Genomic DNA, 568,409 nt, shown 5'->3' on the forward strand with positions numbered 1-568,409 from the left:
CTATGTGGTATTCTGTGCCTATAAATCTGGTAGGTAGGGTGACAGGAAGAAGACAGAGGTCAGGAGGAGGAGGAAAACAAGGTATAAATCAACCTGACTGGTGAAATGGCAGGATCAAGTCAGACTAATTCCAATGTGGCCACACCCTTTCACTGCCATCTTGGAAACCTGAAATCCCGGGGAGGTTCCTTACTCCATCTCTCTAGACATGTCCAAAACCTGGGCTGGAGTTCTACCTGGCAGCCATTAGTGGTGGGGCACAGGTGACTCCCTGCACATGGGTCTTAGTTGTCCTCCTTCCTACAAAGCAGGTGACCCTATCAGTGAGAGTTTAAATATAATCGTGGACAGCAGTGGTTCTCAATCCCCCTCCCTCATTAGAAGGATCAGGGAGGAATTGGGGAGTTGTTGTTTTTTTTTTTTTAATAAAACATGTTTTTAATACAATACCCGGGCACTTATTTTTTAAAGTCTTCCCGGGTGACTGTGTTTCCAGCCAAGGCTGAGCATCGCTGGCGTGGAATGAGCCTGCTTTGGGCAAATGCCTGAGTGGGGTGGGCTGGGAATAGGGACGGGATGGATGGAGGCGTGTGTCTTTTACAAAGAGCAGCGGTTTCTGATTTTGCTTCAGGTCCCCAGGGGCACAGATCTTCCAAGAAACTAATTTGGAGTCTCCATTTTCGAAAGTTGGTAACGACAACAGACCCTCCCCCACCCCTTACGCACAAGTACGGTCCCACGCCCCTGTGGATGTCGGGAACCCCGCACAGGCCGTTTTCCGGCGCACGCACACCCGTGATAAAGTCCGGTTATAACCGCAGTAAGAGGCCACGACAGCTACTAAGGAAACGGGACGCGGAACGAAGCGCTGTCACAAGGGGAGAATGTGCTCAGTCCCTCCCAGAGCAGCTTGTGTGCAGGACCGCCTGGGTTGGTGACAAACGCGTCCAGGGACAGGGAAGTGGGGCTAGGACGCCCCGGCACGAGGCCGGCCTGACGGACACCTTCTCCGGAGGAGAAGCAGGTGCTTCTGACGCGCACTTGACCCCAGGCAGATGGAACCAGGGCGTGAACCCGCGGCCAAGGGGTGCGGGGGAGCCGCTGCGATTCCAAAGAAAAACGCAACGAGCTGCGTGTGCGCCAAAGAAAGCCGGTCTGGGGGCACGTTCCGGTCACGGCCGCCCTTCCGCGACCCGAATCGGGAAGGCGGGCGGACCCCGCGCGGCGCGGCGAGTCACTCGGCCTGAGCCGCGAGTTCTTCACCCGCAGCCTGTCCCGGACTCCGCACAGCTCTCGCCCTCGAGCGGCAGAGCGGGGCGGCGAGACCCCCGGACGGCGGCGGGGCCCCCGGACGGCGGCGAGCCCGGCCCTAGCGCGCGCCGGGCGGAGACGAGCCCACGGACCTAGCCCCAGCCCCGCTCCTTCCCGGGAAGGCCGTGGCACGGGGCCCCAGAGGCTACGCCCGGCACCCGCGAGGGGGCCTCGGCTTCGGGCCGCGGAGAGCCCAACTCCGCGCTCAGAAGGGCCCCGTGAGACTCCGAGCGGCGCCCGCGGAGCCCCCGGACGACTCGCGGCGCCGGGTCCCGCCGACGGGAGCGGGCGAAGAGCCCACCGCAGCGGCGGGCGCCGGTCCCAGCGGCCCCGCCGCGCCCCGCGCCCCGCCCGCTCACCCGCAGGTTGCCGGCCGACAGCTGCAGCGGGCTCAGGTAGAAGTAGGGCGCGCCGCGGCCCGCGCCCGGGGGCCCGTCGCTGAGCGACAGCACGTCGGCGAACGCCCGGCCGCGCACCGCGGGCTCCGCCGACACCGTGGCCAGCGCGCCCCAGTCGCACACGTGCGTCACGAAGCGGGCCACGCGCGCCGCGTCCTCGCGGGGCGGCAGTGGCGGCAGCGGCGCGGCGGCGTCCCAGTCGCCGTGACCCCGGCCGCCCCGGCCCCGCGCCGGCGCCACCAGCAGCGCCACCAGCGCCGGCGCCAGCAGCGCGGCGACCAGAGCGCGCGCGGACCCTCCGGCTCGGCCCGTCATGCTCGTGACCCGGGAGCGAGTGCGCGGCGCCGCGACCCACCGGGTTGGAGGGTCAGTCGCGCCCTCCCGGCCCCGCCCACGGCGGCGACCACGAGTCACGCCCCCTCCGGGGGACCAATCGGAGTCCGGCGCGGCGGATGACGAGGTTGACGTGGAGCCTCGCGCTCCAGGCCCCGCCCACGGCGGCGACCACGAGTCACGCCCCCTCCGGGGGACCAATCGGAGTCCGGCGCGGCGGAGGACGAGGTTGACGTGGAGCCTCGCGCTCCAGGCCCCGCCCACGGCGGCGACCACGAGTCACGCCCCCTCCGGGGGACCAATCGGAGTCCGGCGCGGCGGAGGAGGCGGGCCCCTCCGTGAGCCTTGCAACCCGCTGCGGCCAGAGTTGTTCCTCCGCCTCCCCGGCCGCACTTTTTTTTCCTAAATATTTTATTTCTTGGTGTACTTGAGAGGGAGGGAGGGAGGGGGAGAGCGAGCGGGGGCGGGGGCGGGGCCGAGGAAGAAGCGCACCGCCCGCTCGGCGGGGATGCCGGGGACCGGCTGGGTCCCAGCGCCCCAAGACCAGCCCGAAATCGGACGCGGACCCGGCCGGTCCCCGGACCGCGGCACCGTCCGACGCGTGGAGTTTGCTTTGTTTGCGGACGGGGAAACGGAGGCCCAGAGAAGTCGCGAAACCCGCCCGTGTCGTCCCGCTGGGAAAAGACGCGTCTTCGCGCACAGGCCTCGGGAGACGCCGCCGGCCGTGCTGCCCCGTCCGCTGGGCCTCGCCGTCCGCAGCGAAGAGCACCGGGATCCGGTGGGGGCGGACAGGAGCCCCAGAGTTTAGGACTCTTCAGGCTGCTCCCGGCCCCGCAGGCTCCTCCCCAGGCCCGAGGCTGCCGTCCACCCGCAGTGTCCCCCGCGCGGACCCGAGCTGACCGAGGCCGCTGGGGACCCGCTGAGTCGTCGGAGGGCCCGTGGTTGCTCGGGCTTCTCCGCTCTGCTGACCCTCTCGCGCGTGGGAATAGCACTCCTTTCCGCTCGGGCGAGAGCTTCTTGCCGGAGCCTTTGGGGCCCGGTTCCCTGCGCCCGTAGGCGCTCCCGCCGCCGTGAGCAGGGCCACCTCCCCGCCCCGGACTGCTCTTCCCTGCGCCCTATTACAGCATTACCGCAATGGGTCGACGAGCTCAGACCCGGACCCACGTGCTTTATGCTGTGAGCTTTGGTCACTCTCCTCGAAGTGACCCTCCTGTCCCTGGCTGCGCCCCGAAGCCCCACCTTAACTGTCACACACGATGAATTGTTTGTCAACTTCCCAAATCCGGCTCTGGCGGTTACCTGGCCCTCCGCGGCTGAGTTCCATAGAGACGAGTCATTCCACTCGTGCCCTGGGCCAGTCATGTGAGCGGGTGTGGGCAGCAGGTGTGGGAGCCGAAGTCCTGCCGCTGATTTCTGTCTCAAACTCAGCTCGGTGGGAATTTGTGTAAAGAAAGAAGACGATTTACTCTGAATAGGAGGTTTTCAGTCCCCTCTGGTAGCCAAAAAAGTGTGAACAACCCTTAATAACAGTGGGTTTCCTTTTTAACAACTGAATTTGGAAGAGCTTCAAGCTAGATGGAAAACTAAGGAGGGAGGAATTTAAGAGGAGGAAAATCAGGTTTGTAATTTTCAAAAGAAATCCGAGTAATCTGAGTAACTGCCTTAACCTGTTAAGGAAAGAGTGTACATAAATTCGCACTTGGAATTCTAATCTCAGCCCTGCCACTGTCAAGCCATGGACCGTAGAACTTCCATTCGCCTTGTTGGGATTCAGTTTTCTCAGCTGAAATGAGAAACTGGATTGCTATCTGACACCTCTGTGGGCTTTATAATCTATTAAGATGCAAAATATGGACCTTTTGTGAGTTTCCCAATGACCTTTTTGCAAGAGGACAAAAAATACACTTTTTGTTTATTGCTATGCCTCTATGCTGGGACACAAAATAAAAATAGGCCCTAGTACAGCTCCGTGGCAAAACAGGTGCCTGGAAGTTGGTCTCCCTGTGCTTGAGCTTGTGAGCTCTACAAACCCCCTAGCTTTAAGCACCTGTCCCCAGGGACTGTCTGCCTGTGACCCCCCTGCTCTCTCTCAACTGGGGGCATGGCCACCCAGATCTCTGCTCAGATGCACTCCCCGTGATGCCTCCTTGAACACTGTTTATAAGATTTTATTTATTAGACAGAGATCACAAGTAGGCAGAGAGAGAGAGGAGGAAGCAGGCTCCCTGCTGAGCAGAGAACCCGATGCAGGGCTCGATCCCAGGACCCTGGGATCATGACCTGAGCGGAAGGCAGAGGCTTAACCCACTGAACCACCCAGGCACCCCTTGACCACTGCTTCTGACAGGCCTTCTTCAGTTACTCTCCAGTGGGCAACACTGTTTGATTCTTCCTTTGCAATTATCACACTCTGTAGGAACTGCATTTATTTACATAGTTACTCATTAATGCTAGAACCGAAACTCCAGGAGAACAAGAATGCTGTTTATCTCACCCACCCCTGTATTCCCAAGCCACAAGAGTAGGCACTCAGTAAATATTTATGGAACGGCTGCCAACAAAATTAATAACATCCGACGGAATTCTTCGCGCATAGAGACTTCCAACATCAACAGTGGGGAGGGAGGTTGAGTAGACGGAGACGCTGGAGAGTAGCGTGGGGTGCTTCAGCTCTCCATCGGCAGGCCCTCCTCCTTGGAGTGTCAGGGAAAACCCTTAGCCAGGAGTGGCTGGAGCCACCATCTAGGGCCTGTTTCTTGCTGGCTGCTGCTTGCAAACCACCCCCCACCCTTGCCACACTGCCTCTCCAGAGGGCAGCTTATGTCCTGGCAGCTGGGTTGAAGCAAGTGACGGAGGGAGAGAGAGAGAGAGCGGTCCAGCAACATGGAAGCCAGATTATGTGACTTCGCTAGACTCTCCGAGTGGCATCGTGTCACTGGAGGGGAGGGACTGGCACAGAATGTGAGTGGGCCAGAGAGGACATGGAGTTGTTGCAGTCACAGGACGGTGGCACTCAGTTACGAACCCAGCCAGTAGGAACTCAGAAAAACATCCGCAATCTGTAGGTCTCCTCCAGCCCAACTCTATACCCTTCCCCGGTCTCATGCCTTCGTCTAGAAATGGAACATGATGGAAAGGGGAAGGAGAGACTAAGAAACCCTCAACCACATAAACTGAAAGTGCATATGGCGGCAGTAATGTCTGGCTACCATGGAGCCCCCGCCTTGATGGTGCCTGGAGGCCGGGGCTGGTGCACAGATCTGCAGTGTCCGGACAATGGTGTCCCCGAAAGTGGCTCAACTAAAGGCTCTGCCAACAGGGGAAGGGCCCTCATACCTCTGTGTGTAGCGGTGGTCTTAGCAGCAGAGGGCGAGCTCGCTTGTGAGCCCCTGTAATAGGAAGGCTCAGAAGGGAGGCAGGACCCACCGTCGTGAGGGGAGGCAAGGACCACAAACCCAGCGTGTTACTGTTAACGTGACCCAGGCATGGGTATCTGCTGGGCAAATGGAAGCTATTTATGTAGGTGAAGCTGTCATCGGAAGAAAGGGAAAACCGTGAGTTGGCTAGCTAGAGACTATGCTTGAGGTGACGAGAAGCTGGCTTTGGTCCAGGTCCTCAAGGGCAACCATGGGACTTAACCTCCATGTCATTTCCCTACCACGTCCAAGAGGCTTAGGCTTGGTGGCAAACTCTTCACTTATCAAAAAAATGGACGAATGGCGTGGAGAGGTGTGTGGGAGATAGGGAATGTAGGGTCGTTAATAGTTTTTCCAAAAAGCAAGGAGGAAAATGAGAGCTAAGTAGTGACAGACAGAGCTGAATTGTCAAGACATTATGTGGCTCATACATGAGGCACTCATGTCATTTAGGTCTTCACACGAACCCTTACTAAGCCAATGTTTGATAAATATTTCTATTTTTAATGTAAGCGGCGTCTGCACCATAGAAAAAGCTATATTTATTAGGTCATGTCCTTTATTTTGAAAAATCACAGGTTTTGGGTTAGAAGAGGATGATCTGATTTTGGAGGGTTAGCGGTGATGGAAGGTAGTGTCAGTAACTGTGCAATGACCAGAACGCCAGCTGCAGTAACTAGAATGAATTAAAAGTTCTTTAAAGACTTCGCCTTCTAGAGGTGCCTGGGGGGCCCAGTCAGTTAAGCATCTGACTCTTGATTTCAGCTCAGGTCATGATCTCAGGGTGGTGAGATCGAGCTCTGTGCTGGGCTCTGCGCTGAGTGTTGAGCCTGCTGAAGATTCTCTCTCTCCCTGTCCCTCTGCCCCTACCCCCCACAACTGGTGTGTGTGCACACCCTCTCTCTCCAGAAAAAAATAAATAATAATTTTAAAAAGAATATGTAAAGGCTTTGCCTTATAGATACATTAAGACTGTGAAAGACCATGGCCCAGAACACACTATAAAAAACAATTCTCAGGCACCTGGCTGGCTCAGTCGGCAGAGCACGTGAACCTTGACCTCGGTATTGGAAGTTGAGCCTCATAGTGGTCGAGATTACTTAAAAAAAAAAAATTCTCATGGTCCTTAAATAATTACAATCAGAGCATGTTATTTCTTTCCTTTCAGCCTCCAGAGTCAACCCCGCTGCTCCCTGCTGACTTCTCAAGCCACAGCTCCTCTGCTCACCCCCCGGCCCAGCCACTTGTCCCCTTGTCATCTCCCACACCTCAGACCTTGCTTCCTTGGGGCCTCCCACCTGTCTTCCTAACAAGCCCGCTTCTTCTCAGCCTCCTCAGCCTTTGTGAGGAAAGACTTTGCCTGGCCACCCCTTCCAGAACAGTCCCTTCCAGTCCCTCCTGGCTCTGGGACCTGCTTTATTATCTCTGTAGCCCTCACCACAGCCGATAATTGTGTCTGTCCACCCTCTTCGCTAAAATGGAAACTCTATGAGAAGAGGACTAACTTCGTCCCTCTGGGCCTCTGTAACATACTATCGCAGACGGGGGGCGCACAACCGACCGACGTTTATGGCTTGCAGTTCTGGAGCCTGGAAGTCCAAGCTGGGGGTGCCAGGGTGGTCGGGTAAGGGCCCTCTGCTGGGTCAGACACTTCTGGTATTCTCATGTGCTGCAAGGGACAAGGGCGTCTGGGGGATCTTTTATAAAAGCACGAATCCCCACCTGATCGCCTCCCAAAGGCCCTGCCTTCTAACACCATCACTTTGGGTGTTAGGATTCCGAGATGCGAGTGGTGGGGGGTTGGGAGAGGGGCACAGAACAGTTCAGACCACAGCAAGGACTTTGTCTGTGTGTTCAGTCCGGAATCCTGCTGGTCACAGACAATGCCTGGTCTACAGCAGGTGCTCGGGAATTGATGGCCGGGTGCATGAATACAGGGGTGATTAAATCACGGGCAATATTTAAAATATTTTTGACTGGGTTTACTTCTGTAGTGTGTACAGCTTAGAGTAGGATTTAAGATCACATCTTAATGATTATCAGAGGAATATACTCCATCCATCTTTGTGTCCATCTGTCCTCCCACTCCCTCGTGAAAAGCCCAAGAATTCTGGATCCTCTTCAGGTTGTGGAGCCGATCCTATGACTATTGCCGTGTGCAAAAATAAATCATTTAACTGCTGGGAAACCAAAGCCTTCTGTGGACAGTCTGCATTCAGAGCTCTGATCTCAGCTGTCGAGGACCACAGGCTCTCTTCTGCAAACGCCAGGGGCTAGAGTGCAGGTGTGGCGGGAACGGCACCCTCCCCCCATAGTTTCTCAGGGCACAGGGATGAGAGGCTGCCTTCTTGCACGGTGTTGCTCTAAACTGCAATTACTCGGTAGGTCTGTGGGTCTGAGCTCTCACAGCAACAGATCTTAGTGACGACGGTCCTCTCAGTATGATTCACGTGACAAGTACCTGTTAAGCTCTGTGCGCCCAGCACTGTTCTAAACACCTCCTGGGACCGTCTCATTGAATCTCGCGTCTGCTGGTATACAAGCCCTCAACCTCATATCCTCATTTCCAAAATCCAAAAAGTTCTGAAAACAACATGTGTTTGTAAGTCATCTGGCAGCAGACCTTAACCTGGGGGAGGCTCCTTACCGTTTTTGTCCACTCGGCTCCCCGTGCGTGCGCCTGTGTTTCACAGTAAAATTCCCAATGTTGTGGAAGAGATCCGCAACTAGAGTGCCATCCTCATAAGCCTTCTTTCTAGAACTCCAGGCCTGAGAGGCCCCTAAAGGAGGCTCTGTCTGGGGGAGGGAGGGACTGTGTCATGGGGACTTAGCAGGAGGATTAGCCCTACTTAGTGGTTCTGGGAACGGGTGGTTAACGGTGGGTCTTGGAGAGGGAGAGGAATTCTTCCTGCTTGTCTGCAGCCAGGATGGAGGAATTTGGATTTCATTGGGAGGGGTGGGGAGGAGCAGTCATGGCAGGGCTGAGGTTGCGTGCTGCAGGAGGTGGAAGGAGCCGCTGAGGACGAGGAGTGGGAGGGCTTCCGTGGACACGTCTCCACCCTTCAGGGGCTCTCGCAGGGTATTTGCTGTAAACCCTGCTCTGAGGTGTTGTAGGTCACCAAAGACAGACACTTCTGGGCCCCTTATTACCTTCCTCAGATCTGGAAAACTGTGACTTCCGAGACACACATGGCCCCAGGTCTCTTGGCTGAGGGTCTGTTTTTATCTACCCCATCTTACGGTGGATGGGACTGAGGGCCACCGGGCTTAAGGAGCCCACCCAAGGCCTAGCATTTAGTGCGTGGACCAACAGACAACCCATTTTCTGCAAGTCACTCCCAGGAACCAGAGTCGCTGATTAGAGGGGATACAGGGACAACATCACTTAGGGGCTGTGCCCAGAGCTGCTGTCCCTCAGGACATGACATCCTGCTCTGGGCTGGAGGCAGAGGCACGGCCTCTCACCCTGAGGTCCAGGATGACTGAGGAGAAAGCCCGCTCTGTCAGTTCCATGTTGCTTGCCTCCGAGGGTTGAGAAGGAAGCCTGTGCTTATTTTCCTCTCCACTTTATTTTCTCCGTGTCAGACTTTCTTGACCACTGTGACATAAATGAGAAATATATATTTGGCTTCTACCCCCAGTTCCTGGCACAGACCTTCTAAAACCCTTGTAAGTTCTCGAGTGATGGGAACACCTTTCGTTACAATATGTGATTTTAAGAGTCTCATGCTCTACCGACTGAGCTAGCCGGGTGCCTTGCAATATTTGATTTTAGACCCGACTCCTGCACCCACTGACCTCTGGAGAGGGGAGTCGGGCCGGAGACTGACTTAATCACCAAAGGCCAATGATGTAATCAATGAGGCCTATGTATGAAACCTCTGTAGAAGCCCTAAACTGGGTTTGGAGAGCTTCCAGGATGATAAAAGCATTCATAAGCCAGAAGCACCCCAAACCCCATGGGGACAGAAGGGTGTGTGCTTGACATCCTCCTGGATCTCGCCCTGTACACCTTTCACCTGGTTATTCATCTCTATCTTTTATTATATCTTTTTTAAAAGATTTTATTTATTTATTTTTTGAGGGGGGGGGTGTGCATGAATAAGGGGAGGGCAGAGGGAGATAGAGCTGAACAGGGAGCCCAGTGTGGGGCTAGATCCCAGGATCCTGGGAACATGACCTGAGACGAAGGCGGACCCCTAACGACTGAGGCACCCAGGCGCCCCAAGGCTGATCATTCTCTGGTCGAGGGTATACAAGTGGCTGTGTCCCCTGCTAGACCTTCCAAACAAACTCTCGAGGTCCCTTTGTAGGAGAACGTAGGGGAGTCAAGGTTCCGAGACTCCAGACGCATCCAGTGAGGCACTGCGTGTAGCCATCTGCCTTCCAAAAAAACCAAACTTCTTTTTAGAGCAGTTTTAGGTTCACAGCAAAATTGAGGGGAACAGTGATTTCCCAGTTACCTGCCGCCCCACACTGGTACAGCCTCTCCCATCTCAACATCCCCACCAGCGTGCCACATTTGTTACAATCAATGAACCCACACTAACACGTCATAATCCCCCAAAGTCTATAGTTTACGTTAGGGTTCACTCTTGGTGTTGGACATTCCATGGGTTTAGACAGATGTATAATGACATGTCTCCACCATTATGGAACTCTATCAAGTCCCTCCACTGCCTCAGAATGCTCCAGGCCCCACCTGCTCATCCATCCCTCGTCCCCAGCCTCCCGACCCCCGGCAACCGCTCATCGCTCTAATGTCTCTACCATTTTGCCTTTGCAATGTTGGATAGTTTGGGTGGTACAGTGTGTAGCTGTTTTTTAGATGGGCTCCTTTCACTTACTAATTTGCATTTAAAGTTCCTCCACGCCTTTTCAAGGCTTGATAACTCCTTTACTTTTAGCACTGGACAAGATTGCACTATGTGGGTGGGCCACTGCTGATTTGTTCATTTACCCACTGAAGAACATTTTGGTTGTGTCCAGGTTTTGGCAATCATCAATCAAGCTGCTATAAACGTCTGTGAGCAGGTTTTTGTGTGGACAGACGTTTTCAGATCCTTTGGGTGAATACCAAGGAGTGTGATTGCTGGATTGATGGCAAGAGAATTCAAATTAAAAAAAAAAAAAAAGAAAACTATGGAAATAACCCTCATTCCTCCCTTGCTTCCTTCACTTATCTGCAAGTAGGCGTCAGCACGCACACGTAACATACACATCCATATCAGCAGGCATGTTTTGAACTTTTATCTATTAGCTCAACTAAGAATAAGAGAAATAGTAGGGGCAACTGGGGGGCTCCATAGTTAAGCGTCTGCCTTCAGCTCAGGTCATGATCCTGGGGTCCTGGGATCGAGCCCCGCATCGGACTCCCTGCTCCGTGGGGAGCCTGCTTCTCCCTCTCCCTCTGTTCCTCCCCCTGTTGTGCTTTCTCTACCTCTCTCTCTTTCTCCCTCTCTCAAATAAATAAATAAAAAGTCTTTAAAAAGCCAAAGAATTTCGAACACAAAATTTAGGATACTCTGACGTCTTGTGGGGAGGCCGGAGGCTGAGAAGAAATCCCACTGGCCGTGTGGGAGGTAGTGGTAATAATCTAGTTTAGATATTACTCATATATATAATATCTCTATACATTTATATAACATACTTACTTTTGCACGAAAAAGAAATTTCTTTTCCCAGCCCAGGAAGCCAAAAAACATAAAACAAGCCAGAGCCTAAAATAAAACCTCTTTCACCCAGTGATTTAAAAAAAAACGCAGATGTTCTGTCCTTTTTGTGTGCCGAGGACAGTTTTTTGGGGGGTATCCATTTATCTTTTTCTCTCCTTGGCCTGACAAACCATGTAAATGACTGTATTTTTCATTTTCCCATTTGCTTTGGCTGCTGAGAAGCCCCAAAGTGGACCTCTGCTTCCTGTTCATCTCTCTCGGCCGCTGGGACCTGCCCTTCCAGGCTGAAAACCTAACTTCCGTTTCGGTCTTGTTTCAGAAGCTACAACAGCATCCCGCCGACCAAATCCAGGCTAGAGACGTACTTTGGCCAGTCTGCAGTTACTGTGGCATTAATTTACCTTTTACCTTTTCATCTGAGAGGAAAGGCACAAATCTATGTGTGGACCCATTAAATGATCACGGGCTACACACACCCATGGAATCAGCCTAGATGAAGACCCAGAACATTCCAGGCCATCATGCTCACGTCTCCTCCCGGTTTTCCCCACCTCTCTGAGAAAAACCACCAACTGGCTTCCAACTCGAAGCTTTTTAAGGATGGAGTTTCTGAAAGTTATAAATCAGAAAACCCACTTTTCTGCCATCCTCTAAGGAAATAGATCAGGAGGCCTAGGCCTGAAGCACGAGCTACTGTCCCTTAGAAAGGGTGTGACCTCCTCATTCTGTCACCCACTTGGCCCACTAGTACAAGACTCACAACCTTGCCTTTTCCATCTTTTGACCTTAATGTCAATGTTTTTGTACCTTTGACCACCCTGAGCCTCTCGTACAAGGTGGTATTAGATAAATAAATAAGCAAATCAAAAAGGAAATCAAATAAATAAGCAAATCAAAAAGGAAAAAATGTCCTCCCCTCCACTGAGCCTTCTCTTTGGCACAGAGGCCTGCTGGTGTTATCCAGCCACCCGGTATTACAAAATAAAGAAAATTCCTTTACTCAAGTTGGGGGTGGGGCAAACCTAGTCCCATTTACATTTCCTGGTTTATATACCAAGGAATTACTTGTGAGAACCCATTGCAATTTCTCAAGCCCTTCGAACTCTCTAACATCTGTAATCTTTGACTCCAGCCTCCCTCCTTGTGATAAACCCCACCGGAACCCCACACTGATACAGAACAAAACAAAATAGGGTTAGGGTAAGCGTAACGAGTAGCAAGGGTGAGTGGAAGACAAAATCTTGTCTGGTCCCCAAGTGTCCCCGAGACTGCTTGAGGTAGGACGGGGGCTGGGGGCTGTGGCAGCAGGAACTTGAACTTTTGTACCTTCTGTGCTGCTTGCGTGTCACAGTCATGTGACACATGTAGAGTTTTTAAAACGGCAAGACTGGAAACAAGCAAAGGGATTCTGACACATCACCTTTACAGTGTGTATCTCGTGAACTGCTTTTGCTCTGAGATGAGAAGGAAACATGAGTGTCTGTTCTTGAGCTCAGAAAGGCAGATTTTTCCTAAAAGAGGTTGCCCACTAGAACTCGCTTCAACCAATGACTGACCTTGTCACCTAATCTGTGTCCACAAATGACCATGGCAGAGACTGGGAGATGTCCCCCAATACCCACTTCCAGCTTCTTCCCCTTGTCATCAACCCCCAAATTTAGCTGGGCACATGACCACCTAAAATAAAGAGTACATTTCCCAGACCTTCAAATCCTCACAGCCAGATATGGCCATGAGACTAAGTTCTGGGCAATGAAACGGAAGCAGATATGCTGAGTACGAACTTGGAAAGTCTCCTTAAAGGGAAGGGGTCCGTCAGTCTTCACCCTCTTCTTTCCTGCTCTCTGTAATGTGGAACTATGACCGGAGTTCCAGCAGCTACCTCCAGCCATATGCTGGGCATCAATACAGTGGAAGGAGCCTGGGTCCCCACATAGCAGAGCACTGCATGTGACCAGCCCAGCACTGCCAGTCTCTGAAACTCATTTCTGGGAAGCAGAACTAATCTCTCTTTAAGCCACTCTGATAGACAGATATTTTTTAATCACAGTATATGCATATGTGTATATATGTACATATATATGCATATATATACACACACACACTTTTTTTTTAGATTTTATTTATTTATGACAGAGAGTGATAGAGAGAGAGGGAATACAAGCCAGGGGAGCTGGAGAGGGAGAAGCAGGCTTCCCACTGGGCAAGGAGCCCGATGCAGGGCTCGATCCTAGGACCCTGGGATCATGATCGGAGCTAAAGGCAGATGCTTAATGACTGAGCCACCCAGGCACCCCCACTGTGATTTTTCTGTTGTGCAGACAAACCCAACCGTAAGTGACCTACTGACTTGAGTTGACCTATTCTAAAATCGGTTTTGACAAACATCTTGCAACATAAAGTTGCTTTATATCGGCAATTCTATGCATCAGGTTAGAACATCTACTTCCTGGGGATGGGGCGCCATTCTACACTAATTTGTCCCACAGGATTTACCAGGAAACTATAGTTTAAAATTAACATCAGTCAAGGAGTTTTATTGTGAGATTTTTGTCCAAGTGAATGACCACGAGCATCTGCCTTGAATTCTTTTCCCCCCAACTACATATGTCAGAGCCGTGTCCCAACTGTTTCCTGAGTTTAAAACGCACATTCACTGATCCACTCTAGAACAGTGAGACCAAAATCTGTGGGGGGTGGGTCCCCGGGCTCTGCATTTTAAACAAGTATCTTAGTAGGTCCTGCACACGTGAAAGTTTGAGAGTTTTTTGGTGCCTCTTTCTTTCTTTCTTTCAAAAGCTGGAGTCGACCTCAAACTGTTTTCTGAAAGAGATTTTGGTGCCAGCTTCTCGGCACTTTTATTTCCTCTGCTGAGACGGAGTGAGGCACCAGCCAGCCGTGAGTCTGGAGACAACCCTAGACGCTCTTCTCCCCTTTAGTCATTAAAAGCGCGACAATCTTCTTTTTATCCGTAATGCAGGTTCTTTCGAGAGATCACAAACTCCTATTCTGCCTTGTTCGGTTTTATCAAAATCCCAGTCAGGAGAAATAAAATGGGCGGTGGGAAATTGCCCAGGAAAATGCAGTCTACTCATTCCTGTAATAATTCTGAAGTTTATCCTTGAAACGTAGCAGAGTAGCAGAGAATTGTGCTTGGATGATATTGTGCCCTCCACCCCAACCCCATTTGGTTTTGTTTTTACTGAACTATACCCTGGAGTGACACAATCAGCCTGACTGGGAACATTGTTGTAAGAAACACTGGAGGACATTTGTTAGTGTGAATTTGGCAGGGCCTTTGTGAGAGTGTCTCCCAGTGCAGCAGAATTTGTCCAGTCTGGATATCAGAAAGCACAGTCCTTCCAAAGAACAATTGTGTGTTTTCACCTAATGAGTACGATCAACGCAAATCCTAACTGCGCGTTCCTCTCTGCCTTGGTTTCTGAGAGACTCCGCAAGGACACATATCATGACCCACCTGGAGCAAACGCAAGGCCTGCGTTACTCTGTGCCGCTCTCACCCCGACCTTTACAGTATTACATGTGCTTTCCTACCTCCTATCACCCAACTTGCACAGTGTGTCATTTGCACGGCATGTGTTTTAAAAACTAACTGCTAATCACCCACGCAAAGAGCAGAGAGGGATGGGGAGATGGAGGTAAATCCAGATCTCGTTCCGAGTCTGATTTTCTCTGTTATACCAGCATTTCCCTTGTTGCACACCCTCTCCACCAAAACACACCCTCCAAAGTAAGAGGCAAACTTTTCGAATAACATATAAGAGAGAAATAAAAATGTTATGTTTTATAGGGAAATATAGCTGTTCCTAGGAGTAGTTAGGGAGAGTAGAGAAGAGGAAAAAAGCAAATGAATGGAAAACAAGAAAAGGAGAAAAGAAATGAAAAAGCAAGTATAAAGGAAGAAAGGGAACATATAAAGAAGCAAGGATCATTCTCAGATCGGAGCAATCGAAGTTTTGATTTTCCAGGCTAACGCAGGACCTCAAGTCACTCAGCGAGGGGGTGTGCCGAGATCACTCCCATTTGTGCGCTCCTGCTGGTCCTGGCACTTAGTCGTGTGCCTCTGGGTCAGGTTCTGCCGGTTAGCAGTTGGCCGTCATCTCTCCCCAACTTGTTTCAAAGACACAGAAGGGAAGGGAAAAAAAGTTAAAACTAAAGGGCTTCACAGTTCAAACATAGGTTGTTTTTCTGACGCACGAGGGCGCTGATCCTACAGTTTATGTTCTTGTGGGAAACTAGGTCTGTGGGACTTGGGGCTGGGAGCCTCCAGGGAAAAGGAGTTTTGGCTGTGTGTACTAGGGTCACCAGGTTTTCTGGAATGGGTGGGACATGTTCTAATGTCCGGGGCTGGCCTTCCGCCACAGGGCTGCTGGCTGGAAGCTCCTTAAGATCAGAAACCAACTAAATGCATGTCCTGTGTCTCTGTAGCGACAGAATTAGTGTATCAAGACACCAGGACCAGATTCTGACAGAATCAAGGGTTAGGGAGCAAGTTGCTTAAACCCCTCTCAGCCCAGAAAGGGAAGTATCATCTCCTACAACTGCAAGGGGGGGGGGGGGCGGGGTTATTAAATGGGGTGGAGGGTCTCTCTAAAGCAGGCAAGACAGCCCGTGACACACTCGCGGGACTCGGTGAGCAGGAGTAACACTAGCTGGCATGTAGCGGGGCTGGCGGACGACGTTGCTCAGTACACATCAGACTGAGTGAACGAATGAAGGAAGGAAGTGGGTAGAATCGAAAACCATTTACTGGACTGAGGAAAACTGACACTGTCGAGCTGCCCTCTTGTGCAGTCAGCCCGTTGGGTTCCCCTTGGAGCGAAGCAATGGTCTTGCGAGGGGTAAGTGCTCCGTAGCTCGGCCGGCTGCTGGGGGTCCTCCTCCGATGGGCAAGAAAACAGGGGTCAGAGGGGGAAAGTGATGCACCCCAGGTTTTAGAGCTGATTAGTGAATCCCGATAAGATCCCGGGTCTCCTGAGTCCTAGCACAAAGCCCAGCCCTCAGGGAGCCCCCAGATGGGCTGGGGACTGAAGGGTGGGCAGAGTGCGGACTGGGGAGATGGGAATGGACTGACCCTAGAAACCAAATAGGCTCTTGACATAGTTTGACAGTGCTCGTGAGAGGCACCCTTACCCAGCACTGACCCCACCCAGGTGTGGAAAGAGCCAGAACCGCAGAAGAACCTCATGCTTGCCCTGGGGCCACCCACGGTTGGCCTCGATTCTGAAGGATCTGCAGAGAGAGCTCTCACTTCCCCAAATGTGCTCCTTCCTGTGTCACAAGGAGCCCTTGGGTCCCCTCCTTCCTTTGTGCAATGAGATCCAGTTTCTGCCTCTGCTCCTTTTCTTTCCTGTTATCACTTTCTGTAGCTTTTCCAGAACCCAGTTCTCGGGATGCAGCCCTGCTCCAGTTGGTTCTCTCTGGGGAAGCTGCCCCCAGCTTCCTGACCTCACCAGAATAACAGAATGACTCATGAGCCCTGGGGTCCCTCCCTTGCTGGGGTAAAGCAGGCTCCCCTGGGCAGTCCCACCCCTCTACTTTTGATCTACAGCAGGAAGCAATAAAAGGCACCTTCCACGTGCCTGCTGTGACCATATTTTCCAAATTCAAGAGCAGGACGCATTACCCCACCAGGCATGTGCCTTCTGAACGAAAGACATAAAATTGGGACCGTGCCAGAAAATCCAGGATGGATGGTTGCCATGCGCAAACCTCAGTGGAAATTCTCTCCTCTCAGAGATGCCTGCCGGAAGCTGCCATCTCCTTCGGCCATGGATTCAAGACTGAGCGTGATTCAGATACCAGACACAGTGGAGCATTGGTGAACTCGTGCTCAGGGCCTGCCAGGAATCTGGGCGTGAACAGTGGCGTCCGGAAAACCCCTTTCCTTGATTTCACTTGATTGCTGTGTCTGCAGGACCCTAGCCCCACGAAGACTTCACAAGGCCTCTTGGAATGCAATGATGATTCTTCTAAAAATATCAATCCAACAACTCAAGTATGTCCAGTAAATACTGTAATGATCTGTTTCACATGTCAGGTACTATGCTGCGCACTGTCAGAGATGAAAAGCTGAAAAAGAGTTTATTCTAACTCTTTTGGGTCCTTGTGGCAGACAGGAGATCATGCTAGTCGTGCCCAGAGAAGGACCCAATGACTGACCAGCCGACTTCTACCTTTTCACCCTCAACTATCATAAAAATAATTATGGCATTATAGAAAGAGAGCCAGACTTGGTGTCATAGGTCCTGGTTCAAATCTTGACTCCTCTACTAATGGCTGAGTCGTCCTGAGCAAGGGAGTCCAACCTCTGCCTCCTTATCCATCTACAAGGAAGTCCTGATACCCTCTGGCAGTGAGGTTGGATGAGGGCCAAATGCTGGCAAGTTCTTTATGTTCCTGTGACAGAAAAGATGCTGAGAAAAGGTTTCCTTCCTTCCTTCTTCCTGCCCTTCCTTCCTTCAGGAGCTTAGAAACCAATGGAGAAGACAGATTCTTCTTTTTTAAATTCTATTTTATTTATTTATTTGACAGAGATCACAAGAGGCAGAGAGGCAGGCAGAGAGAGGGGGAAGCAGGCTCCCCACTGAGCAGAGACCCCGATGCGGGGCTCGATCCTAGGACCCTGGGATCACGACCTGAGCCAAAGGCAGAGGCTTAACCCACTGAGCCACCCAGGCACCCCAAGAAGACAGATTTTTCTAATACTAACACACATTGTAGACTGTCATACAAGCTCAGTGAAGATGGCAAAGACTTGCCAAACCTGCCTTCTGTGCTTTGTTGCCCCTGGGCTGGGGGGAACCGCCTAGACTGGCCAAGCTGGGGACCGCTCACTGTCTTCCTCCCCACCAGTCCAGTTTCAGGGCTCTCCATCCAGATCTGCTCTGCGAGAAGTAACTTCCAGGGCTTTCATGGGCCACACATGATTAGAGCTCAGAAAGAGCCAGGAGGGCTGGTGGCCAAGGACCGCCCCTCAGGAGAAAGACAGGGGCCCAGGAACCCCGGGGAGAGGTGCACGGCCACAGCAGTCTCACTTGAGGTGACTGGGACATACCAAAGTAGCTCCCTGTGAGGGGAGACTCAATTCCAGGAAATTTCAGATATGTGGTTTAGGGTGTTTTTGCCCTAAATCAAGTGGAACAGCCAACACCAGGTGCTCACAACAAAAAGCCACCTCAGCATGTCCCAGGGCAGTAAGTAGTGTTCTTACTGAGGTGTGAGGTGACCGTGCCCTCACTCTAGGTGCTCAAAGACATTAGTGCGGTTCGAGCCTCCCAACATCCCAGGGAGGTGGGCAGACTGATTATCATGACTGCTTGTGCAGAGGGGGAGACTGGGGGTCAGAGGCGTTGGACATCTTGCCAAGACCACACCTGAGAGGCAGAGCTGTGGCTCTAAACCCAATAATCCGACTCTGAATCTCGACTTCTTTTTTTTTTAAGATTTTTTTTTTTTTTTTTTTTGACAGACAGAGATCACAAGCAGGCAGAGCGGCAGGCAGAGAGAGGGGGAAGCAGGCTCCCCGTGGGGCGCGATCCCAGGACCAGATCATGACCTGAGCCGAAGGCAGAAGCTGTAACCCGCAGAGCCACCCAGGCGCCCTGAATCTCGACTTCTGAAAGAAAACATAAATAGCCTCTCAATCCGTGCAAGAGCTTCGCAGAGTTACTGTGGCGGCCGCCGCCTGCCCACCCCATGCCCGTCCTCCTCGTCCACAGGAAGAGAAATTCTTATTGGGCACCTGCAACTCAGCTAAAGACTGCGCCTCCCAGTTTCCCTGGCAGCTACGGGTGTCCACGTAGTTACGCTTGGGCCAACGTGAAAGATAAGTAGAAGTGATATGTGCGCTCTACCGGGCCGGCCCCTTAAAACAAAAGCCTGTGCTCTCCTCCTTCCTGATGGCAAGGATACAGAATGTGAGGGCCGGAGCTGAGGAAGCCATTTTGGAGTATAGCACCTCTGAACTACTCACCTGAAATCTGGCGTGAGAGAGAAATAACTTAGTATAAGTTACTCTATTTTCTTTTTGAAAAGAAAATTATTATCTTTAATAATATTTAGATATTTAATAATATCTTTAAATTTTATCTTTATTATTATCTTTTTGACACAGTAGCCTCACTTTTACTCCACTCACCTCTCCCACCTCTACTGTCTTCTGTCTCACTAGCCCACCTTGGAAAAGCACACCAGGCATCCGTCAGCCCACACCAAAGGGTCTGGACTTTGATAAGCAGAGAGAGGCCCAGAGGAATGCTGACACAATCCAGGGTCTTTTTATGAGCAGGGTGGATCCGTGAAACCTGGAGAGAAGGGAGCCTTGTGGCATTTGGGAAACACACAATGAGGGCCATTATTAGCTGAGGTGGTGAAATCGCGATCAGAGCCTCTGGGCTCTTGGCATGACCTTTGGGGTCAGGGGTGTCTGGGCAGGAATGGCCAGCTAGTTTGAGTTCAAGGTGCCCCAATTCCAATGTCTCCAGTCTCCATCAAGAAACCTGGGAAAATCTCTCTGTTGGACGCTCAGGGACTGACCCCGACCTGAGCTGCTACCAAGTATCAGGAGAAGCTTTCTGAACAAATCAGGAACAATTAGACATTTGTGCACGCAGGTAGATCGCAGTCTGTGTCCAAATCTCACAGCCAGTCTTCTTGGATATCAGCTTACAGTCCCTGGGGAGAGGAGTTGCTCCCCTGGGGAGGTCATGCCTCAACCCAACTAATTTAAAACCAAGTTCTTGGCACTCACCTGTCCCCACACAGCTTTTCTTGAGCAGAGCAGACAGTCCCACTGAGCTGCAGTACCACCTGCCCATTTCTTATCAGGGGCTTGTCCGTCTTCTCCTAATCTAGAATTGTCAAGGGCAGGTTTGCAAGTGCACTGGGACGTCTTCCTCCCTGTCTGGACAGTGACTGGGTCTCTGGGCCCTAGGGTCTGAATCAGACCAGCCCAGCCCCGGCCCAGCTCTCCCTATCCACAGGAATTTCCCAAAGCGAGTATGCTTTCTGTAGCATGGGGAGGTAAAAAAGAGTTATTTTATCATCATGTGTTTATTTTAATTAGTACAGAAAAAAACTAGCACACTAAACTGAGGATTTCATGGATACGATTACGTAGGACAAGACTAAAACTGAGCAAATTTAACATAGGTCTAAAAACATACTGAGTAAATGATGGCACAGGTGGGCCACACGGCTAAAATAAAGATGGTGCTGGAAAACACTCTTCACTGGGCTCATTCGCCAGCTGAAAAGGAAAACTAGGGTTGCTCAATGGACCCAAATACTCTTTTTTTGTTGTGGGGGTGGTTTTTTAAAATTTTGTTTTGTTTAAAGATTTTATTTATTTGAGAGAGAGAGCGCATGAGTGGTGGGGGGAAGGAGGCAGAGGGAGAGGGAGAAGCAGACTCCCCATTGAACAGGGAGCCCTCTGGGGGCCACAGTGGGGGGCTCCGTGTGAGACTTGATCCCAGGACCCTCAGATCATGACCTGAGACAAAGGCAGACACTTAACCAACTGAGCCACACAGGTGCCCACCAAGGAGTCTTTTTAACTAACAAATGCACTCTCTTTTCAGGAGGATTATCTACCTGGGAGATCAATTTAAGGTAGAAGAGGTTTAAGCAAATCAGACTTGCATTTGAGGGAATTCTGAAATCGAGTTACAAGAGAAAATCCAGGACCCCCAGTTCAACTGGAACGTTAGATGAATTATTGCACAGGACACATTAAGACTAAAAATTATTCATCGATGATCTGAAATCGAAATGTATCTGGGCATGGGCATCTATCTTGTGTTTTTTTCCAATAAATCTGGCAACCGTCTTCTGAAAGTTTTACTTCTTTTTTTTTAAAGATTTTATTTATTTATTTGACAGACAGAGATTACAAGTAGGCAAGAGAGGCAGGCAGGGAGAGAGAGGAGGAAGCAGTCTCTTCGCAGAGCAGAGAGCCCGATGTGGGGCTCAATCCCAGGACCCTGGGATCATGACCTGAGCTGAAAGCAGAGGCTTTAACCCACTGAGCCACCTAGGCGCCCTTGAAAGTTTTACTTCTTCTCAGCAACTCCAGCTTACCCCCGAATACCAGTCCTAGCTGATCAATACGATATCTGTGAAGTCTTTCAAACCCTCCCCTCTGTTCCAGGTTCAGTCTGAATCATGTCTCCGCTGACGTGGCCAGGATCCCCTGACTTGTTTCCCTGTCTGCAAACATATTGCCTCAGATTCCACCTGCTGCTAGAATCATCATCCCAAAATGCAATTCTGACCCCTCAAGACAGCCTCTCCCGGGTTGCCCCTTCTCCTACCAACGTCCAAGCTCCTTAGCATGTCCGAAGCCAACCCCCCTCCACCCTCCCAGCCCCCCTCCGCCCTCCCAGACATCCAGGACTTACTTGGCTTTTCCCTCCCTACAGTGCAGGCTTTCATGTATCCTCTGGGCTTCCTCGGACCTCACAGTCTGGAAAAATCTGCTTCAGGTCTCTGTCATTGATCCAAGTGTCACCTCAGCTCCCTCTGCACCTGGCCGAGGGCACCTGGGGGCACTGGCTTCATGGCTAACTACCTCAGCGATGCAGTGGAACACCTGAGAGGAGGTGCCAGGGCGTGGTCCTGACCACCACAGGAGGGGTCTGGGGACCCTCAAGGCGCTAGGAGGTTAGGAAGAGAGAAAAAGGACAAGTAGAAGAGGAAAAGAAGAAACTTGGTGATGCTTCTCCCCGCTCCTCTTCTCTTACCGTCACCACATAGTGAGCAGCAGGACCTGCACGAGCCCCGTGCGCACACCATCTCGGTTAACCCGCAGGACAGCCCACAGGCTCGCCACGCCCAGTTCCCAGCTGTGGAACTGAAGACAAGAGATGGGGGAGCATGACCAGCCCCGGGATACCTAACTAGTCAGAGAAACAGCCAGGCCTGGACCCCAAGTCTTCTCACTGGATGCCCAGCCCTGTTTATGGAACCCTGCACCCAGCATCCCCTGCCCCCCGACCGCCCCTCAGCCCCTCCCTGTCCCAGAAGGAGGTCCTGGACAACGAATCATTTCTTCTTTGCTGGCCACTCGCTCCTTATTTTGTACATGACATCTTCATTTGGCTTGGTGTATTGAATTGGTGATGATTAGGGATTTGCCATGAATGTTTTCAGCAAAAAATTAAAATAGAAGAAAGAATGGGTTCTTTAATTGCTACTGGGGCAAACAGCTGGGTAAACAGGGCTGATGTCTTTTGCAAAAGGGAAAAATTGCAGGATGGAAGTCGGGTGTACAACTGGAACCCTTTCCCTGACCCCAGGACTATAGAACATTCCAAGCAGCATTTTCCTCAGAAGAGACTTGCTGTCAGAGTCAGGAATGTAGGTGTTTTTAAACCTTAAAATTATCTTAAATTACACCATCTCTTGGGTCTCTCTTGGAAATACCAAACACTTCAAGAGGTTATTTTTTTTTCTTTCTTTTCCTGTCTTTATTTATTTTTATTTTTAAAAGAAGTTTGTTTGTTTGTTTGTTTGTTTATCTTTGAGAGAGAGAGAGAGCAGAGAGGGGTAGAGGGAGGAGGACAGAGAGAATCTTAAGCAGGCTCCTCACTGAGTGTGAGCCAAACAGAGAGCTCAGTCTCAGGACCCTGAGATTATGACCTGAGTGAAATCAAGAGTCAGACACTTAAATGACTGAGCCACCCAGGAGCCCCTCTTTTCCCATTTTTAAAAATTGTTTTTAAAATTGAGTTTTAGGGGCACCTGGGTGGCTTGGTCAGTTAAGCATCTGCCTTTGGCTCAGGTCATGATCCCAGGGTCTTGGGATCGAGTCCCATTTCCGGCTCCTTGCTCAATGGGGAGTCTGCTTCTCCCTCTGACCTTCTCTCCCCATGCTATTTCTCTCTCAAATAAATTAATGAAATCTTTAAAAAGATTTTTAAAAATTAAAAAAAATTGGTTTACATACCCTAGAATGCACAAAGCACGCTGACCTTTTTTTTTGTTTTTTCTAAATATTTTGTTTATTTGAGAAGCAGGGGGAGCAGCGGAGGGAGAGGGAGTAGCCGGCAACCCGCTGAGCAGGGTGCCTGATTCGGGGCTCGATCCTGGGACCCCATGATCATGACCCAGGTCAGACATAGCTCCTCAACCAACTGCTTCCCGCAGGCACCCCCCGGAGAAGGCTGGTCACCCACATGCGGGTTGGTGCGTTCTTACGTACACATACACTGGCCCTCAGATCAAGACAGAAGACGTTTCCATTTCCTCAAGGGGTCCCTGTGCCCCTTCCCAGTCAATACCACTACCCAGGGACAACTGTCATCCCGGCCTCTGTCCTCCTCACATGGCTGTGTGTGTTCTTGAAGGTCACACATGTATTCTGTGTCTGGTTCTGCTCAGCCGTGCGTGTTGTGCGTGTCAGACGTCTGTTTCTCTTTACTGCTGAGTGACATTTGTGTGTGTGTGAATGACACACAACCATTGATCTGTTCTTCGACATTTGGGTGGTTCCTACTTTTGTACTACGATGGATACGTCTGATGTGAACATTCTTGTACAGTCTGTGACAGAGCCACCTGTTTGGGACTTTGGCTAGATGTGGGTTGCTTGGTCATGGAGCTGACTCTCCCCCAGCCACACGAAGGAGACGGCCATTAAGCAAACCTATGAACAACTCAGGATGTTTATCGATCTCAGAGTGATCAGTGTCCCTTCCGCCTTCTATGCCAAGACCTACTTAGGATACCTAGTCAGCTGGGTTCACTGTCTCCCCGTTATTCTGGAAATGTGTAAGGGTAAACAAACCCGGAGAGAATTCTCACGTGCCACGCTGTTCCAGCAGTGCCGAGTGCACTCCTAATCCTGCCTTGTCTATCCCCTAGCCGTTTATTTTCTGGACTATTTTTTTTTAAGATTTTATTTATTTGAGAGAGAATGAGAGAGAGCGTGCGCAAGCACAAGTCCGGGGGAAAGGCAGAGAGAGAGGGAGAAGCAGGCTCCCTGCTGAGCCGGGAGTCCGATGTGCGGCTCGATCCCAGGACCCCGAGATCACAACCCAAGCCAAAGGCAGATGTTTAACCCACTGAGCCACCCAGGCGCCCCTGGAATATTTTAAAGCAAATCTTAGGCCTCCCTCTGGAGTTCAGCTGTGAGTACGTGGGTACACACCTCTGACACATAATAACCTTTGTATTTAACATCACTATCACACCTAAGAAAAGTTACACAGATTTCTACACACCATCTGTGTCCAAATTTTCCCAACTGTCTCAAAACCACTGGCATGTCTGAATCAGGATGCAGCGAAGGACTGCACATTGTTTCCAGACCTTTCTTAGGTCTCTTTCAGTTTAGAACAATCCCTTCTTTCCCTTTCTTTACTTTTTTTAAAACGTCACTTATTTGTAGAAGAAATCAGCTCATTTGGTCTATAGAAAATCCTATTCCAGGTTTTTCTGATTAAGTCTTCATGGGTCATACATGAACCATATGCTATAGTTCCTCTAAACTGGGAGTTAAACTAGAAGCATGATTAGACTCTGGTTGGGTTTTTAATGACTTTTGCAAACGTTGCATCATAGGTGGCTCTGTGTCCTCTCCATCGCATCACATCAGGAGGCACGTGGCATCCTGTCTCCTCCTTTGCAAGATGTTGAGATTTGAAGCGTGGGTCCCTTCCTCTCCACTCCTCCCAAGGCTTTGCTTGCCTCTCGCTCTACCGTTGCCCCTCCTTCCACGCCCTCATATGGCCCCCCCAACAACCCACAGACACACACTGTCATCATGTCCTCCTCTTGGTCCACTCCACGGGGGCTACGTCCATGGCTTCAGCATTTCAAGTCATGGCACAGAGAGCCTGATGGAATGTACACCACTATCACTGCTTCTCAGCCCGATCTGTGGCTGAGAATCCTAGCATCTCCCCATCAGCATCTCCTTGCAAAGCAAGCAGCTGCTCAGCTCTGTCAGAACGTGGAGGCTCCATGCATCTCCATAAGAGACTGCCCGAGATTGGCTTCTCCGTTCACTAGTTTTCACTAGTGGGGGACACACCCCTTCTCACAAGCACAGAGTTGGAAGCCTAGAGCTTATAAAAGTGTTTTCCTGGTTGGTGCTAAATATACTTTTTTTTAAAAGATTTTATTTATTTACTTGATAGAGAGAGAGATCACAAGTAGGCAGAGAGGCAGGCAGAGAGAGAGGAAGAAGCAGGCTCCCTGACGAGCAGAGAGCCCGATGCGGGGCTCGATCCGAGGACTCTGGGATCATGACCTGAGCCGAAAGCAGAGGCTTAACCCACGGAGCCACCCAGGCACCTCCTAAATATGCTTTTTTAGGTATTTTTACTCAGGTAGTCATGGGCCTGGTCTTTGACATAAACCCACAGGTGTGGCACCAGTGAAGTTAATTTGTGATTAAGCATATTCAGGCCTCTATGTTTCTACTCCCCACCCCCCACATTTTTTTAGTTTTAATTGTGGTTAAAATAAAAATAAATAAAACCCACCCTCTTAACCATTTTTAAGTGTACAGTTCAGTGGTGTTAACTATATTCACAGTGTCGTATAGCAGATCTCCAGAACTTTCTCATCTTGCGAAACGGAAACTCTATACCAATTGAATAACAACTCCACTCTCCCTTTCCCCTCCCCCAGCCTCTGGCAACCACCCTTCTACTTTGTTTCTGTGGCTTGGACCACCCCAGATAGCTTATACACGTGGGGCCACACAGTATTTATCTTTCTGTGACTGCCTTGCTTCACTCATGATGTCCTCAAGGTTCATACCTGTTGTAGCGGGTGACAGATCCTTCTTTTTTAAGACTGACTAATATTCCATGGAATGAATATGTATCTCCCACATTTCCTTTCTCTATTCATTTGGCAATGAATATGTGGGCTTCTTCCGCCTGTTGGCTAATCGTGAATGATGCTGCAGTAAGGTGTGCAAGTCCCTATTTGAGATCCTGTTTCAAATTCTTTTGGATATTTACCTAGAAGTGGGATTGCTGGATCGTATAGTAACTTTATTTTTAGTTTTTTGAGGAAACTCCATACCATTTTGCACAGTGACTGCATCGTTTTCCATTTCTACCAGCAGAGCACAATGGTTCCAATTTCCCCACATCCTCACCAGCATTCGTGTTTTGTATTTTGTGTTTTTTATGATTGCTCTCTTCATGAGTGCAAGGTGGTATCTCATTGTGATTCTAACTTGCATTTCTCTGACGGTTAGTGATGTTAAGTATCTTTTCACACACTTGTTGGCCATTTGTGTTTCTTCTTTGAGGAACGTCTATTCAAGCCTTTGCCCACTTTTCAATTGAGTTATTTCATTTTTTGTGGTTGAGTCGTAGAAGTTCTTTACACATTCTGGACAGATAAATAATTTACTATTATTTCCTCCCATTCCATAGATTGCCTTTCACTCTGTTGGTTGTTGCCATCAACGTGCAGAAGTCTTACAGTTTGATGTAGTCTATGTAGTAGATGTTTGTCTATTTTTGGCTTTTGTTTCCTGTTTTTTGATGTCCTGTCTGATAAATCATTGCCAAGTCCAATGTCATGAAGGTTTTCCCTGTGTTTTCTTCTGGAAGTCTCATGGTTTTAAGTCTTATGTTTAGGTCTTTAGTCCATTTTGATGTAATTTTTAAATATAGTGTAAGGTAAGGTCTTAACTTCAGTCTTTCACATGTGAATATCCTATTGTCCAAATGCAGCATTTTTTGAAGATGCTATCCTTTCCCTGTTGTGTGGTCTTGGCACCCTCTTGAAGATCACTTGACCACACATGCACAGATTGATTTCTGGGCTCTCTGTTCTGTCCCATCGGTCTATGTGTCTGTCTTTATGTCAGTACCTGTTTAGGTTGCTGTAACGTTGTTATGTGTTTTGAATGCAGGAAGTGTGAGGCTTCCAACTTCGTTTTTTTTTTTTTTAAGATTTTTCTTTTTTGGTAATTCAGGCAATTTGAGATTCCATATGAATTTTAGGATTTTTTTTCCATTTCTGAAAAAATTGCCATTGGGATTTTAAAAGGAAGTGTATTGACTCGGTAAATAGCTTTGGGTAATATAGACATTTTAGCAATATTAAATCTTCCAATGGATGAGCACATAACGTCTTTCCATTTATTTGTGTCTTCCTTAGTTTCTTCAGCAAAATGTTTTATACTGGGGGCGCCTGGGTGGCTCAGTGGGTTAAAGCCTCTGCCTTCGGCTCAGGTCATGATCCCAGGGTCCTGGGATCAAGCCCCGCATCGGGCTCTCTGCTCAGCGGGGAGCCTGCTTCCTCCTCTCTCTCTCTCTCTCTCTGCCTGCCTCTCTGCCTACTTGTGATCTCTCTCTGTCGAATAAATAAATAAAATATTTTTTTAAAAAAAGGATATTTGGGACGCTTGGGTGGCCTCAGTGGGTTAAAGCCTCTGCCTTTGGCTCGGGTCATGATCCTAGGGTTCTGGGATCGAGCCCCACGTCCGGCTCTCTGCTCCACAGAGAGTCTGCTTCCTCCTCTCTCTCCCTGCCTGCCACTCTGCCTACTTGTGATCTCTGTCTGTCAAATAAATAAATAAATAAATAAAATCTTTTAAAAAAATGTTTTATATTGTTCAGGGTACAGATCTACCACTTCCTTGGTTAAGTGTACTCTTAAGGTTTTGTTTGTTTGTTTGTTTGTTTAATGCCATAACAAATGGGATTGTTGTCTTAATTTCCTTCTTGGATTGTTCACTGTTACTGTATAGAAATGCAGAACTGACATCAGATCTGTGTATGGGTTCTCTAGATGTGGTTTTCAGAGACATAAGGGACCATACCTGTATTATGCGCTGTGTTAAGCTTCAAGTGATTGACAAAGCATTCCCAGTCTGTGTGACCGTAAGTCATTTGCCTCAGGACTCCTTAAAACCAACCCTGGCAGGGGCGCCTGGGTGGCTCCATCAGTTAAGCATCTGCTTTTGGCTCAGGTCATGATCCCAACATCCTGGGATCCAGCCCTGAACCCGCATCCCGGCTCCCTGCTCAGCGGGGAGTCTGCCTCTCCCTCTCCCTCTGCTCCTCCCCATCTCATTCTCTCTCTCTCTCTCTCTTTGTCAAGTAAGTACATAAAATCTTTAAAACTAAATACATAAATAAATAGAACAAACGCCGGCCATTTAGGCATGTGCGTTGGACATGTGCTATTGTTGTGGATGCAGGACAGCTTCTTGGGTCTGTCGTGGCTGAAGGACTTGGAGGAAGAACAAGCGCCACAGCCGCGAGGGCGTCTTAGAGACCCCAGCCTCTGAGTTTAGAGTCTTTTCCCTCTAGACGTGAATGAGAGGCAGCAGAAGGGGAAGAAACCAGGACGGGGGAAAAAAGAAAGAATGCCCTGATGAGTCTCGGAACCATGTTCTGCGAACAAAATGGAGCCGTTCAGCACAAGGGACGGGTGAGAGGCAGCCGGCAGAGATCAAGAGGCCGCAGGGCGATCACGGTGCGTGTGGCTTCCTGAGTGGTAAGCTGACGGGGGGATAGAAGCCAGGAGAGAAGCTTCCTGCGGGAGAACGAGTGTGAGTAAGGCATCTGCCGAGCAGACTCTCAAGAACGTGGAGGGAAGAAGACGCGGCCGCGCTGGGATGTGAGGTCGACGTGCGCACCACGAGGCGTGAGAAAGGATGTATGGGGAGTGCACAGTGTCGACGATTTCGGAATTCCTCCTCAGCATTTCTAGTTTCTCCCGAGTAACGATCCCTGAGCAGAGCACCTTCCTCAGCTCGTCTGCTGCCACTAGGACAGTCCCTCAAGTGCTTTCTTCCCACTCCACTTCTTTCTTATCAACCCTAGTTCCCACTCTGGTCCACCAGCCTTAGGGTAACCACGACTTGGTGCATGCGTGTGAGAGAAAAAGCATGCCGCAGAGAAACAGACCCAAGAGACAGAGCCAGACAGAGAATTCACGAAGCCTTAAACACAGCTGCAGAATTAAAACAAAAATGTCAAGGGAACAGAGTGTTCCAGCCGACTGAACTTCCTGTTGGTAAGTCTCAGAGGAGGGGTGAGGTCTGGAGCTCTAGAACTGTGGTAGAGGGAGGGCCAGGGCTTGTTCAGGGTGCAGGGGGACCGCTTTGCAGGCCTGGTCACTCAGGACTGGGGTTCGCCTCCCCAAGGCTGTTGACACTCACTTCCTGAGACTGGCCATGGTCAGAGGAGGCTTTCAGCTACTGGTGTGCCCAACCTACAGAAAACAGGATGTCAGGTTTCAGATCTGATTAAGCCACAAGATGCAAATTCCTTCTCCACCCCTCCCCCACGCAGCTCCCGATCACTGCCACCCACACCGGCCCCCTTTGGGCAGCAGAAATGCATTCATCTCCCTGTGTGACTCCCATGGGGGACTGCAGTCCTCCTTCGTTCATGGCCAGCTGGGCTGTACGAGATCAGATTTAGCGCCTAACCCATTTTCATTTGAGATTTACGGTCATTTTCCTTAGGAATTCCTTACTACCTCCTTGCGTGACTGATGAGACCCAAACTCAAATGAAGAGAATGGTTAAGTTGCTTCGCTCCTGAGGAAGCACACAGCTAGGGCCCTGGGGTCCCCAGTCCCAGGGGGGTGGCCCCTCTGTCCTCAGTCGCTCCAGTGCGTGGTCATCCTGTCTCTCTCTCTCTCTCTCCCTGCTCACCCTTGTCTCTCTCTTTGTTTCGGCCTGAAGTTCCCATCACGTACGAAAAGAAACAAAAACATAAAACAGAGGGAATTCTGCTCAAGACCAGTAATCACCTGTTTTTCCGGAAGCAAGTACCGAGCACAAAGCACTCCCGGAACAAAACTCGGGGAGCAGCCGGCCCCCTAGTAGGAGCCCAGGATGGGTTTAAAGGTAATGCTTACTCAGAGGGCTAGCGTGTGCCCCATGCAGGCCACACTTTGCAGAACTGAGGACCATCCAAGCTGGCATCCAACGAGCCCTCACATCCCTCTCCGCCACCCCTCAGGCTCTCCGAGCCCCTCACTCACGTGGTTCTTCCACCCCGAGCCTCATCCCCACCCCAACTCCACCAAGCACCCCAGGCCGGCTGCCTCTTCCTCTCGTCCACAGGCCTTCCTCGGGGCACAGCAGCCGCCAGTGTTCACAATGATTCAGGATAGTTAGGATCCTGATATTTTGTTCAAATTATGAGTCAGATATGTTCAAGGGTCTACTACGTACTGCCTCCTCAGATAAATGACAGTCTTCTAAGATCTGAACCCCGTGTGGGGCTCACAGGGCCCAATGACACTGGTCATTGATGAAGAGGAGAACATTGAGGTAACACGGAGGGTTAGAAAGGTCAGCAAGATGAAAAAAAATCTTAAAAAGTCTCAGATACGGGGCACCTGGCTGGCTCCGTGGGAGTGCGCGACCCTTAACCTCAGGGTTGTGAGTTTGAGCCCCACGGTGGGCGTAGAGATTACTTAAAAATAAGATCTTTTACAAGCAAGTCTCAAGTACCATCCCAGGTGGGGAAGCAGAGAAAGTGAACGAAGAGACGCGAGTGTAGGAAATGTAATAACGAGGTATTCCAAAACCCAAAGTCACAAGGAAGCCTCAGGCTCTCAGGGTTGGGAGGTTATCCGGCAGGATGAGGCAAGTAAACAAGCCTGTGAGTGGTAACACTCAGAAAAGGCCGAATGCTTGTCTACTCCAGAAAGAAACCCATAGTTCTTATCCATGAAATGTATGCATTATTTAAGTGAAGGTAACTGAAAACTAGTTTCCCAGATGAAGAAACACCACTCAAGATAGTGAAATTTATTCAGAATTGAGATTCGAGACCCCTTCCTCCCTCCCCTGCCTTTCCGGCACGTGCAAGCAAAAAAATGCAGAATTGAATCCGAACTTAGAATATCCAGTAACTGTCGAATAAAGGACAAATGAGGAGAAATGAGAGAAAGATGCATCTGTCCTCCAAGGTGAGGCTACCGCCAAGCAGAAGACATCATAGGAAGCAGGTGGAAATCATCAATGGGGGACTTGGAGTTGAGAGACGGACATGACGGACTCACGTTAGGAAGGAACCTGCCCGTAGCGATAGTGTTTTCTTCCGGACACAGGATGGCAGCTGCTCCCAGCAGTACCATGTCAAGAACCATCCAGCACTCATCACGCTTACTACTCACCAGCAACCATACTAAGCATTTCCCACGTATTAACTCACTTAATCCCTACAGCTCTATGGGATCAATTCTATGACTTTACAGACAGAGAAATGGGGGGAGGAATGATTACATAACTTGATCAAGGTCACACAGGGGGAGCCAGGAAGTCTGGTTTCCATGCTGACCTTTCTAACCTTCCGTGTTACCTCAGTGTTCTCTTCTCCCTGCTCTTCCTACATTTGTAGGCAGCCGCTGAGGAAGCGGACCGCCGTGTGGGTTAGCTGCTGCTTCTGCTCGGGTGCCCGTGTCCATTAGTTCTTCCAACACGTATCTACTCACCACAGTGGAACTGGCCTTGATCACAGAACTTTGACCAAGGCAGAACGGAATGTGCCTTCATTAAGCGTCAAGTTCTAGGAGAGGAGAAAGGAAGCAAACAGGCGGTTAGAAAGCAACTCTCTCAAAGACAGGAAGAGGATAGGCAGGAGGCTCGAGTGGGAAGCATGTGTCTGAGGGCAGGGGGAGGCCCGGGAATGGGGGGAGGGCAGCACGGTCAGGACCCCACTCCCTGGAGGAAGATCAACCTGGGACTGAGGAATGGATAAGGGTTTGCTCTGGGCAAAGGAAGGAACTGTGTTTCAGGCAGAGGACAGAGCTCTTTCAGAGACCTGAAGCAGTTCAGGATGCCTGGAGTGTTGAGGACTGGGTGTTCTCTGCTGAAGAAGGGGCCAGAGAGGTAAGTGGAGGCCTTGTCAGGAAAGGGTGTGAGTTCACGTTTGAGAGAGATTGCTGTCTGTAGAGTGGAAACCGTCAGGGGAGATGGTGGACCAGGCTGAAGGAAAGCACGACACTTAGGAGATATGCGGAGATGAACTAGGACATCTTATCCAGACGGCAGTGGCTGGTGGGCGGCCGGGGGACCGATAGCTGGGGGACCGATGGCTGGGGGGTCTCAGAGTTGGAATGGTAGCACTTTACTGGTAAAGAGGAGAGAAGAATCAAGAACGACTCCCAGCTTTCTGTCCTAACAAATGGGTGAACAGCGAGACCGCTCCAAGAGCAAAAGAGAAACTAACAGGCGGGGACACAGGTTTTTAGTAATTTTTGCAAATGTGCACTTTGCTGGGGTTGAAAAATGAGCATGGAGTTTGCAGAAAATTTCCCACTTAGGGAATGCTGGATGGCTCAGTTGGTTAAGCGTCTGCCTTTGGCTCAAGTTGTGATCCCACAGTCCTGGGATCGAGTTCTGCTTCAGGCTCCTTGCTCAGCTTGGAGCCTGCTTCTCCCTCTGCCTCCTCCTCTCCCTGCTCATGTGCTCGCTCTCTCTGACAAATAAATAAATAAAATCCCTTTGGAAAGAAAGAAAGAAAGAAAGAAAGAAAGAAAGAAAGAAAGAAGAAAGAAAGAAAGAAAGAAAGTGTTCTTCTCCTGTTGTCCATGTAAAGAACGCGAAGGGGACGGGTGGTAGGCGGGACTTGGGCACTATTCTTCCTCATAACCTGTTTCACTTTACTGTGCAGAACCATCGCAGGTGTTTATTTTAAGGCCGTGTGGGTAATCTCCAGCTTTGGACAAACTCCTGCCCAATCCAAGACACCGGTTCGTATTAGTAAATGCCTTTACTGGCAAAACTGCAACAGCACTTAACATCACTAAAAATATCCTAAAAGAAATTGTGATATGAAATTACTCTATGAAAATACACTTTTAAAAAAATGTACTTTTAATTCTGTAAATAGGTTCCCTTTTTTTCTAGAAGAAAATAGTTCTTTTTCCTTTTAAGAATCAGGAAAGAGGGGCACCTGGGTGTCTCAGTCAGTTAAATACCCAACTCTTGGTTTTGGCTCAGGTCATGCTCTCAGGGTCGTGAGATCGAGCCCCACCCTAGGGCTCCGGACTCAGCGTGGAGTCTGCCCGTCTCTCTCCCTGGTTCTTCTCTCCCGCTTGCATGCGCTCTCTCTCCCAAATAAATAAATAAGATCTTTAAATAAAAAAAAAAGAATAAGGAAAGATAGGGGTGCCCGAGTGGCCCAGTCTGTTGAGGGTCTTGGTTTTGGGTCAGGTCTTGATCTCATGGGTTATGGAATGGAGCCCAGAGTCAGGCTCTGCACTCGGCCTGAGTCTGGTTGACATCCTTTCCCCCCTTCTCCCTGCTTGTGCTCACTCTCTCTTTAAAATGAATAAATAAATAAAATCTTTGGGTGGGGGGACAATAAGGAACGAAAGAGAATCCGCCACATCCGCTACCCAAAATTCAGATGGGAATTAAGACACTTCAAATTCTGACAGTGATTACTCTGTTTTCAAACTAAAATTTTTCCTCCCCAATAGGTATTATTCAGGTCCCCCGCTCTCTTTTCTGCCTCATTCTCCCATCTCTGTTTGTTGGCGTGGGTGTGCGTGTGGGTGTGTGCGTTCCTTTCTCTGTCCTTCCATGCCAGTCTCTTTCTCTACATCTCCACTGAACATTTTTTTGAGGAATGCTGCTTTGCCCGAGCTGGTATGTAAGTCTGACTTTGTCTTCTTGTAAGTTTGTATCTATCTTAATCATTGGAATGCTTTCAGCTATAACAAAATACTGTGCTCAAACCACAAAGAACTGTATCACTTCACCTAGGAAGAAATCAGGGGATAGTCCCTCCACAACTGGCCCGTTCAGTGCCTCAGCAGTCATTGGTGAATGACTATTTGGTGAATATTTACTGAAGACCTAGCTGTGCTGGCCTTGATTTAGGTACATGGGATGGACACTGACCAGAAGGAAACAAAAGTCTGTCTTCATGGAGCTTGTATTTTGGCTCTTCCCAGCTTTTCTCATGGTAGCAAAATGGTTGCTACTGTTCTGGGGATAACATTAGGTAAGAAAATAGCCTTTATTTACAGGGCATCTCCTCCTCTCTGTGTCCTTATCAGAAATCATAAAGCTTTCCCCTTTACTCTCATTCACCAAAATCTCACTTATTTCTCTCTAAACCAATTTCTGGAAAGAGGAATTTTTTTCCCCTCAATTGGCTCAGACTATTCTGGGTTTACTTCTTTACTGAAGTTTAAAAGGGCCGGGGCGGGGCGGGCCGAGAGGCGGGAGGTGCTGGGTGGCTCAGCTGGTCAAGGTCTGCCTTCAGCTCAGGTCATGATCCTGGGCTCCTGGAATCACGCCCATAACTGGGTCCTGGAATTGAGCCCACTTCAGGCTCCCTACTCAGCAGGGGTCTGCTTCTTCCTCTCCCCCTGACTCCCCCCCCAACCTCACCTCTGGGTGGGGTACACAGTCTCTCTCTCTTTCAAATAAATAAAATCTTCAAAAAATATATTTTTTAATTAAAAAAAAAAACTGTTACCAGGTGTCACACCCTAATGACTAGGGGTGGGACCCAGGCATAGATACTTTTTTCCAAAACTCCTTGGGTCATTCTAATTGACAGCTAGAGATGAGGCTGGGGTTCAGGTGTTCTGGATGATACAATAAGGTTGAGAAGGTTTGAGTTCCTTGTAGGGCTACATAATTTTCCCTCCTAAACATGGGACTTGCCTCAGAAGAAGCCCACAGTCTGCTGGGGCCTCCAGACCACCCTCTTCAGGTTTTTGTCAACACTGCTCCTTGGCACGGGTAATCAGACCAGTGCACTCGCTGGGCTTCCCCTGCCCCACCCTGGGAAATCCCTGACGGGCCCTTGCTGCAGCTTCGGACACCAGCCCCTTCTTTGCTGCCCTGGAGGAGAGCGCGGTCTCTGTGGGTGTGTACAGACTTCCCTGGGTTCAGTTTGGCTCTTTGTTTTCTTCTTCTTCTTCTTTTTTTAATTAAACCTCTCCCCCGAAATCATAAAGATACATGACTTTGCTACAGCCACACAGAGCTAGCTGTGCCAAGGAAGGCTTGAATACTCTTCTCTTCTCGTCTCCTTCTGCTGTCATGCTAGGTGCTCTCTGACTGTTTTCTCTCTCCGGCGTCAGGGACACTGGGGACACCGGGGCCCTGGCCACCCTGGGGAAGTCTGGGGTGGAGGTGGAGTGGGGAGGAACAGACTGTGGAGGGACTAGGCAGGGAGTCCACTGAAATCAAACAAATGGGAGAGTTCAGTTTTTCCCCCACCAGCTTTTTCCTTCATGTTTCAGTTTAAAATAATTTTAAACATCAAGAAAAGCTAAATACAAAAAACTCCCACATACCCTTCACCCAGGATTCCTTCCAGCTTTGCCAATTATCCTAATAATTTCTCTTTTTCTCAGCTCTACTGAGGCATAATTCACTAACAACACTGTAAGATACTTAAAGCGTACATTGCCATGATGTGTATGTATGTATGTGTATATAATGTATATACGATAACCCTTTACTTGACTATACAGTCGAAGGAGCCAACAGAACCACACATTGAACAGTGGTCCTGTCGCTGTCATCTCCTTCAGCCTAGGACCCTTTTCCAGCCTTCCTTTGACTGTGCTTGGAGATGACAGAACACTTTGAGGAACATCTTCCTATCTAGCTTCTCCAGTGTTTCCTCATGTTTAGACTGAATCTATGCACTTTGGGCAAGAACATTCCAGAAGTGACATTAGGCTCCTGTATCCTGTCAAGTAGCATGTGATGTCAATTTGTCCCCCCGTTGGTCATATTTACTTCAATCACTTGATTAATATGAAGTCTGTTAGGTTTGTTCTCTGTAAATGTGCTTTTTTCCTTTTGTAACTAATGAGGATCTTGTAAGGGGGATGTTTTTAAATTATGCAAAATCCCATTCCTCATCTCATTTTTACCCTCTAGATTTAGCATCCAATAGTATTTTTTGTACGATTTTATCTATTTAGTTGAGAGAGTGTGTGTGTGCACTTGCGAGAAAGGGAGCACAGCAGGGAGAGGGTCAGAAGAAGCAGAAGAAGCAGACTCCTTGCTGAGCAGGGAGCCTGATGACTCCCCTGGTGACCCCCAGGATCATGACTTGAGTCAAAGGCAGACCTTAACCGATTGAGCTGCCCAGCAGCCCCTCCAGTAGTATTTCTTACCTGAAATTATACCTATGATGATTGTCGTACGGCAATTGTCTTCCAAACTTTGTTTCCCGTTTGTTCGCTGGTGGTGTGCTCTGAGAGGTTTCTCTCCGCCGACTCACCTGTTCATCAGTTTGGAGTCCGGAACTTCTATTTTATTTCATGGGTTATACCTCATCGCTATCATTATTTCTTCTGACTCTTAAATTACCCCCAAATTATCCCAACATTGCCAGGGGGAACTCCTGCAGAGTTCTTGGTCCTTTTAACACTCCTCTGTCATTCACTGAGAACGTCCATATTTTCTGTGAAAACAAGATGTTCCAGGCTAATCTCATATTTTATCTGCCCCAGCCCTGTAATCAGCCGTTTTCTCCCAGAAGACCTGGTTTCATTAGTGGAAAACGGTATTTAGAAACCAAGATCTGGGCTCTGGGTGCACTGATTGCTGCTGGGGTGTCACTGCCGCTCAGCTCCCTTGGTGGCTTCAACTAAGAAATACATGTGTGTATGTGTATAAATTGATGTCCACAGCCATCTGCAGACTGCAAACCATGCCTTCACACCACTACCTCCCATCCACTCCAGCACCAGAGTTCATTCTAGTCCCTCCGCCCCCCGAATGTTTGTACCTCCCTTGCCCAGAAACCTGGCTCCCGTAGGCCTCACTATATCAACTTATTTGCTCAACTTCCCTATGTAGCCAATCTCCTGATCCCTGAAGAGCCAGTCAAAGCCTTCCTCATGCCATCTCCAATCCCTCCTGACGGTCTTCTGCACATTTGAACATCTTTCCTGTGGCTCGTTGCTACTCTGCTGCCTTCAGCCTCAATTTACCTTCCACGCATTAAAAAAGGCACCACCTTCCATTTTCTGCCATCTGGGAAACCCTACATTGTCACTCCTTTAACACACAAAACCCCTAAGCCTTTATGCTTTCATTTCAGCATTTTCAACTCTGTTCCTCAATGATAGTCACTTAGGGCAGAATTAGTTGTTTTGTTTTTGCCACATTCCCAGAATTTAGGGCTGAAGTGTGTGCATGTGTATATATTCTTTTTTGAGTTAATATTTGCAGTCATGAAAGAATATTTGTTTCTTGCTCTTAATTGTAGAAACGGATGATTAGCAGTATGGTGTGGCCACCAAGAGCTGATTGATTGAGCTCTTGACAATTCTGCTCAAAAGCTAATTGAGTTACTGCTTAAATTATCACGGTCTTCATGATCTTTTCTCCCAGTGGGTCTTTTCTTTCACTGGAGACCCATCTATGGAAAGGGCTTTGCCTTTGATTTGATGACAACGATTCTCCTAATTTGCTCCACTTCCTTATGCACTCATTCATTCCCCAGATATCCCTCGAGGACCTGCTTTGTGTCTATGGCTGCCTGTGGTAACAAGGGCTCCACAACACACACACTCCCCTGCCCCGGCTATGTGTCTGGTGTTCTTTGTTCTTCCTTCTGCACTGGCCTCTACTTACTGCTTGCCTGGTCAGACAGCAGGGGTGTCTGAAGGGGCATGGGAGAAAGTAAAGGAAGTGGGTCCTGATGAGAGACAACCAGCCCCCCAGAGAGGAAGGGGAACAACCCCCTCAGAGCCACTTTCCCTTCCCCTTAGGCTGTCACAAGAGCAGCAAGTCACAATCCCAGGTGACCCAGCAAAAATAGAGTATTTGCCAGCTGGGTTATCTCTGTTCTGGCTTCTGGGGATCTTCTGGAGAGGCAGGAGTGAGAAAGAAGGGGAGCATACCCCCACACATGCTCATGGCTGCTGAAGTGCGCTCGGGGCTGTGCTGTCCTCCACCCCTTTCTCCCTGTTTTCCACTCCTTCCTCTAGTGAAGGCCTCTGCCTGGGCCCCAGAGAGCCCCGCAGCAGCTTTCCACTCTGCAGGTCCCGAGACCCCAGAACATGACAGAGGTGCAGCTTGATTGTGCTGTGGGCCACGGGTTCTTGCTGGGCAAGGGAAGGCGTGAGCAGGGCGTGGGTGCAGCTGCGAGGTACTTCGGGCGGCTGTGAGGCTCTCTGGGCCTAACGGTTTCCGGTGGGTAGGCACTTCCGCCCTCCTGTTTCTGAAGCCAGAAACCTGTGCTGGGGCAGCCCCATTCTGAGCCCAACAGAAGATGAGATAGAGGCAGAAAGAAAAAGGCCCCACGAGTCAGGGTTAGGAGACATGGTAAGAGACTCTGTTCCTATCACCCGCTCAGTCCCGTACCTTCCAAAGGAAGAAAGGAAAACAGTCACAAGCACAAGTATGTACTGTAAGGTACCAGGAAATGTCCTTCCCTGCTGTCAAGGGGACACACCCTTAATTCCTGGGGGCAGGGGACCCTTTCATGGGTGCCCAGAATGCCCTGCCCTAAATAAAAGAAATATCTGGTCCCTATTTATTTGAGCTTGTACACAAAGCTAAGCAGTATTAAAACAGCTACTCTTCTCAGAGGCCGGTTGAACTGTATCTGTGAGGAAGCTCAGGATCAGAGAGGTTAAGTGACTTGTCAGAGGAAGCCCAGTGAGAAAGTAGCAGATCTGGAATTCAACCCACTGTCCGTTTCCGAAATTGAGGTCTTGCCCCTATATTCAGACCTGGAAAATACGTCGGCATTTGGGCTGTTTGTGTTTTAGAAAGTCAAGCTTTCTGCAGGTTCTATGATGGGAAGAAGGTCATGTTGCTAAGACTGGTACCCAAAGCAGCAGTCTAAGTGCCTGAGGGAGCACTGGTGGTGTTGGGAGGAACGGATGCATCAGAGCAGTCCTTCCTCACTCGAGCAAACCCTCCACTTGTTTGCTTTCCGGGATTCTCCCTAGGTTTCCCTAACAGGGCTCACTGTCGCCCACCCCGCTGTTGCTCTCTGACACTGTTCACCCTCCCTGTTGGGTGCGACCTTGGGTGAGGCCTTGGGGATGCGAGCAGGGCTGGCCAACGCTGCGGGACACCGAGGCGTCTCTCCCTGCCAGCCAGTCCCCTTCCATTCACAGTCCTTGCACGCATCGCCCCCTCTTCTCTCCGTGCTGGGGGTGGGGAGAGGGGATCCAGAAGCGGCACTTAGAGCTGGTGGCCAGTACACATGCTGGGAGCAGAGAAAGAACCTCCTGCGGATTCCAGGTCCTGCACGGGCCCCTCCACGCAGTCTCCTCCCGTTCTTCAGCCTCTGCTGGGACAGCCCTGGGGGAGGGCTGCTGTGCTGGGTCTTACGGGAATCTGGAATGGGATGTTCAGGGTCCCGCCCTTTACTCTACTTAATAGGAACTGGAGAAAAGGCCCTTTAGCGAGCAGCTTGTGGGAGCTGAAATTCCCACAGATTCCAATGCATCCATCAAATCAGGGGGAGAGAAAAAGATGCAATGCTACAAGGAACGTGAAAATCCTTGCTTGGAGTCCTTGTGCCCCCCCCGCCCGGCGCACAGACGAGAGACGGACGGAATGAGAGGGTTTCCTGCAAACGCGACCGTGCACGTGGGAAGGATAAGGGATGAAAAATAGGAAAGGGGGGTCCCGTGGGTCCCACGCTGAGCGCTGGAGGCTCGGTGGCAGGAGCTCCCGCCTGGGGCCGCGAGAGACGCAGCCGCATGCGGGGTCTCCCACTCCCACGCAAGGATGCCCGGAACCCCGGGTGTGACCTGAACGCCACCGTGTCTTTCGCACGAGGAAAGAAATCGAGGAGGACGCACGTCAAGGAGGGAAAGAGAAAAGAGGCAGATTTCGAGAATGGAAGAGCGGCGTTGACGCTGAGGGCAAGACAACCGCATTTTAGCGGGCGCGCGAGGTGGGGAAGGGCGGCAACGGGGCCGACCCCAGGGTCCCGCAGAAACTTCCGCGGGCGCGGGGCAGACGCCTGTCCCATCCCCATGTTTGGGCAGATGAATGGAGTCGTGACTCCCTCGCTCGAGTCCTGCCCTGGGAGGGGACAGTATCTGTTTAGATTTGTGTCTAAATTTAAACCCCGATCGCCGGCCTCCCTCCCCCGCTCCCCACCCCTTCCCCCTCCCGCGGCCTCCCCCTTCCTCGTGCTCTCGCGCAGGGCCGGGCCGCCCGCAGTCCCGAGCCAGGCAGCCGCGCGCCACCGCCCCTCACCCAGCCGGGCCCGGGGCGCGGAGCCGAGCGCACAGCGAGCGCCGCAGCCGCGGAACAGGCACCTGGAGGCCATGGAGGTACGGCGCGCGGGGGGGGGGGGGGGGGGCGGCGGGCGCGCGGGGGGCGCGGCGCTGCGGGGATCCGGCCGCCCGCGGCCCCAGCCCCGACCCCACCGCGCCGGGCCGGAGGGCGCGCGGGGCAGGGGCCGCGGGCGCGCCAGGTGTTGGCCTCAGGACCTCTGCGCCCCCGAGTTAGAAAGTGAGTCCGCGCGCGGGCAAACATGCGGGGCCAAAAAACAGAAAAAGAAACCGCGGCGAAGCAGAAACCCCGGGTCTGAAGAGGCGGGCGCTGAGCGAGAAGCAGAACCGGCGCCGCGGGCGCTGCTGGGCCGGGCTCCGGGCTTCCCTCCCGACTGAGGAGTGACCTTTAGGACAGTCCTCCCGCTTCCCGAGCGCTCTCTGTCCGCCACACCTTCCGAACTCTGGGAAGGCTCGGCTCGTGGGCAGCCGGCCCCGCGTCTGGTCAGCCCCTGCCTCCCCAGCCGGGCCGCCGCGAGGGTTAGGGCCGCATCTGCGGGGCGCCCCGGGGTGAGCCGCCCCGGGGTGAGCCCCCCCCACCGCCCCGCTTCCCCGCGCGGCTCCGTCCTGGTGCCGCTCCCGCCTCCGTGGGGTGCGGGCGTCCCCCCAGTGGAGGGGCGCCTGGTGTGCTCCCCTGTCCCGCCCTCCTCCCCGTTCTGAGGCTTCCGCCCATTTCCCCTGGAAACGGAGACCGGACGTCTAGCCCTGAGCCGGTCTTCACGGGAGGGACTTTGGAAACAGACGGAAGGAGAAGGCGCAAAGGTTCGGCAGCTGCTTCGGTGACTCCCACCCACAATCCAGAGGAAGACCGTTGCTCCGGGGGCTGTAGCCGCAGCAGTCACGACTCAGTGTCCTTCCGGTCCCGCTCCAGGCTCTGCAGCCGGGGAGGCCTGGCCGGCTCTCCTGAGCCATGACCCCGGCTGGGCCTGTGAAGCCCTGTGACTCTGCAGGGCTCTGGGTCTGTCCTGAGCAGGCACCCTGCACTCAGACATCCCGCTGCACTGGTTGTCTTCGAGGAGCAGGGTCGTCTTCAGGGTGCCCCTAGAGTGTGGGATCCGCCCTCCAGAGAAACACTGATTAGCCAGGGAAGCTCGTGCAGATCAGGGCTGGGGAAGGGCGCAGGCGGCCCACAAGGCAAAGCTCCGCAGGTGGCTTCCGGGTCTGCTCAAAGACCCTCCAAGCGCTCCAAGCACAGATCATCAGGATTCTCCCCGCTGGCTACAGCTTTGGGGCGGAGGAGGGAGATGGCCGGGAGTGGGGCGCCCAGCTTGGGGGGGGGGTGAATGAAGGCTCCTAAAGCAGTGGCTTGAGAAGTGGGTTCCCTCCTCTGGGAGAGTACAGGAGGCCTCAGGCCCTAGGCTAGAGGTTGGGTATGACATAGGACCCATCTGATACCTTGCAGAAATGGACTGGGAATAAGAGCAAAGCAAGCCTTAGGCTTAAAAGCCTGTTGCTGCTTGGGGGCCAAATTCGAGTGTGAACTTTGTTCTGGAAAGACAATGGCCCTGCCGTTCTCTCTCAGGTTCTCTCAGCTGAGGAAGGAGTGGTGTGTCACAGAGGCCCTGAATTGTCACCTGAGCGACTTCCTGTGTGGCTTGGGGCTGGGGAAAGGCAAGGCCCTCCGGTCTACAAAGGGAGCGGGTCGTGGCTGCTGGGGGGTTTTCCCAAGCCGGGGGCTGGGAGGGAATTGCTCAGTCAGCCAGGAAGCCTGTCCCTTGCGCTGGGTTTTCCGAGGGGCACGGATTGCTGATTAGCAGTGACTGCTTTTGAAGTTTCTTTGTCAAAACGACTGAAAAAACAGCTGCAGCCCCTAGCTCTGGAAAAGGAAGAGGAAACTGAGAGGCTGGGGAAGTGAGGATTCATAGCCAGGAAGTAGACTTTTTCTGGTGGGACATGATATGCGGGAGTGGGATTGGGGAACTCCTGACAAACCTCAGAGCAAACCTCTCTTTTGGGAGATGAAACCCACTTTTGAGGCAAGAGGGCACCTCTCTGTTTGGGGATAGACTGACTTGTATGACTTCTCAGTATGAGGAATTCAAGCCATATCAACAAGGCTTACTCAACATTCACTCTCTAGAGCCAGCCTACCTCTTGCAAGTCTTCGGGAACTCTGTTCTTTTTTTTTTTTTTTTTAAAGTCATTGTTACCGATATCAGTCATTACTTCAGCCCTCATTAAGCCCTCTGGAATAAACAAGATAAAGATATCTTTCAAAAGCTCACAGTGCGGTAGGCCTAATGAGACTTACCAGATCCTGTCCTGTATGTGTTTTCAAATGCGTGAGTGCCAAACGAATGACTACCGCCCATCATAAGTATTCTGGTGTTTTGAGGTGAGACCTGGCGGAAGCCATAAAAGAAAGGTGGGTGGTAAGGAGAAGGCACGGAATGGGTATGGGGAGAGCATGCCAGCTTTGTTCAGGAAAGCAGGCCAGTTGGCTGGAGAGGAAGGTAGGGAAGCATCGAGGGGAAAAAAAATGAAAGTAATAAGATAAAACCACAGGGCCTCCAAGTTAGTGGATGCTGGCCAAGTGGGTGAGTGGGAGCTGGAATCCAAGCCATCTGGACGAAAGGGTTACTTTTTCTTCATACAAAGTCTCCTTGTCTAGCTGTGCCCCCAAAGGGGTGCCTTTTTCTAATTCAGACAGAGGCCAGCTGCAGGCCTCCGAGGCCAGAGAGTGGATGGCCCTGGATTCTACTCTGCAGAGAGCAGGAAACTCCACAGGGCCTTTAGTAAGATGGCGGTCATGAGGAAGCAGAGATGGACTGGCAGAAATGCCAGTTCCTAGAGTGAGCAAGGGAACCAGGCTGAGAAGCTTCTCTGAGTGTCCACACAGCTTCCGCCTTCAAGAGAGAGTAAGGAGGGCGCCTGGGTGGCTCAGTGGGTTAAGCCTCTGCCTTTGGCTCAGGTCATGATCTCAGGGTCCTGGGATCGAGGCCCGCATTGGGCTCTCTGCTCAGCGGGGAGCCTGCTTTCTCCTCTCTATGCCTGCCTCTCTGCCTACTTGTGATCTCTCTCTCTCTGTTTCAAATAAATAAATAAAATCTTTAAAAAAAAAAAAGAGAGAGAGAGAGTAAGGATGTAAAAGAGGGAAGAGTAAAGACCATGTGTCAAAGGAGAAATCAGAAATGACCGCCATGCTTGAGCTCACAGTGTGCCCAGAAGCGTTGAGCTCCCCAAGACACCAAGGGGAAGAGTGCAGCTTTGACGTAAGCCTACACACCTTTTGTAAGCGGGATCTGTCCTGTGGGTCTTCCAGTCTCCAGAGACGGGCACAGTGCCTACAATTACAATCACTTCACTTCTCAGGAAAAGTTTGCTTGGTAAATGAATTACCAGAAACAGGGAACATCTTGACATCTCAGTCCACATCTCCAGTGCTGCCACCTTGGGAAGCCTTCCCAGATGCCCTCAGACTCCGCAGCGGTCTCCCGAGCACTTTGTGCAAACGGGATCCCAGTACTAGGCAGACTGGTAATCGTCTGCCCTGCTGGCTCTTTCCCCGGAAGGCCCAACAGACACTCAGTAAATGCTTTTTGAATGACCAGAGATTGATTAATGATGGGGAAAAGATCAGATTTTTTTTTTAAAAGCAAGGTTTAGGTATATTGGTTTTGAAATGCCCAGTGCCCCATGAGAAATACAGGCCTCCGTATTTCTCAGATCCGTATCTGTCAGATGTCCCCCGATGTACTCGAGTTTCTCTGGAGCAGCTAATGGGCCCATCGCTGTGGATGGGAGCCGGAGGAGTAGAGCAGAGAAAGAGCTAGAGACTTAGGACACCCGAAGCAAATTAGTGTTCTCAGTCGTTCAACTGTAAATCGTAGGCTCTACGAAATAGCTGGCAAAGAATTTTAATCTTCACGGATGAAATCCTTCATTTGCTCGGTGACTAGTAGACACATGAAAATCAAACTTACGTCCCACAACCACGTGTCTGCTATTTAGGTGAACGTCTGTGAGGACTGAACTTTCTTGCCACTGAACAGATCATTAATTTCTAGTTTGGATGGGGACAGCTAATGATCCCTTTCCTCTGAGGCTACGCCCGGTCGTGTCCAGATATCTTTTGTTCCTCATCTGTTCATGGAGCGTTTATTCATGCTGGACCTTGTGTGTGAATGTGACGCAGAAATTACGGGGCTGTCGTGTCTTTTCCTCCTCGCAGACTATCGGTATCACTGACGATGAGAGAGAGAGGAAGGGACGGAGAGCGTGTGTGTGACCCGTGTGTGTCCCTGTGTATAGAATGTGTTCCATTTGTAACCTACTTTTTCACTGATTTTTTAAAATTTCATTAAGTTTTTTTTTTACCCCAATTTCACCAGCAGCCTTTGCTGTTTTGGGACCCACCCTCTCACGGAGCCACCCGTCGGCGGCTGGCTGGTGCTCATGGGTCATGGTTAGGGATCGCGTGGCGTCTGGAAGCTGGGGTTTAGCTCGGAGGACTTGTGAGTGTCCCCGAGCACCCTGGCATTCCTGTGTGGCTCCCGGGTGCTCAGCGGGACCCTCGAAGTAACACGGGCTTCCACGTAACCGCCACCGTTCACTCGCCGGCCTGCAGTGACGGGGAATTGGGGGCAGCCCAGGCCCCATCTCCGTCCCGGGAGGGGTGAGTGTGCATTCCTGGGATGGAGTCAGGTTTCAGACCCTGATCCGCGTGCCTCCTCTGGCGAGCCAGGGCAGGGGTTCCATGGGAAATCGGACCGCGGGTGGCTCAGCGGCCCAGTAATCTTATCAGGGCCACGGGTTCCAGAGAAATCTGAAGACAGCCCTGCCTTCCTCTAGTAATAGCTTCAGGTTCGCAGGCAGTTTGACCACCGCTGCTCACTCATTTCAGAGCTGCGGGTGGGAGGAAACCTTCTCTGGCCGCCCCGCCACGTCGGGAGGGAGAAAACAAGGGGCTGCTGGTGGCCGGCAGCTCGCATCTGGGAGGTCGTGCGGCCTGCGCCGTAAGAAGGAAGGTAATAGTTTCATCCCAAAACAGGGTCCACCTCGTGTCTGGCCTTCAGGGCGTTATGCGGACATGTTCATCCCTCTGCGCGAAAGCGGATGCGAGGACCCTGAGGACACAGGGCTTGGGCTTGGTGGCCACCATCAACCTCACTGTGCTGGGGCGCTCCAGGAGCTCATCTCCTGAACAGATCTGCCCTCGTACCTTGGTCATGGGGGCAGTGAGCGCCCCGTCTTCTTTCTTTCGGGCACCTGTCTTCTGGGAATGGTGGAAAAAGAGTGCCGAGCCCGTGAGACCCCCCCCCCCCCAGATCCTTTCCTGAGAGGAGGGGTTCCAACCACTGCAATCACCAGCCCCAGGAGCTCCCTGGGAGGAGAGCAGACACTCTGGAGAGGCCATCAGAACCCGTCCTTAATGGATAATGTTGGCGCCCCCAGGCAGGAAGCATGGAGAAATTACGGACACTGGAACTTGACATTTTCTCCAACCACGAAGCCGAGCCTCTGCATTGTCAGGTGTCCCCAGCCCTTTGTTCAGAAACTGCTGTGCCATATCAAGGCCACCCTCCTGGCTTCAGGGTAGCAATCACAGGCCTTCCCAGACAGGCTCTTCTGTGACTGACCACTAACAAGTCACAGGGCAAGGCCCCCTCGCGCTTTAACGACCTGCAACGAACAGGCATTGAGGCCAGGCTCTGGGGACACAGAGCTGAATGCCTCACTCCGCCCGGCCTTGAAGAACTCAGGACTAGGAGCGGGCAAGCACCTACCAGGTGAGTTTGAGTGGTCTGAGCTCCCAAGCACAGAGGACAAGTGGTATACCCAGCCCAAGGTTCAGGAGGACTTCCTGTTAGGGGCACTTTCTCAATTAGGTCTTGAGGGATGAGTAGGAGTTCTAGTGCAGAAAATTGGGAAGAGCATTCCAGACAGGGTGTGACAAGAGCAAAGCCTCTGGCCAAGAGATGACACGTGTGTCTGGGGACTCCTGCAGTTTGTTCCTGGAGGACAAAGCAAGATAAAGGGTTTGAAGTTGGGGGACTGGATGGGAGACCCAGAGAAATATAAGTTACAGTTTCTGCCTCAAAGGAGCTCTCTTCTGTTTGGGGAAATAAGACGCGCACACGTGATGTACAAAATACAAGATACTATCTTGATAAGCTCTCGGGTATGTAGGAGTTCGAAGTCAGCTTCTCTCATGGCAGCCACAGAAAACTTGCTTCCCCTGCTGGGGATTCCCTGGCCCCCCAAATATGGCAGCCTCCTGGCAGTCCCGGGGTGCACGACCACGGGGATTTCAACCCCGTGATGAGCACAGCCTTGGGCCTGTACCTGCGCAGTGCGCTGAGGAAATCCGTTTGAAACAGGCTTCAGGCCCCGAGGGAATGTGTTTGTGAGGCTCACCAGAAGCCACCCCCAGGTAGCTCGCCTTCATCACAAAGAGGCCTCTGGGAACAACCGTGCTCACGAGAAGCCGCCTCGTCCCGTTCACATGTCTACCCGCAGCCCCACTCATTCCTCCCACCGTGGTCGCCCACCCTGTGCCCAGTCTGAAAAGCTCGTGCCAGGACAAGCTGAGGTGGGCCCAGCAGCAGCAGCCAGCCCGGGCCGGGTCCTGCAAACCCAGCAACAGAAACAGGAAGCCGGGCCTTGTGGCTGCTGTTACACAAGCCCAGCACCCACACCAGAGGTCACCGAGAATTTATGTGTCACAACAGGCCGCAGAGGGCTGCAGGCCTCCTCGGGACCTCCCCTCCAGACCCCCACCGGCCACAGTTCACTCCACGCACGTGAGCTAAAGGGACAGCTCTCCCACCCCCACCTCGCCCCACCTCTGAACTACGTTCCCAGGCTCCAAGCCCCTGGCTCGGCTTGCTTTTGAGGTATGTTTCCATGGATAATGAGAACCACTGCTGAGCAGCCACATGGATGTCAGTGAAAGTCCTGTTCCCTCCGTTTTCCAGATAAGGATGCTGGGGCTTCATATGATTATGTGCCCAACGCCTAGAAGGGACTACCCGGAGAGCCAACGCTGGAACCCACCCTATTGGGTGGGTTTTCTCCTTTCTCCTCCCTAGGGAAGCTTTGGCCACCCTCGTGACGTCTGTGTGCTCCCAGGGAGACCACAGGCCCCTGGGCCAGGCCCGTCCTCCTCCAGCCCAGGGCCAGCCCACAGTGGAGGCCAGGTGGCAAGGCATGGGGCCCTTAACATCTGACAGAGTCGTTTGAGCCCTCCCCAAGTATCTGAAAGGCTTCTGGAAGGTTCCAGCTGTATCGCTTGGGGAAATGAGTGCAAACGTCTGTGGCAAAAAAGGAAGTTTAAATAAAAATGCAATTTTAAGACTTTGAGTTTCAAGAGCAAGAAGGAATGTTAGTGATTTCTCCAGTTCCCCTCACGTTAAAGATGAGGAGACTACACGTAAATGCTTCACCAGTGGTCACTCTGTCAGCCAGTCAGTGGTAAAGTTGGAACTCAGACGCAGGCGTCCCAGCTCTCCGGACAGGACATTCCCCTGCACAGGTCACTGTAGATCCGTGTGTAGAAATCATCATTACTGTCTCACGGCCCCACTTCTGTGTGTCGTCTCCTCGAGGCTCTCCCAAGGCCTGGGTGGGGCTCCATTTTCTAGGCTTTACCTAGCAAGCGGCATTATTTCTGAGGGTGACACACGCAGGGAGAGGAATGGCCTTTGCTGTCATCCTTCTAGCTTGTGAGGGCAAATGGTCAGGGCTAAGGCTGCGAGGCCCAACCTCACAGGTGCCGCTCCTACTAGCCTTCCTCGGGGGTCCTCCTGGGACAGCCACTGACCCGCCGCCCTGTCCTGCCTGAATCTTCCCCTGAGCATCTAAACTGGAGAAAACCAAGGTTGGTGCCAAGCCCTTGTGTTTTCGGGGGGACGTGAATGGGAGCCCCAGCCTGCAGCAGAATCCCAGCGTGCTGCCCTCAGGGAGAACCTCGAGCCTCCGAGTGGGTAGGCAGAGGAGTTTGCTAGCCATTGCATGGCTTAAAACAATAGGAATTTATCCTCCTGGTGCTGGAGGCCAGATACTTACTTGACGGTGTCCCAGGGCCACATTCCCCACCGAGGCTCAAGGGGAGACGTTGTTCCGCGCCTCTTCTAGGTCCTGGTGGCTGCTGGCTTCCTGGGCTTGTGGCCACAGTGCATCTCTGCCCCGGGCTCACTTCACCGTCTCCGTGTGCCTGTCCTAAGGAACGTGTGTCACTGGACACAGGAGTCACACTGATCATCCAGGGGGATCTCCACATCTCGAATCCATAAGCCTTTACCAAACAAGGGAACATTCACAGGTTCCGGAGACTCGGGTGTGACCATATCTTCTTGAGGGCCACCACTTAGCCCATGACAGCAGGCGACTTGCTGTCCGTCATAGGGGCAGGGGACTTGGGGCTTTGGCAGAGGGAATCCGGGGTTATTGCCGGCTATACGGCTACACCACTGTCTCTGTCACTGCCTGCGAGTGAATTACCAGTGACTACTCATGCGTCTGCCCTGTGACTGATCTCCTGCCCTTGGGGTAACCTACAGCCCCCGTATTGGGGTGGGTCCCAAACACGGTCCTCGTGGGTCCAAGCCACAGTCGGGAGAAGGGGTCCACAGGGTGCTATAGAGGGTCTCTGTGGGGCTCCAAGGATTGGCGCCCCCTGGTCCGGTCTCTTCCCCGTGAGAAAAGCACCGTGTTGGCAGGCTGGGCAGAGCTACTTAAGATCATCCGGGATAATCCCCACCTTCAGAAAGGGTTGTGCCTAGCAAGGTTATAAAATTGCCTTTTGTGCGATCTCATTTGATGTTCTGCGGCCAAATCCCTTATTCTTGATCCGCCCTTTATTCGTGTATTTAAGGACACGTTTTCAGCAGCGTGTCTGTGAAGAGTGGGGCTGGGGGCTCTGCTCGTTGCTGTCCTTCCCCCGGGACCCAGGTTGACAAGGCAGCTTCCACATGGAGCAGTGTAAGTTATCGTCGCAGAGGGAGGGAAAGTTCCGGAAGCCTTGCCCTGGCTGCGGCTCTGGCCTGGAAGGGTCGGAAGTAGCCCACAGCTACACTCAAGCACAGGAAGAAGGAAGGGTGACCCTCCCGTGTGCCCTAAATGAGGAGAGCGGGGAGAGTTTCATGAACATGGGCAGTGCCCCAGAGGAGTCTTACAAGGCTTGCAGAGGAGACGCCCGTGGATCTGGGTCTGGAGGGAAGACTGTGGCTTTCGGGCTGACGAAGGTGTGAAGACTGTGGAGGAGAACTTGGATCTGTGCCCCTCACACCCACTCACACAACTCTCGTGGCCGGAAGTATTCGTCCTGATGAAAATGAAGGCTGCTTCGCAAACACAGAGAATGTTTTCAGTGATTTTAATTCTTCTCTGTACTTTGGGACACGCTGGGAGGGGCAGGGAGGTGGGAGGGGGGATGCCATGGGTGAACATGCACCATTTCTATAGAAAGATAACACCAGTCAGATATAAACATCAACCATTAGGTGCAACTGTTTGCAGTGTTTCTCAAAGAACAAATAAGTAAAAAAAAATTTTAATGTTTTTCAGACATCTTAGCACTGGAAGAGCTAATTCCACAGACCACGCCATCCAGAGCTTATAGCTACCGTTTTTGATTTGGAGGTACCCCCCCACCCCAGCAGTGAACAGGGAATCTATGCTTTTTTTCCCTGCATGTCCTTACAAAACAGCCAGAATTCGAATTCTTGCATAAGCCGTATATACAAGCCCTGCCCTCTGTGCTTAAGGAAAGGTCAGGGAAGGCAAAGACACTGCAAGGAGACGGTGAATTTTGAAGGGACAACAGACCGCTCTCTGCCCTCTGTCCCCTCGGGTTTTCCTTTTCCGATCATGGCGTCTGAAACGGGTCAACAGGGTTGCCATGTGGACAGAGAAACCACGAAACCTGAGTTCGGGTTCAGGGTCCGTAACCGCTTTAGGGCCCTGGCTTGTGTCTCCATCTGTAAAATGGGGACCCGTTTTACTTACCTTCTAGGGCTCATTTGAGAAGGAAGTAAGATCATGTGTGATTTTTAAAGAAATTATGAAACTGCCCTGGAACTTTAAACTATCCCATGGATATAAAATCATGGCGATATCGTTATTAATATTTATTAAGAAGACACTGTGGAAAGTCATGACATCCCTGAGTGGGTCTTTTGGAGGAAGGTTCTGGTGTTCTCTGTGCCTAGTGGGAGGTGGCAGAGAGAGTGCGAGAAGGTGACACTGGTGACTATGGCAGAGCTAAGGCTTCCTCTGTAGGTCAGAGGACGCACAAAGTGGTAAAAAGAAAAACAGTTTTACCACACTTTCTTTATAAAGCACTCTCCCGTAGCTCTTCAACTAAACAATGAGCTCTGAAATCTCCATCATTGGCGCTAGTTCTCCTACAGTGAACATAGTAGGTTCTCAACACACGCTTCTGAATGAGGACCAGAAGGCAGGCTATGCACAAAGTCGGCATGGATAAAAGTTAAGAGTACGGACCTGGGGGTCACACACCTGGCTTTGAATCCTGATTTTTTCCAGTTACTACTAGCTGGTGACCTCTCTGTGCCTCGGTTTTCCCATCTGTAAAATGGAAATCAGAGTAGTACTAAAGGATTAGAGTGTTCTGAGGATTAAATGAGTTAAGTATTTGTGTCAAGTGCTTAGAACAGTGCCTGGCACGTACTAGGAGTGACATGATTGTTTGCTGGAATAAAGAAGTCGGTTTCTATAGCCATTTAAAAGGCGACAGCCTCCCTTGCTCTTCCCACAGCTTTGACTGAGGCCCAGATGGACAGGAGGACATGTGAAGTCCTCCCCCAGGAGTGTGTGTGAGCAAGGGCTGGTGGATGCTGTCACAGCCTTCTGGGCTCCTGGAGGAGGCTGGTCCTCAGGGCAGTGGTGGAACAGTAAGTCCAGACCAGAAACTGGGAAATGGGGGTGACTGAGGCATGGAATAGCAGATCCAGGCTTCCATGGCGGCCAAAGCCTGCGAGAGGAAGGGAGTGTCAGGGCCGGTAAATGCGTTTCAGAGAAAGGGAGGAGAAGGGAGGGGAAGCAAGCGTGTTGTGTGTGTTCATCCTGATGGAGCAGCGAGTGAAATGAGGAGGGAGCAGAGGGTAAGCGGAGAGTCGGACGGCACGGTTGCCACCACCCCCTCCCTCCCACTGACCTTGCAGATCTCTTCCCAGACCCGGACCGTCCTCACCTTTCCCACCCGCATGGGGCGCCCCTGCCGGGATGCTGACCAGCATGGGATGTGGGATCCGGAGACTGCTAGGACGGCCGCAGGGACGGGAGAGTTTGGAGCTGACGTTCATCTCAGCTGACATCGGTCCCGAGCTGCTGGCCAGGCTGGAGGAATCGAGGGCTTTCGCACGCCAACCAGGGCATTCTGATTTTTCAGACAGTTTCGTTTCTTGTCTTAGGAAGGATTTTTTGGCAAGAAGAATTCAGAGCAGAATGAGCTACCTGGCCCGAAGCGTAGTGAGCTGCACTTTGCCCTCTCAGGTCTTTCCTGAGGGGTATCTCCAGGGACAGGCCACAGGCTCTGTCCTTAGCCCTGGCTTGTTACACACTTTTGCTAATGACTGGGATGAAAAATAGAGAGAATCCAGATGACCCACAGCCAGGATAGTTAATACGCTACGTGACATATTCAAGTTCAAAATTATTTACATGGGGTGGGAAGCTGGGCCAAAACCAACCTAATGAAATTAAACAGGGACGCGCGTAGAGCCCTCTGCTCGGCTTTAGGAAAAGGGCGTGCGGCGCTCGGGGAGAGCCGGGCTTACGCACCCGCGCTCGTTTGCCCAGTCGTCCCGCACGTTGTGCTGGGCCCGCTGCAAACAGATGCTGCCGGGTTCTCGGAGGGAGTCCAGATGCCACCGTGCTCGGTCAGCGCAGGGTGCGTCGTGGTCGCGGGAAGCCACACGACGCATCTGCAGAGAAAGGCAGGGCACAGGCTGTTACGGAAGCAACGAGGCCCGGGTGCTGGGGGACCTTCTCCAGGGGGAGCTTCCTCAAGGGGTCCAGCTGGAGACGGCTTCGTGGGAGGGTGACTTCAGAGTGGACACTGAACACCAGGACGGTTTGTCAAAACAGGTGGCAGGGGTGCAGAGGCGGAGAAGCAACGGTGGGGAGAGGCTAAGTGATGAGGAGAAGGGATGACGGACATGCACCGGCGACGCCAAGCGTTCGAAGTGACCGAAATGGACGGTCTCTTAAGGGAGTGGGTGTGCATGCAAAGGTGCGTATTTGCGTATGTGCACACAGAGGGGGCGCGTGTGCAAATGGGCATACACTTGTCCGTGCGGAGGTGACATGTGTGCATGTGCACACGGAGGGGGCGTGCAAGCATACGTGCATGTGTGTGTGTGCACCGAGGGGCGTGCGTGCATATGTGCACACGTGTGTATGTGCACACAGAGGGGACATGTGAACATACATGTGTACACAGGTGTGCACGTACAGAGGGGTGTGTGAGCATATGTTCATACACGTGTGCGTGCACACGGAGCGTGTAAGCATATGTGGGTACACGTATTTGTGCACATGGGGGACACGTGTGAATGTGCATACACGTGTACGTGCAGAGAGGCAGCGTGTGTGCATGTGCACAAGGGGATGTGCGTGCAAAAGTGTATATGTGTACGTGCACACGGACTATACATGCCTACAGGCTTGCGAGTGCTAACATGCATGCACGTGTACGTGCACATGGAATGTGCGTGCGTGTGCGTGTACACGGGAATGGGGAGAGGTAGGGTGGAGGCAGACAGGATGAAACCAGGTGCTCTGCCTAGAAAGATGGCGTTGGTGATGTGGGCGTTTTTCTATGGGAAATGAAGTCCCAGGAGAGAGGGGCTCCCGGGGTCAGGGGGCTCTGGAAGGCCATTCATCTGGTCCCAGGGCATGGGGTAGGGGGGGTCGGATGGGTAGACTCTAGAGGCCGGAGCACCATTGAGGCGCCAAAGCACCCACAGAAGATGGCCTTGGGACTGGAGAGGAGAAGAAGTTGTGGGATCAACTGAGGGAGGGATCCCAGTGTCGGTGTTTAGTTGGAGGCTGCAGGACGGGGCGGGGTGGGGGGCAGCAGCGGGAGAGGAGGGTGTGCACGGTGCACAGTGAGCTCACTTTCCGTCAGCCAGCAGGGACGAGAACCATGGTGGTTTGGGCCGGAGAGGCTGCCTGTCCGTGGAAGCCTTGGCCGAATGGGCAGGGAATCCAGTCTGGAGCTCAGAGGGGCTTAGGGTGGAGCGGCTCAGCGGCCACCTGCACGGAAGTGGTCTCTGCACAGAGGGGATGAGGGCCACTGCCGGAGAGAGTCAGGCCAAGGACAAGGCCGTGGACACCCCTCACCAGTGAGGGGCACCAGGAGACGTAAGGACAGTGAAGGAGCACGGCAGTGTGCGTGCCCAGGGTGGGGAGTCTGAACCCACCATACCCGTCACACAGAATAACACTCGGGAAAAGAAGGGCTCCGTCCCAGCTCTGCCTCTGACCCCACCAGCGCAGGACCTACAGTCTCCTCCCTGCACAGGCTCCCTCGGTCTCTCCTTGGTGGGATCCCATCTTCCCATCTCCTTTCCCTTGGCCGTCTCTCACGCTCAAGGAAGGGAGGCCAGGGGACGTGGACTGTGGTAGTCCATATGGAGAGAGAGGAGGGAGAGGGGTCAGAATTCTTTATCCACTGAGCAAAGGTCTTTGAGTCGCTTTTAGTGGCAATCAGGCTTACAGGCTCCACGCCAGAGCATCTGCAGACCTCCAGCCACACATAGGGAAGGTCTGAATTACGGATGTTCTGGTTATAATTTGTAAAATGAAGCTAAGACCGCAATTAACAAAAAATTCTCTTAGACAACCCTAGGACTTTGTGTTCAGGGTATTTGCCTTAGCTTTAAAATGCTATTTTATTATTATTAAACTAATACTATGCATCTTCAGGGAAAATCATAAAAACTCATCATCCTGACGCAACTGTTTTCCCTTTATGTTTCTTGCACGTTTCTGAGCCTCAGTGTGAATCTCCTTTATCATTAAAAAGAAGCTGGGAAAGATGATTCCACTTAATGCAGCTACTTCCAGCTTTGTGTGCCTCTATTATTTTCTGCCACATATATAGTTTTTACAAGATTGTCATCAGGGTATACGCAAGTCTATATCTTCTCTCTTACTATAATTCCCAAGACAATATTCCTGTTTGACATTGTCCTGTTTTCATTTTAAATATTTGAATGGTGTCCCGTTACACAAATATTCCATAACTTATTTAGTTCTTTTTCTACTTTGGGACACAACATTTGCTTTCACTTTCTCCTTATTGTAAATAACAGAGCCATAAACAGTACACGTATCTTTTTTGCTGTTCTTTTGAATCATTTCTTTGGAAGCCGTTCCCAGCAGTGGAATTATTAGGTCAAAGAATATGACTGTTTTTATGGTTCTTGGTAAGTGTGGCCAAATTGGTCCCATCCTTCCTTCCTTCCTTAAAGCCTCGCTGTGCCTGTGGGCACAAACTGTGGGCTCCGTGAGATGTGCCTGGAAGGGAACGTGAGCTGAGAGCGACCTGTGGTGCTGAGCTCTGTCCCCCTAGGTTCTCCTGTGGGTCCTCCTCCACCAGCAGGGAGGGGCAGGAGAGGGCAGGAAGGGTTGCGGGCACCTTGGGAAGTGAAGCAATGTGGAACTTCCTGCGGCAGCAGCTGCTGATGGGGGGAAATTGCACACTAGCGAGGGGAGGCAGAGCTGAGTGGGCAAGACCTTCCCCCTTCCCTCCTCCACCCCCCAGCAAGAACGCAGCAGGATACCCTCTCGGGCGCTGCAGACTTGCTCCTAGGAGATCCCTCAGGGTCACGGACGAGAGTGGTCTGGGTTAGGGAGGAGAGACACGCCGTTGTCTGCTTCATAAATATTTAGTGAGTGCCCACTCTGTCAGGTTCTGGGCCAGAAACTCTGCCCACAGAAGGGAGGAAAACTTGGGCCCTGCCCGCAAGGAGCTTGCAGCCTGGTAAGGAAGTCAGAAGGGTAGCAGGACAGTGACGTGGGTGTGACCTGCAGGGGGAGAGGTTTCCCAGAGGAGGTAACAGCTGAGCTCAGAGGAGATGGGGAGCCTCTGCCAAAAGGACGTCCACCCTGGGGACGCTGGAGACGCTGCGGTGGGAGAGAGGGGAGTGTGTGAAGTGGCCGACCACACGAGACCCCGAGGGTCTCCGTCAGGCTTGCTCGTGGCCACGTGAGGTTTTCTCTGCAGAGGCACTTAACTCACGGTCCTGACCACGAGGCATTTGGAGCTCACACGTTTCGGTGTAAATTGGATGTTTCTGGGCATCATGAGGAGGTTGGGGGAGTTAAAGCCCCTCTGTGTCACCACCATTCGACGCTCAGCCACTGGGGGGGGCAGGGAATCATGTGATCCGGTTTCCATTGTAGAAAGTTTGCTGTGGCTACGGTTTGCAGAAGGGGGTGGAGGGAGCGTGGCATGGGGACCTTCTGGCCAGCCATCTGACAGAGGTCAGGCAAGCCCTACGGGTGGAGGGGGTGGACGGGGACCCTTCCTCCCGGGGCCAGGGCTTTCTCCCTACAGGCCTCACTGAGGACCGAGAGAGGGAGCCACTGGTTCCAGGGGCCTGTGCTGTATGGGGACGCCCAGATGCGACCGCAGCATTTAGAAGGAGGGCAGCCCTGGGGCTGGGTTTCTAGTGTCCATAATGAGAGGCGGTTCACCTGTGCCTCCTGGGCCTGGGAAGGTACTTCGTGTGGGCTGGAGGAGAGCCGAGTGAGGGCTTCAATCTAGCTGGAGAAAGCCGGGCACGGAGGGTCCGTGTTCAGGTCTCTGAACTAAATTCCATCGCTGAATCGCTGTGGGATCAGATCAGTGGCTCAAGATTTGGGGTCCTCATCGGGATGATAATTCCGTCCCTGCCTGGATTATTGGGAGGATGAAATGAGACCACGTGTTCATGGTCAACGCCTTGGAGCAGGTACAGAGGACGCCGCAGATCCAGTGTGGTCACCCCTGCGCTTTGGAAAACACAAGGAAAGATCTGGAAATAACTCGGTGGCTCAGAGAGAGGCAGGCACCGTGGAGCCTGAGAGAGGGAGAGGGGGAGAGGGAGGGGGGTGCATGGGGAGGGTGGGGAAGCTGGGAGTCTGCTTCATCCCCTGCTTGTGGTTTCCCTTTAAAGCTCAGAGCAGCTGTTCGATGAAAGACCAGTCCTGCCCAGCCTGGGTCACTCAGCTCAGAGGCAGAAGCCAGGTTTGAAGCCACAGCGAGGAGACCAGCTGGAGCCTGGCAGGGCTTCTGGACTCTGAGGTGTTTGGGCGTCTCTGACCTGCTGTCCCCAGGGCCCCACTGGGAGCAGCTGGGTCACAGGCCCTGCTGTCCGTACCAGGGGGCCCGCTGCCCCATGGCTCCAGCCGGGAGCTCCCTCCAGCCGCAGTCAAGGGCGACATCCAGCAGCTCTGAGGACTCCTTTTCTGTCTAGTGACGTGTTCCTTGAGTTTTGGAAACAAAAGTCCCAATTAAGGAACAGCAGGGAGCAGCCAAGGTCACAATGACTGCCCAGCCAGTCTCTCTGCTTGTGCGAAGTCCAGTGGCGTTGACAGTGTGGGGTGTGGGGGAGAAGGACGCGAGGCACGTGGGTCCTGACCCCACGCGGTAGCAGGAGGATACGCAGTCCGCTGCCCAGACGGGCTTCCACGGGCCAGGAGCAGTGGCTGTGCTAGCTGGTGGGGCAGCAGCATCTCCTCACGGCTCTGGAGGCCTTCTAGAAGCCCAGGGTCCACACGTCAGCCACGCTGCTCTCTTCAGTGGCCTCTCCTCTCCATGCCTCCTCCCGCACCCTCACCGGGTCTTCTCTCTCCGAGGCCGCGTCCTCATGTTTGCTTACAAGGACGCCAGTCATGCGGGATGCGGACCGACCACGAGGACCTCATTCTAACGGAACCGCCTCCCTGAAGACCCGTCCCCCAAGAGCCTCGTCCGGAGGCACCGAGGGTCAGGACGTCCCCCTTCGGCCACAAATCACCCCCGGCCCCAGAGCCTCACTTCCCGCTGTGGGCGAGAAAGGACAGGCGGCCAGGGAGGTTACGGTTCTCAGTCTCGGCCGCCGGCTGGAGATGAAGCTGCAAGAGGTCTGAGCGCCTGAGCGGTGGCCCAGGGCCCACCTTCCACCCCACGCCTGGCTCCTCGTGTGACTCAGGACAGGGGCCATGTCCTAGAAAGAGGGCAGCAGGGCAGCTGGGCACGCTGAACCCTGAGCTGGCAGGGTTGCCTCCTGGCTCTCCTCATGCTCCCGGTGCTCCCTCACCCGGGCCCAACTTCTGCTACCTCCTTCCGGTGCCCTCTCCTGCCCACACAAGAGTGCAGGGCTGAGGCCCCCACGGCGTCCTCCAGCCCCTCGGGAAAATTCTCCCGACTCCCTCGCTCGTAGGCCTTAGCCCATGCCGGCCTCTCCGCCTGGAACTTCCCTGCCCTCCCCAGCACCCTGTGGGTCGCTCTGTTACAACAGGCTTTTCCTCCCCAGTCACCATTCCCTTTGGGAGGCCACGTCCACGGTCACCGTTCCCTTTGAGAGGCCACATCTTCCCAGCCAGGACGCAGCTTGAGGCAGGGCAGGACCGTGGCCACCGCGGACCAACTCAGTGCCTATCTGCTCTGTCGACAGGGCGTCCGGAGCCTCTGACAGGGCTAGAGGGCTGAAGGGGCTGCTCTCCCCCCACCCCACCTCCACTCTTATCTGGGCTGTGTCCCAGATGTTTCCTCTCACACAGACAGTCACCAGCGCCCTGTTTCCAGGCCCTGGGAGGAGATCCCCACCCCGGCTCCTGCTCTGTTCATGCCCCCACCTCCTGAGCCCATGATCCCCCTTCTTATCACCGGGACTGGGGACAACTTGAGTTGAAAAGGAACGGGGCCTGTTAAAGTCACAGCCTCACCGTGGCCAGACGCTAGAGTGTATTTTTGGACAGGAGGCCTAGGTGAAGGCACAAGCACTTGTCAGCCTGGAACCAGGCCTGCCCCTGCAGAGAGAGACGCTGACCAGTTGCTGCCCCAGCCGGGGACGCACATGTTCTAATTATGAAAACTGTGAAGGACCTCAAAGCTGATGAACGTTACCTTCCAAATTCACTTCTCGTCTGTGAGTTTTTTTAAGAACATTTTATTTACTTCGTGTGAGCAGGGGAGGGGCAGAGGCAGAGAGAGAGAGAGAGAATCCCAAGCAGGCTCGATGTAGAGCCCGACGCGGGGCTGGAGCCCACAACCCTGAGACCATGACCCAAGCAGAAATCGAGAGTCGGACACTTAACCGACAGCCACCCGGGTGCCGCTTGTCTTCACCAGTTGGTACTTACACGCTTCGGTGAGTCACGTCACTGCACACAAAGCACTGAACTTCTCCAGCCCTCGTTCCCTTTTTGTTCCACACACGTCTGTGCTAGGAGTGTCGGGTGCCCGTCACTCTGAATGGGAGCGTAGCGTTCACTGCCTTCGTGCTCTGGGGTTGGCGCTGACCGTTCTCTGTGAGTCAGTATTCGGGTGGTTTCTAGTCTTTCACCTTTATGGAAATAGCAGGGTTATACATGATTCTGTACAAACTGCGTTTTTCTCCTTTGTGTCCTTAACGTCTGTTCTAAACATGGAGCGAATCGTTTTCGAGCTCCTGCCGCACAGCTGCAGACCGTCGTCCCAGGAGAGGGCAGAATTAGTCAAGATGTAACGCAAACAGCATTTTTAAAAGAAACCATCTTCCCCATAGTCCTGGCAACTCTGGCTTCTTATCGTTGTGACCTATTTTGCCCATCTAATGGCTGCGCAATGTTACCTTAAATTAATTTGCATCTTAGTATTGATTGTCAACGTTCTGCATCCTCCCCAATGATAACTCTGCGTCGGCATTTTCTCTCTTGGCTTTGGAAGTGTCTCTGCCCCGTTGCCTTCTGGGTACTTATTTGGCCAAGACGTCACAGGCACACACGTGTTGTGTGACTTCCCGTAGCGAGCGTCCACTCTGGCAGCTTTGTCGCCGCTGTGCCGTCTCTAGAGCAAGCAAGGGACTCACGTGCGGGAGTCTCTGAAACACAGACCTTAGCCCCTCAGGAGGACTGGGGAGGAGCTGTTGGCTTCCTCTAACAGGTAGAGACCCCGAGGCCCAGAGACTTGATCCAGAACCCAGAACCTCAGTCTTTATCCAGTGGCTGATGTCTTCAAACCAATAAATATGTGTTGCACCCCTACTATGAACTGGCCCCTCTGCTAGGAAGGGGGGAAGCCAGTGAAGTCTGTGGTACATGCTTTCAAGGGGAGTCACACCCATGAGAGGGACTGACGGTGCATTGTAGCCGGGGAAGTGTTATGGGAGACAGCCTTGGAGGCTTTGGAGGAAGCAGGAAGCTGGGGCTTGGACGAAGAAGAGCCCTCCGGGGGGGGAATAAGGAGGAAGGCTTCCGCGGTAGCGGAACAGCATGTGCAAAGACACAGACGCATGAAAATGAGGGGTGTGCTGGGGACATTGGGGGAGCATGGGTGTGGAGCCGGCCTTCCGGGGCCGGGGTCCCATCCCCACGACAGCTCTGTCATCTTCGGCGAGTCATGTAGCCTCTCCAAGCTCCCATTCTGCTGTCCACCGCATGATGTTCGTAACGCCCGGCTGGCTGGCTGGGGACTGACCAAAGGAGATCGTTCTTATCGAGCACTAGGCGTTATTCTGGGCACATGCAAATGCTCGCCCTAGAAGTATTAGCTCTTGTCATTGAGAAGGTGTAACTTTCAGGAAGGAGGGATGGACAGGGGCCTTATGTTCTCTACTGAGATGATTTGATCGTGGAATAGAGACCACAGAGTAGGTAAGCCAAGCAAAGTCATGATCAGACAGATTTTAGACAGATTATTGGGGCAGCAGTGGGGAGAGTGGACTAGAAGGCAAAGAGCAGAGGCAAAGAAAGCAGGAGGCCACGTTCTCTGTCCACAGTCAGAGGAGCAGAGGTGGGGACCCTCAGGCGCCGTGAGCATTGTGGGAACGAGGAGGCCGGACCAGAAACACAGATTAAGTAGAAGACAGCAATTGGACTTGGTGACCTCGTGGCTGTGGAAAGGCAGGGCACACCGCCACCTGCAAGTCTGTTCCTGGGCTCCGCCTGATGGAGCCGACGCAGCAATCCCGTCCATTCTCCCAATGGGCCCGTGGTCCCCGATCTTCCTGGCTCCCAGAGACTGGCTCCCCGGGGTTAGGAAACCTGCGGAGGAAGAGCTCAGAGGCCTCTTGTTTCCCAAAGTAGCTGGAGGCTGCAGCTCTCCCCAGGGAAGTGAGCTCGGCTTCCTCAGGCCTCCACTCTTGCAAAACAAATCTCGGGCTTGGGGCTTGGAACCTGCTCAGGACCATCTCTGACAACCGTCTCAGGCCAGATGTCTCAGGCTGTTGAAGCCTACAGGCCGGGCACATCTCTGCCCAGGGAGGGCGGTGCTTTGCAGAGAGGAAATGGCGCAAACCAGATATTGCCTTGTTTGTTTTCCCTGTGAAGACAAGAGACCATTTGACTTTCCTCTTTTATTTATTTTCTAGGGATGAGGCAGATATTTTTAATTCCTCTAGCTTCCTGCTGTCTACAGGTGTTTCCTGTGGTCTTACTGTCAGAAGGACCAGAGCCCGGGACATAATCAGCTCTGTTTCTGAGATTGCCGAAAAGTCTCCCTGCGGTGACCTGCAGGCCCCACCTCACAGCCCCTCTGGGCGAGGTGGGGTGAGCACAGCCTCCACGAGCTGCATGGGTTTTCCGCCGTTCACCTGCGGTGCAGGCGGGCTCGTTCCTAAGCGCCCCTGGTGAGACATGTCCGTGGGGGGACGGGAGAGGAGGAAGGCTCTGGTCCCCGTTTTTGCCTCCCCAGTTGAGGTGACCTTCATGAAAGGGCTGCCCCCGAGTTCCGGTAGAATCACTCTTCACTTATTTGCGGGACGGTTCTCCTGCCTCCAACCAAGTAGGACCGTCTTATAGAACAGCTGTTAAAAAGGCAGAGTGCTTGTTAATTTTTACCCCAAAAAGTTATGCACAAACTCAAACTTTGGGGAGAACATCCTGTTTTTCACACACCCAGAGAAAGCTTTTGGTGATGGGAAATCCTTTTACACAGTGAAGAGACCGCCCGTCAGACAGCATTATCTCTCTCAATTTGTACATGAACCTGTGGAGCCTTGTATCTGCCTTGTACAAGGACTGGGACAAGTATTTATGGAGCACTTTTATGACACAGCGTCCCTCGTAGAACCTGCACCGCCATTCTGTGGGTTGGCGTTACTGGTCCATTGGACTGAACAGGAGACTGACGCTCGGGATGGGTCAGGGGTGTCTGGTCGCTGTGGAGGGGCTGGGACAGAAGTCTCCCAGGTCCCTGCCTCATCCTGTGTGCAGTGCACCCTGACCTAGAAGTCGACGGGAGGTCAGAACCCTGTGATAGTATTTAGCATTGAGAGCAAAGAATCTGTGGCACCCTAAAAGAATTACACAGAAATTCACGTAATAAAAACAAAAATGCCTCCTGGGATTATCCAGGAAAACGGGTCGAATAGGATAAAACATTGTTCCCATAAATCAGAAGTTGCAAACTCCCGGATCCCTTGCTGCAGGAGGATATGACCTCCCCCCACGAAGCAGGGGTTTCTCCCACCGCCCCCCCCAGGTACCCCTGCCCCGCCCTGCCACACCTATGCTTTGCCTGCCTGGCCTTTGAGGGCGCTGGGTTTGCAGAGCCCACCCTCGTGACATGGGAGGGGAGCACCGAGCTGCACCCGGGATCAGAGCAGGTTGCGCCCACCGGGAGCGTCTCCCGTGGACTCTGAAGGAGGTGGCGGCTCCCTGGGGGCCAGGGGCGTTCTCAGAGTGGCAGATCCTGGTCAGAATTCACACCGTCGATATCTAGCATGCAAACAGACTTCAGAGAAGCGAGGGTGGCTGTGTTGTGAGCAGAGTCAGCCTGGCCGAGTCTGGCACCAAGCTGCACGGCAGGGCATGGGACTCTGGGAAGGCCACGCCTCTCTGTGGTCCCTTGTCAAGCAGGACACTCGCACAGGAATGTCGTCTCCATGCACGTCAAGCTTCCTTGATGGGCCGTGCACACAGTAAGCACTCCATCTGCTTTGGGTCCTGTCCTCCTTTCCTCTCCCAAACAGATGACTATTCCCCGGGGACTGAGCCCATTTATCACGGGATGAAATGTCCCGATGCTGAGCTGTCCAAGATCTGTAGAAAGTCAGGGTGTGGGGCCTAATGGAAATTACCAGTTTCTCCTTTCTCTTGTCTTATGATTTTGTTTTTCTGAGTATACGCTGAGATGGAAGGGGACATTTTGGCTTCGGATCGATCATTTACTCGAGTAGAGAGAATTACATAATAACAAAGCAACAACATTTAAAAATGTGTTTGGGCTCCTGCAAACAGGGTAAATTGGCCTAGATTTTTACTAACCCTAAAAACAGCTTCAAGGAGCATATATTTAAACTTAGGGACGCAATATCTTTTTTTTTTTTTTTCATTTCAATGCCAGGATAGTTAACATACAGTGTTATATGATCTTTAGGTGGACGACACCGTGGTTCAGCAATTCCATACATCACCCTGGGGGCATCACAAGAGCCCTCCCGAAACCCATCACTTGTCTCACGCATCCCTCCCCCCAGCCTCCTCTGGTGACCATGAGTTTGTCTTCTGTAGTTAAGAGTCTTTTTCTTGGTTTGTCTCTCTTTCATTCCACTTCGCTTGTTTTGCTTCTTAAATTCCACAAGTGAGTGAAATCATATGGTACTTGTCTTTCTCCGACGTATTTCACTCAGCGTCACACTCTCCGGCTTTATTCATGTCACTGCAAATGGCACGATGCCGTATTTTTGATGGCTGCATAGTATTCCATTGTGTGTACACACCACATCTTCTTTATGCATCAATGAACATGGACTGCTTCCATAATTTGATTCTTGTAAATAAGGCTGCTAGAAACGTGGGGTGCATGTATCCCGTTTATTTAGTATTTTTTTTAAGATTTTTATTTATTTATTTGACAGAGAGATCACAAGCAGGCAGAGAGGCAGGCAGAGAGAGAGAGAGAGAGAGGAGGAAGCAGGCTCCCTGCTGAGCAGAGAGCCCGATGTGGGGCTCGATCCCAGGACTCTGAGATCATGACCTGAGCCGAAGGCAGCGGCTTAACCCACTGAGCCACCCAGGCACCCCTATTTAGTATTTTTGTATCTAAAGATACAAAGGCAGACACCCAGTAGTGCGATTGCTGGGTCATGGGTAGCTCTATTTTCAACTTTTTGAGGAACCTCCATGCTGTTTTCCGGAGTGGATGCACCAGCTTGCATTTCCGCCAACAGTGTAGGAGCGTCCCCTTTCTCCACATCCTCGCCAACACCTGTCGTTTCTCGTGTGTTTTATTTTAACCGTTCTGGAAGGTGTGCAGTCATAACTCACTGTAGTCCTCATTTGCCTGAGGACTACATTCCCTGATGCTGAGTGATGTTGAGTGATGCTGAGTGATGATGAGCATGTATCTCATGTGTCTGCTGGCCATCTGGAGGTCTTCTTTGGAAAAGTGTCTGTTCATGTCCTCTCATTTTTAATTGGATTATTTGGGTTTGGGGTGTTGACTTGTATCAGTTTTTATATATTTTAGATGTTAACCCTTTATTGGACATGTCATTTGCAAATGTCTTCTCCCATTCTGTAGGTTGCCTTTTAGTTTTGTTGGTTGCTCCCTTTGCTGTGCAGAAGCCTTTTATTTTGATAAAGTCCCTGTTGTTTTATGTCCCTTGCTTCTGGAGACGTATCTGTAAAGAAGTTGCTCCGGCCAATGTCAGGGTCTCAGGGCTCCCATTTAGGCCTTTAATCCATTTCGAGTTTATTTTTGTGTGCCGTGTTAGAGAGTGGTCTGATTTCATTCTTTCGCATGTAGCTGTCCAGTTCTCACAACAGCAGATACTGGAAAGACTATCCTCTTCCTACTGGATATGCTTTCCTCCTTTGTCCAAGACGAACTGACCACATAGCTGTGGGGTGATTTCTGGGTTTTCTATTCTGTTCCATTGATCTGTGTCTGCTTTTGTGCCTGTGCCATACCGTGGTGATTGCTGAAGCTTTGTAATACAACCTTAAGTTCAGTGTCTTCATGGAGGTACTGACCTGGCCTCCTCCTCTGCTCCCCTCTGGGCACATGTGTCCTGTCTCCTGACACTCGGGCCCTGGCTTTGGTGTCGAGAAGACTGACAATTCTCTCCAAAGTTGTCTTCAGGTATTTGCTCCCACTCAAACCACACCTGTCCAACAGGCTCGGGAGTAGAGATTACAACTCTCATTTGAGTATTTTAAACACTTTTCTTTGTGCTTACCTTATCATACCTCTTGGTAACTTCCTTTCTTTCCTTTGAGAACAGTCACGGTTGGGAGCCTGGGCGGCTCAGTCAGTTATGTGTCCAGCTCTTGATTTCAGCTCAGGTCACAATGTCAGGGTCCCGGGATCGACCTGCGGGAGATGCTCTCCCTCTCTCTCTGGCCCTTTCCCTGCTCAGGCTCTCTCCCTCTCAAATGAATAAAAATCATTTTTTAAAAAAAGGAAAGAAAATAAAATGATCACAGGCAACCCTATAAATCAATTCTAGTTTGCTCATTCAAATACACATACACGGGCGCTTGGGGTGCTCAGTGGGTTAAGCCTCTGCCTCCGGCTCAGGTCATGATCGCAGGGTCCTGGGATCCTGTCCCGTGTCAGGTTCTCTGCTCAGTGGGGAGTCTCCTTCCGCCTCTGCCTGTTGTTCCCCCTGCTTGTACCCTCTCTTTGTCAAATAAATAAATAAAATATTTTTTAAAAAACCACACATACACAATTTGATGTAACTGAAATCGTATCGCGCCTGCTGGGTTTTTATGGGCAGTGTTTTCCTTTTGATTTGCTTCCGCCAAATCAGTTTCCCTCCCCACACTCCAGCCTCCACAAATTTCATATAACCCTTTGTGTAGGACACTTCATATTCTACAACTATGCAAATGATCGCGTAGACATTATACAAACTCACTCAGGCCGATATATACACACACGCAGTATGGGGAGGGCTTGTTGCGTTGTTGCTTCCATGGGTCTCTGTTCTCGCTGTACAATTTTTCATGGAAGTCTGGAGTGCTCTAATTCATTCTTTTTAATGGTTTCACAGTAACCCAGCATTAAACGTAAACCATTTCCCTCTTTGAGGGTATTTGCTTTGTTCCCGGTGTGTTGCCGCTGTGAACGGTGCTGTAATGAACCTCTGCGCGCTTACATACTGGCCTTTTGTGTTTATGGAGCACGGGGCTGAGTGGCACGGTTTGTGTAATCTAATTTAATAAGTGTTGTCAGATCATATTCCCAAAAGGCTATAACAACTCACAGTCCCTCCAGCAATGTGTGATGGCTCCTTTTTCCCCAAACAGCAATGGTTCCTTCTCTCTCTTGCCTCCAGCTTCCCTACCCTCTCCGCCTGTCCGCTGAGCATAGAGAAGTCTCAGTGTTCATTCAATTTCTAGCTCTCTGACAACTTATAAATTGGGGCATCTTTTATGTTTCTTGGGCTTTTGGGGTTTGCTCTTTTTCTGGGAACCCCTTATTTATAGATACATTGTTCCTGTCATTTTGAGGGACCACTTAGTATAACAGACACCCTCTCCTTTTCATCCGTGTTACAATTTTTCCAATCTCTTATTTTCTCCTGACGTCATTTATAGTATTTTTGCCATACATTTTTACATTCTTTATGGTTAGAGTGGCCTTTTTTCATAGCTTCCAGGATTTCTCTCTTGGTTAAAAAAGGGAACTATTTCATGTTAATGCTCTTTTATCCTGTACTCTGCCGTTCTACCCTATGTTTCAGCTGTAACTAAGCTCAGTGCCTTCAAAGTGTCATGAACCCCAGAGCCAGGCGTGGGAATTCAGCAAAGCCTGCCCTCCTTGGCCACGTGTCTGTTCTCCACCGAGATCCTGTCGCTGATACCAGTCTGGAATTTTTCCATCTCCGGCTCTTAGCCTCTGTCTTCTCTTCCCACCTCTGACAGCCCCTCCCCCATTTGCTCCTTAACTGGGATTTGTCCTTCCCCTTTCCCAGCCCTCTTCTATATTTTGTCCTTCTTTCTGCCAGGATAGATATGGAATGTCCCTGAACTCTCCGTGCCCTGGCTCCAGGATCTCCGGGGTCACAGGGGACCTTCCTGCTGCCTAAGCCGGGTCTCCCACCCCTCCCCGAACACCCAGCCTTGTCTCTAGAAGGATGTCTGTGCCACCCACCGTGGGGGCTGCCCAAGGGCCTCTTTGCTGCAGGGTTTGCACTGGAAGAACTCAGGACAAATGTTTTTCTTTCAACTCCTGCCAGATTTAACCTGACCTTGGGATAAATTCTCACTATGGATAAATTCTCACTACAGCTTCATGGTTACCAGTAGCTCTCCTGAGGACTTGCTTGGCGCCAGACTCCGGGCTGAGCACTGTCCCTGTGCTCCCACTCAATTCTCAGACGAGCCTGTGATGTAAATGTTGCCCTCGTCCCTTTCCACGTGAACTGGAAATTCATGCGAAATTTGTGCTGACATTCAGCGAGGTTCCGTCGCCTGTCCACGTCACATAGGAGCGGGGTGGGGATCGGCATCAAACATGCAGTGTCCAGAGCAGTGTGTGTAACCACCTTCTGATCCCGCCTGACGCCGCATCCTGACCCCGTTGTCACTTCTCCTTCCTGGGTCCTCAGACGCGACAGTGCCTGCGGTCTGTCTTACCCCTCGGGCCCTCTGTCCTGCCCCACAGAGATGCCATCGTCTCCTCAGCGCCCTCCTTATTTACTTTACTTTTGTTTCCCGTTTCCCCAGCGAGACTCAACAGAGCAGGGACCATGACTGCATTTCTCTGTAACCAGCCTCCCCCGCAAAATGTGTGGATTGGTTCCTTTTTTAAAATTTAATTTCCAATATAGTTAATATACAGTGTTCTGTTCACTTCAGGTGTACAATATAGTGATCTAACGATTCCCTACATCACACTACTAGACACATTACTCAGTGTTCGTCACCGTGAGTGGCTCTTAATCCCGTTTTCACCTGTCCGTCCACCCTCCCCTCTGGTGATCACCAGTTTGTTCTCTGTAGTTAAGAGTTTGGTTTTTTTGTTCATCTCTTTTTTTCTTTGTTCATTTGTTTTGTTTCTTAAATTCCACGTATGAGTGAAATCGTGTGGTATGTGTCTTCCTGTCCAACTTATTTCCATTAGGATAATTCTCTCTAGATCCATTCACATTGTTGCAAAGGACAAGACTTTGTTCTTTTTTATGGCTGAGGAATATTCCATCGTGTGTGTGTACACCACACCTTCTTTATCCATTCGTCAGTGGGTGGACCCTTGGGCTGCTTCCATATCTTGACTATTGTAGCTAATGCTGCTAAGAAGCAGAGGGGTGCGTGTATCTTTTCAAATTAGTGTTTTCTTTTTCTTTGGGTAAATACCCAGTAGTGAAATTACTGGACCACAGAGTAGTTCTGCTTTTAATTTCCTGAGGAACGTCCATGCTGTTTTCCACAGGGGCTGAACCAGTTTGCGTTCCCACCGACAGTGCAGGAGGCTTCCTTTTTCTCCACATCCTTGCTAGCATTTGTTGTGTCTTGCTTTTTTTATTTTAGCCATTCTGATGGGTGGGAGCTGATATCTCACTGTAGTCTTAATTTGCATTTCCTTGATGATGCGTGATGTCGAGCATCTTTTCGCGTGTCTGTTGACCATCTTATTGCTTTCTGTGTTTCAGGAGGTTTAGTGAGGGGAATATCGAATCTTCTTAGATCTCTCTTGACTTTAAAATACCTGCCGTGGGTGGCTCAGTGGGTTAAGCCTCTGCCTTGGGCTTGGGTCATGGTCTCAGGGTCCTGGGATCGAGCCCCGCATCAGGCTCTCTGCTCAGCAGGAAGCCTGCTTCTCCCTCTCTCCCTGCCTGCCTCTCTGCCTACTTGTGATCTCTGCCTGTCAAATAAATAAATAAAATCTTTTTAAAAAATAAAGTAGAATAAGGTAAAACACTTACCGTGATGAACCTACAGAGAAATCTCTGCTTAAATTAAATGTCTCAACTACCAAGCGCTCTCTAACCCTGGCCAGGACCGGTTCTTGGCAATATCAAGTACAATCAGCAGAAACTAAGAAAAATAACTATTGGCCTATAAGACACTTCCCACCCACATTTCATTTAATCTTCATAACGACCCTATGTGGCAAGTCTCCTCATTTTACAGAAGAGGAAATGCCGTCTAGAGACGGGTCCTTGCTGAGAGGAGTGGAGCTGGGACCCGACTCTCCTCAGGACTCTCCTTGACCCCTCAGACTGGATGTCACCAGCTGGTGCCTGGAGGGCAGCCTGCCTGGGCCCGTCTGACCTCATCACCAGCCCCACGCAACCCTGAGATGGAGTTGAGCAGCACTGCCCCCTGCTTGCTGTGGGCATCAAGGGGGTCCCACATCCTCTGTGTGTGAAGGGGCCCGGGAGGCCCTGAGAGTGACGCCACCCATCCTGGAAAAGCCATAGCGACGGCCACCCCAGCTCCACGCAGGCAGTGAGCAGGTATGTGTGGGTGTGCAGGAGAGATGGGTTGGAGCGTTGCCTGGGATGTCCACAGCCCGTTGTCAATAAGAAAAACCAGATCATCCTGTGAGTCATCTGCCCAGATATCTGGGTGAGGAGCAGACCAGCTGGTGTCTGAAGAGAGCCTTCTTGTGTGCGGGTGGTGGGGGAAGACGAGGGCAGCAGGACAAGGCTGGTTTATCTGTGTCTTGGGCCGTGTACTTGCTTCTCGCCCTGGGATCCGTAGATTTGTGTCTATTTGCATGCTCAGCCCTGGAAGGACCCTTCTTGGGTTTCCTGTGAGGACCATCTGCTCAGAACCTGGGAGCCCCCGTGGCAACGGAGATCCCCCCTCCTGCCCATGCATGGGGTCTGCGTCACCCCCCAGGGTTTCCTGTGGGCCCATTAATTCTTGAGGCTCCTGCCTCAACCCTTCCTGCTCCAGAGCCACCGCGCTCTCAAGCTGGCCACAGCCCTGAGCCTGCCCCCTTGGTATGGCAGACAGCAGCAAGATAACATGCCGATGGGCGTGAAGGAAAGAGAAGCAAAGCTGTTGTCGCTTGTAGGACCTCCCCAGTCCATAAGCTTGCAAAGAGAGCCAGAGCGGGGGTTGTGGCTTGCCCAGCTGGGCGGCAGCCCGGGGAAAACCCTGAGCTCTCCTTCCACACTGACTTTCCCGCGTTACAGTACGCTCCTCTCAGCCTCGTGCCCTGAGACCCAGTGCGTGGGTTCTTCTTTGTTCCTGGGTTCTCACCCATATTCTCTGTGAGGCTGAACACCCCCTTGGCTGTCTGAGCTGTGCCATGTTGCTGTTCGAGACCCTGCTTGCCCAAAGAATCATTGACCTGATAAGATAACCTGAGTGTCCCCAGTTTTCTTCATAGTCGTTTTAACACGAAAAAATAAAGAGCGAGCTAGCTCAAGGGGCCCTCGCGAGCCCCTCATTTCACAGGTGAGGAAACAGAAAGGCAGGGAGGCCGGGGAGTTCACACAGCTCCCCGGACTGCTGGGTCAGTGGCCTCCCCGCTCCAGGCCGCTCAGCTCTTGAAATAACTCATCTGGGTCTCCCCTTCTGCGGGACAGAGCATGTCTTCCCAGAAACCTAACCCCTTATTCCCACTCCCCACACCATCTGGACCCAAGCATGTTCTCTGGAGAGCTGCCCAAGCCATTCACCCACCGTAGCCCCAGAAGGTATCTGCTCCCACTTGAGACCCTGTCCCAGTCAGACTTGGACACACAGGGGCAGACACAACCCTCACACTCTGCTTAGGGGGCTTTCCTTTTATGGCCCTTCATGGTGCAGGGTCCTGGGTAAAAGGCAAGACGCTTCCCCACCCACAGAAGCCTGAAGCAAGCTTCCCTCCAGTGGCTGGTGCCGCCCCATGATCCCACTCCACATCCCCGAGACTTCCCCATGACCCCGGCCCGTGAACGGCCCTGCTGTGAGTTAGGCTGTTTGTGACTGGAGTCCAGAGTCCCATTTGAGTTAGCCTGTCTGCCATTTTGCACAATTTGGAAGACTCCCGTTTGTAAATTCCTGCACTAAGATGCAGTCCCAGCCTACCTGGTCTGCCAAGGTCCTGCAGGGTGAGAATGAGAACGACGGGGCAGCAGTGGGTTCCCTGCCCGGCCCTTGCAATTCTGCAGTGTGAGCCGGCTGCCGACAGGCGTCCCCGAGAGGCACGCAGGGGAGTCTGTATCCCCACTAACACCTACTGCGTGGCGGTCAGTACCTTAGGCGACAGCAATGCGAGGGAAAGCTTATCCTGTGCCAGACACTGTGTGCATTACCTCCTCTGGGCTTTACAACCCAGATAATATGATATAATCCAATGAGATAAGCCTTATTTTACCAGTGGGGAAACTGAGGCTGGACACAGTGAAGCATCCTGCCTAAGACCACACTTCTGGTAAGAGGGAGGGTTGGACTTGAGCCTGACTGTCTGATCGAACATTAGCCCTTAGCATCCCCGTGACCCCCAAGGGCTGTTATTACCCACATCTTACAGATTCCACCATCCGTGATGGTAAAAAATCTCGGCTTGTCAGCCTTCAAATTCTGAGCTTTCCGCACCATTCCTGCTTGCTCTATCACATTCGTAAGGTAAATTTACACACAACAAAATAGAGTGTACAATGTACAGTTCGATGTGTTGACAGCTGCTTTCAGTCATGTAACCACCAGCACAAGACACAGATCACCATCAAGAAATAGAACATTTCCATCCCCTCTGAAGTTCCCTTGTGCCCTTTGAGATCAGTCCCCTGTCCTGACCCCCAGTCCTGGGTAATCACGATCTGCCCTTGGTCATTATAGCCTTGCCTTTTCAAAATACTTCGTAGATGGAATCACATGGTAGTGTTTTGTGTCTGACTTTTTTCCCTCGGCATACAGCTTTCGAGATCCGTCCCTCTTGTGCGTATCCCTGGTTCTGTGCCACAGCACACAATATGTTTGTTTACCCACTCACCAGGTGATGGGCATTCGGGCGGTTTCTAGATCTGGGCCATTCAGAATTAAACTGCTCTAAGTATTTGCGTACGAGTTTCCATGTGGACATATGCTTACCTAAGCACGGGATTGTTGGCTTGTCCAGTAGGCGCACGTTTAACTCCATGAGAGCTGCCAAAAATTCTTCTAAGTGGCTCTCCCGTCTAGCGTCGTCATCAGCGGTACGGGCGCTCCGGTTGCTCTGTGGCCTTCCCAACATTCGGTGTCGTCTGTGGTTGCGTCTTAGCCATCCTGCGGGCATGTGGTGTGCCTCTTTGCAGTTCTAATTTGCATTTACTTAATCACCACTGTGCTTATGAGCCATTCATGTATCTTTTCTGGTGAAGTGTCTGTTCAAATCCTTTGCCCATTGTTTTACTGGGTTGTCTGTTATTACCGAATTTGATGGCTAATATTTCATCCCAAAACGTGAATTCCCAAATGCTTTTCTGCTGGAGGCAGGATGGTACTGTGGTTAGGAACACAGGCTTTCGAGTAAGGTCTGCATCTGGATGCTGACCCTGCTGTTCTCATCAGCAAATCAGGGGTGATCACGAAGCCCAGGTCCCAGGGATGTCATGAGAATTGAAAGCGATGATCTTAACATAGAACCTGGCATAATAAACATTCAGAAATGAGCTGCTCTATTTCAGTCGAGAAAATACGTGGTAAAGGTTACTATTACAATTAAAAACCAGTTTCTAAAGAGAAACACGTGAGCAGTGGCAGTAGGTGTGGCTAGATCAGTCGGAGTGTCGACAGCGCCGGGCTCCACAGGGACCCAAGCAGCAACCCCCACCACCGCCAAGGCCACTGCACACAGCTGTGGACTCAGGAGGCACTGCCATCCTGGAGTGCTCTCAGGTGGCACCTGGAGGGGACCCTCCCACTGTGAAGCAGCTCCAGACCCGAAGGGAGCAGCCAGAGCCAAGGGCAGAAAGAGAGCTGGGGCCATTGACCAGCCTCTGCGGGCCGAAGGCCAGACTCCCTACCCTTCCCAGTCTCCCTGTTTCAGGCCAAGGAGGCCCACACTTCTGCTCAATAAAACCCAATAGACCTTTCAAGTGAAGCTACTACACTCAGCGAGGCAGTTTTCTCTTCTCTTCTTTGAAGGTTGTGGCAAGAGGAGATACGGGTGATCATTAAGTAATTTCAGGACCCCTTGTGGCCCCATCCCAGCTAATTTGGCTCCTAGGGCAGGTAGAGCCCAGCCCATGCCTGGCACGTCTCCGAGGCACCTGAGACTGGGGACTTCTGCTTAGAACGGCCCGGGTGCAAAGGCGTGGGGACAGCTGCGGAGCCCAGGCCAGGGCTGAGGGGTTCAGATCCACTGGGGCAGACACTTCTATTTCCACAGGGGCTTCATGCCTCCCTTTGTCTCCGTTTGCTCCTGGATGAAATGTGTCTGAAAATATCAACAGACGACACAGAGATTTGACCACTCTAGGTACAGAAATAGACACATCTTAAGAATGTTTTAGGTGTGTCATGTTTTCGGATAAATTGGGTGGTTAAAAGTGGAGACAACAGATACCCAGGGATGGGAACCTGACATTGTGACCTATTGCCTAGGTCCAAGTGGAGACCGAGAGCTCAGACGGCTAAGTATCCGACCCGGCACGAAGATCTCCTTCTCTGCCCTCTGGTTCCTATTCCAGTGACCTGGGATGAGTCCATGAGCCTTAATGAAAATATTCAAGGAGGGGACGCCCAAAGCCAACCCTGGCTGACACTTTGTTTCCATTTTCACTTCAAAGTCCTGATCTAAATTTATCAAGCTTTCACTGTGTCAGCCTAGGGGTGCTGGCGCACCCTCATTTCTCCATTCCCTCATTTACTGGCATTCCCTGAGCGCTTGCTACAGGCCAGGCATCGGGCTGAGGTGGGGACGTGAATAATACAAGGTGCCTGTGCTCAGAGACTGCGGCGAAGCAGACAGCCGTGCACAGCTGTGGGCGTCGCATCAGCTCTCTGAGCTCCAAGCTCCTTTCACTTCCTCAAACACCTGTTCTGGCGTCTCCGCCTTCGTGTCAGCTCTCCTGGAATGCCCTTGGACACCCCTCGCCTCCCTTCCACACACACCTGGCTGGCCTCCTTTCCCTCCAGCATCTTCTGCCCCGAGGAACAACCAGCCGGGGGTAAAAGGAAGGATGGTTGTTGAATGCACGGCCCCTCACGACCTTCCCCGAGGCTAGGACCGGCGTCCTCGGGTTCGCCCTGCGCAGGGCCCGGGGCACAAGAGGAATGGATGGGTGGATGAATGAAGGAGACCTACATGTGGTAGAACGACAGGAGGGAGCAGAGGGTCCAGCACCGCGCCCTGCCCGCAGTGACCCAAGCCACAGAGCATCGGAAGGGCCCCCTGGGGTGAGTCCAGCTTCAAACCCGGAGGGAGGAGGGGAGCCGTTGTAACAGGAGAGGCTGCAGCTGACTGGGAGGCAGGCCGGGTCCTTGGGTGACTTGTTCTAATCTTAGAAGGTATGTCTCCGCTCTCTGCTGCGGCCCAAAGGACAAATGTCCCAGACCCCAGGACACACGCTGTCACTGTCACTGTCACTCCAGAAATCCCTGGCAGGCACTTGGGGCGGGGCTGTTCCCAGACCCTCCTGGGCGCCCTTCCCTCCCTGGGGCCAGCCCTGCCCCTCATCCCCGCTCAGCCCACAGCTCCCGTCCTTATCAGGCTCCCCTCTCAGGAAAGGGCACCCCTGTCCCCCAGCAGCCAGAGCCAGAGATCTGGACAAGATTCTGACTCCTCCCCATGCCACCTGGTCAGTCACCCATCCTGGTTGTAACTCTTTCTCCTGAATGGTTTTGAGTCCTGTCCCCATGTCCCTTCCCAGTTCAAGCCAGCGTCCCCCTCAGTCCGGCAGACCCCTGAAGTCAGCAGAATGCTGGGGCTCGAGCCCTGTCCTTACTTAGGACAGCCACTGATTCCCAAGCGGGACAAATGCTCACGGGCACCGCTGAGCCCTGTTCTCAGCCTCTGGAAATTCCTCGTCCTCACTCTCCTACAAGGCCAGCAGCCCCAAGCGCCCCATCCGTCCCTCACCCCTGAGCCCCTGGCTTCCCCTGGCATGTGGCAGGGACTCGTTTAGATCTTCCGAGCGGGAGAATCCACAAACTCGGCATCTTGAGGCCATTCCTTTGCCCACAGAAGGTGGGCTGTAGGCACTGTGGGTTCTCACCCACGAGCAAAAGGCTGCCACTCGCAGGGTAGGAGCTGCAGGACGGCTGGAGGCCCTCACCACTGCCCGCGTCTGACAACCACAAGCCACCGACGGCGGACGCCCGACAGACCCTCCAGCCCTGCCCCCAACCCCATTCCCAGACTTCCTTCCACCCTGGCCCCGCCCCCAGACATCGCAGGCCTTCGACCTTCCTCGGGGGGCTCATCCCCTTCCCGACCCTCCACATTCGCTCTTCCCAAGTGCACTTTCCAGCCCCCTTGGCAGATCCAGACGCAGTAAGAGGCTTGGCCCAGTGCAGCGTCGTTCAGGGCCATCTCTGTGGGCAGCCGTGGATGTTCACGCGCTCCGTGACCACTTTGATCCCAGGGGTGACAGCCTCCAGACTGGGCTCCCCGTCCCCAGCCTATCCGGTTCCCAGCCAGAGGAGCATCGAAATAAACCCAGCAGTTTTGCTTAAAACCTTCTGATGACTCTGCAAGGCCCTTGGAACAGGGTCCCCGCTCAGAGACCCTCCCATCCCGGCCGCTGTGTCCCCTCCTGCCTCTTCTCCTCCCTCCCACCTCAAGCCCTGCACCAGAGTTGGGGAACCCTTGTGTTTCCTGAGCTGCCCTGGCCTCCCCAGCCTTCACACATAAGGCTCCATCGGTGGGAGAAGGACCAGTCGCGCTCATCCCTCAAGCTTGGCCAGGCTGGTGCTTCCTCCTGGAAGCCTTCCCAGATGCCTCCAGCCAGCGTGGGTGCCCAGGCCATGTTTCCACCCCGGCCTTCTCCAGTCACAGGGTCCTCAGCTCAATGTCACCTCTTCCCCCTTCCCCCCTTCCTTCCCTCCTCCTCAGGGAGGTGCCCTGTGACCACACACAGAAGCCGAGCCCAGTGCCCCTGTCTCCGGTGAACCACTCAGGGCTTTAATGGCACACCCATGCTCTGCGTTCACTTGTGTATTCGTTCACAGCTGGTCCCTCCACCAAATGCGGGTTCCAGTGACGGGGGGCACCGTGTCTTCAGCACAGAGCGCACAGCTTGGGGGTGCTCAGCATACCCTGGCCAGCTCCCTGTCGTCCTCCTCCGTGGCCAATGAAGTGAACTGTCACCTGTCACCTTGCAGGTCTGGTGGTCGCAAGTTTGACATGGGTCTCCTTGCACGAAGATCAAGCTGTTGGCAGGGTTGTGTTCCTTCTGGAGGCTCTAGGGGAGAGCCTGCTTCCCCGCTTTTCCCAGCTCTGAAGCTGCCTGCCTGTCCCGGCTGCGGCCCCCACTCCACCTTCGGGGCCCCACAGCCTCACTGGCTCGCTCAGACGCTCACGCCCCTTCCAGCCCACTCTGCCACATCTGGGAAGCCTCCTGCCTGCACTGGGACCACCCAACTCATTCAGGACAATCTCCCTGTTTTAAGGGCAGCTGATCATTCCCCTTTGCCGTGGAACCTACCGTATTCACAGGTCCCAGAGGTTGGGATGCAGACGTCTTTGGGGGCCGTTATTCTGCGTACCAAGCAGATGTGTCACACTTTAAATACTTAAAATCCCCAGTAGCCCGTAAACTCTGGGGTGCAGACAGCACCCCTCATGGCGTGTCTGTCTCCTCTCATCCGGTGTGCATCTGCCATCAGGCGTGCAGAGCCTCACAATGGTCCCATGAGGGAGGCAAGGCAGGCCTGACTCCCACTACACAGGGCAGGAGGCCGAAGCTTCAAGAGCCTGTGTGAGGTGACCAGAGTTCCCCAAGAAAGGGGCAGACCCGAGACCATGCTTAGGACCTGCCCAGTGTCCTGACCAGCCAGCCTCCCAGGGCGCCCTGCGTGAGAGGTGGTAACAAGCAATAACCATCACAAGGAGGAGAAGGAAAGACGGGAAGGAGGGAGATGCCGATGACGTAAAAATACCTTCCTTCTCAGCAGCCTTCGAAGAGCAGCAGCAGATTCCTCCTGTCACCCCAGGACGGCAGGAGGGGTGGAAACACACGCCATTGTGCCATCTGCTTCCAGAGGGTTCCTCCCACGCAGTGAATCCTATCACTCCCTCATCACGATGTTTTCTTAGCTCCCGCACGCCTGGGAGATGAAGTCCACGTTCCAGAGCGCCGTCCCAGCAGCCCCGCTTGCTTGCACACGTCCTGGGCGAGGACGCTCACGGCAGGTGTTGGCCCTGAGGGCCATCATCGTCCTGTGTCCTCGTGACGACACAGGGACACGAGGGTTATCATGCTGAGTTTACAGGTAGTGAAACTGAGGCTCAGAGATATCGAGGTCTGCCCGAGGCCCCCCATGCAGCTAAGACCTGAGCGCCACAGCCTGAACGAAAACCTGGACCCACCTCCCCTTTCCACCTAGACCGAACGGAACCAATTAAACTTCCCAAAGACGTATTCGTCTTCCGAACTTTGACACTTGGCACCTGCCAGTCCTTCCCCCGTGCCGGCTATGACCTCCTCCCTCCCCCCACTCCCCCCATCCCTCTTGCCAAGGTCTCATTTACCCCTCAAGGCTGTTTAAGCATCATTTCCTCCATGCAGCTTTCCCTGATTCACTCACACAACCGAAGTGTCCCTTCTCTTAAGCTTCCACAGCAGTGACGCACGTTTCCCAATCCCAGCCACGGTCTTTCTGCATTAGGGTAATTTTATTAGTCTGTTTTCAGTAAAACGAGCAGCTCCTGGAGCCCCAGGACCATGAACTTTCAACGTTGTATCCCGGCACTTAGTCAGTGTTGGGAGCGTGACAGACGCTCAGTGAATACTCTCTGAGGGAAGGCGGGACCGACCGTGAGCCGAGGGCCTCTGGTGCAGGCCCTTCGCTGGCTGCTTGACCTCAGATGCCTTCTGTCCTGCTCACAGACCTGTAAGGCACCTGACTGCGTGACCAGCCCCTCCAGGGGCAAGTTGGAGGACACTCCCTAGAAGGGTCTACAGCTGCGAGGCGTGCTGGGAGCCTGGGAAAGCCTAACGTGAAGGAAGGGAAGTCGGGCACATGGAGACAGAGCCGGAGTCCTCCATTGACCTCCCCACCCCCAAACCAACAAGCTCGGTTGACAGAGAATTCACGTCCCGTACAATTCGCCCATTTAAAGGTTTTTTCTGTATTCACAGAGTTGTGCAGCCATCCCTGTGGTCAGTTTCATAACATTTCGTCACCTCGCCGAAAAAGATATCCCACACCCTGAGCCCTCGTTCACCCCATGTCCTCGTCTTCCCGTCCCCCCAGCCCTGCACAACCGCGCCTCTCTAGTAACGTGCCACAGAGCAGTCTGTGACTGTGAGGGACCTGCTCTGTCTCCACAGACTTGCTTATTCCGACAACTCGTGTAAATGGAATCATGGAGCACGTGGTCCTCTGTGACTGCCCCTTCCCCGAACGAGCAGCAGCCTTCGGGGTTCACCCACACTGTGCCGCGATCGCTGCCGCATCCTTCGCGTGGCCAAGCAGCAGTCTGATACACAGATAGGCCACAGCCGCCTGTCCATGCTTCCGTGAGTGGCCACGGACTTGATATTTTGATCCCGCTGTTTTGATTTGACACGGAGCTTTGGACAGTTGGGGTGTATATGTATCCCTGATCTACGTCCTGACCGTAAGAAGCATAAAATTGTGCTTGGTTTATTGTTCTAATCGCTCATCACCGAGCACATGGGTTTCTCGGTGATGGTTTGAGCACTCAGTGATGGAGTCTGCTGGGAGCCAGCCTTGCTGGTAACGTGGCCAACCAAAACGGCTGAGGCACAATGGCCCCTCCTGAGCACCCAGGGCGGGAAGCCACAGGGAGCACATCTTCGCCAGCTGGGAGTCCCCCCAAGGTTTCAGTCACCCGAAGGGAATGGGAGAGCAGGAATAGACTAGACGAGACCCTGGACATCCCTTGGCATATTCAGGGAGCCAGTAGCCCCATTGCCAGCATTTAGTAATAGCTAAGAGTTCCGGGAGGCTGACTTCATGCCATGCCCTGTTCTAAACATTTTACATGCATGAACTCATTAAATCCCTCCAATGACCCTATATCATAAGTGCAACCATCATCATCCCCATTTTACAGATAGAAACTGAGGTGCAGTGCTCACTTGGGTAGGGTATATACTCAAAGGGGCACCTGGGTGGCTCAGTCAGTGAAGTGTCTGCCTTCGGTTTGGGTCATGACCCCAGGGTCCTGGGTTCAAGCCCGTGTCGCTTCTCCCTCTCCCTCTGCCTCTCCCCTGCTCATGCACGTTCTCTCTCTCTCTCTCGCTCACTCTCAAATAAATAAATCTTAAAAAAAAAAAAAAAAGATAAAGAAAGAAATGGAGGCACAAAAATGGTACCTGGTCCAAGGCCACAGAACTAGTAAATGCAGAGGCAAGGCAGGATTTGAACCTGGGCCATCTGGCTCCCACCTGAGCTCTGGGCTCTACCTCGTCACAGAGAGCATGAGAATCACCAGCTGGGAACTCCTCCCAGCACAGACAGGGCTCATTCTGAATCTTGCGGGGACTCTGGGGATGCTAGCCACTTCCTGTGTCTCCGGGAAAATGACGGCATCGCCCCTAGGAAACAGGGCACCTGTTGCATATCGGGTTGGACCAGAGGCTAATGGATCTTAAGAATTCTGTTTACGAATAAGGAAGCGCAGAGTCAGCCAGACCCATGTCCAGTACGTCTGAGAGCCAGGACTAGAACCCAGATTTGACTCCGAATGAGTTGTTCTTTCTGCTTCTATCAAGCAGTCCCTGTGCCTCGCCGGCTCCACCAGACTCAAAATAAAGGTGTTTTCCTTATGCTTGTCCGACAGGCGATGGGTTTGATTAAGAAAGTGAAGATACCTCATCTCCCAAATTACATTTATAAGGTCCTATCACTAGAATGGCACTCGGGATGAACATCTCTGCCTCCCCTCTCTGTTGTCTTCTCCGTTGTCCCTGCGGTGACCTGGGAATGCGCCTGGACCCTAACCCAGCCCGTGCCACCGCCACTAACCCAGCTGAGCCCGCCTGGATGACCCACCACGCCCCCAGGGCCATGGGCTACACTGATTCTAAGACCACTAATGCGTCCGTCGTGTGTCCCACTGACTGAGGGCTGCTCAACCCTGTCCACGCTCCTGGTCTGCCATCACCTCCTGGGAGGAGACTCTCAGAGGCCAAGCACCTACTATTTTCAAATCCTTAAAGCCCGCAGATGGGCAGATACGGGATATTTGGGACTTTGGGGGCTTATGTGAAATCTGGTCAGCATTCACACACACATTCCTGTCCCTGTGCCTCATCTTGTTTCCAGTCTTCCCCTTGCCCACCTCCTCCAGAAAGGGCCATGTGCCCTCTGAGGGCCACCACGGTCATCCCAGTGCCTGCTGCGGGGTCTGGAGATGCTCGGGAAATAAGGAAGGAGGGTCTCAATAGCACGGGGGATGGACACGAGGTTTTCTCTGTCCGGTGACATTGCAGTGTTCTTACCCTCTGTCACCTGAGCCACAGGGCTCTTCTGGCCCCGACCCATCCCATCTGCAGGAAAATGTCTGCCAGGCCCCCCTCCTTTGCGAATGACAGCCAGCCCAGCATTAATAAGGAGATGGCCCAGAGTTCAGTCTGGGGACCTTTTCTTTGCCCTATTCTGTGTATCCTCTGATTTTATCTAGTCTCGTGACTGTGAATACAGTCTAACGAGTGACTTTCCCAGTTTCGTGTCCAGCCTGGACCCCTCCTCTGAGCTCTGGACGTGGTTGTATTCTGTCCCTTCTGCCGCGTCTCCAGTTGGACGTCTACGAACATTTCAGACGCTCACGACCGAGAAAGAGCTGTTCATCCCTCGTCTGCCCTCACTCATGGTTCTCATCCCAGCAAGCCTGCCCCAGCGCAGGAAAAAATCCCGCTGCCTCCCATTGTCCGAATCAGACTCCCGCGAGTCGCCCTCGGCTGCTGCCTTCCCTTGCTCCCCAGACCCAGGGCGTCCATCTCTCCACGCTGTCCTGCCCCCAGACAACCCCTTCTGCCCCCTGCAAGCCTGGCCACTCCACCACTGGCTCTCAGGGGGGCCACCTGCAGAAGCCCCTCCTGGGCTCTCCACTTCCACCCCACCCGCCCTCCACAGACAGCCTCTTGTGGGGGGCCCAGCTCCCAGCTCTCCTTGAAACCCTCCAGATGGTGTGCTGTTAGACGGCCTCCCACAGTGCAGCCCCCAGGCCGCCTCGCATCCTTACCTTCCTCGTCTCATGGACGCACCGTGTCTCTGTCCTGCTTGTCACTCTGGCCCTCAGCCTTTGTTTCTGTCTGTGCTGTCTGCTTGGGAGAGTTTTCCTCCCATCTCATCCCCAGCTGGGATTTAACTCGGATAACGCCTCCTCATACATGTCTTCCCCCACCCCCAGAGATAACGTTTTCTCTCTTCTTAAGCATTCAGCAAGTCATCTTATCTACCTGTGTATGTGCTTGTAGTTTGTGTCCGCCTTGGAACAGCAAACCCTTAAGGGTGAGGGCTCCGTCTTGTTTACTGTTATACCCCAGGGCCTAGAACCATAGATGTTTATTGGTGATATTATTGGATATAATTGGATATATTGGATAATACTGGATATATTAATGACTGAGTAAGAGAACCCTTCCCAGAAAGGTCTAGAGTTACTTAGCACGTTGTTCTGGAAAGAGCTGGAGCTTTGGTATCTAGGGAAGTCCGGTGCTGGCTCTTGCTGACTTGAATAGCAAGTTACTCAGCAACTTGGGGTAGTTTCTTCTCCTGGAAGAGGGGCTGTGAGAGTTACCGCAAGTGTCCCAAGTGCTGTAAGGACAGAGCTCCCCACACAGCAGGTGTCCTGAGCACGGAGGTAAGTCACATGGGCCTTCCTGGTTCCCGGCCCCGCGCCATTTGCATCATCCCAGGATGGGAATGGCTGGACGCTGGGTGAGTCGAAGAGTCAGGGATAAGGGAGGGATGTGAAGGAAGACTCTGGAACCGTTGTGGCATCCCGGAGAGTTGGTCTGTGGATCTTTTGAAGTGAGTGTGTAAGTATGATCGTTTTGGAAGAATGTGAATCCCTTAAAGGACTGTGTTAAGATCCTTCATCATTCTAGAAGAGCAAAGAAGGAAACGCTTCATATTTTCAAGGCTCTGGTCATCTGCGCTGTCTCTGGGGAGCAAGAGAACCTTCCTTTTAGCCAAGAACAGGGGCTCCTCAGCCCCCGAGCTGGTGCTCTCCTCGCTTCTCTCCCTCACTGTGGACGGAGAGGCCTCCCTCGGTGCCTTGTTTCCCTAATGCAGGGCCCAGACGGTGTCAGGTACTTGGGTCTTGGACAGAAGAAGACGATGGAGAAACGGGCAGGGCCAGGAGGGAGGCAGAGCCCGACTCGGGCCAAGCACGAAGGTTCCGCTGTGTGCATGGTCGTGTTTACACAACACGGCAACGGCTTAGGGGAAGTTCCACGCCGTCCAGACACAGGGACTCCTCAGTTCTCAGAAGAAAGTCCCATAGAAAAGGAAAGTAAACACCAGAGGTGATTTTTTTTCTGGCCTCAGCAAAGTCAGACAGGAACCACAGGAGCAGTTTCCAAGCTGGCTGGCAGAGCCAGGCTGATCGGGTGGCGGGAGGGCTCGGTGAGCCAGAGCTGGGCCCAGGACGCTGGCACGGAGATGTGACAGTCGGGAAGGATGGGTGTCAGCTAAAGTGGGACACAAGGAGATGAGCCCAGAAAACAGACTGAAGACCTAGAGACTAACCCAAGAAGAAAGGACCCGCTGGTATCTCAGCCGTGACTCAGACCTGGTCTGGATGCAGCTGGGGAGAGCCTGTGACTGGCCGGGTCCCAAGGGGGTCAGTCAGGGTATCGGCGACTCTGGGTGCAGGTATGGGCCTGACGCTGCCAGGGGCTGGGGGGGCAGAAAGCCCCCTCCGACAAGGACTTTCTGCACACTGGGCTCTGTGTTAAATGCCTTGTGGACATATTAGGGACAGAGAAAGAACTCTTAGTCCCAGGGAGGTCATAGGGACCCCAGGAAAGTCTGGGACTAGGCAGGGACCCTGACGTCCTTCTCAGTCCAGGTGGGCGCATGGCCTTCCCGAAGCAGCCTCGGGACCAGGAGAGAAAGCTGGAGAAGTCCCTCGCTAACCTGGAGCCTGCGTGGTGCCCCTTTGAGCCACTGGAGGAGGTTAGCAGCTCTAGCTATGAGAACCACGAGGCAGAGACCCAGGCAGAGCCTCGAGGAGGCTGAGCTCTCGGCTCCTGTCCATCTGCAAAGCCACACTTCTCCTGCCGCACCATTGCGACCCAGTGGCCAACAAGTTTCGCTTCTTACAGAGCATTTCCCAGTTTCCCAAGCGCCTTCACAAATCATGCTGCCTGACTGACATCCGTTGTTGGATTATCAGCTGCTGGAGGAAAGGGTCTCAGAGATCATCCTCTTGGCTCCCGCTGTGTGACTCTGGCTAAGTTACTTGCCCTCTCTGGGTGTCACTGCCGCAGCTGAGAGCCTGGACTCTGGAGAGGGGCTGGTGGTGAGTGGATTTTCCAGGCTTCAACAAGCTCTGGAACCCTCGGACATTCTAATGGAGAGCCATTCACTGGGCTCCAGGGAAACAAACTCAGATGTATTATAATCTTTCCTTCAACCCAGCTTGTAAGCCCTAAATGCTTTCCAGAAGCCTCATAGCACTTCTCTGAGCCCCTTGCCAAGCCCTGTTTTGAGACAAGGAAGTTAGGGGGAGTTTCTGAGTCCCGTACAGCTCTATTTTTATCTGGAATGTGCCTTCCTGCTCACCCGCCACCGGTGCCTTGTGAGCAGAGGCAGAGTGTGTGGTCAGCGGGGCCCAAGCAGTGAATAGCAGCCGATGGAGAAACGATCCGTTACGTGTGTGGGGAGTCGGGCAGAGGCGCAGACCAGCCGGCCCAGCGTCTTTGCCAGGGGGCTCTAGTCATCGAAACTGGGCCAAAACCTCTCCATAGGACCCAAAGGACAAGATGCTGGCCTGTGATCCCTCCTGGCGTGGCAGGTGGGAGCCCCGGGAGCTCCACCCAGCTGGGCCTGGCTTGGGGGGGGGTGCTCAGTCTCCCCCGCTGGCTTCCCGAATGGAGGTGAACCCTTCCACATCCGCATGCGAGGTCAGCATGGGGTGTTTAGGCTGGGCTTGACCTTGAATTACAGCAGGAAAGAGCAAAGACGAGCTCCTCTTTTCTCCGGGACAGCCTGTTCTCAGACCCGAAGGTCTGTGTTCCGGCCACTCCTCTCCATCTCTAAACAAAGGCGTCTTCACAGGCCTCAGCCCTGATCGCTGAAGTTCACAAGAGGTTAGTGGGGCTTGGGGCTTGCCTTACCCCTGACCCCAGGCAGGGTCTAGCATGACCAGTGACATTTATTGTGGAGGGAGCACCCAAACAAGAAAGGTTGGACACACCTCTAGCACAAAAAGGAGGGCCTAGGAAGTGCATGTGCGTGCGTGTGTTGGCACACGCATAAGCGTGCATGAATGTGAGCGCGTGTGTGTGGTGTACACGGACACAGGCCTTATCTCTGTGGGCCACGAGCCCTGTGCAGAGACCAAGGTGGGCTTTCTCAGACTAGCTGCTGCCCAAATCCCAGTTTCAGGCTAGACGCAAGGAGGGGGAAGTCACAGGGGGCGTCTGCAGCCATCACCGTCATCCCCAAAGCAAAAGCCTGATGCCTCTAGGACTGGGCATTTAAGAAAATACTGCAGCCAGGTGGTTATGTAGGCCACACGCCCCACGGCAGAAGTGGGGTGGCCATTTACAGCCCTCGCTGACTCCCCAAGTGTGTCTCGGTGACAAGTGCCGCATGGACGCCAACAGTGTCCAGGGCACGTTGGTCGCGTCAGGAAGCCTGGAGGCACCTGGAGGGAGTCCCAGTGACCTGTGCGGGAGGCCATGCAAGCCTGCACATGCCTGTTGCCAACTTGGGGAACCCTAACTTGCAGGTGGCTCGTTCGGCGAAAAGGAGCAGAAGGAAGGACTGGGATGAGCCGCTCTCGGGAGGGACGCCGTGGAGAGCAGAAGGGCTCTGGCAACGATCCTGTTGCTGGTCATAATGACAAGCCTTCCAGAGACCTTCACGGTGTGCCCAGCTGGCCTTGGCACTCTAGACAGTGAATCATTTAATCCGCGGAAAGGTGCAGAAAGGGCGAGCCACTGGCCCAGCTCGCCCAGCTCATAGGAGATGGGAGAAGGCAGGGCCTGAACCCGGGGGTCTGGCTCCCTTCTGCTCGCAAAGTGCCCATCAGACTATTTCCTGATTAATTCAACAAAGAGGTACCGAATGCTTCTTTGTCCAAGGCACTCACTTAAGGAGAGAAGCCAAGACCATATCCATGGTCAGAGTTCAGTAACGGACATCTGCTTACCCTGTCCCTACACTTAAAGCCCTTCTTTCCAACGCGTTGGCCACTCCCCATTTCTGAAGGCCTCTTCTGACCAAGGGTAGGAGAGCCCCGTGCCATCTCTACAGACCCCTCTCCAGTCTGGGTCTTTGCAGCATGAGGAACACAAGGCTTGCGCTACTTCGCAGACCCCTGGGTGCCCCTTTGGGACAGGACCCAGTTTTATTCCTCTCCAGACCCCCGGAGCCACACCCAGGGCCGAGCGGGTCACCACTATGCACTAAACGCCCTTGAGTGGAGGGTCTTAAAAATCCTTGGATGCCAGGCTGAGTTCAGGATGCTACTGAAATGCATCGTTGTCACAGCTTCCCTGCTCGAGGCCACAGCACAGCACCCAGCGTGGCCCCCAGGAGCAAAGAGGAGAGAGCCGAGCGCACATCTGCCCGTTAACTTTCGCTTCCCCTTGGTTTGCCAGGAGAGACCGGCAGAGGCCAGGGCCAACGTGGATGACTCGGCGCCCCCCTCCGTGGCCCAGCTGGCTGGGCGGTTCAGGGAGCAGGCAGCCGCTGCAAAGGAGGTGAGTCGGAAGGCTTCTGAGCCCCTCTTCTGGGAGGGGGGCTGGAGGAAGGGGAAGTCTGGGTCAGGCCCAGAGGGGAGGGAGGGAGGAGGCTCCATAATTACCAAATTAGGAAGAGAAGCCCGAGAGGGGTCCCTCTGAATGTGAGGGCTGTGGCCAGGCAGCTGGGCCTGGGCAGAATCTTTCCCCACTCAAGTGAAGCTTCCCACCAGCCGGGAGTTGGGTGGGGGGGTCCTGTAAACATGGGAGCCTGGCTTCGTTTCCATCTTGGTCATGTACTGTGGGGGATTTGGATCCTACCTGGCCATGCCAGGCCTGGACAGGTTCAGAATACGGAGGTGCCCCATGCTCAGCTCCCACCCCCGCGTCCAGGAGTCAGGAGCACGGTGAGAAAGGGGCAGATTCTGAGTTGAGAATTGAAGAGGAAGAGGAAACTTTTCAGGGACTTGCATTCTGATGGGAGGCCAGGGATCAGGAAGGACAGGGATCCAGGGACCACCAGACCCCAGGGGAATCCAGCTGGAGGACACAGTGTGAAAAGGGTTGTTGCGATGCTGGAGTGAGTTGGGCTAGATTGTCCTGAGTCACTCGGTGTGCAGAGCTCAGCAGGAATGACAAGAAGGAGAGGCGCCCCGGGGTAGGCCATGGCCCCTTGGGGCAAACAAGGGTGCAGCGATCATTCTTCTTTAGGTGCCATGTTTTGTGCTTTGGTTTTCCCATCTGAAACATCGGTCTTCAGTTTCTAGAGAGTATCGCGATGTCACGAAGGGTGAGGAAGGTAGTGGTGATAGAAGGTGCCAGCAGCCCTTGGAGACCGGAAGCAGGTGTTACTTTGAGAGGCTGTTTCAGGCCAGTGAGTCCCGAAGCAGACAGGGTACTCCAGCAGAAAAGAACCAGGAGCCCGGAAGTCAGAAGGGGCAGACCATGGAAAAGAATCAGCTCATACAGCTAACGGACAGTCTTTATTAAAGACATGCACCCCCTCCCTCCATCTTCTCTCTCCGGACATCCCTGAACATTCCTAAAACCAGCTTCCACTTCCTCCTCTTCCTCCTTGTTGCCTGATTAGCTCTCTCTCTTTTTCTCTCTGTGTGTCTGTCTGTCCCCCTGCCTCCAGACACCAGCCTGTAAACCAACGAGAAGGAAACCACCCTGCTCCCTTCCCCTGTTCCCCCCCAAGGTAGAGCTGGGCCAGAACGGTGAGGAGGTAAGTGTCATGCCAGGGCTCGGGGATGCTGGTTATGGATCTGCTTTCTCCTTCTAGAGGAGAAACACACACATGTAGACCTTGAAACCTGTGCAGGGAGTTTCTTCCGTCCAGTTTCAGGGATGAAGTTCCTCTTCTTAATGCTCCCAGCATCCTTGATTCAGACACCCAGTTTCCTTTCCACTCCTCCTCATGGAGACTCTTTTAGGATTTGTCTAGACTTGGAACACTGTTTTCCAAGCCGGAGAATTTCAACAAAGAGAACAAATGGGTCATACAGTATTACCATGCCAGAGTCCGGAGTCACCGAGCTTAGGTTTTAGTCCAGGTCCGACTTTTATGATCTTCCTTGCGCAGAAGTCACCTGGAAAGAGGCTGCACTTGCATAAGGCAGGGTTGCCTCGTGAGACCGAGTACCGTGGTTTCGCACTACTCTTGTAAAGACTGGCTACTGCTCTGGGTCCCTGGAAGAAAATCAGAGTATACAGAGGCCTCGTCGCCCTGACATATAAATAACCAGCATTACCAACAGAAGACGGGCGCTGGTATCACAGATCTAGCCAGCAGTAGATTCCCAGACTCGGTATGTACCTGCCCTTGTTTATCTCATCATAGCTGTAAGAGTGACTTCTCTGTGCCCCCTCCCAGAGCCCAAAAACCTTCATGGTGGCCACACCACGGTCCGCCAGAAACGAGCTTGCATGTTCTCTCATCCAGCCTGGGAGACCCACACCCAGAGGGAGCAAGGAAGCCAAACGCAGCTCAGTTCCCACATCTCACCTCAGCCACCTCTCTCCTTCCTTTCTGGGGACCAGCAACCTGATAATAGACACGAGCTGCCCGTGTGACCTTGAGCGCCTATGGTAGTGAATGTGTGGAGGACAGAGTTTCGAACCATTCCCACCCAAGGCTTACAGGCGGAAGCCCATCAGAGAAAGTGGAAATGCATTGCTGCTGCTGGTCAAGGACGGGTGGGGGCATCTAGAGGTTACTGCTCTGAGGTTACTCCCCCAGGCCCTGAACAAGGGTCTCTTTCTGGAATGGGAACCCCAAGAAACGCAGTTTTTAAAAACTGAGGATTTTTGGAATTTCTTCAAACACCAACATTATGATTCTGTGGCCTCAAGGAGTTACTAGCCAGTGCTATGACCAGATACATGCCAACGACTTCTCTTTATGGAGGGTCAGCTTCTCCTGGTGACTCTCAGCCCCTGGGCTTGGTGTCTGTGGCCGTGGCCCTTAGGAGCCTACCCTGAGGCTGCCCCCCATGACCCGGGCTCAGCCCTGGAGAAGCCCCTGTCTTGCACTGAGCCTTCTTCCTTATTTGTGAAACGGGACACGAACACTAACCAGACAGATGACAGGGGCTGGACGGGGACGTTTTATTCCCTGGAATAAAAGCAGAGCGAGTCAGGTTAGTTCAGCGGCTCTGGGAGAAACGGGTCTCCAGGTTCACCCCCTGGGGGACCGCCCAGCAGAGAGACGGCCTCTAAGAGCCGAGGGCTGGATGAGTAGGAGGGCGGAGTTTAGAAGGATAACCTTGCCTGAAGTGGCAGGCTGCTTGCACGTACACATTGCTTCCAGGACCAATGACGTCTTGTCACCTGGGTAATCAGGTGGAAATAAAAAGAACCAGCCACTTTGGCTGGCCAGGCTGGAGGGAGGCTGCTGCCTGCAGGAACCCTAGTTCCCGAAGCCTGGGGGGGTGGGGCTCGAGGGAAGGCCCCAGTCAGGACACTGCTCAGGGCGGGCAGGGTCTCCCCACCTCTCCGTCATTGCTGCCCGTCCAACCACAAGGCTAGTCGGTCAAACCCTCTACCAGAGAAAGGCTGAAAAGCTCTCCCAGCTGAAAGATCAGCTTCACAATTTCCAGACCTTCGAGGAACATCACACATAGACATACATACTTCCCGTTCAGAGCCTGAGCGAGTTTCCCTCCGGGGACGATGGAGGCCCCGCCAAGGCCGGGAGCCCCGTGTTAGACGGCGGGGAGAATGCTGTCCCCTGCTGTCGTGTCCGGGAACTGCACTGGCCGCTGCACCCAAGTCTTCCCACTCTGCGGCCCAAGTCAAATGACCGCGGGCTCCGAGCCTGGGCTGGGTTCCCAGCCCGGTCCTACAGCACAGGGGCTGCTGTTATCCAAAGTCCCCTCTCTAAGGAAGATAGTGGTCGCCTGGGGAAGAGAAGTTTCTGATACGACATAAAGTGAGCTTTGTCAGCAAAACCCTTGCTGCGGTTCCCAAAACAGTATCTTCAGAAACAACAGCTCCTGTGAAATTTCACCGTAAAGCCCAGAAATCAAAACCGACTGATTTGGGGCTGGAAGCTCTTTGCACTCATCAGGGACACGTGGCTCCTTGCACGGCTGCTCTGGGAATGTCTGACAGGGTAAACTTGTGGGACCAAAGTCACCTTCTTGGCACTGGAGGTGTCCTTAGAATCATTGTTTTCTTAAAGATTTTATTATGTATTTGACAGAGAGGACATGAGCAGGGGAGAAAGGGCAGAGGGAGAAGCAGAATCCCTGCTGAGTGGAAGCCCCCGATGTCGGGCTCCATCCCAGGACCCCAGGATCACGACCTGAGCCAAAGGTGGACATTTAACCAACTGAGGCACCCAGGCGCCCCTAGAATCATTTATTCTAACCTGCCTGCCTGGGTCTTGGTTATCAGGCTGAGGCCAGGGCACCCGACTGTCAAAACCCGAGTCCCAGCTGGAAACTGAACCAGCTCAGCCTCTCTCTCTCAATGTGGGACCTTAAAAAGGTCACAAGGAGTTCGCCTGAGTAAGTCTTCCTCCTTCCATCACTACCGTACAATTATCCTGTTAATAAATACCTCGGACTCCCTCCAAGAGATGGGCGCCACTCCTCTTTTTATGATGCAGGTAAACTAGCACGTGGGGGCAGGAAACACATGTGGGGTCTCCAAACTGTGGACGAGTCCAAATCCTGCCCCGGCCTCTGCTAAACCACACAACGCCACTGCCGTCACCATCACGTCACTGTCTTCACTCCGAGTTGGGACCCATATATCAGGGGACCCAGACTCAAGTGACAGGGATTTGACACAAAACAAGGAGTCCCTTTTTTAGACAAAATAAACTACAGACAAGATTCCTGAAGTACATTCATCACAAAAATATCTCCAACTGGCAGAAAGTTTGTATGGTTTTCTATGTATGTATCAGCCACTGGCTGCTTCTGGAGGCCAGACACCAAGTCACACTCATCCTCCTAGAACCAGTGCGATGCCGGGAGGCAGCAGGGATCAGCGTCTTCTTAATCAGGATGAGGCGTCAATGTTCCAGAGAACGATGATTGATAATTAACACACAGGTCAGATTTTTCCAAAAATATCATTAGTTCAAGGGAGAGATTTTAGTTGTGCCTCTGTGACGTTTCAGCTTTGGTCTGTCGTTGTGGTTTTGTTTATGCAAACAGAACAAATGGTCATTTTGCCCTTTCTCTTCGGAATTCCCTCCCTGTGGGCTCACGTTGTTGAAGGTCATGAGGTGAAGCTCTCGTGCCTTCCGACAGAGCCTGTTCTCGCTTCATGACCTTGAGGTCTTCCTTCCTGGGGCAGGAGGCCTCTTGTGTTTCGGACGTCTGTCCTGCCAGTTCTGACTCACAGATGCAAGTGGTCTTGTTGGCTGTGAGATGGGGGGCATGTGGAGGGGAGCCTAGGCTGGCACGGGCCCGGGCGTGGTAAGTGCGGAGCTGAGGCTAAGTGGGAAAGTGGTGAAACCAGCTTCTGCCCCTGTTCTTCCACCTGTGCCTCTCAAGCTCCGCCGGAACACCACCTCCCTGCACCTCGCTCATTTGGTTGTTTTGGTCCGTTTGCTCTGTAGAAATCACCGCCCAGTGCAAGCCATCCTCCTAAGATCAAGGTGAAGAGCTCGCCTCTGATTGAGAAGCTTCAGGTAAGCGCGGAATGGTTCCCCGTGGCTACTCTGGTGCCCCCTCATCTCTTATCCGATATCCGCATGCCTCTGGGGCTCCTGAGGGTAGGACCTACTGTCACCTGAAGACTTGATCTCTGCTAACCAGCTACGAAGGATGAGGATGTCTCGGTACAAAGGGCCAAACTAAAGATCCCACCAAGCACGAGCTCCTGTACTTAACAGCTAATGGTTGGTGGCTAACGGGGTGGTCCAAACGTCTAGAAAAAGACATGATAGTGCAAGAAACGCTCCAGGACTAGCCAAGTCCTCTCCCCCAAAGCCTGAATGTCCCCACAAACCATTTCAGTCTCACACAGAAAGGAAACTCAGCGGCTGGGCGTTGCATGGATTTGCCCGAATCTGTCGTTAGGAAAGCCTGCCTCCCCGATCATCACCTTGTGAGCACAGAGCCCTCACTACCATGCCCACAGCTGGCTGGCTGTCCTGGGGGTGTAAATGAACGTGCGGCACTGAACTTGAGCTCACGGTCTTTTGGGGGAGACAAGACGTCCACGCATGATACAACAGAAGACATACAGATCTGCGTTGTGTTAGCCACCCAATTCCTGCTGCTCCAGATCGGGGTTTCTCTACCTGGCAACACTGGGGCAGGGTCATGTTGTGGCAGGGCACTGCCTTGTGCATTCCAAGATGCTTAACAGCATCCCTGGTCCCTACCCGCTAGAGGCACCAGCACTTGTGACAATGGGAACCATCTCTAGGCAGTAGCAGATGTCTCCTGGGACACCCTCCCCATCGCAGGTCAGAACACGGCTCTGGAATTTTAGAGCAAGAGAAGACTAGAGTGGGCAGGAGTAGTTAATGAAGGCTTTATGAAATGCCTAGACCCTGAGTTGGTTCTCAAGGATGGGAGGCTGGAAAGGAAGGAGGAAGGTGCTCCCATTGTGGGAGCGGCATGACCTAAAGCTAAGAGGAAGGTTGGCATCGGTCTCGGCCGGGCCTGCGGAGGCTGCCCGGCTTTCACCACGGTCTCTGCTTGGGCACCCAGGAGAGCAGCCAGGCCCTTGTGCTGCACACCCTCCGGTCCAGGCCCATCTGGGAAAACCAGCTCATCAGCCTCACTCCAAAGCCGTTATGAGGGGTGTGTCGAGAGGAGTAGCCACAGATCCTGCCTCCACCTCTGGGAGAGCCCGGGATTTGGCCCCCGGCCTGGTTTGGGGTTAAGCAAAGCATCTCCAGTTTCTGGCCGTGAGCCTACCCTGCGCAGGGTGTGAGGGGGCTCCCCTGACATTGAATTCCTACCGAGAAGCCCTGATTGCATTCCAGCTCCAAGGGAGGAGTGGGAGCCACCTGCCACGCAGGAGGCTGCCGGGGTCCCATGTACAGAAGGAGGATCTCAGAAGGGTCTCCAGATGTGCACCCCGCCCCCAAGTACAGGGTAGCCCAGGACCAGCACCCTTGCCTCCCCGCCCCCATCCGAGTGCCAGAAATTTGTTCCCATGGGCTCTGTGCCCCGCAGGGTTGTTCTCCTTCCCTTCCTTTCCCTTCCCCATCATTAAGGAGTCTCTCTGGGAAGCCCAGCAACTGAGAATAAGGCTGTGATTGCTAATCATTCCACCTCATTAAGAATGTCAGCAACAGGATGACAATTTGGCCAGATCCCATAGGAGCCTTATTTTGTTAGAAAGGGGAGGGGGCAGGGGGAGCCAAAAACTAAGAAATGCATCATCCGCTAGACTTTTCACCCAAATATTCTATTAGATGAGTACGAAGTATGAATTTTCCTCCCGGGAGTAGTCCATAATTCAAAGTTCAAGTTTCCTGCTGGCCAGCGAGATGTATTTTATTTGCAAGCAGTCTTAGAGAGGGAACTTCCCAGCTTGAATTTAGGCGGGCAGGGAGACCTCAAAGCTCTAACGCCCAGCCCTGAAGCCCTGTCACCAGGCCTGCCTCTTGGTACTCATTGCATGCTGCTTTCGGGCATGGCTTGGGCTCACAGTGTTGCTGTGTAACTTTTCTATTTTTCATTCTTACCAGGGCTCAGCCTTGTCCGTGTTATAAGTTCTTTCTTCAAATCACAGTCGAACATACTGACACTTGCCTAAACATGAGTAACTCTGTGTAGTCTGCGGGTCCTAAAGCACAGACAGGGGTTCTCCAAGCCAACAGAGCTCTGGCAGGAGGAAGGGGGCACCCGCACAGCTCTGGAGGGAGGGGGCTGGGGGTGGTATGTGAGCGGGTGGTGGAAGGAGACAGTGCCAGGGACCAGATCATAGAGGACTCTGGCGGGCAGGCTAACCGATTTGGACAAAGAAAGAACCTGAGACTCCGGCTACTTACTGGACTCACTGTGGAGATCAGACAGCTGTTAGGAGAAAGATCGGAGTTTCGCAGACCTCTCTGTCTGTGTGGAGAGCTTCCCCTGAGCCCTCTGTCCCCTCCCTGTGAGGCCTCCCTGCTGTCTGCTGGTCTGGAAGACGTCTGTGCAGGGTTTGGGGACCCAGAAGGTGACGGAGCTAGGAGGAGTGCCAGTAGTGCGGACCGCAGGCCACACAGCCATCGGGCACCACGGCCTTCTCCACAGCTGTGGGATGGAGCTGGGCCTCCCTGCCCCCTCTGCCAGCCCAACTCCTGGCTCCCTGAGGCCTCAGTTCCCTTTAGGTCACCTTCCCTCGTGTTGCCCTCCGGATTCATCTGAGTCTGGTTTTCCCTGCCCCGCGATGGCCCCAGGGGCACCCACACTGGTGTCTGGTCCATGGGCCCCTTCTCAGAAGGGCTGGGCCGCCTGCCGTGTGCACCCCTCTGGCCATCTACCAGCAAGCCTTGAGGGACAAGCCGGCCTGGCTTGAATCCCAAGGCAGGCTCTGCGGCCACTTTCCTGATGGACACAAGGAGAACAAAATGGACCGTGTAGGGCTGCTGTGTGCCAGCAAATAGTCAGTGTTCAAGAAGCAGGGACTACGAGGGGCTCCCCCGCGAACGTGGACCAAGGGACGGACCTGCTGCAACACCGTGTCCGCACGTGCTGGCAGTTGCCATTTCGGCTTCCTCGTCTCTAAGCTGGGGCTGTTCCGTGGCATTTTTGTTGGATCCAAATCAGCACTTTCAGGGTATTCTGGAACGCAGCCTGTGGTCAGTCAGGGAGCAGGAGACAGCTCTTGTGGGCACTGCTTCCAGGCCCGGGACATGACATGGATACTTGGGACAGTGGATACTTGGTTAGGAAGCAACACGAAAAGCCTCGTGTCACCTGGTGACTTGGCCCCCACCAGTTCCAGGCCACATGCCCAGCAAGCCCCAGCAGAAGCGCTCGTGGTCCCCCACCGCTATTTAGCGGTAACAAGCCTCCCCTTTCCTCTGCAGGCCAATTTAGCTTTCGATCCGGCGGCCCTGCTGCCTGGGGCCTCGCCCAAGAGTCCTGGACTTAAGGCCGTGGTGTCACCGTTCCAGAGCCCACCCTCCACTCCCAGCAGCCCTGGCGTGCGGTCTCAGGCCGGGGAGCCCGAGGACGTGCCCGTGAGCTTTGACCAGCCTCCTGAAGGGAGCCGTCTGCCCTGTTACAACAAGGTAGTGTCTGGGCCCAAAGCCCTGGGAAGCATCTGAAGAGATGCGGGGGCGGGACAGTCTCGAATATCTCTGCCCTGAGGACGCTGGCGCTCTCCTCAGAGCTGCCTTTGACAGGAGGAAACTTTTCCTGCTGGCTCTCCCTCGCCTGCCTCCCATCCTGTCTCCCAGAGCTGTGCCACTCACGCGGAGGGCCGCCTGGGGGATGGAGTGCTCGGTCTCTGTGGAGAGAGGGCGGAGGGCTCGGGACAGATCCCAGCTGCACAGACTGTTGTGACAAAAACTGAAAAAAGTCTGAAGGCCTGATCAGACCCACACAGTGGGTGGGCAGGTCGTGAGGGCTCCGAAACACGTGGCTCTGGCTGGATCTAAACCCATTCAGGTGCCCCACTGTGGGCTGAAAGGCCTCTTACTGCAGCTTGCTCCGTTGAAAGACTGTCCAAACTGTACCCTTTGCACAAAAGGATGTGGGGCGCATTTCTGTAGATGCTGCCGTGACAGTGAGAGTGCGTTCCCTTGTCAGACCCGCGGCCCTACTGTACCCAGTAAGAATCGGAGCCCCAGTCCAGCACTGTCCGGGTGGTGCCCAGCAAATCGGGGCCAGAGCCCGGCAAGGGCCAACATAAAGGGATCTGAGGCCAGGGGATGGCAAATGGATAGAACTTTAAAGAAATGGATGGAAAGAGTGGGGTCTTCCAGGCCATTTCAGAAAATTCATGGGGAAAAATCAAATGGGTAGAAACAGGTAGGACCCAGGGAAACAAACTGATGCTAAGTCTTGAGCCTGCGGACTGGGGACAGGGCAGAGATCCTCCAGCTCAGGGTAATGGAAAGACCCGTGACAGCAGAGAGGAACCCAGGGCAGAGCCTCCTCTCTTCATGGGATGCTCACTAGGGAGACGTGGCAGAGGGAGGGAGGCGGGGCCGGGAGGGAGGGGCTGCCACCTGGTTGTGATGGGGGAGAGGGGTACTTTAGCCTTCTGAGGGCAGCAGGGACCCTGCTGTGACGGCAGGGCCAGGCCTTGATAACCTAAAGGGCTAGCAGCGCCACGGTCTCAGGAAAGGGCCTGGGAAGCCCTACAAGAATAAGACTTAAGGTTCATATGAAACTGTGAAGGACAGAACACTTGCATAAAGCAAGGCATCCACATAAACATTTCCACCGCACTTCTGGCAAAGTCCACTGGGCCTAGATGAGGCCTGAGTGACCCGGAGGCACACGCACTTCCCGGACCAGACAGGATTGTCAGGCGGCTCCGCTGGACGGTCCTAAGGCTTCTGCTCATGCTGGACCGGAGCCCAGGAAAGAGAAGGCGTCTGCCTGTGCAGCTTTCCCGGGATTAGCCAGCTCTGCAGAGGGCGGGACGGGGGCGGGGGGGGCCAGGCTGGGGAAGGGGGCGAAGCTGGTCACCGGCTGTGCGGCTCTGTCCCCATGAGGTCCCTGAGCAGGGCCAGGCCACCTGCAGACCCCTAACGCTCTTGTCTGTTGGGTTCACCTGTGTCAAAGTAAAATGTCCTAAATGTTAAAACATGACTCTTATAAAAAATAGACATCGATTTTACTCAGTTTGCCCATTTGTGAGGAAACCTGTAATATGGAAAAGCTCATGCAAAGAACCTCAAAAAGCTGGTTATTTATAGGCAGCAAAAAAAAATGTTGGTATTAAATTGCTAAATTCGACACCAAACGGATTAATGTTTTACAGGATAATAAAGGTTATCATTTTTAGTGGATGGAAAGCATTTGCATCTTCATGAGGCAAAAACCTACAGGTCAGCCTGTGACTTCACAACCCCAGATACACAGCACGCAGGGGTCCGTTTTCCTGGAAAGTAAAGGGCCCTTGGAGGCTGGCTGAGGAAGCAGCAGACGGACATCGGAAGACACGCAGTCCACCTCTTGGCCTTTCTCACAGGCAGCGAATAATTTCTCTTAACACGTTCTTCCAGGTGCGGACGAAGGGCTCCATAAAAAGGCGTCCTCCCTCCAGGCGATTCCGGAGGTCCCAGTCAGACTGTGGGGACCTGGCAGACCTCAGGGCCCCCGAGTCATCCCAGGAGAATGGTGCCAAGGAAGAGAATGGGGATGAGGTGTTCCCATCCCACAGCGGGGCCCTGGGTTCTCCTCCTCCCGGCGAGGGGCCAGTGGGGGCCCAGGAGAAGCCTCCTCTGAGGAGGACGTCCAGCCGAGCGGAGAGGCAGGAGAAGGGCCAGGCCGTGGATGAAGCACAGCAGCCCCAGAAGGCTGTGGGGGGCTCTGAAGAGGAGGCCAGCCCACGCCCAGCCACAGGGGAGGCTGTCCAGCCAGCCCAAGCTTCCAACCCGGAGGCCGAGAATGGTCGCAGGAGCCCCACAGAAGGAAAAGAAGAGACAGAAAAGAGGGAGGCAAAGGAGGAGACGGCAGCAAAGGAAGACGATGAGCCCAGACAAAGGAGCCAAGACACAGCGGGGTCGGCAGAGAGAGCTGTGGGGGAGGCCCCAGCAGGCCCCCCTGAAGGGGCGGAGGTTCCCCACATCCCGGAGCAGGGCAAAGGCAAGGAAAGGGACGAGGAAGGGGCCGTTCTGGAGCCAGGCTGCCGCCCCAGCGAGGAGGCCCCCGAGGCAGAGGTAAGCGGCCTGCACGATGCCAGGAGGCGGCCAGGGCTAGAGTGTGTCTGCTTATGCGTCCTCACAGATCAGCTCAGTTGTGCAGAAAAAAAGGCCCCAGCTTGAGACAGACTGTTGTGGATGGTGAGAGGACAGAGACACAGGAAAGAGAAGCAGGCCCGGGAAGCCCAGGAGACCAGCAGCTCCTTAGGACACGCTAAGGAAAGCAGAGTGTGGCCCCGGGCAGGGGGTTCTCTGGGGGAAGCCCAAAGCACAAGGAAGGGGGCAACCGTGTGTGTGTGCATGTGTGTGCGTGTGCGTGTGGGAGGAAGTTGGAGAAGCTTCAGGGTGAAGATGGCATTCGAGTGGGGCCATTCGAGGAGGAGGCTTTGTGGTGGACACAAGGGCACAGAAGGAGGGGGTCCCTCGGCCCCGCCCCACCCCCACTTCCTGGCCCTTCAGCAGCCCCTTCACTCGCGTTGAGCTGAAACTGCACGTTCCTTCGTTACTCTCGCCCATTCCTGCTCACGAGGTGCCCACGTGTCTTCCACGTCCCTGTCTCATCAGCCCCTAGGCCTTAGGGGCTTTCCCTCCTGCTGCTCCACTGTCATGACCCCTTCCTTATCTCTACAATCAGACTCACCCCTCCTGGGATTCCTGATCTCCAGACTTGCCCTACACATTAGCACCCAATTCCCCTTCCTGAAAATGGCATCTCGAGGTCTACGCTCCTGCCCCAGATGCTTTGATAACACACATTGGAAAATCGAGTTCCTGTTCCTCTCCATGCTGAACTTTCTCCCAACTTTCCCTCCCCGCCATCATGGCACCCATGCCTCTAGCCGGCCTCCAGCACCCACCCATGAGAGGCAAGGCACCGGCCCATGCATCCTGCCGTGGCCTCCACCATTGACGCCTGCACCCCCAATGGAGATTTCCCTTGGTGCCGCCTGGAAACCATCCCACTGCCTCCATGTCCTCTGCAGACCTCCCCCGACCACTCCAGTGAGACACCCGCAGGGACCCGTGCAGTCCCTTACATTCAGCACAGCACATTCCGGTGGCCCAGGGCCCAGGCCGTGGTTACATGCCGAGGACACACTCGTAAAGGTCTCTGCCTCCAGCCAGAGACCCCGTGGTCTAAGGCCTGGTGCAGCCCCAGCCCAGAAGGAGCCAGAAGTCATGCTTTGGGTTGGATGTTGACTAAACAGCGATTTTCCCTTTTGTTAGAGCATCCACCTTCTGTTTTGGGTTCTTTGTGTTCTTTTCCCACTTTTACGCCAGCAAAACTTCTGAAGCAGTGTAGCGGAAGATGAGACGGAGCGGGAGTGGATGCGTAGGTGGGAAGCTAGCGCGGGGAGGGCGTGGGAGCCGGGCGTCAAGGAGCAGGCAATGTCGCCTGATAGTCGAGGGCTCGAGCTCTGGTCACCGGGTTAAATCCTGGCTCCGCGACTTCCTAGCTGTGTGACCTAGGGGAAGCCACGCGACCTTCCTGTGCCTTCACGGCTCCACCTGCAGAACGGAGCTAACGGAAGTATCTAATGTGTCTTGCTTTTGTGAGGAATAAAGGAGCAGGTGCTGTGGCGCACGCCGCGTTGTCGTCACCGCCGCTGCCGCTCATGTTACATTCTTGCGGGTCCGCTGTCCCCAAAGACATCTGCCAAGCGTCAGGATGTCCCCCACGCTCTTCCCAACTCATCTGTTCCTCCTGTGTTTGCAGGAGAACACCCCTGTCCAGGACACTAAGATGTGAGGAGGTCACTGTGCCTCGTGATGAGGCTGCCGGAGACGCCTCTTTCAAAGGAGCAACAAGAGTAGCAGCCAATGAAGCCGTCGCTGACGCAGAGCTCGTGGAGGGTCTGGAGCGGCCCGAGACAGAGACCTCACTGTTTCTCGGTCTCCACGCTGACACTCGCTTGCAGGCAGAGATCAGTCAAAGGCCGGCAGCCTTGCATCACCTTGAGTTCGTGTCACTGGATGGACTTGGTTTAAGAAAAAAAAACAAAAACCTACTTAGAACAGTTTACTGTGGGGACAGCTCCCAGGGATCCTCGCCAACCTGTGGGGCCTGGCTCCCAGCCGCACCCACCTGTCCCTGCGGCTGATCTCAGAACTGGATTCTGACTTAGCTTCTCAGATTTTGTTTTGTGCAAAGCAATAGCCTTTTTAACGCTCTGAACTTTTTATGATTCTCAGATGTGAGTAAAAACTGATTTCAGGTGGGTGGAAACAAAAGGAAAGAGTGTTGCTGAAATATAAATCCCGTTAGTTACAGAAGACCTCAGTTACGGAAAAGCTTAACTTGTGGAGACCCCGAGACAACCTCTCAGCTTTGTCCACATGTGAACCGGCCAAGCAATTTTTAAAACATTGGCCTGGAAGAGGTACTTACTGCTCCATTTAAAAATATGTATTAGGAACCTCTGCTGTCCGGGAGTTTTCCAGTCTGTGGTACCCGGGGAGGTGACAGGCTCAGCCCATGCTCTTCCCAGGGGAGGAGGAGGTGGAGACGGGCAGATCCAGAGAAGCAAATGTGAGGTGTCACGGTTCTGCACGCGCTGCCTTTCCTCATCCTGAGAGCAGAGCGGGGAGACCTTAACAACGGCCGCCCTGACGCATCTGGGGGAGGAAATGTGCTGTTCTGCACGACGTCCTTGAGCCTGGAGTAGGTGCTTCCTGGGAGGTGCTGGCGCGTCTGTTTTGAAAGGTACAGGACGAAGACACCTTCCTAGCTTCCCGAAAGCTGCTCTTGAATCAAAGCCCAGGCCTCCTTTCCAGATGGGATTGGGGGGCCTGGGTTTTCAGCCTCTTCTCAATGGGTTGCTCTGGCTTTAATGTTCGGTGTGGAGAGTGCAAGGGGCTTTGCAAGGAGCAGAGGCCATTTCCTCTCCCCTCCTGATGCAAAGCTGTTTATCCAAATACACGGTTAATCTTTGGGGTTGGTTCTCATCCAGGGTGGAGGGTTTCAGCGTCTTGCTGCGCTGATGCGGTAGACGGAGCAGCTGTTTCTCTGAAGGTCTGTCCGACAGCCTCCTACCCTGACTTCAGAAAACCGTGTCCCAGACAAAAAGCCTCTGTCCCTGCCGGTACCTCAGCATTCTCAGTACAGTTTTACAGTACAGTACAGGCTCCCAGGACCGTTTTCCTAACTCCGGATAGTGTTCATACTTGGGATATATATTTTTTCAAAGTTTTTTTTTTTTCAAAAGTTTTTTCAAAACTTTTAAAATACAAGCATTTTCTAGACCTTGTAACTTAGTTAAGCCCGAAATTTTAAGTTTTATGTTTTAACAGGATTTTGGAGCTAGGTGTGTCTGTTATTTTGAGGTCTACATAATCCATAGCTATCCCTCCCTCCCCCATCCACCCATCCATCCATCTGTACCTGTCCCTCTCCTATCTGCCCATCCATCTATATCAACAGAGATGTGTTACCCCCTAAACAATACATGATTTTATTTACATATGTCTTTGGGTTGTTTATGACACACACATATGGGCCAGAGTTTAGTGAATGTGTGCGTGTTTGTGAGCGTGTGTGACAAAAGGGACATCTGCCACTTTCTTTCACTTGAAAAAGGAATGGGCCAGGCAGCCTGGGATGTAGCTGTGAGGACAAAACTATCTTTTGTCTGGAGGCATGACAGCTACAGCAGCAGGTGGGTAAGGAACAATGCATAATGACAAGAATGGGACCCTAGAGGAACAGCCGTAATGGAATCAGAATGACTTTCTACCGGCACAGTTCCTAGTGCTCAAGTTATTGGATCTACCTTGTGAGAAGTCGGAGGCCCTTTCCCAGTGGGTTGTTTTGACGGCTGGGGGCTGTGGGCGGGGGATTCACGAAGAGCCCAAACTGTTCTGGCTTCCGAGGCTGTCCTGCCGTTGGTCGCTTTCCTTCCCGAAGCAACTGCAATTACATAACGTGTTGCATTTGCAGATCTGGAATTTCAACATTGGGAATCCGAGAAATCCATTTGTGTCTTAGTTAGCACAAAGCCATCCCTGGGCCAGGAAGACTTGGTTTGGTTCGGGCTTCCCTGATAGGCTTGAAGGAAAAATACTGATTTCTTCACAGCTATAAGGCTCCAGAGAGGAGTCAAGGCGTTCCTCCTCTGCCTCTGTCTTCGGCTTGATTTGCATACTGTGTCTTTCCTTTCTCCAGAAAGGGAGCAAGAAAAACAAAAACCCTGAATGCTTTGAAGGGAGATGCCAGTATTTGATCTGGGGCTGTTCCACGGTTTCAGCCGCGTGTGAGACTGGTCACCAGGTGACCACCGGAAGCCCAGGGGCCTCCACTGTCCTCCCTGAGCAGCCCCCGGACAAAGCTCGGTTTGCCAGTCAACTAGACCCTCAAAAAACATATGTCTAACAAAGGGTTAAATTAGTGGACAGGCAGCCAGTGGTTCATCACCTCCTTTGACGAGACACTCTTGGCCGCGTGACTGTGTAACAGAGTTGATGAATGAGAACCTGCTGTTGCTAATGAAAGAAAACCAACTTCAATTGGCCGATAAAAAACAGAAAACTGGGGGCGCCTGGGTGGCTCAGTGGGTTGAGCCTCTGCTTTCAGCTCAGGTCATGATCCCAGGGTCCTGGGATCGAGCCCCGCATCGGGCTCTCTGCTCAGCGGGGAGCCTGCTTCCTCCTCTCTCTCTGCCTGCCTCTCTGCCTACTTGTGATCTTTCTCTGTCAAATAAAGTCCTTAAAAAAAAAAAAAAAAAAACAGAAAACTGTATCTCTCTATGAATCTCTCTCTCTCCCTCCCTATATACTGAATAATATAAATTAAAAACCCATGGATAGGCCTAAATACAATACTCAAGCAATATCAGAAGCCTCTCTTTGTTTCTTGGTCTCTGCTTTCCTCTGTGTTGGCCATATTTCCCAAGCAGGCCCTTCACAGCCTGTTAGCCCAATGGAAAGAGCTTATTCTTTTCCAATAGCACCAGGGAAAGAAAACCTTCAAAGGATTTCTATAAACCCTGTGTGGATCACATGTTCATACTGGAACCAGCCTTTACGACTGAGGAGCTGCGGAGATCAGACCGGCCAGGCCTGGGTCATGTGACCTCTGGAGCTAAGGGCTAGGTTAGCAGTGTCTGTGCAGTCTGCACGGACTGTGAATGGGGACAACGGGTGTCCAATGGGGTGCTGTTACCAAAGGAAATTATGCTGGAAGATCCAAAAAATACAGCAACAGATGTGTCCAACAGGGCAATCCCAGACACACCAAACTACTATTGCATGGTTTACTAAAACATTAAATTTTGTTTGACCCCTCAGCAAGATCTAATCAACGTTGTGCTTATGGGCCAGGTAAACATAGTGGGAGCAGAATGCTAGAAAAGTCTAGGGACAGGAGACAGAGTTTTCTGACTTCCCAGTCTTGCTTGGGACAACCCAGGCTCCCACTCAGCCCAGTGACGTCCTGACCAGAGTGGCTATGGCTGCCAAGAAGACTTGTGTTCCAGTGCTGCCCTCAGATCCCCGGGGAGCTGTGGAATTCTGGAGAGGCTCCGCTGTGCCCAGATGGGCAGGAAACCTTGGCTCTTTGAGACTCCAGAGGAGGAAGAGACAATGCATACATTGTGCACTTCTCAGTGAAAAGGGAGCCTGGGTAAAGCCACCTGCCTAAAGAACCAGAGCATAAAGACTTCTCACTCCTTCTAATCCTGGGAAGCTGTGGGCTTCTCCGTGGGAGTCCTGGCAGGGCCAGGGAGGGGCTAGGAGGAAAACAGGATGCAGAAGGAAGGGGTCAAAACAAGTAAACACCCCCCCACCCCCACCAGCTACTCCTGTAAGTAATGATTCCGGCCCTTCAAGGTGTCATTTTACATAAAAGCTTGAGAAAATTACTTGAATTTAGGCAAACCTGTAATGTCAGTCATCACACTTCTCAACCAGTTCTTTTTAAAAGAGTAAGTGGACTGGATCGCACTTAAACAAGCATTCAAAAACAAGAGTCTAGAATGACTATGTATGGCTGGCGCTAAAAGAACAGCAGGAGCCCTACACTAGTCGTCACTGTCGGGCGGTCTAAGGAACCCTTGGGGGCTGGACGGCTCCAGGAACTTGGTCCCATCATGGCTGCACCAGCCCCTTTGGGAGTGACCGTAACAGCTTTACTGACGAACTCCAGAAGCAGCTACGCTGAAAAATCAAAAGGGCCTGTTTTACGCTGCCTCAGAGTCTGTCTCTTCTCTTTTACCAAGCACAAAGAAACGCAGAGTTCTTAAGGTATGACTTAGGGTGTGTGGGTGGCTCAGTTGATAAGTGTCTGCCTTTAGCTCAGGTCATGATCCCAGTGTCTTGGGATTAAGTCTCGCGTCAGGCTCCCTGCTCATCGGGGAGCCTGCTCCTCCCGATCCCCCAGCTTGTGCTTTCTCTCTATCAGATAAATAAATGAAATCTTTAAAGATAAATAAATAAAGTGTGATTTAAAGGTGTTAATTATCCTTATTCTTTCTTATTATAAAAGCAATACATCTTTATTTTAGAAAATCTGTGGAGGAAAAGAAAAGTGATTAAGAACAAAAATGTTGGGCGCCTGGGTGGCTCAGTGGGTTAAGCTGCTGCCTTCGGCTCAGGTCATGATCCCAGGTCCTGGGTTAGAGCCCCACGTCGGGCTTTCTGCTCAGCAGGAAGCCTGCTTCCTCCTCTCTCTCTGCCTGCCTCTCTGCCTACTTGTGATTTCTCTCTGTCAAATAAATAAATAAAATCTTAAAAAAAAAAATTAAAAAAATTAAAAAAAAAAGAACAAAAATGTTTATAATTCCACTACCAATAAATAGCTAGTATTAAGATTTTATGGAGTTTTTCTAGTTTTTTTTAATCTGCATATGTATTTTTGCTTTAATTCTTGTTACAAAATTAAGTTCTCCGTACATGTAATTGTGCATCTTTCCTTTTTGTAACATACTATCATGAGCGAGTCTTCATAAACAATCCCACTTCTGATCATGAAAACTATACACTTTTGTCCTTTTCTATGCGGCCAATAACATCCAGAGCAAGACCAAATCTATATAAAACAGAGGGACAACAAGATCCGCTGGTGAAAATGGTATTCCAGAAGAAAGTGGTTCTTTCCACAATCTCAGCCTTAGATTTCTATCACCTTAGGACTTCAAGACTTGAGAACTCTCAAAACTTTAATCAAGTGAAAACTTTTGAATGAAAAAAGAAAGGCCTGAGGCTACCAAAGATTCACTTCTGATGATTCAGGGTCAGCAAAATTCAGGGGAAGTTATGAGACAGACCTCAGAAAAAGAACCATTGAGGGAAACCATGTAGAAATATTTTTAGTAAAAAGGAGCTAAAGCTATTATAGGATATTGGACTGGAGTCTGGAAAAGACACACATTTTCAATCAGATTCAAGTTTCTGTTTGGATCAGGGCATGGCTTGTGGTGGTGAAGCAAATCTGACAGTTATGACAACCTCAGCAGCCTGAAAGTCAGTTAGTGCCTAACCTCAGGGGCAGCAAATAAGGCTGAGCACACAGTCCTGACTCCAGTCCTGGGCGCCGAGTCAGCAGAGTCCCCTGAATGGCAGACCCATGAGATCAGATTGTATTCTCACTTCTGGAGACTAACGTCAGGTCAGAACAAAGTTTGCACCCCTTGGGTCTAGATTGGGTCTGAATTCAGCAGCGTGCAAACATTAGTTACAAAATAGGAATGAAAATGATTGTTAAAGCCGTTCCCCATTCCAAGGCCTCCACCCTGACATCATCCCAGAGTTACTCTAATCATCTCCTAATGGACCTACTTTATTTGTTTATTTGACAGAGTCACAAGTAGGCAGAGGCAGTCGGGGGGGGGGGGGGGGGGGGCGCGGAAGCAGGCTCCCCGCTGAGCAGAGAGCCCTATGTGGGGCTCGATCCCAGGACCCTGAGATCAGGACACTGAGATCACTACCCAAGCCGAAGGCAGAGGCTTTAACCCACTGAGCCACCCAGGTGCCCCAGGACCTGCTCTAATTTCATCTTCTTCCACTCATACATCTGACCCCAAGTCAAAATTACCTTTGGTTGTAGTTTTAACATCACCACCATTCTCAAAAGCGTTGATGCCACCAGATCCCTTTAATAAAATTAAAATATTAAAGCTTGGGTTTTGGGGCACCTGGGTGGCTCTCTGCTCACCGGGGAGCCTGCTTCCCCTTCCCCTCTCTGCCTGCCTCTCTGCCCACTTGTGATCTCTGTCAAATAAATAAATAAAATCTTTAAGAAAAAGAAAAAAAAAAAAGAAATAGTTCATAAAGCCTGGGTTTCAAACTTCTCCAAGAGCCACCGGTCCTGTTCTTCCAAGACAGTTTCCATCCTACTCGCAAACCAGCCGAGCTAAGTTCATTGGCACGAAATTGCACCGCGAGCCATAAAAGTTGTCACAGTGGTCATCTCTTGTGACCGAATTACCTCAGAAAATCACCTAAAACATGAAAACTGTACGCACAGACGGGCCAGTCAAGCAACATTTACACCAATGAAACGCTGGGCGCGGCTTCCGTAGCCTGCGGGGAAATAGGGTGTCCTTGCCGCGTGGTCTTGAGGGCACAGGTTTAAGTCACTAGGAGCGACTTCAGGGATAAGAAAGCAGGTGTGGGAAATTCAACGACCCTGAGAGTGGCCGGGCAGAGGCAGCAGAGGCCCCTGGAGGAGAGGAGGTCTCGGACAAGGACAGGGTGTCCAGTTCCACCTGCGGTCCAAGCGGACAGAGGGCTTAGCTCGGACGGCCGCCCTCCCCAGCCACGTCCTCCTGCTCAGGGTTAGGGTAGGGGTTGGGGTTGCGGTTGGGGCTGCGGCTAGGGTTAGGGTTAGGGCTCTGCAATGTCTCCGGGGCCAGGCTTGGCTTTTCAGCTTTTGCTCTTGGATTTGAGGTGTTTACACCTGAATTCACCTCTACCCCCGCCCACACCCCCGCCAAGGGCGCGAGCTCCGGTCCTGACCTTCCGTCGCCGAGAGACACCCCGGGTGCCCGCGGGCCTCAGGAGGAAGGGGGCGGGGACGAGCAGAGAAGCAGGTAGAAGGTGAGGAGCCAGACCAGCGCCGGACCCTCGCCGGACCGTCCGACCGCGACGCAGCAACAGCTTCCACTGAGCGGGACTGAAAGGAAGCTTGGGGTCCAGAAGCCCGCTGCAGGAGCCAGGACCGCCGCCGCCCTGGGGGGGTCGGGGTGGGGGGGGAGGCGGGCCGCAGGTGGAGGCGGGGCGGAGGCGGGGCCGGAGGCGGGGCCGATGCGGAGGCGGGGCCGAGGCGGAGTCGCAGGTGGACGCGGGGCGGAGGCGGAGCCGCAGGTGGACGCGGGGCGGAGGCGGAGCCGCAGGTGGACGCGGGGCGGAGGTGAGGCCGCAGGCGGGGCCTCAAGAGGAGGCGGGCCGTGGGCGGGGAAGAGGCGGGGCCGCAGGTGGAGGCGGGCCGCAGGCGGGGCCGAGGCGGAGGCGGGCCGCAGGCGGAGGCGGAGCCGGGCGCGCCACCCCGCTGGGCCCCTCCCGCCGGCTGCAGGGGGCGCGCGCACGCAGGGTCCCGCGGGTTCCCGCGGGCGGCGGGACCCCCGTCGCCCCGGTCCCACTCGCCGCCCTTCCGCGGCCTTGCCCTCCCGCGGCTCCCAGCGCGCCCCCCGACGTCCCGCGTGCCCTCTGCTGCGGCCGGCCGGTAGCACGTCGGAGCAGCACGTCCGACGTCCCCTCTGAGCTCCGCACCCGCAAGCCCTCGCAGGGGCGGACGACCCCACCGCGGATGCTGACGTTCTCTCTTCACTGACCTCTGGAGTTTCCTCCCCGCGCGCTCGGCTTCCTCCAGCCGCGGCTCCCCTCTGAGGGCGCGAACCGGGGGCTGAGCCCGCTCGACGAGGGCCCTGGCGCCCAGCAAGCGCGGGCGGAGGCGGAGGCGGGCAGCCGCCGGCGCCCTGGCAGCCGCGGCCCCTCGCCCGCCGTCCCCCCCGGGTGCAGCGTGGGCCGCGGCGCAGGGTGGCGACCGGCCGCACCCCACAGGCTGAGCGGCGAGAGGGGCCCCGGGGCGCGCGGCTGGATGGGCGCGCGGTCCGGGCGGAGGACGGGTCGCCGGCTGGGCGGGGAGCGCGGCGAGAGGCAGCAGCGGCTGAAGGGAGGCGCCGGGCGCCGCTTTGCCGAGAGTGGCTCGTTGGTCTAGGGGTATGATTCTCGCTTCGGGTGCGAGAGGTCCCGGGTTCAAATCCCGGACGAGCCCAGGCTTTTCTTTCCCGCGACGCCCTCGCCTTTAAACGGCTTTTTTTCGTCCTCACGCAGCCCCTTTAGAGACACGACGACTGCTGCCCCGGGGCTGCGGAGCGGGAGGCCGACGCGCAGCATCTCGTGCCTGCGGCGGACAGCGGGACCCGCGGCCCCCAGAGCACGCGCGCGGGGAAAGAAGGCGCCGGGCGCGACCCCTCTCAGCAGCGCACGGGGCGGGCGCGGACGAGCGGCGGCGCGGGGAGGGCGGGCAGGTGCTGAAGCCACAGCGGCGGGCGGCGCGGGCCCGAGCGGGTCCTCCCCGCGCGCGTCTCGGGTGCCGGCCGGGTGGGAGCGGCGCCTTCAGACTCCGCAGGGCCCGCGCCCTCCCCACGGCCCTGCGTCTGGCCCGGCAGCCCTTGGATGTACCGTGTGCAAGAGTCCAAAAGTCTCAGTTTTGCGTCTTGCAGCAGCACGTCTTTATTTCGGGAGTGAGGAAAAGAGGGCTCGTCCGGGATTTGAACCCGGGACCTCTCGCACCCTAAGCGAGAATCATACCCCTAGACCAACGAGCCGGCGTGCTAGCCCAGCCCCGGCCGCGCTAGAGGAAGGTGCGCCGCGCGGTCCGGCGCCCCCACGCGGCCGCTCGTGTGTGCTGCTCGCGTTCTTCCGGCTCCGGCTCCGCGCGGCTCCTCGCTTTCCCGCCAGGAATCCGACGCGGAGCGCGGCCGCGGTCCCGCCACCGCCGTGACGGACTTGCCTCTCGGTCCAGAAGCCGCGACGCTGGGATCCTCGCGGCTCACGAGCTGCGACGCGTCTGCGACAAGGTCCTGCGGCAGGAAGGTTCCCGACTCGGCCTCACCCAGTCCCGCGCGCGGCGCTTCCCGCGGATGGTTTCGCGTCCACACGGTCTCGCGGGTCCAGACGCCGCCCGCCAGCCCTGAGTTCGCGCCTCCGCGTTCCCGCCCCAGCGGTTCTCCTCAGCCGGGACGTCTGCTTCCTCGGGGACCGGCCCCAAACCCTGCCCTTCCCGGAGACCTTTTACCCACATCGGCGTGCGGTGCGGGACCCGCGTGCGCTGCGGGAGCGACGCCGGCACTAGCACCGCCGGCCGCGTGACTCCGTGCGACGGTGTCCGCTGGCCCGCGTCCGTCCGGCAGGGCCCGCGTCCCGTTCTCTTCTTGAACCCGCAGCGCTGGCGCTCGCGCGAGCACCGCGCCCGCTCAAGGACAGTCAGTTCCCGGTTCCTCGGCGTCCACGTGTCCGTCCTCGGGCCGTGAGCAAGTCAACCCGGACCCGGCCGCCCGCAGCCGCGGCGGGGCGGCCCGAGACGGACCTGCTCGCTCACTTTGCTTCGCGTCAGCGTCCGCTCCTCTGGCCGCGACTCCGGCGGTTTGCCCTGCGCGCCGGACCCGGGTCCGCAACCTGCTCCCCGCGGGTGGCCGCTCGCCGGGGGCAGGGCCGAGCTCCAGCTCTCCCCGGCGGGCTGGGCTGGCTCGAGGCCGTCGGAGCCGGAGTCCGGGGCCCTCCCTCGGCCCGGCAGGAGGGGAGAGCAGCCCGGGAGACGCTCCTCGGCGCTGGGGGCCGCGCGCTTGTTCCCCACGACGCACCTGCGCAAAGGGCCCAGACACGGGAGAAGCGGGTCTTTCTCACGAGGGTGGGGACTCCGGAGAGTACGACTCGGACCGAAGACTGTCGCAACCACTGCCGGTTTCGGCGAACCCGCTTCGCGGGCACTAACGGGTCTCTGGGCTCTCCTCTCCCACGGAATCTGCTGTAGTGGCGACTCTTTTCCGGATTTTCTTTCTCAGTCGTTCTCCTCTCTGGGGACTGGGAAGTAGTTTGTCTGGACTCTTCAGGCTCCTCCGAGCATCCCGTTTGCCTCTCACGGTCTGCCCAGGACTGACGGTGACAAAAGTCCAGATGCCGGCGGCCCGACTCGCGGTGAAAATCACGTCTGTCTGGCGAAAGACGGCCTGTGACCCCCCAGGGTACTGCCTTCCCTTGTAGTACAGAGATCCTTACAGTCAGTGTCCAAGGGGACGAAGGGTCTTGAGAAACATTTCATCCCAGTCACAGCAAATGAAGAAGCCTTGGGACATCTAGTTCGACTGACAACACCTCTCTGAGGACCCCCATTATTTTTGTTCCAGTTTGGTGCCCAGAAACGCTAGCCTCTGGGGAATTCGAATTTTCAAACCTTCAATATTTGCTAGCAAAAATGCAACCCTTCTCCTGCGTGAAACCATTCTGTCCACAGAAACAGTAATGAACTCGACATAGCTTCAGGCAAATCCTTCTCATGGTGGCCTGGGATTCATTTTTTATTCTGTCTGATATTTATTCATTAACGGTCAAATTCTTGGTGTTCCAGGAACCTCCTGCAATCACTACCCACAGATCACAGTGTTCCAATTCCTGTAGCAACAGGTCTGTAAAGACAAGGAAGGAAGGAATGCCTGCGAGAATACCGGAAGTGGGGAGGATCCCGCCACAATCCCAAACATCTGCTTGAAATTTGGGTGCCTGTCACCCTCTTCCTACTTTGTCCCATTAATTCCAGGTCTAGAAAATTCTGCCCTTCTCTATTTGCCAGCAGTAGACGCTTCTGAGCGCCCCTTATCTTATCCCTATTAAGAAAAGATTAAAAGTCCTGAGAAATTCCCAAGGCAAACCCCTTCTTACTACTCCGTTTATTGTGCGCTCCATGAAGGAGGAGGTCTGTGAGGGTGAAGGGCCTGTGTCAATAACCAGTATCAGAAGGCCTCTGCACATGATTCTCTCTTATTATTGATTCTGTGGGGAGAAATTCTCCCCAAAGAGTCCCTTCTTTTCAGAGGCAGCCGTCCTTGAAAAGGACCCTTCCGACCTGACGAGAAGTCTTCGCTGATTCCGATTGTACTGTCTGAACGGCGTTAGCTGGCAAAGAGGACTTTCCAGGAGGAAGAAAGTGGTCTGTGAAGAGAAGGAAGTTTGCCGAGTGAGGACCTTGGGCTAACAATAATGACTGGAATCCAAGGGGTTTGGGGCTTGTTTGCTTTCCCATTTACTCTCTACAGGGTCAGAAACTACAACCTTACATGACTGTTTTTTTCTGTAACTTCTCTAGATTAATTTAAAAAACACTCACTCATCTCTTCATCCAGCAAAAATGTCTTGAGCATCTGCTGTATGCAACATGCTGATTGTGTTCACGAGCAAAACAGAAACATTTCCTTCCCCGGGGGGGGGGGGGGGCGGAACACACATTCTAGGGAGACGAGACAGACCGTACATACAACCAAGAAATAAATTGTGGGGGGGGGGTGTTGCGATTTGAACAGGGGGGTGAGGACAGGCCTCTTTGAGAAGATAACATGAGAGCAAAGGAAACACCAGGAGACATGCTTGTACCTGAACTGTTCCTGAAACAGCCATGAGGACAGTGTGGCTAAGCGCAGAAGGCAAGTGCGAGGGTAACAGGAGACCAGCATTCCTATGCGTCAGGCTCTATCTTGGGCCCTGGGAAAGCAGAAAACTGTATGGCAAGTCCCTTATATCCCTTGAGGGGGACCATTGTATACAGGAGACAGACAAGTAAGCAGGTAACAGCCAGCAGGTGCTGATAGGATAAGAGTAACCTTTATCGAGAACTCACCACCTACACATTACTCTCAGTGGTGTTCGCAAAGACCTTGACACCTGAGTCCCATCGTAGGTTTTCAAATCGCTGGAAATCTGAACGAGTACAGAGCTGTATCTGCGCTGTGGTCATGTCTACACAGGGCAGTGTAGGGAGATACTAGAAACGGCGGGAAACCTTTTCAGAGGAATTCACCCTCTGGTGATGTTCTGAAAGATGGGAAGATAAACGCTGAGCGTCTGGGCGCAGAGGGAGGCCTAGGGCCTGAGGAATCCACAGAACAGAGCCCTGCAGGCCCCAGGAGCCAGCGCTGGACCTGAAGGCAGGTTGAGGTTCCATGGCTGGAGTATGGGGTGAAGGGCCCCAGGCAAGGGCTCACAGAAGCAAAGGGTCTGGACGTCATGCTAAGGGCAAGAAGGAGCCCATGAAGGCTCTAAAAAGGGAGTTAATGGGAAATTCATTCTATGCACTCTCTGGTGGCTGTAGAAGTTGTGGAAATATCCATGGAAAGTCCAGCCCCCTGCAAAACACCTCCGAGCCTGGGTGTTCTTGTTTGTTCTCTCTGGACCCTGGACCGGTCTTCCTCCCCACAGGGGTGCACACAGGCTATGTGGGACTGGAGAAGAAGGGGGAGAAGCTGGCTGGGGCTTGAATCGAGGGAAGAGGAGCTGGTGTGCTCAGTCTGGGAGTGGACACATCTGGGTGTCACCCGGGAATCCCTACGGAGGCCTGACAGCAACTAGTGCTCAGATAGACCAAGCCCTCCGACCCTTCCAAGAAAACAATGCCTTGGAATCTGTTTTTCCTTTACATCACATACTTGCCGGCAAGGACATTCTAATGACTTGAGACTGGTGATCTGACATTTCTTGCGAGCACCTTGTGGCCACATGAGGCTCATGTTCCATGTAGCCCTTCTGTGGTTTCCCTGACATCTAAGTGCCTTCTGGTGGCCCGTGGGGTGTTGTCAGCATTTTAAGCTATGTCCAAGGCCCAGCTTAGTAGCAGTCTTCCAAGACCAGGTTCTCTTCCTTGGCTTTTGGTTTTGGTGGACTGGTAGCATTATTCACTCAGGCTAGAAACTAGAGGTCATATCTGTCTTCCTGGATTCTTCTCTCTCTCTTTTTAAAGATTTTATGTACTTATTTGAGAGAGAGAGAGCATGTGTATGAGCAGGAGCAGTGGGGAGAGGTAGATGGCGATGGAGAAGCAGACTCCCTGCTGAGCTCCATCCCAGGACCTGGGATCATGACCTGAGACACGGAGGTGCCCTGGATTCTCTTCTCTTGTTTAGACTTCCCATCCAGCTGACCCCCATCCTGTCGCTCTCTCACTCAACTGGAATGCTTCTCCATGCCTTGTCCTCCTCTCCAGCCCCTTCACCTCTTTCTTTCTGACCCTGTGTGCTGTGGTCAACCTTTTAAAACACAGAGCTGAGTGTGTCATTCCCCTTTTACCTCTCCCTACTGCCCACAGAATGAACAACCCAAAGCTCTTCAAAAGACCACCACAGCCTACTTTTCCAGCATTCTCTTTCACTCCCTCCTCTGAAGTTCCAAACCACACAAGATTTACCCACAATTTCTTGGACCTGGTACTGCTTTCCCATTTCTGAATTTGCTTTTGCTGTTGCTTTCCCAGTGAACCTTTACTCATCCTCTAAAGTCCACCTCAGGGGCACCTGGGTGGCTCAGTCATGAAGCATCTGCTTTCGTCTCAGGTCATAATCCTAGGGTCCTGGGATCCAGGGGTCCTGAGCCCTGCATCAGGCTCCCTGCTCAGCCTGCTTCTCCCTCTACAAGGCCCCCTGCTTCTGTTCCCTCACTCTCTCTGTCAAATAAAAGCATTAATAAGATCTTTAAAAATAAAGTCCACTTCGAATGCTACATCCTTTCTGCATCTTTTCCACATGTCTCATGCACCAGTGGGTCCCACAAGAGGAAGATGTGTGTGTTGGGGTTTATCACTGATGTGGTTCTGGAGTATAGGTGAGGTTGGGTAGGGTGGATCCGGGAGCTGAGGACCAAGAAAGAATTCTTGAGACCATTTGGTGCAGAATGGTGGTTTATTAAAGCACCAAGACAGGACCCGTGGGCAGAAAGAGCTGGGCTGTGAGGGGTGGCTGATTATAGACTATGGGGTTGGGGGAGTGAGGAAAAAGGGAGGTTTCAAAGGATATTTACATGTTAAAGTAGACCTACAGGATACCACCTTGCAATTGTCAAGCTAAGGTTGTTTTCCCCCACTAGCAAGGCATTAACGGTAAGATAGTTGGGAGATTCCTGGAAGAATGTCACATGTGTCCCCCCCAGGAGTGGGGGGAGGGAAGAGGCTGCAGGTGACAGCTCATGCTTGGTCTTCAGCCAGTCCTTCTGCTCCCTCATCATCACCCTCCAAGAAGCCTGTAACAGGACATGTGTCCTTGAGCACCAATGTCCCTGTTGGCCTTGGGTTTCTCCTTCTCTTCAAGCATTTAAACAGATTTAGTGCCTGTATGTCTACCCTGGAGGCCTGTGTGCTTTTTGGGAATAAAGTCTAGGTGTTCTACATCCACAGCACATAATAGTTATTCACTTAACGCATTTGTCCTCTAGCCAACCTGTGACATTCAGACACACTTCATAAGGATCTTACAGAGAAGAACAGGGCAAAATGGTTGTCATGCTTTTTTAGTTTTCTCTCACTACTGCTAGTTATTATGAGTTGGCTTACAAGGCTAGCAGGCTAAAACAGCAAAAATATCCCTTTGTCTAAAACTGACTTTATAGACAAAACCCTGAAATGAGGTTACATTTGGGTTTTCTCACCATACTCTTTCCCCTCTCTTGTCCTAATGGTCCACATCCTTGCCTGGATCCTTCCTTTTCTTCACTCACTGTGCTCTTGCCCTGCTCCTGTCGCTGCCCCGCGGCGCCTTTTGGGGGTACTGAGCATCCCCAGCATTTATTAGGCAACGGGGAGCGGCAGACACTGTTGGGGCCAAGAGACCGACGTGAGCAGAGTCAGCCAAGGCCCCCAGACTCAGGAACTTCCCCACCCCGTTTCCATGGACAAACGAGGGGCGCGTTGTCCGCAGACGGACAAGCAAACGGAAAGCCAGGAAGGAGCGCCGGGCTCCGAAAGGGGCCTCGTGCCCGGCAACGACGGGGGGCGGTCCCGTGCCCGGCTCCGACGCGGGGACCTCGTGCCCGGCCCCCAGCGCTCCGAGAGCCGAGAGGGGGCCCTGGGGAGACTTGGGCAAGATGGAGGCGCCGTCCCGGCCCGCGGTCTCTCCGCTCGCCGCACGCCGACTTCCCAGTGGAGCGAAGGGCGGGCCCTGCCAGGGCAAGGCGGGAGCAGAGCTCCCTGCGGCCGCCCGTTTCCTCCGCCTTTGTGCGCGGACGGCCCCCTTTTCCTCGGGGCCCAGAGAAACCCGCAGCGCGGACCGCCGGGAGCGCGACCCGCGGCCGGGGGGCTGCCAAGAGGTCTGCGGGGCGGGAGCTCAGAGAGGCCGAGGAGTCGGCGGGCCCCAGGCGGACACCCAGCGGGCGGAGGCCGGGCGGCATGAACCGAGCGCCTCCCGAGCCCGGCCATCGGCGCGCGGAGAAAGGGCCTGGGGGGGACAGGGAAAAGGGGGGATCCGGGGAGGGGGCGAAGGGTGATGGACAGTCGGTGTCCTCCAATGGCGTCCTCCCCAGGGCGCGGCGCAGGCCAATGAGCGGAGCGCGGGGGCGGGGGCTGGGGCGGGCGCGCGTCGCGCAGGGGCCGGGGGCGCGGGCGCGGGCGGCGACGAGGACCCGGCGCTGTCTGGAGCCGAGCGGAGCGCAGTGGGGACGGCGGCCCGGGGCGCGGCGGCGGCGGCGGGGGACGATGGCAGCGCCCGCGGGAGTCGTGGCGGGGCGGGCAGATGCTGCCCGCAGGCGCTGGCTGTGGTCGCTGTTGGCGGCGGCGCTTGGGCTGTGTGAGTGGTGCCGCGGCCGGGGCGGGGTGGGGGGGACGGCGGGGCGGGGGGAGGGGCGCGGCGGACGGCGGGGCGGGGGGAAGGGCGCGGCGGGGCGCCGAGGGGGCGCCGGTGGGGGAGGGGCGTGGCGGGGGGCTCCCGGGGCCTGCGGCTGCGGGGCGAGGGCCGGGCTCCACGTCTTGCTCCCGCCCGCCCTGCCCGCGTGTGGCCCGGGGTCGCCCCGGCCCCGCTCCGGGGGTTCGGGCTCGGGCGGCCCGGGGTGGTGCGGTCGCCGCCTGTGGGTGCCGGCGGAAGGTCGCGGGGTTCCTTGCGCGGGGCCTTTGTGGTCGGTTGTGTCGGCCTGAGGGAACGTTTGGTCTCGCCTCGGAGGTGCGGTTCGGTCGAGTCGGGCTCGCCCGCAGGCCCCAACGCGCCCCCGTCCCCGTTTCTCTCGTTCGCGAAGCGCCGGGTGCGTCGCAGTGTCTGCGCTCGGGCTTTCCCGGCGGGGCGGCCCTTCCTGTGGTCTCTGGACCCGGGCAGGCTCGTCCACGCGGCGATCCCGGGGGGCGATCCGGGAGGGTGAGGCCTCACCTCCGCAGGTCGCAGGTCTGTGCTCCGTCTCCTTTGAGGACGGGTTCAGAGTGCGGCCAGGGTGGTGAGGCCTGTTTTTGGTTTTTAGTTTTATTTACTTACTTGACAGAGAAGAGCACAAGTTGGCAGAGGGGGAGGGGGACGCAGGCGCCCCGCGGAGCAGAGAGCTCGATGCGGGGCTTGATCCCAGGACCCCGAGATCAAGACCTGAGCCGAAGGCAGAGGCTTGACCCAGGGAGCCACCCAGGCGCCCCCAATCCTTGTGTTTTCAGCAAACAAGTTAGGAAATAGACTAAAAATGAGGTGATGAGAAATGCTGTGCCTCCGACGGACGGGTGGGCGCTGCTATTGAGGGCGCGGCCGTGAGGCGGTCTTCGTTAGGCTTGAGCACCGCAGGCAGAACTGAAAAACTGGGTGTTCGTGGACGTTCCTGTGGAAGATCGTCAGAACAACAGCTTCCCGCAGCTGGGCCGCGCCCAGCTCCGCAGTAAGGGAAGAGGGTGGAGAGAGGAGGGTGTCTCGTGAAGCAGTAGCTAGTGTTTGCTTAATTTTGGGAGACAATGGCAAGTTTTTTCTTGCCAAGTCACCTTTTCTGGCCGTAGACGGTGTGCACAGAGAGCAGTCCACTTTTATAGAAAACCTTCCCGAGTTTGGTCGAGATGCAGTTATCCAGCAAACACTTACTAAGCACCGTGTAGGAATTAAGCACCAAAAGTGCTCTAGGAAGGACAGCCCTGCCCTCCCGTAGTTCACATCAGTGGGAGAAGCACGGTTGGTAAGATGAGAAATGCCCTTTGAGAGCCGTGTGCTGCGAGAGCCCTAGGGAGGGCCATCCTCCCAGACTGGACTCGGGCCACCGGAGGAAGACACGCGTAGCTGAGTAGGCATGGGGCAAGGAAACAGTGGAAACAGAGTCCTGAATGGACCTGTCGGTCGGTCAGTGTGGTGGGAGGTTGGCGTTACAGTGCGAGAGAGATGAGGGGGCAGTTGAGGCCGGAGAGCCAGCCAGAGGCATTAACTCACAAAGGACCTAGTTTGCCGTACGTGAGGCTGGATGAAGGATTTCTTTCTCTGTGGAGACGCGAAGAATGGGTTGGAGTGGTGAGAGACTGAAGAAACCAGACGCTTTAATAATCCCGAGGAGGAGACCGGAGATGTGAATTAAAGCAGTGGGCTGTGAAAGGGGGACACGCTGGTGACCTGTTAGAAAGTACGTTGGATCGGGCTTGCACATTGATTTGCTTGAGCGAAAGGTGATCCTCATGTTCGGGGCTAGGGAAGCTGGGCCCATTTTTGGCAAGTGGGGCTTCTCACAGATGAATGTGGGCTTGAGGGAACAGTGATGACGAAGTTACCTTCGGCTTTGGTGAGCGTCAGGTGCTGCTGAGACACCCTAATAGAAGTGGGTGGGAGACAGGGGCATGGGTGGTTCTGGAGGTGAGAAAGTTGGGGTTGGAAATACAGATTTGGAAGGTATCATGTAGTTAGTAGTTAAATCTGTGGATTGTTTCGATGAGGTCACCACCGAGAGTGTGTTGAAGGAAATAGAGAGGGCCAGGGACAGAGCCGGGGGTCGTGGAACCGAGAAGGAGGTCTGATGAGTACATGAACTGGAAGAATGAGGCGTCTTAGAAATCAAGAGGGAATGAAGTTTGGTTTTTTTTCTTAAGATTTTATGTATTTATTTGACAGAGAGAGAGAGATCACAAGTAGGCAGAGAGGCAGGCGGGGTGGGGGGAGCAGGCCCCCTGCTGAGCAAAGAGGCTTGACCCCATGGAGCCACCCAGGTGCCCCAAGAGGGAATGAAGTTTTAAGCAAGAGGGGGTGGTTAACCATGTCAGAAGCGATGAAATAGGAGGGTTCACTGGGTTGGGCAAGTGTCGTGTCTTTGGCAGCCCATCTGTAGGCATGAACACACAGGGCGCCTGGGGGGCTCCGTGGGTTAAGACTCTGCCTTCCGCTCAGGTCATGATCCCATCCGGCTCTCTGCTCAGCGGGGAGCCTGCTTCCCCCTCTCTCTCTGCCTACTTGTGCTCTCCCTCCCTCTCTCAAATAAATAAATAAATAAATAATCAATCAATCAATCAATCAATCAATCTTAAAAAGCAGAAGGGAGCGAGCACACAGTGTATGAAGACTGGATCTCAGAAATCCGCACCACCCTCCTCAGTAAGCGGCACCGCCACTCACCTAACTGCTCGCCCCTGAGCCTAGGGTCCCCCCCCCCCGATTCCTCCCGGTCCTTCATCAAGCCCCACATCTGCAAAATGCGTTTCAGATTCACCCACTGTTTTTCTATGAGCATTTTAATCAAAATCACCCAACTGCAAGAATGATTTTTTTTTAAAGAGGATTTTTTTAAAGATTTTATTTATTTATTTGATAGACAACACAGCGAGAGAGGGAACACAGCAGGGGGAGTGGGAGAGGGAGAAGCGGGCTTCCCACTGAGCAGGGAGCCCGATGCGGCTCTCGATCCCAGGACCCTGGGATCATGACCTGAGCCGAAGGCAGAGGCTTAACGACTGAGCCCCCCCCCCCGCGCCCCTGCAAGAATGATTTTTATGAAAATGGAATCAGATCATCTTGCTTTCCTGTTAAAAAGCCTTAATGGCTTCCCCTTACAGTCCGAACGGCGCGCGAGCTTCTGCCCGTGGGCTGCAGTGCTCTGCGGATCTGGTTTCTGCCTCTCTGCCGTCCGCTCGCGCCAAGCCCGGGCGCTCCGAAGTCCGCCGCCCGCTTGTGCACCGCCTTCTGCTCTTCGCCCTTCTTCCCGGCTCCGCCCCTTGGCGCCTGCGGTTCCTGCGGCCTCGTCCTGCTCTTTCCCGGGATGCCCGGAACTGTCTCCTCCTCCGCCAGGGCTTAAGGTCGCTTTTCCAGAGGCCTCCTTCCAGCCTCCGGCCCAGAGGAGTTCCCTGTTGCCATTTCCTGGTCCTTTGTTTTCTTCTTTTTTTTAAATTTTTATTTATTTATTTACTTGACAGAGAGAGAGCACAAGCAGGCAGAGAGAGAGAGAGAGGGAAGTAGCCTCCCCGCTGAGCAGAGAGCCCGACGCGGGGCTCGACCCCAGGACCCTGAGATCATGACCCCAGCCGAAGGCAGCGGCTTAACCCACTGAGCCACCCACGCGCCCCTTTTGTTTTCTTCTTTGTTGGAATTTGTAACTACTTGGTTTTTCTTTTTTCCTCTCTGAGAATCCAGGACAGAGACAGTGTTTGTCTTATTTATGGAGATATTCCTAGTGCTGGGACACCGGTGGCTCAGTCGGTTAAGCGTCTGCCTTGGGCTTGGGTTATGATCCCAGGATGGTGGGATTGAGTCCTGCGTCGGGCTCCTTGCTCCGGGGCGAGTCTGCTTCTCCCCCTGCCTGCTGCTCCCCTACGTGTGCTCTTTTTCTCTCTGACAAATAAATAGGTAAAATCTTTTGAAAAAACTTATTAAAGAAATATTCCTAGTGCTTAACACAGTGGATATGATGGACGCTAATGTTTGTTAAAGGGCAGTGAGGCACAGGTATGTCTCCATAACAGTTTGTTAGTAGTTTAAAGTAAACAGGAATTAGCCTGGCATATGGTGGGTACCCAATAAATGTGTCTTGAAAAAAGGAATCATTTTCCCAAGTGTGAATTTATGTATTATCTGGATATTTTCACTCTTTAAGTACCATTTCATATTTCTTTAGAAATGTATGCAATGAGGGGCCCTGGGTGGCTCAGTCGTTAAGCGTCTGCCTTAGGCTCAGGTCATGATCTCAGGGTCATGGGATCAAGCCCCACATGGGGCTCTCTGCTCAGCAGGGAGCCTGCTCCCCCCGCCCCACCCCCCGCCTGCCTCTCTGTCTAATTGTGATCTCTCTCTGTCAAATAAATAAATAGAATCTTTTTTTAAAAAAAAAGAAAGAAATGTATGCAATGAATTAACATTCTTCAACTACTTCAACTACTGGTTTCAGAATTAGTAGTTATATATTTAAATTATTTTATCATGTTTGTTGTAGCCCTCAAGTGTTTCATCAATAGGACTTTTATTTAATGCTTGTTGACAAAATTCAGACTTGAGACACTACCTCTTCAGTCAGAAAGCCACAAATTTCAATACTAATTCCCTCAGCTTTGTTCTTATTTACTAGTTGGGATACTAAAACAAACACTCCTGGGGTGTCTGGGCCGCTCAGTCCTTAAGCATCTGCCTTCTGGGATCTGCCCCCAGCCACTTCTCCCTCTCCTTCTGCCCCTCTCCCTGCTTGTTCTCTGTCTTTCTAATAAATAAATAAAATCTTGAAGAAAATTAAAAAATAGCTTAGCCCTTAAAAAAAAATTCTATCACTTGTTTTAACCCTTACTCTAGGATAGTCACTAGGCTCAGAGACTGCCAAAAGAAGAAATAAAGACGAATCTTAAGTGAAAGAGAGATCTGTGTGAAAAGTACGTGACATGAAGATTTGTGTTTTTATAGAGCACAGGCACTAAATCAACACCTGTTGGGTGCCCTGTGTCGTTTTAATTCTGGGGATGCAGTAGGGAGACTGGATCCTACATGATGCACATACTGAAAATGAATAGTAAAGGACCGATTAAATTCCTGGCAGTCACCACTTTAAAGAAAATGAGTCACCTGTTAAGGAAAATATGATTCACCTGTTATAAAACTTTGCAGAATTAAAAAAAACTATAGAACACTTATTTGTATTACAAAATAGATATTTTTTAAATTTACAAATGAGACACTGTGGGATTTCATTAATGGCTGATCTTTCCTACTGAGTTTTTATTTATTTATTTTTTTAAAATCCTGTGAGGAATTTATTCTTTTTTTTTTTTTAAAGATTTTATTTATTTATTTGACAGAGAGAGATCACAAGCAGGCAGAGAGGCAGGTAGAGAGGTAGAGAGAGAGGAGGAAGCAGGCTCCCTGCCGAGCAGAGAGCCCGATGCGGGACTCGATCCCAGGACCCTGAGATCATGACCTGAGCCGAAGGCAGCGGCTTAACCCACTGAGCCACCCAGGCGCCCCCCTACTGAGTTTTTAAAATGTGCTTTGATTGGGGAAGACTTTTTTCAAAAATATTGTCGCACGCCCTCCATCTAGAAATGCTGGCCTCCCTGGTAACTATTTCTCACATTCCTTTCTCTTCCCACTGACGCTGATTTATGTGATTCCATGGTCACATTTTTCCTGGATGATTAGAATCTTCTACAGGGCCCCAAGGGTATTTTTATTTAAGTTGTATCTTTTATCTGAGAATTTGAATTCTCTGTGTAAGACATGCATCTCACGTGTACCTAAACCTTGCAAAGATTTTAATCTTGTTCTCTATGACCACTGGCATCATTTGAAATGAGAAAATAAAGGATTTGCTCTGACAGGATGTATTATAGATTAGTTTGGTCTTTCGGCTCCATGAAAGGGAATTTAATTATTAGAAAAACCAGAAGTGTCTGCTGAGGTCTCAAGTGTCATATGGCCCCAGGTCTTGGTCCCTAAGGCTGATGAAATAGGAAGCTTTCATGTATCTTGAGTGATTTTCCTTTTTTTTCCACTCGTTTTGCCAAGTGCTTGATACTAGAAATGCCCTAGAGTCCAGACCACAGTCCTTGGGATTTCAGCTGCCATAAGAGGACAGAGAGCAGTTGGCTTTGGGACCATTCATAGTGCCTAAAATGAGAAATTTAATTGTCTCTTGGGACCTTTGCATCTTTGCCCTTGAACCTCTTTATTCAATATCTTTTTGACTGCATGTGGCTGCTGAATTTTTTATTCATTTATAGTTTTTCATAGGTCCCATTAAGTCTTTATCAAGAAACGTAGGATGCTTTCATTAATAAATTCTCCTTCAGTAATTTTTTTATCCATCTATCTTTGAAGCTTAGAGTCTTCTTTAGAAATTGTGAACTTTGGGGGCACCTGGGTGGCTCAGTGGGTTGAGCCTCTGCCTTCGGCTCAAGTTATGATCTTGTGGTCCTCGGATCGAGCCCCACGTCGGGCTCTCTGCTTAGCGGAGAGCCTGCTTCCCCCTGCCTCTCTGCCTACTTGTGATCTCTCTCTCTGTCAAATAAACAAATAAAATCTTAAAAAAAAAAAATTGTGGACGTTGCAATACCTCTGGTTGACTCTCTGGGCATGTAGTTGGAATACACTTGGCCCTTGAACAACACTGGGGTTGGGGTGCTGACCCCCACCCAGTCGGAAATTCAGGTATAGCTTTTGACTCCTGAAAACTGCCAAGAGCCAATGTTGACCGGAAGTCTTACCAGTAACGTAAGTAATTGATCAACACTTATTTTGTATGTCGTATGTATTATAGACCGTAGTCTTACAAAAGCTAGAGAAAAGAAAATGTTGAAATTGTGAGGAAGAGAAAATACATTTGTAGTTCTGTGCTGTGTTAAAAATAACCCGTGTCGGGGTCCCCGGGTGGCTCAGTTGGGTTAATAAAGCCTCTGCCTTTGGCTCAGGTCGTGATCTCAGGGTCCTGGGATTGAGCCCCACATCGGGCTCTCTGCTCCATGGGGAGAATTCCCTCCCCACCTCTGCCTGCCTCTCTGCCTACTTGTGATCTGTCTGTCAAATAAATAAATAAAATCTTAAAAAAAAAAAAAAATAACCCATGTCTAAGTGGACCTGTGCCGTTCCATTCCGTGTTGTTCAAGACCCCGCGGTGCTGGTCCGACAGCTGGGATGCACCGCACCAGTTGTTAGGGTCGCTCATTGAATTTAGAAATGCGCTGTATCTTTGTTGAGCCCGAGCTACTTATTATTGCGCATAATTGCCGCATAGATTGGAATCCATGACTCGAGCTTTGTTAGTATCAGACTGTAACCAACTGAAGGAACTCAGACGCATTTGCACTGGATATTGTTTATGCTAGGACCCCGATACTCTACTTTGGAATCTGGGGAATTCATTATGTGCAATTTAAAAACACGAAAAAAATGTTTTTATCAAAATTAAGAAATGGTCAAACATTAAGGAGCACAGTGTTGAATTATGTCACTTTAAAATAATCTTGTGCTTTTCCAGATAGCACCTAAAAAAGCGAAGGTGCTGTATCATAGACTAAGCTTCAGGGAGAACTTTGTATGACCCTGTACCAGATGGTATCTTACAGTACTCCCTCTCCAGTCACATCCAGGTTCTATTTGCTAAATATTCTTCTTCAAAGGGTGTTGCTCAGAAACACCAGTAAAGGACTCCATTTCCTAAGAGAAAAATGTGTTAAGACGCAAATATTTGAGATCTCCTAAATGGCCAAGAATGGCAGAGAGAGAGTGAGTATATAAGGAAGGAGATTTTGAGTTAATTAACTGATACTACATCTGCCTGTATAGATACAGATACGGATCCTGTGTGCGTCTTCTGTCGTATAGTTCCTGTTTCTTAGCCCTTAGAAATTGGGGTATAGGGCTGGCAGGGTGGCTCAGTCATTAAGCGTCTGCCTTTGGCTCGGGTTGTGGTCCCAGGGTCCTGGGATAGAACCTGCGTCGGGCTCCCTGCTCAGTAAGAAACCTGCTTCTCCCTCTCCCAGTCCCCCTGCTTGTGTTTCCTCTCTGTCTCTATCTGTCAAATAAATAAAATCTTTAAAAAAAAAGAAAGAAAGGAATCCGGATATAAAACCAGTTTCACGTATTTATTTTGCTCCGCCTTCATTGGCTGAGTGCTTCCTGTGTGCTAAGCCTCTACTAAGCAACTTACATGCCTTATCTCATTGACCATTCTGTGTGACAATCACTATTTTTCTTTTTTAAAGATTTTATTTATTTGACAGAGACGCAGAGAGCGAGGAAACCCAAGCAGGGGAGTGGGAGGGCAGAAGCAGGCCTCGATCCCAGCAGCCTGGGGTCATGACCTAAGCCGAAGCCAGCCACCCAGGCGCCCAATAATCACTATTTTTCTGAATTTTACAGATGAGGAAGCTAAGAATCTGGTAGGTTGTGTAACTTGTCCAAGGTCACAGAAGCTAACATATGATAGAGTTGGGACTCAAAGCATCTATACGCAGCCTCTCTGCCGTATTGCAGAATTTCTCCTTCAGGGTCCAGCCACTTTTCAGGAGGCTTTGGCGTATCTGAAATGTTTACAGAGAGTCTTTATTCTGCCCCGCGGTGTCCAGTCTCCTTCCCTTCATGGTAACGTTTGTGCAACAACTGTGGTGGCTGGATCCCTGCCGACTGCTGTGGAGACAGCTGCCGTGTTGGAGGCATCCTTGCTAGCGGCAGACTCTGAGCCCCCAGTGCTCCGACTGCCCCACAGGGATTGGTAATGCTGTGGTTTTTCTAGATTCTTTTCACTCTTACACTGATCTGCCCGGGACACCGCATGACTCCGTTTAACCATGCCTCTGACACCACGCTAGGCTCCGAAGGGCCCCTTGCCCCCTCGTCAGGAGGCACGACCTAGGGACCACGCCACTGAGCCTTACCTTTCTGCTTGGGTTGTGTCCTCCCCTGGAGGCTGCGCAGGTCAGTCTACGTGCAGACTTCCGGCAGGCTCGCCCGCAGGATGTCCACACGGGCTCTGGGTCTTCGCACCGGAGGCTCCTTCCTTGCCGGCACCTTTGCCGGGCCCCCTGACCCCCCGACAGAGGCTCCAAAGCTCGGCCACTTTGCTGCCTGCCGCGAGCCGGAGGTCAAGCCTTGGGCTCGTACGCTGTGGGCACTGGCTCTTAGCCACCCCCAGCTCTGCAGAGTTCAGTTTCTTTTCCCCCTGGTGACTGTGAGAGTGGGAGAACTGGTGAGGGTTGCTAAGTTTTACACCGTAGCGAAATGAGAGCGTGTCCTGACCGTAAGCAGAGGTGGTACTGACTGTAACCAGGCCGAGTATACGGAGCTCCGAACAGAACATGCCGAGGGCCCATTTCTCGTCCTCATTTCACATCATAGGGCCACAGTCTCTGATCCGTGATTTCAAATCCTCACATCTCTGAAAACTGAAACTTTCCCCCTACGTTTGATAACAAATGCCTGTGGCTGTAAAATTTGAGCTGTACTAAGGAGAGACTATTTTTAGTCATGATCCCACTTGGTGTGATTAATCCTGTGTTTCACTACAGAAGTACTCACGTGTTTGATTGTGGGATGCTGCCTTGGACCCTGCTGAGGCTGGTAGATGATAGAAAGTGTCTGCATTATATTGATTTTTGTTTTAATCTGGAAAATTCTACATCTGAAACACATCTGACACCAAGGGGATTCGATGAGAGGTTGTGGGCCTGTGTAGTATCATCTCTCTGACATTTTTTTCTACTCTTGTAAATACTAAGAACTACAAAATACATTTTTAGTTCTTTAAATGTTTTTGGTACATCGAGTCAATGGTTTGCCACTGAAATGGCTTCATTCAAATTCTTAATTTATGTTGGTTTGGACCTGTCCCCCCATTATTGAGGGGTTCTGGGTTATAAACTGGCTCAAGTCTGGGAATTGAGGGGATGTGACTTTCTGTTTTTATGACTATTTATTTAAGGTCTTACTTATTTGTCAGAGAGAGCACAAGCAGAGAGAGGGAGAAGCAGACTTCCCGCTGCGCAGGGAGCCCGGTGCAGGGCCGATCCCAGGACCCTGGGAGCACAGACGAGTGGTGGAGTAGGTCCTGAGGAGAATTAGCAGTGTCCCTCAGGGAGACTGCCCCAGGAGAGGGCGTCCCAGTTTCCTCGGTTTGGGCAAAGCACTGGTAGTCTCCTCGGACAGGAGTGGAGGCGTTGTTTTTCCGGCAGAGAAGACTGCTCAGTGTTCAGGGGTTCGGCATCTCCACCTTCCTCAGGTCCCCAGCTTTCAGGGTCTGTTCCTTCCTGATCAGCGTCTTCGCTTTAACAGTAGATGTCCCCTGCGGTTGGGAATTCAGTTTGCTTTGTCATCAGCCACGCTCAGGACGAGGTTCAGCAGTCTCAGCTCTGTGGCTAAAGGAGATAAGGGTCTCTTTTAGGATAGACGGAGAAGTTTTCTGACCATTTATTCAGCACTTGAATTTGGCATTGGAATCCCTGAGCTCATATGTCCCTTTCCCCACCTTATGTAGTGACATTAGGAACAGTCAACCAGTATCATCATATTCATGAGTTTGATGAATGTTGAAAGCCAAGATGATACATGACATTAACCGTCACGCCAATAATGAATTAAAAAAGAAATCATATCTCCAGTTGCTGACTTCCCCTGACGGGAAGCAGTTCTGTTCTTTTCTCTACTTTAACACTTCCTCTTCCCCTCTCAAGTCGGTGGTGTCTGACTGTGGCCACACTTGGATAAAGGCCACCTGATATTGCCAAATCCAGTGACCCCTTCCAGACCTTTTCTTTCTGGACTTCTTTCTTTCCTTGACATTGTTAACAACTCCGATCTTACTCGCTTTGTCTTTGTGACGTGACTTCTGGTTCCCATCGCTCCTCCCAGTCTGCTAAGCCCCACCGTTAGTTTCCCTTAGGTTCTGCGCGCAGCCCTCTGGTCGTCTTACCGTGTGCTGATCCTGGTCAGTGATCATCTCCACTTTTGTTCTTTTTACCAAACCCATATTCATTAGATCTAGGCATTCAGTAAGGGTTTGTACACGGTGACTCCTAAATAGGTCTCCATCACTCTGAACTGCAGACTCTTCCCCACTGTCCGTGTCCATTACAATGTCCAGACATACCCCAAACTTTGTTTGTTGGAAACTCAACTCCATGTATCTGTTGTTTCCTATGCTGAGCCTCCACTCTACCCCCCACCATTGTTCTCCCTGTTTCCTGCTGTCCCCTTTGCCTTTCCCTCAGTCACCCAAGACGAGCACTTGAGCATCATCTCAGAATCCTCCCTTTCCCTCACATGCCGTGGATTTAAATCAGTCTTGCCAGTGTTTCCCATCTGTTTCTGAATCTGCCCCTTCCTTTCCATTGTGCTTGGACAAGCGCCAGTCATTTGAAGTCCGGGTTACTGTAGGAGCCTCCTAATTGGTCACCTGATGCTGCATGTTCCCCTCAGGTCTCCCTCCCAGCTGCTGCCAGAGGGATCACTCACGGACAGGTGTAATCGCGCCACTCCTGTGCCAAAACCCTCCATCCCTGTTCCCTCTAGGATGAGCTCAGGTCCTCAGCTTTACTCATGTCCTGCCCCCAACCCCTGCCGTCCCCTTCCTTGCACTTCGTTGATTATTTGCACGTTTCTGCATGTTGCTAGTTTTGTCTTCCTGGTTTTCTGTATGATACATGCACTCTCCTGCCCAGGTACCCTTCGTATTTATGTACCTGCCTAACCCCTTTGGCCTGTCTGCAGTGCTCATATCTAGCAGATACCCCCAGCTAAAGCCAAGTAGCCTGCGTCTAAGCTTCCTCTCTGTCACTTTACATAAAATTATCTTTGTTTATTTTTTTAAAGATTTTATTTATTTGAGAGAAAGCGCACAGGGGGTTGGGGGAAGGGGCAGAGGCAGAGGGAGAAGCAGACTTCCTGCTGAGCAGGGAGCCCGCCATGGGGGTTTGGTCCCACAGGGGGTCGATTCTGGGACCCTGAGATCATGACCTGAGGCAAAGGCAGACCCTTAACCGACTGAGCCACGCAGGCGCCCCTGAAATTAATTTTTTATGGGATTGCCTCTCCACATGCAGAAACTGTGTCTTAGAAATCTCTAGGTCTCCAACACTTAGCACAGTGCCTAGAACGTGGTAAGTGTTTAGAAGATACCTGGTGAACTGTTAAACCAAAACCCAGGTGGGAACTATAAACCTTAGAGCAGAAAGCCGTGAAAATAAGGAGGCAGGTCTGCCTAGGCCTTGGGACTTGAAGATGCAAGGAGTCCAGACACTGGATTTGACAGTGATAGGGCTCAGGGGAAACTCACCAAGCCCTCAGGGGCGTGATGCCCAGCCAGAGCTTGGTGTTGGCTTACTACCTCACAGTGAACATGATGAATGCTGGGGGCTAGGATGGGCAAGTGGGTCCGGTTGGTGACGTTCTTCTCCCCGTGCAAGGCAGACTGCCCTCCCAAGACTGCCCAGGGAAAATGGGATCAGCTCAAAGGATGTTCAGAGAGTGACTCTAATGGCTGTGGTCATGAAACCCAAGCAGTCTGAGACAGCTTTCTCTCCAGGGCAGTGATGTGGTTTGAAGTGGTGGGGTTCAGAGTCCAGGGCCAAGAAAGAATGCTTGATACATCTTGGGTGCAAAAGGATGGTTGTTTTGAAGCCTGGGGACAGGACCATTGCTCAGGAAGAGCTGCACCAGGGCCGTGAGGAAGGGCTGGTTATAAACTTCGTGGGGCTGGGGACGTGAGCTCAAAGGGAAGTGTCCGGAAGGACTTTCACAGGCTGAAGAAGACTCCCAGAATCCTCTTGTCAAGCTAAGGTGGTTTTTCCCTTTAGCAAAGGGTAAGAGAGTCGGGACTACCTGGAGGAGTGTTCTACTCCGCCTCTCTCCAGTATTTGTCAACCGGCCCGCAGGGGACAAGGAATTTCTTTGTTTCCCACACTAGTAGGAATAGAACTGAGGGGTGCCTTGGATTGGCTGCTTCACGCTCCTCACTGGAGAGTGCTACACTGTGCTGACCGTCACCCTGTAGACATGGAGAGACCACCTAGAAACCTTGACCGGACTGGACAGCGTCCTGAATCTTGAGAGTTTCCCTAGATGGAGAGCCAATCATTTTTTTTTTTTTTTTAAGATTTTATTTATTTATTTGAAAGAGATCACAAGGAGGCAGAGAGGCAGGCAGAGAGAGAGGAAGGGAAGCAGGATCCCCGCTGAGCAGAGAGCCCGACGCGGGGCTCGATCCCAGGACCTTGGGATCATGACCTAAACCAAAGGCAGAGGCTTTAACCCACTGAGCCACCCAGGCGCCCCTAGAGCCTGTCATTTAGAGTGGATTCTGTACAGATGAACACGGAGTGTTGTTGATACTTCTCGTTCCAAAATTCATTGACCTCTTTGTTTTTCTTTAAATAATTAAGTTTTTATCAGATTTCAGGGTATTTCCTATGTTAACGTTACCTGGAAAAAACACTGGACTTAGGACTCAGGATGCACGGAAATGAACACAAGTGTGGCCCAGAGTGCAACGGGCATATTACCGCTAACCCTGCTATTGCTGACCTCCTTTGCCTTTGTTGGTACTCTCCCTGCTGTTTATAGCTGAAAGTGTTTTATTTTTCCCTTCTGTCTCTTTCTTGGCCCTCCTACTAGAGTGAATCTACACCAAGGCCCAGAAAAGTACCTAGAACAGAGGAGGAATCCAGTAGATGTCTGTTGGATGTATTTTTGGTCACCAAGTAGCAAAGTGTTGTTATACTTTATTAAAGTTTATTAGTTCAGAGTTTTGAAATACACAAGCTTTCTGAATTTTTAAAATAAAAATGAAAACTTCCTAACATTTTAAGGTATAATGAATGTACTTTCTAAAAATGTGAAAGTTGAGCTCTGCAATTTGCAGTAGGTGTTGCCTCACATAGGTGCTGCCTTGGCGCCCCCACAACGCCTCGGGGAGCCCACAGAACGGCTGGAGAGCTGGGGAACGCAGTAGAGTCGTTCTCTGTCATGTCCCTGTTGATCACTGTCACCTGCAGGGCGTCCCCAGGTGTGTGCTCTCTCTTGAGTTGTTTCTTAGGGCTCAGAGCAAGAAACATCTGCTATTCTGACTGTCTCTCCTGCCCTCTTGTTTTTGTTTTGTTTTGTTTTGTTTTTGAAGATTGTATTTATTTATTTGACAGACAAAGATCACAAGTAGGCAGGGGTGGGGGGGTGGGGGGAAGCAGGCTCCCCTCTGAGCAGAGAGCCCGATGTGGGGCTCAATCCCAGGACCCTGAGATCATGACCTGAGCCAAAGGCAGAGGCTTTAACCCACTGAGCCACCCAGGTGCCCAACCCTCTTGTCTTTCTGAACCTTGTCATTACCCAGAAAAATGCACCAACTCCCAAATCTCACCCTATTCTAGCACAGTCTCCTTCTTCGAGTCTGACTTCAGTCCTCTCCGGAACTCATGTCTGATACTTCTCCACTCTCATTTATGTTGGCCACTTCCTGGCTGCTCCTCTCTCCCTCTCCAGCCTGGAGTCTGGGGTCCATTGTTAGGCTCACTCCCTTGCAAAACTCCTGCCTTCCTTTCCTTCAATCCCTTCACTGTATTCCATGAGGCCTACAGCTTTGGGGAAACTCCTGCCATCTCTTCTCATCCACTCAGAGTTTGGTGGACAACTCAGCGTGGCCCCTCACCGTCCCGATCCAGGTGGCAGGCCCTTTCCCACTGCGGGCTTGGGCTCTTCAGACGATGTGGCCGAAATTCGCCATGGGAAATTTCTGGGCAAAGAATGTATTGCCTGTGCTCTGTGTGCTAGAGTTGGCAGCATGACCAGTCATCCGTACTTTGTTCCGGAGCATTCCCAGAGCTGCTAAGAAAAGTGCCGCCATTGCTTTCAAGGGGCCTGCCTGTCGCTCACCTCCACCAGTGGGTGAGATGGCCACAGACAGCTTGGATTTGCCGCCCCAGTGTTTACAACCTGCTCTGTTCTTTGATCTGTTAGGAATGTGGTCTGCCTTTGATCATCAACACAGACCACGCCGGCAAAGAACGTAACGGAAACGTTTCACCAAACAACTTCTGTCGGCAGCCTAGTTCAGGGAACTGATACTTGTAAAGGATTGTTGAAGTGATAGGCAGCCCATTTACTTCTGTAGCGGTTCCCCGTTTTATCCTTGGTTTGACTTTGTGCTTGGACCCCTTACACGACAGCTTTCTTTGAATTTGCCATGGTGTCATGTTGCTGGCTTTTTTACTTACTTTTTTTAAGGGTGTCTGGAGGGCTTGCTTTATAAAATTCACAATTTACTACTCTAGGTTGTTCCTGGGGACGTGCCCCTTGCATTACTCAGCGGACCCTACCTGCAGAATGTACCTGAGAAAATTCTCCTCGAACACTGGGCAGGAGAAGCTTTGTTTCAGCCGGCGCACGGACCACATCTCCTGCCCATCTGTGTTCTGTTCTTCTACGCCGACATTGATCCTTTATTTTAACTTACATTTTCTCCGATTTCCATATTTTACTTAGTACCGATATTGATCTATATTTATAGTAACCAGCATCAGCTCCTTCATACAAGTAGGCAGAGTATAAGTCGATAAACGTAACGATACCTCTTGTTTCCTGTAGTCAAGCCGTATTGTTTTACTTTCCAGTGTTCTGATCCTGGTTAACTCGGCCTCTGTCTCTGGACTCTGCATGAACAATTGCTGAGCAGTCTTTACTTACAGATTAGAGTGCCTTCTGTTTTGAGAAAAATAGATCCATCTCACTGAGGTGGGCTGGGCGGCCTTCCTAGCCTCTCCTTCTAGCACTGTTACCATCCAGAAGCTAGCTGGCCCACTGGCGTTGCCGTCTGCAGCTGAGGGGGCTGACACTTCATCTGTGGCACATACAGTGAAGATGGTGGGAGTGACCGATGTCTGCCCTCAAGGTGCTATTTTTTTCTTAAGATTTTATTTGAGAGAGAGCATGAGCAGGGGGCAGAGGGAGAAGCAGGCTCTCCGCTGAGCTGGGAGCCCAACGTGGGACTCGGTATTGGGACCCTGGATCAGGACCTGAGCCAAAGGCAGACCTGCTTAACCCACTGAGCCACCCATGCGCCCCTGCATTCAAGGTGCTTAGAGTCCGCTTGGAGAGAGCAGAGGTGCGTGAAATAAATGGGACCAACATTTCTGGGCCCCTTACTAATGCAGCAGTTTTTCAGGAAGGAAGGAGCGATCGTCTGTTTGATGGGTACCTTTTAGAGCCCAGAAGCACCACATTGCACACATGTCCCTCAATGGTACTGCAGCGGCTTATTTGTTGGAGGCACGTGGGGAGCTGACCGTAGGCCAGGCATTCCTCTCAGCCCTTTACAGCCCTTTAGTGGGACATTAACTCATTTCACGCTTGTAACATCCCTGTGAGGTAGACACTATGATTAGAACATGTTTATCGTAGAAGAAGCTGAGGGGCGCCTGGGTGGCTCAGTCAGTTAAGTGTCTGCCTTCAGCTCGGGTCGTGATCCCAGGGTCCTGGGATTGAGTCCCGTGTGGGGCTCCCTGCTCAGTGGGGAGCCTGCTTCTCCTTCCCTCCCTCTGACCCTCACCCCTGCTCATAGGCTGTCTTTTTCTCTCTCTCTCTCTCAGATAAATAACATCTTTTAAAAATTAAAAAAAAAAAAAGCAGCTGAGACCAAAGGGGTCTTTGCCCCAGGTTTTGTGATTTCCCGCAGCCCTCTGGCTTCCACAGCAGCGCGAAGCACGCTGGTAGCTTTTCAGCAACAGTTGTGAGGTCTCGTTACAAAGTACCTTACAAGGGGCCCAACTTGTGATCTGTAAACAAATATGATCTGTTAGATAGTGGGACGCAGTGAAGCCCCGGAGTTCGGTAGGAGTTCGGTAGGAACGTGCACATACGCTGGAGGTGTGCCGGCCGTGTCCCTCGGAAGCAAGTTCACAGACGGGCCCTCACAGGAGTCCCCTTCACAGCAAGTGAACGTCGGTATCCATTGCTTTCATTGAATTTGTTTCCTTTTAATTGGGAGTGAAATCAGAAGAAGTACAGATGTGGGCACTCCCATCCCCACAGTATCTGGTTCAGATGTGCTAACAAAGATGTCACAATTGTATGCCGCAAGAGGGTATGGAAAGGACTGCTCAGCAGTCATGAGGCTCTCCAGGAAGAGCAGGGCGGGCTTCCCAGGTTCGTTCAAAAGTGGCTTAAAAGAACAGGGAAAGGGGACTGGCTTTACTTTCACTGTGATAAAATGGTGGGGCTGGGGCGTGGGCTCCCATGTGAGCTTCGGGCCAGGGTTTGGTTGGAACTTCCTGCCTGACCCACAGGAGGAGTTGCCTAGACTTTATCAGCTGGCCTAGGGGCAAGGATGTGGGACAGCTTGAAAGCTGTTGGCAAACATCAGACTCTATTACAAATGTGTATGTATATCTGTATGTATATATATATATGTGTGTGTGTGTGTGTATATATATATATATGTTTTAAAAGATTTTATTTATTTATTTGATAGAGGTAACAATGAGGCAGAGAGGCAGGCAGAGAGGGGGAAGCAGGCTCCCCACTGAGCATGGAGCCCGATGCGGGGCTCGATCCCAGGACCCCTGGGATCATGACCTGAGCTAAAGGCAGAGGCTTAACCCACTGAGCCACCCAGGCGCCCTTACAAATATAATTTTAAGTGGTTATCATTATATACATTATGGGGCAGAAATGTTGTCCAGGGACTAAAGTAAATACCGTATCACGTTAATCTATTATTGCAAATGGAAGATTCTGCAAACTCTGATGTCGAGAATGTATTTGGGGGCAGCCTGGGTGGCTCAGTGGGTTAAGCCTCTGCCTTCGGCACAGATCATGATCTCAGGGTCCTGGGATCAAGCCCAGCATCGGGCTCTCTGCTCAGCAGGAAGCCTGCTCCCCCCCTCTCTTTCTGCCTGCCTCTCTCCCTGCTTGTGATCTCTGTCTGTCAAATAAATAAATAAAATCTTTAAAAAAAAAAAAAGAAAGAAAAAGAATGTATTTGGAACCGTGGACAAAAGGCCATGTCCTGTGTGTCTTTTTTTTTTTTTTTTAAAGATTTTATTTTTATTTATTTGACACAGAGAGATCACAAGTAGACGGAGAGGCAGGCAGAGAGAGAGAGAGAGAGGGAAGCAGGCTCCCTGCTGAGCAGAGAGCCCGATGCGGGACTCGATCCCAGGACCCTGAGATCATGACCTGAGCCGAAGGCAGCGGCTTAACCCACTGAGCCACCCAGGCGCCCGTCCTGTGTGTCTTTTAAAAACATTGGAAATATTTAACATGGCTTATATGTTTGGGTTAATAACCCTGATGCTGAAATAATTGGTATTCCCTTGATCATTATAGGCAAAGAAGCTTTTTTTTAAAGTCTTATTTTTATGGCACTAATGATTTTTAAGTTTTATGATATCTTTTTGTATTCTATTAAGCAGATGCTTAATTTTTTCATTTTTAAATTTAATAAGTAGGACTCTTATTTTACTGTGCATATCTTGGGTTTTAGGTTCTGGTCTAACTGTTGGGAAGTGGGATGAAAGGTGAATAAAATTCAGACTTTTAGATGCCGAAGGCCTGGGAGAGACTGAGAAACAATTATCAAGAGATATGTTAACAGGTCAATAGAAAACAGCATCTTTACCTTCAAGACTTGTGGTTTACTGCATTATCTTTAATTTTAAGACAGTTTTTCATATTTCACTCTCTGACATCGGGATATGCCTTACAACTGTTGGTGAGTTAGAATCAGCATTTTTACTTGCCAGTGGCACATAAAATAATCTGTTTTACCATCAATGGCATCTTAGAATTGATGAAATATGCTAATTTTTGTAACTTTATGTCTTCTCAGCATAAGTTCATTTAAACTTCAGGACCAATATCCGCAATCTGAACCACATTAGGGGAGACTTTACAGATGTGATCGTCTTGGCGCTGCCTTGACGGAAAAGTAGGCATTGGCCCACGCTGAGCGAGTGGGTTGGCGGAGATGGCATTCTAGACAGAGAGAGTAGCGTGCACAAAGCATGATGTCGTTGCGGGCTGTGTTGTGTTGGGAACAGGGTTAGGAGTTCGGTGTGGGATGTGGGCGCTGGGGCGAGATGGGGAGACGGATACTGGCAGAACCATGACCTGGAGCCAGCCTTGGAAGGACGTGGCATGGCGTGGCGTGGCAGGCTGGGGAGCTGAGCTTGTATTAATGCCCCCCCCCGGCCTCATAAAGCAGTGGGCCCCTGTTCACTTCAGTGAGGGGTGGGGATCATTGCCACAGTACAGAAGAGAGTAGATAACAAAGGATGTCCAGTAAGATGAGCCGCGCAGAGCTCTCCCAGAGGAAGGGGCCAGCTGGATGCTGTGGAATTAACTGGAATGGAGAACGTCACCCAGCAGGGCTATTTCCTTCTGCCCCAGGTGAGAGTGGAGCTGGGGTTCAGTGGCCTGTTCCAGAAGCCTGTTACTGGACTAGTGCTATGACCGCTGGTGAAAAGTAGAGAATGGCTTTCGTGGGGCAGTGTTAGTCCACTTGGATGGAAATTTTGGGGGAAGCATATAGGAAGTGGTGTTTCTAAGCTGTGTTTGGCTTTCTTTTAAGGGTCATTTATTCTGAAAATTATTCCTAAGTTAAGAGCCATTTATTATTCTTATTTTCCTCTAAAACATAACATCTGGTAGAGGAAGAGTCTATCACAGAATTTTTTAAAAATAGGTTTTTGGCCGGGCGCAGTGGCGTGTGCCTGTAGTCCCAGCTACTCGGGAGACTGAGGCAGGAGGATCGCTTGAGCCCAGGAGTTCTGGGCTGTAGTGCGCTATGCTGATCGTGTGTCCGCGCTAAGTCCGGCATCAATCTGGTGACCTCCCGGGAGCGGGGGATCACCAGGTTGCCTAAGGAGGGGTGAACCGGCCCAGGTCGGAAACGGAGCAGGTCAAAAATAGGTTTTTGGTTTGCGGGTGTTGGTTTTTTTTTTTTTTTTTAACATTTTATTTATTTGTCAGTGAGACAGAGTGCACAAGCAGGGGAGTGGCAGGCAGGCAGAGAACCAGCCCCCCTCTCCCCACCGAAACCCTCGGATGATGACCTGAGCTGAAGGCAGACACTTAACCAACTGAGCTACCCAGGTGTCCCTTGATTTGTGTTTTTTCCAAGTTTGGGAATTTGATCTATTACAGGAGATAATTTGTTCACTTTGGGTCTCCAAATAAAAGAGGCACAGAAAATTTGTGCGTCAGAGAGCCACCGAGATACAAAGAGAAGACCAGGGAGGAAAATTAATGGAACCGAATGGAACTGTGTGGAGAGCTGCTGATTTTTCTGTTCTTCCAGCAAATTGTAACGCTCATTACCATCCGCAGCCCCCGAGGGTATTGTTTTACACAGAACTTTGCTTTGCTATGCCAGGGGAAGGAACTGGTCTGTGTTTTCTTTTCTTTTTTTTTTTAAGATTTTATTTATTTATTTGGCAGAGAGAGACACAGCGAGAGAGGGAACACAGGCAGGGGGAGTGGGAGAGGGAGAAGCAGGCTCCCGCTGAGCAGGGAGCCCGATGCGGGGCTCGATCCCAGGACCCTGGGATCATGACCTGAGTTGAAGGCAGACGCCCCACAACTGAGCCACCCGGGTGCCCCAGGAACTAGTCTATTACAAACATTTTCTAATTTCATTTGACTTCTAATAAAAAGAATTGCATACTGCTGTATTGGCATAGTTGGGTTAAAAAAGAGCGTCCATGGTAAACAAACTCCCTCTGTCTCCAGAGTCCTTGCTGAGGAGGCTGATGATAGTTCCCGGTGTCTCTTTCCAGAGACGTTCTACTAAGACGGGAGCAAACCTGTAAGTTGTTCGCGTCTCAAACGTGTTGTTCGCTAGCTTGCTCTTTTTTTAAACCGTGGTTTTACGTAATTCACCTACTATAGAATTCGCCCCTTTAAAGTGTAAAGTTCAGTGGTTTTTAGTATATTCACAAGAGTAGTTTGGCCATCATTACTACCTAATTTTAGAATACTTTCATTACTCCATGAAGAAATCCAGCTCTCGGGGTGCCTGGCTGGCTCAGTGGGTTTAACATCAGCTTTAGGCTCAGGTCATGATCCCAGGATCCTGCACCTGCTTTGCGGGGAGTCTGGTTCTCCCTCTCCCTCTGCCCCCCTCTCTCCCCAATGCCCATCTCGTGTTCTCTCTCACTGTCTCTCAAATAAAATCTTTAAAAACAAAACAACTTCAAGGAGCTTGTGGCAGCCATGGGACTGACGTAATCATGCAGAATTCTGAATTCTTTCAAAGAAATTAGATATCTACGCTACGGTTTTTTTTTTTTTTTTTTTAAAGAACTTTTGCTGCTTTTTTTTTTTTTTTAAAGATTTTATTTATTTATTTGACAGAGAGAAATCACAAGTAGCAGAGAGGCAGGCAGAGAGAGAGGAGGAAGCAGGCTCCCTGCCGAGCAGAAAGCCCGATGTGGGGCTCGAACCCAGGACCTGGGATCATGACCTGAGCCGAAGGCAGCGGCTTAACCCACTGAGCCACCCAGGCGCCCCATACGCTACGGTTTTTTAAAAAGATCCCTCACAACGCCTCGGTGGCTCAATTGGTTGAGCAGCTGCCTTCAGCTCAAGTGGCGATCCCAGGACCCTGGGATCACATCCCACATCCGCTCCGGCTCAGCAGGGAGCCTGCTGCTCTCCCTGCTTGTACTCTCCCTCTCTGTTAAATGAATAAATAAAATCTTTAAAAATATCCCTCACATAACCTAAAGTCAATTTGGAGGCTTATAAATGTAAAAGTGATGTGATCTGTTAGTAGCTTTTTTGCTTTTGAAAGATTTAGAAATGAGTCACACCCGGACATTTTTCTGTTTTGTCTGGTGTTGGGGGCAGAATGAAATGAGCAAAAATCCTTTGAAGGGAGAAAATCTTTTGAATGCCTCTTCCTTCCCTTTTTCTGTTTCTGCCCCATCTCCGCCAAGTCCGCTCTCACCATGTCACCTTCTTAAATACGGGCGCCGGTGCCCACTTCCCGCAGGGCCAAGTTCCAGCTTCTCCGCAGGCCTTTCCCGTTGGAAGGCTTTCTTCTGCTCCGGCCAAGTTAACCTACACAGGTCGTTCGTGAACACCATCCCCTTTCTCTCCGCCAAATGCCCTTCCTGTCCCTCTGTGTTGGTTCTTCTCCGCCTGCCGGCTGGACCCCAAGTGCGTCATCTGTGAGACACTCCCTGACCGGTCCGTTCTTCAGACTCCGCTTTCAGTCACTGCGGGTGCTTTCTTTGCTACTCTAAGGAGATGCTTTCGTAGGAGCTTCTTAGGGAAGATAACGGTGAACAGGCAGGAAGGGGAGTACAGGCCTGGGAGCGTGTGATCCCTGTTTGGAGGACCGTGTTCCTGGGTCCTGCCTTGTGCCCGGACCCCCCGAGCTGCTGGCGCTCAGGGTCTATTGTACACATTCCTGCGTGTGTGGGTTCGTGTAGAGCATCTGACGAGACTGCATCACCCACAGAACTAGCTAGCCCTCGTTTGCTATTCAAGAGATGAGTTGTTTAATCAATACTAGTCTTTTTTTTATCTTTTACATTTTTATTATCTTTGTTGTTATTTAATTCTAACAAAGCCAGCATCTTAGCAGGATGGTGGGGGAAGGGGCAGACGTTTTCCATTTTCTCTCACATTTTATTTTCTGTCCAAGGGTGAGCACTTGTACTCTGAACTCTTTCTGGCAGTGCCAGGTGGGTGCTGATCAATCGTGTTGACTGACATTAAGTATCTAGCTTATCCATTTAAGCAAGTTGGTTTCTTCAGTTTATTTAGGGGAAAAAAAAAATGCTTACGTGTTTGAGTAACAGTAAGTTTGCGTTATAGGAATCCTAGAAATTCAGCGGTTATCAGTTTGTTTCCTCCTGAAATGTTCTTTGAGAGCTTTGTGGCCATGAGGAAGTACCCTGTGTGTTGGGCCCGCGAAGGCCAGATAAGATGGGACTGCACCCCCAAGGAGTCTTGAGTCTGGGGGCTGTGCTTGAGGTAATTGCTGTAGGAGGACCAAAAAGGTTTTGCCTCTCGCTTGAAAGGTTTGGCCTCAATAGTCAGCAGTCAGAGAGATGTACAAGAAATACTGAGTAGCAGGGCAGCAGAGAAGAGGTAGTCAGATCAGGGAAGATTTTACCAAAGTCACGTTTCAGTGGATTCTTGAGATTCTGTGTGATTTTAGACGGCCTCGGTCCCAGCTCTGTGTGTCTGCGTGCCGTGTGCCCTGAAGCTGGGCCATCTGCACAGCCTGTTGAGGGAAGTGAGAGCAAGCCCATACCCGCTCCCTGGAGACAAGCCCTCACCCGTGGAAAGCAGGAAAGGGCGGTGTGACTTTGCAAAGTCCTGTGCCGTGCGGAGGACTGTGGGCCTGGTGCAGTAATGGGGCAGCTGTGAAACGGTTTTCAGTTGGCATGGGTGAATTCGCATTTTAATGAAGACTCTGCCCAAAGGATGACCAGGGAGCAGACACAGCTGTGAGAGTGCCCATAGCTCTAGAAAAGGATTTAGTATTTCCTTCTCTATTTGATTCACTTCCCCTGTGTGTTTAAAATGTGGCTAGTCTGTTTGTCTAGCTTTCCACTGCACTGGGACAGACTCTGGTCTTACAGCTCTGCAGTCCGCTTCAGAACCCAGCAGGACAGCACTTTCCGGGCTCTCAGCTCCTGGGGCGTTCTGGCTCCTCTGCTTCTCAACGCTCGAGGGACATTTCTGTTTTTCCCCTAAAGTTGTTGTTTGTTTGTTTTTTTAAGATTTTATTTATTTATTTGATAGAGACATAGCGGGTGAGGGAACACAAGCAGGGGGAAAGAGAGAGGGAGAAGCAGGCTCCCCTCTGAGCAGAGAGCCCGATGCGGGGCCTGATCCTAGGACCCTGAGACCATGACCTGAGCCGAAGGCAGAGGCTTAACCCACTGAGCCACCCAGGCGCCCCTTTCCTAAAGTTCATTTTTAACGATTAAAATAATAATAAAAGGACAATATACTAGGATATGAAGTCATAGGAATAATTTGGGGACCCTGAGACCACTGCCACCCTAATTCCAGCGGCTAACGCATTCTTCCGAGTAAAGCAGATTTTTTGTAATTTCTGTGTATACATTTAAACTTGTGTGTGATTAAGAATACAGTAGTGCACCGCCCTAGTCTTTTTTAAGAAGTTCCCGTCCGTGTGTATGCACTAACAGAGCTTTACAGCGGAACATACCTGTACCTACACTCAGCCAGACGCCAGGCAAGGTTTGGCTTGTATGCTTCCGGCACAGTCTTACCTACTGCAGGACAAAAGTGGAGCCTGATACTCAGTGGTTACCAGTTGAAAATCACCTGAGGGCTTTTTAAAAACTCTGGTGCCCAGGCCACACCCCTTACCAATTAAATCACAGTTCTTGGGGCTAGGGGTGGGACACAGACACCAGCATTTGCCTTTAATAGACTGTTTTTCATAGCAAAATTGAGAGAAAGGTTATATATCCATATGCCATATACGCATATCATCCCAGATGTGCGTGGCCTCCCTCGTTATCAACCTCTCCACCAGTGTGATGCATTTGTTACAGTCGATGAACCTGCATTGATAAATCATAACCCCCTGTAGTCATGATTCCCATTAGGGTTCACTCTGATGTTGTACTTTCTGTGGGCTTGGACTAGTGCATAGTGCCTTGTATCCGTCATTGCCATGAGAGCGTTGTAGTAGTTTCAGACGCATCAGTACCTCTTAGGGCTCTCTAGGTGATTCCAGTGTGCGGCCAAGGCCCAGGACCACTGCGCTGTCTTGTAGTTCTGGGCCTTATTTATTATTCTGACTTGTATGTGAAAACTCCCTCTGTCTTCTTTATACATCCGGTTCCCCATAAGAGCCCACATTTTATTTGAATAAAAGATTCAGTTAGTGCTTGATAATCAGCATATTGAAGAGAGTGGTGCTTTGGGGTCAGAATATCCGAGAGTCAACTTTTGGCTCCACAGTGGCCAGAGAAGTGATTTGGGCAAGTTTCTTGGCCTCTCTCTGAGCTTCTATCCAGTAGATAACACCCAACAGGGTTGTTGAAAAATACTAAATGTCCCCGAGTTCAGTAATGCTTTGCCCCTAAGACGCACTCAGTAAGTGGTGTTTTCTTGTTGCGTCCTTTTGCCTTATTTTGGAGGCGAGGAATGCCCTTCTCGCCGTTGACCACAGGCGTATTTTTCTCCAGTCACATGTTCTGTTGTTGGCTCTAGTACTTTGTGGGTTTTTTTTTTTCCTGACTTGGATTAAATCGTGGTTCAGGTATCTTCTAACATAATGGAGACCTTCTGAGAAGATTTGAGCGCTCAGAAAGATAGATTTAAGTACAGTGGTCTCCTGTTTGCATGAAATCATATAAGCCGTTTCAGCACATAAGAGATACAAACTACGTGAGAGTGTTATTTTTTCACCATAAGATGGGCCCCCCAGAGGCTTCTGCGTGTCCTTTACACGGAGCACTTTAGTCCACTAGAATCTATCAGAAGTGACATGATCTGGTTTTTCACTTTTATCCGTTTGCTAAGAACTGAGAAAGCTGGGACACCTGATGTGGAGGACGCAGTTCGGGTTAGGGTCGCGGCATTTGTGTTGATTGCTTGACTGGACATTTTGGCCTTTTAAAAATTAATTTAAAAAAATTTTTAAAAAGATTTATTTATTTATTTGACAGAGACCACAAGTAGGGGAGTGGCAGGCAGAGGGAGAAGGTGAGGGAGAAGCAGGGAGAGGGCTTTCCACTGAGCAGGGAGCCCGACGCAGGACTTGATCCTGGGACTCGAAGATCATGACCTGAGTCAAAGGCAGTGGCTTCACTGACTGAGCCACCCGGACGCCCTGGTGATGGAGGCCCTGCGCTATGCCAAGTCTGCACTGGGACTGGGTACAACCTGGGGGGCCAGCGCCATGCCTGGCCACAGCCTGCAGATACTTGTTCACTCTTCTCCAGGAGATGGTCAGTCCTTACGGGGCAGAGGCTGAGTCCCCGTGTGGTTTGAAAGAATGAGTCGCTGACGGACAAAAGACAAGCGGTAGCAGGAAAGAAGGATGAACAGTCCATACATAGAGGGCAGAGAAGAAATACTAGGGCTTTAAGGAGTCATATGATTAGTTAATGACTGGCCTGATTCAGGACCTTTTGAATGCCTCCCATTTGAGAAACAGAAAGACCTTTGTTGGTGCAAAAAAGGTTAAAGATAGAGATGTGGCCAGCTGGACATTGCTTGTGAGTGGAAGGAGTGGCTTGAGAGGAGTTCAGTAATCCTGTGTGTTAGTGAAAGTGCACAGACCTTCTTTTATTATTATTTTCTCCAAGATAAAGGTTTTGTTTTTTTTTTTAAATTCCGGTATGCTTAACATCTAGTGTTAGTTAGTTTCAGGGTTATAATACAGTGACTCAGCAGTTCTGCACACTACTCAGCACTCACCGTGGTGAGTGTACTCCTAACCCCTTCACCTGTCCCCTCACCCTCCTGCCCTCTGGTGGCCATCAGTTTGTTCTCTGTAATTAACAGTCTGTTTCTTGGTTTGTCTCTCTTTTCCCCCTCATTAGTTTGTTTTGGTTCTTAAATTCCACGTGTGAGTGAAGTCATAGTCTTTCTCTCACTGGCTTATTTTACTTAGCATAATACTCTCTAGATCTAGTCATGTTTTATAAAGGGCAAGATTTCATTCTTTTTTATGGCCAAGTAATACTCCATTGTATTATACATACTATATCTTCTTTATCCATTCATCTACTGATGGACACTTAGGTTGCTTCCATAATGTGGCTATTGTAAGTAATGCTACAGTAAACACAGGGGAGCATGTATCCCTCTGAATTTTTTTGAGGTAAATACCCAGTAATGGAGTTACTGGAATATATGATAGTTCAGTGTTCAACTTTTTTGAGGAGCCTCCATACTGTTTCCCACAGGGTCGCACCAGTTTACCTTCCCACCAGCAGTGCACGAGGGTTCCCCTTTCTCCACATCCTCACCAACACTTGTTTCTTTCTTCCTTTTTTTTTTATTTTAACCATTCTGACAAGTGTGAGGTGATATCTCATTGGTAGTTTTGATTTGCATTTCCCTGATGATGAGTGATGTGGGGCATCTTTTTCATGTGTCTCTTGGCCATCTGGAGATCTTCTTTGAAGAGATGTCCTATCCGTTTTGGTTTTTTTGTTTTTGTTTTTTGTTTTTAATTTGACAGAGATCACAAGTAGGCAGAGAAACAGGCAGAGAGAGAGGGGGAAGCAGGCTCCCCGCTGAGCAGAGAGCCCAATGCAGGGCTCGATCCCAGGACCCTGGGACCATGACCTGAGCCGAAGGCAGATAAGGCTTTAACCCACTGAGCCACCCAGGTGCCCCTCTTCTGTCCATTTTTAATCGGATTGTTTGTGGGGTTTCTTTGTGGTGTTCTTGTTACAGTTCTTTATATATTTTGGACACTAACCCTTTATCAGACATGTCATTTGCAAATGACACTCAGTAGGTTGTCTTTTAGTTTTGTTGCTTGTTTCCTTTGCTGTGCAAAAGGTTTTTATTTTGATGTAGTTTCAATAGTTTATTGTTACTTTTGTTCCCATTGCCTTAGGAGACATATCTGGAAAGATGTTGTTACAGCTGATATCAGAGAAATTACTGCCTGTGCTCCTTCTAGGATTTTTTTAGGGTTTCAGGTCTTACATTTAGGTCCTTAACCCATTTTGAGTTTATTTTTGTGTGTGGTGTGAGAAAGTGGTCTCATTTCACTCTTTTGCATGCAGCTGACCCAGTTTTCCCAACACTATTTGTTGAAGAGACTCTTTCCCATCGCATATTCTTCCTCCCCTGTTGTGCGTTAATTGGCCACGTGATTGTGGGGTATGTTCTGAGCTCTCTGCTCTGTTCCGTTGATCCATGTGTTTCTGTGTTGCCACCATGCTGGTTTGATCACTACAGCTCTGTCGTGTAACTTGAAGTCCAGAATTGTTGAACTGAAGATGCCTTCAGTTTTGTTTTTCTTTTTCAAGGTTGCTTTGTCTATTTGGGGTCTTAAAGTAGTACATACCCCTTTCTTATTGAACATTTCAAAAGATGAGTCTCCTTTGGGATTCCCTCATCTAGATTGGAAGAAGACTCTTGAACCCTATGTAAGCTTCCTCCAGATCGCCCTCAGCGTCCTAACCTGGCCCTGAGCAACCCTGCGAACACTGGGACCTTACCCTCAGGGCATTTGTTGTGCAGCGAGTATGCTTTCTGTGGCTGGTTTAGTTGGTATGTTTAATTTTTCTCTCTCTCTGTCCTTCCTTCCTTCCTTTTTCAAACAAACGTTTATTGAACACCTTAACACAGGCATTTGTGAGGGGACAAGAACATGATGATGAACCAGGTGGACGCAGTCCCTTCTCTCCTGGCTACAGACAGCCGGTCGCTCTAGCAGATATGTGAGGGTCGTCGCAGGGCCCGGCCGGGCCGGATGCCAGGAGCACAGGGCGCAGAGTGTGGGCAAGCGCTGGCAGGAAGTCACTTTTAGATTGAGGCCTGGAGCATAGCTGCAGACAGAGTGTGGAGGAGTGTGTTCTTGACATATGAAACGCTTTTTTTTTTTAAAAAAGATTTTATTTATTTATGGGGCGTCTGGGTGGCTCAGATGGTTGGGCATCTGTCTTTGGCTCAGGTTGTGATCTCAGGGTCCTGGGATGGAGCCCCACATCGGGGTCTCTGCTCAGTGCGGAGTCTGCTTCCTTCTCTCTCTCTGCCCTACCCCTGCTTGTACACTCTCTGTCTTTCAAATGAATAAAAAAAAAATCTTAAAAAAAAAAGATTTTATTTATTTGCAAGAGAGAGGGAGGGAGAGAGAGCACAAGCAGGGGGAGCAGCAGGCGGACGGAGACACAGGCTCCCCACTGAGCAGGGAGCCCAACATGGGACTTCATCCCAGGAATCTGGGATCATGACCTGAGCTGAACGCATAGGCTCAACAGAGCCACCCAGGGATCCCACATTCTGGAATTTAAAAAGTAAATCTCTTATTAGCTTACTGTTGTTTTTCTTTCTTTAAAAAGACAATTTTTATTATGAAAAATTAAATACAGAGGAGTGTACGTGTGTGTTTTCAGTTTACAAAGCTAATGTTTTTGGGGTGTGTGTGTGTGTGTGTGTGTTTGTTTTTTTAAGATTTTGTTTATTTATTTGACAGAGACGGCAGGAGAGGGAACACAAGGAGGGGAGTGGGAGAGGGAGAAGTGGAGAGCGTGACGCAAGGCCAGATCCCACCTGGGACGGTGACCTGAGCCAAAGGCGGACACTCGACAACTGTGCCACCCAGGCGCCCCCGAGGAGCTAACGGGGCTAACATTAAAACGCGCTTCCAAGCCCTCACTACCTACCCTAGGAAATCGAACGTTACCAACAGCGTGTGCCTTTTTCATCCTGTCCCCTCCACCCTCTTCCACTTAGAACCCCCATCTGAATTGTGTTTCATGTTCTTTTGTTTTTCTCTTTCAGTATGTTTTAAAAGGTCATATTTATGCTTGTGTTAGGAGATATTATGGTATCAGATTAACACTGTGTGCAAATAGCCAACAAGAGATAGGCCAGAAAGCTTTTTAAATAAACTGCTTGATTGTACTCTTAGGCAGGAGAATAAACTGGTAACATCAAAGTGTTCCCAAAAAATTTCAAAACCAAAGCCTTATTTCAGTTTCAAGGAAAAACAGCGGGGAGTGTTGAAAGGGCGAGGTTTTTACACAGCGGCACTACAGACGGACCCGTAGTGACCACGACAAGGAGCTGCTTCCATCGTTAAGTTTCAGGGTCCCTGTCAGGCTTTGAAAGTGTGTATTCATTCATAATAATGCTATTCCCGTGTATTTCAAATGATTTCGTGGTATGAGAATTTGAATTCACTCGGCATGAGACCATTTGGCGTGTTAATGAGGAGGCATTATTGACCTTGCGTTACTTCAGTCATTCAGAGTCCTGCAGTAGTTCCTGTCAGCCTTCCTGGGTGGGTTAAGCGTCTGCCTTTGGCTCAGGTCACGATTCCTGGACCTCTGCTCTGTGGGGGGCCTGCATCTCCCTCGCCCTCTGCCTGCCGCTCCCCTGCTTGTGCTCTCTCTCCACCCCTCTGTCAAATAAATAACTAAAAAAAAAAAAAGAAATAGATCACGTCAAAATACAGACTCTTGGCCAAACTATTCTTTTTTTTTTTTTTTTAAAGATTTTATTTATTTATTTGACAGAGAAATCACAAGTAGGCAGAGAGGCAGGCAGAGAGAGAGGAGGAAGCAGGCTCCCTGCTGAGCAGAAAGCCCGACGTGGGGCTCGAACCCAGGACCTGGGATCATGACCTGAGCCGAAGGCAGCGGCTTAACCCACTGAGCCACCCAGGCGCCCCTGGCCAAACTATTCTTGAATTGGCTTTTTCTTTGTGATTGCAGTGATGCTGTTTTGTCGTTTTGTTTTTTTCCTCAACTGTTGTGGTTCTCCCTCTGAAATAGAAGAATATCAAGATGGTGGGTCTCATAGTTGATGACTGTAGAAATGACTCCTGGTGAGTTGATTTTGCAAACTCTTTGATTCCTCATCAGATGATTTTTCAGGCTTTTTTCATTTGAATTAATCCCCCAGGAGAAGGGTTGTCCTTGGTCCAATGTCTTGCCCTTTGAAGGCAAGTGTCGCTTAGCAGGATTCCTTTCCCCCAGGAAGAAAGTAAGCTCAGCGCCATTTGAAACGTACAGGCAAGTTAATATATAACTCGGAATCCGAAGTTGGCGGGGTGGAAAAACGTCAGACCTCACTTAACCTTTGATTTCGTTTCGTTTCACTTCTGTGTTCTTATTCCTTAGGCAGCTGGTTTTTCCAGGATTCAAGAGACTTTCCCCATCTGAACTTTTGAATTAAAGCTTTAAAGTTCTCACGGCAATGTTTGCCATGAACCTAAATCTTCGGCCTAAACGAGCCCTATTTACTGTCTCGCTCAGGCTGGGACCCAGTCCGCAGTGGCGAGGAGTGATGGGTTTACAACAGTAGTTTCCCCTCATCTCAGTGTGCTTTCCGTTTGCGTTTCTAGCCATTCTAGCGGACTCTCTTTCATGACTGTGAAGACCGGCCCTCTGAGTTCTGGAGTGATTTTACTGTGTATTTACAGCACTCCTGGGGACGGGGGTTGGGGAGAGTCTGCACAGAGCACACCGTGCCCAGTTGTTTCAGAAACCACTGAACTTGGGCCTTGCAGGAGTGGCGTGGGCTGCCCTGTGACGGTGAAACCTGCCCTTCACCCCCGCGGTGCCAGCCTCGGCCCACCAGGAGCAGCACCCTTCTCGCGTTCCCGCTGGCCGCGGGCGGGGCGGAGCCCGTGGCTAACCGCGGCTCTGCAAGCATGGGGACCCACTGAAGGTCCTCCCCAGGAGCCCTGGGCAGAGCACCTGGCTCGGCCTCCCCACCGCCTCCGGCTCTGCCCTGGTCTCTCCTGGCCCCACAGCTTCCCGGGTTCCCTCCCATCTCTCTGTCCTTGGGGGCGCTCACAGGCCAAGGGGCCACGACACGACCAGGGCAGCTGCTGCAGCTCGGCCGAGGGAGAAGCCTGGGCGGGACGGCCTGAGCAGTGGCCGGGAGTTCACACTCTTGGGGCTTCGGGGGCCTGTGAGGGCTTCCGCCCGATGCTGGCTCACGCGGAGAACCGTGGAGTGTCTTGGGCAGAGCAGTATATGATCCGATACGTATGTTACAAGATCTGCGCAGCCCCCCGGGGACCGGCTGCACCAAGCCGGGCGGAGGTGGGGCGGAGGCACCAGTTTGGGAAGCCGCCTGGACACCCCAGCTGGAACCAGGACGGTGGCGCTGGGAGACGCAAGGACAGAGCACTTCGGAGAAATTTTTTTTTTTTTTAATTTTATTTTATTTATTTGACAAAGAGTGAAAGGGAACACAAGCAGGGGTAGTGGGAGAGGGAGAAGCAGGCTTCCTGCCGAGCAGGGAGCCTGATGCAGGGCTCGATCCCAGGACCCTGGGATCATGACCTGAGATGAAGGGAGACGCCCAACAACGGAGCCACCCAGCAGCCCCTTGAGAGATGTTTCTAAGTAGACACAGCGTGTTTGGTGACAGCATGGAGGCAAGTGTGAGAAAGCACAGTGTCGGGAAGCCTCAGCCACTGGAAGGCTGGCATCGCCGCTTACTGAGGGGAAGGGGCTGCGGAGCAGTGGGTTTGAGAGCGGGAGTCCGGAAGTTGGTCCACACATACTAAGTTTGAGATGCCAGTTAGAGCCAAGTGAGGCTGTTGATGGACATTGTGTGTGTGTGTGTGTGTGTGCAGGCGCACGCAGCATTTAGGGGATAATTACAGCTTTAAGACTAGATGAGGTCATCAAAAGAAGAGATAAGGGGTCAGCAGGAGGGTCTGGAACTCTCCCACTACGGAGGTCAGGAGAGCCAAAAAGGAGCAGGCAGTGAGATACGAGAACCGACAAGTGGCATCTCAGAAGTCAGACTGAGAAAGAACAATTGTTCCAGGTGGGAAGCCGTCCACTGCGCCATGTCGAGGACTGAGAACTGACTGTTGATTTAGACGCAGGGAATCATCGGATTCTTTGATAAGAAGAGCTTCAGTGGGGGACTGAGAATAAAAGCCTGGGTTGGGTTTATTCAAGAGAATATGGGAGCAGAGACCTTGGGCACAGTAAATATGGACCATTCTTTGAAGATCTGTAAAATAGAAGAGAACGAAACAGCCATCACGGTGGGGAGATGCCGGGTCAAGGTTTTTTTCCGTACAGCTGGGATGTAAATATAGATGTGGGTGTGTATGCGGCTGCTGGCGGTGACTCCGGAGAGTGAACATTCTGGAGAAAGAGGAAGAGTTGCTGACTGCCATCCTTAGTTAGGCCAGAGAAGAGGTCCCGTGTAGAGGGGCCGGCCTTGAAGAGGAGCACAGAGGTTTCCTGTGGGGACTGGGGAAGTTCTTTGCTGCTTGCTTCTGCTTTCTCAGTGAAATAGGAAGCACGGTGTTCGGGGGAGGGTTGAGGTTAGAGAGGAAGATGTGAAAGTGGCAAAGTAGATGGACTAGGGAAATGGGGAAGGATTGCTGGACAGCATTAAGAGCCCCCTTTTAAGTTAGTGGTCATGAGTTTCAGGTGAAACCAGCCTGTGGGATTGTGTCCTTTTCTCCGTCTGTGCTCCGCTGTCTTGGTGGAGATACGGGGGGTGGGGGGCAGGTACAGGATTGGGTTGAATGCACAGAGGGGAGAGAGTCAGGGGATGGGTCCAGTCATATGCCTGGGAACCAGTCTGAGTAGGACAAAACGAAGACGTGCTGAGCATGAGAGACCATAAAGAGACTGGAGGGTCAATGGATCTTTAGGTTCTGCTGCAGCTGAAGGATTGGCAAAGTCAGGGTCTTGGGGGACGTGCCCTGGAAAGACAGGAGGTGGAGTCAGAGAGTAGAGAAGCATGAGATTGTGGAGGGTGTGCTCGTATTAATAATAGGGTCTGGGGCCGTGGTTCTCAGCTATGGGTAGTTTGGCCCCGAGAAGCTGTTTCAGAGTCTGGGGACATTTTTTGATTGCCACGGCTAGAAGGGGAGAGGATGCCACTGACATCTAGTAGAGGTCAGGGTCAGTGCTAAACACCCTGTTCTGCAGGGGACAGCCCCTGAGCAGGGAGCAGGGCAGCCCAGTTTTCAGCAGGGCCAAAGCCCTGGCCTAGGGAAGGATGTGGGAATGAGCGGCTGCGATAGGCCTGAGGATAAGATCACAGGGAAAGAGAAGATAAACAAAGAGGCTGGGGCTTTGGAAGGTTCATTTTACGACTAATGGGATCTCCAAGAGCTGGGGCAAGGGTAATGCTGCTGAGAACGAGTGAGCCAGGGATGAGAGGATGTTAACTAGGTCTGTATGGAGCCATTTTATTTTATTTTATTGGAACTGCTGATTGGCCAGAGTTGGAATTCCTAATCCTGGCTGTAAGAGCTTCCTGTCCTAATCAGCCAAAGAGTGACCTTTTTTTTAAGTCACTTGTTCATTAACAAGTGATATCATTAAGTCTGTCTTGGATTGTCTAAAAGCCACTTGGGGATTTGGTTTGTCTTTATGGTCAAAATTCAGTGACTGTAAACTCGGACCCTTGGCCCAGTTCCATCTCTAAATAACCTCTCAGGTGTCAGATTTTGCAAGCCAGCCTTGAGGCAGGGATCTGGCCAAAGAAAACCCTTGAGGAGACTTTTATTAATTGGCGTTGTAGACTGGCTTCCCTTGCTATCAACCAGTGCCGCTTCCTGGGATAACCTGGTCCAATGGCCTGGCCTTGTGCTTTGTCCTTCATTTTGAACTCCGATGCCTTGGCGTGCTTTCCTGCCTACCCACGATGGCAGGGAACGTCTTTTGTTTGCTTCTTGTTTGAAAGAAGGGCTTGTTTTGAGGTTTGGACCACAAATAATAATCCATTGTTCTCTATAATAATAATCCACCCTCCTTAGCAGAAAAAGTCTGCTTGGTGCAGTGTGGCTATCAGTTTATTTAAGAGAATAGCCAAAAGTGCCCATTGTGTCCTGAGAATAAACATTTGGAAGACGGTTGGGAGGACTGGGGGAGGACTTGTTCTCCTCGGCCGAGAGCCGTGGTTAAGACCTCAGGAGGAAAACGTTCTGCGCATGATCGTCAGGCCTGGCTGGTAGACAGTGCCCTTCCCTGTTGTGCTCATCTATTACATTCGAAGAAGAAACGGGACACTGAGGGTACGGATTTTTCCCAAACTGTGTCCTTAAAAAATATCTTTATTTGGAAGATAATCTTTTCTATGTAGGCTTTAATTGGTTTCATTTTTAGGCTAAATTATTTTCTTTGTAACCTTCATTTGATCCATGAACATGTCTTTTTTGAGTGAAGATTATTTTATTTTTGCAGCAGTCCTTAAAATTCTTGCAGTTGGCTCTGCTTACAGATTTGAAAAAAGGAGCTATTTTTATATTATAAGTGATAGACATTTTAACGACTATTTCTGGGCTTAGGCTAACTGCATGAACTCAGTGGGTGAAGTGAAAATATGACCCAGGGTGCGCAGCTGGTTCTTCTATGGCACACGGAAACTAGCAGTAGATACGGTTTCACTAAGGAAAGCAGAATGTGTTGTGCATATTTTCGCCTTAAATCCCTTAAAGGAAATTTCGGGTCAGTTAAACAATAAACTTGGCTTTTTTTTTTTTTAAAGATTTTATTTATTTATTTTTGCTGGAGAGGGAGAGAGAGCACGTGTCCACAGTGGAGGAGGGGCTGCAGGGAGGGGCAGAGGGAGAAGCAGGCTCTTCAAGGCTGGCTCGGGCCTCCGGCCCAGCGGAAGGCAGATGCTTCACTTTCTGGGCCACACAGGGGGCCCTGGCTTTTTTTTTTTTTTTTTTTTTTAAGATTTATTTGTTTATTATAGTGCAGGGAAGGGGAGGGGCAGAGGGAGAGACAAAAACAATCTCAAGCAGAGTCCCCACCGATTGCGGGGTCCAGTGGGATTCTGAGATTCTGAGACCCTGACCTGAGCTGAGCTCCGGTCCAGTGCTTAATGACTGCCACCCACGTGTTCTTAATATGGCTCTCAATGAACCGATACTGTACCCAGAATAGTTTGAATTACATTAAATATAGAAGATGAGAAAAGTTTAGTGTGATCGCAGTTGAAATTTAACAGGTAGAACTGTTTAAAGAAGTGGAAAAAAACATGCCCTCAACATTATTAAAAATAGACCATCAGGGAAGCAACCAAGATGTCCTTCAGGAGGTAAAGACCCATAAATAATATCCATTATTCAGCAATAAAAAGAAATGAGCTCTCTTGCTATAAATGACATGGAAGAAACTTAAATATTACTAAGTGATAGCAGCTAATTTGAAAAGGCTACATTTGGGGGCGCCTGGGTGGCTCAGTGGGTTAAGCCTCTGCCTTCGGCTCAGGTCATGATCCCAGGGTCCTGGGATCGAGCCCTTGCATCGGGCTCTCCCCTTGGCGGGGAACCTGCTTCCCCCTCTCTCTGCCTGCCTCTCTGCCTACTTGTGATCTCTGTCTGTCAAATAAATAAATCCTTTAAAAAAAAAAAGAAAAGGCTACATTTGCTCTATGATTCCAACCACATAATGGTCTGGCAAAGGCAAAGAAACAGTAGAAAAAATCAGTGGTTACCAGGGGCCTGGGGCAGGGAGGAGAGGAGGGAACAGGCAGGACATGGAGTTTAGGGCAGTAGAATGATTCTGTGTTTGACTGTAATAGTGGATACATTGTCAAAACCCATGATACGGATAGCACAGAGTGAGCCTTAATATAAAGGGTGGGATTTAGTTAACAATATTGACTCATCAGTGGTCCAGTGTATTACACTAACAAAAGATGTTACTAATAGGGAAACTTGGAGGGGGCGAGGGAGTGAGGGAAGAGATGGGAACCCTCTGCTTCCTGCTCGTCGTTTCTGTAACCCTAAGACTGCTCTAAGAAATAAAGTCTGGTTAATTTAATAATATATATATATATATATATATATATATAATTTTATTTATTTGACAGAGATCACAAGTAGGCAGAGAAGCAGGCAGCGAGAGGAGGAAACAGGCCCCCCGCTGAGCAGAGAGCCCGATGCAGGGCTCGATTCCAGGACCCTAAGATCATGACCTGAGCCAAAGGCAGAGGCTTCACCCACTGAGCCACCCGGGTGCCCCAAGTCTGGTTAATTTGAAAGAAAACATAGACATTAGGTATAGCTGAATAGTGAAAATATCTTCTTGCTGAAAAGCAGGAACAAAGTCCTGGGCGGTCAGCAGTTTGCCCTGCTTGTGGGCAGTACCTGGCGGTGGGACATTCTGCCAGACGCGCGTAGTACACGACAGCCGCAGATGTGCGGCAGACTTCGAGTGACTCTCGTGGTCTTTGCGTCTGTCCTCATAGGTCAGCGCGTGGTGTTCGCTAAGCCCGACTCAGGCTCTCTTTGGTCTTCTCTCTCCAGTGACCACTGGCGTGCCAGCCTTGGAGGTGTATACGCCAAAGGAAATCTTCGTGGCAAATGGGACACAAGGGAAGCTGACTTGCAAGTTCAAGTCCGCTAACACCACGGGCACGTCGACCTCGGTCTCCTGGAGCTTCCAGCCAGAGGGGACCGACACCACTGTGTCGGTAGGCATGCTCACGTCCTCCTCCCGAGCCTCCCTCCCCGCTTCTCCCCTGCTGTCCTGTCGTGAATGTACGTTCTTCCGATGGCTGGTTTGCTTCCCAAAGCACTGTGTTGACACTCAGATTCCAGGGCCCTTCTCTTGCTTCAAGTTCTCCGGGAAGAAATAAGTTCGGCGTCCTTGAAATGCAGTGCTTTCCTTGGCCTTGCGCAGATGGTCCGCCCCGCTCACCAGCCCTGTTCTCCTCCATCACATCCCCTTATGGGATTTCTCTTCCATGGAGCAGCTTCCAGTCAACCCTGCTGACCAATCCTGGTTGATCCTCCCCATTTCAACTTTCATTTGCCCCATTTTTATTTGTATTTCTTTGAACTCTTCCTGTTTTACACACACACACACACACACACACACACACACACACACACTCTCCTTTCTGATTTAAGTATGAGGGTTTTTATGTAGAATCCGTCTGCTTCCGCAGCAGTCGTGGGCCTTCCTGTGCAGTGGGTCCTGAGTTGTGTGCTCTCACTCTGGAATAATTGGGGGTAGGAATGGTCCCAGGGGGGATTTCAGACTGAGGTGAGCGGCCAAACAGATGAGCGCCAGAGAGCTGACAGGAAGGTTCGTCTGTCAGCAGCCGAGTGCGGGCCAAGCAGTGTGGTGATTCCATGTGGATGGACCATCTGGTTCTTTTCTTAATGTACTTTTAAAACATTTTATTTATTTATTTGAGAGAGAGCATATAAGAGAGCACAAGCAGGGGGAGGGTCAGAGGCAGAGGGAGAAGCAGACTCCCCCCGGGGCTCCATCCCAGGACCCTGAGATCATGACCTGAGCCGGAGGCAGATGCTTAACCCACTGAGCCCTCCCGGCACTCTGGCCCCCCTGATTCATGTCTGCAAGATGGGGACGAGCAGCCCTCCCCCTGGGGCTGCTGTGAGGGTCGCAGAGGATTGTCACGTCAAGTGCTTGGGACCGTGTCTGGCTCCTGAGGGGCTAATGTGCACAGTTTGTCCTGTTTCTGTGGTTCCATCTGCACATGGACATGCTCTAGCAGGTCTCCCTTTTCAGTGTGTCAGTACTCAGCAGGGACAGAGTCTGCTGCTTCTCTCTAAGATAAATTCTGCATGATGATGGGTTACATCCCTGAGCACCCTCTGGAGGCTGTGCCCCTCGCACACCCGTCTTATCACCTCCTCACCCTCACGAGGAACATGTTTGTTTCCCACTGCAGACTTGGGGGGCATGGGAAACTGCTCAGAGGGTCATGACCTACCCCATGTCACACCATACAGGCGGGAATTGTTCAAACCCTGTTTTGTTGCCCTCTGGTTGCTCTGTTATTTCCACTATGTCTCCCCTCACTCAGAGGGAAACATTTGTGGTTTTTTTGTTTGTTTGTTTTGTTTTTAAAGATTTTATTTATTTATTTGACAGACAGAGATCACAAGTAGGCAGACAGGCAGGCAGAGAGGAGGAAGCAAGCTCCCCGCTGAGCAGAGAGCCCAATGTGGGGCTCGATCCTGGGATCCTGGGATCATGACCTGCGCCAAAGGCAGAGGCTTAACCCACTGAGCCACCCAGGCGGCCCGAGGGAAACATTTGTTTATAATGTTTACTGTCTCTAGGCTTTAGGGATTCTTCAAGCTGTGTCTCTCAGTGTTTTTATTCATTATCCCCTTCCTACGGAGTGTCTTTGAAATATGCTTTCCTAATTTCTGTCCCCCTTCTATGAAATTTTAAGACCACAGATACACTGTTAAATCTGTGTTTTATATGTAAAAAAGAGTAAGATTTTTTTCTTATTGTTCTCTGTCCTCAGAGCCAGTATTTGCCCCCCGCGGTGAGAGGTGTCACCCCTGTTGAGAACGCATGGTTTAGAAGCTCTAGAAGCTGCTATTTGGTCATCTGTGGAAGTGGAGAGTGTCTTTTTTTTTTTTTAAACGGAGAGTCTTTGGGCAAAAAATATCCCCTTGATGCCTTTCCTGAAAGAACAGAGTGACTGCCTGTCCATTACCTCTAGATCATGAGCTCCTGAGGGTCTCCTTTGGGAACTGGCGGTGTGTATAGAGATGACTGGAGCCCCGGGAATAAAACTTTAGCCTGAGTGGCTTCCCTTCCCGACATGCGATGTCGGGAAAGCTACATGTTCACTGTTGAATTAAGTCTCCAAAACAAGACCTGTTGCTCCAGGTTGGAATATATCGCACCTGACTTCCAAATCCTTAAGTGGACCTATGTCTTCCGGGATTTTCATAAAAAAGGAAGACGGCCTGGATGTTATGCCAGAGAAGGAAGGCAGGCTGAGGTCAAGTCCACGCGTGCAGAGGTTAGCTAACTTACTCTCTGGGTACAGCTGGGGTGACTCTCCGTGAGTTTGCATAGGAGTGACTGAGGGCAGGAGTCGTGCGGGCGACCGGGGGACGTGGTCTGCATCTTCATGGGAACATGGCCTCGGTGCAAAAGATGCTTCCCACAGATGCAAAATTTAGCACACATAAGTTTACTCAAATGAGTCCAAACCTGTGAGGGTTTAGTCTTCAGTAAGAGTGGGTGTGAGGGGCATCGTCCAGTCCACGGGAAATAAAACCTCACCAGGAAGACACCCAGTGGTAATAACTTTCTCTCAAAAAGTTGGCGCCATTTATGCTCGAGGCAGTCTTGTCAAGTGGCTTCCAGCAAGTCTACAAGGCTTATTGTGAAGAACGTGCTGGGTTTTCATTAGTGTATTTAGCGGATCAGTTTATACTTACACAGCAACCTGATCACAGGCAATTCCTGAACGCTTAGCTGTTGATACAAGATCTTTTAACTCAAAGGCATCAGAATACGTTTAATAAGATGAGCTGGTTGCTTTGGTTTTTATAGGTTTCCCCTGGCCCACTGCCATCCCACCAGGGAGTAAGGAGAAAAAGCTGCTTGGGTCGAAGCCCAGGATCAGGAGAGACCCCCGGCCCCTAGACCGTACCCAGTTTCCAAGGTGCTGGGCTTGACAAGGTTTCTTTGAGAAATGAGTTCCTTTGCTAAAAAGCTGGTGTGAGGAAAGTTAGCTGAAGGCTGGTCTTCGAAGAGAAGTGAGGACAGCGGGGTGTCTGGGCTTCCTCTCATGCACCTGTAACATTTCCCTGGGAAACCAGTACGTAAGAGGGAGAAGCCCGTCAGATTAACTTAACTGCTCTGTGATATTTAGGCTTTACCTGTTTCAGGGCTTTCTAGAACTAAGTGGTAAACTTTGTGAATTCAGACGGAAACCTTTGGATTCACAGTCTCCATCATGGGTGTGGTCACTGCCTCTGAAGGGTCAGATGGTCCTAACTTTGACTTTGGGTCCACCCCCTGTTGTCACTGTGACCTTGAACAGATGGCCTCTTTGAGTCTCCTTTTCCTTATGTATGAAGAATGGGCAGTAATCACTCCACCGGTGGCATATTGAGAAGATTTGAGATGATACACGAGTTTATGGCTTCAGCTGAAATAGGTTCGATCCCCGTGCTTTCTAAACGCTGGTCTGGCTTCTGTCCCATAGCTCACTTGTCATATGGAGTTGTATGCCTTCCTCTATGAAGTCTTCGCCCATTACGGAGTATGGGGTGCCTGCCTGTGAGGAGAGCTCATGTGTCTTTTTTTTCTGGTTGCAGTTTTTCCACTACTCCCAAGGGCAAGTGTATCCTGGGAATTACCCACCATTTAAGGACAGGACCAGCTGGGCTGGAGACCTGGACAAGAAAGACGCGTCCATCAACATAGAAAATATGCAGTTTATCCACAACGGCACCTATATTTGTGACGTCAAAAACCCTCCTGACATTGTTGCCCAGCCGGGACACATTAGGCTCTATGTCGTAGAGAAAGGTACTTCCCTGAGCGTTCTGGCAGTGGTAACACAGTCCCCTTTGTCTCAGGTTCAGTTGAAGAGCAGGAGTGACATTTCCAAGAATGTGTGTCTGCAGTTAGGTGCCCTGCCCCCATGTACCTACGGCTGTGAGGTCAGAGAGCCCCTGCTTCCCCGGCTGCTTGAGCCAGGTTCCGCATCCGTACCCTTGGGGCCCGCTCACCCAAATTCAGGAACGTCCTTCTTCAGTATTAATTGGAAGTAAGACCGAACTCACCGTGGGTGGAAGGGGTGGGCGGTGGGAAGGAAGGTGAGTACGGCTTCCATGTCCTTCGAGGGAGAGTTTCCACATTTGCAAAAGCAGGACAGTGTTTTCCTTCCCTTTCTTGGAAAATACGCAGGAAATGCAGGTTCTGGCGTCTCCCTTTGAGACAAAGTCTGCTTTGTTGGGGAGGAAATTGAGGTAAATTCACAGCCCTGGAATTTCTCTGGCTTTAGAGCATCGGGAGGGAGGGCTGTGTGGCAGACGTGCTATGCTCTGTAGCGCATCCTTCACCCGTGAGCGTGTGCACGTCGTCAGTCAGACGCCAGGAGCTCGTGATGCGGACACTACAGAGGACGTGGAAGCCGCTAAAGCACTCACTTACTGATTTAATAAAATCCTGCTTCTCTTGGTAGCAAAGTACCTTAAAATGATTTTGTTCTTTCTCTCCAGAGGTCTTGCCCGTGTTTCCAGTTTGGGTGGTGGTGGGGATAGTTACTGCTGTGGTCCTGGGTCTCACTCTGCTCATCAGCATGACCCTGGCTGTCCTCTATAGAAGGAGAAACTCTAAACGGGATTATATTGGGTAAGAAACGGTGCTCGGGGCGGGGGCGGGGCGGGGGAGAGGATGGGGGAAGGGAAGGAATTTAAAAAACGTGAATTTTTTGTGGAGAAAGAATGGTGAAGTATTAGCTACTGTTTGCTTTCACATCGGAGTGGGGGAGTGTGTCCCGCAGGGGCCAGCAGAGCTCGGAGGCCTGTGGGTGAGCGCGGGCTGTGGCCTCCGCCCCACTCCAGAAGGCCCGTCCTGGGTCCGGCGATGGGCACGGCCGTCGGCAGCCCCCCGACCACAGTTAGGACTGCGAGACCACGCACGTTCCTTTCCCGCTCTGAGTGTGGTTTGAGTCTCTGGTAGTGGTCTCACGAGGCTCTCCTTTGCAGTTAGGTGAATATGAAACCCTAGTCCCAGAGCGCGGCGCTGACAGCCGCAGCGGCTGTGACGTGAGGGCTTTCCCGCTCTTCCTGCTTCGTGAGCGGTTTTACTGCTGTGCTCATTCTCGAATGCACGGCTGCACCCTCGAAACTGGGCTAGTGAGAGCTGAACCGCAGAGTGTACCAGCAATAAAGAGAAGTAGATTGTCTTTTTGTTTATGGCTTCGGAAAGAGAGTACCTCGGAGCAGAGGGTGCGTGTCTAACTGAAGGACTTCTCCCTGGCTCCAGCTGGCCGGCCAGCCCACGCACGCTAGGTAGGACTCCCAGGGTAAGACCGAGCGAGGCCGGGTTCAGGCAGCAGTGCGAGCCGGGCCCCCTGTGCGCAGGCTTGCCAGCAACAGCCTGAATCAGGGATTGTGCTCCGAGAGGATGGCGTGCCCTGGACCCCCGTGCTGCTGGTGGTAGGAACCCGGGCTCCGCTGCTCTGGTCTTTAGGAGTGCCGTGTTCTAACAAGTTTGAGTGCTCAAATTCAGATCTTGTTTGCTTGGAATGCTCTGTCCTGCTGACTCTGTCTTCCCCTTTGCATGGTGAGTGCTTTACGAAGACCTGTAACTAGAGGGCTGGTTTTCCACGTGAGACTAACGGCGGGTGGTGACATGCCTGGGTCTGTAGCTCTTGCTTTGGGGCTCAGAAGGGGGCAGAACTGTGCCTTAGAATCCTGCATGGCATCGTGAATGCTGCTTTTCTTCTGACTGTGGTTTTTTCCTCCCCTGCTTTTTCTGCCGTGGTGTGCCGGGATCAGATCCTGCTCATCTGCCACTTCCTAAGAAAAGCTGACATAGACGACACCCTGGGACTGTGGCAGGGCTGGGGTCCTCTTCCACTCCCACTAGACACATGGTAACCAATCACACTGCCCGTTGCTGTTAACATGACGTGTGTGCGTTCCGCCCCTCGCCCTTGTCGACAGCTAACCCGCTAGCTCTGAGCTAACCCAGCAGTTACTACAGTTTGTCCACGGATGCGTCCTGTGTTTGCACAGGCCCCTTGTCGAGTGTGCCATCCCCGGAACCTGGGTTGTCAGGGTTCCTAGAGGGTTTGTGCATCGGAGTATGTATGTTCTTCGTGTGCGTGTGCGTCACTGTTCCTAGAGGGTTTGTGCATCGGAGTATGTATGTTCTTCGTGTGCGTGTGCGTGTGCATCTCTGTTCCTAGAGGGTTTGTGCATCGGAGTATGTATGTTCTTCGTGTGCGTGTGCGTCACTGTTCCTAGAGGGCTTGTGCATCGGAGTATGTATGTTCTGCGTGTGCATCGCTGTTCCTAGAGGGCTTGTGCATCGGAGTATGTATGTTCTTCGTGTGCGTGTGCGTCACTGTTCCTAGAGGGCTTGTGCATCGGAGTATGTATGTTCTGCGTGTGCATCGCTGTTCCTAGAGGGCTTGTGCATCGGAGTATGTATGTTCTGCGTGTGCATCGCTGTTCCTAGAGGGCTTGTGCCTCGGAGTATGTATGTTCTTCGTGTGCGTGTGCGTGTGCGTCACTGTTCCTAGAGGGCTTGTGCATCGGAGTATGTATGTTCTTCGTGTGGCGTGTGCGTGTGTGTCACTGTTCCTAGAGGGTTTGTGCATCGGAGTATGTATGTTCTTCGTGTGGCGTGTGCGTGTGTGTCACTGTTCCTAGAGGGTTTGTGCATCGGAGTATGTATGTTCTTCGTGTGCGTGTGCGTCACTGTTCCTAGAGGGCTTGTGCATCGGAGTATGTATGTTCTGCGTGTGCATCGCTGTTCCTAGAGGGCTTGTGCATCGGAGTATGTATGTTCTGCGTGTGCATCGCTGTTCCTAGAGGGCTTGTGCCTCGGAGTATGTATGTTCTTCGTGTGCGTGTGCGTGTGCGTCACTGTTCCTAGAGGGCTTGTGCATCGGAGTATGTATGTTCTTCGAATGGCGTGTGCGTGTGTGTCACTGTTCCTAGAGGGTTTGTGCATCGGAGTATGTATGTTCTTCGTGTGCGTGTGCGTGTGTGTCACTGTTCCTAGAGGGTTTGTGCATCGGAGTATGTATGTTCTTTGTGTGGCGTGTGCGTGTGCATCTCTGTTCCTAGAGGGTTTGTGCATCGGAGTATGTATGTTCTTCGTGTGCGTGTGCGTCACTGTTCCTAGAGGGCTTGTGCATCGGAGTATGTATGTTCTGCGTGTGCATCGCTGTTCCTAAGGGCTTGTGCATCGGAGTATGTATGTTCTGCGTGTGCGTGTGCGTGTGCGTCGCTGTTCCTAGAGGGCTTGTGCATCGGAGTATGTATGTTCTTCGTGTGCGTGTGCGTGTGTGTGTGCGTCACTGTTCCTAGAGGGTTTGTGCATCGGAGTATGTATGTTCTTCGTGTGTGTGTGCGTCACTGTTCCTAGAGGGTTTGTGCATCGGAGTATGTATGTTCTTCGTGTGCGTCGCTGTTCCTAGAGGGCTTGTGCATCGGAGTATGTATGTTCTTCGTGTGCGTGTGCGTGTGCGTCACTGTTCCTAGAGGGTTTGTGCATCGGAGTATGTATGTTCTTCGTGTGCGTGTGCGTGTGCGTCTCTGTTCCTAGAGGGTTTGTGCATCGGAGTATGTATGTTCTTCGTGTGCGTGTGCGTCACTGTTCCTAGAGGGTTTGTGCATCGGAGTATGTATGTTCTGCGTGTGCGTGTGCGTGTGCGTCGCTGTTCCTAGAGGGTTTGTGCATCGGAGTGTGTATGTTCTTCGTGTGCGTGTGCGTGTGCGTGTGCGTCACTGTTCCTAGAGGGCTTGTGCATCGGAGTATGTATGTTCTGCGTGTGCGTGTGCGTCACTGTTCCTAGAGGGTTTGTGCATCGGAGTATGTATGTTCTGCGTGTGCGTGTGCGTGTGCGTCGCTGTTCCTAGAGGGTTTGTGCATTGGAGTATGTATGTTCTTTGTGTGGCGTGTGCGTGTGCGTGTGCATCTCTGTTCCTAGAGGGTTTGTGCATCGGAGTATGTATGTTCTTCGTGTGCGTGTGCGTGTGCGTCACTGTTCCTAGAGGGTTTGTGCATCGGAGTATGTATGTTCTTTGTGTGCGTGTGCATGTGTGTCACTGTTCCTAGAGGGTTTGTGCATCGGAGTATGTATGTTCTTCGTGTGCGTGTGCGTGTGCGTCACTGTTCCTAGAGGGTTTGTGCATCGGAGTATGTATGTTCTTTGTGTGCGTGTGCATGTGTGTCACTGTTCCTAGAGGGCTTGTGCATCGGAGTATGTATGTTCTGCGTGTGTGTGTGCGTCGCTGTTCTCTCATATGTGAACTGCGGTGTTGGTGATCGAGACCCTTTTTGTATCAGATCCCCGACCATTTTGGTTTGGGGTCAGAGCTCAGAGCTTCCTGTTTCGGAGAAGACGCCGTTCCCAGAGCACAGTGTCGCTCTGGTCTTAGTAACCACACTTGAATGTGACACCCCCCACCCCACCCCACACCTCCGGACTCCTGAGAGTTGCTTTAAAAAATGCATCATAAAGGACTTAAGCTCCGACAAGTACCATTAGAGAATCCCTAATGAGTCTCCTCCTGCAGTCACTCTGCCTTTATTTATGAGGTAATGCTTATTCTGAAAGACCCCCAGAGGCCTGACCAAGTTCAGCCTGTGTGATGTGACATCCCAGTTTCTTAGTGTTCGTGACCTCCTGGGTTCTCTTTGGTTGGGCTGCAGCCTTCGTGGGGAAACTGAGTCTGGGGAGCTACGGGGCAGAAGGAAGGAGACGCACCTGGGTGCAGGTCTGTGACTTCTGGAGCACACTCAGCAGAGGTCTGCCTCGAGCCAGTGACAGGAAGGCTTGGCTTGCTCACCGAGGGGGATGATAGCAGAGGGAAGACACAGAGCGGCGGAAGCATAAGTGACCCCGAGAGCTGGAGCCCCCTCAGCAGGTAGCGTGATTGCAATGTAGGGCCAAGAGGTTGCACCACGCTGGTTTCTGTGCACACACAGTGGGTTCATCGACTTGAGAGAAGTAGTGTCAGGGATGAGAAATAGCCTCGAGTCTGTGACCATTTTGACCCTCATCGTTCTGTTGTGTTGTGTTTTATCTGCTGCTTCATCTTGTCATCATTTGCCCATCTATATATTTTTTCCATTTATTTTCTTTATTTTCTTTTTTTTTTTTTTTTACATTTGTTCTCCAAACTGCCAACTCACCAGCTGCAGTACATCAGAGAGCGCGTCACCACTGAAGGAGGCTCCACGGAAGTCGCCCTCCGACGCAGAGGGTCTGGTAAAGAGCCTGCCTTCCGGATCCCACCAGGTAACGGCTGGTTGCAGCTCTGCCCCCCGCTCTGCGCCCTGCCACTTTCCTGGTGCAGGAAACAGTACTGAGCCCTGCGGCAGGAAAGAGAGCAACCCGGGAAGGGGGAAGCAAGAGCTGGCTGAGGAGGGCCACGGGAACGCATGCAGAAGAATCCGGCCCGCAAAGGGTTCCACCGTTTGGATTGTACTAGCCATGCCGCTCCTCTCGGCCCAATGAAATTAGGGGACGGCTTCGTCAGATGTAATTCCTTAACTGCTTAAGGAAACAAGTCTAGTGAACTAAATTATGCGTTGAGGCACCTGCAAGACAAGGAATTAGCAGGAAAAAGTGATATTCTTGGTATTAAAATAAAACGGGAACCGTTTTTTTTGTATGAGTTCTCTAGAAGAATCTGAAAGTAAAGATGTGTCTGAGTAACCGGTAAGCTCAATGAATGGGGAGCGGCGTGGATGTGGACTTCGTATCGAAAGCACAGAGAAGTAACTGTGATTTGGAACTCAGCATGGAATCTAGTGTCGTGCTTGATAATGTGTTTCGGCTGCGTTGTTGGGACTCTAACTGCAGCGCGGCAGAAATTCCAGAGCTTAGGACCAATTCTGTCCTTCTGGGGTAGAAAGCATTCTAAGGAATTTGGCCAATTCCAGTTCTTCCCTGAGGTCTTTTGGAGCTCCGATGGATTTAAAGGGAACTGAAGGACAGAATGACAGTGTTCTGTGGAGGGTGATACTCGTGCTCTTTTTCTTTTTTTCCTTTTTTTAAAAATTAATTAATTTTTTAAAAAATAAACATATAATGTATTTTTATCCCCAGGGGTACAGGTCTGTGAATCGCCAGGTTTACACATTTCACAGCACTCATCTTTTTTTTTTTTTTTTTTAAGATTTTTTTTATTTCTTTATTTAACAGAGAAAGAGAGCACAAATAGGCAGAAGCAGGCAGAGAGAGAGGGGGAAGCAGGCTCCCTGCTGTGCAGAGAGCCCGATGTGGGGCTCGATCCCAGGACCCTGAGACCATGACCCGAGCCGAAGGCGGAGGCTTAACCCACTGAGCCACCCAGGTGCCCCTCCATGCTCTTATTCCACAGCTTTTACCGAGGCACTGTGATGGTCGCTCCCTAAAAACACACACCCGGCAGTTCACAGAATTGGGCCTAGAACTCAGGTTCTAGCACATTCTCTGTCATATCATAGCATCAGGGCTCATGACTAATCCCTAGTCTGTCTGTCTCTCTCAGAGAATATACTATGTCTCAGATACTTCAGCTCACTAATTTGGGTTGCAGATGGGAATAGGGTTATGAATAAAGGCTTGAGAGTTCGGCATAACATCTGAAGAAGGCTTGGAAACTTTTTCTTCTGCTTGAAGTGCTGTGGGCATTGCTTACCTGTTCAAAACAAACAAGGAAATAAAAACCAGAATGGTGTTTGGACATTGGAAAATGAAACAGCACAGTGTGGTACTGTGATCCCTGAGAGAAAGGACACAAATAAGAGGAGCCCTGTGACTCTCTGAGCTTACTGCTTCGAGGCAGTTCCCAGACGGCAGGGCTGGGAGGGGAAGCAAAACAGAATTCAGTTGTCTCAGTGAGTTGAGGAGCAGAAGTCAGTGTTTGGGGAGGCCAAGGTGTCTAGGATTTATGAAGCAAAGTACCAGAGAAGAAGAAACCACAGAGAAAAAGAAATGTGCAGTGGTGGGACTCCGTTGAGCCTTGTCCTGAGTAGAGATTTTAGCTTGCATGGGAGAAAACACCCTCCAGTCAGAGAAAGAGCCACTCAAAAAGCAGCAACTGTTTGTGTTCCTAAAGGCCAGAATGCAGAGACCTGGTGTTACACAGAGCTTTGGTTGCAGTCCTCACAATTGGTCATGCCTTAGTAATAGAGCTAGTGCAGCACCCGCATGTGGACACCGTGGGCCCACCGTAACAAAGCTTCAAAGGAGGCCTTTGAAGAATCAGACTAAAGTGAAAGTATTTTAGCTGCATGCCAGAACAAAAATCCAACACTCTTTACAAGAATACAACAAAATCCAGCACCCAGCAATGCAGAGTTTACGATGTCTAGCACCAATCAAAAATTACCACACATACAGAGAAGCAGGAAGATAATAACATAACTAGGAGAAAAGCCAATCAATAGAAACAAAACGAGAAATGACAGACAATGGACATGGAACCAGGACTTTTAAACAAGCATGAAAATCTTAGAAATAACCTTAATGATGTAAAGGAAACCTTGACATAATGAAACAAATATAAAAAAGACCAAAACGGGGTGGGGGGTGGGGCGTAAACAACAGCAGCAGCATTTGATGGCATAACCCAAAGAAGAAAAGATCAGAAAGCTCGAAGACAGCAATAGAAACTGCCCAAAATGAAGCATGAAGAGAAGGTTCACCAGAGGAGATGGGCCACATCTGACTAGAGTCAGAAAAGGGAAGGAAAGAGAAGAGAATAAGGAAAAAAATTACATAATAGCCGAATGCTTTCCATTCTTTTAACTATTTCTTCTGGTATTTATCTTCATGTTTCTAAACAACTTTATTATATTACTATTTCTAGATTCTTCACTTTTAGATATTATCTCCCAACTCCATACTATGGAAAATGAAAATATGCATTTCTTTTTCTCCCAGTCTTTTTTCCTAACACACATTCTGTACACATACGTACACACAGGCCTTTTCCTGATGTGGTTATGTCACTCTATTTAGGTATATTTCAGAGCTGTGTGTACCTTTTTTCCCCCCACCATTGTACCACATATATTTGCTTCCTTTTATAATTTTTCATTTTTCATGGAGTCAGTATTTGCCTTGTTTTTTATTTGCAGTTTTCTAAGTACGCATGTATGTATGTATGTATGTATGTATTTCAAAAATTTTATTTACTCATTTGAGAGAGAACAGGGGCAGGAGGAGAGGGAGAAGCAGGCTCCCTGGAACCCAACTCAGGGCTCATTCCCAGGCCCCTGGGATCATGACCTGAGCTGGAGGCAGACACTTAACTGACTGAGCCATGCAGGTGCCCCTTTGTTAATAATTTTCAAAAGCTTTTTCTTACTCTATCGCTATAACATCCTGTACTTGTTTTCATGGATGCATTTTCTTCTCTCTGCACATATCATTTTTTCATATATTTTATGTGATTTTTTTTAAATGTTTTCTTCTGTCACTTGATTTTGCTGTTTCTTTTCAGTTACCTTTTTCTCTTATCGTTTCTTTGATGTTAGAAGCTTTACTCAAACGCTTAGTCACCCCTGGTTACCCATTGATAGTGAAGGTGCTCAGATCTGACCCGAAGCTGCTTGTGTAGGGACAGAGCTTCCTCAGTCATGGGCTTCCCTGTGGGTATAAGGTGCTGCTTGTCTTCCACCGGGGACCTCTGAACCTGCTGCTGGGAGTCTTCTCTTCTTGGGTTCATCACTTTCTCCAGAAGGAAGTCCCTGCTGGGAGTGGAGCAGAGGAAGGACACACGAGGGCTCCTTGCTCTATGGGCAAACTTGCCCAGCGTGTTTGGAGGGCCGACACCTCCCCGTCCCGTGCCTGCTGGCCCTGAGTCGGAGACGACCTCCCTTCTTGCAAGTCAGCCCCCAGGGTTCTGCCCAGGCCGAAGTTGGTGAGAATCCAACCACGGTGTCGACCTATATGGGCATTTTTCAGCATCTGCAAGGTAACAGCAGACTAGCTCTGGGAGCAGAATTGGGGCATTCCTCAGTTGATTCCTGGGTGATTTCCTTTGTGCCCAGGGCAAAGCCCTGAAGGCCTCTTCTGTCCCCATCAGACTGCAAATCAGGGTTTCTGTTCAGGTGGCGTGCACCTGAGTACCCTTCATCTGACTCACTTATTTTTATCAAGTCATACTGTACCTTTTATTTTGCAGTTGTACTTGTTCAAACTGGTTTCTGCCTTACCTGTTTCTGGAACGTGCACATCGTCTGCCAGTAGGGCCAGGCTTAGACGTAGATCATGTGATTCCTAGCAGACTTCTCTCCTAGCTTTTGTTTTGTTTGGCGTTGCATCTCATGGCCATGTCAACTCACAACAGGGACTGTTCTCCGAAGGCAAAAATGTTTGCTTCCTTCACACCATAAAGTTCCCAAGTGCCATAGAGCATTAACAGGTGATCCTAGTCTGTGCTTTTTTTCCCTAAAGATTTATTTGTTCCTTTTAGAGAGAGAGAGCAGGGGGGAGGGGCAGAGAGAGAGAGAGTCTCCAGCCAGACTCCCCTCTGAGCGTGGAGCCCAACACAGGGCTCAATCTCACAATCCCAAAATCAAACGTGATGCTTACCTGACTGAGCCCTGTGCCCCCGCACCCCCCAACCCCGGGCGCCCCCGGCATGTGCTTTCATTCACCATCACTCAAGTGCCATCTTCAGGTTCCAGAGCAATGCCTCGCCGAGCATTGGAGTGTTTGATGGAAGTTGTTTTCGCCAGAACCCTTGTGACATACATTCTCCCTCAGCTTGTTCAGATGGAGGTTGTAAAGATCTTCCCAGTTTAGGGAAAACGTACTTGACCTGGTATGTTCATCTTATTAGGGAATTTATGAGATTAATTACCTTTTTTTTTTTTTTTTTTAAAGATTTTGTTTGTTTATTTGACAGAGCACAAGCAGGGCAAATTGGAGAGGGAGAAGCAGACTCCCCACCGAGCAGGGAGCCCAGTGTAGGACTTGATCCCAGGACCCAGGGATCATGACCTGAGCCGAGCAGATGCTGAACCTCCCGAGCCACCCCGGCGCCCTAGATTAATCATCTTTTATAACTTGAATGCAACCAAACATCAGGGTTTTCTTAGGAGTCTGGTCGGTCTGTCCTGGCGTGAGCTGTTCCACAGGCGCGCGGGCACTTGCCTGCAGGCCGCATAGGCTGAGCTGGGGAGATGACTGGCACCCAGACCCTGCCCGCCAAAACCTTAGGGTCTCCTGGATTATTGGGATCATTTTTAGGCTTTTCTGTGATGTCCTGAATTTTTGTTTAATCCTAATGAATATTTGGGGGGGGGGTTGTTCAGTTTTTGTTTCTTGAATACCCCAGCAAACATCCTTGAGGAGATCTTCATATTTAGATGAACTCCAAGGTAGTGTGTTAAGAATTAGTGGTATATGGGACGCCTGGGGGGCTCAGTCACTAAGCATCTGCTTCAGCTCAGGTCATGATCCAGGGTCCTGGGATCGAGCCCTGCATCGGGCTCCCTGCTCAGCGGGAAGCCCGCTTCTCCCTCTCCCACTCCCCCTGCTTGTGTTCCCTCTCTCGCTGTGTCAGTCTCTGTCGAATAAATAAAGTATTAAAAAAAAAAAAAAAAGAATTAGTGATGTGTTACAGACTGGCACTGACTTGGGTCCAGCCAGTGGTGGTGGTAACATGGGGAGAATTATTTCATCTCAGCGTCTGTTCCTCATCTCTGAAACGATGGGTTGGGGCAAGTCAATCTTCTCTTTTTTCTCTTTTTAGTTATAAGGGCCTGTGGTGCTCTGTGCTTTATAAGGATGGGATAGGCGGTTGCCCCGCACGCTGGCAGTCAGCCCGGTGAAGTGGGGGCGTGGCTAGGAATATGTGCAAATATGTGTGATTTCTTCTGGGATTTTATCATGACACGTTCCCTGATCACCAAAACCTTCCGTTTCCTACCTGCAGGCACCATCTGAGAACCTGGTAGCATTCGTAGTTACTACTGGGAGGAATAAATACGTCCATGCTATTTCATCAGAAGAGAAGGAGCAGGAGAACCTAAGGAGGAAATTTACAAAAGATGAGACGTAACGCCCAACCAAGACATTAAGTTTGCTGTTTCGTTCGTCTTGCTCTGGTCACTATTTTTGTTATAGTTGGAAGGCTTGAGTAAAAGTAGCTTTAATAGTCAGAGGTTTATTGATTCACAAGGGGTGCCAAGGAGAAGGTACTTCTGTGTTGTTTACTTCAGTGGCCCCACAGTGTCATCAACAACATAGTTCTTTCCACCATCTTCTTTTTTTTTTAAAGATTCTATTTATTTGTTCGACAGAGACTGACACAGCGAGAGAGGGAACACAAGCGGGGGGAGTGGGAGAGGGAGAAGCAGGCTCCCCGCCGAGCAGGGAGCCCAATGCCGGGCTCCATCCTGGGATCCCAGGATCATGACCCAAGCCAAGGGCAGACGCTTAAAGACTGAGCCCCCCAGACGCCCCGACCCACTGTACTCTTTCAGTCTCTGCATATTGTCTTGTTCTTGGGCTCCTTCCCGTAGCTTCCAGATGGCTGCCATGGTTTCTCCCGTGGAGAAGAGGCAGCTGGGAGAAGAGCCGACTCGCCTCCCTCGCGGTTTTTGTCATGGAGGAAAACCTTCCCTAGAAGTTCGCCCGAAGGCTTCTCTGAGTCCCATGGGGAGCGGGTCACACCCTGATGGCTCTTCCCATCCCGGTCGTTTACCTGAGTGGGTGGAGGGCGAGCAGCACACGCAGGGTGGGGTGCTCAGCAGAGGGCAAGCCGGCAGCCTGGTTGGGAAGGCGTGAGGTGGGCGCTGCTTTGAGTATCTGGCGTCGGGGATGACAAGTGAACCACTGCCTTTGGGAAGTTGAGTCTAAAATCAGTTTTGTGGGTATCTTTCCTGAACCCCGTGCTGGAGGCGGTTAATGTTCTGTGTGCTGGAGGCAGGCATCTGCCGGGACGCGGGGACACGGCAGCCTTCAAGGTGCATCAGCTCGACGGGCGCTCGGCACGGCCCTGCGTGGCTCGGTCTTCTGTGTCCCGCGTTGCGCGAGGACAAAGGGAAGCTTGCTCGGTTGCTGGGTGGCGGAGCTACTGCTCTGTCCAGATCTGTCTGGCTTGGAGGCAGCTGCTTGTTCTCTCCAGCCTGTCCCGTTCTTGTCAAGTCCGCGACACACTTGAGCCCATTGACCTCAGAGTCCCAACACGTGGCTGTGTGTCGCACTTATTTCTGGCAGGACATAAATACTGAAAAAGCTGTTTTGTGAGCGGTCGCGGAGCATGTGGTGAAAGCAGATGTGCTCTTCTGGTGCTGCCTGTGCTGACGGATGGGGTGTGACTGAGACCAGAAAGGGCCGCAGAGACCGCGGCCAGTGGACGGCAGGACAGAACACGGTAGCTTAAGTCACGCGATTGATGTGCGTTTGGGGCAACCCTTTCTCCATGAACCCTCTGCCCCGCCCTGCACCACGGTGTCTTCATATTGGAATACTTTTCATACACATGGAACTCAGGAGTAATTTTATCTCCTACCGGCACTAAAAGGAGAGACTTGAGTCAAGCAGTTTGTTTCTTGAAACATTTTCTAGTTAAAGACAATTTGTGTAGTAATTAATCGGGGAAAAATGTATCCAGAGCAACTTCTTACTCGATTATTGTAATTCTTTGTGGTAAAGCAGCCCCAGCCGCACCCCGCAGGAGGAAAGGGGAGGCTGGAGGGGCTGAGTGCCGAGATGTACGGTGGACATCCACGTCAGCACAGGTGCTGTTCCTGGTGTTGTCTTGATTCTCGAACACCCAAAATGACTCTCTTTGCGGAGGCTGAATCATCTCCACGTCCGTCTTCGTTCCCTGGGACTTGCGTGTTCCGCAGGGACCCAGGCTGCTTTCAGCTTCCAGAGGGCCTTCCGGACCGGCTTCCGAGAGCTCTTCTGGATTGAGCTAGATCTGTCAGCACGTGCCTGAGCTTGACCCACATCCCAGAATTCCTCGAGGCACTGAACTCACGAGATCCCGGACCTCGGGAGCCCATTCTAAGAGGGAAAGGGAGTGAGGACAGGGCATGGTGGTAAGCAGTTGAAAGAAAAAAACAAAACCCTAATCCACCATCAGGAGGGTCCCTTGTGTCTCTCAGTGTCCCTAGTTGCTTTTGACAAATGTGTCCTCTTGCCGGGGAAGACAACGCTGTCTCGCATGAGACACCTCACTGGTGTTTGAGCATCTCAGCTTGTTCCGTGTTCTTTCTCGTCTCGGTTTTCTCTCTTCTCTTTCTTTTCCACTCTCCTGGTGGACCAGTGGCCTGTTGCCATGTAACAGACCACCCCGAAACCCCAGAACACTGTGGCTTCAAGCAGCCACCGTGTTTATTTGGTTCCCGGTTCTGTAGGTCGGTTGGGCAGATCTGGCTGGGCGAGTGCAGCCGTGTCCGCGGGCCTCACCCACACACCCGCAGTCGGCTGGGCCGTCCACAGTGGTCTTGGTCATGGTCTGTTCAGGGACAGGCTATGGGCCCGAGAGGCAGCCCCGGGGTGTTGTTCTGTGATCCACTTTCCACTGCAGGCGCGCGTGCTGCAGCCCCGACAGCCGACGCGTCCCTGCTGGAGCGCTTGGAGGACCTGCACTCCTCGGGGGCCCCCGGGGCACATTAGAGGACGCAGGCTCGGGGGCTCCTAGGTGGGCGTATGCTTGTTCAGTTGAAACTACAGGCGTCTGGCCACTGAGCTTAGGATTCCAGAGGTGAAAGTTTAAGCACAATATTGGACTTCCCAGGAGAGTTTCCTGGATTGGGAGAAAAGTTGACTTTGGGTTATATTGAACTTGTCCTTTGCAATCAGAGCTATTGTGTTACTATTGTTTGTAACTTCAGAACCTCTGGGTCGGAAGGGAGGGACGATAAGGGTTGTGAAATGCAGGCACCATCTGGTGTTTCAGACTCCGGCCTCTGCTCGACATCCTCCCCCGGAGCCAGAGGGACTCCCTGTGCCCTGCTCTGCGCCCCTGCCCCCCGGCCCCCGCCTTCCCTGGCTGCCCTGCCTGGGACTCTGGAGCCCCATTCCTCATGCTGAGGCCAAAGGGAGGACTTCTATACTAGTCCTCACAGAGTTTTCTTCACATTGCTTCAGTCATAGCCTTTTGGTTTTTTATTTTAAAACAGGAAAAATAGTTACGTGGTCTTAGATGTCAATGAAGCAATATCTTTGTTATGACAGGATCAGACCGAAAGGGTTATACGCTAAGTAGGCACATGAGAGAGTATTTGAAATGTTTTTAAGCACCTGTTTGTACAAAGTGACCGGTTCAGACTGGGCATATCTTTGAGTGATACCCAGGATGTTGGTTTCTTACTGGCATTAGTCTGAGGCTCATGATTTCAGGACATCTTGGGTTGGGATAAGTGCCCATCTTATCCATCAGTTCCAAGGGCTGAGGGGTTTTGTGGCAGGTACTGAGGTAAGGGTAATTCCTAAGGAGGAACATTCTGCTGTATAGAAATCCCCAAACAGATAAAGAAGTAGATGGCATAAGGTAACGTGCCCCCAGGCACCGGCTTTAACAGTCCCCAGCCTTGTTTTAGGGTCTGCCCTGGACACGCTGTTCCTAAGAGGTCTCCTCGAAGACGTCCAAAAGGAAGAACTTATGACTCTGGAACCCTAATGTTACCTCTTCAATGATTGCTTCTGCACCTGCCCCTGGAGGGACCCCCGGTTTTCCCAAACCCCTAATTGTCCTTCTCTCCACCAGGGCCCAGTCATATATGCGCAGTTAGACCACTCTGGCGGACATCACAGTGACAAGATTAACAAGTCAGAGTCTGTGGTGTATGCGGACATCCGGAAAAATTAAGAGAAGACCCAGAACATATCCTAAGCAAGAAATAAATGAAATGGGACACTTGTGCAGAAAATGGAGCCCATAACCCCATGTGGCCTGGGAGAGCTGGGCAAGGACGAACACATGTTTATTCACGGGAGGAGAAAAAGACTGTATAAAAGATATGTATAAACATTCTATTTAATCTGATACGGGGAGCCAGTGCTGCATGACGAAAAGATGCTATGATTCTACGTATTATGAACTGCCTTGCTGTTCTGTGCTGTCTTCCAGGGTCATTTAAGTTGGGGAAAGTCTGAAACATTCCTGTTGCTGTCATTTACGTGCGGTTTGCCTTCCTGGAGACGGTAGCAGATCCTTAGTGTTCCAGTAGACGTGGCCCTGTGGTCTAAGGGCTTAGCCAGTCTTAGCATTTATCGTGGCCGGAGAGCGGAGACACTGACCAGTGTCGGCACCCTGCTGGGCTGCGGGAGCTGGAGAGCCTCGACTCGCGTGCCCCTTGGACGCAGCTTGAGAAGTCTTTGTTGGTGTTTTTCTCTCTAGAATACAGGGCGGTTTTTCACTTTGCATGTTGTGAGACCGGCTGTCGTGTTAGATCCTCTCAGTCCGTGGATCTGGTACAGCGAGACCAGCAAAGGGTAAATGCCAAGGCCACCACTTCCTAGATGCTTTCAGATCAATACCATAAACACCGTTGACAGAGGAAGCCCAGGCCTTGCTTGAGGAGTGGGTACCATCTGGAGAGTAAGAAGTACCACTTAACATTCTTTGCCCAAGTCCTTCCTGCTTGAAGAAGGGTCTCCGTCCAGCTGAAGGAGAGGAGTTTCCTTTCCTTTCAAGTAGGCACAAATGGGGTCATTACAAAGCCAGTCTGCGGCACCCGGAGCTGTCGCGAGACGATCCTCTTTGGAAAAGCTTCCGGCATGACTCCGGCAAGAGGTGGCATCAGTCATAGCTCCATGATAGCTTCCCAGTGTCTCGAGAGGCCGAAGAGAGTCTAGACTTTTGTGAATCAGTGGGTAGTGTTATTAGCACTTCTACTCTGGGGTTCCCTTCTCTGTCACTGTTTTGAAGTTTGGGGTGGGGTCTTGGGGGGGTTTTCTTTTTCTGATGTTTACTCCACCCCCTACTTCCCCCAGTACGTGGAATCGATTAAAACTGAGAGCTCAGCACCCGCTCTAGCAACGGCCCCCAGCCCACTTGCCGCCCAGCCAGACCCCTGGCGCTGGTAGCAGGCGCCTCCTAGCCCTTCCTTGTGTGTCCCGGTGTGCCTGCGCCTGCCACAGATGACAGCGGTGGGGTTGCTCTCAGCTGGCAGAGCTGCCTTTCCTGTGCCTTATTAGTGGCAGGACGAGACCTTTTACCATTCCATGTGATCAGGGGACACCCAGAAGGCATTTCTTAAGAGATGAAGATCCCAGACCACCTCTCGGTTTTCAGTGAAATGTATCCAGCTCGGGAAAACCCATCTAGTTCATTATTATTTTTTGTTTTTTCCTTCTTCAGAATTGTACTTTTGTGAATATCTTAATACATCTTTTTCAATTACTGAATCATGTCATGTCTTCCTTCTTTACCATTTGTCCCCCTCGGGCCGCACTGGGCTCCTCACTCTTCAGGAACACCACGCACTGCGGGCTTCAGGCCCTGTGCACCTGCCGTCCCCTCGGCTGGAGCTTGCACTTGGTGTCTGTCTGGGTGGTTTGCTCCCCCACTTCCTGTAAGCGTCGCTCCCCTCAGAGAGACCTTCGGCCGCATGTAGAACAGCCGCCTCAACCCCTTGGCCAGCTCTCCGGCCTCCTCGGTCCCACTGCCGTGTGCTTGGCCGGCTCTGCCCGTGGGAGCACGAGTCCCAGAGCACGGCTCCGGCTCAACGGCTTCATCTTCAGGGCACAGACCAGTACCTGGCGCTTCGCCGGGGCTCAGCAAGCACTGACAGGTGGGAGGGGGACGCTGTTCCTTCAGCACGTTTAGAATGAGAATGGTCCTGCCCCAGGGGCTGTGCGAGCGGGAAACTGAAATGCAGAAGCCAAGCTCCAGGCCCTTGCCACAGAGCAGGCGTGACGGAGCATAACGGCGCCAGCCAGCACCGACTGAGTGCTTGCTGTGGGCCCGGCACTCGGCATTTCTCACCCTGCGTCGCACGGCGCACACGCTGCTTGGACAACTGTTCACCCCACTTGTGGAAAGAGTGTCATGCTTGCGGTATAGACCTTGCTGGAGGTCACTCAGCGAATAATGTCCAGAGAGGCAGGACTGGGCTTGTTCTGAAACACTGCCCTGTGGCCTAGGTCACCAAGATAAGCAAATAAATACAAGAAGTTCTTTATTCGAATCAATGTGTCGTGTGCCTGAAAGGCAGTCCTCGTGTTCAGGAGGAGCTCAGTGGGGCTGACATGTCGTACAGGCATGGGGCGGTGTCGTACAGACACAGGGACCAGGGGCCACACTCAGTTTGGAAGACAAATATGGTGACAGTCTGTTGAGAGCTGTGTCACAGGTAATGAGGGTGCCTGGGTGGCTCAGTTGTTGGGTGTCTGCCTTGGGCTCAGGTCATGGTCCCAGGGTCCTGGGATCGAGCGCTGCGTCGGGCTCTCTGCTCGGCGGGGAGCCTGCTTCCTCCTCTCTCTCTGCCTGCCTCTATTTGTGCTCTGTCTGTCATATAAATAAATGAAATCTTTAAGAAAACAAAACAAAACGCTGTAATGTCTTATAAGCCATGATGTTTTCTAGGGATTTATTAACTTGCTAAAATTACTGCTGAAGCACAGGCGGCTGGCCTTCACGCTCTCCGGAGTGGGAGAGGGTCGGAGCTCAGGCCGGCCCGTGGGAGAGGATCTCACGGGAATGCAGCGACCACGTGGTGCGGCGCCAGGAAGGGAGACCCTCCTTCAGCACACAGAGGTAGAGTACCGGGAACTGGGTCCGGGGGAGTTTCTCCCACTGGGGCTCTGGTTTCCAGGCTGCACAGGGAGGGCGCCAACCAAATGCACACTGGTGATTGCTGAGGCAGCCCCACCGGGCGGGCTTGGCAGCGTTCAAGTGGAACCTCAGATTCTCTCTGCCCCGACCCCTCCAGGCTCCCTCCGCATCCTTCTGGTGACTGCGGTGCTGGCCCAGTTGGGGTGAGGAACTGATGACTTAATCCTCTCCCGAGTGCCTGGGACAGCGGAGGGAGCGCTCTTGCCGGGAGGAAAGTGGCACTTGTCGTGGGTGGAGGTGCGGCAAGGCACTGACCGTCTGTTTCTGTGACAGGTTCCCGCACACACGCTCTCCCTGTATGTTCACGTTTTCTGTGAAGGACTTCAAACTGGCACGAGGGGAGGGTAAAACCCACTTCCACACATCCGCCTCAGGGACGCTCCAGCCACCCCTTTCTCCTTCTTCCTCTTTGCTGAATTATTTGAAAACAAATCCCAAAACATGTGAGTTTACCTGATGTTCTTTGGTCATGTTTAAAAATATGTAAGTTTTGTTACATAACTGTAATGTCTTATTACATTTAACAGAAACTTTTTTTTAATTTATTTAAGAGAGCAGGGGGAGGGGTAGAGGAAGGGCTCCGAGCCAGACGCGGGCTCGATCCCATGAGCCAGAGATCAAGATCTTAGCGGACACCAAGAGCCCTGATGCCCACTAACAAAGCACCCCAGGCACCCCTAACAGAAACGTGTTAAGAAAAACCACACATTTAAAAAGAAAAAGGAAGAAAGAAATCTTGCCATTTGCAACGACGTGGAGGGCACTAGAGGGTGTTATGCTGACGGAAATAAGTCAATCGGAGAAAGACAAATATATGATCTCCCTGATGTGAGGAAGTTGAGAAACAAGACAGGATCATGGGGGAAGAGAAGAAAAAACCGCACGAAACCAGAGACAAACCATGAAAGACTTAAACAGGTTTGCTGGCGGGGGAGGGGTGACTGGGATGGACACTAAGGAGAGCAGCGTTGTGATTGCGAACGACTGACGAATCACCAGCCTGTGCTTCTGTAACCAGTGATACATTGTATGTTAGTTAAGTTAAAATTTAAAAAACACATTTAAACAATTCTTTGACTATAGGACGCCTGGGTGGCTCAGTCGGTTAAGCGTCTGCCTTCCGCTCAGGTCATGATCCCAGCGTCCTGGAATCGAGCCCCACATGGGGCTCTTTGCTCAGGGGGGGCCTGCGGGTCCCTCTCCCTGGGCCCCTGCTTGTGCTCTCTCTCTCGCTCTCGTTCACTCTCAAAAAAAATCAGTCTTTAAAAATAATGACAAGAATTCCTTAATATCATCTAAAACCTGTTCATATTCAAATTTCCCCTTGTCTCAAAAATGGCATTTTACAAATGCTTTCTTCGGATCAGGACCCATCCAAACACGGCTCCAGTGACGACGTCGTGCCTGTGTCCGAAACAAAGACAGGCCCGCAGGCCTCTGCAGTTTGTTTTCTTCCCTCAGTGCGGTTTGGAGCAGCCTCTGTGCAAGCACGGAAAGCACCAGGTCCTCATCCGGTAACACCTAGGGGGCCTGCTCTTGGGTCGATGCACCATATTGGAAACCATTTCTGACTTCCTGGCTTTTGTTCTAGTTGTCTTGTTTCTGTCGACCCAAGTGGTCCTGTAAGCGTCACTTGCTCTCAGGACTGAAGAATTTGCAGCCCGGGGCAGCGGCACGGGATGAGACAAGCCACCTTGGAAAGGGAGTGGGAGGGATCAATGGTGGTGGCCTTACAGCTCCCTTCGGGCTCCCTGTCCCCACCCCATCCTTCTGAAGGCCCCGCGGCTGGCGGAAGGGCCATGGACTGGACTGTAAGAACAATGGGGGGGAGGGGGCAGAAGGCCGGCGGAGGCCCCCGCACCTGCAGGCCCTGGCTGTGCTCACAAGGACGGAAATGAAAACCTTTCAAGCCCCTGAGGAGCTGCTGCTTCCGGCTTCCCTTTCCTCCTGCAGACAGGGTGTGGGACCATTGTCCCTTCTTGGCTCAGGTTCGGGTTGGGTCGTCCGTCATTCCTTTGCGGGGAGCCTTGTGGCCCCGGCCTGCAGGGCTCCTGAGCATGAAGAGGAAGGGCTGGTTCTTTTCTTTCTTTTTTTTTCACGTCCACAGTTGGGACAAGGAAGTCTGGCGGGTTTAACCCCTACGTCTGCTTCCGAGCCCTGCCCTCCAGTGCTGCGTGGCGGACACACGGCATCTACTTTGCGCTCCTGTGCCCAGATCACCACTCTGCTGAGGGAATGGGGGACAGTGCCCAGCTCAGGCCAGCTGGCTGAGGGCCCGAGGTTTGCCTTCGCCTGCCACAGACTCCGAGGACACTGAACTTTGACTCTAGATCCACTCTCGTTCTTTCTTAGGGTTTTTTTTGTTTTGTTTTGTTTTTTAACAACAGTGTCTTTCCACTCGATAAAAGAAATATAAATGTTTACTTCATTTTGTAGGGAATCTCTTAAAATGTACAAGAAACCCAGAGGAATGCGGAGCAGGGAGCAAAGAAGCCCTTGCTCTTGCGGGCCCCATGGAACCCCAGAGGCTTTGTTTCTAACACGTCTCGATGTTTCTTTTGGAGTCAAAGGCCTGGACTTTCCTACCCAGAAGCCTTTCCTGAAGGTAGTTGCTCTGCCAGAGGGAGACGAGTTTCTGAAAAGTTTGCCCGGGCGTTTTGGTCCCAAAGAATGTAAAATATCTGTGGGCCAAGTAGGTGCTGGTGGCCAGCAAGGGCCACACCGCGCGGAGTCCCTCAGCGCAGGGAGCCACGCCCAGCTCCAGGGTCAAGCCTGTGGAACAGCATTGCACCCCAAGAAAGGAGCATGTGTAGAAGGCACAGCCGGAACCCCTCGGACACGGACATCTCAGGACACGCAGGGGTGCGGAGAGGAGGCTGAGTAATGACAATGCTGGCTAAGTGAGGGTGAGCAAGGAGGAGGGAAGCAGGTGTGCCCACACCTGGCTGGAAATACCTGGGCTGATACCGTGAGGAAGGTGAGAGATTCGGGTGCCTCGTGTACGTTTTGTCCATTTCAGTTCATTCTGGGTTTTTCCAGGGTTCCCTTGCATGCCACCTCCTCCTCCCCGTCCACGAGCATGTGTTCAAGTCATTGCAAAATGCAGTCCCTTCCCCTGGAGGCCAAGGGTGGGTAGGAAGGAGGGCAGAAGTATAAAGCAGCCTAGCCAGTGTGTGACCCGGCATCGGACGAACATCAGAGCTGTTGTCAAGCACTGGTTTGGCATCTGGAATCCCATTAATTGGAGAAATACTCTTTTTTGTGTAAGTATTTTATTTGTCAGAGAGAGAGTACACAAGCAGGGGAGGCAGCAGGCTCCGCACTGAGCAGGGAGGGACTCAGATCCCGGGACCCCGAGATCATAACCTGAGCTGAACGTCTGCACGTTCAACGGACTGAGCCGCCCAAGCGTCCCAGCAGACACATCCCGATGAGAAGTGTAGCCCGTGCAACGTGATACGTTTTCTCCTCCGTATTAGAGATTCCCTCGATCCAAGCTGGTATCACTCTTTACAGATGTTCCCGTTCCATCTTTGGTGGTTCTGCCTCGGCATTTTAAGGTCAATGAAGTTAGTGCACGGCCCTGTATGGTCGCCAGTGGCCACGTGCAACCACTGACATGAAAATTACATGAAATGAAATACGATTTACAGTTCACATCCTCAGTCGTACTAACCACATCGCGCGTGCCTGGTAGCTGCAGGTGGAGAGTACGGGACACGCGGGGGGACAGCAGCTTTCCTTCAGCTCAGGGAGTTCTGTCGGACAGCCCCAGGGCAGACCACGCAGGAGCCAGCACGGCCAGTGGTGCCCCCCACACGCTCTCGGGACCGGCGGAGGCCGTTCCAGCCGGAGGGGACAGCCCAGAGCCTCGGGCTGGGGGAGAGAGGCCAGCGCGATGGCCACGTCGGATCCGGCAGGGAGCGGGCCCTGACAGCCTTGAGGTCCAGGCTGAGGAACTGGGCGGCCGCCCCGAAGGCAAAGGTCTTTAGCAGAGCAGCAGCGAGCGGGGATTTGCAGGGAGCGAGTGCACCTGCCCATTAGTGGGGTGGCAGTCGGAGATCTGTTACGTGGCTGTCAGGGACATCCGTCACGACCAGCTGGATCGTCCAGAGCGGTGGGAGCGAAGATGGCCAGGAGGGTCTGGGGAGGGCGGGGGGTGGGGGGAGAATGGGAACAGCGACGGGCGGGGGCTGGAGAGAGAAGCCACGAGAAGAGCAGTGGCAGCACCGCGAAGAGACGGGCAGCCGGCTCACCGGCGGGGGCTCCTGAGGGCCCCAGGGCTGTGGCCCAGGCGACAGGGGCGATGGAACAGTCCGTTCAGCGGGTCCCGGGAAGACCAAATGCTCGAAACGTCGCCAGTCCCCAGTGGACGGGGCTTCTCCCTACGTGCTGGTCGCTCATGAGCGTCCTCCTCCGGTTTCAACGCTTCCTCCGGCGTCTCAGATGGGGCTGCCTCGTCTCCCTACTGCCCTCCTCTGCAGTGGGCCGCGCTGGCTCCAGGCCTGCACCCGTCTCCCAGTGTCTGTGCGGTGGCCGCGTCCACCCCGCGCTCCACGAAGGGGGAGTTTCTGAAACAAAACGCGACGCACGCTCTTCCTCAGGGAAGTCACTGTGTCCCATGGCGCCGGCAGGGGAGCTCGCAGCCCCTCAGCCGCCTGGTCCACGGGGCCTTGAGCGACGTCGGTCCCACGTCCTGTGGCACACGGCCCTGCTCGCTGAGCTCGGTTCAGACCCTGTGGGAGGCCCAGGCTTTCTGTGGCTTCCACAACCACAAGTTCTCCAGCCCTTAATACCTTATCCCAGCCTGGCAAGTCTTCCCCGGCCGAGGCCCCTTTCTTCCAGGAAGCCATGTCAAGGTGCGCGCCTCTCCATTTTGTCCTCCCACAAGCCCTGTGTGGTTCTCCCCCAAATCCTGTGTTTTAATTGCCTGTTTGTTCCCTTTGAAAGGAGCTTACCTGAATTAACTCCTATCGACCTATGAAGGCAGCCAGCATTACCGTCCCCGTTTTAACACACGGGAACTGGGGCGCCTGGGGGTTCCGTGGGTTACAGCCTCTGCCTTCGGCTTGGGTCATGATCCCGGGGTCCTGGGATCAAGCCCCGCATCGGGCTCTCTGCTCAGTAGGGAGCCTGCTTCCCCCCTCTGTCTGCCTCTCTGCCTACTTGTGATCTTGTCAAATGAATAAAATCTTAAAAAACAAAAAACAAGAGAACTGCCCACGAAGAGGTTAGCCTACCCAAGGACACAAAGCTGGTGCCTGGCCATGTGGGGATCCCGTTCAGCGATGTCCCGGACCCACGCGTCGGTAACTACCAGGCAGACGGGCCCTCACAGGCCTGTCCTCGAGGCTCCAGCACAGAGCCCAGCCCCCGCAACTTGTGCGGGTCATCTTCGCTCATCTCTATTAGGGTCCACGCGGTTCACCCGCTCAGTGCACGACGGGTCCCAACCTCTCGGGCGCCTGTGGGACGTGAGCACCTCCCGCCGTCTGCGAGCTCTTCCCGCCCACTTCCTGCGCGCCCAGGCCCTGGGAAGAGAACAGAGCCCCAGGCCTCCAGCGACCTGCAGAGGGAAGGGGGGTCAAATGTCGTGCTTAAAGCAAGAAGCGTATGTCCTGTCTTCTCCATTCCCGGCGCTCCTGAAGCCTCATGGATTAGGCGCCTTCTCCGGGGAACTCTCAGCCGGACACACCTGCTCCCGCAGTGCTGCAGGCGGGGTGGGGGCGGCCGGGCACTGCCGTGGACGTGGCAGTGGTTCGAAGGGTCTCAAGATGCGTGCGACCAGAACGGGTAACGCTGTGACAGCGGCCACAGCGGGAGGCGGCGCTGCCATCTGCTGGCCAAAGAGGGGACGTGCCCACGCCCGTCCTGTGGGTGGGAGGCGGTGGGAGGCGGCGCGCCGCCTGGGCGGGAAGCCGGCCAGGACGGCCTCCCAGTGTGTGTACTCTGGATGTGGGCAAAGTGACGGGAAGGTCACATAACTGGTTTGAGGCAGGCTGGGGGCCGGAAGTGCAGGGTTCCTATACAGCCTGACGCAGTCCCCTGTGGGCTGAGCGAGTGCGACGGCTCATCTTCCCAGCGCAGTCTGGGAGTTAGGGGGCTGCACCTCCAAGAACCCCTGCCTTCTCCCTGTCCACCTCCGTCCACCTCCCAGCCTTGCCCCTCTTCGCTCTGCCAGGGGGGAGGTGGGGTGGCTAGGGAGGGGGACCTGGCTCACTCCAGGACGGGGCAGCCTCCAGAACCTCTGCTGGCCCAGAGGGGCTCACGCGGGGCTGTCATCCACGCCCACCCATCTGCACCCCCACCTGCCCTCCACCTGCTCCACGAAGAGACAATGGAACCCAAAGGACTCGTTTCTGAGGCAGCGCAGCTAAGTCTTCTGAGATGGCTTTCGTGGGTGCTGCTCCCCACCACTCAACTCTTACCCTGCCGACGGCGGGGGCTGCACTGGTGGCCCGCTTCCTCTAACCGCTTCACGAGCTGGTCAAGGTCAAGGATCGGCCCTTTATGTCTGGTGTCCCAGCCTCCCCTCCGTAAGCAGTTCCTGGTACGTTGGGACTCGTGGAGACGTGTTGGTTGGATGAGAAAGTGAATGAATGCGATGATGTATGAAATAATGAAGAAAACAAGTAATTTTTATGTAGCACCGGAGACGAGTCCCCAGCTTCCAGACAACCTGACAGCTTTGAAGGGGATGACACTCCCATGCAGGCTACCATTGGATGTGTTTATTTTAAAAGCAGTCCTCTGTCAAATAATAACTTTTTTTACTTGGACGGCACGTTGTCTTTTCCAACACCTTTCCCCTCTGTGACCTGCGAGCCTCACACATGTGCTGAGACAGGGAAGTTCGGAGATGAGCCACGGGAATAAAGCTTGTGTGTGGCAGAGCGGCTGGAGCTCAACCCTGTAATTCCCCGGGCTGCTCGTCTTCCCACCGTCCCAGGCCCCCAGGCCTCTGTGCAGCACAGTTGTGCCACCAGGATGAAAAGTACACACCTTCACTTGGCAGGACAGTGAGCTACCAGCCTGCGAAAGAAATGCCGGCCTGGGGACCCCGCCGTGGAAATCACTGGGAGAAATCTGGGCGTGCGTTACAGGAGGGCAGGTCGAGGCCCCCAGGAGAACCTGCTCCGGGATCAGAAGACGGCTGGAACCCACGAGTGGAAATCCTGGGGAACCTGCTTGAGATGGCCACCGGGGCCCATGGGATGATCCGGCACAGGGAGCTGGGCCGTGCAGCCGTGGGCTGAGTCCCCATGGGTCCCACACACGCAGGGGCACGAAATGCCACTGAGAGCAGTGCTGTCTGCGGCGCCCGTGGGGCTGCGCCGGGCTCAGGTCAGGATCCCCGATGCCGTGCTGTCGCTCAGCCCTGCTTGTGCTCTAGCTCACTCTCTGCGAAAAGCTTAAACAAAACAGCTGTTCTGTCTGCCAACGGGAGAGAGACTCTGCAGGTGGCTCCCCGCGTCTGGGACACGCACCTGAGTGCTACCACTTTCCTTTTGTTTTTTTTAAGATTTTATTTATTTGACAGAGAGACCACAAGTAGGCAGAGGCAGGGGGGGCGGGGGGGGGGAGCAGGCCCCCTGCTGAGCAGAGAGCCCGAAGTGGGGCTGGATCCCAGGACCCTGAGATCATGACCTGAGCCGAAGGCAGAGGCTTCACCCACCGAGCCCCGGCGCCCGGAGCGCGGTCACTTTCTTAAGACAAACAAGCGGACTCGGAGCTGCGCCTGTGCCCACCTCGGAGCTGCTGGTGTTTCGACCGCAGCGAAACCCGTTTCCACCGAGAGCGGCTGCGGCGCGCACGAAAGACGGACGCCCAGACGCGTGAGTAACCGTCGGTTTAATGGGTTCACCCAGAGCCTGTCTGTCCCCGCACGGGCTGCGTGGGCCGCAGTGAGCCGGGCGAGCCGACGACGAGAGGCGGTTGGGCGAGGCGGCCAGGGCGTGACCCCGCGGGCCCTGCTGACCCTCCGGGAACGGCGGGGGACGCGGGAGCCTGGGGGCCGCGGCCGCGGGGAAGGGGTCGGACCGGGTCCCTGCGCGCCCGGCCGGAGCTGCGCTCCGCGGGGCTAGAACGGGTTGTCCAGGATGTTGACCCTCATGAGGAACTTGTTCTTCTGCACGTCCTGCGCGCTCGCCTCGCCGGCCGCCACCTTCTCCCAGGACGGCAGGCGAGCGAGCGTCTGCGGCCAGCGGTCGTCCGTGCGCTCCGAGCTCGAGTACCAGCGCTCCTGCGCGGGCGAGGCCGGGCGTCAGCGCGGGCGGCCGCGGCCGGGCTCCTGCGGGGTCCGCGCTCGTGCGGGGTCCCGGCCCTCGAGCCTCCCGGGCCCCGCGCGCCCGCGGACAGACGCCGACCCGGCCCGGCCGCCCGCGCGCAGCCAGCCCGGGGAGGGCGCGGGGGGCGCCGCGTGTGGCTCGCGCCCGGCAGGGGCTCACGTGCCCCCGGGGGAGGGACGGGCCCGCGGCAGGACGGGGACGCGGCGAGGGCCACGGAGGGCGAGGGATGGACGCGGGCGCGCCTGCGAGAGACGCTCCGCGGGCCCCGAGGGGAAGACGGGGACGCGCGCGGGGCCGCCGCTCGCAGCCGGGGCCGGGAAGGCCTCCGGGCCTGGGAAGCCGGACCCGCCGCGAGCTCCGGGGCCCCGAGGAAGGCGGGCGTCCCCGTCCCAGCTGGCTGGGGCCGCACCTACTTTGCTCATGTTCAGCCAACACTTCTCCAGCACGTTCCCCTGCGTCTCCGCCAGCTGCAAGGCCGTGTTCAGGAACAGGTCGCAGTTCTGCCCGTCCCCCATCAGGATGCACGCGTAGGCCATCAGGTGGTAGAGCCTCGGGTAGAAGACGGGGCCGGTGGTGTTCTGGGCCACCAGACTCTCCAGGCCCTGAAGGAGAGACGGCAAAGGCGAATCAGAAAGCGGTCGCGAGCCGCCAGGACGGCTCCCGCCCAGACCAGCTGGGCACGTTCCAAAGCTTCAGGCCATGTGCGCTCCGGAGCCTCAGTCCGAAGCCGTGGCCAGGAGGGGACACGCGTGGGGGTGCAGTCTCAGGGGTCCACCCAGACCAAGAGTGAGAGGTGGGGGCTCGCTGAGAAAACTCTTTTATTCCGATTACCAAAGCAATAGAAGTTACTGTTCAGAACTCGGGAGCATAGAGTAAGAATTACCCAGAAGCCTAGCACCCAGAGAGAGTCTTTGTCACACCGGGTTACACGCCTTCCCACTTATTTCTCGGTCCTTCCCCTTCTCTAAAAACAAACAAACAAACAAAATAAGCAGGCTGGATGTAGCCTGATAAGAAGCAGAGGTCTGCTTTTCATGTTGTGACAGAAGACGTGTCCTTTCCGAGTGTCCTCTCTCAGTCCCAGCCAACGGCTGCCCGCTAGGAATGTGGGCCTAGAGTCACCAGATATACCAGTTTTTAAAAGAATCGGAAATTCAGAATTTTTATGTCGAATATCCCAGTGTTTAAATGCACCGTGTCCAGCTTAACCAAGACTTCTTTGTGAAGTATATATAGTTTTTCTTGCGGGGGGGGGGTTATTTATTTCTTTATGTGGGAGAGAGAGAGAACAAGCTGGGGGGAGGGGCAGAATGAGAAGCAGGCTCCCTTTAGAGCAGGGAACCCACCCCAGGGCTCGATCCCAGGACCCCAAGATCATGACCTGAACGGAAGGCAGACACTTAACAGACTGAGCCACCCAGGCGCCCCTGCATATAGTTTTTCTTTTCTCCTAGTTTTATAATGCTGTCAACCTGAGATCAACATCTTTATAGATAAATTTTTTTGCCATCTGATTATTTCCTTGTGATAATTCCCCGGGAGAGAAATGAGGCGATGGGGGTATCTGAAAGCTGTTTTGCCCGAGTGCTCCCTGGAAAGTTAACGGGGGTCTCTCAGAGTAAGGATGGGTCTTCCTCACGTCTTCGCTAATTTCACGGTCAATGAACCAGCATCTTACTGTGTTGTCACACTTACTGCAGTATTACAGAGACGGACCCAAAACGCTGAGGTTTCTGGACTGACCTCTTCCATATCCATTTAGTCCATCGATTATTTAAGAAATGAAACATCTAGGGACTCCTGGGTGCCTCAGTCAGTTAAGCATCTGCCTTCGGCTCGGGTCATGATTTCAAGGGGCCTGAGATCAAGCCCCACAACGGGCCCGCGTGGAGTCTGCTTCCCCCTCCGTCTGCTACTCTCCCTGCTTGTTCTCTCTGACAAATAAATGAGTAAAATCTTAAGGGAAAAAAAAGGAAATGAAACACCTACTGTGAACAGGACATTGTTCTGTGGGAGACACACTTTGCTCTCCATCCGTGGTCCTGTACTCTGTTCCGTCCCTCCGTCATGTCCTCCCAGCCCCAGGCCCCATCCCCTACCTGCTTCTCCAACTCTGAGAAACCCCAGACTCCTCGTGAGTGCAGAGAAGGGTTTTCTCATCTTTACTCTAAGCCCGGCGGTCTCTTTACTCTAAGCCCGGCGGTCCCTGCGGTATTTTGAACCGCCCTGACTTTGGGATGGGGAGTTTCATCGCTCACTAAGATGTGCTTCCCTTTCAGCACCTGCTGGTTTGTCTAGTGGATCCACACTGGTTGCTTCGGTGGGACACATGGTGCACCTTTGCTAGTAACCGATCACTAGAAGGGATAGTGAGAGTTGATTCGCTTGTCACAGGTAATGTGCCTGGTACTTGAGGAGAGAGAGAGGACGCTGGAATAGATCACGTGCAAGATGGTTAAAGAAAATAAACAAACACCTCTTTCTTCCGAGCACTGTGGAGTTACGCATGTCTCAAGTCCCTCATAAGTCCTTTCCACTTAGGAAAGACATTTACTCTATCAAATTACACGAAGTCACACAATACATAATTAGTCCATTATGTATGCAGTCAGCCTGAGATCAACATTTTTATAGATAAATTTTTGTGGTTTTAAAAATATTTTATTTATTTATTTGACAGAGAGAGAGAGAGAGAGAAATCACAAGTACGCAGAGGCAGGCGGTGGGGGAGGGGGAGCAGGCTCCCTGCTGAGCAGAGAGCCCGATGCAGGACTCGATCCCAGGACCCTGAGATCATGACCTGAGCCGAAGGCAGAGGCTTAACCCACTGAGCCACCCAGGTGCCCCTAATTTGTGTTATTTAAGCTGTTAGGTTTGTGGTAACTGAGGACCTGGCAATGGGGACTGGATTCACCTGTGCTCGGTGTTTAAGAGAACAAGGCAGGCAAGGGTCAAGCCCACCCAGAGATTCAGCTCCTCACTCCCTTGGAGGGCTTGCCCTGTCCAGGCTGGAAACCTAGAGGCGGGCACCAGGTGTAACTTGCTCGCCCGTCCCACTCCCACAGCTGCACCTGCTGGTTACGCCTGTTAGCTGCTGTTCTAATTAGACGTGTGATTTTGCACTCAGCGCGATTTTGTTCAGTGAGTGGAAGATACGCACGTTCTGATGCTTACACTGAAGTGTTTGAAAACTCACTTTACGAGTTTGTTTTTTTTTTAAGAAGTTCACTTAAAAGACACATTCAGGATCAGCTGAATATTTTAAACTTGCACATGCAAAGACTTACCTACCAAGATGTCTATCACAGGAGAACCAGGAAAAAGCTACGAAAAAATTTCTGTCCCAGAACAGTTTGGCATAGTGTCTAACAAGATCTGAGATTTTATCTATAAGAGAAAACACTATGCTTCCCTTTAACTCGTGCTGTAGAAAACAATGTACTGACAGGAAACCATTCACTATTTTATTTTGATAGCACATTTTATAAAAATGGAAACGTGTGTGTGCGCACTCACAGGAGAAACCTCAACAACGGTAAATAGTCTCGATAGGTAAAAAGCTGTTATCTCTGGGTAGTAGGGATGTGGGCAATTGGTATTTTCTTCTGATTCGGAGGGGAGTGGTTACCTTAAAAATTCGTACTATAAACATGTAAGTTCTGGAATCCGAAACAAGAATTATCACAAGGAGGTAGACAGAGTCCACTTAAGGCGCGGCTCAGCCTGGACTCACCTTGAGTAGCTCGACGCCACTGTCCTGGGCATTCTCGGACTGACCCTCGATCTGCTTTTGAAGGTAGAGAACTTCCCCCTCCATGTACCTACTGATCCCTTCGTAGTAGAGCGTGGTGGGCGTTCTTCTGGGCACCAGGTTTTTAGCTTTGCTGGAAAACACGCGGAAGCTGTCCCAGTCCTGCAGCCGGGCATACCTGCGGCAGCACAGAACGAGGACGTGAACCCGGGGGCGCTCGGAATGGGCTGCGGTTCTGACTCGGGTCTCTCGGCAAGGCCAGCTCCCAGGACCTGGGCCGGGCAGCCGGCCGTGCGCTCCCCAGGGGGACCGTGGGCTGGGACACCAGGCAGGATTAGAGTGCTCGGGTGGTTTGAAGCAAACAGGGTGCTCGGACGCTCAGGTAACATTAGCAACCAGTCATTTAACTCTTTGGGCTGTTTTAAAGCAAAGGCAGTCGGACGCTTGGGGCTATAAATCCTAGAACTTAGACATTGCTCCAAGTCCGGAGAGAGGTGGCCTAGGCCAGTGCTGCTCCAAGCGGGGGCCACAGACTGGGGTCACCATTATCACCTGATGCTCTTTAGAAAGGCGGGCTTGCAGGTCCTGGCCACGCCTGCTGAATCACACTCGGGGGAGGGGGCAGGACGCCGTGTGGACAAGTGTGAACCAGCTGTGCCCACTGAAATGTGACAAGCCCTGGCCTAGGCCACAGCTGTGGAAAGGGATAGAGCAGAATAAAGAATTAGGATGAGTTTTGGACCTTAGATGCCTTGAATGTTAATGCGCATGGGCAAGCTGTCTTGACTCTTTGGACTTGTAAGGGTAGTTAAGTTTTAGAGTTTGATTTCTCCAGGGAATTTGTAATGGAGTTCTACTCAGTCTTGGAACGGCTCTGGTGTGGGGCACTTTGCCTAGGAATGTCCCCCTGTTGCCAGGTAGTCTCAGCATGACACTGACATACTGGACTAGAGGAATGCGTGGAGGAGACGGGAAGTCGACGTGGTGACGTGGGGAATAGCTGTGGAGGACGTCGGTGAATGTTCTGGAACCTTGCTGCTGATCTGCTTCCTTTTTTTTTTTTTAAGATTTTATTTATTTATTTGACAGACAGAGACCACAAGTAGGCAGAGAGGCAGAGAGAGAGGGGGAAGCAGGCTCCCCGATGAGCAGAGAGCCCGACGCGGGGCCCGACCCCAGGACCCTGAGATCACGACCTGAGCCAAACGCAGAGGCCTTAACCCACTGAGCCACCCAGGCGCCCCTGATCTGCTTCCTTGAAGGTACGATGGCAGCTGCAGCTTTCTTGAGGGAAAAACTTGATGCGTTAAAGGCGTGAAGCCCCAGGCTTGGTGGGTTAGTGGGTTACCAAGGGCGCTGCTTCCCCTCCGCGGTTTCCTTTCGTGTGGGGGAGCCCCGTGACCTGTCCTCCCCTGCTTCCCTCACTGCTCCAGGGTCCAGAGGGACGGGTGGTCGGTGACAGTGGGACCCGAGGTAGGCGGGGTAGCCTAGGACCTGGCCCTCTCTGTCCCGAGAGGCAGGGCAGCCCACAGGGAGCTTCGTGCGGCTCCTCTCTGCCACGTGGGGGCTAGAGGCCTGTCTCACTGTGGCCGGACAGCAGCCTTCCGGAGCTGCCTGCTGAGGAGTGGGCAGGTCTGATGCTGGGGTTCAGAACTAGGACGCCCACCCACCTGCAGACACCGGCCAGCGTCATTCCATCTCAGTGGGGGCGGGTGGGCAAATGGTGCTGTTAGGCCTCTTCCTCAAGCCCCAAACCCTCTCCTCACCACACCTGTTGCACTGAACACAGCCCAGGTGGCCTTGCCTGGAGGAGATGAACTAGGGGACCCCCAAGTCCCTTCCAGTGGGAGCCCACGCTGCTGCCTTCAATCTAGCTCACGTATAAATTGTAAATTCTTTTTCTTTTCTTTTTTAATCTCCTAGAAGTCTTCTTCAGGGTTCAACCTGTTCAAATTCGGGACTTCGGTGATAGGCGACCCCCGTTACCAGATAGCCACGGAGGAGTAGAGACCCAGGAGGATGCCACTCTGGAACTTGAGGATTCTGTTGTCTTCATTCTGGTGTATGAATTCCAAACATTCTTCAAACGTCTTATAAACAAACCCTAAAGAAGAGAGAAGCAGAAGAGCTCTGGTGGTGGGACGGGGTGGTCCTGCTCTAGCCTAGAGCCCCCGGGGGAACTTCCCGCCTGTGGGGAGAGCCCATAACCCGTTTACTTTGAGAATCGAGAGGCTCCTGTGGCAGGGAACAAGCTCGAGACCACGCTGCCCAGAGGCCCAGCTCCCACGCAAGCGAGCACGCACGGGGTACCATCCCACAGTGCTGGCCAGGCGGCAGTGGGGTGACCCAGCCGTCCCTGAGGCAGCCCTGCTGGAGTTGGCCTGAGTGCGGCCCGGGCTCTGCCATCTCCCCACCCTTGCCTCCCCACCGGCCGCAGCATCTGTATCCCTTCCCAGAATGCCAGCTTGGCACCCTCGGTTTACTGTGGACACTGAGGGCTGCCTCCTGGGTGTAACCAGGAGTATCCAGGCGGCGCTTCTTTTCCAAACCTCCAACAGTTACCAGTGCCTGGCCCCATTAGCCATTCTGCCCTTTGTCCTAAAGCACGAAGCCTTTAGTACGTCCTGCTAACAAGTCCTCTAGAAAAGGCGCACAGAAGATACTGTCGGTCCCTGCACTGGGCTGAGGTTGGACTCACCCTTCAACTGGCAGCTCACCCCCCACAGTTTCCTCGGGACCGAACTGTCCTCCTTGCACCTCCCCGAGGGCTCCTCAGCTCTCCCACCACGCTCTGCCCTTCCTGGGCCTAGAGGTCTTTCCAGCCCGAAGCCTAGTGGTCTCAAGACCCCAGCCCCGACAGCCGCCGCACCCCGCCGGCCCACCCACCATACCCCGCTTTCCTGTACATCCCCAAGCCACACGTACCAGAATAAAGCATGATGTCCAGGCAGACAAAATAGAAGAACGCCTTGCTGAAGACGTGCTCCTCTGTTACCGAGAGGTCCCATAGCCACCCCAGCACCTGGATCAGTTGCTTGTTTCTGTGGGAAAGGAAGGGAGTAAGACCAGGAGGTGCTGGGAGGACAGGACAGGACAGAGCCAACTGCTGGCCTTGCTTCCATGGCACCCACGACTCCAGACCCACACGGCCCTTACGCAGATTTCAGACCCCCCCCACCCCAAATCTCAGATGGGCTCTTTGCTTAAACTGTTGTCCCAGACCTTTGATCAGGGCAACCAGAGTCAGGCCACATCAGCTGGAGCTTCTGGCCCCGGTGCTCTTCTCTGGGCATTTGCCTCCCCTGTGAGACTCTGCCCTTTCCCTCCAGAGAAAGCCTGATCCCCACAGCAGCATCGCTGGTGGACCCTCCTGCAGTCACTGGCCAGAGTAAACAGACTAGGGACGTCGTATGTGCAGGGGCACCTGACCAGCTTGGTCAGGGGAGTGTGTGACTCTTGATCTTGGGGTTGTAAGTTTGAGCCCACGTTGGATGTAGAGAGTACTTTAAAGAATAGTAACATCTTAAAAAGAAAAAAAAGAAAAAAGAACGCTGTGCGAAGAACAGGTATCCCAAAGACTATGATTATCAGTTGCGTCTTACTGTAAACCCTGGCCCTTTGCCGCCCAACGGCCAGGGTAAAGCAAGCCCTGGAAGCTCAATTACCACGGCTTCCTCCCTCTAGTTTTGAAAAATGCTTTCAGCTAAATACCTGCTTTGCTTTTCTTTCTTTCTTTCTTTCTTTCTTTCTTTCTTTCTTTCTTTCTTTTTTTTTTTAAGATTTTATTTATTTATTTGACAGAGAGAGACGCAGTGAGAGAGGGAACACAGGCGGGGGAGTGGGTGGGGGGAGTGGGAGAGGGAGAAGCAGGCTTCCCGCTGAGCAGGGAGCCCGACGCGGGGCTCGATCCCAGGACCCGGGGATCATGACCCAAGCCGAAGGCAGAGGCTTAACCCACGGAGCCCCCAGGCACCCTGCATACCTGCTTTTCAAGAAGAGAGATTTGCTGAGCCAGCAGAGGACTATGTAATGTCTGTTGGGGTTCCGCAGCAGTGCCCACATCTTGTGGGCTCGAGAGCCTGGGGAGGAACCGGTTCTGGTGTGCTCCAGTGTTACCTGTACTCCGCGTGCTCCTTCTTGCCCGACAAACCTTACCTAAGTCAATGGCCAAGTCCAAGTGACCCATGAGAAGCTTGGTGTAGCCCAGTGTATCAGCCACATACGACACGATTTCAATGCCCACGCCTTTCAGGGGGAGGTGGAAGATCTGCTCCATGGCCACGAGCTCTTGCTTGAACCACACGCCCTGGTAGCCGGCCAGCTGGTGGTGTAACGCGTAGTCCAGGTAGGCCTTGATGATCTGAAATGGCAGCAGTGGGGAGAGGAGGGCGACGCTGAGACGGAACCGAGGCAGGAGTCCAGGGTCGCGGCCCAGGGCTGGCCCGTGGACACATGTTTCCTGAGCTTGAGAACAGAGCTGGTCCTTTGGGTGAGGCTCGGGCTGGGGGGCAGACATTAGCCTGGGTCTCTGCTGCCTGTTTATTGGACGATTCAGGACACACTTGATGGCTCCCACAGAGTCCTTAAGCCAAATATAAGGTTTTTAATTTTGTGAACAATGAAAGCAGCGGCTTCTCTGTGTGACTGTATGGCCGCAGAGCGAAGAGCTGGGCAGGGTTCGCTCCAGGGTGCGGTACGCATCTGGGGGAGGAATCTGAGGGACAAGGGGGACTTTACTCTTCACCTTCTACATCTCTGTGATGTTTAATTTTTATAGCAAGGACGTCTACTCCTGTTATTTAATAAACAAGAAAAGGGGGTTTGGCTTGTCTGCTTTCAAAAAGAGGAAAGCGTGGTTTGAACGGAATCGAGAGACCTCCCGGGAAGTCGGCTGCTCCATAAACAACGCTTTTAAGCGGTCGAGTCGCTCCAGGGCATAAGCTTGGGGCCGGGTGAGGAGGAGGCAGCTTCTGCTCCAGAAGGTTCTGATAGCGGAAGGGCTCGCAGTAAGGGCCGCCGGCGGGGAGGAATTTAGGACAAGGGGCTTCTTTCCCAGAATTCTTCAAGTCACACATTCTGTGTTACAGACAGTACTGCGGACACCTGTGCAGCCACAAAGCCGGTCGGAGGGGTTCTGTGTTTGCGGCCGGGCTGCCAGAGGGGACGGGCAGCCGGAAGCTGTGGGCCAGGAGCCGACGGCCAGGACGATGACATGTCCACCGCTGTAACGGAGCCCGGGACCCCTTGGATTTGGACCCAGAGCACAGAGTCCAACTGCTTTACTTCTTGGAGAAAGTAGGAAGCTCAGAGGTTATGTGGCTTGGCAGCGGTCACGCCGCAGGAAGGGGAAGTTCCAGAAATCGCTCTCTCGGGGCTCATTCTGGTTCCTTCTGTTGTCCAACAGTGAGTGTCTCGTCGGCTTCTGAGCACCCAGGGGACCACTTGCCAGGCTGCTCTGCCTTCGGCCACGGGCATATTGTTAATGAGCCCCTGTGGATTCACTTTCCAGTTTGGGCTTTCCCATCGCAGTCTCCTGTCCCCCAACGCCACTGTGTTCTTAAGAGACAGCCCCAGTGGGGAGGGGGATGAAAGGATTTCATTCACTGAACGTTTGTTGAGACCCCACTATGTGCCAGACGTTGTTACTGAAGCTCAGGACATAGAAAAGGTAACAGATGAGGGCCCTGCTCGCATGGACATGGCAGGCCAGTAGTGGACGCAGGCGACGCACCAACAAGGGCGCCAAGATAATGTCAGCCGGAAAATAGCTACGAAAACAGAGGGACGGGTTGGAGAGTCAGTGGGCGAGGTGGCCCAGAAAGGCCTATGGAGGAGGTGACCTCAAGCTGATCAGCACAGAGCCTGGTAAAGGTCAGGGGATGGGCACTGAAGGCAAAGGAAATGTCCACAGCAAAGATCCTACAAGGGGACTGAGCTGGATGTTTGAGGAACTGGAAGGAGGTCTAATACGGCTGGGTTTGGTTGCCTGGGGAGCCACCGGAGGAGGATGGGCAGAGGCTGTATCTGACGGGCTTTGTAAACATTTCTGTATTCCAGGGTACGGGACGGCCCTAATGCTGGGGACAGACTTACGGCTAGGAATTCAAGTCCCTCCACCCTTTATAGTGCCCTCGGCCATTTCCCTTAATTCCTGATAATCAGTCACTCCAAGAGGAAGTCACTGCCCCACAAGAAACCCAGACATGATGTGCTTTTTTCTAAAGGGACCCGATCAATCTTTAGATGAAATGGCCTTAGCTTCGTGATCCTTGTTTTGTCTCCCGGAGTTTTCCACATCCAGCTAAAGACTTCCCCGTTTATCATTTTGTAGGGGCCAAGGGCAGTTTGCTCCCAGATGGGCCATCAAAACCCAGCACATTCAAGAAAAGCTTATTTTTTAAGGCTTAAACAAGTTGATTTATTTCTTCAGCTGAAACAAAATTAACATCTGGTGTTACACTAGTTTCAAGGAAGGGTGGGTTCCCTGTCTCTCGACTGGCCCCGCTTCACTAGGAAGAGAGCGACTAAGAGATCCCTCTTCCGCTAAGCAATTCCTCTGCACAACAGGGCAACACCCTTGTTTTCCCAACCCACCTTCCTGCTGACAGTCCTCCTCCCCTTTGTGCCCTCAGGCCCCAGCCCCTCTCCCTAGCTCCTAGAGGCCTCGGGTTGCCTCCTCGTCTTTGGAATTTCTGGTCTCTGTGAATCCCCACACAGACGCTATAACACTTGACTTTCTCCTGTTAATCTGTCTCACGTCAACTGACTCTTGGTCCAGTTAGAAGGACCCTGAAGAGTAGAGGAGTTTCCTCCTCCCCAACAACATGAACTCGTAGTTCTGCCTGGGGGTCCTGAGACCATTCCAGGGAGGGCACGAAGAAGTCCCAGCTACTTTCAGGATTTCAGGGCATTGCCGTGTGCGGAAAACACGGTGCCAGGCCAAAACCACCGCAGAAAATCTTCAGAGGGTGGTCCTGTCCAGCTCCTCGAGGGCATCTCTGCCTTTCACTGTCTTTGGGCTGAGGAGGGAGAAGGACTGGCTGAAGACCAAGCGTGAACTGTCACCTGCAGCCTCCTCCTCCCTCAACTCCTGGGGGGGACAGTGTGACATTCTTCTAGGAGTCTCCCAACTATCTTACCCTTAATGCCTTGCTAGTGGGGGAAAACAACCTCAGCTTGACAATGGCAAGGCCTGTGGTATCCTGTAGGTCTTCTTTAACATGTAAATATCCTTTGGAACCTCCCTTTTTCCTCACTCCCCCAACCCCATAGTCTATAACCAGCCACCCCTCACAGCCCAGCTCTTTCTGCCCACGGGTCCTGTCCCGGTGTTTTAACAAACCACCATTCTGCACCAAAGACGTCTAGAAATAAAAAGCTCTGAGGTCCTCGGGGATTATTGAGTCTAAAGTGATTCTGGGGCCAAAGTGTCTGAGAGTGGCTGACCTTGGCAAACAGCCCAGCCCTGAAGGGCTTTATTCTCTACCTCCGTGATCTTGAAGAGTTTCCCTCTAAATGAGATGCAGAAATTTAAAAAACCGCTACAAAAACACCCTACCTGGAAGTCATCTTGAGTTTCCAGGGCCGTGTTCACTTGCATCAGAGCTGCCAGGTGGCCATAATACTTGTGGTGGAAAAAATAATTTAAGCTGTAGATCTGCCAGAGCAAGGAGAAGCAGGCCGTCTGCCTGTAGAGCTGCGCCAGCCTCCTCTTCCTGTGAGAGAAAACAGACACGTGCAACGGAGAAAGAAGGCGTCGTCGCCCGCATGCTGGAAGGGAACTCGGGGACAGAATCCTTGCTCCTGGCTGGGAGGTGTAAGCCGGGGGGGAGCACGAGTCCTGCCTCCGTGACGAGCTGGAGAAGCCCAGGCGCCTGTACTTTGATGCAGCACATTTTCCCCCACGGAATGGGGGCGAAGTACCGGCTTTGTGATGATTGATTAAGATAATTTATGCAAATCAGTTGCCCCCTGTCAGGTCATCGCTACTTAAATGAAGTTATTTTAGAAGCAAATTTATATAATTCATCCCATTGGATTCTGAGAACAAGCCTAGAAGCAAGGGAGAAATAATGAACCCCATTTTACGCAAGCAAGTGAGACTCAGACAGGTTAAACGACTAACCCACAGTCACACAGCCAGAAGTGGCAGTGCCGGGGCTCTGTCCCCTTCAGCCTGGCCACTCCAGGGGGTCCTGTTCTCCAGTGAGCATCACTGCTGGGAGCTGGGCCTCAGTGCTCAACAAAGGAAATGATCATTTTTCACAGTCGCGTTCTGCCATGATCTGAATTCATACGTTGAGTCCCAACCCCCAAAGTGAGGGTCACAGGAGGTGGCCCTTTGGGAGGGAATTAGGTCATGAGGGTAGAGCCCTCACGAAGGGGGTTGGGCTCTTATAAAAGAGACCCCAGAGCTCCCCAGCCCCTTCCCACCATATGAAGATTAAAACGTCTGTGACCTGAAGAGGCCCCTCCCTGACGAGTGGGTCTCTGACCTCAGACGTGAGCAATAGGGTTCTGCTCACTGGAAGCCAGCCAGTCTGCGGTGTTCCGTTACAACACCCGAGTGGACTAAGACACGTTCCAGCAAGGGAACGGAATGTCACGGGAGGCAGTGAACCGCCTGTGCCGGCGGGTGTTCAAGGGAGGACGCAGGAGCACCTACAAACAGCATGTGGGGTCCCAATCTCGGCTTCAACAAGCCGTTCGCCTGGTCATGCAGCCAACCGTCCCTTCTAGGACGACAGAAACGCGAACCTTATCTTTATGATAAGCGAGCCGGCTGCAACATTAGTGAGTTAACAAAGCCCAAAATTTAGGAATTAACAACATTGACTCTGTTGTGGAAATTATTATTATTATTATTATTTTTGTAATTAGAATCAGTTTTGCTTTTATTGACAGATTTTCCATGGAGCTGGGAGCCATGTTCATACAATGGTATGGGCTTCCATAATTTTAAATTATTTCAATGGATTTCATACTTTGGATATTTATCTGAAGCTAATTCAAGCTCTTCCTGGTTGACATTCTCCTGCAATGCATACTGATGGATTTCACTGCAGAGGGAATTTCCAAGTGTCTTTGTTTGTCTGGTTCCTTGAAGACTCACATTTTACCATGCATTGTTTATTGTTTGATTTCATTCAAACTCTGGAGAAGGGGGGATGGAAATTATTTTTTAAAGCCTCCCAGGAAACAAGGTAAAATCCCTCACAGCATAAGACAGTCATGAGGGCCGTAGAAACTCTGATATTAACATTGCTTCTTGTCCTCGTTTTGAGATCAGAACCTTTTGACCAGGTGGTGTCGGAAACCCCCAGCTCTGCGGTTTCCTCCTCCCAGCACGTCCCCCTTTTCCTCATGCAGGGAACTTCTTACTCCTGTTACAAAACATGACTGTTAACGACCCGGGTCAGATTTCGGGAATGAACATGTGAGATGCCCAGTTAAATTTGCATTTCAAAACAATCAATGATTTGTTGAGAGTGCATGTGATCAAAATATTTGTGTGACATGTATGTATCCTAAAAAATACTCGGGGTTCCTGGTTTCAGCTCAGGTAGTGATCCTGGGGGTGTTGGATCAGGCCCCCCGCACTGGGCTGGGCCCCGTGCTGAGCACAGATCCTGCTTAAGAGGGGGTTAAGCCTTTGCCTTAGGCTCAGGTCATGGTCTCAGGTTCCTGAGGTCGAGCCCCACATAGGGCGCTCTGCTCAGCTGGAAGCCTGCTTCCCCCCACCCCTGCCTGTCGCTCCACCTACTTATAATCTTTCTCTAATAAATAAATAAATAAATAAATAAAATCTTAAAAAAAAACATTCTTTCTCCTTCTCCCTCTGCCCCTCCTCCTTCATGCACACTCATTTTTTCTGTCTTTAAAAAAAAAAAAAGAGTAAAAAAGGGATTCATGGCTCCTCTGAACTTCGAAGTGAACTCGGTAAGCAGGCTGTGCTTGATCAGACAATCCAACGGTGACCCAAACTCTGATTCCCTCCTACCTCTTAGAGAGATCTCTGCTGAACTCTCCCAGCCCCCTCCCTCCTGGTGTCTCCTGAGACGGCGGCCACCGTTCCCACATGCCTGTCCCTAACCTGCAAAGGAGCTCATTTCCACTCCAGGCTCCCCCACACGTCAGGGAGCACTTCTGGGGGAAGGCAGTGGGCTCAGAGGGGTGCGTAGCGACGAGCTCCTAGAAATAGATGTTTGCGTCTCAGGCAGAACCTGGAGGGATATTGCCCTGGCCTCTCTCAGCGCGGGAGAGGTGGCTTCTGTCAGCTCTGCAGATGCCCAGCGAGGTGGCATTCCCCTTGGTGCCGAAGGGATAGGCGGAGTACATCCAAAAACTTTTGTTGTGGAAGATTCCAAACATACACACAGTAAAGCAGAAAAATATCATGAACTACATGCACAGAACACCCAGCTTCAATGACTCCGAACCCAGGACTTGAACTCACACTCTAAGATTGAGGCCTGAGCTGAGATCAAGAGTCAGATGCTTAAGTGACTGAGCCACACAGGATCCCCTCCCTCCCCCGCCATTTTAATTTTTTATCGTTTTTTATGGGTACAATTTACATCCATTGAGAAGTATAAATCTTACTGGTTTAATCTTGACTGATGGCTACCCCCCTCACATCCCCACATCCCCATCCAGATCTGTACATGGGGGGGCGGTCTGTCCTCTGGCCAAGGTCTTTAGGACCTTCTACTGCAGTCTGGGGCAGGGACGATGCCCAGTGTTGTGTCTGTACCCCTGGCTGGAAAAGGGCTTGTGACTGAGGCTTGTGAGGAGCCGCGGTGCCACCGGCTTCCAGGAAACATGGCGGGTCGGAGGGATTGAAGGGATTGACCGGGGCAGGGCACCAGCACTCGGCTTGCAAGGGGCTCCCTGCACTCCCCTTCACAAAAGCTGCTGGGACGCGATCTGGGGCAACCCCACCTTGCCTGGGAGCCCCTCACTCCCTGACTGGCTCCCCCCGGGCACCAGTGAGCCTCAGGGCAGAGCCGCCAGGCCTTCCGGAACCCATTAGAGGCCCAGGCTTTGGGGGCTGGTGGCGTGTGTGCAAGTCTCTCTCCCTGGGGACTGAGACCTCCAGCTCATCCCAGCTCCTTCCCTTACCCTGGAGGCGAGCTCTCTTGGGCCTGCTGATTCGCGTGGTGGAAGTGTCTGTTTTTCTCCACGTGGGTGTGAAGAAACAGGGAGATTAGGCTGTAGGGAAAGACCCTGTTGAGGAGCTTCAGGGCCTTGCGCAGCATTTTCTTGGCAAGCACCATCTGGCCCATGTTGAAACAGACCTACAGGGAGAAGGGAGCGGACAAAGTTCACGTCCACGTTTGGAGCTTGTTAGAAAAACCTTTCATGACGACGTCCCCCACAAAGACGAGGAGGAGCGCGCAGTCGGCGAGTGACAGCAGCAGACGGGGGCGGCCGGGCTTGAGGTTCTGCTGTCCGTCCGGGCCAGGGTTGGTGGCCGGAGGGTGGCTGGAGGAAGGGCAGGGAGGGCTTCTGCTGCTTCTGTCTAATGCCCCTGGGACCGCCAACACATGACCACGTCTGTAATGGCTTCTTACCTGACCTTTGAGGCTGTAAAAGGTGGCGGACTCAAAAGTGTGACTCCAGGATTTGTCGTCCTTGAGCATTTTCAGCAACCTCTCTCCCTCCTTCAAATACATGTACGCCTGCAGCCGGCGGAGGGGCACAGAGTATCCGCTCAGCGAGCGTCGGGCCACAGAGGGCCACGCGCAGCCCCGACCGAATAGGCAAGAGGGGCTACCGTTGCAGGACCCTCTTCCACCCCCGCCCGGCTCCGGACCAGAAGGGCCTCCCGACTCGAGGCAGCCCTGGGTGGGTCAAGCCCCTGCTGAAGATCCTGGACACCGGATCACTTGCTCGAGGGGATGGAGCCAGGGCAATCTCCTCCTCTGAGTAACTCCACCCCCGATGGCCCCTAATTCCAACAACGTGCGCCCTGCCCCCGAGGGCGTCCCCACAGCTATGAGGAGCTGATCTCCATTCTTGAAACAAGTTATGAACCACTCCCATTTCCTCTGCCAGGGCCATCTTCAGGAAGCAAGGTCCTGAGCAACTCTCCCTACCTCGTTTATGACCTACTAGGACGTGGTTAGACAGGACAGCCTTGGTACACGTGAGCACCAAGGCAAGGTCAGATTTGAAGAGTAAAATAAGGGAAGGTGATATCCTCAAGTGTCACATAGTCCAAGATGGGAATGAGAGGCAGAAGAGGGAATGTGAGTTGACCCGAACCTACTAGATTATTTTTGATAGGAGAGAGGACACAAATGGCACATTCTGGGTGACTTGCATGGGGCTCTGCTTCCCTTCACTGTCTTCCTGGCCATCCCCACTCCCTGCTGACTGAGAGGGGCGCTTCGCAAGTTGGTCCCCAGGGCCACTTAAACCTTCTCTTCTTGGACTCACTGACCATATCCTCCTTTTCTATATGTCTCTGAGTGTGTATACGTACATATATTAATACGCATATTGATCCCTCATACACATGGATGTGTGTATGAGAGAGCTGGGGCTTACCAACATTTTTAATGGTTTAATTTTAAAATTTTATAAAAATCTAAGGTATGAGGGTCGATCAGGCTGCTGTGGTTGTAAATATGGAAGAGACCACCAGCGTAGACAGGAACCGCAGGCCTGTCTACTCAGAAATGGGGGTCAGATGGAGCAAGGGCTGGGGGCGTTTCCTACAGTGAGTTCATGCAAGGTCAGTCTAGCCAGCTGCTCTACGGAGAGTGGTCTCTGGTCAAGTATGTTGGAGAAACACAGAACTAGCCAGACCCTGTAGACGATTACACATGTCTTAGCATATTAAGGCCATGAAATATTTGCAGGAAAGAAACCCATGTAGCTATTCAGCTCAGTGCTTCCCAACTTACTTAAGAATGAATTCTTATTTCATTATACATTGAATCCCCACATTTCTAGGGGCACATTGCCCTGGAATATTATTTACAGTTATCCTAAGAAACACTAGTGTTTTGGGGGTCTAAAGGAAATGCATGATAATGTAGCACAAATGACACGAGGACCAAAGTGGGTGAGCTCCTTTGGGGACCATAAGACAAAAACCGGATCTGTGCTCATCCAAAGACCTACAGGTGTTTGTGCTCACAGGTGTTTAGGAAAGACAGAAGGCCGGTGCCACGGGGACATTACTGAGGAAGTCTCTGCTGAAACGGCAGCATCGATACATTTGGGGATGAGATAGGACGTCCACCCCCTTCCCGTCTAGGTAGACAGTTCTCGGCAGGTTTTTCAAAGCGGCACTCTCTTAAACAGTGTGTGATGCTAGTTGCAATTTGGTCTTTCATTTCTCAATCTCAGGTCATTTCCCTTCTCAGGATTTGATTTTCAGAGGAAAGGGGTGCTGGCAGGTGTCAAGAACATGAAGTACGACAAGAGAACCCTAGAGCTGCCCTTCAGGTGTTGTGGTCTCAACTGTCTCAAAGGCAGGGCGGGGGGGCTGGGGAGGTGGGAACACCTTACCATATAATTGTCACCCAAGTTGAGATAAGCAGATGTAATTTCTAGGAAGTAATATAAGGCTTTGTTGTTTTCTCCCAAAGCCAGAAAATGGTGGGCCAGAGGCATGATGACCATCTCTACGATCTCCTCACACTGGCAAGACTCCAGAGGAATGATGTCTTCTTCAGGCATCTTCATTTTTGTTATGATGACATCAAAGAAACTCAAGATCTTTTCTCTTATTTCCTCAGGACTGTCCAAATGCAGAAATAAATAGGAGGAATAAGTGGTAGCCACACCGCTTTCGATGTGAAAATATCTTTAAAAACTAATAAAAGAGCAAGATAACCCTGACGTAGATGCCATCGACCAAACTCACCATGCACACACCCCAACATGTCCCCACTCGCACCAAAGAGGCCGAAAAGAACTGACCAGACAGAAGATTTTAACAGTATTCTGTACTCAATGACAAATGTTTATGCCTAAACAATTACGTATGCCTGTACCTGAGATTTTCAGAAAATATCTCCGATTTCTTAGGAGTCTCTATTTTGGAAAAGGTGATCTCTTCTTCAGCTAGAAAATAAACAAAGAAATGAGTCGTGTGCGTCATGACATGTTCCATATGGGAGAAATGTCGGGTCCGCCAAAGACTCTCGCTGCCCCTCTCCTGACCCAGCGCAGGCTGCCCGCACAGACGCCGCAGGTGAGCCCACGCGATCGTCCAAGATGGAATTCTGTCAGACGTGCTGTATGGCACCTGTGAGCTGAGATGGTCCGGTACCGCCTCCACTCTCTCCTTCTGCCAGAGAGCAAGCAATTGTGAGTATCTAAGGGACGGCAAAAGGACAGAATGGAAGCAGCCTGTGCCCCTGACTTACTGTGTTCAAGACCGTGTGTCAGAACTTTCCCTGGATCATTACGTGTGCAGGAAGAAAATTATTCTCTTGTGTCATTGGGGAGGACGGAAGAACTTCCTCTGCCCAAAGACAGTGAGGAGACATAAAGCTTATAAGAGCCAAGGACAAGGGGTCCGGGGGGTGTCCTGAGGATACAAAGGAAGGAAGGACCATTAGCAGGACGGTGAGAGGAGATGTGTGGAAACAAAGGTCGTCATCTTATGCAGGGAGACGTCTTAGGTCAGGAGGAATCCCTGTTTGAAATGCTGTCTTGCTGGTAAAGCAGGCCGTTGAGGGGCAGGGGAAGAGCTTTCTCTGAATCTGCTGGATCCAGGTTGCTTTTAATTCAAAATGATGTTTGTGCAAAACGGCCCATGTCAGAGCGACCTGCGGTGGCTCTAAGAGTGTTAAACCACTGCAATGTTGGGGTTGGTTATAGATGATAACATTATCCTAATTTACCCTGCAGCAACTAAAACTGTGAATAAAGGGTCTGTTTCCAGTGGAGAAATATAGACTTTAAGTACATACTTCAAAGGCTACCTAAAGGGCAGAGAGCTTTGAACTCAAAACCTTCCGTCTATCCAGACTCCAAGAGGTTAGAAAATTCCCTCATGATCTTAAAATAGAAACAAATGAGGATGGTCGGATCTTCCCCATGCAGAAGGAAGGAAGAACCCTGGACAGGGGAAGGGACTGCCTCAGATTGTCTGTTAGGGATGGAGGTAGGACTGGAATCGAGGTCTCCCAGCTCCAAGGCCAACGCATTACTCCACCGATCATTTGATTTCTAAACATGCAGTTTAAGCATCCAGTAATCATCTTCTTTTGAAAGTCTTCTGTGCCCTCATTCCCATGGATTTAGTGCCCCGACTCACCTGTGCCCTGTGCAGAGCTCTGTCATGGTCCTTACTGTCACACTGTGTAGAGAATAATTTGCCCACCTCTCTCCCTAGACATCCAGCCTAGTGTATTTCTAGTGACGAGATGTGGAATAAATTGAATTATGCCTTTTCCTTCTACTCTTCTAAAATTGGTCCTGTAAAGGTTACCTGTGGCTACCATGTTGCCAGATCCAAAGTTCACGTTTGTCCATATGTTACTACACCTCTGAGCAAGCACTCAATACAATCAACCACTCCCTCTTTTCACCAGGTTTTCTAACAGCCGTTCTCTTGGTTGCTTTTGTCATCGGCCGCCCACTTTGCTCGCGCCTACTCCTCTATCAACATCCCCAGTGCTGGGGAGCTTCCCTTTGGTCCTGGGCTCCCTTCTCCATCCACATTTTTCCCAGGTGACCTCCTCGGCCCACGACAATGAGTTCTAGTCACATGCCCACGACTGCCAACTGTTTAATCTCTGAGCCTGACATCCACCCTTAACTACAGATTCGTGTACCCAAATGCCTCTTTGGCAACGGCTGCTTGAATGGCTGACAGGCATTTAAAAATTAACATAATCCAAGCAGAACTCGTGGACCTCTCTTTCAACCTATACTCTGATCTTACTAAGCATCAGAGCCATATATCGGTTTTCTCAATGGCAAAAAACCTAGGCGCTGTTCTGTATTCTTTCTTTCCCTCATCACATTCAGCCCATCATAAGTCCTGTTGACTTTCCCTCAAAACACACCTGAATCCATCTTCTTCTGTCTTTACTCTAGCACCACCCCAGTCCACCACCAAATTTTATCTGGACAAGCACGAAACACTGATCTCCCTTCCAGTCCCATCTCCGTAATCTGTTCTCTACAGAGAAGACAGAATGTGTTTTTAAAAACATGACTCAGATTTCCATGCCAGAGATTGTTGGTCTCCTATCTCAATTCTATTGTCCTTTTTCTCCTTACAAATAAAACTCAGTTTTACTCAGGGCAGCTACATTTTCCAGCCTCCCTTGCAACTAGATATAGTCGTGTGACTAAGTTCTGTATAGGATTTCTAGAAGATCCCTTAAAAGGGAAGGGGGCATCCCTTTCTTTCTTTTTCTTTTCTTTTTTTAAATTTTTTAAAAATTTATTTATTTATTTTGGTTTCTCTTCTTCTTCTAGTGTTAAATGTAAATATGATGGTTGGAATTCCAGCAGCCATTTTCAGACCAAGAGTTTCTGATGATGATGAAGCCTTCACATAGTCCCAATGATCAGACAAAACATTTTACATGAGAGAGAAATAAATTTAACAGTAAATAAAGCCACTCTAACTGGGTCCTTGTCACATGTAGCCAATACTAATTCTAATTAATAAATCTCCAAAGTCTTCCAACCCCCTTAAAATAGAAGTCAGACTATTTATCAAAGCCTAAAAGGTCCTTTTATGGTTTTCTTAATCTGTTTATTGTCTATCACATCTATCACCAGTCTTCATGAAAATTCTAATACATGAGAATAGACACATGTCTATCATTTTCAGCACTATATCTCTGGCACCTAGATCGCTGCCCAGCACATAGTAGATGCTCAGTAAATATTTGCAGAATATAATACATATTTTTTGAAAAAAATCAATATGGGGAGCCTGGGTGGCTCAGTGGGTTAAGTGCCTGCCTTCAGCTCAGGTCATAATCTCAGGGTCCTGGGATCGAGCCCCGCATTGGGCTCTCTGCTCAGTGGGGATCCTGCATCCCCTTCTCTCTCTGCCTGCCTCTGCCTACTTGTGATCTCTGTCTGTCAAATAAATAAATAAACAAATATAAAAAAAAACAGATTTTATTTATTTATTTGACAGAGAGAGAGAGAGCTAAAGAAGGAACACAAGTGGGAGCAGAGGGGGAAGCTGGAGAGGAAATAGCAGACTTCCCTCCAAGCAGGGAACCCATGGGCATCGATCCCAGCACTCTGGGATCATGACCTGAGATGAAGGGAGCCGTCTAACTGACTGAGCCACTCAGGTGCCCCCAATGTCTCTATTTTTTTATGTTTCAAATTGTAATAGTGATAGAATGGGATGCGGAGACAAGCAATATTGGCTAGAAAAGGAAACAAAGTTGGGGTACAAGATATGCTTCTGTCATTTACCCCGCAGGTGAATCATATTATTTTTAGTTCTCAATTTTCTTCATTTTTGAAGGATATATTTTTTAAAAGTTCCCTACTTCAAAGGGGATCTGTAAAATTCAGAAGAAAAAATATATACAACATGCTTGTAGGTTCTCAGAAGCAAGGAGAAAAGCAAAGATACCACTTGCTCATCTCATGGTTTCAAACACCTGGAAATAAGACTTCAGGTTCAAGGTGACAGTCTGAATTCCTTTGTTTACTCTAGTACCTCCGGGTCCAGGACATTTTACCCCATTGAAATGAGAATAAAACAATCTTAAAAACCATAAACCCACAAAGTATAGAATGGAAGGGATCAGTTCTGTCCAGGGTCATTGCCGGGGCTATCCTCTCTGCCTGGACTGCCCTCCCTGGCCATCGCCACTTCCTTGGTCTAGGAATCTCACCTCTCAGTGCTTCCCTAATGACTCTGCATTCCTCATCCCCCTCCTACCAGACATTCTTTTCAGTTTTCTTCCCTGCAGTGGCTTTTACCTCCCACAACATACTGTAGATTTCTTACTTCTTATTTGTTTTTTCCTCCATTGCTTCTCCACAATAGAATGAATGTGCTTTTGTTCACTGATGTATCCCAGTGCCTGCTGCAGGGACTGGCACAGAGCAGGAACTCAGTATTTGTTGAATGAGTCAACAAACTGTCGGGTGGGGTTTCACTACCTGTTCAGAAGGCGGAGGATTGAGAGGAGTGGTCTCCGATGAAGTGGGTGGAGGGCTTTGAAGGGCAGATCTTTGGGGATCAAGACTTAAGAAAATAACTTAAGAAGGACTTGAGGAAAGAGAGAATTGAAAAGAGAATCAACTTCCTCGCTACCTAATCTATGCCTATGGTCTTTGAACCTCTTCCGATTACAGCTGACTCTTGAACAGCACAGGGGCTTAGGGACACCCGACCCCTGCGCCCCCCAGCACTGGAAAATTCACATATAACCTTTGACTCTCCCAAAACTTTACTTAACAGCCTGATGTTGACCAGAAGCCTTATTGATAACATGAAGTTAACTAACCCGTATTTTCTATGTTTTATGTATTATATACTCTAGCCTTAAAATAAAATAAGCTAGAAGAAAGAAAATGTTACTGAGAAAATCATAAGAGAAAATACATTCATAGTACTCTACTGTGTTTATTGAAAAAGATCTGCATATAAGTGAATCTGCACAGTTCATACCTGTGTTGTTCAAAGGTCAACTCTATGTCCTTTACCAGTGTTACCTGCAGTCACAAGGTTCAAGGGTAATGGACAGAGTATCCAACCAAGACAGGATATTATAAAGAAGACATTGCCAAAAAAATTATCCTAGAAACGCAAGGAAAAATGGACTTTCATTAAGAACTCCATTTACAGGGGCGCCTGGGTGGCTCAGTGGGTTAAAGCCTCTGCCTTCGGCTCAGGTCATGATCCCAGGGTCCTGGGATCGAGCCCCACATGGGGTTCTCTGCTCAGCAGGGAGCCTGCTTCCTCCTCTCTCTCTGCCTGCCTCTCTGCCTCCTTGTGATCTCTGTCTGTCAAATAAATAAATAAAATCTTTAAAAAAAAAAAAGAACTCCATTTACAGTATATTACTTGGTTCTGGAATGAATAGCTTTTACATGGTCTTCCTAATGATTTATCTAACAATGGTCATCAACGGTACCGGTCCTGAGGAGTAGTGTGACGGGGTAAGTTTTCACCCTGACATGCTGTATCTGCTCACCAAATTAAGAAGAAAACAGATAATGCCAGAATTTGTTTTGTTTTGTTTAACTGTATGGACACATCATTTCGTCCGTGGAGGTGATGACCAGAAAGAACAGCTAAGTTAAGGTGTTGGCCCCTGAGAAGTACTGAAAGTGTGTGGGGTACTGGGGCTTGGCGTTATTGTTCCTACTGTAAAACTTTTAGGAAAAATTTTGAAGATGTCTAGTTGATAGCCTTTTAAACAGGTGGAAAGTTCTGACAAGAGAAATAGTAGAGCTTTGGCCTCAAGCAGGCAGAGGAGCGGACAAAAGCACAGACATTACTCAGAGTCACAGGAGAGCACCGAAGCACCCAAGTGAAACCACTAAGGTATATGGAGAATCCAAAATTACCTGAAGTTGCTTTCTTTGACAGCCCTCGCCAACCTCCTTGAAACCAGCTGTGGGTGCGGCTGGGTGGCTCAGTCGGTTGGGCGTCTGACCCTTGATTCTGACTCAGGTCATGATCTCAAGGTTGTGGGGTCAAGCCCCGTGTCGGGCTCCACTCTCGGCAGGGAGTCTGCCTCGGATTCTCTCCCTTAGCCCCTCCCCCCTCTCTAAAATAAATAAATCTTAAACAAAAATCAATTGCAATCCCCCCCCCCCACACACACACTGCCACCAAAACATATATATATATAAAGGGAGAGACTCACTGGTTCCACATAGTCTGGAATCTTCCTTCCTCATTCATTCATCCATTCACTTGGTAGGGTCCACACCCAGCATAGAGCCCAACACAGGGTTTGAACTCATAACCCTGAGATCAAGACCCCGGCTGAGATCAAGAGTTTGACACTTAACCAGCTGAGCCCCCAGGCTGCCCCTTGCTTCCCCTGTCTCTTATCTCCCTCAGTCAACGCTCTCCTACTGGCACTTGCTCTGGTTCCTTGAACATGGCTCTATGTTGGGATCATCCCTGAAGCTTCTTGGGTTTGCCCATGCACCCTGGTCAGCCCTCATTGCCTGCCCTCTGGGCACCTGTTTTGTTTGTTGTAGGGGTCTGCCCTCTCTCGGTCTTCAAGTCCTTAAAAGTTATTTTCTTGAGTCTTCCATTCCAACATCTAGGGCTCTTCTCATACTCCCAAGAAGTACTTAAAATGGCTCCAGGCTGGCTTTTTCTCCCATCTGACCCATGAGAATCCGGACTCTAGGAATCAGAACCTAAAGTCTGACTTCTCTTTTTTGAAAAGGGAGATGAGCAAGTGTTGGTTCCGGGTCAACACTAGACTTGTGCCGCAGTGCAAGCTGCTTTCTTCCTGATCGAGGACGGAGACGGCATCGTCTTCTTTACTCTCTGACTCCACTGACGGCCGCATCCAGAAACCTCTTCCAATCTCCCCTGCCAGCCTTGCCCAAAGGTCCCACCCTGCACTTGGGAAGCTCAGGTGTACTGGGCACAGCATGAGCGTGGGAATGAGACTGACCTGCGATTGAATAGTCTATCACTCATTCTGTGGCACTGGACAAGCTATTGAATCTTCCAGAACCTCAGTTTTCTCGTGTATAAAGTAACAAGAGCCTTCCACCTTGAAAGGTTAACATGAAGATCAAAGGAGAATGCATGTGAAATAAAGAATGAATGAGAATAAATATTTATTTTGGGGGGGGGGCTGGGTGGCTCAGTTGGTTAAGCATCTGCCTTGGCTCAGGTCATGATCCTGGGGTCCTGGGATCGAGCCCCACATTGGGCTCCCTGATCAGCGGGGAGCCTGCTTCTCCCTCTCCCTCTGTTCTGCCCCCCACTCACATTCTCTCTCTAGCTCTCTCACTCTCTCAAATAAATAATTAAAATCTTTTTAAAAATTATTTTTGTACCTACTATGTGCTAGGCACTTTAGATACATTTCTTCCTAATTTTTAATATCCATAAAATATAAGAATCCTGTCCTTACATCCTCTGCTTTCCCAACCAGATTTAGCCATAATCACCAAGGCCTCTGGCTCTGGCGCAGAGCCCCGTGATGTTCCCTGATCACCCATGAGGGAGGGCTGGAGTTGGGGTTGCTGCCTCTAGCCTCACGCCCCTCACGCCTGTGCTAACAGTCCCTGGTACCTGTTCCCTTGAGTCCAGACTGTGTAGCTGATTCGCGCCCCCAGACTGCTGCTTCCTCACGTTTGCATCACAGATGATCTGGAACGTCTGCCCTGAGCCGGAGCCCCTGACCTGCTTAGCCCCGCATGGTTCCCCCACTCACATTCTTTCTCTGAGGGAACCTTGTTTCAAACCTGACTGTGAGCAACATTCTCACCTGCCAGGAAATGGTGCTCCCTCTCGCTCTTGTTCCCACTTCAACATGTGAGGACCCCCCCCCCCCCCCGCCCCCCGCCCCCAGCCCTTGGACTCCATCCTTGGTGTGAATTAAGCCGGGTCAGTTTCATCCGTCTGCATATTTTCCTTTGAGCTCGGCTGCACCCCATTTTGCCAGAGTCCTGACCTCCCAACCCCTGTGAGTGTCACAGCAAGACTGTTTCTGATGCACTCAGCTGCCCACATGCCCCCCACCCCCGCCCCGTGATCTAGGGGACTCAAGTCTTCAGCCATTCGCGGAACCCACACCTCGGGGGACTTGAAGCCCTCAGGGTCCAAACCCATGCCGTTCCCCAGGAAGAGAGGACGGACGAGGCCCGAGGCATATTTACTTTTATATCCGTGGGACCTGGCCATCTTCTGGATGGTGTCCACGTCGAGCGTGTTGAGGCGGATGTCCACGGTGAAGTGGTGGTAGGGGATGAAGTCCCCGCTGCGGCAGTGGTCGCACCGGTGCGCGTCCTCCTCCAGGAAGCGCGCGCACTTGAGGTGCATGGCCCTCCTCTCGGCCTTCAGCCACAGCTCGTACGCGGTCTTCTGCATCACCGGCCGGCAGAAGCGGATGACGTGGCACTCGATGACCTCGCTTTCCAGCTCGTGCAGCTCTTCGCCCTCGTCGCGCGCTGCGGGGGCAGAAAGGCACCGCTCGGCCCGCGCCCCGCGTGGGGTCCGCGGCCGGAGCGCGGGGGAGCGGCTCCCGGGGCGCACTCACCCATGCCCAGGCCGGGCCGCAGGGACAGCGAGCGGTGATTGACCTCGCACGAGGCCGCGTTGTGTTTCAGGGCGGTTCGCAGCTCCTTGCCGTTGCGGAAACAGTCGAAGACGCTGGAGTCCACGAGCGTCGCCAGGGCCTTGACCATCATCTTCATGTTCCAGCAAGGCAGGACCTCGAAGAGCAGCTCCGTGGTGAAGGTCAGGCCGATGATGGCGGCGCACCTCACCAGCATCTGGTGCGACAGGCTCATGCTGTCCAGCTGCACCAGCGAGATTTCTGCGGGGGAAGAGCCACGCGGCTGCCGGCGCTCACTGCCCGGGGCAGGGGCATCCGGCCACGGCCGCGGCCTGCCCCGCGCTGCCCGGTGCGCGGGAGCCCGGCCCGGCCAGCCCAGGAGGGGCTCCCCGCCGAGGGCCTGCCTCAGAGCGCGAGCCGGGGCGCCGAGGGCGCAGGGGCCGGGCCGGAACGAGACCCGCTGCGGGGGTTCGGGTTTGGGGCCCGAGCGCGACAGGGTTTGCGGGGCGGCGGGAGGTCACGGGGGCCCCGGCAGTGGGAGCAGCGCGCCCGCTGGCCGCCAGCTACGTTGACTTCTGCAGCTGTCCCTCGTCTGCCCCCGCACTGACCCCCGCACTGACTCCCTCGTTCCTGGGACAGCCGCCGCCATCTCTGCGCTCAGGGCACACGCCAGAGAGCCTCGAGCGCCAGTTCCAACCTCTCGCCTAAGCGCGGCCTGCTGAGATCCTGGCCAGGATGACCTTCCGTGACCTCCCCTGTCGGGACAAAATCTGAATCTCCTGCCCCCAGAACAGTGCGGAAGCCGAGCCCGTCGCCCTCCTGCGCGGGCAGCGCTTGAACAACGATGCTTTCTGAAGACCGAGAACCTGGACGTGTCCCCAGGTCAGCCTTCACACACTTTCAGCTATCTGTGGAAGGCATGACTTGGAGCCGAAGCCGCACCAGAACACTGCTTGAAAGTCATTTTTCTTTAAAGGAGTAAAAATACAGCTTGGATATAAATTCTATGCTTGCCATTTCTTATAAAAGCAAGCGGCAGGAAAAGTGTCAGGTTTCGATTTTCTCCCTCATTATTTGTTTGTTGTTTTTTTTTTTAAGATTTTATTTATTTATTTAACAGGCAGAGATCACAAGTAGGCAGAGAGGCAGGCAGAGAGAGAGAGGGAAGCAAACTCCCTGCTGAGCAGAGAGCCTGATGCGGGGCTCGATCCCAGGACCCTGAGATCATGACCTGAGCGGAAGGCAGAGGCTTTAACCCATTGAGCCACCCAGGTGCCCCATATTTGGCTTGATTTAATGAAAAATGTACTACATCTTATTCGTCTACGCAATTGAACTAAACTTTGTTCAAATCAGATTCCAGAACATGCCCCAGGGGAGCAGGCGCTCCAGGTCAGAGGCAGAAAAGCTAAGCCTCACGGAGATCGGACTGTCTGGGTCCACACCACGCGGGCGGCCGCCGCAGTCTGTTACTATCTCCCTCTCTCCCTTTTCGACAGCCACGCTAGAGAAAGGAAAAGGGGAGGTAAGGTCCTGGAACACCGGGCCCGATTTTCTTTACCTTTTAACGATGCTGGCGGTGACAAATTTTTCAGTCTGACACCACTGGCGAGGGTACAGACTTCTTCACTTCTCTCCTCGTAATTAGGGGTCAATATTTTTAATTCCTCAGTTGGCCTACTAAAATTCTCTGAAGGGAGACGAAAAGGAAGAACACATGAGAGTTACTGTCACCATCTCAGTTTCACAATAAACTTCAAGGTGGGTCTTAAAGATTTTATTTATTTGTCAGAGAAAGAGAGAGCACAAGCAGGGAGAGCAACAGGCAGAGCTGAAAGCAGGCTCCCCACCAAGCACGGAGCCCGATTTGGGGCTCGATCCCAGGGTCCTGGGATCATGACCTGAGCTGAAGGCAGAGGCTTAACCGACTGAGCCACCCAGGCGCCCTTCATCCAGTATTTTGGAATCATGATTTAAGTAAACTAATATAAGACAACCTAAATGTACTCAAAACGTTCTGCCCCCCCAAAGCATTGGGAATCACTATTAGAAGTCTTCTGTAGTATATGCAGTTTAAGAGAAGTTTGATCCAAAGATTATCAGGATGTATCTTGCAGTACACACTAGCGTACACCGTGTGCACAGTCAGGCGCCCACACTCGGATGCACATGCACTCTGGGAGACAGCACTCGGCTTACAACACGGTTACCTGAACGAGATACTTAAAATGGTGAGGCCGGCACGCACACTCCCTGGTCACTGCGCACCCGGTACCCACAATGCGCCACTCCCTTACTCCTGCAGCCACTTGTGGGTCCCCATGGGCTGTGGCATGGGAACGTGAAGGTGAGCGCGGCTCCGCTCCTCATGTCCTGGAGGGAAGGTGTGTGCACGGAGCTGCACTTCCAGGTGGGAAACACGCCACGTGAGGGGTGCCGCCTCGAGATGAGCCCAGTGTCGCTAAGAGTGAGGACCCCTGGCGCACCGTATGGCCGGGGACAGCGACAGACGCGAGCGGTGCCCACTTCCCACCTCGAGGAGCTCAGTGTCTTAGAGACAGACACGGACGTGACTGGTCAGGCGCCGGCGGGACACAGGAGGTAGAAGGCAAAGCGCAGTGAGCTGGGAGCCCAGAGAGGAGACACGTGGATTCCGAACGGCCTCATGGAGGAGGACGTAGCACGACGGCGTGTAGGAGGAGGAGGTTTTCCAAGTGGAAGGGTGAGGGCCGACCAGAGCAGGGCACAGAAGCCGCAGACGCCCTGCAGGTGAGGGGAACGTGACGTCGCCCGGGCCGCGGGCTCCAGAGCGTGGGGCCCAGGAGCCCCTCCAGGGCACGTGCGCTGGGGATGCGGTTTGGGAGCAGACCGCGGCGGGCGTTTGATGTCGCACTGTCAAGTCTGGACTTGACTCCTGGCACACTCCTGGGACTGACAGGTGCCTGGGAAGGGGGAGGAGTCGGCCACCAGCCACTTCTCCGAAGGCAGCCCTGGGTGCGGATGGGGCAGGCCAGAGAACGGGAGAGGGGACACTGTGTAATACCAGTCACGACAGAGCGTGACGACGACGAGACGGCGGGTAGGACGTCATGGTCCCGCGCGGCACAGCGAGGAGCCAGGTCCCAGCCAGGCGGGGACGGAGCTGACGGGGTGTTGCCAGGAACCCAGCGGGGAGACGCGGGAGGAGGTGCGGTGGGGAGGGCGGGCGCTGCCTCGGGGTCAGGCGGGTGGAGTCCGAGGGGTGAGCGGGTCCAGAAGACGGTGGACGGGCAACTGGAGGCAGGGCATCCGGAGAGGAGCGCAGTGGTTACTGTGGGAGACTACTCGCGCGCAGACACCACGAAGGCTGGGGACAGAGGAGTCCCGCGGGGAGAAGGAACCAGCTGGCGAAGAGGAGGGCTAAGGGCAGAGCTTGAAGCGACTTGTCATTGCCATCCCACGGACGGGAGCCACGCTCTCGACTGCCTGGTCAGAGAGGTGCGGCAGGGGACAGGACTGCAGATTCTCCCTGAGAATGGGGAGGCCACGGCAGGGTGGGACACCCGAAAAGGGGCCGCGTGCGAGTGTGCACGCGCGTGTTAGGGTGGGCGAGTGGGGTCCCAGGGTATGACGTGGGCTGTGCTCGTTCACGCGCTCTCGTGTCCCTGTCTAGGACCCAGCAGCTTTCAGCCACTCAGCCAGGGTCAACCGAGCGCCCCGAGGTCCTGGGCGTTGTTCTGCTGTCAAAGATCCCGGAGCACAAGACCTCCTGCCGTGCGAAGTTCGACTTGCAACAGTGGCAAAGAGACAAGGAGCAACAGATACATAAACGCGGAGGCTAATGTCATCATGTGATTCAGTTTGTGGCAGAAATAAACCTGGTGACAGAGACTCACAGGAAGGTCAGGGCCAGGGGGGCTGCTTCGGACAGACCGAGGTGGAGGTAGAGAAAGTCACACTGGGCAGGCGATACCTGAGCTGCGGGGAAGGAGCCCTCCATGGAAGGCGCCTGAGGAGGGGACGGCGGTCTGGAGCAGAAAGGAGCAGGGCCTGTGCCCCAGCCCTGGAGATGCCAGGGACGCAGCCCGCACAGCGGGAACACATTTCAGAGCACGGAGGAGGCCACGCAGGTCGGGAAATCAGGTCCTGGAGCGCTTCCCAGTCCTCGTTGGGAGGCGGCATTTCTTCGCAAGCTCCGTGGGAAACAACTGAATGTCAGGTGTTTTTAAAAAATCTTTTTATTTGGGAAGTTTCAGACTTAACCAAAAGTTGTAAGAATAAGACTGTGTACTCTTCATTCAAATTTACCTGTTGTTAACGTTTTGCCTCATCTGCCACAGCCTTCGTTTTCTCGGTATGTACGGATTTTTCCTGAAGCATTTGAACACAAGTTGAACAATTCATGTCCCTTTACCCCAAAGGCTTTACTCGGTATTTCCTAAGAACGAGATCCTCTTACACAACTGGAGCACATTTTTCAGTTTCAGAATATTGCACATTGAAATAGGAATTTACTATCCATTTTCCAATTTTGTAGAGTGATGCAATAATGTCCTTTGGCGTATTTTTTTTCTTCCAATATAGGACCCAGTCTAGGATCCTGTATTGTGTATAGTTGTTGTTTTTTTTTAATTTAGGTGAAATTCATGTACAGTTAACCAGTTTAATGTTTAGAGCTCGGTGCCATGTGGTGCATTCACACTGTTTGCAACCAAAACCTCTATGGCTTTAAATTTTTTCTTTTTTTTTCTTTTAAAGATTTTATTTATACATTAGGGAGAGAGAGACGGAGGGAGTGAGAGAGAAAGCATGAGTAAAATAAATAATATCTTCAAAAAAAAAAAGGATAAGATGTCAATTTGTCCCCAATTGATCTACGATGTAATGCATATATATTGAGATTCCTATCAAAATCCCTCCAAGGTGGCACCTGGGTGGCTCAGTTGGTTAAAAAGCCAACACGGTTTCAGTTCTGGTCATGATCTCAGAGTCCTGGGACTGAACCCCACGTCTGGCTCTGCACTCCACACTCAACAAGGAGTCTGCTTCCGGATTCTCTCTCTCTCCCCTTCCCCAGTTCACTGCCTCTCTCTAAAATAAACAGATCTTTAAAAAAAAAAAATCCCCCAAAGATTTTTTATAGGTACAGACAAGATTATTCTAAAGATTTATTTATTTATTTGAGGGAGTGAGGGAGAGGGACAGAATCCATGCAGACTCCCCACTGAGAGCAGAGCTGACTCGGGGCTCGATCTCATGACCCTGAGATCATGACCTGAGCTGAAACCAAGAGCTGGACCCTCAACTGACTGAGCACCCAGGTGCCCCCCAGACAAGATTATTCTAAAATTCATATGGAAAGGCAAAGGAACCAAATAGCTAAAACAACTTTGAAACAAGGAGGAGGAATCCGTTCCCACAGTTTCAAGACAAGATAGCTATAGTAATCAAAATTGAATGGTATTGGCAAAGGGATAGACACACAGATCAATGGAACAAAATAGGAAACCAAAACCCACCCACACAGACACGTCCAGCTGACTTTAGACAATGGCGCCAAAGCACGTCAAGGAAGAAGATAGAGCCGTGTGACCGATGGTGCCGGGACAGGTGGACACGCGTTGGGGGTAGGAAGGGGAAGAGAAGGGCCTCAACCTAAGTGTCACACTTTACACGAAAATTAACTCAAAATGGATTACAAACCTAAATGTGAGATGTAACACCTTCGAGAAAAAGGAAAACAGAGGAGGAAACTTTGACCTTTGTTTATCTAGGGATAAACAAAGAGTTCTTGGATTTGGGACTCCTGGGGGGGCTCCATCGGTTAAGCGTCTGCTTTGGCTCTGGTCATGATCCCAGGGCCCTGGGATCAAGCCCCGCATCGGGCTCCCTGCTCAGCGGGAAGCCCCCTTCTCCCTCTGTCGCTGCTGCTCCCCCCTACTTGTGCCCTCTCTCCCTCTGAAATAAATACATAAATCTTAAAAAAATTTGGATTTAACATGACTCATAAAAGGAAAATTTGATAATTGAATTTTGTCAAATTTAAAACACTTTGAGAGACCCTTTGGTGAGAATGAAGACAAGCTACTGAGAGAAAATATTTGCAAACCCTCATCTGACAAAGGACCCCTATCTACACAGATTAGAAACTCTCAGAACTCAACATTTAAAAAAAAACAACAAAAAACCCAAACAATCCAATTAGAAAATGGGCAAAATGCATGAAGAGATAGTTACCAAAGAAGATGCAGCGATGGCAAAAAAAAAAAAAAAAAAAAAAAAGCACATGAAAAGATATTCAACATCATTAGCAATTGGGGAGAAGCAAATTAGAACCACAGTTAGATATCACCAAACACGTAAAAAAGGATTTGAGTTCCTTTACCCCCATCTTAATCACAGCCTGACAAAGAAAGTCCAGAAATTTTCTCCCCTCACTTAACGTGGAGCTCCCGCTTCGGTGTTACTGGCTTTTGGGTGCCCCAGTGTTCTTCCGTGTTCTTTCCCGAAGCACATGTTCTCCCACCAGTCCCGTCAACTTCTCTTGCCATCTCAGATGTTGGATACCGGCTCCAGCGCCCCTCACCTCCCCAAACCTCCTGACCCTATAGGATGGCATCTATGGAAAAGCCCCTGCCTGCCCGCTCTGCAGAAGCCTTAACCAGGAGACTTAACCAGGTGATTTAACCAGGCGACTTAACCAGGCAACTTAACCAGGAGACCTAACCAGGCGACTTAACCAGGAGACCTAACCAGGCGACTTAACCAGGAGACTTAACCAGGAGACTTAACCAGGAGACTTAACCAGGAGACTTAACCAGGAGACCTAACCAGGAGACTTAACCAGGAGACCTAACCAGGCAACTCACTGAACAGGTTGTTCCAGGTCATATTGGTCTTTTCCTCAGACTCCATGGGTTGGAAAACGAGGACCCTGTGATGGTCAAGGTTCTTCAGCAATTCTTCACAGTAAAACGGAATCCCACAGCTTCCTTCCACCAGGTACCTGCAGTAGAAACACAGCGACCTGTTTACACCAAACAACCATCTCTTAGGAAGGAAAAATATTTGACTCTAATTATTTGAAAATAACTCCTTATTTGAAAATAATAGTATTCTCTATTTGTTTCCACTTGCTTTCCTTTTTTAGGGTTGCTTTTCCCCTCTTTCATTTTTTAAAAAAATTACATTTACATTTCTTCAAAGTATTTCAAAGCATTTGAATACAGCAATACATTTATTCAAAGATAATCTATATAATCGGTGTTGCCTCCCTTGCTCGCCTTATAAATAACCAGTTAGTTTCTGGCTTATCTTCTCAATGTTTGTTTTTAAAGATATCAAAAAAGCACACAGATGTATTTCACTGTTTCTTACCTAAAAGACAGCTTGTCACCCCTACTGCATGTTCTGCTACACCTTGTTCTTTCACTCAAGAATATATCCTGACCGGGGCGCCTGGGTGGCTCAGTCGTTAAGCATCTGCCTTTGGCTCAGGTCATGATCCCAGGGTCCTGGGATTGAGCCCCACATCAGGCTTCCTGCCCAGCGGGAAGCCTGCATCTCCCTCTTCCACTCCCCCTGCTTGTGTTCCCTGTCTCTGTCGAATAAATAAATAAAATCTTTAAAAAAAGAAAAGGTAAAAAAAAAAAAAAAGAATTTATCCTGCCCATCCCTCCCTATCAGTAGATCTTCTCATTCTGTTTAATGCTCTGTAGTTCTCCATTGTGTGCACGTATCCTGTTTTATTCTACCTATCCTCTTAGAGATGGCTTTCCGGGTTGTTTTCAGTCTTTTGCTAACACAAACAATGCTTCGATAAAACTTTGTCCATATGTCTCTTTACAGTTTTGTTAATATGTCTTTGAGATAGATTCCAAGATTTGGGCTGCGAGATCAAGAGGTAAATGCACACACACACACAAAATGTACACGTTTAGAGAGAGAGAGGATGAACGAGAGGCAAAGGGAAGGAGCCGGATTCATGCCTGGAGTTACTTTAAGTGAGACTTTGTCCCAGACATCAAGAAAAGCAAAGCAAGCAGCAAAGCAAACTCATTAGAAAGTACGGACGCAGATACCAAGGTGGGTTGTAAGTGGCCGTGTTGTTAAGGTGACCACTGTCTGGACCCCAGTGGGGGAGTCCCCGAGAAGCTCGGAGAGCAGTGGTGGAAAGAGCCCGCCTTCGGCACCTGCCACAGACAAACAGTGATTCCAGCCAAGGGCGCCGAGAGCCGAGTGAGACCTTGCTTCATCGCAGGTTGTGTCCTTCAGGCTTACCAGTTGGCCTCTTGTGACAACCACTGTGCCCATGACAATGCCCTCTGTCACTGCTGATTAAATGGAGCGTGCCCACACCCAGCATGATGAAAGGGAAACAAAACTGAGGTCACTGAGCGAAGCTGGAGAAGGCGCGACAGGAGGGCTAACCGGGAAATGGGCGGCACGGTCCATCACACCAACCGCGACAGACGGCTCTTTTGAAAGGCAGGATCAGCGGAGATGCTGAAATAGGCACCCTCAGGTGTGTTTTAAGAATCGTGATCAAGTCTGGATCTGGGGAATGGACACGGGCGAGAAGACCTCCAGAGAGAAACAAGATACCCACGTGTCCAGTTCTTTGGGGATGCACCTGACGTTGAGGTCCAGGCAGACCTTGTTGCGGATGTCCTTAGGCTGCACGGCCCCGAGGGTCACGTAGGTGGTGTTCCTGTTCTTCATTATGGTGCGGGCCGCTGCGCAGGGCGTGTCCGTGAAGGGAGATAGGGACATGATGATGAAGATAGGAACCGTCCGGATAAGCTTCTCCATAAAGGCCCAGGAGGCTGAGTCAATAAACTGGCCCTCGTCGATGATGAAAATAATCCTTTCCTCTCTCACTGTCTGGACAAAATGGAGAAACAGAAAAATGCTGGAGGACTTTGGATTTTTATTCAAAAATTCAAAAAACCCATTCATGTATGGGTATGCATGTGTGTGCATTTTTTTTTCAACTTCTAAGATTTTGTTAACATGAGTTTTTAAAAACAAGTATCCATATCAGTGTTGGGGTGAGGATGGGAGAGGGGAGGGGAGGAGGAATGGAAGGGAGGGGACGGCATGGCAGGGTACAACAGGGGAAAGGAATTCTGCTCTATTGGTAATAAAGCTCCAGGTTCATCCCATCATGGATTTCATAGTCCTCCAGGGACACATGGTCCTTATGTGGTGCTAAATTAAAATCTTTCCAACAAATTTATACTAATTTAGAGTCTACTATCTTGGAATTTGTGGCAGTTTAGACAGAGCTGGCTGGAATAGATTCTTACTTTGTCAAATCCTCGTGTGAATATAATGCAAATTTTGTAGGGTAAATGGGGTTGTAGCCAAGTGAAAGTACCCACTACATTAGAAGAACTAATATGCGGGGCACCTAGGGGCTCAGTCGGTTGAGCGTCTGCCTTGGCTGGGGTCATGATCCCAGGGTCCTGGGATGGAGTCCCACGTTGGGCACTCTACTGGGCAGGGAGTCTGCTTCTCCTTCTGCCTTCTCCCTCAGCTTTGCACTCTCTCTCTCTCTCAAATAAATAAGTAAAATCTTAAAAAAAAAAAAAAAACTGATAAGTTTACCACACGTCATTTTAATCTACTGGCAAACGAAGAAGATCTCTTGGGTTTATTTAATGGACATTTGCTCAACCGACGTGTATGTATCCAACACACACACTAACTGGGCACCGACTGGGCTGGGTGCTCCGTGCGAAGGGCTGAGGGAGACTAAGCTGGCCGGCTACATTTCCCTCGCAGGTCTGCACTATTTGCTCACGCGTTAACCATTTGTTATGCACCCATCGGGGGTGCACAGAGCTGGGGATATGGCATTGAACAAAGTAAGAGCTCACGTGGTCTCAATAGAGCGGGAGTCCCGTGGAGAAGACCTCCCCACAGCTCTTCCTTTCTCTTGGCTCCTTCTGGGAACACAGTTGGTTAACCCATTCTCCCCCTCCATGTCTTTACAAATGATAAAATTTCAGATTTTAAATTTTTTCACTTTAAAAAATTATAAAGTATCACACCCTGTTTGGTTACATGAACTCAACAAGACTACTCGTCGGGCCCCGTTCTGTCACCAGAGATTTACTCTTCACTGACCTTGAGGACATTTTGATTAACGGGGAGGTTCGCATTACATTTTTTTTTTTTAAAGATTTATTTGGCAGAGACACAGCGAGAGAGAGAACACAAGCAGGGGGAGTGGGAGAGGGAGAACAGGCTTCCCCATGAGCAGGGAGCCCAATGCAGGACGAGGAGCTCGATCCCAGGACCCTGGGATCATGACCTGAGCTGAAGGGAGACGCTTAACAACTGAGCCACCCAGGCCCTGTTCTAAGCATTTTACACAACCCTGTGACCCAGGTACTACTATTTCCTCTTTTATGGACGACAAAACAAAAGCACAGACAAGGTAAGTCGCTTGCTCTAGGTTACCCAGGCAGCAAGTGATAGGCCTAAGGGTTCAGATGTTGGTAGTCTGGCGACGGAGCCTACCTACAAACCACCTGGATCTCCCTCTGATCTCAAGCAGGGGGAGAAGGAGAGAGGGCTGGTTTTAAGAAGAGGCTGACCCTCCAGGAGTCATGAACACACTCTGCACCGGAGGTCTGGAAGGAGGAGGAGATGTGGGAGGTGTGAGGTTACAGCTTTCACACACTTCGAAGCTCTGAACCCCTCGGGCCACCTCCCGCTTTCCCACCCCATCGCTTGCGACTGTGGTGCTCTTACTTGCTCCAAGATCTTCAGAAACAAGGCTTCCAACTGCTTTTGCTTTTTTAAGGTGGTCATCTTGGAAACCTCTCGTGAAATAGGGAACTGCATAAAGAATTATGAGAATATTGAGTCTGGGAAAAAGCAAAAGGAGTTACTAGCTGTGTGGCTTGGGGCAAATCACTTTACCATTCTGGGTCTTCAAAGCCTCATAAGCCTCATGTGTTAGACGGTTCATAACGCCCTTTCCAGCTGTCTCCCCTATGTCACTGAACCTAACAGATGCAGGATGTGCCAGGACATACTCCGTCTCTGCCCTGGCAGTCGCCTGCAGGAGCACAGGGACTCTGTGCCTGGCCTCAGCTAGTACAGGGGCGCTCTGACGGAGAAGTGAGGGAAGACGGATCCCCAGGGCCACATGGATTTTCTCGGCGTGCGGAAGGTGGAAGGAAGGTGGCGGCTCACTCGGGGGGGTTGGGAGCCGCTTCCTCATCACCCAGACTCTCCACATGAGAAAAGGGAAAGATGATCCACGGCCAAGAGACGCTAAGTCGCCCGACCTCAGGCAGCCCCCGCTGCCAGTGCCCACGTCTCTCTGCTGTGGAGACGCACTCCCGCCACTCACCTGGACATGGAAGATGTCGTTCAGGAGACAGTAGAACTTCTCGTTCAGCAGAGTCTTCACTTTATTTTGAAGGTTGGTCTGTCGTTCTTTATAATGTTTACAGGTATCCAGACCTAGAACGTTGGCCATGAGTATCTGGATGGTATAGAAATTCTGATGGAAGCCGATCTTCGTCAACACAATAGCAATGGTCCTGTTTGTGAGAAGACCAAGCAGCCCAAGAGAGCACTTAAACACATTTTGTGAAAATAATCAAGGCTGAAGGAAAGCTCTGGCTCTTCCTGTTCAGTTGCTACAACAGCAATTTCCTAAGCTGTCTGGAAGCTGTTGCTGACTCCTGCGTCTGACGCAGTCCCTCATCCCTCCGTGTCCCGGAGCCCTCCTACTGGAGCCTAGCCATGTCCTCTTCTACAGTCCCACGCCTACCACTTTGCCCCAAACCCGCAGACTGTCACCCACACTGCTGAGAAACCTGCCTAGCACCACGACTCCGTGAATCCCCTTCCAGATGCCGGTGCTGTACCGATGCAAATCCTCTCTCCCATTTACAAGTTTTTAGTGGCTCCCACTGCAGCCTGCCACTCTCACAGCCCCATCTGATCCCTCATCTCCCGCTTAACTGCAAATCTCCGCTCATGTGCAGCCTCCTGGAAACCCTCCCCAGTGCCCTGACGTTGCGTCCCTGACCCCCCTCTGTTATAGGTTCCCAGTCCTCGCTAGCGCACTTCCGTCACCATCCCCACCACAACCTATTTTCATTCTCGCTCTCTCCTTCTCTTCCGTGTGAGCTCTGTGAGGGTGGGGACCGGATATTACTCATCTTGGGGACATTGACGCTTGTCATGGGGTGACTCATGTCCCCCCCAATTTCATGTGTTGGAATCTTAGCTCCCAGTACCTCGGAAGGTGATCTTCCGAGTGATCTTGGAATAGGGTCGCTATGGATGGAATTATGTAAGTTAAGCTGAGGTCATGCTGGTGTAGAGAAGCCCCTAATCCAAAATCACTAGGGTTTTTATGAGAACACAGACAAGGCCAGGAGAACACTATGTAAGGATAAAGGCAGAGACTGGGTGATGCAACTTCAGCTCTAGGAGCACCAACATTTGCCAGCCAACCCCTGGAAGCTGGGAAAACCCACCGGACAGACCGTCCCTCAAGGCCGTCAGAAGGAACCAACCCGCCTGCACCTTGATCTCAGACTCCGAGCCTCCAGAGCTCAGAGATGGTACATTTCTGTTGGTTGAACCGCCCGGCTGTGGTGCTGTGTACACAGCCCCAGCAAAGCAATTTAGCTCTCGGCTGTTCCTGGAACACGGTAGGTCCTCGGTAAGGGTCAGGATCAACGAACTCCTCGTTATGAAATCTCTCCTCAGCAACGTTAAAGATACTTACAAACCAGTCCTTCTTAGGCTTGACATGACAGAGGAAGAGAAAAACAGCTTACAATAGTGTATGGTTTATAAGGAGACCCCATTGTCCTCATCTTAGTCACCGTCACTGGTCACTGCTACCGAACACCACACAGCCCCTTGCCACAAAGTGCCACGTGGGCTGTCCCAGAGTGCCCTTGTGACATTTCTCCTACAGAAACAGCTGAACGGTGTGAGAGAAGTACCTTAGCTCTGCCTTCCAAAGGAAAATCCAGAGGCCTGTCCTTCTCCATCCCCACTCACAGGGCTAAGTGGTTTGAACTAGCGGTTCTCTGGCGCTGGCTGGACACCTTTCTGGGCTTGTTCTGTAGTTCCCGCCCAGCCTTGCTCTCAAGGTTCATGCCAGCCGCGCTCCAACTGTACACCCGGTGACAGAGAGTGGTATCCTAGCCCCAGCTGGCATCACAGCAGCATCTCAGGGGTCAGCCCAGCTTCTCATTTCTTAGTTCGCCATGTTTATCGTCGATTATCTACTTAGCACAGAGGGCAGGACACCCCATAACTGACAGGTTGTGGGAGGGTTACATAGGACACATGACAGAAGGGAAAGGAGCACTAGGATAAACAAATCCTTTAAGGACATTTCTCTGGGTTCCCAAGAAGTGGTCACTGCAAGACCCTCACCTGTGGTTCTCTCCTTGGGCCAGATACTCAATTTCCATAAGTATCTGGCTTTTTCCGTATCCTGATAACCCTTCGTACATTAGGACGCGGCTGCAGTTGGACACCAAAAACTCCTTCATAGTGCACATGAAGTACTTGATCTCCTTATCACGTCCTGTTGTTTTATTTTTTAAAAAAGGAGCAAACCTAATCAACATAAAATAATCTAGAAACACAAAAAAAGCACATAGTGATACAACTTCTAAAAATACCTTTGGAATTTCCATGGAATTGTTCATGAACTTTCTTGAGATCCTGTGCACTTTAAAAATTTTTAAATCTTTCTCTGGAGCTTTCCAGTTAACCATGTAGTTTTACAGTTTTGTTTGATCCCCGTAAGCTATGAGGGCAAGTACTTTTATAATGTTCATTAAAATGTAGCTTTAGCACAGACAACCAAGATTCAATGTGACCAACTGCTTAGATTACACAACCAGAACTCAGCCAACATTATCTGGCTCTGGAGCTTGTGTTCCTTTCCTTTTTCTTTTCCGTAACACACTAGAAGTAATCTGCAGGTTTTTACATCGGAAAATAAATGTATTAAAGTTAGGGTTCCTATATTGAACAATTACAGATACAGTATTTTTTCTATTTCTAATTCTGTGAAAGAAACTTGCTCTTTATCAATGAGAAATTATCCTTATCCCAGGGCCACTGGAAACATGACTAGTGTTAAGAAAATTCAATTTGCTCTCGGAAATCGTGTATAGACTAGCTCTTTCCTAGGAACAACCTTCATTCTTAGTGAAAATAAATTACAGTCTTTTTCTGATTATAAAGCCAACACATGCTCAGTGTGAAAAATATGGAAAACTTAGGAGAAAATAAACGTCACCGTGGTTACCACCTGATGTGGTTATTTTTTTGACGTGTATTTAAATATATGTAACAGGATGCCCTGGCGGTCTTTGAAACCTGGCGGTCAACAAGGAGGGGCAGAGCTGTCGTTTCAAAGAAGTGCGCAGCTTCTGCGGAAAGTGCCGGAGACCCTCTCAGGGCTGCATCTTCCTCCTTTCCTGGATTGGTCCCTGCAGTAAACACATCCCCAGGCGTGACCTAATGTCTATTGCAAAGCAGGACCATCCTCTAAGTCTGGGTGCTTTAGACCAAGAAGCGAAGTGTTTACGTGGTGGTATAAATTTCTGGGCACGGTTTAGTGGGAACCAGCCACAGACTCGGTGGCTTCTTTTGGGTGAAAGATTCCCTTTCTGAAAGCGCATCTGCTCTCCGGTATTGTGACACGTGGCCCGAGGCTCGTGCGGTAACTAAGAAGACGGACCCCAGACGGCCACCAAGCAGCGTCTCGCAGCTCTCTGTGTCCTGTTCGCATGGAATCCCTCCAGGTAAGACCTCAGGGACTGTCTCCCCACTGGATTCTAAACTAAAGTCTAGGCATCTTGACGTAAAGCACATGCACCTTGCTTCTGGCTAAACCAGCCCTAAGATCTGGGGCTGTTGCACGAATTTTTGATCTTAAAAAAACACTCTTTTGATTATAGTTTCATTGAAATCTGTGCTGTTGGTGAGCACACAATTTCATTTACAGGAACTCTTGTAAAAGAAGGGCACTTCCTATAGTCCCAACTTCTGACAGTCTCTTTCTCAGCTAGAGCTTTAAGGAAAAGGTTTGTGGGCTTAATGTTTGCCTCTCACCAATGGAATCAGGGAGAAATTGTATATTGTGCCACCGTGTTCCGATATGAGTCCTTGGTCTTGCAGAGGGGGCCTAGGACTTCCTTTTGCCGTCACTCACTACCACAGTGAGCATATCCTAGGCTAGACAGTAAAGCCCCAGAGGAGGGAGAGTGAGCATTCTTCCTCCTTTCCGGCCTTTGGGAGTCTGGGGTCTGGAGTTACAAGAAGTGATCAGACTCTGAGAAACGCCTGCTACCAACCCTCTGCCATTCTTTTAGGCTCTGCTGAAATCAGGATTCTGTCCCGACATTCCCCCCCAGTGTGGGACGGAGCCTCCTCCTCGTGGTCCTAATGCAGTTGGGCCCGGGATTTAATCTATGATGTTGCTTTTAGGGATGTTCAAGTCTAATGGAAGGAAATTGCAAGTGTTCTTAGAAATGGCTGCCGTCAGAATCCACAGACAGATCTTTAGGAGGGTCTCTCCCCAGAGGGTATATCCCTCCCTCGTTTTATGTCCACTTCCCTGTGTGGTCTAGTCCCAAGTCAGCTTTCTTATGATAGGGTCCCTGCCACCACGAGTCACAAAAAGATCACTGCCACTGCCAGATACAGATCACAGATCTAAATGTAAAAGGTAAAACAAAGTTTCTGGAAGAGAATCTTAAAAAAATTTTCCATGACTATCAGGTGAAGAAAAATGTCTAAATAGGATATGAAAGTACTAGCTATAAAAGACTGATAAGCTGGATTACATTAGAATAAAATATCCTGGGGGTGCCCGGGAGGCTCGACTGTAAAGCCTCTGCCTTCGGCTCAGGTCATGATCCCAGGGTCTTGGGATTGAGCCCCGCATTGGGCTCCCTGCTCGGCGGGGAGCCTGCTTCTCCCCCTCCCTGTCTCTGCGGCTCCCCCTGCTTGTGCTCTCTCTCTGACAGACAAATAAACACAATCTTAAGAAACACACACACACACACAGAATTGAAAGGTAAGTGCAGAATGGGAAAAGTTATGTACAGGAAAAACAAGAGACTGTACCCATTTTTAGGATATACGAAAAATTCAAACAGATCTATAATAAACATAGAACCTGATTGAAAAATAAATAGCAGAAGATCTGTATAGACACTTTATGAAAGATGATGTCCAAAGGGTCAACAAACACGTGAAAAAGGAGCTCAGCCGTATCAGGGACGTACGAATGGAAATCACAAGGAGACGCGCGATATACCCAACCGACACTGTTAAAACTACATTGTTGGTAAGACAAGGAGTGCCCAGAACTCTCATAATAACCCTGCTCGTCAGAATACAAACAAATACAGCCATTTGGGACAATTATTTGCATCGCCTACCAAAGCCGTGCCCCTTGTCCCGACAGCTTCACCCCGACACCCACACTCCACAGAAACATGCACGTGTCTTCACCAAGAGACAAGTACCAGCATCTTGATGGCAGCGTTTCCCATAGAAACCAAGAACCGGAAGCCACAGCAGTGTTGCACGAGGACGGAAGGACAAACTGCGGCCCGCGTACGAGACGGGCTGTGGCAGCGCGGCGCAAACGCACGCACGAGCCCTACACCTGCCACTGCAGAGCAGTCTCGCAGCGTAAAGCTGGCTAATGGGAGGCGCGTGTGATGACACGTTTGCAGCTTCACTTACAGGACGCCCCAAGCAGGCCTGAGTCACCTCAAGTGTTAGACATCTTGGGGCGCTGTGAGGGCCCCCGGAGGACGGCTATTTTCCTACTGCTTTGCCTAGATGGTGGCTGTAGGCTCATTCTGTGGCAGTTCAGTAAGACGCAGACGTAGCGTTGCTGTATTTTCTGTGTGTTTTGTTATGGTTTAATAAAGAAGGTTAAAAATCAAGGCCCACTACCTACCCAGCAGAGGGTAGCCCTCGTCCCTGCTGCAGATGAGGTACGCCATGCCAAACATGCTGGAGACAAGAAAAGAAAAGAAGTTAGAGTCATAACAGGGAAATACCGACACCGAGAGTGTTTCATTCTCAGCTCCCAGAAAGTCTTCTATCCCCTGACTTAAGGGTTGCAGATGCCTGGGGGAGGAGAAAAGAGAAATTCTTACCTGGGAAGAAGGAGCTCAAACAACTTTGGAGCCTGGGACAGTTTCAGTAAATGCCTGTTGAGTCTGCACTGGTGGAACCGAACCCCTTTCTGGGGAAACCAGACACCATGATGGGACTCAAGGACATGCATGTGGCATACGGCATCACAGCCCGAAAGCACCACCAGGTGCTCAAACAGCAGCGGCCCCCTCTCTGGCGAGCCCACGCTTTGTGCCTGGCGTAGTTCCACGTGCTCTGCATATATCATCCTTGACTTCTGATGAAGACCTCATCGAGACAGCACTAGTATGTCCATTTTACAGAGGAGAAAACCGAGGTTCAGAGAGTTTAGCTTGCCCAAGATCCCACGGGTAGTGGGGACAGCGCCAGAGAATACCGACAGAATCCGCATCAACAACTGCTGGTGCCTGCGCTTACCCACTGCATATCACTCTTTTTTTTTTTTTTTAAGATTTTATTTATTTATTCGACAGACAGAGATCACAAGTAGGCAGAGAGAGAGGGGGAAGCAGGCTCCCTGCTGAGCAGAGAGCCCGATGCGGGGCTCGATCCCAGGACCCTGGGATCATGACCTGAGCCGAAGGCAGAGGCTTAACCCACTGAGCCACCCAGGCGCCCCTGCATATCACTTCTTGAAGGAACCTTTTTAGGCAACGGGACCACCCCCTTGCCAGCACTACAGCACTGTTTTGTGATGTCTCTGCTGCAGCGTGTGTGGCATACAGCTGATTTTGTCCACTGCATACGCTGGTGCCTTCCTATGAAACGGTGAGTTTGGGGGCAGGCACCCGGCCCGGTTCATATTTGCACTTCCACACTCTCGTATTTGCAGAAATGGTACAGAAAAACAATGAAGAGGCCAGCCTGGGATCAGGTAGTCCTGGGTTTCCGGGGTAGACGGACTGATTAACGGCCCCCCTTTTCACCCCTGTGTCTGTGCCCTGTGCTGTTCACTCTGGGCTCTGCCTGGTGAATGCTTTGTCAGTGCGACGTTACCAACCCTGACACAGGGACTGGAGAGATGCTCGGGCGTTGGGCGCGCTCGCTCTCGCTCTTCTGATATTGCTGCGACTGCATGTCTGGTCAGGGTGATGCAGGCTGAGACACACAGAGCCAAACCATCCCCGTCGGTCACCAGACTCCACAGTTATCCTCCCTGACATCGTCCTGGATCAGCCGATGGCCTGTTGAGCCCCAGGCGTGGGAACAAGCCTAGTCAAGATCAGCCAAATCCAGCCAAGATCGGTTGAACCCCACGTATTTGTGGGACCAACAAATGTTTATTGTGGTCTCTACTAAGCCACCAAGGTTTTGTGGCTGCCCAGAATGCAGCCTTATTGTGGCATTTCGAAACCCGGCTTTATTCACTCATTCAAAGAGCGTTTTATTGACCGTCCGCGCATGCCACGTGCAGTGCTGCCCCCGGGGACACAAAGGTCCATAAGAAAGACTCCTTGACCCACCTGTAGCCCTGACTCTTTTGTCTGACCGCTGAGACCTAGATTCTAGCTAACACGAAGAATCGATACCTTCCCACGTCCCATTTACTCACTCACGCTTCACTACTAGTGGTGCCCACTGTGCACCAAGCCTGGGAATATAAAAATGAACAAGAAATAGCCAATCTCTGCAAAGAGCTCACAATGTAGAAAGTGAAAAGCCTATCGGGTCAGTAATTGTGCTGGGTACATGCCAGAGAGGTACATAGAAGAGGTAACGCTGGGCTGCCTGAGCTGGACTGGGCCCTTCCAGAGCCAGCCTCAGGGAGGAAGAGATCCCTGAGCTAGATTTCAAAAGTTGACTGTAGTATCCCCAGCAGACTAGGGACGGGGTGGGTCATGGAGAAGACAATCTATTCTCCCCAGAGAGGGGGGAACAGGAGGAGACAAAGTTGGAAAGACAGGGGATTACCCTGTATGTCATTTCAAGGAAAGTGAATGTTATCACGAAGATGCCTGGGAGCCACTGAGGGGTTCTGAGTCCCAAGTAACACCCACACATCTAAGCCGGGCTCAGGAGGAACATGGCTCACCGCAGGCCGGCAGGAGCAGCGATCTCTTACTCGCTCTAGCCCCATCGAGGCCTGGCACACGGTTGACATGATCAGTAAATACTTCATGGTTGGCCACTGTGTCCATCTGAGTCCAAAGAGATACTCCAATGAGGGACTCTGTTCTGTTTGCACAACCTGTGGAGATGCACCCACCAACGATAATAGTAATGAGGGTAGAATGGGATCCTGCACCATCTACGGTGTCAGTAGGATAGAGAAAGTTGAAGGATTTTGAAATCGGGGCCTTGGTCTGGGGAAGGCATAGATTTTAATTTCATAAGTTGGATTCAGATCTGACATGGGCAACCAATGGGTTGTTTTGGTTGTTATCTTAATTTCCCCACTTCTTTACCAAAAAGTACCACAAAATCCGTGCCCCACACTCACACTTTCTCGTTAAGCCCCAGACACTGGTAGACCGGTCCGGAGTCCGCAACACCCTTCATGACCTTCTTTGGAAGCTCTTTGAAAAAGTAGGCTGGGAGGTTGCTGCCATTGTAGGTGACAGAGTCACACGTCACAATCCCTGGGTAGTACATCATCATTCTGGCTGCTATGTTGACTTTCTGACCAATAACTGAAACAGAAAGGAGGAAGGCAAAGACCAGGGAGAAAACAGCCATTGAACGATTAGAATGCGATCTGAAACATACTGTCCCCAAGGGGCATTTTCAATCCTTACTCCTTTGGCCTCTCATGAATGACAAAGAAATCCTGCCTTCGACCACCCTCATTCTGCCCATGGTTTTTAAAAACTAGACAGGGAGTTAACCTGATTAGCTATCCACAAGTTTCTACCTCTCCTGGGAGGCCACAGGGACGATGTGGTGGAGATTAAAGGGTCTTGAATATGGAGAAGGTTCTGTATGGGCAGTGACTATAGGCCTGAGGGCTCCCAGAGGAGCTGTAGCTGGTCTTCTGCTACAAGACAGACAAGCACAAGCTTGGGTGGGGGACACTGACCTCCCAATGAGGCACAAAATTGCAACTTTTCATTTTCAAAACGAATCACCTTCATTTGGGAATGCCTTTTTTTCTTTTTAAAGATTTTATTTATTCATTTGAGAGAGAGAAAGAGAGTATGAGTTGTAGGAGGGGCAGAGGAAGAGGGAAGCCCGATGCAGGACCCTGGGATCATGGTCTGAGCCGAAGGCAGACATTTGACTGATTGAGACACACAGGCGCCCCATTGGCAATTTCTTAAGATTGAGTAATTAGGGCTAGAAGGGGTGAGTGTGCCAGACAGACTCGGGGATATTTTAAAGGATGACACACTAGTGTACAGGCTGAAGGAAGCCGTGCAGGTTCGATCCCCGTCTCTATCTGTACGTTAGCAAATTCCTTGGGCAAGTTAGTAGTTTCAGACTCTCCCATGCTTTCATTTCCTCATCTGTAAATGGGGATGTAACAGTATCCCTCTCAGGGGACAGTTTATAAAAATTAGTGAGTGAGGACACCCCAGTGGTTCACTTGTTAAGTGTCTGCCTTTGGGTTAGGTCATGATCTCAGGGTCCTGGGATCGAGCCCCGCATCGGGCTCTCTGCTCAGCAGGAAGCCTGCTTCCTCCTCTCTCTCTACCTGCCTCTCTGCCTGCTTGTGATCTCTGTCAAATACATAAATAAAATCTTTTAAAAAATTGATTATTAAAATTTAACCATGCAATAAAGCACAGTATCGTGCATCTCCATATACCTGTCACCCAGCCCCAAAAGCCCCAGACTTGTGGCCAGACCTGCCCCATTCCCACTCCCATCTGCTCTGCACCCTGCATTATTTAAGAAATCCTATCAGACATCTGGTCGTTTCAGACATAACTCTTCCAGTATTCTAGATGCTTTGTTTCTGAATATCTTAAACGGTAATAGGGTAATAGGAGGGAAGTCAAAGCAGTGAAACCATGAGATAACATTTGCTTTCTATTTCCTTTTGAGATTCATGTTGTTTATCAGGAATACCAATATCCTTAAATTTCTTTAGGATTTTTTAACAGGAATTAAGAGGCGTAACTGTCTCATGTTAATGGGCAATGACTAGAAAGTCCCCTCATTCCAGGAGCCGAGAGCCCCCACTGCTCCGAGGACTACACATCTGTAGTTGTGCAGAGCCCCAGAAACGCGCACTTTGCGAGTGTCGAGCTGCCAGTGGGCAAAGCTACAGGGCTCGGTTCCTCCTGGAAGACTATATGCTCTACAGGGCAGGGCCCAAGTGTCACTCAGCTCCATCCTTCCTCCCACAGAGCTGGGGGGCAAGGCGCGGGGAGGTGAGCTAGCCCAGCACACCTGTGTACTCGTGTCTCACAGAATGCCCGACGATTCCGCAGAAGACAATCCCGCTGGCCACGCCGATGGAGACAGTACTGGGGCCCGGAAGAAAGCAAGAGAGTTGTAAAGCAAAAGGGAAAGAAAATGGGTAGAGAGAACGTGGGGAGGGTGGGGACGTGACGATGAAGGGGGCGGGCAGGGAGGGAAAAGATTTTCAACAAGTAATTCTTCCATGGTGGGGAGTCTAGGGCCACTGGACAGGGTCTAGAGCTGTGAAGGGAGGATGGTTTGAGACACAGAACTAAGTCCTTAGAAGTGATAAATCAGTTCACTTTTCTGCTATTTTTAAGTATTCATCTGAGCCACTTTACTAGAAAAGAACCTCTCATCGCCCCAAGTGGACTTTCAATGGAGAGTGGCTGTGGCTGGAGGTAATTTAACTATCTTTGCTGTTGCTCGAAAGAACAAAGTCATTATTTTGAAAGGAAGTAACTCAGATGTAGTATGTGGCATCAAAAGCTAACTTCGTTGGTCCCCGAGGATGGCTGCATATACAGATGACCGGGGGCTGACACAGCGGGGATATTTAGAGCAGGGGGTGATACGCGTTAAAGTTGAACTACAAGTTGGGTCCTTGGGGTGCTCGGGTTAGATGAACCCGAGGGCCTGGGCTCTCAGGCAGCCAGGGCTGGGGACAGTAACCCTTACTCATCTTAACCATTTTACTGTGAGTAGATCATCTGGAGGCCAGATCAATATGTAAATTTCCAGCCCAAGGACTCATTGTATCTCCTAATTATTAAAAATCAGTGCAGGTGTCCAGCTTAGCACTGGTGGTTCAGCCTCTACCAAGAAGTAAGCCAGAGCATCGAGACACAACCCCATTCTGTTTTCTTGCAAACCTGCGTTTTGACTTTGTAAGGGTGTCCTTTCTGCACTTGACCTCTACCATCCCTTTATCACTGCACCGGGGCTGGGTCAGCCCTCAATAGTGAATGCAGACAGCCCTCTCCTCACTTCCTGTTCCCTGCTCCTTGTCTTCTTTCCCTAGATACTACAAAAGGCTCAGGGACCACCGGATGGGATCAGGGTCAACACTCACTGGATTTTGTGAACCTGAGAGCAGAAGTCAAATATATCCACAGCACTCTCCAAGGCATGAGTGACCTCATCAGGAGCCTTTTCCCCAGGGAAACCAAAGACACAGAGGAAGGAGCAGCCCTGTGAGGGAGAGAGTCAGCAAACACAGCACGGTGACCTTTAAAGGGGACCAGCCAGAAGGCCCAGGGGAAGGTGGGCAGCAACTTTCCCTGTTGGGTCCCATTTCATCATGATTTCTCTCCTGCCTATTTTCTGTTTAGTAAATGTCATCTAACTTCTAGTGCATCGCCAACAAGTGTTCCAGCTGGAGGAGAGCTCGCTTTTCTCCAGAGAGAATGGGTTGTCCTGGGCTACGGGTGCCCCCACGTGCCTCTTCCCTTGCCTCCAAGATCTCCTGCTACAGGGTGTTAAGCGTCCGTGTGAGAAGCAGCAGCACAGAGCAGGGGAGGAGGCATCAGAAAGTCTGTGTTCTCAGGCCCCTTCACGAGTGTGGAAACATGGGCAGCTACACTCTGTGAACTTCAGTTTCTCAGTCTGCGAAGGGATGTAGCACAGAGCTGCCAAGGTTCCTTCAGCTACTAGGAGGGTGTGTGTGCGCGTGTGTGTGTGCGCGTGCGCGCGCACATATGTAACTTTGTAAACTAGTTTATAGTATGTGTAGACTTTCGTAACCTTGATGTTCTATTTGTAAACTTATGTATCACAGTATATACATATACGATATAAACTTGATATACAGTTACACCTGGGGGGCTCTAATGTTCTTTTCAGATATTGTTGTTATTCTGAAGGAGAAAGGCTTCAACGGAGAGTGCTTTTCCTTGGCATGACCTTAGCTGTTCTGAGCAGAGATTAAGCTCGGAAGCTCCCGTTCTTAGTATCAATCCCTTAAAAATTACCTCAATCAGATGCTGTTGTCTGTAAGGAAAGAGGATAATAATTGAAGGACAATGGGCTACAAATTTCAATCTGTCTAAGTTCTAGCCTCATGAAATGCAAAAGAGAATGCCTTGATCTCCTCAGCCCTCTTCACAGATCCTAGCTGGCGCAGGGCTCTGTCTTGGTGGGAGAAAGGAAGCCCTGCTTCCCGGCTGTGTGAGGACTCAAGGGTAACCCTTTCTCCAGAAAGCCCCGTAAATGAAGGAGGGAGTGTGGGGTGGTCATCGAGTGCTCTGCTCACGAGATGCAGACACGCGCACACTCATGCACACGCGCGCGCACTCGTCCACACGCGCGCGCACACTCATGCACACGCGCGCGCACTCGGAGATGGGGAACCCCGGAGATGGGGAACCGATGCTCACCAGCGCTTCTGCGTAATTCGTCGGTCCCCCTGTTCTTCTCCGACGTGATTAGGAGCAGATTAAAAACACCCAGAAGCAAACAAAACACCCAGAAGCTAGAGGTGCCACCCCCAGCCCCTGCCTCGCTCCCCTCTTTGGCCTCCCTCCCCATCCCCACCCCGTGAAGCTAAAGGGGGACCTGAGGCGTAGACACGGCGGGTGCGGATTATGAGAAACAGGCGTCCGGGTGTGCCGGCTCCGGACACCTGCCCTCAACGTCCCGGCAGACGCGGCGCTGTAGGTGCACCTGCCGGGAGCGCAGGCCCCGCGCAGCGCCGAAGGGCAGAGGCCGGAAGGCGGACCAGGCGGGTTGGAATCCACCCGTGCCCGCTGGCGGACCTCATCTCGCCCGCCGCGGCGCCTCTGCACCCGCCTCCGAGAGGAGCCCCGCGGGCGAGCCGGGTCGGTGCGCAAAGGGCCGCGAACAGCGCCCAGGGAGCGCGCGGCCGCCGCACAGGCTGTGTCCGGGTCAGAACGAGACGGTGCTTTCGGGTTAAAAGCGTCTCCTCCCTCTCCCCGGCCGAGGCGCACCGGCGCGCGCGCCCACCTCAAGTGCCCGGCCCGCCGCTCACACCCACCTTGTCGAACATGAACACTTTGTTGATTTGGCCTCGGAAGACCCTCAGGACGGAGCTGATGTGCACGCAGGCGTCCTGGATGGCCGAGCCGATGACCTCGGCCTTGTCTTGGTCCTTAAACATCAGGTTCACAAACACAATGGTCACCGGGCGCAGCTCAGACAAATAGCCCCGGAGCTGCTTGTCGTCGATCTGGGGAGCAGAGAGCGGCTGTTCTCAGCGTGCGTCCTTGGCACCGGGCTCGTCGTCCCAAACCCACCTCCACGACGTCGTCACTGGGGAACCCCGCAAAGCTGCACTTCTCGGAATCAGGGGCACAGCCCCGCAGACCGGCCCGCCCCGGAGCGGCCGGACACGGAGCGCACCTCCCCGGCTCTCCAGGGTGGCGTCCACACGGGCTCGTGCGCACCACGCCCTTGTCCCCTGCGGCTCCCCGGCGCCAGGAGGAGCGTGGCAGTCCAGAAAGTGATGCTGCTCCTGTTGGCACTCTCACAGTTTAGGGATAAGAACAGCGTGTTACGTAATCCAGCCTTAAATTTTCACAGCCTGGGACTGTCCAGGACACTTTCCCGTTCTATCCCTCTTTATCTCCCAGTGAAATAAAATCAGAGTATCCCCACTTCACTGGTTAGATAACTGAGACATGAAGCAACACTACAAGCTTCTCAGGGCCACAGGGAAGCCAATCTCCAGCCTCCTCGTCCAATGCTCCATTTACGACTCGCACCCGCGCCCCTGGCCCTCTGTTTCATTCCACCTCTGCTCTCCACCCTCAGCCACAATAGGCCCGGGAAAGGAGAGAAGCGCATTCCCAAATCGTGCCTGCTTATCATCATTCTTGAATTTTGTTAAATTAAGCGCATAGCAAACCTGTGGGGGAAAATCATTGCATTTTCTCTCCAAATAGTACAAAACTGTCAGAGTTGCCATTGACAAAAGAGGGAATTGTGCGTAGGGAACCCTGCAGTCCTGCCTCCTAACTGGCTGGGACAGTCCTGGTTTTAGGTAATTTTGTACTTTTCATAAAAGGATTTAATAGGGGAGCCTGGGTGGCTCAGTGGGTTGGGCCTCTGCCTTCAGGTCAGGTCATGATCTCAGGGTCCCGGGATCCAGCCCCGCATCGGACTCCCTGCTCAGCGGAGAGCCTGCTTCTCTCTCTCCCCGTCTCCCTGCCGCTCTGCCTACTTGTGCTCTCTAACTCTCTGTCAAATAAACAAATACAGTATTTTTTTTTAAAAAGATGATTTCATAATGTCTAATGAATCAATGTGATAACTTTTCTTCAATAAATCACTAAATAAGAAATTAATATTAAATAAAGATTTAAAGATGAAATCTAGCAAAGAAATGAGTTCAAAATGATTCCATTGGACTGTGTGCACCTCTGAGGATCTCTGTGCTCTAGGTGTAGTCTTGGTACTGTGGGGAAAGGTTGTCTTTGCCTGCTTTCAGCCCCCTGAGCTGTATCTTTTTAGCCGGTGTTTGTCATTCCTCCCCACAGCCTTCCTGCTGACTTGTGGAGTCTTTTACCCTGTTCCTGGAAGCCTTGCTCTCCGCTGGCTGCAGCTCTCCTGGAGGCAGGGAGGGAGGGTTTTCCGGAGCTTCAGAAATCTCAGGGGCCCCACAGTGGCAGGTAAGGGAGGCAGGGCTTTTAAATTGGGCTGAAGGTGGAGGGTGAGTTTGGCTACCACTTCCTACTGGGAAGGCACCTGTCCACTGTGCAGGCTTGCCAAAGAGGTCCTCCAAGACACAACTGCATTTTGATGGAATTAAGGGTTAAAACATGCATGTATCAGGAAGATGTACAGCCTGTGCAAAAAAATGTAGGATTCGGACAGAACAAGGTTCAAATCCTAGCTATGTCTCTTACTTTAATAATCTCGGAAAAGTTCCTGGTATCCTTCCAGGTCTCGGTTTTCTCATATATAAAATGGGGACAGAGCTCTCCAGCAAGGACTGTGAAGGATCAATACGTGAGAGCAGAAGGCCCAGCCTATGGTGAGTGCTGAGGGTCACATGAATCAATATGTTTAAGGAACCCTAGATCTAAGCAAATAAAAAGGGGGAAATTTTAGAGGGTGAGGTAGTTCTGGGCATTGTAATTATCTGTGTTGTTAACTCCCAAAGCTCAAGATAAGGCGAGCCAGTGACTGAGAGAAACAGTGTAGCAATGCTAATTCATTTGAGTTCTTTCCACTATGGCTTAGACAAAGGGTGGCCACATGTTCTTGTTTGCTGGGAAGAAGTTCCCATTTGCCCAGTTGTATAAAATGCACAGTCCTGGTTTATGCCTGTAGTCAGAGTGTAATTATGAATAATGCCTCCTTTAACTCTTAAAAATATCCTGATTTGAAGAACAAATTTTGTAATCTCCTACACATGGAGAACGTCAGTCTCATCTTCTTTCAGTTCAATGAAACATTTTACTGGCTCTGGTTTTCTCCATCTTTTCTGATGTCCAAGATCCCTGATAAGAAAAGCCAATGAATCAAATGTGCAGATACCTGCTTCAATATGCTTTCCATCACATACTTTTGCAGGGACATCTCCAGCTCAGGGTCGGACTCCAGCATGCACGCAAGCCTCAGGAGGTCTAAGAGAGCAGGAGGAGGGGCAGGATCAAAAAAGCAAGCGTGGCTCTGCAGAGCTAGAGACGGGGTCTCCCTGTCCCCGTTCCCTTGGGTGGTGGTCTCCACAGGCCAGTCAGGGACTCTGGGACACCTCGTGGCCAAAGAGAACCAAAGGACGTCCAATGAGAGATTCTTTGAAGTTGCAGGCTTTCCAGAATTCTGTCACATGGAGCTCCAAACCCTGTTATACTTGTCATCATGCTTTGGAATGTGGGGAGACTTTTACATCCAGACCTGAGCTAAAGCAATGGCCACAGGGGATGCGGATGGACAGATGAGAGGAGGACAATGAGAAGGAAGACAGACGGAAGGGGCTGACAGAGGAGAAAGAGAAAGATTCAGGAGACTTCTGATCTCTGGGCTTCTCGCTCCCGGTTTGATAGCAACTCGTTGTGTGAATCTGGACAAGTCACCTCACTGCCCTGGGGGCCCCCCATTTCCTCATCTGGAAAAATGGAGGTTGACAGTTTCATACTCAAGAATAGACTAATAGGCAGTGGTAGGAATGAGTGCGAAGAAATAAAAAAAATAAGGGAGAAAAAGTGGTGAAAAGTTTTCAGCACGTAATAGAATAACAATAGTGCAAAAAAATGAGATGAAAAATAAGAATGAAGTCTGAAAAGGATATAAATTTAGAAGCAAATTCCATTTAACCCATTTATTGAATATATCCCAAGCCTACTGTATTCAAAATACCACGTAGGCACTACGTGGGAAAAAAAAAGTAAGGAGGAAGCTTGGGCAGTTTCCTGGAGGCACTTCCTCACTGGGCTTCCAAACATTATATGCATGGAAATGCCACACAGAGAAAGAAAAGCTCAAATGGGCGAATAGATAGTAAAGAGGAAGAAGTGGTCAGTGTGAGGTGGCCTCATCGGGGACGGGTTCACAGGAGAACTAGACAATTCTACTGCATCTTGAATGACTTCTGGCATCTTTCTAGAAGGACTGAGGAGGGCATGCCTAGCAGAGGGATGGTGTCAGTGAAAGTCAAGAATGAGCACAGTGCTTTAAAGGACTGGTGAAGATTCCAGCCTGGCTGGCATCCCCTGGGAGTACTGGAGATTAAGAAATGATGATGGGGACGTTGGCTGGGTAAGAGCCTTACTCTTGGTTTCTGCTCAGCTCATGATCTCATGGGTTGTGAGATCGAGCCCTGTGCAGGGCTCTGTGCTCAGCAGAGAGTTGGCTTAAAGTGTCTCTCCCTCTGCCCCTCCTCCCACCTCTCTCTCAAATAAATAAATCTTGATTTTTTTTATTTTTAATTTTAATTTTTTTAAAGATTTTATTTATTTATTTGACAGACAGAGATCACAAGTAGGCAGAGAGGCAGGCAGAGAGAGGAAGGGAAGCAGGCTCCTCACTGAGCAGAGAGCCCGATGTGGGGCTCGATCCCAAGACCCTGAGATCATGACCTGAGCCGAAGGCAGAGGTTTTAACCCACTGAGCCACCCAGGCGCCCCTAAATAAATCTTTAAAAAACAGGAAGAAGAAATGATATGGAACAGACTATGGAGAGAGACAAGGGAGCAGGAGTTGTTATAAAGGTCTAGGTTAGGGGCGCCTGGCTGGCTCAGTGGTTAAAGCCTCTGCCTTCGGCTCAGGTCATGATCTCAGGGTCCTGGGATCGAGCCCCACATCGGGCTCTCTGCTCAGCAGAGAGCCTGCTTCCCCTCTGTCTCTCCACCTGCCTCTCTGCCTACTTGTGATCTCTGTCTGTCAAATAAATAAATGAAATCTTTAAATAAAATAAAGGTCTAGGTTATCACAGTGGCAATGTGACAGAGATGTACGTGTGCCTACAGGAAAGTAAAGAATCTGGCTGGTCCTTGTTCTTGGTACCTGGGGCGTAACTCCTAAGTCTCTGGAATTTCTCAAGTGATGGGATTGTCTGTTCTTCTTGGACCTTCAGACCACAGCTGGGTTTCGGCTAACGGGGTCTCAGGATGGGGTCGGTTGTGCTGAAAAACGCCAAGTGCGTGAGGAGAGAGGGTTGGGGCTTCGAGCCATGTGGTATGAGCCTGACCTCCGACCTCTGATGAGGGCCAGGAGCCTGAAGAGTGAGTCTCATCACATGGCCAATGAGTCAATCAGTTACGTCTCCTTAGCCAAACCCCAATAAAAACTGAAACCCCTGAGCTAGGGTGGACTGGTTGTGGTTGGCGATCACACAGCGACATGCAGGAAGGGTGATGTGCCCTGAGGACACAGAATTTCATGGCTGGGACTCTCCAGATTTTACCCTAAGTGTCTTTTGATTTGGCTGGTCCAGATTTGTATCCTTTACAATAAAACTAAAATCGTGAACTTAGCCATTCCCTAAGATCAATGAGTCATTCTAGTGAATTATTGGGAGCACTGGGGGAACCCTACATTTATAGATAGTTGGTCAGAAATTCAAGTGGCCTGGGGGTCCCAGAGCTTGCCTCTGGTGTTCGAAGTTGCGGGGTGCGGGGGGAGGGGCTTGGAGAGAGCATAACCTGTGAAATCTGTGCTAACTCCCGGTGCTTAACATCAGAATTGCATTGTGATACTGCAGTGCCCAAAGGGAAGCCTGAAGAGGCCCTGTACTGAAGGCACCAGTAAGACCTAGGAAACGAGACCAGGTAGAGCTGGCTCAAGGGGTATCCAGTGGACTTTCTCCATCTCTGGAGCTTTTGGGTTCTTGGCCTTTCTTGGTCAATTCTGCAACAGTTTCCATCCTGCCCAACCTCCTGCCCCATTACATACTACAGCTTAGTAAAAGTATTATCTACTCTTTGTAATGTTCAGAATATCTAAGACCCGTACATAGATGGCAGAGAAGAAGGATGATTCAGACATGCTCCTGAAGTTCCAGTGTGGAGGAAGAAACAACTATGGGAGAAAGAGAAGTAGCTCAGAGCTTAGACAGGGTCGAAATCAATTCTTAGGCCCAAGCCTGTGGTGCTACGTCAGCAAACCAAAACTTGAGATACTGTCACGTCCCTGGAAATGCCCCACTTGACCGGAAATGCAGTATATCTAGCCAGCCAATCCCAAATGCCAAGCCAGCCTCCGGTTTCTCAGCCCAAACAAGGTTGACCATGTGGCCCTAAGCAGCTGGATATTTTCTACTTGTTGCTTTCTTGTTCTTTATTGCCCGTCTGATAAAAGCTGCCTTCTGCCCCATTTTGCAGGTCTCCTAAAGAAGGATTTGAGTTTGTTTCGCGTCACCTAGATTGTCTTTAACCATTTTTAAACAACATGTTAATGTTGGAGTACCTGTTTGGCATTCAGTAGAGATGACCCATGGGCAGTTTTTTTGAGTCTAGAAATCAGATAAAAGCCTGGGCTGGATTCTGGCAGTTAGGGCTGGATCTTATGTGAGGCAACTAGCAAGACCATGAGTAGCGCCTCCTTAAATTTCACGCCCGAGGCTTCTCCTTTCCTCACCCTAGGCCCAGTCTGCTGGGAGTCCTAGGAAAGAGGAGCATGGATGAGTAGAACAGATCTCCAAGAGGTCGGTAGGAAAGACTAGAGGGTCAAGGACAGAGCCCTAGAATAACCAACATTTAAGGAATGGGCAGGAGACAAAGCAAGGGCAGTGGAAACAGGTGGCTTAAAGTGTAAAAGCAAAACTGAGAAAGAATATTCATGAACCCAAGGAAAGAGGAGAAGCTCATGTCCATAAGAAGAGAATAGTCTCAGGCCAACCAGCTAGGATGAGGCCTGAAGAGAGGTTACCTGCTTTGGTAAGTTGATGGTCATTGGTGGCCTTGACCTCAACAGTCTCAAGAGACGGGAAAACTGGCTAGAAGCTAGAGGTCAGGGGCTCTAGACGCTAGAGTAGGTGAACACATGCCCCTGAGGCACATGCAATTTTCTTGCAAGTTTCCTGGGTGAATAAATAAATGAGAAGATAGGAGGAGGCACAGACATACAGATTACTCTTCTGAGAACTTTGGTGGTGAAAATCAGGAGGGGAAAGTAGGGTTCACAGAGGTTTTATTTTTCCTTTCATCATGGGGCAGACCTGCACATGTTTAGAAGATGAGGGGGGAGAGTCATTGCCAGAGCAGAGGAGGGCGGCCTGAGGAGGGTACTTGGAAATCAGTGTCCTGAGGAATGGGAAGGAGGTCCCTCTTGTGTGCTGCTGAGGACCAGGAGCCGTACTGAGAGCCAGTTATAATAGAGCCCTGGGTGTTGGTAAGGCCCTACTGATCAATGATAAAGGCAAAGGCTCTTGTCCATGGAGTGTACTTACTTTTGTGGTCACCAGAAGGATAATAATTCATGAAAGTCATACACTTTGTGAAAAATTCATCAAAATTAAAAGTAGAAGGCGGTTTTAAGAAATTAACCTAAATAAAGAAAGAGAGAAGATTTTGGTTATCCCGAGGGTTGTCTGGTCCTTTGAATAGAATTTCTCAGCAGAAAGGGGAGGGAGTGTGCTTCTGAATGTCCAGGACAGGGTAAACAGAGACTGCATACTTAGACAACAACGATCTTTCATTTGGATGTGATTACATTAAAAATATTTCTGATTAGGGGCGCCTGGGTGGCTCAGTGGGTTAAGCCGCTGCCTTCGGCTCAGGTCATGATCTCAGGGTCCTGGGATCGAGTCCCGCATCGGGCTCTCTGCTCAGCGGAGAGCCTGCTTCTCTCTCTCTCTCTCTCTCTCTCTGCCTGCCTCTCCATCTACTTGTGATCTCTCTGTCAAATAAATAAATAAAATCTTTAAAAAAAAAGAAAAAAAATATTTCTGATTATTTCATAAGATCTCAAACTTCAGTGTGTACACACAAGGCCACACTAGGGGCTCGCCCGCATACTTTTCCACTCTTACAACTTTCTTCTTTCTTTCCTTCATAACATTTTAATGTAAATAAAACCTGGTTAATCCATCTCTCATTTCTTTCTTATATCATAAGGATAAAGGGACAAAGGGGGCCGATGCCCAAAAAAGTAGTAGGAGCAACCCCAGCAGTAAGAGTCACACCATGGGAACCCGGTGCTGCGGTTCCTTGAGAATGACACAACCTCGGCTCTGCAGTGTTCTTGCCTCCCAGCCCAGGTGAGTAACCTTAGTCCAGAAGTGAGAAAGGGTCCGGCAAAACCAAATGGAGGGACATTCATCAAGACGGGCAATGCTCTTACTAAGTATCAGGGTCAAATGAGGAAACACTGAAGAATGGCCATCGATTGCAGGAGACTAAAAACAATGCCAAAACGCAGTGCGCGATCGGGGATAGAGTGCCGGAACGTTCCACCGAGAGCCTCCCGTAGGAAACTAGTGAGGTCCCCGGGAGGCCTTTCTTCAGCGAACAGTCGTGCTGCCGTTGGTTTTCTGGCCTCGACCACTGCACTCCGGTTATGGAAGATGTTAACCTCTGGTGAAGCTGAGTGAGGAAACTCTGTACTAATGTTGAACTTTTCTGTGAGTCTAAAAGTCATGAAGATTCAAACAGTTTCTGAAGGTATAAGGAACGATCGAAGAAGTCAGGGAACAGCACTGTTAGCCAGCTAGGTCACGCGGCCTGGGTGCAGGTGGAGGGCGGCCAGGTATGGGGGTGCACACTGATGCCGGATGTGGGAGAGCCTCCCGCCTGTGCCGGCGGCTACCCCGATCTCCACCTCCCGTCGGCCTCACGGTCCACTCCGGTTCAGCCGGGGGCACAGCCCTCCTCCCTGCCGCACACGCCCAGAGCCCAGTTCTCCGACTGGCCGCACCCCACGTAGCCCGTCTTCGACTTCGGCACCGTGCTTGCTGCCGGGCAGGGCTATGGGAAAAGTCCCTTCCCGCACTGGATGGCCGCCCCTCCTGTCCTCACCCACAGTGATCCCTTCCCTGAGTCGGGACGGTGTTGAGTCGTGAAAGCGACGGCCAATGGCAGCCTCAAACGACAACCCTCTGCTCCTGGGGAATGAGCAGGAGACCCGTCCTCTTCCTTCCCTGGGGCCCTGGCTCCGCCGAAGGTCTCCAAGCCCAAAGTCCACCTCCTCAGGTAGCAGAGGAGCCTAATCTCTTCCTCTCGAATGCCCGGCCGTGGCTCCGGGACGAGAGCCTGTCTGTCACTCAGGCTCCCACCCGGGAGCCTCGCAGGACCTGCCCTCCCAGTAGCGTCCTGACGGGGGTCCCTGGCACAGACCGACAGAACCTTCTGGAAGCGGCCGCATCGCACCTACCTTAACAGCTCTCTGATCCGGGATCCTCTCAATTTCGATCATGCTCCGGTCGCAGAGCTGCCAGCAGTTTGGTGACAGGATGACGTCATTCATCTGCGCCATGTTCTGTGCAAGGCGCACGTCATCCACCGCCTGCCCAATCACCAGAAAATAGTTGCGTGTTTCGTCTCCGAAGACCAGCATGGTGATGTGGCCAGCAGCCAGTGCTGGCGAGGGGGCAAGCAAAAGAAGTTTCTGGGTCAGTCCCCGGCACAGTCCGAAACTCGTGTGACTGTGCTACCTCAGAGCAAATGCAGTTTCTGGGACTTGACAGAGGTGTCATAGGATGTGTCTGCCGGCCGGGACCTTCCCAAACTCTTCTTCCTCCCGAGCTAGAAACTCAGCTACTGGTTTCCACCTTCCGGGACGCCTCTCGCTCTAGATGGCCCTTTCAGTCCCCCAAGTTATTTTATCCCCTTTTCAATTTATTTGTACTGAAGAGCAACAGAGAACAACTTTAGTAATTCATTTTGGAGAGGGTCTGCATTTTCTCAGAGACTGAGGCTTTGACTAAAAAGAAACCCTGAGGGTTGAATGTGAGGCACCAGCCAGAGGGGAAAAGGTGGGGGGAAAGGAGGAGGTATTTTGACAGTCCGGGCCCCACCCCGACGACGTGCCCTCTGGTTGTTTTCCAGCTGAGGGCAGAAGGTGTTGGTACCAGAGCCACAGAAGACAGGATGCTGCAGATACGACACACGTGCGAGACGCTCTGTGTGAGGGCTAAGGTGAGCCACGCTTCTGTCAGCGACAGTAACAGCAGCAACAGCAGAACACAGGTTAGTTTGCGGGGTGCTTAGCATGGGCCCGGTGCTACCCTCAGAGCTCACGCTCCCGTGTTTGTAAGGGCCTGCGAGGAGGCTGTTAGGATGAGCCCAAGTTCCTCAGGGTTCGCCCAAATCTTAACCGCTGGGGGAGGGAGCCACCACTCCTGGTTAGCCTAATTCCGGAGTCCAAGACGTGACGGGTGGGCTGAGCCCCTACGTTCCACTACATTCTGGGTTTCCTGTCAGGGAGAGATGCCTCAGCGTGGGCACCCGCTTCCAGAAGGCGGGGGCGTCTCTCCGTTCTCGGGGCTCACCGATCTTGACGCGCACGTCCAGGCCTTCTTCAGACTCCTGCGTCTCAAACAGCCCATGGATCTCCAGGCTGCACTTAATCACCACCGTGATGATGTTCTCCAGCTGCCTCCGCTCCACCTTCCACAAGGCCAGCAGCGCGTCACCTTAAAGGGACAGACACACCCGAAGGCTTCTGAGCTGCCCTGCGGATCTGTTTTGTCTGAAATCTATACAGACACTCACTCCTCAAACATGCCTCCAGCCAGCCTCAGCCTTCTCCTAGGCGCCTCCCCTGTCGCAGCACAGGCACCCCCCCACTCCTCCCTACCCACCACCTCAGCGAGCCTCCCATACCTGCAAATTTTAAGATGTCTCCTCCAAAAATTAACACTTCTGAGAAAAGAAGAAAACAAGGTAAATTAAACTCCAATTTCTTAATCTTCATCCATGGAATAGAAATTCAGTCAAGAGATCAGTTTGGAGAGTAAACTTATCCTAGAGAAGTGTCACACAAGTCACTCACATCCACTGAGCGTGACAGAGCGCAGTGCATGGCACTAGCTGGCGTGCGTGCTCTGTTCCCGTGAATGGGAAGAGGCAGGAGAGAATTTGGGATTTCTGGTGAGGCCTGCAGCAGCGACCCGCGCCCATGACAACGGGATGCTCTTGACTGATCAGTACATGTCATCAGCTGGGGCGTGAGTGGCACGGGTGAGTGGACGAGGGGCAGGATTCCACGGAAGTGAGAATCAGGAAACTGGGAAACCACTACGACGGTCAACTCGGGTTTTATTACCAACTTCCCTTTCGTTTAGGCTTTACGACTGAAGTGGGCATTTTTTGCTCTTATTTGTGCCTCCTTACAAATTTGTTGAGCCCTGTTGTGCTGAGTGGGACACAACCAGGAAGTAGATACAGTTTCTGCTTTTAAGGAGCATTAACTTGTGTCTGGCGTGTGACGTTAGCCCGTCAGCCTGATGAAAGACTAGACCCTGAGTTTACCTTAACCGAGTAAATATTTTTCTTCATGAATAGTTCAAATTAATATCACAAACAAGATGGTAGGCAGAGGTTGAAAAGTCAGTTGTGCTTCTGAGTTCGTCATTAGAAGAGAGAGCACTAATGAGTTAGTGAAACTCACTTGTCTACTCATACAGCGTTCTCGTCATGACGACATCGGGGTTGTGGCTATGCTTGCTTTTTCGAGTCACTGAATATAACTGAAGTTCTTTAAAGGGAACCTCAGAGTCAGTCTTTCAACTGGTGCAAACACTCTCTCCCTTAAACAGTCTGCATTAGTGAGGTGTGATTACTTTCCTTCACTCGCGCTGTATTGTATTTCAAGAAAGATTGGTTTCTTACACATTTCATGAGGAAAACAAAGATCGCATTCTATCAGGCAATAACCAAGAAGTACAGGAAGACGGTCAAGGAGACATACTCAGGTCAGAAGCCCAGGGACACTCACTCTCCACTATTGCGCTGATGTAGTGGTTGAGGATCTCCACCAGCTGCTCGGCCCCTCGGTCCATGTACATGGCCGTGCTGAACTTCTCAGTCATGGCAGTGAACCCTGTAACGAACGTCCACCTCATTTCCTTGGCCGCTTGGAGGAACCAAAGAGCCAGGGAAAGAGGAAGCCACTGGAGAGCACTGAACCCTAGCTTTGAAGAACGGGCTCAGTTTCTTCTCCATGGCCTTCAGCTGGTCCAGGTCAACCATGGAACCTCCCATCAACGCTTATTATTTCAGGGGTCAGGGAAAGAGGCCCGCTACCTCTGCCCTCCAGATGTCCCACCCTGTACGGGGATGACTGCAATTCCTTTAACTGGTATAGAACTTCCATTCCATGGTAATGAAAACACACGAAATGGAAACATGTCTGAAGAGGTGACACGTTTACTGCTAAGATGTAAACAACACCTGCGGAGGTCAAATGTGCAGGGCAGGGATATGGAGCCTGAAGTTCCAGGCCTGGGACTGGGGCATCTCAAAGGTTTGCCCATGACTGGACATGCTGGGGAAGGGAAGACGAAAGGGCCAGCACACAGGCTATCCCTCCTCCCTCCTGTCTTCTCCACAGGAATGCCTCCTGTAACAGCGTGCAAACTCAAAGAAGGCACCCCACCGTGCAGGTGAGCCCTGTGTGTTCACCCACATCAAAGATTCCCTCTGCGCTTGCCTGAAATATCAACAAACATCAGGACTCCATCAAAATAATCCACAGAGGGTCGCTCTGGAGAGAAGTCTCCGTAGACGATGAGGTCCGGTAAGTGAGCCGCTATCCGGACGATGGCTCGGTCCTGTGATTCTTCTCTTCTGGAGCTCATGTTCAGGGCAAACGTTCAGGAATTTGTGGTCACAGCAAACTGTCCTCAAATAGACCTTCTACAAAGAAAAGCTGAGAATGGAGGGGCACTAGTCACTCAGTCTACACTCCTTGGGCTTCTGTCCCCATAGTTCATCCTCCTCTCTCCCTCCCTTTCCATCTTCATTCCCTCTTTCTCATTTTTGACAATTAAAAAAGAGAAGTGCAGATGTGGGTTTACGTGGGTGAATATTTATATAAAGGTGAGAAGCAAAGCAACATATCACCTACTAGCAAGTAAGTGTATATTAAGGTACAGTCTTAAATTACAAGAGGGAACGAATTCAAAGGGATGAGTGTGCGTAGGGCTTTAAACTGAAAGTTAAAAGGCAAATGTTGAAATTTTAATTTACTGCCCAGTTAGTTCTAAGAAAAAACAGAATTTCCTAAGGCCTTCTTTTAAGCTATTGGGGTCAATTAAATGTTCATGCCTGAATGTTGTAAAAATCATGGTCTATCCCCATGAACAGAAATGGCATACCCAACATTTTCAGAGCAATCCAAGTTCTTGGAAGAAGCGATACAGATCTTCTTTTTTTAAAAGATTTTATTTATTTATTTATTTATTTATTTATTTGACAGACAGGGATCACAAGTAGGCAGAGAGGCAGGCAGAGAGTTGCGGGGGGAAGGAGGCTCCCCACTGAGCAGAGAGCCTGACATGGGGCTTCATCCCAGGACCCCGGGATCATGACCCAAGCCGAAGGCAGAGGCTTAACCCACTGAGCCACCTAGGCACCTCAGTGATAGAGATCTTAAGAGCGTTAAAAGAAAAAAAAAAAAAAAAGGAACTGTTCCTGATTGTCAGGGAGGAATTGGTTGGTAATTTCAACCAGACACAGGTCATACTGGGGTATGTGAGAACATTGGAAGGAAAAAGTGAGATAGATAACATCTATCATAGACTTAAGAAAAACATTTAAGAAAAAAAAGGGAAACTAGTATATTTAGCAAAGTCTAAAATGTAGAGAAACCTCTAAAATTGAGTTCTAAATATTAAGTATTGAATAACCTTTGAAAGGAAAAGCCCTGGCAAACTCAAATATTAAGAAGTGAATAAAAGATAGAGAAATGTGCACCTAAGGTTTAAAAAGGGGGGGGCAGCATTTAAAAATTCAATGAAAACCATAGCATGTCTAGGAACAGCTAATAGAGAACACATAAATCAAATAAATAATTGCAGATCGCGCATTTGGTATGTGTCACGTGAACTTACAGGGAGGCGCAGAGGACGGAACCCCCAGAATGAGCTGGGGACTCAGGGAAAATGCAGAAGTTAAGAGAACTTAGAGGGAGTTTTAGGCTTTATTAAAAGCAAGGAAATTATTACAACAGGAATAAGGACAACATTTCTGCTGTCTTCATTGTGGAGAATTGAAAAGCACAACAGAGATTGCTGAGAAAACTGAACTCCAAGCTAAGAAGGTAGTGATAAAGCACCCAGTCACTTCAATTAAACCCGAGTAGCCGGCCCCGGGGAACCTATGCACACAGACACGAAGGACGGACAGAGGCAATCTTGAGAACGAGAGAGGAAAACTGGAGATGGTCACTTTCTTTTCTGCCTTCCCAGAGATGAGGCTACAGAGCACACAGACTAGTAAATACAGTGTATCCGTCAGCAGAAGCTGGGTTTGCTCCATTAACAAATACTCCAAAATGACAGTGGCTTGAAATAACAAAGGCCTATTTCCTGTTCATTTCTCCCCTTGTCTGTTGTAGGTAGTCTGAGGCTTTGCTGTTCCTGCCCTCACTCTGGGATCCAGGCTGGGACCTTCAGGTCAGCAAGACAAGGATTTGCTGGAGCAGACTCATTCTTTTTTTTTTTTTTTTTTTTTTTTTAATCTTATTTAAACAGTTTTTTTTTTTTTTTTTTTTAAAGATTGCATTTATTTTGGGGCGCCTGGGTGGCTCAGTGGGTTGGGCCGCTGCCTTCGGCTCAGGTCATGATCCCAGGTCCTGGGTTCGAGCCCCGCGTCGGGCTTTCTGCTCAGCAGGGAGCCTGCTTCCTCCTCTCTCTCTGCCTGCCTCTCTGCCTACTTGTGATTTCTCTCTGTCAAATAAATAAATAAAAAATCTTTAAAAAAAAAAAAGATTGCATTTATTTACTTGACAGAGATCACAAGTAGGCAGAGAGGCAGGCAGAGAAAGGGGGAAGCAGGCTCCCTGCTGAGCAGAGAGCCCGATGCGGGACTTGATCCCAGGACCCTGGGATCGTGACCTGACCCAAAGGCAGAGGCTTTAACCCGCTGAGCCACCCAGGCGCCCCAAGGGCAGACTCATTCTTAACGTGTCCTCTCGGAAGCAACATATTTCTCTTCCACTCACAGGACACTGGCCAAAGAAAATTATGTGAGCATGATTTCCCGTAAGTGTGAAAGTGCAATTCTGTGGTGTGCGGTGGGAGGCAGAGTGGGAATATTTGTAATAATTCAGATATGTGCTGGTAGGTGAGCACTTAGATCAGCAAGAGGTGGTTGAAAGGAACCAGGCTCAAAGCTATGAGCAAAGTGCTCTCCTTTTTTGAAGAGTTATTAAACTTTTACATCAAGAGAATACTGTAAAGCACGTCTCGACTTCAACAAGGCATTTAGCCAATTTCCCACATCCTTGTGGGTAAGATACGAAAGTTTAGGTGATAAAAACATAGTTATCGGTTAACGTAGTCAACTATCCTACCCAAAGGCTATCGATTCATGTGCTATAGTCCACTCGGAAGGAAGCCTCCATGGGCAGGCCAGAGGCCTTAAAGATACAACTGGAGAAAAAGTCAATGTCCTGAATACAGAATCAGGTTCTTAGAAGGATTTATTTATTTATCTGACAGAGAGAGAGTGAGAGAGCAAGTGCACAAGCAAGGGGAGTGGCAGGCGGAAGGAGAGGGAGAAGCAGGCTCCCCGCTCAGCAGGGACCTTGATGTGGGGCTTGATCCCAGGACCCTGGGATCATGACCTGAGCCGAGGGCAGACGTTTAACCAACTGAGACACCGAGGTGCCCCAAGATATTAAAATATCTTAATTGACTGAAATATAATAAAATTGCATAAGAACAAAGGCAAAGTTCTATATGTAGAATTTTAACGAAATCAAATGCATTAGATTTTGGTGTGCTAAACTAGATTTACTGCGAATTCCATGCTATCTTTTATTTTTTTTTAAGATTTTAAAATTTATTTATTTGACAGACAGAGATCACAAATAGGCAGAGAGGCAGGCAGAGAGAGAGGAAGGGAAGCAGGCTCCCTGCTGAGCAGAGAGCCCGATGTGGGACTCGATCCCAGGTCCCTGGGATCATGACCTGAGCCGAAGGCAGAGGCTTTAACCCACTGAGCCACCCAGGCGCCCCCCCCCATACTATCTTTTAAAAAACACTTTTATTAAAGCATATCATAGGAAAATGAATAATTCATAAGTATATAGTTTTATGAATTATTATAAAGTGAACAATCCATGTAATTGCTACTGGTATCAAGAAAGAGGACATTACCAGCACTATGGAAGCTCCTCTCATGTCATGGCCCAGGCACACCCCCAGTCTTCTTCCCCAAGGTGACCCCTTGTCCTTTTCTTTATTTAAGATTTTTATTTATTTATTTGACAGAGAGACACCAAAAGAGGGAACACAAGCCGGGGGAGTAGGAGAGGGAGAAGCAGGATTCCTGCTGAGCAGGGAGCCCAATGCAGGCTCGATGCCGGCACCCCGGGATCATGACTTGAGCTGAAGGCAGACTGAGGTCACTGCGCCCCCCTGGGCGCCCTGCCCTTCTCCTTACTTCTAACACCATAGGTGATCTTTATCAGTTTTTAAAGTTTACATAAATGGAATCATACTATATATACTCTTTTTCTCAAATGTTGGTGATATTCATCCATGTTGTATGTATATCAAGAACCTTCCTTTTCAGTGCTGTCTAGTACTCCACCAGTTGATTATACCACGAGTACTTATCCATTGTACTGCTGACCTTTTGGCTGTTCCCCGTCTTAGGCTACTAGAAACAATGCTGTTAAGAACACTGTTGCACATGTGTGCACTGTGCTTGGGCGTCTCCTTAGGAGTTGTGGGTCACAGGACACACATATACTGAACTTGAGTGGATCCTGCCAGTCTTCCAAACTGCTTGTACCAATGTATGCCCCACAAGCAAGATGTCAGACTTCAGAAGCTCTGTGTCCTGGCCGACACTCACTAGTGTCGGTCTTTCGGTTTCAGCCATCTTGGCAGGTGAGTGTTGTGTGTCTGTGTGTCTCCCTGGTGCTACTCATGATATTAAGCACCTTCTCATATGCTTATTGGCACTTTGGCTACTATGCAACCTGTTAAGGGACATGAGTCGTGTTCAAATCCGCTCCGGAGCTGGTTAGTTCTGCCCCTTTTGTTTAAAGGTCAATAATGAGTGATGGGAGAGATTGGAAATGTCAGATGATGACATTCGGGTGAAATGCCAGTTATCTCCAAATATTTGGAAATGTTGTGAGGAAACAAAGAGACACAGTCCCTGTGCAAAGTCTAACACAGGCCCCACTTTGCACACACTAATCCCTCGGCTTTCGCCCTCATGCAGGGACTGAGTGTGGCCGAGCGAGAACGAAGTTCACAAGAGGGTTGAGGAGTGAAGGCTGGAGTCGTTTGCTCAGCAGAGGGTCCGTTTGTCAAAGCACGGGTGGCCCTGACAGCACGGCCGCTGCAGGCACGATGCTCCGAGAGGGTGGCAGGGTGTGCGGAGCAGCCACAGCACCGAGGGAGGCTTGAAGAGAAGCGAGGGGGCTGGCGCTCCGTTCCCTCTGCGGCTGCTGCTCACAGACTGCTCAACTGTTTTCTCTTTGGCTACCATTTGCAAGACCACCAGAGTGAGCACAAGATACAGGACATCCAGCTAAGCTTAAATCTTAAATGAACGCTGCATAATTTTTAAATATAAATATATTCCAAGCGTTCCATCTTCTTCAGCAACCTGCCCCAGCCTGTCGGTTCTGGCCAATACCACACCCTCCGCAAGTACGCAGTGCAGGCTGCCTTGCTTTGGTTTGAACACCGTGTGGAAAGTGGGTTAGATTTATTTTTTGTTGCTCCAAAAGGAGGAACTAGGATCAATGCTGGCAATCACTGGACAGCAAACTTAACAATGTAAACTCCCCAACTAGGCAGTGTAGGAAGCACTAGCTTTCCTCTGGAAGGGCATAGCTGTCTTGCCCGCAAGGTTGTAGTGATTCTTACATTTAATGGAAAGATGATAGCTAAGATTCCATTGTTTTAAATAAGGTGATCTGAGAACTTAGACAGTTTTTTAAAAAAAGATTTTATTTATTTATTTGACAGAGAGAGAGATCACAAGTAGGCAGAGAGGCAGGCAGGGAGACCGATGTGGGTGGGACTCGATCCCAAGACCCTGAGATCATGACCTGAGCTGAAGGCAGAGGCTTAACTCACTGAGCCACCCAGGCACTTCAGTCGTTTTTTGTTTTTTGTTTTTTGTTTTTTTTTTTAAGTTTATGACTACTAGGCAAGGAAAGCAGATGCATTTGGCCACTAAGATGACAAATATATGAGGGAATCTAGAGTAATAAAATGATTTGTCAGGGCGCCTGAGTGGCTCAGTCGTTGGGCATCTGCCTTTGGCTCCAGTCATGATGCCCGGGTCCTGGGATCGAGCCCCACATCAGACTCCCTGCTTGGTGGGAAGCCTGTTCTCCCTCCCCCACTCCCCCAGATTGTGTGTTCTCTCTCTCGCTGTCTCTCTCTCTCTGTCAAATAAACAAAATCTTAAAAAAAAAAAAAAAGAAAGAAGGAAAAAATGATTTGTCCATGAGCTGAAGAGGCACAGACATCTAAAATGAAGACCTGAGTTTGTCTTAGGAACCCTCATAAAATGGCAATAGAAACTTTCTATTTTAGAAGAGTAGATGAATATTTACCTGTGACACATACATTTCAATTAATTAAGACCTCTTTATGTGCAGCATTCTACACAGGTTGCCTCAAAACAGCACTGTGATGCAGGCCCCAGCCCCATTCCATAGACAAGAGAAACTGAGGTTCAAAGAGATTAATCTGCCTTAGGCCACACAGCTGGAAGCCCAGGTTGGTGGGATCTGAACATCCATGTCCTTCTTTCTGCCCAACCTTGCTACAACCCACTTGTATATGTTTTATGACACCTTGGGGGTACTTAGGCCCTAGAGAAAGTATGTGGCTAGCTTCCGAGTACTCCCAGCGCATGTGGATAGCACAGTCATCCATCATTTACCAACTCAGTCACAGTCAAGAAGAAAGCGTGCCCGAAAGTCCTGAGGACTGAGGCTATCGGGAAAACTGAAAGAGCCAGCAGGCAGATGAGACCCCAAAGGCAGACCAAGAAAGAGTTTCCTGAAAGAAGGAAGGAGTGTGTGGTTTCATTCTACTTAAACCTCAGCAGTATCCAAAAATGAAAATGAAATTCAAGGGCGCCTGGGTGGCTCAGTGGGTTGGGCCGCTGCCTTCGGCTCAGGTCGTGATCTCAGGGTCCTAGGATCCAGTCCCGCGTCGGGCTCTCTGCTCAGCGAGAAGCCTGCTTCCCTTCCTCTCTCTCTGCCTGCCTCTCTGCCTACTTGTGATCTCTGTCTGTCAAATAAATAAATAAAATCTTAAAAAAAAAAAAAGAAAATGAAATTCAAGATCAGTTAGATCCATTATGGTTTCTCTAAGTATCTCTTCTAGAAACTTCTAACGGATTTCAGCTTTCATCCTGTTGTTACCATGTAAAATCAGGCTTTACAAGAGCCCAAAGAGGAGATACTCTGAATTTAAAGGGGTAATGTCATGTCAGGAAAGCCTGCAGACCACTCGAACCAAGGCAACTTTTCCTCTGAGTTATAAGGACATTTAGTATCTGTAAATGGATGTGCCTTATTTTCTACTTAAATATCCTTACTTATCTATTGGTCTGCTGTCTTCCTATGAGTTGTAAACTCCTGTTTTAGATACCATATTCTACATGGCCTTGTTTCCTACCACCCCGCCTCACACGGTACGCCTTTGCTATTGGAGGACCAATAAAAAGGAGGCTATCATGGGAGAAGTTGGGGACAGAGGTAAATGAAGATGGCAAGCCAGAAAAATAGAGCATCCAAGATACGTAAGATGAGGCAACATTTAAGATTTCAAGTTTCTAACCTCACTTCAAAGACTGACACAGAGAGATTTACATCTGTCTATCTATCTAGGGTTCCTAGCCAAGGACTCCCACTTGCCTCTAACGCCAGCAGCCGGCTGGCTTCTCCCCAGTGGGCTGATCTTACCTCCACCTGTGCAGCCGCTCTTCCTACTGAGACTCCACATACCTCCTCTTTCTTCAAGGCAGGGGGAAGGCCAGAGCCTAGATCAGGTACTGGCTCTTTCAGGAGTGCAGAAAACAGAAAGAGACCTGGGTGACATTATTCTGAAGACAGCAGAAGTGCCATGTCTGTGTATGGCCCATAAAATGACAGTTTTGTCTAAAAGCCGTTTTCCAGGCCACACCCTCCTCAGAAGCTCATTGTTTCATGCACACTGACCATAATTCTGATTGGCTGGCACTGCCCTCCCCTCCCCCACCAGTCCCAGTGGCCTATCTCCTACATGGACTGGTTGGTTCAGGTTCTCCATCTGGACATGTGAGGCAAGGATTGGGGAGATGGACATGACCCCAAAGTAGTTTTCATAACTCTCTGACCTCGTAGAGGGTGGCTAAAATTAGGCAATAGTAGGATATCATAAAGCCACGTATCTCCTGAATAAGCAAACACACATTTTGATCAATAATGATTATGGCTTTTATCAGGACTATGAAATTTATCAACTCTGCATTCAGAACTTTAGGAATTTTTGTGAGGTAAATTTTTGTTTGAAGAATTACATTCCCGGGCCAAAATTAACAAGACAGTAAACAATGTGTGTTGGAGAGGATGTGGAGAAAGGGGAACCCTCTTACACTGTTGGTGGGGAATGGAAGTTGGTGCAGCCACTTTGGAGAACAGTGTAGAGATTCCTCAAGAAATTAAAAATAGAGCTTCCCTATGACCCTGCCACTGCACTACTGGGTATTTACCCCAAAGATACAGATGTAGTGAAAAGAAGGGCCATCTGTGCCCCAATGTACATAGAAGCAATATCCACAATCACCAAACTGTGGAAAGAGCCAAGACGCCCTTCAACGGACGAATGGATAAGGAAGATGTGGTCCATATACACTATGGAGTACTATGTCTTCATCAGAAAGGATGAATTCCCAACTTTTGTAGCAACATGGACGGGACTGGAGGAGATTATGCTGAGTGAAATGAGTCAAGCAGAGAGAGTCAATTATCATATGGTTTTACTTATTTGTGGAGCATAAGGAGTAACAGGGAGGACACGGGGAGATGGAGAGGAGAAGGGAGTTGGGGGAAATCGGAGGGGGGAGACGAACCATGAGAGACTGTGGACTCTGAGAAACAAACTGAGGGTTTTGGAGGGGAAGAGGGTGAGGGTTGGGTGAGCCCGGTGGTGGGTATTACGGAGGGCACGTATTGCATGGAGCACTGGGTGTGGTGCATAAACAATGAATTCTGGAACACTGAAAAGAAATTAAAAAAATAAATAAAAATAAAAAAAAGAATTACATTCCTGTCTTTTTTTTTTTTTTTTTAAAGATTTCATTTATTTACTTGACAGAGATCACAAGTAGGCAGAGAGGCAGGCAGAGGGGTAGGGGCAAGCAGGCCCCCTGCTGAGCAGAGAGCCCGATGCGGGACTCAATCCCAGGACCCTGAGATCATGACCTGAGCCGAAGGCAGAGGCTTAACCACTGAGCCACCCAGGCGCCCCACATTCCTGTCTTTTTGACTGGTCAAGTGCATTTCTAATCAAATTCACACCAAAGGTAACTTGCAATCCAACGTGGCACTGGATTTGGGTTTCTCAGTCCAAAGTGACAATGGCAAATTGTTTCAAGAGGGTTGCATACTTTCTAACAGCTTAAATCCTGTTTTGATTTTCTAGTTGTTCTTATGTATGTCACTACAACAAACATTTAAGTGACACTTAGTTAAAACTTGAATTTAAAAGAGTTGAACTGGAAAAGCAAGTAGTCATTCTCAAGCAAAGTCCAGTTACAAAACACAGTTGTCTTAAGGGAGGAAAAGATCCATTTAATTATATTTTGTCAAGAAAATTTTCTGATGTTAGTTGTGGAAACCTGTCTTAATATAATTAGAATCATACCTCATATAATTAAACAGACCCCTTAGGGAGAAAGCCCATTTTAATACCAGTGCTTTCTATTTGCTTCATTACATAAACAAGCTCCAGTAGAAACAGTTTTGCTTTATGGAGAGGAACCCGGGCTTTGAGGTCAATCCTTGTTAAGATTCAACCCTTCACCGTCATTTGACAACTTGAAAAAAAAAAAAAGACAACCTGTTTACTATGGAGAAATGCATTGATGCACTTTGGATCAATGTTTCTTTGAAGTGAATGTCAAACGACAAAAAAGATCAGGTTAAAGAAATTTCTTTTTTAAAGAGTCGATCTCCTATTGAACACCCTGCAGCCGGCCTTTGGACCCTCACCCCAAGCGGCTTGTTTTCTGCTTTAACCTGTGGAAGCCTCAAGAGTTCCAACAGTTACTACTCCAGAAGGTTTGCAAACAGGTTAACACAGTATACCCTTTTAGCAGGTATACTTTGGTTCAAGAAAGTACCTTTTGGGTCTACCTTCAATTAATAAGCTTAACACTTTCTGAGACTTCCTACGTTTATTTAATTTTACAGCAATCATCAACCAGGTCTTGAGTTAAAACATTATTTCAATTAATTTTTACAACAATCCTATCAAGTATTCTCATATCCCCATTTTACTCTTGAAAATACTGAAGCCCAGAGACAAAGGTTAATAAGGCTTCCCAGGTAATATGTAGCAGAGTTGAGCTGAAACCCAGGCCTATTAAACCTGGCACCCAGTACTTAATTAATGAAAGCTTCCAGAAGGACGGGTTAGAAATTTTGACATAGAAATCACCTCAACTGATCAAGTGATTTGTACCACTGTGAAAAATACTTTTACGGACTTTAGTACATACATTGGTAGTAAGGACTTCAGGTATATAAATTCTTTTTCAGTTTTTGGGAGTAGTTGTGAGACTGGTCAGTGGACTGTATGTTTCAAGTGGTAAGAATTTTTGATTGGATACTTACTAGAGTCATTTAATTTTTAAGATTCAATAATGGGATGGATGAGAGTTCTGGGACATAAAGAAAGCATGGGCTGGTGGTGTGTCAATGGAACTTCTGACAATCGAAAGGAAGAGAACTGTGATTGCATCTAAATGCTACAATTAGGGGCACCTGGGTGGCTCAGTGGGTTAAGCCTCTGCCTTCAGCTCAGGTCATGATCCTGGGGTCCTGGGATCGAGCCCCGCATCGGGCTCTCTGCTCAGCAGGGAGCCTGCTTCCCCCTCTCTCTCTCTGCCTGCCTCTCTGCCTGCTTGTGATCTCTGTCAAATGGATGAATAAAATCTTTTAAAAAAAAATAAATGCTACAATTAATTTGACTGACAAGTGGGGCTTTGGAGAACCCATATAGGAAAGAGCAGTTTTTAATGAAAAGGAAGGGAAACATCAGTTCAACATATACATTTTAATAAACTTTAAAAAAATAAACTTTTTTCTAAGCACAAGCATCCTCTGCCTTTTTTTAAAAAGATTTTTATTTATTTGACAGAGAGATACAGAGAGAGCACAAGCAGAGAAGCAGGCAAAGGGAGAGGGAGAAGCAGGTGCTTTAAGCTGGGAGCTGGATGTGGGGCTCGATCTCAGGACCCCGGGGATCAAGACCTGAGCCAAAGGCTTAAGTCGCTTAACTGACTGAGTCACCCAGGTGCCCCAATAAACTTTTTTGTGTCTCTGTCTTATTTCATAATAGATATTTTCTCAAGGCTTAACCCTAGGAAACACACACACGTGCTCACACACGCCAGATTAACAGCATGGTTTCTACAAGGAAAGCGGCAGTAACTGGGCTCTTCAGGACCTCTTCACTTTTGCCTACGTCAAATTCTCTAAAACTTCCTCCTCAAAGACTAAAGAGAAGGGGTAAGTGGCAAAGTGCAAGGTTTTCACTAATTGCCAAATTTTGATCACACACATTATTTTAAAAGTTCTTTTGTCTTTGCTTCCTAAAACTTAGAAATAACATGCTTTGCTGATTCCTCTGACTACAGTTCTACAGAGGACCAGCTCTCCTAGGATTTTTAGACGGAAACTCAGTCCTCCAAACAGGAGCTCAAATCAGAAAGTCTGCCGATTACTTCTAGCACAGAGTAATCTATGTCCAGTCTCTGTTCATAACACGGACAAAGGTCACAATGTTCTCAGAGAGCTGACTTATGTCCAGGGTACCCCACCAGACACTTTAATCTGCCCAAAGTCACAGATTGGGATTCAAATTTAGGACTCCGAAGCCTTTTCAGCCACAGTGTATCCATTACGGAATGTAATTCAACAACGTAGAGATCCTTGGGCTCGCCATTCTACTACCCAGTTCTCACTCTCTTCGGCTCTATTTCCTTTTACTTCTGGCGACTTCACCATTCTTCATTATACAACGGATTATTTAACCTTTCAACCATCTCTGGGATATTAGAACAGAAGGAAGCCAAGGGTCTGTAGGAGCAAGTATGATTTATTATGGGTAAATGGTAGGAAAAAATTTACTCATATCCATAGATAAGTTCCTTAAGTCATAAAGAAACACTGTTATTAAAAGTTTGCTTTATTTTTCTGTTGAATCAAGTATTAGTCCCCAGTTTACAATTTGATTTTTTTATTCCTTCCAAACAGTAGCACAGTTAATATCACCTCATCCATAGCTAAATAATAAGTCAAATTAGTCCCAGTGGTTCTATCCACGTCTAGATTGTTCAGGTGGTCAGGAACTCTTACTTGTTTGCTTTAGCTTTTAGTTCTTGGTTATATCTATAAAGGAAACAGAAAGAAACACAATGATGAATCACAAGAGATAAATGTGTGGTAAGAAGGGAATGGGAAGTATACTTCACGTTCTTTCTCTATCAGGAGGCTGTATCACTGTGGCTCTATGGTCTTCTCAGGGGCGTGCAGGTAAACCAGGCAGAAGGGAGAGTGACTTCAAGATTCTATGTGCATCTGCCTTCCAATGCCAAAGAGTTTTAACAACGAACTGACATGCCGTTTCTTATACAAAAGTATTATTTGGGTGAATATTTTCATTCTTGAATTATGTAAGAGTATAACAAACATACGAACATATATATATATAATTCAGCAAAATCTGGTCATTTAGAACTTTTTATTTTATAATCATGGAACATCTTTCCTAAGAATAAAATAAATTGGGAATGGGATCGTGTCTAATCACTAAAAATAAAATGTACTTTTGTGTGTAGGCAGGTTACTGAGTTATTAGCCGACTGTAAACTCTGGGTCACCAGGAGAGTAAAGCTAAGGCCTCCTTTTCCAATTCTCATTCATCTAAAGAAGAACAAACCACAAAGCCACAGAGCCCTTCCCTGAGCTTCACTGGCCACTCTTCCCAGACGATGAGAGTAGACAACACTGTAAGCACAAAAAGTAATGTGTTGCATGAAGTCTACCACACCTCCCAAGTTTCTCAAAAGGTTCTGATTTCAAATACTCAACAGGGTTTTTCTAAATGCTCCAGCGTCCAATATTTATATGTTTAACTAGATCTCCCAACATGCTATTGTGACTGAAAGGTGCCAAAAATCCTTTTGTCAAACTGTATCTGCGTTTTTGGTCCAGAAATAGTTCTGAATGTTGCACTTAGCATTTCCTTAGCTCTACTACCGAGTTAATATAAAGTTAAAATGAAATGGTGGATGAGAAAAATACTTGTGAATAAAATCACTGTACAAATTGAAGTTTATATTGACATAAGTTAGCTTTAAAAATGCTGGTCAGACAGCAGACATACTGTAGAATGAGTTATTCATTCATCTATCCAACCCGTGCTTGATGATTATGAAAGGGTTAAATTATAAACCCAGGGATCATAAAGATGAGTAAAATGAGGATATATTATACTCTGCAGAATAGAATGCCTTCTGAGAGGTAAATTAAAACTGAATATTTTCTATTTCTTTATTGAGATCATTTATTTTTTTTAGCCAAAGAACATTGTTTTGTAATTTAGAAAGGTTCTGGGGTTCAAATAAAGCCAGAGCCTTCATCTAAGATGCACTCACTCTAGAGTGTGTCAGCCAGTCACCGATACTGAGCACAGGCGAACTTCGGAAACTGCGGGTTCCGTTCCAGACCAGCACAACAAAACCAAGTATCACGATAAAGCAAGCAAATGAGTATTTTGGTTTCCCCGTGCACATAAACGTGATGTTTATACTATATTATAGTCTATTAAGTGTGCAATAGCATTATGTCTAGAAAAAACGTAGATACCTTAATTTTAAAATATTGCTAAAAATTCCTAACCATCATCTACGCTTTCAGTGAGTCGTAATCTTTTCGCTGGTGGAGGGTCTTGCTTCGGTGTTGGTGGCTGCTGACTACCTGGGTGATGGTGGTTGCTGCAGGTTGACGTGGCAGTGGCAGTTTCTTAAAACAGGACAAGAAGGAAGTTGCCACATCAATTGATTCTTTCTTTTACAAATGATTTCTCTGTAGCATACGATGCCCTTTGATAGTATTTTACCCCAGAGTCGAACTTCTTTCAAAACTGGAATCGATCCTCTCAAACCCTATGTAATATTCTGAATCCTTTGTCGTCATTTCAACAGTCCTCACAGCATCTTCACCAGGAGCAGATTCTAACTCAAGAAACACTTTCTTGGCTCATCCACACGAAGCAACTCCTCGTCCGTTCAAGTCTGACCGTGAGATGGTGGCAATTCTGTCCCATCCTCAGGCTGCACGTCCCCCGCTAGTTCTCTGGCTGTGTCCACCCCATCTGCCATTACTTCCTCCGCTGAAGTCTTGAATCCCTCGAAGTCATCCATGCAGGTTCGAATCAACTCCTTCCAGACTCCTGTTAACATTGATATTTTGACCTCTTCCCATGAATCACAAATCTTCCTAATGGCATTTAAAACGGGGAATCCTTTCCAGAACGTTCTCATTTTACTTGACCAGATCCATCACAGGAATCAAAATGTACGGCAACTATGGCCTTACAAGTGTATTTCTTAAAGAAGAAGACCTGAAAATTGAAACAACTCCTTGATCCACGGGCTCCAGAATGGAAGCTGTGTTAGCAGGCATGAAAACAACACTAATCTTGGTGTACATCTCCATCAGAGCTCTGGGGTAACGAGGTACATTGTCAATGTGCAGAAATATTTTGAAAGGAACCTTTTTTCCCCAAGCAGTGGGTTTAAAAATATTCAAGAAGCCATGTTGTAAACAGATGTGCTATCATCCCGGCTTTGTTGTTCCATTTGTAGAGCACAAGGAGAGTAGATTTAGTATTATTCTTAAGGTGTTTAGGATTTTCAGAATTGTAAATGAGCACTGGTTTCAACGTAAAGTATTAGCCCCTAGCAAGAGAGTCAACCTGTCCTTTGAAGCCTTAAAGTCAGGTACTGACTTCTCCTCTCCAAACTATTAAAGTCCTGGATGGCATCTTCTTCCAATACAAGGCTGTTTCACCTACACTGAAGATCTGTTAACTGTAGCCGCCTTCATGAACTAACTTGCTAGATCTTCTGAACAGACAGTTCGTACATCAGCACTCGCTTTTATGTCATGGAGATGGCTTTTCCTTGAACAACGTGACCCAACCTCTGCTGGCTTCAGACTTCTGTTCTGCAGCTTCTTCATCTTTCCGAGCCTTCACAGAACTGAAGCGAGTGATGGTCTTACCCCGGATTGGGCTTAGGCTTAAAGGAACGTTGTGGCTGTCTGAGCTTCTATCCCGATCACTAAGACTTTCTCCATGTTAGTGATAGGCCATTTCACTCTCCTGTCAGTCACGTGTCCACCTGGAGTAGCACTTTTAAGTCCCTTCAAGAACGCTTCCTTGCATTTGTAACTTAGCTAAATGTTGAGCACAAGAGGTCACCTTTTGGCCTACCTCACTGGCTTTTGACGTGTCTAAATCAACTTAATTATTTTAGCTTTTGTTTTAAGGAGAGACATACAACTCTTTCCTTTCGCTGGAAAGGAAAGAGCCCCACTGCAGGCTTATTAACTGGCCTATTTTTAATATTGCTGCATCTCAGGGAATAGGGAGATAGATCTGAGGAGGGAGAGAGACGGGGGATGGTGGGTCGGTGGCGGGAGTCAGAACACGCACATTTATCAGTTAAGCTCATTGTCTTATGCGGGCGTGCTTTGTGGCACTCCCCACCCCCCAACAATGACAGTAGTAACATCAAAGATCACTCATCACAGATCCCCATAACAAATATAATAATGACAATTTTTGAAATATGGTGAGAATTACCAAAATGTGACACACAGACATGAAGGGAGCAAATGCTGTTGGAAAATGGTGTGGATAGACTTGCTCGACGCAGGGTTACCACAAACCCTCAATTTGTAAAAATGTACAAGATCTGTGAGGCACAATGAAATGAAATGAAAGAAAATAAGGCATGCCTATAAAGTTTTAAACATTTCCAAATGCTCATGGAACTCTTAGACAAAACCAGTAGCCTCCCTCCAAAGAGCATTTCCAACACTACATAACCATACACATTTAGGTCCCACTTTATTACATATAATTTAAACTGAGTGATAAAAGGCCCATGGAGAAAACTATTTAATATTTCACAAAGTGTTGCCTTAAAACAGATTGTATGTACAGGCTACATATCTACATATTACACAGATTTAAAACCTAGGTAGCAAACATACTATTTAACACTTTTAACTTAACCCCCCAACTTATCTGGAAATTTCTGCTTTAGGCATATCCCATCCTAGCATTATACATGAATCTGAAAAACAGACAGACAAACAAACAAGCAAACAAAAAAACCCCAGCACTGCCACGTGGGTGGCTTCTGAGGCAGATTTTTTTTACACCTTTGATAGGCTTACCTCCAAATACGGAAGAGCTGAGAAGCACCTGCTGCCCCCACAAAGAAATTAACAGCAAACAGACTCCAGTTTTTTGGGATAATTACAAGTGAGTATCTTGACCAAATAAATCCTGTTAAAACAAAATATTTTTTTTTTAAAAGCATAGGTACTGCTGCAGTATCTTCTGAACACTCAGTATTAGAGTAAAATAATTATAAATAAGACCATGACAACATAATGTAGAATAAAGGAAAAGGAAATGCTATACTTTGAGTCTAATAAAGTTGCTGTAGTTCAGTGTTGAACAAAATATGTAATTCTTATATCAACAGGGAATCTTTACAGGGCAAACAATGATTTTTTCCCACTTTTAAAAACAGGTTCATGGCAAACACATAAAAAACTAAATCTATGCAGATATTTACTCACAGTAACCCTCTTCTGCCTTCTCCATCTATAATAATTTCCCAGCGAGAACACTGTTAATTCCTTGTGAGTGTGTTTATGCGTTTGAGTGTGTGTAGAAGCTTCAAACATTAAACTGTTAAATAAACCGATGTAAAACAAAACAAAAATACTGAATGTCCTAAATGGAACACAGAGAATATTCATTTGATTTACCTGTGGCCATTAAAACAGCAGATTGAGCTGTGCTCAGTTTCTCAGCAGGTCTGGCCATGTCAGCCAAGCCAGCACACACCAAGCCCTGGAAATGTTAACATACAGCAAGAGAAAAGGTATCATGACTGTGCAGTAATAATTCTTAACTTTACATAAATCACAAACCTATTTCAGAGATTTTCACACGACTGTTGCTACTGTTTTAGTATCCATGCAGTAAGGAAACGTATCCTTGCGAAAAACTAGAGTGAGTTCAGGAATGCTTTCTGAATTTATGTTTTGTTAACCACATGAAACAGCCTCATAAACCTGAAACTCAGTAGTGTGCAGGTATCCTAACAAATGGTACTTTTTCCACATAAGAAATTATACATGTTGGAAACCACTGGTGCGGAGGGTGCTGGAAAACTACTTAAGGTAATCTGTAGATTCCTCCTTTCATATTTTTGTCAATGTTAATTCTTTTTTAAAAAGTGGGAATACCAGGGGTGTCTGGGTGGCGCAGCTGGTAAAGCATCCTGACTCTTGGTTTCAGCTCAGGTTGTGATCTCATGGTAGAATGGACTCTGCTTGAGTTTCTCTCTCCTTCTCCCTGTGTCCAACCACCCCACCCCCACCCTCGCAACCCTGTGTTCTTATGTGCGTTCTCTCTGGAACAGAAAGATAAATCTTAAAAAAAAAAAAAAAAAAAAAAAAAAAAAAAAGTGGAAGTATCAGAAAAGCTCTGTTGTAATTTTAGTTTTCAAGTTGCATAATTTTTCTTTAACGTCAAAGTATACAACATAGTCATTTCTTCTCTGCTTTTTTTTTTTTTTTATTTATTTGACAGAGATCACAAGTAGGCAGAGAAGCAGGGGGAGGGGGGAGCAGATTCCCCGCTGAGCAGAGAGCCCGGTGTGGGGCTCGATCCTAGGACTCTGAGATCATGACCTGAACCGAAGGCAGAGGCTTAATGACTGAGCCACCCAGGCGCCCCAGGATTGTGACTGTTTAAAAAAGATTTTATTCATTTATTTGAGAGAGAGCAGAGAGAGAGCACAAGCTGGGGGGAGGGCGGAAAACGACACAGGGAGAGAGAAGCAGGCTGCCCACGGAGCAGGGAGCCCAACACGGGGTGCACGCCACTGACCAAGCAAGCCAGCCAGCCCTGAAGTGAAAATCACAGCGTGATTCATCCAAAGTAGAAAATGTGGAACTCAAAACAAGTGGATCCATCCGCAAATAAAAACTTTAGCCTTGGGACGCCTGGGTGGCTCAGTGGGTTAAGCCGCTGCCTTCGGCTCAGGTCATGATCTCAGGGTCCTGGGATCGAGCCCCGCGTCGGGCTCTCTGCTCAGCAGGGAGCCTGCTTCCTCCTCTCTCTCTGCCTGCCTCTCTGCCTGCTTGTGATCTCTGTCAAATAAATAAATAAAATCTTAAAAAAAAAAAAACAACTTTAGCCTTACAGAGGACTGGCAAATGAATACATACTAAGGGAAAATAAAATATTTAAGGTATGTAAGGTTCGTTTTTTACGATGATCCACTTTGCCCTCAATGACTCTGGTTTCAACACAAGTGGCTAAGAAGGACTCCACACCCATTCTGAGCAAGTATCGTCTGAAATTCTTAATTCAGAGCATACGAGGCCCGGGACGGCAATATTCCACGTCGTGGATAACTGTCATAGATGAATGAGTATCCGACGGTCCGGAATAACAGGTACATAAAGTAAAGACGTAACAAAAGAAGTGTCCTCACCAGAGAACAAGGCAGTTTGCACCGTGATGCTGTCGTCAGAAGACTATGCATGATTGCAACATGAACTTAAAATAGATGCTTTTAAAGAAGACAGATACCCAACAAGGCACTTAGGAGTTAATCATACTGTCGGTGTTTCAAAACATTGGTGGATCAGATCAAAGAAACACCAGAGTATTGATAAAATAAGTAAACTTCTAAGTTGTGGCAAATTTGAGGTCAAATAGAACCCCAAATTTGTTATAGAGTAAATAATTCTTACTCTTTTAATAATGGTACTAGAAATAATACTTAAGCAATCAATTATACTTTTACAGATATATGATTACTATATAATTTCCAGTGCTGAGACAGAGAAGAGGAAGAAAATAATAATATACTTTCCATTAGTTTTTTTTTTAATCACACTAGTTTTGAATGTTTGTTTTGGCTTTGATCTGCATTTTAATTAAATTAATAAGCAGATAACACATTATAAATATAAAAAAAAGACATTCATACATCATACTAATAGGGTTTCTTACTGGACCATTAGTGGCAGGCACCAAAAATTTCAAGTTTTTTTTTTTTTTCCTGTCCCACTGACTTTTAACCTGCCCAACCTCAACTGTTCTATTTCTGCTCTGTAGGTATCACCATTTATGTTAAACATGGGCACAGTTTATAAAAATTGTGTTACGGGAAACTGCAGGAGAGATTTTCCTTCCTCTGCCGGTGCTCTACACCACCTATTCCTCCGTTTTGGCTCGGCAACTAGATTACCATAATCTCTATTACCATTTAAAAAGCATCTGAAATTCCATTGTAGTCATGAGAATTACTATATAAACATATTTATTCAGAGTAAACACAAAACTATGTGTGAAGTTGAATGAATAATGAAATTGAATCTTATCTTTAATAGTTACTGTAGAATAATTTCCATCATGTCCTTCATGAATCCCATTGTATTAAGGAAGTAAATCATGTGAATGTATAATGTTTACCATGGAAGTAAAACAGCTTACAAGACAAACTTTGCTACTAAAGTCTACACTAAAATTCAGAATTCAGTCTGGACCCAGACCTTTTTTTTTTTAAAGATTTTATTTATTTAAGAGAGAGAGCGAGACCGCATGAGAGCAAGCGCGGAACAGAGGCAGAGAGAGGAGGAGGCAGGCTCCCCGCGGGGCAGGGAGCCCGATGCGGGGCTCGACCCCAGGACCCTGAGATCAGGACCTGAGCCGAAGGCAGAGGCCTGGCGACTGAGCCCCCGCGGCGCCCCTGGACCCTAGAATTCTAGGCGCGGGCCTCTCCCGAAGAGTCTTCTCCCAGCAAACAGGACCGCGCAGGTGAGGGGGCCGGTCGCGCCCGCCGCGGGAGGACGGGGTTCGGCCGGCCAGACCTGCGCTCGCGCCCCCGCAGTAAGGGTTCCCGCGGCCGGACGGGTGCAGGGTGCGGCGACATCGGCGACTCCCGGTCGGGCCACGTGTACAGAACCCCCGTCTTCAGCAACTGGAAGTGGGTGCAAAGGACTTACTAATTACCCACCGAGTCCAGAAGACCCGACGGCGGGCGGGGAGGCACCGTTAGCGAAGGGCCGTTAGCGCTTCAGCGACGGCGCTTGCTCTGCGGAGGGCTTCAAAGCCGCGCGACGGGGGCGGCCTCGCTCCCTCCTCAGTAACCTCCGCGCCGGCTGGGGCGCGGCTCTGCTCGGGCTCCGGCCTCCGCGCTTGGCTTTCCGCCCGGAGTGGCGGCGGCGGCGCGTCGGGGACCCCGCGCCCGCCCCTGCGGTGTTGGGAGGGCGCGGGGGACAGGCTGTGGGAGGCGCCGCGCAGGCCGCAAGAACCCGCGGATCAGGCCCGACCCACCGGCGGCCCCAGCGAGAGCCAGTGTGCGGGCTTCCGGCGAGGCGACAGCAGGCCGCCGAGGAAAAGCAAAAGGCTGACACCCTGCACCCCCGACTGCTCGGTGGGACATGGGTGACGTTCTTTAGGAACCTCCCAACTATCTTAACAGCTTGCTAAAAAGGGCAAAAGTACCCCGGCGACGGCAAAGCCTCTGGTATCCGGGACCCTGCAGGTCCTCTTGGCACACGAAAGTCCCACTGAACCTCCCTTCCCCCTCCGCCCGACCCCCATGGTACATAACGGCCGCCCTCACAGCCCAGGGCAGCAGCCCTTCCTGCCCCCAGGTCCTGTCCTCGGGCTTTAATAAACCACCATTTCGCACCAAAGAGGTCTCAAGAATTCTTTCTTGGTCATTGGTTCCAGACCTCACGCATGTTCTAGAACTTCATCATTTCGAGTGAGCACAAGCATTAAACGTGATATGCTTAAACTTGTTTTTTTAACTGATGGGACCTTTTCTCAATATATTGTTAAAAAGAAAACCACAGGCCCAGAGTGGCGTCACTTAGGCCAAGTCACCAACACCTAACGTGGCCGCACTTTCAACCTCCCCCCACCGCGAATGCAGTCCTAACCAGTCACTTGGGAATTTTCTGGTTCACACCAATGAGGTCACCTGGGCACTCTCTCCCTGTTCCCCAAAGAAAGAGGAGATAATTCATCTACTAAGATCCTTTCTTTTGTCTCCAACTGAAGGTGACCTCACCTGGAAATAATCCTTTTTTCTAAAAGTTTATGACTTCCTTGTCCTGCTTTGAAAAACATTCTCTTTCTATGGCCCTTGGGAGTTCCCCTCTACTTGCTAAATGGGATGCCATGGTTGAATTTTGATTTTAACAATATAAATAATAATAACAAAAAGAACTTCTCCCTAGTTGTCTGTAAAATGCAGCTCCCAAGCACAAATCTACTCTAGGCATTTTATGGGCCAGGGACAGAATAACGACTTAACTTGCCCGAGGTCGTAAGACTGAGGGGGAGCCAGCTCTAACATTCTCAACCACTGAGATTTTACAACCGAACTTCTGACATTGTTCTGACAATTTAAAGCAATACGATTATGAAAATTAAAATGGCCGACAACTCAACAACAAAAAACAACTCAATTAAAAAATGGACAAAGGGCCTGAATAGACAGTTCTCCAAAGATATACAAACGGTCAGTAAGCACAGGAAAAGAACAGATTCTCCCCGTAACTAATTAGAAAATGCAGATCAAAACCACAATGAACTACCGCTTCACACCCACTAAGATGGCCGTTAGGAAGTAACTGTGCCGGAGGGCGATGCAGAGAAACCGGAGTCCTTACCAACTGCTGGTGGGGATGGAAAATGGTGCTGCTGGGGCAGGTGCTCAAAGGAATACTGATGCAGCAACTCCATCTCCAGGTATATGGCCCGGAGACCAGAAGGCGGCGCCTGGGAGAGATGTATGCCCGTGCACGCAGCACTGTTCAGAATGGCCAAAAGGTGGAAGCAACTTAAGTGTGAATCTACAATGGATGGTTATGCAAAATGTGGTATCTGTAAAATGGAGTATTATTCAAACTTAAAAAAAAAAAAAAAAAAGGAAAATTTGACACTTGTTAACATGGATAAACCGAGAGGACATGGTGCTAAGTAGCCAAGAACAAAAAGACAAATCCTGTAAGATCCACTTCCCTGAGGTACCAAGAGTAGTAAAATTCATAGAGACAGAAAGTAAAATGTGGTCACCAAGGCTGGGGCAGGGAATGCGGAGCTGCTCAACTGGTGTGGTGGCTTGGCTCTGCGTGACAAAAGGAGTCCTGGGGATTGGCTGCACCAAGACAGGAATGTACTTAACACGAAAAAAAAAATGGTTAGGATGTTAAATTTTATGTGTAGTTTACTACAATTAAAAAATAAAAAATGACTACCAGTCCTTGTACAGTACCAGTACTTGACCAGTGCTTTTCGAATTCTAGAAGGGGTCTGAATGACCTGGAGGGCTTATTAGAACACAAATTACTGGGCATTCCATCCCGAGTTTCAGATTTAGTACACCTGAGATGGAGTGAAAATCTGCATTTCTAACACATTCCCGGCACACCAAAGCGTCAGGTCTAGGGGCGACACTTCGAGAATTGCTGCTATAGCCCAAACTGGCCTTTTCAAGAGAAAATGAATTATCTGTTTTATTGTTTTCACAATTACCTCTTTTCAGCTAAATGAGAACTTTAGGAATGGAAACTCTGGCATAAGGTAAAAAGCATTGGTCTTGGACTCAGAAGTCCTAGCCTCTGCCATTTACCAAATGTTAATACACAGCCTTAGATAATTTTTTCCTATTTTTTGAGACTAACTTCCCTTGCCTGCATTTTGGTATTGGTATCTTCAGTTCACATACTAAATTAATAATAAAAATTAATCTGGGGGGGTTCTAATTAGTTAAATGTTTGCCTTAGTCATAAAATCTTGGAAGGAAGTTTCAGTTTCAAGGGCTCACAATTACAGGCTTTTTTTTTTTTTTTTTAAGATTTTATTGATTTATTTGAGACAGAGAGAGCACGAGCTGGAGGTGTAGGGGGAAGGGTTTAGAGGGAGAGGGAGAAGCAAGCTCCCCACGGAAGCAGAGCTTGACCCCAGGGCTTATGATCTGAGTGGAAGGCAGAAGCTCAACTGACCCAGGCAACCCAGGCGTCCCAATTACAAGCTTTTTGGTAAAAATTATGTTCAGAGAAGGTCTTTTATCTCAAGAGCTCAGAACAATCCAACTAGGTAGTGCACTTTATGCAGTAAAAATGGCACATCTGAGATTATTTGAATGAAATCATCTCCAGATAGGCCATGAATATTTAAAAAGTACATTCTTCATAAAGATGACTTCAAATTAGTAAGTTCCATTTAAAGAAATTTTTTTTTTCAGTAGCTTCTGCAAAAACTCAAGACTTACCCATTTCATAATTGGAGCCCAGAAAAAAACTGTTCTGGGACCTGAAAAAAAAGAAAAAATAGAAAAATTTAGAAACAAACCAACTACTTTATATGTCCTTTTTTTTTTCTTTTCAAATTTTTAATTCAAATTTTGTTTACTTAAAAAAAAATTCTCGTTAACATACACTGCAATATTGGTTTCAGGAGTAAATTCATGGATTCACCCCCTACATAAAACACCCAGGGCTCTCAAAAGTGCCCTCCTTGCGACCCATCACCCATCTAACCCAACCCCCACCCACCTCCTTCCATCAACCCTGTTTGTTCTCTATCTTTAAGTCTTTTACAGTTACACAGGTCTTTTAAGCCATCACCACATTTCAAAATCCCCAAAATTTAGCGATCCGTTTCTAATCATTTGTACTACCCTTTCTGCATCCTGTGTATCTGTTAACATTTAGAAGGTCACCACAGTATCAACCTCACATTCAAGTTGTTTTGATTTCCTTGTCAGTTATTTGTATTTTTGTGGCCCATTAAAAATTATCAAAAGTGTAACACGGTTTGGAAACCATTACCAAAGTTCTGCCTTGAACATGAAACTTCATGTTAGTTCGCTTAAGGATAATCTCTAAATTGGAGAAATTAGAAATTGTAGAGATTTTGTGATATGCCTCAGTAAACTATTAAATATTCACTAATTCTATTACTATTTATTACAAATGATGTACTGTCATATGTATGATAGTGAAAGCTCTTATAAAAAGTCTATATATTGGGGCACCTGGGTGGCTCGGTGGGTTAATCCTCTGCCTTCGGCTCTGGGTCACAATCCCTGGGTCCTGGGATCGAGCCCCGCATTGGACTCTCTGCTCAGCAGGGAGCCTGCTTCCCCCTATCTCTCTGCCTGCCTCTCTGCCTACTTGTGATCTCTCTCTCTCTGTCAAATAAATAAAATCTTCGGGGCGGGGGATAAAGTAATGAACCTAATATTAAGGTTCACATGAGAAAGGGGAAAGACTTAGATCTCTAAGCTCCGTAACAGCGGGGTTGTTATTTTAGCTATACTGGTATCCACTGGCCTTTTGCAAAATGTTAAATAAATGCTGGTGGCATTGAAAAAAATTCTGGTTTCCTAGATAACATAGAATTTGAGAAATACAATGTTTCAGAGCTGGAAGGAAACTCCAAGTTCATCTAACCTAAACCCTTCATTTTACCATGAGCAGATCCGTGACCCTGTCCAGGGGGGACGGCCAGTAAGCAACAGAACTGTGACTGGAACCTAAGCCTCCGAGCTCTTTAACTACATGACTGCCCACTTTTAACTCTTCTAAATCACATATCTCATTTAACCTTCAAGAGGCTACAGGGACAGGAAAGAAACAGACTTTGGTCCATGATAATTTAAAATATAACTAAGCAGGCTAAATCCAATGTATGTCAGACTACGTGATGTGGTGAGTGTGCTCTCACACACTGCACCAACAAACACGCGTCTTTCTTTCTTCCTCTCTTTAAGATTTTATTTATTTATCTGACAGAGAGTGAGAGAGACAGCAAGAGAGGGAGTACGAGCAGGGGGAGTGGAAGAGGGAGACACAGGTCTTCTGCTGAGCAAGGTGCCCGACACGGGGCTCATTCCAGGTCCCTGGGATCCATGACCTGAGCCGTAGGCAGTCGCTTAACGACTGAGCCACCTAGGCACCCCACATTTATTTCTCAACACACAAATTAAGAAAACAGTGATTTACTAACAAATTCAAAGGTTTTAAAATCCTATTATACTCATGACTATTATTGTTGCCTTAGTATTCTATTTTGCTTTGCAGGAATAAATTATTTGTTTTTGTGGATAACCAAAATCACACCTGCAATGGCATCATCATCCAAGCATAACACGTTTTACTTCTCTTCATCTACTCCCAACTAGTATTTCTCAACAGCACCAGCAGGTAAAGACGCATTTATCCAGTCTTCCCCCAGAAGGCAAGTGTTCAATGTCACTAATGATTACATATTTTTATTCACTTATGAATAACATTTAAAAGATAAATCTGAGGGGTGCCTGGGTGGCTCAGTGGGTTAAGCCGCTGCCTTCGGCTCAGGTCATGATCCCAGGGTCCTGGGATCGAGCCCCGCATCGGGCTCCATGCTCAGCAGGGAGCCTGCTTCCTCCTCTCTCTCTCTGCCTGCCTGTCAAATAAATAAATAAAATCTTAAAAAAAAAAAAAAGATAAAATCTTAAAAAAAAGGTAGTTGGTTAATAACACTGAGAGAAATTTGAAAAATGTAAAAATGGCATCTGCTGTCTTTATAACTTTTGCTTATTAAGTAGTTCTACAAAAGTGTCACATAAATAGTATAAACTATTGCTTGCCTTTAACATTATTAAGTGATGGCAATGTTACACATTTTTTAATATCTTCCACAATTTAACATAGTCATTGATATTTCTGTATCCCTCTCAAACTAACTCACATTGTTCTTACAGCTATTAAATTCATTAATTCAATGTGATTTTAATACAAAGAGATTTAAAATCGATCGTATTGTACTGTAAATACTGTACTATAGTTAGTAGTCTATCCACTTACCAATCAAATTATGACCTCCTTGAAGCCAGTGGCTAGACAGTGTTCACACTTGTAGCCTCACCTAACGGACGGCGGACTGATAAGCTAGGCAAGCACGCAACTAGCTTCCTGCTGTTTAATAACTCTAACCCTTAGTTTATGCTTAGAATATGCCAGTATTCTCCCTCGCCTTCACCTGGCTAACTCCTGGTATCCTTTGAAAACGTATCTTAGATTTCGTCTCCTCAAGGAAGCCTTCTTTAACCGCTCCAGGTTACATCAAATGCTCCTTCTCTGAACCCCCGAAGCAGCCCCTATAATGCTCTCCTGTTTTCTGCACTTAACAATTAAAATGATTAATTTATGCATCTGTCACTGTAATTAGACAAGGTGAAGACAAGGCCAATGTCTTAGTTTTCCTTAACAAATAACATTTGTGAACAGAACTGAATTGAATTAACCATGTCCAGGACAGTTATTAATCATGGATATTCAAATTTTAGGTCTGACCAGATATGCCTTGACACTGTTTCATCCTCAAGGGCAGAATCTGCAATTTACTCCTCTCCAGGGACACCAGGTTCCCTTTACATCAGGGCTGTACCAGATTTCCACTCATTAGTTACTCTCTCTACTCTTAGACCATAACACTCCCCTATCTGGCTCCCGAAAATTCTTCCCATAAGTCTGAAGTCATGGTGCACTGATCCTATAAGTCAATCTTTTCGAACTCTCTGGTTCAGCTTGAGCTTCTGGGATTCCTATCACAGCACACCTGGCTTATTTTTCTTTCCCATATACAAAGTCTCTGAGTCATATGCAATATCAATTACGAAGTTTACTTTTTAATCCCTGCAGGAGGCTGGCGCCATCACTCAAGGGTACGTCAACACATCATTTTGGTCTCTGGCTTTGGACTTCTCTGCCAATTCCTCTCTTCCTACTTCAAAACTGATGCTTCCTTCTTTGCCATCCTCAAAACTGTTTCCTGAACAATGCCTCTAGGTTCTTCTGGTTTCTTTATGAGTTTAAATATTTGCTCCTTCAGAGTTAATGAACAGTAGAGCTTTTCAGTAAGTGTTTGCTTGGTAACTAATTTACTCAACTCCCCTAAGCCAGATGATAGTTTTAAAATACTACGCGTTCCTCTTCCTCACAACCAAACCGAACAAAAAACTTCAAACATGTAATTATGGTTGCTAGCACCTGGACCAAGAGAGATATGAATATTTTAGTTAGTGAATAATTTTAAACTATAAAACAAACCTCCAATTATTTTAACAACTGCTAAGCACTAAATTTAAAAATATCATTAGCAAATATGTATTATAAGACATTCTAAATTTCTAATATTTCTGAGATATCAGAGGATGCTGACAAGTGACACGAATAATCAGAGTTGGAAAGCTATATATGCAAACAAACAGTGTCTTCTTCATTGTCAAGAAAACAGTGGTTGAGCAATACCTATCGTACAAAGAACTAACAAAAAATTTTCAAGAAAACTTATTTTATTTTATTTCTTAAATATTTTATTTACTTATTTGACAGAGAGACAGAGATCACAAGTAGGCAGAGAGGCAGGCAGAGAGAGAGGGGGAAGCAGGCTCCCTGCTGAGCAGAGAACTTGATGCGGGACTCGATCCCAGGACCCTGAGATCATGACCTGAGCCGAAGGCAGAAGCTTAACCCCTTGAGTCACCCAGGCGCCCCAAGAAAACTGACTTTAGTTCACCTTTTCATTTTATCTTACTGATCATTTTCAAGTCAAGAAAATTTAGTCAAGTCAATTTAGACACGTATGAATTCAGGTACGGAGGAAAGACTTCCTTCTTGGCATAGAATAACGTCACATGCATGCAAACACGCACACATACAAATATTGAGATGCTCGCGATGTGCCAATGTGAAAAATAAAGTTTCTCATTTAATGTTTTTCACTGCTTCTTCTTGTCCCTTTCACATCGTTTCCCTATGGTTTGCTGCTTTTAACATTCCTCAACATTCTTCTAAGTTTCATATACTAAGAAATCCCCTCTTTGCTATCATGTGACCAACACTTACAAATCCTTAGAATTTGTAAATGTTACTCCTTGATATAGATATGGACTGTCAAAAGTTACTTATTTTTATTTGTACTAAAACTAGTTCTGATTTCACACTAAGAACATGATTGGGTTGCCATTTTAGAATCATGTAATCTTTGTACTTTTGGAAAGGCCCTGGAAACAGCCATCACTCAGATAGCCCCTAAAACATCAAAGGTATATAATGGGGCGCCTGGGTGGCTCAGTGGGTTAAGCCGCTGCCTTCGGCTCGGGTCATGATCTCAGGGTCCTGGGATCGAGTCCCACATCGGGCACTCTGCTCAGCGAGAAGCCTGCTTCTCTCTCTCTCTCTCTCTCTCTCTCTGCCTTCCTCTCCGTCTGCTTGTGATCTCTCTCTGTCAAATAAATAAATAAAATTAAAAAAAAAAAAAAGGTATATAATGATTCCTAAAATGTCAATTGAAAACAGGCTTTGGTACAAATGCCTAAATAAAATAACAGATGAAACAATTAGCTAAAATAGCTAATAAGCATTTTAGGGTTGACACATTTTAAATTTATATTATTTGTTCAGTTACAAAGAATCAATGACTTCTAGATTTAGGAAGATAAGGAGGCCCAGAAACGTGGAACTATCTGTGTAAAATACATAGCACAGCAAGGGTTAAAAACTAAGATCCCCAAACCCTAACTTAACAATAATTACATAGTTGACCCCAATGAAATGAGTTTCTTGAAAGGTCCAAAACTAAGAAAAGCTCTAGTAAGAGTACCAAAGTGAAGATTATTACAGCTGAAAGGACCTTAAAGAAAATCCAAGCTCCTCTATTTTAACAGCTGAAGAGGAAAAGGCACTTAGATGTTACGGTAGTTCCATATAGAGCAAGGACAAGAAAACAAATCTCTGACACTCCTTTCTACTACGTCATACCATACTTTAAACATTTTCATACCCTCTTATAGCCAAAATTAATGTTCTTGCATGACTTGGAAATGTCAACTTATTTATAGCCTTCCTTAGGTCTTGCTTCTCCTTTGGTATATCTGTTGAATAAAACTAGGTGAGGCATAGTCTTTCTTAATTTCTTAAAATTAGCTTAAAATCAGGTTAGTGGACAAAAGTTGTAGTAAGTATCAAACTAACAACTACAGCCAGACTATTTTTACGATCTCCTTTGAGAATATAAAATCTCTGTGAGTAGGGAATTTTATTTTATTCACTAACACATCCCAAGTGCCAGAACAGGACCTAGTATCAGGAGGCCCTCGATAAATATGGAACAATTCAACCTTCTTGGCAGCTACCGGTTTAAAGATATCCTACTTTTCACCAATATTTTACAGTTGTATGTGAAATCCCAACTTTTTATTTTGGTTCTCATTCTTTAAGGGTAACAGAGGTTATTACTGGAAAAAAAAAGATATATGTATATCCATATATTCAGTATATATCAACATAATATATATTAGACATGATATATGATATAATCCAGTTATCTAAATATATATACACACACATATATGTACATACATACATATCTATTCTAGACTGGCATTAAAATTCTTCAATCTCTGAAGCAAGAAAATAAACAGTTCTAACAGAAATGCTAAAGAACTATGTTAATTCATAACTACGTGGCCATCTACACTATTTATTTACTTGATCTATATTTGGCTTTATTTATATAATAAAACAATATATATTCTGAATTAAGTTGTATTAGACTGTCTAGTATAACACCATTTCCTTTAGTATTTAATTTTTTTTTAAAGATTTTATTTATTTATTTGACAGACAGAGATCACAAGTAGGCAGAGGCAGGCAGAGAGAGAGAGAAGGGAAACAGGTTCCCCATCGAGTAGAGAGCCCCACGCGGGGCTCGATCCCAGAACCCTGGGATCATGACCTGAGCTGAAGGCAGAGGCTTAACCCACTGAGCCACCCAGGAGCCCCTGCTTAGTATTTAATTTTGAATTTTCAGGATAAAGATATTCCCTTATGGACGCAGTGAATGTGGGTTCACCTAATATGTTTTTATTTTATTTTTAAAGATTTTATTTATTTGACTGAGAGGGAGAGAGAGCAAGTGAGCGAGCTCCAGTTGGAGGAGAGGCAGAGGGCGAGAATCTCAAGCTGACTGCACTCAGCGCAGAGCTGGCTGCAGGGCTCAGTGTCATCACAGTGAGATCATGACCTGAGCCAAAATCAAGAGTCACACACTGAGCCACAAAGATGCCCCTGTTTTTTATTTTAAAACACAGTCTTTAGATATTTAAGATAAAATGGGAAAAACCTAGGAGAAATGCAAATCTTACTGTTACTGAGATCTGAAGCCTTCACAGGGAGAATATCATGTAATGGAGAGAAAATTCCCAGTAACAGCCCACTAAGCTCTGCGACAGACTTCATAGAACTATTTTTTCAAAAGTTCTTCCACTTAAGGCAAAATGTAACTCAAGAAAAGCAGAGCTATGGTGAGGTACCTAAAATGATATGGTTCAGAAAACTGTTTTCTGGGCTGACTTAGTCAAAGGATAGTTTTTATGTATTTTTATTATTTGTTATTCATTTCCCCCGGTTTTATTGAGATATAATTGGCATATAACAGTATATTAATTTAAGACATTCAACATGATGATTTGATATATATTTATACTGCAAAATTATTACTATAATAAGTTCTGTTAGTAACCATTGCCTCACTTAGCTCATTTTTTTCATGTCATAAGAACTTTTAGGACCTACTCACTCAGCAGCTTTCAAATATATAACACAGTATTGTTAATTACAGTCACCATGTTGTACATTATATCCCCAAAACTTGTTTATAACAGGAAGTTTATACCTTGAGAACACCTTTTACGATAGTTTTTGGATTCTTTAGAGCTGTGGTCTCCTAACTACTTTTGAACACTGGACCCCATCATTTAAAAAACCTTTTTTTGAGCATGTATCTTCTACATATATATTGTATGTATTTATATACTATATATATAACTTACACAAATGTGTATATGTACATATGTTGACTCCAAAGAACTCTCAATTGTGTTCTACATAACTATATATACAACTATACTGATTTATTTTTATAAGATATATGCAAAATAGAAAATGTAAAAGGATAAAATAATACTAAGCATTAATAGAAGCTGTACTGTTTTCTTCCTACATTCCAGTGTTTCATTTTGTGCATACTTTGAGACAATTCACCCCATCTGGGGACTCAAAAATACAAAGGAATGACACTCCTTCACTAATGTTTTTTTCCTCCGACTAAGCTTTTAAGTAAACACTGGCCATCCTGACTTCAAGGTCATTTTTCTGACAAATGCCTGGAGTAGAGCTGTGCAGCTGGTTTGTGCAGAGTCACATACTTTCACAGTCAGGTGGTGATGGTGAGGATTTAGGGTTAGTGACATACCTTATGAGAACCGAGTTTGCTAGGACACACATTTGGTTGGAACTCTATTCTTACTCTATAAAGGTGGATCACAATGTGCCGGGAACAACACATGCATGAATGATGAAGGCTGCAGGTGTAACGACAATATGTATCATTACGATATAGTGATATAAAATAGTACTATAATTCTAGTATAAATCTATATAAAGACACATTCTTGTTTCCTGACTAGACATTCTGCCAGTGATAAAATTAAATCTCAGATATTTAGAATCCGCAATGTATGATATCCAACTATTAATATCCTAGCCTTGCATATCATTGTAACAACCTCCAGGATGTGAATGTAGTCTAAGATTTAAATGAGGATACAGTAAGATACTATTACGCAAAATAGCACATAAAAACCTTGCGTAGTCACTATGATGAGTCTTGGAGAATAATCAGTATTTCCTCAGATTTTATTCAATACCAATGGACCGACAGTTATGTTTTTCATGCTTTTGCATTTTTTCGTGGATGTGCCTCCAAATTTTTAATCACAAATACTTCTGAATGATAGATATTCTTACTATGTATATTGGTTAAAATCTTAGAAGGGAGAGAACCAACATTTTTTGAGTCTAAGTACAAACACTTTGCTAAATGTTTTATTTAATTAATTTATTTAAAGATTTTATTTATTTATTTGTCAGAGAAACACAGCGAGAGAAGGAACACAAGCAGGGGGAGTGGGAGAAGCAGCAGCCTTCCCACCCAGCAGGGAGCTCAGCATGGGGCTGATCCCACCTGGGATCACCATCCTAGCCAAAGGCTGATGCTTGACAACTGGGCCACCCAGGCGCCCCCGCTAAAGGTTTTTAAAGCCATCGTAGCTTTTAGTTTTCACAACAATCCTTAAGTGATAATTATTATCTCCATTTTACAGACCAGAAAAATAAGGCTGGGGGCTTCAGGGTCTAGGTCACACAGCCAAGATTTCGACGTACCTCTGTCAGGCTTCAGAGCCAGGCCTCCTCCCCCTACACTGAAAATGGAGTTACAGGGACTGAACCAACCCAGGAATTCCCAGGTGAGATGCTCAGTCTACACGTGAAGGTAATTCCTCCTGACTCTGAAAGATGACTAAAGCAGGAATGACAAGTGGTTAGAGCCGAGGCCCTGAAAGGATCCTACAGAACCACCCTTTGCTTCTGCACCCGAGCACTTTAAGGCTGCTCCTCCTCTGCCCTCCTCTGCCTTACCATGCAGCCCAAACACAAGGCTTAAGAGGGTCAAAGTTGACGACTCTAACAGCCAGATTACTGCAGAAGCATTGCTCAATCCTCCCTCCTGAAAAACCGCCAAAAAAACATAGCACAGGGGCGCCTGGGTGGCTCAGTGGGTTAAAGCCTCTGCCTTGGGCTCAGGTCATGATCCCAGAGTCCTGGGATCGAGCCCCACATCGGGCTCTCTGCTCAGCGGGGAGCCTGCTTCCTCCTCTCTCTCTGACTGCCTCTCCGCCTACTTGTGATCTCTGTCTGTCCAATAAATAAATAAAATCTTAAAGACAAAACAAAACAGCACAACTCCCCAAAATTTAGTTTAAAAAAACCCTAAAAGGCAAATAAACTGAATAAGCTTCCTAAAGAATTCTCCTTGAACTCTCCTTAAAATTCCGCAACGGTCCCAGCTGCGCAGGGTGCAGTACACACCCCACACGACCGTCCTGCCCGTCTCGCCGGCGCACCGCCGGGGCAGTCCGCCGCCACCGCAGACTCCGGGGCGGACGGGCCACCTTCCCGCGGACCCCGACGGCTGAGGGCCTTGACCGCGTGGGCGGGAAGCGCCGCTTCTGGGCCGCACGTCGGTCCCCAGCCTCACAGCACGTCTTCCCCGCATCCGGCGCGGCAGACCCCACGGCGTCCGGCTCAGCCCTGCCGCGGGCCCCGGACCCCGGCCCAGAGCGCGGAGCGGGACCGGAGGGACCTTCCGGGGCCGCTCGCGTCCCACCCACGCGCACGACCGAGCACGACCGAGCGCTCCCGCCCGCGTCCGGGAAGGACCCACGCGCGGCGCCGCCCACATCCCACGAAGCGGTTTGGCCGCGACGAGCCCATACAGGGTCTCCCCCAAGGTCATGCCTACGCGCGGAGACCGCGCGGGACTCGGGCCGGCTGCGTCCCGGGGGCAGGGAGCGCCGGCGCCGCAGCCGTTACACCGGGGCCCGGGCGACGGCGCGACCTTCACCGCAGAGCCGGTGGGCAGTCCCCGGGGCCCCGTCCGGCAGCGGCTGGGGCGAAGGACCAGCCCGAGGCCCCGCGCGGGAGGGCCGTGCGTCGACGAAGGTCGCGGAGCGCGCCCGCTGCGCCCCCGGTCCACGAGCGACGCGGACGCGGGCGGCGCGCACGAGACCGGCCGCCCCAGCCAGGCGGGCCCCCAGAGGGCAGCGGCTGGGCCTCGGCCGGGAGTGGGAGCGGCGCGGCGCGCCTTACCTGCCGGGTGGTTGTACAGCGGCCTCAGTTTCTCCGGCAGCAGCAGCTCCACCTTGTCCAGGGCCCGGTGGTAGGTGGCCCGAAGGCCCCGGGCGCCGGCGGCCGACATCTCTGCGGACCGGCGCGTCGTGGGCGCCCGAGGGGGACAGCGGCCGCGGGCTCCTCCTTGGATGACAGCGAAGGACACGCGTCACTTTGTCCTGCCCCAGCACCTCGCGCCCGCCTCTTGCCCGCGGCGCCGGCGGCCCCTTGAACCGCCGGGTGGCTGGGCCCAGGAAACACGGAGGGGCGAAGGCTCCGCGACTGCCCGCCCCGGGTCCGCCTCCTTCCCTCCCACCGGCCGGAGTGGGGAGGAGTCATGGCAACAGGTGCCCGAAGGACCGCCTCCCCAAGCCGACCTGACTTCCTAGCGGCAGCGCGCCTGCGCAGGCTGAGCGGCCCACGGGGATTGGCCCGCGCCGCGGCGGGGGCGGGGTCCAGCGCGAACGTCTCGTTTCTCCTTCCTGCCCTCGAGGCCATGTTGGAGAAGGGAAAGTGAAGCTGCCCAGGTTTTAATTCCCTTGTTTTGATTAAGATAGCCCGTAGTTAACATGGGCTTTTTGGGCCTTCATGCCCCAACTAAAGATGACGGCGCACAACGCTCTTGCTTCCTCCGGAAAGAGACTCGTGACTGAGAGGCTTCGTGTCTCAGCTTCCTCTCTCTCCGGCCCTCATTCACCCCCAGAGAATCAAGGATTTAGCGACAGTGTCCCGAGCCCACCTTTCTCCGGCGAGGGCAGCCGTGGCAAACGGGGGCCTCAGTCCCGGGGGAGGGGGCGTCCTCTCGCGAGAAAGGATGGGGCGGGCGGGTGCCGAGAACGAGGAGAGGGAGGAGTCGCGGCCGCCTCCGCCTCCTCCTCGCGTTGGAGGGGCGGAGGGAGGGGACTGTGGCTGGTCGCTGGCGTTCGGGCAGTCTGAGGAGGGGAGCATGAAGCGAGCACCGGTCCGGGCACGGCCCGGCTTTGGGGGCCGGGGCGCCGCCACCGTCTGAGCCGCTGCGCCCGCGAGGCCCGGCGCGCGGATGGTGCCGGTGCGGCTCAGCTGCTGAGCCGCGTGTCCCGCCCCTCCCTCCCCTCCCCCACGCGGTGGTCTCCCCTCCGGCCCCGCCCGGCAGAGCCATGTCTCGGGGCGGCTCCTGCCCACACCTGTTGTGGGACGTGAGGAAGCGGTCCCTCGGGCTGGAGGACCCGTCCCGGCTGCGGAGCCGCTACCTCGGTGAGCGGGGGGGCCCCGCGGGCGGAGGCGCTGAGGTCGCCGCCCGGAGTGGGGGAGGGGGCCGCGCCGCGGGGGCTGTTGGCCGTGGGACGGCGCCTCGGCTGGGACGCCCTGCGGTCGCGGGGTGCCGGGTGCGCGTCGGCTGGCGGACCCCGCGCGGGCGTCCTCCCGCGGCCAAGCCCCCCCCCCCCTGCGTGCCGCCGGCCGCCGCCCTTGCCGGGTTTTCCTCGGGGGCCGGCGGGCGGCGGACGCTGCTGGCCGGGAGGTGTTGGGGCGCTGTGGGGCGGGACTCGGGAGAAGACGCCGCTCCTCCCGGAGCGGCTCGGTTCGGAGCCGAAGTTGGCGCCTGTGCTCGCCGCCGCCGTCCGCGCTCAGCTGAAGGACGAAGTTTCTGCCCGCGGGCCCGGGGCGGCGGCGGCCTGCGGGGACCGGGCTGCGGACGGACTGCGCGCCCACGGCCCGGCGGCGTCCGGCCGGAGCCTCGGAGCGAGAGCGGCGCCCCTCGGCCCCGGCCCCCGCCGCGCTCCGCTCGGCTCCGGCCGCGGGGACGGTGTCGGGTTTCGCGCGCCTCCGCCCGCCCTGCGAAGCGCGCCTGGCGTCCGCGGGTTCCCCGAGCAGCTTCTAAAAACAGCCTCCGGGCTCGGGGGCCGGGCGCCGCCCCGTTTGCGTGTCGGCGAGCCCCGGGCTGAGCGGAGCTGCCGAGAGAGTGCGGAGCCTCGGAGCGGCCGCGTTCGGTTCGGGTCGGCTCGGCTCTGCTCTACCGCGCGCTGCGCTCGCTCTTGTTGGAAGGCGGCGCGCGTGAAGCCGGTGCCGGCCCGTCCTGCCCCCTTTCCGGGTTTCGAGGGCTTCGGTTTTGCCTTCGAGTCCGCGAGAGCAGCTCCGGCCCCTCGCAGCGGACGGGCCGGGGGTACGTTGTTGGGAGGCGGAGCGGGCGCTTCTCGGTGTGGTCGGTGACGCGGGCGACGCGGGTCCGTCCCCGCTGCCCGGGCTGGGTGGGACCGGGACGGCCGCCCCGTGCCGCCGCCCGCCCCGGCCGCTTCTCCGCGCGCGTCTTCCGCGCTTCTGCGGGCACACGCGTGCCCACCTGCACGGGTGCCGCCGCGCGCGGACCTGCGTGGACGCGGCCCTGCTGTGACCGTGGCGCTGCCGCTTGTCTGTTGCACGTTCGGTCTCGGAGATCCTCCTGGCAGTAGGGACAGACCGGTCCGGTCCTCCAGACGGCCGCGTCGTGTCCACGCGGGGGACGGGGCTCCGCGGGCGCGGACTCTGCTCTGCAGCCGAAGCTTTGCAGGGACCGTCCTTACCCCACGGTAAGTGCCCGGAGTGGTCCCGAGTTGTTTTAGAGTCAAACCTCGGTGCAGGGCAGTTTTGCACGACCTCGAAAGATGTGCGGTGCGTCCTTTAGCGTTTGCTGAGAAAGAACTTTGTGTTGGCTTGAAAATCCCACTTTAGTGCTGCGCTCCCCGCGCGTGATGTCGGCCGCCCTGCGCCAGTTGGGCGGTATCGGGTTTTGTCCTGCCTCCTGTAGTTCAGCTGTATTTACGACGGTTAAAATACGGAGCTACACGTTTCCTTCTTCCCTTCCTCGCTTCCTCGGTCTGCGCGTGCGGTTTGCGCTGGGAAGCGGGAGGCGGCGAGCGGGTCCGGGTTTCCGGGTCTGCGCCTGCGCACTGAGATACACACCCCGGGCGGCTTTTTATCTTAGATAATGCTTTAAATGTGTTAATAATGTATCCTTCATAATTAGCATGCTCTTGAAACAGCACCCTTTCAAAGTGGTTTTCTAAATATTGGAAAATAGCTTGGGAAGTAATCTCTTGGCCTTAGTAGACCTTCTTTAAACCATTGCTTTCTCTAACTCTTTCACACCAAGAACGCTAATCTTGGTTTAGGGTTCGGGAAATAGTAAATTGCACCTTAGTAGCGCCTGAATTAATGAATTTTTAAAAAAACAATATTTTGAAACACTACTACAAAGCCTTTTAAAAAACCCAAGTTCAGAAGTTTTATTTTGTTTTTTGTTTTTTTTTTTAAGATTTTATTTATTTACTGGACAGACAGAGATCACAAGCAGGCAGAGAGAGAGGAGGAAGCAGGCTCCCCGCGGAGCAGAGAGCCCGATGCGGGGCTCAATCCCAGGACCCTGAGATCATGACCTGAGCTGAAGGCAGAGGCTCAACCCACTGAGCCACCCAGGCGCCACAGCAAGTTTTAGAAAGGAGACTTTTTTATTCTGAGACTTCAAACATTTTCATTGTTTATTGTAGATTATTATTCCAAGTTATTTCCATTATTTGTACATTAAATAATTACTACTAAATAAATAATTCACAGATAGAATTGACGGATTTTTCTTGTAACATTGACATTTCAAATTATTTCACTATAGCATGTGTCTTTCCAATAGTAGTAGTCCAGCTTTGTAGGTGATTTTAAATTTGATTAATTACTGCTTTTCCTCCTATCAAAACTGGAGTTCATAAAACATCTTTTTATATTGTGAGAAAAGATAATTTGTCATGTTATTTTTTAAAAATTTTGAGAGTGAGAGTGAGCATGAACAGGGGTGAAGGGGGGCAGAGGGAGAAGCAGACTCCCCACTGAACAGGGGGCCTGATGTGGGGCTCCATCCCAGGACCCTGGGACCATGACCCGAGCCTAAGGCAGCTGCTTAACCAACTGAGCTGTCATATGTTATTTAGAAGAAAAAGATACCTATGTTACTTACAGCCTCCAGATTATCAGATTTACCTGAACCTACAGACTGTTGTTTGCTTTACCATGGATTCAGAGGCTAGGCCAGCTTTTGTAATCTTTTATGGGCCAGATGTAAATTTCAGTATGGTATTTATCTTAAAGAGTAATTATCGAAGTCCAGAGTCAGAAACACCTGTAGATTTAAATGTTTCAGTTTCTTAAGATATTGTATAGCTCTAGAGTAGTATTTTGGAAATCAGTGATTATTATAGTAACTTACTGGTTACATATTATTTTTACACATACACACACAGCTTTGTAAACGTGAACATTGCTTGTAAAAGATACTGGTTTCTATACATTTCCTCTTTCTGTTCATATTCCTCTCATTTTAAAGACTTGCCCGCAAACTTTTATTGCATTTTAAAGACTTGCCCACAACCAATTTATACTTTCTAACCCTTCTACAGTAAGAGACAGTAACTGAGAAAAGAGTAATGGAAATTTTCTAGGGAGTTGTTTGCCGTAATGTATAGTATCTTTTTTGGCTTTTGTTTTTGTTTTGAAGATTTTATTTATTTATTTGAGAGAGTAAGAGAGAGAGAGAGAGAGAGCGAGCATGAGAAGGGAGAGAGTCGCAGGGAGCCCGATACAGGACCCGATCATGTAACTCGGGGATCATGACCTGAGCAGAAGGCCCCCAGGCACAATGTATAGTATGTTTAATATGTAATGTATAGTACGTTTAGTATGTATAATATGCTTAATATAAAATGCTTAAGTTATGATTAGGCAGTGTCCTGGTCAGCTTGGGCTGCTGTGACAAAATAGCATACACTGGGTAGATTATAAACAGCAGAAATTTATTTCTCACAGTTCTAGAGGCTGGAAGGCTGAGAATAGGGTGCTCACATCAGGATCTTGGTCCCGTGAGGAGGGCCTGCTTGCCTCCAGGCGCTAATTCTCTGTGGTTTCTTTTATAAGAGCACTAATCCTAACCTAATCACCTCTCAAAAATCCCCCCTCCTAATACTAGCACCCTGGGGGTTAGGATTGCAACATGGAATTTTTGAAGGGACACAACCATTCCCACTACAGCCGGCAGCCGGCGATGCCTTTGTACTGGAGTTAGGAAGTCTGTGTCATTTGCCTATCATTTGGAGTTAGTATTTATTGAAATGGATGATACTGCATTTGGGTTTTTTTTTTTTTTTTAATATCGTTATTTATTTTAGAGAGCATGCCGGGGGTGGGTGGGGGGAGAGAAGGAGGTTGAGAGAATCTCAAGCAGATTGCTGAGCGCGGAGCCCAACGCAGGGCTGGTCCCACGACCCTAGGTTCCCCACCTGAGCTGAAATCACGAGTTGGATGCTTAGGCGGCTGAGTCACCCAGATGCCCCACATTTAGATTATCCTTTAGCATATCCTTAATACACGTACTTTACCTCGTTTTTTGTAATGTCTTGCCGAGTTACAGTGTACTATAGGAGAGTCTGTGAATTCTGATTGTGCTTCCTTGTTAGCTACTAGGGAAAAGTTAGTGAAATATTTGTACTTTGTTTCTTTAGTTTTGAATTCTCAATGGAAGTTGAAAGATGTCTGACTTTAGTAGGGAACAATGACTGTCAAGTATGACAAATACATGTTAGAGAATAAGCTGGTAATTCCTGAAAATAAGACCACGACAGGCATATCGATCATACCAACCACAGACAGTGAAATGGCTCTACTATGGATTTCATCCCTCCCTGGTATAGGATGGAAATGTTTAGAAGGGACAGCAGCTGCTGGCAACATAGAATTTATATTATGGGTGTGTTTTAGGTCACTATTTCTAAAATGTTTGACCATGATCCACAGTAAAAATACATTTATGTGGCAACTTATGATACACACATATAACTAAAATGAAAGATTCTCCAGGGGGTGGTTAGCCTTACTATTTTCTGTTCTGTGTCGTGTTAGAAATGGTGCTGTTGACATACCAGATTATTTCATGGATCTTAGACTTGAGCTTTGCAAAACTATTCTAGATGGCTTGTATTTTTAATAATTATAATTGTTATTAACTTCAATAGTTAATAGGGAGGGTGAGTTTACCAAGTACTTGCAGTAGATTAAAAAATTTAAAACACTGCTGATGACTAATAAAGAAAATACAAATAATGAAACTTTGTTTATCCTTGGGAAAAATACCTAGAGTATGACCCCTTTAAATTCTTATTTCTTGGGTAATAGGTGCAATCGAATTGCTGAGTTGTAGAAGTATATTTAACTTTATAAGAAGTTGCTAGACTGCTTTCTCACGTAGTTGTACCGTACTACACTCCCACCACACTTGGCATTCTGAGTCTTCCCAATTTTAGCCTTTCGAGATATGTAGGTATAATAATGACATTATCATTTTAATTTGCATTTGATTTATTCCTAACGATTAATGATGTTGAGTATCTTTTATGGCTTATTTGCCATCTGTATACTTTGGTTAAATAATCAGATTCACCTACTTAGTATTATAAGAATTCTTTATTTATTCTTGATACAAATCCTTAATCAGATACATATTTTGCAAATATTTTTCTCCTACTTTTTCTTAACAGCATCTTTTATAGTTCATGTTTTATGTGTCCTATTTAGGAATCCTTACCTAATCCAAGGTCACAAAGATTTATACTGGGTTTTTTTTTCCCCTAGAAGTTTTCTATTTTTAATTCTTACCTTTAGGTCTATGAATAATTTTGAGTTAGTTTTTATATATGCTGTGAGGTAAGGATCATTTAATTTCTTTGCATATGAATGTGCAGTTGTTCTAGGATCATGTGTGAAAAAACTGCCATTTCCTCTTTGTTAAAAATTTATTGGCCATATATGTAAATTAATGTCTCTGCCATGTTCCATTGATGTGTCTGTCTTTATGCCAGTACTTCATGTCTTTATAGTGAATATTGAAATCAGCTTGAAGTATTTTGAACTTAGTTCTTTTTGTTCAAAATTGTTATGGCTATTCTGGGTTCTTTTCTTTCTTTCTTTTTTTTAATATACTCTACCCCTATCATGGGGCTTGAACCCACTACCCAAAGATAAGGAAAGAGCCAAATGTTCTATCGACTAAGCCAGCCAGGTGCCTCTCATTCCCATATAAATTTTAGAATCAGTTTGTCAATTTCTGCAAAAAAGACTGTTGGGGTTTTGATTGGTATTGTGTTGAATCTATGTTATTTCAGAGAATTGTAGTTTTACAGTATTGACCAACCAATGATGGTCATTTTTTTCTCTCTGTTATTTGGGTATTCCCTCATTTTTCTGAGTAATGTTTTCTATTTCTCAGTGTACGATCTTACACATATTTTGTTATGTTTATCCTTGTAACATAATGTTTTAAATACTATTTTAGATGGTATTGTTTTTTAATTTCAGTATCCAGTTGTTCATTATGGGTATATTAAAATACAGTTGACATTTTTTTATTGGCCTTACATCCTGCAACTTTACTAAAGCTGCTCGTTTCTTCCTTTCTTCTTCTTCTCCTCTACTTCCTCCTCTTCCTCCTCTTCTCCATCTTCTTCCTCATTTTTAAATATCTTTACCGCTAACGTGAGGCTTGACCTCACAACCCTGAGATAAATAGTTGCGTGTTCTACCAACTAAGCCAGCCATGCACCCCAGTCACTTCTTATATTTTTATTTTGCAGATTTAGGGAATTTTTATGTAGATAATGTCACTGCATATTAAAATAGTCTTGCTTCTTCCTTTTTCACCTGTATTCTATTTTTCTTCTTCATTTTCCCCTTTTCTGGATTAATTGCACGGTTCAGGATTGTCCCAGAATCTCGAATGGAAGTACTGACAGTGAGCGTCCTTGCTTCATTCTTCATCTTGTAAAACATTTCAGTTTTTCACTATTAAATATCTTGTTAACCGTGTGTTTTTTGTAGGTACCCTTTAAAGAAATTTCCTTCTTTTCTTGGATTGCTGAGAGTGTTTGTTATGACTAGCCGTTTAATTTTGTCAGGGTTTTTTCCTGCATCTGTTAGGGTGATTATATGATTTCCTTTTCATTGATTCTGTTAATTTGGTGTATTTGCATGTTGAATGATTCTTTAAAATATTGAACCAACATCCAGTTCCTGGGCTAATACTACTTGGTTATGATAAATTATCTTCTTTGTATTACTGGCTTGAGTTTTGGTAGGAACTTTGTGTCTTTGTTCATAAAAGATCTTAGCTTATAGTTTTCTTTCTTTCTTTCTTTTTTAAAGATTTTATTTATTTGACACACAGAGAGAGAGAGTGAGAGAGTGAGAGAGGGAACACAAGCAGGGGGAGTGGGAGAGGGAGAAGGAGGCTTTCTGGGAGCAGGGAGCCTGATGCAGGGCTTGATCCCAGGACCCTGAGATCAGGACCTGAGCCAAAGGCAGATGCTTAATGACTGAGCCACCCAGATGCCCTTTATAGTTTTCTTATAACTTACACGTTTATAATTTTAGCTGATAGTTCTATTTTTGCCTGTTTTTGATACCAGGGTAATGCTGACCTCATAAATGAGTTGGATGTGTTCTTCTTTTCGAGAAAGGTTGTATAGAATTGAAATGACCTTTTCTTTAAACATTTGATATCTTTTGTCATTGAAGACTTAAGAGCTTGGAGCTTCTCTGTCGGAAGGGTTTTGTTTGTTTTTTTGTTTTTTTGCTTTCTAACTTGGTACTTTCTTTAATTTTTTATTTTGAGATAATTGTAGATTCATGATGCAGTTGTAAGAAATTATTTGGAGAAATCCCATATACTCTTCAACCAATGCTGCCAATGGTTATACAACGTACACAAACTGTGTTATAGTATCACAACCAGGAAGTTGACATAGATAAACCCATGAACCTTATTCAGTTAAATATGTACTTATTTGTATGTGTACGCCATGCATTTCAACATTAATTTTCATTTTAATAAAATAGCATGGTACTACCACAATTAGGTAGGGAATAGTTCGTCACAGTGATCCTTCGTGATACTGTTTTAGAGCCACAGCTACATTCTTGTCTTCCTATTGCTAACCTCTGGCAATTACTAATCTTTCCATGTCTATAATTTTGTCATTTCGAGAATGTTACATATAACATGTATGTTAACATTATAAGTAACAGCAGGTAACCTTTTGAGATTGGCTTCTTTCACTCAGCGTATTTCCCCTAGCGATCAGCCGCGCGCTGTTGTGTGTTTTAATAGCTTATTCCTTGTTATTGCTGGTTAATGTTTCATGGTATGGATATATGGTTATTTAACCATTCACCTGTTGACAGGTATTTGGATTGTTTCCATTTTTGACTGTCAAGTGTAAAGCTGTTGTGAACATTCAGTTTTGTATGAACATAAGTTTTCACCTTTTGGGGAGAAATGTCTAAGAATTGCAGTTACTGGGCTGTATGGTAAGCACATTGTTTAATTTTCTAAGAAATGCCTTATTCTTTTACAAGTATGGCCATACCATTTAACATTCCCATCAGCCATGTCTGAGTAACCCAGTTTCTCTGCATCATCTCATGAAGTGTATAGTGGTGATTCATGGTTTTAGTTTACATTTCTCAAATGGCTAATGTTGAGCATCTTTTTATGTACTTATTTCCCATTTTTATATTTTCAGTGAGCTGTCTCTTCATGTTTTTTTGCCCATTTTCTGTTTAGATTATTACCGTTCTTTACTGTTGTTTTGAGCCTTATCCATATAATTCAGGAACGAGTCCTTTGTGAATGTGCAGTTTGCATGCATTTTCTCCCAGTCTGTAGCTTGTTTTCACTGTCCGCAGGGGGTCTTGTGCAGAATAAAGGTGGTTAACTTCAGCGTAGTCCAGTTTACCAGTTTTTCCTTTTATGGATTATGTTTTTGGTATCAGGTCTGAGAACTCTTAACCTATCCCTAGGTCCTAAAGATTGTCTCCTAGGGTTTCTCCCTTTAATGGTATTTCAGTCCGGGGTCCATTTTGTGTTAGTTTTTGTATGATGTGCGGGTTAGCTGGAAGCGCACTTTTGTGTCTGCGGGTGCCACTTGCTCTGGCACCACTTGTTGAAAGGGAAAAGACCACATTTCCTCCATCGAATTGCTTCTGCACCTTCATTAAAAATCAGCTGGGTGTGGGCGCCTGGGTGGCTCAGTGGGTTGAGCCTCTGCCTTGGGCTCCGGTCGTGATCTCAGGGTCTTGGGATTGAGTCCTGCGTCGGGCTCTCTGCTTGATGGGGAGCCTCCTTCCTCCTGTCTCTCTCTGCCTGCCTCTCTGCCTCCTTATGATCTTATGTATCAAATAAATAAATAAAATCTTAAAAATCAGTTGGGTGTTTTTGTGTGGATCTAATTCTGTGTTCTCTATTCCCTTTGTAAATACCACACTCTCTTGCGTATTGTAGCTATATAGTAAGTTTTAACATCAGGTTGAGTGATCATTCCCCCCTTAGTTTGTCTTTTTCAAAATTGTCTTAGCTATTCTGTGTCTTGTGTCTTTCTGTATAAATTGTAAGATAGACTTGTCCATATCCCCAAATTACCTTGCTGAGATTTTGATAAGAATTGCATTGGATTTATAAGTTAGAGAGCTAACATCTTTCATTGTGTTCAGTCTTCTGATCTATAAATATGGTACACTCTATTAGTTTAGGTTGTTGGTATCTTTCATCAGCGTTTTGTAATGATCAGGATATACATCTTCAACATGCTGTATTTATTTCTTTTTACATTTATGTTTAAATGTTTAATTTTCTTTGGAGCAATTACAAATGGTGGGGTTTTTTTTGTTTCTTTTTTTTAAGGCATGGGTGGGGAGGGACAAAGGGAGAGTGAGAGAATCTTAATCAGGCTTCATGTCCAGTGTGGAGCCCAATGTGGGGCTCCGTCTCACAACCCTGAGATCATGACCTGAGTCAAAATCGAGTTGAATGCTTAACCGATTGAGCCACCCAGGCGCCCCACAGATGATTTTGTGTTTTAAGTTCAACTTCCAACATTTGTTTTTAGTATATAAAAATGCAGTTTTGTCTATGTTATGATCTTGTGTCTTGTGACCTTGCTTCACTTAGAGTTGTAGGAGGGTTTTTTTGGGTATATTCTGTAGACCTTCACTTAGAGTTGTAGGAGGGTTTTTTGGGGTATATTCTTGGGGATTTTTACATGGAAAAAAATGTCATCTTCTAATAGGAACTGTTTTATTTCTTCCTCTCCAATCTGTATGTCTTTTCTTTTTTTTTTTTTTTCTTGCATTATCACATTGGCTAAGACTTCCAGTACAGTCATGTCTTGTTTTATTGCACTTTGCAGATACTGCCATTTTTTTACAAATTGAAAGTTTGTGGCAACCCTGTGTCAAACACTGGTTTTCTAATACCATTTGTTCCCTTTGTGTCTCTGTGTCACATCTTGGTAATTCTCACAATATTTCAGACTTTTTCATTTTTAACCCACTGAGCCACCCAGGCGCCCCAGACTTTTTCATTTTTATAATAATTGTTGTGGTGATCTGCAATCAGTAATCTTTGGTGTTAGTATTGTCATTGTTTTGGGGCCCCACAAACTGTGCCCATATAAGACAGTAGACTTAATTGATGAATGTTATGTGTGTTCTGTGTGCTCCACTGACAACCTGTTCCCCATGTTTCCCTCTTTTGGGGTCTCCCTATTCCCAGAGACACAAAAATATTGAAGTCAGGACAATTAGTAACTCTACCATGTTCCTTTCAAGTGAAAGAAAGAGTCGTATATCTCTCACTTTAGATTAAAAGCTAGAAATGATTAAGCTTCAGGCACCTGGGTGGCTCAGTCTTGGGGCGTCCGCTTTCAGCTTGGGTCATGATCCTGGGGTCCTGGGATTGAGTCCCATGTCAGGCTCCCTGCTCGGTGGGAAGCCTGCTTCTCCTTCTCCCACTCCCCCTGCTTGTGTTCCCTCTCTTGCTGTGTCTCTCTCTGTCAAATAAATAAAATCCTTAAAAAAAAGATTAAGCGTAGTGAGGAAGGCATATTGAAAACAGATAGGCTGAAGGGTGGCCTCTTGTACCATGGGTAGCCAAGTTGTGAATGCGAAAGAAGGAGTTCTTGAAGGAAATTAAAAGTGCTACTCCAGTGAACACATAACTGATGGATAAGAAAGTGAAACAGTCTTGTTGCTGTTACGGAGAAAGTTTTGGTAGTCTGGATAGAAATTCAAACTAGCTACAACATTCCCTTGTGCCAAAGCCTAATCCAGAGCAAGGCCCTAACTCTCTTCAACTGTATGAAGTCTAAGGGAGGTGAGAAACCTGGAAAAGAAGTTTGAAGCTGGCAGAGGTTCATTTATGAAGTTGAAGGAAAAACACCGTCTCCGTAATGTACAAGTGCAAGGTGATACAGCAAGTGCTGATGTAGAAATTGCAGCGCGTTCTCAAGAAGTTCTCACAAGTTAATTAATGAAGGTGATTACAGTAAATAACAGATTTTCAGTGCAGGTGAAAGAGCATTCTGTTGAATAGTCTTCCGTAAGAAGATGCCATCCAGCACTTTCATAGTTAAAGAGGAGAAGTCAATACCTGGTGCCTTTAAGGCTCCAAAAGACAGGTGGTGACTTTAAGTTGAAGCCAGTGCTCATTTACCATTTTGAAAATCCTAGGGCCTGGGGTGCCTGGCTGGCTCAGTTGTTTAAGCATCTGCCTTCTGCTCAGGTCATGATCCCAGGGTCCTGGGATCGAGCCCCGCATTGGGCTCCCTGTTCAGCAGGGAGTCTGCTTCTCCCTCTTCCTCTGCCCCCCCCACCTTGCCTCTGCTCTCTCTGTCAAATAAATAATAAAACTTAAAAAAAAAAAAAAGATGGTTAAGAAAAATGAAAATCCTAGGGCCCTAAGAATTATGTTAAATCTACTCTGTCTGTGCTCTAGAAATAGAACGGTAAAGCCTGGATGGCAGCACATCTGTTTACAACGTGGTCGACTGAATGTTTTAAGCCCACTGTTGAGGCCTGTTGCTCAGGCCTGTTCCTTTCAAAATATTTCTGCTCACGACAATGTACCTGGTTATCCAAGATCTCTAGTGGAGATGTACATCAAGATTACTATTGTTGTTGGGCGCCTGGGTGGCTCAGGGGGTTAAGCCTCTGCCTTCAGCTTAGGTCATGGTCTCAGGGTCCTGGGATCGAGTCCCGCATCGGGCTCTCTGCTCAGCGGGGAGCCTGCTTCCCTTCCTCTCTCTCTGCCAGGCTCTCTGCCTGCTTGTGATCTCTGCCTGTCGGATACATAAATAAAATCTTAAAAAAAAAAAAAAAGTTACTGTGTTTTTTCACCTGCTAACACGACATCCATCCTATAGCCCCTAGACCAAGGATTCATTTCAACTTTCCTGTCTTACTATTGAAGAATTAAATTTTGTAAGGCCATAGGTGCCATAGATTGTGATTCCTCTGATGGATCTGGTCAAAGTAAATTGAAAACCTAGAATGGATTTCCTGTTCTAGATGTGATTAAGAACATTTTTGATTGACAGGAAGAGGTCAAAATGTCATTGTTAACAGGAGTTTGGCAGAAACTGATTCTAATCAAGGACTTTGAGTGGTTCGGGACTTCAGTGGAGCAAGTAACTGCAGATGTGGGGGAAGTAGCAAGAGACCCAGCATGAGATTTGGAGCCTGAAGATGGGACTGAGTTGCCACCATCTCAAGATCAAAATTAAACAGGCGAGTTGATTTGTGTGGATGAGCCAAGAAAGTGTTTCTTGAGATGGAATCTGCTGCTGGTGAAGATGCTGTGAGGACTGTTGAAAGGACGACAAAGGATTTAGGGTATTGCATAAGCTTAGTTGATAAAGCAGCAGGAGGGTTTGAAAGGATTGACTACAGTTTTGAAAAATGATTCCTTATGGGTAAAATGCTGTAACAAAATAGTGTCTCTGTCATGCTACAGAGAAATTGTTTGTGAGAGGAAGAGCCAGTTGGTAGGAAACCTTCACTGTTGTCTTATTTTACATTGTTGCCCAGCCACCCCAGTATTCAGCAGCCACCACCCCGGTGAATCAGCAGCCCTCGGCACTGAGGCAGGACCCTCCAGCAGCAAAAAGATTAGGACTCGCTGGAACTATAGATGACGGTTAGCATTTTTTAGTAAAGTATCGTTTAATTAGATCAGGTGTGTACGCTGTATTTTTAAACAGTGTGCTTTGCACGCTCAACAGACTACAGTATGATGTAGACCTAACTTCTATGTGCACTGGGGAACAGAAAAGTTCATTAGACGCACTTTATTGTGATGCGTGCTTTATTGTGGTGTGAAACCAAACCTTCCGTATCTCGGATATATGACTGTGCTATGTTTAATGATAGTGGTGAGATTGGGCGTCCTTGTATTATTCCTGATGTTAACTAGAAAGTTCAGTTTTTCACCATTAAATATATTAGACAATGTAGGTTCTTTTATAGGCACTTTTTATCAGATTGAGAAAGTATCTCTCTATTCCTAGTTTGCTGAGCGTTTATGAATGGGCTCAATCCAAGAGGCAGAATCATTAGAGGATACACATACATACGTACAAAGATAGGTTCCTGATACTTGGTCTTCTATTATCGTGGGAACTCATTAAACTGTCTTTGCAAAGTTATTTTCTAAATGTCTGATGCTGGGGCTTGACATCCTTTGGACAGACAATTGGCAAGGGAAGATGGTTGTAAATTGGGGTGGGAAGGACAAACGAACTCATGAAGGGATAGGATCTGTGTTCTCACTGCCTCCAAACTTATTGATGTTCTACAGGGATGTTCTTTAGGGGAAGCTAGCACCTTCTGTCACGAAGCAAAACACACAATTTCCTCTGTATATTAAGAAGTCAAAGGAGGATTCATGGGAAATTGGGACACTCGTAGGCCTAGTTGTTGCTCATTCCAGGAAGGTGAGCCAGCAGATAAGTAACCACACTTGTATAAGCAGCATGAGCTTTGCTCCAACCTTCTAAAGGTAAAAGTCAGTATGTCTGTGAACTTAGTTCCACCCACCAGTCTTGTGCAGAAATGACTGGTGATGCATCCTAAGAAGAAATATTCAGGGAAGGAATTCTGGGAACATGATTCAGTGTGAGTTGACACATTTCAATGCCACGGCGCTTACTGTTAATTATTTATCAGATGGGAGGAGGTTTCCTGCCTTTCCCTCAAGGATAGGGAATATAAGCTTTTATCCCTTCCTCAGGGCAGTTGCCTTTGCCCAAAATAAGAGTGAGGGTGTCCTTCCTCTCAGAGGTAGTAGGCATTTGCCGCGGCCATTTCTAGCTGGGGTTTCCCCGTGGATTAAGGCTTTTTTTCCCCTGAAAGGTGAGTGGAGTTTCATTCCTGTGTCCTACCAGACAGGGACTCTTTCTTGTCTCCTGCCCTATTTTCAGTGTTGTGAGTTCTTGGTGGAAGCTAATGGAAAAGAACTGGTGGCTAAATGAGGACTCTGCCTGTGTCTAGAATCTCAGAGATTCTCAACCATCTTGCTAGCCCACAATTGGTTAGATGCCGTGGGACCCAAAGAGGAATATCATTTCGAGGAGATAGCAGTCAGCTATGACACTTAATACTATGAGGTCATGAAAAAATGTGTCTTGAAAGGGCCCATTGGTTTACTGGTAGCCTGTGATTTCTAAGAACAAAACCAATGGGGAAGAGGAAGCTGCAGGGGCAGTGCAGGGGAAAGATCTAAGGGTGAGCTAGGGAAGGCAGCGTGTAGAGATGACTGGGAAGTTTGGCATTAAAGATGAAGTAGCTCAAAGGGACAATAGAGTGAAGTAAAGTAAAAATTTTTGTTAAAGTGCTTTTCCATCTCACTTATCACCAGCCTTATTTTTTTCCCTTAATCAATCAGCTGAACTTACCTCAACTCCTAAATGAGGTCATTAAAAAAATTGTTTCCTCTCTTTTTGGGCAGTATTAACTTAGAACAATCCACCTGTACATATGGAGAGAACTAAATGTAAGTGTATAGTGTATCAGGCACGTTTATAAGTTTTGAGTATGCTAATTAATGTACTCCTGACAGTAAGTCTGTTCCCATCAAATGTAAAACTTATACAAATGTAAAGTAAGGCTCTGAGAGGTTAAATTTTGCTCAGCTTATGCATAGTATGTTCCAAGTTAGGCATTTGAACCTGGTCTGCTACTTCTTAGATCAAGCATCTCAGTCTAATAAGGGAGATAGGTATGTGAATCAGTTACACAGCTGTTTCATCAGTTATACAGCTATTACAAATGAGCTGTAGCTCTGTGTTGTCCTTGAAAGATGCTCGCCCTGTATCACCGAGGGAAAACACATTATAGAACAGAGTGAATACTTCACTGACTCAGCAAATGGGTATCAGATGCTCACTTTGTCCTGGCTCTGTTCTAGGCACGTAGAATACTTGGGTGAACAAAAGAGTGTTTCCCTTTTTATTGAGCTTAGAGTCTATTAAGATAGAATAGAAGGTCAAAGCAGTGACCGCGTGGGTTGCAAGAAAGACTTGAGAGTAGGAAACCACAGGTATAACTAGTTCCATCTGTAGCAAGTGTGTAATTGTTGAGAGACAGTGCTCCATGTCTCTCGCATTTATGCACATTTGTGAGCAGAGGCACTGGCCACTTTGCTCTGGACTATCTTCTTATTGATGTATACATAGGGAACAACTTTGGAAGTTATAATATCTCCCTCCGAAGCAGAGGGCAGATTGGTTTATTATCTATTGTAATAAAGATACTGTCACTCTTTGGGACACAGTTCAGGCAGGTTTGCTTGATACTTTATAAAATTTGGGTTCCCTCAGTTCAAAGTTCCCCAGCTGTGATTCAGACCCACTGCATGTGCAGTATTCACCCAAGCTGCACCCCATTGCCCTGTGGGAATTGGGGGACAAGGAACCAATGTGGACCTGAAGCTTCTGCTGCTTCAGTAGAAAAGTCTTGTGTGCCTAACTTAGGAGTCTTGGGTCTTCTGTCGGCATTCGTGAGATGGTGGCCAAGTGCTTAGCTTACCAGTATCTAGACTTAACGGTTCTTAGTAACAGGTATGAGTTTATTTTTATTTTAACTTTAGTTTCCTGACTTGCTAATTTCAGCCATTCTGACTGGTGTGAGGTGGTATCTCATTGTGGTTTTGATTTGTGTTTCCCTGATGCCAGATGATGTGGAGCATTTCTTCATGTGTCTGTTGGCCACCTGAATGTGATCTTTGGAGAAATGTCTGTTCCTGTCTTCTGCCCATTTCTTGATTGGATTGTTTGTGTTCTGGGTGTTGAGTTTTATAAATTCTTTTTAGATTTTGGAAGCTAGCCCTTTATCTGATGTTTGCAAATATCTTCTCCCATTCTTTTGGTTGTCTTTTGGTTTTGTTGACTGTTTCCTTTGCTGAGCAAAAGCTTTTTATCTTGATGAAGTCCCAAGGTTCATTTTTGCCCTTGCTTCCCTTGCCTCTGGAGACATGTCTAGCAAGAAGTGGTTGTGGCTGAGGTCAAAGAAGCTGCTGCCTGTGTTTTCTAGGATTTGGATGGATTCCTGTCTCACATAGAGGTCTTTCATCCATTTTGAGTCTATTTTTGTGTATAGTGTAAGAAAATGGTCCAGTTTTTCATACTTCGGAGAAGTATGGCTGTCCAGGTTTCCCAGCACCGTTTGTTGAAGAGACTGCTTTTTTTCCATTGGACATTCTTTCCTGCTTTGTTGAAGATCATTTGACCGTAGTAAACTTATAGTTCTTTATGGAGATTGTGAGCTCCTATTTTTTGGTAGTGCATTTAATTAATTACTAAAAGGGTAGAGGAGGTTTACAGTAGTTTGTTCTAGAAGCACATTTAATGGGGTGTGTAGACAACAGTTATTTTGATCTCCAAAGTCACATGTAGAAATACCATTCAGAAGCTGTTATGTAACTGTCATGTCTCCGTGCATATTTTTAGGTGCAGGTTTCATGTGTAAGAGTTCCTGCTAGAAGAATTCACTTTGTCTTCTATTCTCATGTCCCACCACCATTTTCTCTATACAGAGATGGCTAGAGCCCTGTTTTCAAACATAGATTTTAAAAATTTGGAAAAAAAAATTTTTGTGCTGCTTCTTTTTTTTTTTAAAAGAACTTTAATGAATTTTAATTAGTGTCATGTTGTTAATTTGAATACTGTTTCTTAACTCTTAATTATAACAGTAGGAATGCCAAGCCTGCTGTTGTTGGCCAAAGGGGGGAAAATGTAATGTTATCTGTTTACTACAGTTAGCATCTTTTTAAAACTGAAAATCAGATTTGAAAAGTTAATTATATAAAGTACAACCAGTTCATGAAAATAGTGAATTTCCTTTTTTTTTTTTTTTTTTAAAGATTTTATTTATTTGAGAGAGAGCCTCCAAGAGAGAGAGCACGAGCAGGGGGAGGGGTAGTCAGAGAGGGAGAAGCTGACTCCCCACCAAAAAGGGAGCCTGATGCCAGACTCAATCCCAGGACCCTAGGATCATGACCTGAGCCAAAGGGAGATGCTTAACTGACTGAGCCACCCAGGCGCCCTGAAAACACTGAATTTTTGTTGGTTGTTTTATTCCAGTATGTTCAGGAACCATAGAGCATTCATCCACACACAAAAAGGGAAAAAATCCTGTAACCCACATGTTCATCCTTTACCTAGCCAGCTTACCAGTTAGAAGCAAGGAGAGAGAAGGAAAACAATTCGGCTTCAAGAAGATTGTGATCTTTACGTGGAGTGGCAAGAAAACATAATAAATAGAGAAATCTGTCCCTTGTGACAGGATACAGAGAGCATAGTCAATTTAATTTTGAGATCTCATCAGCCTGATTACTTAGCTAATTATCGTTCTTTGTCATATATTCAGCTTCTTTTCATTACAGCTTCTGAATAAACATGCAGCTTTTTGGTTCTTCTTTGGTAAAGATGATTCATTTTTAAAAGGGAAACATATTTCTCTTTTTCAAAGGGATTTGTTCTATTTTTGCAGTATTGTTCTGTTACTGATGGACATTTAGGCTGATTTTAATTTTGCTGCCATTTTTCTTCATTATAAGATGAACTTTAAAATACTTCAACATTTCTGAAATTGAGATGTGTTCAAAAAATAGGTGATATCTTATAAAACACTGTTTGCCAACCTGTTTAAGATTTAAAACCCCATCCCCCACCTCCAGTCCTTTCTTAGCTCCTTTCTCTGCTTTATTTTTCCTTACAATACTGTGACCGGGTGACGCGTAGTTTACTGTCTTTCAGAAAGCTCATTAGAGTGCAGGGATCTTACTCTGTTTATTCACCACTGTGCACCTACCTCCTAGAGCACCACCGGGAGTGGAGTGAGTTTTCAGTATATTTGTTGAATGAATGGTTGAATGAAGGGAATATTTGAATGATTACTGTGGTCCAGACACTGTCCTTGAATGTCTTAATCCTTACAAACGAATAACTACACGAGGTAGGTAACAACTACCTAATAAAGAAAATGAGGGCCGAGTAGGTCTTTCTCCCCCAGTATTACTCAGCCTGTAAGTGCAGGAGTAGAAATGAAGAGTTTCCTCATGCTGGATCCTGGGCTCTTCATTTCATTGTCACACTTTCATCAACAAAAATGACTTATGATTCATTTAGTTCTTTCTTTTTAAACAGGAAGAAGAGAATTTATCCAAAGACTGAAACTTGAAGCAACCCTGAATGTGCATGATGGCTGTGTAAGTAATGATTAATTCTCAACTGTGAAAGACTTGAATACCAAGTGCTCCAATATTTGATGACATGCCCCATCCTCCCAGAAGAGATTATGTCTAACTGTAATCAGATATAAATAAAGTTTTACATTAAAACATAAAGAAATAGGGGTGCCTGGGTGGCTCAGTGGGTTAAGCCTCTGCCTTCGGCTCAGGTCATGATCTCACGGTCCTGGGATCGAGCCCCGCATCGGGCTCTCTGTCAGCAGGGAGCCTGCTTCCTCCCCTCTCTCTGCCTGCCTCTCTGCCTGCTTGTGATCTCTCTCTGTCAAATAAATAAATAAAATCTTAAAAACCACAAAACCTAAAGAAGTATATTTTGAATTTAGAAAAATATATGAGTTTTTTTTTTCTTAAAGCAGAGATGAATTTTCTATTATTAAAAGGCTTCCAAGAAAAAAAAAAAGGCTTGCATCTCTTTCAGTCTACTAATACTGCTTTTGTAGAAGTTACTAATGATTCCTCGTGGCTGCTTCTTAGGGAGCTTAGACATTAATTGAACACATTTGTTTTTGGAATGTTTTTTTCTCTTGGTTTCTGTTACTACCACACTCTTGGTTCTCTTTGTATCTCACGGACTTGCTGCGTCTTCTCTTCTCAGCGGACTCCTCCACTTCTTGACCTTTGATGTTGGATGTATCGAGACTTGGTCCTGGCTCCTCCAGCCTGTTTTCACTTCACTTTTCTTTCTTTCTTTTTCTTTCTTTTTTTTTTTTTTTAAAAGATTTTATTTATTTATTTGACAGACAAGCAGGCAGAGAGGCAGGCAGAGAGAGAGAGAGGAGGAAGCAGGCTCCCCGCGGAGCAGAGAGCCCGATGTAGGCCTCCATCCCTGGACCCTGGGATCATGACCTGAGCCGAAGGCAGAGGCTTTAACCCACGGAGCCACCCAAGCGCCCCTTCACTTCACTTTTCTAGGACATGCTCTCCTGTCCCATGGCTGAAAAACACGCCTTCCATCTCCTCATTTCTTCCCAGAACTCCAGGTTCATGTATCCGGCTCTCTACTTCACATTCCCAACTGAATGTCTGATGGCATCCTGAATTCAGCAGGGCCAAAACAGAATCCTTTTCCTTTTAATTTCTGTTAGGAAAATTTCAGACATACTCTTCATATACTTACAGGTGGATTTAGCAGTTACCAAGATTGTAACACACTTTCCACTTCATTTTTCTTTTTATTCCCTTGATGAAGTATTTCAGTGCAAATCCCAGATACTATGTCATATCACTTCTACATGTAGCCTAAAAGCAATGGACGTTTTCTTACGTAACTAAAATGCCATTATGTAATTTAACAAGATTGACAGTATATTTTTGGTATCATCTGATACACAGTCCATAATCAAAATTCCCTCATTGTTTAAAATGTCGTTTTATAGTTGTTTGTTCAAAAGAGGATCCAGGCAAAGTCCATTCCTTGATTGCCATGCCTCTTAAATCACTGTTAAGCTAGGCTTCCTTTTTTTTTCATTCCTGACATTGACTTGTTACAGAATCTCAGTCAGTTTTCCTGTAGACTGTCCTACACTCTAGAGACTGATCTGGTTTCTGTGTTGTCATTTAATTTGTTTTTATTTGCTTTGTATTTCCTCTAAGTGGAAGTTACTGCTAGAGGTTTGATTAGATTAAGATACAACTTTTGGAGTGGGAATATTTATAGGATGATACTATATGCTTCCTATTATGTTGAATAAAGAGGCACACAGTGGGGGCGCCTGGGTAGCTCAGTGGGTTAAAGCCTTTGCCTTTGGCCCAGGTCATGATCTCAGAGTCCTGGGATGGAGCCCCACATTGGGCTCTCTGCTCAGCAGGGAGCCTCCTTCCACCCCCCCCCCCCCCCCCACCCCCACCTACCTGCCTCTCTGTCTACTTATGATCTGTCTGTCAAATAAATAAAATCTTAAAAAAATTTAAAAAAGAGGCACATAATGTTTGTTCTACTTTTAGTAATGGTAAGATTGACCATAAGATTCAGGTGGCTACAATAACCAAAAAGTTGCTGGAGGGGAGGGGGTGTAGGACACAATAGACATTGAGGAGGGTATGTGTTGTGATGAGCACTACCTATTATATAAATAGGACTGATGAATCACAGACCTATACTCCTGAAACAAATAATATATGTTAACTAATTGAATTTAAATTTTAAAAAAGGATTAAGGTGGCTAAAACAAAGACTTGATTTTCTCCCCTAAATCTATAACCTTCTACATTTCAGTAAATAGCACCACCATTCATCCAGTTGAGAAATTTCACGTTACCCTTGATTACTCTTTTTCCCTCGACTTCCACATCTAGTCTATCCATAAATAAATTCTACCTCCAGAATATATCTGAAATCGTTCCATTTCTTTCTCTTTTTATGCTACCACCTAATTTAAGCTATCTTCCCTTGCCTGGACCACTGCAGTATCCTCTTAGTTGGTCTTCTCATTACACTACAAACTCATCCAACACACAGATCCTAGATTATGCACATAAATCAGGTCATACTACTCCTTTTATATTATTTCCTCCTTTTTATATTACATTGTGTTCCTCCTATTTTATATTTCTCCTTTTTCCAACCAGACTTACAGTACAGTTGAAAAAAGCAGAAAGATTGAAAACTGTCTTGATCTCACGCCCTATGTCTGAGTTTGCTGGCCTGTTTGTTGATACCTCCGAGACTCATTAGACAAGTAGGGGCCAGCAGTTATTGAAAATCAGTGTATTCATTTACATTCATGAAGGCATATTACTTCTGTTCTCTGAGAATACCCTGTTTTATACCCTTTTTCATTATAGGAGGTTATCTTAACACTATACTCTCTTTGAACAGTATGCTTCTAAACTGGTATTTTTAAAGATACAAAGATACCGAGATACCAAAACAAAGAAACGCAAAACTCTGAGATGTAAGGCCAAAGAAATCTGTAGTCTAACAAACACTTTAGATGATTTTGATCTAGGTTACCCGTGGGTCATACTTTGGAAAATACTGCTGTAGCTGCCTATTGATAGCACAAGACTAGAAAAGATACTACAAAGAAAGAATTACAGAAAAAAAAGAAATAACTGTGATAAGAGGGTCTTGACCCTTGCTCTGAGGAACCCAACATTTAAGTGAAGAGGGAAAAAGTATCTATAGTCCTGTCCACCAAACTTATCTTTTTCTGTCCACAATTATGGAATTATCATTATGCTGTAAATACAGTTTAGGTATATTTTTTTAATTTTATTAGAATTATGTTTTTATATAGGCTCCATTCCTAGCCTATAATTACCCTAATGTGGGCCTTGAACTCACCACCCTGCAATCAGGACATCAGTTGAAATCATGAGTCAGATGCTTAACCAACTGAACCACCCAGGTGCCACTATATATTTTAAAATGAAAACCATTTTTGGGGGGAATGGGTCAAAATAATATATGCACGTGATTAAAAATAGATCATAGCAAAAAGTAATAAAAGTGTCTCATAGTCTCTATTTTCTTATTCTCCAAAACCAAACCTCTTTTCATCTATTTTTATTTCAGATCTTCTGATTATTTTTCACATCTCTGTATAATATTCTTTTTTGTTTGTTTTAAACATTTTAAAGTTTATGTTAATTCACATATAATGTATTAGTGGTTTCAGAGGTACAGGTCTGTTGTCCATCAGTCTTAAATAAAATCTAGTGCTCATTACATCACATGCCCCTCTGGATGTCTGTCACTCAGCTACCCCATCCCTCAGGCCTCTCCCCTCCAGCGACTTTCAGTTTGTTTCCTGTGCTTGAGAGTCTCTTGTTGTTTGTCTCCCTCTCTGGTTTCATCTTATTTTATTTTTCCCTCCCTTCCCCTATGATACTCTGTTTTGTTTCTTAAATTCCACATATGAGTGAGATCCTAAGATAATTGTCTTTCTTTGATTGACTTATTTCGCTTAGCATAATATCCTGTAGTTGCATTTACATCATTGGAAATGGCAAGATTTCATTTTCTCGTGGCTGTGTGATATTCCGTCGTGCGTGTGTATACACCACATCTTCTTTATTCCTTCATCTCTCAATGGACATCTGTCTCTACTTTGGCTATTGTGGGCATTGCTGCTATAAATGGGGTGTAGGCGCCCCTTCACATCACTGCATTTGTATCTTTTTGGGGGTAAACTACTCAGTAGTGCCATTGTTGGGTCATAGGGTAGCTCTATTTTCAACTTTTTGAGGAACCTCCATACTGGTTTCCAGAACGGCTACATGAGCTTGCATTCCCACTAACAACGTAAGATGGTTTCCCTTTCTCCACATCCTCGCCAGCATCTTTCATTTCTTGACTTGCTAATTTCAGCCATTCTGACTGGTGTGAGGTGGTATCTCATTGTGGTTTTGATTTGTGTTTCCCTGATGCCAGATGATGTGGAGCATTTCTTCATGTGTCTGTTGGCCACCTGAATGTGATCTTTGGAGAAATGTCTGTTCCTGTCTTCTGCCCATTTCTTGATTGGATTGTTTGTGTTCTGGGTGTTGAGTTTTATAAATTCTTTTTAGATTTTGGAAGCTAGCCCTTTATCTGATGTTTGCAAATATCTTCTCCCATTCTTTTGGTTGTCTTTTGGTTTTGTTGACTGTTTCCTTTGCTGAGCAAAAGCTTTTTATCTTGATGAAGTCCCAAGGTTCATTTTTGCCCTTGCTTCCCTTGCCTCTGGAGACATGTCTAGCAAGAAGTGGTTGTGGCTGAGGTCAAAGAAGCTGCTGCCTGTGTTTTCTAGGATTTGGATGGATTCCTGTCTCACATAGAGGTCTTTCATCCATTTTGAGTCTATTTTTGTGTATAGTGTAAGAAAATGGTCCAGTTTTTCATACTTCGGAGAAGTATGGCTGTCCAGGTTTCCCAGCACCGTTTGTTGAAGAGACTGCTTTTTTTCCATTGGACATTCTTTCCTGCTTTGTTGAAATCTGTGTAAAATTCTTTCTGTGGTCTTTTTTGATTTCGCAACTTTGAACATTGTCTATTGAGTTCTTGCTGTGATAGAGGAAGATTTAACCTACTTATACAACTCCTACTTTCTTAAATGTAGGCTTCTCAGAATTTTTATATTACTGTTCTTAGTCTCTGCACTGGTCACTTGAATTTTAAACAATATACAAAATCATCCTTTGTCTGTCTGCCATTTAGAGACAATGCCTTTTGTACCTTCATTCTGTAAGAGAGCATTTAAATCTTTCATCCTCCCCTCCGCCTTTTTTTTTTTTTTTTTTTTAAGATTTTATTTTTAGGGGCGCCTACATGGTTCAGCTGGTGAAGCAACTGCCTTCAGCTCTGATCATGATCCTGGGGTCCCAGGATGGAGTCCCCGATTGGGCTCCCTGCTCAGCGGGGAGTCTGCTTCTCCCTCTGACTTCTCCCCTCTCATGCTCTCCCTCTCTCATTCTCTCTCTCTCAAATAAATAAACAAAATCTTTTTTTTTTTTTAAGGATTTTATTTATTTATTCAACAGAGAGAGAGATCACAAGTAGACAGAGAGGCAGGCAGGGCGGTGGGGAGGAAGCAGGCTCCCCACTGAGCAGAGAGCCTGATGCGGGGCTTGATCCCATGACCCTGAGATCATGATGTGAGCTGAAGGCAGAGGCTTAGCCCACTGAGCCACCCAGGCGCCAGTAAATAAAATCTTTAAAACACACACCCGCACGCGCACACACACACCAAAATGTTTTGAAGATTTTATTTTTTATTTATTTATTTATTTTTTTAAAGATTTTATTTATTTGACAGAGAGATCACAAGCAGGCAGAGAGGCAGGCAGAGAGAGGAGGAAGCAGGCTCCCTGCGGAGCAGGGAGCCCGATGCGGGGCTCGATCCCAGGACCCTGAGATCATGACCTGAGCTGAAGGCAGCGGCTTAACCCACTGAGCCACCCAGGCGCCCCGAAGATTTTATTTTTAACTAATCTCTCCACCCAGTGTGAGGCTGGAGCACACAACCCTGAAATTGCGTGCTCTACTGACTCAGCCAGCCCAGAGCCCCTTTCCCTCTACCTTGTTATCTCTGTTTCACAGCTCCGTCAGCTCGGACACTTTTATATCTTCAGGTCAGTTACATGTACCCTTTATTCTGCCATCCTGGTCATCTTCTGTAATTTGTCTATGTACTGCAAAAGTCAAAATTTTTAGTAAACAGTGCTTATAAGTCTTTCTTAATTTTTAAAGACTTTTAATAACTTTCATAATAAGAGGATGGAAAGAAAATTTATAAAGAAAACTGTGTGATATGTCATCTGTTCATAATACTCAGTGGCTCATAGCCCTCCAGTGGGTTTCCAGCTTACTTGCAGTAAACCCAAAGACCTGATTGTTCCAGCCCTGTGATTTGGCACTTGCCTTCTTCTCCCGTGTCATCCCTTACTGTGTTTGCTGTTACACTTATTTGTTCCAGTCACACTCATTTCTTTGCTGTTCCTTAAATACACCAAGTACAGTTTTGCCTTAGGTATTTTATGCCTTCTACTCAGAACTCTCTTACCCCATGTATTTGTAAAGCTCACCTCCGCATTTCATCTAGCTCTCCATGCTACCTATCAGAGAAGCTTTCCCTGACCACCCTAGTCAGATAGCTCCCCATCCTGATCAGTATCTTTTTTCTTCTGTTTTTTTCCTCCTTCACAGTGCATATCACTATCTGACATCATAGTTATATAAACACATTTATTTATTTGTTCATAGTGTATACACCTGCCCCAGAACAGTGGGCCAAAAAAATACCTTTAGAAATTTATTTACTTTATCTAGTGTCAGGAGAAGTGCCTTGTACATATTTGGCACTTCTGATTGAGGAGGCAGAGTGTGTGTTATGTGTTAGACTTCATGTCTTTCTTTAAAGATCTAAGGTCACATCTTCCTCCTTGCCCAAAGGAGAATTTTCTAGTATTAATTTCAGATGGATTCTCCCATAATGGACAATTGCCTTTATGATATTCTCAAGTTTTTGCAAGCTGTGGATTCTGTGTCTTCTCATTTTTAAATTTACTTTCAGATTTTACTGAGTATATTCTCAAAATATTTTTCTAAGGATGAGTGGAAAGTAAACTTCTTGCAAGCTTAACCATATCTTTTTCTGCCTTCACACTATTTTTAAAACATGTTGTCCTTATTTTTATCTTGCATTTAATTTTAAAAATAGGTAGTACTTTCTCATTGTATAAAAATAAATTATTTTTAAAAGTATATAAAAAGTGGCTTCCACCCTTGTTTCTATCTCTCCCATTCCTTTCTGCTCCCTAATATGTACAACTACTTGTTACAGTTTTTTAGATATCTTTTTGGTTTTTTCCATCTTCCTTGAGATTTATTTACCTATAGCATTGTGTAAGTTTAAGGTATACAGTGTGATGATTTGTACACAGATATGTTGTGAAATGATTGCAGTAGGGTTAGTTAACACATATATTGCCTCATATAGTACTGTTTTGTTGGGGAGGTAGTGGTGAGAACATTTTAGATTTACTCTCTTAGCATCTTTCAAGTATACAACATAGTGTTAAAATGTAACCACCAGCCATGCTGCACATTATAGCCCCAGAATTTATTCATCTCATACATTAGATATATATAGGTACGTAGATCCCCGTTAGATCTTCAGAGCTCACCTTGTAACTGGAAGTTTGTGGTTTTTCAGTAGCAGCTCATCTCCCAGCTGCTGGCAGCCACCAGCCATTCTACTACCTGTTTCTACTCAATGGGTATTTTTAGATTCCACATATAAGGGATATCAGACAGTTTGTCATTCTTGTCTGGCCCTCAGGGTTTATCCATATTGGAGCAAATGACAGGATTTCCTTCTTTTATATGACTAATATTCCATCTCCCTTATAAACCACATTTCCTTTGTCCATTGCTTCATAGAGAAACACTTTGGTTCTTTCCATGTCTTGGGTGTCGTGAAGAGTACTGCAGTGAACGTGGGAGGTACAGGTATTTCAAGATAACCATTTCATTTCTTTCAGTTACACACCCAGAATAGGATTGCTGGATCATATGATAGTTTCATGCTGAAGTTTTTGAAAACCTCTGGACTGTTTTCCACAGTGACTGCACCGGTTTTCAGCCCCACCCGAGTGCACAGATGCTCCCTTTCCCCCACATCCTCCCCAGCACCTGTTCTCTTGTCGTGTCTGTTTTGATGGTACCGTTGTCGTAGGTGTGAAGTGATGTTCCACTATAGTTCTGATCTGCATTTCCCTCTGATGCGTCATGGTGAGCACCTTTCATCTATTTTTTGGCTGTGTATACTTTTGGAAAATGTTGATGTAGGTCTTTTGCCCATTTTTAAATCTGATTATTTGTTGTTTTTGTTGTTGTTGTTAACAGTGTTGTATGAGCTCTTCATATATTTTGTATATTAACCTCTTATCAAATATATGGTTTGCATATATTTTCTTCTATTCTGTAGGTTTCCTCTTCCTCTTACTGGTTTCTGTGCTGTGCCAAAGCTTCCAAATTTGATTTTTCCTTTTGTTGTTTGCATTTTTGGTGTTATATTAAAAAAAAAAAAATCTCTGCTAAGGGGCACCTGGGTGGCTTAGTGGGTTAAAGCCTCTACCTTCGGCTCAGGTCATGATCCCGGGATCCTGGATCGAGCCCCACATCTGGCTCTCTACTCAGCGGGGAGGCTGCTTCCTCCTCTCTCTCTGCCTGTTTGTGATCTTTGTCTGTCAAATAAATTAAAAAACAAAAAACAAAAAAAAACTTAAAAAAAAAAAGGCACTACAAAGACCAAGGTCAAGGAATTTTTCACTCTGTTTCTTCTAGAGTTTTATAGTTTCGGGTCTTATGTTTAAGTACTGTATCCATTTCAAGTTAATTTTGTCTTATTTTGCTTGTGAACATCCAGTTTTCCCAACACATTTATTGAAAAGATTGTGTTTTCCCCATTGAGTATTTTTGGCTCCTTTGTTGTAAATTAATAGACCATATATGTTTGGGTTACTCTTTGGGTTCTGTATTCTGTCCCATTGGTCTGTGTGTCTGTTTTTATGCCAATACTGTACTATTTTGATTACTGTAACTTTGTAATATAGTTTGACTCAGGAGGTATGATGCCTTCAGATCTTTCTTTCTCAACATTTCTTTGACTATTTGGGGTCTTCTGTGGTTCCATATAGACTTTAGGGTTTTGTTTTTTTTTTTTTCTATTTTTGTGAAAAAATAAGGGATTGCCATAAGTCCATAGATGGCTCTGTGTAGTGTGAACATTTAATAATAGTAAGCCTTCCAGTACATGAACTTGGCTTATCTATTTATATGTGTCTTCTTCATTGTCTTTGAGCAATAGTGTGTAGGTCTCAGTGTACAGATCTCTCACCTCTTCAGTTAAATTTGTCCCTAAGTATTTTATTGTTTTAGATGCAATTGTAGCTCAGCATCAGATAGTTTATTGCCAGTATGTAGACATGACATGCAACTGATAACTTGTTTGTTGATTCTGTATCTTGAAACTACTAAATTCATTTATTAGTGCCAACAGTGCTTGGTGGTGTCTTCAGGGTGTTGTATAGGTAAGATCATGTCATCTGCACACAGAGACAGTTTTACTTCGTCATTTCCAGTTTGGATGTCTTTTATCTTTTCTTGCCTAATTGTTCTGGACAGGATCCAATACTATGTTAGTAAGAGTGATGAGAGTTGTTCACCTTTCCTTGTTCCTGGTTTTAGAGGAAAAGCTTTCAGCTGTTCACCATTGAGTATGAGGTCAGCTGTGGGCTTGTCATATACGACCTTTGTTATGATGAGATATGTTTGCAGTTTGTTGAGAATTTTTATCATGAAAGATGTTGAATATCGTTACATGCTTTTTCTGCATACATAGAGATGATTGTGTGATTTTTACCGTTCTTTATATTAATGTGGACTGTCACATTTACTGATTTGTGTATACTGAATCATCCTTGTATCAGGGATACATTCCACTTGATTATGGTGTATAATCCTTTTAGTGTGCTGTTGAATTCGATTTGCTAGTATTTTGTTAAGGATATTTATATCTTTATTCATCAGGGATATTGGCATGTAGTTTTCTTTTCTTGTAATATGTTACCTGGCTCTGGTATCAGGGTAATGCTTGCCTCAGAAAATGAGTTTGGGCATGTACCCTCCTCTTCAGTTTTTTGGAGATTTTGAGAAGGATTGGTGTTTATTCTTCTTCAGATGTTTGGTAAATAGTTAAAGCCCCTGAAGCCGGAAAAAGAAACCTGCCTGCTCTCCATTTGTATAGGAAGAGGAACAGAAAATGAATGTATGAGAGGGTAACTATCAAAATGCCTGAATTCAGCACTAAAAACATCACCCATGAGTTTCCACTGCTATTTGATCTCTGAGAGAGTGTAAAGAGCTGGTGACTCTTAATTTTTTTGGTTGTTTTTCAGTGGGTTTTGATTACGGATTCAGTTTCCAGATACAAACAAAAAAAATTGTTTTTGGCCTGAATAGATTTTTAAATTTTTTTTGTGATTTAGTCTTGGTAGGTTATGTTTCTAGTAGATTGTCTAATTTATTGGTGTATAACTGTTCAGTGTATTCTCTTATACTCTTGCATTTCTGTGGTATCAATGGTAATATCTGCTCTTTCATTTATAATTTTTATTGGGTCTTTTTTTTTCCCTAAAGGTTTGTCAATCTTGTTTATTTTTTCAAAAAACTAGCTTTTAGTTTCATTGATCTTTTCTGTTTTCCTACTCTTTTTCATTTATTTCTGCTCTGATCTTTGTTGTCTCCTTTCTTTTGCTAATTTTGGCCTTAGTTTGTTTCTTTCATTAATGTGTTAAGTTCTTTTGCTTATTTGTGAACTTTCTTTTTTTTAGTGTAGGCATTTCTTGCTGTAAAATTCCTGCTTATAACTGCTTTTGCTGCATCCCATATGTTTTATTTCTATTTTCATTTGTTTCAATTTTTTTTTATTCTTGGACCCACACAGATTGTCCAAGAATATGTTATTTAATTTCTACATGTTGGTGAAATTTCCAGTTTCCCTGCTGTTACTCTCTGGTCTTATAACATTGTAGTCAGAAAGGTACTCAGTATGATTTAATTCTTTTAAAATTTGCTAATACTTGTTTTGTGATCTCTCATGATTTACCCTGGAGAATGTTCAGCGTGCACTTGGGGAATGTCTCTCTGCTCCTGGACAATGGACTGTTCTGTAAATGCTCTAAAGTATGGTTCAGTTCTAATGTTTCCTTACTAATTTCCTGTCTATGTGATTTACCCAGTGTTGGAAATGGGGTATTGAAGTCTGCTGCTGCTGTTTTTGTTGTTTCTCCCCTTAGATCTGATGTAATAATTTTTAAAAAACATTTAGAGATCCCTTCTCTGCCATTTGGCTAAAGATCAAGTGTAAAAAACGTTTAGTCATTTTAGTAGATATCTGGTGATACCATGTGGTGGTTTTAATTCTCTGTCCTGTCTAATTTTGCATGTTCATCTGTATCTCACAAATTTCCCAAACTCACTTGTTAGTTCTCGTATTTATATTTTCTCTAAATTTCTGAAGCTATAGTACAGAATTCTCATCACTTATTTAAAAAAAAAAAAAAAATGTTTTGGCAGAATTCACCTGTAAAGCCACCTGGGCCTGGTTTTCCTTGTGGAAAATCCTAACTGCAATCCCTTAATAAAAATAGACTAAGTATTGAGTAAATTTAGTTTAGCATGTGTGTTTCAGGGACTTTGTCAGTTTTACCTACATTGTTGAATTATTGGCATAAAGTTGCCCGTTACTGTTCAGGTATTGTAGAACATGTAATTAGTGATTAATGTTATCCTTCTCATTCCTCATGTTGGTGGTATATTTCCCCCGCCCCCTTTTTTTTTCTTGATTAGTTAAGCTACATGTTCATTAGTTGTATTTGTCTTGTCAGAGACCAAGTTTCTAGTGTTCTTGTGTGTGTATTTTTTTCTCCTCTTTTTCTGTTTTCTGTTGTTTCATGGTTTCTGATCTGATACTCATTATTTTCAATCTTCTTCTGACTTTGGGTTTCATTTGTTTTTTGATTGGAAACTGAGGTCATTGATATGAGACTTTTATCTTTTCTAATATAGGTATTTTAGTGCTCTAAGTTTCCCTCCAAGTTCAGAGTTAGCTGCAACCCATCAATTGGGTTATGTTGTGCTTTCATTTTCATTCATTTCAAAATACTTCCTAATTTATTGGGTAATTTCTTTTTTTGGATATCTTGTTATTTTGTAGTTTCCAAATCTTTCTGTTAATGATTTTCACTTAATTCCATTTTGGTCAGAGAATATACTCTGTATTTGAAATCTTTTAAAAATATTGAGATTTGTTTTATGGCCCATAAATATTTTCTATATTTGTAGATATTTTTTATGTACTTAAAAATATTTAGGGTTCAGTAGGTTAACCATCCAACTCTTGATTTCGGCTCAGGTCATGATCTTGGGGTTGTAAGATTGAGCTGCATGTCCGGCACAGAATCTGCTTGAGATAATATCTTCTCCCTTTCCCTCTGCCATATCTGCTCTTGTGCATGCATACTTGTGTTCTCTAAAAACATAAAAAGATACAATCTTAAGGAAAAAAAAGACTGTATTCTGTTTTTTAGTTGTTTCAGATGGAATAGTAAATCTGCCTTGACTAAAAGTGGAAGTCTTTTTTTGTTGAGATACAGGTCCTTTATCATAAAATGTACCCATTTTGAGTATGCGGTTCATGAACATGTTTTTTTTTAGTGTATTCATAAAGTTGTACAGTCATCACCATTGTCTAGTTCCAGTATATTTTCACCATCTGAAAAAAAAGTCCATACCAGTTATCATTCACTCCCATTCCCCCTCTACCAAGCTGTTGGCAGTCACTAATCTACCTTCTGTCTCTACAGATACGCCTAGTCTAGACTTTCAAAATACATGGAATCATAGAATATATGGCCTCTCAGACTGGCTTCATTGACTCAGCATAATGTTTTCAAAGTATTTACATGTTGCAGGATGTATCATGATTTCATTTTGTGGCTGAATAATATTTCATTTTATGGGTATTTTGTTATGAGCAAATGCATAGTCATATTTTATTTATCCGTACTTTAGCTGATAAATGTTGGGATTGCTTTCACTTCTAGCTCTTAGGAATAATGTGCAGCTGTGGGTTTTTGTGTACAGGTTTTTGTTTGATACATGTGTTTAGTTCTCTTGGATGTATCTCTTATTGTGAAAATGCTGGGTCATGGGCTAACTTTCATTTTTTGAGGAAGGGACAAACTGTCTAAATAGGGACACAGTTCTGCATTCCTATCAGCACTGTGTTAGCGTTCCGATTTTTTGACACCCTAGCCAACTCTTACTATTTTCTTCTTCTTTTTTTTTATTGTAAACCTAAAGATTGATACCTATGTTTCCTTCTAAGAGTCTTACAGTTTGGGCACTTACGTTTAGATTTTTGATCATTTTCAGTTCATATTTGTATATAGTCTCCCTTTCTTGAGTATATCCAGTTGTCCCAGCATGATTTGTTGAAAAAATACTCTTTCTCCATTGAAAGGTCTTGGACCCCTTGTCAAAAATTACTTGAACATAACTGTTTACTTCTGGACTCTCATTTCCGTTCCATTGATTTATATGTCTATGATCATGGCAGTACCATACAGCCGTGATTACTATAGCTTTGTAGTGAGTTCTTTTTTAAAAAAAAAATTTTTTTTTAAGATGGCCTTGTTGTTTGTGTCTCTGGGTATAAAATGAATTAAAGTAAATTTAAACAATGAAACTTTAACAATTCAGACATTTCATTGTGAGTTTATAGAATACTGTGTTTGCTAAATGACAGTATATATTTTCTACAGATTAACTGGTAAATACTCCTTACGAGAGACATGATTTTATTAGTGATGTAAATTTTGAATCATCAGTTAATTGAAAGATAGCATACTTGTTTATATGTCCAGTTTACTTAAATTTATTTTTTGCTTTCTTTTTAGGTTAATACAATCTGTTGGAATGAGACTGGAGAATATATTTTATCTGGCTCAGATGACACCAAGTTAGTAATTAGTAATCCTTACAGCAGAAAGGTAAAGTGGCTTATAAAGATTTGTAATTTAATGAGAAAAATTAAGAAGCTAGAAATTAAGAAATTGTAAATAATTATGGGATGGACATTTATAATAGAATATCCTTATTTTGCTCAAAGTAGTTATGTAATTTGGAAGTTAAATCATGCTTACCCCTTAATCTTCTTAGGAAAACAGTGGATTTCACCTAGCATTTGACTCTAACAAATTTAAATATGCTTCATTTTATTCATGTAGGTAAAATTGCCAAAAGTATCATTATCTCAGTAAACCAATTCTTAAGGGGAAAAAAGTCAATGTGATTATTTTTTTCTTTCATGCTCACAAAATCTACTCTTCAGCTAAGTGGTTTAAGAAACATTATTTATTCAGTTTGCAAAAACAGTATCTAGGTTCTAGTGAAATGATTCATGATACCCAATACCTTAAGCTGGCATAATCATTTGAGTTTTAGGATTATGTAATTAGAATTATGTTCTGATTTTTATTGGCTCTTCTTCTCTGTATATGGAGACACTATACACCTATTTTTGTATCAGTGAGAACTTGATTGGCAGACCAAACTGTTATTTAATAGTAGCAATCTTAAGAATAAATTATTCACATATTTCTTATTTTTCCACATTTAAACAGTTAAGATTTTTAAATAAATGTTGTAGTCCTTTATCCTGAATGAGATTCATATTGAAGATATCCTTGATTAAAAGACAGGTCATAATTTTATTTCAGAGATAGCGTTACTTAATTGTCCTGACTTAGCCGAGAGAAACTTGATATTTTCAAATCCTACTTGTGTTAGGTCTGCAATTACTAGGTCTTTTAAGGAGCATCTACCTGATTCCAGCCTGGAGCTTAGGGCCTAGATCAGTGGCACATGAAAGCCTTCTGATTCCCCAAGTTTGGAAGTGCTGCAAAAGGCCAAAAAAACTGTCCCCTTGTGTTTTTTTGTTTGTTTGTTTTTTGTTTTTTGTTTTTAAATTCATTTATTTGACAGACAGAGATCACAAGTAGGCAGAGAGGCAGGCAGAGAGAGAGAGGAGGAAGCAGGCTCCTGGCTGAGCAGAGGGCCTGATGTGGGGCTCGATCCCAGGACCCTGGGATCATGACCTGAGCCGAAGGCAGAGGCTCTAACCCACCGAGCCACCTAGGCGCCCCTCCCCTTGGGTTTTTATGGGGGCTTCATTACATAGTCCTGATTGACTAAAAGTCTTTGGTCACTAACTGATTCAGCCTCCAGCCCCTTGCCCCTCCTGTGTTCCAACTCTCCAGTCTCAGGATTGCTTCTTCTAGCAGCCAGTCCCTAGCCTTTGGTGGGGTTCCAAAGTCATCTTCATTAGTAACAAGACACCCGTTTCACCTTGTCTCTGAAGCATTTTCAAAAATTCTTGATGAAGAAGACCATATATATATACATATATGGTCTCTCTATATATATGGTCAGTTATATATATATATGAGAAGATTATATATATGAACACCATATATATATATATATATATATAGTCATAAATATATCTTTGGTCATCCAGATGATGATGATATATTTCTTATAAATCATTATATTGTACTAGGACAACTTTTTCCTTACAGTAGAGGAAATTTCCTGGATGGATGTATATGTGGAATGCTTTTTGACTATCACTATCAGAATTTTAATGCTTACAGTACTCATAGTAGTTGAGTAGACACCAAAGGAATTATCTTTGTGTTTTTGAAAAGATGCAGTGCTTCACGCTTTAAAAAACAAAAAAACAAAAGGCTATAGTAGAAAACACTTACCATAAAATTAACTATCTTAATAATTTTTAGTAATTATGTTCAGTGACATTAAGTATATATACATGTTGACACTATGGCTACATCCAGGTATAGAATTATTTTCATCTTGGAAAACTGAAACTCTGTACCCAATAAACAATAACTCCTTTTTCTTCTCTCCTCCCATCCCTTGGCAACCACCTCTTTTTGCCTCCATGAATTTGACTACTCTAGATACCTCATATAAAGTTTTACATAATATTTGTCTTTTTCTTACTATTTCATTTATCATGATGCCCTTAACATTCAGACATGTTGCAATATATATGATTTTCTTTTTCTTTTTCTTTTTTTTTTTTTAAAGATTTTATTTATTTATTTGACAGAGAGAGATCACAAGTAGGCAGAGAGGCAGGCAGAGAGAGAGAGGGGGAAGCAGGCTCCCTGCTGAGCAGAAAGCCTGACATGTGGCTCGATCCCAGGACCCTGGGATCATGACCTAAGCCGAAAGCAGAGGCTTTAACCCACTGAGCCACCCAGGCGCCCCAGATTTTCTTTTTCTTATGGCCAAACAATATTCTGTTGTGTGTAAATACCACATTTTTTCCCATTCATTTTTCTTTCTTTCTTTTTTTTTTTTTTAAAGATTTTATTTATTTATCTGACAGAAATCACAAGTAGGCAGAGAGGCAGGCAGAGAGAGAGGGGGAAGCAGGCTCCCTGCTGAGCAGAGAGCCGGATTCAGGGCTTGATCCCAGGACCCTGAGATCATGACTTGAGTCAAAGGCAGAGTCTTGACCCACAGAGCCACCCAGGTGCCCCTTGCGTTCATTTTTCAATGGACACTTGAGTTACTACTTCTACCATTTTGATATTGTGAATAATGCTGCTAGGAACGTAGATGTACACATATCTCTCCAAATCCCTGCTTTCAGTTATATTGTGACTATACCCAATGGAATAACTTTTTAAAAATCTTGTTTCATCTTTATTTTTTGGAAAAAGTGGACATTCATTTTGATGCATGGTTCCCAATAGAATGTATATTTGAAAAGTGATTACTCGTTCTCTTTTCCACTTTAAGAAGTGAGTAATTAAATAATACTCCTAAAGAGTTTAAATATAACAAGACTTTATCTTTTTCACATACTGGTTTTATTAGATCCAAATTTGCTATCACATAGGAATGTTTTTAAAAATTTTAAAACACAGATAATTACATAGGAAAAGAAAGTGATCCTGAGTCAAAAAGACCTGTTCTTAAAGTTTGACTTTATTTTTAGGTTCTGTGAATACATGGAAAGATTAATTGAATGCAAATAAAAGTTTTGAAACACTTTTTTTTTTATAGAGTTAAGAGATTTGAGGTGTTCCTTATTAATGGTAACATACCCTAATTTTATATATAGTATGTCTCAAATATAAGAGAGAAGTTTCTTTTTCCAGTAATTATAGTCTAGTTTATTTGGACCAATCCTCCCATTGAAAACTACTAAAATATTCTTGATTAAAGTCTTTAAAAATTGTTGTAAAAGTAACAAGTAACTTGCCTTAATAGTAAGGGATTATCAGTCCAAAATTGAAGGAAAAGGTAAGTCCAGAGAAGTGAGCATTAAAGCCACTTTCTCCCTGAAGTTGTTTGTTAATCCAAGCATGTATAAACTTTAGACTTGATGGCCTTGAAGGTCAAGGTAAGACAGAAACAAAGCTCAGGACCCAAATCAGGTACGGAGTGTATTGATTCCTATAGCAGACTCTCCACAGTATGCTGAGACACTCCTTCCCCCGGCAAAGGACCACCTCCTTAAGGTACAGATGAAACTGAAGGAAGGTAATTACCTTGTAATATCTAATATAAAGGAAGGCCTGAGTGTACCACATGTGCAAGATTTTTTTTGATTCGGCTTCAGCCAGCTACCTTTAAGTTCTCAGAGCATAAGATGTTGTTTTTTTACTCTGTGCTTTTGCTTGCACTGTTTTCTCTTCATGGGATGTTCTCCTGCTTTCGCGAGCACCTCCCACCTACTTGGCAAATTTAAATCCATTCTTCAGTTCTTGGCTTTTAGCTATGGTGGTATACCTTTCTTGTTGCCCTAGGCAAATGTAGGCACTCCTTCCTCTATGTTCTCATTGTACTTCGTAGATAATTAGATTATTATATTATGTTTGTTTGCATGTTGCTCACCATTAGACAGTAATTTCTTTAGGGCAGTGACAGTTTTTTCTTTTTTGTTTCCTCAACACTTGGTAAATCACCTGTCACATAGTAGGTGCCCAAAAAATATTAGTAAAGGAAAGGCAAGGAATTTCTGTATTTAATTCCTTAGGTGGGGGTATGGGTTGGGTTTAGAGAGGAATGATTTTCACCAAAAGATTGAAGAACAAACATTTTCTATCTGGATATTCCTGGACCAAGATTAAGGTTTTCTTTTTAAAATTAAATTAAAATTTTAAATTTATTTTTGTGAGAGGGGGAGAGAGAGAGAGAGAGCATGAGAACATGAGTGGGGTGGGCAGAGGGAGAAGCAACTCCCCACCAAGCAAAGAGCCGTATGTGGGAATCGATCCCAGGACCCCAGGGTCATGATCTGAGCCCAAGGCAGATGCCCAACTGACTGAGCCACCTAGGCGCCCCAAGCTTAAGGTTTTAGAAACATTGTGTGTGACGTATTGAAAGAAGAAAGAGATACCTAGTTGGCCAGTTAGATTAATCTGATGATCAGTAAAGTCATAGATGTTACAACTAGTTCACATTCACATTTATTACTAATTCCAGTTAACAATATGTCAGTTACATCTTCAGTTGAGTTACTCTACCAACTTCTGTCTCCCTAGGCCATTATACTTAGATGTTTTCTGCATAAGTATTTTAAGACATTGATTCAAGGAAGCACAAATAAGAAAATAAATCCAGCTACCAAAAATAACCATTTCCAAGTGCATATCATTTTTAAAAAGATCAACCTTGTCACTATTTACCTCCAGTAGAATATATAGCTGTATTGATTGTATAGATTTAGTATTGACGACTATACACAAATTCCAGCCTTTGTTGGAATTACTGATTGTATGCACCTGAGTACTTGTTCTTCCAACAATTACCTATTAATTAGGAAGCGAGTGGTTCAGAATGTAGTTAACATGGTAGGCAGTGGTCAGATAGTAGGCTTGATAGGCAGTATTAAGGATTTACGTTTTAATGTGACTGAAGTAATCACTGGAGTGTATTAAACATACAGGTGATTTGCATTTTTAAAAGAGAGCTCTGGCTGCTGTTTGGAGGGTAGAGTTTGAGTAAGATTAGAAGTAGGAGATAGGACTCCATTGAGTAATCCCACTGAGAAGAGATGGTGGTTTGGACAAAGATAATGGCATTGAGGTGATGAGAATTAGTTTGGAATGTGTCTTGGACCTGGATTTGCTGATGGATTTTATATATTTTATATAAATATATCTTATATATTTTGCTATTTTATAGTGGATGAGGGAAGGGGGTGTTTTTTTAGTTTTTGACTTGATTAGCCGTGTGGGTGGATACTGCTGCCATTGTGATGAATTTGGAGAACGCTGGAAGGGCAGTAGGTTTGGAAGACAACATCTGAAATCGAGATGTGTCCAAAAGGAAGGAGGTTCAACTGTTTACTCTTTAAATCTTGATTACTTTAATAAAGAAATCCATATCAATTTGTGAATAATATGTGTTATGTCAGTACACGTATTAGTGTATTGAGTGCTTTTGTTTCTGAAGCTATGCGTAAACCAGTTAAATGGAGATAAATCATGAACTGTTAAGAATAATGTCTGCTGAATGTGATTAAAGCAGAGACAAAAGCCTATCGGATGAAGAAACTAATATGTACACCGTACACAGTGCCTGTTATATATTTAGCTACTTGGTAAGCCATGCTAAGATACCTGACAGAGTTAAATAAAGGTCATGAGATCTATCTTGTTTAAAGTCTTTACATTAATTATTCTTAGTTATTTTTTATACTTAGTCTTCCAGATCTTCGTGTCTTACACTTGGAGAGAGGAATTTTTAATTTTTTAAATTTTTAAAATATTTCAGTTTTATTCTCCATTGGTTTTGGTTAATGCAGGTGCAAAAAACACCCCTCCCTTTTTTATTTGACCCTAATTATATGTGCATTATATGTAAGATTTACTGTGGGGTAATTTATGATATTCAGCCAATCGTTATTTTGGCCATAATCCTGTAATCTAGGTCTTAACTAAAACAAGGCGACTTATATATTCAAAGTGGCCAAGTTACGCTATCATTCGTTACGGCAGTCTCTGGCAAGAGTTTGGCAGTTAGGGTTATATAGTAAATACTTAAAGCCAAACCCAAAACAGACTTGAAATATATTTTCCTAACTTTGTTTTAAAATTTTAAAACTTTGGAAAAACTTAAAAAATAATACAGTGAACATCCACAAATAGATTTTTTTTTTAAAGCAATTGAGCACAAGTTGGAGGCATCATGCACTTCATTCATGAATGCCTTGGTGTATATTTACTAAAAACAAGAACATTATTCTATTTTTTTTTTTAAAGATTTAATTTATTTATTTGACAGAGATCACAAGTAGGCAGAGTCAGGCAGAGAGAGAGGAGGAAGCAGGCTCCCCGCTGAGCAGAGAGCCCAACGTAGGGGCTCGATCCCAGGACTCTGGGATCATGACCTGAGCCAAAGGCAGAGACCTAACCCACTGAGCCACCCAGGCGCCCCGCATTATTCTATTTTTAAAAATATGTAATACTGAATACGGAGTTGATCCTCATTACTTGTGGATTTTGTATTTGCAAATTTGTCTACTCATGGAAATTTACATTTAACCCCTAAGTCAGTACCTGCCTTCTTGGTCCTTTCATGGCTGTGCACAGGAGCAGAGTCACTCAGTACACGTCACACTCACATTGTCAGCTGAGATAGACAAGCCGACACTCTGACTTATGCACACTGTATCTCTTTTGTGGTATATTTCATGTCGCATTTTTTTATTTTTGAACTTTCAGTTGATGATTTCACAGTTTAAAACGTCCCCAGGTACCATGCTGAAGTACGATCTCGTGTTCCTAAGCACCAGAAGTCTGGGATGTTTCTTACTAAGAAAAAACGTTAGATAAGCTTCTTTTAGGTATAATGCTGTTGGCCATGAGTTCAGTGTTCATGAATCAACAGTATATATTAAATAAGGTCTTTAAAGAGAAACATATAAAACAGTGCTGTGTATTGACTGAGGAAGGTGTTGTGGTAAGAGGCTGAAGGGAACCTAACCACACATTTCTCTAGGAGCAGTGATTCAATAGTTGTTAATTCAGCATTGGCAGTGACTTATCAGGCAAGACGAGAGTCAACTCTATGCTGTTATAGATAAGATTTTCTATTTGATGACGTACACACATAACACACATACACACGTAGATGGTCTATATGCAGATTTTCTCATTGGTTTATGCTATTCTTTGTCACTGCCATGCCTTTTCGATCCCAGCTCCATCCATCATTTCACATGTTGTCATATTTCCTTAGTCTCTTTAAGATAATTCCTTCAAATTTTTGGTCTTGCGTGATATTAATATGTTACTTGTTTTACTGTTGTATTAATATAGAAGAACAGTTGTTATATCGAATGTTTTCCAATTTGGAATTGATTATTTCTTCATGAGTAGATTAAAATGTAAAACATTTTATTTATTTATTTTTAAAGATTTTATTTATTATTTATTTGACAGACAGAGATCACAAGTAGGCAGAGAGGCAGGCAGAGAGAGAGAGAGAGAAGAGGAAGCAGGCTCCTGCTGAGCAGAGAGCCCGATGCGGGGCTCGATCCCAGGACCCTGGGATCATGACCTGAGCCGAAGGCAGAGGCTTAACCCACTGAGCCACCCAGGCGCCCCAATTTAAAACATTTTAGCTAAGAATTCTCCACAGGTGACATTGTAGTACATGATATTAATTTATCCCCTTACTGATAATGTTAGCTTTGATATCTCCATTGTTTGGTATGTTTACCCTTTGCAATTAATAAGCTGTTCGTGAAGCGGTATGTTGAGCCTGTGGATATCCCCTTTCATAACAGTCTTTCTTATATTGGTTTTGGTGTTGATTCTTGTCTTAACCAGTTGCTAAAATGTAGTTACAAAATAGTGACTTTTTTTTAAAAGATTTTATTTCATTAATATTTGACAGAGAGAGAGAGATCACAAGTAGGCAGAGAGGCAGGCAGAGAGAGAGAGAGGAAGCAGGCTCCCTGCTGAGCAGAGAGCCTGATGCGGGACTCGATCCCAGGACCCTGAGATCATGACCCGAGTCGAAGGCAGAGGTTTAACCCACCCACTGAGCCACCCAGGCGCCCCAAAATAGTGATTTTTAATTGTCATTCCTTCAACATTTATTGACATTATTTTGTAAATAAGGGTATTTCTTTTGTCCCTACAACTTTTTTGAAAAAAATCACTTGGGATTTTAGATTTTTTAAAAAATTTAATATATTATAATCTATTACCTATAATACTTTTTGGTGCTTAAATTACCCCATTTGTTTGTTGGGACATTTAAAGCCAACCTTATGATTTGACATACACTTATTTCTTTGAGCACATTTTTAAAAGTACATCAGATTCCCACCGCATTAAATTTTCATTGGACATACATGTGGGGGATATCTCGTGATTTATTCAATAAATCTCCCATGCTTTGCTGTTATGAATAGCTCATTAAATAACTTTGTGCATTTTCTCTTGTATTGTTGGAAGTGTATCTTAAGGGTAAATTCTTAGAAATAGACTTGTTTGGTCAAAGGGTACACGCACGTGTGGTTTTGTGAAGTATGGCTAAATTCCTCTCTTTTAGTCTTGTACCATCTAGTGCTCCCAGCAGAAATGACGAAGAGCCTGTTTCCTGGTAGGCTTATTCACATAATGTGTTGTCAAACTTGCATTTTTGCCAATGTGAAAAGTGAGAATTAGTTTCTCAGTGTAACTTCAATTTGCATTTCCCTTATGAACAAATTTGGATGTTTTCTCACATTCTTAAAGGCCCTTTGTGTATCTTTTTGTGAACTGTGTATTCAGATCTTTGGCCCACTCAAAAAAAAAAAAAAAACCCAGGTTTTGTTAAATTTCTTTCTCTTCATTTTTAGCACTATTAGGGAGATTTGTCCTTTATTTTCACTATGTGTTGCAAATATTTACATATTTATTTTAAACTTTTTAAAAGTTTTATTTCTATCACGGGAATTCTAGTCTTTATTTTTAAAGATGTTATTTATTTGAGAGAGCGTGAGCAAAGGAGCACAAGCAGGGGGAATGGCAGAGGGAGAGGGAGAAGCAGACTGGGATCGAGCATCCCCCTGGGCGCCTGCTCAGCCGGGAGTCTGCTTCTCCCTCTCCCTCTGGAGCAGCCCTGCTTGTGCTCTCTCACTCGCACTCTCTCTCTGTCTCTTAAATAAATAAATAAAATCTTAATTAAAAAAAAAGTTTAGGATAGTCCTTTTTTTCTCCCCACCCCTGTACTTACTCTCTAATTCTAAAAGTAACTTGTTTGAAGTCGATTACCTGAGAAATACAGGAAAATATTTCTAAAATAATGAAAATCATCTTCTTTGCTCTGTTTCTCTCTCCTCCTATGTATAATAGTCCTTTCTTATATATCCAGATCTTACGAATGAGTCAGAACACCAAATAGATGGAAATATGTATATTTAATTTTCACAACACTGTTCCTATTGATGGTACTTAATGTTCTTCACATCTCAGAGAGAAAAAAAGAAAATATGTGAGATTCTGATTTTTAAAAACTTATATTAGTTTAAGCCCCTGCCTTCAGCTCAGATCATGATCTCAGGGTCCTGGAATCGAGCCCTGAATCGAGCTCCCTGCTCAGCAGGGAGCCTGCTTCCCCCCCCCCCGCCCCCCCCCGTCCCTGCCTGCCTCTCAGTCTACTTGTGATCTCTATCTGTTAAATAAATAAATAAATAAAATCTTGAAAAAAATTATATTAGTTTGGAATCAAATGATAATTTTTTATTGAGATAATAAGAATATTAATGAGAATTTATTCCTAGCTATGACTATATTAAATATGAATGTTTCTTTCTAGGAAATAATAAATTACCAAGAACTTTTTTTCTGTTTTTCTCTGTGTTTTAGGTTTTGACAACAATTCGTTCAGGGCACCGAGCAAATATATTTAGTGCAAAGTTCTTACCATGCACAAATGATAAACAGATTGTGTCCTGCTCTGGGGATGGAGTAATATTTTATACTAATGTTGAGCAAGATGCAGAAACCAACAGACAATGCCAATTTACGTGCCATTATGGAACTACCTATGAGGTACAGTATTACTGTAGTTTTATATATATATATATATACGTATATATGTAAGTGTGTTTTTATGTAAGGACGTATGAGTAGATTTGTGTAACTAACACTCGTGTATGTAGGCAGAGAAATTATTGACAGACTAGATTTCAGTAAAGTACTTGAGAAAGTGTACCTTGATAGGCTTGTGAGTAAAGTTAAATAAAATCTAATAGTAACAGGATTTGTAATTGCAAACAGTTGTCGGCCTTGAAAAATACTTCTGGTGCTGTGCTACAAGCTTATGTACTAGACTTTAACCTCTTAAACACTTTATCACCGTCTTATATGAAGCCATTGATCGTATCCTTATCAAATGTTCCTGTGGCAGAAAGAACGCTACTAGTACACCAGGCCAAAGAATCCGATTCCTAAAGGACATTAATAAGCTCAAGCCCTGAGTTGAATTCACTGAGGTGCAATGAATTTAAGACTCAATCATACTATGTAACTTCGTTCAGAAAAATTGCTTATCCTTCAGAATGCTCTTTCAGAATCTTCTCACGGTATTTCTTTGCATCAAATCATTCTTAACCTGGTATATCTTTGTCCATGGTTTGAATTTCATTTCTCTGGTAACCTCGTGTTTTGGTGTGTAACAGCATATAGCTGCATTTTATTTTCTCATGTTTTCACAGTTTTGGCTTTGAACTAGAGATTTTAGTCAATTTATATTTATTGTGAGTAATAATATATTTGGGTCTATTTGTTTATCTTACTATTTTCTGTTTGTGGTTTTTTTTTTTTTTTAATATCCTGTATATATTTCCCCTTGTCTTTTTGCCTTCCTTTAAAATTGCCTGAGGATTTTGCTTTTTGCCTGTTTTATTTCTGCTACTTGCAGGGAGGATAGACATTTGTGTTTTAGAAGAATAATTAACAAAGCCTAATCAGTAAATACCTTTGCCTTTCAGAATAAAGCACCTTAGGACATTATAATGTCTTCATCCCTTGTCCAATTGTATATGCTTATATTGTTCTGAGTTTATATATTTTCTCTCACAAATGAAATATTATCATTGCCTCAGTTAGTATTTCTTTAGACTTACCTATATTTTTGCCAGTACCTTTGGCTCTTCCACCACAGATTGCCTGTCTAGGGTCATTGTGTACCTAAAGTATGTTCTTTCCGGTTCCTTTAGTGAGAGTTTGGTAATAGAAACAATTTTCATTTCCTATTATCCTTTCCTTTCTTTTAATTTATTTATTTGACAGAGAGAGACACAGCGAGAGAGGGAACAGAAATGGGGAGTGGGAGAAGGAGAAGCAGTCTCCCTGCCGAGCAGGGAGCCCGATGTGGGGCTTGATCCCAGGACCCCGGGATCATGACCTGAGCCGAAGGCAGACGCTTAAGACTGAGCCACCCAGGCGCCCCTCCTATTCTTTTCTTTTCTTCATTGTTTTCTTCCCTCTCATCTCTTTCCAGAAAATGAAGAATTTTAGACCAATTCGTCAAAGGTTGTTTTGCTGGATATTTGCTGGGTATCTAGTTTGACACTTTATTTTGGGTGATGTTCCTGTGTTCTCACTTTATTGTTGAAGTTGAGAACTCGGTCATCAGTCTAACTGTGGTTTCTTTACAGTTAATCTGTCTCTCTTCCTTGGCTGCTTTTAACTGTATTTTTCTTTGCTGTTTTTTTTTCCTTCATTCATATCACCACAGTGTAGTTAGGTTTGAGTTTCCTTTTTATTTGTCATACTTGGAATTTATTGATGTTTTTGGTCTGAGAAATTGGCATCTTGAAAAAATGTGGGAAGTTTGCAGTCATTAGGTCTTTGGTTATTTTCTAGCTTCTCTGTTTTTTTTTTTCTCCTGGAATTCTGATTAGAATTTGACCTTATTCCATCTGTTATTAAACTTTGGTTTTTTAAATTGAAGTACAAAACACATAGGAGAAGTACATAAATCGTAAGCATGTAGCTTAGTACATTATCACAAAGTAAGTCCTTTTGTGTAGCAGCTGTCTAGATCAAGAAGTACAAAAGCATTAAGTATCCCAGAAGCCCCCTCATTCTGACTTCTGATAATTTGTGAAATTCACCCATGCTGGGTACAACTATAATTCGTTCCTTTTCATTGCTGGATAGCATTCCCTTGTGTGAGTGCACCATGGCAGATTGTTCTCTTTTACTGTTGATGAAAATTTTAAATTTGATTTCCCATTTGGAGAACATTCCTTTACATGAGTCTAAGTACCTAAATGCATTCACTTCGTTGGGTACATACTAGAAGTAAACTTTCATGGTCACAGGACACGTACTTGTTTATTTTAGAGAGATGTTACCAAATAATTTTCCAAAATAATTGTAACAGCTTATATTTCTGCCAGTAGTATGTAAGAGTTCCTGTTATCGCTCATCGTTGCCAACGATTGGTACTATTAGTCTCTTAATTTTGGCAACTTACATAGTGTCATCTTACGGTTCCAAATGCCTTTCCCTGTTGATGCTGCTGTTGTGCGTCTCTTCAAAGCAGTGTTTGTTGGTTATTTGGGTTTATTCTTCGGTCAGGTGCCTATTCAGATGTCTTTCCTTAGCTTTCCATTGGTCTTGTCATCTTGTTTCATTTTTGACTTACAGGAATTTCTTAATCTCTTCTGCATATGAACCTATCTTTTCCTACTCTGTGGCTATACTTTCACTTTCCTAATGGTGTCTTTGGGTGAACAAATGTTTTAATATTGTCTAACATATTGGTCTTTTTCTTTATTTTTAGGGCTTTCTGTATCCTGGTCAAAATACTTTTTCCTATCTTGAGATTATGGAGATGCTCTTTTTTCTCTTTTCAAAAGTTTATTGTTTTGTCTTTGCATTTAGATCTTATAATTCACCTGCATTTGATTTTTGTGATAGGATGAAGTTGGAGTAAACTTTTTTTTCTCCATATGGATTTTTGTGATTAAGTCAAAATCCCAAATAGCGTACAGAGGCATCCTCTATAGGGACATTTTAACAGTAATACCCATTTGTCAAAGGTGTTTTTTATTCAATACATACACACTATAGTTGGAACAGAATATTTTTTCAAAGCTGAAACTATGTCCTCTGAACAGTTCTGCTATTCCCTCTTCCCCCCACCCCTTGCAACCTCCATTTTACCATGTTTCTGAGTTTGATTATTTTGGATACCTCATGGAGTATTTGTATTTTTGTGACTGGTTTATTTTAGTTGGCATAATGTCCTCAAGGTTCATCCATGTCAATCTATGACAGGATTTGCTGCTTTTCCAAAGCTTAATACTCTTCCATTGTATGTAGATACGCCGTACAGTCCGTTACTTGTCAGTGGACATTTGGGCTATTTCTACATCTTGGTTATTGTGAGTAATGCTGCAATGAACATGGGGTGCAAATATCTCTTTGGAATCCTGTTTTAAATTTTTTGGGTGTATATACCCAGAAGTGGGTTTGCTGGATCATGTGATCATTCTGTTTTTAATTTTTAAAAAAGATTTATTTGTTTTAGAGGGGGAGAGCATGAGCAGAGGGGGGAGACACAGAGGGGAAGGGATAGAATTTCAACCAGACTTTTCTGTCAAGCTTGGAGCCTGATGCAGGGCTCGATCCCATGACCCTGAGATCACAGCCCAAGCCGCAATCAAGAGTTGGACATTCCACTGACTGAGCCACCCAAGTGCCCCCTATTTTTTATTTTTTGAGGATCCTCCATACTGTTTCCCATAGTGGCTGTTCTGTTTTACATTCCCGACAACAGTGCATTAAGGGTTCCAGTTTTTCCACATTCTTGTCAACACTTGTTATTTTCTTTTTTTTTTTTTTTCCCAAGGGTGACCATTTTAATGAGTGTGAGGAGATCTCATTGTGGTTTTGATTTATATTTCCTTAATGATTAGGGATGTTAAATACCTCTTTTTGTGCTTGTTGATCATTTGTATATCTTCTTTGGAGAAATGTCTGTTGAAGTCCTTTGCCCATTTTTAATTGGATTGCTTTTTTGTTCTTGTTGAATTGAAGGGGTTCTTTATATATCTCGGGTATGAATGCCTTATCGATACAGAGTTTGTGTGTTCTCCATCCCATAGATTTGTAGAAGATAGCTATTGCAAATGAGATTGTTTTCTTAATTTTCTTTTCAGATTGTTCGTTGTTTGTGTATAGAAAAACGTGATTTTTATGTGTTTTTTTTTTAAGATTTTTTATTTATTTATTTGACAGAGAGAGAGAGCACAAGCAGGCAGAGAGGCAGGCAGAGAGAGAGGAGGAAGCAGGCTCCCTGCTGAGCAGAGAGCCCGATGCGGGGCTCGATCCCAGGACCCTGAGATCATGACCTGAGCCGAAGGCAGAGGCTTAACCCCTGAGCCACCCAGGTGCCCCTTCAGCATCGGTTTTGATGATCATATGGTTTTGTTCTTCATTATGACATGTTGTTTTGGGGTTTTTTTGGTATGTTGTTGAGTATTCATCAGAGGCATAGTCTATAGTTTTGTGTTCTTTTAGTATCTTTGGTTTTGGCATCAGGATGAAGTTGTCCTCATAGAATGAATTTGGAAGTGTTCCTGTTTCTTCAGTTTTTTGGAAGGGTTTGGGAAGGTTTGGTGTTAATTTTTTAAATGTAGCTGAAGTTCCCTAGTGAAGCCATCTGGTTCTGGGCTTTTTTTGGTTGGGATGTGTTTGATTACTGATTCAGTCTCCTTATTAGTTATAGGTTTGTTTAGACTGTTTATTTCTGGGAGCCTGGGGGCTCAATTGATTGGTTAAGCATCTGCCTTCAGCTCAGGTCATGATCCAGGGGTACTGGGATCAAGGTCCGTATTAGGCTCCTTGCTCAGTGGGGAGCCTGCGTCTCCTTCTACCTCTGCCTGCTGCTCCCCCTGCTTGTGCTCACTCTCTCTCTGTCAAATAAACAGATAAAATCTTGTAAAAAATTTGTTTTATTTCTTCATGTTTTAGTTTTGGTAGGTTGTATGTTTCTAGAAATGTATCCATTTCTTCTAGATTTTTCCATGTGTTGTATAATTATTCGTACGAGTCTCTCTCTCTCTTTTTTTAAAAGATTATTTATTTATTTATTTATTTATTTGACAGACCAAGATCACAAATAGGCAGAGAGAGAGGGGGAAGCAGGCTCCCTGCTGATCAGAGAGCCCAATGCAGGGCTCGATTCCAGGACCCTGAGATCATGACCTGAGCCAAAGGCAGAGTAACCCACTGAGCCACCCAGGCTCCCCCATACGAGTCTGTTAAGGTGCTTTTTATTTGTGTCATAATTAGTAATATCTCTTCTTATCTCTTTCATTTCTGGCTTTTGTTGAATCTTTTTTTTTTTTTTTCCTTATTAGTCTAGGTAAGAGTTTGACAGTATTGAAGATATTTTTAAAAAACCAACTTAGTTTCATTGATACGTTTTCTGTCTTCCATTTCCTTTATTTCTGCTTTAGTCTGTTATTTCCTTCCTCTTCTAACTTGGGGTTTCTTTTGTTGCTCTTCTGTTCTTTGAAGTATAAAGTTAGATTGTTGATTTGAGATCTTTTTTCTTTTTTTTTTTTAAGATTTTATTCACTTATTTGACACAGAGAGAGAGATCACAAGTAGAGCAGCAGGCAGAGAGAGAGGGGGAAGCAGGCTCCCTGCTGAGCAGAGAGCCCAACGCAGGGCCCGATCCCAGTACTCCGAGAACATGACCAGAGCTGAAGGCAGAGGCTTAACCCACTGAGCCACCCAGATGCCCTGATCTTTTTTTTTTTTTCTAATGTAGGTGTTTACTGCTGTATACTTCCCACTTGGTAGGGTACTGTTTATATTGAAAGCAGTTACTAATAGGGAAGTACTTACTATTGCCATTTTACCTTTTTTTTTTTTTTTTTTTTTTTTTTTTTTTTTCAGTACATCTTATACTGATTTTGGCACTATTGTTTTTATGTTTCATTCTCCATCCCAGCACCCTGGGATCATAACCTGAGCCGAAGGCAGATGCTTAACGAACTGAGCACCTAGGTGCCCCTGTCTTTGACTTTTGACAGGTGGTCTGTAATGTGTCTGAGTGGGGGGGACCTCTTAGGGTTCAGCCTATTTGGAGTCCTTCTGAGCTTTCTGAGTGTGGATTCCGTTTTCTTTGGGAAGATTTAGCATTTTCCGCCATTATTTTTTCAAACAAGCGCTCTGCCCCTTTTTCTCCATCTGAAGCTTCCATATATCTTGCTGTAGGTCCCTTAAGGTCTTCTTCACTTTTCTGCATTCTTCCTCTTTGTTCCTCTGACATGGTAATTCCAAAAGAGTTGTCTTCAAGTTTGCTGATTTTTCTTCCTGCCTGATCAAGCCTGATGTTGATTTCCTCTAGTGAGTTTTTAAAGTAATTATTATATTCTTCAGGCCCCACATTTCCATTTGGTTCTTTTTTCAGGGTTTTTTTGGTCATTGGTGATACTCTCATTTTGTTCATGTGTCGTTTTCCTAGTTTTGTTTAGTTATTTATTTGTGTTCTCTTGAAGTGCATTGAACTTCTTTAGGATAATTAATTTGTAAATTCTTAGGTAATTCATGTATCTTATTAGAGTCCATTTCTGAAGCTATTTTGTTCCTTCGATAGTGCTGTTACACTGTATCTTTGTGTGCCTTGGTATTTTGTTGTTGTGATTTTTGCTTTCATAAAAACAGCCATCTCTCCCGTCTTTATAGACTTGTTTTGTATAAGGGAAGGTCTTCACCAGTCATCCCAGCTAGAGATTCTGGAGATCCCTTAGACTTTTTATGACGATGTATCTTCTCTGGTCTGGTGTATCTAATTTTCCAGTTAGAGTGACCTTGCTCCCTTTTCTGTCAATGATACTGCAGGTTTTTTGGTCTTTCACTGAAGCCACTGAGCTCTCTTTTGTTCTCAAGATATGCCAGTTTTATGAATGCTGAGCCAAGCAAGACAGAAACTAGTCCCCGGCAGCCTTCCTCCACCCGTAAGCTGGACAGACATTCATTCTACTCTTCTTTTTCCTTTCCAATGGAGAAGCTGCAGTTGGGCTTTTTTACCCCAGTATTGAGCTGTGTTGCCTTGGGGGAGGCACTGATATCATTAAAATGAAATAAGTTTTCTTTTTCCATTCAGTATAGCTGTACTTGGCTTTGAACTTGACTGATGTACTGCCTTCTTAACTGGTTTTTTGGCATTTTCATAAATGCTTTTTGACTTCAGTTTATTTATTTATTTTTTTGAGGGAGAGAGTGTGCACGACGAGTAGGGTTTGGGAGGGCGATGGAGGGGCATGGGGAGGAGAGAGAATCCCAAGCAGGCTTCCATGCTTAGCGTGGAACCTGCCTTGGGGCTCCATCTCACAACCTTGGAGTCATGACCTGATCCAAAATCAAGAGTCCAACATTTAACCAGCTGAGCTATGCAGGTGCCCCAAAGCTCTTTGAATTTATATTGTTATTAAAAGTCAGTGTTTTTGTAGGAGAGTGAGTTGAGGCTTTCTGTTCTGCAATCTTGCTCATATCACTCTTTCCATATGGATTTTACCCACCATCTTAAAATACTGGTTTTATTCCCCCATTGCTATTCAGCATGCCATTAACTGTAAATTAAGAGTTCATATATGCATAGATCATTTCTGTACTCTATTTTGCACCATTGGTCTATTGGTATAGACCAAATATTGGTATATTTGTACCTTTTTAAGTACCAAATTGTTTTAATTGCCATAGCTTTGAAATGACTCTTGGTATCTAATAGAGTACATTTTCTTGTTCCTACTACAAGAACATTTTGACTATTCTTGATTTTTTGTGTTTCAATATAACTTTTTAAAGCAGCATATTAGTTTCCAACAAAAAGTTTGCTGAAGGTTGGATTGTGATTATACTGAATTTAAAGATAAATTTAGGGCAAACTAATATCTTAGAATTATTGTATATTCCAATCAATGGGGATGATATATTTTGTAATTATTAAGGTTTTAATTTCTCTCACTAAAGTATTTTATAATTTTTAGTGTGGCATTACTGTACAATTTTCCTTAAAATTTTTAAAGTATTTGATATTTTGGTACTGTTGTAAATGTTATCTTTTTAAGTACTTTAGTTTTTAAATGTTACTGGTATAAAAAATACAATTGAGTTTATAATATTTTAAAACTAGCAGTCTTTTTATTCACTTATTAATGATCGTAATTCAGCTATAGATTCTTTTGGATTTTCTGTCTACACAGTGACATCTTTTTTACATTATGACATTTTTCATTATTTTCAAACCATATACCTTTTGCTTCTTTTTCTTGACTTATTACACTGGTTAGTACCTCAGTTATCTTTAAATGAACTGTTGATAGCATTGATTTAAAGAATATAATTTGGTAAGTTTTGACAGTTTATTGTCCCTTGAAATCATTTGCATAGTCAAGGTAATGGATATATCCATTATATCCAAGAATTTCCTTATTCCCATTTTTATTCCCTCTCTCTTATCCCTACTTACCTCCACATCCTTGGGAATGACTGATCTTTCAACTACTGTGGATTCGTTTATATTTTTTGTAGAATTATATATGAATGAGATTATATAATCAAACCATATGTATTCTTCCTTTGGTCTGATTTTTTTCACTTAGGATAATACTCATGTTTGAGATTCATTCATGTTGTTAAGAGTATCAGTAATAACTTCTTATTTCTGAGTTATATTCCTTTATAAAGATATATCACAGTTTTTTTATATTTCGTTTTTGGATGGGCATTTGGGTTCTAGTTTTGGGCTGTTCAAATAAAGCGGTTTCGTATATTTGTATAAATGTCTTTGTATGGACTTGTACTTTCATTTGTCTTTGGTAATCACCTAGGAATGGAATGACTGAGTTATATTAGAAGTATAAGTTTAACTTTTTAAGAAACTGCCGAACTATTCCAGAGTGGTTGTATCATTTTACATTTCTGTGAGCAGTGCCCGGCTGTTCCAGTTGTTCTGCATCCTTTTAATACTTGCTGTGGTCAGTCTTGTATTTTAGACATCCTAATAGATACAGAGTGGAATTTCTCGTGTTATTAACTTTTATTTCCCAATTATCTAATGATGTTGAGCATACTTTCATGTGCTTATCATCTTTATGTATTTGGTGAATGTCTGTTTATATCTTCTCCCCATTGTTTTAGTGGTATAGTCATTTCTCATTATTGAGTTTTGAGGGATTTTCAAGATATGTTTTGGATTTTTTTTCAGGTATGTGATTTATAATTTTTTCCTCCAGGTCAGCAGTTTTGTCTTCTCATTTTCTTAGCATTGTCCTTCCAAAAGAAGCTCTCAATTTTCAGGAAGCCCATTTTACCAAAGCTCTTTGTTTTTATGGGCCAATTTTATATCTAAAAATCTTTTTTTAACCAAGAGTCACAAAGATTTTTTCCTAGAAGTTTTATATTTATGTTTTACACTTAGATCAATGATCCCTGTTGTTTTTTAGTTTTTAAGAAAGTATGAAATATTGCTTGAGGTTCATTATTTTGCCTGTGGATATCTAGTTTTCTGACACTGTTCTTTCTCCACTGAGTTTTCTCTGCACCATTATCATAAATCATTTGGCCATATTATTTTCATCTATTTTTGATCAGTACCTGTTCTCTTCCAGTGATTTATTATTATTATTTTTAATTTTTTTTTCAGCATAATAGTATTCCTTGTTATTGCACCACACCCAGTGCTCCATGCAATCCGTGCCCTCTCCAATACCCACCACCTGGTTCCCCCAACCTCCCACCCCCCGCTGCTTCAAACCCCTCAGATTGTTTTTCAGAGACCATAGTCTCTCATGGTTCACCTCCCCTTCCAATTTCCCTCAACTCCCTTCTCCTCTCCATCTTCCATGTCCTCCATGCTATTTGTTATGCTCCACAAATAAGTGAAACCATATGATAATTGACTCTCTCTGCTTGACTTATTTCACTCAGCATAATCTCTTCCAGTCCCGTCCATGTTGCTACAAAAGTTGGGTATTCATCCTTTCTGATGGAGGCATAATACTCCATAGTGTATATGGACCACATCTTCCTTATCCATTCGTCCGTTGAAGGGCATCTTGGTCCTTTCCACAGTTTGGCGACCGTGGCCATTGCTGCTATAAACATTGGGGTACAGATGGCCCTTCTTTTCGCTCCATCTGTATCTTTGGGGTAAATACCCAGTAGTGCAATGGCAGGGTCATAGGGAAGCTCTATTTTTAATTTCTTGAGGAATCTCCACACTGTTCTCCAAAGTGGCTGCACCAACTTCCATTCCCCACCAACAGTATAAGAGGGTTCCCCTTTCTCCACATCCCCTCCAACACATGTTGTTTCCTGTCTTGCTAATTTTGGCCATTCTAACTGGTGTAAGGTGGTATCTCAATGTGGTTTTAATTTGAACCTCCCTGATGGCTAGTGATGATGAACATTTTTTACATGTGTCTGATAGCCATTTGTATGTCTTCATTGGAGAAGTGCCTGTTCATATCTTCTGCCCATTTTTTGATATGATTGTCTGTTCTGTGTGTGTTGAGTTTGAGGAGTTCTTTATAGATCCTGGATATCAACCTTTTGTCTGTACTGTCATTTGCAAATATCTTGTCCTCTTTGTTTTGTTGACTGCTTCCTTTGCTGTGCAGAAGCTTTTGATCTTGATGAAGTCCCAAAAGTTTATTTTCGCTTTTGTTTCCTTTGCCTTTGGAGACATATCTTGAAAGAAATTGCTGTGGCCGATGTTGAAGAGGTTACTGCCTATGTTCTCCTCTAGGATTCTGATGGATTCTTGTCTCACGTTGAGGTCTTTTATCCATTTTGAGTTTATCTTTGTGTACGGTGTAAGAGAATGGTCGAGTTTCATTCTTCTACATATAGCTGTCCAGTTTTCCCAGCACCATTTGTTGAAGAGACTGTCTTTTTTCCACTGTATATTTTTTCCTGTTTTGTCGAAGATTATTTGACCATAGAGTTGAGGGTCCATATCTGGGCTCTCTACTCTGTTCCACTGGTCTATGTGTCTGTTTTTATGCCAGTACCATGCTGTCTTGGTGATCACAGCTTTGTAGTAAAGCCTGAAATCAGGTAACGTGATGCCCCCAGTTTTATTTTTGTTTTTCAACATTTCCTTAGCGATTTGGGGTCTCCTCTAGTTCCATACAAATTTCTGGATTATTTGCTCCAGCTCTTTGAAAAATACCGGTGGAATTTTGATCGGAATGGCATTAAAAGTATAGATGGCTCTAGGCAATATAGACATTTTAACAATGTTTATTCTTCCAATCCAAGAGCATGGAATGGTCTTCCATCTTTTTGTGTCTTCTTCAATTTCTTTCATGAGTGTTCTGTAGTTCCTCGAGTACAGATCCTTTACCTCTTTGGTTAGGTTTATTCCCAGGTATCTTACGGTTCATGGTGCTATAGTAAATGGAATCAATTCTCTAATTTCCCTTTCTGTATTTTCATTGTTAGTGTATAAGAAAGCCACTGATTTCTGTACATTGACTTTGTATCCTGCCACATTACTGAATTGCTATATGAGTTCTAGTAGTTTGGGGGGTGGAGTCTTTTGGGTTTTCCATATAAAGAATCACGTCATCTGCGAAGAGACCAAAAAGGAGAATTTCAGACCAATATCACTGATGAATATGGATGCTAAGATTCTCAACAAGATCCTAGCAAACAGGATCCAACAGCATATTAAAAAGATTATCCACCATGACCAGGTGGGATTCATTCCTGGGCTACAAGGATGGTTCAGCATTCGCAAATCAATCAATGTGATAGAACAAATTAATAAGAAAAGAGAGAAGAACCACATGGTCCTCTCAGTTGATGCAGAAAAAGCATTTGACAAAATCCAGCATCCGTTCCTGATTAAAACGCTTCAAAGTATAGGGATAGAGGGAACATTCCTGAACCTCATAAAATCTATCTATGAAAGACCCACAGCAAATATCATACTCAATGGGGAAAAGCTCGCAGCCTTCCCGCTGAGATCAGGAACACGACAAGGATGCCCACTCTCACCACTCTTGTTCAACATAGTATTAGAAGTCCAGTGATTTATTATTAAGCCTCCATCACACTATGTTAATTTCTGTAGTTATAGTAACTCTTAAAGCCAGTAGTATAAGTCCTTTGTTCTTCTTTTGCAACATTACTTAACATTACTTTTGTGTTTCCACATGAATCTGATAATCAAATTGTAATTTGTGCCGAAAATCCTGCTGGAATTTATTTCAAATCTATATATCAATTTAGGGAGAAGTGATGATATTAAATTTCCCAGTCCGTGAACACAGTTTATCTCCTGTTATTTAGGACTTTAATTTTATTCAGTAATGTTTTATAATTTTCATTGTTATGTGTCTTTTATGTCCTTAAGCATTTTATTTTTTCATGTTATTATAAATGTTACTATTTTTAAATTTTCAGTTTCTAATGGTTTTGTTGCTGTAGTGTAGACATACAGTTGATTTTCATATATTGACTTTGTATCCTGCAGCTTTTCTAAATTTACTTATTCTAATACTTATTTTTTTAAAAATTAATTACATAGGATTTTATACTTAGATGATGAAATCGTCTATAAATATGAAAACAATTTTACTTCTTTATTTATTCTTTAATTTTTTAAATAATAGTAATATTTTTCAAAGACATTTGTTTAAATGTTTAATAACATTACCTGTACTTTGATTTTCATCTACAGATTATGACTGTACCCAATGACCCATATACTTTCCTCTCTTGTGGTGAAGATGGAACTGTTCGGTGGTTTGATACACGTATCAAAACTAGCTGCACAAAAGAAGATTGCAAAGATGTAAGAATCAAATTTTTATATAAATGACCAAAAAAATTAAGATAATAATTAAAATTGGACAGTAAGTATCTCTGGGTTGTAAGATTATGGGTGAATTTGATTGTATTAAATTTTGTTGATCTAGTGTAATTACTCCGTGTTTTAGTCTTATATTTGGGAATAATTTTTATTTTGTCTCTTCAGAATGCAATTTGCATTACTCACGTATTGTTTGTTTTTTCAACCACTAATTAAATATATATTTCATATTTTGGCTGTTTTATAAGGTAAATGTACAATATCGTATTAGATGTCCGTATTAGAGTTGCGTAGGAAATTGCAAAGAAAAAAAGAATTTCCCTTAGAGTAATAAACTCCTGAGAATGAATATTGACTGAGTATATTTATTTTGGCTTCACAGAAGCCGATTTTGTTGGAAAACTGATAGAAATCTGAAAAATAAAGAAAACCGTGTTGTTTATCCTTCTCATTATCAAACCGAGTTAGGATTTCTGAGAATGGTTATTTTCTTCTAGTTAAAAGGAAAATGTTTTACATGTTAAAATATTTCAAAGTTTTAAATCTTTAGAGTAGCCTCTCTGCGGCAGTACTGTGTGTAACTGGTGTTGTATAATCTTTTATAGGATATTTTAATTAACTGCCGACGTGCTGCCACATCTGTCGCTATTTGCCCACCGATACCATATTACCTTGCTGTTGGCTGTTCCGATAGCTCAGTACGGATATATGATCGGCGAATGCTGGGCACAAGAGCCACAGGTAAAAAGCAGTATGTCAGAGAAAGTGTAAGATTCTGTCGGCTCAAAGAATAAGTCTTTATGACATATTTGCAATTTTCAGGTTTCATTAGTTTCATAAAATTCAATAAATACTTTAAGCAATATGGATTATTATAAAAAACGACATTTTACTAGAGCGCCTGGGTGGCTCAGCCAATTGAGCATCTGACTCTTTTTTTTTTTTTTAAGACTTTATTTATTTATCAGGACAGAGAGAGAGAGAGACAGTATAGGCAGGGCGAGCAGCAGAGAAAGGGAGAAGCAGACTCCCCGATGACCATGGAGCCTGAAGTGGGACTTGATCCCAGGACCCTGGGATCATGACCTGATCCGAAGGCAGACGCTTAACCAGCAGAGCCACCCAGGTGTCCCAAGCATCTGACTCGATTTCAGCTCAGGTCTTGATCTCAGGGTCATGAGTTCAAGCCCCACACTGGACTCTATACTGGGCATGAAGCATACATGCATACATATATACGTACATAAAAATAGCATTTTATGAAGTTTTTATGACCCTATCCAGGTGATACTTTTGCAGTTTATCACTTTAAAAAATTTTAACAGTTGATGTATTAATTTCCTAGAGCTGTCATAACAAATTACCACACATTTCTGGGGGTTAGATGTCTAAAATCAAGGTGTTAAAGGTTTTCTGTTGACGGCGCTCAGGAAGACTCTTGCGTGCTTCTCTCCTAGCTTGTGGTGGTTGCTGACAACTTTGACTTTTATTTATTTATTATTATTTTTTAAAAGGTTGTTTTTTTTTTTTTTTAAGATTTTATTTATTTGACAGAGAGAGATCACAAGTAGGCAGAGAGGCAGGCAGAGAGAGGGGGGAAGCAGGGTCCCTGCTGAGCAGAGAGCCCGAAGTGGGGCTTGATCCCAGGACCCTGAGATCATGACCTGAGCTGAAGGCAGAGGCTTAACCCACTGAACCACCCAGGCATCCCTAAAAAGATTGATTGATTGATTGATTAGTGAGAGAGAGCACAGAGGGAGAGTGTGAGGGAGACATCAAACTCCCTCCCCACTGATCAGAGAGCCCAACATAAGACTCGATCCCAGGACCTTGAGATCAGGGCCCAAGCCAAAGGCAGACCCCCAACCAACTTGAGCCACCCAGGTACCCCCAATTTTAACTTTTAAATGTTTCCTTTCACTCTCTGCTTCCACATGTACATGCTGTCCTCTCCTGTGTGTATCTGAATCCACATTTTCCTCTTATTAGGACACCCGTCATATTGGATCTAGGGCCCACCCTAATGCAATATGACCTCATGACATCTGCAAAGACCTTATTTCCAAATATTCCAGAATCATTCTGAGTTCTAGATGGACATGAATTTGTGGGGGGACCCTATCAGCCCAGAACACTTGGCTCTCCTCATTTCTCTTTGTTGTAGAGAGGAAAGTTAGAGAAGAACAGTGGGTACGTGGTACGTGTTCACACACAGCATAAGCCCAGTTTAAGCCCTGTTAAGTACTGTTACTGATGCTGCTATAGCCCTGAAGTTGAATCTTTCTTAAACTCCTCATTTGCTTCTCATTCCATTGTGGAATGAAACTGCCTCTGGAATATTCCATTTAAAGCCAGCTTATTAGCATTTTCTCGTAAGGGAAGGCCAGGAATATATACCCACACACCCAGCAAATACACCTACATCTGTATATTTTCACATACTTTATATTGCTAAAAATAAAAGTGGTGTTGGCCAGAAACTAACAGTCTCAATCTCAGTGTCAGTTTATATCCAGTAAAAATGGACACAGAGTACTGAAATGAGAAGACTAGGTTGGGGGCGCCTGGGTGGCTCAGTTGGTCATCGACTCTTGGTTTCAGTTCATGTCATGATCTCAGGGTCGGGAGATTGAGCCCTGAGTTGGGCTCCGTGCTGGGCATGGAGATTCTCTTTCTCCCTCTCCCCTCTACCCTGCCCCCAATCGTGTGCACACTCTCTTAAAAAAAAAAAAAAGATTAAAAAGGATAAGTAGGTAGTTTTTGGGGGGTGGGGTTGGTTTGTTTTTGGAACTGTGGTTGAGAAATCTTACCTTTTTGGATATGCACTTTTAGGGGAAACAGTAGTAATATAAGATGAAATTCTAGGCTAACTTAGTATTTTTCAACAGTGGGACACTATTGACATTTTGGGCAGAACAAGACCTTGTGCAGTAGGTCTCCTTATACAGTTTTGTGGGACTCTTAGAATTTAGCATTCCCAGACCTCCATGGGCACAAAATGCCAGTTGGACCCCTCCCTATCGTATCATATTATATTATATTGATGACTGCCAAAATTAAAGCTGGAATACTGCCCCTACTCTGTCATTTTGTAAGAGGAAAATTTCATGACAATCAAAAATCTTTTAAAAACATAGGGGTGAGGGGTGCCTGGGTGGCTCAGTGGGTTAAGCCTCTGCCTTTGGCTCAGGTCATGGTCTCGGGGTCCTGGGATCGAGCCCTGCATAGGGCTCTCTGCTCAGCAGGGAGCCTGCTGCCCCCACTCCCTGCCTCCATCTGCCTCTCTGCTTACTTGTGATCTCTCTTTCTGTCAAATAAATAAATAAAATCTAAAAAATAAAAATAAAAAAAACATAGGGGTGCCTGGCTGGCTCAGTCGGAAGAGCATGTACCTCTTGATCTCAGGGTCATGAATTTGAGCCCCACATTGACTATAGAGGTTACTAAGGAAAATAAATAATTAATAAAAAGAACTTTTTCTAACCTAAAGCAAAAGATAAATAATTTTAAAGGGAAAATGCACAGTTTTATCTAGTATGCTAGTAATAAATATAAGATCACCTATTTATATTGTAAAAATTATATTCATTGGAGGAAAATTTTTGGAAGGTGATTTAGTGTAACTATAATCACAAATCATTTTAATTGATTAAATAACTTATATTTCAAATAAAACATTTATGTAATCTATAAAACATTTATATAATCTATGTAATTCCAGCCACTCGGGAAATTTTTTTTGAAGCTACATAACCTTCATACTATTTTCTTTATTATTTTGTTATAAAATTAGGCTATTAAGAAAATAGCCTTTCCTAGAAATAGAATATGATAGTTTGGATTTTATATTGCTACATTAAATCACATATCTCATAATTCGGATTAAGAGTTTTTAAAGCGTTTTTCTTAAAAAATGTATACAACTTCCTGTTTTTTTATTTAGGGAATTATGCAGGTCGAGGAACTACTGGTATGGTTGCCCGTTTTATCCCTTCCCATCTTAATAATAAGTCCTGCAGGGTGACATCGCTGTGTTACAGTGAAGATGGCCGAGAGATTCTTGTTAGTTACTCTTCAGATTATATATATCTTTTTGACCCGAAAGATGATACAGCACGAGAACTTAAGACTCCTTCTGCGGAAGAAAGAAGAGAAGAGGTAAGATTGCTCAAAGCCATGTTCTCCATTCCATTCAGAAACATGAATTCAGTGACTGCTGGGACTTGAAGGGCTTCAAAAAATATAATTGATTTTCAAGGTATTTATAGTCTAGGTTTTGTAGAAGGGCACGAGTATACATGAAAGGGGCTAATCATTAAGGATGAAGCTCTAGAAGAGAGTCTTGTGAAATATTTTTAAAGAGGAAATATTTAATAGCAAAATGTGTTTCTAACTTACGGAGGCACAGCGGCAGGCAAGAAAGGTCAGCAGTTCTCGTGCAGAGCGGTCAAAACAATAGAAATCCGGTGCTTAAACTCAAGAGACTAAATGTTTATGTTTATACACCAATAGGCGTTTTGTCTGTTACCATTTGCTATTCAGATGTGGACAGTAATCCCCTTCTCTTCTGATCATGTTTCTTTGTCACAATTAGAACTAGTAACAGACCTCCCTGGTGCATTTTACAAAATACATATAAATAAGTGAGAAAAAGTTAAGTTAAAGTACACACATGCACACATACATATACACACACAATGGTGAGAGGAGGGAATTGTTGTCTATACATGAATAGTAAATGGTAATAGGGAAAATCCTGTTTGTGAGCGTAAACATTTAGTCTTACTGAAGTATATATATTGCATTTTCTAATTATTATATATAGATCTATATACATACTATATATTGAAAACTAGGCAACTCTGAAATAGTGAACCATTGGGGCACCTTGCAGGTTCAGTCAGGGGAGCGTGTGACTCTTGATTTTGAAGTTGTGGGTTCAAGTCCCATACTGGGTATAGAGATTACTTAAAAATAAAATCTTTAAAAGAATAAAATAGCAAACCATCTTCTTATTTATAAAAGGCAAAAACCAGAAATAATATATCCTTGAAGTATGCAGCAATAGAAAAATGTTTGTGTTAACCCATTTAGCTTCTTTCTCCAATATATTTTTCACTTTGGTTTTTGTTTGTTTTTTTTTTAAATGTCCTGTGTTTAATCACTACTGTTTGGCTTGTAAATGTTTTTGAAATTAACTGTTGCTTTACTATTATTAGTGACTTTTTGGTATTGGACCAACTCCTATTAGTGAACTTATTTTAAAGGTAGTAAAGAAGAACAATTTTCTCATTCTTGTGATACGCAAAACTCTATCCAGTTGTTATGATTGCAGATTAGTCTGTAATATTAGGGAAAAATCAGCACATCTTTATAAATATCTTGGGATTTTAAATTTTCCGGTGTATTTAAGTGAATTAGAAAATTGACAAAGAAAATGGGATGCTGGCTAATGAAGGCTATTTTTGAGTTTATTGGTCTTATTGAAAACGAGACTGCTGTTGCATTTTGTTGCTGCTGTGTAATTCCTCTTGAGACCTGTGCTCCAGTGAACTTACAGTCCAGCTTTCTGACTCTTATATAATGAGAGCTGGAAGTGCAGAAACGTTTTAAGTGGGCCAGCCAGCTTTTGTACCATAGAATACTGAGCCAAAATGTGTTTGCATATTCAGAGTGAATGAGGCTGAGTCATGAACACTTGGTTTCCTGGACATGGTTTTCTTGGTATTCTTTGTTAAATCAACTAAATTAAGAAAAATAATTCTGAAAAAGTATTACAATCATAAAAATAAATCATGCTTAGTATAATAAACTAAGCAATTCACAGGTATATATAGAAGAAGAGATTAGTTGTCAGTCTCCTTCTTAAGCTTACCACCTTTTCTTCAGTGTTTTATGCTAAATCCTTGACAGTAGTGTTCAGACACACTCAACTCACCAAATATTTATTGAATATCTACTTGACTAGGTCCTGTAGAAATTTAAGAAACTCAAGGGTGACGTTGACAAAGACATCACCTCTCACTCAGGAATTTACAGTTTAGTGGAAATAAAGATATAAAAACATGAATATGTAAAACTTAATTGAATTATATATAAGAGTTATCTTCCATATAAGTAGAGCAAAGGAAGGAATAATGTATTTTGATTGGAGATGGAAGTAATGATTGAAAAGGATTTTAAAATTTGAATCAAAGTTTCACACAATGATTTTTTTCTTATGTTTTAATGATATTTTTTATTTTCTTAATTCTTAATAAATATTTTTATATTTTCTTAATTCTTTTTTTTAATGGATTTTAAAAATATTAACATATATGTATTATTTGCCCCATGGGTACAGATCTGTGAATCATCAGGCTTACACATTTCAGAGCACTCAGCATAGGACATACCCTCCCCAATATCCATCACTCAACCACCCTAACCCTATCCCCTACCACCAAGCAACCGTCAGTTTGTTTTCTGAGATTAAGAGGCTCTTATGGTTTGTCTCCCTCCTGGTACCATCTTGTTTCATTTTATCCCTCCCTACCCCCTGCAACCCCCCACCCTTCCTCTCAAATTCTTCATATCAGAGAGATCATATGATAATTGTCTATCTCTGATTGACTTATTTTGCTAAGCATAATACCCTCTAGTTCCATCCACATTATTACAAATGGCAAGATTTCGTTTCTTTTGATGGCTGCATAGTATTCCCTTGTATATATACACTACATCTTTACCCATTCGTCTGTTGATGGACATCTAGGCTCTTTCCATAGTTTGGCTATTGTGGACATTGCTGCTGTAAACATTTGGGTTCACGTGCCCCTTCGGGTCACTGTATTTATATCTTTAGGGTAAATACCCAGTAGTGCAATTGCTGGGTTGTAGGGTAGCTCTTTTCAATTTTTTGAGGAACTTCCATGCTGTTTTCCATAGTGGCTGCACCATCTTGCATTCCCACCAACAGTGTGGGAGGGTTCCCCTTTCTCTGCATCCTTACCAAAACCTATCGTTTCCTGACTGGTTAATTTTAGCCATTCTGACTGGTGTGAGGTGGTATCTCATTGTGGTTTTGATTTGCATTTCCCTGATGCCAAGTGGTGATGTTGAGCACTTTTTCATGTGTCTCTTGGCCATTTGGATGTCTTTGGAGAAATGTCTGTTCCTGTCTTCTGCCCATTTCTTGATTGGATTATTTGTTCTTTGGGTATTGAGTTTGATAAGTTCCTTATAGATTTTGGATATTAGCCCTTTATCTGGTAAGTCATTTGCAGATATCTTCTCCCATTCTGTCAGTTGTCTTTTGGTTTTATTGACTGTTTCATTTGCTGCGCAGGAGCTCTTGATCTTGATGATGTCCCAGTAGTTCATTTTTGCCCTTGCTTCCCTTGCCTTTGGTGATATTTCTAGGAAGAAGTTGCTGCGGCCCAGGTCAAAGAGGTTGCTGCCTCTCATCAAGGATTTTGATGGATTCCTGTCTCACATTGAGGTCTTTCATCTATTTTGAGACTATTTTTTTTTTAATTTTATTTATTTATTTATTTGACAGAGAGAGATATCACAAGTAGGCGGAGAGGCAGGCAGAGAGAGAGAGAGGAAGAAGCAGGCTCCCCGCTGAGCAGAGAGCCCGATGTGGGGCTCGATCCCAGGACCCTGGGATCATGACCTGAGCTGAAGGCAGAGGCTTTAACCCACTGAGCCACCCAGGCGCCCCTTGAGACTATTTTTTTGTGTGGTGTAAGGAAATGGTCCAGTTTCATTCTTCTGCGTGTGGCCGTCCAATTTTCCCAACACCATTTGTTGAAGAGACCATCTTTTTCCCATTGGACATTCTTTCCTGCTTTATCAAAAATTAGTTGACCATAAAGTTGAGGGTCCATTTCTGGGCTCTCTATTCTGTTTCACTGATCTACATGTCTGTTTTTGTGCCAGTACCATACTGTCTTGATGATGACAGCCTTGCAGTAGAGCTTGAAGTCTGGAATTGTGATGCCACCAGCTTTGGTTTTATTTTTCAACTCCTCTGGCTATTTGGGGTTTTTTCCTGGTTCCATATAAATTTTAGAATTATTTGTTCCATTTCTTTGAAAAAAAAGTGATGGTGTTTTGATAGAGATTACATTCAATGTGCTTTAGGTAGCGTAGACATTTTCACAATATTTGTTCTTCCAATCCATGAGCATTCAAGGTTTTTCTATTTCTTTGTGTCTTCCTGGATTTCTTTTATGAGTACTTTATAGTTTACTGCGTACAGATTCTTTGCCTCTTTGGTTAGGTTTATTCCTAGGTATCTTATGGTTTTGGGTGGAATTGTAGATGGCATTGACTCCTTAATTTCTCTTTGTTCTGTCTTGCTATTGGTGTATAGAAATGCAACTGAATTCTGTTTGTTGATTTTATATCCTGCCACCTTACTGAATTCCTATATGAGTTCTAGCAGTTTTGGAGTGGTCTTTTGTGTTTTCCACATAAAGTATCATATCATCTGCCAAGAGTGAGAGGTTGACGACTTCTTTGCCGATTCAGATGCCTTTCATTTCTTTTTGTCGTCTGATTGCTGAGGCTAGGACTTCTAGTACTATGTTGAATGGCAGTGGTGATAGTGGACATCCCTGCCGTGTTCCTGACCTTAGAGGGAAAGCTCTCAGTTTTTCCCCATTGAGAATGATATTCGCTATGGGTTTTTCATAGATGGGTTTGATGATATTGAGGTATGTACCCTCCATCCTACACTGTGAAGAGTTTTGATCAAGAAAGGATGCTGTATTTGTCAAATGCTTTTTCAGCATCTATTGAGAGTATCATATGATTCTTGTTCTTTTATTAATGTATTGTATCACATTGATTGATTTGCAGATGTTGAACAACCTTGCAGCCCTGGAATAAATCCCACTTGGTCGTGGTGAATAATCCTTTTAATGTCCTGTTGGATCCTATTGGCTAGTATTTTGGTGAGAATTTTGCATCCACGTTCATCAGGGATATTGTTTCTAATTCTCCTTTTTAATGGGGTCTTTGTCTGGTTTGGGGATCAAGGTAATGACTCATAAAAGGAGTTTGGCAGTTTTCTTCCCATTTCTTTTTTTTGGAACAGTTTCAGGAGAATAGGTATTAATTCTTCTTTATGTTTGGTAGAATTCCCCTGGGAAGCCGTCTGGCCCTGGGCTCTTGTTTGTTGGGAGATTTTTGATGACTGCTTCAGTCTCCTTACTGGTTATGGGTCTGTTCAGGTTTTCTGTTTCTTCCTGGTTCACTTTAGGTAGTTTATATAGTCTCTTAGAATGCATCCCTTTCTTCCAGATTGTCAAATTTGCTGGCCCATATTTGGTCATAATATGTTCTTACAGTTGTTTGTATTTCTTTGGTGTTGGTTGTGATCTCTCCTCTTTCATTCATGGTTTTATTAATTTGGGTCCGTTCTCTTTTCTTTTTGATAAGTGTGGCCAGGGGGTTTATCAATCTTATTAATTCTCTCAAAGAACCAGCTCCTACTTTCCTTGATCCGTTTTACTGTTCTTTTGGTTTCTATTTTCTTTATTTCTGCTCTGATCTTTATTATTTCTCTTCTCCTGTAGGGTTTAGACTTTCTTTGCTGTTCTTTCTCCAGCTCCTTTAGGTGTAGGGTTAGCTTGTATATTTGAGACCTTTCTTGTTTCTTGAGAAAGGGTTGTATTGCTATTTACTTTGCCCTCAGGACTGCCTTTGCTGTCCCAAAGATTTTGAAAAGTTGTGTTTTCATTTTCATTTGTTTCCATGAAATTTTTTTTAGTTCTTCTTTAATTTCTTGGTTGACTCATTCATTCTTTAGGAGGATGCTCTTTAGCCTCAATGTATTTGAGTTCTTTCCAACTTTTCTCTTGTCGTTGAGTTTGAGTTTCAAAGCATCGATGTCGGAAAATATGCAGGGAATGATCCCAGTCTTTTGGTACCAGCTAAGGTCTGATTTTTGACCCAGGATCTGATCTATTCCAGGGGAATGTTCCATGTGCACTAGAGAAGAATGTGTATTCTGTTGCTTTGGATGGAATGTTTTGAATATATCTGTGATGTCCATCTGGTCCAGTGTGTCATTTAAAGCCTTTATTTCCTTGTTGATCTTTTGCTGAGATGATCTGTCCATTTCAGTGAGGGGGTGTGTTAAAGTCCCCTACTATTATTGTATTATTGTTGATGTGTTTCCTTGATTTTGTTATTAGTTGGTTTATATAGTTGGCTGCTCCCATAATAGTGGCATAGATATTTAAAATTGTTAGATCTTTTTGTTGGACAAACCCTTTAAGTATGACACAGTGTCCTTCCTCATCTCTCATTATAGTCTTTGGCTTAAAATCTAATTTATCTGATACAAGGATTGACACCCCAGCTTTCTTTTGATGTCCATTAGCATGATAAATTGTTTTTCACCCCCTCACTTTACATCTGGAGGTGTCTTTGCATCTAAAATGAGTTTCTTGTAGACAGCATATCGATGGGTCTTGTTTTTTTATCCATTCCGGTACCCTGTGTCTTTTGATTGGCGGATTAGTCCATTTACATTCAGGGTAACTATTGAAAGATATGAATTTAGTCCCATTGTATTGCCTGTAAGGTGACTGTTATTGTATAATCTCTCTATTCCTTTCTAGTCTGTTACGTTTAGGCTCTCTGCTTAGAAAAATAGGTATTAATTCAATATTTCCTGCAGAGTTGGTTTGGTGTTTGCAAATTGTTTTAGTTTTTGTTTGCCTATTTCTATTTTCAGTGACAACCTAGCTGGAAATAGTATTCTTGGCTGCATATTTTTCTCACCTAGTGCTCTGAATATATTATGCCATTCCTTTCTGGCCTGACAAGTCTCTGTGGGTAGGTCTGCTGCCAATCTAATATTTCTATCACTGTAAGTTACAGACCTCTTGCCCTGAGCTGCTTTCAGGATTTTCTCTTTGTCACTGAGACTTCTAAGTTTTATTATTAGATGACGGGTTGTGGACCTACTTTTATTGATTTTGAGGGGGATTCTTTGTGCCTCCTGGATTTTGATGCTTGTTCCCTTCACCAAATTAGGGAAATTCTCTGCTATAATTTACAGTGATACACCTTCTGCCCGTCTCTCTTTCTTCTCTTTCTGGGATCCCAATTATTCTAATATTGTTTTGTCTTATGATATCACTTCTCTCTCGCATTCTCCCCTCGTGGTCTAGCAGTTGTTTGCATCTCTTTTGCTCAGCATCTTTATTCTCCATCATTTGGTCTTCTGTATCACTAATTCTTTCTTCTGCCTCATTCATCCTAGCAGTAAGAGCCTCCCTTTTTTATTGTACCTCATTAAGAGCTTTTTTAATTTCAACTTGGTTAGATTTTAGTCCTTTTCATCTCCAGAAAGGGCTTTTATTTCTCCAGAAAGGGATTCTCTAATATCTTCCATGCTTTTTTTTGAGCCCAGCTAGCACCTCGATAATTGTCATTCTGAACTCTAGTTCTGACATATTACTAATGTCTGTATTGATTAGGTCCCTACCTGTCAGTCTGCCTCTTCGTTTTTTGTTTCTTTTTTTTGTGGCGAGTTTTCCACCTTGTCATTTTATCCAGATAAGAATAGGTGAATGAGAGGGGCACCTGGGTGGCTCAGTGGGTTAAGCCTCTGCCTTCAAATCAGGTCATGATCTCAGGTCCTGGGATCAAGCCCCGCATCAGGCTCTCTGGTCAGCAGGGAGCCTATTTCCCCCCTCTCTCTCGACTGGCCTTCTGCCTACTTGTGATCTCTGTCAAATAAATAAAATCTTTAAAAAAAAAAAAAAGGATACATGAATGAGAGAACAAAATACTAAAAGGGTAGGAATGACCCCAGAAAAATATACACGAAGCAAATCAGAAGAGACCCAAAACCGGCCGGGGTGGGGGGAGGGGGAAAAAAGAAAAAATATATATATATGACTGATAAATAGAACAGCGCCACACACTTGATTTTGGATGTATTTTGGTCTGTTAGAATAAACTACCTCCCAAAATTTTAAAGAAAGAAAAACTTATATATATACAAAATAAGGGTAAACATGATAAAGGGATACAATATGACTGTAAAGATGAATATTAAAAAAGATACTAAAAAAGGAATTGATAAGTTGTTTGAAGAAAAAAAAAGGAAAGAATGTGATCAGGCTGGAGATAAGGTATGTTTTGATCATTTAGAAGAAACTGTATCCCAAAATTTTAAAGAAATAAAAGACTAGATGTATACAAAAAATAAGGTAATACAATGAAGGGAGACTTTATGACTATTACAACAAAAATTACATAAGATTTTTAAGAAGAGGTATTGATAAGATAAAATAGTTTAAAACATTAAAATAGGAAAGAGGAATAATTTTACAAGGTAGAATAAGAAAAAAATGAAACTTAAAAAATTTAACTTTGAAAGAATATAGGATCATGGGGAAAAAAGCCATGAATTCCACATGTTGCGTTCCCCTACCTCTGGAGTTCTGCAGTTCTCATTGATTGGTGAACTTGTTTTGGCTGGATGTTCTTGCTGATCTTCTTGTGGAGGGGCCTGTTGCTGTGATTCTCAAATGTTTTTGCTCGTGGCGGAATTGTATTGCCCCTGCCAGGGGCTGGGCTAAGCAATCTGCCTGGGTTCGCGCTCGGAGCTTTTGTTCCCTGAACACTTCCGGTATGGTGGCCACCCAGTCTCTGTCTTGGAGGAGCCAAGGGCTCAGGGCCCGGATCCTCAGTGCTCTCTCAGAGAAAAATCAGTCCGTGCCTCCTATCCCCTTGGTCTCTGGCCATGCTCTGAGTTCCCCCAGCCTGTGACAGAGCATTTCTGTCTCTGGTGCACAGCCGGGTTTGCAGTCTCCAAACCCAGCAGATTCCTGCTGTGTGCTCCTGGGCTGCTCCTTCCAGAGGAGGAAGGAGCTGGTCTCCCCAGGTGTGCCACTTATGGGGTCCCTGCAGAAAGAGCAGTGGTCCGAATGTGCCTCAGATCATGACTTAAGGTCACCCCGAGCTGAAGACCGATGCCTTGGCTCCATCTCTGCAGCCAGTTTCCCTGCTCTGATACCCAGGAGCTCTGCTGCACTCGGACACCCCCTGTCTTTTTGTGACCCTGTGACGTCCTGAGACGACCGTACTCACGTGGGCTCCACCCCCCCGCTTAGCCTCTGGAGCGACGTCCGTCAGTGGAGCGGACTTCTAAAGGTCCCGATTTTGTTCCCAGCTGCTCCACCCTCGCCGGGAGCCAGCCCTTCCCCCTGCGATTTATGTTCCTGTGGCTTCGGATTCTCTTCCCCACATGTCCTGCCTTCTGGAAGGTGGTTGATTTTCTGTTCCTTGAATTTCTGCTCTTCTTCTCTTCTATCTCTTGTTGAGTTTGTATGTGTTCAGAATGGTTTGATAACTGTCTAGCTGATCTCCTGGGTCTTGGTCTCCTACTCCTCCGACATCTTGCCGCAAAACCTATTTTCTTAATTCTTAATCCTGTAATAATTTCTCTTTCGTTTTTTCCTTCTTTAGTATTTTTTTGTACTCAATTTTTAAAATTTCTCATTTCCTTTATTTTGTATTCTTTTTTTCTTTTTGTTGTCTTTGCTGTCTTTTCCTCTAATTAATCTGTTTCACATTTTCTGTACCTGCCCCACTCCAGTCATGGGCTACTTTGTTGGTTGTTTCCTCATTTCCTCCTGGCCCTGTGGTTTGTGCCAAAAATACATATCCCAGATCTGTAGTACTAACTCCCATTCCGACTGTCATTACTACCCTGATCCAAGGCCTCACTACCTGTCCTAATTACTGTGGTCGCTTTTAACCAGCTCCCCTACTTGTCCTTTAGCTATGTAGTGGCCCATTGATCCTTTAAAACCAAGTCCAGTTATGCTACTCTTCCGATCAGCGCTCCCAGGTGGCTCTCCATCTCCTCAAAGCGAAATGAAGGTCCTGTCAGTGGCTTCAAGTGCTTATGTCACATGGTTCGGTGACTTCTGCTGTTCTCTCAGTACTCTACTCGCTGCGGCTGCCTCTGCTGACTTATTCAGGCAGCTGAAGCGTGTGTCTTCCTTATAGCATCTGTGTTTACTGCACTTGAAATGGTCTTCCTGTGTATCTGGATTTCATTTTCTCTTAGCTATTTTTAGATATTTGCCCTCGTCACGTTCTCAGCGAGGCCCTACTTCACCACCATGTTTAAAGTCACAGCCTTTAACTGCCTGGTAATGCCCATCTCCTTTGTCTACTTAAATTTTTCCCCATAACACTTAACACTTTCTTTGTATATTTTACTTTTTTATCATGTATTGTTCACTAGTTAATAAACTGTGACATTGGGGTTTTTGTATGATTTACCCATTGATCTTCTCCCAATACCTGGAGTAGTGCCTGACACATGGAAGGTGCTCAGAAGAGTCTTTCTTGAATGACTGAATTAATGCTTGTAGCATTTTCAGTATTCTTTTTTTTTTTTAAAGATTTTATTTATTTATTTGATGGACAGAGATCACAAGTAGGCAGAGAGGCAGGCAGAGAGAGGAGGAAGCAGGCGCCCTGCTGAGCAGAGAGCCCGACGCGGGGCTCGATCCCAGGACCCTGGGATTGTGACCCGAGCGGAAGGCAGAGGCCTAACCCGCTGAGCCCCCGGGCGCCCCCGTTTGCATTATTCTTGTGCTGGTCATTTTCCCTGTCTCAAAAACTCAAAGTTGTAACTGTTTTTAACTTGAAGATCTCATTCCAGAAATAATTGTTGAGGTCATGACACTAGCTATTTGCTTGTGTAATATACAGTTCCTCTCTGATAACTATGGAGCAGAGCTCTTTTCTATTCTAAATATAGTTTGCATACAGAGTGAGGCCCTCTGGTTCTGGAGATGATTATCTATGTAAGATTTTGGCCAGTTGCCACACGAAGCTTCCTCTAGTCTTCTGATTGCTCCCAGTCACACTTGTGGCTTCCTGTGCACATTTGCTATTCTCTGTTGCTTCTAGCCATACTTACATACTTGGGGAATTTGTGAGGGATTTTTACCCTCTCTCTTCTTTGCTGAGGGTGTAGACTTTTTTTTTTCCCCATCTTTTTTTTTTTTTTTTAAGATTTTATTTATTTATTTATTTGACAGAGATCACAAGCAGGCAGAGAGGCAGGCGAGAGAGAGGAGGAAGCAGGCTCCCCGCTGAGCAGAGAGCCCGATGCGGGGCTCGATCCCAGGACCCTGAGATCATGACCCGAGCCGAAGGCAGCGGCTTAACCCACTGAGCCACCCAGGCGCCCCTTTTTTTTCCCCATCTTGCTGCTTAGTATGGTTTCCAGGAAAAAACAGAAAATTCAGAGCTAAGCTGTCACTAAGTTTCTATCAAAATCTGCTTAATTGTGAGGAAAAAGAAAATCAATGAATGTTATGTTAAAAAATAAAGGGAGTGATCCACAAAATGAGAGAAAGTGTTTTTGCATCATATATTTGATTTACGATTTAGAATCTAGTAACCAAAATATATCAAAACCACAGTGAGGTACCACTTTGCACTTACTAGGTTGGCTAAAATAAAAAAAAAGTAACAGTGTTGATAAGGACATGGAAAAACTGGTGCTTTCACACATTGCTGGTAGGAGTGTAAAATGGTGCAGCTCCTTTGAAAAACAGTTTGGCAATTCCTCAAAAGTTAAGCATAGAGTTATCACAAGATCCAGCAATTCCATTTCTAGATACATACTGAAGAGAACTGGAAGCATATGTCCCCATAAAAACTTGCACATATGTTCATAGCAGCATTATGAACAAGAGCCAAAAAGTGGAAACAACTCAGTACTCATAGCGTGTTGAATGAATAAACAAAAAATGGTATATCAAAATATAGCATATTATTGAGCCATTAAAAGAAACGAAATACTGATACATGCTGCAACATGGATGAACTTTGAAAATATTACAGCATGTGCCAGAAGCCGGATAGAAGGGACCACATACTTAGATGAGATGTCCAGAATAGGCATATCCCTAGAGACAGAAAGTAGATGAGTGGTTGCCAGGAGCCGAGTGGTGGGAGAAGGAGAGCAGCTGCTTTCAGCTGTTGGATTTCTCTTTGGGGTGATGCAGATGTTCTGGAGTTAGAGGCGGTGCAAGTGGTCGCACAGCTTTGTGCATATGCGTCAGTGACTTACATACTTTCGAAGGGTGACTGCTCTGGTGTGTGTGTTATCTCAATAAAAAATGTTAAAAATGTAAAAGTTACAGAGAATAATCAAGAGTGTCAAGTGCCATAGACATCAAACGAAGTAGGCTATGAAGGGTGGTCTTTGAATTGGCGATTGACCGTTGATCGTTGTTTCCCTGATTGGTGAGCTTCGCCGTCCCTCGTTGGTGAGGTTGGCGAGAATGAATGCGCTGGAAGGATGGGAACATGGGGCGACTGAGAGAGCGGAGGGAGGCGGGTAGATAAAGGCAGACTGAATAGCAGACTTCTTTTCACGCAGCTTGACAAGAAAGCTTCAAAAGATGTGGGAAAAGTAGAGCTCGGTAGTAGTATAAAATGGAGATGTTCAGTTTGTTCAAAACGGTACGAAACCGTCAACATGTCTTAGGGAAGAAAAGAGAGGAAACGGACGTAGTTGTGGGAGAGTCATTGTCGAGCAAGGTGCTTGAGTGGTTGAAGGAATGAAATAAAAAGCGCAGTGGAGAGATTAAGCGTAAACAAATAAATGATTCATCTTCTGAGAAAGGTTCGAAGGAATTAGGAAGTTGTAGACTGGCAATATGTTTGTAGAATGCAGCTGAAGAAATTAGTGTCATTTCTACAGGACTGACTTTATTTTCTCTGAACTAAGAGGAAGAGTTGTTAGCCAAGAATGAGGGAAAAATGTAGAGACCCCGAGGTGAGTAGTGAAGGATTGCAGTAGATAGGGGGACCCGGAGAGTAAATAGTTAATAATAATAGAATAGTGACAATTCCTATTGTCATGTGTGTAGGCACTTTACCTAGACTGTGTGTGTCATTGTAATAGAAAACTCAAGCTCCTTTTGGTTAAATAACTTTCCTCTTGTCAATTGTAAAGAGATACGGGTGGGATTAGAAGTCACACATGGCTGATTTCAGACTTCTGTTCAGACTCCTGAGGATGAAGATGTTCAGGTTGGGCCGCACCATCAGTGGATGCCATCGCTGTAAGAGCTGTCTGTCGCGTGTCGACCTGGGGTCTGCTCTGCATACTCAGTAGAGACAGCAAGGACCTAAGGAATCTGTTAGACTTAGAGCCTGCTTTAAGACTTGAGCAAATGCATTTTCTCTTCACCTTTTAGCTACGACAGCCTCCAGTGAAGCGTTTGAGACTTCGTGGGGATTGGTCAGATACTGGACCTCGAGCGAGGCCTGAGAGTGAACGAGAACGAGATGGTACATGTACTTTGCTCAGCCTTTTCTAATACGAAATTTTAAAAAATTAATCTTTCAACAACTTCTTCTTTTTTTCTTTTTGACTATTATAAGTAATGCTAAAACAAACATCCTTGTACGTATATCTTAACATACTTGTGCAAGTGTATCTGAGGATAAATTCCTAAAAGTGGAATGAGTGACTGGGTCACAGGATAGTGCATTTTAATTTTGATAGCTATCAAATTACCCTCCAAAATAAATGCACTATTTTACATTCCTACCGGAAGTATAAGAATGCCCATTGCCATATAAAACATTGGATATCATCAAACTTCTGAAATTTTGCCTATTAGACAAAAAGAAAAATGAAAACTCTTTAATTTCCAACTCAAGAGTTTTATAATAGATAAAAATTTATTTTTCCTTTCATCAGGTGCCTTTGACAAGCATAAGAAATTACTTTGGGAGCTTTAAGATGGTACACTTCTAAAATAGAATTAATCTGTATATATTTTAATAATTGGTCTGTAGCCAAAATCTTACTTTAATGACTTCTGAATTCTTTTAAGATCAAAAGCATATTCTCCAATATATTATACTTGGTATCATCTTCATAAAGAAACATTATATAAAGGCAATAAAGTATAAAATTAAATTTTCACAGAAAATCCAAGAACAGATGATTTGCATTTTAAATTATATGATTGTAGCTTAGAATTGTTAGTTTTGGTGTCATACTTAATTTGGTAATTCCCTTAAGAGAAAGTTCATATATTTGAAGGAGGAAAGGAGTACAGGGAAGAGATAAATACAGTACTTTTGGGTTTATTAATTTCAGAACCCAAATGGTTCTATATAAATGGTTCTATCTATTACTGTGTTCACCACACTGGAATATGCTTCCAGTGTGGTGAAAATAAATGGAGTTTAAGGAAGTGCAAGTGTGAGGGCAAACCTTTCTTTTAATCGGTTCAGTTTACAATTCATGAGCCCTTCCTAGCTGCGTGTTGGTGGAGCTAAAGATATGGGCTGGGGTTGGGGTGGGCGGTGTGGTGTGGTGGTTCCGAGAGTAGACAAAGATGCAGGAGATGTAAAACCCTGTCCTTGAGGAGCTCAGAATTCAGATGGAGCGTCACTTCCACAAACATGTACTGTGAAATGTGACGATAGCGCTAACAGATTTATATACACTCACAGAATTTATTTAGGCAGTTTGATTCTTTTTATAAAAATGTTCTCATTTTAAAGACCTTAAAATCTGGGTTTTTGCATTAGTGAAAGATGCTGATTTCCTACTGAATTCACTGATAAGACCTGTATTGTGCTAGGTGAGCAAAGTCCCAACGTGTCACTGATGCAGAGAATGTCTGACATGCTGTCAAGGTGGTTTGAAGAAGCAAGCGAAGTCGCACAGAGCAACGGAGGACGGGGACGGTCTCGGCCACGAGGTAGTCTTTCCTGCGACGGCTGGAAGCCGGCAAAGACGGTTTCGTTGATGTCGTTCAGTTTGTACGCTTCTATCTGTAGTAGTCGTAGGTTCTTAACTATATTGTGCCAAGCTGTAGAGGACCGAGGGTTTTGGGTATAATGTCCTTCACATACCAGGAGACCTGGCCCTTATTCTTTGCTTTTCTCAAGCAAAGTAAGAAATTCTGATATTTCCTTTCTGTATTGCATTTTTGTATGCATTCTGAGAGTGGAAATACATAAAACTCTGTAGATGAGAAGTTTTATATAATGGAATAGTTTCTTCCTTATCTTACTTAGGCATTGGTTATTCGTTGCTGTTTCTAGTTGTTAGCTGACCTATTTTCATATCTTGGTTCACTACTTTGTAGCTTTGGGGTCTTGGGCATGTTACTTATCTCTGTCAAAAATGAGGAGTGTAAAAGTTAACTCCCTATTGTCTTAAAAACCCAAAATTTTAAAATTAAATAGAATTTTTCCATAAATGATTCTTATTCACTCCTCATTTCAGTTAACTTTATAAAAAATTCCTTGACTGTGGATTTGCCTAAGAGTTATTGAATTTCTGGTTAAATTTAAAACAAGAAACAATTAAGTCATGGTAATTAAAAGAGAAAACTTCATATTCTCTGGTAGTTGCATCTTGTGAGACATGAGTTGGGTTAGTCCGTTCCATCTTTCTTTTAGTAACACCTAGACTTGAGGGGAAATGGCAATTGTTTACGGACTATTCCTAATTATTCCTTTGCAGATAGCACGAAGCCTAGCATAAGGCATAGACACTCAAGCCTTTTTAAATCATGGCTGCATCATGCTAGTTTAGTGGCTAACACATTATTGCTAATGAAGCAGGAATCAGGAACTTAATCCTATTCTGACCCATTTGTAACTTTACTCTTCCCAATAAAATTTTTCTTAAATATTTACCAAAGAAGACATTATGTTGTAGAATGGAAATATATCAATAAAGTTCATTCTCCTGGGCCCCAGGGTGGCTCGGTTGGTTTAGCGTCTGACTCTTGATATCGGCTCAGGTCATGGTGCTCAGGGTCATGAGACTGAGCCCCATGTAGGGCTCTGTGCTTGGCGTGGAGCCTGCTGGAGATTCTTTGTCGGCCCTCCCGCCTCCAGTGTTGTGCACGCTCTCTTCTTTTGGAATAAGTAAATGAACAAATAAAATCCATTCTCCTATTAGCCAGTCATTAAATTAGAAACATCATCTTCAAGTTAAAGGGACTAGATGTTATTTGTAGGTGTTTCACAACCGGTTATTTAGCTTTGTCTAAATAAAGGTACCGTATTGATCTTGAAAGACTGATTATTTTAGCAAAAATGTTCTGTACATAGATTTTATCTCTCTTGATCAGCCTGTTTGGTCAAAGGATCAGACCATGCCTGGGTGCTTTTGATACCCTGGAATTACGTGTTCCTGCGTGTGTACATGCATGTACAGCTGCTCATGAACTTCTTGAATATATCTCATGCAAGTAACTGGCTTTGGAAAGCAGTTAGTATTTGAATTTGCACTAACGTGTGTGTTTTGAAGGTGTAACGAGCCAGTCAGATGTGTCTGCTCTTCCTACGGCCCCGTCAAGCGCTGGTTTGGAAGTGGGGGAAAGTGCGATGGAAGTAGACCCTTCGGCTGGACAGTCTCTTGAGCCTTCCACGTCCCCTGCAGCGTCCGCACAGGCTCACCCGACGCCCTCCTCTACAGAAAGCCCTCCTCCTGCTTCCTCGCTGTCTTCCCCAGACCGTGAGCACAGGCAGCCTGCGGAGGCGTCTGGACGCCATACACATCATCAGTCTGGTGAGGACGCGCTCTTTCCGTGGGCTTCGCCTGATGATTTCTGACAGTGAATACCTCTTTGTGGGCTGGTTTGAAAGATACTAAATCACACGAACTTGTTCTTGCCGGAATAAATCAGAATGACGCGTACTATGCCGTGAACGTGTAACTTAAAGACAAACTTCAGGTGTGCCTAATTGCATGAATTTAACAAATACCAGAATCTTCAGTTTACTTAAGACAAATCTTTAAAAAATATAGGTACCAGCAGATAGTGTTTTGACATAGCCTCATGCATTTGACTTAAAGATTACTTTTATAAGTCATTATAGATGAAGATGTTTTTCTAGACTTACTCGGCTGTATCTCTGTTATCAGTTCCTCTCTTTATAGTTTTTATTATTTTTCTTCACATCATAAAATACGTTAAATACATTCCTTGTGGTACATTTGATAACATGTCTTATCGATAACGTATACAATTTACCAAAAGATTTATTTCTCCTATATTTACATGAAAAATTATTTTAACAAGTCCTTGTCTTCTTGGAACTTGTTATTAGTGAAAAAAAATCAACTCCTAAATTCTGTTAAAATACTATTGTCCTCTCAATATTAAAGCTCCTCATGTTCCAACTCCCCCCTTCCCCAACTATGGAATGTACTAGTATTTGTAACAGTAATTTTCAGCAATATGACTATAATTTACTTGGCATTTTAACTGTGTACATGTAATTATAATAACCACTAAGAGTTTTTTCATACTTTTCTTTGAGTTCTTCTAAAGAGGCATTTTACTTGACATATAATAAAAAATATTAGCAACTAGAGATGCAGCTGGCCTAAGTTAGAACCTATAAAAATTCCTAACAGTGTGACTGCCAAGCTGTCACTTCATTCTTCTCTGAAATCTGATACCAGATCACCAAATACAGGGTGCTGTATATTAGGCATTCTTTCATCGTATATCCCATTTTTGGTAATTCGTTTCAGTTTCTGTGGGAATAGAAGCCAGAGTCAATTATGTAACTATTAAGACTTGTGCACAATTTATCTATAATAGCTAAATCTGAGCTTTTAAAGTCAGGTTTTCCACTGTCTAGTTGACATAGTGTTTCAGGTTATGAGAAAGTAAGATATTTTGGAGTGTTTGGGAAATAATGACAGAATCAGTCAAAAGTTTGCTTGTCAAAGTGGGTAAAATGGGTAAAAAAAAAATTTTTTTTTTTAAAGTAATAGCATTCTTGGAAATATTCTTAAAGATTCTGTTCAGTTATAAGTTATAGGAAAACTTGGCAAGAAGATTCCCAGCTTATATTCACGTTCCACTGAACCCTAACTAGTTCCTGTTGTTTCTAAACATGTTTCTGAGTAAAGTACTTAGTTTGGAGTTTCATTTTAATTTTTTGGTGCATATATTTCACACAATAAATACTGCATTTTAGATTCCTAAATCCCTTTCAGTATTTAATGTAAGTATTAGTAGTCCTTTGAATCATCAAAATGGAGAAAAATGGTGATGATCATGTAATCATTGTGTTGATCATTACTTGGCAACCTTTGCCTGTAATTTTTTTAAAGAAGTAAGGAAACATTTTTAACTGGTCTCTACCAGTTGAAAGAATTTTGGTTGACTGCACTATGGAAAATCAGAATACTCCCATATTAGGAATATAGGGTCAGTATTAAAGAAAATAATTTTTTTTTTAAAGATTTTATTTATCTATTTGACAGACAGAGATCACAAGTAGGCAGAGTCAGGCAGAGAGAGGAGGGAGCAGGCTCCCCGCTGAGCAGAGAGCCCGACGCGGGACTCGATCCCAGGACCCTGAGATCATGACATGAGCCAAAGGCAGAGGCTTTAACCCACTAAGCCACCCAGGCGCCCCGAAGAAAATAATTTGATGTTAGATGTAATATCTAAAGATTATGCCTGGAATTGTTTTGACAACAAGCTTTCATTATCCCAGAGTACAGCATTTTAACAATAAGGACTTAATGAGTTTTTTCTGGTTTTTGTTTTCCCAATCTCTTCTGCACTTCTGGGTTCAGATAGGTTGATGGGTACTAGGAATTATCCATGTGGTAAGGGGGAGTGTCATCTTAGAGCCATGATTTTTACTATAAACATAACTCATTTTACTGTGCTTTTAGTTTGTTGTGTTTTGCATATATTTTGTTTTTTACACTTTGAAGCTTTGTGACAACCCTGCGTCGAGCTAGTCTGTTGGCACTATTTTTCCAACAGTATTTGCTCACTTCACGTCTGTGTCACATTTTGGTAATTCTAACACTATTTCAGGCCTTTTCGTTACTATCATATTTGTTATGGTGATCTGTGATCAGTGATCTTTGATGTTACTATTGTCGTTGATTTGGGGCCCCACAGACACCACCTGCGTAAGACAGTGAAGTTGTTCTGTTCACGTGTGTGTGTTCTGACGCTCTGCTGAACAGCTGTTGCTCTCTCTGTCCCTCTCTGTGGGCATCCCTGTTCCCTGAGATACAGCAATATTGAAGTTAGGCCAGTTAGTAACTCTGAAATGGCCTCCTAGTGTTCACGTGAAAGGAAAAGTCTCACTTCTCTTTAAATAAAAAACTAAAAATGACAGAGCGCGTTAGGAAGGCATGCTGAAAGCCTGGACCAGCAGAAAGCTAGGCCTCTTGTGCCAAACAGCTAGTCAAGTGTGAATGCAAAGGAAAAGTTCTTGCAAGAAATCAAAAGTGCTGCTCTAGTGAACACGTGAATGATAAGTGACATGGAGAGAGTTTTAGTGATCTGAATAGAAGATCAGGCAGCCACAACGTTCCCTTAAGCCAAAGCCTAATCCAGAGCAAGGCCCCGCGCTCTCTTCAACTCTGCGAAGGCTCAGAGAGATTTGGAAGCTTCAGGAGAAAAGTTTGAAGCCAGCATTCCCCATTCTGAAAATCCTAGGTGTCTTAAGATTTATGCTAAATCTACTCTGCCTGGGCTCTAGAAATGGAACCACAAAGCCTGGATGACAACACGTCTGCTTACAACATGGTTCGCTGGATATTAAGTCCTCTGTTAAGACCTACTGCTCAGGAAAAAAGACTCCTTTCAAAATATTCCTGCTCATTCATAGTGTATCTGGTTACCCAAGAGCGTTGATGGAGATGTCCAAGATTAATGTTTTTATGCCTGCTAACATAACATCCATTTTGCAGCCGTCGGGTCAAAGAGTCATTTTGACTTTCAAACCTTCTTATTTTAGATATACCTTTTGTAAGGCCACAGCTGTCATAGATAGTGATTCCTTTGATGGATCTGGGAGAGTGAATTGAAAACCTTCTGGAAAGGATTCCCCATTCTAGATGTCATTAAGAATATTCATGAGTCAGGACACCTGGGTGACTCAGTTGGTTAAGTGTCTGACTCTTGATCTCAGATCAGGTCTTGATCTCAGGGTTGTGAGTGCAAGCCCTACCTTGGGCCCCACACTGGGCATGGAGCTGACTTTAAAAAAAGAATATTCATGATTCATGGGCAGAGGTCAAAATATCAACATGAATAGAACTTTGGAAGAAGTCAGTTCCAACCCACATGGATGACTTTGAGGGATGCAAGACTTCAGCGGAGGAAGTAACGGCGGATGGGATGGACATAGCAGGAGAACCAGCAGGGGAAGTGGAGCCTGAAGATGGGACCATCTCAGGGTCAGACTTGAACAAGATGAGTCGTCTTGTACGGATGAGTCTGCTTCTGGTGAAGATGCTGTAAACAGCGTCGAAATGACAACAGAGGATGTAGGATGTTACATGGTTGATGAAGCAGCGGCAGGGTTTTGAGAGGATAGACTCCAGTTTTGAAAGTTCTGCTATGAATAAAATGGTATAAAATAATGTCACACGCCATGGAGAAATTGTTAGTGAAGGAGTCCGTTGAAGCCACAGCCGTCCCGCCTTTCAGCAGCCAGATCAGTCAGCAGCCAGAAACTTCAAGGCAAGACTCTCCACCAGCAGAAAAGGTTGTGACTCACTGAAAGCCCAATGATGGTTACCTTTATTTTTTTAGCAGCAAAGTATTTTTAAATTAAGGCATGTATGTTAGCATTTTAGATAGCAGACAATTGCACTTAATAGACTACAGAATAGTGTAGGTATAACTTTTATGTGCACAAGGAAACCAAAAAATTCATCTGACTTGCCTTATTGGATATTCGCTTTATTGTGGTGCTGTGGGACCAAACCCGCAGAATCTTGGAGGTGTGCCTCTGTTGCCTTGCACAGAGATAGAATGAAAAAGTATACTTCTTGCCTTGCTGTGGTTCCTCTTTATGTAAATGTTTCCTTTATGTTCCTTGTATTTCCTCTGTCACTTTTGCTGGGGTGAAGGAAAGGGATGACGGGAATGTGAAAACTCGCCTGGCAAAATCGCCTCTGTGAACCAGGTTATTTGCCTTCTCTTAGCCCACAACCGCGTCGTGAAGAAAGTCACAAGCACACAGCTCGCTGGCTGTTCAACGCCGTGTCAGAGCAGTCTTTCAACATTGTTGCCCGACAACTAGACGAAGCGTTCAACACCCTCTTGTCTCTCAGATTCTGTCACTCTCCTTTCCCTCATCCTACCCTCGGCTGATAACCTTCACATACGCAGTTTGTGGGGGGGAAAGCGCTCACTTTCCTGCTTTTGAATCCCCTGACATTCTCGTATCCGTGATAGAAACAGACACATTTGGGGAGAAGTTATGTCTGCTCTTGTCAAAGGCGAGCCATCCCTTTCCAGATTCTCAGCGTTGCTTCTTCTCTGCGTCATTAGCATTGCCTTTTCTACGGTATTGGTCCTTTCCCACCTTAAACATGCTCTGTTATTACCTGTTTTCTTAAAAAAAATTCTTCCCTTGGGATGCTTGGATGGCTCAGTCAGTTGAGTGTTTGCCTACAGCTCAGATCATGATCCCAGGGTCTTGGCATTGAGTCCTGCATCGGGCTCCCTGCTCAGTGGGGAGCCTGCTTCTCCTCCCTCTGCTGCTGCTCCTGCTGTGCTCACCCTCCCCTCTCCCTCCCTCCCTCTCTCCCTCTGACAAATAAATGAAATCTTAAAAAACAAAACAAAACCAAAAACTTCCCTTAAGTACTGTACCCACACTCTCCCCCAGCCTGTGTCTTTGCTCCTTTCATAATCAGTCTTCACAAGAGGTGCTCACATACTGTCTCCATTTTCTTACCACCTTCCATCTGTTTGTCCACCAACTTCTGTTCTGCCTTTCAGCTCCGTTTCCACTGAAGCTTTTGGTCAAAGTCACCAGTGGCTTCTGTTAGTATCTGACTAGATTTTTCCGTCCTTCTGCATTTAGCGTAGTCTGACATTGCTCCCTTGAAACACCTTCCCTTCTTGGCATCTGTGGCACCGCATTTCCTTTTATTCTTATTACCAGCTCTAGCTGGTTTTCAGTAACCGCTGTTGATAGTTCTTGTTCTATTACTTCTGAATGTTTTAGCAGAATTCCTTAGTCTGCCCTCTCTCCTCTGTCCTGTCTCCCTGGGGGGCTGCATCAGTTCCCGTAGCTGTTACTGGCCCCTCTCAGGTGAAGATTTCCAGATGGACGTCAGCAGTCCCCTCTTCCGCTTCGACCTGCAGACTTCTGTGTCCAGCTGCTCGTCTGACTCTTCCTTTCGGTTGCCTTTGGATATCTTGAGCTTAACATGTCCGAACTAAAACTTAATTTAGCCTCAGATCCTTCCCATCTGGTAAATTCTTCCATCTTGGCTGCTTTATATCTTGGCAAATTTAAACCCAGCTGCCGCATTTGCTTAACAGCCTGTGTGTCATTTCTGAGTCCTTGCTTTCCTTCATGTCCGGTGCTCAGTCCGTCGGCAAGTCCTGTTGGTTCTGCGTCGGAAACAAATTCTTCTCCTTCCGGCCCCACCCTCATTTCTTGTCTGCGAATTGACTCCTTGCGTTTCCTCTTCTCGCTCCCTAGTCTTCCATTCTGCATGTCGCAGCCAGGTGAGTAGTTTACGCTGTTAGATCAGATTACGCAACTCTGCTGTTTCAAACCCCTCAAAGACTTCCAATTGCATTTAGGAGCAGAACTGCAAAAAAAATTGAAGTTTTTTACTGTGGATCTCCAAGAACCTATGTGGCCTGGGATTTGCCCACCTCTCTAACCTCACTTCGTAGCACTTTCTTAGTTCCCAGTGAGCGTTAATGCTGTACCTGCAGTAGTTTTCCTTGAATGTGCCAAGTTCTCTTCTGCCTCTTTGTTTCTGATTCTGAGCCTTTGCACGTACTGTTCTCCGTACCTGAGGAGCTCTTCCCCTGGCTTATCGCAGCCGACTCCTTTTTCCTTGTGTCTCAGGTCAGGTGTCCTCACTACCCTAGCCAGACTCCTTTACTACAATATTACTCTCTTTTATTAGCCCTGTTTACTTCCTGAAAAGCACTTATTAAAATGTGTAATTATTTTGGGGTGCCTGGCTAGGTAGTTGGTGGGGCATGCAACTGTTGATCTTGGGGTTGTCAGTTTGAGCCCTGTGTTGGGCATAGAAATTACTACAAAGATAAAAAGGAAGAAAATTTTAATTATTTTGTTCATTTTGCATTGATTTAGGACTTCCTCTTTTTAGAATGGTCTTATTTTAATCTAGATAAAAGAATATGATTAGAGAAGGTGGTTTCTTTGGCTTGAATGCGGTTATCAGCACATACAAAATTCACTTTGGAGTCTCACCTTGAGAAATGAGTCACCTAAGGGATCCATGTGTTTTTAATTAAATAGACCACTCAGACCATGTGAATTTAGTTTCTTTAACATAGTATCTGATATGGCTTATCTGTGAATTCCTGCCTGTTTACAAATAATTGTCCAGATTTACAATTATATAGGTCTATTCAGAATCTTTATAGCTAAATTGAGTTCTGTAGAAAAATTGTTGGGAACTAAGAACTCTGTTGTACAGCATAGCAAAGCAAAACTTTCAAAGCCCAAATATCCAGATTATAGGTTCCTTAAAGGGTGCCAGGGTCTGTTCAGTCTAGGTAGAGGCAATGCATAGATTAGAAACAAGTGGAAATATTGGGTTAATGGTAACTTTGGGGAGACCAAAGAAGAGACCAGAGGAACTTGGAAGTCAGTAAAGGAGTGACAGTTCTAAGAGAAAAATGCATAAGGATCACCTGGGCAAGAAGCAAATTGGGACTGGAGGACATATCCACAGCAGGCAGATAAAGACCACCAATTTAGATACAGAAATAATCCAGTCTCCAGGACATAACACCTGTTTTGGAGAGGGAGGGCATGAGGTTAGAGCCAAGTGGACCTTTGTCAGGTCAACTAGAGTTTCTTGTTCTCTTTCGGTGGGAGTTGACTCCTTAGGGACATTAGCCTGGAGTCTTTGAGAAGTAAACAAGAATCGTGTAGGTTGTTTCAGGAGACGGAAGTACAAATTTCCTTTTAGGAATTCCTGATATTCCTCAACATTGTTGAGGGTTTTTTTATTTGTTTTTAAAATTTAACCCAAAGTATTCATAGATTCTCTTGGTTCGTGTTAATATTAACAAACACTAATCCTCAATGCATTTATTCACATTATAAATTGTACATTTTTTAAAGGATGTAATGTGTGTGTATCTTACCTGCCTGTAATGTTTCTGACTGCTAGCAATACTGTTGTTCAGTCCGATTGTTGAGTTTGCTTATTCTGGTTGGAACTTGCAGTGTTGGCCTTCCTGGTTAGCTGTGTGGTGACTTCTTTCCATAGCCTCATTTTTTGTTCTAACCCAGGGGAGAAAAAGCCACATGCAACCAGCCTTAAAAGTAAACAAACAAATTGTTCTTTAAAAATGCTGGAAGTGCTAAATAAATAGTTCGTGACATTATCGTCATTGAATCTTGGTTTTCCAAGTTAAAGAGCACGCTGCTTACTCTTAGAGCCTGCTACAGCACCTAGTGGTTCTGGGTGGAGAGTCTTCTATTCCCTTAAAGCATTTGGCAACATAAGAGAGAGGGTTTGAAACAGCAATAAAGTCAAGTGATTTTTCTATAATTTTTCTGTTTTCTTAGCAAAACATGACATGTGTAAAATAAACTTTGTGGGTGCATAATAATTATTTATTTTCTATTGCTAGAAGCATTGCTATTATGCATGCTGTCAGGAAATAAGGTGTATGTATATCCCTGAAAAGAAGGCACCGTGCCACGGAGGATTGGGATGTATTTAGTGAGTACTGTTCTGCTTGGCTTTCTAGGAGGAGCTGGCATTGAGAGACTAGGATAGCACTTGAACTGTTTGCTAAATCTTAACTGCCAGTTGACAGACAGAATAAAATTCTTTATAAGTAGAGGTCATGGTAACAAGATGTTACTATCTCTAACGTGATTGATTTGTGAAACAATAAAACAGATTTGCACCTTATGACCTACGTAAACGAGGCTCAACGTTGTTTGACAGTTGGTGTCATTTCCTTCTGGTGTCACCGAGAGACACAAAATTCCTAGTACCTTCACCATCGAATCAGCAACTGTTGAATCTCTGCCTTGCCTTTGGTTAGAATGGATCAAGTTTTTGTTTAAAACCAGTCTCTTGGGACACCTGGGTGGCTCAGTCGTTAAGCGGCTGCCTTCGGCTCAGGTCATGATCCCAGGGTCCTAGGATCGTGTCCCGTATCAGGCTCCCTGCTCTACGGGAAGCCTGTTCTCCCTCTCCCACTCCCCCTGCTTGTGTTCCCTCTCTCACTGTATCACTTTCTGTCCAAAAAAAAAAAAAAAAAAATCTTATAAATAAATAAAACCAATCCCTCCTCTTACCCACTGCAGCTTGTCTCTCGGTCTCCCCAAGGACCTCATTCCTGCATTTGTTCACCTCTTTTCATGCATCATCTTCTCTCCTTCCCTCAATTACACATCGTCCACTAGAGACAAACAGGTAAACCTCCTGTAAGTCTTTACTTCCCCAGCAACGATCATCAGTTTCTCTGTTCCATTAGCAGCCGGTCTTCTGGAGAGAGCATGTATGCTCTGTGGGTCTCCTTTATTACCTTCTCTTTCTCTGGAACTGTTCCAGTCCGGGTTTGGCCCCTGCGGTCTCTGCGGAAACAGCTCCTGCCAAGGTCGTCAGGGACTTTGAAGATGCAGCAGCCGGTGACGAGTTGTCAGTGTCTTGTTCGCCGTATCCGCCGTTCGACGCAGCTGCCCCCCGCCCTTCCTGACCTGCTTCCGTCCCAGCCCACAGGTTGGGCTTGCTCAGTCCTCCAGCCTTCTCCTGGCTTCTCCTCCTCACTGAGATTTCTCTTCCGGATAAACACGAGCACTCCCGAGTCCAGGCTTTAGACGTCTGCGTTTTCGCTTACGCTCTAGGTGGCTCCAGGTAACATCACCAGCGACCCCCAGTCTACACTGTTACGTTCAGTCCCTGTTCAGGGTCTCCGCTGGGATATCTGTTGCTTCTCCTCTTTCCTCTGCTACTGCTTGTTCCCCTCTTTTCCCTGTCACAGTAAGTGACAGCTCTTAGTTTCTTGTTATGTCGCCAAAAACTCTGGGACCATGCTACATCTCCCCTCTCAGCAAACTCTTCTGCCGTCACCTCTGAGGTCTAGCCCACCCCCAGACACGCTTCCTCCTCCGAGCATTTGCACGCATTCTTCTTTCCACCCGCAGCACCCCCTCCAGACACCCGTGTGGTCGACTCCCTCATTCCTTAAGGTCTTTGTCCAAAAATCCCCTGGGAGAGAAGCCTTCTCTACTGACCACACAGAAAACAGTAACCCATCCTCCACTACCTCTGTCCCCTTCCCCTTCCCCTGTTCAGTTTGCTTCACACCAATTGTCCTTGTTTGACACCAACACATAAATGTATATTACGTGTGTGTGTGTGTGTTCACTGCTGTCTTTCTTCCTTTCTGAACGTAATCTCCACATGAGTAGGGACTGGTTTGTTCAATGTTTTATTTCTCCCCAGAGCCAAAAACAGTGCCTCAGAGATAGTAGGTACTCCAGTGTACCTGCAGAATTCTGCGTGACATTCCCACTTTTTATCTATGACCGTTGTGCTAAGAAGATGTTAAGGATTATGTAAATAATTTTAGCTTAAAAAAAGTAAATGACATTTCCAATATAAAGAGAAATATTTTAGCTGAAAAAAATGTGTAATTTTGACTTTTAAAGAATTCTTCATTAATGAATTCCAAGAATTGTTTACAAATACATAACTTTTTCATGATTTTAATTGAATTTTAATTATATGGTTGAAGTTAATAGTTTGTATATAGATTAGATAACTGACATTTTTCAATTTTTCTTGGTATCATTTTGTTACAAAAAGATGAAATTAGTGAAGAAAGGAATATTCATTTTAAAACGTTTCGTTTATGGAAGACTTTATTTTCACTCTATTTAGTTACTTCACTACTCTTAGAGAACTATGTGTGTGTGGTTCGTTATAGTTAATCAAGCATTAGAATATGTCAGTGTGTGTAGTTCATCTCCTAAGTAAAGGTCACTCATTTTTTGTAAGTAATTTGTTTCCTCCATGAGACATGTATTTTGTTGATATTCTTCTCTCTTTAACATATAAGCAGATTCTTCCTATTTTCTATTTCACTGCTGTCTTTTCACCTTTCTTTTCCTGCCTGCGTCAGAATTCTTGCGGGGGCCTGAGGTAGCTCTGCTCCGCAAGCGCCTGCGACAGCTGAGGCTTAGGAGGGCTGAGCAGCAGAGGCAGCAAGAAGTGGCTGCGTGCGCCCAGCGGCCTTCCACTTCCGAGCAGTCCTCTCCCGAGCGCTCTTCACAGGACCCGCAGGCTTCAGGTTTTTAATGTCAAGTGTCCTCAAGCAGCTGGTGGAGTTGGTGTTTTAACACTGCTACTGTGTAATGAGATGCTTCCCTCCTCCCCTTCCGCAAGGGCTGGTGGTGCTGGCAGCTTGTCCCTCCCTCCCTGTCCTGCGTAGGTGTTCACCATCCCACGGCTGGAGGGACAGGTTTTGGTAGCAGTATTTGCCAGAGAGATGAATCTAAAATTATAAGCCATTATTTTACTCGTAATACTTCTGGGAGGGGCTGATGTTTATTATTACTTTTATAGCGAATGAGCTACTTTCGAATAATCTACTGAATTCAGAGCCTGCTTTGATATTTTTATTGGAATTTCTTATATGCTGAATTGATGTCTGTGCTTATGGCCCCTGGTGGTGGTGGTTGTTGTTCTTTTGTTGTTCCTGTGGGAATTAACCAGTATTCCTGGGAATGGAGTGTGATACTAGATTTTAGAATTTAGTGTTGTTTGGCCAAACCAGCATGCTGACTCAATTATCCCCTTCTGTAATTATTTGAAAATCTTCAATATTTGCTTACTTACTCCTTGTATACACAGTCAACTTTCTGATCTGTAGAGCAGCAGAAGTCTCATGTTCCCGTTCCCGTGCTGTAGAGCTCTGATAGACAGGGATGGTCAGCGCCTCTCTCTCTTTGAGCATTTTAATGGCCTAGTTTGTTCATGCCAGCGAGCTCCTGATGCTCAACAAACATTTGTTGACATAATCAATGAAAGACACAGCACAAGATAATTTGTCAATTTAATTCTTTCAAGATGGATGTTAGGTACTACACGTCCTATTGTATAGGTACTACGTCATAAATGCTACAAATCTTTATTTAAGAACTAGAGTGTAGCTGGGTTCTCATACTAATGAGATTATGATAATTTGATGTACTACTTTGTTTCCCCACCCTAAGGAGGGATGAGTTAGGGTATTTACTTAATTACTTTGAGAACTCCGATTTAACTACTTGGAATCTGTTTGTATATTGGTAGAACTGAACAGTCCCCACTTTATAAATATCCGTTCCCCTAAGTGTTGACAACAGAAGCACATTATATAATATCATGGTGAATGAAACAGATTGAAATAATATAGATAGGATGTTTGGAATAAATTCTGGACTTGATTTTTAATTCAGTGTTACATTAATGGAAGGAATATCAGCCCAGGTCTCTGACCATTTTTTTTTCCTATACTTGAAACTAACTGGAGAGTTCGGTTAAATTACAGTCATGACATTTAAGAATAAGACATTTTGCTATGATTTTGTGCTATATACAAAACTGTAGCTTATGTGTTTCAAAGGAAAAAATATGCAACGTAAAAACCAAATAAGTAGGACGTTAAAATGCACCTACATATATACATATTTTTAAAATACTGACGTTAACAGGTAACAAACCACGTGTTAGAGTGAGCTTGAGTGCAAAATATAAAACTGTCTACATTTGTACATTGTAGATATTAGAAAAATATTTTTAAACTCAGCCTTTCATATCTAGCTTACCAATTTGAATTGAACCAGGTTCTTTTTTTATAGCCGAAAGCTTTAGAGTGATTATGTGGTCTCTGTGGAGTGAAATGCTATTTTACCAACTCTGAGTATCCTTCTCATTAAATAGTATCTAATTTGGTAATCAGCCTTTTTGTGGCAATCTTTAAAAAACCAAAGTTCTGTAGACACTTTGCCCCGTTTTGAGGTTGAGAATAGTGTTAACCTTTACTTTGTTTTTAAACAACATCTTGGGGCCCCTGAGCCTGTCTCCATGGCCAGTAGTAGAGATTTCTAGTGTCAGAGTCATTGTGTGTTGTTCCCTTCACCTACAAGGTGAAGTGCTTCCTGTATATCCTATGCTTTTTAACATAGCATTCCTATGAGACCCTAGTACGTCTGATCTGTGACGCGTCCTGGGTTCATTTCATAATGCTACTTTTACTCTGTCCTCAATTGTGACAGGAACACTATTTAGTAATTAAATGAGAAAAAGTTAAATCATACATAGTTTGTTACAAAGAACAACCAATATAATCTATCTAATTTGTCCATTTATGGATATGAGGAAAAATGATTAGGCTTAATGCAAAATTTATCTTTTCAGAACACACAAATTATAAAAACACAGAATAGGAATTAAATTTATGAAATTCAACAGGGAGATAGGTTTATTTGAATAACAAAACATGTTCTTAAACTTAATGAATAAGTACAGTATTGTCTTTGTATTATGGACATTAACTGATCGACCATAGCTAACTTCTAAAAATTTCATTTTTCAAAATTAGAATATATCATGTTAAAATACTTTTACTAAAAAATAAGTAAGTAAATAAAATATTTTTACTTTTTTAAGCTAAAAAACTAAAAATTTTTCCTAGGCTTTTAGAAAATACATCATGACTTGTTTCTAGGCTTTCAGTGATAAATTTTTTTTTTTTTAAATGATGAAGAGATGAATTTGCCTTCATCAGATTACTGCTAACGTACTAGACTGGTTGAGTTCCTGGCCTATTCCTATGACTAGATGAGCTTGGACAGGTCATTTGGCTGCTTTATGTCTCAGTTTCCCAATTATTGTTTTATTTAGATAGTCTGGCCTGCCATGATTTACAGATAGCATAAGGTTGGGGTAGACAATACTGTCTAAAATTTTTATACTCCTAAGTAGAGCAGCACACATAATAATGTACTGTCTTAATTATGGTATCTTTCACTTGCTACCTCAAAATTACCTCGTATCCCAGCCATATACAGTTGACAGCATACGGAGTTTTGAGTGAGCTGTAAAGACATGCCAGAAACAGCCATGGCAGAGGCAGTCGGCGTAGTGCTGATTTTAAACCCAACTCTTTTTTTCCATTTCAGGTCCCCCAGAAGTCCTGGGTTGCTGGCTCCTGCTCAGAGTGACAGCCCCTGTGGAGTCTGCTCTACTGGCCCGACCACCACAGAGCCACACTGGAGCATGGAGCCAGCCTAGAGAGGGTCAGGTAGGAACTGTTTTTTCACTTTATGGCACGGTTTTGCTGATTGGAAAAGAAAGAAGTAATTTTTATACCCCAAAAGGGTATAAAACATTGGTGATTATTTTTGAAAAAGGGCTTTTCAAAACTGAGCCATATTGGAAAAAATCAGCACTTACCCGATCCTACGCAAGCAGGCTCTATACAACACCCAACTCCCCACTGTCCCCTGACGACAGTCCCGCATAGCACGTCTCAAGTGGATGCATTCGATCCTGTTTTTAGTGTTTACAGCATTAGTAGTTGGTAAGTCAGGTGTGATGTTGGTCTAGTTCTTTCGTCCTTCCCGACCTTTAATGAGCGCTTGAAATGTGGGAAGCTTCCTGTCATTACTTCTCATTCAGTATCATGTTTCTGAAGAACAGGCAAATAATAATAACATTAATTGACCCTTTCCTCGGTGCTAAGTAGTTTACATTGGATCATCTCATTAAGTCTTCACCAGAACAGTATGTGGTAGATACTATGATTATCCCCATTTTACAGATGGAGAAACTGAGACATACAGACCTTAAATGGCTTGTCCAGGATTATAGTATAACTGAGTAGAAAAGCCAAAATTGAACCCAGAAGTCTGGCTGACGAGTACTTGTTATTTACCTTTAAGACTATAATTCCTTATTTTGTTTACAATTGAAAAATTGTGATGAGAAAATTCTAAAGAGTTTTTTCAAAACCAAAATATAATTTTTTTTTAAACATTCGGAAATTGACCCTGAGACACCTTGAGCTCAGCACTGAGTTTTTGCCTAAAGTTTATCTCTACCTTAAAAATTATGTTAATAATTTTAAACACTTCCAATAACTAGACCAACCACGTTGCATTTTGCAGTAAGTTATCAGTAGACCATATGGTCTGATTTTTACTTTGTAATGGTGCTTTCTGAAAGATCTTTTACAGGGAATTGGAATAGAGCACGCAGACAGCTGAAGCAGTCAGCGTTGAGCTAATTTTACTGTGTTAATATTCGGAAATGTTTCTATAAGTTAGAACTTACAAGTATTGTATTTATGAATATCTTGTGGTATAAAAACATGTTACTTCAGATGTTTATGTGACAGGAAAATAATCCTTCCGAAAACAGTTGCATTGTACCCAAGATTAAAATAGAATAGAAGCAATGATAGGATTTCTTCTTAAAGATTGGTTTTTCAGGATGGGAGGAACAACAAATGATTCGCCAGATACATAACAGTCGTGAGAGGCTGAAAACCAATAAGGAAACCCTTCTTGTTTAATACTATCTTTCTATTTTAACATAAACTTTGTTAATAGTTTGAATCATTAAAGAGATTGAAAATACATAATTTTGAGGCAGTGACAGCATTCTAAATCCTCCATCAATGCGTTTTTTTAAAGACATATTCTTTTCTAAACTCTAGGAAGTTAGATAGGATGCACTTCATTTTATAAGATTTGTACATTACATAATACTTACTGAAAATTCAGTATTCGTTAAATGAGTCCCTGGTAGGTTGATAGTTTTCTGAGGGCTCTTATAAATGAGAACACAGTGAAATGTATAACAAATACAAAGACACAAAAAGTATTCCTAAGACACTTTCTAGGAGGATTTTCCAATATTTATTTCACTGTGACTCAAGTTTTTGTTATGTTTTTCTTTACTGTAGGGAATATAATTTTGGTTTTCTGTAAAGACCAACTTACCTGTTCTGGAAAAAACAACATGGTAGGAATGTTGTATCTAACTCTAAAATGGATAAACGAGAAGTTTTATAAGGGAAAGTAAAGCCTGGATAGGTTCAGGAACTGATCGATACACTGTCATTCTTCCTTTCTCGTGTGTTGTCCAGGTTTGTTAAACTGAATGTTCTGATGAAGAGATAAGTAAGCGTAAGCTGGAGCTGTTACCCAGATGACGCACACGCTTTATCAGAATCTAGTAATACAGTCTCTGAGCCGACGGGTTGTATCAGAAGGTAGACGATTTAGAGTTGACAGGAGTGACCCCAAGATTCAGACTTCTAAGTGTAGAAATTGAAGCAATCAGGTGAAATGAAATTGCAGAGAATCCAAGATATATTGAAAAACTTCTCTTAGCCATCAGGTTAAGAACACTCTCAATTCAAAATATTTTGTCTACTTTTGGGGAAATAAAGGCATGATGGATAGAAACTTGTGATTATCCAAAAGTGCAGACTTTTTGTCTTACTAATATTTGCTAAGAACTGGAGCACAGGATATCAGAGACGGGAATTATTCTTACATTTAGGAGAGAGCTGTGCTTATTATCTATATATTCCCTTTTCATATCGCCCTGTTGGGACACTGAAACTCGAGCCAGGACTTGGTAGCCACCTCCTTCTGTTCCCTAATGCCTTGCTTAAGTTACTAGGTCCCCAGGATGACCAGGAAGAAAGGTGAAGCTTAGATCTAAAAATGTCACATAGCTAATTATTGTCAGAACCAGGTTTAGAATCAAAACTCACTAACCCCAGACGAGTGCTCTTTCCATTTTACCATGCTGCCTTTCTTTATATCAGTGTTTTCCAAACAATAGAACACATTTATAGGACAAATTCTTACACAGAAACTCAGTGTATCAAAAGGATAAAAAATTAAATGTTCTATTTAAAGCCAGGGTGGAAAGCACAAAGCTCAGACCATTAAACCTACTCCTTTTCTCTTTTTCTTTTCCCACCAGGTACCTAAAGAAACCTAAGCCTTCAACAGAGTATAGTTTTAATATGCATAACATATCTTAGAATTTCAAACATTGTCTATATTTCTGTAATGGCAATTACTTCATTGAATTTTTCTCTTATAAGCCATTTTCTTTGTGTGACATCTTCACTTGGAGCTCCTATTTTCAGCTCAAGGTGCAATGACCAATACCTAGCAAAGCGTAGCAAGCATCTCATTTCATGCTTTGAATGCTCAGTCCAGAATGAAAGCCATCCTTAAGGAGCTGGGAAGGGGTTTGAGAAGGGGAAGGAGTCTTCTGATTAGTGAAGGAGATACTCTAGTTTTATTGTATCTGCCTTGACCTATGCTAAACTTGAATTTGATAAAGGGTATATGCACGGAAGTAGAAGACTATTTTCTTAACTCATTCTCAGCGTTGCTAAATGCTTGTGTGGAATAACCTGTCTGAAGCCCACGGCCGCTGACTCACTGCTTGGGAAATACACCACCGTACTGGCTTCTGTTCCCCACCCTTAGACCTTTGTCTTAAGCTTAGAGTTGATCATGACGTTGCTGTGCAGTTTTCTGCTGCTTGCTTTTAAGTTGAAATCTCATTTTTGTTTCAGATTCTCCTTCTTCTGTGGTTAACAAACAGCTCGGATCCATGTCACTTGACGAGCAACAGGGTGCGTGCAACAGGAGATGCGCTATGCCCATCCAGCCGTAGCTTTATCGCAATGCATAAACCAAGCTCGCTCTCCCTTTTTCATAGCACTTCGTTTTGATTATGGTCTGGGAGTGGGTATTTTGTGGGCTAAATTACCCTAGGTAGTTTTGGGTACAGAGGTCCTCCTTGGCCTCTACAAATTATCTTCTACGTAAACTAAGTTAATTTCTACCTTTGGCCCCTTATGCCAACTTTACTTTTTATAATAATATTGTAATGGATTTAAGCTATATCCATTTTTAAAAATTCTAGGTATCATGAAACTGTGTAGAATTGTGAATATGAGGCTACCATATTACCTAGTGGCTGATTTAGAAAAGGTTATATAATGCAGTAATACTCTCTATTACCAGATCGCTGTCATAATGATACTTGGTTTTATGTCTCACTTATCCCTTGGTCAAACTCCTGATAGCTTTAACTGTAAGGAACACTGCTGTGAACTCAGAGATAAGCTTTGGAGCCATCAATCAGAAGGGAAAATAGCTTCCACTCACACTCGCACTTTTTGTAGTAGGAGAGGAATGAGATCAACCTGAAAGCTGTGAACATAGCCTCATGAGATAGACAGGTTATTTATCAGGCTTTATTACTAGAAGAGCAAATAGAGCACAGAAATGGATTGGTAGAGGAGGACAAACTAAACAAATGGGCTTTTAGAATTAGGGCAACAGCTTTATCATTGCCCCTCAGAATTCCCTGGACGATTCTAAATGTGTTGTGATGCAGTGGGTAGAAAAAGTTGATGTTAAGTTATCAAGAATAATTTAAATAATTTCACTTTTCTCTACTTAAAATGACAAATGATTGCTTAATAGACTTTATAAATATTTTTCAAAAAATTAAAAAAAAAAAAAAAAAACTCAGCCCTAAGGCCATAAGCTTTAGTTGGCTGAAAGTTTACACCTGTAGGATGACTCATTTGCTGATAGTATTTGGGAAATTAAATATTGCTGAAGTAGTGGGAAGTAGATCTGATTTTAGCTGTCTTCTTGGACATATTCAGAAACTAATTTTAAAATAAATTCCTTCTGGTCTTAAATTATTCTCTATAGCCCTGAGATGACAAGTGTTGCTGGAGGTTTTTCTGTTCTTGGGAACGAATGAATGATGAATGAGTTGGTAAATGAATTTGAGAACTAAGAAATTCAGCATGTTTTATCTATATATATTTATTGTAGAGGTATTAACAGTGATGAATAATTCCCTTGAGGTAAAGTACAATTATATCATATTGTAATATATTGTACTATTGTTAAAAACTGCTCTCTAGTTAAATAATTATTTTTGTAAGGATATATGAATGTAGATAGTATATCACTACCAGAGAGTTTGTAGTAGTTTGTAGTTTGTAGTAGAGTTTGTAGTTCATACTCTGTTCATCACATAGAATAATTTCCTTAGATTACATTGAATCTTTTATTCAGTTTAACTTGGTACTTAATTTACTTATGATATGGGATATGGCAGAAAGAGATGACTAAAGGATAACACTCAGATTTTTGGATCAGGGCCTGGGTGAATGATGATGCCACTTAACTAGGGTAGACTTGTTTGGAGGCAGAAATCAAGTAGTTCTCTGTTTTTCTGGCATAAACTATGATATGTCTTTTAGTCATATCAGTAGAAATGTTATATAAAAGGGCAAATCTTGAGCGGGCCTGCCAGAAGCTGCATCATAATCATCAATGAACTGTGTGATAAGTCCTCTGAGTTAGAAATATTTTAAAGAATTAAATCCTGAGGGTTTTTTGTTTTGTTTTGTTTTGTTTTAACATGCGTTTTTGCTTTAACAGGATGACATCTTTTAAATTACTGGGGACTTCTACATCCCAGGCCTATATTACCTAAAAATAACTTTTATAAAAATTAGAGAAACTGCCCACCACTGTCTTTCTCACCTGGACTAAGGGAGCCACCTCTTACGTGGGCTCCTTGTATCCACTGAGGCCATACAGCCTATTCCCCAGCAATAGCCAGAGTGAACTTTTAAAAACATAAATCTAAACCCGTCCTTCATCTACCTAAAGCTTTCTAATTGTATCCCCTTGCCCTTCAAAGCAACCTAAACCCATACCTTGGTTTACAGAGCCCTGCATGACCTCCTGGCCCTTGTCTCCCCGGCCTTATTTCAGGCCACCCTCCCTCACTGACTCAGCTCTTAACAGGTTTGCTTGTAGTGCCTTTGATACTCTGTGCTTCTCTCCCTCTCAGAAGCCGTATATCTGCTATTCCCTCTCCCCGTATATCTGCTCTTCCCTCTCCCCAAATCCTTTTCTCTACAGCAGCTTCTACTCATCAGATCCCAGTTAGAAATCTCTTTCTCAAAAGTAACATGACATTTTAGTTTGAAGTAATTCTCTGCTCTTTTTCTCTTTGTGACCTGCTATTTTCCTTCATTGCATTTGTCAAAATGTGTGATCATATATTTAAGGATTTGTTTGATGCCTATCTTCTCTGAATATTGCTCTCATTCACTATTACACTTAGTGCCTAACTAACACCAGATCTGTTGTTTATTGTTAAAATAATAAATACCTGTTAAATGAGGGAGTAACTGAATTTTTTAAGCAGTAGGATGCCATAAACATTATTTCAGCTTGAGAGAAGCTGACGCGGATTTACGTATTGGAAAGATGATTTTGGCAGGATTATCGACAGTTGGTTGGAGGCGGTAAGACTGAAAACTGCAAGACCATGTAAGGGGCCGTTGGAGCAGTCCGGATGAGCGGTAGTATGGGGTCCAAAATAAGGCAACAGTGGTGGGAAATGAGAAGAGAGGACAGAGTTTTTAAATACTTAAGAGACAGAATTGATGGCACCTTGAGACTGAGTAGTTAAAAATGAACGAGGGTACCATATCCAGGTGTCTTGATGGGTAATAGTGGTGATACCATCAACCAAGATAGGAATTTCAGGAGAAACAGCTGGGTATGGGGGAGGGGAAAGATACATGAGATTTTCTTGATATGTTGAGTTTGGAGTACCTTGAGATATCCAAATGGAGAAATGTTATAGACAGTTGGGGGGATATATGTTTCTGGCCTGAGGTGGAGAAAAACATTAAGAATAATGAATTTAGGACATCTGGGTGGCTCAGTTGGTTAAGTGACTGCCTTTGGCTCAGGTCATGATCCTGGAGTCCCGGAATCGAGTCTCACATCAGGCTCCCTGCTCAGCAGGAAGTTTGCTTCTCCCGCTGACCTCTCTCCTCTCATGCTCTCTCTCTTTCATTGTCTCTCTCTCCCTCTCAAATAAATAAAGTATTAAAAAATAAAAAGAATAATGAGTTTACAGATGGTTGAAACCAGGGGAGCAGAGGAGACTGTCTAGGAAAAGAGGATACAGTGAAAGAGGGGCTTCTGCACTACAGGAGCAAGCAGAGAAACGGATCTAGCTAAGGAGGCAGAAAAGGAACGAGCAGAGACATTGGCAGGGCTGAAAGAATGCCAAGTCAGGGAAGAGAAAAGTTCAAGGAGGAGCTGGTCAGCAGCGGCATGTGAAGCAATGATGTCAGATATGGAAAGGACTGAGAAATGTTTTTGGACTTTGGAAATGTGTGGATTATCCATTGTTGAGGCCTTGCAATTTCATTGGTACGGTGGAGGCAGAAGCCAGAGAGCAGTGGTTAAGAGAAGAGAGGTTTTTGTTTAAGAGGTGGAAATACTGGTATGTAGATATCTTCCAATAAGCTCAATTAAGAAAAAAGTTAGAGGACAGGGTAATGTCTGGGGGTGGGGGGTACAGTTTCAAAACTGAGCTTTTTTTTTTTTTTTTTTTTTTAATTTACGTTCTTTTCTTCATTGATTTGTATACATTATTTTAAAAAGACTTTTTAAATACAGGAAAGACTGAACCTACAGTTTTTGTGCATTGTGTTATTTAATTATTATAACATTCCTCTGAATTAGAGGTTGTATAAGAAGAGTAAGAGACAGAAAGATAACCAGCTGCTTGCCGAGTGAGTGAAGGAGTTGGGATTCACACTCACATCTGTTAGAGCCAGTAATCGCTCTGCTAAGCCATATCCCCAGAAGCAAGGGTGTGCACAAAACTGAGAATGTTTACCAAATAAGAAAGACTCCCCATCGAAGGAGCTAAAGGTATGGGGGATAGTCGTTGTCCTCAGATAATGCTCTTACTTCAAGTTTTGATTTTGTCAAGACTCTTGTTCTCCATTTTATCCTGTAGAATGGGAAAAGTCCATTTATTAAGTTTTCCTTCTGAATATATTTCTAAAGATTGTTTAACCATATTTTAAATTTCTTATCCATATTTTTAAGAAACACTTAGATTTCTTTAACAATTCAGGTTTTTTTTTTTTTTTTTTTACCATTTCGTCAAATTTGACCATTTGACCATGTTCGTCTCACAATCTCCAGTACTTGAGCATGTTGTTCCATTTCCCGTAGTAGTTCATGGGTTTCTTTATTGGGGATAAAAATGTCACTGATCAAAATTTAAAAATTGGGGCACCTGGCTGGCTCAGTCAGTAGAGCACATGACTCTTGATCTCAGGGTTGTAAGTTAGAGTCCCACATTGGGTGTAGAAATTGCTTAAAAATAAAATCTTAAAAAAAAAAAAAAAGAGGTTTTTTTTTTTTTTTTAATTGTAATTGACTTCCTCACTGAAAAATTTGCTTTCTTTCACTGTTTACATACATGTTATTGAATTGGGTTGATTGCAGTGACTGTTTAGTTTGTTTTCCTTTTCTTTTTTTTTATAGATTTTATTTATTTATTTGACAGAGATCACAAGCAGGCAGAGAGTCAGGCAGAGAGAGGGGGAAGCAGGCTTCCCGCTGAGCAGAGAGCCCGAAGCGGGGCTTGATCCCAGGACCCAGGGATCATGATCTGAGCCAAAGGCAGAGGCTTCAACCCACTGAGCCACCCAGGCGCCCCTGTCTTATATTTTTGACAAAAGCAGTACATTTGATAAATAGACGTACATTGAGTCTGACCCTTCAGAGTCATAGTGAAAGCTGCCTGGTTCATTTCTTTTATCAAAATACTTTTTAAAGAAAGAAACTGTCAAGGAAATAAGTGCACATGGTTTTTATTCTGTTGTAAAATACTTTACAATATTCTGCCAACACAGGGCTTTGCGCACGTACATTGTCAGCCTTTCTGTGCTGATTAGAAGCTCCTTGTGAGTGAGCACAACGATCTGTGTCCCGTGTTTTGTTTAGCTTGAACAGTGTTTCAATGAGTGATTCTGGTGTTTCTTTTTATTCAGATCTCTATGTTGTGCCTACTGCATTATAAGAGAAATAATCCTCTTCTGGCATATATTTCTCGTGCCCACTTATATTATGAAAACAAATAGATTTTTTTTTTCTGTTAAAAATAGTTAGGTCAGCAATTTTCCCCTATTAAAACAACAACAAAAAAAACCCCTATGCCCTTAACTTTAAATTTTTGACAGCATATAAGAAAATCGTTTTGCCTGAGTTTTATTTTTTATTTTATTTTTGCCTGAGTTTTAAATTTTGGCCATGACTAAAGCAAGTTGCTCTCTATTCATTACAGGGATAATCACTAAGTGGAAGTTGATAAAGCTGTTACATTTGAAACTTATACCTGCAGGCAGTTGTGTTTCTGTCAGACACTCTATAAATTTGTAGCCTTAGAAATAGAAATGTTACCTCTCCATTGTATATATTGTACAAAACAGGCTTCTTTTGATATTGATACAGTGTTAGAGAATGAAGCTTGTGGATTACCAGGATCCAGTCAATCAGCTCTTAATGACTCCTCTAGGGTCGATCGGAAATGGGACCTTGAACCTGTCAGATACTAAGTATGCATCCCTCTAAGGTCACCAAATTAAAATTTCATTTTAGTAATACCTTGACAGTACTACCTCGAGTAATATTTTAGATCACCATTAAGTGTACTTTGACAATTTTAATTTTTATTAAATAAATATCTAACTATTGAAGCCTGTTCTATTAACGGGAAGTATAAATTCACTATTCCTCACACTGGAATATATCTGTAAATACTGTATCTTAAGTTCTAGAGAAAAAAATAAGTTAGTGAAGTTAGACTTCATTCTTGATTTTTTTTTATATTATTTAGAACTAATTATCACTTCATTGCTTAGAATGGAGCAGCTGGTCCTCCTTTCCCCAGCTACCATGTCTATATTCTTCCCATTAGTGATATATTCAATCTTTTGGAGGTTAAACCCTATTTCATTTCTATTGCTTATATCCACTTGTTCACTCTCATTCTAGCCAAATCAGTATCTGTGTATATATCCAGTTAAATTGTTTTCTAACTCTGAATTGTGTGTGAATCAAATAACTGGCTTTGACTGAGTTTTTGGTGTGTAGCTGGCATTGTGTTAAAAATTTTACATGCATTAGCTCATTTGTTCGAATGTAATGAGTAGTAATATCCTCATTTTACTGATGAAGAAACCAAGGCTCCAAGAAATACGTAAGGATAAGAGAAATAAGTGACGCAGCCGTGTTTGTCTGTCATTAATTCAACTCATAGTAATTCAGCTCACTCTGTTGTTACCTGTGGCGAGTACTGGCTGGGCTCAGCACTAAGGTGCTTGAGTGAGCATAGCTAGTGCTCCCTGTGCTTGGAACATAGCGTTGATTGACACTACCAGTGCTAATAAGAACGGTCAAGTTGATTAACCATAACAATAATAGTGGAGACACTTATGTTGCATATTCTTTGTGCTGAACATTATTTTGAGCAATTTTTATATGTTAATTTACTTAATCCACACCACAACCTTATACAGTAGGTACTGTTACTCTCATTTTCCAGATGAGGAAACTGAGGCAAAGAGAGGTTAAGAAACTTGCCTGCAATCACATACTGTAAGTGTGGTGCATCTGCCATCTGTGATCGTAACTGCTATGCTCTGTTTGCCTCATCTAACAGGAAAGACAGATGGTAGAACAGTAAATGTAAGTGTGATGTGTGTTAGGAAAGAGGAAATAGGAAGGTTTCTTTGGAAACATGTAACTAAGTCTTCATCTCTTCTGGCAGAGGGCCAAGTGAGGCATGCGTGAGGATGAGACATTTGAGCTGAGGTCTGAAAGATGAGCACGATGAGTGAATCAGGAGAAACGGGTGTGAGTCCGGGGAAGCATGCATAGCATGTGGGGAAGCTCCAAGGCAGTCATGGTATTAGCAAGACCGGAAAGACCCCAGTGTGGCTGGAGTGTGCGCTAAGCTTCAGGAGATGGGGGGAGCCCAGACAGAGAAGGGCCTTTGGGACAGCTTAAGAGCAGTAGGAAGCTAAGGAAGTATTTAAAAGAGAGAGTATGGCTGATCTGCTTTGTTCCGAAGAGATGACAGTGAGCCGACTAGAGACCAAGTCACTTAGATAAGTCTCCTGGTAATAAGGATTTTGACCTGATGATGGAAGTTTGGTGAGAGAATGAAGAGATTCAAGAACTAAGATAGAGAATAAATAGGGTTTGGTAATTGTTGGATGAGGCAAGGGATTGAGGCGGCATCCAGAGGATAAACTGCAGTAAGAACTCCATAATTTCTGCATGGGCGCACTTTAGTAACAGCACGCTGGTTGGAGGGAGTGGGGCCGGAGCACGTGTCTTCGTGCATTTGTGGTGGTTCCTGGTGCAGGGAGTTCCTGGTGCAGATTCATAGATGCCATTTCCAGCTGCTGCAGGGATGACTCCCAAGTTTTCACTGAGCACAGTCAAGTGGGCGGATACGTTCTTAAATAGGTAACCCCAGAAAAGGAGCAAAGTATGAGAGGGGATGCATAGAAGGGAGGGTGCAACCCCAGGCTTGGTTCTGAATATGTTGATTTTGATTTATGTATGTGAGACATCCATGTGGAAAAGTCTGTTGGGCCGTTGATTGTATAGATAGGAAGCGTAGAAAAGATGTCGGGGTGCTCTCAAGGTCATGAGTTCAAGCCCTTTGTTGGGCCTGGCGCCTACTTAAAAAGGGGGCGGGAAGAGGAAAGAAATCCTTTAAAATAAAAGAAAGATGTCAGAGCTAGAGAAATAAATTGGAAATTTTCCACACATTAATGGTAGTTGAGGCCATAAAAGTAGATGAAGTTGACAAGGATGAATGTAAAAAGTGAGAGCAGGAAGTACAATATCTAAGACATCCCAAAGAAAATCAGAAAAATTCCCAAACTGAAGATTTTGCTGGAGGAGAGCTGGTGAAGGAGATGAAGGAGCAGCCACAGAGGTCAGAGGTAGAGTAGACCCGTGCAGTGTCATGAGATGAAGAGAAGAGAAAATCAAAGGAGAACTGTGTATGTGAGTGTTGCTGACAAGTCAAATAAAGAGTCCCCAGAAATTCTCCACTAAATTAATGTGGAGGAGATGGATCCACTTAGTGAGAGCGGTTTCACAGGCTGAGAGACAGAGGCCACAGTAGAGATGAAAGTGAAGAAACGGGAGATGAGAAGTAAGAAAAGCATTTCAAAACAATGAGCAGGGAGCACAGTTGCTGGAAGGGAGAGTGGTTAAAGAGAGTGTTCTCCAAAGCCGTCTGCCTCATTCGTTCATTTTCATTTGGAAGCACATTTTAATATATTTATCTGTTTAGTATATGACAGACAGGTTTGGTTTTCTTTAGAAGATTATATACCTGGGGAAACCGTTACGAAGAGAGAGATTCTGGCTAAGAATCTTGGCAGAGCTGATGTGCCACGTGGGGTGGGCATCTTTACCTGTTTTCTTCCTGTTTGTTCTCCCTCAAGACTGAATGGGAGCTAGGAATAGAGACTTTTGTAAAAGCACAGAGAGCAGTCACACTCACCGGTCTGCAGCAGGTGAAAGAGAGCCTCCATGGTGTTCGGTGAAGTGACAGGTGCATTTCAGCCCATAAATTCTAAACGTCACCGGGAATATGAAACCAGGCAGAATCTGAACCTGTATATATCCCCAACCCATGCTCAAGTTCAATTTACCTGTGTTATGTGATGAAAGAAGTTCTTGGATTAAAATTAGTCTAATTGACATAAAGGTTGAGTTTTAATTGCCAGGAAGAAAATTTGAACAGAATATTATTTTGATAAGATTTTATAGGAGGAATTTCCTAAGAAATACCAGTATTAAAGTTGTGCTTTGGTTTTAGCTTTCATAACATAGTTTATAAAGTCAGATTGCTCTAGTAAGAACACTAATTTTTAGAATTAAATGCTGTGTCTTGCAGTCGTGTGTTTGGTAGAGAGTGGTTTTCTGTGAAGAAACTCCTAAAAATAGTTTCTCCACTTTGAATCAGCATCGCCTCCGTATACAAATGATTAGAAGAACTGGGTATTCGGTATTCAGGAGTCTGAGGTGTGCAGAAAAGTTACAGATTCCTGACCTATAAAAATGGAAGGTTTTCATTGTTCTAGAAACTATATTTGAGAAATTTGCCTTTTCTCCTGTGTAATCCAACTAAGTTGGGGAGCAAAATTTGGGAAGATAGAGTTGAACTTTATTTTTGATATCATACATTTTTTCAGAAAAAGTTTCCTTTTAGATTTTTTTTTTTTTTTTAAAGATTTGACAGAGATCACAAGCAGGCAGAGAGGCAGGCGGGGGGAAGGGGAAGCAGGCTCCCTGTTGAGCAGAGAGCCCGATGAAGGGCTCAATCCCAGGACCCTGAGATCATGACCTGAGCCAAAGGCAGAGGCTTAACCCACCGAGCCACCCAGGCGCCCCTAGATTTTTTTTTTTTTTTTTTTGATGGAATGGAAGTGTCAATAAGGTTGTTGCATAATAGAAAGTACTTTCAGTACAGAATACAGTATTTCTGTGTTATCTCCAGTTAACCTAAGCTATTATAGGTGATTAGTGTATGATTATATAGTTATGATAGTGTCCCAGTGGCTGAAAAGTTGTTGGGTGGAGTAATTCTAAATAGATTACTGTGGCATATCCTCATTCATTATCTTCATTTTGAATATTCTTTAAATTTATATATTGGATAGGTCTCCAGAGATATTCCTAGCTAGAAGTCTAAAAAAAAAAATTCACATCAATATTTAGATAATATGCAAACCTAGTTACCAAGATAAAGTGTATTTTGACTACTATTAGCACACTTGATTTTTTTATGTCTTTGAGCATTTTTTTAAGAACCACAAATGATTATAATTTCATAATGTCAATGCACAGATTAAATAGTTTGAATACATAGGCATTACCAAAAACAAAAATGCATTTGTGGTTCATATGTGAAAGGCTTAGAAAGTATCTATTTAAAGTTCAGAGACGTTCCTTTCAGATTATATTCCAGGCCATTTTGAAGTTTCTTTCTGAGTCCGTACGCTAAATGAGAGGGGTCTTATACCGTATCTAGAGAAGATCTTTTAAATTTGGTCTTAATCTTAAAACTTAAGCAGTGTTGAACTGCTAAATTAAAAGTGATCCCCACCCCCCGACACTGCCCTTGTGTTCAGAGCACCACAATTTGATTTTTTTCTCTTACAGTGTTTTTAGAGGATGGAAAGTAGTTCGATCTCTGAGGGCCGGGCAAGAAAATCCGGCGTGGACCCCCAGTACTCTGGGGCCTAAGGGACAGCTGGGGCTACCGGAACGTTTATCAGTTACATTAATGTTGCTGATAGGAATTAGACATCGTTTCTGAGAAACACCACCACCAACAATTGATATTTCTTAACTGAAATATTTAAGCAATCTTATTTCTACTTTGTATTCAAGTTATTTCCAAGACACTGTAGCAAGTAGGAACTTGGGATAGAAGGAACTCTAGATGACTAGAGTAAAAAAATCTAGCTCAGAATCACCAGTTTCATCATCCATAAAATGGACATGGGGATATATGCTACAAAGGTTTAAACAAGGATACTTGTATCTGGGGCGCCTGGGTGGCTCAGTGGGTTAAAGCCTCTGCCTTCGGCTCAGGTCATGATCCCAGGGTCCTGGGATCGAGCCCCGCATCGGGCTCTCTGCTCAGCAGGGAGCCTGCTTCCTCTCTCTCTCTGCCTGCCTCTCTGCCTACTTGTGATCTCTGTCTGTCAAATAAATAAATTTTAAAAAAGGATGCTTGTATCTCCTAGGACATAGTAATGCCTAATACAAATTAGTTATTATTATGTTGGTGCTTTTTTATGTAGAGTCATTTGTTTAGGTGAAGTTCTAACCCCGAAGGGCCTTAAATTAAAACTTGTGCTCTTAAGCAAGAAATATATATTTCTGTGCGTTGTGTAAGTAAGGCTTTGAATAATACAGTTTTTAGGTTGTGTTTGCTGATCCAGCTTCTAACAAATAGAGCAAGTTAAGGAAAATTTAAATGGTTACAACTATTTTTTTCAACTATAGTAAAAATGAAACATTTGATTTTTTAGTTTTTTTTTTTAAGATTTTATTTATTTATTTGATAGATCACAAGTAGGCAGAGAGTCAGGCAGAGAGAGAGGAAGGAAGCAGGCCCCCCACCACCGAGTGGAGAGCCCAACATGGGGCTCGATCTTGGGACCCTAAGATCATGACCTGGGCCCAAGGCAGAGGCTTAACCCAGTGAGCCACCCAGGTGCCCCAGTTTTTTAGTTTTTTAAAGTAGATATTTCTTAGACATTTAGACATTTCTGGCTTGAAATATGTATTTTTATCAGAAAAATGAATTAATTCACTAGTAAGCCAAGAATCTACATTTCTGAGAAAACGCAACATGACAGGATATATATGATCATGAAAAGGAGTATTAAATTAGGAAGAGTAGTCTGGAACAAACCAGGAAGTGAACCCTAAGCCTCGGGTAGATATTCTCGTTAATGCCTCAGTTCTGCATTGTGTGGTGTTTCTGCCAGAGACACTTGTTACGCATGTTCAGTCTTCAAGGAGTGAACTAGGCTTGGGGGTCTGAAGCTTGTGTGGCTCACAGAAGACTACATTCTGTTAGTATAGCAATGGGCCAGTTTTACGTAGGGCTGGTAAGTTCATTAACAGCCTAAATATACAAATTCTGTCAACTATGGTCATTTTATAAATTAAATGAGTACCACTGTGTTTTACATGATTGACAATATGTAGGTTATATTCATGAGAGATTAAATAATAACTTTGTAATAGATACCGTAAGGAAGAAGGTTTTAAGTAACATTGATCATCGCAGGAAGCTTCTTGCTTTCCGGGAGGAGGGTGTCATGTACATTTAAATAAGATATTTTCTACACCATTTTGACCTCCGAACAGCTCTTTGTTTACTATATTCCTATAATTACAGCATTCAAATCTCCGTCTCTTTAATTTTACTCAAAAGAATATTTGATATAGCATTTAAATGGCTTTTTAAAACATCTGCTTCTGTAACTGAAGTGGACGTAGGAAATTCATTCCTATTCTCTCATACCTGCTTTTGTTTTCTATCCCTTCTTTTCTTTAAAAGAAAAATAAATAGCAAAGCACTTTATAAAGTGTTGTGAGTGATAATGAAAGAACCAGCCCCAGCTCTGCCCCTTGGGTTCTTGGATCATTTTCAAGTCTTCCGGCTGTCTGTCGTTATCAGTCTAGGTGCCTGCAGAGGACTGTGATTTGGGCAGCGTGGGACAGAAATATCAGCAACATGATTAAGAATAAGGGAGAACTCTATGTGGACATAGGACCAACGGGAAATTTTTTAAAGATGGTCAAGGGTAGGACAGATGTTTTGAAAGTCCCACTCTTGATAATTTTATGAAAGCTAAATGTCTGTTAATTCAGTTATTTTACCAGAATGCTGCTTTGATAAAATAACCTCATGTAAAACACGGAATGTAATACTGAATCTTTGAAAGTTGTGCGATGGCTTGTTAATTTTTTATATCAATGACATAGTCGTAACAAAGGCCGTGTAAGAACCAGTGTTTTTACCCTTTGTGAGGCCAGCTTTGTAATTCACTGATGCTTTTTTTTGCAAACACCAACTAATATCATAGGAGAGGATTTCATGTGAGTTACAAGTAAAGGCCTGAGGACTGATAGTCCAGAGTTCTGTTATCAGCTTGATTTCTCCTCTCTTAGACAGAATCCCTTTCCCTGTGTGCTACAGCTCTGTATTTGAAGTCTTGTTAGTTGCCCTCTTACGGATAGAAGTTAGAGCCGAGGTTCTGTGAGGTTCTCTTTTATTACGTGCTCCCGTGGCCTCAAGAGGGATGGGAAAGATACAAGTCCTTCATTGCGGTATAAAGTGAACCTCAAAACCAAACACCTAAGTAATTTTGGTTTTACGAAGTTGTTATTGCCTTTGTTGTTATTTTCCAAGGCAGAAGGCTTATTTTTAGTGCTGTTCTATCAGTTCGTGAACTGGTATCAAGGAAACCGTTGTCCCACAGACGAATATTCTTTCTGTAAGCATCGGCAGAAGTGTTACAGGTTTGATTATGTAGCAGTTTGTGTTTTCTATATATGTTAATGCTTCCCCCGAACTATTAATCACGGAAAAAGAGAAAATTGCAAAGCTCTATTTTATTTTGTTTTTGAATATCCATGTACTTTTGCGGGGGGAGGTGGGGATGCGTGGGAAAGGATGGTTTTGGAGTGGTCTGTATCAGTTTCTGTAGAATGTCTTGATTTCTATTTGACCTTTTACAAAGATTTACTATGTGGAGATAGATCAACTGTAGGCTCCCAAAGTGAAACTACCATTTCCATAATTTAGAAAACAAATTCCTTGCAGTCAGGAGAGGAAGAGGAAATATACCAAAACCTACGGTCTTGTAGCAGAGAGAGTTTTATAAATATCAAAAGCACATTGTTTTCTTTTCCTCCCCTCCCAATAGAGTGTGGGCTCTACTCCCTTTCTATCTTATAAATCTGTGAATTAGCAGGAACAGAAAGAATTCGATAGCCTTCAGTTGTCGCAGAATTTTGACTCAGCCACTTTTCAGAGCCCCAGCCTCTTACTCCTGTCAGTTGCCCTGGATGCCCGAGCAGGTGGGGAGCAAGACTGTGAGCAACTGCGAGCTCCGTTAAGTGCGAGTACCGCTTGATAACATGCCTCATAGCCTCCTAATAGTCTTTGATTTCCTGATGACTAGATACGGTTCTCAAATGTGTGTAATTTCCATCTGAATCAAAGGGAATTATGTACACAAAGCTAGAATTTGATGCAATGCCACTTTGAAATAGTGTTTCTACGACACTTGCTTTTGAACTTTAAGTGAGAACCGTAACAGACGTGAGAAAGAATTATGACAAGGACAACCTAATTTAAGTTTTGTGAATTTTAGGAAATGTCATCTTTTTACTGGTTTCAGAGACTTTTTCAAATGTTTTAAACACAATTTTCAGATAACAATAATGAAAAGCTGAGCCCCAAACCAGGGACAGGTGAACCAGTTTTAAGTTTGCACTACAGCACAGAAGGAACAACTACAAGCACAATAAAACTGAACTTTACAGATGAATGGTAAGTTAATATTTTTGTAAAGCTGTTCTTAGCCATTTTGTAGGATTGTACTAGATACTATTTTTAGCACTTCATCTTTGTGTTTTGTTTGCTGTAATGCATTGGTTCTCAAATTTGGTGTGCTTCAGAATGGCTCGAAGAGGTTGTTAAAACGCATATTACTGGGCCCCACTCTTGGTTAATTTGAGGTGGGATCAGAGAATTTGGATTTCTAAAAACTTCCCAGGAGACTCTGATGTTGTTGGTCCTGGAATATTTCTTCTCATAGAAAAATGCAAAAGATTTAAAAAAAAAAAAAAATAGTTAATCACCAATAGACCGTTAGTGCCAAAAAATAAACCTAACATTTTGGAGCTTTTTTTCAGTCTTGGTCCTATGTACAGGTGTGTGTGTGTGTGTGTGTGTGTGTGTACACATGCATATACACATATATGTATGTGTATGTGATTTGGGGTTTTAAAATGTAATTTTAATCATACTGAACATATCCTGTTCTCTCCTGCATTTATTTGGCCTAACTCTGTAATAAATATTTCCACATTTCTACTTAATTTTCATAAATATGAATTTTCTAGCTGTGTGATATATCATCAGTTAGGTTTACCATAGTTTACTTAACCATTTCCCTTTCATCGGGCGGTGGATTTGTTTACCTTTTTTAAAAATGGTGAATATCTTTGTTTACAGGCTTTTTCCTACCTTTAAGATTATTGATTTGAGATGTACTTTTAGAAGTGAATCCGATCTAGGTCAAAGGTTATTGCCGAATTATTTTCAAAGAGCTCTGCTGTTACTACATTTCTCCCAGCAGCACCGAAAAACACATACATGTTATGGTCCCCAAGCCAGCGTTCAATATCAGTATATTCATTTATTTTTTAACTTATGTATTTGATCTTAAGATAATTGTCATTTTTAGTGAATTGATTACTAGTAAGGGTGAACTTTATATTTTGTCTAGGTTCTCTTTAGTGACATTTCTGATTATACTTATGGTTCATTAATCTAGTTAAATTTTATATTTTTAAAAAATCAAGTTATGTGACCTTCTTACATTCTTTCACACTGTCTCATGGCCTTTTGCCTGAGACAGCATCCAAAATTTTGTATTTAAGTTTATTGCTATATTAGTATTTAATATATAGATAATATATTTGTTCTTAATATATAAACAGTTGCATATTAATATAATTATATGATTAATATGTAATAATTAATCATCTTGTAACCAATATATTAATTATGTTGTATAATTAATATATTAATATATTCAGTTGTATATTATTATATATTATATGCTGGTATAATATATTAATAATATGTTGTTATATATTATTTGTTAATATATAATTCTATGTTGATATGTGATGTTATTTATTTCAACGCACTGGTTTCCATTTGTGTTTATATGTGTATTTTACATTAAAATCTTTGATTAAGTAGTATTTTAAAATATTATTGAAATCCTTCTATATTCCTGAGACTATTCTAGATACAGGGAATAGATTAGTGAAAAAAACTGGCAAAAACCCTCTGTCCTATTAGAACTTACACTCTAGGGGAAGACAGACAGTAAACAGTAAGTACGGGGATTGTATAGTATGGTGGGAGGTACTAAGTGCTGTGGAAGGAAATAGAGCAAGTAAGGGGCGATTGGGAGACCTAGGACAAGGACAGGCATCACTGAGAAGATGGCATTTGGACAAAATCTTGAAGGGTATGAAGGAGTGAGCCATGCGTAAATCTGGAGGAAGAACATTACAGGCAGAGAGAAAGCTAGTTCAAAGGCTCTGAAACAGGAACAGACAGAGGACCTTCGAGGGGCTTGAAGAAAACCAATGCAGCCCGAGTGGAGTGAGCAAAGGAGAAAGTAGTGGCAAAGAAGGTCTGCTCGGTGAGTGAGGGCAGGGGCTGTCTGATGCCAGTGTAGAGACCAGGCCATGGTCGGGCGACCAGCGGAAAGACTTTGGCAGTGAGAAAGGTGAGAGGTGGTGAGGGCAGTGGGGGTGGTAAGACGAAATTGGATTCTATATAAATATTTGAAGGCGGAACAGTCAGTAGAATTTCTAACGTCTTTACAAGCCCTAGTGTCGGAACTCAACTTCCTGTAATCGTGCATATCTGTGGCCCTTTTCCTTAATATGCAATTTAAGGTCATCGAAGATTGTTATTCTTTATGTCTTTCCAATTCTCCACTCTTGTTTCTGCATAGAAAAGGCTGATTTTTTATAAAGAGTCACTGGGGTGTTTTTTTGGCAAAGGTCTTTCGTGCCGTGCTTCTTTCGAGTGCTGCTTTTCCGTCTCTGAGAACCGGCAGCGAATGACACTCTCTCACTTATTAGTGTCTTATTTCTTCATCACAGAGTAATGAGCCTCTTTTTCTGATTATGAAAGAAAAAGGGAAAATCCAGTAAAAGGAGAATTCAGGAAGGCCGTCTTTTTCATCTCGCCAGTTTGGGGTCTTGCTTTTATTTGAGTTTCTTTGATGACAGATGACGCAGTAGAGCACACGACGAGCTTAGGTGTTAAACTTGACAAGCCGTTGAACCTCTCTGAATCCCAGCGTTTTCCTCTGAAAACGGACATATTTAAGAGAACCTACTTCAGAGTTTTGGTGGGAAGATTTAATGAGATCACGCAGAAAAAGTACCCAGCGCTTAGCACATTGACGGGCACGTGGGCCCCGGGGGGCAGCTTTACGTTATCATCTTCTGTAAATTGCTTTTCATATCCTTTGCCCATTTTTCTACTGCAGTGTTTTATCTTTTTCTTACTGATTTATAAGAAGTGCTTATTGTAGAATTGAGTGAGGGCGACACCATTTGTCTTTCACTGTAGAATTGAGTGAGGGCGACACCATTTGTCTTTCATTTGTTGCAGATATTTTTTCCCCAGTTTGTTGTTTGTCTTTCCGTTCACTTACGGTAGTTTTGCTTCATGGTTTCAGCCTGTGAGCTCGTGCTTAGAAAAGCCTATCCTTCCCAGGATTGGGGGAAAGCTTCTTCTTTTTTCCTCTTAGATTTCTGTGATTTTATATCAAAAATATGTGTTCAATCCTTCTGCACTTTATTCTGCCATAAAATATGATGTAGAGCTATAGCTTGATTTTTCCACATGACCGTTTCTTTGTCCTAGTAGTGTTTAATGAACAATTTATTCTTTTTTCTGTGATTTAAAATGCCATATTAACATATACTGAGTACATTCACTTGGTTACATTTCTTTTCCACTAATGGCTCCTACTTTCCTACATCAGTACCATGTTTCAATTATCATATCTTTTATACACTGAGCATTTTATTTATGCCTGTATTAGAGCTTTCTCAATGAAAAAAAAAAAAGATTTATATATCACATTGGCTTCTCTTTACCAAAATTGCTATATATTTCTTTATGGTTAAAAAGAAACAACATGATTTGTTGGAAAAAAAAATCAGAATCTAGAGAAAAGTGTAGAAAAACTCAGGTGCAGTAATCGTACTGAGATGACACCTAACACTGGTGTACATCTTTTCTGACATTACTCTCTGCATGGAAGCCCGTGTAGATGTGCACTCTTTTAAAAACATACCCTATTACACATGGATGCCCTTTTAAAAAAATCAAATTGACTTCTGCAGTTAGCCTAAAAGAGTTTTTGTAAAATCTTGACCAAAAGTCCATGATAATTTGTATTGTTTCTTGAGTCACTGCTATATGTCTATAATTAACAGTTTGTAAACACTGTAACTCTTAACCTTTTTTTCTTGTTCTTACTGCTTTTCTATGAATTTAATTTTGACCGTAGTCAGATTGTTGTACATTTCCTTCTGTTTTCTTTCCCATTCAATCCCCACCTTACACATATGCCATGATTTGTCACAGGACATTCTTTGAAAATTATTTAAATCCATCTAGTATTCTCGTCTTGCTAAAATTGCTGGCAGGATTAAGTCATTATCAGGTAAGTTTTAACAGTAAAACATGAAACAGAACAGTGCTCCTCAGTCAGGTGGCATGTTTGAACAACTGCCCAGAAGTGGAAGTGACCCATAGAGGGCAGCTCAAGGACCAAAGAACTGTCCGGGTCTCTTTTCAAGTATTAGTTTAAGAGTAGCCTAGAACAGCAAAGTCTTAAAGGACGTATGGTCGAAGTCTGTAGAAGAGGAGGAATTGGATGTAGCGAACCATCCGTGTTGAGGACGAGAAGGGGATCTATGTAATTAACATTCAATAGAAATGTATAGAAATATATACCTGACGATAGAAGCATCAGAACTGTGAAGAAGTGGTGGTCCTTTTGTATTTTTAAATTTCTTTTTTACGGTTAAAGAGGATTAGAATAACCACCTTGATCTGTGAAGGTGGTGTTTTATGAGTGCTTATTAAAATAATAAATCCTGTATTTTATTTGTGGTATGAATTTTTTTATTGTTTCTCTAGTTGTAAAATATACAGATCATCCTAAAAGTTCATATTTATTAACTTCTTGGTGGAACCACTTGTTTTGTTTTGATGGTAGGAGCAGTACTGCCTCAAGTTCTAGAGGGAATGGGAGCCACTGCAAATCTGAGGGTCAAGAGGGACCCTTGGCCCCAGAGAGCTCTGTGCAGCCACCGGGAGACAGTGACACAAGTAAGATAGTGCCGTGCTTTTGTTACTACGAGCCCCTGGGGCTGGATGTCCACCCACTTTTCTGCTCCTTCGGTGCGGCAATTCTGTTTCTTGTTTTTAATAAGTTCCCTTTGCCTCAGTAGTCCAGACATCACTATTGATGAGCGGTTAGCAAGTGCAAATAGCCAGGGCCTTACACATTTCAGATGGGGAGTCACAGGGAAGCACGGTGTCTCTCCAGGCACCGTGGTCTGAACAGTGGTTATTGCACTGAAAATGTGTGAGATGTAAATATTAGTTTGAGTGATCTTTACTGTTTTTATACTTAGCAGCAAAATCCAAAATATCTGCAGCAGCAAAATCCAAAATATCTGCCTTGATTTTTTTCAAAGACTATGGGTAGCTTGTAAAGGGGGAGAAAAAGGGATAAAATTTGAATGGGTTTTGTATGAGTGAATCCGATTTCATACAGGAAATGCCGTTTGGGGACTTTTTTGGAACACTGTCCTAGAATGTTTTCCATGACCATTGTATGAAATTTAGTGTCTAGTACAGAGCCTGGAACACAAATTTTCAATAAATACTTGGTGAGTGAAGGACTAAATGAATTCTACTTCTTATTAAATGAAGAGATACGTCAATGTAACAGAGTTTACAATAATTAGATATGTGTAAAACAGCTGTCTGGCAAGCAGATATGCAGTTAGGAGCAAAATACACTGGTCCCTAATGGTCTTGGAGTTAAATCACAGAAATAAATATTTTCAGTGGCCAAAATAATTTATAGTAGGGTCAGCTTTACAGTTTGTTTGTGATAGTTGAGATTATACCAAATGCACAGTAAAGAGAGAGAAAAATACTCAGTTTTAGGTTTAGATTTTGTGAAATTTAGCAGAAAGGCACACCAAGTAATGTCAGTGGTGAGGGGTAATCTAAAGCAAAAATTCTACCCGAAGACTTCATGAAGGTCCGCGCGTGGGCTTTGGGAGGCGGGGCAGGATTGCCTTCGGTCCTTGACAGTGTTTGTACACGTGTGTTCTTGCATTTCCTGAGGGGAGGCTGTATCTGAAGGTCAGGAGATTCTGTGACCCAAAAGGGACTAGGAGCTGCTTATACAGAGGAAAGCTAGGGTTTTCAATCGGTGTTTATTTTTATTTTAAAAAAATTGGATTTAATGATAATTTGCTTTGTTTATTTCCCAGAAGTTCTTAAAGAACCATCAGAGGATGTGACAGCATGTCAGGAAGGTACCTCTGCAGAAAGCACAGTTGAGAACCGTGTAGACACAGGTGAGTTGTCTTGTTCTCTTTAGATAATTGCTCCATGTTGGAAAACAAGAAGCTATAATTTATGTCACTCTCTCCCAAGTTAGAGGCCATTTAGAAATGGATGTGTTATGGAATTCTCCTCTTCCTATAGGGAGAGCGTCCAGTTTGATTAAACAGTGTTGCCGACATGACCAGCAGTTTCTGCTTTATTTTCCGACAGCACAGTCAGATACACTCACATCTGAGCCCTTGGATTCCAGCTCAGGAGAAAGAAATTACTTCAATCTTGATAGTTCTTGTGGGGTTCCAGAAGAACCCACTTTGTCTGAACAAGACAAGGAACCAGGAACTTCAGAACAGACTAGCACTGAAGGTGCTACCAGTCGAAACCCCACCAGTCCTGAGCCTCAGTCACAAACAGAAGCCATCGGGCCTTTGGCTCATGAGGAAACATTAGCCAGGGACTCTGCTCTCCAGGACACAGATGACAGTGATGACGACCCAGTCCTGATCCCAGGTGCAAGGTATCGAGCTGGACCTGGTGACAGGTTGGTAAATTTTTAGTTAAAATGAACTATAAAAAATACAATTCACAGGACTTTGTTTGAAGTCAAGTAAAGGAATCTCTCCATTTTTTACAGTCGCTTTTCTAAGGGTGTCTCAGTCGTATCAACTCAGAGTTTTTTAAACTGTAAATGATTGTATGCGTTACATTCTTTGAGCAAACTGCGTTAAGAGGAGAATAAAAAGTCTCATTGCTCTGTATCTCCAACACTGGAAACTTGCTCCTCAATTTACAGATCAAGAGAAAGGAATGTGGAGAACGACCAACAGGTTATGTGTCAAGTCGGGGTTATATTTAGCCCTCAGACTGCCCTGTCGTCAGCCTGGCCTTTATCGGTTTTGTTTTGTTTAATGTTCAGGTTTTTTGATGTTCTGCTTTTCTACTGACCCTGGGTTAAGGTAGTGTGATAATAGTTCTCTTTGAGAACCTTATGTTTTTCTGAGATTTCTACTTAACAACTCAGTTCAGGAAATGAAATATTATACCAAATATATAGAATTGCTCACATGTTCATATACTTTCCTCATTTTTTACTTTGTGTGATCATACGAATATATCTTGTTTTTTAGAAGATAAAATAAAACTTTCAAAGCATATTTTGTTCCATACTTTTCAAAAGCTGTTTCTGCAGATAATGCTATCATACCTCATTATAAGCTCTGCCCTTTTCCAGACAATAAAATTTTATCTTTAAGTTCCTAGCTTACACAGTTGTGAAGAACCATTTCACATATTTCTGTGCTCAATATACTGCCGTTTATAAAATATTCTGACATTTCCGTCAAGTGAAAGATATCATAGATAATACAGCATTGCCATTCTTCAGTAGTAAATTAATGATCAAGAACATTATGACGTGGGTTTGAATCCTGGTTTTACTGCTTAGCTGTAGTTCCTCATTTAAATTATGTAATGTTTTTGTATGGTTCAGGTTCCTTTTCTATAAAATGAAGCTATGACTATCTAGAATTGTTACAAGAATTTTCAAAAATCCATTAATCGTTCAGTCCCAGGACCTGTCCACCTTGAACGCACTAACTAACTAACTGATAGCAGTGTTAAGCACCCAAGATGTCTGTGTGGCTTCTCAGACTTAAAAACCAGTTAGAAGGAGAGTGGCTTTGGGGATAGAGATGGACAGAGGACAGCAAAAATCCCAAACAGTACTGCTTGCAGTTCAGCGAAACTGCCTTTTGTAGCTAGGAAAGGATCACCTCTCTACTGATACTTACTCACGTGTCCTCAGTTGGGAGTCTCCGTTAGTTAGGGTTAGTCAGAATGTTTATTTGGCAATGGCATTGTTTTTAAATGTAGAGGAAGTAATCCCTTCCGATTTTTGTACTTCGAGATTAACCAAGCATCTTCTCTTTACCTGCCACACACTAGTCTTCAGTATTCTTAGTCTCTGTTTTAGACAAGGAAGACTTAGTTTCATTTCTTTCCAGACCCAGAGGGACACCATCACCACTTAATTTGTACAGATAAGGTTAGCAACCACAGCACAATTTGAAAATCAAATTGATGGTTTCTGAAACCCAGGATAGAGAGTCAGCGTTTGTAATTATTTGAAGCTTACACATTTATGTCCTTCTCTTTATATAAGTGAATATATGTCCTTGCTTTTTTCTGTACTTAGGTAGCTTAAAAGTGATGCTAAGGTCATAATTGAAAATAAAACATAAGTATATGCTTTCTAATAAAGTGGACCATATATATCACTTACCAGGTTTGTTTGTTTAAGTAAGACATTATCTATATTTTAATAGATATTAGATACTTGGAAAAAGATCAAAATTATTCAGCATCCTCTATCCAAGCTAATTATTACACTTTTATACCAAGCCTGCTTTATAGCTGAGGAAACAGAGGTGCTGAGCAGAGTTTTTGTATATTCTGAAAGACCTAACAAGGTTTTTTGTTGGTTGGCTGGTTTTTTAAACACAGTAATATAACATCAGTGAGAAGGGAGGATTTGGTGGGGAGAGTGGGTCCTAGAGAACCTAAAACTTCTTGGAGTATATTATCCTTAGTTTGGAGATACTACCAGAAACTAGAATACCTTTCTATTGAGCTTCATCATTTATTTTTCATTTTCATAATACTTAAATGATTTATGTTTTAGGGATTCGCCTAGGGTTTGGATCTACCACAAAGTTGGCACTGATAGCCTCATTGTTCCAAGAGACCCAGGTGCTGAACTAGACCCGCAGAATCTTTTAGAGGCAAGGGACTCAGGGACACTGGCCTAGAGCTGACCCCACTCATGCCATACACGTACTCTCGAGTTCATATTCTCAAGGTTAGATCCGGATCTGAAACCTCGTGTAAGTCTACATTGGTTTCCCTGATTTTTAAAAATTATTATTACATATTCTTTAGTATTCTGTATATTCAGTTCAGGAATATAGCCTTAGTTTGTCCCATATATTATTTTTTTTTAATTCTGTACAACATAGTAGTGAACTTACTGAAGAATAATAGAAGAAGAAGAATAAAATTCTTAACATTTAAGAAACTTAATCACTTGAAGAAGCGAGGACAAATCCATAAGCTATTTATAAGAATGGGGAGAAACAGTTTTAATAAATAAATGAAATGAAATACAGTGTTACAGATATACAAAAATGTACAGACCAAGGTGATGGTAAAGGTTTATAGTGACTTTCACAACCCTGTCAATTTTTCTTTGAAATGTGCATTATTTTCTAACAGTTTTGGTGAAAAATCTTCCTTCTGATTTTTTTCTAAATAATTTGTATTGTTCCTTGTTTCCTTAACACCATATTAATTAAATCTTGAACTACCCAGATAAAGTATATTTTTAACATCTCTGCACCTTTTTAAGGATCCTTCATCCTTGAGAAAATTGCCCATTTCTCTTCTCTATTTGGAGAATGGGTGTGTTGACTTTTATTCTTAAGAGATTAAGTTTTAAGATATTTTGCTTTTTAGAACATGAAAAGAATAATTTACCAGCTTATAAGTAGGTATGGGACATCTGAGAATTTGTTCCTAAAGGGACAAAAGTTTTCAAAGCTTTGTTGTAAAAATCATACCATTTGGTTCTTCGTATCTCAGAACACATTTCATAACTTCAGTGAAGTGCCCAGCTAAGAAGATGCATGTCTTAAAGTTCCTTTGTTGCTGCCACTTGAGAAGCCCAGTTGAGATCAGTTTGGTTGGAGTAAAGAAATGGCCCTAAAATTAAAAATGGTGAAAGTATATACTTAGATCTCTGCTTTAATGTGTATAAAGAATTACGTAGTAGATCTCATAATTTTTTGGTCCCAAATTTAATTTTTGAAATGAAAGCTAAAAAATGTATAACTAAACCATTTTTGACATACATTTAATAAAGATATCGAAAATAGTTCTTTGCAATGCAAAGTAATGATTTCTTTATAAAGATTTGCATTTATAATCTGGTTAGGTAAATATGACTTGGGTTTTGACTTTGGGGCTGAGATCAAGCATGAGAAAGAAATGTCTTAGAAAATAAAGGTCTTAATAACTAACGTAAATGTTTTAAAATGGAATGCTCTTCTCATTAACGATAGCTAGGCTCAGTACAAATTCAGCTGGGACTCTCTAGAGCAGAGGTCAGCCAACTTTTTCCTAAAAAGCCAGAGAGTAGAAATTTTAGCTTTGCTGGCCAAGGTACCTATGTAACTGTTTAAAGTGCAAATGTAACTATTTACAAATGTGGAAATTATTCTTTGCCTACCGGCTGTTACAAAACCAGGCAACTGGCCAGATTTATCCCAAGGGCCATAGTTTGCTGATTCCTATTCTATAGCAAATCAATCTTGAAAGAAGCACAACTGTAGTCTGTGGTAAAACGCGCCTACTGGTAGATACCGAGAGTTTAAAACGATGAAGTCCTTCTCTAAATCACCACATACTTGATCCCCTTTAACTTTGTCTAGGGCAAGAGCATAGAACATTAAATGGAAACTAAATTGAAGAAAGAAAGACTTAATCAAACACATACTTTCCAATCATGGTATTAAACAACAAATAAAAGTAGTGTGTGTATCCTTTGGTGATTTTATACTGGATTTGGAAATATAAACGTGTGCCCTTGGCACGAAAGGAACATGGTCAGGTTTTCGGTTGATACGGTCTTCAGGTGAACTGTTTGCACAGTGCCAAATCGGTCTTAGAGTTCATGGTATGATGGATGGCTTGGCTGGTCTCTCTTTCTTTTGCCAAACCCAAGAGGGTTTTTGCTCTGTGAGAAGCATCTAAGTGAGCCTCCTGAAGTTCTCACCTAGTCTTGAAAGTTTTTAGTTATGGACTCAGCCAAGATGCTCTAAAGATTTTTTCCATAAATCTTAAAGGTATTACCGGTTAGCCACTTTTTTACAAAGTATTTTTTACACGCGTAGAAATGTGGTTCCACTTACCTACTCTGGACTCTGGAACACAGCCTTGATTTGTAAAGTCAGAATTCTTCCTGTGTTCTAAATTTGCCACCATCTCCTTAGTCATCCTACAATCACTCCCAGTATTTCTAATGATTCCAGTGTATTCTTCACTGAAGAAAATTGCAGAGAGAAAAAAAGTAACGGTGGAGAAAGAACTGAACTCCTAGAGAGGCAAAGGCGCTGTTGCTCGTGGCTCGCCTGCTCTGTGGTCTGTGGTTAGGACGGGTGAGTCCGCTCAGGGCTTAATCACTTTCCCGAGAGAGAGCAGCACAGCCCTGGGGAGCACGTGCAGGTGCTGGCGGGTGGCGGGAGTCAGTGCAGTTCCCCGCGCGGTAACTGCTTCGTTTCTCATCTGTTTAAGGATAAAAGGTGTTAAGTGCAACGTCTTCCTTCTAGTCTATCTTCAGTGTGTGTTTCTGTTTCTTTAATTTCCTCAGACACATTTAGGTGAATGACACAGTCTCACATTAGACCTTAAATCACAAAGGGAAACAGAAGTTTTCTTAGATTTCGCTGATTAATGATGAAAGTGGCGACCTTAATGCTTTCGGTGTTTGGTTCTTTGAAGTCTTTGTGAGTGACTTTAGTTATTGTGTTCCCTTCACTAGATTTAATATCAGAGGAACAACAATAGGTGATAGAATAATGAGGTAATTCAGTGTGTTCCTTCATTATTTTATTTTTTCTTTATGATGAATTTGCCAGGTCCTCTTTTTCCACAGCTAACCACCTTTCCTGTTAACAGTTAATACGTCTTATGCTTACTGAGCTCCAAGTGCTAAGCATTGCAAAGCAGGTTGCTTTTCACAAACTGTATTTAGCTGCATGCCCTGCATGGGAGTAGAATGAAAAGAAAGTTCCTGTGTGCGGATGTGATGGATGTTCCCTTCCGGTGTGTCAGATGATAAAGTAACTATAACCTGAAGTGATGTACTTTAAATTACTGGTTACTCCATTTTGAATATCTTGTTGAAGAATATAACTTACTTTTTTAAAGACTTGACTGGGCTACCAATTAGCAATAGCAACATTTTGTTATTATTCAAGTATAGTCCTTTTCTTTGAGATCAAGAAGTAAAAATGGACTTGAGTCTAATTCTGTGCATAAAATTCTGATTTTTTAAAGAAAGTTGTTTTCTTATAAATGGTTTAATTTAATGTCACACATCAAGATGATCTGTAACTCTCAGACGTTTTTGTAATTTGAAGACGAACAGTGGGGTACGTTTTTAAAATACAACTTTAAAGTGAACTTCAGTCCCATTAGTCATACCCCAGACCTGTTTTAATTAATTTGTACCACTCTAGCTATATATAATGGGGGGTTGGGGTTTGGTTTAGTTTTAGGTAGGCTCCCTGCCCAGTGTGGAGCCCAGTGCAGGCTTCAGTCTCAGGATCATGAGATCAAAACCTGAGTGGAGAGTAGGAGGTGGACACTTAACCAACTCCGCTACCCAGGTGCCCCTGTAATGGTATTTTATAAAAGAATTTACCATATTGAAAACAAGAGGCAAAATAATTCATATTTTATATTTTTAGTGCTGTTTAATTTCTTCTTATATCTTAGCCTGGTCCTCTAACTACTAAACGTGCCAATTTATTTTTTAAAAATAATTTCCTAATATGAGCTTGGAATTATCTTAAATTCTGCTGACCATTTAGAAACAGAATATTTAGGGGCGCCTGGGTGGCTCAGTGGGTTAAGCCGCTGCCTTCGGCTCAGGTCATGATCCCAGGTCCTGGGTTCAAGCCCCACATCCGGCTCTCTGCTCAGCAGGGAGCCTGCTTCCTCCTCTCTCTCTGCCTGCCTCTCTGCCTGCTTGTGATTTCTCTCTGTCAAATAAATAAATAAAATCTTAAAAAAAAAAAAAAAGAAACAGAATATTTAGAATATGCAGTATTAAAAATAAAATACAAAGACTCAGGGAAGAGGAAGGGATCAAAATGCAAAGTCAGTAATCTAGGTTTTTATTTTCTTAGGTCAGTTATATGCTAGATTCCTTCTAGGTTTTTTTTCTATTAAATGCTGTTTGCCAAATAGCTGATACCTTGAGATATTTTTGGGTTTTTTTTTTTTTGACATTTCTGGATGAATCAGTTTCGTTTTTATTATTTTATCCATTCAGTAAACCTATACGAACCAAACACTGGTAGAAGCTGGAGATACAAGGATAATGACAAAACAGCCTCCATTAGCTCTTGGTTCAGTGGGATTCATAGACACATCTAAGTAATTTTAATATAGTAATTGCAGCAGTAGTTTTCCACAGGCACTGGTGTCATTAAGGACTCTTAATCTAAGGAGGGAGAGAATTCTATTTTTTTAATTCTTGGTTTATGACACTATCATTGTTGATTCATGTTTGGTTCCTTTTTTTTTCATTTATCTTTATTCATTTATTTCTTCATTCATTATTATAATAAGTAAATATCCATAAACTCACCACCTAACCCCAAACTGAAAGACTGCCAGTAACTCAGATCTCTCCATTCTGTCCCCTCACCCACCTTACCAGGGCCAACCACTCTTCTGAACGTTCTGTGTATTGTGCCGTGCTGTAAACAAAAAATTATCACAAATATAAATGCCAAAGTAATACATCATTTAATTTGTTTGCCCACTTTCAGACTTGAAAAAAAAGGATATTGTCCGAATGTGGTATTAGGACTTGCTGTTTCTTTCTCAGTCAACGTTAGTTAAGATTCATCCATGTTGATACGTCGCTGATGCTCAGTTTTTTGCGCTCTAACAATCTACTACGTAACTATTCCATCATGCATACCTTTTCCTGTTAATGGGCATTTAAGTTTTCAGTTTCTGCTTTTATCAACAGTGCTGGTTTGAACATTCTGAAATATGTCTCCTTGGGCTTTCCTGGAGTACATACCTGAGAATGGAGTGTTGAATTTTATAAGATAACCTCAAATTGTTTTCCAAAGTGGGAGTGTAAATTAATTTGTACAGTCACTAAGTAATCACATTGATCCACAACTTGGTTTTGTCCCTTTTTTTGATTTTGCTAATTGGTTTGGTGTACAGTGGCATCTCGTGGTTTTGATTTTTCATTTCTGTACTTACAAAATGAGATTATGCATCTCTCATTTGTTTTTTGGCCATAACTGGTTTTCTACTGGGTTGTTTTAATTGAATTGTTTTTCTCTTCCATGTTAATTTTTTTTTTTTAAGGAATTCTTAATGTATTTTTTATACTAATTTGTGTCATTTATAAGTGCAAATATTTTTTCTGGTTTGTGATTTATTTTTTTAAGCTGTCTTTTGAGGATTCTTAATTTTAATGTAGTTGAATTTTATCATTCTTTAATGCATATCGCTTCCTTTTATTTAAGAAATCCTTACTTCTGGAATTCCAGAAATGGAAAATGTTCTTTTGAAGTCGTCTTTTGATTAAGATATTAATCCATCTGGAATTGATTTTTTATTCATGATGTATATGTTTGCTGTGTAGATAGCCTTGTTTTCTCTGTTCATTTATTAAATGTTGAATTTCCCCAGAGAGCAGCTGTGCTACCCATCACATTACAGAGTTCCATATAAACACAGGTCTGTTTCTAGGCTTTCTGTTCCATTCCGCTGGACAACTGTTTGCCTCTCCATCAGTACCATACTCTTATAATTACTCTAGCTTTATAATCTTAATATTTTCTAAATCTCTTCAGGTCTCTTCTCTTTATTTTTCTTTAGAAGGGACTTGCTATTCTTTGTCCTTTGGTCTGTTTTGTGATCAACATTTTAAGTTCCATATACAAGTCATCAGAGTATGATTATAGTTGTAATAAACCTATAAAAAATTTGAAGAATTGATTATCCTCACAATATTAAATTACCTGTACATTTATTCAGCTCTCTTAAAAAATGTCTTTTATTAACATGTTATAATCTCCTACAAACAGGAATATCTTTATTTATAGACCCTTGCATCTTCACAGCTGTTGTAAATGCATGTTGTTTTTAAACTTAGCTGTCTTAATAGTTTGTTGCTGGTGTTTGGAAGTTCATTTGGCTTGTATCATGATCTTATATCCATCCAATAATTTTTCTGTTACATCTATTAATTGCCATGTAAATTCCTTTTTTTTAAATAGACAGTCATATCATTGCAGATAGGAGTGTTCTTTCCTCCTTTCCACTCTTACTGCTTACTGTGTATTGGTTAATGAGTCACATTTACTTAATAGTAAAAGTCACACCCTCTGATTTTGAAAAGAATGTCTATATGAGTTTATTTAGGTTTGTGTTTTAGGGTTTTTGTAGATACCTCCTGTCAGAGTTAGGGGATTCCCTGCTGCCCTACTTTACTAATGGTTTTATCATGAATGAATATTGATTGAATTGGGTACATCTTCTTCATCTATTGAGTTCTCATATATTTTTTCTCCATTAACCTGCTAATACAGTAGATAACACTCGGAAATGTCCTAATATTAAACAGTCTTTTGGGACGTCTGGGTGGCTCCATCAGTTATGCGTCCATCTTTGCCTCAGGTCATGATCCCAGGATCCTGGGATCAAGTTCCGCAACAGGCTCCTGGCTCAGCCTGATATCTCAATTAATAAAATCTTTTAAAAAAAAAAACATTCAAAAAACAGCCTTTCAGGTGCGTCTTATGATCCAGAATGTTGTCTGTTTTGGTGAATGTTCGGCTTGAGAATGTGTGTCCCGCTGCTGGTTGAAGTGAGCAGGCCACGTCCGTCGCACCCAGTTGGTCACTGGCGGCGTTGCTGAGTTTGGCTGTGTCCTCACTGTTCACCTCCTGGATCTGCCCCTTTCTGAGACGAGGGTGTGGAAGTCTCCAGCTAGAACAGTGCGTTCGTCTGTTGCTCCTTGCTTCTCTCTCAGTCGCTGCCCCATGTGTTTTGACCCTCTCTGGATAGGCACATAAGCTTTAACAGTTGTTCGGGGGAAATTGACTCCTTTGACATTATGTCATGCTCTTCTTTATCTTTGATAACTTTGCTTACTTTGAAGTCTGCTGTGTTAGAAAGAAACATAGCTATTCTTTGTTTCTTTTGTTTAGTGTTAGCATGGTATGCTTTTCTCCGTACATTCACTTTTACTCTGTATGGGTCTTTACTTTTAAGTGGATTTCTTATAGACAGCCGATAGTTGGGTCGTATTTTTTGACCCACCATGATAATCTGTCTTCTAATTGGTGTATTTAGAGCACTGACATGCAAAACATTATTGATAGAATTGGATTAAAGTCCATCATATTCTTTACTGTTCTTTGTTCTTTGTCCCTTTTCTTTTTTTTTAATTTTATTTATTTGACAGACAGAGATCACAAGTAGGCAGAGAGAGAGGGGAAGCAGGCTCCCTGCTGAGCAGAGAGCCTGATGTGGGGCTCAATCCCAGGACCCTGGGATCACGACCTGAGCTGATGACAGAAGCTTTAACCCACTGAGCCACCCAGGCACCCCTCTTTGTCCCTATTTTTGTCTTTTCCTTTTTTTTCTGCCTTTTGTGGTTTGAATTCAGCATTTTATATGATTCCGTGTTTTTCTCCTTTCTTAGCACATCAGCTGTACTTCTTTTTAAACCTTTTTTAGTGGTTGCCCTATAGCTTACAATGTACTTTTATAACTAATCCAGTCCACTCTAAAATAATACTGTGCCACTTCCCAGGTAGTGTGATACCATGATAACAAAACCCTAATTCCTTCTTCCTGTCCCTTGTATCATTGCTGCCATTCATTTCACTTTAACATAAGCATGCATATGCATATGTACACGTAAAATACATGCATAAACATACATGATGATGAAGTACATTATTGCTGTTACTATTTTGAACAACTGTTACCTATAGTTTTATGTATATAGATAGTAGATAAACTAAGATTAAGGAAAATGGAAGTTTTTCTTTATCTTCACTTATTCCTTTGATGTTCTTCCTTTGTTTATATAGATCCATGTATCTGATTCATAATTTTTTTCTTCTCTATTAAGAACTTCTTTTAACATAGAACTTCAAGGCAGTTCTATCAGCAACAAATTCCTTTGCTCTTTGTTTGAGAAAGTTTTATTTCTCATTCACTGAAGAGGATAATTGTGCAGGGTACAGAATTCTATGTTGGTGATTTTTTTTTTCTTTCAGTGTTTTAAGTATTTCACTGCATTCTCTTCTTGCTTCATAGTTTCTGAGGAGAAGTTGGATGTGATTCTTATCTTTGTACCTCTCTAGGTAAGATGTTTGTTTTCCTCTGGCTTCTTTCAGGATTTTTTTAATCCCTGATTTTCTGTATTTTTAAAATGATATGCCTAGGTTGTAGGATTTTTGTATTGATTTGGTTTGGGTTGGGTTTTTTTTGGTATTTATCCTGCTTGGTGTCCTCTAGGCTTCCTGGATCTATGATTTGGTGTCTGACATTAATTTGGGAAAATTCTTAGTCATTATTATTTCAAATTTTTCTTTTCTTTTTTTCTTTGCTTTCCTTTCCTTTTCCTTCCATCCCCACCCTCCCCCTTCCCTTTCCTTTTCTCACCTTCTGGGATTTCCATTGTGCTTATGTTACATTGATTGTAATTATCCCACAGTCCTTGAATATTCTCTTTTGGGCGGCTCTTTTCCAGTCTTTGTTTTCTTTGCTTTTTGGTTTTCAGGGATTCTATTAATGCATCTTCTAGGTCGAGGATTTTTTCAGCCATGTCCAGTCTGTTTATAAGCCTGTCAAAGGCATTCTTCATTTCTGTTACAGGGTTGGGGTTTTTTTTTTTTGTTTTGGGCCTGTGTGTGTGTGTGTGTGTTTTGTTTGTTTATCTCAGGCAATTCTTTTTGCTTCTTTCTGACGATTTCCAGCGCTCTGCTTACATTGCCCATCTGTCCTCACATGTTGTATACTTTATCTGTTAGCACCCTTAATTAATCATAGTTACATTAATTATAGTTGTTTTAAATTCCTGGTCTGTTAATTCCAAATTGCTCTGTCTCTTCAAACTGTGTTTTTTTTCTCTTTTGGCGTGCTTAGTAGTTTCTTTTTCTACTAGCTATATATGATGTATCGTGTGAAAGGAACTGCTCTAAACACACTGGTGGTGGGGGGGTCAGGCATAGGGGAGGGGAAGCATCCACCGTCTTCAGATTAGGTCTCAGTCTTGGAGTGAGCCTACATCTCTGGCCTTTAGAAGTGTTCTGCAGGTTTTTTGTTTGTTTTCTTTCCCTTTAGGTGGGATAGGATGGCCAGAGTGGGCTGTGGTTGGCTGTTTCCCTCCCCTAGGTTAGTTAGGCTTTGATTATTTATTACAGTAGTAACCGCAGTAGGGGTTATTAACCCCAGCAGTTTAGGCTCTAGTTTACTAGTTTCCCCTAAGAGCAGACCTTACTAAGAAGAAGATATGCTCTGGCATTTTTCAAAATGGTTCCTTTTCTCCTCTCTGTGCTGGAAACTCAAGGGGATTTTTCTCCAATATTCTGTGTGGCAGTCTGGTGTGGCTCCTGGAAGTAAATCTGAAAGCACTGTGGGAAGGACTCCTGTGACTGGAGTCCTCTGGAGTTTTTAATTCTTTTTTTTTTTTTTTTTTTTTTAAAGATTTTATTTATTTATTTGACAGAGAGAGATCACAAGTAGATGGAGAGGCAGGCAGAGAGAGAGAGAGGGAAGCAGGCTCCCTGCTGAGCAGAGAGCCCGATGCGGGACTCGATCCCAGGACCCCGAGATCATGACCTGAGCCGAAGGCAGCGGCTTAACCCACTGAGCCACCCAGGCGCCCTGGAGTTTTTAATTCTTAAAGCTGTCTACACCACGTCCCCACAGTTCCTCAGATCACAGTCCAGGTGTTCTTACCCCAGGTCTCTGTCCTGCTCAGCTGTGACTCTGTCTGCCTGTTCATCTCTCCACTCTTTTTTTTTTTTAAGATTTTATTTATTTATTTGACAGAGAAGAGAGATCACAAGTAGGCGGAGGCAGACAGAGAGAGAGGGGGAAGCAGGCTCCCTGCTGAGCAGAGAGCCCGATGCGGGGCTCGATCCCAGCACCCTGGGATCAAGACCCGAGCCGAAGGCAGAGGCTTAACCCGCTGGGCCACCCAGGCGCCCCCATCTCTCCACTCTTGAGGAACCAGTTTGCCCCGTCTTCCCCGCTCTTATGGATCCCGGAACAGGTGCTGGTGTTTCAGTCTGTTCAGCTTTTTACTTGTCAGCCTGGAGTGAGGACTTCCAGTCTCCTTACATGTAGAACTGGACTAAACAATCTTTGTATCGTGGGATAAACCGAACCTGATCATGATGTATTATCTTTCTGATATATTGTTGGATTTGATTTATTTGGTATTTTGTGAAGGATTTTTGTATCTATATTTGGAATGAATTTTCTTATATTTTCATGATCCTATTTTTGCTAAAAAGTTACACTAGTATTAGAGAATAAGTAGAAAAAAAATCTCCTATTTCCAGAGTTTGTATAAGATTGAAATGATCTTGTCCTTAAAAGTTCAGTATATCTTACCTGTTATCTGGACCTCGTGTTTTCTTTTGGAGATGGTTTTTAAGTACTGTTGTACTTCTTTAATAGCTGTAGGACTGTTTGCCCTCTTTCTTCTTTAGTCCGTGTTAGCAAGTTTTTGAAAAATGTGTCCATTCATCTAAGTTTGCAAATTTATTATACTATCTTTATTATCTATTTAATTTCTACTGTCTTGAGTTATTACCACCTTCTTTTTCTTTTTCTTTTTCTTTTCTTTTTCTTTTTTTTTTAGATTTTATTCATTTATTTGACAGAGAGAGATACAGTGAGAGAGGGAACACAAGCAAGGGGAGTGGGAGAGGGAGAAGCAGACTTCCCACTGAGCAGGGAACCTCAGTGGGGCTCGACCCCAGGACCGTGGGATCATGACCTGAGCAGAAGGCAGACACTTAACAACTGAGTCACCCAGGCACCCCTATAACCACCTTCTTATTCCTAACATTATTTGAACTCCCTTAATTTTTTCTTCATCATGGCAGAGTTCTGTATTGTTACTCTTTTTGTTTTTTTATTTCTGCTTTCTCTCTCTTTATTATTTCCTTTCTTCTGTTTTCTTTGAAATTGTTGTGTGGTTTATTATTTTTTCCTAACTTCTTAAAATGTGTACATTTAGCTTTTTTTTCAGTAACATCAAACTTGTGGTTAAAGAATATGGTTGGTGTTAGATGCATTCTTTGAAATTCATAGAAACTGACTTTGTGGACATGTACATGTCAAATTTGTAAATATTTCATGGGCCCTTGAAAAGAATATTACTCTGATTTTTAATGTGGAGTTTTATTTATATATGGCCAATAGATCAAGACTATTGTGTTGTTAAAATTATTTATAATTTGGGTGTTTGTGTGTTTGTATGTCAGTTTGACATATAAAATAGGGAGAAAGGCGTGTGGGAATCTGTACTACAATGGTGGATTGGTCTAACTCTCCTTGCAGTTAGGTCATTTTCTTTTTAAACAGAGTTTGAGGCTATTTTTTATTGAATGCGTGTATGTCACATTGTTATATCTTCCTAGTAAATTGAACGTACTGCGTACATAGTAGTCCTCTCTGTTCTTAATGCCGCTTTATCGTAGTCTGTTTCACCGGACATTAATATAACCGGCCACCTTTCATTGGGTTAGCATTTGTAAAATATCTTTCTGTGTGAAACTTTTCCTTGTCCTCATGCTTTCACTGTGTCATAGACAATCTCTTTTTTCTCAACTGGTACGTCTAGTCTATTTAAATTTACTATCATTAGGACTATATTTAAATTTGTTTCCAACTTACTCTAATAATTCTCTTTTACCACTTTTTGTTTGGTTTTGTTTTTTACTCTCGTTTTTTTTTTAGGATTGATTTAAGTTTTTTTTATCTTTGTTTTCTAGTGCTTTTCTCTTTTTTTTTTTTTTCCTCCATTGGGTTGGAATTTATACTCCTTATTACTATGATTTTATTGTTTACTTTTGAAATTTTATACATATTTAACTATAGTCTTTTATGACTTTTAAATTGGGAGCCAAACTAGCAAAACTATCATAAAAGTATGAATAATATTCTCCAAAACAACTTTGCTAGTGGAAGGCTTTTAATAAATATTTGCTGATTGGCATTCTTCATATGTATATATCATTTTAATTTTCATTTTCAATGACCTGTATTTTTTTCAGTTTTTCCTATGAAATATCCTTTAAGAAAGTTGTTTCAATATATCCATTTTAGCTTATACTGTTAACTGAGTTGCACATCACCTGATTGTATATGTAGGTATAATATATACTGTTATTTTTATTTTCTAATTTCAAATTTGTGCACTTGAAGCTTTTCTCTTAGATAATTTTCCTACAGTGGGATAGTGGTAGGTACCCTAATCTTGAATCAGAACTCTATAATACAAATCACATAACTTGAGAGCTAGATTTTATTTATTTATTTATTTATTTATTTATTTATTTTCCTCCAAATTTGTATTTATTTATTTTTTTTCCCAAATTTGTATTTAAATTTTAGTTAGTTATATAGTGTAATATTGGTTTCAGGAATAGAATTCAGTGATCCATCGCTTACAGAGAATACCCAGTGCTCATCATGACAAGTGCCCGCAATGGCCACCACTCATTTAGCCCATCCCCCCCTCCTTGATCAACCCTGTTTGTTCTCTAGCATTTAGAGTCTCTTATGGTTTGTTTCCCCTCTCTCTTTCCCCTTCCCATTATGTTCATCTGCTTTTTTCTTAAATTCCATGTGAGTGAAATCCTATAACATTTGTCTTTCTCTGACTTTCAGTTAGTACAATACACTCCAGCTCTGTCCACGTCATTGCAAATAGCAGGATTTCATTCTTTTTGATAGCTGAGTGGTCGATCTAGATTTTACAATTGAATGGTTAAGCCAAACAAGCGTGAAGCAGTAAATTAGACCATATTCTATGGCTAACTTTTAAACGAGATTAACATTTTTGACCTGGTGCTGTGCTCACCAGTTCTTAATGATTTATCACCACATTAAGTATTCAACTTTAATTCTGTCCACATATCTTGTTTTAAATAACTTGAGCTTCTATCTAAATTCTTAATTTGTCATATAATTTCTTTCCCCATTTATATCTCCTGAGGCCTTTGGTTTGTCAGCAAGGTCATTTCTATTCCCTCTACTGATACTCTGCTTTCTTAACCAGAGTTTTTTTCTTTATTGTTTTTTTTGCTAATCACATCTTTGTATCTAATTGAGAGTGTCTTCTCTTCTACTTCACAACAAAGATCCAACTATGTTTCTTTTGAGAGCATTTAAACTTTAAAAAAAATTTTTTATTTTTTTAAGATTTTATTCATCTGGGGCGCCGGGGTGGCTCAGTGGGTTAAGCCTCTGCCTTCAGCTCCGGTCATGATCTCAGGGTCCTGCGATCAGGCCCCACATCGGGCTGTCTGATCAGCAGGGAGCCTGCTTCCCCTTGTCTCTCGGCATGCCTCTCTGCCTACTTGTGATTTATTTATCTAAAAAATAAATAAAATCTTTTAAAAAAAAAGATTTTATTCATCTATTTGTCAGAGAGAGAGAGAGAGAGCACAAGCAGGGGGAGGGAGAGGCAGGCTCCCTGCCGAGCAAGGAGCCCAACACGGGACTCGATCCCAGGACTCTGAGATCATGACTGGAGCCGAAAGCGGACACTCAAGTGACTGAGCCCCCAGGTGTCCCAAGAGCATATCCCCTTCTCATTATCACCTCCTAATGGGAAACTTGGAGTAAACTAAACGTGTCACCTTTTTGCATGGCAGTTTCTAACTAATTTAAAAATTCGTGTATATTTTGGATATACAAAGCATAGGAGAAAGTTTTTAAAACACTTTTAAGTAAACCTGTATAACTCATAGTAGTATACCATTTTATGAAAAAGAAGATGCCTTTTCATTATAAAAGTAGGAGTACAACATCGTTATATAATTGTTTAAAAAAGTATTACCGATGATTGGTGTCTGGTTTTCTAGATCCTTTCTATGTATCTATAGAATTTTTCCTCTAAAACTTTTAACCTACATTGCAGATTTGGCAGTATAATGCCAACATTTTTCATGTAGTTGATAATGGATCCTCCTTATCTTTTTAAAATTTTTTTAAAGATTTTATTTATTTGACAGAGAGGGATCACAAGTAAGTAAGCAGAGCGGCAGGTGGGGGATGGGGGGGAAGCAGGCTCCCCGCTGAGCAGAGAACCCGACACGGGGCTCGATCCCAGGACCCTGAGGTCATGACCTGAGCCGAAAGCAGAGGCTTAACCCACTGAGCCCCCCCAGGCACCCTTTATTTTATTTTTTAAAAGATTTTATTTTTAAGTTATCTCTACTTCCAGGGTAGGGCTCGAACTCACAAGCCCGAGATGAAGAGTCTCGTGCTAGAGAGCAGGTGCCCTTCCTTATCTTTTTTAAAGGTGGTATAAGTATTCCAATGTATGGATGTAGCATAATTTATTTAATTAGTCTGTCATTTCCATGTGAACAATCAGATTATTTCCAGTCTTTCTGAAAGCAAACAGCAGAAGGTTCACTACATTGAAGATTTATATTATACACATGTATGTATAACCTAAAAATAAATAAATATGTAATATTTGTCTTGTTTAAGTTTTGTGTAGTGTACATTTTTTACAAGTAAAATTGCTGTACCAACACAAAGCAAATAATTTTTTTTTTTTTTTTAATTTTGGGGGCACCTGGGTTCTTCAGTCAGGTGTCTGACTCTTGGTTTTGGCTCAGGTCATGATTTCTGGGTCATGGGAGTGAGCCCCATGTCGGGCTTCCTGTTGAGTACAGAGTCTGCTTGAGATGCTCTCCCTCTCCCACTGCCCCTCCTCCCCCCTCTTTCTGTCTCTCCCAAATAAATAAATAAAATCTTATAAAATATATATATTTTTAAACGTAATCTGTACACCCATCGTGGGGCCTGAACTCACAGCCCCCAAGATCAAGAGTTACATGTTCTACTGACTAGCCAGGCAGGTGCCCCAGCATATACATATTTTAATAGATATTGTTTAATTTCTGATAAACTTGAACTCAGTATTGAGTTCAATACTGATACTAGTAGTGGGAATGTAAATTGGTGTAACCACTTTAGGAAATTGTTTGAAAGTATCTACCAAAGCTGAACATATGCACTTGCTGTGGTCCTGCTGTTTTCCTCCTAGGTACAGACCCAGCAGAAACCTGACATGTGCTTGCCAAGGACATGGACAGATGTTGATAGTAGTCGCCACCTAGTAGTCAGAAGCCGGGAGCAACCCCTTGTGCACTCACAGTGGGATGGGCACATGCGTTGTAATGTACGTGTGCACTGTGGTCTCTCAGCCAGTGGGATGAAGAAGACAGCACAGAGGAGTCTTAGGGTGTTGAGTTAAAGGAGCGAGACACAAAAATACACGTCCTCCGGTTCCGTGTGATCAGTGTTCACAGACTCGCAAAAGTAACTGGTCCCGTTAGAAGCCAGAGTAATGGTTTCCCTTAAGGAAGAGCAGTGATGGGAATGCAGTGCTAGGAGAATCCTGGAGGTTATGCCCCATTTGTCAGCACTGGTGGTGGTTCGTGGGCTTGTTCTGTTTGTGAAAATTCCTTGTGCCACACACGTGAGATGTTACGCCTTCCTGCATATGCAGTCTGCGTCAGTGGAAAGTTTCCAGTAAAGGAGTTTACTTTTTTATACATAGAATCACTTTCAAACCCCTTCCAGTAGTGTCTGTTTTCCTATAGTCTTGCCACTCTAATAGACATTAACCTCTCTCTAATCTGGTCGGCACATAAAGAGGTCAGTTTGTTGTTTTATTTTTATCTTATTAGTGAGGCTTAGCATCCTTTTGTATATTTACTGACTGTTCATTTCTTCTGTAGTGGCCCTGCTTTTGTCCTTTACCTATTTTTCTTTTATAGTGTTCATTTTACTTACTGATCTGTAGACTTTTTTGGTCTATTCTATGTCAAAATATAATGTTTTAAGTAATAAATTCAGACTAACAAACTCATTAAGTATATCATGTGTTAGGAAAAGTTTCTTCTGATAATTAAATCAGTCTTAAAAGGGCCCATTCTTCTCTCCAGCTCTGTAACCAACTCAGGTCTTAGGAGAGTAAAATCAGCCTCATTAGCTCCAAATCTGTACTCTTATATGGGGTCTGTATAGACTCTGTTTGAAAGTCCCTGTTTGATTGTACATACAGTAATGCTCTCTTTCTTTACTAGTCTGTTCTTTGCTGGGAACATCTTTACAAAATCTCAAAACAAGTCTACCCTCTGCTATTACATGTTACCCTTTATTTCTTTTCTCTTTATGCCCCTGCATTTCCTCATATGGAGAAGAGAAATGATATTGAATAGGATTTGTTTGTAGTAAACTTGCATATTGATTTTGTCTCTCTTATGTTTTATAAAATAGCCCTTTAAAAACCAGTGTGCCGCATGCTGTTTCCTTCACTTTCTCAACCAGTACCAAATTTCTAAATGAGCTCTTCACTAAAATACTTTGTTTTAGTAACTCAACTAGTCTGATGGAGTCTCACTGTTGTGTCTGCTTTTTTATGCTTTGGTTGGGGATGCCGTCTTGAGATTAACGTTTAGTTTAAATATTTTTTAGACTTTACTGTATTTTAATGTTCCTCATTTTGATTCCATAGTGGCCTGTGAATGTTTTGAAATTTATTTTTGTTTTTTTCTTTTAATATGTAATTCGTAGACGCTCTGCTGTTGCCCGCATCCAGGAGTTCTTCAGGCGGAGGAAAGAAAGGAAAGAAATGGAAGAATTGGATACTTTGAACATTAGGAGGCCACTAGTAAAGATGGTTTATAAAGGCCATCGCAACTCCAGGACAATGGTACCAAATGCTCATGGCACTCTTTGGAGAAATTGCAGATTGATAATATGAATATTTTCCATAATGATAGTCTTCATGTATTGCCGCTGGGGTCCGGTGCAGCATTATTGTGCCTTCACGGTTACCTTGTTATCCAGACGTGGTTGTTTTAGTGCTGGTAATAGATTGCCAGAGACCATTATTGTTCACAAGAAAATTCTGCCCTACTAAGGAAATGCTGTAGAAGTTTAAAATTTTTAGTTGGTCCAAATAACAATTGCTCCTTCTTCTCTCTCACGCGTGCTGTATCTGTATATGTATATAGACATATATACGGCTCATTTTAGCACTCTTTGTTGATTTGAAGAGAAAGATTTAGATATATGAATCCAGCTCATTGCAAAATGTAGTCTGATTACTTTATAACAACTCTTCTTAAGATTGACAAGTGAAGATTTGTTTTAGTCACTTTGTCTCTCTAGACAGTGTGTCCTCATCTATGATATAAGAACAGACCAGATGATCTCTAAGATCTTTTCAAGTTTTACCGTCCACAAGTCATACACCCAGTGTGATTTTAATTCTGCACTAAGAGGATCTTGTAAGATGATTAGCATGTTGTAACTCGAACTCCGAACTATTCATATTTAGAAGGTGTTGTTTTCATATATTCGTTGAGTAGTCCAGAAGTATCTAAAGAATCAGTTTTAATCTGTTCTCTCCAGAGTTAAGGGTAAACGTTCAGTAGAGCTTGCAGTTTTCGGTCTCGGGATCCTGAGTCCAAGCACAGGGTGGGTGTGGAGCTTACTTTAAAAGAATTTACTTTGGGACAGGGAACTGCTTAGCTTTTTCTATAGATACCGTTGGTGGTAACAGTTTAATCATTCTAAACACAATGCTCAGTAGAAGGAATCAATGTATATTTCTTATATTTTGCTGGTTAAAATTCTGTATGAAAATATTAGGGGTAGGAATAAAAAAGAAAAATAAATATAACAGTAACTCTAAGTAACAACAAAACTGTCTCCCCTCTTTGGTTTGGCAAAAATAACAAAGTAGCAGCTGCTGATGAAATGGTTGAAAAATGTCCTGAACTACAGAGACTCTGTGTGGCTCATTGATACACATCCACTGAAGATGTCATCCTAACCATTCCAGTGTGTCCTAGTCCTTTGTCTCATTGCTTCGTAAAAGTAAATATGCTTACATCCGTCCTTGTCAGTTGTGAGAGGATAGCTAATAAAAAGATTTTTGGTACTTTTTGTTCTTCCGGCATAAAGCGAAATACAAAAGGGAACCATTCCTTTTTTTCTGTGATTTGTTTTTATTATCTTACAAAGCTAGAGTGGAACCATTTTTGGAAAGTTCAACAACATGTAGACATAGAAGTTCCTATTATAGTTTCCCAAACCCAGAAATCCCATGCATTTTGCAGCTACTAATACAGCACCAACTGTTGCCAAGTACTGTTCAAGGCCCTAAAAATACAACCGTGAATAGAACATAATCTCTGTTTTCATGGGGCACCTTTCATTACTTACTGTTGGATCATGCTTGCTGATAATCTCCATCATTTAAAAATAATAGAAGACAAAGAGTCTCTTCTATTTTTTATTTTCTAAGTCAATATTTTCAATTGCAAAATAGAATCTTTGTTTTAGTAACTTTGATTTGAATTTTCTTATAATTTTCTTTTTTAAACCCTTAGATAAAAGAAGCCAATTTCTGGGGTGCTAATTTTGTAATGAGTGGTTCTGACTGTGGCCATATCTTCATCTGGGATCGTCATACCGCTGAGCACTTAATGCTTCTGGAAGCTGATAATCACGTGGTCAACTGCCTGCAGCCGCATCCGTTTGACCCAAGTAAGACGGCCTTTGACAGAAGTCAGCACACCAGCTCCAGTTTTGTTCTGGCTGTCAGTATAAGAATAATGCCGGCGGCTCCAGAAGGCAGTCAGGAGAGCCCGTTATGACTCTCCTTGGGTTTAAAACAAAAACACTTATAACCTCCTTTTGGCACAAAGTATGGGGAAGTAGATTAAAGACTTTATTCTTTAATATTTCTTCTGAGTTTTACAAGTTGCAAGAGGTTCGGCTGACCACACTTGGCTCTACTCCGCCTGCGTCTCCGAGCCTCTTTAGTCTTCACGTGCCCGAGTTAATCTGACAGAACAAAGGAGCTTGGCTTATTCTTGCAATTTCACCGGACACTGCCCATGTTCCTCCTACAAGAGCAGTGGATAAGAAAGAAATTGGACTGACTGCAAGTTGGTCTTAACATCATGCTCTAGGGTAACTTTTAGGAAATCTTCTAAATAGTACTCTCAGTTGACCATTAAATGCGTCAGTACAGTATCCATGCCGGCTCAGTTCTGCTGCACATGTGTGTCCACACACACACTCACACACACCCCTAACATACGTGCATAATGTGTGACCTATGTATGCGTGTCTTAACCTCGTGTTTTTATGCCTTATATTAATATGAAACATTTTATTTCTAGTTCTAGCCTCATCTGGCATAGATTATGACATAAAGATCTGGTCACCACTAGAAGAGTCAAGGATTTTTAACCGAAAACTTGCTGATGAAGTAAGACTTTTATTTATAATTATTATAACGCATATATCACTTTGTTCCTGAAATGCTTTCTTAAGAAGACTTGAAGCACCTCATTATTTTCTTTTACTTTTTTTTTTTTTAAAGACTTTATTTATTTACCTGACAGAGATAGAGACAGCAAGAGCAGGAACACAAGCAGGGGGAGTGGAGGAGGGAGAAGCAGCCTCCCTTCCTCCCCGACCCGGGCAGGGAGCCTGATGTAGGGCTGGAAATCAGGACCCTGAGATCATGACCTTTTGCCAAAGGCAGACACTTAATGACTGATCCACCTCCACCCAGGCAGCCCAAAGCAGCTCATTGTTAATCGGTAACATAAGTTTATTCAGTTAAGGAGGTCAAATTTTAAGAAAAAGAAAAACTAAGATTAAAACATGACTGTAATACTAGAGAGCTAAACATCAGAATATTATTTTGCTTGTTATAATATTGACTCTTGGTAATACCAGGTTATTACAGTTTAAGGGAAACAAATTGACTGGTTTTGTGCTTATTGCGATGAAGAGTCATTTACAAACCTTGGGGCGCCCGGGGGGCTCAGTGCGCGAAGCCGCTGCCTTCGGCTCGGGTCACGGTCTCAGGGTCCTGGGATCGAGCCCCGCGTCGGGCTCTCTGCTCATCGGGAAGCCTGCTTCCTCCTCTCTCTCTGCCTGCCTCTCTGCCTGCTTGTGATCTCCGTCTGTCAAATAAATAAAATCTTTAAAAAAAAAAACCTGTGCAGGGCGCCTGGGTGGTTCCATCGTTAAGCGTCTGCCTTCAGCTCAGGTCATGATCCCAGGGTCCTGGGATCTGGCTCCCTGCTCAGCGGGGAGTCTGCTTCTCCCTCTCAGCGGGGAGTCTGCTTCTCCCTCTCAGCGGGGAGTCTGCTTCTCCCTCTCCCTCTGCCTGTGCTCTTCTTGCGAGCTTCAAAAATAAATAAATAAAATCTTAAAAAAAAAACCTTCTGTCCTTTTAAGAAAATGAGTTTTACCATGGCTGTCCTCCATAATCACAGCCGAATAAGTGTCAGAACAAATGATTGCAGAATCTTCCTTCACTGCCGGATTTCAAGATTTCTTGGGCTCCTGGTTAAACCAACAGTTTTCAAACTGGGCTCTGTGAAGCTCTAGGTTTTTTGTGGGCTTGCGAGAGGGGAAGGTAGATAATGCAAAAGCTGAATTCTGGGGTTTTCCTCCCCAACTTTAGCCAGGCTTTGTACTGGTGGGTTTTCCTGTAGGATTTCTTACGAACGTAACGATTCGTGGCATTAGGCAGCTGCTTACTGGCGGCCGAGCTTCTGTTCGTAGGTGAGTGTAGCTCACGTTGATGCTGCACCCTTTTAAAAACATGAAATAAGGGTCCGTTGCTAAAAAATGTTATTAGTAAGTTAGAAAACCAGTAGTCTAGACCAAGGTTGACAGTCACAATTCCCGCATCTGCTTTCTAATAGACGTTTATCAACTTCGCATATGTCAGACATAGTGCCGAATTGTAAAAAATAAACCTTCCCTCAGAGCATATAGACTGGAGGGAAAGACAGACAATGAACAGTCAGCCAGAACGTAGAGGGGCATGCAGAGTGTTCTGGAAGCCCTTGCAAAGAAGCAGTGTGCTCGTAGATGGGGCAGATGGATGGGGGAGTTTCCAGAGGAAGTACGAATTGGACTGAGTTCACAAGGCAGAGTGCTAAGGAGCCCTTGAGATGAAGGGTTGGCACTTTCCAGGGTGTCCTAAGGTAAGTGAACCGCTAGAGAGTGGATAAGAAAGCAGCTCCTTGGGGCGAGACTGTAAAGGGCCCTGGGGGTGCCCTGCGGGACTGAAAACATGTATGAAATCACTGGGGAGCCATTGTCCAGATTAGCCCCTTCATCTTCCTCTCCTCCTTTCCTCCCTTTCTTCCTTTTTTCCTTTGCCATGAACTTTGCCCTTTCCCCTTTGCCCAGATCCCTCGGTGTTTATGGACACTCACTTAGTCCCGTCTTGGTACATAAGACACAAGTCATTGGTAACTCTTACCCGAAAGTTTGTTTTTCAAAATTACTTTGCGTCAGTCAAGGTGATGTTTTCTTGAGAAACCTGAGTGGCCCCGGGGAAATCATTTAACACGGCTGTGTCACTAAGTGCGCCAGCTCTGCCACAGGGAAGAAGAATGAGCAGACATAGGTAGCTGCTCTGGGAAACAAATCACAGGTAAAAAATAAATTGAATTCTTAAATGTTTTAAGTAGCCTCAGCGTTTGGCCTTCGTCCTTCTGCCAGTTGAAGGCGTCGTGTTGTGCGAGGCCGCTCCCTCAGGTGCTCGGTGAAGTGGCTCCGTGGCGGTGAGCGGCCTTGGGCTGGAGATAGCCAGCGCGCCCAGAACGAGGCGACTCCGCAGACCTGCTGAGCGCCCGCCGCTCTCCCGGGCCGCAGGAAGCAGTGCGGCTACGTCGCGGTCTTGATGCACTTGTCCTGCTTGCCTCCTAGGTTATAACTCGAAACGAACTCATGCTGGAGGAGACCAGAAACACCATCACGGTGCCGGCCTCGTTCATGTTGAGGATGTTGGCCTCGCTGAATCATATCCGAGCCGGTGAGAACCGTCACGGCGTCGTGAACACCATGGTCGCCTCCTGTTACCAGTTTGGGTCTGCTTGACAGTGACTCGTACAATTTCTTCTAACCGCAAAATGGAGGCGGCATAACTTCTGAGCTAGGAGTTCGGTGAACTCTTGATCTTGGTGCAGTAACTTAGTTCCTCACGAACCAAATGTATTGAAAAGTGTCATAATGAAACTTGAAAACTTTCATCCGCTGTCCCTTCTCTTCTCAGCATGGAGCATCCTACCTTAACCCTAAAGAGGAAGTACCCTGTACAGTGGATGTGGTGAGAAGTAACCCTAGCTCAGGCCAAAATGAATGTAACCGCTTCTGCCAGGGTTGAAACACAGAACCTCCGTAAGGTTTTTAAATATTTTTTTTTTGTTTTCAAGGATACACTGTGAGGAGCAGTGCTAAAGAAACACAAAATGTGTGTATTGTCACTGACATTCGAGAAGGAAGTGCATAATCTGTTTATAATCATAGAAAAGATCAGTATCCGTTATAAACAAGATACATCTATCAAACAAAAGAGTATTTTTCTTTACTGATTTCATAAATTAAGTTTCTAATACCTATAATGTATCAGGCACTATACTAGTCATTTCACAAATTTTTCCTAATTAGCTCCAAACCTTTACAACGTTGGTTATTTGTAATAACTTGCCCCAGGTCACACAACTGGTGAATGGCGAAGCCTGACTGTGAAACTGGCTTCCAAGCCCTTTCTTCCCTTTGACCTCGGGAAGGTCACTTGCGGGAACACATTCAGGTCATGAGTGTGACGTGCAGGCCTCTGGGTGATCTGAGCTCACACTGCTTCTCAGGCTCTCGCCCAGCGTGCTCTCCATCCGCTCTGGCCCTCTTTGATTTGGGGACACAGCAAAGTCTTCTCTCCCTCAGGATCTTCATCGTCCTCCCCCCCCCAACCCCCCGACCCTCACTTTTTGTCGGGGCTACGTCTGCCTATTCCTCCGGCCTTCGTAAGCCGGGAACCGGTTACACCACTTCCTCAGAGAGAGGGAGGAGGGCAGACACAGTATGCCCAGCGGAGGAAAGGGTAGGCAGCATTTTTCAAAGTCCTGGAGGAGAGAGTAGTGGAGCACATCTGAGGAAGTAAAAGAAGCCCGTATGAGGTGGGAAGAAAGTATGCAAACTGTTAATATTAACGACTGCCTGGAGAGAGTGGGAATTTTGAATGGGCTGTGAACAGGAAAGGGCAGTAGCCCGACAAAATAGACAAAAATCTTCGCAGTAACTTGTGGGTTCCTGTATTAGTAAACTAATCACTGTGACACTTAACATCCTTTCAGATTCAGATTTGAGGCAGCTTTGTCTAGAACAAGACAAACATTTGCCGATTAGGACTCCTAAAACTCGTGTGTTCTTGTAAAGAGCTTATCTGGCAAATGGCTCTTCCGGGGTTTTTCTCTAGGAAACCACTGCTCTCTCGTTGGTGCGGTCCGTCTCACGCAGCGGCTGATGCGCCGTGGTTTGGCAGCTAACAGGACCCCCCTCCTCCCTTGGTTTTAACACTGGTTAAGTTTTCTAGCAGGAAGATTCCCTTTCTTCCATTTCATTTTGCTGTCGGTCAGAAAGATAATTTCTAATTGGTTTAGTAAACTTAATTCACTCTCTTGCTTCTCTACGTAAAAGACTGGAGAGAAAAAGTGCACGGAGTTGCTTTTGTCGTTAAGATGTGCAGTTACTTGGTGAGCCGGTTGTCCAGCCCTGTCCTCTCCTTCCCTCCTGGTCTCCAGGATCCCAAGTTCGATCGTGTGTGCACATTTGAGGTCAGTCAGGAGGGGACTGTGATGGCGCAGGCACAGGCCAGCCGCGGTCCGGTCCAGCTCCTCCTCACCCCCAGGGAGCAGCGCCTTCCCAGTGGAGCTGTGATTCTCCACGAAGGCAGCGCGTTGGACCCTGGCTTCCTTCTTAAGCTGCAGATACTTGGGTCCTACCCCCTGAAGATTTTCTCTCACTTTATTGAAATAGGGCTTGAGCTTTTGCGTTTTCCAAAATGCGGGGAGAAGACTGGAGTCTAAATGTGCCGTCTGTGTCCATGAGATCGGGTTCCCCGATGTGGGACGAAGCAGATCGGGGGGCGGACACCGGTGGGCCAGTGGCTCCGGCTGTGAAACCACCCACCTGAGGCAGAACAAAGAGCTAGAAATTCATCGACTCCACTGCCCAGGAGCAGGCACGAAGGGCAGAGGACAGGCGGTCTGCCCCAAGCCCAAGGGTGGGGGCCGTTTCTAAAGAGGGAAGGTGAGGGGCCTGGCTGCAGAGGACGTTCTCCCGTGTTTGGCACCTGCGCCTGGTTGTAAGTAGCCGCTGGTTCGCTAGGGCCTGGAGCTCCTCCGAGCTGGGTCTCTGCATGGAGAGGCAGCTCTTGTTTTCCGTCTTCATGGAGGAGAGGGGAGTTGCTCAGAGCGCCTGGGTCTGTAACTGCCAACCAGTAGCTGTTAGCATCGAGCTGCTTTGCAGTTTTCCTGCCTCGGAGGTGTAGCATTTCCTGAACAAAAGATTTCGTTTAATTTATTCTCAGAAGCTGGGTTTCCCCTCTGAGAGCGAGGAGTCTGCAGCAGCTGGTTGAGATGGGTTTGAGAAAGGAACAGGTATCCCGCCTTCTTCTGCCTTCTGGAAGCCACTGTCAGTCACTCACTGACTGGTATTAGACCCTCTTGGTCCTCACTGGTCTCCTTACGGCGTGCTCTGGACTCTGCAGAATCCCAGGCCTACCCTGAACTCCCGATTCGAAGGCTGGGACGGTTCTTGTTAACCCTCCATTTCCCCATCTTCATTCACAGCGTGACAGGAGGAGTTTGGGGGGGAGCCCCACACACTCCTTGCAGGGGGACAGGGATATTTTGTGGAATTAGCCCATCATCTGCGGGACTCCCGTTCGTGGGGATCTGGTCGGAGCTGGTAGCAGCTTCGTGTTGTGTTCTCTCGTGCAAGTTTATCACACGAGAAGGAATGTCGTCGCTTTTACGCTGACATTCCTTGGGTTAGCAGTCCCTCCACTGCACGCAGAGTCTGGTGACCTGTGAGGGTCTGTCCAAATCTTGGTTTTGTTCACTTACTTTGCAAATGTATAGGTAATAATGAAAATAGCTAAAATTGGTATAACTCCGGTTGTAAATCATAGACACGTGCATTATCTCCTTAGTTTGGCTTTGAAATGGGGTCAGCACAGGGGTCTAGTCCAGTCGAGTTGGGGCTTCTGTGGTGGCCATAGTTCTGCACTGCTGCCTCCTCTGTATGCGCCGGTGTAACACAGCTTGTTAGTAAAACTCACATTCACGTATTCCGAGAGCTGTCACTGCACCTCCTGTCCTAGGCTCTGAGATACAAGATAGAAAGAAAAAACTCGTACCCTCCCAGGAGCTCAGAAAGACCTTGAAGTCTGGTGTGTACAAAGACACGCAAACACACCAGGTCTACGGTTAGGGTGAGCACCGCACGGTAGACACGGCGAGCCTGGTGCGCAGAGGAAGGACTTGATCGTTCCGCAGGCTGGGCGTCTGCGAAGTCTCGGGAACATTTCCCAAGGGGGTAAAAGCTGTATTTTGATGAGTGAGCCGGAGCTCGGGGCGGGTGTCCCAGAGAGGAATGGCAAGTGCACCTGCCGAAAGCTGGAGAGAGCGAGCTGTGTTCACTCACCGTCTGTGATTCTGTTGTGACTTGCGTAGTTAATCCGGATAAGCTCCTTGAAGCCAGAGACCACGTGTCCGTTTTGGCCACCGTTGTGTCCTTAGCACAACACCTGGAACATAGCAGATACTTAATTTAAAAAATCTTTCTATAGGGGCACCTGGGTGGCTCAGTGGGTTAAAGCCTCTGCCTTCAGCTCAGGTCATGATCCCGGTATCCTGGGATCAAGCCCTGCATCGGGCTCTCTGCTCCGCAGGGAGCCTGCTTCCCCCCGCCCCCACCTGCCTCTCTGCCTGCTTGTGATCTCTCTCTGTCAAATAAATAAATCTATAAAAAAAAAAAAAAAAATCTTTCTATAAACAGAAGTACACAGATCCGCGAGAATGGTCCCCGGGCTCCCCCACATCCTCCCCTCAGTCGGTCTGGTGGCGTGATACACCTCCTGAGGCTCCTGGACTCCCAAGGAACATGGTTTGAAAACCACTGCTAAGAGCCCATGATAGGTCTAGATCCCTAGGGCTTTTCTTTTTAATTGTTAGATATTTAGAATGACATGTATATCAGAGTTGCAGCGCTGTCTCCCTTACTCTATTTTAACTTGCTTTTAGCGGTGAAAAATAACTCACCCACACACAGAAGTGGAGTGATTCTTACATGGTGATGTGTTGGACTGTATGCATTTTAATGAGTTTTAAATAAAAGGTATTGAAAGTTATTTTAGTTACAATACTGAAAACATTTCTTTTTGTGCATTTCATATGTTTTCCAGACCGATTGGAGGGCGATAGATCAGAAGGCTCTGGTCAGGAGAATGAAAATGAGGATGAAGAATAACCAGCTCTTACTGGCAAGCACTTAGATGTTCTGAAATTTGTATAAGACATTTATTATATTTTTTTCTTTACAGAGCTTTAGTGCAATTTTAAGGTTATGGTGTTTGGGAGTTTTTCCCTTTTTCGGGATAACCTAACATTGGTTTGGAATGATTGTGTGCATGAATTTGGGAGAGTGTGGAAAACAAAACTAGCAAAATGTTTTAAAAACTTTTTGCCGTGTGTGAGGAGTGCTAGAAAATGCAAAGTGCAATATTTTCCCTAACCTTCAGATATGAGAGCTTGGATCAATGTGGAAGAGTAATTTTCATTATAGTGAAAATGTTGGTCAAATAAATTTCTACACTTGCCATTTGCATGTTTGTTGCTTTCTAATTAAAGAAGTTGGTTGTTTTAAGATATCCTGAATTTGACGTTTTATTTCATGCCTTACTACCCTCACCCACATTTTCCAGTCTTCTCGGTAACATAAGACTCTTTATTCTCGATTTGCTAATCTTTCCTGTTTTGGCTTCCGTGAGATAGAATCACATAGAGGAGCTTTTTTTCGTTTCTCCTTCCAGAGCACATTATCTTCACTTCCACCCCCGTCAGTCCCCATTAGTAGAGCCTCTCTCCCCAAAAACAGGATTCGGCTTCCAGCAGCAAGCACAGAGCATCAGGGCCGGCTCCCGAGACGCTCCGGCGCACGCTCGCGTGGAAAGCTCTGGCTTCTGCTCTTCCTTTAACTTCTAGATTTCAGCTGAAAGCTGTTGACCGTCCTGTCTTAACCATCCCGGGTCTTCTTGACTCGAGTGTTCAACTCCGCCAGACTTAGGCTGCCTCCACCCGGGTCTGAAACGCACCTGCAGACTCAGCCCTGCCGACTCAGCCCTGACTCAGCCCTGCCGTAGTCCTCCCTCCCCTCCCCCAGGCTGCCCGGTGTTCTCCAGCTGGGCGTGGATGGGACTCCAGTGGCTGGCTCAGTCAGTACAGCATGCGACTCTTAATCTTGGGGTTGTGAGTTTGAGCCCCATGTTGCATGTAGAGATTACTTGAAAAATCTTTTAAAAGGGCGGGGGGGCGCCTGGGTGGCTCAGTGGGTGAAGCCTCTGCCTTCAGCTCAGGTCATGATCTCAGGGTCCTGGGATGGAGCCCCGCATCGGGCTCTCTGCTCAGCAGGAAGCCTGCTTCTCCCTCTCCCCCCTGCTTATGCTCTCGCGCTCTCTCTCTCAAATAAATCTTTAAAAAATAAATAATTAAAAATAAGCGTGTTCTGTATTTCTGGGAACAGCCCTCCCTGAATCTAGCTGTCTCGGAGGGGTTCGTGAACAGCACGAGGATGGGTGTGCGGGGGGGGAGTGGTACGGGCATCACCCCTCCCGCTTCTACAGCCCTCAGCTCCTGCCTGCTCTGTGGCCTGCTCCCTCGAGGGAGGCCCCACTCCAGGACATGGAGGCGCACGGTGGGCCAAGGGGGACACAGAGTCCACAGTCCAAGTACAGATCCACAACTTCCACAGCTATACATGCACCAAAACAGATATTTAATCAGATAAACAAAGCTATTCTAAATATGCTTCTACTCGTCTATAAATACTGTGACTTATAATACTAAATATTTTTTTATCTTTTAAAAAAAACTATCCAAAAACTTCAAGTGAAATATATTTCAGGATTAGCTTGCTTTTGTTTTGCTTTGAGGGTTTTTAACAACTTCTGTATCCAGAGGCCCAGTATCAGAACACGGCCCAGAACCCCGTCTCCTAGCGCACCCACACCCGAGCGACGGGCCTGCTTCCCTGCTCCCCGAGCGCCGTGCCTGCCCAGGCTCCCAGGGATCCTCGTGGGGCTGTGTTTTCATCTGGGAGGGGCTGAGCTGTCGGTGCCTTAGGATATTCCAAAATGGTGGTTGGAAAAGAAAACCAGAAATGGCTTCTAATTCCCAAGCTGTTAATATTCAGGAAAATTATGAGGGAAATGAACACAGACCGCTCTTTGTATTACGTTCTAAAAATAACTGAGCAAAACTGCCTTCTTGGTAATCCTACCCAGATTCAAGTTTGTGCTTTGGAACCTTCCAAACAAATCCAGTCGCTGGCCTCGGGTTGCAGTTTTTAGGTCTGGCCAGCCGATATCAGGCTCCCAAGCTCTCGGGCCTGCTGCCCTGTCTCCCACCTGCTAAGCCCAGCTGGCGTTCCAGTGACGATGACTCAAATGTCCCTCCTCCTCCCCGCCTCCTCCTCTCCTCTGCACAGTCTCATGGCCAAGAGCTGGCACTTGACCCAGACTCTGGCTTAATGCACTTTGGGAGGTCAGACAGGCCCTAGGCTTTCCTAGGCCTCCCTGGATTCTGTGTGTCCCTGCTCCCTAACCCGGAAGGGTGGTCAGACTCTGTCCCCTCCTGTAGTCACGTATGACCGCCATTTCCCTTTGCTTCGGGGTGAACTGGGATGTCCCTTCCGTCTCTCGTGGGATTCACCTGGGGTTCTGCATACACTGTGGGTCCCAGCATGGACTCCCCTCCCCTGTGTGGCCTCGTGCCACGGGGGCTTGGAAGATCACGGACTCCGAGAGCCCGAGACCCACGGCCAAGCGGGCTGTGAGGGAGGTCAAGGCCGAGCTCGTGCCCGGGTTTGGGACCAGGCAGGCCCTCGGGTGCGGGCACGAAACGACCACACGGCGGCCCCCAGCGCCTCCCACCCCGGCGCCAGTTCTCCGGACGTTCGCTTCCCGGCCCGCCGCGCCCCTGCACCCGGACGCGCGGCCCCCGCCCCGCCGAGTCGTAGCCACGGGCCCCGCCCCGGCCCGTGCACGGAGGCTCCGGGCGGACCCTCCGCACCCGCGGCCCCTGCAGGGACGCGTCTCCAACCACGCGCCTCCCAGGGCCTCCCGCGGGGTGGGGGCGCGCCCGGAAGCCCTGACCCGCGCTGGTCCGCGCGCCCCCCGCACAGCCGCCCGGAGCGGGGCTGGGGAAGGCGGCGCCCCTCGACCCCCCGGCCCCGGCCCCGCGCCCGGCCGGCCCCGGCCCCACGGCTGCCGCCCTGGCCGGGGCCCCCAACGCCCCAGCGCCGCCACCCTGGCCGGGGAGGGGCGAGGCGCGCGCGCCCCCGGAGCCCCCGCACCGGGCATCCGGGACACAGCACAGGGACCCCGTCCAGTGGCAACTTCCAGGAGAGGGACAGTGACGGGCACCAGCGCTCGACGAGGTCCGCCCAAACCGAGACCCGCAGCGCCGAGGCCCTCGGCGACCGCGCGGGCCCGTGTCCCCAGGAAGGCCGCAGGCCGCCGCGGCGCAGCGCGGAAAGCCGCCGGGCCGGGCTCAGGGGCGCCGGCGGCAGGTGTCCCCGAAGAAGCCTGGGGCACGTGAGAAAGGGTGTGGGTCCTCCGCGCTCCCGCTCGCCCCGGCCGGTCAAGGCAGGAGGGTTTCCGAACGGCGCAACGCGGGGAGCCCCGGGTCCCTCTGCCCGCCTGGACACCTGCCTCCGTCCGGGACGCGCGCAGCGCCGCGGGCCGGGCCTCCCCGGGGGCCACAGGCCGGGGCTGCAGAGCGGCTGCCCGCGCCCCCGGGGCGTCTGCACGGGCCGGGGGCGCGCGGTCCCGCCGCTCGTCGGGAAGCCGGGGACGGCCGGGAACCCCTCTGTGCAGCCTGGGGTTCCCAGACGGCTCGGATGAAACCCTGGTGGGTCCCAGCTGGCGTGGGATCTGCCCGCCAGTGGGGACTTGGGGTCTCCAGCCTCTTTCCCTGGAGCCCAGACTGTGCGGTCCAGAGGCGCCCCCTGCACCCCGGGGGCCAGGCCGACGTGCTGCCCTCGAGGCCGGCGCGCAAGCCCCGGCCGCCCCAGCCCAGAGAGCGAGGCCATGTCGCGGGTCCGGCTGCGCACGAACGTGTCCCTTTACTGGCAAGTGCAGGGGAAATGCACAGCGCGCAGAAAACGCGACGACCTCAGATTCGGGACCCCCACCCCGGCGGGAACAGAGTTTGACCTGCACGTATGGGCAGAGCCCACAGGGCAACCCGCCTCTGCTCCCCCGAGAAGCCACCGCCCCCCACCCCCAACCTAGACCAGCACCCGGCACCGCCCGGAGCCCTGCTGACGGGCCTGGTCCCCAGGAAGGCTGCAAGCCCCACGCCCAGGGAGGGCCTTCAGCCAACAGCTGGCCGCCGGCTCTGGCAAAAGAACGCGGCACCCGGGAGCCATGGACGCCCCAGGAGCACGGTGCGGGGGAACGAGCTTTGGGGAGGAGCCGCCTCTGGGACCCGCCACTGCTGACGGCCTCGGCTCGGTCACCGGCAGGAGGCCGGACATGGGGAGCCCCTGGCCGTGCTCCCCGCTGCACAGCTGCAGTCCCTCCTCAGAGGGGGCCGGGCAAGCTGTCACCGCACAGCTCACACCCCTGCAACTTCTGCATCCGGGCTGGGGGCTGGGGTCGGCCTCCAGGGAGGCCCCTGCTCTGCTTGGGTCGCAGGGCGCCGGTCAGACAGCATCAGCGCTGCGCCCGCGGTGGTCAAAGGGTCCCCCCCGCCCCCCAGATTCAGAGAACAGCAAAGATCACAGTGGGGTGCAATCCCCGACACCCTCAATCCAACCTCCAGCCCCTCACCCCGCTCTCTGCGTGGCTCTGAGAGGGGACACGCAGTCCGGAAGGGCCCAAGCGGCGAGCCTCTCTCCCACCCCTTCCTGCCCCAGGCTGCTCCGGGACTGGGGCCCCAGCCGGCGCTGAGGACCCGGGTGCTCTGAGCGGGAGCTCAGATCGCATGCACAACCCAGCAGATGAGGTTTCCCTGCGTGGAGGGGCTTCCTCCCGGGAGGACAGCAGCTCTGGCTCCCGCACCACAGCCTCCAGCCGCCTGGGGAAGATCGGGGTGTCCAAACCAAATGGACTGTTTTTTTATTCTGGAAATGAAACATCTCACCCCTTCCTCGTCTCTTACAGTGGTTGCTCCCTTCTTTTGAACAGCAAAGCATCAGTCAACAGGGAAGCGGGCAGGACGGCCCCCACCCCTCCAACAGCAGCCCCACGGCCGGAGCTGCCCCCCTAACGGCAGCGGATGGCTCCCACTGACCGCAAGGTCCCCACCAGGACAGAGGCGTGCGGAGCCCACGTGAGGGTCTCTGCTCTAGGTTCTGTGGGGAGCGGTCGGCGGAGCCTGCATCGGCCGTGCGGAGGCCCAGGGGACCATCCTGCTTTGTTGGGGACACCTGCTGTCCTCCACAGCACACCGCAATGGGCTGCCCTCCCGAGACCTCGGGGACAGTGCCCCACGTGACTCCCGGGTCCCAGAGAGGCGGTAATCCACGTGGTGGTTTCCTTCCAAGCCAGGGTCCCTGGTCCCCCTTCTACACGCCCCCAAAAGTCATGGCCACACCTCCGCTGCTGACCTCTGTGCCTCCGAGGCCTCTGGTCCCATCACCACGACCCACCCGGAGCCGGCATGCGGCCTCACGAGACCCTGTACTTAGTGTTTTCCTGGTGGCGGCCCCCAGATGTGCTTCCCCAGGCGCCCCCCTGCAGGACCGTCCACCCTGAGGCCCTCATGTCCGTCCTGCGGCTCAGACGTTCCCTTCCTCGATGCTCTGCAGCTGTAGCCGCTGACTCGCAGGCGTCCTGCTGCCCCGGCGGCCCCCGAAGCCAGCCCCGGGGACGGTCCGGGCCATGGCCAGGACCCCTGGCAACGCCTCCTCCCCGAACAGCTTGACTTTGGCTTCAGCCTCTATGACTTTGGCCAAGCTGGCCGCATAACCGTCCAGGGACTGGTGCAGCTCGGCTCCCACGCGAAGAACGGGGCTCCTGGCAGCGTCTGAGGGAGAAGCAGAGAGGAGGTTACCGAGGGCCGCGACCACTGGCTGCGGGAAACGGGCTCACGGACGCTTCACTGCCGGGGCAGGCGATGACGCAAACCGAGGGCGTGGGTTTTGCGGCCAGTTCCCGAGGCTCAAAACCTTGGCGTCCCATTTCCTCCCTGGGGAGGCGTGGAGCTTCCCCGACCTGCCTCCTCGGGGCAGAGGGAGGTCTCGGCACCCCTCTTCCCAGGGTCCCGTAACTGTGACCATGAAGCGAAGCTGCCTGGCCCACAGGGGCCTGACCAATACTTCCCAGTAATGACAGTCACAATTCCACACCTTCGCCAGGATTCCCTGGTATCAGCGCCCCAGAACCATGTAACGTCCACGTCGCCTCTCTCCCGGCCGCACGGGCTCACCGGCCAGACCCTCCGGGCTGGAAGTGACATCAAGGTCCGCAGGCCCCACCCAGGATTAGGACCCCAACAACCCACACCGACAGAGAGAGAGAATCTTCACCCTCAACCTCACACCCACTGCCTTATTACTGCCCTGGCCGCCCATCTCTCCCCTGGCATTTGGCAGGGGGAACAGTTCACCTCCTACCCCTCACACCTCCTGGAGCGGGGACGATGGCCGCCCCCCGTGAGGCACACTCTCCCCGTCGTCCGTTTCCGGCAATCCCCGGCCAGCCTTGGGCGCTGCTCCACACGCACGATGAAGGAAGAAGGGAAGGACGCGTGGCCTCCCCCTGCCCCCAGCACCCGCGCCCCGCTCTGGCTGCAGACGGGCTGCCCTCACAACTGTCATCCCCACTGAGCCAGCCCGATGCGGCCAGACTGGTGCGCCGGCCGGACCAGGGAGGCTTCACTCATTTTCCGTTTCCAGGGGTGACGCGTGACAAAGCCCACGGCTGCAGGCCAGACTCTGTCCTCGCGTCTACTTTGTCTCTCCGACCTCGGTGACTGTCCCTCAACTCGGCTGGAGTCGGGAGGAGAGGGGGACCCACAGCCAGCCTAGAGCTCGGACAGGGCCCTGCTTCCCTGTCCCGGTGGGCATTGCCACGTCCCTGACTCCGTCCCTGACTCCGCCCCTTCCGCCCCCGTGGTGCTGGCGGCTGTGCTCACGGGCCGGGATTCAGAGCAGAGAGAACCCTCCGTCTGTGGACACTCTGCGTGGCCCCCTGTCCCTCTACTGATCAGCGTGTCCGGATGGGAAAGCAGACCCCGCGTGCCAGAGGCGACAAGGTGCTGAGGCTGGAATCAGGACAGGTGGGTGACAAGCGTGGGCGCTGTAGCGGAGCTCATTCCTCTCCTGGAACTCACGTGCCCTCATCAACCCCAGGGGCAGCACATGGTCACGGCGGCACCCTAGCTGAGGTAGGAACACTGGAGGGGGCACTGCTTCCACTTCCCACGAGAGGCAGCAGAGGCTCAGGGCGGGCAAGTTCGGCTGCCTGCCCGCGCCTCACCCAGACACGAGAGAAACTGTGGAAGGCTCAGAAGCTATTACCCAATCCGGCAGCTTCCGAGGGAGATGGGAATCAGGATGGGGGTGGGGGTGTCCACCTGGAGGTCAACAGCAACCGCCCCCAGGCCCGGATGCCGCCCACTCCGACAGCGGGGGCCCTAAGGCCGAGGGAGCCAGGCAGGGTCGGCAGTCGGCAGGGCGGCGGGCAGGGCGGTGAGGCCTGGGAGGCTGGGGACGGGAGCACGGCTGAGCCGAGGAGCTTGCCCGGATCCTCACCCCTGCCCAGGCGGTCCTGAAGCAGCCGCCGCAGACCAACCTTTAACTTGTTCCACTTCGTCCTCAAAGGTCACGGAGCTCCTTCTCTTGGGGGGGCAGGTGCAGTGGGAGGGAGGGCTGTCCTCGGGCGTGCCGTCCTCCAGCAGCATCACGTCTGTGCCTAGAACCAAGGCTGGGCTGTGCACACAGGACTGGAGAAGCAGGGTCCTCCCCCCACCCTCCCTGCCCCCCTGCACCCTCTCTCCGCAGGTTCAGTCCTGCCAACAGCTGCGTCTCCCGCCTGCAGTGTCTGCCCAAGAAACATGGGGGCCGCACCTCATTTCGGGAGCCGCGTCAGACACGAGGAGCACGGCGTGCTACCCAAAGAGACAGGTGACATACGACAGGTGACTCAAGGCATTGAGCCAGGCCTGGGACTCCGGGGAGGGGGGGCGGGGCCCTATGACACGGAGCTTTGTGTCTGGATTTCCATCATTGTTAAAAATACGTTGTGCTAAATAAACGTTTAAAACTTGAAAATGTAGAGTTCTTTGGAGATCAAAAAAGAACTGAAAAATAAACCCCTCAAAAAAGTGGGGAAACAAAGGCAGAGAGGCAGGGGGTCCTACAGAGAGAGCTGGCAGAGCAGGGGTATGGGGGTCCGGCCTGAGAGGGGACCCTGGCGCGACACTGGGGCGAATGTTGGGACCAGCCTTGTGCTATCCCGCCCTCCAGCCTGCAGCCCTTCACGGCCCCGTGCTCCGGAACGAGGAAGACGGGGCGGCCCGGGCTCCTCCTGCTGCGTCGGGCCGGCCTCAGCTCGGGGTCAGCCCGCCAGGTCACGCTCCACAGGGCCCTGGGATCTGCGGCAGGCGACCGAATCCCTCGGTGCCTCCAGGCCCCCTCACGGAGCTGGTGAGGACGAGGGGACGCGTGTGGCACAGCGTTAGGTGCCCAGTGGGTGCTCAGTCACTGCCGGTCGTACCTAACGAGGTGCAGCTGGCGAAGGGTCAGGCTCACGCTCCCGCACGCCGGCTCCGGGTGACCCACGGGCCGTACTCCTTCTCCAGGAGGTGAGGCCTACCCCTTCCTCCTCCTCCACGGTGTCCCACTCAGAGAAGCTGTGCAAGTCTCCTCCCCAAATACTCCGCAAAGGGCCGCCGCTTCCACCGCTCCCCCCACCCCAGTTATGGTCTTTCCTTCAGGGCAGAAGCACGCGGGACGGCGGACCGTCCTCCCCAGTCCACAGAAAGCTCCAGAAGGGCAGCTCGCCGCTCCACCTCTAGAAGCTGGCGCAGGGCCTGGCCAGACGCACATTTACTGCGCGAATAAACATCCATCCGCGGCTCACGGGCCCCCGTGGGCTGCGGGCAACGGGAAGGAGCCTGGGGAGGGACCCAGAGACCTTCCTTTCCTTCAGCTCCTGCGAGGGACTCAGAACCAGCGGGGCCGCGTGGCCAGTGGCTGACCCATGGGCTGGCGGGCGACAGACGACGGGCGATAGACGTTTGCAGGGAACGTTCTGCCTCCGGAGAACACCGTCCACGACAGGCGGGTCTCCGTCTCGGCCCTCAGCCTGCCCCAGAGTTCCGTGGCACAGGCCGCGGGAGGGAGAAGCAGGTCAGGGCCGGGATGAGATTTCTGGAGCTCCCGGCGGCGGCGGACATGGCACCAACTGCCGGAGCTGTCAGCCCAGCTCACGGGCCCCGGGGTGGAGAGCGGAGGCCTCTGCCGCGAGGGGCGCCAGCACCCGGCGAGGATGGTGACATCACAGGCGGCATCGGGACAGAGGCACTCCGGCTGCAGGATCCCCTGGGGGCCGGGTGACAAGGCCCTGTGACAGACGGAGGACCTTCCCACCTCACAAGCGGGGATGCTCCGGGGCTTAGAAAGAGAGGGAGCCTCTTGCCCAAGAGAGCCCAGCTCAGAAAAGGCCCTTTGGACACGGACCGCCAGCAGCAGGACACACACCGGTCCGGCCAGCCGTCTGACACGGACGGGGACAGCTCCCGGTCCCCCGCACGGTAACCCTGTACACGTTCCCCTCCCTGGGGCCTGTCAACAGCCCTGTGTGGGGGAGAACGGATCTCAAGTCCCCGTGTTATATGGGGAAACCAAGGCACGGAACCCTGGCAGCCGGGAGGCCTACCTGAGTCCTGGGAGCAGCTGAAGCCGGTGTCCCCCGTGCTGCTGCTGTTCCCGAGGGGCTGTCCGCCCACCATGAGCGCTGTGAGGTGGGGGGACAGGCCCAGGTCTGAAAGGGAAAGTCGGCACCGTCAGCACAGACCAGGCCCTGCTGAGGCATCCACGGACCCTCCATCTTCGGTTGTCCCCACCAGCCTCGCCGCTGCCTCCCCCGTCCTCTCTGTCCCTTGCAAACCGGGCTCTCCACCCACCGCGGGATCGGAAGCCCCCAGCTGCCCTTTTCCCACGTTCCTGCCCCCGGGGGGGGTCTGCACTGTGACAGGATTCCCTGGGCCCCCCAAAGAGGAAACTCTCACAACAACACATGCCCACAAGACAGGGAGAGGGAAAACAGGGGGCAAATGGGCTTGGGAGGTGACCTCCCAGTTAAACGGGATGTGGGCGCACCGTGACCTCCTGAGACCCCGCCTGCATACGGGAAAGACACTTTGAAGAGGTGTAAACCGCCAAGTGGCAGAGAATGCCCGTAAGCCAGAAGGTGGGGACGGGGTCCCGACCCAGGGAGCGGGGCCGGCGGCTGGGGAGGCCAGGGCGGAGGCCGGTCTCACCCAGGGCTCCCCAGAGCTCAGGAGCTGGAGGCCCAGCGGCGTTTGCAGCAGGTGGGGCTGGACAGAAAGTCTCTACGGGCGGCGGCGGCCCCCGCACCGCTCTCCCCAGCCCCGGCTCAGGTGTTCGGCCCCCCTTGCTGGCAGGAGGGGCAACCCGGAGGCCCGGCCTTAGAGACCCCGCCACGGCCGAGGCGACCCCGGACAAACCACAGGCGCAGCGACAAGCCACACAGTTAACGTGGGCCGTGCCCCGCCCCTCGGCCTCCTGAGCGCACGCGGGCCTCGCTGCCAGCACGGAGCGTGGCCGCTCACCGGACACCCCGGGACAGGGCCGGCTTGAACGAGATGAAGGAACACGGAAGAAACAAAGAGACTGCGTCTCAGAACAAACAACGGACAGAGCTTAAGAAGTAAAAAAAAATCTCTCCACGAGTCCCTGGAAAAAGTTGCGAGAATAATGACGGCATGAGCACGAGAGCCAGGGGCCCTGGAGGCCACGGCAGTCACGAGGAGCTCAGCTCGCAGCGAGGACACCTGCGCACGCGACGGCACGCCCGTCGGCTCAGCAGGAAGGCCCGGGCCGAAGGGCCCCGTTCTCTCCACTCGCACCGCGGCGCTTCGGAGAGCAGGAGGGGATGCCAGCGGGCTTTCTTCCTGCCCCAGAGCCGAGGGCCTGTCGAGGAGGGCGGGCTTCTCTCCGAGTCACCCCTCCGTGAACTTGGGGAGTCGGAGCGTGTTGGCGGGGAGGCCCGGGCCCAGAGAAGACCCCACACGCGCTCGGTCCTATCCCGGGCTTTGGCTTCAGCATGGGACCGCGTGTCAGGGAGCCTGGCCTGGGGAGGAGTCCGTGGGGGGCCAGGCGCCGGCGACAGGGATGGCCCAGGCCATGGTGGTTCGGGACACGTCTCTGAGGCTGGGTGAGAGCCAGCACGCGGCCTGGTCTCCAGCAGCCGGACGAGTGTCCGAGCCAGACCGCTGTGGCTGGGCGGGAAGGTCTGGAAACGGCTGTCAGGAGGCCCTGCCCCGGCCTGTGTTTATCCAGCATTTACCCTCGACAGCGGGCACTGTTACCCTGGGGTTTCTCGCACGGAACAATACCACATCTGCTGGGTTGGGCCCAATCCAAGCCCTGTTACGAAATTAAAAGGAAAAAAAAAAAAAAAAAAGGCACCAAGTTGACAGGCCCCGGGGAGCTGGTCAAGCCTGGGGTGAATCGGAGTCACTAGTCCCTTTAGGAGGCTGGAAGCACCGCCGTGCGCTCTGGGCTGAATCGGGCACATGGAAGTCGCCGGAAGGCCTCCAGGCGGCACCCGGAAGGACGGTGCAAAAGTGAAGGCCCCGGGGTGGCCTTGGTCCCTCCGGCCCAGACCGCCCCACGGGGCCTGCGGCAGGACCCGGCTCCTGAGTGTGTCCGCGGCTCCTCCCAGAGGGCGGCTGGGACGGCTCTCACCCGGTTCCCGGAGCTCCGAGCACCAGGTGGCGTTCGTAGCGGCTGCCTTCGCACAGCGCCCAGGCCACCCTCCCAGCCTGGGGTGGGCGTGGGCTCCCTGCCCTGCCTGCTGAGGAGGTCTGTGGTAGCCCGTGGGAGAGTTGCTGGAAGGACAGTTTGGCTTTTCCCTGGAAGGGCCCTGACAGCCCGCAGACGCCGGTCAGCCGGGGCCTCGCAGGACCCCCTGTGAGCGCTCAGCTCCCCTTCCTGCACTAGAAGCCCGTGCCAACGCCGGGGCTGGCCCACCCTCCACGAGGTGGCACAGCCTGACAAGGTCAGGTGGCCCGGAGATCCGCACTGCTCGGGGAGCCCCTCGGGAGTCTGTCAGTGAGCCCTCCCAGGCAGGAGGTCTTCTGGTGGCTCGGACAGGAGGCATGAGGGAAAACCCAACCCCTTCCTTGCTCCTCTTCTGCCTGGGGCTAACACGGCGAGAAAACCCAGGCTCACTGATTCTGGTGGGTGCGGCTCCCGGGCCCGGGAAGGCCCACTGAGCACCGGTCTCTGCACTTTTCTACCCAAAAGCATCTGGCAAAACTGTTTTCCCTCTGCGGGGAACGACCAGGAGCTGCTTTGGGACTCAGCAACCAAACCCCAGCGGGTGTTTCCCGCCCCTTCTCCCAGCCCCACGACCTCGGGCGGCACCGTCACAGGTTGCATGGAAAACCTCAGCCAAAACCAGAGGTCTGTCCTTGTGCTAGGTACCCCCGCCCCAGTCTCTGTCCCCGTTCTTTTTCTTGCCCCACCCCTAGCTTCCACGGACTATAAAGCAGGTCGTTTTTTGCCCGGAAGACAAGTGATTCCACAAAAGGTGGGTAAGGCAATCAGAGAAACGAAACCAGACCCTGCATGCGGTCCTGGCTCACGAGACGTACTTGGAAACACGGACTGGCCAGGGGCAGAGGACGGCATCTCAGTGGTTAAAATCCTAGGGTACGGAGAGAATCTTCTCTGATCAAAAAAAGTCCCTCTCTTGGGGACGCCTGGGTGGCTCAGTCGGTTAAGCGTCTGCCTTCGGCTCAGGTCAGAATCCAGGGCCCTGGGGTCGAGCCTCGTGTCGGGCTCCCTGCTCGGCGGGAAGCCTGCTTCTCCCTCTCCCACTCCCCCTGCTGTGTTCCCTCTCTCGCTGTGTCTCTCTGTGTCAAATACATAAATAAGACCTTAAGAAATAAACACGGTGGAAACGTCTCTTTAGGGGGAAAAAAGATCCCTCTCTTGATCTCAGGGTTGTGAATCAAGCCCCATGCTGGACACGGAGCCTACTTTAAGAAAAAAACAAAGAACAGATAGTCCCCGACTTCCTTCCTCTCTCCTGAAGTGACACTCCACCAGCCCATGAGTAAACGGGCGATGCTGGTCTGTCACTGCCTCACGGACAAGCTGTCCCTACCGCATCTCCACCGAGCAGTCAGTCCCGACCGCATCTCCACCGAGCAGTCAGGGTGGTTATGAGCTGTTTCTTTCCACCGTCCTGAGCGGGAAGACGGGAAGACGGGAAGACGGGGGACTTCCCCACACTGGGATCTGAACTAGCTGGTCCCAGCCGCCCTACGTGCCTTCAAGTCTCTCTCCCAGCAGCGCCTGCAGGTGATAATCTCCCTCAAACACGACCCAAAAACACGGAGGGCTAAGAACACAGTACTGACTGCTGGAGGCAAAAAAATGCTAAAATCCAGGGTGAAGGCTGAGGGAGAGAGAGGGTCCTCGCACAGCCTCACCGTGTCTGAATTACAAAGGAAACAACAGTGACTTTACAGGGGGACCCACCAGATACCCCTGTATGGGCTGAGTGTGTCTCCCTAGAATTCATGGGCCCTAACGCCCGGCGGGACGGCCTCTGGAAGGTAACAAGGAGTCGATGAGGCCGTGAGGGTCAGACCACGCAGCTTGCTCTGTCCTGTCTCCTCACCTCCCCCCGCGAGCCGCAGCAGGAGGACAGCTCAGCAGAGCACAGCCAGCGGCACCCTGGCCTGACCGAGAGCCCTCCGTGCCCGTGCTGGGAGCCCCTGTCTGGTGGCCTGCAACGGCACCCTGAGCCTAGACAGGAAGCATCGAGGCATCACGGACTAGTAATAAGACATATGTGCCCCTGACGTGACTGTTGGGTCCGCGGCTCCGGGAATGCAGGAGAAACAATAGAAATGACCACCAGGCCGCCATCTTCCAGGCCCCCGGCCTTTCCTAACCCCTGATGCTCCCGCCATAAGGATGTATGCCCAGGTCACGTCTCCACAAGCAACCTGATACCTATCCAAGAAACCGGAACATCAGGACTCCCCAACCCTCCAATCCCGAATACCCTACCTAACACGGCTGTGAGCCTATGCCCGGCCTTAACCCAGATAAAAGACCCACTCGGCCCCTCCCGGCGCGACTTCCCCAACTCCTCTCCGGGGTCACGGAACCTCGCCCGAGGGCGCCTTTCATGAATCTTGCCTTGTGCCTACCTCACCTGGTGTCATTTATCTCGTCTGTAAAACCTAACGGTGACCACGACCGGAGCACGGCACCCAGCAGCTCTCCCGCCCCGAGCACACGACCTCATTCCGACCCTGAGAACGCACCGGCGAAAGGACACGCAGGCCCGTCCACGAAATCCCCGACCGGGACCCCCCCCAACCCGAGCGTCACGGAAGCTGAGGGAAGCACGAAGACCCCTCAAGACCTGAACAAGACAAAGGGAGCCGGGACAGGAGTGGGAACGGGATCCCGGCACCGACGAGGGACAGGCACAGGACGGCGGGTGGAACCCGAGCCGACTGTCTAGTTAACGCGTTGCACCAAGACGAGTGTCTCAGTTTCGGCAACTGCCGTGGCTCGGCCAGACGTGAACGCCAGGAAAGGCAGGGTGGGTGCGACGCTCCGTGCCCACTTCCAGGCGCTTCTCCAAGTCTAAAATTATTCCAAAATAAAAAACGGTTAAAAAAAATCGATCTCTCTAGAGTCATTGCTCTGGGTCTCACCACAGGCCGAAGGCCCGTCTCCAGAAACTTGCTCCCACGTCAGTCACCAGAGGGAGGCGCCGCTTCACACGCGGGGGACGGTGACATTTCAGCTGGGGGCAGGGGCCCCCGGTTCGGGAATTGCCAGCGACACTAAGGAACGGCCTGGGAGGGGTGCGCTCGGGCTGGGCAGCCGAGGCCGGGGGGAGCACCTGCGAGCGGGAAGAGCTTTACAGAACCCCGGGAACACGGGAGGGAAGCACGGGCCAGGAGAAAGGCGGCCAGCGAGCCGGGGCCGGGCTGACAGAAAACACACTTCTGAACCCTGGTGTCCCCTGCCTTGAGCTGCAGAGCTTGTGGAAGGGAGCGGAAGGGACCCGGGAAAGACACGGGACGCTCCACAACATTCCTTCCCCGAAGGACACCTGGCCTTGGAGGCCCCGACCTCACCCACAGGCTACGCTGGCCCGAGGGGGGCCTCCCCGTCCCGGCACGTTCCCGCGTCACCTGTGATCCTGTTGGAGATGCTGAAGAGCCGGGACGTCCTCTGTCGCTGAACGAACGGCTCCCGGTAGTACCGATCCCCAAAGCACATGCCCAGCAACTCCTTGCGGACCGTCTTGTTCCAGAGCCCGTAGATCAGGGGGTGGCAGATGGCGCTGGTGAAGGACAGCCACGTGGCCCAGGTCTCCAGGGCCGGGGAGACGGAGTTCTTCCCCCAGAGGGCCTCGGAGGTGATGACAAGCATGTAGGGGCCCCAGGTGATGGAGAAGGCCCCGAGGACCACCAGGATGGTGAGGAGGGCTTTGCACTGGTTGGCCGAGTAGACCACACCCTGCAAGGCGGTCCTCCTACTGCCGGACGAAGAGGTGGAGGTGCTGGAGTTCTTCCTCCCGTCCCTCTGGGTGTCCTCCCCTGCCAGGACCACCGTGCCACAGTGCACCTTGCGCGCCTTGACCCTGGCCACCCGGAAGATGAAGCCGTAGCACACCAGCATGACCAGAAAGGGGAACAGGGCGCACCAGATCTGCCAGAAGGCCGTGTAGCCAGGCTCCCGGTGCCACGCGGCCACACACATCCACTTGAACTCGTCGAACTCCACGGACGACCAGCCAAACAGAGGTGGCAGGCAGCCGACGAGGGAGTGAAGCCAGATGTAGACCAGAGCCATCACAGCCCGGTTCCCCGTGATCTTCATGGGGTATGCCATGGGGTACAGGACAGCGTAGTAGCTAGAGAGAGGATGGAGGGAGATGAGAGAGAGGAGTCAGAAGGGGAAATATCCCAGAATGGGCCCCCAGTGCTCTCCAATGTGGGGAGCTTGGATGAATTTCTCCACTCGACCCAGCCGCGGGTGAATGCTCCTGAAACGGCTCCTTCCCCCATCTTGTCCCTAACATGTCATCGACGGGACCAGGTTACACAGCTTTGTGCGAACCTTCTTCCTTCAAGAGCTGGATGCCAGGACGAACCCAGAGCTCAGGTAGTCCTGTTCCCAGGTCACCGCACCAGAGCCCAGTCAGAGCAAGAGCTGTGGGAGTTCTGCAGGATCCAGCTGCATCACCATGTTGCTGGCACGAATCCCCTTAGATCGGTTTTCAGAGGGTCATTAAGAACCAGGATAGTGTGGGCGCCTGGGTAGCTCAAGTCATTTAAGTGGCTGTCTTCAGATCAGGTCATGATCCCAGGGTCCTGGGATCGAGCCCCGCATCAGGCTCCCGGCTCAGCAGAGAGTCTGCTTCCCTCTCTCTCTCTGCCTGCCGCTCCCCCTGCTTGTGCTCTCTCTCTCTCCCTCTCTGACAAATAAACGAGTAAAATCTTAAAAAAATAAAACCAATAATATCAAAGGACTATGGAGTTCATTCGTCTGATGACCACTCGCCGAAGGCTGGCTGTGCTGAGCACTGTGACGTGCGCCGAAAGGCAGTGAGGAGAGGCGGAGGGAGACACACAGCAAGAACAACAGGAGAATCTGGGATGCGAAGAGCCACACACCAGCCTCACAACAGCTGCTTACAGCAGTGAGCGTCGTCGCTATCCTCGCCGTACAGATGAGGACACTACAGCAGAGAAAGAACCCGTAGCCTGCTCAAGACAAGGGGCAGAAACAAGTCCCATGGCACAGGCCAGCAGGAGGCCACCTGGCAGGGCTGGCTGCTGATCCCTCAGCCCTGTGTGGAGGGGGTAGGCTGGGCAGGGCACCTGTTTCAGGGGTCAGAGCCAGCTCCTGCTGGAGATGGTCCCCAGATCCAGGTCTTCAAAGATCAGAGGCCCTGGCCAGGAGGAAGTGAGGAGGAGGGCAGCTAGGGGGTGGGGGGGAGCATGGAGAGGTGAGCCAGTGTGTGCCCCATGGGGAAGCTGCCCGAGCACAATCAGAGGCAGAGCAGAGGCAGAGCTGGAGGTCAGGGGCCGGAGGCCAGGGCATGCGAAACCTTGCAGGCCTGAGCCTTGAACTGGAAAGGGTGAGAGGATGGAGACCATGGGGTTGGAAGTAAGCTAGTCCCCTTCCCACCCAGACATTTTATCCAAAGGAAATGCTGTTTAATGAATAACAGGGTTTCCCCACGAGGGCAGCATGTGCAAAAGAAGGGGTGTCCATGCATACACCGCCCGGTACAGGCAGGATGTGAGAAACGCCTGTGGTCATGAGAGTCACACGTCTCCCGTGAGGCCTTCTCCCCACAGGCACCATCCTGAGTCACCCCTAGGCACCGGCAGCTCAGGGACAGGGCCACGGCCTGAACTGCTCCCCGCCATGCCTCTCCCGGGGGGCCGCCCCCCCCCCCCCACTGCACCCTTGCGAACCACCGTCCCCACCCGAGGAGAGCCTGGGACAGTGGACGTCAGGCGCATGCTCCGGCTGAGATGGGGTGTGGGCAGACCGTGTTCCTGACTGTGGGTCTGAGGCGGATCCCCCGGGGCCGGCATGGATCACAGCTCCACGGCACACGGCCTGGGCTGAAGCCGTCACAAGCTCATCCCTGGGTTTGCATCCTGCAACATCCATGCGGCTCAGGGAAGGAGGGTGCCTTCGGAGCTGGAACGCCTGGGTGCGGACGGTGACTGCCTGTCTGTTCGTGGCTCTGCCGTCTACGAGCTGTGTGACCTCGGGGGCTGATTCAGGCTCTCAAGGCTTCCGTTCTCAAACACGGGAACCGCAGGAGCCCTGCCACAGGTCTGCTCCGAGGACTCAACGGGCTGGACGGAGGGAAAGGCCCAGTGTGCCTGCTCCTCACACGGCAGAGGGGACAGCGCCTGGCCTCCCCCGTCCACCGACCTTTCCCCCTTCCTTCCTGAAAATGAGAGCCCAGATGTGTGTGCTGCTCCCAAATGCCATGACCGAAAGGGGACACTGGTCCCTCCTGAGTCCCGGGAGATGAACTGGGCCATTCTGGGGGGTCTCCTACCTCGTGCCGGGTGACGGCCGAGACCCTGCCCTGTGCGGCACCATCCCAGTGCACGACGTGGGAGTGCGTACGCTCAGGCAGGGTGGAGGGGCACGTGGGAGGCTTCCTTCACTTAAAAAAAAAAAAAAAAACAAGGCAGGGGCGCCTGGGTGGCTCAGTGGGTTAAAGCCTCTGCCTTCGGCTCAGGTCATGATCTCAGGGTCCTGGGATCAAGTTCCGCATCGGGCTCTCTGCTCGGCTGGGAGCCTGCTTCCTCCTCTCCCTCTGCCTGCCTCTCTGCCTACTTGTGATCTCTCTCTGTCAAATAAATAATATCTTTTAAAAAAAAAAGGGGCGCCTGGGTGGCTCAGTGGGTTAAGCCGCTGCCTTCGGCTCAGGTCATGATCCCAGGTCCTGGGTTCGAGCCCCACATCGGGCTTTCTGCTCAGCAGGGAGCCTCCTTCCTCCTCTCTCTCTGCCTGCCTCTCTGCCTACTTGTGATTTCTCTCTGTCAAATAAATAAATAAAATCTTTAAAAAAAAAAATAAAATAAAAATAAAAAAATTAAAAAAAAAAAAACAAGGCAGAGATTTTGACTTTCTTTCTTGTGAGCTTTACTTATTGAGAGAGAGGAAGAGGGCGCGTAAGCAGGGCGAGGGGCAGAGGAGGGAAACCTGCGGAGAGCAGGACCTGATTCTGGGCGGAGGGTTCCCACGACCTATGAGATCACGACCTGAGCTGAAACCAAGAGTTGGATGCTACGTGCCGAGCCAGCCAGGCGCCCCAGATCTCTATTTTTCTCTGCCTCTTTAAGACTGTGCGGGCCCTCTGACCTCAAGACCCCATGGCACGAGCCTGTCTGGGTGTGGAACTCAGGCCTGGGGAACGTTAACTGCGCGGCCCCTCTGACCGACTCCGGCCTGGCGGTGGTAAAAATGATGACAATTAATAAGTCGTTCTCCGTAACAGAGCCTTGTGGCTATTCTGAACACGGCTCATTACTGTTGCCTTACGGCCGGACTTCTCATGCTACCCACGGTTCTGGGTCCACCACGGACGACGGTTCTGGCCACGAGCAGTTCCAGTGGGACGTGACCGTAAGAGTACGGCCCCAGCTGGGCCCTGCATCCCCTCGGGGTGCTGGGGTCGGGGGCCTGTCTCCCAGAGTCAGAGGGGCCCCTCACGGAGCAGAGTGCCTCCATTTATTTCCAGACCCTCCAAGCCCCACCCTGGTTTTAGGGGCTGTTTTCGGTTTTTGTAAAATGCACAGCTCTGTGAAGATGCAGAACATTCGCTCCACATCTGCCCACCAAAGAAAGAAAAAAAGGGTTAGGATTTCATAGATTTGAAACTACGTTTCTTTCCACTTGGCCTCATTTAGGCCTAGTTGCAGGCTGAAGGAGAGCACAGAAAAGCGACCGCCCACTCCCCCGCAGGCCATCAGAGGACGAAGCGGAGGGCTTCCGTGGTCTTCCGGGCACTTAACCGGCTGCCGGAGCTCAGTCTTCTCTCCAGCGACTCATCTTTACGCAGGAGCCCAAGCACGAGCCCTGGTCCCACCAGAGGCCCCCGCCATGTGGCGTGTAACTGAGCTGCCGTCACGCAGCGCTGCTGGACGCCTGGTGGTGCCCAGGACGGCCCGCAGCGAGGGGGACCCGGCCGGAGACGGCAGCACCGCCAGGCTGGAAACCTGGAGCCCATGAACCGCCCACCGGACCTGCCGGGGCGCTCGCGTCGTGGTCTGTGGGGCTGAGTAGGAGCCCGGCCTTCCCCTCCTCGCCCCGGACGAGCTACCTACCAGCAGCGTGGGCTTGGACGGGTTCACAGAGCCCCACTTGGCCCATCTGCAGGATGGGGGTCGGTCAAGCTGCTGCTCACCGGCTGGGATGAGAGTTCATTAAAAGCACAGTGTGGCGCCTGGCAGGGGACTGGCCAGCAGCCCCTCTGGTTGGGGTCACGACCAGCACCTGGGATCTCGCCTCTTCCGCTTTCTCAGAAACGCGCCCATCGCCTCCTTCTCGCCCCGTTCTCTCTGCTCCTCCTCTGTCCGGTTTCACTGCTTTTTCTTCCTCTCTCTCCCACCACTCCCTCCCAGCCCCTCCCCGTCTCTCCCCTCCTCCCGTCTCTCTCTCTCTCTCACACATACACACACACAGTTGCATCTTCAGGTTTCCAACAGACCAGGGCAAATATGTGACCTCCAAAATCACCAAGACTGAGTAAAATTAATTTACTGAAACTAAGCAGGCAGGAGTGCTGTACGTCATTTAAACGGACAGGATCAAAGTACCTGGTCCAGTCAATCTGCATCTTGGAACCACGTGAATGACCAATAACAAGAAAACCAAGCGTGTGTGCCTGGAAGTCACCTGAAGACCCCAAGCTTCACGCCGTCCCCACACTGTCGTCACAGGGGTCCGCCGGCTCCACCTCGGCTTGCAGGGCAGTGACCGGAGACCTACCTGTCACCACGGGGAGGCTGCAGTCCCTTCTCCACTAGGGCTGGGTCACCAGGGGGCACCGGCGCCAGGCTGCGGGGCCTGGGGTGCAGGGATCGGTGCTCCAGGGGGACAAGTGCGCTGCCGTGTGTCGCGGGTGTCAGCCCGTCTCCAGCCATGGCCCTGGTCTCCAGCAGCGACAGACCCACACGCCTCCCCCGCTCCCCAATCATGCCTGGCCCCCTGTCCCTTCTCCCTGCTCCACCACCTGGCGGTCCCTCCGGCACAGTGATGTCCCGCCTACTCCACGGTCCGCATATGATCTCAACCTACGTCCCTGCCCCTGCATGGGCTCCCTGGCGTGTCTGTTCCTCTCGCCCGGTCGTGTCTCCCCAGCAGCCGCCGCTGGGCCAGGCCTGCATCCCTGAAAAACTGTCACAGAACAAGTGGAGTCCGTGCCTTCACGGGCGGGTCCTTCCCACGGCTTACGCGCCTCTGGTCCTACTCGGTGTTCCAACTGATGAGCCCAAGTGTCCCCTTCCCCGGGGGCTTGCCCCCCCTGCTCCCCAAAGTGGGACGGCAGCTGGGCCCGTGGCCGTAGCGTTTCGTGTTCACCACCACACCCGCCCGCCACCCCCACCCCGTAAACTCCTGGTGGACAAGGTCTGCCACCTGCCAGCCTGAGGACTCCGCCCAGAGCCTTCCCCGGACCGGCTGGCCGGCACCCCAGTGGGAGAGAAGCGGCTGGATGGGGTCAGCTCTCTCTGCGATGGTGCACTCTGACAGCGGGACGGGACGCCCTGCTGAGCTCACCGGGAACCTGATGTTCAAGTCAGCAGACGACCTTCCCATGTAGCATGATCTCCCAAGCATCCATATAGAGAGGACTCCCTAAGAGGCACTTAAAAACGCATCCCCCCGCTCTGCTCCAGCCATGGGCCCTCACTCTGTGCCCCACAGGACCCGGGGCCCAGGAAGGGACACTCAAAGGGACTCGATCTTTAAAAAACAGAGAAATCAGAGCAGGGAGATCCCACACCTCCCCACAGCCAACAAGGTGCAGTTGTTGTCTTTAATGCGACGTGACCAGCCTCGATGGGCAGCTGACAGCGGCGACTGCAGTAAAGCTCTGTTCGAGCTTCTAAAAACCTGCCTTTGACACACGAAGAATCTTAAAAGTGTGTTTACTCCAACCGAAGCCACCGCCCCCACATGCTCCTCCAAACTGCCATGGAGCAGAAAGCCAGGAAGGGACGGTAGAAATAAATCTCGCACGCCCAGCGGACGGACTGCCATGCCTCCATCAAAACCGTGTTCTCAAAGGGCCTGTGGCGTTTGCAGGTGGGAGGCAGAGCTCATCATCGCTTCTTAACTAGAAAAGCAGAAACCACACGAGCCGAGAAGCCCATTTAAAGAAACAGGCTGGGGGTGCCTGGGGGCTCAGGGGTGAAGCCTCTGCCTTCGGCTCGGGTCATGATCTCAGGGTCCTGGGATCGAGCTCTGCATCGGGCTCTCTGCTTGCTCAGCGGGGCGCCTGCTTCCCCTTCTCTGCCTGCCCCTCTGCCTGCTTGGGATCTCTCTCTGTCAAATAAATAAAATCTTAAAAAAAAAAAAAAGGAAGAAAGAAAGAAACAAGTTGTCCGCGACCAAAACTGACTAGAGGCAAATACACTGAAACCGAAAGATCGCTTCTGAGGGCTGGGGCTACAGATATTTATTCTAGTCTTTACATTTTCTGTGTCATTTTCATCGGGAAAAAAAAAAGGTAATTAGGCCAACTGATGAGTTCTGGCCACTCAGTCCCTTCAGCCTGCATTCCACAACCACAGAGCGGCAGCGTCTGGCCTTGGGCCTGCTGGAGGCCTGGGCTCTGGGCGCCGTCCAGCTACCCCTCACCAGCTGACGACGGATGGTCCTGGGGGAGCCCAGGGCCGTGTCACCTCGTGACGAGAACTCCGACTCCGTGTTTTCCCTGCCTCCGGCTGGCCTCCTCCCCCATGCGCAGGTCAGCCTGCACCTCCCTCAGAATCAAACACCTGCGAGTGAGGAATGCAGTGACCATCTGCAAAATCCTCACCAGCACGAGGAGCGCGGGGTCCCCCCGACCTGCCGGACAGCAGGCTGCCCCCCTGGGAAAGCCTGACACGTCACCTTTCCCAACTTCTTTTTCTCATCTATAAAGCATGCATCAGAGGTTTCAAGAACTTTTTGTTTTAAGCATTGGAGTCTCTTGTAAAAAAAAAAAAAAAAAAAAAAACCTAAATGCAATGAAATCAGAGGTGGCCAGAGTGAAGGAAGGGTTGGAGGAGGAGGCAGAGCCCTCCTTGCTCGTCCTCCCCAGCAGAAGCCCCAGACGTCCTCCCAAGGAGCTGAGACGGAGCGGAAGGCACAGGACCAGACGACCTCCCGGGGTCCCCCCACCCCCACTGCCTGCCACACAATCCCTCCTTAATCCTTCAGTTCCCTGAGGCCAGCTTACCGGTCCACGGCGATGACCCCAAGCGTGAGCATGCTGGCCGAGCTGATGAGCAGGTACAGAAGGGCTGAGAAGTTGCACCAGACCACACCGAAGACCCATTCCCTCCGGACGGAGCTGGTGGCCACAAAGGGCAGCACCAGCACGGACAGCAGGAAGTTGGACAGGGTCAGGCTGAAGACGAACTTGTTGCTGAGGGTGAGCAGGTAGGACTTCTTGTACAAGGTGACCACGACGAGCAGGTTGCCCAGGCAGACGAAAACGGTGATGATGATGATGGTGACAAAGTCGGCGATGGCGCCGCCCCCGGCGCCACCATCCTCGTGCGTGCGGTTACTCAGCTCCTTCCTGTGGCCGAGGGAGGAGTTGAGGCTCATGGTCAGGCACCTCGGCGTGCGGCGGGCAGAGCATGCCGGGCGGCTGGAGAAAGAGAGAAGACGGGCGCACGGGGAGAGACGCGTCAGACCCCATCGAGCGCACGAGCCGCACGAGCCGCCCGAGCCCCAGTTCTCCCGCCACCGACCCTCCTCCCGTCTTCCCCGCCCCAGCGCCACCACAGCGGCCTGTTCCCTACGGCCAACCTCCTGTGTCGCTCCCTGCGTCTCCTGGAACGATGGGCTCCTCCACTCTAACCCAACCTGCTCCTGTGCCCCGAGGCCAGAGGTTCGAAACCTTTGATGTGCTGAGGGATGCCGGGGAGTGGGGGGGCGATTCTCGGCCCCGCCCCCCGAGATGCTGGTCCCAGACTCACAGCCCCAGCCGAGCAGCCTGCGTTTTGAACAAACAGGGGGCAGGTGGGCTGTGGTGCTTTGGGGCCCCTGCAATTCAGGGGTTCCCCGAACCAGCAGCGGTAGCAGCACCTGGAGCCACAGAGACGGCCAAGTTCAAGCAGACCCCTGAGTGCAGGACCGGAACCTGCACTGACCCCACACCCGCTGGTCGTGCGCCCGGGAAGGTCGGACAGTGTGCTTGTCGTAGGGGCTCTCGGAGGTGGCCGAGCGGGGCTCCGGCAAGCACCTTCTGTACTGAGGCCTCATCCCTGTCCCGGTGAGCCGCGGGGAAGGCCGGCAGGGATCTAAGCAGGTACGTGCAGGCCGCTCTCCGTGACGTGCAGTCCTGCTTTTGGGTCGCTGGCTCCGGATCTGGGCTAAGCTTGAAGGTTGAGATCTTAGCACTCGTCCTACAGGACATTTCTCCAAACATTTCGTCTACATTCATCAGCCAAAAACCCCACAGACACGTCCTCCGCCTGCTCTTGCTCCCGACAAACAGGAGACTCCAGAGAGCAGGAGCGCTTTCCTGCCACGGGCCGGCTGTCAGGAAGCCTGGTGCCTGAAGGGCCACACACAGCAGAGCCTCCCCCGCCCCCCGCCCTTGATGGGACACCACTGTCCCAACGCCTTTGGCCCCAGGGAGCTGGTGGCTGAGAGGCCCCCGTCCCCTTCCAGCAGTCCCGAGGGCAGGTCAGAAGGCTTCCCTTCCGAGGGAGCCGGCCGAGGGAGCCGGCTGGGCCGGAGGTGTGAGCAGCATTGAACAGTCCTCCCCTCGAGCCTTTAAATGCCTCACAGGTGACTTGCCTTCCCTTCTCCAGATGTAAGCTCCACCTGGAGGATGCCACCTCCAGACCCTTCACTAATTCAGACACCCCTGTTTGGACCTGTTCGCAGACAATGATGACCCTCTTGCTTTGTGGTCCCCAGAACTGAATGTGCCATTCTGGTTGTGAGCCGCTGGGTGTCGAGCACAGGGGGCAATTTTCCCCATCACCAGGACAATCTCCTGCTACAATCCACTCTCAGAACGCGTTTCCTTTCAGCAACGGCATCATCCTGCTGGGCTTCTCTGACTGTGCTCAACTAAAACCCAAAACTTACACACATGTGAGTTCCTGTGAAGCCAGGTGACCCCAGTCTAGAACTTAAGGCATTAATGTTTTTAAGCCTAAATGCAACACGTTAGTTCTACTAAATTTTATTTTGTGCACTTTGGCCCATATTTCCAGGCTGCTGAAATATTCTGTTTTTATTTAGTTACGCAGTATGTTATGTACCCCCGCCCTGTGCAATGAACATTCTTTATAGGTTTGGCTTCTATATCTGAGTGTGTAAGGTTATTTCCGGGTTTTGTCCCTTTTCTGTGAGCGCTGAATTTTGAATTTTGTTAACTCTTATAAGTAAACTATTGGGATGCCCGGGTGGCTCAGTCGGTTAAGCGTCTGCCTTCAGCTCAGGTCGTGATCTCAGGTCCTGGGATCAAGCGCCGCGTCGGGCTCCCTGCTCAGTGGGGAGTGTGCTTCTCCTCCTCCCTGCACCTGCTCTCTCTCTCTCTCTCTTTCTCTCAAGTAAATAAATAAAATCCTTAAAAAAAAAAAAAAACTCTTAGGGGTGCCTGGGTGGGTCACTGGGTTAAGCCTCTGCCTCAGCTTAGGTCATGATCTCAGGGTCCTGGGATCAAGCCCTGCATCAGGCTCTCTCTCTCTCTCTGCCTGCCTCTCTGCCTATTTGTGATCTCTCTGTGTCAAATAAATAAATAGAATCTTTAAAAAATAATAAATAAATAAAATACAGTATTTTGACTGTAAATCGTTAATGATATATATTCTATGGACCAGAGAACTACTCAGTTTACTTAGTAGGCTTGACGCTGTCAGTGGTGCTGTAATTTTACAACTACTTAGAACATAGAGTAAGTGAGTCTACGTGTTTACGGAGAAAGGGGGCACGGATTACAGAACAGGGAAAGGAGACGAAGGGCCCCACGGTGTTAAGTGGGCTACTGGAGGCGTCAGTATGAACTCCCCGTTCAATCAGACAGAAACAGGTCCAAGGAAATCCCCCAGAATGCAGTCAGAAAGATTAAGAAAGTAAAACTAACAGAATAAGAGGCAAATGAGAGAATGAGTAGGAAGTGCTTTATTATTCAAGCAAAGCAGAGTAGTATTTCTCACTAATTAAGGGAGTCCTGTCTGCCGAGATGGTGGACTCAGCCGACGTGAACATCTCCGCCACTCCAAATTCTTTGAAATACGGGGTTAAATATGACCCAAGGTTTTTGTTGTTTTTTTTTTAATTGTTTTTTATTATCCTATAATGTATCATTAGCCCCATGGGTACAGGTCTGTGAATCGCCAGGTTTACACACTTCACAGCACCCACCATAGCACAGACCCTCCCCAACGTCCATAATCCAGCCACCCTCTCCCCAACACCCCCCGCCCTGCAACCCTGTTTGTTTTGTGAGATTAAAGTCTCTTATGGGGGCGCCTGGGTGGCTCAGTGGGTTAAGCCTCTGCCTTCGGCTCAGGTCATGACCTCAGGGTCCTGGGATCGAGTCCTGCATCGGGCTCCCTGCTCACCGGGGAGCCTGCTTCCTCCTCTCTCTCTGCCTGCCTCTCTGTCTACTTGTGATCTCTGCCTGTCAAATAAATAATAAATAGTCTTAAAAAAAAAAGTCTCGTATGGTTTGTCTCCCTCCCAATCCATCTTGTTTCATTTATTCCTTTCCTCCCTCCCCAAACCCCAACATGACCCAAGGTTCTAAAAAGGATAACAAAGAAAAAGAAAAGCCAAGAAAGAGAAATCTATAGGTACCAGAAACAGAGAGAAAATTCAAAGCCAGAGTTACAATCCCACACTTGTGGCCAGAAGAACATGAGACCTAGTTTGCTAGGGCCGAGGCCTTTTATATGGGAAGGTGACTTTGAGCTCCACGGGCAGAGAACCGGAACAGAAATTCTGCATAAACAGTGGTTTCTAGAAGGGCTGTCCCCTCCATGAAAAAGGGATTAGAAAAGCTCCTCCCATGGACAAAGGGAAGCAGCAAAAACACAGCCATCGACCTGAGGTTCTGGGTGGAGAACGAAACGCTTCCTTCCATGAGAAATCAAACACCGAGTCCCGTGCCACGCTAATGCGGGCACCAAACCCATGCACTGTGAAAGGGGCAGAGACCAAACTGATGATGTGGAAGCGAGCGCACGGCATTCATGTGGAGGCAGAGTCAACAAAACAAGAAGCAGAACTGACATTCCAAGGACTTACACTAATAGGAAAAAATGAATGAGACATAAATGCTATTAAAAGCTTTAAAAAGAAAAGGAAGAAGAAAGAAAGAAAAAAGAACCATAACAAAAGAGCAGACATCGTGAAAAAATGGTAAGCAATTGCAAAAACGAGCAAATAGAAATTCTAGAAATTAAAATTTTAGTTGTCAAAATTAAAAACTCAGTGGTTATGCTGAGCAGCAGATTTAGCTAAAGAGAAAGATGGTGAACTGGAAGATAGCTCTGAGGAAATTACTCAAAATGCAGTTAAAAAGATTAAGAAACTGAAAATACAAAGAGCCAAGTTTCAGGAAGGATGGGATAAGAAGAGCCAACATAGGTCCGACGGGAGGGCAGCAAGGGATTAGACAACGTGGGTAGCAGACACTGCGAGGCACCTACCCAACCACCACTCTCGTTTTTCTCCTATGGGCAGGCCTCTGACTTAGTGTTGGTGGTAACTCCTCCCAGGGACCCAGAGATGGCAGATCCCATCCCCAGTTCTGAGAGCTGGATGCCGGGTGGTCTAAAGTAACCCCGTGTTCCCTTTTCTTCCAACCCTGGCAAAAGAGGAGGAGAAGTCGGGGGGTGGTGGGGGAGGGACGGGGATATCTGGGGAAGGCTGCTCTGATCTCACAAAGATGCAAGGAAGGAAAATCTTTTCCGGAAGTTCCTAAGGGCAAAGAAAGCACGGAGCTGTAGCAGCCGTCTTGGGATCCCTGGAGACGCTGAGCCGGCGTGGTCAGCACGGCAACCAACGGTCAATCCTTGGGCCGCTGAATCAACAAACCTTCAAGTCACTTCATCCTGGCTTCTGCTTATGGGAAATACCTTTCTTAAAATGATTTTTATTTGTATTTATTTATTTATTTATTTTTATTTGACAGAGAGAGAGAGAGATCACAAGCAGGCAGAGAGAGGGAGAAGCCGGCTCCCTGCTGAGCAGAGAGCCCAATGCGGGGCTCAATCCCAGGACCCTGAGACCATGCCCTGAGCCGAAGGCAGAGGCTTAACCCACTGCGCCACCCAGGCACCCCTTAAAATGACTTTCAGATCTATTGTCAGTTAAGTTTCTATTACTTGAGTCAAAAGCATCCAACCTGCATTAGGTCGCACTACGCTGTCCGCACCGAGGTGGACACAGTTCTTAAACAGGGGCTGAACATTCTCTAGAGTTAAAGAAACACACGAGTCCTCAGAATGAAAGGGCATATGGAGTTCTAAGAGTAAATCCAAAAAAGTCTGGGATGCGTGGTTGGCTTAGCTGGTTCAGCGTCTGCCTTCAGCTCAGGTCATGATCCCAGGGTCTTGGGATCGAATCCTGCATTGGGCTCCCTGCTCGGTGCGGAGTCAGCTTCTCTCTCCTCTCTGCTTGTGCTCTCTCATTCTCTCTCTCAAATAAATAAATAATCTTAAAAATATTTAAAAACAAAACAAACAACAAACAAAAGACAGAAAGAAATTAAGAAAGCACTACTAGTGCGTGTTACCGTCCAGCAGCCCCACAGCTGGCTCGGGAGCTGGGGCACGGAGAACCCAGGGCTGCCGGATGAGCCCGAGGTCCTCTGGTCCAACCTTTCCCAGGAGGCAAGGGGCTGTGGGGGCCAAACGGCCACCCACCAGGGAAATCCAAAATCCTGGGCTCCGCCAGGAGGCCTACAGTAGGCGGTACAAGCCCCAGCCAATCTCCCGGGGTGAGCCCTTGAAGAACAAGAGGGAGGGCTTGGCACGGCCCTGCCAGCGGAGGCGTCCTGGCAGGCAGCCGGATTCCGCAGGGCCTGACAAGCCGGGGCCCGCTGCAACAGCGGCAAATCCGCGGGTGACTCACACACTACCTGCGGGCCAGATCTGCCGCCAGACACAAATGGGGTTCAGAACTCCCACACTCACTGTGTCCTGCCTCGGGCTGCAACTCTGACACAACACAAGTGTCTCCTGGCTAAGGGGGGTTTTAAACATTTTTATTCATTTATGTGCTTGAGAGAGAGAGTGTGAGCAGGGGAACGGCGGGCAGAGGAAGAGGGAGAAAAAGAATCTCCAGCAGACTCCTTGCTGAGTGTGGAGCCCGCTGCGGGGCTCGATCTCACGACCCTGAGATCATGCCCCGAGCAGAAAACGAGAGTCGGACGTTAACTGACTGAGCCACCCAGGCGCCCCGGGACTGAAGTTTTAATAAACGTCTCAGAAGTTATTCCTGACAGGTCACCGAACGCTCCCTCCTCCTCCCGGCCCGGCTCCGCGAAGCAGGGACGTACCTCTCTCGCTGCCGCCTTGCCCTCCGGCCGTTCCCAGAGACGGTGAACAGCCTGCCCGGTTAGACTGCAGGCCGCGGCTCCAAGTCATCCAGGGTCAAACCGTGACACTCAACTACGTGATCAGTATCGTTGTGGGTTAAAAAACAAGGCAACATTATGGAATATTGAGACACGTATCTACTGTGTTTTATGGTAATTTCCGAGAAGTAATTCTAGAAGTACCTTGACCTGCAAAAACAGAATTACTGCAAAGTAAGGATAGATTACCTCTCGTTTAATTGTGCAGACTTGGATATTATTCTATTCTATTCTATTCTATTCTATTTCTTCTTCTTTTTTTTTAATCTATTTATTTGTCAGAGAGAGAGGAAGCACAGGCAGGGGGAGCGGCAGGCAGAGGGGGAAGCAGACTCCCACTGAGCAAGGATTCCGACACGGAACTCGATCCCAGGACCCTGAGATCATGACCTGAGCTGAAGGCAGACGCCCCACGACTGAGCTGCCCAGGCGCCCCCCCTCGTATCTCTACCTAGAACTCTGACTGTCATCAAGGGCAGCGTAGCCACTGCGGGTCTGCGGCCGCCAGACACGGGCCAGGGGGCGAGCAGGTGTCCTTGGCACTCACTCCGGGAGGGCGCTCACAGGCGAAGCTGCGGGAGCCACGGCGAGAGAGGGAGGGCCGAGGGGCTGAGAGGGCCGCGAACCCCCACAGACACTGGTGAGAATCTTCGACCGACCCACCTGCCCTCCCGGGTCCCGGAGCCGCCGCACCTCCTCGTCACGGAGGCGAAGCAGCTGGCTTCTGCCCCTCGCAGCTCCGAGAGCCCCAGCTTGTACTCAGACACACCATGGACTGCCCACGAAATGCCAAGACCCCACTGTTTTGGACGTTAGCACCGGGGACCGGGACGCCGCAGGCCTGGCCTTCCCCGGCCTTCCGGAAACCACACGCCCTCCTGCTGCGCTCACGGTGCCCGCGTGGGGATGTCTGGGACCAGGAGATCCGTGTCCCGGTCCACAAGCCCCTACGAAGCCAAGAAGGCCCCCGACCCCCCCATGGCCCACAGAAGTGAGGCCACCAAAGGGCCCCCGAGAGCCCGCGGACAGCAGGCCCAGCTCGGTGGGCGCCAGAGGCCGTGCGGGTGGAGGTGGCGGTTCTCCTGGAGGCTCTAACGCGGGGCCGCGGGATGTGACAGGACACGCCCATCCTCTCCTGAAGTTTTCTCAGAAAACCAGTTTCTGGGACAGGAGAGTCTCCTCCGACGTCCTCAAACCTCCCGGCAAGGGAGCGGCTCATTGCGTCCTCCGCCCGTCTTCCCGAGGAGCCCAAGCGGCCCGGAGGCTGGGCCCCGGCCCCGCTGCCCGTGGGTTTCACGCCCATCGGACGCTGGGTGGGCGCGGAAGACGCACCAAGACGCAGCCCTGCAGGCCCAGACGTGGTTCTGAACTTCCCACGAGCCAGGCGAGGGTTCTGACCCTTCTCACAGGGGCTCGTCACCGCAGCGCCTGCAGACGTCACACCCGTCAGTCGCCGCTGGGAGGCAGGGGTGGAGCTGGGGAGAAGGTTCTGGTAACTACCTTGCTTTGCACTAAGGTCCCCGAGATCGATGGTCAGCCCCCCCACCGCGACAGACCAGATGAGAGCCGGGGAGCGATCACGAGATCCCCGGGTGCCTCCCCGTATACCTGCCGTCCTTCCGGGCACTCACGTGACCGTTGTCCCAAAGGCAGCAGGTGCAGCAGGCTGGCCTCTGCCAGCCCAGAGCCCTTTTGTTCTTGTCCCCTCGGGGCCACCACAAACCTAGGAATGTCCTCGCTCCAAGCCTCTCACTGCACAGGCAGAGCAGGTCTGAGCTCTGGTCTGCTTGGGGAAAGGTGCCGAGGAAGGAAAAAACACAGCGGTCAGAACCACAAATGGCCCTAAGCCCCTGACTGAGTTCCTGATGTGCAAGTGGGAGAGACCTGGCCTTGGTCCCCTCTGCACAGACGTTATCCACTTGCGTACCTCACTGCCCTTCACAGCATCCTTCAGCAGCAACTAGAAGGCTGGAGGCTCTCCACAGACTGGGACCACGCCCACAAGGGTCAACACTGAGTCTGCCTCACGTCGTCCCAAACCAAGCGCCCGCACCTCAGCATGGAGACTTCCCGAGGCTTGGCCCTTGACCCATCCCCTTCTCTCTACACCCCTGAGACTCTCATCCATTTCCAGAGGGTTACTTAATTATTTTTAACTAATAATAAACAGTATTTGCAAAACACCGTGAACATACAACACGTCCCGACAAGCATCATCTCATTAGATCATCTGGGTAACTTCTGAGGCAGGATTTGGTCAAAATTATGCTTCTCCCCATTTCAGAAAGGCAGCCTAACCTATGGTTAAGAGCATGAAATCTACAACCAGAGAGTCTGGGTTCAAGTCCCGGCTCCACTACTCACTGGCTCTGTGACCTTGATGTGTCCCCTAAACTCTCTGGGCATGAGCTTCCCCTTCTGTAAAATGGGGACAATACTCGTGCTCAGGCACCCGTCTCCTAGGGTGGGTGGGAGATGTCAAGAGGTTAATATTTGTACAGGGCTTAGAATAGTGTTTGGAACCATGTAAGTGTTTGTTAAATAAGTAAAGCGGGGAAACTGAGGCTCAGAAAGGTTAAGTGCCTGGTCTGGGAAAACTAGGTCCGATGGTCACAAGGCCACCATCTGTCTTCAGCCTATCCGTTCACCACAGAAGACTCAGCACGGTGTGGCCTCACCTCCAATTCCGACTTCTCGCCCACCAACCCCTTCACGGGCCTCTGGCCCAGCCAGCCGTGCCGCGTGCTTCTCTGTCCGGCTTCCTTTTGCTTCGATCCCTCCGCCACTCGGGACACCCGCCCTGTGTGTGCGGCAGCGGCGTAAAGCCATACGGAGCCTGAAACGTGCTGTGGGCCGACCAGCCTGATGACTTCACGGGAAGAGGGAAACAAGGAAACAGACAAGTGGGGGATGGGGAGACCGAAGCCTGAAGAACGAGCGGAACAGACCGAGTCAGCACATGGGACCGGCCAGGCCTTCTAGGACCCGACGCCAAGGCACAGGCAAAAGCAGAAAAAAACAGACAAACTGGACTCCATGAAGACTTAAAAATCTGTACATCCAAAGGTACCATCTGCAGAATAAAAAGAAAACCCACAGCATGGGAGGGAACGTGTGCAAACCATGTATCTGACTAGAGATCCCTGTTTAGAAAACATTCAGAACCCCTAAAATTCAAGAACAACCTAAAACAAAACAGAACAGAACAAAAAACCCTGTGCCCAAAAAAGAGATGTAAGCAGCCAGCAGGTACACGAAAAGACACTCCACATCACTGAGCATTAGGAGCAGCGGATGAAACTACGAGGAGACACCGTCGGACCCTCGTTAGAACGGCTGCCATCAGGGACAGAAAACCACCGGTGCCGGAGAGGATGTGCAGAGATTGGAGCCTTTCCGCTCCGGCGCCCGGCATGCACTGCTAAGGCGTTTCTCAGAAAATCAAATACTGAGTTACCATGCGGCCCAGCCGTCCCCCTTGTACTCATGAACCCGACATCACAAAAGCAAGATCTCGAGGAGAGACGTGAGTGCCGTTTCTAGCGCCATTATTCACGCCCGCAAACGTGCAGAAGCAATCCAAGCGTCCACCGAGCGATGAGCGGGTACGCAAGGTGTGGCATGTCCCTCGGCCGTCACAAGGAGGCTGTGACGTCTGTCACAAGGAGGCCCCGACACGGGGGAACCTGGAGGACACTGCGCTTCGTGGCACTGGCGGGCACGGAATGACAGATGCTGGATGACTCCCTAACAGGAGGTGCTCAGAGCCACCGGGACACTCGAGGCAGAGGCGGGAGCTGCCAGGAAGGGGGGCAGGGGGGCTGGTTAACGGCTCAGTTTGCCAGGAGGAGGAGAGTTCGGCGATGGATGGCGGGAGTGGTTCCACAACCCAGATTCCACAACAACAAGGGCAGTTCCACGTTAAATACAATAGAGGAAAAAGCTGAAAAACATATTTATTCAGGGTTCCTTCCCTTTAACACCTCTGCCCACAGGGTCTGGAGAGTCAGCAAGGGAAGGCAGCGGCTGGATCCCCCCAGGGCCGGGGAAGAGTGCCTCTGGCACCAGGAGTGAGCCCGCACCCCAACACCGGCAGGGAGGGCTGAGTCTGACCGGGATGATCCCTCCCTCCCCCGCTCGTCCAGCACGGACCCCCAGGCTGAGCCTACCCAGTGACACAAAACTCAGCCTCTTTGCTGCAGGTCCTGTCGTGCTGGGGATGCGAAGGACACTCTGTCCTAAGCCGGGCTGCACTCGGACCCAGGGACCGCCAGATGAGTTTCAAAGGGCCCTTGGCCTCCCTCCCAGGCCATCAGCAACACCACCCCCTGGCGTGTCCCGGGCGACGCGGAGGGGGCGACCAGCCATCTCAGCCTCTCGGAAAGTTCACAAACCACCAGCCGCTCTCACCATGAAAACAGCTCGGCAGGGTAGAGTCCTAAGTCCAGGGGGAAAAGCCCTTCGGGAAAGGCAGGGAACGCAGCGTGGTCTGACCACTGCTGCCTGGGGAAGGGGCAGCATCCTGAAGGTCGAGCCAGACCGAACGACGGAGACCACTCTTCCAGCCGCACGTGAGGCGGCAACCTCTCCTTTGCCAGGCCCCTGGACACCCCAGCCAGGGCCACGGGACTCCCGTGGGCAGAAGACCACGCCAGCTTTTCCGGGGCAGGTGCGGATCCTGCCTGGAACCAGGATCCCAGCCGTTCCCAAAGGCAAGGCTGGGTCAGACCGGGTCAGAAGAGCCCTGGGCTGTTCCAAATTCCTGCTGCTGCTGGGTCCCCTGTTCAGGCAGAGAGAGCCAATGCCGCCCCCCAGAGCTCCCAACTTAGACATCCAAGTGGCCACTCGGCATCTCCATCTGGTGTCACAAGCATGGCAAGCCAAGAATGTCCCCAACCAGACTTCACTCTCTCAGGCCCGCCCCTCCCAGGGTCTGCTCCATCTCACGTTACGGTTGCCCCAACCTCCCAGTGGCTCGGACCATAAACTCGGGAGTCACTCCCGACCTCTCTCTCTCCCACAGTTGCTATCTCATTCATCAGCAAGTCTGTGGGCTCTAATTTTGACAGGTTTCTGGAATTCAGCATCTTTAACTATCTCTGCTACCATCACTCTGGTCCAGGCTATGCTGTATCTTCTCTAAATTATTAAAATATCCTCCTTACTAGCCTACTCGCATCTGCCACTGGCCCCCTTCTCAACACAGCAACCAGAATGAGCCAGTTCAAACAGAGCTCAGAACAAACAAGTCACCGCTTTGTGTATAACCCCAAAAAGGAGTCCCATATCACTCAGAATAAGCCCTGCAGTTTCCCCCATGATCCGGCTCTCCGTTACTGCCCCAACCTCGTAACAAAAATTGCTTTCTACACCCACTCCAGCCGCACCGACTTTCTCACTATTTTGCAGACGCATCAATCATGCATCCACCTCAGGGCCTTTGCATGCGCTGTTTCCTGTGCCTGGAACGCCTTGACCCCAGGTATCTTTGGAGGCTGCTCTTCCACTTCCTTTAGATTTTAACTTAAACCGCATTTTTGGCAAGGTCTTCCCAGCCCACGCTACCTTTCAGACCCCTTTCCAACACTTCGTGGCTGTGATCCCTTCCTTACTTTTTCTTAGTGTGGATGCACATACTTACTCATCTCGTTAATGTTTTTCTCTCCTGCAAGATGGTACGCCTCGTGAGTGCAAGGAATTCTGTTCTGCAAATTCCTTCACCAGCACCTAGAACAGTGACTGACAAAGAAGAGGTACCCAATATGTGTGATAGATAATCGATTGTATGAATGGACCCGGGGCTCCGGGTACCCTGGCACACTGGATTGACCCTGGAGTCCTGGCACACTGGGTAGCTCTCGCTCTGCAGACAAAGCAGACGCTATTCGCCACCCAGTCATCATCCCCTCTCCCCTCTCAACACAATTCTCACAGCACTTGGGCACTAGATACGCCAAAAACAGATGTGCTGCACAGAGCTTGGGCGGCCGTCAGACCCAGCCCCAGTCCACGGGAGTCCACACGTGGCAAAGGCTCTCCATTTCCTGATAAAAGGGGACAGACTCAGCTATAGCTTCTGCCCTTTCTCCTCTCCCCGCTCTCCTGGCTGGAACTCAGGAGAGTTCGAGAGGCAGCCACCTTTCGACCAGGTAGCCGGAAGTCCCACGCAGGAAGATTAAGGCCCACACCACATGTCGGACTGCAAAGCCGCCGTGCTCAGCCACGCTAGTCAACCCCTTCTTGGAGAAGTCCTTGTCGGACGGTTTCCCTTCCGTGCCACGTAGAGCAACGCCACCTTGATACGCCTGGTCAAGGTGGGAAGAGACACAGCGGAAGCTGAACCGTGCCGTGCTGTCATCCCACTGCTGGTGAGAGTGGGCGCTGGGGGGTCTTCATTCGCCCTCCTCCTCCTCTCCCATCTACCCAGTCCCCGGGCCACGGTCGCACAGTGAGCCGAACTCGCCCACCCATCCCCAGGATAACCACAGAATCGAAGACTCCAACTGTTACAAAGAGAGGCCTGCAGTAACGCCTTCTTTTCCAAAAACGCAGGAAAACCTGAGCTAACCCTTGGAAATGCCTCATTCTGCAGAGTTGAGTTTTATGACTTGGTAGGGTTTTCCCACCTTAGTATATCAGAACTCTTTATTTTAAACTCTTAACCAAGATTATGAAAATCTATCATACATTTCTCTATATTTTAAAACAAACTATACAAAACATAATGGTTTTCACGTTGACTCAAGGTCATTAAGTACCAAGATAAACGGAATTCTGACTTGGGAAAGGCCTTCGGGATGAATTCCAGGGCCCCAGCTTTCTCCTGAAGGCACAGGTTAGAGGACGGCGGTCACGCTGTCGCCCACGCGGACATCCACCGCAGGCCGCAGACGTGGATGCCCTCCGGCCGGATGAGGGGACGGCGTGTCCTCTCACACAGAATGTGCCTTTACGTCCTTCTTACACTTTCTCTGCCCTCCTCCTAACTTTCGGCCTCCGAAGTAGGCCTATCTCGAGTTCTCCTCACGTAGCTTGTTGAAGGCCTGCCTGGTAGTGAAGGCCGCATGTCGGGCGGAGATCTCCAAGTCCTACAAAGGACATCTCCCCCCGCGCCCTAGGGGACAGTTGCTTTTCTAACCTCTCAACCCTCTGCCATGTTAGTGACATAGAAGCTGTGGCACATTCCGGAAAAACGGGAACCCTGCAACAGCTCTGAGCTCAGCATCTAATTTTGATATTTTTTAGGTAGTAAGAGGGAAACTGCTGAATCTAAGGGCAAAATCATTGCGCCCCACTGGGTTTTCTGCCACAGAAGGAAGCCAGATTCGGAAGCGCAGATGAACGTGTACGGAAGGTCTGGGGTGACAGTTTCCCAAAGGGCCAGTTCAAACATGAGTTCCTGGGAGAGGCTACAAGGACATCTGCGGACAGCATCTGCGAGGCCGAGTGACAGGGCAGAGTGGTACCAGTCCTTGGCCATCCTGACCCCCTCTTATCTCTGTCTCCTCTCCGAACTGCCCTGTCACACACCCTCCGAGCCTCCCGTTCCCAGCTGCGGGCGGCCGCTCACTGCCAACCAAAGAACCTGTGGCTTGTGCACCCGGGAACTAGGGTTCTTCCAGTGTCTCTAGACGCTGTTGTGCTCAGTAAAATTAAAATTCGTTTTTCACATGGTTATTGATTCAAAGCAACTTTTTGCAATGAAGCATTTTCTCCAGCTGAAGTTCTATTAAAAGGCGAGGCAGATCCAAGAAGCCTGGGGAAAGCCCGGAAATCACTACCAAAGCCATTCCGGGCCCCTGACCTCCTTGTTGCCACTTACGTGAATGACAACAAACTCAAGGTCCACCTTAACAACAAAATTCTGAAGAAAACTTTCTGGAAATTCCGCCCACACAGTGCCCCTTACTAGCTCTGACTATCTACAGTTTTCCCTTTACGTTTTATTCCGTCGGATATGCATGTCCTAGCGCAAGGTTTTACTTTAGGTGAGGACACTTACGCCTCCAGAAAACTTCTGGATTCTTCCTCAGTTTCCCCTTTGAATTCCCAACAGCACTTTGCACGTGGGAGAAAACATTTCACAGCCCCCGACCCTCTAATATCGACGTCAGTCTGATACTCAATATAAAAAACAGTTTCTGGACTCTGGACCAAACCTAGGTTTGAGTTTCATATAAGCTTTCATTCATTTCATTCATTCATTCATATAAGAGTTTCATTCATCAGCCCTCTGAGCTCCTAACCCTCTGAGCTTCAAACGCTCCACGAAGAAAGGGAGTGAAATTAACCCCTCTTTATGTGATTGTCGAGAAGAATATATGACCTTGCCAGAGCAGCTGGGCGATAAGAAGAAATAAAAGGCAGCCAAACTGCAAAGGAAAAAGCAAGACTGGGGCGCCTGGGGGGCTCAGTCAGCTGAGCGTCTGCCTTCAGCTCAGGTCATGATCCCATGGTCCTTGGATCGAGCCCCGCATCAGGCTCCTTGTTAGTGGAGAGCCTGCTTCCTCCTCTGCTCCATCCTCCTGCTCATGCTCAAGCTCTCCCTCTCCCTCTCGGTCAAGTTAAAAAAAAATAAATCTTTAAAAAAAGAACTAATGAATGAAATCAGTAAAGTCCCAGGATACAAAATCAACATACAGAAACCAGCTGCATTTCTATACGCTCATACTGAGCTGTCAAAAAGGGAGATCAAGGGGTGCCTGGGTGGCTCAATCGGTTAGGTGTCCAACTCTTGATTTCGGCTCCGGTCATGGTCTCAGGGTCGTGATCGAGCCCCACACTGGGCTCCACACTGGGTCTGTGGCCTGCTTGGGATTCTCTCTCTCCCTCTTCCTCTGTCCCTCCTCCCCAACCCAACTGCACACTTTCTTTAAGAAAAAGAGAGAGAGTAAGAAAATAATCCCATTTATAATTGCATCAAAAATAAAAAGATACCTAGGAATAAACTTAACCAAGGAGGTAAAAGACCTCTGAAAACTGTAAAACACTGATGAAAGAAACACCCTCAGATGACACTAATAAATGTACGGTGTACCATGCTCATGGACTAGGAGAATTAATATTGTTAAAATGTCCATAAAACCCAAAGCGATCTACAGACTCAATGCCATCCCCATCAAAATACTACCAAAATCTTTTTTTCATTTTTCTCAGAAGTAGAGCAAAGAATCCTAAAATTGGTATGGGACCACAAAAGGCCCCAAATAGCCAAAGAAGTCTTGAGAAACAAGAAAGCTGAACACATCACCCTCCCCGATTTCAAACTGTACCACAAAGTACAATAATCCAAACAGTATGGCGGTGGTATGAAAACAGACCACACAGATCAGTGGAACAGAATAGAGAGCCTAGGGGCGCCTGGACGCTTCAGTCGGTTAAGTGTCCAACTCTTGGCTTCAGCTCAGGTCATGACCTCAGTGTCGTGCGATGGGGCCCCAAGTCGGGCTCCAGGCTCAGCGTGGAGCCTGCTTAAGATTCTCTCCCTCCCTCTCCCTCGGTCCTCCCCCAACTCTTGCTCCCTTAAAAAAAAAAGAACAGAGAGCCCAGAAATACACCCTCACGTAAACGGTCAATTAAGCCACACGGAGGAAAGAAGGCACAGCAGAGAAAAGGCAGAGTCTTCAATAAACGGTGCCGGACGGCCGGACGGCAACCAGCGGAAGAATAAGCCAGACCACTTTCTGACACGACGCACCAACATTACCTCGAAATGGAAGAAGGATGAAAGTGTGAAAACTGAAACCATAAAACTCCTGGAAGAAAACACAGGTGCCCAGCTCTTCCACACTGGTCGAAGCAGCGCTGTTTAAGCCAGATGCATCGAGAATAACAAAGGTTCAGCACCTGCGAAAACATCAAAAAAGCTTCTGCACAGCAAGGGAGACCGTCAGCAAAACACAAAGGCAACCCACTGGCTGAGAAAAGGTATTTGAGAGTCATTAAGGGCTTAATATCCAAAATATATGAACACAACTTCATATAAAAAAAACAACCTGATTAAAGAATGGGCAAAGGACTTGAAAAGACATTTTTCTGAGAGTGACACAGTTGGCCAACGGGCACATGAGAATGTGCTTGTCATCACTTAGCCTCAAAGAAATGCGACTCCAAACCGCGGTGAGGAAGCACCTCCACCTGTCCACCGGCGAGTATCAAAAAAACGACGGGGCGCCCGGGTGGCTGGGTAGGTTAAGCGTCTGCCTTCGGCTCAGGTCACAGTGTCGGGTCCTGCGTGGCCCGGCGATCCCTCTCCGGGGTCTGCAGGTGAAGACGACGGAAACACCAGCTCAAAGAGAAACCCGCACCCCTACGCTCGCTGCGGCGTTACTCACGATGGACAACGTGGAAACAAGCCGAGGGTCCATCCTCGGACGCGTGGAAAGGCCGTGGCGTGTGTGCACCATGGGGTAGTCTCGGCCACGTGGGACCACAAAACCACGCCACCTGAGAGGACGCGGACGGCCCCAGCGGGCATCGTGCTGCGCACATCGGTCAGAGAAAGACGACCCCGAATCCCACTCCCACACAGAATCCGAAAAACTAAACAGACTGACAGATGCAGGAAAGGACACTGGCCGGGCGGGTGGCGGCGGGGGGACCGGTGAGGGGTGGACAGGCACAGACCTGCGGTTACAAAGTAAGGCACAGGGACGGGACGGGACGGGACGGGGCGCGCGGCGCAGGGAGCCGGTCGGTGAGGCTGTGCGGGCCCTGAGTGCGGGCGGACCGGGCCAGCGTCGGGCGGGTCCCCTCACGACAGGAAGCGAGGAACGCACAAGGAACGCGTGAAAGCAGGGAGTCGCGTGGTTTGCAGAGGATGAACTCAAAAGATGTTTAAGCTACTGAAGACATGAAACGAAAACTCCACCTTGGTTTCCCCTTCAAACTGTAGTGAAAGTCAGAGATTTCATTCGCTGAGTTCAGCGGATGGCACAGAAGAGAGAGGCTGGGACGGCAGACGGACGTGTCTGGACTCCGTGAGGGGCCCAGGGCTCCACTGCTCAGTCACCCCGGAAAAGGGCTCCGGCCCAGAAGTGAGCCGCTTCCATGCCCAGCGAGGGGGCGCCCCTCGCGGTCGGGCGGGGCGGGTGGCAGGCACCCAGGTGACCCGCTCCAGGCCAGGAGGCTGCTGATGTTTCTGCCATCACCCCTGCCCTGGGGGGCCACGCTCATCTGTTTCACGGGAAACAGTATCAGGACGGCTGGCGAAGGTCGGCAAATGTCCATGCAGAAGACTCTAGATCACAATCGAACACACTCACGACCCCAATATTCTACATCAGTGGTTCTCAGAGGAGCTTCTGCTCCCATGCCCACTCCTGCCCACCCCCGTCCCCACCAGGAGGATTCTCTGGAAATGCCCGCGACATTTTTGGTTGTCACATCTCAGAGGACAGGACTGGCACGTAAGGCCAAGGACACTACTGAACACCCACGACGCATAGGGCAGCCCCGCACCAGTTGTCCGGCCCCGCATGTCAGTACCACAGAGGCCGAGAAATCCGGTTCCATGGGAACGCTGTGGTTCGTTTTGTCTTTACTGCATGTACTTACCCAATGGACCGAAGGGAAGTGAAACGATTCCCTCCGTAAAACACACACGCTCCAAGAAAACAGGAGAGACAGAGACTACGCCGGGAGTAGGACGAAGATTACTTCTATCACGAGATAAACAATGCTACTACGTTCATTGGTTTCTACCCCAAATTATTTGTTTTTTTTATCCTCCTGGAGACCATTGAATGCATTAAACTCATACTGCTAAAATTGAGAATATTATCTTTCCATGTTTTAAAGTAATATCACTTCTGAATCCTTTTTTTCCCTGATGACTGTATCTGAGACAGATGCCATCCCAGAAAGCCCCACGACCGAAGGGGGTCCCCTCCCCTCCCACACTTGCCATACCACCACTGGTTCCTGGATACTCCAAGCTTCCCCCTTCCCACCCCTCACTTGGCTACCCCTAAAAAGATTTCCTGAATACCTACTCTGTGCCAAGCCACTGGGACCCCGCACTGAATGAGGTACCAAAATCTGTCCTCCCTGCAGCGCAGTCGTGGGAGAGGGGATGAGCACAGTGAAGAAGCAGACACCAAATATACAAAACAAATGCGGAGAGTGGCAGATGCCACGAAGAGAGATACAGCACGGTGAAAGGAGGAGGAAGGGGCGGGTGGTGGGAGTGGGTAGGCAGGTCTCCCGCAGGTGACATCTGATCAGAGCAGAAAAAGATGCAAAGGAATTTCAGACCACAGGAAGAGCCTGTGCAAAGGCCCTGTGGCAGAATGGTGAGTACACTAGGGAAACATGAAGAAAGGAGAACAGCAGACCACCTAGAGTCTGAGGCAGATGACACAACAGAGGCCACCAGGATTATGTTGAGGACCATGGATAAGAGCTCATGTCTGACAGAGGTCCCTGGAGCTGACAGTGTGGCTGACAGGTTTTCAAAAGGGTCACTCTGCTGCTGGGTCACGAATGGACGGAGTGGGAGTGCAGACGCAGAAACACCAGGTAGCAGGTGGCTGCTGTAGCCCAGTGACAGGTGAAGGCTTGGACCAGGATTGTGGTAAGGAGGTGGTGTGAAGTGATCAGATTCATTAATCTCCGACACTGCAGGGCACTTGAGGCCACAGGAGCCACTCAGCCTAGCCATGTTATCTCACACACGGTGAAACCAAAGCCCAGAGAGCTGAGCGAGCTACTCAGCCACGCACGTAATTACTGGTAGAGCCCAAACGTCCTGACTGCCCTCGGAAGGTGAGCCTCTAGAAGGCAGTCCAGGTCAAGTGCGAGACCAAGGCGAGGACGGCCTCCTCACGGAATCCAGCACACCTTTCCTTGAGCTCCCGCGGCACCTGACGCCTGGACCGAGTTCACGTTCTTCTGAGACCCCGTCTCCCCTCGGCTCCCATCTGCTGCTCTCCCTCTGTCACTCCTTGCTCTCCTGCTGTCAGTGCTGCTGCTTCCCAAGGGACCCCTGCCACGCAACTTCTTCCTCTCCCATCTACAGAGGGAACTAAAGGTGTCCCTCTACATCCCTTTGCTCTGGCAGCCGTCCCCAAGTTTCCTCTGGAGTCACCCTTTTCAGACCTGGAGTCCATGCGCCTTCATGGATAGGACACAGGATTCACACCTCGCCGCCCAGCCCATTCCAACTCCCTCTGACCCACTCAGTTTATGAGAAGTGAGGGCCTGTTGCAGGGTTAGCTGGGGGCAGAGACCGCTGCCCTCCCCCCTAGATTTGAACCTGCAGCCCCTGCCCTAGCCAGCTGGAGGGGAGAGCCTGAGACAAGAGCAGGTAAGAAAACGAGTCCTGACAAAATTGCTTGAACCTGGGCCCCATGCCCGAAGCCAGACCCACTCCTGAGCTTCCTAGGGATGTGAGCCGGCCACTTTCCTTTCTGCTTCAGCCAAAGGGAACCAGATTTTCTACCCCTTGTAAAAGGGAGTCCCACCTGATACCTCACATCTGTCTCTGTGTGCTCTGTCCGTACCCACCTGCACAGCGATGACTCCCAACTCTCCCCCGGGATCCCGGACAAGCCCTCGGAGCTCCAGAGTCGCACCCGCCCACCCAGGAGATATTCCCGCCCATCTGTCACACCCAGCCCCTCAGCCGGACGCGCACAGAGCACCGGTCACCGGCGACTCTCCTACCGTCTCAATACGCTGGTCTTCATGGCTCTCGCCACCCTCGAAAAACATCACCACCCGCCCTAATCCCTCCAGACAGAAACCCGGGACACCAGACAGCACTCCTGCCAGGTAATCCTGATGGGGCTAAGGCCCCCGACTGCCTTCTTCTGAGTGTGTGACCTTGGGAGATGAATGAACATATCTGAGCCTTGGGTTGTCACGTGGACTTGCCTGTTTCAAGGAGAGGCTGTAGGTAGAAAGCAGTCACTGTTGGTTCCGTTCCTTATCACAGACACCTAGTGCATCCGTAAACACTTCACGGTCACCGGCCACTGCCATGACCCCAGCTGGGAGCCTCCCTGTCTTTCTCTCGATGACTACTCTTATCTTCTCACCTTTGGTCTCCCCCGAGCCCTCACCAGAGCCACTGGACTAATGGACTCCTAACCAGCCTGGTCACACTCTGCCAGGTCCAGCCACCTGCACCGTGTGCTCACTTATAACCCCCTCCAAGGGGGCTCTCCGGACACTGAGGGCTGTGCTCCAGCTCCACAACCTGGAACAGCAATGTGTCCACCAAGAATGTCGATTCTTGGGGCGCCTGGGTGGCTCAGTGGGTTAAAGCCTCTGCCTTCGGCTCAGGTCATGATCTCAGGGTCCTGGGATCGAGCCCCACATCGGGCTCTCTGCTCAGTGGGGAGCCTGCTTCCCTTCCTCTCTGTCTGCCTCTCTGCCTACTTGTGATCTCTCTCTGTCAAATAAATAAATAAAATCTTAAAAAAAAAAAAGAAAGAAAGAAATCCCTCTAAAAATGAAAGAAAATAGAGATCCCACATTGGCTAATGAGGCTCACGGACGAATTCAAACCCTGACTTCCCCATTGTCCGAGAGGAAGGAACCTGAAAGACGGCAGAAGGAAAGAAACAGTCATGTAAAAAATTTTTTTAAGATTTTATTTATTTATCTGACAGAGAGAGAGAGAGATCACAAGTAGGCAGAGAGGCAGGCGGAGGGAGAGGAGGAAGCAGGCTCCCCGCTGAGCAGAGAGCCCGATGCGGGGCTCGATCCCAGGACCCTGAGATCATGACCTGAGCCGAAGGCAGATCCTTAACCCCCTGAGCCACCCAGGCGCCCCAATAATGTAAAATATCTTTAAGTGAAAAAAAAAAGCAAAGAAAGAATGGAGAGGAAAGAGAAAATGTAAGAAATATAAGTTAATCCTGAGACAGGAGAAGGCTTCCTAAGCAGGACAGAACTCGAGGCCCACAGAAAAGTGACACAGATTCAGCCTCGTAAAAAGTCATCACTTCTGCACATCACAGTGAGCAAAGCTGGGGAAGAAAACATAAAAAGGCAAGATACTTGCTTTATTAACAAGAAAAGAATTAAAGTCCAGAATTTAGAAAGAGCACCAAGAATTGATGAAACCACAATTTGACAGAAAAGGATTTCACGGGGCAATTTGAAAGAGTGTAAATTAATTAAACTTTTTTTTTTTTAAGCACTAACTTGGGAGAACCTAAAATGCACAGAACTCTGATAGGGAATGGTATCTAAGATGTATGTTAATTTTTAAAAACTCCATAAGCAGAACAGGGTGGCAGAATGGTATGCCACCATATTTAGAGAGAAAAAAACGGAAAACACATTCACCTACAGATGCACAGGCTATTTCTAGATGGATACACAAAAAGTGGAAAAATTAGTTGCATCTAAAAAGGGAAATGGAGGGCTGAGGTAGGAGGGAGGTGTTGACTCTCAGAGCCTGTGAATGTTGTGCTTCATATACACTAGCTAACCCCAAACATGACCTATCCCCAAGCAAGTAAACAAGTAAGTCAATGAATTCAATCTTCTTCTGCACAATCTCCAGATCCCACTAAACAAAGGGAATTATGCTTAAATAAACATTTAAGATGACATACCCTTTGGCTCACCAGCTTGACTGCTAGGAGCACGTTTTATGCAGAAATGCCCCCACGTGCACAGAGACGTGTTTGACTACAGCGCCTGTAAACGGGATTGTTCAAATGAATCACGGGGAATCTCCACCGTGAAATACTATGTAGCCATTAAAAAGAATGAAGCATATCTAAGTTCTTTTCTTCTTTTAAGGATTTCACTTATTTATTTGAGAGAGAAAAAGAAAGGGAGCAAGGGGGGACGACGGGCAGAGGGAGGAGAGACGCTGACTTCCTGCTGAGCAGGGAGCCCGACAAGGGGCTGGATCCCAGGACCCTGAGACTGTGACCTGAGTCAAAATGCCACCCAGGTGCCTCTCCGTATTTGTTGGTTTGTTTGTTTGTTTTTAAGTAATCTCTAACCCTAATATGGGGCTTGAACTCATGATCCCAAAATCAAGAGTCACACGCTCCACCAACTGAGCCAGTCAGGCGCCCCTATGTTTTTGACATTGGAAGACATCCAAGTCCCATTGGGTTTTTTTGTTTTCTTTGTTGTTGTTTTTAAATTTATTTACTTGAGAGAGCGAAAACAGTGGGCGAGGGAGAAGCAGTCTCCCTACTGAGCAGGGAGCCCAATGCGGGACTCGGTCCCGGGACCCTGGGATCATGACCTGAGCCGAGGGCGGACACTCAACTAACTGAGCCAGACAGGCACCCCCCAAGTCCCATTGTTAAGTTAAAAAAGTAAGTCACAGAGCACACAGTAACATATGATCCCCACTTATGTATTTTTAAAAGCATTTTCAGTATAGTAAGGCTGGTCCTAAAGCTGGCAATGCAGTTCATATTTTCACCACATTGTGCAATATCATACCAATAACCCACATATTCCGCATTCACCTGTACGTCCAGACTTGGCTGGCCTATACTCAGGCACTGCAGAAGGCCTAGAAGATATTACACGCACAGTGGTTCCCTCTCAGGTGAGGAGAGGGAAGGAAAAAGTGGAGGGAATTTTATTTTCCCTTATCTTTCTCTATTTAAAAAAAAAAAAAAACTTAAAAAAATTCTCTATTAAAAAAAACTTTTATAATAATTCGTGTTTTTTTAAAAAGTTACTACCTTCTAGGCATCCTTCCCATTATTCATCCAAGGTCACATTTTGTGAGTGGAGGGGGCGGGTGCAGGCCACCTGACCTCAGACGGTGCTCCTGACCCAGCGCTCCCTCACCTGCTCCTGGAATAAAAACCAAACCCAGACCCCAGTCTGCTGTGTCCCGTCTCACCCCAGCTCACACAGAAAACGCCCCCCTGTAGGCTCCCCGCCTTCCTGAACAGATCTGCCCTGAAGGCCTGAGGGCCTGTAACTGGCCAAGGGAGCGCGTACCACCGAGTGTGAACCACCGGGCTGCAGGCCTTCTCCGTGTGGAAGGCTAGAGTCAGACGCCATGCGCTGGCGGAATGAAGGCCTGAGTGTAAAGTCAGCTCTTCCTCCCAGCTCCAGGCAGCACCCACAGCAACCTTGTTGATGCTTTTTGTTCTCAAAGAAAAACAGCTAGAAGACGCCACTCCCCCCTCCAGTCATGCTTTAGTGCATCTCAGGAGGACAAGTGCTTCCAAGGTCTAGCCCAGAGGCAGCAAGCTGGCAGTCTGCGGGCAACAACGGGCCTACGCGCATAATTGGGCTGCTCTGCACATTCTGAAAATTGTTCTGAATTAGTTGCCAATTTTAAAAACATGGGACTTTTTTCCCCATAAAAGGTATAGCCTTCCCCCAAAATTCACGCCAAGCAACAGGGTGCTGGAGCTCCGTGGCACCTACACGAGTCTCCTTACAGGGAAGCATGCTCTCAGCACTCCCCACCTCTGCAAACGCCCCTCCCCCCACACCAGCCCTCCTCCTGTGGGAAGGCTTCCTGACTGTCCCAGGCAGCAGCACAGCTTCCCCCACAGGACCGCACCTCCTTTGCTGGTCATGCAGGTCAGTTCCAGCTCAGCCCATGCCGCCTTCCACAGAACCCAAAGAGCTCAGCCCTCTGAGCGCACCGTCCTCCTCCGTCTGACACTCCCAGCATGCAGGGCTGCAACGCAAAGAGATGGTAGATGGTGTGAGCTCCTGAGGTCTTGGACTTAGTGTCTAAAATGCCAATCAGGCCTCTTTTTGACGGGTCCCTAATCTTCCTGTCACGGAGGTAGAGCTTTGGGGCAGGGAGAAGCCCTGAGTTTGAGGACCCGTGTGTGTGAAAAGCATTGCCAAGTGTAGAGGCCTGAGTTCAATCCTGGCTCCTGGGCCCAGCCCTTACCTCTCCTGAGTCTGTTTCCGCACCTCTGAAACAGGCTAACTGCCCTTCACAGGCGAAGTGAAAGAAATTTCTGAAAGTGTGTATGAAAAGTGCTTATGAACATCCTACGGGTACAAAACAAGACAGGTGTGGACTGGAACAAGAAAAGAGGGATGCTGTGGAAGAAGTGACAGAAAGAGGCGACACAAATCCCAGTTAAAGAAAGCGGGATGAAGAGCCCCTGTCTGTGTGATCTGAGGTCCCCCCCTTTCTGCTTGGAGGGCCTGGGAAATGCGACGCCTCACCGGTCCCCAGGTTGCAGTACGCTGAGTCTGGGTCGGAAGGAAGAGCCACTTACTTCCCTGCCAGGAGCTCTCCCCAGCTCATTTCCAGGGCCGGGTCCCAGGGACAGAGGAGGCTGGCCCAGCTGGGGAGGAGGCCCGGTGACGTCCGTCCTCCCCAGCCTCCAGCTCGCTCAGGTGGCCTTGCCCAGTTGCCATTATCCACCCTGGACACATCAAGGCACGAAGGTCCTTCCCCTCCGAAGCCGCACCACCCCCTACTCCACAGTGAGGACGACCCAGCGACCTGCTCTCGCAAGAAGCGCTTTGCAGCCGCGGCGGGAAGGGACCGGAGCGGACCGACAGCCGCGGACACGCGCCAAAGCGATGCCAAAGCGCGGCTGCGGGAAAGCAGAGCCCTCGGGGGCGCCCCAGAGCGTCCCGGTTCCCCAACAGGCAGTGTCTGCTCACAGGCCTTCGTCAAAACGTGCGCGGGCTTAGGTCTGGCCCGGAGGCTGGACGAGGCCCCCAGAGCTCAGCGCACCTCCTCCCGCAGATGGGAGCGGCGAGGCGCCCGCCCCGCGCGCAGCGTCGGCCCCGCGACTTCAGGGCGCGCCTCTCGCCCAGGCTGGGGGGTGGGGACAGGGCGCGGGGCCCGGCGGGGACGACGAGGCTCGCCCGGTCCGCACGGATTCCAGCCGGGGGGCGAGGCCGCCTCGCGCCCCCCCCCCGTCCGCCCCGAGCGCAGCGTGAGCCCCGCCCTGAGGAAGCGGGACGCCCCGCACCGGGCCCCCCGCACGCACCGAGGTGCTCCCCGCCCGGGGGTCTGAGAAGGGGCCGCGGGCGGCGCTGGACACTCCGGCCGGGGGCACGGGGGCCTGTCGGAAGCCGCGGCCGCGGGGCGGGACGCGCCCCCAAGATGCTCCCACAAAGAGCTCCGGCTCCCCCGCGGCGGGCGGAGCGGGGCGTGGGGGGCGCCGAGACCCTCCCGCGCGCCCGCTCCGCCCGGAACTCAGCCCCCTCCGGCCCGGCCCGCCCGCCGCACCCCGCCGCCCCCGCCCCGCTCACCGCGCCGCCGCCACTCAGGGCCCGCCCGGCCGCCTCCCGCCTCGGCCGCCGCCGCCGCCGCCCCCCCGCCGCGCCCGCCGACCGCGGGTTTCGGGTTTCAGGCCGCCCCGCGCCGCCCCTCCCGCCGCCTGCACGCGGACCCCGGCGGGCGCAGGCCGAGGAACTTCGCGGCGCTCCCGCCCCTGCTCGGCCGCGCCGCCCCTCCCCGCTCCTCCCCTCCCCGCTCCTCCCCTCCCCGCTCCCCGGAGCCCCCCGCGTCCCTCCCCAGCCCCGCGCCCCCGGCCCCGCCGGCCGCTCTTTGTCTCGCCCTCCCCGCCTCCCCCCGCCCCCCGCTCGCCGCCTCCTCTGGCCTAATCGACCCCGTCGCTGCGGGCTGGGCCGTCCCCCTCCTCTCCGCCGCGCGCCCACGTCGGGCTCCCCCGGCTCCCCCGGCCGCGCCTTTATTCATCCCCGCGACGTCGAGGACCCTCTGCCGCCGCCGCGCCCGGTCCTGCGCCCCGGAAACCGCGCGGGGAGCGGCCGCGAGCCCCGAACCCACGGCCCCCGGGAGCGGGAGCGCAGACGCGGTGCTCGGAACCCGGGGCCCGGAGCCGCGACCCCCGCGCAGACCCGCTCGGCCCGTCCGCGGGACCGGGGGCTCCGTCCCCGCTCCCCTCCCGCGGCTCCCCTCCCCCCCCCCCCCGGCTCCCCTTCCCCCGCCTCCCCTTCCCCCGCCTCCCCTCCCCCCCCCCCCGGCTTCCCTTCCCCCGCCCCAGCTCCTCTCCCCTCCCCCGGCTCCCCCCCCCCGCTCCCCTCCCCCCTCCCCACGCCCCGCGCCGGCTGCGCCGCGGCCCCAGCGCCGGGAGGGAAAGTCCCGGCAAACTGCGAGCTGCGGGCGGAGAGCGGGGCCTCGGAACCGGCGGGTCGGGACGCACAAACCCAGCTCCCCGGACTCCCGCGAACGCCTCCGCGATCCGTCTGCGTGGACGAGTGTCCGGACTCGCTCTTCCCCCGGCTCCGGCCGGGCGCCCCGGGAGCGGCCCCGCCTGTCGCCCGGCCTGGAAGCACCGGTTAGAGCCGCGATTGACGACCCAGCGCCCGGCGGGTCTCCGGGGACAGACGGGATGATGGGGAAAAGCTAATGGGGCCTTAATATTCCTGTGGGACGGACGCTCTGTTGGGTCTAGACAGGAAGCTGGAGCTGCTCCGAGGCTAGGCCCCTGGAAAGCCAGAAGCTGAAGGAGTTCACAGCACTTTGTTCTCGGGATTATTTTAGCCTTTTATTCTGAAATCCTGGGTTTTGTGTTTTGTTTTGTTTTGATTTGTTTTGTTTTGATTCGCATTGACTCTGGCACTGGCTAATCTTTATGACCCTGGGGGAGTTACTCAGCGTTTCTGAATCTCAGCTCATTCCTGTATAAAATACACGTACTCAGACCTGCCTGTTGGTTTAAAAAGATGAAGTGAGATAATGTGAGTAAATCACCGCTAGAGCCTGAGAGCGGGGCGCAAAGTCCTCAGGAAAGGTCTAAGACACGCCATAGACCGTCCTGGAGAGAACAAGAAAAGCGATTACGGATCTTTCTCCTCCCTGTCCACGAGGACGCAGAGACGCCCTTCCCGTACCTGCTCCATTTCATCCTGACCTCTCCAACTGGAACCCTTTTTCTCCTCCTGCTGCTCATTATCAAATATATTATTTATCACAAAGGGGTTTCTTCCCATCGCTCATAAGCTCAGAACTTACTGTGCATTCAAAAATAGAAACTGCTCCCAACAAATGCATCTTTTCAGTTGCTCTCTTAACATTTTTTTCCCCTTCTGGTGCTAATATTGAGCTGTGAGCAGTAGTCACTCGGATGCAGAGAAAAGAAAGAAAAATTATTATCAGTTATTTCACTATCACTCTAGAGGGGACAGTTGTGTGAAAAACATGGCATGCATTTTGTGTGAGAATTTTTTTCACGAAAAGAAGAGACATACATAGTAACTCTCCTTTTCCAAGTGCCTTTCATCAGTCATTCCCTTCTGGGGTCCCCAAAAGACTTCTGAACTAAGATAATGAGAGGCTTTGTCCTAGGGAATCCAAAATGCTGGTTGAAGAATCTGCATATGGTAAGACGACTTTAAAATAAAGCATCTTGGGGCGCCTGGTTGGCTCAGTGGGTTAAGCCACTGCCTTCAGCTCAGGTCATGATCTCAGGGTCTTGGGATTGAGCCTGCTTCCCCCTCTCTCTCTTCCTGCCTCTCTGCTTGCTTGTGATCTCTGTCTGTCAAATAAATAAATAAAATCTTTAAAAAAATAAAATAAAATAAAAAAGCATCTTTCCAGTCCAATCGTCCACATAAAACAAGGCAAAGCAAAATGGTGAGGCATGCTGTCCATTCGGCATAAAATTCCGTTCCCACAATCATCAATCACATCTCAACTCCGGTGTGCCCTCCTCAGAGAAGTCTCCCCTGACCAGCCTACAAGAGGGTCTCTAGTCTCTGCTCTCTCTCAGAGCTCCCTATCCTTTTTCTGCATAAAATTTATCTCAGTGGATAATATATCTAATTCTTTTCTATTTATTTGCTTACAGTATCCCACCATTGGTAGATGCAAACTCCTTGGGAGCAGGGACCCTATCTGTGTTACTTACCACTATGGAACCAGGCCCAACTTGTTAAGTAAATGAAATGGAAAAATAAAAATAGATAAAGTATGTCTTCAGGGGCATCTGGTTATCAAACTTTAGGATCTGTAAGAATCCTTTGGAGATTTCTTAGATGCAAAACCAAAAGCAAGAGTGATTAAAGAGAGATTTGATGTGGGGCACCTGGGTGGCTCAGTTGTTAAGGTTAAGTGTCATCTCCCTTGGGCTCAGGTCATGATCCCAGGATCCTGAGATCAAGCCCCACAATGGGCTCCCCGCTAGGTGGGAAGCCTGCTTCTCCCTCTCCCACTCCCCCTGCTTGTGTTCCCTCTCTCGCTGTGTCTCTCTCTGTCAACTAAATAAATAAAATATTTTAAAAAGAGAGAGAGAGATGTTTGATGTGTTGGATTTCATCAGAATTAAAATTTAAGTGACTCCCAGGGCACCATCAAGAAAAGGAAAGACAATTCACAGAATAGGATAAAATATTTGCAAATCATATATCTGATAAAGAAGTTGTATCCAGAATCTGCAAAGAACTCCTACATCTCAATAATAAAAAGAAAAAAATCCACTTTAAAAAGGATAAAGAACCCAAACACATTTCTCCAAAGAAGGTATAGAAATAGCCAACAAGCACATGCTGGACATCATTAGTCATTAGGGAAACGCACATCAAAACAGAAATGGGGGCGCCTGGGTGGCTCAGTTGGTTTAGAGTCTGTCTTTAGCTTGGGTCATGATCCCAGGGTTCTGGGATCAAGCCCCACATTGGGCTCAGTACTCAGTGGGGAGCATGCTTCTCCCACTCCCTCTGCCTGCTGCTCACCCTGCTTGTGTTCTCTCTCTCTCTCTGTCGAATGAATAAATAAAAAAAATTTTTAAAAAAAGGAAAAAAAAAAAACACCAGAAATGAGATTCCACTTCACACTCACTAAAAATGGCTAAAATGAAAAAGGTGATAACCGGTATTATGGAAGATCCGGAGGTGTTAGAACCCTGTACACTGCTCGCCAGAATGTAAAATGAGGCAGCCATTTTAGAAAACACTCTGTTAGTTCACAAAATGTTAGCCAGAAAGTTTCCATGTGACCCAGCAATTCCACTTGTAGGTATTAAAGCAAGAGACATAAAAATCTACATCCACACAGAAATCTATACAAAAACACTCGTGGCAACATTACTTATGGTAGCTGAAAAGCAGAAACAGCCCAATTGCCCATTGGTTGACGGCTGGATAAAAAACTGTGGTCTAGCCGTACGGGGGACTAGTATTCACCCATGAAAAGGAATGAGGGAATGACACACACTACAACATGGGTGAACCTTGAAAACGTGAGACTAAGTGAAAGAAACCAGACAGAAAAGGTGGCCTATTGCAGAGTCCGTTTCACCGGGACAGAAAAGTTAATGATCACCTAGGGCTGGGGGTGGGGGGGATGGGATGAGAGGTGACTGCTAACAGACAGAGTTCCTTTTAGAGATGGTGAAAATGTTATAAAATTAGATTATGGTGATGACTGTACAAGGCTGTGAATATTCTAAAAACCAGTGACTTGTACATTTCAAATGGATGAAATTTATGGTATGTAAATTATGTCTCCGTAAAGCTCTTTTAAAATAAAAAGAATCCCTTATGGGGTTTGTTAAAATGCGGTTTCAGGGCACCTGGGTGGCTCAGTGGGTTAAGCCACTGCCTTTGGCTCAGGTCATGATCCCAGGGTCCTGGGATCAAGTCCTGCATCGGGCTCTCTGCTCAGCAGGGAGACTGCTTCCCTCTGTCTGTCTCTCTCCCTGCCTCTCTGTCTACTTGTGATCTCTGTCAAATAAATAAATAAAATCTTAAAAATAAAATAAAATAAAATAAAATGCCATTTCAGGCTCAGCTCCTGGAGAGACTGCCCTGGCGGGAGCTGGGGAGAGCTGCTGTGTGCTGCTCCACACCCATGCCCTCTCCTGCGGGCGTGGGCCCTCCAACTTCCTTTGGGAAACCATTGCTTCCCCCGGGAGCCAGTCATGAGGTTTGCATGTGATGACCTCTTCCCCAGCTCCAGGGGTGGTCTCTGATTGTCAGCATTTCCTACCTTTTCCAGTCAGACGCTGGGTTCGGGGAAGGAGATTGGCCATAGGCCTCTTGGGTCAGGATGAAGCCTCAAGGACGTTTTGCTGAGAAGGCTAGGTGTGTGGAACCAACACTTAAGGAACAGAGAGAGTGAGAAATATTAGAATTTAAGTCTCAGCTCAATCATTTGATCCTTGGAGAAGCCTTCCCTGAAGCTGATGTACCCTGGACTGATCAGTTATAGAAGGCAGTAAATGTTATTTTATTAAACCACTATGGGTTTAATTCTGTTATTTGGAACAGAAGCCATCTAACTCAGTGGTTCTCAAGAGGACACGGTGGAAATCTCTGGGGGTACTTTGGGATTGTCACAATGATGAGAGGGCACTCCAGACATTTAGTGGATAGGGCCAAGAATACCAGATGTCTTAAAGTGCATGACAAGGAGAACAGTTCCCTTCACATGTGACTTTTGAGAGACCCACAAGAAAGCTTTGTTATTTTCCGAGTCTAGCATCTAACTACTTACATCTAAGCACAAAGGGTTGGTTTAGTTTTGTTTGCATAGTTTTGTATATACCAATGCATCCAGAAATGCCATTCCTGTGTAAATTGAAGAGTGTGTTTTGATTTGTTCAAACTTCACCAAGATTTGTTCATCAGTTTGAAAAATCATGTCCCTGTCAACAATGTTACTCATCGTATCGCATTTACCAACTCAAGTTCAGTGACCTCGTCTGCATTTATATATGCCACATTCAGTGATCCTATCTGTAACTTCACGTGTCTGACCACTTCCCAGTGTCATCTAGAAGGGTTAACATATTGAAATGAGCATCATGTTTTTATTCATTCATTCATCCATTCAACAGTTTTCCGAGTACTGTGTGCTAGCTCCTAGCCCGAAAATTACAACCGTAAATGGGAAAGACATAAATCCCTGCCATCACGGAGCTTATATTTGGGTGAGGGAGGTACAATAAAAAAAGCAAACTACATTCTATTTTAGACAGTGATAAAGTGCTTAAAAAAAAAAAAAAAAAGGAATAAAGCCAGGAAGGAGGAATGATGTTCAGGAACAGGGATGGGGCTTGAAATGTTGATTAGGATAGTCAGGGAAAAGTTGAGAAAATGCTTCAAGTTACAGAGTCAGCCTGGTAGGCATCTGAAGAAGAGCATTTCAGGCACAAAGAAAAGACAGTGCAAAGGCCCCGAGGAGGAAACATATCTAGGCTGTTTAAGAGAGTGAGGAGACCAGTGTGGCTTGAGAAGCGTGCTTAAGAGGTAGAGAAATAGGATACAAGTTCAGAGAGGAAACAGGAGACCTGATTCTGCAGGATCTTACAAACCCTTTGGCTTTTCTGTGGATGTGATGAAAGTTGTGGATAGAAGAGTGAAAAAATCACTTCCCATTATTATTAATATTAAGAGTTTCAAAATTCTGTATGTAGGTAGATTGTGTTATTATGAATTACATTTCAGAATACTAAAAGGTTGTTACAAAATATCTCTTGTTTCAAAAGGGCGCATTAGACTTGAGAATCACCTCTCGGCCAAGTATGTAAGGTCCGGGTAGATTCCAGAAGTCCTCATCCTGCCGAGCACGCCCCCGTGGCGGACCCTGATCTACAAGCTGTGAGCCATGATGTGGAGACAAGCCTCCGCGCCCTCCCCTTGGTTCTTCCTTCTTTTGTGATATCACACGTGTAAACAGTTTTCCGTTCCACCTTCGTCCTGTGCCTGTTTCCAAAAACCGTTGGAGTTCTTACGGAAGACACGGACACAATACGGCTGATAAAATGGCCCCAGCACACCAAGGACCACATGTGAAGAAGAGGGAGCGATGCCCTCACAAGCGGGGTTCACAGGGAGGGTGGTTCTGGGTGATGTCTGCCTGTGGTGAAGCTGTCCGTGAGTCCGGAAGCCGTCTCACGTCCTTGCACTCTCTGCCTCATATTTCATGGTGAGGAAACAGGGCGTGTGTGTGTGTGTGTGCATGTGTGTCTACACGGGATAGCAAAAGAGAAGGAAGAAGAGTCCAAAATTATAGGAGATAGAGGTATCTGAAAATTTCCATGGAAAACTTTTTGCTTTCAGGATGGTGGATTATGTGGGTCAAGTGCTGGTTAGATCAGGCGACTTTCTCAAAGACGGGCTCTATGGAGCAAATAGACATTCGGACTGACACGCGCATCCCGGCTCCTGCAATTTGCCATTTCACGTGCATCATTTCCCTGGGTCTTCAGGATGACCGGTTGCCAGTTGACTGACGTCTCCGTTTCATTACGTCAAGACGAAGAACTTCGGTTCTTTCTTTCTCTCACCCCTACCGACACATCTCAGGTAACTTCTCTGTCTCTCAACATCCACGTCTGTAAACTGGGGATCAGGAACTGCACTAGACCCTTGAGGGATTAAATGACACAGCGAGAGGAAATGTTACACATTGTAGGTGTCCAAAAATGCGAAGGTGTGGATACACGCGTGCGCACAGACTGTTACGGACCGACTGTTTGCGTCGCCCCACATTCCTGTGTTGAAGCCCAGCCCCTCTAGAGGGGTGTTTGGAGGGAGGGCCTGTGGGAGGTGCTCGGGGGGGTGAGCTCCCTTTAAGAAAAGATACAACGAGCTCACCTCTCTCCGTTTGAACTCCACCCTGTGAAGATACAGAAAAGCCAGCCATCTGCAAACCAGAGAGCAGATCCTCACCAGACGTGGGACCTCCTGGCACCTGATCTTGGACTTCCCGGCCTCCAGAGCTGGGAGAATAAATATGTGTTGTTTAAGCCCGTCTACGGTATATATAACCGTCCGAACCAGTTAAGACACACTCACCTGGGCGCCTGGCTGGCTTTCTCGGCAGAGTGGCTGCCTTTGGGTCAGGTCATGATCTCCGGGTCTGAGGATGGTGCCCCGCATCGGGCTCCTTGCTCAGAGGGGACCCTGCTTCTCCCTTTGCCCCTCCTCCCACTTGTGCATGCACACTCTCTCTCAAATAAACAAATAAAATCTTTAAAAAAAAAAAGACACACTCTTCTACATGTACACACACACACATGGAATGGAGATTGTAACCGTACCTAGGAGAATCAAATGAGTTAGCAATCATAAACCAACTAGAATGGGGCCTGGCATGCAGTAAGGTCTTACGTAAGTGTTCAATAAAAATGAAAATGTAGAGAGTCAGGGCAAATGGAAGCTACTGAATCAGTGAAAGTTAGAAATATTTGGCAAGAAATAGATTTGAATATTTCCAAGTATTGTACAGAAACTGAAAGTAGGCTATCAAAAGGTACTCAGAATGCTCCTAGCAGAGGCTGCTTTTGGCAGCTGCTCAACGGGAAGGACATGAACTGTTTTCCACCACTCACCTCTGCAAAATAGCCAGGCTTCGGCTGGACCTGCTTCTGCAATGTCCATCTCTGGGTGCGGTAAGACAGGAGAAGCAGGACTGGAGTCACCCAAAGAGTGCTGCCCCTCCAATCCCAAATGAACTTAGTAAATGGTAAAGAATGGCCTCTGGTGTGTGTGTGTGTGTATATATATAAATTCATTAACATAGAATGTATCGTTAGTTTCCGAGGTAGAGGTCAGTGACTCATCAGTCTTATATAACACCCAGTGCTCATCACATCATGTGCCCTCCTTAGTGTCCATCACCCAGTTACACCGTCCCTCCAGCCCTTCCCCTCCATCAACCCTCAGTTTGTTTCCTATGATCAAGAGTGTCTTATTGTTTGTCTCCCTCCCTGATTTCGTCTTGTATTATTTTTTCTTCTCTTCCCCGATGACCCTCTGTTCTGTTTCTTAAATTCCAAATTATCGGTGAGATTATATGATAATTGTCTTTCTCTGATTGACTTATCTTGCTCAGCATAGTACCCTCTAGTGCCATCCACATCATTGCAAACACCAAGATTTCAGAAAATAGAGAGTTTTAAAATAAATGGGCCTTCTCTAGTATTACCTTTATTAAGGGATAATATAAAAGTATCGATTTTGTTAAACTGCTTTTTCTTTAGTAATATTTTCAAATAACTTGTTTTGCAATTTTTTTCTTTATAGATAAGGTAAACCAGGCAATCTCTTTCCCAAATATCTTTTTTTTATTTTTTTTAATTTTATTTTTTTAAAAGATTGTATTTATTTATTTGACACACAGAGATTACAAGTAGGCAGAGAGGCAGGCAGAGAGAGAGGAGGAAGCAGGCTCCCTGCGGAGCAGATAGCCCAATGCAGGACTCGATCCCAGGACCCTGGGATCATGACCTGAGCCAAAGGCAGAGGCTTTAACCCACTGAGCCACTCAGGCGCCCCCCCCCCCCAAATATCTTAAATCTCAAATTTTAAAATGATGAATTGAATGTAAATAAAATAAATTTTTTAAAAAATTGATAGAGTTTCCCTAGCATAAAATTCTAGGTTTTGGCAATCTCCACAAACCAATGACTTATTCATAAAAAACATCTCAGCTATCAATGTAGCAGAACACGTGGAACAAAGAAAGCATGAATAGATATATCTGTGCTTCTATGGAAAGTTGTCCATGATACAGTAAACAAAAACGTTTCAGAAAATGTATAAGAATTATGATCCCATCTCTATAAACATATATGTGTCCGCGTGCATGTCTCCATGTGCATTAAAATAAATCCGAATAGCAGACACCAAATCAGAAACAGTGGTTACAGTCAGACGTGGGTTAGTGGAAATAGATACTTTTACTTTTTACTTTATACACTTTCTGTATTGAATTCTTTACAATAAGTATGTATTATTATATTAATTTTAAAAACATAGTTTTAAAATAAAAATGTACTTAAGCACCTGATAAACATATTCAAATATACACATCGATATTTGTGTTTTCATCCAGAGCAAATACATACTGAGCACGTACTATGTGCTCCTGGGATACATCAGTGAGCAAAGTGGACGAAGACCCTGCCCCCAAGAGCTTATATTCTAAGCAAAATTAGAGCGGGACAAGGAGAATCTGGAGAACAGAGGGTAGTTTTTAATATTAAATAGGGTGGTCAGGGTAGAGCTTATTGATAATCTGATACGTGAGCAAAGCCTTGAAGGAGGTGAATAAATTAGTCATTAGCGTGTGTGAGAAAGGCATTTGGGACGGTCAGAATCTAACGTAGGAGTGCACCTTGCGTCTACACGGCAGAGCAAGTAGGCGGGGGCAGCTAGAGCAGAGTGAACAAGCCGGCAAGTAGTAGGAGATGGGCCAGGCAGGTAAGAGAGAAGAGAGAAGAGGGGATTTGTGTAGATCTCACAGACCCTGGGGAGGACTTTAGCGTCTACTAGGAGTAGAATGGAAGGAGCTAAGGAGGCTGGTGTCTTGGACCAGGTGCTATCAGGACGTAAGAAAGGGTTGGATCCGGGCTATATTTTCTAAGCAGATGTAATAAGATTTCCGTATATGTTGGATGTGGGGTACATGGAAAAAAAGAAGTGTCAGGGTTGACTCCAGGGCCATTGTCTGAGCCGCTGACGGCTAGAGCTGCTGTCAGCGGAGAGGCAGAGCCTGGAGATGCCGGTTACGCGACGGGCGTCGGAAATTCAGTCTGGACACATCAGAGATGTCTATGAGTTATCCAAGTGAGGACGTGAAGTGAACAGCCGGAAAGACGTGTGAGTCCTAGACAGAAGTTTGGGAGTCTTCAGCACACAGTTTCCAGAGCTACAAGATTGAGTGTCATCATAAGATGCCCCAAACTGGGTTGCTTAAATCAAACAAACAAAAAGTTATCATTGACTCACAGTTTTGGAGGGTTGGAATAAAAGAGATTATAATAATTTTCACCACTATTATGGCTGTCCCGGAAAGTAGCGTATACCAAACAGTAAAGTCTGCGCCCAGCAGGTGACATGAGACTTTGCCTGTGGGATAAATTCCAGTGGGTCAGAGGTCAAAATGCTAAAAGTGAAACTCAAATAAATTCTAGAAGAAAACTAGGATTCCTTCCTTTATAACCAGGAAGCAGGAAAAACTTTCTTAATTATGATCCCCATAGCTGAAGTAAAAGTAACAGGAAAAATAAATTTGACTGCACAATTAAAAAAAATAATTTCATGAAAAAAGCAACACAACAAAGTCAAAGGAAAAATGGGAAACAGAAAAGCGATATGTGACATGTGTCACAAAGAAGGATGTGACAAATAGGATGCTGAATCAGAATTCACTCCCAAATGGCTCAGCTGAAGAGATTTTGCTGAAGGGCGTCCACACAGAGCCACGACGAGGGACGTAAGCGCCCAGGGTCAGGCATCAGGATGTCTTCAGCTCCGCTAGAAGAGAGACTAGGGGAAGAAATGATGTTATCAGAGCCCGCCGGGAGCTGAAATTGGAGCAGGAAGGGTTTGGGAGAGGTTTATCCAGGGAGGGGTAGTCACTGCTGAAGCAGGAAGGGAGAGGGGGACACAGCTCTCCCCAGCCTCTGTTCCGCCAGAGGCTCTCGCTGTCCAGACTCCACCAGAAGCTCACAGCAGAGTCAGGGTGACAGAACATGCAAGGGTCAGCCTTCCAGGCACAAAGCAGGACAGTGAGATGGTGGAAAGGTGGAAACCGGTAGTCTTCAGCTCAGGCTAGAAGCTCTAATTTGCAAAAAGCTGTTAACGATTTGGAAGCAAGGGTGCCTGGGTGGCTCAGTCAGTTGAGTGCCCCACTCTCTCAATTTCGTCTCGGTCGTGATGTCAGGGTTGTGAGATGGAACCCCGCGTTGGGCTCCCTGCTGGGCATGGAGTCTGCTAGGGATTCTCTGTCCCCCTCTCTCTACCCCTCTCTGGCTCTCTTTCTTAAAAAAAAAAAAAAAAAATAGAACCAAAATACCAAACACTTAAATAAAAAATGAATGTTGAATACAGTTCACAAAAAAAGAAGTGTAAAATGCCTATCAATATATGAAAAAATTGGGGCGCCTGTGTGGCTCAGGGGGTTAAAGCCTCTGCCTTCGGCTCAGGTCACGATCTCAGGGTCCTGGGATCAAGCCCCACATCGGGCTCTCTGCTCAGCAGGGAGCCTGCTTCCCCCTCTCTCTCTGCCTGCCTCTCTGCCTGCTTGTGATCTCTCTTTCTCTCTCTGTCAAATAAATAAATAGAATGTTTTAAAAAATATATGAAATATATATATGAAAAAATACTGTTTCACTCTTAATACGTGAAATGTGAATTCAAACATGACAAGACCAACTGCGGAGCTGTTGCTGCGGAGCAACGGGTTCTCCTGCACTGCTGCTGGGAGCGAAAACCGGTGCGGCCGCTCTGCAGAACTATGAACCAGTATCTCCTAACCCTAACCATGCACACATATTATGACTCACAATTCCACTTCTAGCAGAAATGTGTGCATATGTTCACAAGAGGCGCATGTACTAACGTTCGCCCCGCACTACCTGTAACAGCCCCAGACTGGAAACGATCTACGTGCCCTCAATAACACAAGGTATCAGTAAATCGTAACACACTTCACAACGAAATAGCATGTGCACAGTGATGAGAATGCATGACCTACAATCGCACGGGACGAGAAAGCACAGGTTAATCTCACAAGCACAGTGAGAAGGATCTGTCCGGTGACTCCATTTAGAGAAGGTACAAAAGAATCTAATCCCTGCTGCTGGGGGTCATGTTGGTGGGTGCAGCGAGGTAGGTAGTGACTGGAGGGATGCGGAGGTGGGGGCGATGCTGGTGACTTCCTGTTTTCTGATCTGGGTGTCGGTTGTACAAATATGTTCCCTGTGGAAATTCAGCGAGCTGCGTATTTGTGGGCTATGTGCTTCCCATACGTATATTCTACTCCAATAAATAGTTTTTAGAAATGACACTCATGGGGCGTCTGGGTGGCTCAGTGGGTTAAAACCTCTGCCTTCGGCTCAGGTCATGGTCCCAGGGTCCTGGGATCGAGCCCCTCATTGGGCTCTCTGCTCAAGTGGGAACCTACCTCCCTCTCTCTCTCTGCCTGCCTCTCTGCCTGCTTGTGATCTCTGTCAAATAAATAAAATCTTTAAAAAAAAAAAAGAAAGAAAGAAAGAAATGACACTCACATACTATATTTCACCAATCAGACTGACAGAAAATCCAAAAGTTTGACACCATGCATGGGGGAAGGCTGTAGGAGACGCTCCCACACATTGCTGGAGAGGGCAGGGAAGCTGTGCGCTCATTCCCCTTACACCTTGCCCTACACATCCCTTCCATCGGTCTGTTCCCGAGTTTTATCCTTTGTAATCAACTGGTAATAGTAAGAATATGCTTTCCTGAGTTCTTTGAGTCATTATAGCAAATCAGTGAACTGAGGGAGGCATCCCGGAAGCCCCTGAACTGGTGGTCACCTGACAGAACTGTGAGTAGACGGGCATCCCCTTTGTGACGTGTCTCTGATGTGGGGGTGGGCTTATGGGACTGAACACTTAACATGTGGGATCCGAGCTGAATCCAGAAGTTAGTGTCAGACTTGGATTGACTTGTCAGACACCCAGTTGGTGTTGGAGAATCAGATCATTGTTGCCATTGGAAAAGATACCATGCATTTGGTGTTGGGGGGGGAAGACCCCCCAATTACATCCATGTGTACCCTTTGATCTGTGAGTAATACTTCCAAGCATCTATCCCAAATAAAAAAATGTTGCCTTTAAAAGGCAGAATTATTTATAATTACAGAAGATTGAAAATACTAAAATCTCTGTTAATAAGGTATGTTCAGTAATAGCACAGTCACATTGGACAGCAGTAGCGGCAGATAATGACCACACTCGTCATGAGGGGCGTGCAGAAATGTATAGAACTGACCAACCACTATGTTGTAAAACTGAAATTAATATAACATTGTATGTCAGCTATATGTTAATTTTTAAAAAGTTTTTAAAAGTGTCCAAAAGCTAATAAAAGATGATTTCCAATAAGACAGAGGGAGAAACAGGGGAGAAAACAGAGAAGGAAGCAAGCTTTCTGGAAAAGTCCTTATTGCATGATTTTGACTTCAAAACCAAGTATATGCTTTATAAAACTGAAGAGAATTAACTCAAAAGAAAAATATCAACCCATAAAAACTGAAGAAAAACAAATATCAACTATCAATATAAGTGGGGTTGGCAGTGTGGGGTCTGGGTGACTCATTCAGTTAAGCGACCGACACACGACTGCTGGGAAGATGGTGGAATAGGAGGACCCTGGGTTCACCGCTTGCCACGTGGCCATCTAGAGAACACCCACATCGGCATAAATAACCCAAAAAGTGACCCGCAGACCGGCAGGACAGGCTCTCCACAGCCCGATGTAGACAAGAGGCCACCATCAAGTGGACCCGCCCCTTCCGATCGCTCTTGGCAGGGTCCCATTAAAGCAGTGCCACAAACCTGGCAGTGTGCCAGCAGGACAGTCAAGGGCCAGCATCACTCCAAAGTGAGTCCTGCTCCAGAGAGAGAAAGATAACCACACACCAGTCTGACTGGGACCCCAGCAGTGGGCTGAGGGCAGGCAGCTGGCCTGACTACAGGTCCAGCCCACCAACAAAAGCTTCTCAGGGGACAGCACAGGGAAAGTGCCCTGCAGTTTGGTGCTATCTCATCTCTGGCAAACAGCTGGTCTTAGTCAACTCAAGCCCGATGTTGCCCCAGATTGGCTCACTAACACCACAGGCACCAGACTCAGCCCACAACAGGCAGAGAACCATCGCTGGCTGGACTGAAGGCAAACACAGCTCCACCACAATGGAAGGACACCCTGTAGCAACACACATAGGAGATAGCACTGAAGCATCATTCTCTGGTCAAAAGCAGACATTGTACTGTGGGGCACGACAGGATCTCTTCTTCAAAAAGCCACTGCTTTCAAGTGTGGGAAACATAGCTGACATTTCTTTTTTTTTTTTTTTTTAAGATTTTATTTATTTGACAGAGAGAGAGATCACAAGTAGACAGAGAGGCAGGCACAGAGAGAGAGGAGGAAGCAGGCTCCCCACTGAGCAGAGAACCCGATGTGGGGCTCGATCCCAGGACCCTGAGATCATGACCTGAGCCGAAGGCAGAGGCTTTAACCCACTGAGCCACCCAGGCGCCCCCATAGCTGACATTTCTAGCAAATAGAAACAGACACAGAGTAGACAGGATGAGGAGACAGAGGAATATGTCCCAAATGAAAGAGTGGAACGAAATCATAGCAAGAGATTTAAGCCAAGTAAAGATAAGTAATATGTCTGATAACAATTTTTTTTTAAAGATTTTATTTATTTATTTGACAGACAGAGATCACAAGTAGGCAGAGAGGCAGGCAGAGAGAGAGGAGGAAGCAGGCGCCCTGCTGAGCAGAGAGCCCAATGCGGGGCTTGATCCCAGAACCCTGAGATCATGACCCAAGCCGAAGGCAGAGGCTTAACCCACTGAGCCACCCAGGTGCCCCACAAATGTTTTGATAGCAAATTTAAAGTAATGCTCATAAAGATATTCACTAGAATTGAGAAAGGAGTGCAGAACCTCCATGAGACCTCCACTAAGAGTTAGGAAACGTAAGAGAGAACCATGTAGAGATACTGAACTCACTAAATAAAAATAAAAATAGACCACTTGGAATAAATAGCAAACAAGAGGAAGTAGAAGAATGAATCAGCAACCTGGAGGACAGAATAATGGAAAGTAATCAAGCAGATGAAAGGGTAAAAAATACACAAAATGAGAATAGACCCAGGGAACTCAGACATGCGGTCAGGCCTAAGAGTCACATGATAGGGATCCCAGAAGAAGAGAAAGAAAAAGGAATAGAAGATTTATAGAAGATTTATTTGAAGGAATCATAGCTGAAAACTTCCTGAATCTGGGGAAAGAAAGAGAAATCCAGATCCAGGAGGCACAGAGAGCTCCCAATAAAACCAACCCAAAGAGCTCTGCACCAAGACACAAAGTAAATAAGATGGCCAAAAGTAGTGATTTTTATTTTATTTTATTTATTTTTTTAAAAGATTTTATTTATTTATTTGACAGAGATCACAAGTAGTCAGAGAGGCAGGCAGAGAGAGAGGGGGAAGCAGGCTCCCTGCTGAGCAGAGATCCCGATGTGGGGCTCAATCCCAGGACCCTGGGATCATGACCTGAGCCAAAGGCAGAGGCTTTAACCCACTGAACCACCCAGGCACCCTGATAGAGAGAATTTTAAAAGCAGCAAGAGAAAGGAAAGCAGTTACATACAAAAGAAACCCCATAAGGCTATCAGTGGGTTTTTCAGCAGAAACTTTGCAGGCCAAAAGAGAGAAGCAAGATATATTCAAACTGCTAAAAAGAAAAAAATTTACAGCCAAGAATACTCTATCCGTTTAAGGCTTTCATCAGAATAGAAGGAGAGAGAGAGTTTCGCAGAAAAACAAAAGTTAAAGGAATTCATGATCAGGAGGAAAAACAGCCATGTCCCCATCACACATGAAATAATCAGCCTGCGAGTCCCAAATTCGCCCCTGCCCGAGTCACCATGCACCACCTGCCACCTGCTCAATGCCAAGTCAACACACCTTCACCTCAGATTGCCAAGGACTCAAACTGACACTCTTCCCCTCAAATGCCAGCTCCTGTGCACAAGTTTGTGCACAAAAGGGGGGATAGTTATAACAGCAGAATGACACAACCCAAACAGTGACACTAATTCTGTGGAATATACAATGGATAAAAGGAGTGTGCTAGGTTGAGAACATCTCCAAGAAGCCAACATCAAAGAATAAAACACACAGCATGATTCTGTTTACTAAAAGAAACAAATGCAGGAAAAATAAACAGGATGAAATCAGAGTGGGAGACAAACCACAAGAGACTCTTAATCATAGGAAACCAACTAGGGGTTGCTGGAGGGGAGAATGGTGGGGGAATGGGATAACTGGGTGATGGACACTAAGGAGGGCATGTGATGGAATGAGCACTGGGTATTATATAAGACTGATGAGTCACTGAACTCTACCTCTGAAATTAATAATACACTATATGTTAGTTAACTGAAATTAAATTTTTTAAAAAAGAACCCCCTCTCCCCACAAAAAGAGCAACTGACTCTCAATTTCTGCTCAGTTCAGGATCTCAGGGTCATGAGACTGAGCTCTGCATTGGGCTCTGGGCTCAGCACGGAGTCTGCCTGGGATTCTCTCTTCCCCTCTCCCTTCACCTCTGCCCCTCTCCCCAGCCCAGAAGCACGTGCAACCTCTCTCTTATATAATACATACTATTACATATTATGTATATATATAAAATATACAATAAAATGTATTTTATTAAAACATAAATAAATAAAATATTTTAAAAAATAAAACGTAAGTGGGGTTGGCAGTGTAAGAACGTCATTCATTTTTAATGCTGCATAACAGGCTACCACGAATTCAGCAATTCAAAACAACACCCACTTATTATCTCACAGTTTAGGGAGAAGTCCAGGCTCGGAAGGCCGAAGTCAAGGTGTTGGCCAGGGTAGGCCCTCACCTGCGAGCCCTGGGGGAGAATCTGCTTCCAGGCAGGTACAGCCACTGGCAGAACTCAGGCCCCTCTGTCTGTGGGACTCAGGGACCCACTTTCTCACTGGCTGGCATCTGGGGGTCAGTCTCAGCTCCTAGCGACCCCTGCAACCTCCGCTGTCGGCCTTTAACACCTCAGAGTCAGTGCAGTGTGTCAAGTCCTCTCACAGGCTCAGTCCCCCCAGCTTCCCTTTAGTCCCTTTCAGCCAGTCGGAGCCCTTTGCTCTGCAGCGCTGCTGTGACTTGGTCAGGCCCACTCAGCTAGCAGCCCTGTTCGACAGTCAGCCGTGTCCTGTAGCCTGGTCACAGGAGCGACGTCCCATCATACTCCCGGGTTCGGGGATTAGGACCAGACATCTTTGTGAAGCCTGCTTCGAATTCTGTCACAACATAGTGAAAAAATCCCAGGTGAGTTTGAAATATAGTGTGTGTTTTTTTAAAGATTTTATTTATTTATTTGACAGACAGAGATCACAAGTAGACAGAGAGGCAGGCACAGAGAGAGGGAGAAGCAGACTCCCCGCTGAGCAGAGAGCCCGATGCAGGGCTCGATCCCAGGACCCTGAGATCACGACCTGAGCTGAAGGCAGAGGCTTCACCCACTGAGCCACCCAGGTGCCCCTGAAATACAGTGTTTTAACTGTAGTTCTCCAGTGGGATATGTTCTAAAGAGAAAAAGAACCTGGGAAAATCTTCATCTCATCCAGTCACTTCATGTTCTCTATTGTTTGAAACAATTACAGATACTATGTAGGAAAAAGCAAATAAAATAATTAAATAAATAATTGTGTTTAGTTGTGGGAATTGAGATTTTTCATGATGAAAAAGGAGATCAAGTATATTGAGGAGGGTAAGCAAAATCCTTGCAAAAAGTAATTTGCACTGGAAACGTTAGTAGGATTGCATGATTTTTTTCCTCTTACAAAGTCTGTGTTTTCCTAACTCTAGTGACTCTAAAAGCCAAAGAGGGGTGCGTGGATGGCTCAGTTGTTCTAGGTGTCGCCTTTGGTTCAAGTCATGATCCCAGAGTCCTGGGATCGAGCCCCGCATCGGGCTCCCTGCTCTGCGGGAAGCCTGTTTCTCCCTCTCCCACTCCCCCTGCTTGTGTTCCCTCTCTTGCTGTCTCTCTCCGTCAAATAAATTTTAGAAAATCTTAAAAAATAAAAAATTTTAAAAAAGCCAGAGAAAACGACAACCCAGAAACAATGAGCCCCTTAGCAACCAGATATGGGCTCAAACTACCATTTCTCTTCTTGCAGAAATGGTTTCTTACTGTGCTAGACTTGAAACCGTATAAAATGGGTCTAGAACATCTTCTTGTATCAGCAAAGAAGAGAGATTTCAAAGATGAATGAAGTCATTTCAAAAAGGCACAAGAGCCAAAGGAAAGGGACAATTTGAGCAACAAAAAGGACAACTGCTGTGAGCGGGAACAAAGCCAATAAACAAAAACCTTTGCTTTTATAGTTAAATTCAGTGGCCACCGCTGGTGACTGCTAAGCAACCAACTAATTTCTCTGAAAAATTAATAAATAAAAGGAAGGAATCAAACATTTGTTCCATCTTTTCTATAAGAATTGCATGTCAGTGTAACCTAAAAGTAAGTGAAAAAAAAATGTTCTTTTAGAAAAATTCCAGCAAGCGAATGCAGAAGAAGGAACAGAATTTTAAAATCACCACTTTGCAACCGTTGATGAAAGCATGGTTGTGGGCGACAATCATCAAAGGTGCTAAAATCATTAAGCGAATGGTCGCTGCACCAATCTTTTAATATCACATAAAATGGGATGCATACAGAGCCATTTAGGAAGTATTTTTGCATAAGTCTTATGAGGCGGGTAGATGCTAAGCAGGAAAAACAGGAAAATTGCTGCTAAGTCCAAGCAGTAATTACTGACTGAGCTGACTACCCGCTGAGATGAAGACCCAGTGGAACAAGAGACAAAGCCAGGAACGCTCCTAACACGAACCTTCCTACCTTGTGATTACACCGCGAGCGAGCGAACGGTCTTTTCACTGTTTATTGTCAGTTTGCTGTCGGGCCGATTTCAGGGGGCCTCTTAGTGACGGGCCTGCGCCCGCGATGAAATGCAACCCAGAGTACGGGGAAGGGAGGTACCCTGTCAGATTGAAACGCGAGTCCTTGGAAACCAGGACACTGCAAGCTATAGAAAATCAGTACTTTTCAAAGAAATTCTGAACCAGCCAAGAAGGCAAAGACAGATATTTTCTTCTATACACTTTAATTTGTTCGGCTTTACGAGCAAGACCTTTCGTGTTGCAAACATTTTAAATGCATACCTTTCTGTCCTTATTCCCACGGTTACTTTCTGTGTCTCTGTCTCCCTCTGAAGGAGGGCTTGCGGTGTAAGAGGCAGTCCACAGTTTGGGACTCCAGAGAGCTGGGTTCCGATCCTGACTCCGCCCCAGCCTTGCTGACAGTCCTGAGGCCACGGTGGGATGGTGAGGAACAGTCAGAACAGACACTAGCAAGAGGAGAGGTTGGCGGTAAGACTCCCAAAGCTGACAGCCACTGAGACCTCCGGGTGGACTGCAGAAACGCCCACAGTCTGCGTAGGAGGACCAGGAGCTCCTTCCTCCCAGCCGGTGGAGGGGAAGTCAGAGATCAGGATGGTTGGAGGAAAAGCCTGGAGAGGCGGGGGCTGGGAGAATCCTCCCAGGGTCAGGCCATGAGAAATGATTAAGAACTACAGGATGAAAGGCAGTAGGGTTCCTTCCTGCTAACTCTCATATCCTGGCCAGCTTGATTTTCGGTTGCTTTGTGTCCCCTCAGAAGGGGAAGAAAAGGAACCGAGGCGAGAGCCAGGTAGCTGCATCCATCAAGAGAGCAAAGAGCAGGTTTTGGTCATCTTAAACTCTAAACTGTTTGCTGTCTGGAGCAGCTTTTAAAAATTTCTTTTACTTTCCCTTGGTTCATTTGGGGATATTTTTTGGAAAATACCCGTGAGACCTTTTTCTATTAAGAAAGTTGGAAAAAGACATTTTCTCTCCCGCAGGCCAGGGGAGCAGAGGGCCCCTAGTGGCCCACGTCGGAGCTGCAGCAGCCCCCGCAGACCTGGTGTGGAGGAGAGGTTGGGGGGTGGCAGTTAGGGACGGAGCCTGGGAGGAAGGGAAGGAGGAAAGAATAGAAAAGAGAAGAAGAGAAAAGAGTGAAGAAATGCCAGTACAGGATTATAAAACATATGGTATATTCAATAGTTACTTTTAGCAAATACTTATAATAATTTTATTAATACAGTCTCATAATTTGTTTCTGTACAGAAAAATTAACACATTAAAATATTTTTGATATAAAGGTTAGAATCCTTATAGAAAAATAATATTGCTGAGAGAATTGTTCAGGTACTGTCGGGAGGATGGTCCTATGCTACCCATAAGCTACAGACTTGATTGAATGTAAAACGTTCCATCACAAATGGCAGTGTTCTACTGTGTAACTGGGCTAACAACAAAAATGTAGTAAAAGAGAAATCTTACCAGTGGGGTGGACAGATAATGAGACATAAATTTAAGGTTGAATTGTTAATATATTTTTTTTCAGTCCTCTGTCAGGGTGTCTTTGTCACTTATAATTTTATCTGGTGATAATATTAGTTTTAATCGAAGGCCCTTTGTAAAAGGGAGTCCCCTCAGAAGGCTTTCCAGATCGCCACCCCTCATTCCTCCCTCATACTAAATTCTGCAGAGGCAAACGCGAGACTCCTAAATTTTAGTACCTAGTAAGATGACATGGAGAGCTTTGAAAAAAATTCAGATTCCCGAGGCCCTTCCAATGCCTACTAAACTCCCAACATTTCAGGGGGTGATCTCAGCCTAACGTTTGGAACTATGGCCCTACACTCTTCCACACGGCTTGTGAAGGGGATATTTGCAAGCCACTGAAAATCAATCTGGCAATTATTAAATTACCTATTAAATTCAAATAAATATATGCCATTTGACCCAGAAATCCTACTCCTGGGGACCCATCCCATAGAGATAAAAGCACCAGTACAGAAGAATGTATGTATGCAAGAAAGTATATTGCAACATTATCTTTTGTGGCAAAAAATGTATGAGCAAAGTAAACACCCACTCATGGAGGAAAGTTTGCATAAACTAGAGTAGCCGTACTATGGGTTATATTATTAACTAGTAAAGAGCTAAAGTGACATCAACTGATCTGGAGGGATTTTCACTATCGTTAACAAACACAGCAATAAGTGAGTATATGGGCATAGATGTGCATGAAGCCGTAATTGTCAGAAGTATGCAAAATAGACAATGACCAGTTTCTCCATACCACTAGGGAGAAATGTACGGGAAAGGCCAACTAGTGTGCAATTGTTCGTTTTGGGAGGAAGGGATGCGCGCAGGGAGAGGGTAAGAGGGTGTAACAGAAAAAAATAATAAGATCATAGAAATATAGAGCTCATAGGGACACAGGGGGCTCAGTCGTTAAACGTGTGCATTCAGCTCAGGTCGTGATCCCAGGGCCCTGGCATTGAGCCCTGCATCGGGCTCCCTGCTCTGCGGGAAGCCTGCTTCTCCCTCTCCCACTCCCCCTGTTTGTGTTCCCCCTCTGGCTGTGTCTCTCTCTGCCAAATAAATAAAATATTTTTTTAAAAAAGAAGATTACAGAAATATATGTATGTGTATGTGTAAGAAATGAAAATATATAATTTACATATGCTATATCAAATATATAAAACATATTAAAACAATAAAACTGTAGTGGTAGAGTGGCAGTTGAGAATGTATACTGTAAAATTTTGTGTTATTACAGTAAATCCATAAAAATTAAGTATGCAAATCCAAAATTCTAGAAGGTGACAAAAACAAATGAAAACGGATGTGAGTTTTTATGAGACCAAGGGTAAGTTTCTTCTTAAATTTGTTACTTAATACAGAATATGTAATTATGTAGGTTTTGGGGGTTTTGTTTTGAGAGAAAGAAAAAAGAAACTCCTGCTCCGACAGGAGAGGGAAGGGTTGCTGCCCTTACACGGTGCAGAGAAGAGACCTTAGCCTTTGCAGTCAGACATGCTTGACCTTGACTTTCCATCTTTCACTCAGGAGTCTTGAGATCTTAAGTAAGACACTTGACTTCTCTCAGCTCTGGTTTCGTTAACTATAAAGTGGGGATCATAACTATGCCTACCTCAAGGGTAAAAAGGCTTCATATAGTCCCTGCCACAGAGAAAACTTAAAAAAAAAAAAACCTTTGTGGTAGATTAATTTATTGCGATATTAATTGGAATTTTGTTCTTCTTTTTACTGCTGTGGAATTTCCAAGAGAAAAAGCTATCTGTGCTGTGCTCTCCGCATTTCGCTCCTGGTTCCAAAAGGGCTTCTTCTTCAAGGCAGATTTGCGCGGTTTGGTGGGACGGGACATGGGGAGGGGAGGGGTGGTGGGGGACAGCCAAAAACGGAGACACTGAGACTTCTCCAAAGTGAGAAAGATAAGGAGAATCAGGGGACCACGAGTGGCGGACACCTCCCTCCCACCCCACCCCGCATACATCCCGAAGCCTGTGAGAGGGCGGGAAGAAGAGCTCTGTTAAGATATAAATTTATAATTAAATAGGACATGCAAATCACTAGCACTAAATCACTAGTGCACTTGTTTAAATTAGTTTATGAGAGAACTTTGTTCGTTACCTAATAAGTACTGAGATAATGGGACATAGAGAAAATGAGTTTTAACTGACAAAGGAAGGAAACAAAGAAGCAAGGTTTGCGAATTGGAGCCCGGGACAGCAGACTTCTGTAAGGTTGCACAGCAACCAGATCTGCATCAGGAAGACAGGGAGTGCGGGAAGGGACTCAGGGCTCACAGGGGCTGATATTAACAGAAGAAGAAAGGAGGACGGAGGTTATGATGAAACCAGGGACAAAGCTTGCTTAATACATTCCTGAAAATCCACATGAGCTTTCTTGACCAATTTATTCAACAAATACCCGTCAAAGATTGAGGAAATGCCAGACACTGTGCTAGGAATTGGGGAATATCAACCCATAGCCTCTCACACACAGGTTCTTTTTTTTTTTTTTTTTAACATATAATGTATTATTTGCCACAGGGGTACAGGTCTGTGAATCATCAGTCTTACACAATTCACAGCACTCACCATGGCACATACCCTCCCCAGTGTCCATCACCCAGCTGCCTTCTTCATATCCCCCTCCCGCAGCAACCCTCAGTTTGTTTCCTGAGATTAAGTCTCTTTGGTTTGTCTCTCTTCTGATCCCACCTTGTTTCACTTTTTCCTTCCTTACCCCCCATGATCCCCTGCTGTGGGATCAAATTCCTCTCAAATTCCTCATATCAGGGAGATCATATGATAATTGTTTTTCTCTGATTGACTTATTTCACTCAGCGTAATCCCCTCTAGTTCCATCCACATCATTGCAAATGGCAAGATTTCATTTCTTTTGATGGCTGCATAGTATTCCATTGTGTATATATACCACATCTTCTTTATCCATTCGTCTGTTGATGGACATCTAGGTTCTTTCCATAGTTTGGCTATTGTGGACACTGCTGCTATAAACATTCAGGTGCACGTGCCCCTTCGGATCACTACGTTTGTATCTTTAGGGTAAATACGCAGTAGTGCGATTGCTGGGTCATAGGGTAGTTCTATTTTCAACGTTTTGAGGAACCTCCATGCTGTTTTCCAGAGTGGTTGCACCAGCTTGCATTCCCACCAACAATGTAGGAGGGTTCCCCTTTCTCTGCAACCTCACCAGCATCTGTCATTTCCTGACTGGTTAATTTTCGCCGTTCTGACTGGTCACACACAGGTTCTTGATGTGTGTTACCTGGACCAGCAACATCTGTATCACCGTGGAATTTACTAGAAATGCCAATTATCAGAGCTCCCAGGACAGAGTGATTCACACGCTCTGGGGACGGGGTCCGGCAGTCTGTCGTAATAAACCCTCTGAGTAATTCTTGCACATCAGCATCTGAAAATCACTGGCTTCTAGTATATTGAGAGAAACACGCAGACAGTTACTATACGACGGGAGAACTTTGATGATGCTGGAGAGAAGGTGACCTGATGATGATGTAGCACTGAAGAGGCATTTCATACGGACAGGGATGTGAGGAGAGAACGGCGAGGAAGATTTTCTCAAAGACAGAACACTGGGGCCTGCTTCTGAAGGAATATACAAGTGAGCCCGTTGGAGCGGGATGAGGGACATTGTCAGCCGAGGAGGCGTTCGTGCAAAGGCCCAGAGGTGGGAAAGAGAGAGAAGGAGAATGAGAGAGAGAGACAGAAGGGGAGGGGAAGGGAGAGATGGAGGTGCCATTCATCGATACCCATGAAAAGCCAATTCTTACCCACAGTTTTGAACTGTTCGCAGACTGCTCCTTTCAAACTCCTGAGCTGAAATCGGTCTTCTGTGAGGACGCTGCTTCCCTCACAGCCCGTGTGAGCTGGCAGCTCCTTCTTTTTGACCCCACGTACCTCCAAGATGGCGGGGGGCTTCCGTCTCCTCACCCCACTCTGATGCTTCAGGAACACTGTTTTCCCAACTCTACCTAAAACCCCCACCCTCGGACGCCAAATCACCCCGCTCCACCCCTCTCTCGCCGCCCTTCTCTCTGCCCCCTCAGGCCTGTCTGACAGATCTGGGAACTGGCCTTCTGTTGCCTCTCTCCACTGCCCCTGCTGCGGCCCGGGGGACTGCAGTGCTCAGCAGGTGGACCTCCCTCCCTCCGCAGGGGCAGCAGGACACCCCAGACACTCTTGTAGTTATTGGCAGCCTCAGCCCCTTGGATGAGTTAGGAGACCTACTCGTGGCTTGGCGGGACAAGCGTCGCGCTCTGTGGCGGTAGCACCAGGCGTCTCACGAACGCTTCCGGACGCATCTGAGATCCCGACGTGTTCGAATGTGAAGGAAGAGTCTGTGCTAACTTTTATTCACGTTAAGAATGAAATGAACTCATTTCGAAAACCCCTTGTCACCACGTCCGGCACAGACACGTCAGCACTATTCGTGCCAGCAGCCCCCACCCTCTAGGGGACGCTCTGGGGACGGGTGCCCAAGTGCCCACGCGCTCCTGCCGCAGGCGCCCCCTCCTGCCGGGAGCACAGCACGGGGTCTGGCCGTGGGAAGGGCCACCCACTGAATCCCGCAGCGTCTGCCGTCTCTGGTGAGCGCTCTGGCTCCTCCGCGGCCCCTGGGGTTGCCACGCCTGCAGACCTGGAGTTAACAGCGGAGCCGCCTCTCCGAGCAGGTCCCACGCACCGACCCCGCGCTGGGAGCTCTGGGAGCAGCGGGAGGAATGTCATTTCTGTGAAGCATTTTCCACGTCCCACCTCTACCAGCACATGCCGCCTGCGGGTTTTGAAGTAATTTAAGCTTACACCTTCGCAAAGAAAGTGTGTTTGTCCATTCCGGTGCCCTGCGTGGAACTTGCCTCAGTGTCCTTTATCCTTGTTTTGGCCCCAAAATAAACAGGGAAAAGAACGAAAAAATATTCTGGCCCTGAACAAACAGTAGAGCATGGATTCCTGTAATTGTTCCATTTTTGTTGTTTTTATTCCGTGCTTCCCGGGAAGCTGTCCTAAAATCCGCGGTTCGCTGGCCCGTCTCTGCCTCCGGAAACCAGCGGCCGGCGGCGCCCGAGCAAGCCTGTGCCTCCGCGGGGCGCGAGAGCTTAGCCTTCCGGGAGCTGAATGGAAGCCGCACGTGCAGAGATCTGCGTGACTCGACTCGACTCGGTAAAACGCTTTTGAGAGTGTGATATGTCTTATCGAGGAATTATCCAGCAATTTCTCTCAGCATCTTTTAAGATAACATTTGAATCAAGGTCTTTTGTGTGTTTACGTTTTCCCTAGTCCCCAGAATGAACGCTCGTTTCCTCCAAAGCCACACCAGTCCTCTGCGAAATGGACCAGTTACTCCAACAGTTAACACGAGTGATTGTCACAAAGATATAGCACCACTGATTCCCTTCACAAACGAGGGAGTACCTACTTAGAGATGAGTCTGCGTGGGCTCTCGCAGCTGGTGATGACCCAGGACGCTCGGGTTCAGCTTGGGAGGAACCCCTCCCTCTACCGAGGGATTTATACGCGTTTACATACGCGTGCTGGCTTCTGCTTCCTGGCACCCAGCACTTCTCCGGACAGGGGAAGAGTCATATAAGCCCTCCCTGTGGGTTCAGAGAAATGCCTCAGAAGCCTAAGCAGGAGTGTTAATCTCATAGACTGGATTTCTCCTAAGCCCAACGGGTGCATACTGGGTCATCACGAGCTATGAAAGACCCTGCAGACTCGTCTGTAAGGAGGCACTCCCCTGCTCCGAGAATTTGGTGAGCCTACGTGGTGTCAGTCGTGACTTTGGAAAGAACCTCCTGCTCACCTTTAACCCTTCCTTTTGTGGGTCCTCAAACCTCGCCAGGCTGTTGCTTAGACATCTGTTTTGGTCACGGAAAACTGTAAAGAAGGCAGCAGTTAAATTCTGTAACTTTTCTTTCAGATTCTTTTTCTTTAGCCCATTCTGCTAATATTTTCTGTCCCCACTGGGACATGGCCAAACCAATAGTACCCCACACTTACAAAGCCTTCCATTCCTCCCCTCCCCAGCCCAAAGCCCACTGTTACAGACTTTGGGGGCCAGGCCTATGGCATATTATCTATCTCTGAGAACCATCGTCTCCAAAGTCGAGGGCTTGTACCAACACAGCCCCACTTATCACGCTGGCTGGGCTATGCTGGACACCTGATTCCAGCTGAGTCCGTCAGATTCTCTCTTCTGGAAATGTAAAACGTGAACCCCAGAGACAGCTATCAAGATGTCTACAGGGAAGTTCTGGGGACCACATACAAAGAGAAGCAGAGTGAGAGGGTCTGCAAAGAGAGGAGAAGGAAGCGGACATGTAGACAGGAGAGCAAAGGGAAAGAGAGAGACTAGGAGCCATGGAGAGAGATTGAGTGGGGCCGTGAGAAGCCCAGGCTTTCCAACTCCTCATTCCTCTCTTCCCAAGGCCTGGTTGTTCACAGCTGTGGCACATTCCGTGAGGTGACCCCGGATTCGTAAACACATAGAATAGAGTACTTTCCTGAAGTTAGTTCGAAGAGCGTTTCTATTACTTTCAACCAAGAGTAACTGACTAAGATGCTCCCTCAGGGAATGAGTTTTTGTGCTTAGTGTTCTTTTCATCGATAAGGTATCGAGGCCTCCTGCGGCATTTAAGGACACACTTCCAGGCCCTAAGCTAACCCCCGTGAGCTGTTCTCTCTGCTGCTGCCAGAGCACCACCTGCCATCTCTCACACGTCCCTGGTTTCTCTCCACCTTCCTTCCTTTCTTTCTTTCTTTCTTTCTTTCTTTCTTTCTTTCGTTTTTAATTTAAAGATTTTTATTTACTTATTTGACACAGAGAGAGACAGCGAGAGAGGGAGCACAAGCAGGGGGAGTGGGAGAGGGAGAAGCAGGCTTCCCAGGGAGAGCGGGGAGCCCGATGCGGGGCTCGATCCCAGGACCCCGGGATCATGACCTGAGGTGAAGGCAGACACTTAACGACTGAGCCCCCAGGCTCCCCTTCTCTCCATCTTTCATAAGGGCTTTTCTTCTCCTTGCCTACTTCAGGAAGGAACAAAGCATCCCAGCGGCCACCTCCTCTGTTTTGACATAAGCACAATTCCTTTGGAGGGTTTTTGAAAAAAATTCAGCTTCGACAGCTAGTAAAAAGAGGAGCCAGAAAACGATTTTTTTTTTTTTTTTAAAGCACAGGAGGAAAATAACATACGAAGTGAGATGGTGGTCAGAATGGAAGTGTTCTAAGACCCTTACGGTGTTTGAGAGGAGGGTAGTAATAGAAATGAGTAGTGTTTGTTAAGCATGCGTGTTGAAAATGTCAGGGAAACCATTAAACAGGAGCAGAATATAGAACTTAAATCCCTTGGCTTAGCTCACTGTAAGCAAGAAAACTAGCAAGTTTCTATGGTTGCCTATTATTAAGTATTTTTGGCCTGTCATCGCTACTGAGCTCAAAGAGCACAAAACGAGTCACAGGTGTGGCCCTGCAGGCGGCTGACTTTCAACAGAGGGTTAATCTACAAGCTCGCAGGCCTCTTCTGGAACTTTAGAGCATTTAGGCCAAGACTGAGGCATTGACAGTTGAGGCAATGAGATTTGGGAAAGCTTAGGTGGTCTGATCCTGTAATCTCCAGCCCCCTTCCTCTCTCTAAGATGGTCCTGATTTGCCTCAAGGCTCCAGGATGACCTCCAGGATGACTGAGGCAGACCCCTTGAGAGAGGGTGCCAGTTCTCCCCGTGCTCAACACCTACCACTTCTCATTGCTTCTAGATCCTTAATTACATTCACTGTCAGTGTATTCAGAGGACAAGAGGCAAAAATCAAATCCAGAACTTGAAAACAGGAAACAAATTGCAGTATTTTGCTAATTTATATTGGCAAAATTCCAGAAAGCAAGTAGGAATTTTTTAAAGACTTCATTTGAGAGAAAGAGAGCATGAGCAGGGGTGGGGGGGAGGAAGGGTAGAGGAAGAAGCAGCAGCAGACTCCCTGCTGGGTGCATGGGGCTCAATCCCAGGACCTGGGGATCATGACTTGAGCCAAAGGCAGACAGATAGTTAACCGACTGAGCCACCCAGGCGCCCCAAGTGTGGGAATTTCAATTTCCACACTGAGGATGCTGGTCCAGCAAGAGAGGAGTGTAATTTTATAGAGAGGTGAATGTGTTGATATTTGGACTCGATGTTCTGGTGTGAACAGCTGGGACTTGTTTGTTCAGTAGCCTCCCTGAAACCTGATCTCAGCCATGACCCTGGATGCCAGAAGTAGAGATAGAGATTTTCTTTGGCTTAATGTAGAAGTAATGCAAAGACATAGGGAAATAAGAATGTTGGGATGAATTTCTCCATGTAACCTGCTCATCCACCTCCCATTTATGTCCCCTGAGAGGACTGGAGCGCCTGTCCTTTACCAAGAAATACACTGATGGCAGGTGCACTACCATCCTGGAAACGTGCTTCATTGGCTGACTTCTGCAGTGCAGGGATGGAGATGGGAGACGTTCCATTAGCATAGACTCTGTGATTTCCATGGGATGTAGGGATGTCCAAGATGCAAAAGGCAAGTAGGAGTGCTTAATAGAGCAGAGGCAGCATGAGTACGATAACTTCAGCAGGCAGCAAGGATGGAGTGAGCGTTAGAATGGGCCCACAGAGGCCTCGGGTAGGGGTAATGGATGCTGAGTCCTTAGGCTGGAAATAGATAAACAATACATTAAGGTTCTACTTGATCTATGCTACCAACACAACTGAGTATAACAACACAACAAAAATGAAAACACAACTTGGATTGTATCACCATGAAAGCCACAGCACCTCCCTAATTCCCAGATCTGAGTCAGTGCAGAGACCCTGAACCCCTTGAATGAGGGGAAAGCTGGGAAGTCTTGCGGATGGGCAATTTGGCCAAATCCTTTGCAGTTTTTTGTTTTATTTTGTTTTTGTTTTGTTTTAAGTAGGCTCCACGCCCAATGTAGAGTCCATTGCAGGGCTTGAATTCATGACCCAAGATTAAGACCTGAGCTGACATGGAGAGTTGGACACTTAACCAACTAAGCCACCCAGACTCTCCTCATTGCTGTTTTAAGATCAGTCTTTCTGTATGCTATTCTGCAGTGCAGAAAGGACTCTCAGAAGAAATAGTTAAACCAAATTACAACTGATGCAGTATACAGATTTGAACAGTATTTTCTTTAACGGCCACGATCACTCTTTCAGAAATCACCCCACGTTGCATAGACTCTAGCACTCAGTGCCTAGCATGGTACAGAATTTCACATGTGGGGGAGCAGAGGGAGTCAGACTTTGTTGCCAGAGGCTCTTCCTCAGAAAATTCTTCTTCCCTCTTTCTGTATGACCATGTCTTTTCTCTCGGTGGTCCCCGTCTTTCAACCGGTCAGTTGACAGGTGCCCTGATTATGGTGTTGTGATCTCTAGGCCACAGATGGGATGTTTCTCCCCTCACATTCAATAAGTCACCTAGTCATCTGCCGTATCTGCCCTTTTTGTAAAGGCCTGGTTGGTCAGAGGGAGCCATTTTGTTTTAGTAAACTTAGATTGACCCTATGCAGTGAACTTAGATTGACCCCGCCCCTTCCAGAGGAACTTACTTGCAAAGCCTAGATACAAGGGCGGGTCAGGTCAGGTGAAGACATCCAATCAGAGGGGCGCACATATATTTACTGAGGTGAGTTTAAATCCCATTGGCTACCTGTGGGGGGGGGGCGGGGTTCAACCACCCCTATAAAGGTTAGTTTGCAAGGCTGAAGCTGAGGAGAGCCATTGGAGAAGAAGTAGGAGAGCCGTTGGAGGAGAGCCGTCAGAGCTCTTGTCAGAGCTGTGACAGCCACCAGCAGCCCTGCTGCCCCGAGCCGCGGCCTCGCCGAGGAGCCTTGTGGGAGCAGCTTCATTCCGGGAGCGGCTTCCTCGACGTGAGGCCTCCTCAGTGAGCGGCCTAGTCAGGAGCAGCCTTGCCCGGGGAGCAGCCTCGCAGGAGCAGCCCCTGTCTGGGGAGCAGCCTCGTCCAGAGCGGCCATGTTGGGAGCGGTCTTGCCGGGGTTGTCATCGTCATCTCCTTTTCGTAAGAGACAGCCCTGACCGGTCAGTTTGATTCTTGATGCTTGGCGCGAAATAAAGCTTTGCTTGACCTTCGCTTTGTATCAGTCTCGCTCCTTTGATCGTGGACCCTAACACTCTTCTCTTGCTGCTCTACTACTGCCTTCAAGTAAGCCGACGGTCTACAGTCATTTGATCACCTGCCATTAATATATGTTAAAAAATCAAGTATGCATCCCAATATTTGCAAATAAAATGCCTATGAATATGTGATATACTATGTACGTTAAGAAACATGCACAAAGGGGCACCTGGGTGGCTCAGTGGGTTACAGCCTCTGCCTTCAGCTCGGGTCATGATCCCAGGGTCCTGGGATCGAGCCCCACATCGGGCTCTCTGCTCAGCAGGGACCCTGCTTCCCCCTCTCTCTGCCTGCCTCTCTGCCTACTTGTGATCTCTGTCTGTCAAATAAATAAATAAAATCTTTAAAAAAAATGCACAAAAATAGAACTAAAAAAGATGGAAAACATAGAAATAGAATTAATATTTTCTTCCATCCCTCCAGTGTGTTTGGCAGTGTGATGATACAGATGTGTGTCTCACTTTGAAGACACAAGTTTAGGCCGTCATGCTGTCTCACTGAGGCAGTGGCCTCTAATCCCTCATTGGAAGAAGTCCCAAGTTCTTTAGCATGGCATCATCAAGTTCCTTCTCGATTTGCCCCACACCTACATTTCTGGACTCATCTCCTAGACCCTCCCGGTAATGGGCTCTTCTGATCACTCCGTCTATACCGGTCTGCTCTCTATTCCCAGACACACATTCACTCATACACACATGTAACCCTTTCCACCTAAGTTGCTTAATGTTCTGCACAGAATTTATCCCTGTCTGAAATCATAAATTTTGTTTTTTACCTGTCTTTGTTATAGTGTGAGCTCTGAGCTGAGAGGGATCTTATCTTGCCTGTTTTATTCCCTGCTATGCCCTTATACCTAAGGCAGATTCTGGAACCACAGTTCGTGCCCCCTAAAACCTGTGTAATGAGCAAATGAGCAAATGAGCAAATTTCTATAATAACCAGTTGGTTGTTCTCAGAATTGAATCTTTTTAATTTAAAAAAATTATTTATTAGAGAGAGGGGGGGGTGCATGCACAAGCAGGGGGAGTGGCAGGCAGAGGGAGAAGCAGGCTCCCCACTGAGCAGGGAGCCTGATGTGGGACTTGATCCCAGGACCCTGGGATCATGACCTGAGCTGAGGGCAGAAGCTTAACGGACTGAGCCACCCAGGTGCCCCTCAGAACTGAATCCTGACAGACTTGTACAGTAGACTGTCTGATTGGGTGCCTCAAATATTCTTCATCCAATCTGTTGAAAAATCAAGTCCGAGATACTACTCCTTTCCAAGAACCAATTTTATAAAGCCGATCGTTGTTGCATGATAGTACCTGAATGGGCACAGACAATACCGAGTTAATGCCTAAATATCTCTGTCTGATGTGTGAGTGCTTTAAATTGTCCCTTTAAAGATTTGTTTCTCTGTACCCTCAAAGAATTTTAGGTTTGGTTTTGTTTTTAAAGATTTTATTTATTTATTTGACAGAGAAGAGAGATCACAAGTAGGCAGAGAGGCAGGCAGAGAGAGAGGGGGAAGCAGGGTCCCCGCTGAGCAGAGAGCCCGATGTGGGGCTCGATCCCAGGACCCTGAGATCATGACCCGAGCCCAAGGCCAAGGCTTTAACCCACGGAGCCACCTGGGCGCCCCGAGAATTTTAGTTCTAAAGTTTCTAATAAGGTGCTGAATTGGAAACCATAGAGATAAAGGGCTTAATTGTTCAATTTTAAATTTAAATAAAAATATCCTTCCCACAGGAAGGCTTCATCGCCGCCGGCCTAGTGAGGTCTGGGAAGGAGACGAGTGTTTTGAAAGCGTAGGAGGGAAAGCACCACCTCGGGTCTGGTCAGTGGGTCCTGGGCCTCCTCTGTCCGGGCCAGCGCACAGGACACGGTACGACAGAAGCGTTTAAACTAAACTGTGAATGACTGATGAAGCAGGCCAGGGGCCCAGGATTGTAAGTTCAGACGACACTGACGGATGAGCTACACTTCAGGGGAAAGAGGTCCCGCCTCGTGTCCACGCAGCCGCGTCTCCGCACCTCCTCGTCGGTCTCCGCTACACATGCGGGCTCGGCTGGCAGCAGGCGCGCGCTCCGGACGCTGACGGGGACTTGGACCCGCACGTGCTCCGCGGGCACCGACGGGGACCTAGACCCGCCGGCTCAGAGTACCAGGCAAGCCCAGCTCCAGGGCCGGGAAAGGCCTCTGGGAGACGCGCCCGTGGAAGGCGCAGCGAGGCCGGACCGGAGAACCGCACCCCCAGAGGCCGGTCCGAGCACGGTTAACGGGCGTCGGAGAGAGAACAGCGAGCTGAGGGCTTCCTAGAGGCGGCGCGCAAGCGGGTGGGCAGAGCAGCGTCCGCAGCGAGGCCGTACGGACAGACAGACTGGGGGGGTCCTGAGGTCAAGCCGCCTCGTTCCGAGGTTCGTCCGAGGCCGCCCAGGCAGCCCTGGGGGGCGGGTTTCTCCCGCGCGGCGGGAGCTCACCCGACGCCGACGACCCTCCTGAGCCACGCGCCGCTCGACGCCGCCCCTAAGTGCTACGGGATTCCTGGGTTCGGCCTCGAAAGGAAAATGCGGGACATTCCCTCCCACCCCGGTTTGCCAACACGCACGGCGGTGACCTCGATCTGCGGCGTCCGTGGAGATCCGACCCCGTCCCGGCGTCCAGTGAAACTCTCCCGGATGACGTCACCCAGCGAGTTCAGCGGGCGGGGCGCCCCGCCCCCGGCCACATCTCCGATCAAGCCCCGCCCCTCAGCCGAGCTCCCGTTTCCTGCTTCCGGGACATCGTGACGTAAGACGTGGGTCACGCAACGCGGTCAGCGGGTCCCGGAAGCAGAAGTGGCAGGCGCGGAGGCGGCGGCAGGGTGGGCGGGCGTCCGGGTCGGCCGCAGGGGGCGGGGCGGGGCGGGGCCGGGCATGGTAACGGCTCGGAAGCCGAGGGGGCTGGGCCGGACGCAGGCGGAGGACCCGGGGTCGGCCGCCGCCGCTGCCGCCCTGTCCCAGCGCGCTCCGTGAGGCCCGCGCGGCGCCGCGTCGGCCATGATGATCCACGGCTTCCAGAGCAGCCACCAGGACTTCTCCTTCGGGCCCTGGAAGCTGACGGCCGCCAAGACGCACATCATGAAGTCGGCGGACGTGGAGCGGTGAGGCTCGGGCGGGCGGCGGCGGCCGGGCGGGCGGGGGGCCCGAGAGCGCCGGGAGGCCGCCTGTGCCCCGCCGGGGTCCGGCCGCCGCCGCCGCTGTCGCTCCGGCCGGCTCCGAGCAGAGCGACCGGCGGGCGCCTCAGACCGATGCGCGATGCCCGACGCCGGCGCCGGGGGTGCGCGCGGCGGGGGTTGGCGGGTCGGGCGGGTCGCCCGAGACGCGGGAGACGGAAGGGCCGCCGCCTCCAGGGAGCGCGTCCACGGACGGACGGACGGACGGACAGACGGGGCCTTGTGCCCTGGAGTCCCCGAGACGGGGGCGCGGCGTCCGGGCAGGTTCGGGCGCTGGGACGCGGCCGGGAGGCGTTTGTGATGCGGGACCGCGGGGCGTCGGGCGCGTGGAAAGCCGGACCGCGGGGGCGCTGCGAGCCTGCGCTGGTTCGAGGAGCCGTTTCCGTGGGGTGGCGGCGCGGACGCGGGCAGGGAGCGCGGCCGCCGAGTGTGTTCCGTGCGACTCCGTGCGGGGAGCGACGCTGTCGGGTGCGCGCGTTGCGGGACTTCTCCGGCGGTGACGGCGGGGGCTGCGGGGCTGCGGAGACCCGCTGGAAGGGCGCACCTGGCCCTGCCGGCCGGTTGACGGGAGGAGGAAGGAGCGGTCCGTGCGGACTGCGGGGTTTCTGGCTCGGGCCGCGGCCCGGGAAGCTTCGTGATTGAGCCGCTGGGAAGCGGGACGCGGCCCAGATGGCGGCAGCCGCCGGAGAGAGCCGCAGGTCAGACTGTCCAGCTCTGAGTTGTGCGGGGCCGCAAGCGGGGACGTAGCAGGCGTTTCCCTGGGCACTCGGGAAGCCTGAGTGCGCCTGGGTGCGGGGTTGGGGGTCATCAGCTTCGGGTTGACACCTGCAGCCTCGCGGGCGGGATGAGCTCCTGCAGAAGTCGTCCGGGAAGGGGGAAGGGGGAAGGGTGCGGGGCGGCACCCAAGGCCACGCTGGTGTTCTAAGACTTAGGCCAAGGAAGGCGACCAGGGGAGAGAGGCATGAAGGGATGGTTAGTAGTGTAAAGTAGTAATTACTTTACTTACACAACTGGGATATTTTGTAAGGCCGCCAGATTTCTCCAGATATATTGGGGCAAATTCAGAGAATCCCGTCTTGTATTATTTTATATGCATTAATCAGTGGAGTAGTTAAGATCTGTTTAATTGGATGTTTTTTATTAAAATTTATTCCAATACACTCCGTCTTCATCTTATTAAATCTTTTAAGTATTTAATATTTTCTTTATAAAAATTTCGTTTCATTGTAGTGGGCATACTTAACATGAGATCTATATCCTTAACAGTTTTTTTTTTTTTCCATCAGAACTTTGTAGTTTTTTCCTTGGAAGTAGTGTGTTGGTCTGTCTGTATTTGTCGTTGTCCGTTCGTCTCTCGCTGGATGCCTGGGTTGTGGTCATATGTTGGCTGTTGTAAATAATGCTGTAGTGAGCATGAGCTTATATATGTTTCTTCAAATTCGTGTTTTTATTTGGTTCAAATAGAATTGCTGGATTCTGTGGTAGTTCTGTTTTTAATTTTGGGGGAACCTTATTCTTTTCCATAGTGGCTGCACCACTTTGCATTCCCACCAGCACTGTAGGGAGGGTTCCCTTTCCTCTGCATCATGGCCCTTGCATGTTATTTTTCTTTTTAATGATAGCCATTCTCACAGGTGTGAGGTGGCACTCATTGTTGTTTGATTTGCATTTCCCTGATGATTAGTGATGCTGAACATCTTTTCATGTGTCTCTGTGTTGTCTTTGGAGACATGTCTTTCAGCTGCTCTGCCCATTTCTAATTTGTATTGATTGTGTGGGTTCTTTATGTATTTTGGATATTAATCCCTTATCAGTTGTATCACTTGCAGATATCTTCTCCTGTTTAGTAGATTGCCTTTTCATTCTGTTGATGGTTTCCTTCACTCTGCAAAGACTTTTAGTGTCGTATAGTGCCATTTATTTATTTTTGATTTTGTGCCTTTGGTTGAGAAGACAGAGCCACCATGTATTGCCAAGACTGATGTCAGGGAGCTTACTGCCTCATGTTTTCTTCTGGTAGTTTTATAGTTTCTGGTCTTACATTTACATCTTTAATCTATTTTGAATTTATTTTTGTGTACAGTGTAAGAAAGTGGTTGTTTCCTTTTTTTTGCATTTCAGTTTCATTTTTTTGATTTTCCAGTTTCCCCCAGCACCACTTATTGAAGAGACTGTTTTTTCTAATTTTATGTTTTTGCCTCCTTTGTTGAAGATTAATAACCTTGTAGGTGTGGGTTTAAAGATTTACTTACTTGAGCGAGAGCGAGAGGAAGATCCTGCGAATGAACACGCGAGCAGGCGGAGAGGGAGAGCGAGAGGGAGAATCTCAAGCAGGCCCCTCTCTGATTGCAGCACCTCCTGCGAGGCTAAGTCTCAACAATGCTGAGACGATGAGGGGAGCCGAAACCAAGAGTCAGAAGCTTAACCCACGGAGCCGCTCAAGCGCTGCATACGTGTGGGCGTATTTCTGGACTCTCCGTTCTGTTTCACTGATCAGTGTATGTTTGGTGCCAACACCATCCTGTGTTGGTTACTGTAGCTTTGTAGTATAGGTTGACATCAGGGAGCAGTTTACTTCTAGCTTTGGTCTTTCTTCTCAAGATTGCTTTGGCTGTTCAGGGTCTTTTGTAGTTCCCCTCCTAACAAATGCTTACGTGTGCGGTGCGTTCTTGTTAACTGCAGGTCCGGTGTTGTACAGCAGGTCTCTGGAGCGTGTCCATCTGTATTTCAGGGGCAGAGGCGGGGGCTGGGGGGAGAATCTCAAGCAGACTCTGTGCTGAGTGCTGAGCCCCGCTTGGGGCTTGATCTCACAACCCTGAGATCGTGACCTGAGCCAAAATCAGGAATCCGTCATTTAACCGACTAAGTCACCCAGACACTGCCAGATTTGACTATTGTAGACGCCTCATAAAAGTAGGATCATGTAGTATTTGTCTTTCTGCAACTGGCTTTTTCCCTTAGCAAAATGGCCACAAGGTTCATCCATGTTGTTCCATATTGCAGACTTTCCTTCCTTTTTTTTAGGTTGCATTGTATTCTGTTGCATGTATAAACCGTATTTTCTTTATCCACCCCTCTGTGGTATGGATGGACACTTAGGTTGTTTCCACATCTTGGCTATTGTCAGTAGTGTTACAATGAACAAAGGAGTGTTAATTTCTTTAGTACTTAATATTTTCTGTTTCCTAATAACTAAGAATAAATTTTACTTAAATTTGCGATGAAAAATTAACATTATTAGGTATCATACTAAAGGTGTGCAACTTAAAATGTTAGATCCCTGATGTGCACACATACATACACACAGATGTAATAAACAAACGTGTCCAGTTTTTCTTACTGTTGTATCATAACCATTTTTCCTATTTTATTATATTTATTCTTTAAACATTTTTGATGATTCTATAATATTTCATTGTATGAATATACTATAGTATACATAACCATTTATTTCTTTATGATTGGATTTTCTGAGTATTTCTTTTTTATTATTATAAAGAAGATGGTTATGAGTATTAATTTGTATAGCTCGTTTCTGCATTGGGGATTATTTCTTTATTATAGATTTCCAGAACTGATATTTTGAGTCAGGATATCCGTTTGATTAAATTCTTGGTACTTTTTGTTTCATTGGTGCCTCGGGGGATAGAATGTAAATTGACACAGTCCTTCCAGAAAGCCGTGTAAGCATCTGCCGGTTTCCCTCATCAGCGTTGCTGCTTTTGCCTTCTTCATGACCACCCTTTAAAACTTGGGACAAGTTGAGAATTTTATTGGAAAGGTTGTTTTCCTACAATCTACAAGAGACAGTCTCTTTAAGTGCTATCTTCTATAATTCTTAGTTAATATAGTAGTTAATATCTTAACTATAATTAATATAATTGTTGTATAAGAACAAAAAGTCTACCAGAAACATGAACCTTATGGAAACATGAGACTTTGGTACATTAGGTCATCTCCTAGGCAGTCATAGTAGAATCAGGACCCATATTTATTCTTGATAGGGGTGGGTCTTTGGTGATCCAGGAATGAAATAGATGTTTCTAATAAGAATCAGTATTTTTTTCCATTGTTTAATTTTTTCATGCAGGGTTTTTTATTATTTTTATTTTATTTAGTTTTATAATAGCTGCATAGCTGTTCAAAAATCCGGAAGTCTTAGAAAAGAAAATTGACATGAAAGCCTTCTGATCTGCTAAAGTTGCTGTTGTAGAACACTTGCACTGAAGGCCTCTGCTTTCGTTGTGGTCCCTTAGAACGTCACTCAGAGCACATGTAAACTTTTGCCTCTGTTGCCCACTTTGTAATTATACCCGTATTGGAACTATTATCTGACTTTTGGTTATGCATAGGTTAGCCGATGAATTGCACATGCCGTCTCTCCCTGAAATGATGTTTGGAGACAACGTCCTGAGAATCCAGCACGGCTCTGGCTTCGGGATTGAGTTCAATGCTACAGATGCATTACGATGTGTAAACAACTATCAAGGAATGCTTAAAGTAGCCTGTGCTGAAGAGTGGCAGGAGAGCAGGTGAGAATCTAGAAGGGTATGGGTTAAATGAAAGAGAAGAGTTGAAAAAACCTTCATGATATGTGTCTTTTATTAGAGTGAAAGGCAAGTATTATTATCATACTTGATAGTTGGATCATTCTAGGATTCATTTTTCTCACCCGTAAAGTGGAGATCTTGAATACTTGCTGAGTTCAGTTGAATTACAGTGGAGCTGAGCTAGTAAGGTGACGTTTTTGAACCTGGGGTGTCCTTCAGTGAAGAGGCAGTACACCGTGTACTGTTCTGTTCTTGCTTTTGAAGAAAAATAGTTACTTGTGTTTTGCATCGTAAATGTAGGGGGCATTGAAATAGAGAAACATGTATTTCCTCTGATATCAAATTAGCAGTTATTTACTTTGTGCCAATTATGTACCAGGTACCTTGGAGGATAAAGAGAAGTACAGGTCTTTAAACCATGTCCTCAGGCAGTGTACAGACTAATTGGAGAGACTATATCAGCATATGAAAAGTTTAGTAACAATAAATATGCAGAAAAAGCAAGAACGATCTTGCTTTGGTGAATTATGATAAGAATATGTATCAATTAGAATGTTTGTATCACTCGTAGAATGTAATCTGGTGTGTCCGTGAGCGCAGGTGATCTGTATTCTGCGCCATTGAATCTGATCCTCTTTCTTTGATTCCGAGGACGGAGGGTGAGCACTCCCAAGACGTTCTTAAACCGTACGATTGGACCTACACCACAGACTACAAGGGAACGCTGCTTGGAGAGTCACTTAAGTTAAAGGTGAGTCTTATTTTCTCCTTTTATGATCAAGTCATTCATTGTCTTGGACAGTGTCAGCATTAGAGCTCCCCAATTTGGCTTTTTTTTGCTGCTGCTTTCATCCTGCTTTCTATCGAGGGAAGCTTCAGAACCTAATGCAAAGGGATTTTGCTTACTGATTATAAACAGAAAAGAGCAAGGCCATAGGGGAAAAATTTTTATTCCAAAAATATGTTTAGTAGCAATGGCAAACTGCCTTAATGTTATCATTTTCACTCTCAAATTAAAATGTGTGTCTGGGGGTGCCTGGGTGGCTCAGTGGGTTAAAGCCTCTACCTTTGGTTCAGGTCGTGATCCCGGGGTCCTGGGATCGAGGCCCTGCTTCCCCTTCTCTCTTCCTGCCTCTCTGCCTACTTGTGATCTCTGTTTGTCAAAATAAATAAAATTTTTAAAAAATCTTAAAAAAAAAATGCGTGTCTGCCCTTGGTGTATTGAATTGGGTGATGTAGACAAAACCTGCTAGTTAGTAGCTTGCGGTTTCACAGCTGAACAGACGGGTGGACAGACGGACTTGTGCTCAGACAGCTCCGGTGTTCGTCTTGCTGCACTGTCTCTGAGCCTGGTTATGACTCTAGGCAGGTACTTACCCCGAGTCTCAATTTTATTAGTAAACTGGGTAAACAGAGATAATAGCCTCAATAGCAGAGTTTTGACACGAGCTTATCTGTGGGAACGCGCTCAGGAAACCCTCCAGCTCCATGTTAATAGTGCAGCCGTGTAAACCAGAGAGCTTGAGAAGAGATGGAGCGTCACTTCATGGTGCCTGACACTGGGAAAGTAGAACCTGTAGGTCTCAGATTGGGAACTTGGCTGCATCTTGACATCCTGCAATTTGAAATGAAGAAAATTTGGCTTGGGTTGCAAGTGTCTATCACATTCAGTTACAGAGAAGAAAGTTACTTTAGTGGAAATAAAGTGATAATTGGAGACCCAGATCGTATGTTGGCGGTTAGGCAGGAGTGTTAAGGAGCCAGAGCTGTGCATGGGCACCTTGTCTCTGCAGAAGTTTTTGGAGTCTTGGGAAGACAGAAGTTCATAGCAGCCACTCCGCTCTCTTCGTTTCCTACACTCCTGTAACCCAAGCTTTAACTGTTTTACTCTGCTGCTTCCAAGACAAACATGCATTTTTTGAGAGGACATTTGTGCATTCATTCATTCACTCACTCACGCCTTCATTCTTGAGCTCTTCCTCTAAGCTAGACACATTCTGGGAGCGGTGGATGCAGCAGAAAACAGACAAAGATCCCTCCTGTATGGTCTAATGGGCAGCAAGGTTAGTTCAGACCCTCGATACTTCGTAATAATGTTCTCCTTTCTTCTCCTGAGTCAAAGCCTTTGTAAAGAACAAAGTTCATTTGCTATTTCATTGCTGGGAGTGAGGAAATGGGAACTCATTTTAACTCTTTGCAGGAATGATGCCTTACAAGTTGATGAATACGTTGTTCCTTTATTGCCTTAAAAAATTGAGTAACCATTTTCTAGGCAGAATTGTTAGAACTTTGTTGCTTAATCCTCAGAATGACCTTGTATCATCGGCACGCTTATCCTCATTTTGTGGATGAAGAAGTGGGTTTAAGCTCTTGAAGTACGTGTCTCTTAATAACGTAATACCGAAGCTGTAGCTTATGGTTAAGCATGTTTGTTGTATGTGGAAGATCACGCCATTGGAACATTTTTTACATTTGGCTTTCTTAAGAATTTTTTGCCCTGTAATATTACTTGCGATTTTAAATTTCAATTCTTCCACCCTTTCTGGAAACAAAAGCCCTGGTGTGTATAGGAAGTATATGCCTGCGGAGGAAAATATACTTTATATAAATGGTAAGAATGTCAGAGAATGAGGTGTTTGAATGAAACCTTTCCTTTTGCCCTTATATCCTTGCCGTCTAATTGCTGGGGGCTGCTTGGGGGTGTGTGTGTGTGTGTAGTGTTTTCTCACTCTTTTTGGGCTGTTTCACAGATTATTTGAGTTGTAGCATAGTGTAAGAGACGAGAGCCAGCCGTAGAGTTGTGCTGGTCACAGATCTGCCCTCGCTAATTATTAGCCAGGTCGCCCTCAGAACACCTCTGAGATTACGGCGTAAGAGTGTTACGAAGTCAGAGGCCTAATGTGTGCCTGGCAACATGTGGTCATTTTCTTCATTCTCGTTGACTAGATCAGTTGACTTTGCAGGAGAGTGGAAGTGGAAGACCGCCCTTGTAGCTGTATTGCCCTTTACGAATAAAACGTGTATAATATCCATGCATTTAAGAGCGTATTTTTTAAAAAGATGTATTCATTTGTTTGAGAAAGAGTGAGAGAAAGAGAGAGTGTGAGCCAGAGGAGGGAGAGAGGAAGAGGGAGAGAGAGAATCCTTAAGCAGACTCCTCGCTGGGTCTGGAGCCTGACGCTCGACCCTGAGATCATGACCTGTGAAACCAAGAGTCAGGTGCTTAACCGACTGAGCCACCCAGACACCCCTAAAAAAAGCATTCTTTTTTAAAGCATGTCGGAACATTTGTCAGCTTATTCAGTGTGATTTGATATTTTGAGCATTTTTTTTCTCTTTCTTTTTTTTTTTACCATGGTAAAAAACATAAAGTTTATCGTCTTAACAGTTTCTCTATATGGTAATTTAAATTTATTCATGTTGTGCAGCCAATTTTCAAAACTTTTTCATCTTGAAAAACTGAAACTCTGTACCTGTTAAACAGTAACTCCTCATTTCCTCCTCCCCCAGTCCCTGGCAACCGCCATTCTGTTTCCTGTTTCTATGAATTTGACCTCTAGATACTTCACATAAGTGGAATCTTACAATATTTGTCTTTTTGTGACTGGCTTATTTCACTTAGCATCGCGTCCTCAGGGTTCATCAGCGTAGCGCGTGTCAGCCTTTCCATCCTTTTTAAGGCTGAGTAGTATTTCTGTAGATGGAGGCCGTGCTTTGCCTCCCCTCGTTTGTCGTGAGCATGTAGGTTGCTTGTCCTTGGCTATTGCGAATAGTGCTGTTGTGATCAGAGGCGTCACACCCCGCTTTGAGATTCTGCTCTGGGTGTTTTGGATGTACACCCAGAAGTGGAGCTGCTAGATGGCACAGCAGTTCCGTTTTTAACCTTCTGAAGAACCTCCACACTGTTTTCTACAGTGGCCGCCCCACTTTACATTCCTGTCAGCGATGTCGGGGGGTTTTAGTTTGCGTTTCTCTAACGATTAGTGACGTTGAGCATCTTCTCATGCTGAGTGGCCATTTATATATCATCTTCAGTATCTCGAGCTTTCCAAAGTACATTTTTAGGGAGAAATGTACAGACTTAAACGTTGGAAATGAATGGATTTTGTTACGTCTAAAGGCAGAAGGAGCTGCACATACTGTACCGCAGCTGATAGAGTTGTTTATCACAGGGACGTGGGTTAACAGTTCTAGCAGTGTTTCAGTTGGGCAAGGTGAAGAAATTCTAGAGATCTCTTTGACAATAGTGTGAATACAGTTAGCACTCCTGAATTGTAGGCTTAAAAATGGCTAAGATGGTAGATTTCATGTTATATGTTACTTTTGGCTGCAATTAAAAGAAAAGGTTAAACATAGAGTTACCATATAATACAGGAATTCTACTCCCTCAGTAGATGCGCAAGAGAATTGGAAAACCTGTCCCCATGCAAAAACTTGTCCCCAGCTGTTCACGGCAGCGTTATTCAAAATAGCTAAAATGTGGAAGACACCTAAGTAATCATCAGTGAATATGCAGAACTGGTGTGTCTGGACAGTGGAGTGTTAGTTGGCCTTGAACAAGGAACAAAGTGCTGGTCGCGTGCTGCAGGGGTGAGCCTCGGAAGCAGGCTGAGGGAAGGACGCCAGACACAAAACACCCGTGGGTGCTCTAGGATGATTTGCAAAGGGACGAGTCTAGAAAAACAGAAGTTAGAGTGGTGGTTTCCAGGGTATGAAATGGAGAAGGAAGCGTAACTGCTAGTGGGTATGGGGTTTTCTGGGGGAATGATGCAGGGTTCTGGAGTTAGGTAGCAGTGAGAACTGCACAGTCTTGTGAGAAAACTAAAACACCACTGAATTGTACACTGTCAAAGATTGAATTTTATAGTATGGAAGTTATATCTTCATTTAAAAAAAAGTCACTGTATAACAGTAATTTTACAATATGTTCCTAAGGGTATGTACTACAGAAACAAAAAGAAAAATTTTTTTCTTATATATATTTATATATAAAGATAAATATATATCTTGTATGTATATACACACATGCGCTGCTTTCAGTAATTTTAAAAAGGAAATTTAGCATAGGTTTCTTAGCGTTTACCATTAATTAACTTTATATGATAAATTTAAAAAAAATTATAAGTCAAGTATGTTCCTTCTCATAAACCTCCATTTGATGTGAGGGAGATCTTATTGGAAAGACGTGAATAAGACTCACTTTTCCTGAAAGGTGTTAAGAATGTTTGTAGTGTTCCATATGTTTTTTAAGCCTTTTAAAGATTGTGAAATAACTCCAAAAATACGGAGGTACAGTTTAATGAGTTGTGAAATATAGGAAAAGAAAGATGTTGCAAGCACCCTCCAGCAGGATCCCTCCTGATCGTAATTCTTTTGTAAAAATATTTTCTAGTATAATTTGAAATTTTTGACCTCAACTTTCAGTTCCTTCAAAAATAGTGTGCATTGTTATTTTACAGCTTCGGCCTCATTTTCTTTTCTTTTTTTTTTTTTTTTAAGATTTTATTTATTTGACAGAGATCACAAGTAGGCGGAGAGGCAGGGTGGGGTGGGGAAGCGGGCTCCCCGCTGAGCAGAGATCCTGATTCGGGGCTCGATCCCAGGACCCTGGGACCATGACCTGAGCGGAAGGCAGCGGCTTAAGCCACTGAGCCACCCAGGCGCCCTCCCTAGGGTCTTTTATTGTCTTTTTATTTCTGTTGGTTCTGGCTCATGGGGTCTAGGCTCCTAAATGTCTCCGTATTTTTGTTGAAATCGCGGATGATGATAGTTTTCTCCAGAGAGGATTTTGTTGTTTCTGAGAGGCACTGAGGGTGTTCGCGGTCAAGGACTTAGTTCTACAGACGTCCTGTGGAGCTGGTTTTAGGCGTTGGGGTTGTAGGGTTCACGTTGCAGCGGCTCGGCTGTGCTCTTGTAGTTGAAGCAACCAGAGACAGTGAGCGAGTGAATGGTCATGGCTTTGTTGCAGTAAGATTTTACTGAGGGACGTGGAAATTTGGCTTTCATGTAGTGAAATCATATGATTCATGTGTTTGTTCATATAATGAATTTGGGTTTCTTGGGTCATGAAATACTCTTTTTTTAACTGAACTGCTTTTTCCAATGATTTAAAAAATGTAAAAATGATTGTTAGCTCACAATTCGTGGAAAAAATAGGTGATGGGGTGACATTTGGCCACAGCTGGCCTAGGGGTCTTAGTTTGCTTACCTCTGCTTTGGGGCCAGTGTTTGCAGTTTCCAGGCCCGTATATATAAGAAGCTGTGAAACCCGTGCAGCGTTAGCGCACCATCCCCAACTAGGGAGGGCACAGGGCGTTCTGCACGGTGAGCGCTGAGCTGTGATGGAGCCAACGACTGGCAGAGTCCAGCCTCTCCCCCGGACGAGCCATTCCAAAGGCCTCTAGGCCCCAACCAGCCGTCTGCAGCCTCGCTGGCCCTTTGTCTGGGCTCCGGTCCGCTTTCAGGTCTCAGTCCAGTAATTCTTCGGTGTCTCAGCCATTTGATGTTTTTAAGTTTTTGTTTTTTCATCCAGCTTTTAAGTTGTCTTCAGCAAGAGGATTTGTCTGAGTTCCTTATTCTGACAATACTAGAAGTTAGAAGTGTTTGATCTGTTTTCAACCGATCTGTTGGTTTTGGGTTTTTTCCTCCTTTCTTTTCAGACGCCTGAGTTTAGGGAGGACATAAGTAGAGTTGAGGAAGAGAAAAGAGAAAGAGAAAATATGTTTTAAACATATTTTTCCTGGCAAATGAAAAAGACGGTATAGATAAATTCAATATAATGAATATCCCCATATATGAATATATCTTAGTATATTCCTTAATGTTTTATCCAATTATTTTCTGTCATTCTCTTTCAGATATTTTATAAGCACAAGTAAATGGCAAAACTGATAGATTCCTTTTGATCAGTCCCTTGTGAAGGTCTATACGAAACAGTGGAGTAGTCATTTACTGATAGGAAATTGATATAATGACTGGTTAATTTTTTGGAAATCAGATGTTTTTATGAGGAGGATCTTACAAATGTGTACCTTCAAACTAAAGCTAAATAAAAAGTGAGGAATTTGGAAGTTGTGTTTATACTGACTGAAGTTTTATGCTCTTAGGCAGTCCTAGAAGCACCAGCTTTTGTCTTAAATGGGAAACAAACATGCAGGTGGCGCACGGGGCTGGTTATGTGCTGCCCCGTCGCCGCCCCTCCGCTCCCTTCCCACTCCCAGTTTGCACCTTGTGTGTGGCCTCAGGCCTGCTGCAGACGCATTTTGGAAAAGACTGCGGAGGGCTGGAGTACTCTGTGAGTGACCGTGGAGGACCTGTGGACACGCTTTCACCTCTCGGGGCTCCAGTGCACACTGCTACTGCTTGTCACCATAACCTTCCCCCACATCACAAAACTCCTTTAAACTGTCTCCCGCCCTCATCCCTGCAGTCTCCTGCGTCCGTCGTCCTATTCTTCTAATCCCGGTCCAGTTCCCAGACTGCTCTCCACTTCCCGATTCTGCCCTTGAGTCAAATTACCCCGTCACGGCTGCTGAGGCAAGTGAAGGAATCAGGCACTTCCTGAACAGCTGCGGTTTGACGAGCGTTGTCCTGTTTATGGTACTGCGCTGTCAAGGGACAGGAAAGCTGAACATCTTCTAGTGGAACTGGGTGCAGTAAAGAATGGTATCTCAGATCCTACCCTATAGCTGTAGGAGACACTTAGACTTAGTTGAGCTACTGCTAGGACTTGCCGTCTTAACATTGTTGATTCTCTTGTTGGGCTGTGAATGTGTGTGTCTGCGAGCTACAAAATAACACGGCGAAGGAATGGCCAGCGTCCTCTAAAGCCCTTCGGAATGCTAAGAGTTTCCCCTTCAATATCTGTGAAAGTTCTTATTTACATCATTATATAAGATTATTTATTTATTTATTTATTTGACAGAGATCACAAGTAGGCAGAGAGGCAGGCGGGGTGGGGGGGAAGCAGGCTCCCCGCTGAGCAGAGAGCCCGATGCGGGGCTCGATCCCAGGACCCTGAGATCATGACCTGAGACGAAGTCAGAGGCTTTAACCCACTGAGCCACCCAGGCGCCCCTACTTCCTCATTATTTAAAACACTATTTTGTTTGTAGGTTTGGGGAAGCTAGGCTGGGAACCTAAAATATTTAACAGGATTCTAATGGGGATTTTTAAAGCTCCAAACCAGTTTTTGAGAGGTGGACTTTCAGAGCACAAAACTGCTTTGGACGTCTATGATAGTAGTTCACGCTAATTTTCAGATGATTAGTTTTCTGATAATCATAACAGAACACTTGATTTGAATTTGACTTTTATGAAAGATGATGAATTTTGACTCCCTTGTTTTCTGAAGTTATAGTATCCGCTATCTGTAGTATCTTAAGTTTTTCAAGGACAAGGAAGATATCTCGTCTTTCATGTCTACTGACGACACCCAAAAGTAGAACTGTGTGCTCTGGCTATGAAGACAAGGCTGGTAGGAAAACAGTTTTCCTGTGGCTCTGATTCTTTAAATTTTTATGTGTTCCTTCTTGAATTTTTTCTTTCAGGTTGTACCTACAACAGATCATATAGATACAGAGAAACTGAAAGCCAGAGAACAGATTAAATTTTTTGAAGAAGTTCTCCTATTTGAGGATGAACTTCATGATCATGGAGTTTCAAGCCTGAGTGTGAAAATTGTGAGTACTGTGATTTTTTTGTTTAAAATTAACGTCCTTCTTCCGTTCTCACTGTTGGTCAGAAATACAAGACTCACTTAGAAGACTCATGGTCTTAACATGGTATCGTGTCAAGTATCACTTGGGTCTAGAGTACATCTTCATGTCCATTATAAATTCACAAAATCTTAGTATATTCCTAAACTTTAGTTTAGCCGAACATTTACTTTTAAAAGAGGTGCCTGGCTACTTTGTAGTTTGTTTGTTTACTGTTTAATTTGAATGAAAATTATGGCTTAATTTTTACTTTTGAATTAAAAATGCTACTGAAAGGATCAACAGACTGTACCTCCATCTCGAGCACAGAAACGGAAAACAAAAATGACACACGTGAACTCCTTACTCCTTTTGTGTTCTTTTCTGTCTGGCGAACAAGCTACTTCCACTTAAAATGTATCGGTGGGACACGTTTAAAAAGAATAATACATGCTCATTAGCAGTTGCTCATACGTGTTTACTGTTGGGTCGTAATTGGGTTTCTAACACTTTATAGAAAATTTTCAACTGAAACTTTGTATTACATGTCTTAGCCCGTAAGACCAGCTAAAATGTCATCTCCTCTGTATGGCACAGAACAGCTGCCCCGGGCAGAGTTAAATATTCCTCTGCCAGACCCTGTAAGTACTTTCTTTTAAACCCTCAGTTATAGCACTTACAAAGTCTGTCAGACACAGGGCCCCAGCTTCCGAAATTGTGCTGGGAGCATAATGGTTGTGGGTATTGTGATGGAAGTGATAAGGAATGAAAACAGTAAATCAAAACTTGACTTTTTTAAAGTCAAGTTTTTCTATACTATCACAGAATTTTGGAATTGTAATGAATGTGTAGAGAATCACTTAGGCTAGCTTCTGTGTTTTATAGACAAGGCCCAAAGTTTGGTTTAGCTAAGGTCACGCAACTAGTGACGGTTTTCTTTGTACCATCTAATACATACCATTATTTAGCATTAGATAATTGTTCTGTTACCGCCTTACTCCCTTGTTCACCTGTAACCCTCCTCCAGTTCAGCTTTCATCATTTAGGTTCGTTCACTTTCCAGCTTACCCAGTCACGAACCTGTCTGCTTGCCCACCCACCTGCTGTGACTCATTGACTATGTGGAAGTTCCTTAGGGTTTTCCTATCTGGGTATGCGTTAGTATCCGAGCAGGTGGCTGTTCCTTGATTTATCTGTATGTGGGGCGCCTGTGTTCTTGTCAGTGGAGGAGCTGGAGAGGAGGGGCACAAATGTGTTCTGTGTGCACCAGAGTAAACAGTAACTAAGTCTCAAACTGAGGAGCAACTTCGTCTTAACATGTTCTTTCTTTTTACCTCGTGTAACTTATTTTTATTTTTTAATTTTTTATTATTTTTAAAGACTTTATGTATTTATTTGGCAGAGAGAGAGAGAGAGAGAGAACCAGAGCACAAGCACAGCGGCAGGCAAAGGGGCTCCCCGCTGACCAGAGAGCCTGACGTGGGACTCGATCCCAGGACCCTGCGATCATGACCTGAGCCGAAGGCAGCTGCTTAACTGACTGAGCCGCCCAGGCATCCCTATTTTTATTTTTTTAAAAAGATTTATTTGAGAGAAAACACAGGCACAGGTAGGGGAAGGGCAGAGGGAGAGACAGACTCTCAAGAAGACTCCGTGCTGAGCTCTCCTAGCCCCACACAGGGTTGATCTCACCACCCTGAGATCACTTGCTGAGCTAAAGCCAAGAGTGAGTCCCTCAATGAACTGACTTCACCACCCAGGAGCCCCTTATCTCCCCTTATCTCGTGTAATTGTATTTTTTTTTAAAGATTTTATTTACTTATTTGAGAGAGAGTGCATACAAGTGGGGCGCGGGGAGCAGAGGGAGAAGCAGCAGCAGCAGACTCTGTGGCGAGTGAGGGGCCAGAGGCGGGGCTCCACGCAGCGCTCCTTCGCACACCCCAGAGATCATGACCTTAGTGGAAATCAAGAGTCCGATGCCCAACCAGTGAGCCCCCCAGGCGCCCCCACATGACGTTCCTTCTGTAGAAGCAAAGATTAGCCTGGTAAACAAAAGTATAGGTGAGAAACCGGGAATGTGGTGCCTGGGAAGCTGAGGAAGACGTGAAAGTCAGCATCAGGCTGTAAGGAGATCCTAGACTGAGTTGGTGTCCCCTAGACTAAAAACATTGGTTATAGCTTTTAGCAAGTAAGATACTGTCAGTAACCTTGGCGAGCGCAGTGTTAAGTTACATGGTGAGGGGGTAAGTGAAGGACACGGAGGTGGAGACAAGGAGTAGACCCGACTTCCAGAAAGCTTCCTGGATGAGAAGAAACAGAGATGTGCCGATGAGAGGACATGAGGTTGACAAAAGCGTGTGTGCTTTTTGTTTTTTTAAATATGGGGAATATGTTAGGATTTTATGAAGGCTTCTCACATGGGCATGGTCAGTTATTAACTCCATTTCTAGATCCACTCTTTTCTCTGGAAAATGAGGGTTGGAACTGAAAATCCATCTTCTAGTCATGGCCTGGTCTTTCTGGGGATCATCCCTGACCTGGGTGCTCACCGAGATTTGCTTCATTAGAACAAAAGATGTTCCTAAGTGCTCTTATCACTTAGGAATTTACAAGGGTTTCTGAAGCCCTCTGTCAGGAACCAGAAACAGAGACCAAGATACGTATTTTCTATTATTTCACAGACACCGTGTTAGGTACGTGTCTGTATTATCTCCTTATCCTTGGGAAGATTCTACACAGTGAGCAGAAATGGAGGGTCAGAGATACTAAGAAACTTGCAGTCATGCAGTGGATCCGTCAGACTCTGCCTTTGCTCACGAGAGGAAGGGGTAGCCTTCGGCAGGAGAGATGCTGCTACTGTGGTGACAGGAGGAAAGGGGGACGGGATGGAGGTGAGCCTACCTCAAGTCCAGTGATGCCCAAACCTGGAGTCTTATCAGAATTACCTAGGCAGATTAGAGATTTGATTATCTCTAACACAGGGACAAAGAATACTTGTCCCCTGACTGTCCGTAGCGTACTTGCAGCGCGCGGACTGGAAAGTTGGGTAGACACGTGGACATGGAGGGAATGGGTCAGGTGGTCCAGATCTGAGTTGCAGGTGTGTGAGTTTCTCCAGCCAGACCAGGGAGGGAGCTGGTGCTGGACCACCATGACGGTGAGGTATTTGCTGAGCTGGTTTTGTGACAGCTGCCAGTAGCTTCAGGCCGTCACGCTGCCGGCCCTTGCCTGATGATGAAGCAGCAGGACCGGAGTGCAGGGTGCTTCCCACGCAAGCTCACCTGAGGCCACTTCATTGGCCTTTTTACTTCGAGCGTTTTCTGACTTTGCATTTTTCCCACTTGCTTTCAGATAAAATATGAACCATCTCAGATTATTTTTAGTTTAACAGAGCTCTCTGAGGACCTTCAAAAATAAGTATAAAATTTTAAGGGCTGCCTTACATCGTTCCCCATGGCTAGGAGTTTGATTGGAGCTACGAAATAAACAGCTGACCCTTGAACAGGGTAGGAATTAGGGGTACCAGTGACCCCCCCCCCCTTAGAAGTTGAAAATCCTTGGGGCACCTGGGCGGCTCCGTTGGTTAAGTGGCTGCCTTTGGCTCAGGTCATGATCCCAGGGTCCTGGGATGGTGGAACCCCAGGGCAGGCTCCCTGCTCTCCCACTGTCATTCCCCCTACTTGTGTGTGCACACACTCTCAAATAAATAAATCTTAAAAAAAAAAAGTTGAAAATCTTTGGACAACTTTTCACTCCCCCAAAACTTAACCACCAGTGGCCTGTTGTTCACCAGAAGTCTCACCGATGACATGAACAGTCGGTTACACTTATTTTGCATGTTATATGTACTATTCTCTTACCGTATAGTAAAGCTAGAGAAAAAATGTTACTAAGAACATCGTAGCGAAGAGAAAATAGAGAAGGGAAGATTGATCAGAAGAAATCGGCATATGTGGACTTGCACAGTTCAGACCTGTGTTGTTCAGGGGACAACTGTATAGATGATCTTTCACTTTCCAAACATTCTTGGAATCATCTGGGGTAAGGGTAGTAATGTTCATTGCCTTTATTTGGTGTTTTAACCTTGGCCAGGAAACCGCTAAAAAGTTATTGTTTTAGAATTGTAAATATATTTGCTTATAATTGTTTGGTTTTTTGGTTTCCTTAATAATTACAAAACACTCTTAAAGAAATGATACCGAAATGTGGAAGCTGCTTATATAAACAAAGTAACTTACTTTACATTCTGGAGATTGTTAGAGCCTTTTAGGTTGCTTTTAATTTATTTGTTTCAGATTTTGAAATTTTTTAACCATCTTAATTTTTAATTCTAAACCTAGACAGTTTTAATTAAAAAAGAAAATTTCCTGGGCCCAGATCCCCAGGAAGGAAGAGTAGATTTAGAGCTCTGTGCACTGTGAGCTCTGGGATGTCTGGATTTGCTTCAGGGAGTTTTTCGGAGTTTTGATAATTTTGTGTTTGTGGCATTACCTATATCTACAGGATGTTTCACAAATTAATTTTTTTTAAAGATTTTATTTATTTGTCAGCACAAGCAGGGAGAGCTGCAGAGGGAGAGGGAGAAGCAGGCTCCCCGCTGAGCAAGGACCCTGGGATGGTGACTGAGCCACCCAGGCATCCCTGATTTGTTTTCTAAATCAGCTTCTTAGAGCAAAGCTTGTTTTTAGGTTAGGATTTTGTATTCTAATATACTGCGCTTGGTAGGATTTATAGCTGATAGGACTTGTCTGTGGAAGATGAAAAGGAAAGCTATTTTCATGCTAATGTGTAAGTTTTTAGCTTTCAAAGGAAGTAAATTCCCTGTCTCCCAAATACTGACAATGCCCTTATGTTCTGTAATGGTTTTTACAGCTAATGGTTAGTTCCATTCTGAGTCCTCAAGAGTGAATTTGTCCGCCTTTTGCTTCTGTGTGTTACTCAAAAGTGCAAGTACACCAGGTAGGGACCCATCTTTCCTCTCAAGGGACAGAGACAGTGCCTGCACGGACGTGGCTTTTGTTGAAATGCAGGCCTGCTGCAATGGCCCAAGGAATTGTTTCTTTACATCCCCATGTTTACAGATGAAGAAGGAGACCTTGGGTGGTTTAGTGACTTGCTCTGAATTAGTGGGTCTCAACCTAATTACACACATTGCTCCATTAGTCTTTTTTTGTTTTGTTTTGTTTTACCAAATACTTTAAGCACCCCTCCCTTTTACTTCCCTGAAAGGTAATTCATAGATAATATAACCCACCTTCTTTCCAATAAGCCAACATAATGTCCTAACTATAAAATAAAAGAGAAATAAGAGGAAATTTATTTAAAATAAGATATGTATTTCGGTCTGTAAGTGCATCATGTGACTACACTGAAAGACACCACGACGTAGGCCTGTACCTCCGTCCGAGTACTGACTCACTGAACGCCGCAGCCGAGGCCTTGGCTGGCGGAGGCGCCAGGTACCAGGGAGGGACTCAGACAACACAGGACTGCCGTGGCTGATGTAATTTTTCAGAAATGGTGAACAGCCCTTAAGTAATGTTCCAAGTGAAGCAGGGTGTGGTCTTTCCCTCCATTCAAGGTCAGTGCATTCCTTGAGTGAATCTTGCATTTATATGTAAAATGCAATTAGGTTCTAAGGTCAGAACAATATAAATTGTTGTTTTGTTCTGTTTTAACCCATCTGAAGGCCAGTTAAGGTAATTCGGAGGCTTCCTGGCTGCAGGACCGGACTTGGTCGTGTAGGACTGTGGTGCTACGGAGTATCGGGCATCCCCGGTCCTCAGCTGCCAGAGGCTGCGGTTGCTCCTCAGTGTGAGGAAAACACCCAGAAATCCCCAGCTTCTCCTACAAGAGACCTGCTGCCTTCAAATACGCTGTTGAATTGTGCCATTGGGACTAGAACTGGGGTCTTCTAACTCCCAGTCTCCCCTCTGCCATGCTGCAGCGATCGCTTGCTGTGTTGTGCCCGTGTGACTGTTAGCAACTAATTTGGAAATTTGAAAAAATGTTGCCAATCAGTCTTTCCAGTAATTACAAGTAGCACTCTGTCGAGCGGTAGTGCGATTCCCAGTCAGTTGTGATGGAGCAAGATGTCACAGGTCAGGGTCTTCCTCCAAGTTCGTTATTCTGGGTCTTGCTGTGAAGTCTGGTGCGGATAATGTGGCCGTGAGCGCTTTCTCCAGCAAAGGCAGCTCCAGCCTCTCTCGCGGTGAGCGCCCGCGGGGTGCCGGCTACGTGTCTAGGGTGTCTAGGCGGCAGGGATGCGGAGGTGAACCCAGCACTGTTCGCTGTTCGCTCTCGCTGCTGTGGGGCCTGCAGTCATGGGGAGGGGCGGGGGCTGTAGGCAAGTAAACGGATGTAGTTATGAATCTGTCGGTCTGTAGGGAATGGGGAGGAGATACCCGGAGAAACCTGCGGTTATGGAATGTAGGAGAGCTGCTCTGTAGAAGCGACATTGACACTGAGATCCAGAGATAAGTGAGCGTCACGTCTGGCCGCAGGGTGTGTGGAGGTGCTAAGGCAGGGGCGCCTGGGTGGCTCAGCGGGTTAAGTGTCCCGACTCATGATTTTAGCTCACGTCATGATCTCAGGGTCCTGAGATGAGCCCCGCATCGAACTCTGCACTCAGTGGGGAGTCTGCTTGAGTTTACCCCTACTCCCTTCCCAAATAAATAAATAAATCTTAAAAAAGGGGGGGGTCCTAAGGAAGGAGAGCTTGGCCTGTGGCTGGTGACGGTCTAGGCAGTAAAGCCACTGTTAGTAACGGGCTGTCCTGTTCCTTCTTCACTCCCGTTCACGCTGCTCTGTGCTCGTGCGGAGTTACAGGCCATGCCCTGAAGATACCGTGCTGGTGCCTGCCTCCGAACTTATGTGTGCTCTCGCCTCTGTGGAAACTCTCCTTCCCACCCGGCTCTTCTTCCCATGGTCAGCTTCCCGCAGCCTTCTCTGACTCTGTCCAGCAGACGTAGGCACTTCTCTCTCTGAGTGCTTCTGAGCCTGGCCACCCCCCACATCATGCTTCTCTGTTTCCCTCTTTGATAAACTTCCTGACCGTTAGGATTCTGTCTTTTTTTTTTTTTTTTAAAGATTTTATTTATCTATCTGACAGAGAGAGATGACGAGAGAGGGAACACAAGCACAGGGCAGCTGGAGAGGGAGAGGCAGGCTCCCGGCAGAGCAGGGAGCCTGATGCAGGGCTCTATTCCAAGACCCAGGAATCATGACCTGAGCCCCAGGCAGACGCTTAATGACTGAGCCACCCTGGTGCCCCTGGGATTGTGTCTTCTTATCTATATAAATCCAAGACCTACTGTAAGAAGAACTGGACTTTAGTAGATAATAAGGTTTATTTAGTAAATGGTCAAGCACTTTTTAAAAAAGAAATGGTCTTTTATTTGTAATCTGTCAAATAAATAAATAAAATCTGTAAAAAAAAAAAAAAAGAACATGTTATAATGGTCTGATAAATCAGTCTTTGGCTGTATGAGATAGTACTTAATTGGTTGCACTGAATTAGACCATTCTATTTAAGGTCTCTTTATTAATGTAAAGTGAATAAGACACAGGTAACAACAAAGAAATAGGTTATTCTTTAATTTTGGTATTACTGGGGTTGACATTTACTGTAAGTACTATCAATTTTTAAAGCGACCATTGATTTTTTTTTTAAGATTTTATTTTATTCATTTGACAGACAGAGATCACAAGTAGGCAGAGAGGCAGGCAGAGAGAGAGGAGGAAGCAGGCTCCCCGCTGAGCAGAGAGCCTGATGTGGGGCTCGACCCAGGACTCTGAGATCATGACCTGAGCTGAAGGCAGAGGCTTAACCCACTGAGCCACCCAGGTGTCCTTAAATCAGCCATTGTAATTTTCATAATACTTAATGTATTTTTTAAATCTTTAACCTCAATATCTTTTGACCAAAAAATATTTTTTTATTGTAGGAAACTGAAGCCAGGATGTTTATAATATATTGAGCCTTAGTTGAAGCTATGACAAAGAACGTCTAGTTTAGAGATTTCTGTATACTGCTAATTCAGTCTTTCTGATGCCTTTATAATTTTCATTTTCAAAAAAAATGATTTTCTTTTAGCAAAGTAATAACATATTTAATTTTCATTAAAATATTTCTATTTTTTTCAGAGAGTGATGCCTTCTAGCTTTTTCCTGCTGTTGCGATTTTTCTTGAGAATTGATGGGGTGCTTATCAGAATGAATGAAACAAGACTTTACCATGAGGTGTGTTCTGACTTCACGAGTACCCTGGTTGACGTTGGGATTGTTCTGCTGTTTCTTTGTCTGGGTGGGAATTTGAAGGGAAGCACTGCTTTATACTTTATGACAGTCCTTCTGACCTTTAAGGTAGGGGTTCTACATGCACTGTTGACTGCACAGTAAACGAAACAGCACATCTTTTCTGAAAGTTCTAGTAGCTAAAAATGTTTTCTAAAGGACACTCCCCAGTAGGGCATGTCTGATGCTTCTAAAAAAACCTCATGTGTACTTAATCTGTGTTTAAGAGAACTGTCCCTTAACTCTTACCTTTGTTCATCATATTAGTGCTTATATAATGTCTTTATTAAAAATACCAATCACATGGCCTCCTGGAGTTTGTATTACACAAGCGTTGTGATAGTCGCGCCGAAGTTTGAAAGCTCGGTACTCCCTCTGAAGGAGCTGCCGACATGCGAGGTTTTCCAAAAAGTGTCTAAAAAATTGAGTCATGGAAGTTCCTCTGGTAGTTTATAGCAGCCTGTCCTTTCGGAATGGGTCTGTGACCTCTGGTTTGTGATCGTGTAGAATGGTGAATTAGAGAAGAGACCGCCAGGGTCAGTAGGGCAGTGGTGGTAACTGACTGTCACCACCACCCTGTGGGAGAAGAGCCGTCATCGTCTCTGTTCATAGCTGAGGCGGCGACAGCAAAGACATCAGGTGGTCACTTGCCCAGGTTCTACGGTGAATAGCGGCGGAAGTGGACTTGAAACCCAGTAAGACGGGGTTGGTGCCCAAGTCCCGTGCTCGGGGGTGGGGGGGCAGGGTTTCTTCCCTCAAAAAACTATGTTTTTTTTTCTTTTTTAAAAGTGGTAGCAAAGTACTAAAGATGGGCTGTATTTTTCTGCCTCAGAAAAGCGTGTGTGTGTGTGTGTGTGTGTGTGTAATGTGTGTTTATAATTTTAATATATACGCGCATGTATAGGGACGTTTGTGGCAGTGCTCTTGTTTGTAGCAGCGAAAGGAAAAGGCGGGCGCTTACTGCTCACTGCATGGGCACGGACTTCAGCTATTTAATTTACGTCCGTATGGTTGAAAGTAGACCGCCATTAAAAATGAGTGGCAGAGAGTTGACATTTAACTGATGTGTAAAGATATGCATCTCAGCTTTGTATTTTGAGAAGTATGAACATATGTAAGTTTTGTAGAGATTTCTGAATGTTAAAAGATAGTGTTATCTGTAGGAGCTGCGGTTGCTCTCTACTTCTGTATTATCTGATTTTAGTGAGCAGTAATCTGGTTATTGATTAAACATTAAAATTTACATTTATTTATAGAAAAGATTAAAACTTTAAGGGAGTTTAATCTTGTGTGATTTTTCTTTTATTGAATAATGTTTCACCAAAAAACAAACCGTAATAAATTTTTTTCTAAAACCTAACTTTAAAAAGTTGGAAATGGGAAAAGTCGAAGTCTAAAAATGTGATTTATTAAATAAGCAATTTGCAAGAATTTTGCGAAAATGGGAGAGAATAAAATTTAAGCCTTTTTTCTTTACACGTGAGAGTAGCCATGTTATGTAGATAGGTGACGATAAAGCTTAAGGAAAAGATGTAGTTCCAAACATGAATATTAAAATCTCTTGCACATATCATTTGCAAATATACATATTGTTTTTAAAGTTAAACTTTTGCTTGTATTTCTCTTACATGGTAATTATTAAATCTGTTTACATATGATATCACTGTGATTTATAGAGATTGGTATTAGTAATTAAGAATTCTTGGTGAAAATTAATTGTCTCATGGCAGCGTGAAAATTCTTGTCAGACTTCCTGCTACTTTGTAAGCAATTCTGTTGGCATAGGCAGGGCTGTTTGAGAGAAAGGATTTTGTAACAATAGAAATAGATTTATTGCAACCTTTTTTTATTTTTCAACATAGGCGGACAAGACCTACATGTTACGAGAATATACATCACGAGAGAGCAAAATTGCTAATTTAATGGTACAGTATTTTAATACCAGTTTTTAGAAGTTGACTTTTAATGTTCATTTTGCATGTTTCCACCCAAATCTGGATCCCTGAATCTATCAGTTCACCTAATAAGCCTCTAAAAGATAAATCCTACTGGAGCATAACGTTCCTGAGCTCACCTCAAATACACAACCAGTTAGAGTTTTTGTATGTACCAGAGCCATCTTCTAGTCTAATTTCCACTTTTTATTCTGGAGAAACAGACCCAGAGCTGTGACTTACTGTAGGTCACACAGCTGTTTGTTGGTGGGTCAGCGAGTGGCACCAGTGCCATGTTCTTTCCACTTAGCACCTTTTCACCCTGTAATTTCTTTCTACCCAGTCTCTCTTTCTCCTTAAAATGTGATAATTTTATGCCATACCTTGTTTTGGCCCAATTTTCTTTATTTTTTGCTCTCCTGGGACTTGTAAAGGGCTTCTGCAAATCTGTAGGATTCTGTAATAGGTTGCTTCAAAAGTCATACCTTTTTGCAGATATCGCTGTGAATTAGAGAGATTGATACCGCTCGTGCTTATTCCTGTGTGGATGTAGAGTATACGTGGGTAGGAGAAGTCACTTAGAGTCCATCGTGGGCCACATCCTGACTCTGTGTAAAGGCTAGTGCTTTCACCGTGCAAAAACATTAGTAAAAGAGGATGAGATTAAGATGCAGTAAAAAAAAAAAAAATCTTTTTAAGTAGGCTCCACCCTAAACGTGGAGCCCAACATGGGGTTTGAGCTCATGACCTTGAGATCAACACCTGAGCTGAGATCAAGAATCAGATGCTTAGGGGCGCCTGGGTGGCTCAGATGGGTAAGCTTCTGCTTTCGGCTCAGGTTATGATCCCAGGGTAGTGGGATCGAGTCCCACATCAGGCTTCCTGCTCAGTGGGGAGACTGCTTCTACCTCTCCCTGTGCTGATCCCCCTGCTTGTGCTCTCTTGCTCTGTCAAATAGATTAAAAAAAAAAAAAGGAGCAGACATTTAACCGACTGAGCTACTCAGGCACCCTAAGATGTATTGAATTCTTAATACATGTGTGGGAGCATTATAAATAACCTATCCCTGTAAGCTTTGAGGAAATCGTCCGTTAAGAGGTTGCATGATTCAGTAACAAGAGATACCCGTTATCATCCAGACACCTAATGATGCTCCTCATGTACGTATATTACAAACCTATTACAGCTCCTTCTAAAATGGGTGTGTTGGGCACCTCTGTGGTGCAGCTAGTTGGGTGTCTGACACCTGGATTCGGCTCAGGTCATGATCTCGGATCGAGAGGTCGAGCCCCATGTTGGGCTCTGTGCTTGAGACTCTCCCTCTCCCTCCGCCCCCAAAATAAATTGTTCTAAAAAATAAAATAAAATTGGTGTGCTTTGTGAATATTTGAACCAAAGCATTTCTTAAAAGCACCGGTGTGGTCAGTGAATCTGTGCTAACACGATTTCTGTCTTTCCAGCACGTTTCACCTTCCCTCTTCACGGAACCTAATGAAATATCACAGTATTTACCGATCAAGGAGGCAGTTTGCGAGAAGCTTCTATTTCCAGAAAGAATGGATCCTAACCCTGCAGACTCACAAGAAAGTGCACCTGCGGAATAGAATGTGATATAACATACACTCATCGTGGAATCTGACTGGGGACCTTAGCTATTTGGAGGGGGTATTTTTATTCTGAGAATTACTTGCCTTGTTTATGTGCAGATTTTCTGTAGCCTTAAAGGAAAAAAAAAAACACAAAGGAGTGTTGCAGGCAGGTTCCACTCAACGGCTTTTTGTACTGTCTTCAGATTCATATTCCAGATTTATATTTTCTGGAGTTAAGTTGGGATTTCTAACTGTCAGAGTGCGATCTCACTGGTAGTGTGTGTGCCTCATGCAGTGGGCATGGTCTGCGTCCGTCGTGAGACACTGTCTCTGACCCCGAGGGTCGGTGTCAGTCACAGAATCACAGCACCTTGTGGCTTCCGCGGGGTCCCTGATCGTGCATGTTGATGTGCTAGCTCTTTACTTCGGGCTTTTCGATGTTTATGCGCACTTCTGGAGAGCCGTGAGTTGCCTTTTAGGAAACTGATGTCGTAAGTGATCTTTACCCCCCCACACAAATATATATATATATATATTTCCCCTTTAAATTTAAATTGGGTTTTGAAGTCTTTGAGAAAATTTCAGACACAGAACTGAATAGCAGCCTAGGCTCTGGGCAGACTGACGGTGCTCTATCCGTGGACGCACCTGAACGTGGCTCGCTGGCCGCAGGGAGATGTCAGAGCTGTCCTTCCTTCATCTTTAGGTGCTTTTTCTTAGGTGTGGTTCTACTTGTACTGGCGTTTTTTAACTTCATTTTCCATGCAACCTTGGAATGAGTAAATCCATTGAATATTGAATTTGTACTGTTGTGTAGCTAATTTTATCAGCCAAATTTTGTCACAAGTGATTTTGGTATTTGCCTTCTGCTGCATCACCTGCAAGGTGTAGGAAATCAGGATTTTGTTGGCTTTAAGAAAATACATGGCATGTTCACTGTCTTTTAAATATACCTGTATTTAATCTTTTCTCGTAGGACAGAAAAGTGTATATATTGTGCTCAGCCTTCTGTTGTATTTTATTTGCCATGCGGATTTGAACAGAATAGACTCTTTATTCATACAGGATATATAAGAAATGAAAAACTTGTAAGAATATTCATTAGTTGAAGTTTCTGGGCAACATCATATATATTCTTAACTTGAATCAGTTATCTTAGTCTCTTGAGTCAGGTTTAGGTGACTTATTTCCAGAGTCCATTGCTAAAAATTGTGGGAAATTAAAAGAATTGATCTTTTTTATAGAGGGTGGGAAGTTGATAGGATGAGTGAGCTTCTGGAAGCTCCTTGAGTGTATTCCTGTGGAGAAGACCCAGAAAGCCTCTATTTGCCCATTGCTAAATAAGACATATGCCATTTCATATTTATTTGTTCCCAGTGTCTTTTTGTAAGAAAAGAATAAACAAGGAATTACTGATCTGTGTTTTGCTATTTCATTTATTTCTGTTTCCCCTGAAGCTCAATTTAAAAAAATGGTTTGGGATCCTTTTTTCATGTGTGCTTTGTTCGGAACTTGGTCAGCACTGTAGCCAGATTCTGCAGGCAGATTCTCATGAAAACCTAAAGACAGTCCAGAATAAATTATCATATGTCACTGCTATGAGCAATTTGAGAAATAAAGACAGAGGATCACAGGGGCAGGGAGGGAAAAATGAAGCAAGATGGGACCAGGGAGGGAGACAAACCATGAGAGACTCTTCATCTCAGGAAACAAACAGGGTTCCTGGAGGAGGGGAGGGTGTAGGATGGGGTGACTGGGTGATGGACACTGGGGAGGGTGTGTGCTGTGGTCAGTGCTGTGAATTGTGTGAGACTGACGACTCACAGACCTGTACCCCTGAAACAAATACTACATTGTATGTTTATAGTAAATAGACAGAGTCCGGGATGTAATCCCCAGTTCAGCTTCTGTTCCTCCTCTCCCTCGGCTCTCCCTGCCCGGTACTTCTGTGGGTATTTTAGTCCCCCAGTGTTTGCTATAGGATGAGTTAGTATTTTTGAAAATAGAGATACCTGCCATTAATATCTTTCCATTTATTTTTAAGTGCTGTGTGTCCAGTATGGCACTAGGCAGAAAGGATTATAATAATGAGCCATATGTGTCTTTACAAGAGTTCAAATTTAATGGAGACAAAGTAAAAATAATTACAAATTTTAGTACGTATAATGGCAATAATAACCAACTTCAGAAGATAATGAAATCACCGTTAGTAGAGGTAGTCAGAGTTCTTCTGAACAAGGTGTAGAAAGACGCAAGAGACTGTCACTCCCAACTTCACAAGGAGAAAAGCTCGAGAATCTATAAAGTTGCACATTTTCTTGAGCATGTCACCTGAGGTTGGGGGACAGAGCAAACTGAATCCCGAAGAGTGATAAGCCCTCCAAAAGTTGGGACACACACACGTTTCATTTTAGAAAGAGCAACAAAAGACACAAGTGACCATACAGGCAGCTAACCACAATCTAGAATGCGGAATTCCTAAAGGAATTTAAGAATTTGGGATAGCTGAGAGTGTCCAAGAAGGGGACTTCACACACACACACACACACACACACACACACACTTCTTAACCACTGGCCTACAATAAGGGAGGGCTCATAAACCCTGAGGCAGGGATGCCTGGGTAGCTCAGTTGATTAAGCCACTGCCTTGGGCTCAGGTCCTGGTCCCAGGGTCCTGGGATGGAGCCCGGCATGGGGCTCTTCGCTCAGCGGGAAGCCTGTCTCTACCTGCCACTCTGCCGGCGTGTTTTCTCTCTCTCTCTCTCTCTCTGACAGATAGATAAAATCTTAAGGAAAGAAAGAGAAACCCCGAGGCAGGGCAGGGGACCAGAAAGTCCCTGTCAGTGTTCAGGCTTGCAGGAGGTAATTGGCTACTGCTGAGGGACAAGTGGCTAGGAGACCCTGCCCGCTGCCCCAGACCCTTGTCTTGAAGGATGCAAACAAGCGCTTCGGGCTGCTGAGGGAGGTGCACCAAATCATCACCCCCACCAGGGTAAAAATCCGTTATTTCTAGGGAAGGAATAAAGACAAAACCCGTTTGCCTCTGGGGAGTAGGACATGTTCTGCGTTTGAACACAGGCAAAGAACCATTACTGCTGGAGGAGTGCCAACACCTTCGACCTTGGAGGAGCGGCAGAAAAGTCTGGGCCCAGGATCCCACACGGATAACGAGCCGATCTGCTGCCATGGTGGGGGGGCATGAAATTCGCACAACAGTGCGGTCTTCAAGTGTACACAGAACATTCACCGAGGTAGAGACTATGCTAGGCCATAAAGCAAACTTCGATAAATATAAAACACTTGACGTCATATGAAGTTTGTCCTCTGACCCTAAAAATTAAACTAGTAAAAGCCAGTATCAGAAAGATATCTGGGAAATCCCAAATAACTTCCCTTGAGAGAAATTAGGGAGGTAAGTGAGTAAGTGGAGACAAATACCATGTTTGTAGAATGAAAGACTCAAGATGTTAATATGCCAATTCTTTAGTGAGTGGGATCCCATTCAAAATCCTAGCAGGCTTTTCATTAGAAATTTATCAGCTGATTCTAAAATGTATATGGAAATCCACAGAGTCTAGATAGCCAAAACAATTTTGTAAAAGAACAAAATTGGAGGATTCAAATTACCTGATTTCAAGGCTTCATCTAAGCTACAGTAACCAAGACTGTGGCAACTGTGTTAGGATCGACATTAGGATCCCTTGAACAGAACAGTGACTCAGACTGACCCACACCGGGGCACTTGGCAGGCTCATTCGGTAGAGCATGCGACTCTTGACCTTGGCGTTGTGAATTCAAGCCCCACATTGCGTATAGAGATTATTAAAAATAAATTTTAAAAAACTGATCTACACATGTATGTTGGACTGATTTTGAACAAGACACAAAGATAATTCAGTGGAGGACAGTCTTTTCAACAAATAGTCATAGAACATTTCGACATCCACATGCAAAAAAGTGAATCTTGAACCTTCTCTCACACCATGTGCAAAAATTACGTCAAAATGAATCAGAGAGAGCTCCTGGGTGGCTCAGTGGGTTAAGCCTCTGCCTTCAGCTCAGGTCATGATCTCAGGGTCCCGGGATCGAGCCCTGCATCGGGCCCCCTGCTCGGCAGGAGGCGCGCTTCCCCCTCCCCCACTCCCCCTGCTTGTGTTCCCTCTCTCACTGTGTCTCTCTCTGTCAAATAAATAAATTCTTAAAAAAAATTTTTAAGTCCTAAATATAAGAAAAAATTGATAAAATGGCCTTTATTAAGATAAAAAACTAGTTTTTTTTAAAGATTTTTTATTTATTTATTTGACAGAGAGAAATCACAAGCAGGCAGAGAGGCAGGCAGAGAGAGGAGGAAGCAGGCTCCCCGCTGAGCAGAGAGCCCAATGCGGGGCTCGAACCCAGGACCTGGGATCATGACCTGAGCCGAAGGCAGCGGCTTAACCCACTGAGCCACCCAGGCGCCCCAAAAAACTAGTTTTTGGAAGACACTATCAACAGATAAGCTACAAACTGCGAGAAAATATTTCCAAGACACACATGTAACATAGGACTTTCATCTAGAACACGTAAAGAGCTCCTGCAGCACAATAATAAAACATAACCCAATTTAAAAATGGGTAGAAGTTGTGGGTGGTACATAAGCATATGAAAAGATGCTCAAAACCATCAACTTTTAGGCAAATGCAAATGGAAACTTCAATGAGATACCACTGCACCTTTTATAATAGCTAAAATTTAAAAATGGATGAGACCAATGAGACCAGTAAGGGTGTGAATCTCATATACTGCTGGTGAGAATGGGAAATCATTCAACCACTTTGGAAAACAGTTTGGCAGTTTCTCTCTCTTTTTTAAGATTTTATTGTTTTGAGAGAGAGCGTGGGCACACGTGCAAGAGAGCAGGAGCAGATGGGGGGAGGGTTAGAAAGAGGGAGACGCGGACTCCCCGCTGAGTAGGGAGCCTGATGCGAGACTCATCCCAGGATCCCCCCCCCCCCCCCCCCCCGTCCTCGCGATCTGAGCCGAAGGCAGACGCTTACCTCACTGAGCGCCAGACCCCCCAGTCTGGCAGTTTCGTACAAAGGCAAACTTGCACTGACCTTTCAACTCCGCAGTCCTACTCCTAGGTAAAACGTACGTCCACACAAAGGCCTACGTGCACATATTCCCAACAACTGCACTTGCTCCTAACGGCCGAAAACCAGAGACGACGCAAGTGTCCGGAGAGAGACTGCGGCACGTCTTCGTCACAGCCGCAGAATGGCACTAACCACTGATGGGACGAGTCTCCAGACCACTACACGAAGTGACAGACGGGAGACATGACAGGACACATGCTGTGCGATCTCTTGACGTCGCTGTGTTAGCGTTCTTCAGAGAGACAGACCCAGTGTGTGTACGTCCTCCACGGAAGTGTGTGTGTAGCTACGGGCGGGTCCCGAGATCTGCAGTCAGCCCGCTGGGGACCCAGGAGAGCCCACGTGCGGCTTCCAGTGTGAGAGCTAGTGCGGCGCCTCGGGGGCTCAGTGAGCCTCTGCCTTCGACTCGGGTCATGATCTCAGGGTCCTGGGATCCAGTCCTGCACTAGGCTCCCTGCTCAGCGGGAGTCCTGCTCCTCCCTCTCCCGCTCCCCCTGCTTGTGTTCCCTCTCACTATGTCTCTGTCAAATAAATAAATGAAATCTTAAAAAAAAAAAAAGAATCCAACGTATCAAAATTGTATGTAGTCAAATCTCATTTAAAAGAAAAATCAGATCCAGGGGCGCCTGGGTGGTTCAGTGGGTTAAGCCTCTGCCTTCGGCTGGGGTCATGATCTCAGGGTCCTGGGATCGAGCCCCGCGTCGGGCTCTCTGCTCTGCAGGGAGCCTGCTTCCTCCTCTCTCTCTGCCTGCCTCTCTGCCTACCTGTGATCTCTGTCTGTCAAATAAATAAATAAAATCTTTAAAAAGAAAAAATCAGATCCAGAAGAGCTACTGCTTTCAGTTCAGCTACAGACGTTGGGAAAGACCTTTGCTGCAGCTCCGCAGGCCGCGTTGCTGACTCCCGCTCAGACTTCGTTCTGTTTAGCTCTTCAGTCGGCCGGGGGAGACCCACTACAGAAAGGAGGGCAGTCGGCTTTCCAGGGCGTCCCATTCAAGGTGAATTTCCTCCAGAAACACAGCCACAGACACCCCCAGGATGATGTCTGAGCACAGCGGGGCCACCCACAACCCAGTCAAGCCGACAAAGCGTTTCCCATCAGAGCAGCGCTCCAGAAAGGGTGACACTGGTGGGCAGAAGTCAGGTCAGTGGCGGTGAGAGCAGGGCAGGTCGCGGAGCGCTGAGGGCCAGGAGGGCGATCCGGGAGAGGGGATGGAGCACGCAGTATTTTTAGCCGATGGTGGTTGCACAACCGTAAACCTTTTTTCAGGACGTGTCCGCTGAGCTGCAGCCTGAGGGATGGAAACGATCTCACCGCAGGGTTCATCCCGGCCAGGACGGGCTTTCACGGAGAGGAGTGGGGCGGGCAGAGTCATCAAGGTGGGACCGAAGGCCGCGTGCACAGACACCGGTGAGCACGAGTCGAGACCGAAGGGACCAGACTGAGGCCAGTTAAGACCGGCCAAGGCGCGTCCAGTCCTCTTTCAAGGAAGACAGACTCTGATGCGGCGAGACAAGGGGAGAAGGTGAGCGTCGGGTCGGATCTGACTTCACGGTGTGCGCTCCGTCAGCTGCAACGGGCGGGCGGGCGGAGGGGAAGGGGAGAAGCCGGTGTCGCGGCGGGCGGCCGGCCGGGCTCTGGACCGGGGCTGCAGCGGTGCCCACGAAGAAAATGAGACTCGAAAGTGTTTCGAAGGCTGGAGTTTACTGGGCGCCCCGATGTGCTCATTGTGAGGAGCGGAGGAAACGCGGGATGGAGGAGGCTGTTTGGGGTTTTGCCTCCCGCGTAGGGAGGTGTAGGTGCAGACAGGCGGAGAGCCGGGTCGGGGGTGAACGTGTGAGCACACGGGGTCTGGAACGGCCGCGGGCCGTCGGCGGGGGCTGTGGAGTGTGTGGTGCGGGACATGTCTGACCCGAAGAAAGAGGCTGGTCACACGTCACTCTGAAGGTCACAGCCGTGAGTGGGAGCACTTTGAGAATTTTTTAAGGCAAGGAAGAAGGCGTTGACAGGAGCCCTGAGCGGAGAGGAAAGACAGCCCCGCCGGTGGGCAGGTAGAAACCAGAAGAATGTGTCATGGAAGCCAGGAGAAGAGTACGGTGTTTTACAAAAGGAGTCTCGGGGCACCTGGTGGCCCAGTCAGCGGGGTGTGGAGTCCGACTCTTGGTTTCAGCTCAGGTGGTGATCTCAGGATCATGGGTTCAAGCCCCGCGTCAGGGGATGGGGGGGGGGGGGTCTGCGCTCAGCAGGGAGTCTGCTTGAGATCTCCTCTCCCTCCCCACTGCTCCGTCTCTCTCTCAAATAAATCAAGCTTTAAAAAATATATAAAAAAGGAGTTGTCACCTGTGTGAATACTTTGTATTTAAGATTTTACTTATTTATACGACAGAGAGAACACAAGCAGGGGTGCGGCGGGCAGAGGGAGAGGGAGAAGGCGGCTTCCCACAGAGCAGGGAGTCCGACGTGGGACTCATGCCAGGTCGCTGGGATCGTGACCTGAGCCGAGGGCAGACGCTTCACCGACTGAGCCGCCCGTGGCCTCCGCCCGCGTCGATGCTTCAAGGTGAGATGACAGAGTCTCTCTCGGCCGCGAGTGTGGTGACGGCAGGAGCCACGTGGCGCTCAGGAAGCACATGGAGTTCGAACAGGCCTGGGCCGGCGGCTGGGCCATGGGGACGGTGCGGGGATCAGAGGGTGCTTCGGGGGGCGCACGGAGCAAGTAGGGCTACGGCCCCCGAGGAGACTCAAAGCTCCCGCGCCGTGGCTGTGGGTCAGCCGGTTCCCCGGGGGCCTCCGTTCCCGGATCCGTCCAAACCGGGCTCGGAGACGGGGAACAGCCTTGTTTCTTCCCTTGCTCTAACCCTAACCCTTGCCCGGTAACCAGGAGCTTCCCTCGGGGGTTCCCAGGACACACGCACTTTCTGCAGCGTTCCTGGGAGCGCACACTTGGGGCTGCTGGGGCGACATCGTCACGTGAGCGAGACACCGTCCTTGTTTCCGCTGTGGAGTCGCCTGCTATCTGCGCGTCCGTCCGCGCTGCTCGTGGAAAACCTGCCCGTCCCCGCGGCGCCTCCAGTAGACACCTGCGGAGGAGCCAGTTTTCCTGGTTGTGATGTATTTCGGGCCCCCGCAGAGGAAGCGCCTGGCTGGCTCTGAAGGCTGGACCTGGTTATGGTGACAGGCCTCTGGCGGGCGTGACACCTGGACCCGGCGCAGACAGAAACTCGAGCCCATCACAGCACGTCCCACCCTGCCCGCATCTGGATGCCCCTGAAGCAGAGCCCGTCCCGAGACGAGCCCCACGAGGAAGGCAGTTTGGAGGGTGATCTCAGGAGGAACAAGTCAGAAAGTGGGGAAGAGACAAAGGAGAAGAGGCAGAAGGGTGGGGTACGTGCGGGGCCCTGCTGGGATCCCCTGGGCCTACCGTTGCTGGAGGCTCCTGGGACGGTGTGCACCTGCCTCTCACTCTCCTGCAGGAGGAGGGGAGGCTGGGTCGTGTATAACCCCGTCCCGTGTATTCCCTTATCACCCCCAATACACACAGGTGCACACACGCACACAGGAAGGTGCTTCAGGGTGTCCGCCACAGGCACAGGTGCACGCTGATAGGTCAGGGGGTGTGAGGTGGGCGTCATGACACAGCCCACATTACAGCCTCCACATTTATGTATCGCAAAAGGTATTGCCCTGCAGCGATGACCAGAGTGTCTTGTTCCTATCGTCCCCAGTTCTGTGCACTCCTGAACACGGGTGGTTTCCTTGTTCCTGTCCACATACCTCTCCCTTCACCAGCAAGCCGGACTGTGCTCGACGGAGGGCCTGCAGCGTGGGCGGAATTCCCGAAGACCGGTAATTAGACATGAAGCCATTACTCCTCCGTAGCCATTCCAACCTTTCCGTGACCATGCGTCTCCCCAGGGCTTTTGGAAAAATTATCTAAACTCTCACAGCGCTGTGAAAATCATGTGAATACGCAAAGCCATCTAGCGCTTGGAGAAGAAGACAGCAGGGGTGGGGCGGGCAGGCCCCTGGGTGGCTCAGTCCGTTAAGCGTCTGCCTGAGGCTCAGGTCATGATCCCGGAGTCCTAGGGTCAAGCCCTGCATTGGGCTCCCTGCTCGGCCAAGAGTCGGCTTCTCCCTCTGCTCCTTGTGTGCCTTGTGCTGTCTCTCATATAAGTAAAGAAAGAAAAAGGACGGCTGGCAGGTGTCTGTTTTTCCTTAAGCCTGGGGTCCTCAGGGGACCACAGTCAATGGCTGAACTCCTGGTCTTCATCAGCCCCCTCGGATTTTAGGTAACTTTTCTGCGTGTGGGCATGTGGAGCGGGGCTCCGTGGCAATCATATGCTCAAAAGGCCTGTGACGCGAAAACAGAATAAGAACCACTAGGCTGGCTGGTTGATCAAGGGCCCGCTCTGCTGTATGTATTAACTTCCGTGGAAGGTTCAGGACAAGGCAAGAACACTCACTGGAAAGAGAGAGGAAATCTGGCTGCCCAGACGAATCCCCACTGCGCGGCACAACCCTCAGGGGTCCTCCCCCGTTGGGTCTCGGGTCCCGGGTCAAAGCTGAGACCACACAGAGGACTGACGTCTTGCCGGAGGCAGGCTATAGCGGAGGAGGCTGCTGGGGAAGCAAAAGGTCAGAACGACGGAATAAAGTTCGGGATTTGCACGGCCCCAGGCTCTCACAGTCGTGATGGGGCCGTGCCCGCCTCAGGTGAGACCCTGGCGCCAGAACCATCTTGCCTGCTCGTGGGTAACGGGGTTCACCTGCAGGGCCTTAGACTGTCCTTTTTCTAGGCTCGAGGACTAACCGATCTGAACACTTGCCTCTCCTGCCCTCCCTCCCTCTTAAGACATTCAATCTTGGTATCTCCTAAGGTCTTTTTCTTTGAAATCCAAGAATGTGTGTCTCCGCTGCCATTATTTCTATGTTGATTTCACGCATCAGTGCTCACGGGACCACCGCGTTTCCTGCTCCCGGAGGACAGACACCTTCCGACTCCGAAAACCATTTTCAGATCTCGCTGAAGGAAGGATGCAGCTTCACAAGCATAAAACATCATCCAAAGCCGCCTGCTTGTCCGCCTTGGCTAGACAGACGTGCAGAAAAGCTGTGCAGGGGTGCGCCACGCAGCCTGGGGGCCTGTTTGCTTCTGCGTGGCGCAGGGGCAAGTCAGGAGAACGGCTGACAGGCAGCCACCTGGGCAGCAACCGGAGGAGGCTATTGAGCACCTGCTGTGTGTCCCAGGCACCGTGCTTGGTGCTGGAGATGCTAAGAAATAAGGCAGGGTCTGTGCCCTGCAGGGACCTTTGCGTGAGCGGGAGAAACGGCGGATGAACAACCAGAACCTGTTGTCATATTAGGGTAGCGGTAAGAGTTAGGTGATTGTGCGCTGGGGGAAGAGAAGGGGACGAGGACGGAAAGACAGTAGGTGTTTTCTAGGAGGACAAGGTGGGGAATGCATTCAGGAACTACCTTTTCTTGTGCTGGGAGGCTGGGGTGTGTGAGCCAAAGGGGAGAGATGAATGCGAAAAGGAAGGCATGCGTTGTGGAGAAGTCAGTCACGGTAATTTGTAGGTGGTGTAGACCCACACGAGTCGGCTCCCTGGGGCTGCTGTAACAAATTACAACACACTTGGTGGCTTGAAACACCAGAAATTCACTCTCTCACAGTTCTGGGGGACATAGGGCTTGAGACCGAGGTCTTGGCAGGGCTGCGCTCCTGCGGGGCCTTGAAGGGAGAATTCTTTCTCTGCCTCTTCTGGCTTCTAGCAGCTGCCAGCTTCACGCATCCCTTGGCTTGTCTCTGCCTCCGAGGTCACATTACCGTCTCCTCTTTCGCTGTGTAAGTCTCTCTGCGCCTCCTGCTTACAGTGATGCGGATGACTGCTGGGGGACCGCCTGGCTACATCAGGGTTATCTCTCCGTCTCAAGATTCTTAACCGCGTGGGCACAAGACCTTTTCTTTTCTGAAGTTGGAACTTTTATAAGGAATCTCTAGTTGGACTTTCAGGAGCCTCTCCAGGCCAACTACTTGCCATCAGACATGCCTGCAATACCTATAGATTTGGGCAGATTCCTCTTCCTGAGGGTCCTGCACCTGCCAGGAAGTGACATTCTTCACTCACCTGGTGAGGCTGCTGGGAACTCTGTAAGGTATCAGGCCAACAGTTCCAAGGGGCGTTAGGACTCCAGGTTTCATAAAGCCAGCCTCCATTCCTTAGAGCTGTCTGGTCATATCTGAGTCTATGCATGTCTTTCTCAAATGGGACATTCCAGTCTAAGCCTTGGTAAAATAACCAATGTTTCCAAGAGTGTCCTTTTACAAGGAGAACAGATTCCTACTGAACTTATGCAAATGACTGATTGCCACGGAAGAAAGAATACCTACTGAGACCTTCTGAGTTTCAGAAGGTTCACATAGAAAAGTTGAATGTTTGATTTGTTTATAAATGAGTATTTTTACGTTTCCGTAAGTCACAGATATCTTTTTTTTTTTTTTTGACAGACAGAGATCACAAGTAGGCAGAGAGAGAGAGGAAGCAGGCTCCCCGCGGAGCAGAGAGCCCGATGTGGGGCTGGATCCCAGGACCCTGGGGTCATGACCTGACCCGAAGGCAGAGACTTTAACCCACTGGGCCACCCAGGCGCCCCAGTCACAGATATCTTAAGAAAAAGTTCCCTTAGTCTGAAAGAGCAAACATGAGAGAACCAGCAATGATTCAAACAAGAGTCACAACACTACGATCTTTTAGCTCCTTTAGTCCCATGTTATTGATTCATGCTCCGTTTGAATGCAGCTTTTACTTAGTTCTGAAAGTTCTTACTCATTTCGGTTCTGATCTTAAAGATATTGAAGACCTGTATTGTCCTAAAGGTCCTTTATATGAACCTCCTTGAAGATGAATCGTATTTCGCAAGACAGTAAGAACAATTATAAATAGCAAAAAACCTCAGAAACGGACACAGTTAATGATCTGATAGGAGAGTTCACTATGATACGACTGACAAGGAAACGCAGATATTCCGTGATACACACTTCAATAGCCAGAACCGGAAGGTTCCAGACCCAACAAGCAATCCCAGTCAGTCAACAAGACTTCACTCATGATTTAAATCTTGGGGAAGTTTGTTAAAACCTTAGAACATTTTTTTTTTAATTTTTTTATTTTTTTCAGCATAACAGTATTCATTATTTTTGCACCACACCCAGTGCTCCATGCAATCCGTGCCCTCTACAATACCCACCACCTGGTGCCCCCAACCTCCCACCCCCCCACCCCTTCAAAATTCTCAGATCGTTTTTCAGAGTCCATAGTCTCTCATGGTTCACCTCCCCTTCCAATTTCCCCCAACACCCTTCTCCTATCCATCTCCCCTTGTCCTCCATGCTATTTGTTATGCTCCACAAATAAGTGAAACCATATGATAATTGACTCTCTCTGCTTGACTTATTTCACTCAGCATAATCTCTTCCAGTCCCGTCCATGTTGCTACAAAACTTGAAAACCTTAGAACATTTTAAAGCACTTCCCTAAATAGGATTAGGGATGTTAAAGACCCGATAAAGGCAAGACAGAGAAACTGGTTTTTCTAGGCAAGCAGAGAGAAAACAATTATTTGTATTTTCTTATCAAGAATTGGAGAATAGTTTTGGAGACAATTGGAGAATAGTTTTGTCTTTTGAACAGAGAGAAAGCAGACTTTCAATCTTATACCAATGTACTTTAAAATCCATTCATTTCAACCTTGATCCGCCCCGACCGCATCTAAAATTCTGTTCCAAAGTTTTCCCTCCATAAACCTTCTACAACTTTTTCTTTGCATTCAGATTTTGTCCCCATTCATTTTTTCCCAAACAACCATCTCATTTAGGACAAAATTACCTTTTTTAAACCTTCAACAAAAATACATTCCCATTTCTTACCTTTCTTCCATATCTCCTACTTTTCCACACACTGAGTTGTTTTCCTTATTTCCACCAGTCTTAGTTACAGTTGGCAGAATTTTGCATTCTTCAGAAACCTTCACCTCCAGTAAAGACCGAGGAGTAACCAGTTGTGAACTGTTACACCAGAATTCTTTAGATGGCAAATTTGTGAGTCAGTTAAGCACAAAACATGTTTACCAACAGATTTAAATATCCTTAGTTCTTTGCAGTAAGAAGTCAGAAGCACAAACCTATGTCCAGTAATTAAGGACTTACACTTTATCCTATTTGGAAAAGACCTAGATGTCCAATGAATTCAATTTCATTTATCATCGAAGCAAAACTTTGAAGTTTTAGTTTAGCAAAGACTTTGAGAGCTATCTGAACGATCGCCCGGGGAAACCTCGAGACAGTTAACCATCCGCGTAGTCATCTTTTTGCCAACAAATTGCACCAGACATAGCACGAGGTCATCTGACCCTCAGTCAGGGGCTCTCGCCCACCCTGGGCACTCCCTCCCTGTATCGCTGGTGCAGAGATAGACAAAGGGTGGGTTTCCCTGCAGAGGAGAGACCAGGCCGATGCCCACCTGTCCGCCGTCCCCGAGGAGACCTGCGTGCCTCTTGGCCACCGCGAGTCCATATAAACCCCAGACTGGCGCCTCAAGGGCTCGCCCTAGACCCTAGGAGGTCACCCCGGAGACAGGTCAGGGCCCACTCGCACTCCGTAGGCTTCTGTCTTCCAGTACAGGTTTCCCTCATCACTTCTCCGGTTTCCCACATTGCGGCAGATCTTAACAAGACCACAAGGCAGCAGGCTGCCGTTCACGAAGGCCCCCGAGGGACTGTGTCTAGCCAGGGTGGCACCTGGGGGCAGGTTCAAGGAGGGACTCAGGAGTCCGACTGCAGGATGCCAAGCCTCAGGCTCCTCACCCGTGAGAGCTGGATAATCCCAACGGGGCTGACGCTTCCGGACGGAGGGGAGGAGGGAGCGAAGTGTGACACCGGCCAGGGCAGTGGGGCTCGGGCAGTACTGCAGAAAACGCGCAGGTTCGCACGCGCTCCGGAGCACAGATGACTCCAACACTGAGCGATGGGCCCGTTGCATCCCCTGCCCCTGACCCGGCTTGGCAAACCCGAGGCCGGAAAGACAAGCGTGGGGTGTGGCCCTCCCAGAATTCCGGGTTCTCGGTGGGATGTTTTAGCCGCATTCAAACGCAGAAATCACCTACAGGCGATGCTCTCCGAGAGTTTCAGAGTCTGCCAGTGACGTTAGACTCGGAACTTCATACGCATTTAGCAGGAACAATACATTTTTCATTTTATTTTTATTTTTTAAAAAAATCGTCTTTAAAAGATTTTATTTATATATCTGACAGAAAGAGAGAGAGCGTGCCGGCGCACACGGGCAGCGGGAGGGGCAGGCTCCCAGCTCAGCGGGCTCGTGGGGCTTGAACCCAACACCCTGGGATCATGACCTGATTGGGAGGCAAACATTTAATGAGCCACCCAGGCGCCCCTGCATTTTTCATTTTAAAGCACAGTGTTTCCGGTCAATCAGCACATATGAGTTTAGCAGTTTTGTGCCAATGATGATGCTTGAATGAGTGTGTCAGGGAACTGGGCTGGAGAGTCCATTTGGCCCCTTTTAAAGGGCCTTGAGTGACAGATGAGGCCTGCAGATGGGAGGGGAAGGCAGTGAGAAGCCCGTAGGGGGCTGTAAGTAAGGGGCGTGAACCGCTGAACATGGCGCAGGAAGGTGACCCCAGCTGTGGCAGGGGCTGTCTGGGTTTGAGGGAGAAGCACGACTGAAGCAGGGTGAGGTGACTGAGACGGAAGCAGGGGGGACGGAGGGGAGAGGAAGATCTGCAGGGACTCCGCCTTCAGAGAACTAGTGTGCAGTCAGGTATGCTCCCGGGACAGGTGGCAGTTGGAACGACACAACTTGGGAGAGATCGGCAGGCAGGGTCACTGGAGGTTTTTCTCGCCCTGGCGATGGGTGTCAGAGCTGCCTGTCCAGCCTGGGGAGGAGTGAGTCCAGAATGTTAGTGGGGACTGGGGGTTCTGGGGGTCCCTGGAGATGGTGGGGCTCCACTCCTATTCCTGGAGAACAGTCGACCTTCCGCGGTAACTCTTTTTTTTTTTTTTTAAATTTTTTTTATTTTATAAACATATATTTTTATCCCCAGGGGTACAGGTCTGCGAATCGCCAGGTTTACACACTTCATAGCACTTACCATAGCACATACCCTCCCCAATATCCATAACCCCACCCCCCCTCTCCCAACCCCCTCCCCCCATCAACCCTCAGTTTGTTTTGTGAGATTAAGAGTCACTTATGGTTTCTCTCCCTCCCAATCCCATCTTGTTTCATTTATTCTTCTCCTACCCCCTCAACCCCCCATGTTGCATCTCCTCTCTCTCATATCAGGGAGATCATATGATAGTTGTCTTTCTCCGATTGACTTATTTCGCTAAGCATGATACCCTCTAGTTCCATCCACGTCGTCGCAAATGGCAAGATTTCATTTCTTTTGATGGCTGCATAGTACTCCATTGTGTATATATACCACATCTTCTTTATCCATTCGTCTGTAGATGGACATCTAGGTTCTTTCCATAGTTTGGCTATTGTAGACATTGCTGCTATAAACATTCGGGTGCACGTGCCCCTTCGGATCACCTTCCGCGGTAACTCTTAAAGGAAGGGGCTGCCTGGCCAGGATGGGGCTGTGGCAACCTGACGGGAGTGGCCACAAGTGCCGGAAGTGTTGGGGGTGGGTGACTGTTCCAGCCCCTGAAGGGCGGCTCTGAGGAGGGGCGGGGGTGGGAAGGGTCCCTCCACAGCCGTGGTGTAGAGGCCAAAGCACTCTCCGACTGATGAGCCCAGAGTTGAAATAGAGAATCTGGACATGGGAGGGGAGCGCCCAGGAGACAGGCGGAAGCGTGTGACCATCTGCTGGGGGTCCCAAGCCAGTGCCTGGTCTTCTCACCCCTCCTTCTCCATCGCTGTGACAACGGTCTCCTCCCTGGATTCCTTACTTCGTAGAGGCTTCAGCCAATAAAGCTGTTGGTTCAAAGCCCTCCAGGCCATCCTCCCGGCCACAGCCGCTCTGGGAGGGACCCTCGGCTCCCTCCCTTCCCCTCCTTCTCTTTCCTTCCTTTCCTGTCTTCTTCCTCTTTTACTTTTCCTCACCCTCATTTTCCTTCAAAGAATAATTTACTGAGGTGAAATTTACATAACACAGAGTTAACCATTTCAAAGTGGACAATTCAGTTGCATTTATTACATTCACAATATTGTACGCCGCCATCTCTACCTTGTTCCAAAATACTTTCCTCTTTTTTAAAAGGCTTTATGTATTTATTTGACACAGAGAGAGCGCATGAGAGCACAAACAGACCGAGCAGTGGGCAGAGGAAGAGGGAGAAGCAGACTCCTGGCTGAGCAGGGAGCCTGACTCAGGACTTGATCTCAGAACCCTGGGATCATGACCAGAGCCTAACACAGAGTCTTAACGACTGAGGCACCCAGGTGCCCCATTCCAAAAATACTTTCATCTCCTTGACCGATGTCTCGCCAGTCTCTCCCCCCCCTAGACCCATCAATCGGCTTTCTGTTTCCACGGATTTATCTATTCTAGATATTTCATATAAAAGGCATCATATAATATGTAACCTTTTGTGTCTATACTTATTTTGAAGAGCAGGTACATTCACAAGGTTCATAACTGAGAATTTGGTAGATAATAGTGAAAAGTTCTCTGCTCCACGGACACCTAGTTTCCCTCCCTGGAGGTAAACAGCAACTTCAGTAGTTTTGTTTGTTTATTCTTGTTTTTGTCTTTCTATCCTCCCAGATTTATTTAATGCATATATAAGTAAATATAGGTATGTCTACACACATGTTCTATCTCTCATATATCTGTCGTCTGCCTATCTGTTTGGATCTGATTTTCTTTTCTCTCCTAGCAGTGTGTCTTGGAGATAGCTTCATATCAATATATAAAGAGCTTCCTCCTTCTTCTCTTTCTAATGATTGCTTTGTATTCTCGTGAATGGTTGTATCATAATTTGTGTAACCATTCCTCCCAGCCAGTGGACTTTTGGGTTGTTTCCAATATTTTGGTTTTATAAACAATGTCATAGTGGGTCACCTTGTACATTGGCCAATGTATCTGTAGATAAATTAGGAGTCTGATATTCTGGGTTCAAAATTAGACACACTTAGGCAAGATCAGAGTGGATTCCTGTCACATTATATAATAAATAACACTCATGGGTTGGGAAATATGCATTAGACATTGTGCTAAGCGTTTTTAAAGCAGCTTTTGCAATATGATTTATATACCATAAAATTCACTCATTTAAAGCATACAATTCAATGTTTTTTAGTATTTTGACAGTAGTGCAATCATCACCACAATTGATTTTAGAACATTTCATCACCCCAAAAGAAACCCTCTACCCATTAGCCATCACTTCCATGCTTCTCTGCCCCCAACCTGTGGAAACCACTCATCTACTTTTTGTCTCTGGATTTGCCCCTTGTGGACATCTCATACAGATAAAATCATATGATATGTGGTCTTTTACGTGTGGCTGCTTTCACTTAACATAGAGTTTTCAAGGCTCATTCATATTGTAGCATGTGTTATTACTCCATTCCTTTTCATTGCAGAAAATCCCTGTATTTTTGTTTAAAGATTTTATTTATTTATTTGACAGAGAGAGATCACAAGTAGGCAGAGAGGCAGGCAGAGAGAGAGGAGGAAGCAGGCTCCCCGCTGAGCAGAGAGTCTGAGGTGGGGCTTGATCCCAGGACCCTGAGATCATGATCTGTGCCGAAGGCAGTGGTTTAACCCACTGAGCCACCCAAGCGCCCCTTGAAAATCCCTGTATTTTTATATGTTGAATTAAAAGCTGTAAATCAAGCCAAACATTTGTTAAATAAATTATATTTGATCTTCCCACTTTGACAAATAGGTGTAAAGTTATGGCTTTTATATGACTAAACATTGGCAAAATATCAAAGTTGATTAAATCTGGGTCTCCTTGGTGGCTCAGTTGGTTAAGCGTCTGCTTTCGGCTCGGGTCATTCCGGGGGTTGAGTCCCTCATCAGACTCCTTGCTCAGTGAGGAAGCTGCTTCTCCCTCTGGCTGCCAGTCCCCCTGCTTTCTCAGTCTCTCTCTCTCTGACAAATAAATAAAATAAATATTTGAAAAAAATAAAAAGGCTACATTTCTTAAAATAATAACTAAATTCAATTATTATTACAAAATTAGAATATATTATAGTAATATAAATTCAATTCCAAAATAAAAGTTACTTTTTATGTTTTCTAGAGCTATTTTTCTTTTTTAAAAGATTTTATTTATTTGCGAGAGAGTGAGAGAATGAGTAGCAGGGGAGTGAGGGGGAGGAGTAGCAGAGGGAGTAGCAGTTTAACAGGGAGCCGGATGTGGGAATCCATCCCAGGACCCTGGGATCATGACCTGAGCCCCCCAGGTGCCCCTCAAGAGCTATTTTTGTAAAATATTCAAAATCATCTACAAAAGTTAAATGGAAGAAATATAATCTATAAGGAACAAGTGAATATTAAATTTCAAGTATTTGAAGTTAAAATTTTTACTTGACTTTTTGAAAATGTAATAAAATTTTGTTAAATATGATCATGAAAAGCTATTTGCAAGTCGTGTTCCGTGTCTGACTTAGTATCATGTTTTGTGTTTTCATGCCTAGACTTACACCTGGACACACGAGAGCGCGACCTGAATGGTTTATTGATGAGAAATAACCCTTCGCCTCCATGAGAACTGCCGCATTTACCGCACTAATTTTGGGGGAGTCACTCTGGACTTTTATGTTAGAGAAGCAGGAAAATGGAGACTTGGTGCCGCGGGAAATGGCATGTTGTTACCCAAGGCTCTACGGCAGTTGAGGTGTCTCAGTGGAGGGATGTGACAGGTGGGTTTGTCTTCTACTGCAGCACCTGCCCGGTTCCCATCCCACGACCCTCACAAGCCACAACCCCCACACGTTCCCATGCCTTTTGTTTCAAGGACAGGGGCCAGGGGACATGGAGAAGCAGAGCCCTGAGGTCTAAACGGTGCTCCTTGGGAGAGGGGTATCCTCGTGCTGGTGCCAGATCTCAAGTAACAGAAGAGCCCCGTGTTCTTTCACACATTCGTGTGTCTGTGTCCTGTGCAGGCCAAGAGGAGGGTCCCGCCCCGCCGGCTGTGACATCCTGTTCTCACAGGGGCGCGGAGAGGCCGGGAAGGCCGTTGTGGTCCAAAGCTCTTCCGCAGTGATGAGGGCCGGCGCCTGACTGGCCCAGTCCGGGGACTGTGAGACTCGATCTCTGGGCTGCGAGTTCGAGTCCCATGCGGGGTGGAGAGATTACCTAAAAATAGGATGTTAGAACAAACGAACAACCTCTTTTACTGTGATGAAGTCAGGGAGTGGCCGTGGACGGGGAGAGCAGGCCAAGTGTCGCGCTCTGCGGACAGAGACAGGCCTCTCTCTCTGACGTGGGCCGCGGGGCCGTTTTCAGGGTCGCCCTCGGGGCCCCTCGGTCTGTTCCAAGGCGCACAACAGCAGAAGCAGACCCCCGTTCACTCGTTCACTCCCTCACTGAACGGTACTTCCTGGGCGCTGTTTTCCAGGTGCCCTTCTGGGCTGGCGGGGCTCGGGGGCGACCGGACCGGGAGGGCTCGGGGGCTGCGGGGACGCGCGTGAGCGTGGATCACGGTGACGCGTTGGTTTTAAAACGCTGTGGGAGCAGAGGGAGGCGCGAGCGCCACGTCGTCGGGGAGGACTGCGCGGAGGAGGCCTGCGCGGAGGGGCCGAGCCACAGCAGCTCCGCGGACGCCGCAGACCCGGCGGGCCCCGAGCGCAGACGGCCACCCGCACGTCGCACGGGAGCTTTGCGGGGTCCTCGCGCGGGTCCGTCCCACAGATGCGAAGACCGAGGACCAGCAGGTCAGGGGCTTGTTCGGTGCCACAGAGCTGGTGAGGGACGGTTCCACGGGCCCCGCCCCAGGTCTCCGACCGCGCAGTGGACGAGCTTTCCGCCCCGTCTCGGCGCTCGAGGCGTCCCGAAGGACGCGGGCGCGACACGGGGGTCCTCATCGGGGGAAGGAACAGCGTTTGTTCCGGAGACCCGAGCAGGACCGGGTCGCGGCCGAACGGGTCCGCGCGTCCACCAGGACCGGGTCGCGGCCGCCGCGGACTCCCGAGGGCCCCGCGCAACCCCCTTCGGCTCGTGGACTGGCGGCTCCGCAGGGCCCGATTCCCGGAACGCCCGACTCTGTCCACCGGACCACGTTCCTACTCCTTCCTCCCTCCCAAGTGCTCGTGCAGGGGGGCGGCGGGGAGGGCGGCGGGGGGTCTCGGGTGGGAACTCGCCGCGGCCCCCGGGGCATCTGCCGGTCTGAGCCGAGCCGGTCCGGACGTTCGCGGCGGACGCTGGGGGCCGCGGTCCGAGAGGCCGGCCCTGCCCTGGGGGTCGCGGGGGTCCCGGGTCTCCAGCGGGGCTCGGCGCCGTCGTCCGGTCCAGGCGTCCCGCACGGTCCTGCTCTCCTCGCCGCAGCCCTGCCGGTCCGCGGGTGTCCGCCGGGTCGCAGCTCCGGAAGCTGCACTTGGGGTCACCGGAGCCTGGTCGAGGCCGAACTTACACGTGACTTTCCCTGCGGCCACCGGGGAGCCGCGGAGAAGCCGCGCGGGCGCGACCCGGAGACTCCCGCGCCGGGAGGTGGTAGCCCGGGCGGGGCGGGGCGGGGCGGGCCGACTGCACCCCGGGGGGCCGGGGGCGGGGCCGGGGCCGGGGCGGGGCGGGCGGACTGCGCCCCGGGGGGCCGGGGGCGGGGCCGAGGCGGGGCCGGGGGCGGGGCGGGGCGGGCAGACCTCGTCCCCCGCGCCCCGGCGGTCCCGCCGCCCACCCCACAGCGGGCGGGCGGGAGCGGCGGGGCGCGTGCGCGGGCGGCCTCGGGGGCGGGTCCGGGCGGGGGGCGGGGCGGTGGCGGCGCACCCGGAAGAGCCGCGCTCCGCGGGCGCAGCAGGCGGCGGGGGCGGCGCGCGTCCACCGGGCGCGATGGACAAGCTGAAGAAGGTGCTGAGCGGCCAGGACTGCGAGGACCGGGGCGGCCTGGCCGAGGTGGGCGCGCCCGCGGCGGGAGGCGGGAGGCGGGGGCGGGCGGGACCCCCGGGCTGTGCGGACCTCCGGGCTGGCCCGTGCGTCCCAGCGCCGCCCCCGGGGCCCCTCGACGGGCGGCGCCGGGGCAGGACCGCTGGAGCGTCCGCGCGGACGGGCCGGGCCCCCAGACCTGCGGACGCAGCCGGTCCCTGGCGACGGGCCCGCAGCCGCCCCCGCTCGGGGCTCGGTGTCGGGGTCCCTCTCCCGCCCGCGCGCGCCTGTCGGCGTCGAGGCGCGTGTCCCCGGCGCTCCGCGGGGCGCTCCGGTTCCCCGAGCCCGTCCGTCCGCGCGGCAGGCCCCGGACCCCGGGACCCCCGGACGCCACGCGTGCGGGCGGGTCAGGGTCAGGGTCAGGGTCAGGGTCTCACTCCGGCCCGGGCTGCGGAGCCACGGCGCGCGTCTCCGGGTTCCTGCGCTTCCATCGAGTTTGCGCCTGTTTTCCCCCCGGGCGACACAGGACACTTCACCTTCCGGTGTGTGCCTCAGTTTCCCCGGCTGCGGGGCGAGGCTGCGGCCCGCCTCGCTCTCCGGTTTGCTGCCGCTGCTGCTTTCCCGCGCTTCGGCGGGTGCCGGGTTTTGTCTGCGTTTCCCTCCGGAGCCCCCGCAGCCCCAGAGCGCGGTCCCCGGAGCTTCACCCTGAAGACCCGCACTCGACACTGACGCGGGACTTTAGGAATCGGGGTTCGTTCGTTCGTTCTTTCTATTTCAAAACAGCTCGGTGGGTTTTTTTTTTTTTTTTTTTTTTTTTTTTTTCAGATTTTATTTATTTATTTATTTATTTGACAGACAGAGATCACATGCAGGCAGAGAGAAGGGGGGAAGCAGGTTCCACGGTGAGCAGAGAGCCTGATGCGGGTTCGATCCCAGGACCCTGAGATCATGACCAGATCGAAGGCAGAGGCCCAACCCACTGGGCCCCTCTGTGGGTTCTTTTTACTTGGGTTAGGGTTGGGGTTAGGCCTTTATTAGTGGGTCGGGGCTCAGGAGTAATTTCATGCATTTTTGTTTCTGATTTCTGCCTTCTGTTAGGAACTGTCAAGTCAACCCCCACAGGGCCTAGTAAATCCTGGGCAGTGGACAGTCGCCGGTTCTCTGAAAGCATTATGCCCTGTGGACGGTCATCCTGCTGTGACGAGCAGCTCGGGCTCCAGAGCGAGACACTTGGTCATCCTGGAGACTCCTGGGCTAGAGTGTTGACAGCAAGAGGAGGCAGATACTTTGTATTTAGAAAACAATCATGAAACAGACCCTTAAGAGTGAGTGATTAGTGCAGATTGAAGATGCAAGGGCTGAGTTGGCTTTTACCCAAGGTGGTGCATGTCCTCATTGGACACAGGGAAGGGCTTAAAAGGGCTGTAAGCTCAGCCCCGTCTTAAATCTGTTTAAGAAAGACAAGGTGCCGCTCTCGTTGTGAAGTCCCGCTGTCCGTCTCCTCTCCTGAGTGTGAGATTCCTGTTTTCATACCTCATTGTATGTCGTTTCCTGAGTCCCAGACTCCTGGGAAACATCTTGTAGCTGGCTGAATTCATTTTCAGGATTGTTCTTGGCTTAATTTTTAATTTTTACTAATTCGAGCTTCCTTTAAAGTATGGGTATTGATTTGATCGTCTCACATCTGCCCTGGCTTCGAAGCTGGCAGAGCTGGAGATTCTGCGCTGAAATTTCTGTTTTCTGTAGTGAGTTGGACTTCGTGGCCTTATGAGTTCTTCAAATTAAATTATGGAAGTTGTCAGAGGTCACCATAAGTGAGTGCTTTTCAAATTTTTATTCTTTTAACGTAAACAATAAAAGCATGACTAGGTCTGTTTCTCTTACATATGAAACTATGCGTAAAAACCACTTGGCCGTCCCTAATCACCAACAATAGCCTCATGATGAGGCTTTTAATTGATACCTCCCCTTCATAAATACACCTTCAACCTTTGGTTTTAGTGGGCTTCTGTCCTAAAGTATAGGTTTCATTTTTCCATAGAGGAGTCCAGGGATGAGGAAGGAATGATTGGTAGGAAGCAGTATTCGTTTCTCACCTTCTTCTGGTTACCAGCCCTGTTTCCTCAAACAGTTCTTAGCTTTACCTCGTTTTGGCAAGAACCTTTCGTCTCTCCATGTCCCAGAGTCAAAGGGACCTTTGTTCCTAACTGCCAGTCAGGCGGCATGTGTCCAGGACACAGTTCTATCCAGGTTCTATGTAAGCTACTCTAATTTCCAGAAGGTGCCCCAGCACAGCTTCCAGCAGCCATGAATTGAGAAGTTTGTTTGTTTGTTTTTTTAAAGATTTTATTTATTTAATTGACAGACAGAGATCACAAATAGGCAGAGAGGCAGGCAGAGAGAGAGAGAGAGAGAGAGAAGCAGGCTCCCCGCTGAGCAGAGAGCCCGACATGGGGCTCGATCCCAGGACCCTGGGATCATGACCCGAGCCGAAGGCAGAGGCTTTAACCCACTGAGCCACCCAGGCACCCCTGTTTTTTTTTTTTAATAGATTTTATTTATTTATTTGACAGAGATCACAAGTAGGCCGAGAAGCAGGTGGGGGCGGGTGGGGGGGGGGAGGCAGGCTCCCTGCTGAGCAGAGAGTTAGTTGCAGGGCTTGATCCCAGGACCCTGAGACCATGACCTGAGCCGAAGGCAGAGGCTTAATCCACTGAGCCACCCAGGCGCCCCTAGAGAGGTGTTTTATATCGACTGAGTCTGTTTTTATAAATTGGCAAAAGGAAGGGCTTTTGCTGAGCCCAGTTAGAAGGGGAATAGCAGTTTCCTCTTGCTGGGACCATGCAGGTCAACCAAGTGCAGTTACATGCAGTGGGGAGACACGAGTGACGAAAAATTGTCTGTACCCCCCCATCTGCCCCCTGGGGTGACATTTGGGTGGAAATTTCAGCTTGAGGGACTTGTAGAACCGACCTGTCATTTTTGCTTCGAAGGAAGATGGCAGAGCTGCTTTTTCTAGCGCGTGAGTTCATTTGTAAGGGGACTGGGACCTCACCGTCCTGTGCAGACTATATGCAGGTCTCTGAATGCCAAGGCCAGCTCACGCTTGACATGTGACCTTACGGTTTATCCTCTTAAAAAAAAAAAAGATTGAACGTCTGATGACGTCCCTGTGGATGCCAAGTAGTGCTCCAGCTGCGAATCCCGTCCCCTTGTGCTGCGGCGCCCTTCTCCCCACGTGCAGCTCACCTCTTTTTTTCTGCCTGGCAGAGCAGGTTCTCTGTTTCCTGCGTGAGTAGGAGGAGTGGCGTCTTCTGGTCTTATTTTCTTCCTGATGGGAGGTTGCCCGTGTGAGTCAGAAGGCTGAGCTGGTTGTGGGGCTGCCGTCGCGGTCGGCCCGCTGAGTGTCATGTGACTCAGTTGGGTGCGGGTTTTCCTCAGCAAGGAAGCCGGGGGGCCCATCTCTCCGGCCCTGACAGACACCCTGTTCCCGCTGGGTGTCACCGTCCCTGATGGCACCTTTCTTCACGGTGTCATGTGGTGTCCCATGTTTCCGCAGGTGCTGTGTCTGCTGGGGGATGGCAGTGTCAGGAGCCCCCCTTAAATATGGGGGAACAGGGGCTCCTGGGGGGCTCAGTCATTCGTGTCCGCCTCTTGATTTCAGCTCAGCTCATGATCTCAGGGTCCTGAGATCGAGCCCTACATCAGGCCCCCTGTGCCTGGAGCCTGCTTAAGAGTCCCTCTCCCTCCCTCTCTCAATTTGTGTGTGTCTATGCGGTAGGAAGAAAACCCGTTTGACAACAGCCCTTCGTCCTGGGTCTCTCGTGGATGGAAGTCAGGCTGTTCTGTGGCAGGGGCTGGCCACCGCTGGGAGAGCTGCTGGTTCTTGTCTCCCGGCCTCTGGTTCGGCAGGAAGCTTGGGGACGGGGCCGAGAGCCCGCCCTGAGCTGGGGGCGTCGAGGCTGAAGGACTTGCCCATCCAGTGGCCCTTGCAGCTTCTGGCAACGTCCTTCTTCATCAGGGGGTGGAAATGTTACCGGCAGCTTCCCCCGCTGCCGATGGCGGCCGTGGTGGCCACGCGGCGAGCCTGCTGCAGGCGCACTGGGCAGGAGGCCAGAGGCAGGTCTCTGGCAGCGGCCTGTCCCCGGCATGGCGTGGCCAGGAAGGTCTCTGGCGTAAGCTCTGGGCCGGCCTCTTTGACATGGAGGAACAGGCGTGGGAGCTGCGTGCAGGCTCGCCTGTTAGCAGAGCTGTTGTTGGCAATGGCGCACTCCCGGGAGGGATGAATTACGGTAGCGGGGCCGGGCGGTCCTGAATTACCTGGGATCTGTCTCACGCGTGGGTGACTTGGCTGATGCCGGCACGAAGCACCTCAGATCCAGCTGAGGGCCCTGACGCGATGACAGCCTCGTCCCCTGGGGTCTCAGAGATGCCGGGAGGAGTAGCTCCTGCTGAACTTCGGCTCATCGATGCGGGAGGCCATGCCCGGTGGCCTGAGCGCCGGCCGCCTCCCCGTTCCCTGGGCCCCTGCCTGGGGCCGCTCACGCCTTTGCAGTTGTCGGTGTCCGGCCTGGGCTGCGGTAAGGGCTTGGGCTACTCTGGGGCCTGCTGCCTTGCTGTGCTGTGTGTGAAATGGTGGAGACTTGCCACCTCGGGGGTGTTCCCCTAGAGGCTGGGTAACCTCGTATCTGCTGCTGGAGAGGAGATTCGTGGGTGGAGAAGGAGCTGGGCGCCATGACTCGGGAGGGCTCTTGTAGCAGCGAGGGAGTCGGAGTTTCTGTTTCTGCCTTCTGCGGGACAAACTCACACAATCTCATTACGTGCTTCCCTCGTTCTCGCTGCTTAAACGTGTATATCCATGTGTGTGATCTGTCGTTTGAAAATTCTAGGTCGTTGAGGCGTCTTCACTGAGCTGGGGCACCAGAATAAAGGGCTTCATTGCGTGTTTCGCTGCAGGAATTGTCTGCTCACTGTTGGTAAGATGTCCCTCCCTCCCTGTCTGTTCCCCACCTGTCCTTCCTTCCCTCGGCCTTTCCCCTTTTGTCCACCTCCTCCCTTCTGCCCCCATGAGATGCACGGATGAGAGCGAGAGGAGAGGGTATGCTTACGAGGGAGGGAAGGGGTCTGGGGGGTCTCTGTGCACTCTTGGCTGTGGGCTGGCAGGGGGGACCTCCCCGTGCAAATGCCCTGTGCTTTATCTTCCAGGGGACTCTCCTGCTCTGGGTGCCCAGGAAGGGCCTGTACCTCTTCGCAGTGTTTTATACCTTTGGTAACATCGCATCGATTGGGAGGTAACAGTTTTTTGCTTTTTGTTTTTTGTTTTTTAGTTTAACCTTAGCCAGTCACTAGATGGGAAAATAGGTGTGGGCTGTACTTGAGCGACGTGAAGGAGGATGCTTTAATAGTTTTAAGGATTTGGTTTCACACCAGAGGTTGTTAAAATACATTGTATCCAAAAAAATCCACAAAATATACATCACAGTTATATTCTGTCACTTTAAAATATTTTACTATCTTTTTTTTTCTTAAAGATTTTATTTATTGGGGCTCCTGGGTGATTCAGTCAGTTAAGCATCTGACTTTGGTGCAGGTTGTGATCTCGATGTCTTGGGATCGAGCCCCATGTCAGGCCGCCCACTCGGCAGGGAGTCTGCTTCTCTCTCTCCCTCTGCCCTTTCCCCTGCTTGTGCTCTCTGTCAAATAAGTAATGAATACATAAACTTAGGTATTTGAGAGAGAGAGAGAGGGTGAGTGAGAGGTGTGGGGGAGGAACAGAAGAAGAGGGACAAGCAGACTCCACGGTGAGTGCAGAGCCCAACACAGGGCTTGATCCCACAACCCTGAGATCATGACCAAAATCAGGAGTTGGACGTTAAACTGACCGAGCCACCCAGGCACCCCAGTATTTTTGTATCTTAGTGTATTTTTTTTAAATTTTTGTTTTTTAAAAGTTTTTATTTATTTATTTATTTGACAGACAGAGATCACAAGCAGGCAGAGAGGCAGGCAGAGAGAGAGGGGGAAACAGGCTCCCCACTGAGCAGAGAGCCCGACGCGGGGCTCGATCCCAGGACCCTGAGATCATGACCTGAGCCGAAGGCAGAGGCTTAACCCACTGAGCCACCCAGGTGCCTTTATTCATTTTTTTGAAAGAGTGAAAGAGAGGGAGAGATAGAGCATGGCGGGAGAGGGGCAGAGGGAGAGGCAGAAGCAGTCTTCTCACTGAGCAGGGAGCCTGGCGCAGAGGGGCTCGATGCTAGGACCCTGAGATCATGACCTGAGCTGAAGGCAGATGCTTAACTGACTGAGCCACCCAGGCGCCCTATCTTAGTTAATTTGTGAAATCTCCTGGGATGAAGTTACTGTTGTGGTTTTACACACGAGGGAACCGTGGTTGAATGGTACAACACAGTCCTGTCTGCATTCTGGCCTGCTGCTGCCAGAGGCTGAGTGGGGATTTTAGAAGGACTCACGGGGCCAAAGGCTCCTGGGGAGGGGTGTTCTTGCTCGGCCAGTGGAGGACCATCTCAGACCTGGCCCTAGGCTCAGGAGCACGGGGGTGGGGCTAACAGAGTGCCTGCCAGCGGTGAGCAGCCCGTTGTGCATGCTGCAGGTGCACACACAGCCCAGGTCCAGTCCAGCTCGTGCTTCAACCACGCTGTGTGCCAACAGCAACGGTCCTGCCAGCCTGACTTCTGCCTCAGGGCCCCCTGGAACCTGAGCTCTGTGATTCCCTTTCCCTCCCCCTTCCCTTGTATCTCAGTCAATGGCCTCAGAGTCCTGGGTGTCCAAGCCCCGGCGCCTGTGATTGGTCACCATGACTTGGTGCCGACCCCTTCCTTTTTGTCTCCATGGTTATTGTCCCTGGGACGGACTCATGTGCTTAATGACTGAGCCTTGACCACACCTGGGCGGGGCTCTGAGTCCTCACAGACTGTGTGGTTTGGTTCCTGCCCCTGGAGCTCACGGGTGGGCCGGGCAGATGCGAACGGGTGACAGAGTAGGGCAGGGAGGAAGAGGGGCCTGGGAGGGGCAGCTGCTGCCATCTGAACCCGGAGCGGGGGAGGGCCCGTAGACATGGAGCTACCTGCGCCGCCCTTCGGTCTGGCGCGTATCACTTCCCGTCTGAACTACTCCAGGAGTCCGGGCGGCTTCTCTGTCTCCCTTCGTGTCCCTCCGGCCCACTTTCTATGGCGCTCCAGCACAATCTGTTTGGCCCTACCTCATGCGAGCCTACGGGTCCAGCACAATCTGTTTGGCCCTACCTCATGCGAGCCTACGGGTCCAGCACAATCTGTTTGGCCCTACCTCATGCGAGCCTATGGAGAGGTGCTTAGAGAGCTGGCTTGACCCTGGTCCACTCCACAGCCTCTTGTATTTCCCCAAACATCCTTGTGGTGGTTCTGGGGCTAACGTCTTTGTCTAGAATGCTGCCCCGTCTGTATCTTCCTCCTTGTGCCCTGCCCCCCACCCCCATTTTAGGGGAATTCTTGCTCATTTGTCAGGACTTGGCTCAAAAGTCACCACTCCTGTGAGACTTCTTGTCATCTCTCCCCACCCAGAATCAGTGACCTCTTCTTTCCTAGGGGACTCAGTGTGTCCCAAATATGTTTATGGGACAGCACAGGTAGCATTTTATTACACTGACTTGCTACAAGTGTCTAAGCCACTTGACGGGCTGTACCTCTGCCCTGCCTGTCCCTGTTGTCCCCAAACCCAGCTCTGTTTTTGGCTGGAAATGTTAACCAAATGATTGAGTGCAGGACTCTGGCTGCCTCCTAAGAACTTGGTTTATGGATGCTTCTGATAGTGAAGTCTCCTTTCACCTCCACGGCCTCTTCCATACTGACTTTTGGAGGGTTTTGCCTTGGGCAGACGATGCGGGTTTTGTGTTGAGCTGCAAACAGAGCGTAAACACAGGAGCGGGCTGTCAGCCCAGAAGAACAATTTAGCAGACCCTGCTAGGACCGGGTCTTCAGAGCCCTGCCTGTGGAAGTAACACGGGGAGCAAAGGATTATCTCCAGGGTGTGTCTAGGAGTTTATGGCTTTACCTATAATGGGTTATTATTATTTATTTATTTATTTGACAGGGAGACAGAAGGAGAGGGAGAGAGCACAAGCAGGGGGAGCAGCTGAGGGAGAGGGGGAAGCAGACTCCCTGATGAGCTGGCAGCCTGACGTGGGGCTCAATCGCAGGACCCGGAGATCAGGACCTGAGCCGAAGGCAGATGCTTAACGGCTGAGTCACCCAGCGTCCTCTAACGTGTTACAGTTTCGTGTTTATGCTGTATTTAATTTTTTTTTTTTAATGCTGTATTTAATTTTTAAAGCCAGCCATGGCTGTTGCTTCTTGTTCAGTGTTGGCTGGGAGTGCAGCTGTGAATTCAGGTTGAAACTTAACAGTACTTTAAGGAGAAGTAGGCTAATTTTTAAAATTTCTGTTTTTATCAAACACCCAGTAGCTAATGTTTAAACACTTGCTGTTATAGGCTCCTGCCCATGTGATGCCACATGGGGCCTTTCTGTAGGAATCTAGAGACATGACAGACCTCGTCCCGGGGTTTGGGGTTCGGGTCTGTGTGGGTTAGTGTTGCACGCAGCCCCCTCTCCAGTTCCAGTCACACTGAAAGTGCACGACGGATGTCTTTCGGGGCTTTGGATCCTGTAGCTGTGGGTTCGAGTGCAGGCTGTTCTAGCTGTGCGGCTGTGGATAAGGACACCTTCCTGAGCTTCCTTTTCCCATCTCTGAAATAAATAAGCATAACGACACCTGCCCCACCGACTTGTGGAGGGATGGAATGAGGTCAGGGATGTCCTGTCTGTCACGTAGCAAACACTGACCAACTCACAGAGGATATGACCAGTGGAATTATTCTTGGGAGAATGAAAGAACGGGAAGTGCCCTAGTTTTTAATACCAGCAACCTAAACCTGTCAGGTGTGGTTTCTCTTTAAAATGATCCAAGTCTCTGGTTGGCCGGTTGGTTTCCATGGGTGGGTGTTGAGGAGACAGGGGTGCACCTCTCAGAGGCCTGGGGGCTCCAGGTGTGGTTCTGGAGCCAAGCCCCGTGCACTCACACCCGAGGAGCGGGCAGCCCTGGCTCCGGCTAGCAGACCCTTCGGGCTTCCATTTCTTCGCCTGCACAGGAAGTAGGACGATTCCTGTCATCCGCTCCGCAGACCGTCGAAGGGTTAGGTCGGGATAGTACGCAAAAGGCCAGAAAGGCTGGCAGTTGGTGGGTGGCAGGAGCTTCCCAGCTGTCCCCGGCCATTACCGCTGTGATCCCCGTGGCTGTTCCCGCCGGGCAGAGGGGAGGCGGCGGGCTGGGCTTGGGCCGGGCCGGGCCGGGCCCGGGCTGTTTTGAACGGCCTCTGTGTGTTTGCCTCTCAGCACTGTCTTCCTCATGGGCCCAATGAAGCAGCTGAAGAGGATGTTTGAGCCGACGCGCTTGATCGCGACGATCATGGTGCTGGTAAGGCTTGCCTGGGAGCCGTGCTTGTGACATGGGACTTCTTAGCTTTTTGTCTTCCTCCTCCTTTCTTTCCCCTTTTGTCTTGAATCACTGCCTGACGCCTGTGAGCTCCAAGTTGGAGGCAGAATTCTGCGTCCGATCGTGACGCCCGCCGTGTGCCGCATCCGCAGCGGGCCGCTGGGAGCAGTTGCACTGTTGGCGACATGGTCGTCCTGGTGATGGGGGAGCTGCGCCCAGCAGAGTCCGGGCGAGTGACCCCAAACACAGGCTTCACTCGCTGGAGCAGGGCTCGGGGCTCCTGGAGCGGGTGCGCTCTTTCCTTGGCATCTGACTGCCGCCACTTGCCTCCGGGGCCGTCGCCCTCGGGGCCCCTCCGCTCTGCTCCCTGCTCCGACGGCACTGCCTGCAGCCCGTCCCGTCCCCCTGGCCTGTTGCTCCTGTCCCACGTTCCTGCTCTGGGCTGCCACCTTCTGTGTGACCCTTAGCATCGTTCCAGACCACATTCGCTGGCCTTCTGTCAGCATCGCCTTTCCTGCAACATTGGGCCTCCATCAGTGCACTTTGATAGTTTCATCTCCGTCCACGTCGCTTGTCGGGACGGGTGCGTTCCGTGAGGCCGCGTCCACGTTAGCTGTCGCTCGTGTGTCCTTGCAGAGTATCGGCCCAGTGCTGGCCGTGGAGAGAGTACTTGGGGCGTGATTACTGAGCAGTGAAGCCGTAGAGGGACAGAGAGGATGGGCATGACTGACTGCCCGAGGCCATTGTTCTTGGCCAGCCTGGATGTAGATGGCCCGGGCGTGTCTTACAGAAAGAACTTTGTAGGAAGGAGTCAGAGTGTGAGGTGACATGTAAACCAGTAACCGGCTGCCCGGAATCTCGTGTTACTTTGTCCTGCTTGCCTTTCCTGCTCCAGGCGCAGGGGTTTTCGGAGGGGCTCAAATACAGGGCTGTGAGTTCGGCTGTGCTAGTGAGTTTGAATGAAAATGGGGAGGGGTGAGGGAGGGACCAGAGATGTGATTTTATTTTCTGGGCAGACAGTTTGGGGAAATTGGAAAGGCAAAGAGGATCCATTTCTTTTTAGTCTACATCTGTTCTGTGGGCCAGTTTCCCTTGACTGGGGTTTCAACTCTTCTGCTGCACGCGGGTGCTCCCGTGGGTCCGGCGCTTTGAGAGGAAGGGTGCCTTTGGTCGCTGCGGTCAGCAGAGTCTGGTCAGTGTGGGGGGATGGCTGTGTTAAGTTTGCCAAGCATGGTGAGGCCTTCCAGTATTTTCCTCCGTTGTCGCTGTATTAATTAATGTTTTTCCTCTCTTCTAGTTGTGTTTTGCCCTTACCCTGTGTTCTGCCTTTTGGGTAAGTGTGTATTTTGATTTCCTTGAACCTTTTGGCTTACGCCTCTTGTCACACACCGTGCGGTAACTGTCTGCTCTCCTTTCAGTGGCGTAACAAGGGGCTCGCGCTCATCTTCTGCATTTTGCAGTCCTTGGCCCTGACGTGGTAAGTGACTCCGAGAGTCTCCTCCCACGTCGCTGTCTGAATGACGCGGCTGAAGGAGATAAAAGCCCGCGTGGTGTGGGTAGGAGGACAGAAAAACCTAGGAGCTTTTCAATTTAAGAATTCTCAAGGATGCAAGTGAAACCAGCGGGCAGAGCGGAAGTCTGTGCCCTCAGCCGTGCGCCGGTAGCCGGCGTCCGTGGTCTCGGGGGGGCCGGGACTGGCTCCCCGCTGCACTGTCTTCTGCGGGGCTCCCGGTCGATTTCGACATGTTCTCAGTGTGACTCAGTCACTTCCGTCTGGGAGCGAGGACGGTGGAGTATTTCGGGGGCTGGTAGAGAGAGGCTGTGAGTCAGATGGACGTCGAAGGAAGGCGAGCGGTAGGAAGCAGGGAGCCGCGTTTGGGACGGGACGGATGCCTTAGCCGAAGCGCAGAGGGAGTTGTCAGCTGGAGACGTGGGACGGTGACTGATGAAACGGAAACCCGAATGGCCGTGGGTGGCAGGCCCGGCAGGGAATTGTGGCTCAAGAGCCACGCACGGTGAAGGGGGCGCTGGAGACCTCGGTCCTTCCAGACGGGCCCAGTGTCCGGCGGGGCGTGGTGCTGACAGGAGGAACCAGTGGCTTCAGAGAGGTCGCTCCGGTCCTTCCAGAGTTTAGGAACACGTGAGGCCGGCTTGAACGGTTTCCACAGAGGTGTGCTGGTCCGCTTCAGGGAAAACGTGCTTTCCCTGGTGCCGAGGACAGGGCTGCAAGTCTCAAAGCCACCGGGACAGGCTGTGGTCCCGCGCGGCAGGAGCGGGGCTTGAGGCTGTAGCCAAGTACCTCATCGCTGTGGTCGTTTGGGACTTGTGAAAAAATATGCTTCCCAAATGCTTTTTGGGATTTATTGTGTTCACAAGTGAGTGACTTTCTCTCCATGGGGAACGGAAGGAGAACGAAGGCCTGATTTTAGTGACACGCGGGCTTTGGCAGCAGGTACCGGAGGGCCTGGTTTGTGGCTTATGTTCATGTGCTGTTTCTTTCCGGGGGATAGGGTGGTACCCACATGGACGTGCCTTTCTTCACCTATAGACTGAATTTGAAGCCACTTTCCAGAGGTTCAGCGTTCGTACAGGCTCACGCAGACAGCAGTAATGCTCCAGCACCGACTGTGTTGTGTTTTCCTCAGGGCTGGTCATGAGCATGGGGCCTCCCACCTGCCTGGGCCTCCATTGGGTGAAGGGACTGAGCCAACTGGGATCCCCGAGACAGCTCTGGGCCCGGGTTCCTGAAGAATCCTCACTTCCTTACGTTGTTATCCGTAGTGTAGTTGGTGCTGTTTTTTTTTTCTTTCTGTTCTGTTTTCTCTTCTTTTAAAATTGATAGGAGCAGAGCAGAAAACCCTCCCGGTCAGTGGTAGTTCGTTCTGTTGAGGGTTTGTGAAATCCTAGAGGGAGCTGCGCCCGGTGTTATCCAGCGGTTTCAGGATAGGGCTCTGCGCCGTCCCGCTGTGTGGGACCTGCTGACCCCATAAGGAGGAGGTGACAGGGTCGGCTCCACGTGGGCCTTTCACCCTTCTCTGGCCACCGATGACCCCCCACCTGTACCTGGGGTGTGGCATGTGTTCATGTGTGCATGCGAGTGTGCATAAGTGTGCGTGCACACCCCATGGTGAGGACGGAGAGGGTCTGGGCCCTTAGGGACAGGCATCCTCGCAGCTGAGGCCCGTTCCTTCCAGAGAGTCCCTGCGTTAATTTTGTCTTTTGTTTGTTTTCTTTGCAGGTACAGCCTTTCCTACATACCCTATGCCAGGTAAGACTGACTGCGCTTAGGGCTGTGCCTTCTCACTCGGGGCAGGGGGCCCTTTGTTTTGGGTGCTTTCAGAGAACACGTGTTTTATCTTTACTAAAATTCTTCCAGGCAAATAAGTAAGGGTCCTGTATCCGTTTTATAGATTCGTAAGCTGAGGGTCCTGTCCACCTCTTCCCCTGCGGTGCAGGGTGATAGGCATTGGCCCGGGACCCCAGTTCCGGTGGCAGAACGTTCTCCTGTGACAACGTAGGGCATGTATGCACGTAATCCCTCTTGGAATGTGTAGCTTTGTGGAGGAAAGGTGAATATCACTTTAGCATCCCTGAGGGAGAGGTGGAGGGAGCCAGGCTCACGCTTGTTTTCTTGTAGTACCCATGGATGAGAACGTTCCAGAAACGTTTATGAAGGGAAAGTCGGCAGGGCCAGGACTCGGAGGACCAGGGTTTGCTAGTTAGCAGTGTGGCCTTGGGAGGCTCACTAGACCCCTGTGGCCGGAGAGGACGTGTGTAAGCAGTGTGGGCCAGCCCGGCCATCCCCACAGGCACGCCTCCTTTGTTCGGTACTTGCAGCGAGGGGCCTCGCAAAACTGGTCGTGTGATCTTTGCCTGACCCTGCTGTCACACGGCAGCTTAATTTCCATATGTGTCTGTCATTACCTGTTAGTTAGAAAGAGGCTTGTCTTTAGCTGTATTGAGAAGACGGGAGACCACATGGGAGCTGGGAGGTGGACAGGCAGGCTTGTGTCTCCCGTGTTCCGACTCTGCCACTGACAGTGGTTCGAAGATGCTGGGCAGTGCCCGATGGGAAGTTCACAGGCCCCTCACCGTAAAGGCAGCTGTGTGGCTCAGGAGTACGTTCCAGGGGGATAACAGTTAGGAAATCCTCTGCTGACCCAGCGAGTTTGGGGTGCTGGGGGCTTGTCTGAGAAGCGTATGGGTAGAACTGTCTTGGGCAGCTGGGTTTTTCTGTGGAAGGAGCCAGAACCGCTCATCCCTGAGCATCCCGTGATCTTATCAGTTTGCCCACAGTTTGAATGTGTCATCATGCCAGGACCAGGTCTGTAATTTTCAGGGTTCTGTGCAAAACGTAAATGTGGGCTCCTGGTTAAACAATGATTGAGAATTTCAAGATGGCAGCCACAGAGCGTCAAACCAGAGGTGAAACCTTTCAAGTATGGGGTGCAGGGAGACTGCCCGTGTCTCTGACCCATGAAGCTGGGCCTGCTCGGTGCCCTTCAGGACTGTGCACTTGACCTGGACAGGCATTTATAGAGCTCACACCTTTCTCCGTGTCCCACGGGCAGAGTCGTTACACAGCAGGAAAGGGTTCTGTGGTCACATATGTTTGGGAAGGGGTTAGGCAAAATTACGTGGGTTCCTTGTTAGGCAACTTTCCAGGTCCTCTGATATGCGTGGTGTTTGCTGCCGTGAGGGATCTTACTTGACTGCGCGTCTCTTTCTTGTGCAGAACATCTGCTGGACTACAGTGTAGAGCGTGTCTTAAGCACTGTGCTGGAATTATCTTACTGTTAAAGCACTGTGCCTGCTCACACAGATGCACTCACTTACCTCCTCCTCCCTCCGGACTGTCCTGGGATCCTTGACGCCGTGTGGCTGAGAGCAGAGGGACAGGGTCGGGGCAGGAAGCCCTGCACAGCCACATGTGGGCCTGAGATGGCCGTGCTTCCTTGAGCAGGACAGTGATGGATTGGGGACCCACTCTTTCCTTTCCACGTATGTGAATTCTAGGGAGTAAGCCCTGGGACAGGCCTAACCCAGGAGGTTGATAAGTACCCAGTCACTGCAGAGAGTCCACTGTGCACGGGAACTCCGGCCGGCTGTCTCTTAGCAGGTTCCTGCTGTTTGCTTAGGACAAGGAATGAGGAAAGGCCCGAGTAACAACTGGGTCTGATGTTTTCAGTGCATCTACTAATTCTGGTTAACTTCTAAGTGCACAGTCCTTCGTTCTTGGTTTCCGATAACCTCTGCTTTCTTCCGGTCCTTTCCTTTGGCTATTGTCAGTAGCTGTCCGTTGTTTAATACCTGTTCTTTTCATTGTATTAATTCCTGCAGATGTGGGATTTGGGACTCAGCAAGACAGGTCACTTGCCCACGGCAGTACTGCTCATGTTGAACCTACAGTTGGACGCTAAGGAGCTCGACCTCACAGTCAGGGTGCCCTCTCCCCTGTAGGGTGCTCCTCTGGGTGCCCAGGAATTACGAGGGTCTTGACCACTTACAGGGGCCTGGGGGGTGATGTTCTCCCACTGACGTTCATGTGTTTTCCTCCTAGGGATGCTGTGAAGAAGTGTTTTGCAGTCTGTCTGGCATAGCACACGGCCTGCTGTGCCAGGCCCTGGGAGGCGCCATGGATGGGAGCCGGTGGACAGTTTTGTAAACACCTCCTGAACCTCTGTCTTACAAACATGTGCCTTTTCTCCTGCAGCAGTGTGTTGCTTGTGATCTGAACGTTTGAAGGTTGCTTTTGGAGACAGTGTTGTCTTCCAAACCCAAACGTCTGGAGCCTGGTGTGAGAGGTGGGGTCTGTAGCTTGTGGGGTGGACTTCCTTTTGCACCTGTTCCCTTGTTAGATGCTGTTCCACCGAAATCTCCTAATAAAAGCCTTGTGAAGCAGCTGCAGGTCGGCTCCGGAGCCAGGGCTCTCCAGGGGACGGCGGGCAGCCCCGTTGGAGCTGGCAGGGGTGCGGCCGGAAGGCACAGAGCTTTGAGGTCGACGGGGACTTTGTGGACTTGCCCTCAGTATGCAGACCCTCCCCGCCTCACCCAGCGTACACGCGCTTCTGCTCTGGGGTCTGCCCCCCGACAGCTGCACACAAGCCCGTGGAGAGCCTGGCCGCGGAGTAACGTGGAAAGAAGCACTTTTGGGGGGATGTGTGTTGGTTTTAAATCTGAACGTTGGCTTTGTTCTGATTCCACACCTGACGATGGAGCATGTCTTCTGACACTCAGTGCACACTCTTCTCTTGGGGTTTTCTTTTTTTCTCCCTGCCCACGTAGCTTTCTCCTGACCAGGAACTAGATCGGGGACAAAGCACTGACGGAACAGACGCTGTTGGCTTCTGCACAAGGGCTGATGGGAGGTGAGAGATCGTGGGCTTTCTGCTCTGGTTTTCTTTTCATGATTTACACGTGCTGCTTTTAAACTGATTCTGTTTTCCATCTCCCCTGGAATGGGGCCAGGAAAGAGGGGATGGGAAGGCAAAGGCCCCCCCGCCATGGGGCCCGCGCGAAGGAGGTGTGCCTGCCCATGACCTTTCATCAGGGCCTGTTTTTGTGCTGGAGTCGGGGCCGTAGACCCTGGGGCAGGATGCCATGGATGGCTGGGGCTTGCCTCGCAGCCCCCCTGCACTGCACACACCTGCTTTGTGCCCAGAACCCTGTCCGGTCCTCATGAGAGCCGGTGACGGTTATCTCATTGGCAGTCGAGGAAATCGGGTCTGGGAGGTTAGCGGGTTCCCCTGAAGCCATGGCTGGTGGCAGACCTGGGTGCAGAGCCTGGGTGCTCCAGCTTCAGTCGCCCGTGTTTCCCGGGGTGGCTCTGGAGGGGTCCCCTCTAACGGTTCTGCCTGTTGCCATCAGCCAAGCCTGTGCCTTTCCTGCTCCCAGCATCTACATCACTGTCCTGTCTCCTGCCGGGTTTCCCCTTTGGGAAGCTCTTCTGGGTTCCGTAGGCTCTCCACTGTTCGTTAATGTGCCCTTCCAGCTCTTTCTCGCTGCCTGACCAGCGTAAGTGCCCTGGCCTGACTGCCAGAGCTCCTGGCAGTGTGGGGCCGCTCCAGCAAGCCCTCTCTGGGGTTGCCTTTCTGTTCTCTACCCAGGTCTAGCTGGGCCCCTCGGGGTCTTGCTCTGGCCAGCCTTTTCCCCTGAGCTGGGGAGCTGTAAGCAGATCTGAGCAGACCAGAGCGAGGAGGCGGTCTCGCTGGGTCCTCTCGGGGCTGTGGAGGGCGCCCCGGCTTATCCTGAGGCTCGTAACCTGCCTTCCGCCAGGAGGGAGCGCGCGCTGTCTGGCGTTTGTGGCGTTCCTTCACCCCTGAGGTGCCCTAGGAGATGACTCAGATCTCGGAAGCTCTAGGAAGTGGCCCGAAAGAGGTCAGCAGTGTCCTTCGTTCCCTCCCTTGAGAGCGGATGTGAGGCCAGCCTGTGTCTATGAGCTCCGGCAGTAACTGGAAGGCTGATGCCTCTGGCCCTTTGCAGTGTTTGGACTTGACTTTATGGGACATGAGGTCGAGGTGACTTTTGAGATTCCAGCGGGGCTGTGTGGCGCAGCGGTAGTGGCAGTGGGCTCTGACGGCACCCGGGCCTGGGTGTGCATTGTGTCCCGTCACAGACTGGCGTCCGGTTGAACAGGTTACTTGAGCTCTGGCTCGCCCGTTAACCCCAGAGAAGACCGTTCTTGCTGCATCGTTGCACGTCAGCTGTGCCAGGTGCTGAGCCCAGTGTGCGGGGATGACGTCCCAGTAACAGGAAGGCATTACTGCCTCATCCCTGAAGCAGCCGATGACTTGAAGGTGACAAGTGAATGTCTCTGACCGTTAACTTACTAG

The 568,409-nt window shown here is 47.9% G+C and overlaps 10 protein-coding genes, 4 long non-coding RNA genes and 2 other non-coding genes across 41 annotated transcripts in view; 7 read left to right on the forward strand and 9 right to left on the reverse strand.

Moving 5' to 3' along the window:
• Window positions 1-2,078, reverse strand: part of CREG1 (cellular repressor of E1A stimulated genes 1) — an 8,154-nt gene extending 6,076 nt beyond the window's left edge. Inside the window, exon 1 of one of the 2 annotated variants that reach the window (XM_047705257.1) lies at window positions 1,671-2,074. In XM_047705257.1, coding sequence (XP_047561213.1) covers window positions 1,671-2,024 — 354 coding nt within the window. In that variant the 5' untranslated portion in view covers window positions 2,025-2,074. Of the gene's footprint in view, window positions 1-1,670 lie in introns of both variants that reach the window. The other variant, XM_047705258.1, reaches the window with a different exon arrangement.
• A 13,755-nt stretch (window positions 2,079-15,833) lies between these two features.
• Window positions 15,834-19,431, reverse strand: LOC125085981 (uncharacterized). Its single transcript, XR_007123065.1, has 3 exons — window positions 19,295-19,431; window positions 16,364-17,553; window positions 15,834-16,034 (listed from the first exon to the last, which is right to left on the reverse strand). It is a non-coding gene; the product is annotated as an uncharacterized LOC125085981 (long non-coding RNA).
• A 9,626-nt stretch (window positions 19,432-29,057) lies between these two features.
• Window positions 29,058-36,741, reverse strand: LOC125085466 (uncharacterized). Its single transcript, XR_007122940.1, has 3 exons — window positions 36,252-36,741; window positions 31,590-31,663; window positions 29,058-29,348 (listed from the first exon to the last, which is right to left on the reverse strand). It is a non-coding gene; the product is annotated as an uncharacterized LOC125085466 (long non-coding RNA).
• Window positions 36,742-39,791: 3,050 nt separating this feature from the next.
• RCSD1 (RCSD domain containing 1) lies at window positions 39,792-100,200 on the forward strand. Of its 6 annotated transcripts, none has more exons than XM_047703824.1 (7): window positions 39,792-40,388; window positions 85,373-85,474; window positions 86,592-86,681; window positions 90,531-90,602; window positions 93,948-94,151; window positions 96,099-96,755; window positions 98,455-100,200. In XM_047703824.1, the coding sequence occupies exons 1-7, from the start codon at window positions 39,807-39,809 to the stop codon at window positions 98,485-98,487; spliced, it is 1,740 nt and encodes a 579-aa protein (XP_047559780.1). In that variant the 5' UTR covers window positions 39,792-39,806; the 3' UTR covers window positions 98,488-100,200. The 6 variants fall into 6 exon arrangements, with proteins under 6 accessions (XP_047559780.1, XP_047559781.1, XP_047559786.1 ...); XM_047703830.1 differs by lacking the exon at window positions 39,792-40,388 and adding an exon at window positions 52,474-52,584; XM_047703828.1 differs by lacking the exon at window positions 39,792-40,388 and adding an exon at window positions 69,833-73,799.
• Window positions 100,201-106,872: 6,672 nt separating this feature from the next.
• On the forward strand, window positions 106,873-106,944 carry TRNAP-CGG (transfer RNA proline (anticodon CGG)). Its single transcript has one exon. It is a non-coding gene; the product is annotated as a tRNA-Pro (tRNA).
• Window positions 106,945-107,428: 484 nt separating this feature from the next.
• Window positions 107,429-107,500, reverse strand: TRNAP-AGG (transfer RNA proline (anticodon AGG)). Its single transcript has one exon. It is a non-coding gene; the product is annotated as a tRNA-Pro (tRNA).
• Window positions 107,501-113,578: 6,078 nt separating this feature from the next.
• MPZL1 (myelin protein zero like 1) lies at window positions 113,579-172,063 on the forward strand. 5 transcript variants are annotated; one of them, XR_007122981.1, is made up of 8 exons: window positions 113,579-114,011; window positions 151,521-151,687; window positions 155,322-155,535; window positions 156,231-156,363; window positions 157,098-157,172; window positions 157,515-157,612; window positions 160,891-160,993; window positions 170,421-170,451. XR_007122981.1 is itself a non-coding variant. In XM_047704138.1 (6 exons), the coding sequence occupies exons 1-6, from the start codon at window positions 113,594-113,596 to the stop codon at window positions 170,520-170,522; spliced, it is 1,137 nt and encodes a 378-aa protein (XP_047560094.1). In that variant the 5' UTR covers window positions 113,579-113,593; the 3' UTR covers window positions 170,523-172,063. The 5 variants fall into 5 exon arrangements, 3 of the variants coding, with proteins under 3 accessions (XP_047560094.1, XP_047560095.1, XP_047560096.1); XR_007122980.1 differs by having other exon boundaries at window positions 157,098-157,612; window positions 170,421-170,460; XM_047704138.1 differs by lacking the exons at window positions 157,098-157,172; window positions 157,515-157,612 and having other exon boundaries at window positions 170,421-172,063.
• Window positions 172,064-181,226: 9,163 nt separating this feature from the next.
• ADCY10 (adenylate cyclase 10) lies at window positions 181,227-252,343 on the reverse strand. 3 transcript variants are annotated; one of them, XM_047705152.1, is made up of 33 exons: window positions 251,813-252,343; window positions 244,307-244,525; window positions 243,593-243,697; window positions 242,479-242,517; window positions 242,145-242,288; window positions 241,028-241,233; window positions 239,106-239,202; window positions 234,755-234,843; window positions 232,251-232,442; window positions 230,331-230,449; window positions 229,247-229,323; window positions 227,355-227,544; window positions 224,712-224,767; window positions 221,153-221,306; window positions 219,096-219,288; window positions 218,489-218,575; window positions 216,336-216,610; window positions 214,597-214,733; window positions 209,310-209,438; window positions 207,731-208,009; window positions 207,351-207,641; window positions 199,541-199,610; window positions 199,053-199,284; window positions 197,105-197,212; window positions 196,653-196,828; window positions 193,090-193,246; window positions 189,687-189,891; window positions 189,514-189,610; window positions 188,457-188,572; window positions 187,518-187,635; window positions 185,514-185,709; window positions 182,194-182,382; window positions 181,227-181,734 (listed from the first exon to the last, which is right to left on the reverse strand). In XM_047705152.1, the coding sequence occupies exons 2-33, from the start codon at window positions 244,452-244,454 to the stop codon at window positions 181,573-181,575; spliced, it is 4,833 nt and encodes a 1,610-aa protein (XP_047561108.1). In that variant the 5' UTR covers window positions 244,455-244,525; window positions 251,813-252,343; the 3' UTR covers window positions 181,227-181,572. The 3 variants fall into 3 exon arrangements, 2 of the variants coding, with proteins under 2 accessions (XP_047561108.1, XP_047561109.1); XR_007123094.1 differs by lacking the exons at window positions 181,227-181,734; window positions 182,194-182,382 and adding an exon at window positions 186,084-186,225 and having other exon boundaries at window positions 185,621-185,709; XM_047705153.1 differs by lacking the exons at window positions 234,755-234,843; window positions 239,106-239,202; window positions 241,028-241,233; ... (3 more) ...; window positions 244,307-244,525; window positions 251,813-252,343 and adding an exon at window positions 234,121-234,181.
• Window positions 252,344-256,151: 3,808 nt separating this feature from the next.
• MPC2 (mitochondrial pyruvate carrier 2) lies at window positions 256,152-278,432 on the reverse strand. Its single transcript, XM_047704747.1, has 5 exons — window positions 278,174-278,432; window positions 267,688-267,728; window positions 261,146-261,230; window positions 260,543-260,654; window positions 256,152-256,462 (listed from the first exon to the last, which is right to left on the reverse strand). Exons 1-5 carry the CDS (start codon window positions 278,280-278,282, stop codon window positions 256,426-256,428), a joined length of 384 nt encoding a protein of 127 aa, XP_047560703.1. The 5' UTR covers window positions 278,283-278,432; the 3' UTR covers window positions 256,152-256,425.
• A 647-nt stretch (window positions 278,433-279,079) lies between these two features.
• DCAF6 (DDB1 and CUL4 associated factor 6) lies at window positions 279,080-422,588 on the forward strand. 7 transcript variants are annotated; one of them, XM_047704740.1, is made up of 22 exons: window positions 279,080-279,427; window positions 297,718-297,779; window positions 311,769-311,861; window positions 321,777-321,962; window positions 334,633-334,746; window positions 335,370-335,505; window positions 338,708-338,922; window positions 352,011-352,104; window positions 353,415-353,534; window positions 355,100-355,360; window positions 365,940-366,107; window positions 372,411-372,470; window positions 386,749-386,866; window positions 391,368-391,480; window positions 392,662-392,748; window positions 392,948-393,275; window positions 398,328-398,369; window positions 412,400-412,538; window positions 414,226-414,382; window positions 415,024-415,112; window positions 417,584-417,689; window positions 422,124-422,588. In XM_047704740.1, exons 1-22 carry the CDS (start codon window positions 279,331-279,333, stop codon window positions 422,186-422,188), a joined length of 2,850 nt encoding a protein of 949 aa, XP_047560696.1. In that variant the 5' UTR covers window positions 279,080-279,330; the 3' UTR covers window positions 422,189-422,588. The 7 variants fall into 7 exon arrangements, with proteins under 7 accessions (XP_047560696.1, XP_047560698.1, XP_047560700.1 ...); XM_047704742.1 differs by lacking the exon at window positions 365,940-366,107; XM_047704741.1 differs by lacking the exon at window positions 398,328-398,369 and having other exon boundaries at window positions 279,081-279,427.
• On the reverse strand, window positions 420,775-423,044 carry LOC125085880 (uncharacterized). The gene is made up of 2 exons (XR_007123027.1): window positions 422,634-423,044; window positions 420,775-421,466 (listed from the first exon to the last, which is right to left on the reverse strand). It is a non-coding gene; the product is annotated as an uncharacterized LOC125085880 (long non-coding RNA).
• Window positions 423,045-424,581: 1,537 nt separating this feature from the next.
• LOC125086238 (translation initiation factor IF-2-like) lies at window positions 424,582-425,840 on the forward strand. The gene is made up of 2 exons (XM_047705438.1): window positions 424,582-425,248; window positions 425,290-425,840. The coding sequence occupies exons 1-2, from the start codon at window positions 424,582-424,584 to the stop codon at window positions 425,838-425,840; spliced, it is 1,218 nt and encodes a 405-aa protein (XP_047561394.1).
• Window positions 425,841-427,039: 1,199 nt separating this feature from the next.
• On the reverse strand, window positions 427,040-471,647 carry GPR161 (G protein-coupled receptor 161). 7 transcript variants are annotated; one of them, XM_047704612.1, is made up of 8 exons: window positions 471,630-471,647; window positions 469,042-469,161; window positions 445,739-445,925; window positions 445,161-445,577; window positions 437,365-438,089; window positions 431,826-431,930; window positions 429,738-429,857; window positions 427,040-427,968 (listed from the first exon to the last, which is right to left on the reverse strand). In XM_047704612.1, the coding sequence occupies exons 4-8, from the start codon at window positions 445,532-445,534 to the stop codon at window positions 427,721-427,723; spliced, it is 1,572 nt and encodes a 523-aa protein (XP_047560568.1). In that variant the 5' UTR covers window positions 445,535-445,577; window positions 445,739-445,925; window positions 469,042-469,161; window positions 471,630-471,647; the 3' UTR covers window positions 427,040-427,720. The 7 variants fall into 7 exon arrangements, with proteins under 7 accessions (XP_047560568.1, XP_047560565.1, XP_047560563.1 ...); XM_047704609.1 differs by lacking the exon at window positions 445,739-445,925 and adding an exon at window positions 468,203-468,317 and having other exon boundaries at window positions 471,626-471,644; XM_047704607.1 differs by lacking the exons at window positions 445,739-445,925; window positions 471,630-471,647 and adding exons at window positions 468,203-468,317; window positions 470,712-470,768.
• Window positions 471,648-500,608: 28,961 nt separating this feature from the next.
• Window positions 500,609-501,777, reverse strand: LOC125085441 (uncharacterized). The gene is made up of 2 exons (XR_007122929.1): window positions 501,630-501,777; window positions 500,609-500,937 (listed from the first exon to the last, which is right to left on the reverse strand). It is a non-coding gene; the product is annotated as an uncharacterized LOC125085441 (long non-coding RNA).
• Window positions 501,778-504,519: 2,742 nt separating this feature from the next.
• On the forward strand, window positions 504,520-531,315 carry TIPRL (TOR signaling pathway regulator). Of its 2 annotated transcripts, none has more exons than XM_047704854.1 (7): window positions 504,520-504,757; window positions 509,182-509,361; window positions 510,031-510,130; window positions 517,929-518,060; window positions 526,221-526,316; window positions 528,233-528,295; window positions 529,765-531,315. In XM_047704854.1, the coding sequence occupies exons 1-7, from the start codon at window positions 504,654-504,656 to the stop codon at window positions 529,906-529,908; spliced, it is 819 nt and encodes a 272-aa protein (XP_047560810.1). In that variant the 5' UTR covers window positions 504,520-504,653; the 3' UTR covers window positions 529,909-531,315. The 2 variants fall into 2 exon arrangements, with proteins under 2 accessions (XP_047560810.1, XP_047560812.1); XM_047704856.1 differs by having other exon boundaries at window positions 504,607-504,757; window positions 509,187-509,361.
• Window positions 531,316-550,967: 19,652 nt separating this feature from the next.
• On the forward strand, window positions 550,968-566,481 carry SFT2D2 (SFT2 domain containing 2). Its single transcript, XM_047704764.1, has 8 exons — window positions 550,968-551,116; window positions 555,976-556,062; window positions 556,292-556,377; window positions 560,478-560,559; window positions 561,875-561,910; window positions 561,996-562,054; window positions 563,816-563,845; window positions 566,138-566,481. The coding sequence occupies exons 1-8, from the start codon at window positions 551,054-551,056 to the stop codon at window positions 566,175-566,177; spliced, it is 483 nt and encodes a 160-aa protein (XP_047560720.1). The 5' UTR covers window positions 550,968-551,053; the 3' UTR covers window positions 566,178-566,481.
• Window positions 566,482-568,409: the final 1,928 nt, after the last annotated feature.

Source organism: Lutra lutra, chromosome 15, assembly GCF_902655055.1.
Source record: "Lutra lutra chromosome 15, mLutLut1.2, whole genome shotgun sequence".
Classification (NCBI taxonomy): Eukaryota; Metazoa; Chordata; class Mammalia; order Carnivora; family Mustelidae; genus Lutra; species Lutra lutra.

Excerpts from the sequence above, each read along its gene's own strand:
- SFT2D2 (XM_047704764.1), top strand. The coding sequence starts at position 551,054 with ATGGACAAGCTGAAGAAGGTGCTGAGCGGCCAGGACTGCGAGGACCGG. Across the intron at positions 556,063-556,291 it reads GAATTGTCTGCTCACTGTTG|GGGACTCTCCTGCTCTGGGT; the intron begins GTAAGATGTCCC and ends TTTATCTTCCAG. Across the intron at positions 562,055-563,815 it reads CAGTCCTTGGCCCTGACGTG|GTACAGCCTTTCCTACATAC; the intron begins GTAAGTGACTCC and ends TTTTCTTTGCAG.
- RCSD1 (XM_047703824.1), top strand. The coding sequence starts at position 39,807 with ATGCGGGGTCTCCCACTCCCACGCAAGGATGCCCGGAACCCCGGGTGT. Across the intron at positions 40,389-85,372 it reads GGCACCTGGAGGCCATGGAG|GAGAGACCGGCAGAGGCCAG; the intron begins GTACGGCGCGCG and ends TTGGTTTGCCAG. Across the intron at positions 96,756-98,454 it reads AGGAGGCCCCCGAGGCAGAG|GAGAACACCCCTGTCCAGGA; the intron begins GTAAGCGGCCTG and ends CTGTGTTTGCAG.
- MPC2 (XM_047704747.1), bottom strand. The coding sequence starts at position 278,282 with ATGTCGGCCGCCGGCGCCCGGGGCCTTCGGGCCACCTACCACCGGGCC. Across the intron at positions 260,655-261,145 it reads TGCTGTTTTAATGGCCACAG|GATTTATTTGGTCAAGATAC; the intron begins GTAAATCAAATG and ends TTGTTTTAACAG. Across the intron at positions 256,463-260,542 it reads CAGCTCTTCCGTATTTGGAG|ATATAACCAAGAACTAAAAG; the intron begins GTAAGCCTATCA and ends TTTCCTTTATAG.
- DCAF6 (XM_047704740.1), top strand. The coding sequence starts at position 279,331 with ATGTCTCGGGGCGGCTCCTGCCCACACCTGTTGTGGGACGTGAGGAAG. Across the intron at positions 279,428-297,717 it reads GCTGCGGAGCCGCTACCTCG|GAAGAAGAGAATTTATCCAA; the intron begins GTGAGCGGGGGG and ends CTTTTTAAACAG. Across the intron at positions 297,780-311,768 it reads TGAATGTGCATGATGGCTGT|GTTAATACAATCTGTTGGAA; the intron begins GTAAGTAATGAT and ends CTTTCTTTTTAG.
- GPR161 (XM_047704609.1), bottom strand. The coding sequence starts at position 468,222 with ATGGGAAGGATGCCTAGAAG. Across the intron at positions 429,858-431,825 it reads CAGCTGCTCCCAGGACTCAG|GCACAGACGTGATGCTGCTG; the intron begins GTAGGCCTCCCG and ends CCTTGGTTCTAG. Across the intron at positions 427,969-429,737 it reads CGAAGTGGAACAAGTTAAAG|ACGCTGCCAGGAGCCCCGTT; the intron begins GTTGGTCTGCGG and ends CTTCTCCCTCAG.
- MPZL1 (XM_047704138.1), top strand. The coding sequence starts at position 113,594 with ATGGACAAACGAGGGGCGCGTTGTCCGCAGACGGACAAGCAAACGGAA. Across the intron at positions 114,012-151,520 it reads GGCCGGGGGGCTGCCAAGAG|TGACCACTGGCGTGCCAGCC; the intron begins GTCTGCGGGGCG and ends TTCTCTCTCCAG. Across the intron at positions 156,364-160,890 it reads TCTAAACGGGATTATATTGG|CTGCAGTACATCAGAGAGCG; the intron begins GTAAGAAACGGT and ends CCAACTCACCAG.
- TIPRL (XM_047704854.1), top strand. The coding sequence starts at position 504,654 with ATGATGATCCACGGCTTCCAGAGCAGCCACCAGGACTTCTCCTTCGGG. Across the intron at positions 518,061-526,220 it reads CAAGCCTGAGTGTGAAAATT|AGAGTGATGCCTTCTAGCTT; the intron begins GTGAGTACTGTG and ends TATTTTTTTCAG. Across the intron at positions 528,296-529,764 it reads GCAAAATTGCTAATTTAATG|CACGTTTCACCTTCCCTCTT; the intron begins GTACAGTATTTT and ends CTGTCTTTCCAG.
- ADCY10 (XM_047705152.1), bottom strand. The coding sequence starts at position 244,454 with ATGAGCTCCAGAAGAGAAGAATCACAGGACCGAGCCATCGTCCGGATA. Across the intron at positions 243,698-244,306 it reads GATGTTTGTTGATATTTCAG|GGTTCACTGCCATGACTGAG; the intron begins GCAAGCGCAGAG and ends CGTTCGTTACAG. Across the intron at positions 188,573-189,513 it reads TCTCTCTTCTTGAAAAGCAG|AAACAAGCAACTGATCCAGG; the intron begins GTATGCAGGGTG and ends CCTTTCCCACAG.
- LOC125086238 (XM_047705438.1), top strand. The coding sequence starts at position 424,582 with ATGACCGCCATTTCCCTTTGCTTCGGGGTGAACTGGGATGTCCCTTCC. Across the intron at positions 425,249-425,289 it reads CCCCAGCGCCGCCACCCTGG|CCGGGCATCCGGGACACAGC; the intron begins CCGGGGAGGGGC and ends GGAGCCCCCGCA.